Source organism: Ambystoma mexicanum, chromosome 6p, assembly GCF_040938575.1.
Source record: "Ambystoma mexicanum isolate Mex_15411 chromosome 6p, UKY_AmexF1_1, whole genome shotgun sequence".
In the NCBI taxonomy this organism is placed as follows: Eukaryota; Metazoa; Chordata; class Amphibia; order Caudata; family Ambystomatidae; genus Ambystoma; species Ambystoma mexicanum.
In genome coordinates, this window is record NC_090935.1 from 35,970,265 (window position 1) to 36,512,854 (window position 542,590).

The 542,590-nt window shown below is 46.7% G+C and overlaps 1 protein-coding gene across 2 annotated transcripts; it reads left to right on the top strand.

Moving 5' to 3' along the window:
• The first annotated feature begins 219,395 nt into the window (after positions 1-219,395).
• LOC138511174 (CMRF35-like molecule 5) lies at positions 219,396-481,499 on the top strand. 2 transcript variants are annotated; one of them, XM_069626681.1, is made up of 7 exons: positions 219,396-219,752; positions 308,678-309,007; positions 387,905-388,073; positions 407,083-407,189; positions 426,200-426,258; positions 459,810-459,926; positions 470,856-481,499. In XM_069626681.1, exons 1-7 carry the CDS (start codon positions 219,713-219,715, stop codon positions 471,015-471,017), a joined length of 984 nt encoding a protein of 327 aa, XP_069482782.1. In that variant the 5' UTR covers positions 219,396-219,712; the 3' UTR covers positions 471,018-481,499. The 2 variants fall into 2 exon arrangements, with proteins under 2 accessions (XP_069482782.1, XP_069482783.1); XM_069626682.1 differs by having other exon boundaries at positions 387,974-388,073.
• Positions 481,500-542,590: the final 61,091 nt, after the last annotated feature.

Genomic DNA, 542,590 nt, shown 5'->3' on the forward strand with positions numbered 1-542,590 from the left:
GCTCTGGTTCTCTCTAGGTTGGACTAATGCAACAGCCTCTTGCTTAATCTACCTGCCGCTACTCTCCGACCTCTGCAACTTATCCAGAACAGGACTGCAACACTTATCCTTGGCCTCAAGCCCTGGGATCGTATCTCTCCAGCTCTGAAATCTCTCCATTGGCACCCAGTGGATGCAAGGATTAAGTTCAAGACGCTCTGCATTGTCCACAAGGCTTTCTGGGGCATCTGTCCCTTCATCTATCCCTCTGCAAATACCTCCCCTCTCAAGCTCTTTGCTCCTCTACTTCCAACTCCCTCAGGGTCTGTCGTTTCTCGAAGAAACGAGCTGGGGGTAGATCTCTGTCTTTGGCTGGGGCCTCTCTCTGGAACAACCTCCGTGCCAATCTAAAACTTGAGGAGAACCATCTCTGGTTCCGGAAGTACCTGAAGAGCTTCCTCTTTGCTTTCACCTTCGCCCCCCTTCTCCCCTGCTGACCTGTTCTCTCTCTGCACCATGCACCTGGCCACCCTCTGTTCTCTGGTTCCAGGTACCTGCTCACCCTGCCACCCTCATGCACTGCCTCTGGGCCACCCCTGGCACTGCAGTCTGTATCTGTTCCCATATATCCTCCCCACCCCTTTTTCTTCCTGCACTTATCAGACCTAACCAGCCTGCTGCCTTAAACCCAGCACTTGCCAGTTGCTGGTTGCACTAACATTGTTTGTTGCCTTTTTATTTATTAATTTATTATTTATTTAGTTTTTTTCTCCTCACGCCTATCTCTCCTTTTCTCCCCCCTTCCATGCACTTCTCCCCCTCCCCCTCTCCCATGCACTTGCACGTTCTGAAAGTCACTGGGCCTAGTAAGATTGTTGTTTTGTTCTCCCCTGTTCCCCTCCCTTGCCTTGGAGCGCTCTGAAACACTCGTGTACGAGCGCAATAGAAATACAATGTCAATATCAATTAATGTGCCAATCTGCCACCAGGTGCCCCTCAGCCCCCCTAAAATGATTCCTACTATTTTTTTTGTTTTGGTTTGCCAACTTCCCTTGGGGCAGATGGGCACATTAGTGTGCCAATCTGCCCCCAGGGCGCCCTAAACCTACTGCCCCATCCAATGGGGGGGCCTGTCCCTAGTTTTATGGTGGCCCAATCCCCCCACCCCAAATGGATAGGGGTGGCTCACCCCTTTCCATTACAAAATTCACTGGTAGGTTAGGGTGCACCTCAGCCCCCCTTAAAATGAATCCTATTTTTTTTGTTTTGTTTTGCCAACTTCCCTTGGCGCAGATGGGCACATTAGTGTCTCAATCTGTCCCCTGGGGGCCCTAAACCTACTGCCCCATCCAGTGGGGGGGGGGTCCCTAGTTTTCTGGTGGCCCTCTCCCCCCCACCCCAAATAGATGGGGGACATCTCATGTAGCCCTCCCTGGGGGCAGATATTGCTTCCTAGGAGCAGAAAGCTTCCCCCAGGGTGGGCTGCATGTGATGTCCCCCTCCATTTTTGGTGGGGGGGAGAGGGCCACCCCCCTATCCATTAAAACATTCACTGCTGGTTTAGGGTGCCCCTCAGCACCCCTACAATGAATCCTACTTTTGTTTTGTGCTTTGCCAACATCCCTTGGGGCAGATGGGCACATTAGTGTGCCCATCTGCCCCCAGGATGCCCTAAACCTACTGCACCATCCATTGGGGGGCCTGCCCCACGTTTTCTGGTGGCCGTCTCCCCCGACCCCAAATGTATGGGGGGCAACTCATGTAGCCCTCCCTTGGGGCAGATGCCCCTTCCTCAGAGCAGAAATCTGCCCCCAGGGAGGGCTACATGAGATGCCCCCCACCATTTTGGGTGGGGTGGAGGGCCACCCCCCTTTCCATTACAAAATTCACTGGTGGTTTAGGTTGCCACTCAGGCCCCGCTCCCCTAAAATTATTCCTACTTTTATTTTCTTTGTTTTGTTTTGCCAACTTCCCTTGGGGCAGATGGGCACATTAGTGTGCCAATCTGCACCCAGGGTGCCCTAAACCTACTGCCCCATCCATTGGGGGACCTGTCCCATGTTTTATGGTGGTCCTCTCCCTCCACCCCGAAAGGATGGGGGGCATCTCAGGTAGCCCCCCCTGGGGACAGATGCCCCTTCCAAGGAGCAGCAATCTGCCCCCAGGGAGGGCTACATGAGGTGCGCCCCACCCTGGTGGTATAGTGAGCCCCCCACCGCCCCAAAACTACCCATGTTTTTTTCTTAGAACCTTCCCTAGGGGCAGATGGGCACCCATCTACCCCAGGGGGCCCCAAACCTGCAGCCCCATCCTTTGGGGGGCCTGTCCACACTTTTCTAGTGGCCCTATCTCTTCCACCCCAAATGGATGGGGGGAATCCCATGTAATTCTTCCTGGAGGCAGATGCCCCTTCCTAGGAGCACAAATCTGCCCCCAGGGACGGCTGCATGAGGTGCCCCCTATCTACTTGGGGTGGGTGGGAGAGGGCCACCCCCCTTTTATTCAAAATTCTCCTGGTGGTCTAGTGGGTCCCCTACCCCCAAAACCACCTATGTGTTCTTTGTATTTTATTTTGGGACTTTCCCTAGGGGCAGTTGGGCACCTATCTGCCCTGAGGGCCCAAACCTTCAGTCTCATCCTTTGAGGGTCCTGTGCACACTTTATTAGTGGCCCTCGCCCCCCCAACCCCAAATGGATGGGGGAATTTCATGTAATCTTCCTTGTGGGCAGGAATCTGCCTCCAGGGAGGGCTACATGAGGTGTCCCACATCTACTTAGGGTGGGGGGAAGAGTCTCCCCTTTCCAACGACACCTCCCTCGATCTCAAAGGCTCCATAAAGCCGGAGATCAAGGGAGAGGGATAAGGGCGCTCACCTTCTCTGTTCACCTCGGCAGCCGAAAATGGCTGCCACAGTGAAATTGCTTTCAGTTTCATGTTGGTGTGCATTATGCACGCCGACGTGAAACTGAAAGAAATCCAAACCCTGGGCCTTGAGGAGGGACCTCCCCCTCACACAGCCCAGGGGTTTGGTTTAAGGTTTGTGCGATCCCTGCGTTACAGGGATCGCACAAAACGGAATCTCAAACAGAACGAGCTATCTCGTCCTTGGCACTACAAACGTAATGTCAAGGACGAGATACCTCGTCCTTGGAATTTAAGAGGTTAAGGATGTTATTCCTCACTTCATCCACTTACTGATGGAAGTGATGCACACCTCCCTTTCTACTGGAGTGTTTCCTGCCTCTCTAAAATCGGCCACTGTGATTCTGCTTCTAAAGAAACCTCTGCTTGACCCACTGGTTCCCTCCAATTTACGTACTATTTCTCTCCTCCCCTTTCCTAGGAAACTCCTTGAATCTTAGGTCTGTCCTCTACTCACTTTCCTTGAGGAATCGTCCCTTTTCCACTCTTCTCAGTCTGCTTTCTATCCAGGGCCGCGGGACCCAGAGTGTTTTGTTCTCGGTAATGGATGACCTGGCACGGACCCATGATGGGGGCGGAGCCAGTGCACTGATTTTGTTGAACCTTTCCGCCGCCTTTGGCACCATTGATCATGGAGTCCTGCTATGCTGTCTGGCCGGGGCCGGCCTCTTAGGTACCGTCCTGGCCTTGTTCTCCTCGTTTCTCTCTGACCATAGCCAAATTCTCTCTCTGCTCCCTTTTTTTCTCTACCGCTACGACTCTCACATGTGGTGTTCCTCAGGGGTCCGCCATCTCTTGGGTCTTTTTTAACACCTACGTTCAATGACCAAATTGATATTCTCCCACACGTTCCTTCGCTATTATTATGCTGAAGACGTGCAAATCTTGGTAAGCTTGGACCTTTCCTAACCTGAGTCAGTGGTCAGATTCCGTGCCTGTCTGGAGGCCGTGTGGGAATGTATGCAGAACAACTGGCTGAAGTTGAACATGATAAGTATGAGGTGTTGGCGGTGGATCCCCCCTCAGCTTCTTCCCTTTGGACGACTGATTTTTGTCCGACCTCTTTGGGCTCTTTTCCCCTGCCGGTTTCCACAGAGAAGGACTTAGGGGTAACACTCACTTCATCCTTGTCCATGGGGCCACTGGTGAGTACAGTCTGCCACTGGGGCTACTTTCAGCTTAAACTCCTAAAATGAGTGATTCCACCTATCCCTGAGCATCTCCGTGCCCAGTTATCTGTGCTCTGGTCACATTATCGCTGGACTACTCTAATTCTCTTTACTTAGGTCAGCACACTTATGTTCTCCATCATCTACAAGTCCTTCTAAACTCTGCTGACCTCCACCCCTCGCTGCTGTCACATTTCCCCTGTGCTTTGTATACTCATTCATTTGAAGGCACTCTGTTCATTTCATATGGCTTTTCACAGCCAGGGAGCACAATGCCTTGTGTGAAAATTTCAATCGTATACACGAGTCGGGCCTTGCGGTCTGCTTATACTTGTTTCCTGACCGTCCCGTCTGCTAGGTACAGTCGCATTGGCGGCCGCTCTTTCTAAGTGACAGCAGCAGTTCTTTGGAACTCCCTTTTACTGTCCCTCAGGGCTACGTCAGCTCCGCTGGGTTTTCGCAAAGCCCTGAAAATGTTTCTCGCTTACATCATTTTCTTTCTCTGCCCTGCAAGGAGCGCCAAGATACCTGCGGGGGAAGGTTGTGCTTAATCAGTTCCATACCATACACCTGCCAGACAACAAGTACTCCTGCGTACTCATGAAGCTCAACTTCTCTGAATGACGCTCTATGCCTGCCAGACAAAGGGGAACTCTCCATACTCATGAGGCTCAACTTCTCTGTATTATGCTCTACAGCTGTAGGACAAAGAGGACGCCTGTGTGCTCATGATGCTCAAGTTCTCTGTATGATGCGCCACACCTGCTGTGGACCTTAGAGAAGGTCTGCAGAGTGGGAAACGTTGTCCCAGACTGAAGGTTTCTCTGCAGCAACGTGCCACGGGTTGGGAATCCTACCAGCCACCGGTGAGTCTGCCCAGAGATGCCGGGGACCCTGGGGAGTACCGACAGGCAGGTGAGCCATTAAGAACCTATTTTGAATACCGGCCAAGTAGAATACAACGACATAATTTTCGCAAATCCTCATGCATGAGATGTCAATATTGGGAAGGTTGGACAAGTATAGCCGCAGGCAACTAGTAAAGGAGTTAAAAGACAGAACGTGAACAAGTATCCATATATGAGATATCAAGGTGTGTATGTTTGGAACAAGTAGTACCTCAAGCCAAAAAAGTATAGACGGTGAAGGAATACAACTGTGCTATACTGAGAGACAGTGAAAACCTTAAAGGAAGCCCTGGTAAAAGAAACACATCAGACAGTGGCCCTCATTACGACCCTGGCGGAATAAGAAAAACGATGGCGGAAATGTAATACCGCCATCGAATATCGCCCGTTGCGATCATGACCCGTCACTGTAAAGTACGATGCCATTAGCGACACCGTAGTGAACGCCAACGCTAACTGCACCAAGTACGCGCACGCGCGCCGTGCAAAACCGCAATATCCGCCATGGCGCAACGGTACGCGAATGCTGACCCCAGCGGACATTCACCTAACGCCATCAAGCATGGCGGAAAGTACCATTCCGCCATGGCGAGAACTACGGCATCGCGAACCAACCGTAATGGCCCTACTGAGTGCCTGTACTCCACTCCCTGGCCACATTGCACAACTCCTCGTAGGCGCAATGCAGTCACACCATGCAACCAGTGAAATGTACAAGTCACCCATGCATGCCAATGAACAAATGCATGCAGGGGCCCCAAGTGCCCTGTGAGTGGCCATCCACAATTGGCAACACACCATTGCCGTACTGATGCAGCACAGGCATCTGAAGGTGCAAGTACACCAAAATGAACTGAAAATTCCATGACACAAAACAACAACAGTCCCCCATCGCTTGCCACCAGTGTAAACCAACAGTCAAAGCAGTAACCTGAGGGAGACTGCACCAGCCCTGTACACATGCCAGTAGTCAAACCAACCATCAGCATAAGCACGTACCACACAACTGTACCCAGAAGCCGGAACCCAATGCAGAACACCTCACAATACATCGCGCCACAAATCGGAATAAGCCACATTACTAGCAAAGAATAACGCTACACGGTTAATATCTGAATATAAATTTAATGCACATCAAAATCACCAAGTCCATACAGCCATTTGAGCATGAACTCACAAATGATCAGCATTACTGTGGGCTGCATTCGCAATAAATGACCAGCTTCCCCATGTGTGACGCCCTGTACCTCCATGGCACACAGGGGCTACATCCACGTCCAAAAAGGCAACATGGAAGCGCCTAGGACCGCAGGCCCGTCCCATGAAGTAGGCACTAGTCCAGCTGGAAGCTAGGTATGCTGCACCTAGCCACTAGTACTGCGTAAGGGCATGTGGGCCATTGCCGATCGTCCCATAAGATCGTAATGGTGCTCCACTGATTAACTCGAAGCTGCAGGTGTCGACTGTAGAAGCCATCTGCAGGAGTGGCGTACAGATGGCAGCGGCAGAAGGGGAGGAGATACCTGTCACCCAAATGAAAAAAAAGATAGTATGGGCATCCGAACTTCATATGTATTACTCACTTCATTCAACACACCAAACCTACAACCATATGCATGCTAGCCCACTCATAAGGATCAATTGCACCCAAAAATCACTTGCGAATCATTACGACACAAATCGAGGTGAATACACTATTTCAAACGAGTGTCTGTGTGCATGCGCCTGTCAGAACAGGATCCATCAGATGGGATCATCAACGTGCATAGACACAAGTGATTGAAGGCGCGTCGAGACAGGGAGGGTTCAACAAGGGCAGACAGACGATGGTCCCACTATGGCAGCCTTGCATCACATAGCGCAGGGAAGGGGATAGATTCCAAATAGCCATGTACATGGCAGACTCCCAATTAAATCATCTTTCCATGCATCCATTCATCATTCCCTCATCCCGTAATGAAAACGCCTGAATATTCACTCACATAACATTCGAAATTTCCATTGAGTCTGTGCGTAATGCAGCCTTCAAAATCCACTGTGCTCCTGCCCGGATTCCTTGTGTAGTGAAGTCACATGTATTTGGGAACGTCCTGCCTTATCGTCCACTACGCTATAGCGCATCCCATTCAAATCATATCAATCATTGCATTCCCGTCATGGGCCCTGTCCCAAGGACATTCAACAATAGAACGTTACATTTCCAGTCAGACCTGTGGGCGTCTCCACGCCGCTAGTTGAAAACCGAAAGCGCTGTCCTTCGAATTCCTAATTTGCAACATCACGTTGAAAAGGCATCTGTGAACGCTTGTATTCACAAATACATCTATGCAGTGCGGCTGTGTGTGAAAATGGTAACTGGCCTCAATCACTGATGGGACTCCCCGCCGTCGGTGAACGTCGGTACAGTGCTGCATGAGGGTCCACCGTTGATCGAGCACTACATTCCACTGACCCTTCACAAGTCTGCTCGCGAATGCAAATATCGTATGTGCAACAATGGGACCATAGCAGAATTAACATATAAACCAATATTCCACAGCCTTCGGGATTAAGAACATGAATGCAAATGCAAGATGCCATGCGTCGAATTGCAGCGTCGTGTGCGGGACGTGCTCGCACGAAAGGCATTGCAGCTGACACAGGTGGAATGAATCACCACAGGTGAAGGCTATACAGCCTGAAAACACATAAATTGCATACCCAAACCGCTCCCACAACCACACCCACTCCAGAATGCTACCGGCAAGACTAGCGATGTTGGGCCTGGGGGACCTGATTGCACTGCAAGTACTCCAACTTCAAGAAGAAGACGAACGCCAACTACTACAACAACCGGCCGCACAGAGGAGACGCAGGAGGAGGAGGAGGAGGGCAAGGCATGGCCAGCAAGCCCCACCAGCACAGCCACTACCACCACGCAGGCAGCCCACAATCCCACGCCTCCGAGCTAATCCGTTCAACCTCACAGCTGAGCAGATCCACACCCTCTACCGTTTGGACCGGGACACCATAACCGCCATTGTCGACATGACACACGCTGACCTTGTCAGCATGATAGATAGCCCAACCGCCATCCCACCCCTACTGAAGGTGGTGTCTGTACTCCACTTCCTGGCCACAGGCACCTACCAGCACACAGTCGGACAGTTGCATGGCATTTCACAGCCACTATTCTCACGGACACTATTCCAAGTGCTTGATGCCCTCCTGAAGCACTCAGACGACTACATCACTTTACCACGCTCGGAGCAGGAGCTTACAAACACAAAAGTGGGATTCCATGCACTTGGCGGCATACCGGGGTGCATTGGTGCCATCGACTGCACCCATGTGGAATTGGTTGTCCCACATGCCATGGAGGCCCAGTACCGCAACCGGAAACAATATAATTCTATCAATGTACAAATGGTGTGTGACTCCAACAGGATCTTTACACATTGTTCTGCCCGATTTCCAGGATCAACACATGATTCTATGGTTTTGCAGGACTCTAGAATACCACGCTACATGGAGCGACACGCAGGGCGCCCATCCTGGCTACTCGGTGAGTCTCATTTAATGCATGAGTATGTGGGGTAGGTGATGCGTGAATGACCTGGCAGGAAGGGGGGGGGGTGCGTACGTAGCAATGACATTCCACAAACATCCTTTCTTGTCCACATACAGGTGATTGCGGGTATCCACTGAAGAGATGGCTCCTTACACCAATCCGGAACCCACTGGACCAGCATGAGGAGGACTACAACCATGCCCACTCACGTACCCGTGTGGTCATAGAACAGGCATTCGGCCTACTGAAGGCTCGTTTCCGCTGCCTCAGCAGGTCTGGCGGGGCACTCCTGTACCGCCATGAGAAGGTGGCAAAGATGGTCATGGCATGTGTCATGCTACACAACATGTGCGTACGTAGGAATGTGGCCATGCCCCCCGACGCAGAACTGCTAGCACCTGAAGATGGTCATGATGAGGGTGGGGATGTGGCAGCACCTCAAGGGGTCCGCGAGGCACAGGAGGCCCGTGAATTACGGCAGAATCTCATAGATGCATGCTTCTAGCACTCACGCCTGGTGGCTGTTACATGGACACGGGACTTGTGGCACTGTGTGTGTCTGGGACATGCACAATGTGGACTGTACGCCAAGATAGGCCTCGTACACAAAGATCAATGTCCACACATCTCATTGGATGAATATGAAGAAATGTATTGCAGATGTGAAATGACATTACACACCCAATCGAACCGCCACCCAAAGAAGCACAACACACCCCCTCCACCCTCCTACCCCCCCCCGAACACCAGTGTCCAATGACGCTCATTGTCAGTGGGCAGACGCTATTGCAAGCCCCCTCTCCGGGTATCAGGGGCACCCCTGCCTGTGGAGCGCCGGTTCCTCCCAGATCTACGTTGGGAGCTGCCCTGGACGGAACTTGCAACGGATGATGTCTCTGCCTGCTCACGTCCATGCATGTCCCTAAGGGTTTGTGAGAGCTCAGTGAGCACACGGCGCACAGCGGCAAGTTCACCACATACGTCTTTGGACGTCGCATGCAGTTCCCCCCTCAGGCTCTCGGTGCTTCTCTCCATTTGTCCCCTCAGGCTCTCGGTACTTCTCTCCATTTGTCCCCTCAGGCTCTCGGTACTTCTCTCCATTTGTGCCCTTAGTGTCTCTGTACTACGCTCCATTTCTGCCCTAAGTGTCTCAGTAGATGTTTCAATGGCTGCCTTAGAACCCCCACATTCATCAGCATGCTCCTTGAGGAGCGTGGCCATTTGCTGCTGTTGCACTATCATCTGCTCGAGGGACTGTTGCCTCTGCTGGGCCATGCCCATTTGCGGTGGTGTCACAGAGGGGCTGGACGCCTCATGTTGCCTTGCAACAGGCCTTGTGGGGGTTGGCCAGTCGTCGTCTTGTGGGTGCCCCTGCGTGGTTTCCTCATGGTGTACGGGATGATACAAACAGGGGGATTAAGACAGGTCATGGATGTGTCCTACTTCGGCAGCACCGTTTTCTGTGTCGGAGCATGCTGGCATGTATGCAGTGTCACCTGTGGTGCTGCTGCCACCAGAAGCAGTGCCTTCTGTGGCATCCATTGGGGGGACCTGTGGTGCTGCTGTTGTGGACATGCTGGCTGCTGGGGTGCCTGTTGATGTCCCCTCCAGTGTGCTGCCACTCGATTTGTGCTGCTGCCGTGTCTTGATCCGTGCAGCTGAGGTGGAGGGTCTTTGGCCGTTGGTCTTGGCCCTCTTTGCAGGTGTGCTGGTAGGGGTGTCCTGAAGCTCGTCGTTGGAATCGGACCCTGTGGTGGAGTAAAGGAGGGCGAGCGTTATTCATGGGTCTGTGGTAATTGTAATGGCAATTGTATCACATGCATTGGGGTGGTACCTGGGGGTGATTTGGGTCAGGGCCTTGGAGGTGGTCTCATTTTTGTGTGCATTGGGGATGCAGTTATTTTGCAGTCTGCAGTTAGGGTGTGCATGCTGCACATGTAGAGTGTGTTTTTGGGATTTTTAAATATTTATTTATTTAATCTGACTTTTAAGGGGCGCTGTCATGGCAATGTATGTGGTCGTTCTCCTGGACATGTGTTTCTAGTGCACTATGGGGACACATGGTACTTCACATGGTTGGTAATTGTGGATTTGGCATAGTTTCATTTGGGCCACCTACCTGATTCTTCTGATGTCTGCACTCCTTTCTCCATCCCTCCGACTCCCTCTATGCTCTCCATTCCAATGGTGGAGGCACAGATTTCTTCCCAGGGGGTCAACTTGATGGGTGATTCCGATCCTCCCCCGGTAGCTGTGGCAATGTTCCGGTTGGCAGAGAGTATGCTCCGGACGCGTATCCGTAGGTCGTCCCATCGCTTTCTGCATTGCTGTGGGTTGCGGGGTGCGGTCCCCACCGCACTTACCCGCTGTGCCACCAGCGCCCATATGGCCTTCTTGTTCGCAAGTGCCGTCCTGGTCATTTGCGTCGAGAAGACGACGGCAGCGTTCTCCTGGAGGGTCTCTGTGAGCACGGTGAGTTCCTCGTGGGAGAAGTGGACCTGCCGCTTGCGGTCGCACGCTTTTTTAGCAACTTTTCCCATATTTATTTTTTTAACTGGGGTGGCTAACGGGTTGGGATGTGTCTCAGGGTCGGATTTTTAATGGTTGTGTTGGGATTCTGATTTTATAGGTGTACGGCGTGCTGTTTCCCGTTCCGGCCCCATGTTTTTACTTCCGTTTCCGTATATTTACGGTGACCGTATTTTGCGCTGACCGCTCATTAGGGTGACCGCTAAGATGGGTGGCGGAATTGCACCTAGGGCGACGTACGACGGCGGTAAGGGGCTTTTTCGGGTCATTTCCGCCATCGCGGACTTTGCACTTCCGCCATGGCGTTATGCTCGTGCCCGATGGGTCAGAATTAGCCGCACTTTCCTCCATCGTGCAGTGGCGGAAACGCTATTTACGCTATGGCGGTCATGTCAGTTGATTTCCGCCAGGGTCGTAATGAGGGCCAGTGTGTACTTGGGGAAATGATTCCTGGCAGAGAAGCATACCAGGGGATCTGAAAGCCCCAGTAAGAGATTTCTGGCAGGGCAGTACACCAGGTGGTCCATTTTGAAGTATACAGAGAAAGAAGACATTGTGGGCAGATACCAGTATGAGAGTAAACAAGGAGAACTGATGAACTACTAAAGTCTTCCCGGCAGTGGAGTATACCAGAAGCCTCTCCATAAGAAGGTATTGTTTGGAAAAGAACACTTTTGCCATCGTACCTGCGACTTCCAGAGGAAGGGAACCACCCTGTGGATCTAAGGATTGTTTTTGTTGGATATATCTGCTTGTTTTGGAACACCTTTTACCAGAGTACTTCCCTTGCACCTTTGCTTGTTCATTTTGAGGGTGAGGGTCAGATTGGTATGTTTGGACACATGAACAGTGTATATAATTTTGATGACGAGACACAGGCTGATCCTTAGTTTTAGTTTCCTAGGTAGGGAAACTCTCCTTAGGCTAGGGGCAGGGAGGCCTTTATTCAACCCTTTTATTTTAATAAATAAAGATGTCTGATTATGAAAACACTACCGTGTTGTAACTGCCTCTCATTTCTGAACCCTCACAATACTCACTGTTAGGGAGAATTCTCCAGAACGGCTAATTTCTCTTACCTACTGAGTCCCTCAGCAGCTTTTCTGGATTTATAGGATTAATTCTTTTCACCTGATAAGAGGGTGAGCTTTTTTTCCCACTCTTACATGTGTTTTGCTGTGTGTGTTTAACATTTTCTTGTGTTTGTAGATTGTGGAGCCTCACCTACTCCATAGGTATCATCTTTTTACTGTGTGTTACACAGCACCATCAGTGCAGTGACACAGGGTTGTCTTTTTCCCTTCCCAACTCCGACTCCATTTTCTGGGACTGACTACTGTCTCTCAGAACATGTAGAGTTGTCATTGACTTTATTTGTCTCTTTTAAAACTCACAGACCCAGTACAAACTATCTTACATCGAGTGCTGGAAAGGGGTAATACTTACCCCTTTTTGTCTGTTTCTCTTGAAGCATTGTTTTACTACCTTTTCATTAAGACTTGGCTGGTGGCAGTGGTAACTACCTTATTTTTACTACCGCGGTTATTTTAAATAGCTCTGGTATTGTTTTAGGCTAACTTGGTAGCCTCAAACTTAAACTCGCTAGACCATATACGTTTTTATACAGTTCTGACTGTGTTTATTCGCCATTTCTTTTTATAAAAGTCTTTCTCGTGTTTTTCTCTGCGCGCCAAACCAGGCTTGGTTCCTTTGTTCACCGTCCTTTTGCGGGCTTCTGTGCAGAAGCACTCCTTAGGCGCCTGTATGTCTCAGGGGGACAGAATGTGAGGGAGGGGTTTAGGACTCCTTGGAGACCCATGTCACACTCTAATCTGATTGGCTGTGTTGACTGTCCCGGCGGGACAGTCACCCTGCTGTGTGATTGACAGCCAAGCTGTATGAATGGGGGAAGACTGCATAAATAACAGGTCTCTGGGACTGGAAAGGCAGAGTCGCCACTGGAATGAAAGAACTGAAGAGGAGCTGAAAAAAGAGGACCCCTACAATGACTGAACTGCCGGTGAAGCCCTGCTGCAGGTCCGAATCTTCATACTCCATCGACAAGGAAGACCTTCAAGGAATCTTCTCCCCTTAAGCTGGTGGGAACAACCAGTTTGCCAAACTGCTTGTCAGGTCTCCCTTCTCTGGTCGAATTTGATGTACAGAGCTACAGTGAACCGGATAGCCAGGAGGAACGGACCCTGCTTGCGTTTGAAGGAGCGCTCCTTTTATTCGTTGATTTGCTCTGCTGCTCGTTTCTTCCCTGGGCAGTGCAGGACCCTCCAGTCTTCCTACTTCGTGTCAGTCCGACAGTCTCTTCAGGAACCATGAGCATGCAGGACCTTCCAGGAACATCCGCCTCAGATGCAGCCTTCTTCTTCATTTAAGGTACTGTTCAAATCCGGTTGTTCGTTTCGTCCAGCTGTGGAAAAGTGTGTGAAACCTTTTGCCAATCCAAGGACTTGTCCTTCTCTGCTCTTTAAAGAAACTTTTCATCTGACCAACTTCGTTCTGAACTCTTGGCAAAGACTTAACCGCAAACTACCCTGAACTGTGTGATCTTGAGCAAAGACTCTGTTCAATTGACTTTGGGCCAGGTCCCTTGAATCTGATTTTCTCACTGTAGTTCCTATTTCTACATGTTGTTGTTGTTCAATTCTTGCCTAACTTTGTCTTTTCCTCCCTTTCAAATTGCTGGATTGCCATTTTGCTCACACTTCATTTTGAGCCTAACTTGTCCAAAATCTATTGGGTACGGTGTAGTGTATTAGTAATGTGATTTTTTAACTGCTTTACTTTAGTGAAATGTTTTATAACTGATGTGTAAATAAATGTATATTCTTTTACTCAGAAACCTTGAGTCAGTGTTTGTTTGAATCATAGTAATTGCTGTCCTGTGTAAACATTTGATACTGCTCACTTACTCTTGAGATAAGTCTGGCTGCTCAGCCATCGCTACCACTTTACTGTGTAGTACAGGCTTGTACCAAAGGTGAATTTGTACTGTCACTTGTAGTCTTAATTGTGTGTGGTGTTCCCAAAGGGTACTGCATATAAACCTGCCAAACACTCACAAGGGTCAACTTCTCTGTATGAAGCTCTACACCTGCCAGACAAAGAGGACACCTGTATACTCATGCGGCGCAACCTCTCTGTATGACACTCTTCACCTACTGAACAAAGGGGACCCCTGTATACTCATGAGGCGCAACATCTCTGTATTACACTCTTCACCTACTGAACAAAGGGGACCCCTGTATACTCATGAGGCGCAACATCTCTGTATGATGTTCTACACCAACCAGACAAAGAGGACCCCTGTATACTCATGAGGTGCAACTTCTCTGTGTGACGCTCTTCACCTGCCAGACAGAGGAAACCCTGAAAACTCATGAGGCACAACATCTCTGTATGATGCTCTTCACCTGCTGAACGAAGAGGACACCTGTATACTCATGATGGACAACTTCTCTGTATGATGCTCTTCACCTGCTGAACAAAGAGGGCCCCTGTATACTCATAAGGCGCAAATTCTCTGTATGATGCTCTTCACCTGCTGAACAAAGAGGACCCTGTATACTCATGAGGGGCAACTTCTATGTATGACCAATATGGGTGACCAATAGGGTAATGAACTATAGGGGATAGTAAGAATTGTATATAGATGTTAGCCAATGGGTAGTGCGGAACCATGTTGTAATCTTTTTTCTTCTGTTCATTTGTGGTTTTTCTCTATAAAAGATTTAACTTCTCTGAGTGGGGCCAGCTAAATGCTAGTTCGGTTCTACAGGACCGTCTGATACTTTTGCATGTAATAAAACTTTGTTTTCCTTGCAAACAGTGCATCAATTATTTGCCCTATTTGGGTAAATTCACCCCAAAGGAACCCTAAGAGAGATATGCCTTGTGGGAACTCTAAGGGAGCTGTACCTACTGGAAACCCTAGAGGAGATGTGTTTACTGGTGACCCTATGGGAGCCATGCCTACTGGGGACCCCAGGGGAGCCGTGCCTACTGGGAACCCTGGGGGAGCCTTTCCTACTGGGAACTCAAGAAGACTTCTACCTACTGGGAAACTAGGGGAGCTGTGCCTCATGGGAATGCTGGGAAAGCTGTGCCTCATGGAAACGCTAGGGGAGCTGTGCCTACTGGGAACCATAGGGATCTGTGCCTACTGGTAACCCTAGGGGAGCTGGGCATCGTGGGAACCCTAGGGGAGCCATGCCAACTGGGGACCTTAGGGGATCCATGCCTTCTGAGATCCCTAGGGGAGCTGTGCCTCATCGGAACCATAGGGGAGCTGTGCCTACTGGGAACCCTAGGAGAGCTGTGCCTACTGGGAACCTTAGGGGAGCTGTGCATCATGGAAATCCTAGGGTAGCTGTGCCTATAGGGGAGCCTATGGGATCCATGCCTACTGGGAACCCTAGGGGAACCATGTCTACCAGGAACGCTAGGGGAGCTGTGCCTGCAGGGAACCCTAGGGTGGTCGTGCCTTCTGGGATCCCTAGGGGAGCCTTGCCTGATGGTAACCCTAGTGGAGTTGAGCCTTCTGGGAACCCTAGGGAAGCCATTCTACTGTGAACCCTAGGGGAGCATTTCCTACTAGCAACCCTAATGGGGCCGTGCCTACTGGGAACCCTAGAGGAGCTGTGCCTCATGGGAACTCTAGGGGATCTGTGCCTACAGGGAACCCTAGGGGAGCCGTGGCTACTGGGGACCCATTGGGAGCCATGCCTACTGGAGACTCTAGGGAAGCCATGCCTACTGAGAACCCTATGGGGGACGTGCCTACTGGGAACCCTAGGGGAGCTGTGCCTACTGGGAACCTTAGGGGAGCTGTGTCTACTGGGATCTCTAGGGGAGCATTGCCTACTAAGAACCCTAGGGAGGCATGCCTACTGGGAACCCTAGAGGAGCTGTCCTACTGGGGACCCTGGAGGAGTGGTGCCTCATGGGAACCCTACTAGAGATATGCCTACTGGCAATGCTAGGGTAGCTGTGCCTACTCGGAACCTTAGGGGAGATGTGTCTCCTGGGAACTCTAGGGGAGCCGGGCCTACTGGGAACCCTAGGGGAGCTGTGCCATGTGGCAACACAAGGCTAGCAGTGCCTACTGGGAACCCTACGGGAGCTGTGCCTTCTGGGAACCCTAGGGGAGCCATGCCTCCTTGAACCCTAGGGGAGATGTGCCTACTAGGAACCCTAGGGGAGCTGTGCCTTGTGGGAACTCTAGAGGAGCTGTGCCTACTGGGAACCCTAGAGGAGCTGTGTCTACTGGGGACCCTATGGGAGCCATCCCTACTGGGGTCCCAAGGGGAGCTGCGCATACCAGCAACCCTAGGGGAGCCGTTCCTACTGGGAACCCTAGGAGAGTTGTACATACTGGGAACCCTAGGGGAGCTATGCCTTATGTGAATTCTGGGGAAGCTGTGCCTCATGGAAACGCAAGGGGAGCTGTGCCTACTGGGAACCCTTGTGGAGTCGAACCTTCTGGGAACCCTAGGGGAGCTATGCCATATGGGAATGCTGGGGAAGCTGTGCCTCATGGAAACGCAAGGAGAGCTGTGCCTACTGGCAACCCTAGTGCAATCGAACCTTCTGGGAACCCTAGGGGAGCCATGTCTACTGGGAACCCTAGGGGAGCCTTTCCTGCTAGCAGCCCTAATGGGGCCGTGCCTACTGAGAACCCTAGGGGTGATGTGCCTCATGGGAACTCTAGGGGATCTGTGCCTACTGGGAACCCTAGCGGAGCCGTGGCTATTGGGGACCCAATAGGATCCATGACTACTGGAGACTCTAGGGAAGCCATGCCTACTGAGCACCCTAGGGAAGCTGTGCCTACTGGGAACCTTGGGGGTGCCGTGTCTACTGGAATCTCTAGGGGAGCATTGCCTACTGCGAACCCTAGGGTGGCATGCCTACTGGGAACCCTAGAGGAGCTGTCCCTACTGGGGACCCTAGTGGTGCTGTGCCTACTGGCAATGCTAGGGGAGCTCTGCCTACTGGGAACACTAGGCGAGTGGTGCCTACTGGGAACCCTAGGGGAACTGAGCCTACTGGGGAACCAATGGGAGCTGTGCCTACTGAGATACATAGGGGAGCCATGCCTACTGGGGACCCTAGGGGGGCCATGCCTCCTTGATCCCTAGGGGAGCTGTGCCTACTGGGAACCTTAGGGGAGCTGTACCTCATTGGAACCCTAGGGGAGCTGTACCTCATGGGAACCCTAGGGGAGCCATGACTACTGGGAACCCTCAGAGACTCATGCCTACTGTGAAACCTATAGGAGTTGTGCCTTCTGGGAACCTTAGGGAACCGTGCCTAGTGGGACCCCTAGCGGACAATAGGAAAGGGAATCCTTTGCCAAAATGAGGAGTGTCTGTTGAGAATGATGAGCTGACTGAAAAGAGGACAGCTGTCTGAAATGATCTGATCTGTCTAAGCTGACTGGAGCTCTATACAATTATTGGAAGGGAGACCGAAGGAGGTGGATGAGATCAGGAAAAATACTAAGAGCCAGAGGGAACTAGGACAGAGGGATTGATGCTGGAGGCCATCCATAACTGAGCCTAAGCAGCAGTCTTACCAGATCCCTATGCTTCCCATGAGATGACCCTGGAGCTTGATGACTTTCCTGACGTACATCCAGAGAGATATTCAATGTAAGTACCTAAACTCAACAGGACACACCATTGGTGGAGGTCTTGTTAAATTGCCATGTTTTCCCATATAGACATTTGTGGGAGGGATTCCAGGAGTAGATCCCTAGCCATCGTGATGTATCAATAAATTAATTTATTCTCACATCGCCACATGATACAGGGTGATCTTGGAGAAGTTGTAAATGTGCAACCTCGCTCTGAGCGTGAATAACAGTACAGTCCTATAAAGTAACTTATTACCACCTGAATCCATGTGCAACCCTCAGGTGGATGGAGAACGAAATGTCGAGCGGTGGAACACTCCCTGTGCCTTGCATTATAACAGACAGGGGGCCAGACACCAATTGAATATCCACGTCTGTGCTATTCAGAAAAATGTTTGCTCGGTTAAACAAAGTGAAACAATTGATTTAAAAGCACATCCTCTAATGAGAGTGAGAGACTACAAATTGAATGAGAGACTGTTCAATGCCTCGGGGTAAAGGAAAAGGGTCCATTATATCTTGAGAAAAGAGGTTGTTGATTACCGTTGTTGTTCCAGAATCTTGCTAGAAACGATAAGTGCGCAGAGCGGTCCAAAATAAAGAGCGCTGCCCATGTCTATTCTGTTGCCCAACAGATAAGCAATACATTTTATTTAAAGTCAGACCATTTACACTCCCTATGGAAAATCAATACTGTCATGTTCTCGGGCGCTGCCCACATTAACCTGATACTAAGAGTAGTTTGTGAGAGACCCGAGTTATGACGTATTCTATAGACCTGTGTTTGTATTTAACAAGGGTGAATAGAAAGTAAAGATGAAAAATGCACATGTTGTTGTATTGTAAATGTTATGAAAATGTTACTCCCAAAAGTAAATTGTGTCCAGCTTGTTTGAAGTTGTTGGAAGGCAAGGCTGTGAGCCATAGAGGTGGCGTGCATTTGGATACTGTTTGTGTGATAAGATTTTGGTCTACTAAATAATAAATATATATTCTCCTGCACACCAGCCTGATTCTTGGTTTGCCTATAGGGAAAGGGGTGAGAGTTAATAGTGGTGTAAAATGATTAAAGACAGTGTTAGTGAATAACTCAAATATATTCAGCTATTGGTGTGGCGCTTTTGATTGGGAGAGTGGATGAACTCCCTGCATTAATTGTTGCCCCATAAATGTCTCCGATATAGTGCCATGTGAGGGACAGGAGTTGATGGTATCGATCCAGTGTGGTGCTGCAATTGGATGCAGCTTGAGGTGGGCATGCATCATCGAGGAAGTGTATAGTATTGGTCTGGTTGGGAGGCTGATGAGGCCGTCTGTCGATGGAGTGTAAATTGTCCCATATGTTGGAATTTCTGGGAGATGGTGGTGCGAGTGGCAGAGCAGAGGGGAGAGCTTGTCTGATGTTGTGTTTTTTATAGTTGAAGTAGTCCATGAAAGAAATGCATACTGAAGTGAATGGGTATTTGGAAGGTGTGGGCGGTAGTTTGCAGAGGGGCGTGATTGTGTTGAAATGTTTCTGTGTATGGCTGGTGCCAGATTGGAGTTCTTTTAACTAGTGGGTAACTCTGGAATGGCAAAGTGGTTTGACCACGACACCCAGTTTTGATTTTCCATCGAGACATCATTTTAGCTTGAAATCAAAAGTTCCAGAGTGTTGCCAGCTGTGTGTGTGGGGTAGGTGATGAGTTGTGTGATGTCCTAGGGATAAGTGGAGTGAGAATACTATTTAGTATGTGGTTGCTCTTTGTTTGGGAACCAACAGGGTTGAAGTCGCCAAGATGGACATTGATGCAGCCGGAGATATGGTTAGTTGTGCAGTGAGTCCAGTCGGTGTGGAAGTTGGGATTGTGTTTTGGGAGGCAGTAAATGATGGAGGTTAAGGTGGGGATTGGAAGGGATGGATGGGAGCAAGTGAGTGAGAGCGCGTCAAAGGATTTGTGTGAGTGAATCTTTATATATGATGGTGATGCCGCCACCTTGTTTCTGTGATGGAGGCATGTCAGGGAGTATAGGTGAGCCATGTTTCTGTTAGAATGTTAATTAGCTCAATTATTGTGTGTGTGCTTGTGTGTTTAAGTACAGAGTGGCGATTCAGCAGAATTCAGGTGTATGTGATTGGTTTCAGTAGAGTCCTGTGCTGGAATTTAATTTGAATGTGTTTGCCGCTTTGTTTGAGGCATGAATGTGTAACCCAGGGACAACAAGGGACAAACAGGGGACGAAGAATGGAATGGAGAAAGAAATGAGTTCACATGCCAAGCTCTGGACGCCGGGCCAATGGCCGCCCTGAAAATAGGTGCTTGCATTCCCAAAGTAACCCAGAAGTACTTAAACAGGAAACAAATATAAACAGGGAAAAAGAAGGCCGTCCTCTTTTCAGTCTCTCTGAAGTAGCAGCGGGATCACAGCATGCAGGTATGGAGCTTCAGGGAGGGAGTGAAAGGAGCTTGTGAGCTGCAAAATGGTGGCTTGCAAGGAGGGGGGCGTAACATCTAGCACTACCTGCCAATGAGACAAAGAGAAAAGCAAGTCAGTCACAGTCCAGGCACAGGCATAAAAGGGGGTGATTGCGCAGGATTTTTGGAGGGCTTCGGAGCTGCAAAATGGTGGCCTCTTACGAACTGTGGTTTACAATCTAATCCCCCCTGCAAAGGAGGGAAAGATAAATGAATTGACTAGAAGGAGACCATTTGGCAAAACGTCCCTCATCATTAAATTCATTTGACCCATTCATGAAAGTTGAAGTAAAGACTAACTATCAAATGAATGATGAGTTTCCTGATATCAATGTCACGCGGCCCGCTGGGGCCCGGATCATGAGGTAATTGAGTTCACTGTTTGCTACAGGCCAGTATAGTTTTGAATATTATAAACCATACCTTGGGTTTATTCGGATTGACGTCCAAAAGAGGATCCCATGGTGTCCCCTTCCTGTAAGGCCACCCCGGGATCTCGGGGAACAACCATAGAGTCCTGGCTCTCAAGCAGAGCGCTTATATTGAACGTGGACATTGGTCTAAGATGGTGAATGTCGACCAATAGGCCAAAACGCCCTGAACTGGAAGCCCTCCTGAACATGTCTTTCCCCATTTCAGCCTTGCACTATGGGGGCAGTAGATGCTTGATCCACAGCAAGAAGCCCGAGGATATAATGATATCAGGCACACCCTGCCAGAGGCATTCTCAACTGACCTGATCACAGGCTCTCTGCATCAAGAAAGAGCAGGGCATGCTGGGATTCCGAGCACGCCGCATACTCAATGATAACGGAAGTTAGATTGGTGTGTTCCACAGCGGCGCGCGGCGCGGCCCAGGAGGATTTGCCAATTGCGCAGCTTAGTAGGGATTTTACAGCCCAAACAACCTCACAAGGCAATGTTCACCTTTGTTAAGAAATGAACCAAAACAATGACGTCACAGACAGCTCTGGCAAAATGTACCAACTCTAGAAAGAGCTCCTCGCGACTCTCACAGTTCCAGACGGGCTGTGGCCCAGTGACTGATATCCGCACATTATACCACTTGAGAGATTAGGAGATATGGCGGGTAGCGGCCATGACAGATTCACCTCCCACCCATATCTACTGACCAGTGACCTCTAATCACACAACATGCACACATGCACCCTATAACCTTCACCACTCGTAACCTCAGGTGTTCCTTTCTCCAGTCGTTCCTGATGCAACAGGTCACGTCTTGGGAATGCCCTGCCTCCGATGAACGTCGATTTAGCTGTAACAGGAAACCACTGGCACGCTGCTGTCTCTCTCGGTGTAGTCGCTTTCTCAGCCTTCTGGAACATTCTCAGGAAGCCTGCTTCCTGATGCTAATGGCAGAAGGCCGCCAGAGGGCACAACATGGCCTTACCAGTGAAGAGGCCCTTGATGTGCCCATGCTCCTTGGTGGGTCATTTGCTAGCCTGCCTAATTGGCCATGCCAGGCCTCAGCTGCTGCCCGGCTGCTGCAGACTCTGGCTTGGCTCCGTAGCCATTGCAATGCACACTACCATATAAGGCAATGCTTGGTTCCACTTCCTGCCTTTACTCTTGCTGTCCCAATGCCTACCCGCTACCCCTCTGGCTATTGCATAGGCCTCTCATCTCCAAAGTAAGCCCCACATCCATGGGATTGCCCAACCAGCCACACTCTAGCGTGTAAAGAACTTAAGTGGGCGCTTCCGTCCCCACTCAAATGCTTGTGCACGACATGCAGACCACGGGGCTTTACAAGAGTGATGATTGGCAGCTTTCACCCTACTTCCGGTTTCCCATGAATCACTGCGGTCTGAGGCTTCAGTCAACAGAAACTAGCTGCTAAAGAAAGAGAGAGATAGTGACCACTTGAGAGATAGAAAGCCACATCTACCCTGCAAGTTCCTCTTTACATCTGGAAGTCTGCACTATATACAGGAAGTGTGGCGTTGCCCCTTTAAGGGTACGCACGCGACGGAGTGACGTCTACTCCGTCGCGTGCACTGTTAAATAAACGGGGCGGTTCCTGGTGACGACAGATCACCGGGGAGCCCACACCGACAACATCTCTGTCTCCGTGTATCACTACCACGGGGGTGGGGGGCTCACGGAGGCGGATCACGGGAGACCGCCAACAGTGGCGACGAGGCCCGGATCGCTTCCTGGGACAAGCGGGGAGTTTCGTCGGGAGCGCAGATGATCGCGTGTGAACGCTCCGACGAACTCCGACCGCAGAGAAGGAAGCGACACACGCGGCCGGCGGCCATTTTGATCATTAGGCCTCGGAGACTCACGGCTTCATAACGAAGCGCCGGTGAGCCATCCGGACACAATTTTTGGGAATTTCAGCGGCGGATGGTCGCTGAACACAGCACATGTCAGTTCCAAAAGGAAATTTTGACATTTTCACTACTATTACCGAGCAGAGGCACGGAGACTCCATGGAAAGCCTGCTGTTACACTAGGGGTCTCTTCCTCTACTCAATTTTTGGACACCTCATTGTCTGCATGCCGGCTGGTGTGACACCTCCACGAAGATCACGGCTGGTGGTGAGTTGCGGCCCCTTTTTTCTCAATCCTTTGGGGTGCCTGTGCGCTTTCCACCATGGATCAGGATGCTGCTGCTGCTGCTGTCGCTCCTGTACCTCCGCCTGCTCCTCCGCCGAAACCACCGGGGTCCCTACAGCCAATGCCTGAGTTTGATATCTCGGGTGCTCCATCTGGCCTGGGACAGAGGTGGAAGATGTGGATGGATAGGCTGGAGATGTATTTCAGGGCCACAATGGAGACAACGGACGACGGCAAGCTGGCCACTCTCCTATACTCTGCTGATCCTGCGGTGCATGAGATATTTATGTCCCTGCAGCCGGTGGACGGATCGTTTGCGGCGGCGAAGGAGGCACTCCACAATCATTTTCTGCCGATGGCCAATGCGGACTATGAACGTTTTCTTATGGGAACGGCTCGACAAAAAGATGATGAGACTCTGGATGTGTTCTTTGGGCGGCTGCGGCGATTGGCAGCACCTTGTGCCTGGAACGACCCTGAGGTTATGATTCGGAACCAACTCATTCAGGGGTGCAGCTCTGGGAAACTGAGACGCCAGATACTGCGAGAGCCGGGCATCACCCTCCCTCGCATCCTAGAACTGGGTAGGTGCCACGAGGTCTCGGAACTGCGGGCAACCAGGATGGAAGCGGGTGCTCGCCCAGCCAAGGTGGAAGAGGTCTGCGCGGTCAGAAGAGGCCGCGGGTTAAGGCGCCCCATGAACACTCAGAGCCAGCGCGCGCAGGGGTCGAATGCCTCGTGCCCGAAGTGTGGGTACGATCTCCCGCACCCCGCGGAACGCCCTGCAACGGGAGTCAAGTGTGGCAGATGCGGAGGCCCTGACCATTTCGCCAGAATGTGTAGGTCTGCCACCCCCAAGATTGTGCCGCGGGGACCAGTTGGAGTCGGCTTCTTCCGGCCCCAGAGGACCTCCAACGTTGCCCAGGTGGACCAAGGTGATGAAGGGGCCCCTCAGGTGGAGGAGGAGGAGGAAGAGGACGAGGAGAACGTGTTTTTCGTGTCCAGTGTGAGCGTGCTCAAGTCCCGCTCCAAAAGACAGCCCAGGTGCAACGTGCTGGTTAATGGAGCCTCTGTGCCGATGCTAGTGGACACTGGCGCATCCGTAAATGTAATGGCCCGCCAGCATTACAAGACCATGCAGGCCCCGCCAGCGCTGGCTGCGCCGAAAGCACGCATATTCGCCTTCGGCGGGGACCGGCCTTTGCCTCTGGACGGTGTGTTCGTGGCTGATGTGCAGTATGGTGACTCACACATACGGGCTAGGTTCTATGTCACACCGGTGAGCGACAACACCCTGCTCTGCTGTGCCGCGGCGGAGGCACTGGGTATCATCACGTTTGCCTACTCAGTGTACCTAGATGACATCCAGGTCCTCCTGGCCAAACATGGATCCCTGTTTGAGGGCATTGGACAGCTGGTGGGTGAGCCGGTCCGGCTCCATATTGACGAATCTATACAACCAGTGGCACTGAAGCACCGACGGGTTCCCTTCCATCTCAGGGATCTGGTAGATCGCGAACTTGATAACCTCGTGGGGCTGGACATAATTGAAAAGGTTGAAGGCCCTACCCCCTGGGTGTCACCCATCGTCATCGCTCGCAAACCCAAGCAGCCAGATGCCGTGAGAATCTGTGTGGACATGCGACTCCCCAATAAGGCAATAAAGAGGGAGCGACACCTCACCCCCACCATCGATGACATTATTGCGGAACTGCAGGGTGCGAGATTCTTATCCAAGCTCGACTTGAGATCGGGTTATCATCAGGTGGTTTTGCACCCTGAGTCCCGCTACATTACTACCTTTACCACACATCGGGGTCTCTATCGATACAAGAGACTGAGCTTTGGGGTGTCCTCCGCAGCGGAGGTTTTTCAAAACATAATAAGGGGTGCACTGGCGGATCTTGATGGCGTCCTTAATATTAGCGATGATATCTTGGTGTACGCCAAATCGGAGACGGAGCATCTGTCACGCCTCTCCAAGACCTTTGAACGGCTACGCTTGCTGGGTCTCACCCTGCACAAGGACAAGTGCGAATTCCTGAAGACGACGATCGAATTCTTTGGGTTCGTATTTAAGGCGGATGGGGTGTCCCCAGATCCCCGCAAAGTGAGGGACATCAAGGAGGCGCGCCCGCCTGAGAATGTTGCGGAGGTGAGGAGCTTTTTGGGGATGGTCACGTACTGTGGCCGTTTCATCAGGAATCTCGCATCCCGCTCTGAGCCACTGAGGTCGCTCACCAAGAAGGATACCACCTGGCAGTGGGGCCCTCTGGAACAGGCGGCATTTGACGATATCAGAGGGGCTTTAGCGGCGCATGACACCATGGCGTTTTTCGACCCGAGCCTACAGACGGAAATCGTGGTGGACGCCAGCCCATATGGGCTTGGGGCGGTGCTTACGCAAGTAGGGAAAGACCAGGAGGTCAGACCAATAGCCTACGCCAGTAAGGCCCTTTCTGACACTGAGCAACGATACTCCCAAATCGAGAGGGAAGCCCTGGCGGTGCTGTGGGGCTGTCGGCACTTCCGCCTCTATATTCTGGGGCGGCCCGTGACCGTGGTCACGGACCACAAGCCCTGGTGCCGATCATGGCGGGCTCATCATCTCGCCCGCCGGTGAGGATTGAGCGCTGGATGCTCGCCCTGCTGGAGTATGGAGTGTCGTTGATCTATCGTCCTGGTGCCAACAATGCGGCGGACTACCTATCTCGACACCCCAGAAACGACTCGCAGGAGTCGGCATCGGCGGAGGAAGCCGACGAGCACGTCTGCCTGGTCGTGGAGACTGCGACACCCAACTCCATGCAGGTGGAGGAACTCGAGGCTGCGTCGAGAGGCGACGAATGCTTCGCCATCCTGAAGGAGGCCATGCAGAAAGGAGCCTGGAAGACAGTGCTGGAGGCTGTGGAACGAAGGACATGTGAGGTCCTGATAGCCCTCGAGCAATTGTGGAGAGTGAGAGAGGAACTAACATTCTCGGAGTCGGGGCTACTGCTGAGAGGGGAACGAATCGTGGTGCCCCAGACCAAAGTGGCACAGGTCATCGCACTGGCGCACCAGGGTCATCAAGGGGCCCCCAAGACCAAAGCTCGCCTCCGTCAAAAGGTGTGGTTCCCTGAGCTGGAGCGGAAGGTGGAGGCGTTTGTGGCCTCTTGCGTGTGGTGCCAGGCGGCGGCCCCGGCCCAGAAGGAACCATCCATTGAAGCAATGCCCCGAGGGACTCGACCATGGGAAGTGGTGCACGCTGACTCGGGATCTACGTCTAGAGGTACGCATTTTCTTGTGGTGGTCGACGAGTGGTCAAGATACCCGGAAGTTGAGTTCATAGACTCAGTGGCGTTTGAGAACGTGGTGGTGGCGCTGGAGAAGATCTTTGCCACTCATGGCCTCCCCTCTGTGCTGTGCTCTGACAACGGAGCCCCATTCCAGGGTGAGAGCTTTGCCGAGCTCATGAAGGATTATGGCATTCAACACCGGCGGGTCACCCCACTGTGGCCCCGCGCCAACGGGGAGGCCGAGCGCATGATGCGCACTCTCAACAAGGTGTTCAGAATTGCCCATGGAAAAGGGGAGTGTTTACAGAGGGCTTTGTACGTCTTCCTACGAGGTTACCGAACCACCCCTCACTCGTCAACGGGGGTGGCTCCGGCAGAAGCACTCTTCCAGCGGTGCCCGAGAGATGTCATACCGGAGGTGGGGGACAGAGACCCTGCCGTCATCGACAATGAGCAGGTGGAAGAGGACAGACAGGTCAGGACACAGATGGAAAACATCAGGAGGGGCCTCAGACCCCCACACATCGCGCTGGGAGATGAGGTGCTGGTGAGAAATCGTCACCCCCATGGAAAACTGTCTCTCACGTATGAACCCGCTCCCTTAGATGTGGTGGCCGTCAAGGGGTCGATGGTGATAGCCTCGGATGGAACTTCATCGGTAACTAGGAATGCGTCATTCTTCAGGAAGATAGGCGACCCCAGAGTGGACAGCCCGGACAGCCGAGAAGGTGAAGGCGCTCTGGACGAAGGTGGGGGAGAAAATTCCGCAGTGGAGTCTCCGGCTCGAGGCGGGCCCGGTCCAGGGACACCAGCCAGGGACGGTGGCAGGAGGTACCCCCTGAGATCAGGGCGTGGGAAGCCTGCCCGTCTCAGTGACTATGTTACGGACTGAGCTGGGGAGGCTGACCGGGATTAATGGTCAGGCCAGGACAGGTACCCACGGGGGATCCGGGGTGGCTGTCAATAAATGGGGGTTTTGTTGAAATTTACAGAGTTAGATGTGTTATGGATGTGTGCTAGTTAGGTACTCCTGTTTCCAATTTGTTGTTATGGAAAAGGAGGAGTGTGGCGTTGCCCCTTTAAGGGTACGCACGCGACGGAGTGACGTCTACTCCGTCGCGTGCGCTGTTAAATAAACGGGGCGGTTCCTGGTGACGACAGATCACCGGGGAGCCCACACCGACAACATCTCTGTCTCCGTGTATCACTACCACGGGGGTGGGGGGCTCACGGAGGCGGATCACGGGAGACTGCCAACAGGAAGCATCTCTCTGCAGCCCAAAGGCGTGTGTTCCTTATTGGACAGCAGAAGGTCTAACAGCAGCGCAAGCAAATGTGTCATCACAGAATAGGTGGGAGGGGATGTTCAGTGCCTTGAAACTGGTCCTGTGTGTAGATGGTGTCGATGATTGGCTGAGAGCGGCCTATTTCTACATCTATCAGAGCATTCCTGCAGCTGCCTCTACCAGTGCTGCTCTTGAAATCACTGCGGGCCTGCCTGTGCCCAAGCCATTCTCTACAGATCACGGCAAGCGATGGAACACGACCTTTCACCACTTGACAAAACAGGAAGTGGAATCACATAGCATTGTTCCTCAGTACACTACGAAAACATATGGTCAAGATATCACTGCAATGTGACATATAGAAGAATGGGTCACCATATGCATCATTAATATCAGTGTTTATAGGCCCATATTACAAAATTACTGTGATTGCAAGCAGGCGTCAAAGGCCAAATAATAATGCTGTGTTATTATATAGCACTTACGCTTAAGCGCTTTATACAGAGCAAATATACATACACTATCAGCCAACCTGTGTTGGTACTCATTTATTGACCTCAGAAGGATGAAAGGCTGAGTTGAGGTGTTTCAGAACAGACTAAATCAGTGACTCAACCCCTGAAGTGTGCCTGAAAAATAACTTTAATGAGTCTAGCAATTATTGTACAGTATTCTAGAAAAACACATTATTTGTCAGTCCTATTCTTTCTTATTTAGGGTCACTGCTGAAAGTGTTAGACTTGTGGAACCCCTCTTCTTTATTTACTTTTTTTAAACACATGTTTTAAGAGGCCTGAACAAGAAAGCCATCAACTCCAGAAGGAAAGAGCCAGAGGCGGAAGAGTAGCAAGAGACACCCCAGGGGTCGCAGTTGCGACCCGTGGCAACCCCTAAATGACGTCCCTGATAAATATATTTCACAATCTGCATGGGCTCTGAGGGTAATAAAAGAGGCGCAATTTCACAATCCACATGGGCTCTGATGGTAATAGAAGAGGCGCTATTTCACAATCCACATGGGCTCTGATGGCAATAGAAGAGGCGCTATTTCACAATCCACATGGGCTCTGATGGCAATAGAAGAGGCGCTATTTCACAATCCACATGGGCTCTGAGGGCAATAGAAGAGGCGCTATTTCACAATCCGCATGGGCTCTGATGGCAATAGAAGAGGCGCTATTTCACAATCCACATGGGCTCTGAGGGCAATAGAAGAGGCGCTATTTCACAATCCGCATGGGCTCTGAGGGCAATAGAAGAGGCGCTATTTCACAATCCGCATGGGCTCTGATGGTAATAGAAGAGGCGCTATTTCACAATCCGCATGGGCTCTGATGGCAATAGAAGAAGCGCTATTCCACAATCCACATGGGCTCTGAGGGCAATAGAAGAGGCGCTATTTCACAATCTGCATGGGCTCTGATGGTAATAGAAGAGGCGCTATTTCACAATTCACACGGGCTCTGAGGGCAATAGAAGAGGCGCTATTTCACAATCCGCATGGGCTCTGATGGTAATAGAAGAGGCGCTATTTCACAATCCGCATGGGCTCTGATGGCAATAGAAGAAGCGCTATTTCACAATCCACATGGGCTCTGAGGGCAATCGAAGAGGCGCTATTTCACAATCCTCTTGGCCTTTGATGGTAATAGAAGAGGCGCTATTTCACAATCCGCATGGGCTCTGATGGTAATAGAAGAGGCGCTATTTCACAATCCACATGGGCTCTGAGGGCAATAGAAGAGGCGCTATTTCACAATCCGCATGGGCTCTGATGGTAATAGAAGAGGCGCTATTTCACAATCCGCATGGGCTCTGATGGCAATAGAAGAAGCGCTATTTCACAATCCACATGGGCTCTGAGGGCAATAGAAGAGGTGCTATTTCACAATCCGCATGGGCTCTGATGGTAATAGAAGAGGCGCTATTCCACAATCCACATGGGCTCTGAGGGCAATAGAAGAGGCGCTATTTCACAATCTGCATGGGCTCTGATGGTAATAGAAGAGGCGCTATTTCACAATCCGCATGGGCTCTGATGGCAATAGAAGAAGCGCTATTTCACAATCCACATGGGCTCTGAGGGCAATCGAAGAGGCGCTATTTCACAATCCTCTTGGCCTTTGATGGTAATAGAAGAGGCGCTATTTCACAATCCGCATGGGCTCTGAGGGCAATAGAAGAGGTGCTATTTCACAATCCGCATGGGCTCTGAGGGCAATAGAAGAGGTGCTATTTCACAATCCTCTTGGCCTTTGATGGTAATAGAAGAGGCGCTATTTCACAATCCACATGGGCTCTGATGGCAATAGAAGAGGCGCTATTTCACAATCCGCATGGGCTCTGAGGGCAATAGAAGAGGTGCTATTTCACAATCCGCATGGGCTCTGAGGGCAATAGAAGAGGCGCTATTTCACAATCCGCATGGGCTCTGATGGTAATAGAAGAGGCGCTATTTCACAATCCACATGGGCTCTGAGGGCAATAGAAGAGGTGCTATTTCACAATCCTCTTGGCCTTTGATGGTAATAGAAGAGGCGCTATTTCACAATCCACATGGGCTCTGATGGCAATAGAAGAGGCGCTATTTCACAATCCGCATGGGCTCTGAGGGCAATAGAAGAGGTGCTATTTCACAATCCGCATGGGCTCTGAGGGCAATAGAAGAGGCGCTATTTCACAATCCGCATGGGCTCTGATGGTAATAGAAGAGGCGCTATTTCACAATCCACATGGGCTCTGAGGGCAATAGAAGAGGCGCTATTTCACAATCCGCATGGGCTCTGATGGTAATAGAAGAGGCGCTATTTCACAATCCGCATGGGCTCTGATGGCAATAGAAGAAGCGCTATTTCACAATCCACATGGGCTCTGATGGAAATAGAAGAGGCGCTATTTCACAATCCGCATGGGCTCTGAGGGCAATAGAAGAGGTGCTATTTCACAATCCGCATGGGCTCTGAGAGCAATAGAAGAGGCGCTATTTCACAATCCGCATGGGCTCTGATGGTAATAGAAGAGGCGCTATTTCACAATCCGCATGGGCTCTGATGGCAATAGAAGAAGCGCTATTTCACAATCCACATGGGCTGTGAGGGCAATCGAAGAGGCGCTATTTCACAATCCGCATGGGCTCTGATGGCAATAGAAGAGGCGCTATGTCACAATCGGCATGGGCTCTGATAGCAGTAGAAGAGGTGCTATTTCACAATCCACATGGGCTCTGAGGGTAATAGAAGAGGCGCTATTTCACAATCTGCATGGGCTCTGATGGCAATAGAAGAGGCGCTATTTCACAATCCGCATGGGCTCTGATGGCAATAGAAGAGGCGCTATGTCACAATCAGCATGGGCTCTGATAGCAGTAGAAGAGGTGCTGTTTCACAATCCACATGGGTTCTGATGGCAATAGAAGAGATGCTATTTCACAATCCGCATGGGCTCTGATGGCAATAGAAGAGGCGCTATTTCACAAACCGCATGGGCTCTGAGGGCAATAGAAGAGGCGCTATTTCACAATCCGCATGGGCTCTGATGGCAATAGAAGAGGCATTAGTTCACAATCAGCATGGGCTCTGATGGCAATAGAAGAGGCGCTATTTCACAATCCTCATGGCCTTTGATGGTAATAGAAGAGGCGCTAGTTCACAACCCGCATGGGCTCTGATGGCAATAGAAGAGGTGCTATTTCACAATCCACATGAGCTCTGATGGCAATAGAAGAGGCGCTAGTTCACAATCCTCATGGGCTCTGAAGGCAATAGAAGAGGTGCTATTTCACAATCCTCTTGGCCTTTGATGGTAATAGAAGAGGCGCTAGTTCACAACCCGCATGGGCTCTGATGGCAATAGAAGAGGTGCTATTTCACAATCCACATGAGCTCTCATGGCAATAGAAGAGGCGCTAGTTCACAATCTGCATGGGCTCTGATGGCAATAGAATAGGCGCTATTTCACAATCATCATGGGCTCTGATGGAAATAGAAGAGGCGCTATTTCACAATCCGCATGGGCTCTGAGGGCAATAGAAGAGGTGCTATTTCACAATCCGCATGGGCTCTGAGAGCAATAGAAGAGGCGCTATTTCACAATCCGCATGGGCTCTGATGGTAATAGAAGAGGCGCTATTTCACAATCCGCATGGGCTCTGATGGCAATAGAAAAAGCGCTATTTCACAATCCACATGGGCTCTGAGGGCAATCGAAGAGGCGCTATTTCACAATCCACATGGGCTCTGATGGCAATAGAAGAGGCGCTATGTCACAATCAGCATGGGCTCTGATAGCAGTAGAAGAGGTGCTATTTCACAATCCACATGGGCTCTGAGGGTAATAGAAGAGGCGCTATTTCACAATCAGCATGGGCTCTGATAGCAGTAGAAGAGGTGCTATTTCACAATCCACATGGGTTCTGATGGCAATAGAAGAGATGCTATTTCACAATCCGCATGGGCTCTGATGGCAATAGAAGAGGCGCTATTTCACAAACCGCATGGGCTCTGAGGGCAATAGAAGAGGCGCTATTTCACAATCCGCATGGGCTCTGATGGCAATAGAAGAGGCATTAGTTCACAATCAGCATGGGCTCTGATGGCAATAGAAGAGGCGCTATTTCACAATCCTCATAGCCTTTGATGGTAATAGAAGAGGCGCTAGTTCACAATCCTCATGGGCTCTGAAGGCAATAGAAGAGGTGCTATTTCACAATCCTCTTGGCCTTTGATGGTAATAGAAGAGGCGCTAGTTCACAACCCGCATGGGCTCTGATGGCAATAGAAGAGGTGCTATTTCACAATCCACATGAGCTCTCATGGCAATAAAAGAGGCGCTAGTTAACAATCCGCATGGGCTCCAATGGCAATAGAAGAGGCGCTACTCAGTATTACTTGTCATCAGTTCAAGCTGGTCCTTACATATAAATATAAACACAATATTGTATGGTCTTCCCTGGCACAAAACATGCACCTATATATCTTAAACGTTTTAATAAACATGTTTAAAGAACCCTCCTGGATCTTCAAAGAAACAGAACACATTATATTTCTAAAGGGCTTTGGGGGGTCTGTACAAAGGAAAATATGCCCACCCAGGATTTTACATTCCATCTGAAAAATTGACATCATTTTAAAGGACCCCTAGTCTGAAAACATCAATAGAAAACATATTGTTACTATGGATATCTAAATAAATAAGTATGAGTCGTACAGGTGAGGGCTGGGGCATGATTTCTTCCCTTTAAGGAACCCTCTGACCCCCGTTAGAAACAGTATTTTGTTCACATTCTTACAGGTCTGTGCAGAATCTTTACTAAAGGAAGTGCCTCCAGGCTTCCGGGTCTCTACAAATTGAACGATACACAACAATTGAATACTTTCACTACGTTTTTTGAGAACAAGCCTGGACCCACCTAGAAAAAGAAAAATACAGATTAAAAGATCCAAGCAGCTCAAGCAGAAACCATAAGACTTGCGAAATATCATTGTGTGCGATGCAGGGAGGGGAAACGCGCTGTCATGTGGAGGGTGTTAGGGAGAATTCTCATAAATGTGCTAATTCCCTTCACCTTAGAGACACCCAGCAACGTTGCTGGATTTTCAGGACTTGATTTTTGTTACCTGGAAAGAGTGTGAGCCTTTTTTCTCACTCTTTCATGTATTTTGATGGGTGTTTTACATTTGTGTTCTTTGACTTTGGAGTTTTAAGATAACTCCATGGGCATCTTTTCATGTGTTTACCCAGCACCCTCAGTGCAGTAACACAGGGATGTTTTTTTAGACTTCCCAAAGGTTTAAATACCTTCTCTTGGATAAACTACTGTTTCCCAGAGAATGTCAAGTGAAATTGAGTTTACTGGTCTTTCCAAATTCCTAGAACCAGCACACACCATCTTACAATGGAGTGCTGGAGGGGTTACATAGTATCCCCTGTGTCTAAATACTCATGTAGCAGTCAAATGCTACCCTTTCCTATCAAAAAGGCTGGTGGCAGTGGTTTTCCAACGAACTACCATGATTTTTCCCGAACAGGTCCCAGTCTTCTTTTTTTGCCGTTTCTTTATGGAAAGGTTCTCTGTGCGCCAAACCAGGTCTAGTCCCTTTGTTTCTATGCTTTTGGCAGGCTTCAGGACTGAAGACCGCCTCTGGTGCCCAAGTGTCTGGGGTGGGCAGGAAGTGAGGGAGGTTCCCGAAACTCCCTGTGCTTAGTCTCCTAGGAGACCCAAATGCACTCTGGCGTGACTGACTGGCTGACTGTCTGTCAAGCACAGCCTCCCTGCTGGGTGAGTGACAGCTAGGCTGGAATGAAAGGGAGAAAACTGTTTAAAAGGCAAGTCTCCAGGACTGGAAGGCAGAGTCGACCACTGTAATGAAAGAACCGAAGTCGAGCTGGAAGAGGACGGCTGCTGCAACTCCTGGACCGTTGGGTTGCCTGGTGAAGCCCTGCTGAAGGTCCGAATTGCCAAACTCCATTTGACAGAGTAGTTCTTTCACAGACGGCTTCTTCCTTTGAGTTGGTGGGACCAATCAACTCATAAGACACCTGGATACCATCCTCAAGGCTGGTTAGGTTTAACCAGGGAGAGGGACACCAGTTTGTGTTCTTGAATCTACAGCTACTGGAACTGAAGTGACTCCATTTTGTTTGCTTTCTTCAACGATCCCGTGTAGTGCAGGAGTACCCCGATGTCCTCCCTCTTGTCCCCATGACCGAGGCAAGAGCTGCAGGAACTGACAGGAACCAACGACTTCAGCTGCATTTGTTTCTACATACTAAGGTACTGTGCCAACTCGATCGAGAGAAAGCCACTCTCGCCGTAAAGGTTTGTGTAACTTTCCCAACTTGCAGGCCTAATCAGCTAGTGACCCGGCATATGATTATTTTTTGCCTAAACTACTTCTAAGAACTTTTTCAAAGACTTTACCGTTTGATACCAGAACTGCTCTTTCCTATCCAGAACACTAGCCCATTGACTGACTTTGGCCTGGTCTATTGACTTGAATTGAACTCCTCTGGTGAACTGAAACTATTTGCACTGTCTAAAAAGTATATATGATCTATTTTACTTAACTTGTGCCTTTTGCTCCATTCTAAGTACTGAACTGCTATTTGGCTCCTATTTTAGGGGAGCTCAAATTGTCTCAAAACCTTAGAATTTTGCATTGAAGTGTATTGGTTTATAATATTAAGTAGCCTTCTCCTAGTGAAATGTTTTCTAAATGATTGTGTAATAAATCAATAAGTGTCTTTACCAAGAAACCTTGAGTATAAGTTTTTACTTGAACCATTGCAATTGAAAGTCCTTTGTGTAACTACTTGTACTGCTCACATTCACTCTTGAGATAAGCTTGGCTACTCAGCTCACTACCAAAAACTGTGTGGTACAGACTTATACCAAAGGTTGGTGTTTGGCTACCACCTGTAGTCCTAATTGTGTGTAGTAGTCCCAGAGGGTACTGCCTGCAGTTTTGCCTAACAGAGGGGAAGGGGGGGGGGCAAGTGCCCAGTGTCTCGTGCTCTCAGGCGCCTCAACTGCCCCCCGTCCGCTCCCCAGATGTCATTGGTTAACACTTACCCCTGAGTGCACCCGTGCTTGAGTGTGCATTTTACCCAGGGTCTTGCTGGCACCCACAGGCTGGTGTACACTCTCTCGGGCATAAAGCCCCCCCCGTAGCGGAATGGCAGGGTACAGGCTGGCTGGCTGCAAGGTGAGCGGGGCTGCCACTTCTATTGGTGCCCCTTTCTGGGCTCAACTCGCTGCCACCTGGACTCTCGGAGGTTGCTTGAAAGACCTGGATGAACTCTGTCCTTATTCCTCTCTGCGACCCCACCGCAAACTGCCTTATCCACTTTCCACCAGGAAGAGTGCCGGGGGAGTCATTTTCTAGCTATTCCTCCTGTGGTCTGTGGCCCCCAGATGGGTTGGGGTGCAGAGCAGGGAGCAGGATAGTGGTGTGCCCAAGAGGGATAGTTTTGGAGTGGGGTACAATAAATATAAATACCTGTAGAGTTGGTTTACGGCCTGTATTTTGCTCCCAGAAGCCGCATGAAGGCGCTATCGTCTCACTGCCAGTTCACTCATGGCCCAGCCTCCCCTTAGCCTCACACACGCCACCATAAGACAAGCTTCACACATATCTCAAGGGAGCAAAGAAGCATGTGCATATGCTTTCTATATCTCAAGGCAGTACAGAAGCACGTGCATATGCTTTCTATATCGCAAGGAAGCACAGAAGCACGTGCATATGCTTTCTATATCTCAAGGCAGCACAGAAGCACGTGCATATGCTTTCTATATCCCAAGGAAGCACAGAAGCACGTGCATATGCTTTCTATATCTCAAGGAAGCACAGAAGCACGTGCACAAGGCAGACAGAAGCACGTGCATATGCTTTCTATATCGCAAGGAAGCACAGAAGCACGTGCATATGCTTTCTATATCTCAAGGAAGCACAGAAGCACGTGCACAAGGCAGACAGAAGCACGTGCATATGCTTTCTATATCTCAAGGTAGCACAGAAGCATGTGCATATGCTTTCTATATCTCAAGGAAGCACAGAAGCACATGCACAAGGCAGACAGAAGCACGTGCATATGCTTTCTATATCTCAAGGAATCACAGAAGCACGTGCATATGCTTTCCATATCTCATGGAAGCGCAGAAGCACGTACACAAGGCAGACAGAAGCACGTGCATATGCTTTCTATATCTCAAGGCAGCACAGAAGCACGTGCACAAGGCAGACAGGAGAACGTGCATATGCTTTCTATATCTCAAGGAAGCACAGAAGCACATGCATATGCTTTCTATATCTCAAGGCAGCACAGAAGCACGTGCATATGCTTTCTATATCTCAAGGAAGCACAGAAGAACGTGCACAAGGCAGACAGAAGCACATGCATATGCTTTATATATCTCAAGGCAGCACAGAAGCACGTGAATATGCTTTCTATATCTCAAGGCAGCACAGAAGCACGTGCATATGCTTTCTATATCTCAAGGCAGCACAGAAGCACGTGCACAAGGCAGCACAGAAGCATGTGCATATGCTTTCTATATCTCAAGGCAGCACAGAAGCACGTGCACAAGGCAGCACAGAAGCACGTGCATATGCTTTCTATATCTCAAGGCAGTACAGAAGCACGTGCACAAGGCAGACAGAAGCACGTGCATATGCTTTCTATATCTCAAGGAAGCACAGAAGCACGTGCATATGCTTTCTATATCTCAAGGCAGCACAGAAGCATGTGCTTATGCTTTCTATATCTCAAGGCAGCACAGAAGCACGTGCATATGCTTTCTATATCTCAAGGAAGCACAGAAGCACGTGCACAAGGCATACAGAAGCACGTGCATATGCTTTCTATATCTCAAGGCAGACAGAAGCACGTGCATATGCTTTCTTTATCTCAAGGCAGCACAGAAGCACGTGCATATGCTTTCTATATCGCAAGGAAGCACAGAAGCACATGCATATGCTTTCTATATCTCAAGGAAGCACAGAAGCACATGCACAAGGCAGACAGAAGCACGTGCATATGCTTTCTATATCTCAAGGAATCAGAAACACGTGCATATGCTTTCTATATCTCAAGGAAGCACAGAAGCACGTACACAAGGCAGACAGAAGCACGTGCATATGCCTTCTATATCGCAAGGAAGCACAGAAGCATGTGCATACGCTTTCTATATCTCAAGGAAGCACAGAAGCACGTGCACAAGGCAGACAGAAGCACGTGCATATGCTTTCTATATCTCAAGGAATCACAGAAGCACGTGCATATGCTTTCTATATCTCAAGGAAGCACAGAAGCACGTACACAAGGCAGACAGAAGCACGTGCATATGCTTTCTATATCTGAAGGCAGCACAGAAGCACGTGCATATGCTTTCTATATCTCAAGGAAGCACAGAAGCACGTGCACAAGGCAGACAGAAGCACGTGCACATGCTTTCTATATCCCAAGGAATCACAGAAGCACGTGCATATGCTTTCTATATCTCAAGGAAGCACAGAAGCACGTGCACAAGGCAGCACAGAAGCACGTGCATATGCTTTCTATATCTCAAGGAAGCACAGAAGCACGTGCACAAGGCAGACAGAAGCACGTGCATATGCTTTCTATATCGCAAGGAAGCACAGAAGCACGTGCATATGCCTTCTATATCTCAAGGAAGCACAGAAGCACGTGCACAAGGCAGACAGAAGCACGTGCATATGCTTTCTATATCTCAAGGAATCACAGAAGCACGTGCCTATGCTTTCTATATCTCAAGGAAGTACAGAAGCACGTACACAAGGCAGACAGAAGCACGTGCATATGCTTTCTATATCTCAAGGCAGCACAGAAGCACGTGCATATGCTTTCTATATCTCAAGGAAGCACAGAAGCATGTGCACAAGGCAGACAGACGCACGTGCACATGCTTCTATATCTCAAGGAATCACAGAAGCATGTGCATATGCTTTCTATATCTCAAGGCAGCACAGAAGCACGTGCATATGCTTTCTATATCTCAAGGAAGCACAGAAGCACATACACAAGGCAGACAGAAGCACATGCATATGCTTTCTATATCGCAAGGAAGCACAGAAGCACGTGCATATGCTTTCTATATCTCAAGGAAGCACAGAAGCACGTGCACAAGGCAGACAGAAGCACGTGCATATGCTTTCTATATCTCAAGGATTCACAGAAGCACGTGCCTATGCTTTCTATATCTCAAGGAAGTACAGAAGCACGTACACAAGGCAGACAGAAGCACGTGCATATGCTTTCTATATCTCAAGGCAGCACAGAAGCACGTGCATATGCTTTCTATATCTCAAGGAAGCACAGAAGCATGTGCACAAGGCAGACAGAAGCACGTGCACATGCTTCTATATCTCAAGGAATCACAGAAGCACGTGCATATGCTTTCTATATCTCAAGGAAGCATAGAAGCACATGCACAAGGCAGACAGAAGCACGAGCATATGCTTTCTATATCTCAAGGAATCAGAAACACGTGCATATGCTTTCTATATCTCAAGGAAGCACAGAAGCACGTACACAAGGCAGACAGAAGCACGTGCATATGCTTTCTATATCTGAAGGCAGCACAGAAGCACGTGCATATGCTTTCTATATCTCAAGGAAGCACAGAAGCACGTGCACAAGGCAGACAGAAGCACGTGCACATGCTTTCTATATCCCAAGGAATCACAGAAGCACGTGCATATGCTTTCTATATCTCAAGGAAGCACAGAAGCACGTGCACAAGGCAGACAGAAGCACGTTCATATGCTTTCTATATCTCAAGGAAGCACAGAAGCACATACACAAGGCAGACAGAAGCACGTGCATATGCTTTCTATATCGCAAGGAAGCACAGAAGCACGTGCATATGCCTTCTATATCTCAAGGAAGCACAGAAGCACGTGCACAAGGCAGACAGAAGCACGTGCATATGCTTTCTATATCTCAAGGAATCACAGAAGCACGTGCCTATGCTTTCTATATCTCAAGGAAGTACAGAAGCACGTACACAAGGCAGACAGAAGCACGTGCATATGCTTTCTATATCTCAAGGCAGCACAGAAGCACGTGCATATGCTTTCTATATCTCAAGGAAGCACAGAAGCATGTGCACAAGGCAGACAGACGCACGTGCAAATGCTTCTATATCTCAAGGAATCACAGAAGCACGTGCATATGCTTTCTATATCTCAAGGCAGCACAGAAGCACGTGCATATGCTTTCTATATCTCAAGGAAGCACAGAAGCACATACACAAGGCAGACAGAGCACATGCATATGCTTTCTATATCGCAAGGAAGCACAGAAGCACGTGCATATGCTTTCTATATCTCAAGGAAGCACAGAAGCACGTGCACAAGGCAGACAGAAGCACGTGCATATGCTTTCTATATCTCAAGGATTCACAGAAGCACGTGCCTATGCTTTCTATATCTCAAGGAAGTACAGAAGCACGTACACAAGGCAGACAGAAGCACGTGCATATGCTTTCTATATCTCAAGGCAGCACAGAAGCACGTGCATATGCTTTCTATATCTCAAGGAAGAACAGAAGCATGTGCACAAGGCAGACAGAAGCACGTGCACATGCTTCTATATCTCAAGGAATCACAGAAGCACGTGCATATGCTTTCTATATCTCAAGGAAGCATAGAAGCACGTGCACAAGGCAGCACAGAAGCACGTGCATATGCTTTCTATATCTCAAGGCAGCACAGAAGCACGTGCACAAGGCAGCACAGAAGCACGTGCATATGCTTTCTATATCTCAAGGCAGCACAGAAGCACGTGCATATGCTTTCTATATCTCAAGGCAGCACAGAAGCATGTGCATATGCTTTCTATATCTCAAGGAAGCACAGAAGCACGTGCACAAGGCAGACAGAAGCACGTGCACATGCTTTCTATATCCCGAGGAATCACAGAAGCACGTGCATATGCTTTCTATATCTCAAGGAAGCACAGAAGCACGTGCACAAGGCAGACAGAAGCACGTGCATATGCTTTCTATATCTGAAGGCAGCACAGAAGCACGTGCATATGCTGTCTATATCTCAAGGAAGCACAGAAGCACGTGCACAAGGCAGACAGAAGCACGTGCACATGCTTTCTATATCCCAAGGAATCACAGAAGCACGTGCATATGCTTTCTATATCTCAAGGAAGCACAGAAGCACGTGCACAAGGCAGACAGAAGCATGTGCATATGCTTTCTATATCTCAAGGAAGCACAGAAGCACATACACAAGGCAGACAGAAGCACATGCATATGCTTTCTATATCGCAAGGAAGCACAGAAGCACATGCATATGCTTTCTATATCTCAAGGAAGCACAGAAGCACGTGCACAAGGCAGACAGAAGCACGTGCATATGCTTTCTATATCTCAAGGAATCACAGAAGCACGTGCCTATGCTTTCTATATCTCAAGGAAGTACAGAAGCACGTACACAAGGCAGACAGAAGCACGTGCATATGCTTTCTATATCTCAAGGCAGCACAGAAGCACGTGCATATGCTTTCTATATCTCAAGGAAGCACAGAAGCATGTGCACAAGGCAGACAGAAGCACGTGCACATGCTTCTATATCTCAAGGAATCACAGAAGCACGTGCATATGATTTCTATATCTCAAGGAAGCACAGAAGCACGTGCACAAGGCAGCACAGAAGCACGTGCATATGCTTTCTATATCTCAAGGCAGCACAGAAGCACGTGCACAAGGCAGCACAGAAGCACGTGCATATGCTTTCTATATCTCAAGGCAGCACAGAAGCACATCCATATGCTTTCTATATCTCAAGGAAGCACAGAAGCACATACACAAGGCAGACAGAAGCACATGCATATGCTTTCTATATCGCAAGGAAGCACAGAAGCATGTGAATATGCTTTCTATATCTCAAGGAAGCACAGAAGCACGTGCACAAGGCAGACAGAAGCACGTGCATATGCTTTCTATATCTCAAGGAATCACAGAAGCACGTGCCTATGCTTTCTATATCTCAAGGAATTACAGAAGCACGTACACAAGGCAGACAGAAGCACGTGCATATGCTTTCTATATCTCAAGGCAGCACAGAAGCACGTGCATATGCTTTCTATATCTCAAGGAAGCACAGAAGCATGTGCACAAGGCAGACAGAAGCACGTGCACATGCTTCTATATCTCAAGGAATCACAGAAGCACGTGCATATGCTTTCTATATCTCAAGGCAGCACAGAAGCACGTGCACAAGGCAGCACAGAAGCACGTGCATATGCTTTCTATATCTCAAGGCAGCACAGAAGCACGTGCATATGCTTTCTATATCTCAAGGCAGCACAGAAGCATGTGCATATGCTTTCTATATCTCAAGGTAGCACAGAAGCACGTGCTTATGCTTTCTATATCTCAAGGCAGCACAGAAGCACGTGCATATGCTTTCTATATCTCAAGGCAGCACAGAAGCACGTGCACAAGGCAGCACAGAAGCACGTGCATATGCTTTCTATATCTCAAGGCAGTACAGAAACACGTGCAAAAGGCAAACAGAAGCACTTGCATATGCTTTCTATATCTCAAGGAAGCACAGAAGCACGTGTATATGCTTTCTATATCTCAAGGTAGCACATAAGCACGTGCATATGCTTTCTATATCTCAAGGCAGCACAGAAGCATGTGCATATGCTTTCTATATCTCAAGGCAGCACAGAAGCACGTGCACAAGGCAGCACAGAAGCACGTGCATATGCTTTCTATATCTCAAGGCAGTACAGAAACACGTGCAAAAGGCAAACAGAAGCACTTGCATATGCTTTCTATATCTCAAGGAAGCACAGAAGCACGTGTATATGCTTTCTATATCTCAAGGTAGCACAGAAGCACGTGCTTATGCTTTCTATATCTCAAGGCAGCACAGAAGCACGTGCATATGCTTTCTATATCTCAAGGAAGCACAGAAGCACATGCACAAGGCAGACAGAAGCATGTGCATATGCTTTCTATATCTCAAGGCAGCACAGAAGCACGTGCACAAGGCAGCACAGAAGCACGTGCATATGCTTCCTATATCTCAAGGCAGCACAGAAGCATGTGCATATGCTTTCTATATCTCAAGGAAGCACAGAAGCACGTGCATATGCTTTCTATATCTCAAGGAAGCACAGAAGCACGTGCACATGCTTTCTATATCTCAAGGCAGCACAGAAGCACGTGCATATGCTTTCTATATCTCAAGGCAGCACAGAAGCACCTGCATATGCTTTATATATCTCAAGGCAGCACAGAAGCACGTGCACAAGGCAGCACAGAAGCACATGCATATGCTTTCTGTATCTCAAGGCAGCACAGAAGCACGTGCATATGCTTTCTATATCTCAAGGCAGCACAGAAGCACGTGCACAAGGCAGACAGAAGCACATGCATATGCTTTCTATGTCTCAAGGAAGCACAGAAGCAAGTGCATATGCTTTCTATATCTCAAGGCAGCACAGAAGCACGTGCACAAGGCAGCACAGAAGCACGTGTATATGCTTTCTATATCTCAAGGAAGCACAGAAGCACGTGCATATGCTTTCTGTATCTCAAGGAAGCACAGAAACACGTGCATATGCTTTCTGTACCTCAAGGCAGCACAGAAGCACGTGCATATGTGTTCTATATCTCAAGGAAGCACAGAAGCACGTGCATATGCTTTCTGTATCTCAAGGAAGCACAGAAACACGTGCATATGCTTTCTATATCTCAAGGAAGCACAGAAGCACGTGCATATGTTTTCTATATCTCAAGGAAGCACAGAAGCACGTGCATATGTTTTCTATATCTCAAGGAAGCACAGAAGCACGTGCATATGCTTTCTATATCTCAAGGAAGCACAGAAGCACGTGCATTTGTTTTCTATATCTCAAGGAAGCAGAGAAGCATGTGCATATGCTTTCTATATCTCAAGGCAGCAAAGAAGCACATGCATATGTTTTCTATATCTCAAGGAAGCACAGAAGCACGTGCATATGTTTCTATATCTCAAGGAAGCACAGAAGCACGTGCATATGCTTTCTATATCTCAAGGAAGCACAGGAGCACGTGCACAAGGCAGACAGAAGCACGTGCATATGCTTTCTATATCTCAAGGCAGCACAGACGCACGTGCACAAGGCAGCACAGAAGCATGTGCATATGCTTCCTATATCTCAAGGCAGCACAGAAGCATGTGCATATGCTTTCTATATCTCAAGGAAGCACAGAAGCACGTGCATATGCTTTCTATATCTCAGGGAAGCACCGAAGCACGTGCATATGCTTTCTATATCTCAAGGCAGCACAGAAGCATGTGCATATGCTTTCTATATCTCAAGGCAGCACAGAAGCACCTGCATATGCTTTATATATCTCAAGGCAGCACAGAAGCACATGCACAAGGCAGCACAGAAGCACATGCATATGCTTTCTATATCTCAAGGCAGCACAGAAGCACGTGCATATGCTTTCTATATCTCAAGGCAGCACAGAAGCACGTGCATAAGGCAGACAAAAGCACGTGCATATGCTTTCTATATCTCAAGGAATCAAAGAAGCACGTGCATATGCTTTCTATATCTCAAGGCAGCACAGAAGCACGTGCACAAGGCAGCACAGAAGCACGTGTATATGCTTTCTATATCTCAAGGAAGCACAGAAGCACATGCATATGCTTTCTGTATCTAAAGGAAGCACGTGCATATGTTTTATATATATTTCGCGCCTTGAAACACCTGTGTATAGGCGCGTTACAAATGCCATATCATATCATATCATATCTCAAGGAAGCAGAGAAGCACGTGCATATGCTTTCTATATCTCAAGGCAGCAAAGAAGCACGTGCATATGTTTTCTATATCTCAAGGAAGCACAGAAGCACGTGCATATGCTTACTATATCTCAAGGCAGCACAGAAGCACGTGCATATGTTTTCTATATCTCAAGGCAGCACAGAAGCACGTGCATATGCTTTCTATATCTCAAGGCAGCAAAGAAGCACGTGCATATGTTTTCTATATCTCAAGGAAGCACAGAAGCACGTGCATATGTTTTCTATATCTCAAGGAAGCACAGAAGCACGTGCATATGTTTTCAATATCTCAAGGAAGCACCGAAGCACGTGCATATGCTTTCTATATCTCAAGGCAGCAGAGAAGCACGTGCATATGCTTTCTATATCTCAAGGCAGCAAAGAAGCACGTGCATATGCTTTCTATATCTCAAGGAAGCACAGAAGCACGTGCATATGCTTTCTATATCTCAAGGAAGCACAGAAGCACGTGCATATGTTTTCTATATCTCAAGGAAGCAGAGAAGCACGTGCATATGCTTTCTATATCTCAAGGCAGCAGCGAAGCACGTTCATATGCTTTCTATATCTCAAGGAAGCAGAGAAGCACGTGCATATGCTTTCTATATCTCAAGGCAGCAAAGAAGCACGTGCATATGTTTTCTATATCTCAGGGAAGCACAGAAGCACGTGCATATGCTTTCTATATCTCAAGGAAGCACAGAAGCACGTGCATATGCTTTCTATATCTCAAGGAAGCACAGAAGAACGTGCATATGCTTTCTATATCTCAAGGAAGCACAGAAGCACGTGCATATGTTTTCTATATCTCAAGGAAGCAGAGAAGCACGTGCATATGCTTTCTATATCTCAAAGCACGTGCACAAGGCAGACAGAAGCATGTGCATATGCTTTCTATATCTCAAGGAAGCACAGAAGTACGTGCATATGCTTTTTATATCTCAAGGCAGCACAGAAGCACGTGCATATGCTTTCTATATCTCAAGGCAGCACAGAAGCACGTGCACAAGGCAGCACAGAAGCACGTGCATATGCTTTATATATCTCAAGGCAGCACAGAAGCATGTGCACAAGGCAGCACAGAAGCACATGCATATGCTTTCTATATCTCAAGGCAGCACAGAAGCATGTGCATTTGCTTTCTATATCTCAAGGCAGCACAAAAGCACGTGCATATGCTTTCTATATCTCAAGGCAGCACAGAAGCATCTGCACAAGGCAGCACAGAAGCACGTGCATATGCTTTCTATATCTCAAGGAAGCACAGAAGCACGTGCATATGCTTTCTATATCTCAAGTAAGCACAGAAACATATGCTTTCTATATCCCAAGGCAGCACAGAAGCACGTGCATATGCTTTCTATATCTCAAGGAAGCACAGAAGCATGTGCATATGTTTTCTATATCTCAAGGAAGCAGAGAAGCACGTGCATATGCTTTCTATATCTCAAGGAAGCACAGAAGCACGTGCATATGCATTCTATATCTCAAGGCAGCACAGAAGCACGTGCATATGTTTTCTATATCTCAAGGAAGCACAGAAGCACGTGCATATGCTTTCTATATCTCAAGGAAGCACAGAAGCACGTGCATATGCTTTCTATATCACAAGGCAGCAAAGAAGCACGTGCACATGCTTTCTATATCTCAAGGAAGCACAGAAGCACGAGCATATGCTTTCTATATCTCAAGGCAGCAAAGAAGCATGTGCATATGCTTTCTATATTCCAAGGCAGCACAGAAGCACGTGCATATGCTTTCTATATCTCAAGGCAGCAAAGAAGTACGTGCACATGCTTTCTATATCTCAAGGAAGCACAGAAGCACGTGCATATGTTGTCTATATCTCAAGGAAGCACAGAAGCACATGCATATGCTTTCTATATCTCAAGGCAGTACAGAAGCACGTGCATATGCTTTCTATATCTCAAGGCAGCAAAGAAGCACGTGCACATGCTTTCTATATCTCAAGGCAGCACAGAAGCACGTGCATATGTTTTCTATATCTCAAGGAAGCACAGAAGCACGTGCATATGCTTTCTATATCTCAAGGAAGCACAGAAGCAAGTGCATATGCTTTCTATATCACAAGGCAGCAAAGAAGCACATGCACATGCTTTCTATATCTCAAGGAAGCACAGAAGCACGAGCATATGCTTTCTATATCTCAAAGCAGCAAAGAAGCATGTGCATATGCTTTCTATCTTCCAAGGCAGCACAGAAGCACGTGCATATGCTTTCTATATCTCAAGGCAGCAAAGAAGTATGTGCACATGCTTTCTATATCTCAAGGAAGCACAGAAGCACGTGCATATGTTTTCTATTTCTCAAGGAAGCACAGAAGCACGTGCATATGCTTTCTATATCTCAAGGCAGTACAGAAGCACGTGCATATGCTTTCTATATCTCAAAGCAGCACAGAAGCACGTGCACATGCTTTCTATATCTCAAGGAAGCACAGAAGCACGTGCATATGCTTTCTATATCTCAAGGCAGCACAGAAGCACGTGCATATGCTTTCTATATTCCAAGGCAGCACAGAAGCACATGCATATGCTTTCTATATCTCAAGGCAGCCAAGAAGCACGTGCACAAGGCAGCACAGAAGCACATGCATATGCTTTCTATATCTCACGCCAGCACAGAATCACCTGCATATGCTTTCTATATCTCAAGGAAGCACAGAAGCACGTGAATATGCTTTCTATATCTCAAGGCAGCACAGAAGCATGTGCACAAGGCAGACAGAAGCACATGCATATGCTTTCTATATCTCAAGGAAGCACAAAAGCATGTGCATATGCTTTCTATATCTCAAGGCAGCACAGAAGGACGTGCATATGCTTTCTATATCTCAAGGCAGCACAGAAGCACGTGCATATGCTTTCTATATCTAAAGGAAGCACAGAAGCACGTGCACAAGGCAGACAGAAGAACGTGCATATGCTTTCTATATCTCAAGGCAGCAAAGAAGCACGTGCAGATGCTTTCTATATCTCAAGGAAGCACAGAAGCACTTGCATATGCTTTCTATATCTCAAGGAAGCACAGAAGCACGTGCATATGCTTTCTATATCTCAAGGCAGCACAGAAGCACCTGCACAAGGCAGACAGAAGCACGTGCATATGCTTTCTATATCTCAAGGAAGCACAGAAGCATGTGCATATGCTTTCTATATCTCAAGGCAGACAGAAGCACGTGCATATGCTTTCTATATCTCAAGGCAGCACAGAAGCACGTGCATATGCTTTCTATATCTCAAGGAAGCACAGAAGCATGTGCACAAGGCAGACAGAAGCACATGCATGTGCTTTCTATATCTCAAGGAAGCACAGAAGCACGTGCATATGCTTTCTATATCTCAAGGCAGCACAGAAGCACATGCACAAGGCAGCACAGAAGCACGTGCATATGCTTTCTATATCTGAAGGCAGCACAGAAGCACGTGCACAAGGCAGACAGAAGCACATGCATATGCTTTCTATATCTCAAGGCAGCACAGAAGCACGTGCACATGCTTTCTATATCTCAAGGAAGCACAGAAGCACGTGCACAAGGCAGACAGAAGCACATTCATATGCTTTCTATATCTCAAGGAATCACAGATGCACGTGCATATGCTTTCTATATCTCAAGGAAGCACAGAAGCACGTGCACAAGGCAGATAGAAGCACGTGCATATGCTTTCTATATCTCAAGGCAGCACAGAAGCACGTGAATATGCTTTCTATATCTCAAGGCAGCACAGAAGCACGTGCATATGCTTTCTATATCTCAAGGCAGCACAGTAGCACGTGCACAAGGCAGCACAGAAGCACGTGCATATGCTTTCTATATCTCAAGGCAGCACAGAAGCATGTGCACAAGGCAGCACAGAAGCACATACATATGCTTTCTATATCTCAAGGCAGCACAGAAGCACATGCATATGCTTTCTATATCTCAAGGAAGCACAGAAGCACGTGCATATGCTTTCTATATCTCAAGGCAGTACAGAAGCACGTGCACAAGGCAGACAGAAGCACGTGCATATGCTTTCTATATCTCAAGGAAGCACAGAAGAATGTGCATATGCTTTCTATATCTAAAGGCAGCACAGAAGCACATGCTTGTGCTTTCTATATCGCAAGGCAGCACAGAAGCACGTGCATATGCTTTCTATATCTCAAGGCAGCACAGAAACACGTGCACAAGGCAGCACAGAAGCACGTGCATATGCTTTCTATATCTCAAGGAAGCACAGAAGCACGTGCATATGCTTTCTATATCTCAAGGCAGCACAGAAGCACGTGTATATGCTTTCTATATCTCAAGGAATCACAGATGCACGTGCATATGCTTTCTATATCTCAAGGAAGCACAGAAGCACGTGCACAAGGCAGATAGAAGCACGTGCATATGCTTTCTATATCTCAAGGCAGCACAGAAGCACGTGAATATGCTTTCTATATCTCAAGGCAGCACAGAAGCACGTGCATATGCTTTCTATATCTCAAGGCAGCACAGAAGCACGTGCAAAAGGCAGCACAGAAGCACGTGCATATGCTTTCTATATCTCAAGGCAGCACGGAAGCATGTCCACAAGGCAGCACAGAAGCACGTACATATACTTTCTATATCTCAAGGCAGCACAGAAGTACGTGCATATGCTTTCTATATCTCAAGAAAGCACAGAAGCACGTGCATATGCTTTCTATATCTCAAGGCAGTACAGAAGCACGTGCACAAGGCAGACAGAAGCACGTGCATATGCTTTCTATATCTCAAGGAAGCACAGAAGAATGTGCATATGCTTTCTATATCTAAAGGCAGCACAGAAGCACATGCTTATGCTTTCTATATCTCAAGGCAGCACAGAAGCACGTGCATATGCTTTCTATATCTCAAGGCAGCACAGAAACACGTGGACAAGGCAGCACAGAAGCACGTGCATATGCTTTCTATATCTCAAGGAAGCACAGAAGCACGTGCACAAGGCAGCACAGAAGCAGGTGCATATGCTTTCTATATCTCAAGGCAGCACAGAAGCACGTGCATATGCTTTCTATATCTCAAGGCAGCACAGAAGGACGTGAATATGCTTTCTATATCTCAAGGCAGCACAGAAGCACGTGCATATGCTTTCTATATCTAAAGGAAGCACAGAAGCACGTGCACAAGGCAGACAGAAGAACGTGCATATGCTTTCTATATCTCAAGGCAGCAAAGAAGCACGTGCAGATGCTTTCTATATCTCAAGGAAGCACAGAAGCACTTGCATATGCTTTCTATATCTCAAGGAAGCACAGAAGCACATGCATATGCTTTCTATATCTCAAGGCAGCACAGAAGCACGTGCACAAGGCAGACAGAAGCATGTGCATATGCTTTCTATATCTCAAGGAAGCACAGAAGCATGTGCATATGCTTTCTATATCTCAAGGCAGACAGAAGCACGTGCATATGCTTTCTATATCTCAAGGCAGCACAGAAGCACGTGCATATGCTTTCTATATCTCAAGGAAGCACAGAAGCATGTGCACAAGGCAGACAGAAGCACATGCATGTGCTTTCTATATCTCAAGGAAGCACAGAAGCACGTGCATATGCTTTCTATATCTCAAGGTAGCACAGAAGCACATGCACAGGGCAGCACAGAAGCACGTGCATATGCTTTCTATATCTGAAGGCAGCACAGAAGCACGTGCACAAGGCAGACAGAAGCACATGCATATGCTTTCTATATCTCAAGGCAGCACAGAAGCACGTGCACATGCTTTCTATATCTCAAGGAAGCACAGAAGCACGTGCACAAGGCAGACAGAAGCACATTCATATGCTTTCTATATCTCAAGGAATCACAGATGCACGTGCATATGCTTTCTATATCTCAAGGAAGCACAGAAGCATGTGCATATGCTTTCTATATCTCAAGGCAGCACAGAAGCACGTGCATATGCTTTCTATATCTCAAGGCAGCACAGAAGCACATGCACAAGGCAGCACAGAAGCACGTGCATATGCTTTCTATATCTGAAGGCAGCACAGAAGCACGTGCACAAGGCAGACAGAAGCACATGCATATGCTTTCTATATCTCAAGGCAGCACAGAAGCCCGTGCACATGCTTTCTATATCTCAAGGAAGCACAGAAACACGTGCACAAGGCAGACAGAAGCACATTCATATGCTTTCTATATCTCAAGGAATCACAGATGCACGTGCATATGCTTTCTATATCTCAAGGAAGCACAGAAGCATGTGCACAAGGCAGCACAGAAGCACGTACATATGCTTTCTATATCTCAAGGCAGCACAGAAGCACGTGCATATGCTTTCTATATCTCAAGGCAGCACAGAAGCACGTGCACAAGGCAGCACAGAAGCACGTGCATATGCTTTCTATATCTCAAGGCAGCACAGAAGCATGTGCACAAGGCAGCACAGAAGCACGTACATATGCTTTCTATATCTCAAGGCAGCACAGAAGCACGTGCATATGCTTTCTATATCTCAAGGAAGCACAGAAGCACGTGCACAAGGCAGATAGAAGCACGTGCATATGCTTTCTATATCTCAAGGCAGCACAGAAGCACGTGAATATGCTTTCTATATCTCAAGGCAGCACAGAAGCACGTGCATATGCTTTCTATATCTCAAGGCAGCACAGAAGCACGTGCACAAGGCAGCACAGAAGCACGTGCATATGCTTTCTATATCTCAAGGCAGCACAGAAGCATGTGCACAAGGCAGCACAGAAGCACGTACATATGCTTTCTATATCTCAAGGCAGCACAGAAGCACATGCACATGCTTTCTATATCTCAAGGAAGCACAGAAGCACGTGCATATGCTTTCTATATCTCAAGGCAGTACAGAAGCATGTGCACAAGGCAGACAGAAGCACGTGCATATGCTTTCTATATCTCAAGGAAGCACAGAAGAATGTGCATATGCTTTCTATATCTAAAGGCAGCACAGAAGCACGTGCTTATGCTTTCTATATCTCAAGGCAGCACAGAAGCACGTGCATATGCTTTCTATATCTCAAGGCAGCACAGAAACACGTGCACAAGGCAGCACAGAAGCACGTGCATATGCTTTCTATATCTCAAGGAAGCACAGAAGCACGTGCACAAGGCAGCACAGAAGCAGGTGCATATGCTTTCTATATCTCAAGGCAGCAGAGAAGCACATGTATATGCTTTCTATATCTCAAGGAAGCACAGAAGCACGTGCACAATGCAGACAGAAGCACGTGCATATGCTTTCTATATCTCAAGGCAGCACAGAAGCACATGCATATGCTTTCTATATCTCAAGGCAGCACAGAAGCACGTGCATATGCTTTATATATCTGAAGGCAGCACAGAAGCACATGCATATGCTTTCTATATCTCAAGGCAGCACAGAAGCACGTGCATATGTGTTCTATATCTCAAGGCAGCACAGAAGCACGTGCACAAGGCAGACAGAAGCACGTGCATATGCTTTCTATATCTCAAGGAAGCACAGAAGCACGTGCATATGCTTTCAATATCTCAAGGCAGCACAGAAGCACGTGCATATGCTTTCTATATCTCAAGGAAGCACAGAAGCACGTGCCTATGCTTTCTATATCTCAAGGCAGCAGAGAAGCACGTGCACAAGGCAGCACAGAAGCACGTGCATATGCTTTCTATATCTGAAGGAAGCACAGAAGCACGTGCATATGCTTTCTATATCTGAAGGAAGCACAGAAACATGTGCATATGCTTTCTATATCTCAAGGCAGCACAGAAGCACGTGCATATGCTTTCTATATCTCAAGGCAGCACAGAAGCACGTGCATATGCTTTCTATATCTAAAGGAAGCACAGAAGCACGTGCACAAGGCAGACAGAAGAACGTGCATATGCTTTCTATATCTCAAGGCAGCAAAGAAGCACGTGCAGATGCTTTCTATATCTCAAGGAAGCACAGAAGCACTTGCATATGCTTTCTATATCTCAAGGAAGCACAGAAGCACGTGCATATGCTTTCTATATCTCAAGGCAGCACAGAAGCACCTGCACAAGGCAGACAGAAGCACGTGCATATGCTTTCTATATCTCAAGGAAGCACAGAAGCATGTGCATATGCTTTCTATATCTCAAGGCAGACAGAAGCACGTGCATATGCTTTCTATATCTCAAGGCAGCACAGAAGCACGTGCATATGCTTTCTATATCTCAAGGAAGCACAGAAGCATGTGCACAAGGCAGACAGAAGCACATGCATGTGCTTTCTATATCTCAAGGAAGCACAGAAGCACGTGCATATGCTTTCTATATCTCAAGGCAGCACAGAAGCACATGCACAAGGCAGCACAGAAGCACGTGCATATGCTTTCTATATCTGAAGGCAGCACAGAAGCACGTGCACAAGGCAGACAGAAGCACATGAATATGCTTTCTATATCTCAAGGCAGCACAGAAGCACGTGCACATGCTTTCTATATCTCAAGGAAGCACAGAAGCACGTGCACAAGGCAGACAGAAGCACATTCATATGCTTTCTATATCTCAAGGAATCACAGATGCACGTGCATATGCTTTCTATATCTCAAGGAAGCACAGAAGCACGTGCACAAGGCAGATAGAAGCACGTGCATATGCTTTCTATATCTCAAGGCAGCACAGAAGCACGTGAATATGCTTTCTATATCTCAAGGCAGCACAGAAGCACGTGCATATGCTTTCTATATCTCAAGGCAGCACAGTAGCACGTGCACAAGGCAGCACAGAAGCACGTGCATATGCTTTCTATATCTCAAGGCAGCACAGAAGCATGTGCACAAGGCAGCACAGAAGCACATACATATGCTTTCTATATCTCAAGGCAGCACAGAAGCACGTGCATATGCTTTCTATATCTCAAGGAAGCACAGAAGCACGTGCATATGCTTTCTATATCTCAAGGCAGTACAGAAGCACGTGCACAAGGCAGACAGAAGCACGTGCATATGCTTTCTATATCTCAAGGAAGCACAGAAGAATGTGCATATGCTTTCTATATCTAAAGGCAGCACAGAAGCACATGCTTGTGCTTTCTATATCGCAAGGCAGCACAGAAGCACGTGCATATGCTTTCTATATCTCAAGGCAGCACAGAAACACGTGCACAAGGCAGCACAGAAGCACGTGCATATGCTTTCTATATCTCAAGGAAGCACAGAAGCACGTGCATATGCTTTCTATATCTCAAGGCAGCACAGAAGCACGTGTATATGCTTTCTATATCTCAAGGAATCACAGATGCACGTGCATATGCTTTCTATATCTCAAGGAAGCACAGAAGCATGTGCACAAGGCAGATAGAAGCACGTGCATATGCTTTCTATATCTCAAGGCAGCACAGAAGCACGTGAATATGCTTTCTATATCTCAAGGCAGCACAGAAGCACGTGCATATGCTTTCTATATCTCAAGGCAGCACAGAAGCACGTGCAAAAGGCAGCACAGAAGCACGTGCATATGCTTTCTATATCTCAAGGCAGCACGGAAGCATGTCCACAAGGCAGCACAGAAGCACGTACATATACTTTCTATATCTCAAGGCAGCACAGAAGTACGTGCATATGCTTTCTATATCTCAAGGAAGCAAAGAAGCACGTGCATATGCTTTCTATATCTCAAGGCAGTACAGAAGCACGTGCACAAGGCAGACAGAAGCACGTGCATATGCTTTCTATATCTCAAGGAAGCACAGAAGAATGTGCATATGCTTTCTATATCTAAAGGCAGCACAGAAGCACGTGCTTATGCTTTCTATATCTCAAGGCAGCACAGAAGCACGTGCATATGCTTTCTATATCTCAAGGCAGCACAGAAACACGTGGACAAGGCAGCACAGAAGCACGTGCATATGCTTTCTATATCTCAAGGAAGCACAGAAGCACGTGCACAAGGCAGCACAGAAGCAGGTGCATATGCTTTCTATATCTCAAGGCAGCACAGAAGCATGTGCATATGCTTTCTATATCTCAAGGCAGCACAGAAGGACGTGCATATGCTTTCTATATCTCAAGGCAGCACAGAAGCACGTGCATATGCTTTCTATATCTAAAGGAAGCACAGAAGCACGTGCACAAGGCAGACAGAAGAACGTGCATATGCTTTCTATATCACAAGGCAGCAAAGAAGCACGTGCAGATGCTTTCTATATCTCAAGGAAGCACAGAAGCACTTGCATATGCTTTCTATATCTCAAGGAAGCACAGAAGCACGTGCATATGCTTTCTATATCTCAAGGCAGCACAGAAGCACGTGCACAAGGCAGACAGAAGCACGTGCATATGCTTTCTATATCTCAAGGAAGCACAGAAGCATGTGCATATGCTTTCTATATCTCAAGGCAGACAGAAGCACGTGCATATGCTTTCTATATCTCAAGGCAGCACAGAAGCACGTGCATATGCTTTCTATATCTCAAGGAAGCACAGAAGCATGTGCACAAGGCAGACAGAAGCACATGCATGTGCTTTCTATATCTCAAGGAAGCACAGAAGCACGTGCATATGCTTTCTATATCTCAAGGTAGCACAGAAGCATATGCACAGGGCAGCACAGAAGCACGTGCATATGCTTTCTATATCTGAAGGCAGCACAGAAGCACGTGCACAAGGCAGACAGAAGCACATGCATATGCTTTCTATATCTCAAGGCAGCACAGAAGCACGTGCACATGCTTTCTATATCTCAAGGAAGCACAGAAGCACGTGCACAAGGCAGACAGAAGCACATTCATATGCTTTCTATATCTCAAGGAATCACAGATGCACGTGCATATGCTTTCTATATCTCAAGGAAGCACAGAAGCATGTGCACAAGGCAGCACAGAAGCACGTGCATATGCTTTCTATATCTCAAGGCAGCACAGAAGCATGTGCACAAGGCAGCACAGAAGCACGTACATATGCTTTCTATATCTCAAGGCAGCACAGAAGCACGTGCATATGCTTTCTATATCTCAAGGAAGCACAGAAGCACGTGCACAAGGCAGATAGAAGCACGTGCATATGCTTTCTATATCTCAAGGCAGCACAGAAGCACTTGAATATGCTTTCTATATCTCAAGGCAGCACAGAAGCACGTGCATATGCTTTCTATATCTCAAGGCAGCACAGAAGCACGTGCACAAGGCAGCACAGAAGCACGTGCATATGCTTTCTATATCTCAAGGCAGCACAGAAGCATGTGCACAAGGCAGCACAGAAGCACGTACATATGCTTTCTATATCTCAAGGCAGCACAGAAGCACATGCATATGCTTTCTATATCTCAAGGAAGCACAGAAGCACGTGCATATGCTTTCTATATCTCAAGGCAGTACAGAAGCATGTGCACAAGGCAGACAGAAGCACGTGCATATGCTTTCTATATCTCAAGGAAGCACAGAAGAATGTGCATATGCTTTCTATATCTAAAGGCAGCACAGAAGCACGTGCTTATGCTTTCTATATCTCAAGGCAGCACAGAAGCACGTGCATATGCTTTCTATATCTCAAGGCAGCACAGAAACACGTGCACAAGGCAGCACAGAAGCACGTGCATATGCTTTCTATATCTCAAGGAAGCACAGAAGCACGTGCACAAGGCAGCACATAAGCAGGTGCATATGCTTTCTATATCTCAAGGCAGCAGAGAAGCACGTGTATATGCTTTCTATATCTCAAGGAAGCACAGAAGCATGTGCACAAGGCAGCACAGAAGCACGTACATATGCTTTCTATATCTCAAGGCAGCACAGAAGCACGTGCATATGCTTTCTATATCTCAAGGCAGCACAGAAGCACATGCATATGCTTTCTATATCTCAAGGCAGCACAGAAGCACGTGCATATGCTTTATATATCTGAAGGCAGCACAGAAGCACATGCATATGCTTTCTATATCTCAAGGCAGCACAGAAGCACGTTCATATGTGTTCTATATCTCAAGGCAGCACAGAAGCACGTGCACAAGGCAGACAGAAGCACGTGCATATGCTTTCTATATCTCAAGGAAGCACAGAAGCACGTGCATATGCTTTCAATATCTCAAGGCAGCACAGAAGCACGTGCATATGCTTTCTATATCTCAAGGAAGCACAGAAGCACGTGCCTATGCTTTCTATATCTCAAGGCAGCAGAGAAGCACGTGCACAAGGCAGCACAGAAGCACGTGCATATGCTTTCTATATCTGAAGGAAGCACAGAAGCACGTGCATATGCTTTCTATATCTGAAGGAAGCACAGAAACATGTGCATATGCTTTCTATATCTCAAGGCAGCACAGAAGCACGTGCATATGCTTTCTATATCTCAAGGAAGCACAGAAACACGTGCATATGCTTTCTATATCTCAAGGAAACACAGAAGCATGTGCATATGCTTTCTATATCTCAAGGAAGCAGAGAAGCACGTGCATATGCTTTCTATATCTCAAGACAGCAAAGAAGCACATGCACAGAAGCACATGCATATGCTTTCTATATCTCAAGGAAGCACAGAAGCACGTGCATATGTTTTCTATATCTCAAGGAAGCACAGAAGCACGTGCATATGCTTTCTATATCTCAAGGCAGTACAGAAGCACATGCACAAGGCAGACAGAAGCACATGCATATGCTTTCTATATCTCAAGGAAGCACAGAAGCATGTGAATATGCTTTCTATATCTCAAGGCAGCACAGAAGCATGTGCATATGCTTTCTATATATCAAGGCAGCACAGAAGCACGTGCATATGCTTTCTATATCTCAAGGAAGCGCAGAACCACGTGCACAAGGCAGACAGAAACACATGCATATGCTTTCTATATCGCACGCCAGCACAGAATCACCTGCATATGCTTTCTATATCTCAAGGAAGCACAGAAGCACGTGCATATGCTTTCTATATCTCAAGGCAGCACAGAAGCATGTGCACAAGGCAGACAGAAGCACATGCATATGCTTTCTATATCTCAAGGAAGCACAGGAGCATGTGAATATGCTTTCTATATCTCAAGGAAGCACAGAAGCACGTGCATATGCTTTCTATATCTCAAGGCAGCACAGAAGCACGTGCATATGCTTTCTATATTCCAAGGCAGCACAGAAGCACATGCATATGCTTTCTATATCTCAAGGCAGCCAAGAAGCACGTGCACAAGGCAGCACAGAAGCACATGCAAATGCTTTCTATATCTCACGCCAGCACAGAATCACCTGCATATGCTTTCTATATCTCAAGGAAGCACAGAAGCACGTGCATATGCTTTCTATATCTCAAGGCAGACAGAAGCACATGCATATGCTTTCTATATCTCAAGGAAGCACAAAAGCATGTGCATATGCTTTCTATATCTCAAGGCAGCCAAGAAGCACGTGCACAAGGCAGCACAGAAGCACATGCATATGCTTTCTATATCTCACGCCAGCACAGAATCACGTGCATATGCTTTCTATATCTCAAGGAAGCACAGAAGCACGTGCATATGCTTTCTATATCTCAAGGCAGACAGAAGCACATGCATATGCTTTCTATATCTCAAGGAAGCACAAAAGCATGTGCATATGCTTTCTATATCTCAAGGCAGCACAGAAGCATGTGCACAAGGCAGACAGAAGCACGTGCATATGCTTTCTATATCTCAAGGAAGCACAGAAGCATGTGCATATGCTTTCTATATCTCAAGGCAGACAGAAGCACGTGCATATGCTTTCTATATCTCAAGGCAGCACAGAAGCACGTGCATATGCTTTCTATATCTCAAGGAAGCACAGAAGCACGTGCATATACTTTCTATATCTCAAGGCAGCACAGAAGCACGTGCACAAGGCAGACAGAAGCACGTGCATATGCTTTCTATATCTCAAGGAAGCACAGAAGCACGTGCATATGTTTTCAATATCTCAAGGAAGCACCGAAGCACGTGCATATGCTTTCTATATCTCAAGGCAGCAGAGAAGCACGTGCATATGCTTTCTATATCTCAAGGCAGCAAAGAAGCACGTGCATATGCTTTCTATATCTCAAGGAAGCACAGAAGCACGTGCATATGCTTTCTATATCTCAAGGAAGCACAGAAGCACGTGCATATGTTTTCTATATCTCAAGGAAGCAGAGAAGCACGTGCATATGCTTTCTATATCTCAAGGCAGCAGCGAAGCACGTTCATATGCTTTCTATATCTCAAGGAAGCAGAGAAGCACGTGCATATGCTTTCTATATCTCAAGGCAGCAAAGAAGCACGTGCATATGTTTTCTATATCTCAGGGAAGCACAGAAGCACGTGCATATGCTTTCTATATCTCAAGGAAGCACAGAAGCACGTGCATATGCTTTCTATATCTCAAGGAAGCACAGAAGAACGTGCATATGCTTTCTATATCTCAAGGAAGCACAGAAGCACGTGCATATGTTTTCTATATCTCAAGGAAGCAGAGAAGCACGTGCATATGCTTTCTATATCTCAAAGCACGTGCACAAGGCAGACAGAAGCATGTGCATATGCTTTCTATATCTCAAGGAAGCACAGAAGTACGTGCATATGCTTTTTATATCTCAAGGCAGCACAGAAGCACGTGCATATGCTTTCTATATCTCAAGGCAGCACAGAAGCACGTGCACAAGGCAGCACAGAAGCACGTGCATATGCTTTATATATCTCAAGGCAGCACAGAAGCATGTGCACAAGGCAGCACAGAAGCACATGCATATGCTTTCTATATCTCAAGGCAGCACAGAAGCATGTGCATTTGCTTTCTATATCTCAAGGCAGCACAAAAGCACGTGCATATGCTTTCTATATCTCAAGGCAGCACAGAAGCATCTGCACAAGGCAGCACAGAAGCACGTGCATATGCTTTCTATATCTCAAGGAAGCACAGAAGCACGTGCATATGCTTTCTATATCTCAAGTAAGCACAGAAACATATGCTTTCTATATCCCAAGGCAGCACAGAAGCACGTGCATATGCTTTCTATATCTCAAGGAAGCACAGAAGCATGTGCATATGTTTTCTATATCTCAAGGAAGCAGAGAAGCACGTGCATATGCTTTCTATATCTCAAGGAAGCACAGAAGCACGTGCATATGCATTCTATATCTCAAGGCAGCACAGAAGCACGTGCATATGTTTTCTATATCTCAAGGAAGCACAGAAGCACGTGCATATGCTTTCTATATCTCAAGGAAGCACAGAAGCACGTGCATATGCTTTCTATATCACAAGGCAGCAAAGAAGCACGTGCACATGCTTTCTATATCTCAAGGAAGCACAGAAGCACGAGCATATGCTTTCTATATCTCAAGGCAGCAAAGAAGCATGTGCATATGCTTTCTATATTCCAAGGCAGCACAGAAGAACGTGCATATGCTTTCTATATCTCAAGGAAGCACAGAAGCACGTGCATATGCTTTCTATATCTCAAGGAAGCACAGAAGCACGTGCACAAGGCAGCACATAAGCAGGTGCATATGCTTTCTATATCTCAAGGCAGCAGAGAAGCACGTGTATATGCTTTCTATATCTCAAGGAAGCACAGAAGCATGTGCACAAGGCAGCACAGAAGCACGTACATATGCTTTCTATATCTCAAGGCAGCACAGAAGCACGTGCATATGCTTTCTATATCTCAAGGCAGCACAGAAGCACATGCATATGCTTTCTATATCTCAAGGCAGCACAGAAGCACGTGCATATGCTTTATATATCTGAAGGCAGCACAGAAGCACATGCATATGCTTTCTATATCTCAAGGCAGCACAGAAGCACGTTCATATGTGTTCTATATCTCAAGGCAGCACAGAAGCACGTGCACAAGGCAGACAGAAGCACGTGCATATGCTTTCTATATCTCAAGGAAGCACAGAAGCACGTGCATATGCTTTCAATATCTCAAGGCAGCACAGAAGCACGTGCATATGCTTTCTATATCTCAAGGAAGCACAGAAGCACGTGCCTATGCTTTCTATATCTCAAGGCAGCAGAGAAGCACGTGCACAAGGCAGCACAGAAGCACGTGCATATGCTTTCTATATCTGAAGGAAGCACAGAAGCACGTGCATATGCTTTCTATATCTGAAGGAAGCACAGAAACATGTGCATATGCTTTCTATATCTCAAGGCAGCACAGAAGCACGTGCATATGCTTTCTATATCTCAAGGAAGCACAGAAACACGTGCATATGCTTTCTATATCTCAAGGAAACACAGAAGCATGTGCATATGCTTTCTATATCTCAAGGAAGCAGAGAAGCACGTGCATATGCTTTCTATATCTCAAGACAGCAAAGAAGCACATGCACAGAAGCACATGCATATGCTTTCTATATCTCAAGGAAGCACAGAAGCACGTGCATATGTTTTCTATATCTCAAGGAAGCACAGAAGCACGTGCATATGCTTTCTATATCTCAAGGCAGTACAGAAGCACATGCACAAGGCAGACAGAAGCACATGCATATGCTTTCTATATCTCAAGGAAGCACAGAAGCATGTGAATATGCTTTCTATATCTCAAGGCAGCACAGAAGCATGTGCATATGCTTTCTATATATCAAGGCAGCACAGAAGCACGTGCATATGCTTTCTATATCTCAAGGAAGCGCAGAACCACGTGCACAAGGCAGACAGAAACACATGCATATGCTTTCTATATCGCACGCCAGCACAGAATCACCTGCATATGCTTTCTATATCTCAAGGAAGCACAGAAGCACGTGCATATGCTTTCTATATCTCAAGGCAGCACAGAAGCATGTGCACAAGGCAGACAGAAGCACATGCATATGCTTTCTATATCTCAAGGAAGCACAGGAGCATGTGAATATGCTTTCTATATCTCAAGGAAGCACAGAAGCACGTGCATATGCTTTCTATATCTCAAGGCAGCACAGAAGCACGTGCATATGCTTTCTATATTCCAAGGCAGCACAGAAGCACATGCATATGCTTTCTATATCTCAAGGCAGCCAAGAAGCACGTGCACAAGGCAGCACAGAAGCACATGCAAATGCTTTCTATATCTCACGCCAGCACAGAATCACCTGCATATGCTTTCTATATCTCAAGGAAGCACAGAAGCACGTGCATATGCTTTCTATATCTCAAGGCAGACAGAAGCACATGCATATGCTTTCTATATCTCAAGGAAGCACAAAAGCATGTGCATATGCTTTCTATATCTCAAGGCAGCCAAGAAGCACGTGCACAAGGCAGCACAGAAGCACATGCATATGCTTTCTATATCTCACGCCAGCACAGAATCACGTGCATATGCTTTCTATATCTCAAGGAAGCACAGAAGCACGTGCATATGCTTTCTATATCTCAAGGCAGACAGAAGCACATGCATATGCTTTCTATATCTCAAGGAAGCACAAAAGCATGTGCATATGCTTTCTATATCTCAAGGCAGCACAGAAGCATGTTCACAAGGCAGACAGAAGCAGGTGCATATGCTTTCTATATCTCAAGGAAGCACAGAAGCATGTGCATATGCTTTCTATATCTCAAGGCAGACAGAAGCACGTGCATATGCTTTCTATATCTCAAGGCAGCACAGAAGCACGTGCATATGCTTTCTATATCTCAAGGAAGCACAGAAGCACGTGCATATACTTTCTATATCTCAAGGCAGCACAGAAGCACGTGCACAAGGCAGACAGAAGCACGTGCATATGCTTTCTATATCTCAAGGAAGCACAGAAGCACGTGCATATGTTTTCAATATCTCAAGGAAGCACCGAAGCACGTGCATATGCTTTCTATATCTCAAGGCAGCAGAGAAGCACGTGCATATGCTTTCTATATCTCAAGGCAGCAAAGAAGCACGTGCATATGCTTTCTATATCTCAAGGAAGCACAGAAGCACGTGCATATGCTTTCTATATCTCAAGGAAGCACAGAAGCACGTGCATATGTTTTCTATATCTCAAGGAAGCAGAGAAGCACGTGCATATGCTTTCTATATCTCAAGGCAGCAGCGAAGCACGTTCATATGCTTTCTATATCTCAAGGAAGCAGAGAAGCACGTGCATATGCTTTCTATATCTCAAGGCAGCAAAGAAGCACGTGCATATGTTTTCTATATCTCAGGGAAGCACAGAAGCACGTGCATATGCTTTCTATATCTCAAGGAAGCACAGAAGCACGTGCATATGCTTTCTATATCTCAAGGAAGCACAGAAGAACGTGCATATGCTTTCTATATCTCAAGGAAGCACAGAAGCACGTGCATATGTTTTCTATATCTCAAGGAAGCAGAGAAGCACGTGCATATGCTTTCTATATCTCAAAGCACGTGCACAAGGCAGACAGAAGCATGTGCATATGCTTTCTATATCTCAAGGAAGCACAGAAGTACGTGCATATGCTTTTTATATCTCAAGGCAGCACAGAAGCACGTGCATATGCTTTCTATATCTCAAGGCAGCACAGAAGCACGTGCACAAGGCAGCACAGAAGCACGTGCATATGCTTTATATATCTCAAGGCAGCACAGAAGCATGTGCACAAGGCAGCACAGAAGCACATGCATATGCTTTCTATATCTCAAGGCAGCACAGAAGCATGTGCATTTGCTTTCTATATCTCAAGGCAGCACAAAAGCACGTGCATATGCTTTCTATATCTCAAGGCAGCACAGAAGCATCTGCACAAGGCAGCACAGAAGCACGTGCATATGCTTTCTATATCTCAAGGAAGCACAGAAGCACGTGCATATGCTTTCTATATCTCAAGTAAGCACAGAAACATATGCTTTCTATATCCCAAGGCAGCACAGAAGCCCGTGCATATGCTTTCTATATCTCAAGGAAGCACAGAAGCATGTGCATATGTTTTCTATATCTCAAGGAAGCAGAGAAGCACGTGCATATGCTTTCTATATCTCAAGGAAGCACAGAAGCACGTGCATATGCATTCTATATCTCAAGGCAGCACAGAAGCACGTGCATATGTTTTCTATATCTCAAGGAAGCACAGAAGCACGTGCATATGCTTTCTATATCTCAAGGAAGCACAGAAGCACGTGCATATGCTTTCTATATCACAAGGCAGCAAAGAAGCACGTGCACATGCTTTCTATATCTCAAGGAAGCACAGAAGCACGAGCATATGCTTTCTATATCTCAAGGCAGCAAAGAAGCATGTGCATATGCTTTCTATATTCCAAGGCAGCACAGAAGCACGTGCATATGCTTTCTATATCTCAAGGCAGCAAAGAAGTACGTGCACATGCTTTCTATATCTCAAGGAAGCACAGAAGCACGTGCATATGTTGTCTATATCTCAAGGAAGCACAGAAGCACATGCATATGCTTTCTATATCTCAAGGCAGTACAGAAGCACGTGCATATGCTTTCTATATCTCAAGGCAGCAAAGAAGCACGTGCACATGCTTTCTATATCTCAAGGCAGCACAGAAGCACGTGCATATGTTTTCTATATCTCAAGGAAGCACAGAAGCACGTGCATATGCTTTCTATATCTCAAGGAAGCACAGAAGCAAGTGCATATGCTTTCTATATCACAAGGCAGCAAAGAAGCACATGCACATGCTTTCTATATCTCAAGGAAGCACAGAAGCACGAGCATATGCTTTCTATATCTCAAAGCAGCAAAGAAGCATGTGCATATGCTTTCTATCTTCCAAGGCAGCACAGAAGCACGTGCATATGCTTTCTATATCTCAAGGCAGCAAAGAAGTATGTGCACATGCTTTCTATATCTCAAGGAAGCACAGAAGCACGTGCATATGTTTTCTATATCTCAAGGAAGCACAGAAGCACGTGCATATGCTTTCTATATCTCAAGGCAGTACAGAAGCACGTGCATATGCTTTCTATATCTCAAAGCAGCACAGAAGCACGTGCACATGCTTTCTATATCTCAAGGAAGCACAGAAGCACGTGCATATGCTTTCTATATCTCAAGGCAGCACAGAAGCACGTGCATATGCTTTCTATATTCCAAGGCAGCACAGAAGCACATGCATATGCTTTCTATATCTCAAGGCAGCCAAGAAGCACGTGCACAAGGCAGCACAGAAGCACATGCATATGCTTTCTATATCTCACGCCAGCACAGAATCACCTGCATATGCTTTCTATATCTCAAGGAAGCACAGAAGCACGTGCATATGCTTTCTATATCTCAAGGCAGCACAGAAGCATGTGCACAAGGCAGGCAGAAGCACATGCATATGCTTTCTATATCTCAAGGAAGCACAAAAGCATGTGCATATGCTTTCTATATCTCAAGGCAGCACAGAAGGACGTGCATATGCTTTCTATATCTCAAGGCAGCACAGAAGCACGTGCATATGCTTTCTATATCTAAAGGAAGCACAGAAGCACGTGCACAAGGCAGACAGAAGAACGTGCATATGCTTTCTATATCTCAAGGCAGCAAAGAAGCACGTGCAGATGCTTTCTATATCTCAAGGAAGCACAGAAGCACTTGCATATGCTTTCTATATCTCAAGGAAGCACAGAAGCACGTGCATATGCTTTCTATATCTCAAGGCAGCACAGAAGCACCTGCACAAGGCAGACAGAAGCACGTGCATATGCTTTCTATATCTCAAGGAAGCACAGAAGCATGTGCATATGCTTTCTATATCTCAAGGCAGACAGAAGCACGTGCATATGCTTTCTATATCTCAAGGCAGCACAGAAGCACGTGCATATGCTTTCTATATCTCAAGGAAGCACAGAAGCATGTGCACAAGGCAGACAGAAGCACATGCATGTGCTTTCTATATCTCAAGGAAGCACAGAAGCACGTGCATATGCTTTCTATATCTCAAGGCAGCACAGAAGCACATGCACAAGGCAGCACAGAAGCACGTGCATATGCTTTCTATATCTGAAGGCAGCACAGAAGCACGTGCACAAGGCAGACAGAAGCACATGCATATGCTTTCTATATCTCAAGGCAGCACAGAAGCACGTGCACATGCTTTCTATATCTCAAGGAAGCACAGAAGCACGTGCACAAGGCAGACAGAAGCACATTCATATGCTTTCTATATCTCAAGGAATCACAGATGCACGTGCATATGCTTTCTATATCTCAAGGAAGCACAGAAGCACGTGCACAAGGCAGATAGAAGCACGTGCATATGCTTTCTATATCTCAAGGCAGCACAGAAGCACGTGAATATGCTTTCTATATCTCAAGGCAGCACAGAAGCACGTGCATATGCTTTCTATATCTCAAGGCAGCACAGTAGCACGTGCACAAGGCAGCACAGAAGCACGTGCATATGCTTTCTATATCTCAAGGCAGCACAGAAGCATGTGCACAAGGCAGCACAGAAGCACATACATATGCTTTCTATATCTCAAGGCAGCACAGAAGCACATGCATATGCTTTCTATATCTCAAGGAAGCACAGAAGCACGTGCATATGCTTTCTATATCTCAAGGCAGTACAGAAGCACGTGCACAAGGCAGACAGAAGCACGTGCATATGCTTTCTATATCTCAAGGAAGCACAGAAGAATGTGCATATGCTTTCTATATCTAAAGGCAGCACAGAAGCACATGCTTGTGCTTTCTATATCGCAAGGCAGCACAGAAGCACGTGCATATGCTTTCTATATCTCAAGGCAGCACAGAAACACGTGCACAAGGCAGCACAGAAGCACGTGCATATGCTTTCTATATCTCAAGGAAGCACAGAAGCACGTGCATATGCTTTCTATATCTCAAGGCAGCACAGAAGCACGTGTATATGCTTTCTATATCTCAAGGAATCACAGATGCACGTGCATATGCTTTCTATATCTCAAGGAAGCACAGAAGCACGTGCACAAGGCAGATAGAAGCACGTGCATATGCTTTCTATATCTCAAGGCAGCACAGAAGCACGTGAATATGCTTTCTATATCTCAAGGCAGCACAGAAGCACGTGCATATGCTTTCTATATCTCAAGGCAGCACAGAAGCACGTGCAAAAGGCAGCACAGAAGCACGTGCATATGCTTTCTATATCTCAAGGCAGCACGGAAGCATGTCCACAAGGCAGCACAGAAGCACGTACATATACTTTCTATATCTCAAGGCAGCACAGAAGTACGTGCATATGCTTTCTATATCTCAAGAAAGCACAGAAGCACGTGCATATGCTTTCTATATCTCAAGGCAGTACAGAAGCACGTGCACAAGGCAGACAGAAGCACGTGCATATGCTTTCTATATCTCAAGGAAGCACAGAAGAATGTGCATATGCTTTCTATATCTAAAGGCAGCACAGAAGCACATGCTTATGCTTTCTATATCTCAAGGCAGCACAGAAGCACGTGCATATGCTTTCTATATCTCAAGGCAGCACAGAAACACGTGGACAAGGCAGCACAGAAGCACGTGCATATGCTTTCTATATCTCAAGGAAGCACAGAAGCACGTGCACAAGGCAGCACAGAAGCAGGTGCATATGCTTTCTATATCTCAAGGCAGCACAGAAGCACGTGCATATGCTTTCTATATCTCAAGGCAGCACAGAAGGACGTGAATATGCTTTCTATATCTCAAGGCAGCACAGAAGCACGTGCATATGCTTTCTATATCTAAAGGAAGCACAGAAGCACGTGCACAAGGCAGACAGAAGAACGTGCATATGCTTTCTATATCTCAAGGCAGCAAAGAAGCACGTGCAGATGCTTTCTATATCTCAAGGAAGCACAGAAGCACTTGCATATGCTTTCTATATCTCAAGGAAGCACAGAAGCACATGCATATGCTTTCTATATCTCAAGGCAGCACAGAAGCACGTGCACAAGGCAGACAGAAGCATGTGCATATGCTTTCTATATCTCAAGGAAGCACAGAAGCATGTGCATATGCTTTCTATATCTCAAGGCAGACAGAAGCACGTGCATATGCTTTCTATATCTCAAGGCAGCACAGAAGCACGTGCATATGCTTTCTATATCTCAAGGAAGCACAGAAGCATGTGCACAAGGCAGACAGAAGCACATGCATGTGCTTTCTATATCTCAAGGAAGCACAGAAGCACGTGCATATGCTTTCTATATCTCAAGGTAGCACAGAAGCACATGCACAGGGCAGCACAGAAGCACGTGCATATGCTTTCTATATCTGAAGGCAGCACAGAAGCACGTGCACAAGGCAGACAGAAGCACATGCATATGCTTTCTATATCTCAAGGCAGCACAGAAGCACGTGCACATGCTTTCTATATCTCAAGGAAGCACAGAAGCACGAGCACAAGGCAGACAGAAGCACATTCATATGCTTTCTATATCTCAAGGAATCACAGATGCACGTGCATATGCTTTCTATATCTCAAGGAAGCACAGAAGCATGTGCATATGCTTTCTATATCTCAAGGCAGCACAGAAGCACGTGCATATGCTTTCTATATCTCAAGGCAGCACAGAAGCACATGCACAAGGCAGCACAGAAGCACGTGCATATGCTTTCTATATCTGAAGGCAGCACAGAAGCACGTGCACAAGGCAGACAGAAGCACATGCTTATGCTTTCTATATCTCAAGGCAGCACAGAAGCCCGTGCACATGCTTTCTATATCTCAAGGAAGCACAGAAACACGTGCACAAGGCAGACAGAAGCACATTCATATGCTTTCTATATCTCAAGGAATCACAGATGCACGTGCATATGCTTTCTATATCTCAAGGAAGCACAGAAGCATGTGCACAAGGCAGCACAGAAGCACGTACATATGCTTTCTATATCTCAAGGCAGCACAGAAGCACGTGCATATGCTTTCTATATCTCAAGGCAGCACAGAAGCACGTGCACAAGGCAGCACAGAAGCACGTGCATATGCTTTCTATATCTCAAGGCAGCACAGAAGCATGTGCACAAGGCAGCACAGAAGCACGTACATATGCTTTCTATATCTCAAGGCAGCACAGAAGCACGTGCATATGCTTTCTATATCTCAAGGTAGCACAGAAGCACGTGCACAAGGCAGATAGAAGCACGTGCATATGCTTTCTATATCTCAAGGCAGCACAGAAGCACGTGAATATGCTTTCTATATCTCAAGGCAGCACAGAAGCACGTGCATATGCTTTCTATATCTCAAGGCAGCACAGAAGCACGTGCACAAGGCAGCACAGAAGCACGTGCATATGCTTTCTATATCTCAAGGCAGCACAGAAGCATGTGCACAAGGCAGCACAGAAGCACGTACATATGCTTTCTATATCTCAAGGCAGCACAGAAGCACATGCATATGCTTTCTATATCTCAAGGAAGCACAGAAGCACGTGCATATGCTTTCTATATCTCAAGGCAGTACAGAAGCATGTGCACAAGGCAGACAGAAGCACGTGCATATGCTTTCTATATCTCAAGGAAGCACAGAAGAATGTGCATATGCTTTCTATATCTAAAGGCAGCACAGAAGCACGTGCTTATGCTTTCTATATCTCAAGGCAGCACAGAAGCACGTGCATATGCTTTCTATATCTCAAGGCAGCACAGAAACACGTGCACAAGGCAGCACAGAAGCACGTGCATATGCTTTCTATATCTCAAGGAAGCACAGAAGCACGTGCACAAGGCAGCACAGAAGCAGGTGCATATGCTTTCTATATCTCAAGGCAGCAGAGAAGCACATGTATATGCTTTCTATATCTCAAGGAAGCACAGAAGCACGTGCACAATGCAGACAGAAGCACGTGCATATGCTTTCTATATCTCAAGGCAGCACAGAAGCACATGCATATGCTTTCTATATCTCAAGGCAGCACAGAAGCACGTGCATATGCTTTATATATCTGAAGGCAGCACAGAAGCACATGCATATGCTTTCTATATCTCAAGGCAGCACAGAAGCACGTGCATATGTGTTCTATATCTCAAGGCAGCACAGAAGCACGTGCACAAGGCAGACAGAAGCACGTGCATATGCTTTCTATATCTCAAGGAAGCACAGAAGCACGTGCATATGCTTTCAATATCTCAAGGCAGCACAGAAGCACGTGCATATGCTTTCTATATCTCAAGGAAGCACAGAAGCACGTGCCTATGCTTTCTATATCTCAAGGCAGCAGAGAAGCACGTGCACAAGGCAGCACAGAAGCACGTGCATATGCTTTCTATATCTGAAGGAAGCACAGAAGCACGTGCATATGCTTTCTATATCTGAAGGAAGCACAGAAACATGTGCATATGCTTTCTATATCTCAAGGCAGCACAGAAGCACGTGCATATGCTTTCTATATCTCAAGGCAGCACAGAAGCACGTGCATATGCTTTCTATATCTAAAGGAAGCACAGAAGCACGTGCACAAGGCAGACAGAAGAACGTGCATATGCTTTCTATATCTCAAGGCAGCAAAGAAGCACGTGCAGATGCTTTCTATATCTCAAGGAAGCACAGAAGCACTTGCATATGCTTTCTATATCTCAAGGAAGCACAGAAGCACGTGCATATGCTTTCTATATCTCAAGGCAGCACAGAAGCACCTGCACAAGGCAGACAGAAGCACGTGCATATGCTTTCTATATCTCAAGGAAGCACAGAAGCATGTGCATATGCTTTCTATATCTCAAGGCAGACAGAAGCACGTGCATATGCTTTCTATATCTCAAGGCAGCACAGAAGCACGTGCATATGCTTTCTATATCTCAAGGAAGCACAGAAGCATGTGCACAAGGCAGACAGAAGCACATGCATGTGCTTTCTATATCTCAAGGAAGCACAGAAGCACGTGCATATGCTTTCTATATCTCAAGGCAGCACAGAAGCACATGCACAAGGCAGCACAGAAGCACGTGCATATGCTTTCTATATCTGAAGGCAGCACAGAAGCACGTGCACAAGGCAGACAGAAGCACATGCATATGCTTTCTATATCTCAAGGCAGCACAGAAGCACGTGCACATGCTTTCTATATCTCAAGGAAGCACAGAAGCACGTGCACAAGGCAGACAGAAGCACATTCATATGCTTTCTATATCTCAAGGAATCACAGATGCACGTGCATATGCTTTCTATATCTCAAGGAAGCACAGAAGCACGTGCACAAGGCAGATAGAAGCACGTGCATATGCTTTCTATATCTCAAGGCAGCACAGAAGCACGTGAATATGCTTTCTATATCTCAAGGCAGCACAGAAGCACGTGCATATGCTTTCTATATCTCAAGGCAGCACAGTAGCACGTGCACAAGGCAGCACAGAAGCACGTGCTTATGCTTTCTATATCTCAAGGCAGCACAGAAGCATGTGCACAAGGCAGCACAGAAGCACATACATATGCTTTCTATATCTCAAGGCAGCACAGAAGCACGTGCATATGCTTTCTATATCTCAAGGAAGCACAGAAGCACGTGCATATGCTTTCTATATCTCAAGGCAGTACAGAAGCACGTGCACAAGGCAGACAGAAGCACGTGCATATGCTTTCTATATCTCAAGGAAGCACAGAAGAATGTGCATATGCTTTCTATATCTAAAGGCAGCACAGAAGCACATGCTTGTGCTTTCTATATCGCAAGGCAGCACAGAAGCACGTGCATATGCTTTCTATATCTCAAGGCAGCACAGAAACACGTGCACAAGGCAGCACAGAAGCACGTGCATATGCTTTCTATATCTCAAGGAAGCACAGAAGCACGTGCATATGCTTTCTATATCTCAAGGCAGCACAGAAGCACGTGTATATGCTTTCTATATCTCAAGGAATCACAGATGCACGTGCATATGCTTTCTATATCTCAAGGAAGCACAGAAGCATGTGCACAAGGCAGATAGAAGCACGTGCATATGCTTTCTATATCTCAAGGCAGCACAGTAGCACGTGCACAAGGCAGCACAGAAGCACGTGCTTATGCTTTCTATATCTCAAGGCAGCACAGAAGCATGTGCACAAGGCAGCACAGAAGCACATACATATGCTTTCTATATCTCAAGGCAGCACAGAAGCACGTGCATATGCTTTCTATATCTCAAGGAAGCACAGAAGCACGTGCATATGCTTTCTATATCTCAAGGCAGTACAGAAGCACGTGCACAAGGCAGACAGAAGCACGTGCATATGCTTTCTATATCTCAAGGAAGCACAGAAGAATGTGCATATGCTTTCTATATCTAAAGGCAGCACAGAAGCACATGCTTGTGCTTTCTATATCGCAAGGCAGCACAGAAGCACGTGCATATGCTTTCTATATCTCAAGGCAGCACAGAAACACGTGCACAAGGCAGCACAGAAGCACGTGCATATGCTTTCTATATCTCAAGGAAGCACAGAAGCACGTGCATATGCTTTCTATATCTCAAGGCAGCACAGAAGCACGTGTATATGCTTTCTATATCTCAAGGAATCACAGATGCACGTGCATATGCTTTCTATATCTCAAGGAAGCACAGAAGCATGTGCACAAGGCAGATAGAAGCACGTGCATATGCTTTCTATATCTCAAGGCAGCACAGAAGCACGTGAATATGCTTTCTATATCTCAAGGCAGCACAGAAGCACGTGCATATGCTTTCTATATCTCAAGGCAGCACAGAAGCACGTGCAAAAGGCAGCACAGAAGCACGTGCATATGCTTTCTATATCTCAAGGCAGCACGGAAGCATGTCCACAAGGCAGCACAGAAGCACGTACATATACTTTCTATATCTCAAGGCAGCACAGAAGTACGTGCATATGCTTTCTATATCTCAAGGAAGCAAAGAAGCACGTGCATATGCTTTCTATATCTCAAGGCAGTACAGAAGCACGTGCACAAGGCAGACAGAAGCACGTGCATATGCTTTCTATATCTCAAGGAAGCACAGAAGAATGTGCATATGCTTTCTATATCTAAAGGCAGCACAGAAGCACGTGCTTATGCTTTCTATATCTCAAGGCAGCACAGAAGCACGTGCATATGCTTTCTATATCTCAAGGCAGCACAGAAACACGTGGACAAGGCAGCACAGAAGCACGTGCATATGCTTTCTATATCTCAAGGAAGCACAGAAGCACGTGCACAAGGCAGCACAGAAGCAGGTGCATATGCTTTCTATATCTCAAGGCAGCACAGAAGCATGTGCATATGCTTTCTATATCTCAAGGCAGCACAGAAGGACGTGCATATGCTTTCTATATCTCAAGGCAGCACAGAAGCACGTGCATATGCTTTCTATATCTAAAGGAAGCACAGAAGCACGTGCACAAGGCAGACAGAAGAACGTGCATATGCTTTCTATATCACAAGGCAGCAAAGAAGCACGTGCAGATGCTTTCTATATCTCAAGGAAGCACAGAAGCACTTGCATATGCTTTCTATATCTCAAGGAAGCACAGAAGCACGTGCATATGCTTTCTATATCTCAAGGCAGCACAGAAGCACGTGCACAAGGCAGACAGAAGCACGTGCATATGCTTTCTATATCTCAAGGAAGCACAGAAGCATGTGCATATGCTTTCTATATCTCAAGGCAGACAGAAGCACGTGCATATGCTTTCTATATCTCAAGGCAGCACAGAAGCACGTGCATATGCTTTCTATATCTCAAGGAAGCACAGAAGCATGTGCACAAGGCAGACAGAAGCACATGCATGTGCTTTCTATATCTCAAGGAAGCACAGAAGCACGTGCATATGCTTTCTATATCTCAAGGTAGCACAGAAGCATATGCACAGGGCAGCACAGAAGCACGTGCATATGCTTTCTATATCTGAAGGCAGCACAGAAGCACGTGCACAAGGCAGACAGAAGCACATGCATATGCTTTCTATATCTCAAGGCAGCACAGAAGCACGTGCACATGCTTTCTATATCTCAAGGAAGCACAGAAGCACGTGCACAAGGCAGACAGAAGCACATTCATATGCTTTCTATATCTCAAGGAATCACAGATGCACGTGCATATGCTTTCTATATCTCAAGGAAGCACAGAAGCATGTGCACAAGGCAGCACAGAAGCACGTGCATATGCTTTCTATATCTCAAGGCAGCACAGAAGCATGTGCACAAGGCAGCACAGAAGCACGTACATATGCTTTCTATATCTCAAGGCAGCACAGAAGCACGTGCATATGCTTTCTATATCTCAAGGAAGCACAGAAGCACGTGCACAAGGCAGATAGAAGCACGTGCATATGCTTTCTATATCTCAAGGCAGCACAGAAGCACTTGAATATGCTTTCTATATCTCAAGGCAGCACAGAAGCACGTGCATATGCTTTCTATATCTCAAGGCAGCACAGAAGCACGTGCACAAGGCAGCACAGAAGCACGTGCATATGCTTTCTATATCTCAAGGCAGCACAGAAGCATGTGCACAAGGCAGCACAGAAGCACGTACATATGCTTTCTATATCTCAAGGCAGCACAGAAGCACATGCATATGCTTTCTATATCTCAAGGAAGCACAGAAGCACGTGCATATGCTTTCTATATCTCAAGGCAGTACAGAAGCATGTGCACAAGGCAGACAGAAGCACGTGCATATGCTTTCTATATCTCAAGGAAGCACAGAAGAATGTGCATATGCTTTCTATATCTAAAGGCAGCACAGAAGCACGTGCTTATGCTTTCTATATCTCAAGGCAGCACAGAAGCACGTGCATATGCTTTCTATATCTCAAGGCAGCACAGAAACACGTGCACAAGGCAGCACAGAAGCACGTGCATATGCTTTCTATATCTCAAGGAAGCACAGAAGCACGTGCACAAGGCAGCACATAAGCAGGTGCATATGCTTTCTATATCTCAAGGCAGCAGAGAAGCACGTGTATATGCTTTCTATATCTCAAGGAAGCACAGAAGCATGTGCACAAGGCAGCACAGAAGCACGTACATATGCTTTCTATATCTCAAGGCAGCACAGAAGCACGTGCATATGCTTTCTATATCTCAAGGCAGCACAGAAGCACATGCATATGCTTTCTATATCTCAAGGCAGCACAGAAGCACGTGCATATGCTTTATATATCTGAAGGCAGCACAGAAGCACATGCATATGCTTTCTATATCTCAAGGCAGCACAGAAGCACGTTCATATGTGTTCTATATCTCAAGGCAGCACAGAAGCACGTGCACAAGGCAGACAGAAGCACGTGCATATGCTTTCTATATCTCAAGGAAGCACAGAAGCACGTGCATATGCTTTCAATATCTCAAGGCAGCACAGAAGCACGTGCATATGCTTTCTATATCTCAAGGAAGCACAGAAGCACGTGCCTATGCTTTCTATATCTCAAGGCAGCAGAGAAGCACGTGCACAAGGCAGCACAGAAGCACGTGCATATGCTTTCTATATCTGAAGGAAGCACAGAAGCACGTGCATATGCTTTCTATATCTGAAGGAAGCACAGAAACATGTGCATATGCTTTCTATATCTCAAGGCAGCACAGAAGCACGTGCATATGCTTTCTATATCTCAAGGAAGCACAGAAACACGTGCATATGCTTTCTATATCTCAAGGAAACACAGAAGCATGTGCATATGCTTTCTATATCTCAAGGAAGCAGAGAAGCACGTGCATATGCTTTCTATATCTCAAGACAGCAAAGAAGCACATGCACAGAAGCACATGCATATGCTTTCTATATCTCAAGGAAGCACAGAAGCACGTGCATATGTTTTCTATATCTCAAGGAAGCACAGAAGCACGTGCATATGCTTTCTATATCTCAAGGCAGTACAGAAGCACATGCACAAGGCAGACAGAAGCACATGCATATGCTTTCTATATCTCAAGGAAGCACAGAAGCATGTGAATATGCTTTCTATATCTCAAGGCAGCACAGAAGCATGTGCATATGCTTTCTATATATCAAGGCAGCACAGAAGCACGTGCATATGCTTTCTATATCTCAAGGAAGCGCAGAACCACGTGCACAAGGCAGACAGAAACACATGCATATGCTTTCTATATCGCACGCCAGCACAGAATCACCTGCATATGCTTTCTATATCTCAAGGAAGCACAGAAGCACGTGCATATGCTTTCTATATCTCAAGGCAGCACAGAAGCATGTGCACAAGGCAGACAGAAGCACATGCATATGCTTTCTATATCTCAAGGAAGCACAGGAGCATGTGAATATGCTTTCTATATCTCAAGGAAGCACAGAAGCACGTGCATATGCTTTCTATATCTCAAGGCAGCACAGAAGCACGTGCATATGCTTTCTATATTCCAAGGCAGCACAGAAGCACATGCATATGCTTTCTATATCTCAAGGCAGCCAAGAAGCACGTGCACAAGGCAGCACAGAAGCACATGCAAATGCTTTCTATATCTCACGCCAGCACAGAATCACCTGCATATGCTTTCTATATCTCAAGGAAGCACAGAAGCACGTGCATATGCTTTCTATATCTCAAGGCAGACAGAAGCACATGCATATGCTTTCTATATCTCAAGGAAGCACAAAAGCATGTGCATATGCTTTCTATATCTCAAGGCAGCCAAGAAGCACGTGCACAAGGCAGCACAGAAGCACATGCATATGCTTTCTATATCTCACGCCAGCACAGAATCACGTGCATATGCTTTCTATATCTCAAGGAAGCACAGAAGCACGTGCATATGCTTTCTATATCTCAAGGCAGACAGAAGCACATGCATATGCTTTCTATATCTCAAGGAAGCACAAAAGCATGTGCATATGCTTTCTATATCTCAAGGCAGCACAGAAGCATGTGCACAAGGCAGACAGAAGCACGTGCATATGCTTTCTATATCTCAAGGAAGCACAGAAGCATGTGCATATGCTTTCTATATCTCAAGGCAGACAGAAGCACGTGCATATGCTTTCTATATCTCAAGGCAGCACAGAAGCACGTGCATATGCTTTCTATATCTCAAGGAAGCACAGAAGCACGTGCATATACTTTCTATATCTCAAGGCAGCACAGAAGCACGTGCACAAGGCAGACAGAAGCACGTGCATATGCTTTCTATATCTCAAGGAAGCACAGAAGCATGTGCATATGCTTTCTATATCTCAAGGCAGACAGAAGCACGTGCATATGCTTTCTATATCTCAAGGCAGCACAGAAGCACGTGCATATGCTTTCTATATCTCAAGGAAGCACAGAAGCATGTGCAGAAGGCAGACAGAAGCACATGCATGTGCTTTCTATATCTCACGCCAGCACAGAATCACCTGCATATGCTTTCTATATCTCAAGGAAGCACAGAAGCACGTGCATATGCTTTCTATATCTCAAGGCAGACAGAAGCACATGCATATGCTTTCTATATCTCAAGGAAGCACAAAAGCATGTGCATATGCTTTCTATATCTCAAGGCAGCCAAGAAGCACGTGCACAAGGTAGCACAGAAGCACATGCATATGCTTTCTATATCTCACGCCAGCACAGAATCACGTGCATATGCTTTCTATATCTCAAGGAAGCACAGAAGCACGTGCATATGCTTTCTATATCTCAAGGCAGACAGAAGCACATGCATATGCTTTCTATATCTCAAGGAAGCACAAAAGCATGTGCATATGTTTTCTATATCTCAAGGAAGCACAGAAGCACGTGCATATGCTTTCTATATCTCAAGGCAGTACAGAAGCACATGCACAAGGCAGACAGAAGCACATGCATATGCTTTCTATATCTCAAGGAAGCACAGAAGCATGTGAATATGCTTTCTATATCTCAAGGCAGCACAGAAGCATGTGCATATGCTTTCTATATATCAAGGCAGCACAGAAGCACGTGCATATGCTTTCTATATCTCAAGGAAGCGCAGAACCACGTGCACAAGGCAGACAGAAACACATGCATATGCTTTCTATATCGCACGCCAGCACAGAATCACCTGCATATGCTTTCTATATCTCAAGGAAGCACAGAAGCACGTGCATATGCTTTCTATATCTCAAGGCAGCACAGAAGCATGTGCACAAGGCAGACAGAAGCACATGCATATGCTTTCTATATCTCAAGGAAGCACAGGAGCATGTGAATATGCTTTCTATATCTCAAGGAAGCACAGAAGCACGTGCATATGCTTTCTATATCTCAAGGCAGCACAGAAGCACGTGCATATGCTTTCTATATTCCAAGGCAGCACAGAAGCACATGCATATGCTTTCTATATCTCAAGGCAGCCAAGAAGCACGTGCACAAGGCAGCACAGAAGCACATGCAAATGCTTTCTATATCTCACGCCAGCACAGAATCACCTGCATATGCTTTCTATATCTCAAGGAAGCACAGAAGCACGTGCATATGCTTTCTATATCTCAAGGCAGACAGAAGCACATGCATATGCTTTCTATATCTCAAGGAAGCACAAAAGCATGTGCATATGCTTTCTATATCTCAAGGCAGCCAAGAAGCACGTGCACAAGGCAGCACAGAAGCACATGCATATGCTTTCTATATCTCACGCCAGCACAGAATCACGTGCATATGCTTTCTATATCTCAAGGAAGCACAGAAGCACGTGCATATGCTTTCTATATCTCAAGGCAGACAGAAGCACATGCATATGCTTTCTATATCTCAAGGAAGCACAAAAGCATGTGCATATGCTTTCTATATCTCAAGGCAGCACAGAAGGACGTGCATATGCTTTCTATATCTCAAGGCAGCACAGAAGCATGTGCACAAGGCAGACAGAAGCACGTGCATATGCTTTCTATATCTCAAGGAAGCACAGAAGCATGTGCATATGCTTTCTATATCTCAAGGCAGACAGAAGCACGTGCATATGCTTTCTATATCTCAAGGCAGCACAGAAGCACGTGCATATGCTTTCTATATCTCAAGGAAGCACAGAAGCACGTGCATATACTTTCTATATCTCAAGGCAGCACAGAAGCACGTGCACAAGGCAGACAGAAGCACGTGCATATGCTTTCTATATCTCAAGGAAGCACAGAAGCATGTGCATATGCTTTCTATATCTCAAGGCAGACAGAAGCACGTGCATATGCTTTCTATATCTCAAGGCAGCACAGAAGCACGTGCATATGCTTTCTATATCTCAAGGAAGCACAGAAGCATGTGCAGAAGGCAGACAGAAGCACATGCATGTGCTTTCTATATCTCAAGGAAGCACAGAAGCACGTGCATATGCTTTCTATATCTCAAGGCAGCACAGAAGCACATGCACAAGGCAGCACAGAAGCACGTGCATATGCTTTCTATATCTGAAGGCAGCACAGAAGCACGTGCACAAGGCAGACAGAAGCACATGCATATGCTTTCTATATCTCAAGGCAGCACAGAAGCACGTGCACATGCTTTCTATATCTCAAGGAAGCACAGAAGCACGTGCACAAGGCAGATAGAAGCACGTGCATATGCTTTCTATATCTCAAGGCAGCACAGAAGCACGTGAATATGCTTTCTATATCTCAAAGCAGCACAGAAGCACGTGCATATGCTTTCTATATCTCAAGGCAGCACAGAAGCACGTGCATATGCTTTCTATATCTCAAGGCAGCACAGAAGCACGTGCATATGCTTTCTATATCTCAAGGAAGCGCAGAACCACGTGCACAAGGCAGACAGAAGCACATGCATATGCTTTCTATATCTCACGCCAGCACAGAATCACCTGCATATGCTTTCTATATCTCAAGGAAGCACAGAAGCACGTGCATATGCTTTCTATATCTCAAGGCAGCACAGACGCACGTGCATATGCTTTCTATATTCCAAGGCAGCACAGAAGCACATGCATATGCTTTCTATATCTCAAGGCAGCCAAGAAGCACGTGCACAAGGCAGCACAGAAGCACACGCAAATGCTTTCTATATCTCACGCCAGCACAGAATCACCTGCATATGCTTTCTATATCTCAAGGAAGCACAGAAGCACGTGCATATGCTTTCTATATCTCAAGGCAGACAGAAGCACATGCATATGCTTTCTATATCTCAAGGAAGCACAAAAGCATGTGCATATGCTTTCTATATCTCAAGGCAGCCAAGAAGCACGTGCACAAGGCAGCACAGAAGCACATGCATATGCTTTCTATATCTCACGCCAGCACAGAATCACGTGCATATGCTTTCTATATCTCAAGGAAGCACAGAAGCACGTGCATATGCTTTCTATATCTCAAGGCAGACAGAAGCACATGCATATGCTTTCTATATCTCAAGGAAGCACAAAAGCATGTGCATATGCTTTCTATATCTCAAGGCAGAGCAGAAGGACGTGCATATGCTTTCTATATCTCAAGGCAGGACAGAAGCACGTGCATATGCTTTCTATATCTAAAGGTAGCACAGAAGAACGTGCACAAGGCAGACAGAAGAACGTGCATATGCTTTCTATATCTCAAGGCAGCAAAGAAGCACGTGCAGATGCTTTCTATATCTCAAGGAAGCACAGAAGCACTTGGATATGCTTTCTATATCTCAAGGAAGCACAGAAGCACGTGCATATGCTTTCTAAATCTCAAGGCAGCACAGAAGCACGTGCACAAGGCAGACAGAAGCACGTGCATATGCTTTTTATATCTCAAGGAAGCACAGAAGCATGTGCATATGCTTTCTATATCTCAAGGCAGACAGAAGCACGTGCATATGCTTTCTATATCTCAAGGCAGCACAGAAGCACGTGCATATGCTTTCTATATCTCAAGGAAGCACAGAAGCATGTGCACAAGGCAGACAGAAGCACATGCATGTGCTTTCTATATCTCAAGGAAGCACAGAAGCACGTGCATATGCTTTCTATATCTCAAGGCAGCACAGAAGCACATGCACAAGGCAGCACAGAAGCACGTGCATATGCTTTCTATATCTGAAGGCAGCACAGAAGCACGTGCACAAGGCAGACAGAAGCACATGCATATGCTTTCTATATCTCAAGGCAGCACAGAAGCACGTGCACATGCTTTCTATATCTCAAGGAAGCACAGAAGCACGTGCACAAGGCAGACAGAAGCACATGCATATGCCTTCTATATCTCAAGGAATCACAGAAGCACGTGCATATGCTTTCTATATCTCAAGGAAGCACAGAAGCACGTGCACAAGGCAGCATAGAAGCAGGTGCATATGCTTTCTATATCTCAAGGCAGCACAGAAGCACGTGTATATGCTTTCTATATCTCAAGGAATCACAGATGCACATGCATATGCTTTCTATATCTCAAGGAAGCACAGAAGCACGTGCACAAGGCAGATAGAAGCACGTGCATATGCTTTCTATATCTCAAGGCAGCACAGAAGCACGTGAATATGCTTTCTATATCTCAAGGCAGCACAGAAGCACGTGCATATGCTTTCTATATCTCAAGGCAGCACAGAATCACGTGCACAAGGCAGCACAGAAGCACGTGCATATGCTTTCTATATCTCAAGGCAGCACGGAAGCATGTGCACAAGGCAGCACAGAAGCACGTACATATGCTTTCTATATCTCAAGGCAGCACAGAAGCACGTGCATATGCTTTCTATATCTCAAGGCAGTACAGAAGCACGTGCACAAGGCAGTCAGAAGCACGTGCATATGCTTTCTATATCTCAAGGAAGCACAGAAGAATGTGCATATGCTTTCTATATCTAAAGGCAGCACAGAAGCACGTGCTTATGCTTTCTATATCTCAAGGCAGCACAGAAGCACGTGCATATGCTTTCTATATCTCAAGGCAGCACAGAAACACGTGGACAAGGCAGCACAGAAGCACGTGCATATGCTTTCTATATCTCAAGGAAGCACAGAAGCACGTGCACAAGGCAGCACAGAAGCAGGTGCATATGCTTTCTATATCTCAAGGCAGCACAGAAGCATGTGCATATGCTTTCTATATCTCAAGGCAGCACAGAAGGACGTGCATATGCTTTCTATATCTCAAGGCAGCACAGAAGCACGTGCATATGCTTTCTATATCTAAAGGAAGCACAGAAGCACGTGCACAAGGCAGACAGAAGAACGTGCATATGCTTTCTATATCTCAAGGCAGCAAAGAAGCACGTGCAGATGCTTTCTATATCTCAAGGAAGCACAGAAGCACTTGCATATGCTTTCTATATCTCAAGGAAGCACAGAAGCATGTGCATATGCTTTCTATATCTCAAGGCAGCACAGAAACATGTGCACAAGGCAGACAGAAGCACGTGCATATGCTTTCTATATCTCAAGGAAGCACAGAAGCATGTGCATATGCTTTCTATATCTCAAGGCGGACAGAAGCACGTGCATATGCTTTCTATATCTCAAGGCAGCACAGAAGCACGTGCATATGCTTTCTATATCTCAAGGAAGCACAGAAGCATGTGCACAAGGCAGACAGAAGCACATGCATGTGTTTTCTATATCTCAAGGAAGCACAGAAGCACGTGCATATGCTTTCTATATCTCAAGGTAGCACAGAAGCACATGCACAAGGCAGCACAGAAGCACGTGCATATGCTTTCTATATCTGAAGGCAGCACAGAAGCACGTGCACAAGGCAGACAGAAGCACATGCATATGCTTTCTATATCTCAAGGCAGCACAGAAGCACGTGCACATGCTTTCTATATCTCAAGGAAGCACAGAAGCACGTGCACAAGGCAGACAGAAGCACATTCATATGCTTTCTATATCTCAAGGAATCACAGATGCACGTGCATATGCTTTCTATATCTCAAGGAAGCACAGAAGCATGTGCATATGCTTTCTATATCTCAAGGCAGCACAGAAGCACGTGCATATGCTTTCTATATCTCAAGGCAGCACAGAAGCACATGCACAAGGCAGCACAGAAGCACGTGCATATGCTTTCTATATCTGAAGGCAGCACAGAAGCACGTGCACAAGGCAGACAGAAGCACATGCATATGCTTTCTATATCTCAAGGCAGCACAGAAGCACGTGCACATGCTTTCTATATCTCAAGGAAGCACAGAAGCACGTGCACAAGGCAGACAGAAGCACATTAATATGCTTTCTATATCTCAAGGAATCACAGATGCACGTGCATATGCTTTCTATATCTCAAGGAAGCACAGAAGCATGTGCACAAGGCAGCACAGAAGCACGTGCATATGCTTTCTATATCTCAAGGCAGCACAGAAGCATGTGCACAAGGCAGCACAGAAGCACGTACATATGCTTTCTATATCTCAAGGCAGCACAGAAGCACGTGCATATGCTTTCTATATCTCAAGGAAGCACAGAAGCACGTGCATATGCTTTCTATATCTCAAGGCAGTACAGAAGCACGTGCACAAGGCAGACAGAAGCACGTGCATATGCTTTCTATATCGCAAGGAAGCACAAAAGAATGTGCATATGCTTTCTATATCTAAAGGCAGCACAGAAGCATGTGCTTATGCTTTCTATATCTCAAGGCAGCACAGAAGCACGTGCATATGCTTTCTATATCTCAAGGCAGCACAGAAACACGTGCACAAGGCAGCACAGAAGCACGTGCATATGCTTTCTATACCTCAAGGAAGCACAGAAGCACGTGCACAAGGCAGCACAGAAGCAGGTGCATATGCTTTCTATATCTCAAGGCAGCAGAGAAGCACGTGTATATGCTTTCTATATCTCAAGGAAGCACAGAAGCACGTGTATATGCTTTCTATATCTCAAGGAAGCACAGAAGCACGTGCACAATGCAGACAGAAGCACGTGCATATGCTTTCTATATCTCAAGGCAGCACAGAAGCACGTGCATATGCTTTCTATATCTCAAGGCAGCACAGAAGCACGTGCATATGCTTTATATATCTGAAGGCAGCACAGAAGCACATGCATATGCTTTCTATAGCTCAAGGCAGCACAGAAGCACGTGCATATGCGTTCTATATCTCAAGGCAGCACAGAAGCACATGCACAAGGCAGACAGAAGCACGTGCATATGCTTGCTATATCTCAAGGAAGCACAGAAGCACGTGCATATGCTTTCAATATCTCAAGGCAGCACAGAAGCACGTGCATATGCTTTCTATATCTCAAGGAAGCACAGAAGCACGTGCCTATGCTTTCTATATCTCAAGGCAGCAGAGAAGCACGTGCACAAGGCAGCACAGAAGCACGTGCATATGCTTTCTATATCTGAAGGAAGCACAGAAGCACGTGCATATGCTTTCTATATCTGAAGGAAGCACAGAAACATGTGCATATGCTTTCTATATCTCAAGGCAGCACAGAAGCACGTGCATATGCTTTCTATATCTCAAGGAAGCACAGAAACACGTGCATATGCTTTCTATATCTCAAGGAAGCACAGAAGCACGTGCATATGCTTTCTATATCTCAAGGAAGCAGAGAAGCATGTGCATATGCTTTCTATATCTCAAGGCAGCAAAGAAGCACGTGTACAGAAGCACATGCATATGCTTTCTATATCTCAAGGAAGCACAGAAGCACGTGCATATGTTTTCTATATCTCAAGAAAGCACAGAAGCACGTGCATATGCTTTCTATATCTCAAGGAAGCACAGAAGCACGTGCATATGCTTTCTATATCTCAAGGCAGTACAGAAGCACATGCACAAGGCAGACAGAAGCACGTGCATATGCTTTCTATATCTCAAGGAAGCACAGAAGCATGTGAATATGCTTTCTATATCTCAAGGCAGCACAGAAGCATGTGCATATGCTTTCTATATCTCAAGGCAGCACAGAAGCACGTGCATATGCTTTCTATATCTCAAGGAAGCGCAGAACCATGTGCACAAGGCAGACAGAAGCACATGCATATGCTTTCTATATCTCACGCCAGCACAGAATCACCTGCATATGCTTTCTATATCTCAAGGAAGCACAGAAGCACGTGCATATGCTTTCTATATCTCAAGGCAGCACAGAAGCATGTGCACAAGGCAAACAGAAGCACATGCATATGCTTTCTATATCTCAAGGAAGCACAGAAGCATGTGAATATGCTTTCTATATCTCAAGGAAGCACAGAAGCACGTGCATATGCTTTCTATATCTCAAGGCAGCACAGAAGCATGTGCATATGCTTTCTATATTCCAAGGCAGCACAGAAGCACATGCATATGCTTTCTATATCTCAAGGCAGCCAAGAAGCACGTGCACAAGGCAGCACAGAAGCACATGCAAATGCTTTCTATATCTCACGCCAGCACAGAATCACCTGCATATGCTTTCTATATCTCAAGGAAGCACAGAAGCACGTGCATATGCTTTCTATATCTCAAGGCAGACAGAAGCACATGCATATGCTTTCTATATCTCAAGGAAGCACAAAAGCATGTGCATATGCTTTCTATATCTCGAGGCAGCCAAGAAGCACGTGCACAAGGCAGCACAGAAGCACATGCATATGCTTTCTATATCTCACGCCAGCACAGAATCACGTGCATATGCTTTCTATATCTCAAGGAAGCACAGAAGCACGTGCATATGCTTTCTATATCTCAAGGCAGACAGAAGCACATGCATATGCTTTCTATATCTCAAGGAAGCACAAAAGCATGTGCATATGCTTTCTATATCTCAAGGCAGCACAGAAGGACGTGCATATGCTTTCTATATCTCAAGGCAGCACAGAAGCACGTGCATATGCTTTCTATATCTAAAGGAAGCACAGAAGCACGTGCACAAGGCAGACAGAAGAACGTGCATATGCTTTCTATATCTCAAGGCAGCAAAGAAGCACGTGCAGATGCTTTCTATATCTCAAGGAAGCACAGAAGCACTTGGATATGCTTTCTATATCTCAAGGAAGCACAGAAGCACGTGCATATGCTTTCTATATCTCAAGGCAGCACAGAAGCACGTGCACAAGGCAGACAGAAGCACGTGCATATGCTTTCTATATCTCAAGGAAGCACAGAAGCATGTGCATATGCTTTCTATATCTCAAGGCAGACGGAAGCACGTGCATATGCTTTCTATATCTCAAGGCAGCACAGAAGCACGTGCATATGCTTTCTATATCTCAAGGAAGCACAGAAGCATGTGCACAAGGCAGACAGAAGCACATGCATGTGCTTTCTATATCTCAAGGAAGCACAGAAGCACGTGCATATGCTTTCTATATCTCAAGGCAGCACAGAAGCACATGCACAAGGCAGCACAGAAGCACGTGCATATGCTTTCTATATCTGAAGGCAGCACAGAAGCACGTGCACAAGGCAGACAGAAGCACATGCATATGCTTTCTATATCTCAAGGCAGCACAGAAGCACGTGCACATGCTTTCTATATCTCAAGGAAGCACAGAAGCACGTGCACAAGGCAGACAGAAGCACATTCATATGCTTTCTATATCTCAAGGAATCACAGATGCACGTGCATATGCTTTCTATATCTCAAGGAAGCACAGAAGCACGTGCACAAGCCAGATAGAAGCACGTGCATATGCTTTCTATATCTCAAGGCAGCACAGAAGCATGTGAATATGCTTTCTATATCTCAAGGCAGCACAGAAGCACGTGCATATGCTTTCTATATCTCAAGACAGCACAGAAGCACGTGCATATGCTTTCTATATCTCAAGGAAGCGCAGAACCACGTGCACAAGGCAGACAGAAGCACATGCATATGCTTTCTATATCTCACGCCAGCACCGAATCACCTGCATATGCTTTCTATATCTCAAGGAAGCACAGAAGCACGTGCATATGCTTTCTATATCTCAAGGCAGCACAGAAGCATGTGCACAAGGCAGACAGAAGCACATGCATATGCTTTCTATATCTCAAGGAAGCACAGAAGCACGTGCCTATGCTTTCTATATCTCAAGGCAGCAGAGAAGCACGTGCACAAGGCAGCACAGAAGCACGTGCATATGCTTTCTATATCTGAAGGAAGCACAGAAGCACGTGCATATGCTTTCTATATCTGAAGGAAGCACAGAAACATGTGCATATGCTTTCTATATCTCAAGGCAGCACAGAAGCACGTGCATATGCTTTCTATATCTCAACGAAGCACAGAAACACGTGCATATGCTTTCTATATCTCAAGGAAACACAGAAGCATGTGCATATGCTTTCTATATCTCAAGGAAGCAGAGAAGCACGTGCATATGCTTTCTATATCTCAAGACAGCAAAGAAGCACATGCACAGAAGCACATGCATATGCTTTCTATATCTCAAGGAAGCACAGAAGCACGTGCATATGTTTTCTATATCTCAAGGAAGCACAGAAGCACGTGCATATGCTTTCTATATCTCAAGGCAGTACAGAAGCACATGCACAAGGCAGACAGAAGCACATGCATATGCTTTCTATATCTCAAGGAAGCACAGAAGCATGTGAATATGCTTTCTATATCTCAAGGCAGCACAGAAGCATGTGCATATGCTTTCTATATATCAAGGCAGCACAGAAGCACGTGCATATGCTTTCTATATCTCAAGGAAGCGCAGAACCACGTGCACAAGGCAGACAGAAACACATGCATATGCTTTCTATATCGCACGCCAGCACAGAATCACCTGCATATGCTTTCTATATCTCAAGGAAGCACAGAAGCACGTGCATATGCTTTCTATATCTCAAGGCAGCACAGAAGCATGTGCACAAGGCAGACAGAAGCACATGCATATGCTTTCTATATCTCAAGGAAGCACAGGAGCATGTGAATATGCTTTCTATATCTCAAGGAAGCACAGAAGCACGTGCATATGCTTTCTATATCTCAAGGCAGCACAGAAGCACGTGCATATGCTTTCTATATTCCAAGGCAGCACAGAAGCACATGCATATGCTTTCTATATCTCAAGGCAGCCAAGAAGCACGTGCACAAGGCAGCACAGAAGCACATGCAAATGCTTTCTATATCTCACGCCAGCACAGAATCACCTGCATATGCTTTCTATATCTCAAGGAAGCACAGAAGCACGTGCATATGCTTTCTATATCTCAAGGCAGACAGAAGCACATGCATATGCTTTCTATATCTCAAGGAAGCACAAAAGCATGTGCATATGCTTTCTATATCTCAAGGCAGCCAAGAAGCACGTGCACAAGGCAGCACAGAAGCACATGCATATGCTTTCTATATCTCACGCCAGCACAGAATCACGTGCATATGCTTTCTATATCTCAAGGAAGCACAGAAGCACGTGCATATGCTTTCTATATCTCAAGGCAGACAGAAGCACATGCATATGCTTTCTATATCTCAAGGAAGCACAAAAGCATGTGCATATGCTTTCTATATCTCAAGGCAGCACAGAAGGACGTGCATATGCTTTCTATATCCCAAGGCAGCACAGAAGCATGTGCACAAGGCAGACAGAAGCACGTGCATATGCTTTCTATATCTCAAGGAAGCACAGAAGCATGTGCATATGCTTTCTATATCTCAAGGCAGACAGAAGCACGTGCATATGCTTTCTATATCTCAAGGCAGCACAGAAGCACGTGCATATGCTTTCTATATCTCAAGGAAGCACAGAAGCACGTGCATATACTTTCTATATCTCAAGGCAGCACAGAAGCACGTGCACAAGGCAGACAGAAGCACGTGCATATGCTTTCTATATCTCAAGGAAGCACAGAAGCATGTGCATATGCTTTCTATATCTCAAGGCAGACAGAAGCACGTGCATATGCTTTCTATATCTCAAGGCAGCACAGAAGCACGTGCATATGCTTTCTATATCTCAAGGAAGCACAGAAGCATGTGCAGAAGGCAGACAGAAGCACATGCATGTGCTTTCTATATCTCACGCCAGCACAGAATCACCTGCATATGCTTTCTATATCTCAAGGAAGCACAGAAGCACGTGCATATGCTTTCTATATCTCAAGGCAGACAGAAGCACATGCATATGCTTTCTATAGCTCAAGGAAGCACAAAAGCATGTGCATATGCTTTCTATATCTCAAGGCAGCCAAGAAGCACGTGCACAAGGCAGCACAGAAGCACATGCATATGCTTTCTATATCTCACGCCAGCACAGAATCACGTGCATATGCTTTCTATATCTCAAGGAAGCACAGAAGCACGTGCATATGCTTTCTATATCTCAAGGCAGACAGAAGCACATGCATATGCTTTCTATATCTCAAGGAAGCACAAAAGCATGTGCATATGCTTTCTATATCTCAAGGCAGCACAGAAGGACGTGCATATGCTTTCTATATCTCAAGGCAGCACAGAAGCATGTGCACAAGGCAGACAGAAGCACGTGCATATGCTTTCTATATCTCAAGGAAGCACAGAAGCATGTGCATATGCTTTCTATATCTCAAGGCAGACAGAAGCACGTGCATATGCTTTCTATATCTCAAGGCAGCACAGAAGCACGTGCATATGCTTTCTATATCTCAAGGAAGCACAGAAGCACGTGCATATACTTTCTATATCTCAAGGCAGCACAGAAGCACGTGCACAAGGCAGACAGAAGCACGTGCATATGCTTTCTATATCTCAAGGAAGCACAGAAGCATGTGCATATGCTTTCTATATCTCAAGGCAGACAGAAGCACGTGCATATGCTTTCTATATCTCAAGGCAGCACAGAAGCACGTGCATATGCTTTCTATATCTCAAGGAAGCACAGAAGCATGTGCAGAAGGCAGACAGAAGCACATGCATGTGCTTTCTATATCTCAAGGAAGCACAGAAGCACGTGCATATGCTTTCTATATCTCAAGGCAGCACAGAAGCACATGCACAAGGCAGCACAGAAGCACGTGCATATGCTTTCTATATCTGAAGGCAGCACAGAAGCACGTGCACAAGGCAGACAGAAGCACATGCATATGCTTTCTATATCTCAAGGCAGCACAGAAGCACGTGCACATGCTTTCTATATCTCAAGGAAGCACAGAAGCACGTGCACAAGGCAGATAGAAGCACGTGCATATGCTTTCTATATCTCAAGGCAGCACAGAAGCACGTGAATATGCTTTCTATATCTCAAAGCAGCACAGAAGCACGTGCATATGCTTTCTATATCTCAAGGCAGCACAGAAGCACGTGCATATGCTTTCTATATCTCAAGGCAGCACAGAAGCACGTGCATATGCTTTCTATATCTCAAGGAAGCGCAGAACCACGTGCACAAGGCAGACAGAAGCACATGCATATGCTTTCTATATCTCACGCCAGCACAGAATCACCTGCATATGCTTTCTATATCTCAAGGCAGCACAGAAGCACATGCACAAGGCAGCACAGAAGCACGTGCATATGCTTTCTATATCTGAAGGCAGCACAGAAGCACGTGCACAAGGCAGACAGAAGCACATGCATATGCTTTCTATATCTCAAGGCAGCACAGAAGCACGTGCACATGCTTTCTATATCTCAAGGAAGCACAGAAGCACGTGCACAAGGCAGATAGAAGCACGTGCATATGCTTTCTATATCTCAAGGCAGCACAGAAGCACGTGAATATGCTTTCTATATCTCAAAGCAGCACAGAAGCACGTGCATATGCTTTCTATATCTCAAGGCAGCACAGAAGCACGTGCATATGCTTTCTATATCTCAAGGCAGCACAGAAGCACGTGCATATGCTTTCTATATCTCAAGGAAGCGCAGAACCACGTGCACAAGGCAGACAGAAGCACATGCATATGCTTTCTATATCTCACGCCAGCACAGAATCACCTGCATATGCTTTCTATATCTCAAGGAAGCACAGAAGCACGTGCATATGCTTTCTATATCTCAAGGCAGCACAGAAGCACGTGCACAAGGCAGACAGAAGCACATGCATATGCTTTCTATATTCCAAGGCAGCACAGAAGCACATGCATATGCTTTCTATATCTCAAGGCAGCCAAGAAGCACGTGCACAAGGCAGCACAGAAGCACACGCAAATGCTTTCTATATCTCACGCCAGCACAGAATCACCTGCATATGCTTTCTATATCTCAAGGAAGCACAGAAGCACGTGCATATGCTTTCTATATCTCAAGGCAGACAGAAGCACATGCATATGCTTTCTATATCTCAAGGAAGCACAAAAGCATGTGCATATGCTTTCTATATCTCAAGGCAGCCAAGAAGCACGTGCACAAGGCAGCACAGAAGCACATGCATATGCTTTCTATATCTCACGCCAGCACAGAATCACGTGCATATGCTTTCTATATCTCAAGGAAGCACAGAAGCACGTGCATATGCTTTCTATATCTCAAGGCAGACAGAAGCACATGCATATGCTTTCTATATCTCAAGGAAGCACAAAAGCATGTGCATATGCTTTCTATATCTCAAGGCAGAGCAGAAGGACGTGCATATGCTTTCTATATCTCAAGGCAGGACAGAAGCACGTGCATATGCTTTCTATATCTAAAGGTAGCACAGAAGAACGTGCACAAGGCAGACAGAAGAACGTGCATATGCTTTCTATATCTCAAGGCAGCAAAGAAGCACGTGCAGATGCTTTCTATATCTCAAGGAAGCACAGAAGCACTTGGATATGCTTTCTATATCTCAAGGAAGCACAGAAGCACGTGCATATGCTTTCTAAATCTCAAGGCAGCACAGAAGCACGTGCACAAGGCAGACAGAAGCACGTGCATATGCTTTCTATATCTCAAGGAAGCACAGAAGCATGTGCATATGCTTTCTATATCTCAAGGCAGACAGAAGCACGTGCATATGCTTTCTATATCTCAAGGCAGCACAGAAGCACGTGCATATGCTTTCTATATCTCAAGGAAGCACAGAAGCATGTGCACAAGGCAGACAGAAGCACATGCATGTGCTTTCTATATCTCAAGGAAGCACAGAAGCACGTGCATATGCTTTCTATATCTCAAGGCAGCACAGAAGCACATGCACAAGGCAGCACAGAAGCACGTGCATATGCTTTCTATATCTGAAGGCAGCACAGAAGCACGTGCACAAGGCAGACAGAAGCACATGCATATGCTTTCTATATCTCAAGGCAGCACAGAAGCACGTGCACATGCTTTCTATATCTCAAGGAAGCACAGAAGCACGTGCACAAGGCAGACAGAAGCACATGCATATGCCTTCTATATCTCAAGGAATCACAGAAGCACGTGCATATGCTTTCTATATCTCAAGGAAGCACAGAAGCACGTGCACAAGGCAGCATAGAAGCAGGTGCATATGCTTTCTATATCTCAAGGCAGCACAGAAGCACGTGTATATGCTTTCTATATCTCAAGGAATCACAGATGCACATGCATATGCTTTCTATATCTCAAGGAAGCACAGAAGCACGTGCACAAGGCAGATAGAAGCACGTGCATATGCTTTCTATATCTCAAGGCAGCACAGAAGCACGTGAATATGCTTTCTATATCTCAAGGCAGCACAGAAGCACGTGCATATGCTTTCTATATCTCAAGGCAGCACAGAATCACGTGCACAAGGCAGCACAGAAGCACGTGCATATGCTTTCTATATCTCAAGGCAGCACGGAAGCATGTGCACAAGGCAGCACAGAAGCACGTACATATGCTTTCTATATCTCAAGGCAGCACAGAAGCACGTGCATATGCTTTCTATATCTCAAGGCAGTACAGAAGCACGTGCACAAGGCAGACAGAGGCACGTGCATATGCTTTCTATATCTCAAGGAAGCACAGAAGAATGTGCATATGCTTTCTATATCTAAAGGCAGCACAGAAGCACGTGCTTATGCTTTCTATATCTCAAGGCAGCACAGAAGCACGTGCATATGCTTTCTATATCTCAAGGCAGCACAGAAACACGTGGACAAGGCAGCACAGAAGCACGTGCATATGCTTTCTATATCTCAAGGAAGCACAGAAGCACGTGCACAAGGCAGCACAGAAGCAGGTGCATATGCTTTCTATATCTCAAGGCAGCACAGAAGCATGTGCATATGCTTTCTATATCTCAAGGCAGCACAGAAGGACGTGCATATGCTTTCTATATCTCAAGGCAGCACAGAAGCACGTGCATATGCTTTCTATATCTAAAGGAAGCACAGAAGCACGTGCACAAGGCAGACAGAAGAACGTGCATATGCTTTCTATATCTCAAGGCAGCAAAGAAGCACGTGCAGATGCTTTCTATATCTCAAGGAAGCACAGAAGCACTTGCATATGCTTTCTATATCTCAAGGAAGCACAGAAGCATGTGCATATGCTTTCTATATCTCAAGGCAGCACAGAAACACGTGCACAAGGCAGACAGAAGCACGTGCATATGCTTTCTATATCTCAAGGAAGCACAGAAGCATGTGCATATGCTTTCTATATCTCAAGGCGGACAGAAGCACGTGCATATGCTTTCTATATCTCAAGGCAGCACAGAAGCACGTGCATATGCTTTCTATATCTCAAGGAAGCACAGAAGCATGTGCACAAGGCAGACAGAAGCACATGCATGTGTTTTCTATATCTCAAGGAAGCACAGAAGCACATGCATATGCTTTCTATATCTCAAGGTAGCACAGAAGCACATGCACAAGGCAGCACAGAAGCACGTGCATATGCTTTCTATATCTGAAGGCAGCACAGAAGCACGTGCACAAGGCAGACAGAAGCACATGCATATGCTTTCTATATCTCAAGGCAGCACAGAAGCACGTGCACATGCTTTCTATATCTCAAGGAAGCACAGAAGCACGTGCACAAGGCAGACAGAAGCACATTCATATGCTTTCTATATCTCAAGGAATCACAGATGCACGTGCATATGCTTTCTATATCTCAAGGAAGCACAGAAGCATGTGCATATGCTTTCTATATCTCAAGGCAGAACAGAAGCACGTGCATATGCTTTCTATATCTCAAGGCAGCACAGAAGCACATGCACAAGGCAGCACAGAAGCACGTGCATATGCTTTCTATATCTGAAGGCAGCACAGAAGCACGTGCACAAGGCAGACAGAAGCACATGCATATGCTTTCTATATCTCAAGGCAGCACAGAAGCACGTGCACATGCTTTCTATATCTCAAGGAAGCACAGAAGCACGTGCACAAGGCAGACAGAAGCACATTAATATGCTTTCTATATCTCAAGGAATCACAGATGCACGTGCATATGCTTTCTATATCTCAAGGAAGCACAGAAGCATGTGCACAAGGCAGCACAGAAGCACGTGCATATGCTTTCTATATCTCAAGGCAGCACAGAAGCATGTGCACAAGGCAGCACAGAAGCACGTACATATGCTTTCTATATCTCAAGGCAGCACAGAAGCACGTGCATATGCTTTCTATATCTCAAGGAAGCACAGAAGCACGTGCACAAGGCAGATAGAAGCACGTGCATATGCTTTCTATATCTCAAGGCAGCACAGAAGCACGTGAATATGCTTTCTATATCTCAAGGCAGCACAGAAGCACGTGTATATGCTTTCTATATCTCAAGGCAGCACAGAAGCACGTGTACAAGGCAGCACAGAAGCACGTGCATATGCTTTCTATATCTCAAGGCAGCACAGAAGCATGTGCACAAGGCAGCACAGAAGCACGTACATATGCTTTCTATATCTCAAGGCAGCACAGAAGCACGTGCATATGCTTTCTATATCTCAAGGAAGCACAGAAGCACGTGCATATGCTTTCTATATCTCAAGGCAGTACAGAAGCACGTGCACAAGGCAGACAGAAGCACGTGCATATGCTTTCTATATCGCAAGGAAGCACAAAAGAATGTGCATATGCTTTCTATATCTAAAGGCAGCACAGAAGCACGTGCTTATGCTTTCTATATCTCAAGGCAGCACAGAAGCACGTGCATATGCTTTCTATATCTCAAGGCAGCACAGAAACACGTGCACAAGGCAGCACAGAAGCACGTGCATATGCTTTCTATACCTCAAGGAAGCACAGAAGCACGTGCACAAGGCAGCACAGAAGCAGGTGCATATGCTTTCTATATCTCAAGGCAGCAGAGAAGCACGTGTATATGCTTTCTATATCTCAAGGAAGCACAGAAGCACGTGTATATGCTTTCTATATCTCAAGGAAGCACAGAAGCACGTGCACAATGCAGACAGAAGCACGTGCATATGCTTTCTATATCTCAAGGCAGCACAGAAGCACGTGCATATGCTTTCTATATCTCAAGGCAGCACAGAAGCACGTGCATATGCTTTATATATCTGAAGGCAGCACAGAAGCACATGCATATGCTTTCTATAGCTCAAGGCAGCACAGAAGCACGTGCATATGCGTTCTATATCTCAAGGCAGCACAGAAGCACATGCACAAGGCAGACAGAAGCACGTGCATATGCTTGCTATATCTCAAGGAAGCACAGAAGCACGTGCATATGCTTTCAATATCTCAAGGCAGCACAGAAGCACGTGCATATGCTTTCTATATCTCAAGGAAGCACAGAAGCACGTGCCTATGCTTTCTATATCTCAAGGCAGCAGAGAAGCACGTGCACAAGGCAGCACAGAAGCACGTGCATATGCTTTCTATATCTGAAGGAAGCACAGAAGCACGTGCATATGCTTTCTATATTTGAAGGAAGCACAGAAACATGTGCATATGCTTTCTATATCTCAAGGCAGCACAGAAGCACGTGCATATGCTTTCTATATCTCAAGGAAGCACAGAAACACGTGCATATGCTTTCTATATCTCAAGGAAGCACAGAAGCACGTGCATATGCTTTCTATATCTCAAGGAAGCAGAGAAGCATGTGCATATGCTTTCTATATCTCAAGGAAGCACAGAAGCACGTGCATATGCTTTCTATATCTCAAGGCAGTACAGAAGCACATGCACAAGGCAGACAGAAGCACGTGCATATGCTTTCTATATCTCAAGGAAGCACAGAAGCACGTGCATATGCTTTCTATATCTCAAGGAAGCACAGAAGCACGTGCATATGCTTTCTATATCTCAAGGCAGTACAGAAGCACATGCACAAGGCAGACAGAAGCACGTGCATATGCTTTCTATATCTCAAGGAAGCACAGAAGCATGTGAATATGCTTTCTATATCTCAAGGCAGCACAGAAGCATGTGCATATGCTTTCTATATCTCAAGGCAGCACAGAAGCACGTGCATATGCTTTCTATATCTCAAGGAAGCGCAGAACCATGTGCACAAGGCAGACAGAAGCACATGCATATGCTTTCTATATCTCACGCCAGCACAGAATCACCTGCATATGCTTTCTATATCTCAAGGAAGCACAGAAGCACGTGCATATGCTTTCTATATCTCAAGGCAGCACAGAAGCATGTGCACAAGGCAGACAGAAGCACATGCATATGCTTTCTATATCTCAAGGAAGCACAGAAGCATGTGAATATGCTTTCTATATCTCAAGGAAGCACAGAAGCACGTGCATATGCTTTCTATATCTCAAGGCAGCACAGAAGCATGTGCATATGCTTTCTATATTCCAAGGCAGCACAGAAGCACATGCATATGCTTTCTATATCTCAAGGCAGCCAAGAAGCACGTGCACAAGGCAGCACAGAAGCACATGCAAATGCTTTCTATATCTCACGCCAGCACAGAATCACCTGCATATGCTTTCTATATCTCAAGGAAGCACAGAAGCACGTGCATATGCTTTCTATATCTCAAGGCAGACAGAAGCACATGCATATGCTTTCTATATCTCAAGGAAGCACAAAAGCATGTGCATATGCTTTCTATATCTCAAGGAAGCACAGAAACACGTGCATATGCTTTCTATATCTCAAGGAAGCACAGAAGCACGTGCATATGCTTTCTATATCTCAAGGAAGCAGAGAAGCATGTGCATATGCTTTCTATATCTCAAGGCAGCAAAGAAGCACGTGTACAGAAGCACATGCATATGCTTTCTATATCTCAAGGAAGCACAGAAGCACGTGCATATGTTTTCTATATCTCAAGAAAGCACAGAAGCACGTGCATATGCTTTCTATATCTCAAGGAAGCACAGAAGCACGTGCATATGCTTTCTATATCTCAAGGCAGTACAGAAGCACATGCACAAGGCAGACAGAAGCACGTGCATATGCTTTCTATATCTCAAGGAAGCACAGAAGCATGTGAATATGCTTTCTATATCTCAAGGCAGCACAGAAGCATGTGCATATGCTTTCTATATCTCAAGGCAGCACAGAAGCACGTGCATATGCTTTCTATATCTCAAGGAAGCGCAGAACCATGTGCACAAGGCAGACAGAAGCACATGCATATGCTTTCTATATCTCACGCCAGCACAGAATCACCTGCATATGCTTTCTATATCTCAAGGAAGCACAGAAGCACGTGCATATGCTTTCTATATCTCAAGGCAGCACAGAAGCATGTGCACAAGGCAGACAGAAGCACATGCATATGCTTTCTATATCTCAAGGAAGCACAGAAGCATGTGAATATGCTTTCTATATCTCAAGGAAGCACAGAAGCACGTGCATATGCTTTCTATATCTCAAGGCAGACAGAAGCACATGCATATGCTTTCTATATCTCAAGGAAGCACAAAAGCATGTGCATATGCTTTCTATATCTCGAGGCAGCCAAGAAGCACGTGCACAAGGCAGCACAGAAGCACATGCATATGCTTTCTATACCTCACGCCAGCACAGAATCACGTGCATATGCTTTCTATATCTCAAGGAAGCACAGAAGCACGTGCATATGCTTTCTATATCTCAAGGCAGACAGAAGCACATGCATATGCTTTCTATATCTCAAGGAAGCACAAAAGCATGTGCATATGCTTTCTATATCTCAAGGCAGCACAGAAGGACGTGCATATGCTTTCTATATCTCAAGGCAGCACAGAAGCACGTGCATATGCTTTCTATATCTAAAGGAAGCACAGAAGCACGTGCACAAGGCAGACAGAAGAACGTGCATATGCTTTCTATATCTCAAGGCAGCAAAGAAGCACGTGCAGATGCTTTCTATATCTCAAGGAAGCACAGAAGCACTTGGATATGCTTTCTATATCTCAAGGAAGCACAGAAGCACGTGCATATGCTTTCTATATCTCAAGGCAGCACAGAAGCACGTGCACAAGGCAGACAGAAGCACGTGCATATGCTTTCTATATCTCAAGGAAGCACAGAAGCATGTGCATATGCTTTCTATATCTCAAGGCAGACGGAAGCACGTGCATATGCTTTCTATATCTCAAGGCAGCACAGAAGCACGTGCATATGCTTTCTATATCTCAAGGAAGCACAGAAGCATGTGCACAAGGCAGACAGAAGCACATGCATGTGCTTTCTATATCTCAAGGAAGCACAGAAGCACGTGCATATGCTTTCTATATCTCAAGGCAGCACAGAAGCACATGCACAAGGCAGCACAGAAGCACGTGCATATGCTTTCTATATCTGAAGGCAGCACAGAAGCACGTGCACAAGGCAGACAGAAGCACATGCATATGCTTTCTATATCTCAAGGCAGCACAGAAGCACGTGCACATGCTTTCTATATCTCAAGGAAGCACAGAAGCACGTGCACAAGGCAGACAGAAGCACATTCATATGCTTTCTATATCTCAAGGAATCACAGATGCACGTGCATATGCTTTCTATATCTCAAGGAAGCACAGAAGCACGTGCACAAGCCAGATAGAAGCACGTGCATATGCTTTCTATATCTCAAGGCAGCACAGAAGCATGTGAATATGCTTTCTATATCTCAAGGCAGCACAGAAGCACGTGCATATGCTTTCTATATCTCAAGACAGCACAGAAGCACGTGCATATGCTTTCTATATCTCAAGGAAGCGCAGAACCACGTGCACAAGGCAGACAGAAGCACATGCATATGCTTTCTATATCTCACGCCAGCACCGAATCACCTGCATATGCTTTCTATATCTCAAGGAAGCACAGAAGCACGTGCATATGCTTTCTATATCTCAAGGCAGCACAGAAGCATGTGCACAAGGCAGACAGAAGCACATGCATATGCTTTCTATATCTCAAGGAAGCACAGAAGCATGTGAATATGCTTTCTATATCTCAAGGAAGCACAGAAGCACGTGCATATGCTTTCTATATCTCAAGGCAGCACAGAAGCACGTGCATATGCTTTCTATATTCCAAGGCAGCACAGAAGCACATGCATATGCTTTCTATATCTCAAGGCAGCCAAGAAGCACGTGCACAAGGCAGCACAGAAGCACATGCAAATGCTTTCTATATCTCACGCCAGCACAGAATAACCTGCATATGCTTTCTATATCTCAAGGAAGCACAGAAGCACGTGCATATGCTTTCTATATCTCAAGGCAGACAGAGGCACATGCATATGCTTTCTATATCTCAAGGAAGCACAAAAGCATGTGCATATGCTTTCTATATCTCAAGGCAGCCAAGAAGCACGTGCACAAGGCAGCACAGAAGCACATGCATATGCTTTCTATATCTCACGCCAGCACAGAATCACGTGCATATGCTTTCTATATCTCAAGGAAGCTCAGAAGCACGTGCATATGCTTTCTATATCTCAAGGCAGACAGAAGCACATGCATATGCTTTCTATATCTCAAGGAAGCACAAAAGCATGTGCATATGCTTTCTATATCACAAGGCAGAGCAGAAGGACGTGCATATGCTTTCTATATCTCAAGGCAGCACAGAAGCACGTGCATATGCTTTCTATATCTCAAGGAAGCACAGAAGCATGTGCACAAGGCAGACAGAAGCACATGCATGTGTTTTCTATATCTCAAGGAAGCACAGAAGCACGTGCATATGCTTTCTATATCTCAAGGTAGCAAAGAAGCACATGCACAAGGCAGCACAGAAGCACGTGCATATGCTTTCTATATCTGAAGGCAGCACAGAAGCACGTGCACAAGGCAGACAGAAGCACATGCATATGCTTTCTATATCTCAAGGCAGCACAGAAGCACGTGCACATGCTTTCTATATCTCAAGGAAGCACAGAAGCACGTGCACAAGGCAGACAGAAGCACATTCATATGCTTTCTATATCTCAAGGAATCACAGATGCACGTGCATATGCTTTCTATATCTCAAGGAAGCACAGAAGCATGTGCATATGCTTTCTATATCTCAAGGCAGCACAGAAGCACGTGCATATGCTTTCTATATCTCAAGGCAGCACAGAAGCACATGCACAAGGCAGCACAGAAGCACGTGCATATGCTTTCTATATCTGAAGGCAGCACAGAAGCACGTGCACAAGGCAGACAGAAGCACATGCATATGCTTTCTATATCTCAAGGCAGCACAGAAGCACGTGCACATGCTTTCTATATCTCAAGGAAGCACAGAAGCACGTGCACAAGGCAGACAGAAGCACATTCATATGCTTTCTATATCTCAAGGAATCACAGATGCACGTGCATATGCTTTCTATATCTCAAGGAAGCACAGAAGCATGTGCATATGCTTTCTATATCTCAAGGCAGCACAGAAGCACGTGCATATGCTTTCTATATCTGAAGGCAGCACAGAAGCACGTGCACAAGGCAGACAGAAGCACATGCATATGCTTTCTATATCTCAAGGCAGCACAGAAGCACGTGCACATGCTTTCTATATCTCAAGGAAGCACAGAAGCACGTGCACAAGGCAGACAGAAGCACATTCATATGCTTTCTATATCTCAAGGAATCACAGATGCACGTGCATATGCTTTCTATATCTCAAGGAAGCACAGAAGCATGTGCACAAGGCAGCACAGAAGCACGTGCATATGCTTTCTATATCTCAAGGCAGCACAGAAGCATGTGCACAAGGCAGCACAGAAGCACGTACATATACTTTCTATATCTCAAGGCAGCACAGAAGCACATGCATATGCTTTCTATATCTCAAGGAAGCACAGAAGCACGTGCACAAGGCAGATAGAAGCACGTGCATATGCTTTCTATATCTCAAGGCAGCACAGAAGCACGTGAATATGCTTTCTATATCTCAAGGCAGCACAGAAGCACGTGTATATGCTTTCTATATCTCAAGGCAGCACAGAAGCACGTGCACAAGGCAGCACAGAAGCACGTGCATATGCTTTCTATATCTCAAGGCAGCACAGAAGCATGTGCACAAGGCAGCAGAGAAGCACGTACATATGCTTTCTATATCTCAAGGCAGCACAGAAGCACGTGCATATGCTTTCTATATCTCAAGGAAGCACAGAAGCACGTGCATATGCTTTCTATATCTCAAGGCAGTACAGAAGCACGTGCACAAGGCAGACAGAAGCACGTGCATATGCTTTCTATATCTCAAGGAAGCACAGAAGCACGTGCCTATGCTTTCTATATCTCAAGGCAGCAGAGAAGCACGTGCACAAGGCAGCACAGAAGCACGTGCATATGCTTTCTATATCTGAAGGAAGCACAGAAGCACGTGCATATGCTTTCTATATCTGAAGGAAGCACAGAAGAATGTGCATATGCTTTCTATATCTAAAGGCAGCACAGAAGCACGTGCTTATGCTTTCTATATCTCAAGGCAGCACAGAAGCACGTGCATATGCTTTCTATATCTCAAGGCAGCACAGAAACACGTGCACAAGGCAGCACAGAAGCACGTGCATATGCTTTCTATACCTCAAGGAAGCACAGAAGCACGTGCACAAGGCAGCACAGAAGCAGGTGCATATACTTTCTATATCTCAAGGCAGCAGAGAAGCACGTGTATATGCTTTCTATATCTCAAGGAAGCACAGAAGCACGTGTATATGCTTTCTATATCTCAAGGAAGCACAGAAGCACGTGCACAATGCAGACAGAAGCACGTGCATATGCTTTCTATATCTCAAGGCAGCACAGAAGCACGTGCATATGCTTTCTATATCTCAAGGCAGCACAGAAGCACGTGCATATGCTTTATATATCTGAAGGCAGCACAGAAGCACATGCATATGCTTTCTATAGCTCAAGGCAGCACAGAAGCACGTGCATATGCGTTCTATATCTCAAGGCAGCACAGAAGCACGTGCACAAGGCAGACAGAAGCACGTGCATATGCTTTCTATATCTCAAGGAAGCACAGAAGCACGTGCATATGCTTTCAATATCTCAAGGCAGCACAGAAGCACGTGCATATGCTTTCTATATCTCAAGGAAGCACAGAAGCACGTGCCTATGCTTTCTATATCTCAAGGCAGCAGAGAAGCACGTGCACAAGGCAGCACAGAAGCACGTGCATATGCTTTCTATATCTGAAGGAAGCACAGAAGCACGTGCATATGCTTTCTATATCTGAAGGAAGCACAGAAACATGTGCATATGCTTTCTATATCTCAAGGCAGCACAGAAGCACGTGCATATGCTTTCTATATCTCAAGGAAGCACAGAAACACGTGCATATGCTTTCTATATCTCAAGGAAGCACAGAAGCACGTGCATATGCTTTCTATATCTCAAGGAAGCAGAGAAGCACGTGCATATGCTTTCTATATCTCAAGGCAGCAAAGAAGCACGTGTACAGAAGCACATGCATATGCTTTCTATATCTCAAGGAAGCACAGAAGCACGTGCATATGTTTTCTATATCTCAAGAAAGCACAGAAGCACGTGCATATGCTTTCTATATCTCAAGGAAGCACAGAAGCACGTGCATATGCTTTCTATATCTCAAGGCAGTACAGAAGCACATGCACAAGGCAGACAGAAGCACGTGCATATGCTTTCTATATCTCAAGGAAGCACAGAAGCATGTGAATATGCTTTCTATATCTCAAGGCAGCACAGAAGCATGTGCATATGCTTTCTATATCTCAAGGCAGCACAGAAGCACGTGCATATGCTTTCTATATCTCAAGGAAGCGCAGAACCATGTGCACAAGGCAGACAGAAGCACATGCATATGCTTTCTATATCTCACGCCAGCACAGAATCACCTGCATATGCTTTCTATATCTCAAGGAAGCACAGAAGCACGTGCATATGCTTTCTATATCTCAAGGCAGCACAGAAGCATGTGCACAAGGCAGACAGAAGCACATGCATATGCTTTCTATATCTCAAGGAAGCACAGAAGCATGTGAATATGCTTTCTATATCTCAAGGAAGCACAGAAGCACGTGCATATGCTTTCTATATCTCAAGGCAGCACAGAAGCATGTGCATATGCTTTCTATATTCCAAGGCAGCACAGAAGCACATGCATATGCTTAATATATCTCAAGGCAGCCAAGAAGCACGTGCACAAGGCAGCACAGAAGCACATGCAAATGCTTTCTATATCTCACGCCAGCACAGAATCACCTGCATATGCTTTCTATATCTCAAGGAAGCACAGAAGCACGTGCATATGCTTTCTATATCTCAAGGCAGACAGAAGCACATGCATATGCTTTCTATATCTCAAGGAAGCACAAAAGCATGTGCATATGCTTTCTATATCTCGAGGCAGCCAAGAAGCACGTGCACAAGGCAGCACAGAAGCACATGCATATGCTTTCTATATCTCACGCCAGCACAGAATCACGTGCATATGCTTTCTATATCTCAAGGAAGCACAGAAGCACGTACATATGCTTTCTATATCTCAAGGCAGACAGAAGCACATGCATATGCTTTCTATATCTCAAGGAAGCACAAAAGCATGTGCATATGCTTTCTATATCTCAAGGCAGCACAGAAGGACGTGCATATGCTTTCTATATCTCAAGGCAGCACAGAAGCACGTGCATATGCTTTCTATATCTAAAGGAAGCACAGAAGCACGTGCACAAGGCAGACAGAAGAACATGCATATGCTTTCTATATCTCAAGGCAGCAAAGAAGCACGTGCAGATGCTTTCTATATCTCAAGGAAGCACAGAAGCACTTGGATATGCTTTCTATATCTCAAGGAAGCACAGAAGCACGTGCATATGCTTTCTATATCTCAAGGCAGCACAGAAGCACGTGCACAAGGCAGACAGAAGCACGTGCATATGCTTTCTATATCTCAAGGAAGCACAGAAGCATGTGCATATGCTTTCTATATCTCAAGGCAGACAGAAGCACGTGCATATGCTTTCTATATCTCAAGGCAGCACAGAAGCACGTGCATATGCTTTCTATATCTCAAGGAAGCACAGAAGCATGTGCACAAGGCAGACAGAAGCACATGCATGTGCTTTCTATATCTCAAGGAAGCACAGAAGCACGTGCATATGCTTTCTATATCTCAAGGCAGCACAGAAGCACATGCACAAGGCAGCACAGAAGCACGTGCATATGCTTTCTATATCTGAAGGCAGCACAGAAGCACGTGCACAAGGCAGACAGAAGCACATGCATATGCTTTCTATATCTCAAGGCAGCACAGAAGCACGTGCACATGCTTTCTATATCTCAAGGAAGCACAGAAGCACGTGCACAAGGCAGACAGAAGCACATTCATATGCTTTCTATATCTCAAGGAATCACAGATGCACGTGCATATGCTTTCTATATCTCAAGGAATCACAGAAGCACGTGCACAAGCCAGATAGAAGCACGTGCATATGCTTTCTATATCTCAAGGCAGCACAGAAGCACGTGAATATGCTTTCTATATCTCAAGGCAGCACAGAAGCACGTGCATATGCTTTCTATATCTCAAGGCAGCACAGAAGCACGTGCATATGCTTTCTATATCTCAAGGAAGCGCAGAACCACGTGCACAAGGCAGACAGAAGCGCATGCATATGCTTTCTATATCTCACGCCAGCACCGAATCACCTGCATATGCTTTCTATATCTCAAGGAAGCACAGAAGCACGTGCATATGCTTTCTATATCTCAAGGCAGCACAGAAGCATGTGCACAAGGCAGACAGAAGCACATGCATATGCTTTCTATATCTCAAGGAAGCACAGAAGCATGTGAATATGCTTTCTATATCTCAAGGAAGCACAGAAGCACGTGCATATGCTTTCTATATCTCAAGGCAGCACAGAAGCACGTGCATATGCTTTCTATATTCCAAGGCAGCACAGAAGCACATGCATATGCTTTCTATATCTCAAGGCAGCCAAGAAGCACGTGCACAAGGCAGCACAGAAGCACATGCAAATGCTTTCTATATCTCACGCCAGCACAGAATCACCTGCATATGCTTTCTATATCTCAAGGAAGCACAGAAGCACGTGCATATGCTTTCTATATCTCAAGGCAGACAGAGGCACATGCATATGCTTTCTATATCTCAAGGAAGCACAAAAGCATGTGCATATGCTTTCTATATCTCAAGGCAGCCAAGAAGCACGTGCACAAGGCAGCACAGAAGCACATGCATATGCTTTCTATATCTCACGCCAGCACAGAATCACGTGCATATGCTTTCTATATCTCAAGGAAGCACAGAAGCACGTGCATATGCTTTCTATATCTCAAGGCAGACAGAAGCACATGCATATGCTTTCTATATCTCAAGGAAGCACAAAAGCATGTGCATATGCTTTCTATATCACAAGGCAGAGCAGAAGGACGTGCATATGCTTTCTATATCTCAAGGCAGCACAGAAGCACGTGCATATGCTTTCTATATCTCAAGGAAGCACAGAAGCATGTGCACAAGGCAGACAGAAGCACATGCATGTGTTTTCTATATCTCAAGGAAGCACAGAAGCACGTGCATATGCTTTCTATATCTCAAGGTAGCACAGAAGCACATGCACAAGGCAGCACAGAAGCACGTGCATATGCTTTCTATATCTGAAGGCAGCACAGAAGCACGTGCACAAGGCAGACAGAAGCACATGCATATGCTTTCTATATCTCAAGGCAGCACAGAAGCACGTGCACATGCTTTCTATATCTCAAGGAAGCACAGAAGCACGTGCACAAGGCAGACAGAAGCACATTCATATGCTTTCTATATCTCAAGGAATCACAGATGCACGTGCATATGCTTTCTATATCTCAAGGAAGCACAGAAGCATGTGCATATGCTTTCTATATCTCAAGGCAGCACAGAAGCACGTGCATATGCTTTCTATATCTCAAGGCAGCACAGAAGCACATGCACAAGGCAGCACAGAAGCACGTGCATATGCTTTCTATATCTGAAGGCAGCACAGAAGCACGTGCACAAGGCAGACAGAAGCACATGCATATGCTTTCTATATCTCAAGGCAGCACAGAAGCACGTGCACATGCTTTCTATATCTCAAGGAAGCACAGAAGCACGTGCACAAGGCAGACAGAAGCACATTCATATGCTTTCTATATCTCAAGGAATCACAGATGCACGTGCATATGCTTTCTATATCTCAAGGAAGCACAGAAGCATGTGCACAAGGCAGCACAGAAGCACGTACATATGCTTTCTATATCTCAAGGCAGCACAGAAGCACGTGCATATGCTTTCTATATCTCAAGACAGGACAGAAGCACGTGCACAAGGCAGCACAGAAGCACGTGCATATGCTTTCTATATCTCAAGGCAGCACAGAAGCATGTGCACAAGGCAGCACAGAAGCACGTACATATGCTTTCTATATCTCAAGGCAGCACAGAAGCACGTGCATATGCTTTCTATATCTCAAGGAAGCACAGAAGCACGTGCACAAGGCAGATAGAAGCACGTGCATATGCTTTCTATATCTCAAGGCAGCACAGAAGCACGTGAATATGCTTTCTATATCTCAAGGCAGCACAGAAGCACGTGTATATGCTTTCTATATCTCAAGGCAGCACATAAGCACGTGCACAAGGCAGCACAGAAGCACGTGCATATGCTTTCTATATCTCAAGGCAGCACAGAAGCATGTGCACAAGGCAGCACAGAAGCACGTACATATGCTTTCTATATCTCAAGGCAGCACAGAAGCACGTGCATATGCTTTCTATATCTCAAGGAAGCACAGAAGCATGTGCATATGCTTTCTATATCTCAAGGCAGTACAGAAGCACGTGCACAAGGCAGACAGAAGCACGTGCATATGCTTTCTATATCTCAAGGAAGCACAGAAGAATGTGCATATGCTTTCTATATCTAAAGGCAGCACAGAAGCACGTGCTTATGCTTTCTATATCTCAAGGCAGCACAGAAGCACGTGCATATGCTTTCTATATCTCAAGGCAGCACAGAAACACGTGCACAAGGCAGCACAGAAGCACGTGCATATGCTTTCTATACCTCAAGGAAGCACAGAAGCACGTGCACAAGGCAGCACAGAAGCAGGTGCATATGCTTTCTATATCTCAAGGCAGCAGAGAAGCACGTGTATATGCTTTCTATATCTCAAGGAAGCACAGAAGCACGTGTATATGCTTTCTATATCTCAAGGAAGCACAGAAGCACGTGCACAATGCAGACAGAACCACATGCATATGCTTTCTATATCTCAAGGCAGCACAGAAGCACGTGCATATGCTTTCTATATCTCAAGGCAGCACAGAAGCACGTGCATATGCTTTATATATCTGAAGGCAGCACAGAAGCACATGCATATGCTTTCTATAGCTCAAGGCAGCACAGAAGCACGTGCATATGCGTTCTATATCTCAAGGCAGCACAGAAGCACATGCACAAGGCAGACAGAAGCACGTGCATATGCTTGCTATATCTCAAGGAAGCACAGAAGCACGTGCATATGCTTTCAATATCTCAAGGCAGCACAGAAGCACGTGCATATGCTTTCTATATCTCAAGGAAGCACAGAAGCACGTGCCTATGCTTTCTATATCTCAAGGCAGCAGAGAAGCACGTGCACAAGGCAGCACAGAAGCACGTGCATATGCTTTCTATATCTGAAGGAAGCACAGAAGCACGTGCATATGCTTTCGATATCTGAAGGAAGCACAGAAACATGTGCATATGCTTTCTATATCTCAAGGCAGCACAGAAGCACGTGCATATGCTTTCTATATCTCAAGGAAGCACAGAAACACGTGCATATGCTTTCTATATCTCAAGGAAGCACAGAAGCACGTGCATATGCTTTCTATATCTCAAGGAAGCAGAGAAGCACGTGCATATGCTTTCTATATCTCAAGGCAGCAAAGAAGCACGTGTACAGAAGCACATGCATATGCTTTCTATATCTCAAGGAAGCACAGAAGCACGTGCATATGTTTTCTATATCTCAAGAAAGCACAGAAGCACGTGCATATGCTTTCTATATCTCAAGGAAGCACAGAAGCACGTGCATATGCTTTCTATATCTCAAGGCAGTACAGAAGCACATGCACAAGGCAGACAGAAGCACGTGCATATGCTTTCTATATCTCAAGGAAGCACAGAAGCATGTGAATATGCTTTCTATATCTCAAGGCAGCACAGAAGCATGTGCATATGCTTTCTATATCTCAAGGCAGCACAGAAGCACGTGCATATGCTTTCTATATCTCAAGGAAGCGCAGAACCATGTGCACAAGGCAGACAGAAGCACATGCATATGCTTTCTATATCTCACGCCAGCACAGAATCACCTGCATATGCTTTCTATATCTCAAGGAAGCACAGAAGCACGTGCATATGCTTTCTATATCTCAAGGCAGCACAGAAGCATGTGCACAAGGCAGACAGAAGCACATGCATATGCTTTCTATATCTCAAGGAAGCACAGAAGCATGTGAATATGCTTTCTATATCTCAAGGAAGCACAGAAGCACGTGCATATGCTTTCTATATCTCAAGGCAGCACAGAAGCATGTGCATATGCTTTCTATATTCCAAGGCAGCACAGAAGCACATGCATATGCTTTCTATATCTCAAGGCAGCCAAGAAGCACGTGCACAAGGCAGCACAGAAGCACATGCAAATGCTTTCTATATCTCACGCCAGCACAGAATCACCTGCATATGCTTTCTATATCTCAAGGAAGCACAGAAGCACGTGCATATGCTTTCTATATCTCAAGGAAGCACAAAAGCATGTGCATATGCTTTCTACATCTCGAGGCAGCCAAGAAGCACGTGCACAAGGCAGCACAGAAGCACATGCATATGCTTTCTATATCTCACGCCAGCACAGAATCACGTGCATATGCTTTCTATATCTCAAGGAAGCACAGAAGCACGTGCATATGCTTTCTATATCTCAAGGCAGACAGAAGCACATGCATATGTTTTCTATATCTCAAGGAAGCACAAAAGCATGTGCATATGCTTTCTATATCTCAAGGCAGCACAGAAGGACGTGCATATGCTTTCTATATCTCAAGGCAGCACAGAAGCACGTGCATATGCTTTCTATATCTAAAGGAAGCACAGACGCACGTGCACAAGGCATACAGAAGAACGTGCATATGCTTTCTATATCTCAAGGCAGCAAAGAAGCACGTGCAGATGCTTTCTATATCTCAAGGAAGCACAGAAGCACTTGGATATGCTTTCTATATCTCAAGGAAGCACAGAAGCACGTGCATATGCTTTCTATATCTCAAGGCAGCACAGAAGCACGTGCACAAGGCAGACAGAAGCACGTGCATATGCTTTCTATATCTCAAGGAAGCACAGAAGCATGTGCATATGCTTTCTATATCTCAAGGCAGACAGAAGCACGTGCATATGCTTTCTATATCTCAAGGCAGCACAGAAGCACGTGCATATGCTTTCTATATCTCAAGGAAGCACAGAAGCATGTGCACAAGGCAGACAGAAGCACATGCATGTGCTTTCTATATCTCAAGGAAGCACAGAAGCACGTGCATATGCTTTCTATATCTCAAGGCAGCACAGAAGCACATGCACAAGGCAGCACAGAAGCACGTGCATATGCTTTCTATATCTGAAGGCAGCACAGAAGCACGTGCACAAGGCAGACAGAAGCACATGCATATGCTTTCTATATCTCAAGGCAGCACAGAAGCACGTGCACATGCTTTCTATATCTCAAGGAAGCACATAAGCACGTGCACAAGGCAGACAGAAGCACATTCATATGCTTTCTATATCTCAAGGAATCACAGATGCACGTGCATATGCTTTCTATATCTCAAGGAAGCACAGAAGCACGTGCACAAGCCAGATAGAAGCACGTGCATATGCTTTCTATATCTCAAGGCAGCACAGAAGCACGTGAATATGCTTTCTATATCTCAAGGCAGCACAGAAGCACGTGCATATGCTTTCTATATCTCAAGGAAGCGCAGAACCACGTGCACAAGGCAGACAGAAGCACATGCATATGCTTTCTATATCTCACGCCAGCACCGAATCACCTGCATATGCTTTCTATATCTCAAGGAAGCACAGAAGCACGTGCATATGCTTTCTATATCTCAAGGCAGCACAGAAGCATGTGCACAAGGCAGACAGAAGCACATGCATATGCTTTCTATATCTCAAGGAAGCACAGAAGCATGTGAATATGCTTTCTATATCTCAAGGAAGCACAGAAGCACGTGCATATGCTTTCTATATCTCAAGGCAGCACAGAAGCACATGCATATGCTTTCTATATTCCAAGGCAGCACAGAAGCACATGCATATGCTTTCTATATCTCAAGGCAGCCAAGAAGCACGTGCACAAGGCAGCACAGAAGCACATGCAAATGCTTTCTATATCTCACGCCAGCACAGAATCACCTGCACATGCTTTCTATATCTCAAGGAAGCACAGAAGCACGTGCATATGCTTTCTATATCTCAAGGCAGACAGAGGCACATGCATATGCTTTCTGTATCTCAAGGAAGCACAAAAGCATGTGCATATGCTTTCTATATCTCAAGGCAGCCAAGAAGCACGTGCACAAGGCAGCACAGAAGCACATGCATATGCTTTCTATATCTCACGCCAGCACAGAATCACGTGCATATGCTTTCTATATCTCAAGGAAGCACAGAAGCACGTGCATATGCTTTCTATATCTCAAGGCAGACAGAAGCACATGCATATGCTTTCTATATCTCAAGGAAGCACAAAAGCATTTGCATATGCTTTCTATATCTCAAGGCAGAGCAGAAGGACGTGCATATGCTTTCTATATCTCAAGGCAGCACAGAAGCACGTGCATATGCTTTCTATATCTAAAGGTAACACAGAAGAACGTGCACAAGGCAGACAGAAGAACGTGCATATGCTTTCTATATCTCAAGGCAGCAAAGAAGCACGTGCAGATGCTTTCTATATCTCAAGGAAGCACAGAAGCACTTGGATATGCTTTCTATATCTCAAGGAAGCACAGAAGCACGTGCATATGCTTTCTATATCTCAAGGCAGCACAGAAGCACGTGCACAAGGCAGACAGAAGCACGTGCATATGCTTTCTATATCTCAAGGAAGCACAGAAGCATGTGCATATGCTTTCTATATCTCAAGGCAGACAGAAGCACGTGCATATGCTTTCTATATCTCAAGGCAGCACAGAAGCACGTGCATATGCTTTCTATATCTCAAGGAAGCACAGAAGCATGTGCACAAGGCAGACAGAAGCACATGCATGTGCTTTCTATATCTCAAGGAAGCACAGAAGCACGTGCATATGCTTTCTATATCTCAAGGCAGCACAGAAGCACATGCACAAGGCAGCACAGAAGCACGTGCATATGCTTTCTATATCTGAAGGCAGCACAGAAGCACGTGCACAAGGCAGACAGAAGCACATGCATATGCTTTCTATATCTCAAGGCAGCACAGAAGCACGTGCACATGCTTTCTATATCTCAAGGAAGCACAGAAGCACGTGCACAAGGCAGACAGAAGCACATTCATATGCTTTCTATATCTCAAGGAATCACAGATGCACGTGCATATGCTTTCTATATCTCAAGGAAGCACAGAAGCACGTGCACAAGGCAGATAGAAGCACCTGCATATGCTTTCTATATCTCAAGGCAGCACAGAAGCACGTGAATATGCTTTCTATATCTCAAGGCAGCACAGAAACACGTGCATATGCTTTCTATATCTCAAGGCAGCACAGAAGCACGTGCACAAGGCAGCACAGAAGCACGTGCACAAGGCAGACAGAAGCACATTCATATGCTTTCTATATCTCAAGGAATCACAGATGCACGTGCATATGCTTTCTATATCTCAAGGAAGCACAGAAGCACGTGCACAAGGCAGATAGAAGCACGTGCATATGCTTTCTATATCTCAAGGCAGCACAGAAGCACGTGAATATGCTTTCTATATCTCAAGGCAGCACAGAGGCACGTGCATATGCTTTCTATATCTCAAGGCAGTAAAGAAGCACATGCACAAGGCAGACAGAAGCACGTGCATATGCTTTCTATATCTCAAGGAAGCACAGAAGCATGTGAATATGCTTTCTATATCTCAAGGCAGCACAGAAGCATGTGCATATGCTTTCTATATCTCAAGGCAGCACAGAAGCACGTGCATATGCTTTCTATATCTCAAGGAAGCACAGAAGCATGTGCACAAGGCAGACAGAAGCACATGCATGTGCTTTCTATATCTCAAGGAAGCACAGAAGCACGTGCATATGCTTTCTATATCTCAAGGCAGCACAGAAGCACATGCACAAGGCAGCACAGAAGCACGTGCATATGCTTTTATATATCTGAAGGCAGCACAGAAGCACGTGCACAAGGCAGACAGAAGCACATGCATATGCTTTCTATATCTCAAGGCAGCACAGAAGCACGTGCACATGCTTTCTATATCTCAAGGAAGCACAGAAGCACGTGCACAAGGCAGACAGAAGCACATTCATATGCTTTCTATATCTCAAGGAATCACAGATGCACGTGCATATGCTTTCTATATCTCAAGGAATCACAGAAGCACGTGCACAAGCCAGATAGAAGCACGTGCATATGCTTTCTATATCTCAAGGCAGCACAGAAGCACGTGAATATGCTTTCTATATCTCAAGGCAGCACAGAAGCACGTGCATATGCTTTCTATATCTCAAGGCAGCACAGAAGCACGTGCATATGCTTTCTATATCTCAGGGAAGCGCAGAACCACGTGCACAAGGCAGACAGAAGCACATGCATATGTTTTCTATATCTCACGCCAGCACCGAATCACCTGCATATGCTTTCTATATCTCAAGGAAGCACAGAAGCACGTGCATATGCTTTCTATATCTCAAGGCAGCACAGAAGCATGTGCACAAGGCAGACAGAAGCACATGCATATGCTTTCTATATCTCAAGGAAGCACAGAAGCATGTGAATATGCTTTCTATATCTCAAGGAAGCACAGAAGCACGTGCATATGCTTTCTATATCTCAAGGCAGCACAGAAGCACGTGCATATGCTTTCTATATTCCAAGGCAGCACAGAAGCACATGCATATGCTTTCTATATCTCAAGGCAGCCAAGAAGCACGTGCACAAGGCAGCACAGAAGCACATGCAAATGCTTTCTATATCTCACGCCAGCACAGAATCACCTGCATATGCTTTCTATATCTCAAGGAAGCACAGAAGCACGTGCATATGCTTTCTATATCTCAAGGCAGACAGAGGCACATGCATATGCTTTCTATATCTCAAGGAAGCACAAAAGCATGTGCATATGCTTTCTATATCTCAAGGCAGCCAAGAAGCACGTGCACAAGGCAGCACAGAAGCACATGCATATGCTTTCTATATCTCACGCCAGCACAGAATCACGTGCATATGCTTTCTATATCTCAAGGAAGCACAGAAGCACGTGCATATGCTTTCTATATCTCAAGGCAGACAGAAGCACATGCATATGCTTTCTATATCTCAAGGAAGCACAAAAGCATGTGCATATGCTTTCTATATCACAAGGCAGAGCAGAAGGACGTGCATATGCTTTCTATATCTCAAGGCAGCACAGAAGCACGTGCATATGCTTTCTATATCTCAAGGAAGCACAGAAGCATGTGCACAAGGCAGACAGAAGCACATGCATGTGTTTTCTATATCTCAAGGAAGCACAGAAGCACGTGCATATGCTTTCTATATCTCAAGGTAGCACAGAAGCACATGCACAAGGCAGCACAGAAGCACGTGCATATGCTTTCTATATCTGAAGGCAGCACAGAAGCACGTGCACAAGGCAGACAGAAGCACGTGCATATGCTTTCTATATCTCAAGGCAGCACAGAAGCACGTGCACATGCTTTCTATATCTCAAGGAAGCACAGAAGCACGTGCACAAGGCAGACAGAAGCACATTCATATGCTTTCTATATCTCAAGGAATCACAGATGCACGTGCATATGCTTTCTATATCTCAAGGAAGCACAGAAGCATGTGCATATGCTTTCTATATCTCAAGGCAGCACAGAAGCACGTGCATATGCTTTCTATATCTCAAGGCAGCACAGAAGCACATGCACAAGGCAGCACAGAAGCACGTGCATATGCTTTCTATATCTGAAGGCAGCACAGAAGCACGTGCACAAGGCAGACAGAAGCACATGCATATGCTTTCTATATCTCAAGGCAGCACAGAAGCACGTGCACATGCTTTCTATATCTCAAGGAAGCACAGAAGCACGTGCACAAGGCAGACAGAAGCACATTCATATGCTTTCTATATCTCAAGGAATCACAGATGCACGTGCATATGCTTTCTATATCTCAAGGAAGCACAGAAGCATGTGCACAAGGCAGCACAGAAGCACGTACATATGCTTTCTATATCTCAAGGCAGCACAGAAGCACGTGCATATGCTTTCTATATCTCAAGGCAGGACAGAAGCACGTGCACAAGGCAGCACAGAAGCACGTGCATATGCTTTCTATATCTCAAGGCAGCACAGAAGCATGTGCACAAGGCAGCACAGAAGCACGTACATATGCTTTCTATATCTCAAGGCAGCACAGAAGCACGTGCATATGCTTTCTATATCTCAAGGAAGCACAGAAGCACGTGCACAAGGCAGATAGAAGCACGTGCATATGCTTTCTATATCTCAAGGCAGCACAGAAGCATGTGAATATGCTTTCTATATCTCAAGGAAGCACAGAAGCACGTGCATATGCTTTCTATATCTCAAGGCAGTACAGAAGCACATGCACAAGGCAGACAGAAGCACGTGCATATGCTTTCTATATCTCAAGGAAGCACAGAAGCATGTGAATATGCTTTCTATATCTCAAGGCAGCACAGAAGCATGTGCATATGCTTTCTATATCTCAAGGCAGCACAGAAGCACGTGCATATGCTTTCTATATCTCAAGGAAGCGCAGAACCATGTGCACAAGGCAGACAGAAGCACATGCATATGCTTTCTATATCTCACGCCAGCACAGAATCACCTGCATATGCTTTCTATATCTCAAGGAAGCACAGAAGCACGTGCATATGCTTTCTATATCTCAAGGCAGCACAGAAGCATGTGCACAAGGCAGACAGAAGCACATGCATATGCTTTCTATATCTCAAGGAAGCACAGAAGCATGTGAATATGCTTTCTATATCTCAAGGAAGCACAGAAGCACGTGCATATGCTTTCTGTATCTCAAGGCAGCACAGAAGCATGTGCATATGCTTTCTATATTCCAAGGCAGCACAGAAGCACATGCATATGCTTTCTATATCTCAAGGCAGCCAAGAAGCACATGCACAAGGCAGCACAGAAGCACATGCAAATGCTTTCTATATCTCACGCCAGCACAGAATCACCTGCATATGCTTTCTATATCTCAAGGAAGCACAGAAGCACGTGCATATGCTTTCTATATCTCAAGGAAGCACAAAAGCATGTGCATATGCTTTCTATATCTCGAGGCAGCCAAGAAGCACGTGCACAAGGCAGCACAGAAGCACATGCATATGCTTTCTATATCTCACGCCAGCACAGAATCACGTGCATATGCTTTCTATATCTCAAGGAAGCACAAAAGCACGTGCATATGCTTTCTATATCTCAAGGCAGACAGAAGCACATGCATATGCTTTCTATATCTCAAGGAAGCACAAAAGCATGTGCATATGCTTTCTATATCTCAAGGCAGCACAGAAGGACGTGCATATGCTTTCTATATCTCAAGGCAGCACAGAAGAACGTGCATATGCTTTCTATATCTAAAGGAAGCACAGACGCACGTGCACAAGGCAGACAGAAGAACGTGCATATGCTTTCTATATCTCAAGGCAGCAAAGAAGCACGTGCAGATGCTTTCTATATCTCAAGGAAGCACAGAAGCACTTGGATATGCTTTCTATATCTCAAGGCAGCACAGAAGCACGTGCACAAGGCAGACAGAAGAACGTGCATATGCTTTCTATATCTCAAGGCAGCAAAGAAGCACGTGCAGATGCTTTCTATATCTCAAGGAAGCACAGAAGCACGTGCATATGCTTTCTATATCTCAAGGCAGCACAGAAGCACGTGCACAAGGCAGACAGAAGCACGTGCATATGCTTTCTATATCTCAAGGAAGCACAGAAGCATGTGCATATGCTTTCTATATCTCAAGGCAGACAGAAGCACGTGCATATGCTTTCTATATCTCAAGGCAGCACAGAAGCACGTGCATATGCTTTCTATATCTCAAGGAAGCACAGAAGCATGTGCACAAGGCAGACAGAAGCACATGCATGTGCTTTCTATATCTCAAGGAAGCACAGAAGCACGTGCATATGCTTTCTATATCTCAAGGCAGCACAGAAGCACATGCACAAGGCAGCACAGAAGCACGTGCATATGCTTTCTATATCTGAAGGCAGCACAGAAGCACGTGCACAAGGCAGACAGAAGCACATGCATATGCTTTCTATATCTCAAGGCAGCACAGAAGCACGTGCACATGCTTTCTATATCTCAAGGAAGCACATAAGCACATGCACAAGGCAGACAGAAGCACATTCATATGCTTTCTATATCTCAAGGAATCACAGATGCACGTGCATATGCTTTCTATATCTCAAGGAAGCACAGAAGCACGTGCACAAGCCAGATAGAAGCACGTGCATATGCTTTCTATATCTCAAGGCAGCACAGAAGCACGTGAATATGCTTTCTATATCTCAAGGCAGCACAGAAGCACGTGCATATGCTTTCTATATCTCAAGGCAGCACAGAAGCACGTGCATATGCTTTCTATATCTCAAGGAAGCGCAGAACCACGTGCACAAGGCAGACAGAAGCACATGCATATGCTTTCTATATCTCACGCCAGCACCGAATCACCTGCATATGCTTTCTATATCTCAAGGAAGCACAGAAGCACGTGCATATGCTTTCTATATCTCAAGGCAGCACAGAAGCATGTGCACAAGGCAGACAGAAGCACATGCATATGCTTTCTATATCTCAAGGAAGCACAGAAGCATGTGAATATGCTTTCTATATCTCAAGGAAGCACAGAAGCACGTGCATATGCTTTCTATATCTCAAGGCAGCACAGAAGCACATGCATATGCTTTCTATATTCCAAGGCAGCACAGAAGCACATGCATATGCTTTCTATATCTCAAGGCAGCCAAGAAGCACGTGCACAAGGCAGCACAGAAGCACATGCAAATGCTTTCTATATCTCACGCCAGCACAGAATCACCTGCATATGCTTTCTATATCTCAAGGAAGCACAGAAGCACGTGCATATGCTTTCTATATCTCAAGGCAGACAGAGGCACATGCATATGCTTTCTATATCTCAAGGAAGCACAAAAGCATGTGCATATGCTTTCTATATCTCAAGGCAGCCAAGAAGCACGTGCACAAGGCAGCACAGAAGCACATGCATATGCTTTCTATATCTCACGCCAGCACAGAATCACGTGCATATGCTTTCTATATCTCAAGGAAGCACAGAAGCACGTGCATATGCTTTCTATATCTCAAGGCAGACAGAAGCACATGCATATGCTTTCTATATCTCAAGGAAGCACAAAAGCATGTGCATATGCTTTCTATATCTCAAGGCAGAGCAGAAGGACGTGCATATGCTTTCTATATCTCAAGGCAGCACAGAAGCACGTGCATATGCTTTCTATATCTAAAGGTAACACAGAAGAACGTGCACAAGGCAGACAGAAGAACGTGCATATGCTTTCTATATCTCAAGGCAGCAAAGAAGCACGTGCAGATGCTTTCTATATCTCAAGGAAGCACAGAAGCACTTGGATATGCTTTCTATATCTCAAGGAAGCACAGAAGCACGTGCATATGCTTTCTATATCTCAAGGCAGCACAGAAGCACGTGCACAAGGCAGACAGAAGCACGTGCATATGCTTTCTATATCTCAAGGAAGCACAGAAGCATGTGCATATGCTTTCTATATCTCAAGGCAGACAGAAGCACGTGCATATGCTTTCTATATCTCAAGGCAGCACAGAAGCACGTGCATATGCTTTCTATATCTCAAGGAAGCACAGAAGCATGTGCACAAGGCAGACAGAAGCACATGCATGTGCTTTCTATATCTCAAGGAAGCACAGAAGCACGTGCATATGCTTTCTATATCTCAAGGCAGCACAGAAGCACATGCACAAGGCAGCACAGAAGCACGTACATATGCTTTCTATATCTCAAGGCAGCACAGAAGCACATGCATATGCTTTCTATATCTCAAGGAAGCACAGAAGCACGTGCATATGCTTTCTATATCTCAAGGCAGACAGAGGCACATGCATATGCTTTCTATATCTCAAGGAAGCACAAAAGCATGTGCATATGCGTTCTATATCTCAAGGCAGCCAAGAAGCACGTGCACAAGGCAGCACAGAAGCACATGCATATGCTTTCTATATCTCACGCCAGCACAGAATCACGTGCATATGCTTTCTATATCTCAAGGAAGCACAGAAGCATGTGCATATGCTTTCTATATCTCAAGGCAGACAGAAGCACATGCATATGCTTTCTATGTCTCAAGGAAGCACAAAAGCATGTGCATATGCTTTCTATATCTCAAGGCAGAGCAGAAGGACGTGCATATGCTTTCTATATCTCAAGGCAGCACAGAAGCACGTGCATATGCTTTCTATATCTAAAGGTAACACAGAAGAACGTGCACAAGGCAGACAGAAGAACGTGCATATGCTTTCTATATCTCAAGGCAGCAAAGAAGCACGTGCAGATGCTTTCTATATCTCAAGGAAGCACAGAAGCACTTGGATATGCTTTCTATATCTCAAGGAAGCACAGAAGCACGTGCATATGCTTTCTATATCTCAAGGCAGCACAGAAGCACGTGCACAAGGCAGACAGAAGCACGTGCATATGCTTTCTATATCTCAAGGAAGCACAGAAGCATGTGCATATGCTTTCTATATCTCAAGGCAGACAGAAGCACGTGCATATGCTTTCTATATCTCAAGGCAGCACAGAAGCACGTGCATATGCTTTCTATATCTCAAGGAAGCACAGAAGCATGTGCACAAGGCAGACAGAAGCACATGCATGTGCTTTCTATATCTCAAGGAAGCACAGAAGCACGTGCATATGCTTTCTATATCTCAAGGCAGCACAGAAGCACATGCACAAGGCAGCACAGAAGCACGTGCATATGCTTTCTATATCTGAAGGCAGCACAGAAGCACGTGCACAAGGCAGACAGAAGCACATGCATATGCTTTCTATATCTCAAGGCAGCACAGAAGCACGTGCACATGCTTTCTATATCTCAAGGAAGCACAGAAGCACGTGCACAAGGCAGACAGAAGCACATTCATATGCTTTCTATATCTCAAGGCAGCACAGAAGCACGTGCACAAGGCAGATAGAAGCAGATGCATATGCTTTCTATATCTCAAGGCAGCACAGAAGCACGTGAATATGCTTTCTATATCTCAAGGCAGCACAGAAGCACGTGCATATGCTTTCTATATCTCAAGGCAGCACAGAAGCACGTGCTCAAGGCAGCACAGAAGCACGTGCACAAGGCAGACAGAAGCACATTCATATGCTTTCTATATCTCAAGGAATCACAGATGCACGTGCATATGCTTTCTATATCTCAAGGAAGCACAGAAGCACGTGCACAAGGCAGATAGAAGCACGTGCATATGCTTTCTATATCTCAAGGCAGCACAGAAGCACGTGAATATGCTTTCTATATCTCAAGGCAGCACAGAGGCACGTGCATATGCTTTCTATATCTCAAGGCAGTACAGAAGCACATGCACAAGGCAGACAGAAGCACGTGCATATGCTTTCTATATCTCAAGGAAGCACAGAAGCATGTGAATATGCTTTCTATATCTCAAGGCAGCACAGAAGCATGTGCATATGCTTTCTATATCTCAAGGCAGCACAGAAGCACGTGCATATGCTTTCTATATCTCAAGGAAGCACAGAAGCATGTGCACAAGGCAGACAGAAGCACATGCATGTGCTTTCTATATCTCAAGGAAGCACAGAAGCACGTGCATATGCTTTCTATATCTCAAGGCAGCACAGAAGCACATGCACAAGGCAGCACAGAAGCACGTGCATATGCTTTCTATATCTGAAGGCAGCACAGAAGCACGTGCACAAGGCAGACAGAAGCACATGCATATGCTTTCTATATCTCAAGGCAGCACAGAAGCACGTGCACATGCTTTCTATATCTCAAGGAAGCACATAAGCACATGCACAAGGCAGACAGAAGCACATTCATATGCTTTCTATATCTCAAGGAATCACAGATGCACGTGCATATGCTTTCTATATCTCAAGGAAGCACAGAAGCACGTGCACAAGCCAGATAGAAGCACGTGCATATGCTTTCTATATCTCAAGGCAGCACAGAAGCACGTGAATATGCTTTCTATATCTCAAGGCAGCACAGAAGCACGTGCATATGCTTTCTATATCTCAAGGCAGCACAGAAGCACGTGCATATGCTTTCTATATCTCAAGGAAGCGCAGAACCACGTGCACAAGGCAGACAGAAGCACATGCATATGCTTTCTATATCTCAAGGAAGCACAGAAGCATGTGAATATGCTTTCTATATCTCAAGGAAGCACAGAAGCACGTGCATATGCTTTCTATATCTCAAGGCAGCACAGAAGCACATGCATATGCTTTCTATATTCCAAGGCAGCACAGAAGCACATGCATATGCTTTCTATATCTCAAGGCAGCCAAGAAGCACGTGCACAAGGCAGCACAGAAGCACATGCAAATGCTTTCTATATCTCACGCCAGCACAGAATCACCTGCATATGCTTTCTATATCTCAAGGAAGCACAGAAGCACGTGCATATGCTTTCTATATCTCAAGGCAGACAGAGGCACATGCATATGCTTTCTATATCTCAAGGAAGCACAAAAGCATGTGCATATGCTTTCTATATCTCAAGGCAGCCAAGAAGCACGTGCACAAGGCAGCACAGAAGCACATGCATATGCTTTCTATATCTCACGCCAGCACAGAATCACGTGCATATGCTTTCTATATCTCAAGGAAGCACAGAAGCACGTGCATATGCTTTCTATATCTCAAGGCAGACAGAAGCACATGCATATGCTTTCTATATCTCAAGGAAGCACAAAAGCATGTGCATATGCTTTCTATATCTCAAGGCAGAGCAGAAGGACGTGCATATGCTTTCTATATCTCAAGGCAGCACAGAAGCACGTGCATATGCTTTCTATATCTAAAGGTAACACAGAAGAACGTGCACAAGGCAGACAGAAGAACGTGCATATGCTTTCTATATCTCAAGGCAGCAAAGAAGCACGTGCAGATGCTTTCTATATCTCAAGGAAGCACAGAAGCACTTGGATATGCTTTCTATATCTCAAGGAAGCACAGAAGCACGTGCATATGCTTTCTATATCTCAAGGCAGCACAGAAGCACGTGCACAAGGCAGACAGAAGCACGTGCATATGCTTTCTATATCTCAAGGAAGCACAGAAGCATGTGCATATGCTTTCTATATCTCAAGGCAGACAGAAGCACGTGCATATGCTTTCTATATCTCAAGGCAGCACAGAAGCACGTGCATATGCTTTCTATATCTCAAGGAAGCACAGAAGCATGTGCACAAGGCAGACAGAAGCACATGCATGTGCTTTCTATATCTCAAGGAAGCACAGAAGCACGTGCATATGCTTTCTATATCTCAAGGCAGCACAGAAGCACATGCACAAGGCAGCACAGAAGCACGTACATATGCTTTCTATATCTCAAGGCAGCACAGAAGCACATGCATATGCTTTCTATATCTCAAGGAAGCACAGAAGCACGTGCATATGCTTTCTATATCTCAAGGCAGACAGAGGCACATGCATATGCTTTCTATATCTCAAGGAAGCACAAAAGCATGTGCATATGCGTTCTATATCTCAAGGCAGCCAAGAAGCACGTGCACAAGGCAGCACAGAAGCACATGCATATGCTTTCTATATCTCACGCCAGCACAGAATCACGTGCATATGCTTTCTATATCTCAAGGAAGCACAGAAGCATGTGCATATGCTTTCTATATCTCAAGGCAGACAGAAGCACATGCATATGCTTTCTATATCTCAAGGAAGCACAAAAGCATGTGCATATGCTTTCTATATCTCAAGGCAGAGCAGAAAGACGTGCATATGCTTTCTATATCTCAAGGCAGCACAGAAGCACGTGCATATGCTTTCTATATCTAAAGGTAACACAGAAGAACGTGCACAAGGCAGACAGAAGAACGTGCATATGCTTTCTATATCTCAAGGCAGCAAAGAAGCACGTGCAGATGCTTTCTATATCTCAAGGAAGCACAGAAGCACTTGGATATGCTTTCTATATCTCAAGGAAGCACAGAAGCACGTGCATATGCTTTCTATATCTCAAGGCAGCACAGAAGCACGTGCACAAGGCAGACAGAAGCACGTGCATATGCTTTCTATATCTCAAGGAAGCACAGAAGCATGTGCATATGCTTTCTATATCTCAAGGCAGACAGAAGCACGTGCATATGCTTTCTATATCTCAAGGCAGCACAGAAGCACGTGCATATGCTTTCTATATCTCAAGGAAGCACAGAAGCATGTGCACAAGGCAGACAGAAGCACATGCATGTGCTTTCTATATCTCAAGGAAGCACAGAAGCACGTGCATATGCTTTCTATATCTCAAGGCAGCACAGAAGCACATGCACAAGGCAGCACAGAAGCACGTGCATATGCTTTCTATATCTGAAGGCAGCACAGAAGCACGTGCACAAGGCAGACAGAAGCACATGCATATGCTTTCTATATCTCAAGGCAGCACAGAAGCACGTGCACATGCTTTCTATATCTCAAGGAAGCACAGAAGCACGTGCACAAGGCAGACAGAAGCACATTCATATGCTTTCTATATCTCAAGGAATCACAGATGCACGTGCATATGCTTTCTATATCTCAAGGAAGCACAGAAGCACGTGCACAAGGCAGATAGAAGCACATGCATATGCTTTCTATATCTCAAGGCAGCACAGAAGCACGTGAATATGCTTTCTATATCTCAAGGCAGCACAGAAGCACGTGCATATGCTTTCTATATCTCAAGGCAGCACAGAAGCACGTGCTCAAGGCAGCACAGAAGCACGTGCACAAGGCAGACAGAAGCACATTCATATGCTTTCTATATCTCAAGGAATCACAGATGCACGTGCATATGCTTTCTATATCTCAAGGAAGCACAGAAGCACGTGCACAAGGCAGATAGAAGCACGTGCATATGCTTTCTATATCTCAAGGCAGCACAGAAGCACGTGAATATGCTTTCTATATCTCAAGGCAGCACAGAGGCACGTGCATATGCTTTCTATATCTCAAGGCAGTACAGAAGCACATGCACAAGGCAGACAGAAGCACGTGCATATGCTTTCTATATCTCAAGGAAGCACAGAAGCATGTGAATATGCTTTCTATATCTCAAGGCAGCACAGAAGCATGTGCATATGCTTTCTATATCTCAAGGCAGCACAGAAGCACGTGCATATGCTTTCTATATCTCAAGGAAGCACAGAAGCATGTGCACAAGGCAGACAGAAGCACATGCATGTGCTTTCTATATCTCAAGGAAGCACAGAAGCACGTGCATATGCTTTCTATATCTCAAGGCAGCACAGAAGCACATGCACAAGGCAGCACAGAAGCACGTGCATATGCTTTCTATATCTGAAGGCAGCACAGAAGCACGTGCACAAGGCAGACAGAAGCACATGCATATGCTTTCTATATCTCAAGGCAGCACAGAAGCACGTGCACATGCTTTCTATATCTCAAGGAAGCACAGAAGCACGTGCACAAGGCAGACAGAAGCACATTCATATGCTTTCTATATCTCAAGGAATCACAGATGCACGTGCATATGCTTTCTATATCTCAAGGAATCACAGAAGCACGTGCACAAGCCAGATAGAAGCACGTGCATATGCTTTCTATATCTCAAGGCAGCACAGAAGCACGTGAATATGCTTTCTATATCTCAAGGAAGCACAGAAGCACGTGCATATGCTTTCTATATCTCAAGGCAGCACAGAAGCACGTGCATATGCTTTCTATATCTCAAGGAAGCGCAGAACCACGTGCACAAGGCAGACAGAAGCACATGCATATGCTTTCTATATCTCACGCCAGCACCGAATCACCTGCATATGCTTTCTATATCTCAAGGAAGCACAGAAGCACGTGCATATGCTTTCTATATCTCAAGGCAGCACAGAAGCATGTGCACAAGGCAGACAGAAGCACATGCATATGCTTTCTATATCTCAAGGAAGCACAGAAGCATGTGAATATGCTTTCTATATCTCAAGGAAGCACAGAAGCACGTGCATATGCTTTCTATATCTCAAGGCAGCACAGAAGCACGTGCATATGCTTTCTATATTCCAAGGCAGCACAGAAGCACATGCATATGCTTTCTATATCTCAAGGCAGCCAAGAAGCACGTGCACAAGGCAGCACAGAAGCACATGCAAATGCTTTCTATATCTCACGCCAGCACAGAATCACCTGCATATGCTTTCTATATCTCAAGGAAGCACAGAAGCACGTGCATATGCTTTCTATATCTCAAGGCAGACAGAGGCACATGCATATGCTTTCTATATCTCAAGGAAGCACAAAAGCATGTGCATATGCTTTCTATATCTCAAGGCAGCCAAGAAGCACGTGCACAAGGCAGCACAGAAGCACATGCATATGCTTTCTATATCTCATGCCAGCACAGAATCACGTGCATATGCTTTCTATATCTCAAGGAAGCACAGAAGCACGTGCATATGCTTTCTATATCTCAAGGCAGACAGAAGCACATGCATATGCTTTCTATATCTCAAGGAAGCACAAAAGCATGTGCATATGCTTTCTATATCACAAGGCAGAGCAGAAGGACGTGCATATGCTTTCTATATCTCAAGGCAGCACAGAAGCACGTGCATATGCTTTCTATATCTCAAGGAAGCACAGAAGCATGTGCACAAGGCAGACAGAAGCACATGCATGTGTTTTCTATATCTCAAGGAAGCACAGAAGCACGTGCATATGCTTTCTATATCTCAAGGTAGCACAGAAGCACATGCACAAGGCAGCACAGAAGCACGTGCATATGCTTTCTATATCTGAAGGCAGCACAGAAGCACGTGCACAAGGCAGACAGAAGCACATGCATATGCTTTCTATATCTCAAGGCAGCACAGAAGCACGTGCACATGCTTTCTATATCTCAAGGAAGCACAGAAGCACGTGCACAAGGCAGACAGAAGCACATTCATATGCTTTCTATATCTCAAGGAATCACAGATGCACGTGCATATGCTTTCTATATCTCAAGGTAGCACAGAAGCATGTGCATATGCTTTCTATATCTCAAGGCAGCACAGAAGCACGTGCATATGCTTTCTATATCTCAAGGCAGCACAGAAGCACATGCACAAGGCAGCACAGAAGCACGTGCATATGCTTTCTATATCTGAAGGCAGCACAGAAGCACGTGCACAAGGCAGACAGAAGCACATGCATATGCTTTCTATATCTCAAGGCAGCACAGAAGCACGTGCACATGCTTTCTATATCTCAAGGAAGCACAGAAGCACGTGCACAAGGCAGACAGAAGCACATTCATATGCTTTCTATATCTCAAGGAATCACAGATGCACGTGCATATGCTTTCTATATCTCAAGGAAGCACAGAAGCATGTGCACAAGGCAGCACAGAAGCACGTACATATGCTTTCTATATCTCAAGGCAGCACAGAAGCACGTGCATATGCTTTCTATATCTCAAGGAAGCACAGAAGCATGTGCACAAGGCAGCACAGAAGCACGTACATATGCTTTCTATATCTCAAGGCAGCACAGAAGCACGTGCATATGCTTTCTATATCTCAAGGCAGCACAGAAGCACGTGCACAAGGCAGCACAGAAGCACGTGCATATGCTTTCTATATCTCAAGGCAGCACAGAAGCATGTGCACAAGGCAGCACAGAAGCACGTACATATGCTTTCTATATCTCAAGGCAGCACAGAAGCACGTGCATATGCTTTCTATATCTCAAGGAAGCACAGAAGCACGTGCACAAGGCAGATAGAAGCACGTGCATATGCTTTCTATATCTCAAGGCAGCACAGAAGCACGTGAATATGCTTTCTATATCTCAAGGCAGCACAGAAGCACGTGCACAAGGCAGCACAGAAGCACGTGCATATGCTTTCTATATCTCAAGGCAGCACAGAAGCATGTGCACAAGGCAGCACAGAAGCACGTACATATGCTTTCTATATCTCAAGGCAGCACAGAAGCACGTGCATATGCTTTCTATATCTCAAGGAAGCACAGAAGCACGTGCATATGCTTTCTATATCTCAAGGCAGTACAGAAGCACGTGCACAAGGCAGACAGAAGCACGTGCATATGCTTTCTATATCTCAAGGAAGCACAGAAGAATGTGCATATGCTTTCTATATCTCAAGGAATCACAGATGCACGTGCATATGCTTTCTATATCTCAAGGAAGCACAGAAGCATGTGCACAAGGCAGCACAGAAGCACGTACATATGCTTTCTATATCTCAAGGCAGCACAGAAGCACGTGCATATGCTTTCTATATCTCAAGGAAGCACAGAAGCATGTGCACAAGGCAGCACAGAAGCACGTACATATGCTTTCTATATCTCAAGGCAGCACAGAAGCACGTGCATATGCTTTCTATATCTCAAGGCAGCACAGAAGCACGTGCACAAGGCAGCACAGAAGCACGTGCATATGCTTTCTATATCTCAAGGCAGCACAGAAGCATGTGCACAAGGCAGCACAGAAGCACGTACATATGCTTTCTATATCTCAAGGCAGCACAGAAGCACGTGCATATGCTTTCTTTATCTCAAGGAAGCACAGAAGCACGTGCACAAGGCAGATAGAAGCACGTGCATATGCTTTCTATATCTCAAGGCAGCACAGAAGCACGTGAATATGCTTTCTATATCTCAAGGCAGCACAGAAGCACGTGCACAAGGCAGCACAGAAGCACGTGCATATGCTTTCTATATCTCAAGGCAGCACAGAAGCATGTGCACAAGGCAGCACAGAAGCACGTACATATGCTTTCTATATCTCAAGGCAGCACAGAAGCACGTGCATATGCTTTCTATATCTCAAGGAAGCACAGAAGCACGTGCATATGCTTTCTATATCTCAAGGCAGTACAGAAGCACGTGCACAAGGCAGACAGAAGCACGTGCATATGCTTTCTATATCTCAAGGAAGCACAGAAGAATGTGCATATGCTTTCTATATCTAAAGGCAGCACAGAAGCACGTGCTTATGCTATTTCTCAAGGCAGCACAGAAGCACGTGCATATGCTTTCTATATCTCAGGCAGCACAGAAACACGTGCACAAGGCAGCACAGAAGCACGTGCATATGCTTTCTATATCTCAAGGAAGCACAGAAGCACGTGCACAAGGCAGCACAGAAGCAGGTGCATATGCTTTCTATATCTCAAGGCAGCAGAGAAGCACGTGTATATGCTTTCTATATCTCAAGGAAGCACAGAAGCACGTGTATATGCTTTCTATATCTCAAGGAAGCACAGAAGCACGTGCACAATGCAGACAGAAGCACGTGCATATGCTTTCTATATCTCAAGGCAGCACAGAAGCACGTGCATATGCTTTCTATATCTCAAGGCAGCACAGAAGCACGTGCATATGCTTTATATATCTGAAGGCAGCACAGAAGCACATGCATATGCTTTCTATAGCTCAAGGCAGCACAGAAGCACGTGCATATGCGTTCTATATCTCAAGGCAGCACAGAAGCACGTGCACAAGGCAGACAGAAGCACGTGCATATGCTTTCTATATCTCAAGGAAGCACAGAAGCACGTGCATATGCTTTCAATATCTCAAGGCAGCACAGAAGCACGTGCATATGCTTTCTATATCTCAAGGAAGCACAGAAGCACGTGCCTATGCTTTCTATATCTCAAGGCAGCAGAGAAGCACGTGCACAAGGCAGCACAGAAGCACGTGCATATGCTTTCTATATCTGAAGGAAGCACAGAAGCACGTGCATATGCTTTCTATATCTGAAGGAAGCACAGAAACATGTGCATATGCTTTCTATATCTCAAGGCAGCACAGAAGCATGTGCATATGCTTTCTATATCTCAAGGAAGCACAGAAACACGTGCATATGCTTTCTATATCTCAAGGAAGCACAGAAGCACGTGCATATGCTTTCTATATCTCAAGTAAGCATAGAAGCACGTGCATATGCTTTCTATATCTCAAGGCAGCAAAGAAGCACGTGTACAGAAGCACATGCATATGCTTTCTATATCTCAAGGCAGTACAGAAGCACATGCACAAGGCAGACAGAAGCACGTGCATATGCTTTCTATATCTCAAGGAAGCACAGAAGCATGTGAATATGCTTTCTATATCTCAAGGCAGCACAGAAGCATGTGCATATGCTTTCTATATCTCAAGGCAGCACAGAAGCACGTGCATATGCTTTCTATATCTCAAGGAAGCGCAGAACCATGTGCACAAGGCAGACAGAAGCACATGCATATGCTTTCTATATCTCAAGGAAGCACAGAAGCATGTGAATATGCTTTCTATATCTCAAGGAAGCACAGAAGCACGTACATATGCTTTCTATATCTCAAGGCAGCACAGAAGCATGTGCATATGCTTTCTATATTCTAAGGCAGCACAGAAGCACATGCATATGCTTTCTATATCTCAAGGCAGCCAAGAAGCACGTGCACATGGCAGCACAGAAGCACATGCAAATGCTTTCTATATCTCACGCCAGCACAGAATCACCTGCAAATGCTTTCTATATCTCAAGGAAGCACAGAAGCACGTGCATATGCTTTCTATATCTCAAGGCAGACAGAAGCACATGCATATGCTTTCTATATCTCAAGGAAGCACAAAAGCATGTGCATATGCTTTCTATATCTCGAGGCAGCCAAGAAGCACATGCACAAGGCAGCACAGAAGCACATGCATATGCTTTCTATATCTCACGCCAGCACAGAATCACGTGCATATGCTTTCTATATCTCAAGGAAGCACAGAAGCACGTGCATATGCTTTCTATATCTCAAGGCAGACAGAAGCACATGCATATGCTTTCTATATCTCAAGGAAGCACAAAAGCATGTGCATATGCTTTCTATATCTCAAGGCAGCACAGAAGGACGTGCATATGCTTTCTATATCTCAAGGCAGCACAGAAGCACGTGCATATGCTTTCTATATCTAAAGGCAGCACAGAAGCACGTGCATATGCTTTCTATATCTAAAGGAAGCACAGAAGCACGTGCACAAGGCAGACAGAAGAACGTGCATATGCTTTCTATATCTCAAGGCAGCAAAGAAGCACGTGCAGATGCTTTCTATATCTCAAGGAAGCACAGAAGCACGTGCATATGCTTTCTATATCTCAAGGAAGCACAGAAGCACGTGCACAAGGCAGATAGAAGCACGTGCATATGCTTTCTATATCTCAAGGCAGCACAGAAGCACGTGAATATGCTTTCTATATCTCAAGGCAGCACAGAAGCACGTGCATATGCTTTCTATATCTCAAGGCAGCACAGAAGCACGTGCACAAGGCAGCACAGAAGCACGTGCATATGCTTTCTATATCTCAAGGCAGCACAGAAGCATGTGCACAAGGCAGCACAGAAGCACGTACATATGCTTTCTATATCTCAAGGCAGTACAGAAGCACGTGCCCAAGGCAGACAGAAGCACGTGCATATGCTTTCTATATCTCAAGGAAGCACAGAAGAATGTGCATATGCTTTCTATATCTAAAGGCAGCACAGAAGCACGTGCTTATGCTTTCTATATCTCAAGGCAGCACAGAAGCACGTGCATATGCTTTCTATATCTCAAGGCAGCACAGAAGCATGTGCACAAAGCAGCACAGAAGCACGTACATATGCTTTCTATATCTCAAGGCAGCACAGAAGCACGTGCATATGCTTTCTATATCTCAAGGAAGCACAGAAGCACGTGCACAAGGCAGATAGAAGCACGTGCATATGCTTTCTATATCTCAAGGCAGCACAGAAGCACGTGAATATGCTTTCTATATCTCAAGGCAGCACAGAAGCACGTGCATATGCTTTCTATATCTCAAGGCAGCACAGAAGCACGTGCACAAGGCAGCACAGAAGCACGTGCATATGCTTTCTATATCTCAAGGCAGCACAGAAGCATGTGCACAAGGCAGCACAGAAGCACGTACATATGCTTTCTATATCTCAAGGCAGCACAGAAGCACGTGCATATGCTTTCTATATCTCAAGGAAGCACAGAAGCACGTGCATATGCTTTCTATATCTCAAGGCAGTACAGAAGCACGTGCACAAGGCAGACAGAAGCACGTGCATATGCTTTCTATATCTCAAGGAAGCACAGAAGAATGTGCATATGCTTTCTATATCTAAAGGCAGCACAGAAGCACGTGCTTATGCTTTCTATATCTCAAGGCAGCACAGAAGCACGTGCATATGCTTTTTATATCTCAAGGCAGCACAGAAACACGTGCACAAGGCAGCACACAAGCACGTGCATATGCTTTCTATATCTCAAGGAAGCACAGAAGCACGTGCACAAGGCAGCACAGAAGCAGGTGCATATGCTTTCTATATCTCAAGGCAGCAGAGAAGCACGTGTATATGCTTTCTATATCTCAAGGAAGCACAGAAGCACGTGTATATGCTTTCTATATCTCAAGGAAGCACAGAAGCACGTGCACAATGCAGACAGAAGCACGTGCATATGCTTTCTATATCTCAAGGCAGCACAGAAGCACGTGCATATGCTTTCTATATCTCAAGGCAGCACAGAAGCACGTGCATATGCTTTATATATCTGAAGGCAGCACAGAAGCACATGCATATGCTTTCTATAGCTCAAGGCAGCACAGAAGCACGTGCATATGCGTTCTATATCTCAAGGCAGCACAGAAGCACGTGCACAAGGCAGACAGAAGCACGTGCATATGCTTTCTATATCTCAAGGAAGCACAGAAGCACGTGCATATATTTTCAATATCTCAAGGCAGCACAGAAGCACGTGCATATGCTTTCTATATCTCAAGGAAGCACAGAAGCACGTGCCTATGCTTTCTATATCTCAAGGCAGCAGAGAAGCACGTGCACAAGGCAGCACAGAAGCACGTGCATATGCTTTCTATATCTGAAGGAAGCACAGAAGCACGTGCATATGCTTTCTATATCTGAAGGAAGCACAGAAACATGTGCATATGCTTTCTATATCTCAAGGCAGCACAGAAGCACGTGCATATGCTTTCTATATCTCAAGGAAGCACAGAAACACGTGCATATGCTTTCTATATCTCAAGGAAGCACAGAAGCACGTGCATATGCTTTCTATATCTCAAGGAAGCAGAGAAGCACGTGCATATGCTTTCTATATCTCAAGGCAGCAAAGAAGCACGTGTACAGAAGCACATGCATATGCTTTCTATATCTCAAGGAAGCACAGAAGCACGTGCATATGTTTTCTATATCTCAAGGAAGCACAGAAGCATGTGCATATGCTTTCTATATCTCAAGGAAGCACAGAAGCACGTGCATATGCTTTCTATATCTCAAGGCAGTACAGAAGCACATGCACAAGGCAGACAGAAGCACGTGCATATGCTTTCTATATCTCAAGGAAGCACAGAAGCATGTGAATATGCTTTCTATATCTCAAGGCAGCACAGAAGCATGTGCATATGCTTTCTATATCTCAAGGCAGCACAGAAGCACGTGCATATGCTTTCTATATCTCAAGGAAGCGCAGAACCATGTGCACAAGGCAGACAGAAGCACATGCATATGCTTTCTATATCTCACGCCAGCACAGAATCACCTGCATATGCTTTCTATATCTCAAGGAAGCACAGAAGCACGTGCATATGCTTTCTATATCTCAAGGCAGCACAGAAGCATGTGCACAAGGCAGACAGAAGCACATGCATATGCTTTCTATATCTCAAGGAAGCACAGAAGCATGTGAATATGCTTTCTATATCTCAAGGAAGCACAGAAGCACGTGCATATGCTTTCTATATCTCAAGGCAGCACAGAAGCATGTGCATATGCTTTCTATATTCCAAGGCAGCACAGAAGCACATGCATATGCTTTCTATATCTCAAGGCAGCCAAGAAGCACGTGCACAAGGCAGCACAGAAGCACATGCAAATGCTTTCTACATCTCACGCCAGCACAGAATCACCTGCAAATGCTTTCTATATCTCAAGGAAGCACAGAAGCACGTGCATATGCTTTCTATATCTAAAGGAAGCACAGAAGCACGTGCACAAGGCAGACAGAAGAACGTGCATATGCTTTCTATATCTCAAGGCAGCAAAGAAGCACGTGCAGATGCTTTCTATATCTCAAGGAAGCACAGAAGCACTTGGATATGCTTTCTATATCTCAAGGAAGCACAGAAGCACGTGCATATGCTTTCTATATCTCAAGGCAGCACAGAAGCACGTGCACAAGGCAGACAGAAGCACGTGCATATGCTTTCTATATCTCAAGGAAGCACAGAAGCATGTGCATATGCTTTCTATATCTCAAGGCAGACAGAAGCACGTGCATATGCTTTCTATATCTCAAGGCAGCACAGAAGCACGTGCATATGCTTTCTATATCTCAAGGAAGCACAGAAGCATGTGCACAAGGCAGACAGAAGCACATGCATGTGCTTTCTATATCTCAAGGAAGCACAGAAGCACGTGCATATGCTTTCTATATCTCAAGGCAGCACAGAAGCACATGCACAAGGCAGCACAGAAGCACGTGCATATGCTTTCTATATCTGAAGGCAGCACAGAAGCACGTGCTCAAGGCAGCACAGAAGCACGTGCACATGCTTTCTATATCTCAAGGAAGCACAGAGGCACGTGCACAAGGCAGACAGAAGCACATTCATATGCTTTCTATATCTCAAGGAATCACAGATGCACGTGCATATGCTTTCTATATCTCAAGGAAGCACAGAAGCACGTGCAAAAGGCAGATAGAAGCAAGTGCATATGCTTTCTATATCTCAAGGCAGCACAGAAGCACGTGAATATGCTTTCTATATCTCAAGGCAGCACAGAAGCACGTGCATATGCTTTCTATATCTCAAGGCAGCACAGAAGCACGTGCACAAGGCAGCACAGAAGCACGTGCACAAGGCAGACAGAAGCACATTCATATGCTTTCTATATCTCAAGGAATCACAGATGCACGTGCATATGCTTTCTATATCTCAAGGAAGCACAGAAGCACGTGCACAAGGCAGATAGAAGCACGTGCATATGCTTTCTATATCTCAAGGCAGCACAGAAGCACGTGAATATGCTTTCTATATCTCAAGGCAGCACAGAGGCACGTGCATATGCTTTCTATATCTCAAGGCAGTACAGAAGCACATGCACAAGGCAGACAGAAGCACGTGCATATGCTTTCTATATCTCAAGGAAGCACAGAAGCATGTGAATATGCTTTCTATATCTCAAGGCAGCACAGAAGCATGTGCATATGCTTTCTATATCTCAAGGCAGCACAGAAGCACGTGCATATGCTTTCTATATCTCAAGGAAGCGCATAACCACGTGCACAAGGCAGACAGAAGCACATGCATATGCTTTCTATATCTCACGCCAGCACAGAATCACCTGCATATGCTTTCTATATCTCAAGGAAGCACAGAAGCACGTGCATATGCTTTCTATATCTCAAGGCAGCACAGAAGCATGTGCACAAGGCAGACAGAAGCACATGCATATGCTTTCTATATCTCAAGGAAGCACAGAAGCATGTGAATATGCTTTCTATATCTCAAGGAAGCACAGAAGCACGTGCATATGCTTTCTATATCTCAAGGCAGCACAGAAGCACGTGCATATGCTTTCTATATTCCAAGGCAGCACAGAAGCACATGCATATGCTTTCTATATCTCAAGGCAGCCAAGAAGCACGTGCACAAGGCAGCACAGAAGCACATGCAAATGCTTTCTATATCTCACGCCAGCACAGAAGCACGTGCACAAGGCAGCACAGAAGCACGTGCATATGCTTTCTATATCTCAAGGAAGCACAGAAGCACGTGCACAAGGCAGCACAGAAGCAGGTGCATATGCTTTCTACATCTCAAGGCAGCAGAGAAGCACGTGTATATGCTTTCTATATCTCAAGGAAGCACAGAAGCACGTGTATATGCTTTCTATATCTCAAGGAAGCACAGAAGCAAGTGCACAATGCAGACAGAAGCACGTGCATATGCTTTCTATATCTCAAGGCAGCACAGAAGCACGTGCATATGCTTTCTATATCTCAAGGCAGCACAGAAGCACGTGCATATGCTTTATATATCTGAAGGCAGCACAGAAGCACATGCATATGCTTTCTATATCTCAAGGCAGCACAGAAGCACGTGCATATGCGTTCTATATCTCAAGGCAGCACAGAAGCATGTGCACAAGGCAGACAGAAGCACGTGCATATGTTTTCTATATCTCAAGGAAGCACAGAAGCACGTGCATATGCTTTCAATATCTCAAGGCAGCACAGAAGCACGTGCATATGCTTTCTATATCTCAAGGAAGCACAGAAGCACGTGCCTATGCTTTCTATATCTCAAGGCAGCAGAGAAGCATGTGCACAAGGCAGCACAGAAGCACGTGCATATGCTTTCTATATCTGAAGGAAGCACAGAAGCACGTGCATATGCTTTCTATATCTGAAGGAAGCACAGAAACATGTGCATATGCTTTCTATATCTCAAGGCAGCACAGAAGCACGTGCATATGCTTTCTATATCTCAAGGAAGCACAGAAACACGTGCATATGCTTTCTATATCTCAAGGCAGACAGAAGCACATGCATATGCTTTCTATATCTCAAGGAAGCAGAGAAGCACGTGCATATGCTTTCTATATCTCAAGGCAGCAAAGAAGCACGTGCACAGAAGCACATGCATATGCTTTCTATATCTCAAGGAAGCACAGAAGCACGTGCATATGTTTTCTATATCTCAAGGAAGCACAGAAGCACGTGCATATGCTTTCTATATCTCAAGGCAGACAGAAGCACATGCATATGCTTTCTATATCTCAAGGCAGCACAGAAGCATGTGCACAAGGCAGACAGAAGCACATGCATATGCTTTCTATATCTCAAGGAAGCACAGAAGCATGTGAATATGCTTTCTATATCTCAAGGAAGCACAGAAGCGTGTGCATATGCTTTCTATATCTCAAGGCAGCACAGAAGCACGTGCATATGCTTTCTATATTCCAAGGCAGCACAGAAGCACATGCATATGCTTTCTATATCTCAAGGCAGCCAAGAAGCACGTGCACAAGGCAGCACAGAAGCACATGCAAATGCTTTCTATTTCTCACGCCAGCACAGAAGCACGTGCACAAGGCAGCACAGAAGCACGTGCATATGCTTTCTATATCTCAAGGAAGCACAGAAGCACGTGCACAAGGCAGCACAGAAGCAGGTGCATATGCTTTCTACATCTCAAGGCAGCAGAGAAGCACGTGTATATGCTTTCTATATCTCAAGGAAGCACAGAAGCACGTGTATATGCTTTCTATATCTCAAGGAAGCACAGAAGCACGTGCACAATGCAGACAGAAGCACGTGCATATGCTTTCTATATCTCAAGGCAGCACAGAAGCACGTGCATATGCTTTCTATATCTCAAGGCAGCACAGAAGCACGTGCATATGCTTTATATATCTGAAGGCAGCACAGAAGCACATGCATATGCTTTCTATATCTCAAGGCAGCACAGAAGCACGTGCATATGCGTTCTATATCTCAAGGCAGCACAGAAGCACGTGCACAAGGCAGACAGAAGCACGTGCATATGCTTTCTATATCTCAAGGAAGCACAGAAGCACGTGCATATGCTTTCAATATCTCAAGGCAGCACAGAAGCACGTGCATATGCTTTCTATATCTCAAGGAAGCACAGAAGCACGTGCCTATGCTTTCTATATCTCAAGGCAGCAGAGAAGCACGTGCACAAGGCAGCAGAGAAGCACGTGCATATGCTTCCTATATCTGAAGGAAGCACAGAAGCACGAGCATATGCTTTCTATATCTGAAGGAAGCACAGAAACATGTGCATATGCTTTCTATATCTCAAGGCAGCACAGAAGCACGTGCATATGCTTTCTATATCTCAAGGAAGCACAGAAACACGTGCATATGCTTTCTATATCTCAAGGCAGACAGAAGCACATGCATATGCTTTCTATATCTCAAGGAAGCAGAGAAGCACGTGCATATGCTTTCTATATCTCAAGGCAGCAAAGAAGCATGTGCACAGAAGCACATGCATATGCTTTCTATATCTCAAGGCAGACAGAAGCACATGCATATGCTTTCTATATCTCAAGGAAGCACAAAAGCATGTGCATATGCTTTCTATATCTCAAGGCAGCACAGAAGGACGTGCATATGCTTTCTATATCTCAAGGCAGACAGAAGCACATGCATATGCTTTCTATATCTCAAGGAAGCACAAAAGCATGTGCATATGCTTTCTATATCTCAAGGCAGCACAGAAGGACGTGCATATGCTTTCTATATCTCAAGGCAGCACAGAAGCACGTGCATATGCTTTCTATATCTAAAGGAAGCACAGAAGCATGTGCACAAGGCAGACAGAAGAACGTGCATATGCTTTCTTTATCTCAAGGCAGCAAAGAAGCATGTGCAGATGCTTTCTATATCTCAAGGAAGCACAGAAGCACTTGGATATGCTTTCTATATCTCAAGGAAGCACAGAAGCACGTGCATATGCTTTCTATATCTCAAGGCAGCACAGAAGCACGTGCACAAGGCCGACAGAAGCACATGCATGTGCTTTCTATATCTCAAGGAAGCACAGAAGCATGTGCATATGCTTTCTATATCTCAAGGCAGACAGAAGCACGTGCATATGCTTTCTATATCTCAAGGCAGCACAGAAGCACGTGCATATGCTATCTATATCTCAAGGAAGCACAGAAGCATGTGCACAAGGCAGACAGAAGCACATGCATGTGCTTTCTATATCTCAAGGAAGCACAGAAGCACGTGCATATGCTTTCTATATCTCAAGGCAGCACAGAAGCACATGCACAAGGCAGCACAGAAGCACGTGCATATGCTTTCTATATCTGAAGGCAGCACAGAAGCACGTGCACAAGGCAGACAGAAGCACATGCATATGCTTTCTATATCTCAAGGCAGCACAGAAGCACGTGGACATGCTTTCTATATCTCAAGGAAGCACAGAAGCACGTGCACAAGGCAGACAGAAGCACATTCATATGCTTTCTATATCTCAAGGAATCACAGATGCACGTGCATATGCTTTCTATATCTCAAGGAAGCACAGAAGCACGTGCACAAGGCAGATAGAAGCACATGCATATGCTTTCTATATCTCAAGGCAGCACAGAAGCACGTGAATATGCTTTCTATATCTCAAGGCAGCACAGAAGCACGTGCATATGCTTTCTATATCTCAAGGCAGCACAGAAGCACGTGCATATGCTTTCTATATCTCAAGGAAGCGCAGAACCACGTGCACAAGGCAGACAGAAGCATATGCATATGCTTTCTATATCTCACGCCAGCACAGAATCACCTGCATATGCTTTCTATATCTCAAGGAAGCACAGAAGCACGTGCATATGCTTTCTATATCTCAAGGCAGCACAGAAGCATGTGCACAAGGCAGACAAGAGCACATGCATATGCTTTCTATATCTCAAGGAAGCACAGAAGCATGTGAATATGCTTTCTATATCTCAAGGAAGCACAGAAGCATGTGTATATGCTTTCTATATCTCAAGGCAGCACAGAAGCACGTGCATATGCTTTCTATATTCCAAGGCAGCACAGAAGCACATGCATATGCTTTCTATATCTCAAGGCAGCCAAGAAGCATGTGCACAAGGCAGCACAGAAGCACATGCAAATGCTTTCTATATCTCACGCCAGCACAAAATCACCTGCATATGCTTTCTATATCTCAAGGAAGCACAGAAGCACGTGCATATGCTTTCTATATCTCATGGCAGACAGAAGCACATGCATATGCTTTCTATATCTCAAGGAAGCACAAAGGCATGTGCATATGCTTTCTATATCTCAAGGCAGCCAAGAAGCATGTGCACAAGGCAGCACAGAAGCACATGCATATGCTTTCTATATCTCACGCCAGCACAGAATCACATGCATATGCTTTCTATATCTCAAGGAAGCACAGAAGCACATGCATATGCTTTCTATATCTCAAGGCAGACAGAAGCACATGCATATGCTTTCTATATCTCAAGGAAGCACAAAAGCATGTGCATATGCTTTCTATATCTCAAGGCAGAGCAGAAGGACGTGCATATGCTTTCTATATCTCAAGGCAGCACAGAAGCACGTGCATATGCTTTCTATATCTAAAGGTAGCACAGAAGCACGTGCACAAGGCAGACAGAAGAACGTGCATATGCTTTCTATATCTCAAGGCAGCAAAGAAGCACGTGCAGATGCTTTCTATATCTCAAGGAAGCACAGAAGCACTTGGATATGCTTTCTATATCTCAAGGAAGCACAGAAGCACGTGCATATGCTTTCTATATCTCAAGGCAGCACAGAAGCACGTGCACAAGGCAGACAGAAGCACGTGCATATGCTTTCTATATCTCAAGGAAGCACAGAAGCATGTGCATATGCTTTCTATATCTCAAGGCAGACAGAAGCACGTGCATATGCTTTCTATATCTCAAGGCAACACAGAAGCACGTGCATATGCTTTCTATATCTCAAGGAAGCACAGAAGCATGTGCACAAGGCAGACAGAAGCACATGCATGTGCTTTCTATATCTCAAGGAAGCACAGAAGCATGTGCATATGCTTTCTATATCTCAAGGCAGCACAGAAGCACATGCACAAGGCAGCACAGAAGCACGTGCATATGCTTTCTATATCTGAAGGCAGCACAGAAGCACGTGCACAAGGCAGACAGAAGCACATGCATATGCTTTCTATATCTCAAGGCAGCACAGAAGCACGTGCACATGCTTTCTATATCTCAAGGAAGCACAGAAGCACGTGCACAAGGCAGACAGAAGCACATTCATATGCTTTCTATATCTCAAGGAATCACAGATGCACGTGCATATGCTGTCTATATCTCAAGGAAGCACAGAAGCACGTGCACAAGGCAGATAGAAGCACGTGCATATGCTTTCTATATCTCAAGGCAGCACAGAAGCACGTGAATATGCTTTCTATATCTCAAGGCAGCACAGAAGCACGTGCATATGCTTTCTATATCTCAAGGCAGCACAGAACCACGTGCACAAGGCAGCACAGAAGCACGTGCATATGCTTTCTATATCTCAAGGCAGCACAGAAGCACGTACATATGCTTTCTATATCTCAAGGCAGCACAGAAGCACGTGCATATGCTTTCTATATCTCAAGGCAGTACAGAAGCACGTGCACAAGGCAGACAGAAGCACGTGCATATGCTTTCTATATCTCAAGGAAGCACAGAAGAATGTGCATATGCTTTCTATATCTAAAGGCAGCACAGAAGCACGTGCTTATGCTTTCTATATCTCAAGGCAGCACAGAAGCACGTGCATATGCTTTCTATATCTCAAGGAAGCACAGAAGCACGTGCACAATGCAGACAGAAGCACGTGCATATGATTTCTATATCTCAAGGCAGCACAGAAGCACGTGCATATGCTTTCTATATTTCAAGGCAGCACAGAAGCACGTGCATATGCTTTATATATCTGAAGGCAGCACAGAAGCAAATGCATATGCTTTCTATATCTCAAGGCAGCACAGAAGCACGTGCACAAGGCAGACAGAAGCACGTGCATATGCTTTCTATATCTCAAGGAAGCACAGAAGCACGTGCATATGCTTTCTATATCTCAAGGCAGCACAGAAGCACGTGCATATGCTTTCTATATCTCAAGGAAGCACAGAAGCATGTGCCTATGCTTTCTATATCTCAAGGCAGCAGAGAAGCACATGCACAAGGCAGCACAGAAGCACGTGCATATGCTTTCTATATCTGAAGGAAGCACAGAAGCACGTGCATATGCTTTCTATATCTCAAGGAAGCACAGAAACATGTGCATATGCTTTCTATATCTCAAGGCAGCACAGAAGCACGTGCATATGCTTTCTATATCTCAAGGCAGCACAGAAGCATGTGCATATGCTTTCTATATCTCAAGGAAGCAAAGAAGCACGTGCATATGTTTTCTATATCTCAAGGAAGCACAGAAGCACGTGCATATGCTTTCTATATCTCAAGGAAGCACAGAAGCACATGCATATGCTTTCTATATCTCAAGGAAGCACAGAAGCACATGCATATGTTTTCTATATCTCAAGGATACACAGAAGCACGTGAATATGCTTTCTATATCTCAAGGCAGCACAGAAGCACGTGCATATGCTTTCTATATCTCAAGGCAGCACAGAAGCACGTGCATATGCTTTCTATATCTCAAGGAAGCGCAGAACCACGTGCACAAGGCAGACAGAAGCATATGCATATGCTTTCTATATCTCACGCCAGCACAGAATCACCTGCATATGCTTTCTATATCTCAAGGAAGCACAGAAGCACGTGCATATGCTTTCTATATCTCAAGGCAGCACAGAAGCATGTGCACAAGGCAGACAAGAGCACATGCATATGCTTTCTATATCTCAAGGAAGCACAGAAGCATGTGAATATGCTTTCTATATCTCAAGGAAGCACAGAAGCATGTGTATATGCTTTCTATATCTCAAGGCAGCACAGAAGCACGTGCATATGCTTTCTATATTCCAAGGCAGCACAGAAGCACATGCATATGCTTTCTATATCTCAAGGCAGCCAAGAAGCATGTGCACAAGGCAGCACAGAAGCACATGCAAATGCTTTCTATATCTCACGCCAGCACAAAATCACCTGCATATGCTTTCTATATCTCAAGGAAGCACAGAAGCACGTGCATATGCTTTCTATATCTCATGGCAGACAGAAGCACATGCATATGCTTTCTATATCTCAAGGAAGCACAAAGGCATGTGCATATGCTTTCTATATCTCAAGGCAGCCAAGAAGCATGTGCACAAGGCAGCACAGAAGCACATGCATATGCTTTCTATATCTCACGCCAGCACAGAATCACATGCATATGCTTTCTATATCTCAAGGAAGCACAGAAGCACGTGCATATGCTTTCTATATCTCAAGGCAGACAGAAGCACATGCATATGCTTTCTATATCTCAAGGAAGCACAAAAGCATGTGCATATGCTTTCTATATCTCAAGGCAGAGCAGAAGGACGTGCATATGCTTTCTATATCTCAAGGCAGCACAGAAGCACGTGCATATGCTTTCTATATCTAAAGGTAGCACAGAAGCACGTGCACAAGGCAGACAGAAGAACGTGCATATGCTTTCTATATCTCAAGGCAGCAAAGAAGCACGTGCAGATGCTTTCTATATCTCAAGGAAGCACAGAAGCACTTGGATATGCTTTCTATATCTCAAGGAAGCACAGAAGCACGTGCATATGCTTTCTATATCTCAAGGCAGCACAGAAGCACGTGCACAAGGCAGACAGAAGCACGTGCATATGCTTTCTATATCTCAAGGAAGCACAGAAGCATGTGCATATGCTTTCTATATCTCAAGGCAGACAGAAGCACGTGCATATGCTTTCTATATCTCAAGGCAACACAGAAGCACGTGCATATGCTTTCTATATCTCAAGGAAGCACAGAAGCATGTGCACAAGGCAGACAGAAGCACATGCATGTGCTTTCTATATCTCAAGGAAGCACAGAAGCATGTGCATATGCTTTCTATATCTCAAGGCAGCACAGAAGCACATGCACAAGGCAGCACAGAAGCACGTGCATATGCTTTCTATATCTGAAGGCAGCACAGAAGCACGTGCACAAGGCAGACAGAAGCACATGCATATGCTTTCTATATCTCAAGGCAGCACAGAAGCACGTGCACATGCTTTCTATATCTCAAGGAAGCACAGAAGCACGTGCACAAGGCAGACAGAAGCACATTCATATGCTTTCTATATCTCAAGGAATCACAGATGCACGTGCATATGCTGTCTATATCTCAAGGAAGCACAGAAGCACGTGCACAAGGCAGATAGAAGCACGTGCATATGCTTTCTATATCTCAAGGCAGCACAGAAGCACGTGAATATGCTTTCTATATCTCAAGGCAGCACAGAAGCACGTGCATATGCTTTCTATATCTCAAGGCAGCACAGAACCACGTGCACAAGGCAGCACAGAAGCACGTGCATATGCTTTCTATATCTCAAGGCAGCACAGAAGCACGTACATATGCTTTCTATATCTCAAGGCAGCACAGAAGCACGTGCATATGCTTTCTATATCTCAAGGCAGTACAGAAGCACGTGCACAAGGCAGACAGAAGCACGTGCATATGCTTTCTATATCTCAAGGAAGCACAGAAGAATGTGCATATGCTTTCTATATCTAAAGGCAGCACAGAAGCACGTGCTTATGCTTTCTATATCTCAAGGCAGCACAGAAGCACGTGCATATGCTTTCTATATCTCAAGGAAGCACAGAAGCACGTGCACAATGCAGACAGAAGCACGTGCATATGATTTCTATATCTCAAGGCAGCACAGAAGCACGTGCATATGCTTTCTATATTTCAAGGCAGCACAGAAGCACGTGCATATGCTTTATATATCTGAAGGCAGCACAGAAGCAAATGCATATGCTTTCTATATCTCAAGGCAGCACAGAAGCACGTGCACAAGGCAGACAGAAGCACGTGCATATGCTTTCTATATCTCAAGGAAGCACAGAAGCACGTGCATATGCTTTCTATATCTCAAGGCAGCACAGAAGCACGTGCATATGCTTTCTATATCTCAAGGAAGCACAGAAGCATGTGCCTATGCTTTCTATATCTCAAGGCAGCAGAGAAGCACATGCACAAGGCAGCACAGAAGCACGTGCATATGCTTTCTATATCTGAAGGAAGCACAGAAGCACGTGCATATGCTTTCTATATCTCAAGGAAGCACAGAAACATGTGCATATGCTTTCTATATCTCAAGGCAGCACAGAAGCACGTGCATATGCTTTCTATATCTCAAGGCAGCACAGAAGCATGTGCATATGCTTTCTATATCTCAAGGAAGCAAAGAAGCACGTGCATATGTTTTCTATATCTCAAGGAAGCACAGAAGCACGTGCATATGCTTTCTATATCTCAAGGAAGCACAGAAGCACATGCATATGCTTTCTATATCTCAAGGAAGCACAGAAGCACATGCATATGTTTTCTATATCTCAAGGATACACAGAAGCACGTGCATATGCTTCCTATATCTCAAGGAAGCACAGAGGCACGTGCATATGCTTTCTATATCTCAAGGCAGTACAGAAGCACATGCACAAGGCAGACAGAAGCACGTGCATATGCTTTCTATATCTCAAGGAAGCACAGAAGCATGTGAATATGCTTTCTATATCTCAAGGCAGCACAGAAGCACGTGCATATGCTTTCTATATCTCAAGGCAGCACAGAAGCACGTGCATATGCTTTCTATATCTCAAGGAAGCGCAGAACCACGTGCACAAGGCAGACAGAAGCACATGCATATGCTTTCTATATCTCAAGGAAGCACAGAAGCACGTGCATATGCTTTCTATATCTCAAGGAAGCACAGAAGCACGTGCATATGCTTTCTATATCTCAAGGAAGCACAGAAGCACGTGCACAAGGCAGACAGAAGCACGTGCATATGTTTTCTATATCTCAAGGAAGCACAGAAGCACGTGCATATGCTTTATATATCTCAAGGAAGCACAGAAGCACGTGCATATGCTTTCTATATCTCAAGGAAGCACAGAAGCACGTGCATATGCTTTCTATATCTCAAGGAAGCACAGAAGCACGTGCATATGCTTTCTATATATCAAGGCAGCACAGAAGCATGTGCATATGCTTTCTATATGTCAAGGCAGCACAGAAGCACATGCATATGCTTTGTATATCTCAAGGCAGCACAGAAGCACATGCATATGCTTTGTATATCTCAAGGCAGCACAGAAGCACGTGCATATGCTTTCTATATCTCAAGGAAGCACAGAAGCACGTGCACAAGGCAGACAGAAGCACGTGCATATGTGTTCTATATCTCAAGGAAGCACAGAAGCACGTGCATATGCTTTATATATCTCAAGGAAGCACAGAAGCACGTGCATATGCTTTCTATATCTCAAGGAAGCACAGAAGCACGTGCATATGCTTTCTATATCTCAAGGAAGCAAAGAAGCACGTGCATATGCTTTCTATATATCAAGGCAGCACAGAAGCATGTGCACAAGGCAGACAGAAGCACGTGCATATGCTTTCTATATCTCAAGGAAGCACAGAAGCACGTGTATATGTTTTCTAAATCTCAAGGAAGCACAGAAGCACGTGCATATGCTTTCTATATCTCAAGGAAGCACAGAAGCACGTGCATATGTTTTCTATATCTCAAGGCAGTACAGAAGTACGTGCACAAGGCAGACAGAAGCACGTGCATATGCTTTCTATATCTCAAGGCAGCAAAGGAGCATGTGCATATGTTTTCTATATCTCAAGGAAGCACAGAAGCATGTGCATATGCTTTCTATATCTCAAGGAGGCACAGAAGCACGTGCATATGCTTTCTATATCTCAAGGAAGCACAGAAGCACGTGCATATGCTTTCTATATGTCAAGGCAGCACAGAAGCACATGCATATGCTTTGTATATCTCAAGGCAGCACAGAAGCACATGCATATGCTTTGTATATCTCAAGGCAGCACAGAAGCACGTGCATATGCTTTCTATATCTCAAGGAAGCACAGAAGCACGTGCACAAGGCAGACAGAAGCACGTGCATATGCTTTCTATATCTCAAGGAAGCACAGAAGCACGTGCATATGCTTTCTATATGTCAAGGCAGCACAGAAGCACATGCATATGCTTTGTATATCTCAAGGCAGCACAGAAGCACGTGCATATGCTTTCTATATCTCAAGGAAGCACAGAAGCACGTGCACAAGGCAGACAGAAGCACGTGCATATGCTTTCTATATCTCAAGGCAGCAAAGGAGCATGTGCATATGTTTTCTATATCTCAAGGAAGCACAGAAGCATGTGCATATGCTTTCTATATCTCAAGGAGGCACAGAAGCACGTGCATATGCTTTCTATATCTCAAGGAAGCACAGAAGCACGTGCATATGCTTTCTATATGTCAAGGCAGCACAGAAGCACATGCATATGTTTTCTATATCTCAAGGAAGCACAGAAGCACGTGCGTATGCTTTCTATATCTCAAGGCAGTACAGAAGCATGTGCACAAGGCAGACAGAAGCACGTGCATATGCTTTCTATATCTCAATGAAGCACAGAAGCACGTGCATATGCTTTCTATATCTCAAGGCAGTACAGAAGCACGTGCACAATGCAGACAGAAGCATGTGCATATGCTTTCTATATCTCAAGGCAGCACAGAAGCACGTGCATACGCTTTCTATATCTCAAGGCAGCACAGAAGCACGTGCATATGCTTTCTATATCTCAAGGAAGCACAGAAGCACATGCACAAGGCAGACAGAAGCACATGCATATGCTTTCTATATTTCAAGGCAGCACCACAGAAGCATGTGCATATGTTTTCTATATCTCAAGGAAGCACAGAAGCACGTGCATATGCTTTCTATATCTCAAGGCAGCACAGAAGCACGTGCATATGCTTTCTATATCTCAAGGCAGCACCACAGAAGCATGTGCATATGCTTTCTATATCTCAAGGCAGCACAGAAGCACGTGCATATGCTTTCTATATCTCAAGGCAGACAGAAGCACGTGCATATGCTTTCTATATCTCAAGGCAGCACCACAGAAGCATGTGCATATACTTTCTATATCTCAGGGAAGCACAGAAGCACGTGCATATGCTTTCTATATCTCAAGGCAGCACAAAAGCACATGCATATGCTTTCTATATCTCAAGGAAGCACAGAAGCACGTGCACAAGGCAGACAGAAGTACGTGCATATGCTTTCTATATCTCAAGGCAGCACAGAAGCACGTGTATATGCTTTCTATATCTCAAGGAAGCACAGAAGCACGTGCACAAGGCAGACAGAAGCACGCGCATATGCTTTATATATCTCAAGGCAGCACAAAAGCATGTGCATATGCTTTCTATATCTCAAGGAAGCACAGAAGCACGTGCACAAGGCAGACAGAAGCACGTGCATATGCTTTCTATATCTCAAGGCAGCAAAGAAGCACGTGCAGATGCTTTCTATATCTCAAGGCAGACAGAAGCACGTGCATATGCTTTCTATATCTCAAGGCAGCACCACAGAAGCATGTGCATATACTTTCTATATCTCAGGGAAGCACAGAAGCACGTGCATATGCTTTCTATATCTCAAGGCAGCACAGAAGCACATGCATATGCTTTCTATATCTCAAGGAAGCACAGAAGCACGTGCACAAGGCAGACAGAAGCACGTGCATATGCTTTCTATATCTCAAGGCAGCACAGAGGCACGTGTATATGCTTTCTATATCTCAAGGAAGCACAGAAGCACGTGCACAAGGCAGACAGAAGCACGCGCATATGCTTTATATATCTCAAGGCAGCACAAAAGCATGTGCATATGCTTTCTATATCTCAAGGAAGCACAGAAGCATGTGCACAAGGCAGACAGAAGCACGTGCATATGCTTTCTATATCTCAAGGCAGCAAAGAAGCACGTGCAGATGCTTTCTATATCTCAAGGAAGCACAGAAGCACTTGGATATGCTTTCTATATCTCAAGGAAGCACAGAAGCACGTGCATATGCTTTCTATATCTCAAGGCAGCACAGAAGCACGTGCACAAGGCAGACAGAAGCACATGCATGTGCTTTCTATATCTCAAGGAAGCACAGAAGCATGTGCATATGCTTTCTATATCTCAAGGCAGACAGAAGCACGTGCATATGCTTTCTATATCTCAAGGCAGCACAGAAGCACGTGCATATGCTATCTATATCTTAAGGAAGCACAGAAGCATGTGCACAAGGCAGACAGAAGCACATGCATGTGCTTTCTATATCTCAAGGAAGCACAGAAGCACGTGCATATGCTTTCTATATCTCAAGGCAGCACATAAGCACATGCACAAGGCAGCACAGAAGCACGTGCATATGCTTTCTATATCTGAAGGCAGCACAGAAGCACGTGCACAAGGCAGACAGAAGCACATGCATATGCTTTCTATATCTCAAGGCAGCACAGAAGCACGTGCACATGCTTTCTATATCTCAAGGAAGCACAGAAGCACGTGCACAAGGCAGACAGAAGCACATTCATATGCTTTCTATATCTCAAGGAATCACAGATGCACGTGCATATGCTTTCTATATCTCAAGGAAGCACAGAAGCACGTGCACAAGGCAGATAGAAGCACGTGCATATGCTTTCTATATCTCAAGGCAGCACAGAAGCACGTGAATATGCTTTCTATATCTCAAGGCAGCACAGAAGCACGTGCATATGCTTTCTATATCTCAAGGCAGCACAGAAGCACGTGCATATGCTTTCTATATCTCAAGGCAGCACAGAAGCACGTGCATATGCTTTCTATATCTCAAGGAAGCGCAGAACCACGTGCACAAGGCAGACAGAAGCACATGCATATGCTTTCTATATCTCACGCCAGCACAGAATCACCTGCATATGCTTTCTATATCTCAAGGAAGCACAGAAGCACGTGCATATGCTTTCTATATCTCAAGGCAGCACAGAAGCATGTGCACAAGGCAGACAGAAGCACATGCATATGCTTTCTATATCTCAAGGAAGCACAGAAGCATGTGAATATGCTTTCTATATCTCAAGGAAGCACAGAAGCACGTGCATATGCTTTCTATATCTCAAGGCAGCACAGAAGCACGTGCATATGCTTTCTATATTCCAAGGCAGCACAGAAGCACATGCATATGCTTTCTATATCTCAAGGCAGCCAAGAAGCACGTGCACAAGGCAGCACAGAAGCACATGCAAATGCTTTCTATATCTCACGCCAGCACAGAATCACCTGCATATGCTTTCTATATCTCAAGGAAGCACAGAAGCACGTGCATATGCTTTCTATATCTTAAGGCAGACAGAAGCACATGCATATGCTTTCTATATCTCAAGGAAGAACAAAAGCATGTGCATATGCTTTCTATATCTCAAGGCAGCCAAGAAGCACGTGCACAAGGCAGCACAGAAGCACATGCATATGCTTTCTATATCTCACGCCAGCACAGAATCACGTGCATATGCTTTCTATATCTCAAGGAAGCACAGAAGCACGTGCATATGCTTTCTATATCTCAAGGCAGACAGAAGCACATGCATATGCTTTCTATATCTCAAGGAAGCACAAAAGCATGTGCATATGCTTTCTATATCTCAAGGCAGAGCAGAAGGACGTGCATATGCTTTCTATATCTCAAGGCAGCACAGAAGCACGTGCATATGCTTTCTATATCTAAAGGTAGCACAGAAGCACGTGCACAAGGCAGACAGAAGAACATGCATATGCTTTCTATATCTCAAGGCAGCAAAGAAGCACGTGCAGATGCTTTCTATATCTCAAGGAAGCACAGAAGCACTTGGATATGCTTTCTATATCTCAAGGAAGCACAGAAGCACGTGCATATGCTTTCTATATCTCAAGGCAGCACAGAAGCACGTGCACAAGGCAGACAGAAGCACGTGCATATGCTTTCTATATCTCAAGGAAGCACAGAAGCATGTGCATATGCTTTCTATATCTCAAGGCAGACAGAAGCACGTGCATATGCTTTCTATATCTCAAGGCAACACAGAAGCACGTGCATATGCTTTCTATATCTCAAGGAAGCACAGAAGCATGTGCACAAGGCAGACAGAAGCACATGCATGTGCTTTCTATATCTCAAGGAAGCACAGAAGCACGTGCATATGCTTTCTATATCTCAAGGCAGCACAGAAGCACATGCACAAGGCAGCACAGAAGCACGTGCATATGCTTTCTATATCTGAAGGCAGCACAGAAGCACGTGCACAAGGCAGACAGAAGCACATGCATATGCTTTCTATATCTCAAGGCAGCACAGAAGCACGTGCACATGCTTTCTATATCTCAAGGAAGCACAGAAGCACGTGCACAAGGCAGACAGAAGCACATTCATATGCTTTCTATATCTCAAGGAATCACAGATGCACGTGCATATGCTTTCTATATCTCAAGGAAGCACAGAAGCACGTGCACAAGGCAGATAGAAGCACGTGCATATGCTTTCTATATCTCAAGGCAGCACAGAAGCACGTGAATATGCTTTCTATATCTCAAGGCAGCACAGAAGCACGTGCATATGCTTTCTATATCTCAAGGCAGCACAGAAGCACGTGCACAAGGCAGCACAGAAGCACGTGCATATGCTTTCTATATCTCAAGGCAGCACAGAAGCACGTACATATGCTTTCTATATCTCAAGGCAGCACAGAAGCACGTGCATATGCTTTCTATATCTCAAGGAAGCACAGAAGCACGTGCATATGCTTTCTATATCTCAAGGCAGTACAGAAGCATGTGCACAAGGCAGACAGAAGCACGTGCATATGCTTTCTATATCTCAAGGAAGCACAGAAGAATGTGCATATGCTTTCTATATCTAAAGGCAGCACAGAAGCACGTGCTTATGCTTTCTATATCTCAAGGCAGCACAGAAGCACGTGCATATGCTTTCTATATCTCAAGGAAGCACAGAAGCACGTGCACAATGCAGACAGAAGCACGTGCATATGCTTTCTATATCTCAAGGCAGCACAGAAGCACGTGCATATGCTTTCTATATCTCAAGGCAGCACAGAAGCACGTGCATATGCTTTCTATATCTCAAGGAAGCACAGAAGCACGTGCCTATGCTTTCTATATCTCAAGGCAGCAGAGAAGCACGTGCACAAGGCAGCACAGAAGCACGTGCATATGCTTTCTATATCTGAAGGAAGCACAGAAGCACGTGCATATGCTTTCTATATCTGAAGGAAGCACAGAAACATGTGCATATGCTTTCTATATCTCAAGGCAGCACAGAAGCATGTGCATATGCTTTCTATATCTCAAGGCAGCACAGAAGCACGTGCATATGCTTTCTATATCTCAAGGAAGCACAGAAACACGTGCATATGCTTTCTATATCTCAAGGAAACACAGAAGCACGTGCATATGCTTTCTATATCTCAAGGAAGCAAAGAAGCACGTGCATATGTTTTCTATATCTCAAGGAAGCACAGAAGCACGTGCATATGCTTTCTATATCTCAAGGAAGCACAGAAGCACGTGCATATGCTTTCTATATCTCAAGGAAGCACAGAAGCACGTGCATATGTTTTCTATATCTCAAGGAAGCACAGACGCACGTGCATATGCTTCCTATATCTCAAGGAAGCACAGAGGCACGTGCATATGCTTTCTATATCTCAAGGCAGTACAGAAGCACATGCACAAGGCAGACAGAAGCACGTGCATATGCTTTCTATATCTCAAGGAAGCACAGAAGCATGTGAATATGCTTTCTATATCTCAAGACAGCACAGAAGCACGTGCCTATGCTTTCTATATCTCAAGGCAGCACAGAAGCACGTGCATATGCTTTCTATATCTCAAGGAAGCGCAGAAACACGTGCACAAGGCAGACAGAAGCACATGCATATGCTTTCTATATCTCAAGGAAGCACAGAAGCACGTGCATATGCTTTCTATATCTCAAGGAAGCACAGAAGCACGTGCATATGCTTTCTATATCTCAAGGAAGCACAGAAGCACGTGCACAAGGCAGACAGAAGCACGTGCATATGTTTTCTATATCTCAAGGAAGCACAGAAGCACGTGCATATGCTTTATATATCTCAAGGAAGCACAGAAGCACGTGCATATGCTTTCTATATCTCAAGGAAGCACAGAAGCACGTGCATATGCTTTCTATATCTCAAGGAAGCACAGAAGCACGTGCATATGCTTTCTATATATCAAGGCAGCACAGAAGCATGTGCACAAGGCAGACAGAAGCACGTGCATATGCTTTCTATATCTCAAGGAAGCACAGAAGCATGTGTATATGTTTTCTAAATCTCAAGGAAGCACAGAAGCACGTGCATATGCTTTCTATATCTCAAGGAAGCACAGAAGCACGTGCATATGTTTTCTATATCTCAAGGCAGTACAGAAGCACATGCACAAGGCAGACAGAAGCACGTGCATATGCTTTCTATATCTCAAGGAAGCAAAGAAGCATGTGCATATGCTTTCTATATCTCAAGGCAGCACAGAAGCACATGCATATGCTTTGTATATCTCAAGGCAGCACAGAAGCACGTGCATATGCTTTCTATATCTCAAGGAAGCACAGAAGCACATGCACAAGGCAGACAGAAGCACGTGCATATGCTTTCTATATCTCAAGGCAGCAAAGGAGCATGTGCATATGTTTTCTATATCTCAAGGAAGCACAGAAGCATGTGCATATGCTTTCTATATCTCAAGGAGGCACAGAAGCACGTGCATATGCTTTCTATATCTCAAGGAAGCACAGAAGCACGTGCATATGCTTTCTATATGTCAAGGCAGCACAGAAGCACATGCATATGTTTTCTATATCTCAAGGAAGCACAGAAGCACGTGCGTATGCTTTCTATATCTCAAGGCAGTACAGAAGCATGTGCACAAGGCAGACAGAAGCATGTGCATATGCTTTCTATATCTCAAGGAAGCACAGAAGCACGTGCATATGCTTTCTATATCTCAAGGCAGTACAGAAGCACGTGCACAATGCAGACAGAAGCATGTGCATATGCTTTCTATATCTCAAGGCAGCACAGAATCACGTGCATACGCTTTCTATATCTCAAGGCAGCACAGAAGCACGTGCATATGCTTTCTATATCTCAAGGAAGCACAGAAGCACGTGCACAAGGCAGACTGAAGCACATGCATATGCTTTCTATATTTGAAGGCAGCACCACAGAAGCATGTGCATATGTTTTCTATATCTCAAGGAAGCACAGAAGCACGTGCATATGCTTTCTATATCTCAAGGCAGCACAGAAGCACGTGCATATGCTTTCTATATCTCAAGGCAGCACCACAGAAGCATGTGCATATGCTTTCTATATCTCAAGGAAGCACAGAAGCACGTGCATATGCTTTCTATATCTCAAGACAGCACAGAAGCACGTGCATATGCTTTCTATATCTCAAGGCAGACAGAAGCACGTGCATATGCTTTCTATATCTCAAGGCAGCACCACAGAAGCATGTGCATATACTTTCTATATCTCAGGGAAGCACAGAAGCACGTGCATATGCTTTCTATATCTCAAGGCAGCACAGAAGCACGTGCATATGCTTTCTATATCTCAAGGAAGCACAGAAGCACGTGCACAAGGCAGACAGAAGCACGTGCATATGCTTTCTATATCTCAAGGCAGCACAGAAGCACGTGTATATGCTTTCTATATCTCAAGGAAGCACAGAAGCACGTGCACAAGGCAGACAGAAGCACGCGCATATGCTTTATATATCTCAAGGCAGCACAAAAGCACGTGCATATGCTTTCTATATCTCAAGGAAGCACAGAAGCACGTGCACAAGGCAGACAGAAGCACGTGCATATGCTTTCTATATCTCAAGGCAGCACAGAAGCATGTGCATATGCTCTCTATATCTCAAGGCAGCACAGAAGCACATGCACAAGGCAGCACAGAAGCACGTGCATATGCTTTCTATATCTCAAGGCAGCACTGAAGCACGTGCACAAGGCAGCACAGAGGCACGTGCATATGCTTTCTATATCTCAAGGCAGCACAGAAGCATGTGCATATGCTTTCTATATCTCAAGGCAGCACAGAAGCAAGTGCTCAAGGCAGCACAGAAGCACGTGCATATGCTTTCTATATCTCAAGGCAGCACAGAAGCACGTGCACAAGGCAGACAGAAGCACGTGCATATGTTTTCTATATCTCAAGGAAGCACAGAAGCACGTGCATATGCTTTCTATATCTCAAGGCAGCACAGAAGCATGTGCGCAAGGCAGACAGAAGCACATGCATATGCTTTCTATATCTCAAGGAAGCACAGAAGCACATGCATATGTTTTCTATATCTCAAGGAAGCACAGACGCACGTGCATATGCTTTCTATATCTCAAGGAAGCACAGAATCACCTGCATATGCTTTCTATATCTCAAGGCAGCACAGAAGCATGTGCACAAGGCAGACAGAAGCACATGCATATGCTTTCTATATCTCAAGGAAGCATAGAAGCACCTGCATATACTTTCTATATCTCAAGGCAGCAAAGAAGCACGTGCACATGCTTTCTATATCTCAAGGAAGCACAGAAGCACGTGCACAAGGCAGACAGAAGCACATTCATATGCTTTCTATATCTCAAGGAATCACAGATGCACGTGCATATGCTTTCTATATCTCAAGGAAGCACAGAAGCACGTGCACAAGGCAGATAGAAGCACGTGCATATGCTTTCTATATCTCAAGGCAGCACAGAAGCACGTGAATATGCTTTCTATATCTCAAGGCAGCACAGAAGCACGTGCACAAGGCAGCACAGAAGCACGTGCATATGCTTTCTATATCTCAAGGCAGCACAGAAGCACGTACATATGCTTTCTATATCTCAAGGCAGCACAGAAGCACGTGCATATGCTTTCTATATCTCAAGGAAGCACAGAAGCACGTGCATATGCTTTCTATATCTCAAGGCAGTACAGAAGCACGTGCACAAGGCAGACAGAAGCACGTGCATATGCTTTCTATATCTCAAGGAAGCACAGAAGAATGTGCATATGCTTTCTATATCTAAAGGCAGCACAGAAGCACGTGCTTATGCTTTCTATATCTCAAGGCAGCACAGAAGCACGTGCATATGCTTTCTATATCTCAAGGAAGCACAGAAGCAAATGCACAATGCAGACAGAAGCACGTGCATATGCTTTCTATATCTCAAGGCAGCACAGAAGCACGTGATATGCTTTCTATATCTCAAGGCAGCACAGAAGCACGTGCATATGCTTTATATATCTGAAGGCAGCACAGAAGCACATGCATATGCTTTCTATATCTCAAGGCAGCACAGAAGCACATGCATATGCGTTCTATATCTCAAGGCAGCACAGAAGCACGTGCACAAGGCAGACAGAAGCACGTGCATATGCTTTCTATATCTCAAGGAAGCACAGAAGCACGTGCATATGCTTTCTATATCTCAAGGCAGCACAGAAGCACGTGCATATGCTTTCTATATCTCAAGGAAGCACAGAAGCACGTGCCTATGCTTTCTATATCTCAAGGCAGCAGAGAAGCACGTGCACAAGGCAGCACAGAAGCACGTGCATATGCTTTCTATATCTGAAGGAAGCACAGAAGCACGTGCATATGCTTTCTATATCTCAAGGAAGCACAGAAACATATGCATATGCTTTCTATATCTCAAGGCAGCACAGAAGCACGTGCATATGCTTTCTATATCTCAAGGCAGCACAGAAGCATGTGCATATGCTTTCTATATCTCAAGGAAGCACAGAAACACGTGCATATGCTTTCTATATCTCAAGGAAGCACAGAAGCACGTGCATATGCTTTCTATATCTCAAGGAAGCAGAGAAGCACGTGCATATGCTTTCTATATCTCAAGGCAGCAAAGAAGCACGTGCATATGTTTTCTATATCTCAAGGAAGCAAAGAAGCACGTGCATATGCTTTCTATATCTCAAGGAAGCACAGAAGCACATGCATATGCTTTCTATATCTCAAGGAAGCACAGAAGCACGTGCATATGTTTGCTATATCTCAAGGAAGCACAGAGGCACGTGCATATGCTTTCTATATCTCAAGGCAGTACAGAAGCACATGCACAAGGCAGACAGAAGCACGTGCATATGCTTTCTATATCTCAAGGAAGCACAGAAGCATGTTAATATGCTTTCTATATCTCAAGGCAGCACAGAAGCACGTGCATATGCTTTCTATATCTCAAGGAAGCGCAGAACCACGTGCACAAGGCAGACAGAAGCACATGCATATGCTTTCTATATCTCAAGGAAGCACAGAAGCACGTGCATATGCTTTCTATATCTCAAGGAAGCACAGAAGCACATGCACAAGGCAGACAGAAGCACATGCATATGTTTTCTATATCTCAAGGAAGCACAGAAGCACTTGCATATGCTTTATATATCTCAAGGAAGCACAGAAGCACGTGCATATGCTTTCTATATCTCAAGGAAGCACAGAAGCACGTGCATATGCTTTCTATATCTCAAGGAAGCACAGAAGCACGTGCATATGCTTTCTATATCTCAAGGCAGCACAGAAGCATGTGCACAAGGCAGACAGAAGCACGTGCATATGCTTTCTATATCTCAAGGAAGCACAGAAGCACGTGTATATGTTTTCTAAATCTCAAGGAAGCACAGAAGCACGTGCATATGTTTTCTATATCTCAAGGCAGTACAGAAGCACGTGCACAAGGCAGACAGAAGCACGTGCATATGCTTTCTATATCTCAAGGAAGCAAAGAAGCATGTGCATATGCTTTCTATATCTCAAGGCAGCACAGAAGCACATGCATATGCTTTGTATATCTCAAGGCAGCAGAGAAGCACGTGCATATGCTTTCTATATCTCAAGGAAGCACAGAAGCACGTGCACAAGGCAGACAGAAGCACGTGCATATGCTTTCTATATCTCAAGGCAGCAAAGGAGCATGTGTATATGTTTTCTATATCTCAAGGAAGCACAGAAGCATGTGCATATGCTTTCTATATCTCAAGGAGGCACAGAAGCACGTGCATATGCTTTCTATATCTCAAGGAAGCACAGAAGCACGTGCATATGCTTTCTATATGTCAAGGCAGCACAGAAGCACATGCATATGTTTTCTATATCTCAAGGATGCACAGAAGCACGTGCGTATGCTTTCTATATCTCAAGGCAGTACAGAAGCATGTGCACAAGGCAGACAGAAGCACGTGCATATGCTTTCTATATCTCAAGGAAGCACAGAAGCACGTGCATATGCTTTCTATATCTCAAGGCAGTACAGAAGCACGTGCACAATGCAGACAGAAGCATGTGCATATGCTTTCTATATCTCAAGGCAGCACAGAAGCACGTGCATACGCTTTCTATATCTCAAGGCAGCACAGAAGCACATGCATATGCTTTCTATATCTCAAGGAAGCACAGAAGCACGTGCACAAGCCAGACAGAAGCACATGCATATGATTTCTATATTTCAAGGCAGCACCACAGAAGCATGTGCATATGTTTTCTATATCTCAAGGAAGCACAGAAGCACGTGCATATGCTTTCTATATCTCAAGGCAGCACAGAAGCACGTGCATATGCTTTCTATATCTCAAGGCAGCACCACAGAAGCATGTGCATATGCTTTCTATATCTCAAGGAAGCACAGAAGCACGTGCATATGCTTTCTATATCTCAAGGCAGCACAGAAGCACGTGCATATGCTTTCTATAACTCAAGGCAGCACAGAAGCACGTGCATATGCTTTCTATATCTCAAGGCAGACAGAAGCACGTGCATATGCTTTCTATATCTCAAGGCAGCACCACAGAAGCATGTGCATATACTTTCTATATCTCAGGGAAGCACAGAAGCACGTGCATATGCTTTCTATATCTCAAGGCAGCACAGAAGCACGTGCATATGCTTTCTATATCTCAAGGAAGCACAGAAGCACGTGCACAAGGCAGACAGAAGCACGTGCATATGCTTTCTATATCTCAAGGCAGCACAGAAGCACGTGTATATGCTTTCTATATCTCAAGGAAGCACAGAAGCACGTGCACAAGGCAGACAGAAGCACGCGCATATGCTTTATATATCTCAAGGCAGCACAAAAGCACGTGCATATGCTTTCTATATCTCAAGGAAGCACAGAAGCATGTGCACAAGGCAGACAGAAGCACGTGCATATGCTTTCTATCTCAAGGCAGCACAGAAGCATGTGCATATGCTTTCTATATCTCAAGGCAGCACAGAAGCATGTGCTCAAGGCAGCACAGAAGCACGTGCATATGCTTTCTATATCTCAAGGCAGCACAGAAGCACGTGCACAAGGCAGACAGAAGCACGTGCATATGTTTTCTATATCTCAAGGAAGCACAGAAGCACGTGCATATGCTTTCTATATCTCAAGGAAGCACAGAAGCACGTGCATATGCTTTCTATATCTCAAGGCAGCACAGAAGCATGTGCACAAGGCAGACAGAAGCACATGCATATGCTTTCTATATCTCAAGAAAGCACAGAAGCACATGCACATGTTTTCTATATCTCAAGGAAGCACAGAAGCACGTGCATATGCTTTCTATATCTCAAGGAAGCACAGAAGCACCTGCATATGCTTTCTATATCTCAAGGCAGCACAGAAGCATGTGCAGAAGGCAGACAGAAGCACGTGCATATGCTTTCTATATCTCAAGGCAGCACAGAAGCACGTGCATATGCTTTCTATATCTCAAGGAAGCACAGAAGCACGTGCACAAGGCAGACAGAAGCACATGCATATGCTTTCTATATTTCAAGGCAGCACCACAGAAGCATGTGCATATGTTTTCTATATCTCAAGGAAGCACAGAAGCACGTGCATATGCTTTCTATATCTCAAGGCAGCACAGAAGCACGTGCATATGCTTTCTATATCTCAAGGCAGCACCACAGAAGCATGTGCATATGCTTTCTATATCTCAAGGAAGCACAGAAGCACGTGCATATGCTTTCTATATCTCAAGGCAGCACAGAAGCACGTGCATATGCTTTCTATATCTCAAGGCAGACAGAAGCACGTGCATATGCTTTCTATATCTCAAGGCAGCACCACAGAAGCATGTGCATATACTTTCTATATCTCAAGGAAGCACAGAAGCACGTGCATATGCTTTCTATATCTCAAGGCAGCACAGAAGCACGTGCATATGCTTTCTATATCTCAAGGAAGCACAGAAGCACGTGCACAAGGCAAACAGAAGCACGTGCATATGCTTTCTATATCTCAAGGCAGCACAGAAGCACGTGTATATGCTTTCTATATCTCAAGGAAGCACAGAAGCACGTGCACAAGGCAGACAGAAGCACGCGCATATGCTTTATATATCTCAAGGCAGCACAAAAGCACGTGCATATGCTTTCTATATCTCAAGGAAGCACAGAAGCACGTGCACAAGGCAGACAGAAGCACGTGCATATGCTTTCTATATCTCAAGGCAGCACAGAAGCATGTGCATATGCTCTCTATATCTCAAGGCAGCACAGAAGCACATGCACAAGGCAGCACAGAAGCACGTGCATATGCTTTCTATATCTCAAGGCAGCACCGAAGCACGTGCACAAGGCAGCACAGAGGCACGTGCATATGCTTTCTATATCTCAAGGCAGCACAGAAGCATGTGCATATGCTTTCTATATCTCAAGGCAGCACAGAAGCATGTGCTCAAGGCAGCACAGAAGCACGTGCATATGCTTTCTATATCTCAAGGCAGCACAGAAGCACGTGCACAAGGCAGACAGAAGCACGTGCATATGTTTTCTATATCTCAAGGAAGCACAGAAGCACGTGCATATGTTTTCTATATCTCAAGGAAGCACAGAAGCACGTGCATATGCTTTCTATATCTCAAGGAAGCACAGAAGCACGTGCATATGCTTTCTATATCTCAAGGCAGCACAGAAGCATGTGCACAAGGCAGACAGAAGCACGTGCATATGCTTTCTATATCTCAAGGAAGCACAGAAGCACATGCATATGTTTTCTATATCTCAAGGAAGCACAGAAGCACGTGCATATGCTTTCTATATCTCAAGGAAGCACAGAAGCACGTGCATATGCTTTCTATATCTCAAGGCAGCACGGAAGCATGTGCAGAAGGCAGACAGAAGCACGTGCATATGCTTTCTATATTTCAAGGAAGCACAGAAGCACGTGCATATGCTTTCTATATCTCAAGGCAGCACAGAAGCACGTGCATATGCTTTCTATATCTCAAGGCAGTACAGAAGCATGTGCACAAGGCAGACAGAAGCATGTGCATATGCTTTCTATATGTCAAGGCAGCACAGAAGCACGTGCATATGCTTTCTATATCACAAGGAAGCACAGAAGCATGTGAATATGCTTTCTATATCTCAAGGCAGCACAGAAGCACGTGCATATGCTTTCTATATCTCAAGGCAGCACAGAAGCACGTGCATATGCTTTCTATATCTCAAGGAAGCGCAGAACCACGTGCACAAGGCAGACAGAAGCACATGCATATGCTTTCTATATCTCAAGGAAGCACAGAAGCACGTGCATATGCTTTCTATATCTCAAGGAAGCACAGACGCACGTGCACAAGGCAGACAGAAGCACGTGCATATGTTTTCTATATCTCAAGGAAGCACAGAAGCACGTGCATATGCTTTCTATATCTCAAGGAAGCACAGACGCACGTGCACAAGGCAGACAGAAGCACGTGCATATGTTTTCTATATCTCAAGGCAGACAGAAGCACGTGCATATGCTTTCTATATCTCAAGGCAGCACCACAGAAGCATGTGCATATACTTTCTATATCTCAAGGAAGCACAGAAGCACGTGCATATGCTTTCTATATCTCAAGGCAGCACAGAAGCACGTGCATATGCTTTCTATATCTCAAGGAAGCACAGAAGCACGTGCACAAGGCAAACAGAAGCACGTGCATATGCTTTCTATATCTCAAGGCAGCACAGAAGCACGTGTATATGCTTTCTATATCTCAAGGAAGCACAGAAGCACGTGCACAAGGCAGACAGAAGCACGCGCATATGCTTTATATATCTCAAGGCAGCACAAAAGCACGTGCATATGCTTTCTATATCTCAAGGAAGCACAGAAGCACGTGCACAAGGCAGACAGAAGCACGTGCATATGCTTTCTATATCTCAAGGCAGCACAGAAGCATGTGCATATGCTCTCTATATCTCAAGGCAGCACAGAAGCACATGCACAAGGCAGCACAGAAGCACGTGCATATGCTTTCTATATCTCAAGGCAGCACCGAAGCACGTGCACAAGGCAGCACAGAGGCACGTGCATATGCTTTCTATATCTCAAGGCAGCACAGAAGCATGTGCATATGCTTTCTATATCTCAAGGCAGCACAGAAGCATGTGCTCAAGGCAGCACAGAAGCACGTGCATATGCTTTCTATATCTCAAGGCAGCACAGAAGCACGTGCACAAGGCAGACAGAAGCACGTGCATATGTTTTCTATATCTCAAGGAAGCACAGAAGCACGTGCATATGTTTTCTATATCTCAAGGAAGCACAGAAGCACGTGCATATGCTTTCTATATCTCAAGGAAGCACAGAAGCACGTGCATATGCTTTCTATATCTCAAGGCAGCACAGAAGCATGTGCACAAGGCAGACAGAAGCACGTGCATATGCTTTCTATATCTCAAGGAAGCACAGAAGCACATGCATATGTTTTCTATATCTCAAGGAAGCACAGAAGCACGTGCATATGCTTTCTATATCTCAAGGAAGCACAGAAGCACGTGCATATGCTTTCTATATCTCAAGGCAGCACGGAAGCATGTGCAGAAGGCAGACAGAAGCACGTGCATATGCTTTCTATATCTCAAGGAAGCACAGAAGCACGTGCACAAGGCAGACAGAAGCACATGCATATGCTTTCTATATCTCAAGGAAGCACAGAAGCACGTGCATATGCTTTCTATATCTCAAGGAAGCACAGACGCACGTGCACAAGGCAGACAGAAGCACGTGCATATGTTTTCTATATCTCAAGGAAGCACAGAAGCACGTGCATATGATTTATATATCTCAAGGAAGCACAGAAGTACGTGCATATGCTTTCTATATCTCAAGGAAGCACAGAAGCACGTGCATATGCTTTCTATATCTCAAAGCAGTACAGAAGCATGTGCACAAGGCAGACAGAAGCATGTTCATATGCTTTCTATATGTCAAGGCAGCACAGAAGCACATGCATATGCTTTCTATATCTCAAGGAAGCACAGAAGCATGTGAATATGCTTTCTATATCTCAAGGCAGCACAGAAGCACGTGCATATGCTTTCTATATCTCAAGGCAGCACAGAAGCACGTGCATATGCTTTCTATATCTCAAGGAAGCGCAGAACCACGTGCACAAGGCAGACAGAAGCACATGCATATGCTTTCTATATCTCAAGGAAGCACAGAAGCACGTGCATATGCTTTCTATATCTCAAGGAAGCACAGAAGCACGTGCACAAGGCAGACAGAAGCACGTGCATATGTTTTCTATATCTCAAGGAAGCACAGAAGCACGTGCATATGCTTTATATATCTGAAGGAAGCACAGAAGCACGTGCATATGCTTTCTATATCTCAAGGAAGCACAGAAGCACGTGCATATGCTTTCTATATCTCAAGGAAGCACAGAAGCACGTGCATATGCTTTCTATATCTCAAGGCAGCACAGAAGCATGTGCACAAGGCAGACAGAAGCACGTCCATATGCTTTCTATATCTCAAGGAAGCACAGAAGCACGTGTATATGTTTTCTAAATCTCAAGGAAGCACAGAAGCACGTGCATATGCTTTGTATATCACAAGGAAGCACAGAAGCACGTGCATATGTTTTCTATATCTCAAGGCAGTACAGAAGCACGTGCACAAGGCAGACAGAAGCATGTGCATATGCTTTCTATATCTCAAGGAAGCACAGAAGCAGGTGCATATGCTTTCTATATCTCAAGGCAGCACAGAAGCACGTGCATATGCTTTCTATATCTCAAGGAAGCACAGAAGCACGTGCACAAGGCAGACAGAAGCACGTGCATATGCTTTCTATTTCTCAAGGCAGCAAAGGAGCATGTGCATATGTTTTCTATATCTCAAGGAAGCACAGAAGCACGTGCATATGTTTTCTATATCTCAAGGAAGCACAGAAGCACGTGCATATGCTTTCTATATCTCAAGGCAGTACAGAAGCATGTGCACAAGGCAGACAGAAGCACGTGCATATGCTTTCTATATCTCAAGGAAGCACAGAAGCACGTGCATATGCTTTCTATATCTCAAGGCAGTACAGAAGCACGTGCACAATGCAGACAGAAGCATGTGCATATGCTTTCTATATCTCAAGGCAGCACAGAAGCACGTGCATACGCTTTCTATATCTCAAGGCAGCACAGAAGCACGTGCATATGCTTTCTATATCTCAAGGAAGCACAGAAGCACGTGCACAAGGCAGACAGAAGCACATGCATATGCTTTCTATATTTCAAGGCAGCACCACAGAAGCATGTGCATATGTTTTCTATATCTCAAGGAAGCACAGAAGCACGTGCATATGCTTTCTATATCTCAAGGCAGCACAGAAGCACGTGCATATGCTTTCTATATCTCAAGGCAGCACCACAGAAGCATGTGCATATGCTTTCTATATCTCAAGGAAGCACAGAAGCACGTGCATATGCTTTCTATATCTCAAGGCAGCACAGAAGCACGTGCGTATGCTTTCTATATCTCAAGGGAGACAGAAGCACGTGCATATGCTTTCTATATCTCAAGGCAGCACCACAGAAGCATGTGCATATACTTTCTATATCTCAAGGAAGCACAGAAGCACGTGCATATGCTTTCTATATCTCAAGGCAGCACAGAAGCACGTGCATATGCTTTCTATATCTCAAGGAAGCACAGAAGCATGTGCACAAGGCAGACAGAAGCACGTGCATATGCTTTCTATATCTCAAGGCAGCACAGAAGCACGTGTATATGCTTTCTATATCTCAAGGAAGCACAGAAGCACGTGCACAAGGCAGACAGAAGCACGCGCATATGCTTTATATATCTCAAGGCAGCACAGAAGCACGTGCATATGCTTTCTATATCTCAAGGCAGCACCGAAGCACGTGCACAAGGCAGCACAGAGGCACGTGCATATGCTTTCTATATCTCAAGGCAGCACAGAAGCATGTGCATATGCTTTCTATATCTCAAGGCAGCACAGAAGCATGTGCTCAAGGCAGCACAGAAGCACGTGCATATGCTTTCTATATCTCAAGGCAGCACAGAAGCACGTGCACAAGGCAGACAGAAGCATGTGCATATGTTTTCTATATCTCAAGGAAGCACAGAAGCACGTGCATATGTTTTCTATATCTCAAGGAAGCACAGAAGCACGTACATATGCTTTCTATATCTCAAGGAAGCACAGAAGCACGTGCATATGCTTTCTATATCTCATGGCAGCACAGAAGCATGTGCACAAGGCAGATAGAAGCACGTGCATATGCTTTCTATATCTCAAGGAAGCACAGAAGCACATGCATATGTTTTCTATATCTCAAGGAAGCACAGAAGCACGTGCATATGCTTTCTATATCTCAAGGCAGCACAGAAGCATGTGCAGAAAGCAGACAGAAGCACGTGCATATGCTTTCTATATCTCAAGGAAGCACAGAAGCACGTGCATATGCTTTCTATATCTCAAGGCAGCACAGAAGCACGTGCATATGCTTTCTATATCTCAAGGCAGTACAGAAGCATGTGCACAAGGCAGACAGAAGCATGTGCATATGCTTTCTATATGTCAAGGCAGCACAGAAGCACGTGCATATGCTTTCTATATCTCAAGGCAGTACAGAAGCACGTGCACAAGGCAGACAGAGCACGTGCATATGCTTTCTATATCTCAAGGCAGCACAGAAGCACGTGCATATGCTTTCTATATCTCAAGGAAGCACAGAAGCACGTGCACAAGGCAGACAGAAGCACGTGCATATGCTTTCTATATCTCAAGGTGGCACGGAAGCACGTGCACAAGGCAGCACAGAAGCACGTGCATATGCTTTCTATATCTCAAGGAAGCACAGAAGCACGTGCACAAGGCAGACAGAAGCACATGCATATGCTTTCTATATTTCAAGGCAGCACCACAGAAGCATGTGCATATGTTTTCTATATCTCAAGGAAGCACAGAAGCACGTGCATATGCTTTCTATATCTCAAGGCAGCACAGAAGCACGTGCATATGCTTTCTATATCTCAAGGCAGCACCACAGAAGCATGTGCATATGCTTTCTATATCTCAAGGAAGCACAGAAGCACGTGCATATGCTTTCTATATCTCAAGGCAGCACAGAAGCACGTGCGTATGCTTTCTATATCTCAAGGCAGACAGAAGCACGTGCATATGCTTTCTATATCTCAAGGCAGCACCACAGAAGCATGTGCATATACTTTCTATATCTCAAGGAAGCACAGAAGCACGTGCATATGCTTTCTATATCTCAAGGCAGCACAGAAGCACGTGCATATGCTTTCTATATCTCAAGGAAGCACAGAAGCATGTGCACAAGGCAGACAGAAGCACGTGCATATGCTTTCTATATCTCAAGGCAGCACAGAAGCACGTGTATATGCTTTCTATATCTCAAGGAAGCACAGAAGCACGTGCACAAGGCAGACAGAAGCACGCGCATATGCTTTATATATCTCAAGGCAGCACAAAAGCACATGCATATGCTTTCTATATCTCAAGGAAGCACAGAAGCACGTGCACAGGCAGACAGAAGCACGTGCATATGCTTTCTATATCTCAAGGCAGCACAGAAGCATGTGCATATGCTCTCTATATCTCAAGGCAGCACAGAAGCACATGCACAAGGCAGCACAGAAGCACGTGCATATGCTTTCTATATCTCAAGGCAGCACCGAAGCACGTGCACAAGGCAGCACAGAGGCACGTGCATATGCTTTCTATATCTCAAGGCAGCACAGAAGCATGTGCATATGCTTTCTATATCTCAAGGCAGCACAGAAGCATGTGCTCAAGGCAGCACAGAAGCACGTGCATATGCTTTCTATATCTCAAGGCAGCACAGAAGCACGTGCACAAGGCAGACAGAAGCATGTGCATATGTTTTCTATATCTCAAGGAAGCACAGAAGCACGTGCATATGTTTTCTATATCTCAAGGAAGCACAGAAGCACGTACATATGCTTTCTATATCTCAAGGAAGCACAGAAGCACGTGCATATGCTTTCTATATCTCATGGCAGCACAGAAGCATGTGCACAAGGCAGATAGAAGCACGTGCATATGCTTTCTATATCTCAAGGAAGCACAGAAGCACATGCATATGTTTTCTATATCTCAAGGAAGCACAGAAGCACGTGCATATGCTTTCTATATCTCAAGGCAGCACAGAAGCATGTGCAGAAGGCAGACAGAAGCACGTGCATATGCTTTCTATATCTCAAGGAAGCACAGAAGCACGTGCATATGCTTTCTATATCTCAAGGCAGCACAGAAGCACGTGCATATGCTTTCTATATCTCAAGGCAGTACAGAAGCATGTGCACAAGGCAGACAGAAGCATGTGCATATGCTTTCTATATGTCAAGGCAGCACAGAAGCACGTGCATATGCTTTCTATATCTCAAGGCAGTACAGAAGCACGTGCACAAGGCAGACAGAGCACGTGCATATGCTTTCTATATCTCAAGGCAGCACAGAAGCACGTGCATATGCTTTCTATATCTCAAGGAAGCACAGAAGCACGTGCACAAGGCAGACAGAAGCACGTGCATATGCTTTCTATATCTCAAGGTGGCACGGAAGCACGTGCACAAGGCAGCACAGAGGCACGTGCATATGCTTTCTATATCTCAAGGCAGCACAGAAGCACGTGCATATGCTTTCTATAGCTCAAGGCAGCACAGAAGCATGTGCTCAAGGCAGCACAGAAGCACGTGCATATGCTTTCTATATCTCAAGGCAGCACCACAGAAGCATGTGCATATGCTTTCTATATCTCAAGGAAGCACAGAAGCACGTGCATATGCTTTCTATATCTCAAGGCAGCACAGAAGCACGTGCGTATGCTTTCTATATCTCAAGGCAGACAGAAGCACGTGCATATGCTTTCTATATCTCAAGGCAGCACCACAGAAGCATGTGCATATACTTTCTATATCTCAAGGAAGCACAGAAGCACGTGCATATGCTTTCTATATCTCAAGGCAGCACAGAAGCACGTGCATATGCTTTCTATATCTCAAGGAAGCACAGAAGCATGTGCACAAGGCAGACAGAAGCACGTGCATATGCTTTCTATATCTCAAGGCAGCACAGAAGCACGTGTATATGCTTTCTATATCTCAAGGAAGCACAGAAGCACGTGCACAAGGCAGACAGAAGCACGCGCATATGCTTTATATATCTCAAGGCAGCACAGAAGCACGTGCATATGCTTTCTATATCTCAAGGCAGCACCGAAGCACGTGCACAAGGCAGCACAGAGGCACGTGCATATGCTTTCTATATCTCAAGGCAGCACAGAAGCATGTGCATATGCTTTCTATATCTCAAGGCAGCACAGAAGCATGTGCTCAAGGCAGCACAGAAGCACGTGCATATGCTTTCTATATCTCAAGGCAGCACAGAAGCACGTGCACAAGGCAGACAGAAGCATGTGCATATGTTTTCTATATCTCAAGGAAGCACAGAAGCACGTGCATATGTTTTCTATATCTCAAGGAAGCACAGAAGCACGTACATATGCTTTCTATATCTCAAGGAAGCACAGAAGCACGTGCATATGCTTTCTATATCTCATGGCAGCACAGAAGCATGTGCACAAGGCAGATAGAAGCACGTGCATATGCTTTCTATATCTCAAGGAAGCACAGAAGCACATGCATATGTTTTCTATATCTCAAGGAAGCACAGAAGCACGTGCATATGCTTTCTATATCTCAAGGCAGCACAGAAGCATGTGCAGAAAGCAGACAGAAGCACGTGCATATGCTTTCTATATCTCAAGGAAGCACAGAAGCACGTGCATATGCTTTCTATATCTCAAGGCAGCACAGAAGCACGTGCATATGCTTTCTATATCTCAAGGCAGTACAGAAGCATGTGCACAAGGCAGACAGAAGCATGTGCATATGCTTTCTATATGTCAAGGCAGCACAGAAGCACGTGCATATGCTTTCTATATCTCAAGGCAGTACAGAAGCACGTGCACAAGGCAGACAGAGCACGTGCATATGCTTTCTATATCTCAAGGCAGCACAGAAGCACGTGCATATGCTTTCTATATCTCAAGGAAGCACAGAAGCACGTGCACAAGGCAGACAGAAGCACGTGCATATGCTTTCTATATCTCAAGGTGGCACGGAAGCACGTGCACAAGGCAGCACAGAAGCACGTGCATATGCTTTCTATATCTCAAGGAAGCACAGAAGCACGTGCACAAGGCAGACAGAAGCACATGCATATGCTTTCTATATTTCAAGGCAGCACCACAGAAGCATGTGCATATGTTTTCTATATCTCAAGGAAGCACAGAAGCACGTGCATATGCTTTCTATATCTCAAGGCAGCACAGAAGCACGTGCATATGCTTTCTATATCTCAAGGCAGCACCACAGAAGCATGTGCATATGCTTTCTATATCTCAAGGAAGCACAGAAGCACGTGCATATGCTTTCTATATCTCAAGGCAGCACAGAAGCACGTGCGTATGCTTTCTATATCTCAAGGCAGACAGAAGCACGTGCATATGCTTTCTATATCTCAAGGCAGCACCACAGAAGCATGTGCATATACTTTCTATATCTCAAGGAAGCACAGAAGCACGTGCATATGCTTTCTATATCTCAAGGCAGCACAGAAGCACGTGCATATGCTTTCTATATCTCAAGGAAGCACAGAAGCATGTGCACAAGGCAGACAGAAGCACGTGCATATGCTTTCTATATCTCAAGGCAGCACAGAAGCACGTGTATATGCTTTCTATATCTCAAGGAAGCACAGAAGCACGTGCACAAGGCAGACAGAAGCACGCGCATATGCTTTATATATCTCAAGGCAGCACAAAAGCACATGCATATGCTTTCTATATCTCAAGGAAGCACAGAAGCACGTGCACAGGCAGACAGAAGCACGTGCATATGCTTTCTATATCTCAAGGCAGCACAGAAGCATGTGCATATGCTCTCTATATCTCAAGGCAGCACAGAAGCACATGCACAAGGCAGCACAGAAGCACGTGCATATGCTTTCTATATCTCAAGGCAGCACCGAAGCACGTGCACAAGGCAGCACAGAGGCACGTGCATATGCTTTCTATATCTCAAGGCAGCACAGAAGCATGTGCATATGCTTTCTATATCTCAAGGCAGCACAGAAGCATGTGCTCAAGGCAGCACAGAAGCACGTGCATATGCTTTCTATATCTCAAGGCAGCACAGAAGCACGTGCACAAGGCAGACAGAAGCATGTGCATATGTTTTCTATATCTCAAGGAAGCACAGAAGCACGTGCATATGTTTTCTATATCTCAAGGAAGCACAGAAGCACGTACATATGCTTTCTATATCTCAAGGAAGCACAGAAGCACGTGCATATGCTTTCTATATCTCATGGCAGCACAGAAGCATGTGCACAAGGCAGATAGAAGCACGTGCATATGCTTTCTATATCTCAAGGAAGCACAGAAGCACATGCATATGTTTTCTATATCTCAAGGAAGCACAGAAGCACGTGCATATGCTTTCTATATCTCAAGGCAGCACAGAAGCATGTGCAGAAGGCAGACAGAAGCACGTGCATATGCTTTCTATATCTCAAGGAAGCACAGAAGCACGTGCATATGCTTTCTATATCTCAAGGCAGCACAGAAGCACGTGCATATGCTTTCTATATCTCAAGGCAGTACAGAAGCATGTGCACAAGGCAGACAGAAGCATGTGCATATGCTTTCTATATGTCAAGGCAGCACAGAAGCACGTGCATATGCTTTCTATATCTCAAGGCAGTACAGAAGCACGTGCACAAGGCAGACAGAGCACGTGCATATGCTTTCTATATCTCAAGGCAGCACAGAAGCACGTGCATATGCTTTCTATATCTCAAGGAAGCACAGAAGCACGTGCACAAGGCAGACAGAAGCACGTGCATATGCTTTCTATATCTCAAGGTGGCACGGAAGCACGTGCACAAGGCAGCACAGAGGCACGTGCATATGCTTTCTATATCTCAAGGCAGCACAGAAGCACGTGCATATGCTTTCTATAGCTCAAGGCAGCACAGAAGCATGTGCTCAAGGCAGCACAGAAGCACGTGCATATGCTTTCTATATCTCAAGGCAGCACAGAAGCATGTGCACAAGGCAGACAGAAGCACGTGCATATGCTTTCTATATCTCAAGGAAGCACAGAAGCACGTGCATATGCTTTCTATATCTCAAGGAAGCACAGAAGCACGTGCATATGTTTTCTATATCTCAAGGAAGCACAGAAACACGTGCATATGCTTTCTATATCTCAAGGAAGCACAGAAGCACGTGCATATGCTTTCTATATCTCAAGGCAGCACAGAAGCATGTGCACAAGGCAGACAGAAGCACGTGCATATGCTTTCTATATCTCAAGGAAGCACAGAAGCACGTGCACAAGGCAGACAGAAGCACATGCATATGCTTTCTATATCTCAAGGCAGCACCACAGAAGCACGTGCATATGCTTTCTATATCTCAAGGCAGCACAGAAGCACGTGCATATGCTTTCTATATCTCAAGGCAGCACAGAAGCACGTGCATATGCTTTCTATATCTCAAGGAATCACAGAAGCACGTGCACAAGGCAGTCAGAAGCACATGCATATGCTTTCTATATCTCAAGGCAGCACCACAGAAGCACGTGCATATGCTTTCTATATCTCAAGGCAGCACAGAGGCACGTGCACAAGGCAGCACAGAAGCACGTGCATATGCTTTCTATATCTCAAGGCAGCACAGAAGCACATGCACAAGGCAGCACAGAAGCACGTGCATATGCTTTCTATATCTCAAGGCAGCACAGAAGCATGTGCATATGCTTTCTATATCTCAAGGCAGCACAGAAGCATGTGCACAAGGCAGACAGAAGCACGTGCATATGCTTTCTATATCTCAAGGAAGCACAGCAGCACGTGCATATGCTTTCTATATCTCAAGGAAGCATAGAAGCACGTGCATATGCTTTCTATATCTCAAGGCAGTGCAGAAGCATGTGCATATGCTTTCTATATCTCAAGGAAGCACAGAAGCACGTGCACAAGGCAGACAGAAGCACATGCATATGCTTTCTATATCTCAAGGCAGCACAGAAGCATGTGCATATGCTTTCTATATCTCAAGGCAGCACAGAAGCACGTGCACAAGTCAGCACAGAAGCACATGCATAGGCTTTGTATATCTCAAGGTAGCAGAGAAGCATGTGCACAAGGCAGCACAGAGGCACGTGCATATGCTTTCTATATCTCAAGGCAGCACAGAAGCACGTGCATATGCTTTCTATATCTCAAGGAAGCACAGAAGCACATGCACAAGGCAGCACAGAAGCATGTGCATATGCTTTCTATATCTCAAAGCAGCACAGAAGCACGTGCATATGCTTTCTATATCTCAAGTCAGCACAGAAGCACGTGCACAAGGCAGACAGAAGCACGTGCATATGTTTTCTATATCTGAAGGAAGCACAGAAGCACGTGCATATGCTTTCTATATCTCAAGGCAGCACAGAAGCACGTGCATATGCTTTCTATATCTCAAGGATGCACAGAAGCACGTGCATATGCTTTCTATATCTCAAGGCAGCACAAAAGCAGGTGCACAAGGCAGCACAGAAGCACGTGCATATGCTTTCTATATCTCAAGGAAGCACAGAAGCACGTGCATATGCTTTCTATATCTCAAGGAAGCACATAAACATGTGCATATGCTTTCTATATCTCAAGGCAGCACAGAAGCACGTGCATATGTTTTCTATATCTCAAGGAAGCAGAGAAGCACGTGCATATGCTTTCTATATCTCACGGAAGCAGAGAAGCACGTGCATATGCTTTCTATATCTCAAGGCAGCAAAGAAGCACGTGCATATGTTTTCTATATCTCAAGGAAGCACAGAAGCACGTGCATATGCTTTCTATATCTTAAGGCAGCACAGAAGCACGTGCACAAGGCAGCACAGAAGCACATGCATATGCTTTCTATATCTCAAGGCAGCACAGAAGCACGTGCACAAGGCAGCACAGAAGCACGTGCATATGCTTTCTATATCTCAAGGCAGCACAGAAGCACGTGCACAAAGCAGACAGATGCATGTGCATATGCTTTCTATATCTCAAGGAAGCACAGAAGCACGTGCATATGCTTTCTATATCTCAAGGCAGCACAGAAGCACGTGCATATGCTTTCTATATCTCAAGGCAGCACAGAAGCACATGCATATGCTTTCTATATCTCAAGGAAACACAGAAGCACGTGCATATGCTTTCTATATCTCAAGGCAGCACAGAAGCAGGTGCACAAGGCAGCACAGAAGCACATGCATATGCTTTCTATATCGCAAGGAAGCACAGAAGCACGTGCATATGCTTTCTATATCTCAAGGCAGCACAGAAGCACGTGCACAAGGCATACAGAAGCACATGCATATGCTTTCTATATCTCAAGGAAGCACAGAAGCACGGGCATATGCTTTCTATATCTCAAGGCAGCACAGAAGCACGTGCATATGCTTTCTATATCTCAAGGCAGCACAGCAGCACGTGCATATGCTTTCTATACCTCAAGGAAGCACAGAAGCACGGGTATATGCTTTCTATATCTCCAGGCAGCACAGAAGCAGGTACACAAGGCAGCACAGAAGCACGTGCATATGCTTTCTATATCTCAAGGAAGCACAGAAGCACGTGCATATGCTTTCTACATCTCAAGGAAGCACAGAAGCACGTGCATATGTTTTCTATATCTCAGGGAAGCACAGAAGCACGTGCATATGTTTTCTATATCCTAAGGAAGCAAAGAAGTACGTGCACATGCTTTCTATATCTCAAGGAAGCACAGAAGCACGTGCATATGCTTTCTATATCTCAAGGCAGCAAAGAAGCATGTGCACAAGGCAGACAGAAGCACGTGCATATGCTTTCTATATCTCAAGGAAGCACAGAAGCACGTGCATATGCTTTCTATATCTCAAGGAAGCACAGAAGCACGTGCATATGTTTTCTATATCTCAGGGAAGCACAGAAGCACGTGCATATGTTTTCTATATCCTAAGGAAGCAAAGAAGTACGTGCACATGCTTTCTATATTCCAAGGGAGCACAGAAGCACGTGCATATGCTTGCTATATCTCAAGGCAGCACAGAAGTACGTGCACATGCTTTCTATATCTCAAGGAAGCACAGAAGCACGCGCATATGTTTTCTATATCTCAGGGAAGCACAGAAGCACGTGCATATGTTTTCTATATCCTAAGGAAGCAAAGAAGTACGTGCACATGCTTTCTATATTCCAAGGGAGCACAGAAGCACGTGCATATGCTTGCTATATCTCAAGGCAGCACAGAAGCACGTGCACATGCTTTCTATACAGGCATGTTGGCGCTGACTAAGAGTCACAGAAGTCACACTTACAGCAGCACTAATGTGAGACCATGACGTCATTCTGAGCCTCTTCTTGGATTTACTGACGCCAACAGTTAGGCAATTATAATAATCCATGTCGCCAAAACAGTTTACATTAAACACTCCTACGTAAAATATTATTACCCACAACTAAAGTGAATACATAGTAGTCGACCTCAGAAGGATGAAAGGTTTTACTAGACTCTGTCAGGATTCAAAACTGTCACCTTCAGTCCACACATAGATCCCAGCAGTGAGTGGTTTGCCCATTGAGCTATTTTGCCAGCTATTTCTCCTAGAATGTGCATACCAACGCATTTAAAAATGCATTGGCTCTGGCGGTTACAATTATCATTAACATAACGTTTATTATTACAGTGCTTAGAAGCAGGAGGAGTATATCAAGGCCCACTAGGAAATGTGATCAAAGCAGTGCTTTATTTTGGTTTAGGGACCCCTGCAGGGAACAGGAGACAGTGGTGATTAGATATCCTTATAAATGGTGTTTTAACTGCACAGTTGGTTAAGCAGGAGAGTGTGCCTCGCTCGGGCAGCCCAGCAGGGTAAAAGCTCAGCTCTGACATGTTTCAGCCTGCACTTCCCAAGTTCATATTTCAGCTGGGCTGAATCAGCCCGTCATACCTTTTTGATGGTGAGTGCAATGGACTAACTGCACCATTTCAGCTCAGTTGGGCTGCATCCAGAGGGTCTCCTCAACATATCTATGCCCTCCCCACAAGCTCAATGGAGAGATTTGGGGTCTCCTATTTGCTGTGCCAATGGTGCAGTGCAAGTAACAGCAGGGGGCCCTCACCAAATGTGTTTCTCCAAGCCTGTGACAGCTCTGGGGCAAAGGGGGCATGCTCAACGTGCACACAGTGGTAAACACAGTGGTCAGGTAGGAAGTAACGCCCCCCTGCAGGAAGGCCACTCCACATTGGTGATTGACAGGTGATTGACAGGTGCAGAGTGGAAGATCAGTTTCTTTTGGCAACGTCATTGCACTGAAGGATTAGGTCAGTTTGCACTTCCGTGGAAATGCCCCCTCTGCAATGTTCACCTTTTCTAACACTTAGTGATAAAGTAAAGTGTAAAGCACAGGTACAATGACTTACACACCTGAATCTCCCACTCTGGGTTATGGAAAGTGTAAACTCCTCCCACTAATACCGGCTGTGGGCGCCATTTACACTGGATGCCTGGAATCCGCCTGCATTTACCAGGAGCAAGAGGTGGGAGGATTGCACAGGAAACCACTGCATTACTGCCGGGCTGGTGGTAGTGCAGGCAGGTTAGATGATCTGGATCAGTTCAGCTCCCAAAATCTGCCTGCCAAATCCTGCAGATCAGAAGAAAGGCTGGTAAAGGCATGCCATCCCTCTTACTGCCCCTTTCCAAAATCCCCGGGACTTGCAGAATGGCCCCTATGTTTATACATCTCATAAGCTGGGCTAGTGTTACCGCAGTACATGTCCCTGAATAAAAGGTTGCCATCTTTAAAATCTTAGAAAATCAAGTGATGTAAAGACGAAACCATGTGTGCATTATGTTCCCATAATGCCCTCTCAGAGATCGGGTGACATATACACACCCATCATCCCGCCCCAAACCCATCAAAAGTATGAAAGGACCATAACACAGTTGTCTCCATGTGATTTCTGCTGCAGACCTAGAGGTCATATAATATGGTAAGCTAGCTCAGGAGGTCGGTGTGCAACTGGCAGTCACAGGTTGCCTTCATCTTTCTAATATCAATAAATCATGAAGCCTGTAGTATAGTGCTTACAAAGGAGAAGCACTACATCACCGTCTTATATGTGTATCTCCCTGAAGGCCAGCTTGCTGCTGGAGGTCAGGGGACCTGGGTTCTGAGCAGCTGACTTGAATGTGTGCACCTGGCACCTTAGAAGGGCCTTGTTTAGGTCTCAGAGGCACTTGTGGGACCTCTGCACAGATTCTTCCCAGAGGCACTTGTGGGACCTCTGCACAGATTCTTCCCAGCGGTACTTGTGGGGAGGCACTTGTGGGACCTCTGCACAGATTCGACCTCTGCACAGATTCTTTCCAGAGGCACTTGTGGGGCCTCTGCACAGATTCTTCCCAGAAGCACTTGTGGGACCTCTGCACAGATTCTTCCCAGAGGCACTTGTGGGACCTCTGCACAGATTCTTCCCAGAGGCACTCGTGGGACCTCTGCACAGATTCTTCCCAGAGGCATTTGTGGGACCTTTGCACAGAATCTTCCCAGAGGCACTTGTGGGGCCTCTGCACAGATTCTTCCCACAGGCACTTGTGGGACCTCTGCACAGATTCTTCCCAGAAGCACGTGTGCAACCTCTGCACAGATTCTTCCCAGAAACACTTGTGCGACCTCTGCACAGATTCTTCCCAGAGGCACTTGTGGGACCTCTGCACAGATTCTTCCCAGAGGCTCTCGTGGGACCTCTGCACAGATTCTTCCCAGAGGCACTCGTGGGACCTCTGTACAGAATCTTCCCAGAGGCACTTGTGGGACCTCTGCACAGAATCTTCCCAGAGGTACTTGTGGGACCTCTGCACAGATTCTTCCCAGAGGCACTTGTGGGACCTCTGCACAGATTCTTCCCAGAAGCACTCGTGGGACCTCTGCACAGATTCTTCCCAGAGGCACCTGTGCGACCTTTGCACAGATTCTTCCGAGAGGCACCTGTGTGACCTTTGCACAGATTCTTCCCAGAGGCACCTGTGTGACCTTTGCACAGATTCTTCCCAGAGGCCCTTGTGGGACCTCTGCACAGATTCTTCCCAGAGGCATTTGTGGGACCTCTGCACAGATTCTTCCCAGAGGCACTTGTGCGACCTTTGCACAGATTCTTCCCAGAGGCACCTATGGGACCTCTGCACAGATTCTTCCCAGAGGCACTCGTGGCACCTCTGCAAAGATTCTTCCCAGAGGCACTTTTTTGGACCTCGGCACAGATTCTTCCCAGAGGCACTTGTGGGACCACTGCACAGATTCTTCCCAAGGGCTCTTGTGGAACCTCTGCACAGATTCTTCCCAGAGGCACTTTTTTGGACCTCTGCACAGATTCTTCCCAGAGGCACTTTTGAGACCTCTCCACAGATCCATGCCTGAAACGCAGGACCTTTTGGAGATCAAGATGGCCTCTGTCAGGGCCCTTATACCAATAACAAGACGGCATTCTCTGCCCCACCCTCCCCCCCCCACTACCATGTGATAACCAGTCATGTGGGGCTTATACAGAACATTTAGCAGGGAATTCATTGCTTCCTTTGAGAAGGTTTGGTTGAAGTGGTGTTTTCTCTTAGCTTGTCAGAGCTAACGGTTCCTTGTTGGTATTGGTGCATGTTGGTGGGTGTTGCAGCCGCCACAATATTGCAAACGCCATTGCTACAGAATAGAGAGAGAGAGAGAGAGAGAGAGAGAGAGAGAGAGAGAGAGAGAGAGAGAGAGAGAGAGAGAGAGAGAGAAGGGGTTTCCAGGAAGATGACCTTGTGGTTGCCATGACAACTGGAGATGCTGTGGAATGATCAGCCAACACACAACATTGTATTTCTTGTTCCATTACGCCAATGTAGTCCATTAGTGACTGGCTTAACTCATTTTCTCCTAAACAGGAGTTCTGTGCCAAGTCACGTGACTGTGCTATCCCGGAGAGGCGATGGGCCGTCTCCTTGGGTGGGGCGCAGCGAGGGGGAGCGAGCGAGAGAGAGGGGGCTCAGCTGGAATAATGTCAGCTCAGGCCTCGTATCAAGGCTGTGGTAACTGCAGTAAACTCTCACCTGGAGACAAGACTAGAGCTACCTTACATGCATGACTTGGAGTAATAGGGAGACCCAAAGGGTGGGGGCTGGGGTGGGGGGGAGTGCCTGAGAAAATAACCGTAGAGCTGTTGGCTCTTTCTAGCCTCAAGAAAATGTATGCACATTGATTCGAGAACAGCCAGCATGAAAGTAAAAGGCCCAAATTCGCATTGGGGGCGGTGTAGGTCAGTGAGGGAAGAGGGATAGGATAGCGGTTGTACTCTTCTGTTGGTGCTTGCAGAACCAGGAGTAACTGGCGTCTGTGCGTGTCTGCTTCCTGAGTGTGCTTTGATTGTGTGCACTGCCTTGTTGTGTCCGGAGTGGTACGGCCCAGTGTCTGGGTTGTTTGTTGATTGCAGATGTTTGTTGTGGGGTATGTGTGGTGTGTGTGTTTGGTGTGTACTGTGGATGTCCCTTTAGGGCATGTGTGGTACTTGGGATGTATGCAGGGGAGGAGCTTTGCGCAGGGTGGTGAGTACAGTGGCAAACTTCAGAGTGTGGTTCGCTTTCAACACAGATTTGCAATAAAGTGGCCACTCCAAAAATTCACGAGTATGAGCGTTCCAGTTATGGTTCTCACTCTTCTTATGCACTTCCAAGACTTGATGTCTACTGGAACGAGTACGAGCGTTCCAATAATGATTTTCTTTCTTCTTATGCAATGACTACCCTTGTTCTCTACTGGGACGAGTATGAACGTCCCAGTCGTTCTCTTTGGTGCCCGACCCGGGTCTCCCGCTCTCCCTGTTACCTATGTATCTCGGGGATAAGGTCACCGGGACTTCGGTCAGGACTGGAGCCTCTTCGGAGAATGTCAGGTTGGCTTCTCGGCTCTTTGCGTCACTTTTGCCCTGCATGCTCCGCGGTGCCTTCAGGTAAGTGGTGTCAGTGTCGTTTATGCGCTCCCAAGTGCACCAGGGTTCGGTCACGCCACCACTTCTTATTCGGTCACTCTTTGTATACTGTGCCAGTATTTTGGCTTCTCTCGCTTTAAGGTTTTTTGAGTGCCACCCACTAGGATTCTCACTCCAGCTTCCTCCCAGCATCGGACACCATGTGTTCCCGTTTCCTTCAGCTTCTCTCCCACAGCAGATTTGAAACTCCCGGGCTTCTCTCTCTTTAAGATTTCTCACTGCTTCCTTTTTTCTGGGCCGAGTATGAGTGTCCCAATAATGAGTATTGGTCCCCTCCTGGGTCTCCCCTTCTCCCCTTTACCTTGATTATACAGGGGCAATGTCACCGGGATTCGCACTGGATGGAGGTTTCCTCTTGTTAGGTTGGCTTTTGTCTTCTTAAGCGTTGTTGAGAATGACACTTCTGTTCCTTCTTCCGTTATCTCTTTCTGCTTTTCACCATAGTAGATGTCAGTGTTGTCCTCGGACCTCCTGGTCCACTGCTTCTTAGTTGCAGTCACACCGCCACCTTCCTTGGTCTCAGGACGCTCTGGGTTCTCTTCAGTTTCACGCGTCTTCTTCTCTCGTCACGGTAGGTTTATGACGCCCTGGCTCCACGTCTCTCCCGCTTAGGACGTCACGTGTCCAGTCTCTCATCCACGGAGGTTGAACAGCTCTTTCGAACTTTGGGGATTCTCCCCTCGGAGTGTCTTCCTCTTAGTTTTTTATTTTTTTATTTTCTTTATTGTCATTTAAAAAGAACATAGCGACGCATATGTGTCAACATTCCGCTTATCCCATCCCCTCCCCTCGGTACAGTTCAACATTTTACATGATACATTTTGTTTATTGTCTATTGCATTGTTCAAGCTTCAATGTATACCACTTTCAGTAGAGAAGTAGGGTGCATGGAGTCCACACAAACAATGCAGCAAGGTCTCTCCCCAGTTAACTGATGGGTCGGTCTAGAGCGGTGTAGGTTCCACCATTCTATCTTCCGATTGCCTGATCACAAATTGAACATAGGGGTCCCATGTGCGTCTATCTCCCTGCTGGCTACGGGACAGGGCACCCCATCCGCTTTCCACATCATTACAATAAATAATGTCCTTTCTCCACTGGGCTATTCTCGGGCTCTGCTTTCCTCCCACAGCATTGCTACCCTCCTCTTGGCCAGAATCAAGGGCAAACCAACAAGTCTACGTGCATGCTTGGCGATCTGTTTGGTGTAGCCCAGCAGAGCCATCAGAGGGTCCGGTTCTACATTCTGCCCTGTGACACCCCGAATTGTTTCAAACACCTGTTGTCCCAAAAACCTTGCAAATTCGGGCATCCCCAGGTCACATGAAGGAAGTCAGCCGAGGCACAAGCGCATCTGGCACACCGGCCCGAAAATACCCTTTCAGTTGCATTGGCGTGTAATAGAATTGGTGCAGATACTTGAAATGGATCAACTTAAACCTTGTGTTAATTGCCCCTTACCTTGTCATCTCACAACAGTACCGCCAAACCCCATCTGAAATCTCCCAGCCTAGGGCCTGTTCCCCTCTCCTCCGGGGAAAGGCTTTTGCTGCCTCCCCAGCGCTAACACACAAAGCGTACAGACCAGACGTCACTCTATGGCCAAGGCATCCCTGTAACAGTTTGTCTAGTATGCAAGGGGTAGGAGGCTGCTCGGGAAACTCTGGGAGCAACTGATGCAGGGCCCCCTTAATCTCTAGTACAGAAATATATCCAACGCAGACACCTCCCCTTTCTCCTTCAATGCCTCCAACGTTATGAACCTCCCATTGGGGAAGAGTTCTCCAAAATGCGTCCACCCCAATTTCTTCACCATGTTCACAAAACTAACATCCCCATGGATAGGAATTCTGGGGAGTAAAGTACCTCCCCTCTGTTCTTGTGATCTATGTGGGTCCAGGCCCTGCAGGTTACATCCACCATGTTGCGTGTTCGGTGTATTCACCCTGGTGCTGTAAGGATTACAGACGAAAGAAGAGCGGGTGCCGCTAGTTCCCTCTCCACCTCCACATGCCTCCTTTCTACCCTCTGCCTGAACAGTAGGTGAGAAATCCGGCCTGTGCCACATTATAATATGTTTCAAAATCTGGCATCGCGAGCCCCCCTTCATGTATGGGAGCTACTAACTTGTCCCTAGAGACCCTGGCTTGTTCACCTGCCCATATGAACTGTGAGATCACAGACTTCACCTCCCGAAGGCAATCCCCGCGTACGGCTATTGGGGCATTTAGGAATACATACAGGAACCTGGGGAGTAGTGTCACCTTAATCACGGAAATCCTACCATACAGATCGAGGGGTAGATTCTTCCATCTGGATATGGCTGCCCTAGCCTGCCACAGGACCCTCAGATAGTTGCTACTGTGTACCACCTAAGTGTGCCTTGCTATGTTGATCCCCAGATACCGAGTCTGGGCCATGTGCCACTGAAACGCCCAACCATCCTGGTATTGTTACACTCTTTCCGTCAATAAGAAGAGAACTGAATTGGTGGCATTCACTCTCCGACCCGACAGATCCCGATATTGCTGAACATCGTGCATAATTGGGTACAGGTTCGTTTCGGGGATCCCTGATGACCAGGACCATATAATCTGCATACAACGATATCACAACTTTGTGAGTGAACAGTTGGACTCCCCGATCAAGATGCACCGTTCTTATCCATTCCGCCAATGGCTCTATCGCCAGGGTGAATAGTAGGGGGGAGAGGGGACACCCCTGCCATGTTCCCCAACCCATCTCTATTGTTGGGGTTAATTGCCCATTCACTCTTGTCTTATTGACCGGGTTTATGTACAATAAGGACACAAAATCTATGAATTGCTTCCCCTGCCCCATACAGTGCAACAAAGAAAATAGGAATGGCTACTCGACTGAGTCGAACGCCTTAGTGGCGTCTAAGAGGTCTGCCTTCATCCACGGCGGCTACCAGCCCAAACATCCTCCACAATCCATACAAGTTGGAGCGCCCAGGTATAAAACTTGCCTGGTCTGCCCTTACCATTGTTGGCATTAGGAGAGTTGGGTTGGCAGAATCTTCGCAAACATTTTATTATCATTATTAATAAGTGATATTGGGTGGTAGGAAGAGCAATCATTGACCGGCTTGTCCGGCTTAAGTAATATTACCACCATGGCCTCCCTCAGGGATTCGGGCAGTTGCCCATCCTCCAGGCTTTGCTAATACAAGTGTAACAGGTGAGGGGCAATTTTGTCAGCATAGTGCTTATAGAATTCTGATGTAAATCCTTTGGACCTTGGAGATTTCCCAGATGGTAAAGATTTGATAGCACACACCACCTCTTCTAAAGTCAGGGGCCATCCCAGCCATTCCCTCTGCTCCTCTGAACACCAATGTGCTGCCACCTGATTAGCAAGACCTTTCTGCACTTTGATGGCCAATTTAAACCCCTAACATTCCAGGTGATTAAGTTAAGCGGTACCATTGATTTGCATTAGAGCATAAATTTCTTTGGAGGAAGACCCTCGGGTTGTCCGTCACCTTTGTCCCCCTGAATAGGCCGCATGGGCAGCCTGCATGTCATGTGTGGTATGATGATCGTACCAGACCCCCCACAACCCGCACCCGCCGACAGCCCCAATCTGTCAGACTTTCACCCCCTCCCGTTCCCCCTCAACACATCTAACATCTTGGTTTCTTGAGTCCCCTACCCGCTGATCACCCCAACACATCAGCTGTCTCCCTTCCCCTACCAACATAAACAACTCAAGCTTCCACACGGGGGGATAGCTTGGCGCCCAGCTATCCTCCACACCTCAAAGATCATGCGGTTCCAACCTGACAAATTCTGATCAATTATCGACTATTCACAAGGGTTGCGCCTCGTTAAAAGATATATGTCATCATGCATGCTATCACCCATTGTTCCCTCTTTGCCGTGGTTGTCTTGGTTGCAGTTCCAAAAAGGCGCTGGCTTCCTTCAGGATTTGAAAGAACATGGCACGCCCTTCGTGCTCTTTCCGAGGTTTGGCTGGGAACAGCATGGCACAACGAATCCCTCTGTTCCTCACCTGCTTCTTGACTTCCGTGAATATTCTCCTAGAGGCTTGAACTTTATCCAAGAAGTCCAGAAAAATTCTTATTGTATCTCCTTTATAGGTCACCCTTCCCTTCTCTCGGGCTTTGTTTATTATTTCTTCCACAAGGGGTTCCATATTCCTTCTTTCCACCGACTCTGGAACCCCAATTATCCCCAGGCTATTGCTTCTGGACCGCGACTCCAGATCATCTTGCTTATCAGCAGGTTCTTGCAGCGCCCACTGCACAAGTGTCAGATCCCTGGACACCGAAGCAGATGCATCTTCCATCGTAGACACCCGACCTTCCACCTCATCCAGCCTCTCCCCATGTTTATCCAGTCGGACCTGCATGTGGTTGGCCTTGCAGGTAAGTGTGTCCATTTTCCCATCTAGGGACTGTATGCCTGATTGCATTTGATTAAACATCATTTTGATGTCCTGGAAAGTTTCAGGTGTGTCTTTCGGCACTGTTGGGATCTTGTATCTGTTGAATCCTCCATAGGTTTATTATTTTTGGTCTGAGATGGGGTGTCAAAATGCAGCTTGGATTGTTGCTTACCCCCTTTGCCGGACTTGGACATCTCCTTCGCACTTGGCGTTTGCGTGGGTAGTAGCACTAAGTCGTACTGAGCTCTATATTCCAAGGGGACACTTGGCAGTGCCTTGTGGTCTTGTTGAGCCCCCTTATGTCCCCTCATGGGCGGAGCCCAGAGTCTGTTGTGTGATTAGTCGTAGCTGCTGTTGGGGCTATTCGTAAGTAGTAAGGTCCCACTCTGCAGGGCACTGCTTCCTCACCAGTGTCATCCCTCTGAGGATCCGCTGCCTTCCAGTGGCCAATGGGTGGGTTACGCCTTAGAGCGGGCTGGGCCTGGCACTGCTTTTTTGTTTCTCAAGTGTTCAATGACCTTCGGCGTCCCCAACCTCAGTCGCCGTGACCAGCTAGTCCACCGCAAGCACTCAGTCAGTTGTCTCCTTTCACCACCTTCCAATAGCTGTGCACTCACGCATATGATGATGGCAGGGGCCACCCACGGGCAACACGAATCCGCCTCGTTCAGCTGATGTTGCACCACTTGTCCCTTTTGTATTTGGCAGTTTGTTCCACACCAACGTTCTCCACTTGGCCCTCGCCTAGGGGCTGATCAGGGGTTGTGGTCACCCTGTTTGCTTTCAAGTAGCCAGAGATATTTGGAGGCGGTTGATGCAACCGCTGGGCTCAGTAACCACCGGACGGCATAACTGTGTCGAGTGCCATCTCCCCTCTTAACTGTGGCTGTGCCTCAGCCGCGTCTGACACTTTACGCTTCAAGGGTCCCCGCCTAGATGTTTTACATAACGCGCCTTTGCTTACAGTAGTCCACAATCGCGTCTCAGTCAGCAAAGCGAGGGGTCGTGCACCCCAGATGCACCCACGTTGCACACACCACCAGACTCCAGACCGCATTATTTTTATTGTTGAGCCTCCGGATGGGTCTGTCCTTCAAGTAGAGACGAGGAATATAGGCTCCTGCTCCTCACTTACAGTGGACCTTTGCCCATGCTTTTAGCTGCTTGTATGGGGTGTTGTATCAGTGCTATTGGCCTCCAGCAGTCAGTATGCACAGCATTCCTCACTCACCGTGTGCTGCAGCCGTTTGTCCTTCAGTGATTCTTTCCCTCCTGGGTGTGCCTCTGTCGCTGATTCAGGTCGTAGCTCTGTGAGTAGTGGAGTATATGCCTCATCCGATGGCTGATTCCTCCGATATCCATGTGCAGCAATGCTGCAGTCCCGCCGTGTAAGCCTGGAAGTGTTTTTGTGCTGGGGAGTGGCATGCGGGTGACACGGATGGATGACAAGTGTGACAAGACAGGCAATACAGTAATGACAGTTGCAGGAATGAGGAGACTGACGACCAGGATGTGAGGTGGAAAAAACTTTGGCCACAAGCTTTATTTTAGTACCAGCCATGGTGCAAAAGAAAAACCAGCCATAACATCACATAAGGATAACAATACTATATTTTGGGGACAGAGGGAACAGGTGAGCGGGGGGCCCTAATCCCAATTAGGGGCCCGCTCGAGGCTGATCCCCGCCACCATTCATATGAAAGCTTGTGAATATTGTTTGGCCCCAGCGTGTGAGCTGTGACATGTTCATAATTGCTTGTCTTTGGAGCAGGTTCATCCTGCTTTCTCTTGTCCTTTCCAGGTGAGGTGGGGAGGTGTGCGCTTGTGTGCCTTTTATTGCTGTCCAACCTGACCAGGTTTAGCACTTGCGCCCTCTCTTGCTCACAGGGTGATTTTCGCTGAAGTTATGGCTCTTGATCCGTATTTCTTGATAAAACAAAACCCCCGCGTTGTGAAGCCTTTCACTTGACCCTCCGTAGGAAGTGTTCTTAGAGCCATTTTGATTTTTTGGTCATGTGTTTTGTACTTTTCCATGGATGGAGGCGTTTTAGCCTCTTGGTCCACTCTTTGGAGATGAATTTGGCACTTTCTACACACATGATCCACTTGAGTTTTTGAAGCCCCCACGCTCCGTTTGCGGGCTAGTTGTTTCCTCGGGGGTGGTTTCTATGAGCCTTACTAGGGACTTCCCTGCTCCTGATCCACTTGTGCTACTAGACCCCTTCCGCGCATTAGGCTGCTTGTTTTTCCAGCCGGGGTGGGTTCAAAGAGCCTTACTGGGTTTTTACCCTGCTCCCGATCCACTTGCCTTGTGAGACCCCCTCAGCGCTTAGAGCTGCTTGTTTTTACAGCCGGGGTGGGTTCAAAGAGCCTTACTGGGTTTTTACCCTGCTCCCGATCCACTTGCCTTGTGAGACCCCCTCAGCGCTTAGAGCTGCATGTTTTTACAGCTGGGGTGGGTCCAACGAGCCTTACTGGGTTTTACCCAGCTCCCGATCCACTTGCATTGTGAGACCCCCTTAGCGCTTAAAGCTGCTTGTTTTTACAGCCGGGGTGGGATCAAAGAGCCTTACTGGGTTTTTACCCAGCTCCCGATCCACTTGCATTATGAAACCCCCTCAGCGCTTGAAGCTGCTTGTTTTTACAGCCGGGGTGGGTTCAAAGAGCCTTATTAGGTTTTTACCCTGCTCCCGATCCACTTGCGCTGTGAGACCCCCTCAGCGCTTAAGGCTGCCTGTTTTTACAGCTGGAATGGGTTCAAAAAGAGAGCCTTACTAGAATTTTCCCTGCTCCCGATCCACTTGTGTTGTGAAACCCCTTCAGTGCTTGTGTTGGGTGGGTTCTAAGGGCTTAGCTGGGAACTTCCCCTGCCCACGATCCACTTCCGTACCCCAGTGCGCTTATCTTGCATAAAAAATGCGAGGGGGTGGGTTCCGGAGCCTTACTAGGAACTTACCCTGCTCCTGATCCACTTGTGGTGAGACCCCCCCTTCTGCATGCATGGAGGTGGATACTTGAGGCTTACTAGTACATGTTTCTGCTCAAGTTCCTCTCTCCTTTTCAGTTTTGTAATACCCCTAGAGCTCCCACCTGTATTGATGTTCTCTGGTGGATTCTGAGCGCCTGGGTCTTCTATAACTGTATTCTCCTAGAAGATTAACTAATAGACAAAAAGACCCCCGGTATTTTAAAAAGGCCCTTCTTGGAGTTGAATTTTTATGTTTATTTTTTGAAGTGAGGCGTTTTAGCCTCCCCTAATGATATGCTTGTGTTCCATCTTCTACTTGGCCCTCGCTATAGCTTTTCCTTACAGTTATTTGCAGGGTGGGAGGGATGGTTTTTTAGACCTGCAGCCGTCCTGCTGCTGTTCGTGGCTGACCGGGAGGAAGCATGAGAAGGGCCACCTTGCCCCCGCCAGATAAAGGCAAAATTCGGCCTGGGGGCAAGGCGGCCCTTTCTTTGAACTTCAAAAGGCCCCGCTCAGCATCCGCAGGATGGGAAGGGGGGCCTTTGAAGTATGGAGGGCAAGGTGACAGGGGGCAGCGACTACCGGTTGTCACCTGCCCCTCTCACCTCACCCTCCTGTCTTGGAGACACGCTGTCTGGGTTCCCATTGTTAAGGGACCCAGCAGCCCGACCCCACCATGTGCATGCTAAGTGGGGCAGCGCCAAACAGGCGCTGCCCCACCGGACTTCGCACAAATCCCCCACCTCCCAGCTTACGGCCCCGGGTCTCCCATCCGGGTGGGCCCGGGTGTAGAAGGGGGTGTACCTCTTCTGGAGCTGCTTGGATGGTGCACTGGTTATTTCCCCTCCGTGACTCCAGTGTCATGCTGGGCATCTTCCTCCTGCCCTTACACCGCCAAGCGGGCGCTCTCTACCGCATGCACAGGGGGGCAGGGACCGGCGACTCTGCACTTTCCAAGCAGCCACAGTGCTCCTCGGCAGCTACGAGGTACACAGCAAGCCACCGGTCTCATTCTTCCACTTGTCGGCCCGCAGGCGGCAGTCAGCACGGCAGCACTGCCTCTCGCCCTCCTGCGGCGGCGCTCAGTTGTGTCTCCGATACGCCCCGCAGTATCATTCTGGGGTCAACAGCCGGCCTCCGTACGTTAATCGGGCGGGCACAAGCTGGAATTGCGCTCCGTTGTGAAGTCCCAACGAGCCTGCGGTTTCCCCGGTGTGCACCTCCAAAACACACAGCTGGCCTCACCAGTTCACTGCTCGCCTAGACGTCTCCTCCTCTCCTGCTTTCAGGGTCACTGCCTCCTGGGACTCATCCGCCTCATCCGAAACAGGGTTATCCTTGTACGGGGTTCTTTGAGACTTTGCTGCAGTGGTGCCCCAAGTTTCCCACAGCGCAACACTTCTCAGGGAGTTATAAATCAGCTGGTAAACCTCCGGATAGTCGCTGGATCTTTGGAGGTGTGTTGGAGCTCATGGGCTTGGGGACATCTTGGCTGGACTCTCTTGCACCCTCTCCCTCCTCTTAGTTTTATGACGTAGTTAGAGGGCTTCTCCAGTGGCAGGTAATGTCTGTTTTCTCTATCAGATTCATGCTCTGTATGATTCCATTGTGCTTCTTCATCCCAGTACTATATGGGTTTCTATTGTAGATGCCAGTACTGTGTTTAACTGACAATAGCAAACTTTGATTGACTCTTCATCTTTTTCTTCAAAATATGGCATTGAATGAGCTTTCATAAGATGTGTGGTAGGGAGGTTCTTCACAGGACGGAAGTCCTTGTCGCCAGAGGGGGAGTCTCTCCAGGTGAGGTCCTGCTTGCCTCTACGTGTAGTGGGGGAGGCAGGGATATTGTGTAGCAGGCTCACCTCCATAGCCTCACAGGGAAAGGCTCCCCTGTGGGGAGAAGTGACAGAATCTCGCAATTTGTCACAATACATAAAGAATAAAACTATCGATGTTGCCTTTATTGACCTCGGATCAGCCTTCAAGAAGGTAGATCTAAATTATTTTATTTATTTCTGTAATTTAATCTTTATATTCAAGCTCGTTTTTTCACAGTCCGATAATAGAGTTTTGTTAATGTGAAATTAAGTAGATGATGGATGTAGTAAGTCTGTGGATTGTTCTAGCCCAAATGGGGGTATCGTTAGCCTGTTAAGTGCTATAAGAAGCTATACACAAACAACACTGCCGTTGTACGATAGGAAACTGCAGGGAAGACAAGGTCATTTGAGATTATAAATGGGGTTTGCCAGGGTTGTGCGCTGGTGCCTCTTCTGTTCCTTTTATATATGAACTAATTGGCAACTAAGACTTTAACCTTGTATGCCGATGCACCAATGGGCATAATTATAGGGGGGACAAGTCCCCACCCAACTATTGTGGCATGCCTTTTTGTCACATCTTTTGGTGGGAGGGCCGTGGGGGCAGCATTGTGGCCGCTGCATTCTTTGATCATGTAATAGGACAACTCAAGCCTGCCTGAGGTGCCCAGCCAGGCTTGCGCTGTCTCATTACATAATGCTGAGCTGAGCCCAGCTGTGTGTATGTTTGCTGGAGGGCTGGGCTGCAGGCTGACCCTAGTGAGGGGGCACATTTGGAAGAGTGAGGGGTGAGGTGAGCCACGAAATGCAGTGCGTGTAAACATTTTAATTTACACCCCCAAACCGCCCACCCCTGCCCCGATCTACTTTTTTGGTAACATTAGTGGCAGATGGCATTTTTACAGATAAAAAAATAAAACTGCAGGATCATTGCAGATGCAGGAAAGTCATATATTGGAGCTCTGTCCAGGCTCTGTGTGGCAAAATACATTGAAACCTCTTAATTTGCATATGGATTGCACCAACAGAAGTGACTTCTCAGAAAAGGACATTGCAAGGCGCATCATCAGTCTTGATACTTGGAGGCACCAGGGAAGTGACATTAGAATAAGGTGCCATAAGTAAGCCAAGTGGCAAATAACTTTGTGGTGCACAATACCTACATTGTACTATTGTTATATATGGAGCAACTCTATAGTCATTAGGCTTTTTTATTATAATACCATGATATATTAACATAAGCTTTGAAGTGAATCAGAATCACGTACAGAGCTTCAGATAATACAGAATGTGATTTAATGAATTGCCCAGGATCACACACTTTGGTTAAATGGTGAAACTGGGATGTGAACCATTTAAGCAATGTAGGAGTAAAAATGTTATTTATGCTATTCGCTGTCCCTGTCAACTGTTGTATATTGGAAAAACTACTCGTGAGGTGAGCACCCGTATCAATGAACATCACTCAAATATTAAAATGCAAAACTAAAATGCGCCTAGGGTAATCCACTTTGCAGAGATGGGACATAATGCAGAACAAATACAATGGTTCTGCATAGAAAAAGTGTCTGCCCAAAACCAGACTCAAATGATAAAAAATGTGGATTATAAAGAAAACCTTTGGATCTTTAATTTAAAAACATTAACACACGGTCTAAATACTGTAGAGCCATTGCACCACAACAATTCACATCAGCACATTGAGTGCTTTAATTTTTAGCATATCTGTCTCCTTTATAGGGGATTTTCTCCATCTGCACAGCCATGCAATAGTATGCCCTTTTGAATCAGAGTGAATGTGGGTCTTTATCTAATGCATTCCCTCATGTATGGCAGGGGTCTACGGAAGGCAACTATTTGAGTGGCTGTTCACTTTGTTAACCTTCGCGCCAGAATTTATGGCACCATGCTGATGAAACAATGCTGCCATGTCTCAGCGGTAATCGACGTATATAACAAGTCTTTGCCGGCCAAAATTCAGATAATTGGCGGCTTGAGTTTAATTTAGAATTTAAAATTCATAAATTACCATGATGTAATCCATATCGAGAGACATGATTCTTTCTTCATTTCGTAGTGTTTACTTATTTGTGCACAAGAATGACACTGGGTCTTTTCGACATCATGACCTAGTATAAGATCATGTGACACAAACTGTGATCACATGATCCAGGAGACGCTATATCAACCGAAAGCGAAAGCAATGCAGTGCTGCTCTCGCGTCCGCTCGATTTCACTTGTCCTGAGATAGCCAGTTGGCAGTGGCTATCTGAGCTCCCCTCTGCTGTTGATGAAAGGTATGCGCTTAAAGAAACTTGTGTACGCTATTATTTGTACTGATTCGTCCTGCTGGGGCATTTAGTCTACAGCCGTGGTAAAAATCAGATAATTACAGATGATGTGTGGGGTGTAATATTATACTGCTATGGGTTTTGGAGTCTTGTCTCAACCCGTGGTGATACAAAATATGTAGGAATCCACTCACCCCTTTTATTTTGTAATTATGTCACAGAAAGACTGATGCTTGTCTGACTTTTCAGCATAAGTGATGTGGCCCTTTGTTGTTGTTTTAGGGAAGTAAGACTCCTGTGAGGCCTAGTGCAAGGCGCTCGTACTTAGAGCATCATTACCAACTTGATAATTTGGGTAAGCCTGCGTGTCGGGATCTTTCATATTGGAGATGGGCTTGAAATGCAATTGTACTAAATTATGTCAACACTCCAAAAAGGTACTACCTTACTATGAACCCAGCACACTGTCTGTGCAGTAACCAGTCTTTGGACACTGCTAATTAAAACCAACAGTCGTTCAAGTTATGATAAAAGGAGTGTTGGATTGTGCTGACTCCTTATTTACCATGCCAAGGTTAGTGCTCATTAATAATATTATTATTACTATTATCTGTCAACCCTGAGCCGGTATAGCTAACCCGAACACACAGGAAGGTCTATGTGTAGATTGCGGCCCTTGGATATTCTATAACTATGTGGCATCCGGATCTTGAGCATGTTCGTGCAGTCCACAAAAGCAATTTGTGTCTCTTTACTTATTAAATTGCTAACTTGAGAGAGTTATGCCTGGTTCATTCAAAATTGAACATACTTCGTTTTTGGTGCTGTTTCTGTCCATGACCTGAGTCCACTGTAGTTTAGGACATTCATTTATAGGAGTAGCACTTTGTCTGTTAGACGCCCAGGGTTTTGCTTTAGAGGTCTGTACTCTGGGTGACAGCAGGTTATTGTTTTTCATGTATTGTTTTAATATACTGATTTATAATGTTGTTAGTCTTGTGCATGTGGTTTTAATTACACTATGTTTCTATTTAAAGATAAGGGATTCATAAATTCATGTTTCCTCCTTTTAGAATGTAAATTTTATCTCCTGAAGAAGACGTCACTATAATAAAGTACAAACGTCGAAACTGGTAGAGAGAAACTTGGAATGAGGTCGAGGTTGAAGATTCTTTGGACCCATCTCAACTTGTTGGCCACTGTTATTATCCATTGTGGCTATATTGATTTCACATTCTTTCTATAAAACTATTTGATGAATTATATGTCATGATTTTTATAGATTTTATATATTTTTTTATATTCATTGTTGTTTAGGATGAATGAATTGATGATTAATGGATGTTTGTGGACGAATGGGTGCACGTTTGAATAGTATGAACTGTCCTTTATATGTGTTCTTAAGAAGTTATTTCCTGCTATGTAATTTTTCGCAGTAAGTGCAGATTAAATCATGATTTAAGTCATATTAAAGATGTATCAGGTTTAATAAATTCCTTTGATACCCACTTTCAAATTGTATCCTTTGGATCTTCCTGTGTATATGCTGACATGGACATTGAATGAGTACATGTGTTGCTGTTTCCGGTTCTAGTTGGTCAGAAGTTCGCAGCCTTTGTGGTAACTCTCAGTTTTGCCAGAATGTCTCTTGTTAACGAGAAGTCGAGTCGAAATCGAAGGACTAAGTTCCTGTATAATGGACTTGGAAACTTAGCGAGGTACGGCTCTGGAGTGTGGAGGCTTTTGATTTGGAAACTTCCATTTATGAACTGTTGGCATGTCAAGATCCAATCGTGGAGCCATCATTTCAGTTCTGCAGGTAGTTTTTAGCAGGAGCATCGAAATATCTGCAGCCTCCATTATAGTCAATACTTGCTGTTTCCACATCGATATAGAAAGGTCTTTAGTTATGTTACTATAAGAAACTAGTATATAGAGGTTTGAATTGGGTTCTGTCACTAGGAGGCGCTTACTATATATATTACACATTTTCCACAAATATTGAGCTCCAAGCGAGAGAATTCCCACTTCATTTCTCACAATACACATCGTTTGGCGGTTGGTTTACTGGCAGAGACGGCCCTCCAGTCTCAGCCAGAAGGACTAATTCTTCCAAGCCTTGGTTTGTGACCCGTAGGTGACTATTGGGACTGTTAGGCAGAATTATATATGCTCTTTGGGAACACCAACACAATTAGGACTACAAGTGACAGTACAAATTCACCTTTGGTACAAGCCTGTACTACACAGTAAAGTGGTAGCGATGGCTGAGCAACCAGACTTATCTCAAGAGTAAGTGAGCAGTATCAGAAGTTATACAAAGGACAGCAATTACTATGATTCAAACAAACACTGACTCAAGGTTTCTGAGTAAAAGAATATATATTAATTACTGTCAGGAGTGGCACTCTATTAAGAGTGGCACAGGACACCCAGAAAGGGTTTGGGTGGTTGTGCCAAATAAAGTGGACAGATAAGAACACACACAGCGGAAAGGAAAGAGAACGAAGAGTAAGCAAGAGTAGCAATGAATACCCTCTTGGGGTGTATGCAGATCTAGGAAAAGAGTATTCCACGAACCTTGGAAATACTCTATCCTTCTGCACAGTTTGCTATAACAGAGGCCCACGCTGTTTGCTCATGACTTGGAACAGCAGCTCTGGGTGTCTGTAATGTAGAAACAGGACAAGGGAAGGGGCAGAGGTTGACTGATGGGAACCAACAGACAAGCTCTGTACAAAAGGGTCTACAAACAGTACAAGAGAAGATACTACAGACAAATCCAGTAAAGGAGGTGATAGCAAACTAGCAGAAGGAAATGAAAGGAAAGTCGTGTAACAGGATAGGATAGCAGAGGACAGTAAGGAACAAGGTTGAGAGCTCAGAGGAGCAGGAAAGCAATGAGTAAGCCCACAGGAGTAGGACTGTAAGGTAGAACGCCCAGAGGAAAAAGGTCTTAGGGCAGCAGAGTAAGCAGACTGCACGGCAAGGATCCCGTAAGGGCCGGGCAGTAAGGAGTGATCCCTGAGGGACAGGGCCGCTGAACGTAGAAGGTAGCAGAGGACTGTAGAGAGCTGCTAGGCCGAGAACCCAGTGGAAAAGGTAGGTAGAGCATGATCAGCTGCAATGTAGAGGGTCCGCAGGGCAAGGGCGGAGGCTGGAAGGCAGCAGAGTGTGATCGGCTGCAATGTGGAGAGCCCGGCAGGGCAAGGGCGGAGGCTGGAAGGCAGCAGAGCGTGATCGGCTGCAATGTGGAGAGCCCGGCAGGGCAAGGGCGGAGGCTGGAAGGCAGCAGAGCGTGATCGGCTGCAATGTGGAGAGCCCGGCAGGGCAAGGGCGGAGGCTGGAGGGCAGCAGAGCGTGATCGGCTGCAATGTGGAGAGCACGGCAGGGCAAGGGCGGGGACTGGAAGGCAGCAGAGCGTGATCGGCTGCAATGTGGAGAGCCCGGCAGGGCAAGGGCGAAGGCTTGAAGGCAGCAGAGCGTGATCAGCTGCAGTGTGGAGAACCCAGAGGAGCACGGCTGTGAGGCAGGGAGCCTGGCAGGCTATGGCTGGAGGCAGCAGGGTGGAGCAAGCAACAAGGCAGGGTCCAAGCAGGAGTGAAGGTAAGCAGCATACAAGATCCATAGGAAGATGCAAAAGGTGGAGGAAGGACTCTCAGATGCAAGAGGCTGAGCCACTGCAGGCAGCAGCCTTTATACTGCCTAGCCCAGCACAGGGGCAGGCTAATTGGTTGCACCTGGCGAAGCACACCTGCAGGCAATCGGCCACCTCCCTTTCTGTTCCTGGGCTGGTGGAAGCAGGGCAAGTCCCTAGGGCTTCTGGGGGGTGTAGTTCCTTTGATAATCAATAGGAACAGCCAGGAATCGATGCTTGTAGCCAGGTGCATTATGGTATGTGTAGTTTGTTGGAAATAATAATAAAGCACCAAAGTCTCGCAAATGGGAAATAAAGTTCCCAAAGTAAATATAGATGGATCCAAGAGTCTGTTGTAACTAAATGATAAGCATATAGTCCAAATTGAGCGTGAATGGATGCGCCCATGGCGCAGGCATGACAATTACACATCAGTTGTAAAAAATGTCACTAAAGTAAAGCAGTTGAAAAATCACACTCTTAATACACTGCACCACCCCCAATAGTTTCTGGACAAGTTAGGCTCAAAATGAAGTGTGAGAAAAATGGCACTCCAGCAATTTTAAAGGGAGGGAAGGACAAAGTTAGACAAGAATTGAGCGGCACCAACAAGTAAGTAAGCCGGGCAATCTAGAAAAATGAACTACAGTGAGGAAATCAAATCAAAGGGGCCTGGCCCAAAGTCAATGGACCAAAGTCTTTGCTCAAGATAACACAGTTCAGAGTAGTTTGCGGTTAAGTCTTTGCCAAGAGTTCAGGACGAAGTTGGTCAGCAGAAATGTTAGCTTAAAGAATATAGAAGGACAAGCCCTCGGATTGGTTGAAGCTTTCACACACCTTCACTGCGGCTGGACGAAACGAACAACCAGATTTGAACAGTACCTTAAATGGAGAAGAAGGCTGTACCTAAGGTGGGCGTTTCAAGCATGTCCTGCAGGGTCACGGTTCTTGAAGAGACTGTCGGACTGACATGAAGTCGGAAGACTGGAGGGTCCTACACTGCCCAGGGAAGAAACCAGTAGCAGAGCAAAGCAACAAATAAAAGGTGCGCTCCTTTAAACCCAAGGAGGGTCTGTCCTTGCTGGCTATCCAGCCCACTGTAGCTCTGTACAGTGAATTCGACTAGAGGAGGGAGTCCTGGCCTGTAGTTTGGGCAAACTGGTTGGTCCCACTAGCTCAGGGGAAGAAGATTCCTGGAGGATCTTCTCTTGTCATTGGAGTCTGAAGATTCGGACCTGCAGAAGGGCTTCACCGGGCGGTTCAGTCGTTATAGGGGTCCTCTTCTGTCAGCTCCTCATCGGTTCTTTCGTTCCAGTGGCGACTCTACCTTTCCAGTCCCAGAGATCTGCTTTTTATGCAGTTTACCCCCATTCAAACAGCCTGGCTGTCAATCACACAGCAGGCTGACTGTCCTAGCGGGACAGTCACCTGGCCAATCAACCAGGAGTGCAACTTGGGTTACCAAGGGAACCCATGGCAGGGGTCCTAAAACCCCTCCCTCACATCCTGCCTACCCAGACGTTCAGGCACCTTAAGGAGGGCTTCTGTGTAGAAGCCTGCGAAAGAACGGTGAACAAAGGAACCAAACCTGGCTTGGCGCACAGAGTAAAACACGAGAAAGACATTTTCAAAAAGAAATGGTGAATAAACCCAGCCAGGACTGTATAAAAATCTATATGGGCCAGCGGGTTTAAGTTCTAGGCTACCAAGATAGCCTAAAACACTACTATGGTTATTTACGATAATCGCGGTAGGAAATATAGGGTAGTTACCACTGCCACCAGCCAAATCTTGATGTAAAGGGAGCGAAACAGTGCTCCAAGAGAAACAGAAAAAAGGGATAAGTATTAACCCTTTCCAATACTCCATGTAAGATGGGGTGTACTGGGTCTGTGGATTAAAGAGACTAATAAAGTCAATGGCAACTTTACATGTCCTGGGAGACAGTAGTCAGTCCCTGAAAATGGAGTCTGAGTTGGGAAGTCTAAAAGAAAACCCTGTGTCATTGCACTGAAGGTGCTGTGTAACACACAGTAAAATGATGATGCCTGTGGAGTAGGTGAGGCTCCACAGTCCAAGAACACACAAAAATGTAAAACACGCACAGCAAAACACATGTAAGAGTGGGAAAAAAGGCTCACACTCTTACCAGGTGAAAAAAATAAAACCTAGAAATCCAGCAAAGCTGCTGAGGGACTAAGTAGGTAAGGGAAATTAGACATTCTGGAGAATTCTCCCTAACACTAGGACTGGGTCTAAAATACATATTTTAGGTACAGGTAATAATTATTTAAGTCTGGTTGTTGAAATGGTCTTCATTTGTGCCCTGAGACCGACACCCCTTGCGCTTGAGATGATCTGAAATGACAGAGATACTAGCGGTTTTACATGTCAAATACGTGCGTAACTCATTTCCTAACAATTCTGCAGTCATCTGAGCATCACTTCTGCTCCTCAATGGAGGAGACAAGGACATTCTCATTTGCCTCCCTGTCACTAGCTCGTGGGGTGTGAGGTGGTGGTTCACCCCAGGCTGATTTCTTAATGCAAATGATGCAAGGGGCAGGCAATATAGACATCCCTTCTTCAATGTTAATTCCAATTTAGCAATTCTCTCTTTGAGAAGACCGTTGAGTCTCTCACATATTCCATTCACTTGCAGGTGATAAGCAGAAGAAAACTTGTGTTTTATGCTAAGCAGTCGGCTTATCTGTTTGAATACAAATTGGGTCCGATTGTCGGATCTCAGCATCTCACATACTCACCATCTAGGAAAGACTTATCGGACTAAAAAATTTGCAGCACAAGTGGCATCAGGGTGTGTACATGGACCTGTTTCTATCCATCTCGAAAAGGGGCACACCACTACTATCATATACCTGTATCCACTACAAACATGCAGCATATTAACATAGTCATTATGAAAATGCTGAAAAGGAACATTTGGTCGAGGAATCACTCCTCTGATTGTTCTTAGTGTGTGCCCAGCTGTAAACTTTTGACATACGATGCAATTTACTACATAAAATGCAACTTGTTCTAACAGGTTCGGTTTGAACCAGTCCTCTGCAATAGCTGCTGCAAGGCTTTCCCTAGTTACATGCGCAGGGTAGTGCATCTGTTCAAGCGCTACCCTTAAGAATGCTACTGGTATCACAGACTTTCCAGTGCTGTCCTGTCACCACAATGCTTCATAGGGGGATAAAGAACACCCCCTCCGTTTCCACACTTCTTGCTCTTCCTGTGGAGCATTGCCTTGAACCTCCATCAACTTTTTTTGGACAAATGATTAAACCCTATATTTACAATCATAAATGTGACTACTTTGTCTTTTACATTTGGAGTATCAAAACTTGAAATATCTGGTGAATATGCAACCCTTTTGGCCTCTTAGTCTTCAGCTTTGTTCCCGCGAGAGATTGGGTGAGTTTGCTTAGTATGTGCTGCACACTTAACTATTCTGATGGCTACTAGGAGTGTAGTGCCTTGATAGGCCTGTCCAATAATGCTGCGTGTTGCACTGGAGTGCCGTCCGCTAGGAGTAATCCCCTCCTTTTCCAAAATGCTAGCTCTACGTGCACGGTTGACGTCACATAGGTGGAGTCACTGTACACCATCACATCCTGCCCTTCATGTTTCTCGAGCGCAACAATAAACACCACTAATTCTGCTGCTTTTGTACAAAAGTGAGACAGTAGTCTTGCACTGGCTACCACTTCAAATTCCCCATTAGCTCTGTGCCTTATCCCAACTGAACCTGAATGACTTTCCCCATCAGTTTGATCAATTTTTGAAGACCCGTCAATAAAGAGAACCTCCCCTCCTGCTAGCTCGTTCTCCTTTACCCTTGGGATATCATCATAGAACTCCTCTTAGTTAGAGGTATCAGGCACCTGCTCACCCTCTGCCACAGACTCAGCTACAAACATGGCAGGGTTCACTATTTCACACCTGACTATTTTGATTGCTGGCTTCGGTATAACTACCTCATATGCAGAAGCCCTCTGAGATGTCAATGTACCAAAACGGCAAACAATGCTTGCTCAACAAACAATGTCATAGAACACCCCATCATAATGCTGGTAGACTCATCAATGGCGAATGCGGCTGCTGCCAGCAATTGTTTGCAAGGAAAGTTTCCTCTCATAACTTGATCTAAAATCCCACTATAATATGCCAGAGGTTTGTACCCTAGTGTAGTGCTCTGTGTAAGCACCACTGTCATAACTGTTCCATTTGTGTGCGAAAATAAAAAGAACGCATCAGAATAGTTGGGAATTCGTAAAACTGGAGCTGTACAAATTGCTTTCTTTAATTCTTCAAAGCCTCCCTCCATTTCCTCAGTCCATTCTATTTTTGGCTTCTTCACTTGTGCTTTCTTCAGAGCCTGCAAAAGGGGTCTTGTGTATGAACTATAATCAAATACCCATGCTCTAACATAGTTGGACAATCCCACAAACTTCTGCATTTGTTTTATCGTGTGCAGTCTTGCTGTTTTCATAATCGCCTCAGCCCTTTCTAGTGTAATTTTCTTTCCCTCATTTGAGATTAACTGACCAATATACAACACTTCTTCTTGACAATATTGTAACTTCTCCTTGCCCACTTTATATCCCTTGTCTGCTAGAAGAAACATTAACTGAATCGAATATTGCCCGCACTCATCTCCTGTTGTGCTACAAACCAAAATGTCATCTACATACTTCAGCACAACACTTTTCATATCAATATTGCTTAGGTCTATCTGCAGGACCCTATTAAAGATCGATGGAGACTCACAGTACCCTTGGGGCAAATGAGTGCTCTTCAGCTTAGTCTGAATGACGTAAGGTCTTGAGAATCCTTATGCAACAGGACTGAGAAAAAAGCACTTTTCAAGTCTATTACAGTGAAATATTGTGCCTCTGTGGGGATACTACATAGTATCATCGCCGGATTCAGAACTAAAGGAAACTGCCTCTACAATCTGGTTAATTGGTCTCATGTCCTGAATTAGTCTCCACGACCCCCCTTTCGATTTCTTCACAGGGTACACTGTGGTATTGCACAGTGACACTGACGTCACCAAGATACCATGTTCCATCAGGGCTGATATAGTCTTAAAAATACCCTCATGCGCCTCTCGAGACATTTGATACTGTCTTGCTTGAGTTAAAATTGCTCCTGACTTCAACTTAATCTTAACCTCCCCTAACCCCTTCAATAGGCCTACGTCAGAGGGGCCTATAATCCATACAGAGGTTGGCACTTTTTCCAAAACTTAAAAAAAAAATGCTGGGCGCTGATGCACTTTATTTACTGTGGGATTTCCCTTTTCTCTATTCTGATCCAATATGTAATACTCATCTTGAATATTACTTCATCATCTGATGGGTCATCTCTAAACATATCCTTGTCAGTGACATCAATTAGTCTATACCCTTTCCCAATGGCAATCACTGTTCTCCATGGCCTGCACTCGTCATTGGTTCCTTCGAGCATGGCCAATTCCCCTCGCACTATGGCTGCAGTTAACCCTAGGGAAATAGTCTGTCCCCCCTCTTCGTCCATAGGTATCTGTGGCCTGAACAAAAAACTCATCAGGTATTCTCATAATCCTTCCCATTAGGCCGGGTAGCCATGTCAGCAAAATGTGCACCCCATAATGAAAGACATCTGGCTCTAATGGCATTCCTCTCAGAGCCATTTGCCCTGTAAACACCAATATAAATTCGCCCACGTTCAGATAATGTATCCCTCGAGTGCAACACACTATGCCTTCACCAGTGAAAGAAATGGTCATATTTAGCTTTGTCATAAAATCTCGGCCCAGAATATTAACCAGTGTCTGCCTTGAATACAATAATGGAAAAGACATGCCACACTCTCCTATGGAGACTGGTGATTCATCAGTAATTGGAACTCTACTTGTAGCTCCAGAGAAACCTTGCGCATTCATGGCATTTCCCGATAATGGATATTTTCCCTCTCGTGTACATGAGCGAGTTGCACCTGTGTCTACTAAAATAGAAAAGGATTTGCCTCTTATAGTAACATCAACCCTTGGTTCCTCTTGGGGGTCTGGTGTCACTGATAGTACTGAACACATCACCTGTGTGCTGTCCTATTGTGGGTACATGCTTATCCCTGTACCTATAAAAGGACGCCCTCCCACCCTAGTGACACCTCCTACAATAGGGATCAATAACTGTCCTATGTTTGCAGTCTGCTGTATCTGCATGGGTGCGTGCTGTAACTTCCCTTGCGGTGGATTCAATGGTGCTTGCTGTGGTTACAATGCCAGTTGCATTTGCAGTGCTTGTGCTTGATACACTGTCTGATCTTGGGCAAACTCATCCCTAGTTTTTGAGCTATATTCTGGAGGATAAGCTGTCCTACCTCTTGAGAATTGCCCATTCTGTACATACCCTTGGCTTCCACATGTTCGAGCGATGTGCCCTTTCATTCCGCACGTCCAACATATAGGAGGAGCTCGTCTTACTAGCCACCCTTGATTAAATCCTCCTTGCACATTTTGATTATCATTCTGCATATTCTGAAACCCGCATTGGTTATTTTGAAAACCACCCCTTCTTCTGTAGCCCATTCCTCTGCCTCTCGGCATAAACCCATTCCCTCCTTGGTCCATCTGGCGTTGATTATTCGCCTGCAATGTACCTACTGATTGTTGCATTCCCACTCCTTCTCCGCTTGTCAATACCGCCCCTTTTATGGCATATTTTGACAATTTCTTCTGAACTAACTTGGATTCCTCAAGTTTTCTAGCATCTTCCTTCTTCTTATTTTTCTCTTGTAACAGCCTGCAGCGATGTGCTATAGTCAACTGTATCTCTGCCTATGGCTTCGCTTCCATTCCCATTAGTGCCTTCAGCTGTCTCTGTACCTGCTCCGGTAATCCCTGATACAAAATGTGGTAAAATACTGCCACTGATTTTCCCCATGGCTCCCTCGTTTCCAAAGTCCAGCATTCCTGAATACTTTGAATGTAAGCAAGCGGATCTTCATCAACTTTCATTTTACATGCCATAATTGCACCCATATCTGACGTATCAGGATACTGTAACCTGAGCGCGCTACAGACATCTGCTCTACAATTATTAAATGGCGCTCCGTCATGAGGTGTGTTCTGTGCCGTGACACTAGAGTAGTCTACTCTCGTCCAAATATCATCAACCCTCAAGACTGGCTGCTAGGAGACCCTTAGGGCCCCTATTGCCAGAGTATTTCCTCCTTTCATCTTTTCTAGCTCATAAATCCATTTCCCCAACACAGCCGTTAAACTAGGAAGTTTGCACCTTAAATGATCCTTATTCATCTGTGGCCAGGGAATATACTGAGGTCTGGCCCCTCCTTTCCCTGTCTGCCTATCCATAGTAGGGACAATGGTTCCTGATCGCCTCCTTCCTGGCAATGACCTCAGCCTGCACACATATGGTGGCGACTCTCCCTTCTCAGTATGCGATCACCCTTTAGGGTGCTCTGGATATGCTATAGGATCTGGTGTCCTATACTTAGGCTGCTCTATATCAGACCATCTTACTTCCTTGTCTGTCTGCAGACATCCCTCGGGACCGCATGCACTTTCTCCCTCCTCGCCACAGAAGTTTTCTCTCTCTTCGGCTGACATATCTAGTCCCCAACTAGTATGGCTTTCATCCCCATCACCCTTATTTAAAGTAAGCCTGTCCAAAGACAAGGCTCTATGCTCGAGACTAAACAGGTCTCTTTCCTCGCTTCGTGATTGGAGGACCAGGGACTGTTCTCCCTTCCATCGGCTTCCCAATTTGCTGCTTTCCCTTGACTCTTCAAAGGCTCTATCGATCCTCTCCCCGATACTTCCTATGTCAAAATTCTCCTCTAAGGTTATCCAAGATGGTCCTGCCACTGCTCCCTGCGATGGGAGGAACTCCTCTATATAGCCCCATGGTATAACTGGGCTCGGTTCCATTAACTCTTTCTGAATGCGATCAATGTTGCATTCCCTTTGTCTCCTTTTTTGCTCCATTTCTACATCTAATTCTCTTTGCTTTCTCGCTTCTTGTCTGACCCTTTGCTCTTCCTGTCTTTTCTCTTCCCTTCTTTCATTCTCTCTAGGGTCTTCTTCCCTTCATCTTTGCATTCTTTTATCCCTTCATTTCTGTGCTTCCTCCTCTTCTCTCTTCTTTTCTTTCCTGTTTCATTCTTGGATTGCTCTCTGCCTGTTGTCATACTTCCTTTGCTCCTATGCCCTTTCTTTCTTCTTTTGCTGCTCCTCTTGATACATCTGTTATCGCCTCTGTCTATTCTTTCTCTTCTGTTCGTCCTCTTTCAATCTTTTCTCTCATTCCCTGTCTTTTCTATCCTTTTTGTCTTGATCTTCCTTTTGCCTAACCTCCTCTATACTTTTCCCATCGAGCTGGAGCAATATCTGTTCACCCATCCATTTGTTCTGCATGAGCGTTACCTCGTCAGCTTTATCCTTCTCTCCTTTCCATATCTTACTCTCTCGTTCTATATCTGTGTATATATTCGGATGTTCACTTTTTTCCCCCTTGCCTTGTGAGACCTTAAAGATCTCCTCATTTCTTTTAGTCCCTTCTTGACTATCCTTACTGCTATAGGCAGGTGGTTCGTATATTGGATTACTATATCCTGTCGCCACCTTCAATTCTCTTAACAGATATAATTCTACATCTCCTGTACTAGCGCCATTTACTTCCGGGGAGGTAAGGGGAGCAGAAGGCTCAGCACCTTCCTCCTTACACTGATTAAGTATCCAATCCTCAGGAGGCGGGTCTGCCCGTTCCTCCTGGTACATCTTCCAGAGTTCTAAAATAGCTAACCTCTTTTCCAATTTCTTCCCTGTGTACGCACCATGCAAGTAAGTGGTCATATGTTGCAAAGCCACCTTTGACAGTGATCCCCCTATTGGCCATGGCATGAACATCTTGTCTGCTGTGCCCTTTACTCACTTCACACTATACTGTTTAAGTTTAGGCACATGCTTTGGCAGCGTCTTGCATAGGTGTATCAGTGGAGCAACATCCCCCAAAGAGACAAGTCTCAATTGACTGTCAATACTTTCCGTTAAGTTACACAGATACGTTTTAGAAAACCAACAAATATGAGCGCGCTCCAACCACGCCGATCGAAGCCTCTACTTCTCAAATATCTCAACCTATCTTGTTCATTCGGCGCCGACAATGGCTAAAAAATAGGTAACAACTTTTTATCTCTTCTTTAACATTCACAGCTTCCAGGGCACTTCGGCCAAGTTTAACAGTGCACGATGGTCCCTCGTAGCTTGGGGAGAGGGTGCCTGAACAGGTCCTCTCTCGGATCAGTCACGACGGCTCAGCAGCTTTCAGATTTGTCAAAGGGAGACAGCGCTCAATCTTCTTCTTTGGGCTCGGTGTTCGAGATCAAGCATCAAATTTCGACTTCAGCTTCTGAACGAATTCTAGCAGTGAGAGGCCCCCAGTTATACTATTTGGACTCTCATTCATTCTGCTTGGTCACACTCGGGCAACCATTCACTCAGAAGGGCATTCAGGCAGGCAGGCAGGCAGCCAATCAGGCTCACAGTGCATTCAGGCCATTCTTCTCCTTCCAGACACTCACAGCAAGGAATGTGGATTGGGACAAGCACCCGTACATTCAGCACTACACACTGCATTCAGGCCAGTTTCGGGCAGGGCTGTCTCAGTCATTGTGTTGTACACCAGAAACTAGACACCCACTACATGTAGTGCATATTGGTCACACACTCCATTCACCTAGGTCCCACCTCAAGGGTGTACCCACAACATACAGTCACTGGGAAGGCTCTAGCCAGTCTGGTCTGGACTTCCCCACAATACCATATATGGAACTTCTACCCAACAGCCAGTCAGGGGGAAGCGACAGAGTCAGGGCTACCCGGGACTTTGGGAAAACAAGGTAACAGGCAATAGAAAGCCAGAGGCCACAGGGGCCATCTTGTTTCATATCAGGAATCAAATCCTTCCAATGGCAGGGCCGGGGTATCCCAAAATGGAGGATACTCAGGGCACCTGTCAAATTCAGCATGGAGCTGCCACCAGCCCATACCCTGCTCTGTGGGCAACACACCTGTGCCCAAACACATACACTAGGGGCACAGGGTTGTACCCCCACCCAAGGGTGCCATAAGGGTATCCCAAGGGTCTGTACACCAAACCAAAAAGAAGAATAGATGCACTGCCAGTAGTCCCACATGGAATCCTGTGCAGAAAATAACACAGAACACACACGGAAATGGATTACAGAACAAGGACAGGGATTGCAATGCATTTCCAGCATCACAGTTGACTTTACACATTTTCATCATGGTACTCCTTTTCTCTTAGCCCCTACAATACCATGATTGGAGTTTGAGTCTTTCCCTATCATAAACCTGTTTATGCGCCGCCTGGGTAACCACTTGGGTTTTGAAATGACTCCTTCGAAAAGCTCCTTGAAAGCCGCCTAGGTAACCACTTGGGTTTTGAAATGACTCCTTCGAAAGCTCCTTGAGCTATGAAACGGGCTCTATGGAACGCTCCTCATTCAAACACTTCTCGTTTACACCAAACAACGCCCTGTTACTTTACTTTATCACCACAACCCATTCCCTTACTTTGCCAGTCCCCTCAATCTACTCACCATTCACCATTCAGCTCAAGACCTTCGGGTTGGTCCCCTCCTCCAACCGACCACTGTCACCTTCAGTCCAATCAGCGCCTGTGGCAACCAGGAGGGATTTCGTAAAAGAGCAATGCTTTTCTTGCAAGAGATCTATATCGGCCGCTCTCCACAGGAAACCTTGCAATCCTCTGGCTAGATGGCGGAGGGTGTCTGATTTTCCAAAAATTCTAAAGACCTACTAATCAATGCGTCTTATCTAACCATCCTCCTTCTGCTACCAAGTGAACCTGTGGGTCCTTTTAAACGAGGTAGCACTGTATGGATGGATGGGGATGCGGATCTTACTCTCGCACCAATAATCAGACCGGCTCAGGAAGTTGGCAAAACACAACAGTTTTTAATTGCAATTCTCTAAAACAGGGAGTACAGCAGGCATCAACGGACAACCCACAGCATAAGTCTCAATGATTCACATGAAAAAACACAGTTTTCTATCAAAACGTTGTCATCATTGATTATTGGTGCATCCCCATCCATCCATACAGTGCTACTTATAGATTTAACAATATGATAAACCTTAATGTTGGAATGTCCAGTGTTTGTAGACTTTAATGTTTAGTTAGATAATAGCCTTAACGTTATTATACTTAACTTTTTATAAATATAGAAGATGTGTTAAAAACCTAAATGAATTAAAATATGCGAAACGAATGCTATCCCATTACATAACAGTCATCTTATAATGATTGCTTCATATGTGTATGCAAAGCGGATACTAATAGACGTCAAGTCATTCAAAATGGCGTGGTTAGAGTTGTCGTAGGAGAATCTCACCGTGACCACGTTTCGGCAGCCAGACGTTCTCTGCATTGGCTCCCTGTGGAGGCGCGGGCCCGGTTTCCACTTTTGGTTATTACTTCTAAATACAGAGTTGGCCTTATGCCGTTGGATCTGCAAGACCTCATTTCTAATAAGGTCAACAGCAGGACCCTCAGGTCTAGCAACCAGAACTAAGAAGGTAGAAAATGGAGCCTTCTTTACTGCAGCCCTTAAAGCCTGGAACCTGCTTCCCCCTGATCTTCGAGGTCAGGTGTCCTTAGATCTTTTTAAGAGAAAACTGAAAACCTAGTTTTTTTCTTAATCACTGATGCAACTTTTATTGATTATCTTAGACTCTTCTGCTCTTCAGTTCTTGTTGTTACTGTGTCTATGTTTTGTCCGCGCCCTAACGCCTAAAGGTCCATGGTTGCACTATATAAATAGCTTAAAGTAAAGTAAAAGTAAAGCATAATATACCTAAGGCCAGTATCAAGGGTTTGGGAATGGCAGAAAGCTCCTACAGTAAATCCACTCTGCACCTGACAATCCCACACCGCATAGAAGACACAAAAGGTAGCCCCTAAGCGCTCTGGTTTTCTATTGGTAATGCTTTCATAACTTGGTGTCAACCATCCTATAGACTTGGGATAAAAGCTAATTCCTTCAGGATAAGGCCTACATTTTTTATTTGTTTAAGTCACGACCAGAGGGAGGGTATCGCAGGGCAGAACAAAGCCTCAGTAATCCCCCTCCCCTGATGGTAGCACCCTCCCCCCTGGCTCTCTGCTTCCTTCACCGTCTTAGTTCCCCTCTGATGGTAAAGCACCCCGTTTCATCCCAGAGCTAGGTTCCCACTATAAATAGCCTAATAATAATTAAAGGCACATTTAAAAGAAAAGGCCACTTTGACCAGGAACGTGACCTGTGCAGATCGGGAGGGAGTGATTTCCAGCTGGCTTGGATGTTCTGGCTTTTTGAGCTCTAGAATATTCTGCCGTAGGATGTCCTTCCTGCTTTGTAGAGCTTCTACTTCCGGCTTTCGCACATGTCTTGGCCTAGGAAGGCGACTGATGCAGTACAGTGGCCTGAAAGGTTCAGGCAGCCAATGATGAAATGGATTCCAGCTCCCAAAGGGAGCCAGTGCAGCACAGATAAAAGCGGTGGAATAGGGTCTACTCTCTTCTCAACCGTAAGTCGGGCAGAGGCAATAGGGGAAGATTTAAAAGGAAAAGGGGCAGATTGAGAGGCCTCAAAAGTGCAGTGTTTCCACCACCCGTACGCAACAGCCAAAGTCTGCACTACACTATGAACAGCTTGGAGGGAAGGGAATAAAGGGTTAAAACGCCTTTAGTAGGGATCGCTGCACATCTGCTGTTTGGTATGACTACATAATTTAGCCAAGCAATCTTAAAATCAGTCTCAAATAATATTGTCAAGTATAGATTCAGCCCAAATACGAGATGAGTTTAAGAAAACTGACACCCAAAAGGTTGCCAAGGCCGGCCTCAATCCTAGCTCAATATATTTCAATTTGTTAGTTGTTGAGGGCGGGACCGTTAAAAATCTTTTTTCCCTGCTTCACATTGTGGGCAGGGTACTGTGGTAGATCAGAAACAGGACTACTCCCTTTCAAAGTCAAAGCCTACTCTTTCCCTATTCTACAAGACCAAGCCCTACTCTATAACAACGGAGAGTCAAAAAGGGTGCTTGGCAGGATGTCTACATAAATAAGCCCTCAGTATAGAACCCTAATCTACCGGATCACTCTCCCTGTCCTACAAAAGAACATAGTAAACACCAAAACCAACAGAGGTAGCTTAGGGAAATACCCTGTATAAGGGATGGCTGCTGGCTTCCGACTCTAACCCTTTCCCCTCTTTACCATAGATCCCTTGCCTGTATTTACAGTCCAGGTTTATACAGTTCTTGGCGACTTAAATGTTGTGCAGGTTCTCCAGCACATGCCGGTCTGGTTCCCATCTGGGTTTTTTCAGTCTCTCTCTCCCCACTCTCGGGTCTTCCTCCTTCTTATTCCCCACACAGGAGTTATTTTAGTCTCTCCCAGCCTGGGGTCTTCCCCTTTATCACTCTGCAGTCTGAAGTTCTTTCTTCTTTCTCGCTCCACTCAAGGGTTTTACTGGTCCTCACAACCTCCCCTCCCCCCACACCCTAGGGTTTTTTCTGGCTCTCCCCACTCACTACCCAGTCCGAGGCTTTACTCATTCTCACTCCCCACTCCGGGGCGTCTCCATCTCTTCCTCTCTCGCCTGTCCCCCTGCCCCTCCACGGATGCAACTGTTCCTGGGTGCTGAGAGTGCAGTTCCTCGGGTGTGCTGTCGGGTTGGTTTTCCTGGCACCACTGAGCAAATTACGCGATTCTTCAACTGGCATCCACGGTGGCTTCTGGCGAGTACTTCATCTCCGTCGCTCTTCTCGGCTGCCTTGCTGTTCCGCCCACCAAGATGCTTGGTCGTTTTTCTCACCGCTTCTCTGGCCTTTGCCGGTATCTTGTGCGCCTTGCCTTGCCACACTCTTACAGTGCTCTTTTCGGCACAGCACGCTGAGACTGGCGCTCTCGCTCTCTTGCTTGTCACCCTTCCTGATCTCCTTGATGACCTGAGGAGACTGTCTCCTATTGGTTCTTCTCTGACAGCTCCTCAAGGGGGCTGGTCCATTTGTCCTTCGCCGTCTTTCGTGGAGATTGGGCATAGTTAGGGTCAGAAGAAGAGTCATCCATGATAAAAGGGTGTATCGGTTTTTCATACCACCTAGCCCCTATATATCCCATAAATCAGTTAACATCTGAGGTGTTGGGATGGTGACTTGTACTCCTTTCTGGGGTGTTCCTGTTCCATAAGAGGGAGTCACCTCCAGAGGGATCCTGCTTACCCTGTCCCCTAGGGGGTGCTAAGTGTAGTAGGTTCACCTCCCTAGTCCCAAAGGGGGTTTGGGGAGAGGTGACGATCTCCCTGCATTAATCACAGTACCCAGCCTGAAATGCCACTCACATATTTGAGCCTCTTTGCTTCATAAACGCTGAGCGCCAACTTGTAGCTCGCCACCCCCCTCAGTTTCTGAAGCAGTTCGAAGTGGCCACATTCAGTTCATTGGCTTCAGTGGATAACTTTCCCAGTGTAATTTGGTCAATTTCAGCTATTTTTCTATTCCCCATCCTCTATATTAGACTTAAGACTGACATTCATCGAGAAATAATCGGTAACTCTAGGGCTTCCTGTAGGGATAAATGTAGGATTAGCCGGCATGTCAGTCGACGTACTACTATTAAGAGTTCTTCATGCGATTCCTAAGTGACGTTGCCACTCTGTGTTTTGTTTGGGAAGGACTGAAAACATGGGTGGAACCCCTCTAGTTTCACCCCCATTGTCCAGAAAGCCATGATCCATCTTGGCAATAACATATCTTCCTCTTGTCAACATGGGATATGTATGTAGGTTCTCTCTGTCAGTGTCACGGACCGTTGATGGGAGCCTACAAAGAAGCTTGCGGCATCCTTTCTCTTATACCTTGTGGTTGCTGTATATGTTAACCAGATGCAGCACTGGTTTTAGTTTGAGCAGACATTGTAAAAGAATCAGCGATAGCCGTGGAGAGAGGGCAACCTCAATCCATAACCCATCCAAATTCCTGAAGCGGTGGAAGATGGATAGCGTGAAAATCACCAAGAAGCAATCCGCCCTTCTCCAATGCTGCCTGAAGAAGGCTCATCTCAAAGGAGCGTAAGTAGCACACCCCTTCAACATTCCCTGTTTCATCCCTCAGGCCTGCAACATACTACGACACCCACCATAGAAACAGATATTTCCAAAGCACTTTGGCACATTAGTAAGTCAGAGACAGAGTGAATGGCAGGGTTTCATGTGACAGTAACAGAAGATTTATCCAACAGGATATCAGGCCAGTGTCAGTCTACGTGATCACTACCTGGAACATACAAGGGGGCCAAACCTGTTCTGCAGGGGCAAAGAAGTGATCAGACGACCATGAGCAAAGTGGGCAAGGAAACCCATCTTCCTGCTATCATCCGGGTGGTGGTCTGCTAGAACCCGCTGCTGAATTTTGCCGCTACTCTATAATGGGAGGAAGAAATACCCCCAAGGGTAAAGGAGCAGTTCTGCCATTTTGCGCCATCCAATCCTCTACTTAAGGACACTAGGCCATCTCAAGACAGACAGCAGTGAGCAGGCTGCTGGTCACGTGACAAGGCCCTGCCACTCAGTTGATCCACCCACCACCTATTTAATCAGTCCTCCTTAGATGTCCTCATCGCTGGCGCCCTCAGCAAAGGATGGGCGAAGGCAAGGACCAAACCTGTTTGTGCTTGTTCTGGCCAGATAGGGCCACAGGTCTTACCTGCTATCCTGCTTTACACCTACAACCTAATCGCTACTATTGCTATTCTCCAAAAGACATCACCGTGTGTCTCCTCCCTCCACAGCCCATCCCCACTCTCACTATGGTTTGAATGGCCAAGTGCCCTGAGCAGCCCCGACAAGCAAATCCTAGCAAACTTCATCAATATTTCCCTTGCCCTATCCCACACCCATGGACCACATGCACACACCCTCTCATGTTGATCAATGCTCGCTCAGCTGTCGCTCATGCTGCAGAAATGGCTGAACTTATCTCATACAACAACCTTGATGCCCTGTTCATCACTGAAACATGGATTACCCCATCATCCCAACATGTTTTGAGCAATCTCCAACCCCAAGGCTACTACATCCAATATGCTTACCGGCCAGTAAGGGCAGGAGGTGGAGTGGAAATCATCCAGAGGAGCGATTGTCCATGCTCCATCATACCCTCTCCCAAATCAGCACATTCTAATGGCTTTCTCAGTGATTTTAACATCCCCGTGTCCCAGGCTGACAACCACACCCCAAGCATGCTTTTCATCCGCTTCCATGAACCTTAAGCAAATTGTGCTCTCCCGCATGCCCAACAAAGGCAAGACCATAGACTGAGTCTTCACATCACTCCCCTGCATCACCTGTGCAGACCCTGTCCCACTTGAGTGGTGTGACCACGCTGCCACCCCATTATCAGTCCCCCACTCAACTATGGCTCACAAAGATCAGGCTAAACGCCCCCGCACTCAATGCCGCTCATTCAAAACCTTCCCGGTCAATGAGCTGGAAGCACACTCTACAGACTTCCCCACCACAGGGAATACCTCGGACCTCCCGGAATCATTCAGCCAATCTGCTATGAAACTGGTGGAGACTCATGCCCCCCTAAAATCCAGCTGGGCTAAGACCAAACCATCCACCCCATGGTTCACTCCCGTGATAGCCTCCAACAAATGCTCAATCAGAGCTCTAGAAAAACGGTGGTGTGAAAACCGTAACTCGGGAGACTTCGCCGACCTCAAATCTCTCTGCGCCAACTGAAGGCTTCTTATTACCGAGCGCAAAGCTGCTTACTACTCCACCACCATTGTGGCAGCCTCTAACAGCAGCCAAGCCCTCTATGACGTAGTAAAGCATCACCGACAAGAGGTACCAGCAACTCAGGAAAAATGTGAGAGAATCAACACATTTATTTATTGTACAAATAGACCAAATCCGAGAGACCATCAAATCAAACTCCCACAGCATTTAGCTCATCTGTATTAGTGAGCCATATCTTGCGTTTAGCCCATCTGTGTTATTGAGCCATGTCTTGCATTTAGCCCATCTGTGTCAGTGAGACATATCTTGCATTTAGCCCTTCTGTGTTAGTAAGCCATGTCTTGCGTCTAGCCCATCTGTGTTAGTGAGCCATGTCTTGCGTTTAGCCCATCTGTGTTAGTGAGCCATGTCTTGCGTCTAGCCCATCTGTGTTAGTGAGCCGTAGCTTGCATTTAGCCCATCTGTGTTAGTGAGCCGTAGCTTGCATTTAGCCCATCTGTGTTAGTGAGCCATGACTCACATTTAGCCCATCTGAGTTAGTGAGCCATATCTTGCATTTTGCCCATCTGTGTTAGTGAGCCATGTCTTGCATTTAGCCCATCTGTGTAAGTGAGCCATGTCTTGCATTTAGCCCATCTGTGTTAGTGAGCCATGTATTGCGTTTAGCCTATCTGCATTGGTGAGCCATGCCTTGTGTTTAGCCCATCTGTGTTAGTGAGCCATGTCTCGCATTTAGCCCATCTGTGTTAGTGAGCCATGTCTTGCATTTAGCACATCTGTGTTAGTGAGCCATGTCTCGCATTTATCCCATCTCTGTTAGTGAGCCATTTCTCGCATTTAGCCCATCTGTGTTAGTAAGCCATGTCTTGCATTTAGCCCATCTGTGTTAGTGAGCCATGTATTGCATTTAGCCCACTGTGTTAGTGAGCCATTTCTCACATTTAGCCCATCTGTGTTAGTGAGCCATTTCTCGCATTTAGCCCATCTGTGTTAGTGAGCCGTAGCTTGCATTTAGCCCATCTGTGTTAGTGAGCCAAGTCTTGCGTTTAGCCCATCTGTGTTAGTGAGCCATGTCTTGCATTTAGCCCATCTGTGTTAGCGAGCCATATCTTGCATTTAGCCCATCTGTGTTTGTGAGCCATGTCTTGCATTTAGCCTATCTGTGTTAGTGAGCCATAACTTACATTTAGCCCATCTGTGTTAGTGAGCCATATCTCCATTTAGCCCATCTCTGTTAGTGAGCCATTTCTCGCATTTAGCCTATCTGTGTTAGTGAGCCATGTCTTGCATTTCACCCATCTGTGTTAGTGAGCCATATCTCCATTTAGCCCATCTCTGTTAGTGAGCCATTTCTCGCATTTAGCCTATCTGTGTTAGTGAGCCGTAGCTTAAATTTAGCCCATCTGTGTTAGTGAGCAATATCTCTTATTTAGCGCATCTGTGTTAGTGAGCCATGCCTTGCGTTTGGCCCATCTGTGTTAGTGAGACATATCTTGCATTTAGCCCATCTGTGTTAGTGAGCCATGTCTTGGGTTTAGACCATCTGTGTTAGTGAGCCATGTCTCACATTTACACATCAGTGTTAGTGAGCCATTTCTCGCATTTAGCCCATCTGTGTAAGTGAGCCATGTCTTGCGTTTAGCCAATCTGTGTTAGTGAGCCATATCTTGCATTTTGCCCATCTGTGTTAATGAGCCATGTCTTGCGTTTAGCCAATCTGTGTTAGTGAGCCATATCTTGCATTTTGCCCATCTGTGTTAATGAGCCATGTCTTGCATTTAGCCCATTTGTGTAAGTGAGCCATATCTTGCATTTAGCCCATCTGTGTTAGTGAGCCATATCTTGCATTTAGCCCATCTGTATTAGTAAGATATAGCTTGCATTTAGCTCATCTGTGTTAGTGAGCCATATCTCTCATTTAGCCCATCTGTGTTAGTGAGTCATATCTCGCATTTAGCCCATCTGTATTAGTGAGCCATGCCTTGCGTTTAGCCTATTTGTGTTAGTGAGCCAGGTCTTGCGTTTAGACCATCTCTGTTAGTCTGCCATGTCTCGCATTTAGCCCCTCTGTGTTAGTGAGCCATGTATTGCGTTTAGCCTATCTGTGTTAGTGAGCCATGCCTTGTGTTTAGCCCATCTGTTTTAGTGAGCCATATCTCGCATTTTGCCCATCTGTGTTAGTGAGCCATGTCTTGCGTTTAGCCCATCTGTGTTAGTGAGCCATGTATTGCTTTTAGCCCATCTGTGTTAGTGAGCCATTTCTCGCATTTAGCCCATCTGTGTTAGTGAGCCATTTCTCGCATTTAGCCCATCTGTGTTAGTGAGCCGTAGCTTGCATTTAGCCCATCTGTGTTAGTGAGCCATATCTTGCATTTAGCCCATCTGTGTTAGTGAGCCATGTCTTGCATTTAGCCCATCTGTGTCAGTGAGACATATCTTGCATTTAGCCCATCTGTGTTAGTGAGCCATTTCTCACATTTAGCCCATCTGTGTTAGTGAGCCATTTTTCGCATTTAGCCCATCTGTGTTAGTGAGCCATGTCTTGCATTTAGCCCATCTGTGTCAGTGAGACATATCTTGCATTTAGCCCATCTGTGTTAGTGAGCCATTTCTCACATTTAGCCCATCTGTGTTAGTGAGCCATTTTTCGCATTTAGCCCATCTGTGTTAGTGAGCCATGTCTCACTTTTATCCCATCTTTGTTCGGGAGCAGTTTCTCACATTTAGCCCATTTGTGCTAGTGGGTCACTGGGCACAGGGAACACATCACCACTGGAGGAACTTGTGGGGGTGGTAATTGCTGAACAACAGAATGTACGACTGGGCAATGGATATGGGCCGGAATTGGTCAGAACAGCCGGGGGTAGGAAAGGAACTGCAACTAACTAACCTTACTAAAAACTCACTTTTCTGCGTACACCTCTCAAAGTCTGAACTAAACACAACCGTACCGCTACAGCACAACAAACCGCACGCACTTGACAACACCACAATGAAACAAACCATTCATAGTCTCGCCCAACACCACATGGGGGCTACTAACTGAAAAACACACCTCCAGCTCAGAGAACAGTGTCACCGAACTGAAGCTGCCAACAGCACAACACAGCTCTCTTGCTCTTTTTCCCACTCAGTCCTACCAACGTACCTGCCCCCCTCCTTGCTTTACAGATATGCCAGTGCCGAAGTACCGCTTAGCCCGCTGGGTCCCGCTGGAAAACGAGTGAACATTGAACGTCAGAACCTTTCTCTTTTGCCGCATTTTGGACTCTGATTCCTAAAAAGCCCTTGGTGCAAAATCTGCTCACCACGCCCTTGGAGGGGCTGTACTTCCGTCGCAATTATATCTTGGGCTTGCTCGCGCACCTGCACGAGCACACCCTGCAAGGAAATACCTTGCTGAAGTACCGCTTAGCCCGCAGGGTCCCGCTGGAAAACGACTGAACATTGAACGTGGGAACGTTTCTCTTTTGCTGCATTTTGGACTCTGATTCCCAGGTTAGAAACTTACTCAAGCAAAGACATTCAACTAGCCTGGATAAGAGACTCGGTTACTTGGGTACATATCTAGCAATGCAGTAAGCAATGCAATTCACATAGTGTTTGTTTGTTTTTGTTTGTAGAAACCACTTGGTGCAAAATCTGCTCACCACGCCCCTGGAGGGGCTGTACTTACATCCCAATTATATCTTGGGCTTGCTTGCGCAACTGCGCGTGCGCTCCCTGCAAGGAAGTACCTTGCTGAAGTACCGCTTAGCCCGCTTTCCCCGGCGTGTCCGGGTGTCTGGTGTTACAGGAGGTTTTGTTTCGTTTCTAGGTTTGGTCAAATTTACATGTGGAATTAGTCCTCTAGTACTCTAGTTTGTCAGTTAACAGTTGCGTGGTTCGCTTTTTCTGTTTGTTTTCTTCTCAACGCAGCGGGACTGACCTATCGTTATTTATTTGCTGCTGTCCTGTTTTTTTACTAACCTTTGTGTTCCTCCTTTTGGGGGGGAGACGGCCACTTTTTGGTGAGCCACAACGGTCCGGTGGGGGCTTATGCATTATAAGCTTTACACTCTGACAACTTGCATGCCCACAAATACGGCATACACCAGCAAACTCAGTAAGTCAACAATGGTGTCAGAGTCAGCGAAGATGTGTGTATCACGCATTGCAATCACTTTAACCCCTGCTGCCCCTCCCAAAATAACAATGCCAGCTGCTCTTAACAAAATCCAAAAACCATTCCAATGGAGGGGTGCTCCATAAATGATGCGGTAAATACAGCATATTTTTTTACACCACGGGGTGTGGGCAGAGGAACGAATAACACTACAGCATCAGCAGCTGTGTCACCAATGCCGCAATCAGTGTCTGATGCTACTATATTACATCCCAATGTGAATACGTTGGGAGCCCTTGGTTGCAAGGGTCCGTCAGATTCTAATGCAAGCGCCCCACAACAAAATCTGAATAGCACAGTGATTGATAGCCTGGAAGCTGGAAAATATCACTGTATGCCGGCCAATGTGAGTCACCCATCACGATTTGTAGTAACCAATCATTTGAGGGAGAGGCACATGCGGGAGAAAAATCGAAACTAGGGGAATCTTCCGTATACATTCATCCTACCCCAAGGCAACGCCCTTTAAATCAAGCGTTTAATGATGTCTCTCTGCATACAACGAAAATGTACCTCAATCAAATATGTTAGAAGTAACTCTTTCAGCAATAAACACCACATTAATAACATTATTCAAATTAATGGAGGAATTAGGCCAGAAACTCACAACCCAAGCTGAACAAATCAATGCCATCCATTTGTGGATGCAACACACGCAACAACAGGCACAGACTATGTCGACAATTGCATCCAAAGGGGGTTGTTTACCTTTGATCCCTGAGATCCTTCGTCCTATTGAGATCTCGACTGAAGAGCCAGTAGTGGCACTAGCGGAAGCATCCTGGATAAGTATTGATCAGAATGATAGATATACCCTACAGGGATGTGATCTTTTGCACTTTTCCTTCTGATCCACCCTGACAATAGATAATTTATTAATTAATTCTATTGATTATGAATATAAAAATTATGTCTGTTTGATGGGGACCAGTTATGAATTCCTTCTCCCCACAGGTTTTTTAGCATGATTCTTTTGTCTTTTAAGCTTTTGGATGTATGTCACGGTATGTTGAGTTGGGTTTGAATGAGTGCACTATGAATGGCAAGTATGTGTGACAATGTTTTAGCTGACTTTAGGCATACAGTTGCTGCTGTTTTGCTGTATTAAAGTGATCAGTGTTTATTTGTGATTGACTAACCATTGTTTAAATTGTTGGTATCACTTTCAATAAATTTTGATACACATTTTTTCAAATTGATTTGTTTCTCTGGACAATCTTTTTCTGTTGTTCTATGCAATTGTAATACTCTGGTCCAGAGGCGAGAGTGTCCCTGCCCTTTTCAGATTTGTCGGTTATTGATCAGAATGATAACCAGGAAAGTGGAAGAGACAACTTAGAATGTGCTGCAGGGAAGGATGAAAAGAAAACAAAAATTCTACATCGCAGCAAATGACAAAAAAGGCTCCCCACAGTCCTTCATAAGGAAATCAAAGAATATACCAGCAATAAAAATGCCTAAAAACAAAATGACATCCTTCTTTAACACACTTGCAGCAGTCAGTAAACAAAGTAAGAAACAAGTGTGCGTTGATCCGCCTGTGGCAGGGAGGCCAGACATAGAATTGATCCAGGCTAAAACAAGGGTGAGGAATCAGCAGGAGACCATGAGTGACATTCCAAGCGAGACCACTCCAAAAGTAACCAGTGCCCCAACACAACACTCGCCATTAAACGAGCTAGTTCAAGCACTTGAAAATAACAAGAGGAGTGCTTTAGAAAGTAAGGAATCAAAAAGGGCTTCTGAGGCTAGACCGACCAACGTGGAAATGTTACCACCTGCTAAGGCTATAGAAATGATGAAAAAAATGATTGATTCTTACTTGGCTGACAGAGAGAGAGCTTCGGAATTATCTAAGATAGATGATGGAATAACATCAGGGGTTGAAACCCACCCACCTATACTAGAGAAGGTGAGACAGGGCTCTCAAGGCATATATGGGGCACCAAGTAGAATTAGGTGGCAGACCCAAGATGCAGAGAGAGCCCGGATAAAACAGCCAGGAAAAGAGATGGCTTCGAGTAATATTTCTCACCAAGAGTACGACTACCAAACACAAAATCCACCCGAAGCCATGATGGAGCAAGGCCAACCCCAACAACAAGGTAGGGATCATGCCTATGCGTATGCTAGACCCTCACCGTATCCTTACAAGCAAGCCTTGCTAACAGCCTCTGATCCTTTAAGACCCATGAATAATCGGATGCAGGTACATAACTATCAGGCAAAACAGACACAGCCTAAGATTAGCCCTAACTGCCACTCCCTAATAATGAAATGCCGGGGAGGGCAAGTCAATATGTTTGATTTAAATCGAGAAAGTGTGTTAAACATTTTTGCAGATATACCTGAGCTGGAGTCGATTACATCCAGAGATATTGAACTGATACAATTTATTGCAGGAAAGAATCTCACAGTAGTAAGATTATGGATACCATCAGGACTAGTTTGTAATGTGTAATGGAAAGCAAAAATGCAGCTCTTTGAGATGGGTTTTCTGTTAGCACAAGATCCAGAAAGAACGCATAGTAAAAATACACATGCTATATACCCATCTACTAGACCACTTGAGAAACCGGATCACAGAGCAAGATTACAATCCAACTCCTCTGCATTCTCTAGAACATAACTAAGTGATGGTCAGGAGGTACCACAAATTACGGTGGGATGTTGGAACACACAAGGCCATACTCACCTCGAAGTATCAATAAAAAAGTTCACTATCAACTTTGATGCATTAGCATTTCAGGAAACCTAGTTGCTTGTGGCACCAGTGTGGGATAATTATGCTGTTTCGCTGGTACCAGCAATTAGAGGACTCAAAGGCAGACCCGCTTCTGGTCTACTGGTTGCGACTCGCTTGACATCGGGCTTTAATTTAGAACCCTGGCTACACTACGGTAGTTTTTTTCAACTAGTAAAATTGATCAGCCCAGCTGGAACAATTCGATTTATAAATATATACCGGAATCCGTATGGAATATCGGATGATATATTTTATTTAAAATTATCGAGTATGCTAGAGACGATTGCTCTGGCTACCGATGTAACTTCCACTTTTGTAGCAGGTGATTCCAACATAGACTATAACAACAACAAAAAAAACAGGTCTGCAATCTAAGGAGGCTCGAAGGTGGTTTGCCTTTATGTCAGAAAGATTGTTTTTCCTTGTGAATGGGGCGCTCACAGGTGATGTACCTGCCCAAGCAACATGGCATAGAAATAACTGCTCCAGCATAATTGATCATATCTTTGTTGATAGCAGGCACTTTGCAAGCATCATTTCTTTGAACATAATCACATTACATGCAAGTGATCATAGCTTACTAGCACTTCAATCCAAGTGGCATCAAACCAAAGAGCAAGAGCAACTGATATATTTACAACAATCTCTGGCAATTAACAATGCCAGAACCAGATTCATTTTGTCGACACCAAAGTTGCAGGCACTTAACGACCATATACAGGCACACGCAAATGATAACAGCTTGCATCCTTATACCCGAATCTTAGATTGATTCAAAGATACTATTCTTATAAGAAATAACCAACCAGTCAACATACGCATAAATATGATCATGTAGTGCAAGAAAGGAAAGCTGCATATCGAAGATAACGCATGTATATTCTGAAAGCGGGCTCACCATTGATGCTAGGAAGGCTGAAGATCAGCAAAATGTATTTACACCAATTGGACTCGAGCATACAAAGCTAAATTATTCAATCATGATAGTGAAGCTTTTTTCAAAACTATAGTAACAAAAAAGCCTGCTGCTATGTGGTTCTTATTGAATGAATGTAAGTGATCTCATCAAATAGAAGCACAGGCCAATGGTGTATCGGAAAAACAATAGTCTATTTATTTCAGCGATCTATATGCAGATCCTATATTCGACGAATTCAGTTACAAGATGCAAACGAGTAAACAGTGGAAACTAGAGTGTTCCGCAAATACGATTGTGACTACATTAAGCAAGCAAGTAATTCGAGAGCAGCAGGCCCCTATGAGCTCCACAACAGAATGCTTAAAGAAAATGTACATTTGTGGGCCGAAATCTTGCACTCTATGTTCCAACAAATTCTTGTGTATAAATCTTAACCAAGCATGTGGAAATCCTCGATTCTTGTCCCGATATTCAAGAAGGGTGACTATTCCAAACCATCGAACTATAGGCCCATAGCCCTTCTTGATATACCAGGATTTTGTTTTGCAAAGTGTGTATTGAGGGACTTCAATGCTTGGACATCAGCATGTCAACTACGCGATCCACAACAAACAGGATTTGTTAAGGGCCTAGGAACGGGTATTAACCTATTATGTATCAATGCCTTAAAATACCAATGTCATCAAACAAAACAGCCAGTATTTTTCGCATTTGTGTATCTGCGATTTGACTCGGTGCCGCAAGCTCTCCTAATGTCGAAATTAATACGTGACCAATGCCCATCTTCCTTATGCAACATGATGTATGAATTTCACCACAATACAGTAATTCGTATTAGGTTGAATCTACAATGTTTGTTGTCAGCGGAAATACCGACATCGCAAGGCCTTAAGCAGGGGTGTCTCTTAGCCTCTGCAATCTTCAACTATTTCATTGAAGATGTGAAACATGTGTTCGAGGCAATAAATACTGATTCGCCAAAAATGAACGGACTCTCGATTAAAGCACTCATATATGCGGACGACTTGGTCCTCATAGCCAAGACTCCAGTGGGCTTACAAAAGCTATTGACAGCATTTGAAAAATATATTAGTTATAACGAATTGAGCATTAACACATCCACAACTCAAATAGTTGTATAGAAGCCGACTAAATATGGAGCCAGATTGAACAAATGGTCCATTAATAATATACCATTGGACATTGTATCTGATTACCGGTACCTTGGGATGTGTTTTGAGGGTTTGATAAAGGTGAAAGCACAGCATATAGCAATCGAACACAAAATTCAAACTGCTGTGTCTCAGACAAAAATCATGTTACACCGATATGGCAAATTCACAGTGCGTCCAGCTTTAACCTATTGGAAAGCAAAAGTAGTTCCAACCATCCTATATGGTCTTGAGACAGATATCCCGATATCACCTATTACCTGTGAGAAATACGAAAAGCTTTTTTGGTTACAAATATTGCAATCACCACACTGCATTCCCATGTCATGGATTCGATATGACCTGGGACTTAGCTCGTTATATGCTACCTATTGTTGGAAAATCTGTGCACTATTCCGAAAATGCATAATATCAACATCTAGCCCAAGTATATTCAAAATAATGGCAGAGTATATTGTCTCAAGTTCCCATCGCTTTGTACAAAAGTGGTTAGTGGTAATCTATCAGATCTTGATGCACGTGGATGTATCAATCGATTTGTTAATAACCAACCCAGATAAAGCTAAAAGATCGATCTATGAAATGGATTGGTTTGATAACCATTAGAGATGTTTATGTTATCACGCTATATCCCCAGAGGTATTTTCACCGAAACAGATGGGAATACCTGAAAAATACCAACTGTGTGTTCTACAGACATGTAATCCTTGCGGTTCCGTTTTTAATTTATGGCCCACAAGGGCCCTAGCTTGTAAATGAAAACTCATCTCAAAAGTAGAAAATATCTGCAGATTTTGTCAGAGTGAGGGGATAAAAGAAACTGTTGAACACTTAATTGCGAAATGTCCGGAATTGATGTTCCTGAGAGTAATGCAGGCTCTTCTCATAAGATGTTGCAAATAGCAACAATTCATTTTCTACTATCTTTAAAGCTTGAGCAAAAGTGAATGTGTTGTTGTACATGCAAAGAAGCAACAAAAACGATTATACTAGATCTTGGACCTCATTACACGGTAGGCGGTAACCATGGCACTATTAGCGCCATGGTTGCCGCAGGTATTTTACTGTGTCTGCCTTGGTGGATGGCGGAATTACCGCCCTAGTCCAAGGTGAACGGGGGCAGTAAATCCCCATTCACCAAGGCCTTCCCCATTCCCATTTTTGCCCCCATAGGGCATAATGGGAATGGGGAAGGCGCTAATTACGGTACCGCAAATTGCGGTACCGTAATTAGCACCAAGGTCCCTTTGCAGCACCCTACTTTAACGGCTGTAAAAACCAGCCGTTAAGGTCGGGTCCCGCAAAGGGATCCCGTAGTAAGGCGGTAAGGGTTTACCGGTACCGGTAGCGGTAAACCCTTACTGCCTACCGTGTAATGAGGCCCCTGTCTCTTCCTGGTCTTCTTCCTTTTCAGAGTTGATGTTTTTATCTCATTTGTTTGTGTGTTGGTTTTCACAATGTTCCACAAGTGCTAGATGCTAATTGTGCACACAGATGAAAGACGTTTATTGTAAATAGGTTTTTTAGTAATGAAACAAAAATGTAAAATTGAATGAATTTTAACATTTATTTTAATTATGTAATGAAAAAGTGAATTGAAAAGTTGATTAATTTCAGCTATATCAATTTTAAAAAAAAGATATGCCAGAGCGACAAGAAACCATGCAGGTAACAACAGTGTTTTAACATAACATAACAAGTCGTGTGCTTTACAAACACACAGGACACTGAGCTCTATGATACACCATAAGCTCCTGGAGCAAATGTTTGTGTCCCGCGTGCTTACACGGAGGGCACATGCTTTGTTGGCATGCAGAGGTCCCCTCCACATAACTTTCAACATTTACATATCAAAGTTCAAAAGGGGGAGGTAATGTGGCACAGTACTCGCCTGTACGCCCCTCTTTGGCATTCCACCGTGTAAATGGAGTAAAGGCTGCCTGCAAGTACCTATGACAGGCAGCGTTTACAATGGCTTCTTACAGAATCCGTCTGCTTTTTGCTGATGTAAAGTGTGGCTGGATTCCATAGGAGTCCATTGCATTTACGCCAGCTTGACATTGTCATGCTGGCATAAATGCTGGAGGATTTGTATGGTAAAGAGGAAGGGGCTTGGGGTACGAATAGGAATTTACAATCTGCCCTCCTCTCTGCCATTCAGATGGACGAAAATTAGGACTAACAGTCGCAGGTGCAGGAACAGCAGCCCCTGTGGTTGTGCTGAGTGTACCCCACTGGCTAGCGCCTGGAAATTGCACCAGAGCACTCTGTGCTAGATGAGGAAGGAGCTGAGCCTGTCCCAGACACTTCCCCTTTCTCTCTGATGCAAGAGGAACCGTCTCACTGCAGAACTGGGAGAGAGAGGACTGAAGCTGTGGGGTGCCAGCTGCCAGGCAATATACACGGTTGGCACAGCACTGCATCTATTGCGACTCTGGGCATTTACACACAAGGAGGCAGCAGCAACGCTGGGCCAGTCTGGCCGGACTCTGTCCATCCACTCACAGCGTGATTGCTGCCAGAGTTGGTCCTTGATATAACTGAGCCGGGACTGGACCCCCACCAGCAGCTGGCATCCAGTGAGGGCCGGCTCGCAGGGCAGACACCGCTCCTGTCCTTGGTTTCAGGGGGACCCTGGATGCACCAGTCGCGGCCAGCCGTCTCCTCCTTTCTGGCAGTGCCCCCCCCCCCCTCTCCCCCTGAAGAGGAAGCAGGAGAGGGGCAGAATGAGAGCATTTATTCTCTGGGTGTTTCTCTTGTACCCAGGTAAGAATGCACCTTTCTGTGCATTACACTTTTCAGGTATTCATTACAAGTGGAAGTGGCTGAGAAACGCGCGCCTTCTTTCAAGATCATGAATTTGTTTGTGCAATAATCGATTATCGACATCTTGCTGGTGAAGGCAATTCCTAATTCTTTAGTAACTCGACCTTGGAATATGACGCCAGCACGTGTTTCGCTGTGCACGGAGCAGTTATTGCATGTGTATTCGCCTTATGGTAATGCACCGTGCAGTCCCAGCTGCTTTCACCTGGCAGAGATTTGACGAATGTGCATTACACGGAGGGACGTCACGTGACTTCCAGAAGTACAGGTCTCAACTTGCACGCTGCACAGATGGAGACCCTGCTGAGAGTGAGTGGGCGATGCAGGGTTCCCTGAGTGTCCTGTAACCCCCTCCCGGCCCCCAGTCTTTCTCGGCCCCCATGCACCCTACTGTCTGACTAGGCCAGCAGAGCCCCCCAGCCAGTCACCCCATCACCCTGACTTCTAGGGTAGAGTATATGATATGATAAGTTATTTATAAGGCGCCTGCACAAAAGTGTTTCTTTCTTTAATTTATTTAACAAGTGTCTTCAATGTGCAAGAGGTACACACAGACATATATTTCACGTTTGCTATGTTTCAAGAGCATGTACATTGTTACGGCCATCGCACAATCATAAGAGGTTCGCTTTTGTTTGTGTTATACAGTTCATGAGTTTGGGTCAGTATTCCACACTCAACATTCGTTCTGCAGGGGGGCACGGGGCCAGCCCCCCCCCCAAGGTCATCCCCTGGCCCCTCCTAGGAAGGAGGCATTGCAAGTGGGACCTGAGGGAGTGGAGGCATTGGGAGTCTGCGGGTGGTGGGGGGCTTTCACCCTAATCATGCAGAGAGATGAGCATTCTAATGGGCGGCACTGAAGGGGGCCTGGCCAGGATTTGTTAGCTTGTCCTAGGCAAGGATCTATGCCCCCTACCCATGAAAGCACAAAGGGCCACAAAGGGCCATTCACGCCTCTAAGTGAGGCAGCACTTACTCGAGAAGGCTGCATACAACTATTTCCCCAAGCTTAAAGTCGCAACATTGTTTTCTGTAATATAAAGTATGTTTATTTGTTGTGCGAATATAACATTTTTCCACATCATGCTTAATTAATAACATGGTTAACTATCAACTCATATATTCTGCTACATTAACTACTTGAATATAAGCGAAAAAATAAGGTTGGTAGTAACAGCAATGTAATTCTGGAGCAGTATAGTGAAAGAGTGATGGCTACAAGGCTTTGAATTAAACATTGCCACTATCGGGGGGGGGGGTGCTGTTGCGCGCGAGAGAAAATGGTCGCTCTCGTGTGAGCTCCGGCATGGACCAAGGCCGTAATGCCGACATAAGCATTTGCGTTGACCGGTTCCTGACAGAAACTGTATAGAATGTGCGGCAACATCAGCGGAACATACAGGGAAAGTTTGGTGTCTGGCAATTGCAAAATCCCAGAGGAAAACCAGTATCCGTATCCCACATGCAGAGGGAAGCGGCGCCTGAAGACAACCGATGAACGAGAGGAGGAGCCTGGCGAGTGGCAACGCGGACACTCGCTGGCAACAGACAGCGCAACAATCAGCTTGGAAAGGCCGTGGGCACTCCGCTCCTCATTGAGCGCCCACGAGTGCCCCCCCCCCTCAGCCCCCCTCCGCCCCGGACACTCAGCGATCATCGGGCTCAGGAGGGTATCGTACACGGAGCACACATGGGGGCTGTGGTGTGCGGCCCGTGCAAACTGCGGAGCCCCCGGGGAGTGGACTGCTGAAGCCCAGTCAGACTCGATCAGATAAGTGGGGCGGCCACAACGGGGGGGAGGCACAGTGAGCAGTATAATCCCCAGTGTGGGACAAGTTTTATGCGTACCCGCAGAATGCCGGTGATCCTCCTCTCCTCCCCCCCCCGGGGAACGGACACTTTCTGCCAGTTGCCCTTGCCCCTGGGGTAGACTATGCGCCGCAGCTGGGACACTAGCGAATTGCAAGAGACGCCCGCACGGAGTTTCGACTTAAGCTGAGGGTCATGGACGGCTTCGTGGCAGCGTGTTGAGCAACTCTCGCGTCTGGTGTTGTGGTGTGCATTCAATCCACTGCAGACCTGCCCCAACATCTGTTAAGGCAAGGCTATCACGCATGGCCTTCTCGTCGAGGCGGAGGGTGGCGAGGACGCTACGCAGCGACAGAGATAAGACACGAACATTGAAGCCCGGTCACCTTAAAGAGATTGATGGCTATGGAATACCTGGTTGAGAACGTGGACTGGCGCTAAGATCCAACAATACCTCCGTGATACGCACGGATCAGATCCAGGCCAGCACGGGCTTCCACGTGGACAACTTTAAATAACAGCTACAACTCCCTATAAGCACGTAACTCTACGGCCGGGCGTAAGCTGGCCTTGTTGGTGCATGGCCATGGGATCCTGACTCCTTCACATTTATAGGAGGGCAGGTGGTATCCCTCCACTCGGCGCGCTCCACCAGAAGTAAATCAGTGTATCACGCCACAGAAGCAAAGCATAGAAAGGGGCGCATTGCAGTTCATATCACAGAATAATTGGCCCAGAGGAAACAATGCCAAAGGGCTTCTGCCCCAAGAGGAGTAAAGGTTCCATTGATAAGTTCACGACACCACTGCAGAAAGAACCTGATGTAATGATGGCGGAGAGCACGCTCCCACGCGAACAACAGACCCCCCCGGCAATGATGATGGAACCCCAGGCAGTCTTCCTCGCCATGCAACAGGGCTTTTCGGCCCTCAATGACAAACTAGATGGGATAACGGCGAACGTGGCGGCCATCAAAATGCAACTGGACAAAACTACTTCGCGCATGACCGAGGCTGAAACAAGAATCTCGGCCACGGAAGACACACTCGAAACCCTGAAGACCACGGTCTCGAAGATGGCAATCGACCTGGGGACTGTGAAGTCCAAATGCGAGGATTTAGAAGCGAGATCAAGACGCAATAATATTCGAATAATTGGTGTTCCAGAGGAAGCGATAAAAGGACCCATGGAAAAGACAGTGGAGGAACTCTTGCGTACCCTCCTGGGTGACCCTGGATGGTCACCGATGTTCATTATTGAGCGGGCTCACAGATCCCTTGCCCCGAAGCCGAGGCCAGGAGCCTACCCTATGCATATAATTGCCCGAGTGATGAACTACAGGGATAGAGATTTAATTCTGAGGGCTGCAAGAGAAAAGAAAGAATTACGTTGGGAAAGCTAATATTATATGCATTTTTCCAGACTTTACCCTTGCGGTACAACAGGAGAGGATGCTCTTTACAGGGGTCAAAAAACTGCTACGGGAAAGACAGATTCAGTATGCTATGTTGTATCCGGCGAGACTCAAAATCCATTTCCAGAACAAGATTCATTTCTTTACGTTCCCAGAGGAAGCTGAAAACTTTGTGGAAACACATATTCCTGCTTTAGCTGGTCATCCCAGGATACAGGAAACTTAATGATATTTGTGATTATGTGAAAATGGGCATGTTTCTGCTATGTAATGTACAATTCCCGAAGCAATAGCCACCTCCCCCAGGGGCGGCCCTTATAGGGGGTATATACGACTGAATTCACAGGATTTGTTAAATGGTGATGCCCCCACAGGTTTCGATATATGTGAGAGCAACCAAGTTGAACCGGTCTATCTTTTACCAGCCTCAATATGTCATGGGCACTGGAACACGCCGCAGGTCCCCCCCCTGCAGCAGGTGCACAACCAGTGATGGGAAGGGAGGGTTGGGATCCTATGAGCACAGTTAAAGTTGGGGGAGCTGTGAGGGCGGGGGGAGGGGACAGGTTGGGAATGTTGGGTTATGGTTATGTTAAGGATGGTAGTAAAATAAAACGCACACAGGCTCCTAATAGAGACATGCTTTTTTGTACATATTGATAACTGCTTCATAGGTTATGGCTGGAAACAACGATGAAAGTATCAAAGTATTAAGTTGGAATGTCCGAGGCCTAGGGTCCAGAGTCAAGAAGAGGAAAATCCTGGCATATATCAATAGACTGGGCACCAAAATTAATTTTTCTACAGGAAACTCATGTGGGACCTCAACAGGGGGGACAACTAATTCCGAATTGGGGAACGCACCAGTACTTCACAACATCCTCTAAACGGGCAAGGGGGACCGCGATTCTAGTACATAAAAACCTCCAGTTTAAATGTATAGAAGTGAAATGTGATCCTGAAGGGAGGCTTGTCCTACTGCATGGCACACTCTGCAATAAGGAGATAGTTCTCCTAAACATATATGGACCAAATGTGGATGATCCAGAATTTTTCTCCCAAATATTCGAGAGGTTGGCCGCCTACCCCACGGCGCACTTGATATGCGGTGGGGACTTTAACACTATTGTAGATGTCCATACAGACCGCACATCGACACAGACTAGGGCACTGACCAAAGCAGCGCAGACTATAACTACACATATGGTAGACTTAGGTCTGAAAGACGCCTGGAAAACACTAAATCCTACTAAGAGGGAATATACATATTACTCGAAGGTGCATGATATGCACTCCAGAATAGGTTTGTTGCTGGTAGATAATGTAGTCCTTTCCTGGGTCCTAGCAGCACAGCATTATCCCAGAACATATTCAGATCCCTCCCAAATCCAGTTAACATTACGAATTCCAGGCACTGTAGTAACGCGACCAATGTGGAGATTTAAACCTGCAGCATTGCGTGACTTGGTCTACAGGAACGCTATGGAACAACAAATACAGGAATATTTCGAAATCAATGAAAACTCGGTGCCCAGTCAAGCAATAGTATGGCAAGCATTTAAGGCCTATATAAGGGGAAGCTCTATATCGACAGAAAATGGAATTCTTAAAGACATCAGGGGTAGACTGAACAGATTGGAATCGCAAATAGCATCACTTCAATCTCATTATGCACAAACCCCATCAGCTCACCTCAGTTCCGAAATGAAAGCAAAACTAGATGAATACAATGAGGCAGCAGATCAAGAAATCCGATTTTTTGATAAACCAGTTGCAGCACGCCGATATGGGGAGGGTGAGCGCCCCGGGAGGTTGCTGGCCAGGACAGTGAAGGGAAAGAGGGGACCAACGATCATACCGTGCGTGCACAGACCAGATGGTTCGGTCACCACTGACCGAGACAAGATTGAAGAAACGTTCCATACATTCTATAAAAATCTTTATTCCCCGCAATCTGATTCCACAGACGAGGAAATTGATCAATACCTGTCACAAATACTGACAACATTGCTGGCCGACGACACTAGGGAATTGTTAGAGATGGCAATTACCGAGGTGGAAATGTTAGAGGCGATAAAGGCATTACTCAACGGGAAAGCACCAGGCACTGACGGTCTAGGGGCTGAGTTTTATAAGGAGTTTGGTCCCCTACTGGTCCCCAGATTAATGGCAGTATGGAGTGAGGCCCTAAATAAAGGAGAACTCCCTGAAACCACTAGGGAAGCAGTGATTACGCTGTCACTCAAGCCGGGAAAACCCCCTGAGGAGTGTGGGTCATATAGACCATTATCACTAATAAATACTGATGCAAAGATCCTAGCAAAAATACTGGCAACTAGACTAACACCTTTGATGCCGTACATGGTCCATGAAGATCAGGCATGGTTTATTAAGGGAAGGTCCCCTGCAACCAATGTTAGAAGGTGCCATAAAATTGTAGCCACAACATCCCCGAGGTCCAAGCCGTGGCTGTTTCCTTAGATATGCATAAGGCTTTCGACACAGTTTCGTGGCCCTTTCTCTTCGGGGTTCTGCGCAAATATGGGTTCGGCCCCAATTTTCTGAAGTGGATAAAAATACTGTACACATGTCCACATGCAAAAATAAGAATCAATGGGGTTTTAACAGATAAACTGGAACTGAAGGGGCGAACGCGACAAGGATGCCCATTGTCGCCATTATTATTTGCATTAATAATTGAACCTTTAGCAGATATCCTTAGGGCACGGTACAGCTCAGCAGGACTCAGTCTAGATGGTGAATTACACATTATAACGTTATATGCAGACGATATTCTGTTATATCTAAAAAATCCAGATCGAACCTTGGGTAAGGTACTGGCGGAGGTTAAACGATTTGGGGAACACTCTGGTCTACGTCTTAATTCTAGCAAATCAGAGATATTCCCAATCACAGAAAATACACCGCAACCACACGACCTATATGGTCTCGTCTGGAGCCCGACTCATATACTTTATTTGGGTGCGCAAATTGCCAGAACAGCACAGCTCGCCCGCGCCTTGAACTATAGTGTACTCACTGACGCCCTGTGCGTGAAAATAAAACGTTGGAGCGACCTCCCCATATCATTGATGGGCAGGATAGCACTAATTAAAATGATTATATTACCAAAGCTTTTTTATCTATTCAGCACAATACCTGTCTGGCCGGGCCGCTCTTTATTTACCACACTGACTGGCGCGTGCACCTCGTTTGTATGGGGAGGACATCCCAGAGTGAGCTGGAAAAAGATGACTGATACATACTCTAGAGGAGGGATGATGGCACCTGATCTGGAGTTGTATTATCTGGCTGCAGAGGCACACCACGCCTCCCAATGGGCTACACAATTCCTCAACCATGAGACCCCGATGCCCAGTCATAAAGAGCGCAAAGCGATAATGGCACTCCACAAAATGAGCAGATCAACCCTCAAGCACTATAACGCTATAGAACCAGCGAAGGTGACAACCACTGCATGGGCCAAAATAGCCGATATGTTTGAAACCAACAGGCTATACCATCCGAGTATGCCACTCTGGGGAGACCCACAAACACCCTTCAGTGCAGATAGTCAAATCGCGATGCATTGGACATCCAGAGGGATCACCCAGTGGGGACAACTCTTCCCAGACCAGAGCTTTATCCAGTGGATAGACATCAGAGAGGCTGTGGGAAACATGAATAGACATAAACAGCAGTATACCCAAGTGCGAATGGCTATACAAGAAGCATGCCCCACTTTCCCCAGCGAACCAGCGATAAATATAGGTTTGGGCTACATATTCACAGGGGGGACACAAAAAGTCTCGGCGGCGGCACTGTATAAGCTGCTACTTCAAACGCGCCCTGTAGAGAACACCGCAGCTAAGAGTCAATGGGAACAAGACCTGGGACAGCAGTTTGATGACCAGGAATGGGCACAGATTTGCTCGCTCACCAAGCAAATATCGTGTAATTCCAGATACAAGGTAATTCACTACAAAATAGTGCAGAGAACACATTATACCCCAGCAAAACTTAAACGACTATATCCCAACATGTCGGGGACCTGCCCTAGATGTCAGACAGAGGATGCAAATATTTATCATATGTTATGGACATGTATAAAGCTAAGGGGCTACTGGGAAGAAATCTGCGCTGCCCTAGATGAGATGGCTGACCAACCACTGGAATGGTCACCCAGGATATGTTTGCTGGGAGCAGTGGGGAAAATGAATCTGACTTGGCATAGACTGTTGAATTTGAGCCTAGTAATAGCCAAAAGGGCAATTTTGATGAAATGGAAGAGCGCATATCCCCCAACTAAGGCTGATTGGGATAAGGACATTGTGTGGACTAATGATACAGAAGAACTCTACATAGACTCGGTGCTACCCCAATCCAGACCAAGGAACATATGGGACAGATATAAACAATACCTGTTTGATAAGGCAGAGCGAGATGACTCAGGATCGGAAGCTAATGGAATTTGTAAAATGTAATGAAGCAATGTGCAATATATGTAAACATTTATGTTACCTGTGTGCAAGAAAAATAAAGTTTTTTTTAAAAAAAACATTGCCACTATCATTTCTTTGCACAACATTTCATGCTATAATTCTTTAGTATATCCGTGCCATTACAGAAGGGGACAACCCATTAGCAAATGGCTCTTGGTCCTATCACCAAAAGGTGTAGATTAGTCTCAGTTGTTAGGCCATGTACCCTCTGCACTGGAACACAAGCAACCACAGGTAATTTTCAGCCTTGTGGTCTAGCAGTCTAGCAGTTTAAGCAGGGCTGCTCACATTAATGGCAGGGCCAAGGCAGATTCGCAGACAATGTTATGGAAGGCTGACCAGAGCAATGCTGGTGCTCATGATTGATTCAGAGACAAACATATATCCTTTTTTAGTTTTGCCTACTAGGTGTAAGTCAGAACTCTTGCGGTGGGACACAGATAGGATGTGAAGAGAAGCACACATCCTATGGGCATGTTTGGTAATTTACCCACCCAATGACTAGCAATGGCTATGTGAATTCCTATGGCATTACTACCAACTACCTGCCCCTCACTGCCAAACCTACCCTTTGGGAACTCTCTGTGCAAGTTCTAACACAAAGTAACACCAATCTTTGTGCTGTACAGGACCTGCCTGTGTTGCATCTAAGCTTTCTTTTGTATTTGTATTTGTATTTACTAAGTTTATATAGCGCTTTACTCAAAAGTGCTGTTTAATACTTAATAGCCTCTGTAAATGAGCTCCTGGTGTGATAAAAATCTCTTAATGTGTGTCTTCAGCCAGTTGATCTGATAAGTAACTAGCAAATGGTGCGCATACTTCACACGGGTTCTGTAGACAGATATGCACTTGCGCGAGCTGAATGACACTTGGCCTAGTAAGATCGTTGTCTGTCTTCCCTCTGTTCCCCCTCCCTTGCCTCCTCGCGCTTTGAAACACTTCTGTATAGGTGCGTTATAAATGCCACATCATATCATAAGATATCATATCATATAACACTGTCATCAATTGTTGACAATCGCGGAGCAGACGTGGAGGGGAGCAGCATAATGGGACCTTCTGTGTGCTCTCCCCACCTGTCGCCTCACCCTGGCGCGGTGCAGTATGTTGCAGTGCATTATGGTGCAGATATTTCGGAAACTGAGCGTCCTAGGGCCTTGAAGCGTGGGGTTTGAGCCTTCAGGTTTTGTTCCTGGCATCCAGGCAGTCAAAATGAGCTTTGTGTGGTCTTTCTATGACCACATTGACGTTTTGCACGTTGCGGTGCATAAACCTCGGAAACCGTGCATCCTAGGGCCTGGAAATGTGGCTTATCTTGAACTTCTGTTCCTCACATCCAGGATGCGAAATTAGCTCCGCCTGGTCCTTCTACAACCACCTTGATGTTTTGCTGCTTCCAGTCAACCGCCTCATGAGGCAGAGGCTTAAATCCAGTGAATGGAGTGAGGCGTCCACATATAACGTAGCCAGTGACATCCGGAGAGTCCTAACAGGTAACTGCACAATATGGTGCAGATTGGCTGAACAGTGTGGAATTGTATGAGGAACAAACAAACAAACAAACATATTTTCCATTTTATATATACATAGATATCTGTGTCAATGCCTCTGTTCCTTGCACTGGAGTCCTCTCCAAAACAAGCATTTGCAAGCTAACGGTTTTGGCTTGCGCATAGGCCTTAGACAGATATTTCCCAGGCAACATCATCATATGCCCAGGAACTCGCAAAGTTTCCCAGCTGTTCCCATATTATGGCCAAGTGTTACCCTTATGGCAGTGACTGGCAACTGCCTCTCCATGCCTAATCAAAACCCCAAGCTGTTGGCTTTGTCAATGCGTTTTGGTTTCAGTTTGTCTCCCTAAGTAAAAGTGTGTATGCCCGGCTGTGGGTGTCTTGTTTGCTACTCCTAGAGAATCAACCTGCACCTCACTGAGTTGATCCAACAAGGCCCTACCTAGAAATGACAAGGCTAGGGTGGCAAGTATGCACCACTTTCAGATCTTCTTCTCAAGCGATGCTTACCAGTGGGGTTCCGACCTATGTAGAATGCATCTTTTTCTGGCTGGAAGAGTTGCCTGAGCTGCCAGGACCTTTCTTGATTCAAACTGATAAGTACTGAATTGATAACCTCATACTATTTGAGTAACTTAACAGTGCATGCAAGCAGAATACATCATGTGTATTGTGGGTCTTGCTTGGAAAGTATGATGAAAATCCTGCGTGCTGGGTGTTTAGGCAGTGCCTGAAATAGAAATGATTTGCTGTGGGACTCCATCAGTGATTGTGGGAGGGGGGTGGGAGGATTGCTCCCACCCCCCACTAAACCTTTGCCTCTCAGAAAATTAATCATGGACACTTGGAAAATAACACAAGAGTGTTTGCTATAATGCTGCTGGCAAAATATAAAATATGGCCATCTTTTAAAAACAAAAAATAGTATTTAAGTATTTCCTAGAAAGTGCAATCGGAGGCGGATTTCACATTTGGACAAGGGACAACTGGCCAAGCTCTTCCTCTCTCCCCTCAAACACAGTCAGTGCTGCAAAGGTCCTCCCAGTAATGTGTCTCAGAGGCAGATTATTTACAATAGGAAGTGATTAGAGATGGAAAAAGGTAACTGGCAGTGACCATTTCTGTGGCATCCTTTTCTTTAAATTATATAAGGTGTGATTGTTGGGTGATTAGAAATGAAGGTGATACAGAATAAGCTGTGTGAAACAATTACCTTGCATGAGATTTTTTGTACATTCTCATTAATTTCATGCTGGAGCGTGTAGGCTTCCATCAGGATGAAGAAAATAAAGCTACAATCATAGGGTGTCATTCTCCAAGTCAAGCGGAGTGGAAAAGTGGTGCTAAAAGCATTTATAGACCCTTTTTATGTGCTGAAGGATTTTGTATGATTTGGCAGTCAAAGTTGGGAAACAGATCGCACTTAACAAGTTTGCCTGCTGTTACATATCCCCCTGCCCAATCCGATTGGATTTTCACCAGCATATATTTTTATGTTGGCAGAAAACCAATTGATTCCTATGGAATCAGACTGAATTTTACACCTGGAAAAAGCAGGCAGATTCCAAAAGAAACCATTGTGAAGGGCTGCCACAATCATTAATTGTGGGAGGGATTTGCACTTTTCCAGACACGTAGTAGAAAAGTGAAGCTCAAAGGTGATATTTGCCATTGTTTTATTCTTTACTTTTCCAGTAATTAGTGGCAACATTTAAAATTGCATGGAGGGGCCCTTTTGCAAAAAACTGCAAACACGATTTGTCCCCTCTGTGCAATTTAGCATTCAAAACAAAACGACTCTCTTATTGTTTTTCTTTAACACATTTCCAAAATGATGCATACATTGTGAGGTTGGTTTATCATGTGACATTTTAAAGTAATCTGTATAAAATAAAGTATTATGTTAGGTATTGAAAACCAAATTTCAACACATATTTGTACCAACTTGAGCTTAGAAGATGCATGGTCAAGTTTCAGAATTTCAGGATAGGCTCAAATTCTGGCTTTACCACTTAACCAAAGTGTGTGATCCTGGGCAAATCATTTAATCACACTGTGCCTTACATGCCAACAATTGGTGCCCCTAGAAGTGGCTGAGTTCACAGTATAAGCTATTTAAAAAAGTCTCACTCATGGTTGAGATGGGCAGCGCATGTGTCAGGACCTGCCAAGAACACACACACACACACATCTTTCTTTGAAAATATCAGGCCACATTTATTGAACAAAATTGTTACATTCAATAGCAAATCAAAGTTAACACATCAAACAAAAAACCGAAATGGACAATTGCATATAATAACCAGTAAGTAAACAGTTTATAGCAGACAATGATGTATAGGGAAGTGGCAGGGTAACAAGGGCCCCTACTCCCTGCCAAGCCCCACTGGGAGTTATACCAGAAAGACAGAAAACCCTCCACCTGCACCATCAGCCTCTTGACCCCATGCCTCCCACCCTGGCTCTCTTTCCTGCATGCTAGCACTCTCTTGTGCACTAAACTGAATAAAAATGCTGTACAAAAATATTTTATTTTTTAAGAAACAAAATGTTCGATTTCTTGCTTCAGTCTACTGGAGGGGTGGGAGATTGTCTTTCCCAACAAGGTGGTGGAACCACAAGCACATGCTCCAAGGCCTACTGGGAGTAGCAACAGTGTTCAGGAAGGCATTGTTGAGAGCACACCATCTGAGATGGAACACACACTGGTGTCTTGCGCCTCAGCCCTCGCAGAGGAGGAAGCATCACCCTTGATTCACCCCAACCAGGCCAAGAAAGACATGGTGAGGGTTTTTGGGGGTAGTTGGCAGTGGAGATAAATGGAAATGGTGGTCAGGGGGGTGATGCAAGGTGACTGGGGGTGAAAGGTGAAGGAGAAGTGGATATAATAGAAAGGGGAGAACAGATGGAAAGGGAATATTGGTAGATTGATGATGCAACACTATTTTCCTTGATTCTCTTTTGCTTTGTACTGTATTTTATAGAGCTGTGCAAATGCATTTTTCTGAATCTGGGAATATTTTATTTTACTGAATCAAGGATCTGGGAGATCTGGATTAATGTCAGCACTTTGTTTAGGGTACGCTACACCTACACCCAATGGAAATTGGGCCCCCATGATCACAAACCTGGCCCGCCCAGATACAAATTCCTGGAACTGGGCTTGGTTTCAGGCCAAATGTTCCATAAACGTACGGTACAGGGCCCACAAGTCTTTTGGACGAGACCTTGTTATTTCAGTTTGCACGTATACCTCCTCATTTTTATTTACATGTGCCATTTCGATAAACCATTGTTTCCGTGTTGGTGCCTCTTTTGCCTTCCATTTAAGTAATATACAATCTTTGGCGTTTATGCAACCTATATTGGATATAATCTACGGGTCTTGATATCACTCTTGCCAATATTACCCAGTAGGTACTTCAATGGAAGAGGCGCCGGGGGTATGTCCACAAGTTCATATAGTGTTTGTGCTATTTGTTGCCAAAAGTCGCTGGGCAATTCCAGAACACGTGTATCATATCAGCATCAGCGGCAGTGCATTTTGGACAGAGCTGTATATTTTGTGGGTTGAATCTAGTGATGTGTTTTGGGGTGTAGTGGAGTCTGTTCAGGACCTTATACTGAATCAACCATAGGCGTGCATTGAGCTACACTTCTCTGGTCAAGGTGCACATGTTCCGCCATCTATGTTCATCATCTATCCCGGAACCTGTGTCTCCCTCCCATTGTTCCCTAGGTGTGGTTGTAGGGGGAGCACCGTCTTGTATCTTAGAGTACAGTCTAGCCAATAGGTTTTCTTATTGTCATTTTGTATAACCATTTTCATGTATTATTTTGTTTCGGGTTCTGCTGGATAAAATGGCCATTTTTGTCGTACAGCAGCTCTCATACGATAATATTGCCGTATTTTCACTGGGATGTCACCTAGTTCATCTTTAAACTCGTCCATCGTGACAAATCTGCCTTATGGAAAGAGGTCTCCCAATATCATTGTCTTGTCAGGGTCCCATGCGATCTGGACAGCGGTGTCCATAGTGGGGGGAAGATCTGGGGTGTACCATAATGGAATATTCCTACTGTATGAGTTTGTGATTTTGAGTCTCGCCATTATGCGCCTCCAAGCGTCCAGTGTGGTGCGCAATGGATCGAACGGGCAGGGGTCTACTTTATGTGTGCATATTAGTGTGGATTTTATATCGTTTGGTGCTGAAGATCGTTTTTATAGGTCGACATGCAAGTATTTTTTGTCAGAGCTATACCACAGGTCCACATAGTGGGCTTGAGCAGCCAGATAATATAGCTCAAAGTTAGGGGCTGCCAGTGCCGCTCTGTGATATGGCTCAGTGAGGGATTCCCATTTTACCCGGGCAGTGCTACCACCCTATACAAATCCCACCGATAACCTGCGGAGCGAGTTAAAGTATTGTCAACCAGGCCAGAACGAATGGTATTAAAGAAATATAATAGTTTTGGGCCAACTATCCTGTTTAGGACCGCAATACGGCCTATTAGTGATAGTGGAAGCTTACCCCATAGAGTACGTTTATTTTGTGTTGAGGTAGCTCGCGTGATTATGTTCAAATAGAAGTTTGTGTGACCGTGAGACTCTGACCCCAATGTATTTTACAGAGTCTCCCGTCCATTTAATCCCATGTAACTGAGTTGGGTTAGTAGTTTTATCGTTAAGGGGGAACAGTTCTGACTTCGTAGTGTTAATTCTATATCCAGAGTGTAGGGTAAATTTGTCGATCACGCAAAAGATTGCCATTATGTTTTCCTCAGGGTTTTTCAGATATATTAGGGTATCGTCAGCGTATAGTGATATAATCTGTGGGGGTCCCTGTATGTGTGGTACGACGTCCTTTCATCGCGGGGTGTTTTTTGCGCTGCTTTTTTTACCGCTCATTTTTATTTTTTAAAACCCTTTGAATTTTTTAGAAAATGGGGGGGGGCTGAGGAGCCCACCAAAAATTCTTGTAAAACAATTCGATGTTTTTTTTGTAAAATAATTGCGGTAAAAAACCCCGCGAAAAAACATCCCGCGATGAAATGACATGGAACCGTAAGTGTATTACCCTGTGACTGTGGAATTCACGTATTCTACTTGCGAAGGTTTCTATTGTTAATACAAACAGCATTGGGGCTAATGGGCAACCCTTGTCGGGTCCCTCTGGCAAGTTTAATGATGTTAGAGTAGTTCCTACTAGTACGTATTTTAGCGTTAGGGTCAGTATACAGTAGTTTTACAAATTTACTTAATCCCTCCCCCAGTCCCATGCGCCTCAGGACCCCAAAAGTGAAAGATCCATGACACTGAGTCGAATATCATTGCGGCTGCGGGAATCTCAGGGTTAACTGTGCCATGGTCCCAATTGATCTCCTCAGATTTAGGGCCGTTGATCTGCCAGGTATAAATCCTTCCTGGTCTGGATGAACTAATTCGGACATGTAAGGTAGTAGTCTATTGGCTATTGGCTAGTGTTTTCACAAATATTTTTGCATCCGAGTTTATCAGAGAGAGTGGGCGGTATGAGGACATTCGTTAGGGGGTTTTCCTGGTTTTGCGAGGACAGTTATTACCGCTCCAGTGAAGGAGGGTGGCAATGTTCCCGTGTTGCACGGCTCCTCCCACACTTTTAGCAGTTTAGGGGCAAGGATGTATTTGTAAACTTTATACAGCTCAAAGCCGATGCCGTCGGGGCCCAGAGCTTTACTTGATGCTAAGGAAGTTATGGCTTTGGCAATGTCTTCCATTGTTATTGGTGTATTTAGTTTAGTTAAGTTTGGCGGGTGGAGCTTAGCGGAACTCTGGATCTCTGCGCTATCAAATGCACTTCAATTTATCCATAAATAATAGAGATTGTTCTGCTTGTTGTTATCTTTCCTGCTGCCTGTGTATGGGGTTCCAAGGGATAGAGCTCCTGCAGTCCCAGTTTTGCAAAAGTAAGCTTTGTACAGTGGCGTTGGATACAGTGTTCACCTATTTCTATTTCGAGTGCTCAAGGTTCATTCATCAATGATAGTTGACACCATTGTTGGGTTTTGTGAACACAATGGGCCTCATTACAACCCAGGCGTTAAGGGTTTAACGGCGCCGTCGGCGCCGTTAACCCTTAATGCCTGATTACCATTTTAACGCCTGCTTTTAGCAGGCGTTAAAATGCAAGGCGCTAACCCGCCTTGGTGCTAATTACGGCACTGTCATTTACGGTGCCGTAATTAGCGCCTTCCCCACTCCCATCATGCCCTATGGGGCAAAAATGGGAATGGGGAAGGGTAAATGGGGAATGGGGATTTACCGCCCCACTCACCTTGGAATGGGGAGGTAAATCCGCCATCCACCATGGTGTAAACAGAGTTTACACCATGGTGGTAAAGTAGGGAACTTACCGCTTGGGTTGTAATGAGGCCCAATGTGTTTATTGTGCCAGAAGGTCAATTGCACGTTTTGTCGGATAATATTTGGCACTTGTGTGACATGCATCTGAATGTACAATTCAACAGGCTGAGTTGTTAAGCTGCTTGCTTGTACTTTCAGTGTATTTAGTTTAGTGCTGGAGATATTATCGAGTGCGGGTAGGTTGGTCTGTGCCAGGTATCGTTCCACCTCTTAAATTGTAACATTGTCATTATTTGAGTAGAATTTTTGATAATAATCCTTAAACATGTCGTTTAATGGTTGTTAGCCCATTGGGTTTCGTAATCCTGCTTATCTGTTGTGCCTCCCGGTCACCTTTGACAATCCCAGATAACAGTCGGCCGCGGCAATCCACCTCACCATATCGTCTAGCCTGCACTTTCTTGGTCATAAATCATGTTTACCGATCAGCTAAATTGCAGAACTGTCTGTTACCTGTCGTGTGTTTTACTATATTCATTTTCTAGTTTTCTTAGGTCGACTTCAGTTTCCCTTCTAGTGGTTTTTAAAATACCCGATGTCGCGGCTATCATCGACCCGCAAAGCCAAACTTTAAATGTCTCCCACACTGTGGAAAGTCTGGACACAGAGTTTTCATTTTCTTTGAACAATGTTTCAATGTCGATCCTGACTGTCTCCACTAAGGAATCGTTGAGCAGTGCTGTCAGGGGCCTTCTCCGTGTACATTTTGGTATAGTTGTACAGTCCTGTCGTGTTTCAAGCACTGTGGGTGAATGATCAGACCATGTGCGTGGTACGATTGTGGTTCTGCACACTTCGTCTGCCCGAGATTCAGACATAAGCCAGAGGTCTATTCGAGAGTGGGCATCAAGTACTGTAGAATAGTCTGTGTATTCCCTGGAAGTAGGATGCTCTCCAAATGTCTTCTAATCAGAATTGGGACATAATCTGTTTTATAGTTAGGGAGGCTTTGGTCATGTATCTATGTTTAATGCTTGATCTGTCCATGGAGAGGTCCAATATTGTATTGATGTCCCCCCCACAGTATGAGGATGTCAGGGGTCTGACCTATCAGTGTCGATACCTTGATGTAGAATGCGGGGTCATCGGAATTGGGACCATATGTATTAACTAGAATCCACACCCTATTATTGATGGTGTCCGAAGCCACAACATACCTGCCTTCTGCCTCTATGTGTTGTTCCAACGCTAAAGTCAATGTTCTTATGTATTAACATTATCACTCCTCTCGCCTGTGATGAGTAGTTCATGTAGTATCTGTTCTTACCCCACTTATGCATCATATGTTTGTGGGTTGCCTCTAGAGCGTGGGTTTCTTGGAGCATTACTACATTAGGTGTATGGCGGTCTAGGTATGCCCAGATCCTCCTTGCTTTTATTGGATTGTTTAGACCTCTCACATTCCATGAGATCAACTTTAGTCATTGTTTTCATTATCCATTTCCAACCCATTGTTTCACAATCAGATTGTCAGTGAATGTAACCAAACTTGCATAACATCTGCCACTGCGTTTCTCAACCTTTCTGCCCATAACTCCCGGGGTGTTGTCAGCCCGGTTTGTTTGAACATTGAACAGATGTGATCGTCACGCATCCCACCCCTTACCACCCTCGCCATCAACCCCAACTCAATGATGTGACAATTCTAATCTTTTGGATAAACCCGGGGGGGCTGTGTCGGTTGCCTTCACCGTCTGTTTAGCTCAACGCTACCTCAGTCTTTTTTAATTTTCCTCCGTTGCCGTTGGTGCAGGGTGCTGAAGTGTTAGGACAAGTTGTGTTAGCTTCCACCATTTTCAGTCATTGTCATCCTGATATTCTTCCCCATTTTTGTGCGGTGCATTAGCCTCTGGATGCGGTTGCCATGGGGGTATAGGTATAGATGCCTCAACATAAGACATTGCTTGTACAGGATCCACAAAGAAATAGGCCTTGCCCCCATCTTGAATCCTCAGTTTGGCTGGGAACATTAAAGAGTATGGGACTTGCGGGCACAAAGGAGGCGTTTTGCTGCATCATAGGATCTTCTCTGTGTTTGTACGCCAAGTGCGAAGTCTGGATATATGTATACTCTACTGGATTCGAACTGTAGTGAGCCCTTTTCCCTTGCAAGTCAGAGTATTGTGTCTCTGTCTCGATTTAACAATCTGGCAATTATTGTCCTCAGAAGGGCTCCTGGATGTGGGGGGGGTCAAGGGGAGTGATCAGTGCGCTCTTTCCACAAGGAATTGCAGTAAGAAATTGGCAGGGTCAAAAAGTGTTTTTAAGAGGTTCTCCATGAGCAGTTCCATAGGACCTCTGGTTGCTGTTTCGGGAATCTCAACCACACGGATATTACTGTGCCGAGATCTTGACTCTAAATCGTTGCATTTATTCGCCACTCTCTTTAATTCTGTTTGGATAGTATTCAGTGTGCGTTTGTGGCACGATATAGTGTCTTCGTTTGTGCTGATTCGCACTCACACAAGTGTTTATAGGCACGACAAGCGAAGGAGGACAGAAGCAGGACAAAACAACAATCTTACTAGGGCATGTGTGTTTCAGATCGCGCAAGTGGGAGAGGGCAGGGGGGAAATGGGGGACAGGGAAGGGAGGCGGGGAGAGTGCAAAGTAACTCATAAGTGCTGCCGGGAGGTGGCTCATAAGTGCGGAGAGTCTGGGGACTGTAGGGTTGGAGATACAGTTATTTAAGTGGTTGGGAGGCCCGGAGGCAGTGCAAGAGCAACTGGTCTTGCAACTGGAGTGACACTGAGATTAACAGATGTCTGGCTCCATGAGGCTTTCCTAACTTGGTGCATTCTCTCTCACCCGTTAGCTGTCCCCACTCCCTCACCCCGATCCCCTGCCACTGTGAAGATTTTGCCAACAGCTCCGCTTTATATGGCACTCTTCAATGTGGGTGGGGGGAGGGGCGCTTCCGGGTTTTCCTTATATCAGAATTCTCTCCCAAGGCCTTGATGGTGTCTGGGTCTCTGGGAGCAGGGCAGTTTCTAGCCAACTATTGCGCAGGGCAAAACACCAAAATGCACTTCCCCTCCCCCCGACTGGCACACGTCACTCCCAAACTATACTTATGTGTCGTGCGACCAAAACCCCTCCTCAATATGAATAAATAATTGCTATATAAGGAAGCTGGTTTTATTACATTGTAATGCAAGTACTTTACAGACAAATTCTAATGTGAAAAAACAGCTGTTGCTAAGTAACGGGTTATTCTGTCACCTGCTCTTAGAGAAGGCCTTGCTTGAATGCAGTTTCAAAGAGTTTCAAACTGTTTGTACTGGCACTCTATGGTGTGATTGTTAGGGAGAATTTTCAATTCTGTGCTAATTGCCTTTAACCCGCAGCTCAGCAGTGGAACAACCTTGCATTGACAAAGCGAGTAGAACCGAACTACAAAAATCTTAACACCCACCTTTTTAAGTAAACTACTGACTTTATAGTCTCCTACCAGTAACCCGTTCGCCCATCTGAATCTGTCTCTCTGAGCCCTGATGCCTGCGGGCTATCAGCGCATTACAAACACAAATACAAATACAACCTTAGTGACCCACAGCTCTTTTGCTGGACTTTGGGAGTTCTCATTTTTATCCTGGAGTGAGTAAGACTTTTTTCTCACTCTCTCATGTATTTTGATCTGATTTGAACTCTCTGTTCCTTTGTTTTTGGAGTCTGACAAACTCCATAGGCATCTACCCTTTGTATGGTAACATACAGCACCTTCAGTGCAGTGTCACAGAGAAGTCCTTTTGATTTCTCATAAGGTTTAAATACCTTCTCTCGGGTGAACTACTGTTCCCAACAGTAGTAAAGTGAAATTGACTTTACCTGTTTTTCCTATGTAGGTCTAGTACACCCCATCTTAGTAGGCCTTTTTCATACTTACTCATGTAAAACTTTTATGTTAGCCTCACTACTTTAAATGGCTGGTGGCAGAGGTTTAATTTTCCTACCATTGTGCACCAATGTCAAAATGGCCCTGGTTTTCTTTTTTCACCATTTCTTGCTTGTGAGGTCTTTCTTGAGTTTTACTCTGCGCGACAAACCAGGTTTAACCCTTTTGTTCATTATGCCTTTGGCAGGCTTCAATACTGAAACCCGCCTCAGGCTCCAGTGTGTCTGGCAGGAAGCAAGGGAGGTGCCCGAAACTCCCTGTCCTTAGTCTCCAGGGAAACCTGAATGCACCCACTCCTGATTGGCTGGCTGGCCTTGCAGGAATGGGAGAAACCTGCATAAAAGGCAAGGATTCTTGGACTGAAGGCAGAGTTGACATCTGGGCGAAACATCTGACGAAGGAAACTGGAAGAGAAGCTTGCTGCATCCTCCTGGACCGTTGAACTGCCTGGTGAAGCCCTGCTGCAGGTTTGAAACTCCAATTCCAAATCGACTAGAGAAGCTCCGGAAAGGAAGGCGTCTTTCCTTGGGTTGGTGGGACCAACTAACCCCAAGATGAACTTTGCTGGAGGACCTTCCCCAACTGGCTGTACTTCTTTGCTGCTGCTGGAACCAAGGTCCAGGGGTCCAGAAATCCATAGTCAAGTGCATCATCTTTAAGCCGGACCTGAGTTCCAGAAAGATCCTGAGGACCATCCCAAAGCAGGACGATCCAAGCCCGAGTCAACTCACCAGAGTGCTGGACTCCAGAAGCATGGAAAGCCCATCAAGTGTCCAAGATCCACGGTGGTGCTATTTGCCAGTAGCTGAAACCATGAAGAGCCGCTGAACTTAAAAAAGCCCTTTACTGCCGCCGACCTTCGAACTGCAGTGCAGGAGTCCTCCAGACATCCTTCTTCTTGTCCAAACGATTGAGGGCCAAGAACCCAGGATATGCAAGACTGCAACCAGAACAGAAGCCAGCTGGATCCTCTTCTTCAAACCCAAGGTACTGGCTGACTAAGGGTTACTTACCTCTTTGGTCAATAGCTTGTATTACCTCACTTGAGACTTGCAGTAGCTGCTTTTTGCAGAGTTGATCTCAGCTCTGATCCTCGCAAGCCTAACACCTTGTGGCCCAACAGTGATTTCTTACAAACTCTCTAACATTGGGGAGACTTTTGTGCTATCTGAAGAAGTGCCTCCGCTCCATAGACCTTGTTCAAGGTGACATTGGCTGTCCTGGCTCCCTGCAGACTCTTCTGACCCATTGACTTTGGTTCTAACTGTCCCTCATAGGTGTTGCATAAATGTAACTCGTATTGCTGGGAAAGGCCTAACCTAGACTTCATTGGGGGATTAAAAAGTGCTCACCTGCCCTGAGAACCTGTTAACCTTTTTCCTTCCCTAAACCTTTCCTTTTCCAAAACCTCAAAAATGTATCCAGCATAAAAAGTGATATATCAATGCCAATACTGTCCTAGTAACGGAAGTCACCCCAGGGTGTAGGAAGTGTATTGCTAGCTTCTCTAAGGAGTATCTACTTGCTTATTCTAAATCTGAGGAAGTGTTGTGAAGTGTATTTTGATTGTTGCATATTGTCCTTTTTAAAGAATGCTTATTTAAAACTGACTGTTAAATAAATAAATAAATTAATTAATATTTTACTAGAACACCTTGAGTGTAAGTGTTATTTGCATACTTGTATGTGTGGATTTCGATGCTACAGCTCTACAGCTCACATTTACCCCTCTTGAGATAGGTCTGGCTGCTCAGTCACTCCACCAACTTTTGTAGAATAGACCTATACCAATAGGTGGGTTACCTAATACCAAGAGTACAAGACTGGTTTTGTCTCCCACAGGGTTACTGCATACAATCTTACCTTACAGTGACCAGCATACCTGGGTCTGAGGGCCCACTGGCCCTGTGTTGCAGGGGTTTTGTTTGTAGCACCTCACTTGTATTTCACCCCTAACCATATGAATTATTTCCTGATGGAAGGTTATCATTCCAAGATGGACAGTCTGGTGCACTCTTATTATACTCAGAGATCTCTATATTGGATAAACAAGTCTGTGATAAAAGGATTATATGTGTGAATCTCTAAATTCATAACAGATGCATGGCTTGGTGCTCGCATCACTGTTCACAACACTCCCCCTGACATTAAAATGTTTGTAACCATAAACCACCTCGATGTTGCTAGTTTAGGACCACAAAGAGTTTGTGAACACCTGTGGCCCGGCAAGGGCATTGAGTCATCTGGCGTCTCTACGGTCTTTGGGTGGCGGGAAACCCACTGACGGATGCTCCTCGGTGCATCGACGGCCTGGCCTTCTCTGGCGGGATAAGGCGGTCGGCTGTGCGGATGAACACCTCCGGAAATTGAAAATGTCTTAATCAATGAAGTGTTGTGGCTCCGGTCGTCGATGGCAAGACGCCAAGCGGTCCCCGCTTCTGGGCAATTATAGCAAACCTCTGAACCTGGGTCGACGACGGTGGGCGGAATGTCCGGTGCTTCTCTTCGTTCTCCTCGGCGGTCCTTGTCTCCGGTCAGCAGCCTGTCGAGGGTCTGACTTCTAGGGAGCTTCGGCGAAAGTTAGCAGTGCTCTATGGTCCCTCAGAGCCCAGGAAGAGAGCGCCTAACCAGGTCCCCTCTTGGATCAGTCTCGACATGACAGTGGCTTTCAGATTGCAGTGAAAGTAACAGCAGTTAACCTTCTTCGGGCTTGGGTTTGAGAACAAGCATCAGTTTCGACTTCAGCTTCTGAAATATTTATAGCAGTGAGAGGCCCCCAGATATACTGTTGATCTCCCATTCATTCTGCTGGGTCACACTCAGGCAACCTATCACTCAGAAGGGCATTCAGGCAGTCAGGCAGCCAATCAGGCATAGAGTGCATTCAGGTCATTCTCCTCCCTCTCAGACACTCACAACAAGGAATGTGGATTGGGACAAGTACCCAGCCATTCAACACTACACACTGCATTCATACCAGTTTCGGGCCCGGCTGTCTCAGTCAGTGTGTCAAACACCAGAATCCAGACATCCACAACAAGAAGTGCATACTGGTCACACACTCCATTCACCCAGGTCCCACCCACAGGGTGTACCCACAACATACAGTCACTGGGAAGGCTCCAGCCAGTCTGGCCTGGAATTCACAACAACACCATATATGGAACTTCCACCCAACAGCCAGTCAGAAGGAAGGGACAGAGTCAGGGCTTCCCAGGTCTTTGGGAAAAACAAGGTAAATGATTCCAATGGCAGGACCTAGGTATCCAAAAATGGAGGATACTCAGAGCACCTGTCAACTTCAGCATGGAGCTGAGCTGCCACCAGCCCATACCCTGCTATGTGGGCCAACCACAGGTGCCCAAAAACATACACTAGGGGCACAGGGTTGTACCCCCACCCATGGGTGCCATAAGGGTATCCCATGGGTCTGTAAACCAAACCAAAAACATGAAGTGCTGCACTGCCAGGAATCCCTCATGGACTCCGGGGCAGAAAACAATACAGAGCACAAATGAACAAGGACTACAGGACAAGGACAGGGAGGCCCTGTCCCTTCAATGCATTTCCAGCATCACAGTCGCCCCCCCCAGACTGAGGTTAGGGTGCCTAATCTCCCACGAGATAGACACCCTCATCCAGACGGTCAACATACTTTCTGGAAAAGCCATCTGCATTATCGTGACTCTTCCCTGGTCTATGCTCTATGGTGAAGTCTAGCCCTTGCAGGCTAATGGACCACCTGAGCAGTTTCGGGTTCTCACCCTTCATCTGCATAAGCCACTTCAGGGGCTTATGATCTGTTTGGACCTTGAAGGTAGACCCCGTAAAATAGGGCCTAAAATGCCTAAGGTTCCAAACTATGCTAAAACATTCCTTTTCAACAGTAGCCCACCTACATTCTCTACCCTTCAGTTGTCTACTGATGAATATGATCGGATGTTCCCTTCCTTTGTCATCTAACTGGGACAAGACAGCTCCATATCCGGTGTCACAGGCATCCGTCTGGACGATAACGGGTTTGCTGTAGTCAGGCACACACAACACAGGTGCCCTACACAGGCTTTCTTTCAAGCCATCAAAGGCCCTCTGAGAGTCTTCCATCCAATTAACCTTCCTAGGCTGTTTGGGTGAAGTCAGAGCTGTCAGGGGTGCAGCTATGATTCCATAGTCCACCATGAAATTGTGATAATACCCAGTGAGGCCCAAAAAGGCTCTCACCTGGGTTTGAGTAGTGGGAGTCTCCCAGTCATGAACATCCTGACCTTTACTGGGGAGAGGTTGGATTTGACCCCCTCCTACCTCATGACCAAGATATGTGACTTGCCCCTGAGCTATCTGGCACTTGGTGACCTGATAGTGAGGTTAGCCCTTTTCAAGGCCTGCAACACCTTATCCAGATGCATCAAATGCTCTTCCCAGGTGGAACTGTAGTTGGTAATGCCCTCTAAGTAGGCCACACAAAAGGCCTCCAGCCCACTGAGCGCATGATTGACCAATCTCTGGAAGGTGGCTGGGGCATTCTTCAACCCAAAATGCCTGACCCTAAACTGGTAGAGTCCGTCAGGTGTGGAGAATGCCGTCTTTTTCTTGGCATGGTCCGTCAGAGCTATTTGCCAATAGCCTGAGGTAAGGTCAGAGGTGCACACAAATTTGGCAGCACCTATGGTGTCCACGAGCTCATTCCCTTACTGTGGCTACTATCTATCGGCCACCTGGTCAGGTTTCTTCCTTCTTCTCTGAGTGGACAGACCTCTCCTCCTCACTCCGGGCCTCAACCACTCAACTCCTCCTCCTCAGAGACTTCAACATCCACCTGGATGCCTCCTGTCCTCCCTCTGAACTCTTTCGCGACCTCTGCGACTCACTCTCCCTCACTATTCTCCCCTCTGGCCCGACTCACTCTGCAGGGCACACTCTCGATGTTCTGATCTCTTCAGACCTTCCCCTCTCTATCCATCTCTCCACTCCTGTGTCCTGGAGTGACCACTTTCTCCTTTCCTCCCACCTTACCCTCCCTATCCCGCATGCCAAGCCACCTCCATCACTGCCACCCACCTTCTTGGTCACCCGACCCATGAAGTGCGTCTCAGTTGTGGCTTTCACTGCCACCTTCTCACCACCTCCTCCCCCCCTGACTGACTCTCGCCCTGACACAGCCCTCTCCACTCTGCTATATCAGATACTCTTGACATCATTGCCCCTGTCATGAGAATCCGCCTGAAGCCCATAGCCAAGTGCAACTCCTGGTACGACTCAGACCTCGTCAGCCTAAAACGTAAGTGCAGGGTTGCCGAGAGGAAATGGCATGCTTCAAGTTCATCCTCTGACAAACTGGCCTGCCGTCTGCTGCAAAGACAATATCGGCTCTCCGTCCTCACCAATACGAGAGCTCATATCCATCTCTGCGGCCTCTAACAACTCGGCTGAACCATTTAAAATCTGCAAGGAACTGGCCAATCCTACCGCAGTCTCTACCACTCCTGTCCCTTCCCAGGCCCTCTGCACGGCACTGGCCTCTCATTTCATTTCTAAAACTCAGGACATGCTGTCCTCACTCTCCTCCTCTCACCCCCCTCCCACTATTCCCTGCTCTTCTTCAGGCCCTTCTGCTGCCACCCCTCCTCCCTCCTTCTCTTCCTTTCCCCTTTTCTCTCCAGATGAGGTTTCTAGACAAGTCTGATCTATGAAAGTCTCATCGAAACAGGTTCACCCATGCTCCTCCAAAACTATCAAGGATCACATCGACTCCCTGGCTCCTGCCCTGGTGGATATCTGCAATCACTCCTTCGCCACTGGTGTCTTCCCTTCCCCCCTGAAGCACTCCCTTGTGCACCCTCTTCTTAAGAAACCCTCTGCCGACCCCTCCTACCCAACTAACTATTGCCCAATCTCCATCACCCCCTTCCTGGGCAAGCTCCTGGAGAAACTGGCCATCTCCCAGCTTAATCTCTACACTGAATCTGTTGGCTGTCTTCATGACCATCAGTCTGGCTTCAGATCTGTCAGAAGCACGGAAACTGCTCTCCTGAACATCTGTAAAGACCTGCTCTCCAACCTTGACTCTAACACCCCTTGCGTTCTTATCCTGCTTGATCTCTCTTCTGCCTTTGACACTGTCAACCATGCCATCCTGCTCAACCGTCTCCATGACAACCTGGGTATCAGTGGTCTACTCTGGCGTGGCTCACTTCTTTCCTCTCTGACCGACCCTCCCAGGTCCAACTTGGTTCCTTCCTCTCCGACATCTTTTTCTCTACCTGTGGTGTCCCCCAGGGATCTAACATCTCCCCCTGGCTGTTCAACCAATACCTGGCACTCCTTGCCCACCGCATCGCCACTCTCTGTCCCAACTTTCAGTGCTATGCGGATGATACCCAGCTCATTTTCAGGCTACCCTCGGCCTCCTCTTCTCCTTCCCTCATCTCTGACTGTCTTTCTGCTATCCAGGACTGGTGTGCCGCCAACGACCGCTGCCTTAATGCCAGTAAAACTGAGATCCTACTCATCGGCACTCCCTCCTTCCCTGCAGCTCTCTGGCCGGCCTGTCTTGGCCCTCCTCCCACTCCCACCTGCAAGGCAAAAAACCTTGGTGTCATCTTCGACTCTGGACTCTCCTTCTCCCCTCACATCTCTGACGTCTCTAAGATGTCACACTACCAGCTGCACCTCCTTAGAGGTATTCTTCCTTTCCTATCCTTCCCCCAGAAGCTCACTGCCTGCAGAGCCCTGGTCCTCTCCAAAGTTGGACTACTGTAACAGCCTCTATCTAAATCTTCCTGCCTCCACTCTCTGCCCTCTGCAACTTATCCAGAACAGGACTGTAGGACTTGTCCTTGGCCTCATGCCCAGGGATTGTATCTCTCCAGGACTGAAATCTCTGCACTGGCTTCCAGTGGCTGCAAGGATTAAATTCAAAACCCTCTGCATTGTACACAAGGCCTTCTGGGGCCAAATTACCTTCAACTCTCTCTTCCTAAATACCTTCCTTCTCAAGCTCTTCGCTCATCTGCCTCCAACTCCCTCAGGGTCAGTCGCTTCTCCAAGCAATGAGTTGGTGGCAGATCACTCTCTTCGGCTGGGGCCTCTCTCTGGAACAGCCTTCCTGCCTCCCTGAAACTCTAGGAGAACCACCTCCGGTTCCGTAAATACCTCAAAACCTTCCTCTTTGCTTCTGCTTTCGCTCATCCACTCCCTTGCTGAACTCCTGACTGAAACTGGACTGGTTATCTGGCCACCCTTCTGATCTCTGGCCCAGGCCCTGTCAACTGCCCACCTGCACTGCCTCCCTGGCAACCTCTGCACTTGGAGACTGTTTTCTGTATCCCTTCAGTCCCCCTTCCAGCATTTTGTCCGCACTTCCTTGAACTTGCCTGTTTCTATGTGTTTTATTTATCTTATTTATTCCGCTTCCCATGTACTGCACTTCTCCCTCTCCCTTTCCCCCCTTCCACTCTTCCTTTCCCCCCTTCCCATGCACTTGCGCGATCTGAATGACACCTGGCCTAGTAAGATCGGTGTAAGTCCTCCCTTTATTCCCCCCCTTGCCTCGTCGCGCCTTGAAACACTTGTGTATAGGCGCATTATAAATGCCATATAATAATATATATCATATCCTATCATATCATTAGCCCTGGGCAATGGGTGCGCGTCGGTTTTGGTGACAGCATTGACTCCTTGGTATTCCACACAGAACCTCCAATCCTTGGTACCTGCCTGGGAACTTGCCTTGGGGACAAGGACCAGTGGACTGGACCAGGGACTGGTTGAGGGTTCAATAACACCCAGATCCAACATCTTGGCGATCTCAGCCTGGATGTGTTTCTTAACAGTATGTGACATATGGTAGAACCTGCTTTTGACAGGCACTCTGTCACCAGCGTCAATTTCATGCCTACACCACGGTGTAAGGCCTGGTGTCAGTGAGAACAGAGAGGCATACTGCCGGAGCAAAGCCCTGCAGGCCCTCTGCTGCTCTGTCGTCAGATCTGGAGAGAGATGGACTCCCTTCCCCGAACCATCCTGAGGGTTGTTATCGATCAAATCAGGAAGGGGCTCGCTCTCATCCTCTTCTTGCTCTGAAGCTCCGCTCGCCTATGGAAAGACTTGAGCCTGTTGACATGGAATACCTGAGGGGCTACCCCAGAGACTCCCATGTCAACCAGATAATTGACTTCGCCAATCTTGGAGATTATCCTGAAGTGTCCAGTCCATTTATCTCCCAAAGCTCGAGATTTGGTAGGCTCCATCACAAGGATCTCCTGGCCTGGAGTCCAATCCACTTGCGAGGCTTTAAGGTCATGCCTTTGCTTATTCAATTCCTGGCTGGCCTTGAGATTTGTTGTCCCCTGACCCATCATTTGTTTTATCCTCTGTCTGAGGCCTAACACATAGTCCCCCACTTGCTTGGCAGGACCTGGAGGGGTGGCTTCCAAACCTTCTTTGATCAAGGAAAGGGGCCCCCTCACGGAATGTGCAAAGAGTAACTCAAAGGGGCTGAAACCAACACCCTCTTTAAGTACCTCTCTATGTAAGCAAACAGCAGGCATAGCAGGAGGAGATCCCATTTCCTCTTTAGGGTCTCTTCCAAAGTGCCTAGCATGCCCTTGAGAGTTTTATTAAATCTCTCAACCAGACCATCGGTCTGGGGATGGTAAAAGGTGGAGTCACCCTGAACTCTTTCCACATGGTTTTCATGTAGCTAGACATGAAGGTAGATCCTCTGTCAGAGACAACCTCCTTAGGGAATCCAGCACAGGTGAAAATGCCCAGTAGAGCCCTGGCAACCACCTTGGCAGTAACAGTCCAAAGGGGTATAGCTCAGGGTACCTGGTGGCATGATCAACCAAAACCAGGATCAACCGATGTCCACCTGAGGTTGGAGGGTCAAGGGGACTGAAAATGTCGATGCCCAGCCTCTCAAATGGTGTACCAACCACTGGCAATAGTTGCAGTGGGGCAATGACACTGCCGCCAGTCTTGCCAAACAACTGACAAGTTGGGGAGGTCCTGCAGTTTGACTCCACTTCCAATCCCATCCATAGCCAGTAGAAATGAGCAGAGAGCCTCTGCTTAGTCTTCTTGGTACCAAGATGACCAGCTAAGGGCACCTCATGCGCCAACTGCAGCAGGAAGAGACTGTAAACCTGGGGCACCCCAACCTCTTGAGGGCACCAGGTTCAGGCTTACTGAGCTCACTAACAAGGAGCTCACCCTCCCAATAGATCCGGAATGTCCTAGTTACTTCTCCTTGTGCCTGGGACAGGGCCTGTTTCCTCAGGTCCTTGAGAGAGTGGCACTCTCCCTGTCCCTTACAGAAATCCTCCCGGGTGGGTCCCCCTTCAGCCAACAGTGATTGAAGGTTGGAGTGGTCCTCCTGATTGAGCACCTCTCCCGCAGGAGGGCCTTCTGCCTCTTCTCCCTCAAGAATTGAGTTTGAGTTTTCCACTGAACCCAGCCCATCCGCAGCATGGATCCAAACGGGTGCTGTAGGAACAGCAGGAAGAGAAGGAGCCCCCTTCCCAGAGGTGGCCTTCTTGTTCTTCCGTCTTCTTGCCTTAGGCCTCGCCTCTGGCTTGGTACCTGACTCACAGCCAGACCCTGTGTCACTTTTGACCTAGTGCCTGCAGCAGCAGTCATGGGTAGACCATCTGAGATCAACCCCAGCTCTACTACAACATTTCCTAACAGAATGTAAGCAGGGACAGGGAGCTTTGCTGTCTTGTCTCCAATCATGAGTGTGACTAAGGCTACAGGCGATACTTTGGGAGGCCCACTAGCTAACCTGGTAGTTCTCAGAGGAGCACCTACATAGTCCTCTGGCTTCAGCAGGGTCCTGTCCACCACTGTCATTCTTGCCCCAGTGTCTCTTAAACCAGTAGAAGGCTGGCCATTCAAGAGGACACTTCTCAAAAACCTACGGGTGATCTGTGGGATGGCCGCCAGTACTTCTGCGTACTAGTCCCAGGCCCCAAGGGACACTGGGAAATCTCTACAGGAGCACCGAATGTGATCCCTGTAGAGGAGGGGAGGACAGTGGCCTCCACCTCAGACATGTTGTAAGGGTAGCTCAGTCTGACAGCCTGGACTTCAAGTGCCTTACTTTTACACTTGGGGGTCCCCCTTCTTGTGATCCAGAGCCCCATAGTCCCAACAATTGCCAGGAATGCAGGGTGCAGTACTGGAACCACTGGGAGCCTGCTTTGCAGCAGGTGGACCACTACTCTTATTCCCACCCACAGAAGACTTATCCCCACTAGATTTTTGGGTCTTAGGAGAGGAAGGTTCTGGTCAACAACATAATGACGCAGCTCTGGTGAACAGGCTTCAGAAAAATGCTCAAAAACAAAAGGTGGGACAATTCTACTAAAGTTTTCACCTTGTATCCATCAATCCACCCCATCATGTTCATAGGTGCAGCTTTCATCCAGTCAACCCAAGACATATTCTCTCTTTTCTTAAATTCCCTAAACCTTTTAAGGTATTGGGTAGGTGTCTTGCCAAACTTGGCAATTAAAGCAGACTTCATGCTCTCATACTCACGTCTTTCTTCCACACTCAGTTTCAGAATACTGTCATATCCAGTTTGAGGCACTCTGCTTAACAAACACTTAGCCCATTCTCGCTTATCAACATCATGAATTGCACAAGCCATTTCAAACGCTTCAATCCACTGGAGGATATCAGAACCCTCCCCATACACACCCACCAAATCTTTCATAAACTTGGTTGCTGGGGACCTGACACTCTCAACTGGTTTAACTAAAGTCTCCACTCTGGCTTTCTCTAGCTGGATTCTCTGACATTCAGTGTCCTTGTCTTTGGGCCTCATTACGACCCAGGCGGTAAGTTACCGCCTGGGTCGTACCTTTACCACCATGGCGTAACCTACGTTTACACCATGGTGGTTGGCGGACTTACCGCCCCATTCCGAGTTTGGCGGGCGGTAAGTCCCCAATCCCCATTTACCCTACCCCATTCCCATTTTTGCCCCATAGGGCATAATGGGAGTGGGAAGGCGTTAATTACGCCACCGTAAATTACGGTGGCGTAATTAACTCCATGGTCCCTTAGCGCCATGGATTTTAACACCTGCTAAAAGCAGGTGTTAAAACTTCCATGGCGCTAAGGGACCTCGTACTCAGGCGGTAAGGGTCGGCGCTGTTTACGCCGCCGTAAACCCCTTACCGCCTGAGTCGTAATGAGGCCCTTTGAGTTCAAGATCCCTATTCTTGCGTTCCACTTGCTGTGCCAGCTCCTCTTTCTTAAGCTCAGCTTCTATTTCCAACTTGCGATAACCAAAGGCCAATTTCATCCTTAATAGCTCAAGTTCCACAGTATTGCTGGGGGTCGAAACAGAGGCAGCAGGAATGGTGGTATTCCCAGAAACAGATTCAGCAAAAGCCCCAGGGGCAGAGTCCTCATTGGTTGCATCCCCCCCTTCAAGAGCTTCACAATCAATACGGTAGCCCACCAAGGCAGCTATCAGCTCAGCCCTAGACTTATCCACAAAGTCTAACTCCCTGGTTCGCAAGCACTCTGGAGAGTCTCTGAGCTCATCCTAGTCAATTTACCATTTACATGTGATTCCATTGCTTGTAATGCAGTTATCTAGCACACAACTAAACCTCAATTTAACAAAAGTGCAGATATTTTGTAAGTGGCACAGTAATACACTGATTCTTAATACCATAAGCATCCCACAATTGCCACCAGTGTAAAGACTGGCAGGGATGTCTGCACTACTGCTCTCTATATGGTAGAGGAGAGGCACAGAGGACCCCAGCCAAGGTTCTTTATTACGGTGGAAATGGACGAGCAATCAAGGCCTAGCTTCTCAGAAGGTGATGTGGGCTGGTTCTTAAGTACAGTGTAGTCCCTAAGCACCCACAAAGGAATATCTGCACAGTGTATTAGTTAAAACACAGTCTTTATATAATTAAGGTTCAAGGTTATATACAATGTCACAATAACTCACTTTGTGCTCAGTTAATCTACAATTACAAATATATACAGTTCTAAGTGGTACCACAATTATCAGATTTCATTAAAGTGCATCAACTGTACTCTGGTTAAATGTCACACAAATCAATTAATAAAGATAACCAACAACAAATATAGTAGGAAAGCAGTTGGTCAGAACAACTGGCAGAATACTGGCCCCTACCACTAGACACAGTTCTGTGTGGAGATCCCCCTAAATGGGCAACCTGTAAAATAAAGATACACTACAAGCCCAGTCCATATATTGCTCAATTAGTCTTAATTCCTTCTACAATGCTTCTACCACCCCAATGTACCTGGAATAGCAGAGTTTGACAAAGGGTCATCGATGGATCCTTCTTGAGTAGCTCCCTTTAAAGCAGGAGCCACGGATCGTCGAGATCCCTCAAAGAAAGTGAACTCAGCGTTGAGGTGGCAGCTTCGGTCCCGGCGATGCTCGTCAACAACTGATCGAAGACGTCCTGCAAGGAAGAGGCATGCACGGCACGTCGATGTCGATAGTTCCGGACCACAAAGAGTACTGAGAAGAACTGTGGCCCAGCAAGGGTGTCGAGTCGTCCGGCGTCTCTACGGTCTTTGGGTGGCGGGAATCCCACCGGTGGATGCTCCTCGTCGCGTTGACGGCCTGGCCTTCTCCGGCGGGAAAAGGCGGTCAGCGGTGCGGACGAGCGCGCTTGGGAATCAAAAATGTCTTAATCAATGGAGCGTTGCGGCTCCATTCGTTGATGGCACGGCGTCAAGCGGTCCCCGCTTCTGGGCAACACGGCTTTGATGGGCCACCAGCGGTTATAGCAAACCTGCGAACCCTGGTCGACAATGGTGGACGGAATGTCCGATGCTTCTCTTAGTTCTCCTCGGCTGTCCCCATCTCCGGTCGGAAGCCAGTCGAGGGTCTGACTTCCAGGGAGCTTCGACAAAGGTTAGCAGTGCACAATGGTCCCTCCGAGCTCAGGAAGAGGGCGCCTAACCAGGTCCTCTCTTGGATCAGTCTCAACATCACAGCGGCTTTCAGATTGCAGTGAAGGTAACAGCAATCAACCTTCTTCTTCGAGCTCAGCTTCGAGATCAAGCATCAGTTTCGACTTCAGCATCTGAGCGATTTATAGCATTGAGAGGCACCCAGATATACTGTTGATCTCCAATTCATTCTGCTGGGTCATGCTCAGGCAACCAATCACTCAGAAGGGCATTCAGCAGTCAGGCAGCCAATCAGGCATACAGTGCATTCAGGCCATTCTCCTCCCTCTCAGACACTCACAACAAGGAATGGGTATTGGGACGAGTACCCAGCCATTCAACACCACACACTGCATTCATACCAGTTTCAGGCAGGGCTGTCTCAGTCATTGTGTTTCATACCAGAAACCAGACATCCACAACAAGAAGTGCATATTGGTCACACACTCCATTCACCCAGGTCCCACCCACAGGGTGTACCCACAACATACAGTCACTGGGAAGGCTCCAGCAAGTCTGGCCTGGACTTCTCTACAATACCATATATAGAACTTCCACCCAACAGCCAGTCAAGAGGAAGGGACAGAGTCAGGGTTTCCCAGGACTTTGGGAAAACAAGGTAACAGGCAATAGAAAGCAAGAGGCCACCGGGGCCCGCTTGTTTCCTATCAGGAATCAAATAATTCCAATGGCAGGGCCGGGGTATCCCAAAATTGAGGATACTCAGAGCACCTGTCAACTTCAGCATGGAGCTGCCAACAGCCCACACCCTGCTCTGTGGGCCACCCACAGATGCCCAAAAACATACTCTAGGGGTACAGGGTTATACCCCCACCCATGGGTGCCTTAAGGGTATCCCATGGGTCTGCACATCAAACCAAAAACAGGAAGAGCTGCACTGCCAGGAGTCCCACATGGACTCCTGTGCAGAAAACAATACAGAACACAAAAGAACAAGGACAACAGGACAAGGACGGGGAGGCCCTGTCCCTCCAATGCATTTCCAGCATCACAGTAGTGATTACCCAAATTGGTCGTTTCTAAACGGCCAGATGGTACTGGACGAATTTGGGTAATTGTACCATACGGTCAATTAGAAACAACCAATTTGGGTAATACCGTTGTGAGTGGGTCTGTGATGCAGTTTGCCCATAGTGACGTATAGCTGGAGTATAGCTGGAGACCCTGTTGTGAGTGGGTCTGTGATGCAGTTTGACCATAGTGACGTATAGCTGGAGACCCTGTTGTGAGTGGGTCTGTGATGCAGTTTGACCATAGTGAGGTATAGCTGGAGACCCTGTTGTGAGTGGGTCTGTGATGCAGTTTGCCCATAGTGACGCATAGTTGGAGACCCTGTTGTGAGTGGGTATGTGATGCAGTTTGCCCATAGTGACGTATAGCTGGAGACCCTGTTCTGAGTGGGTCTGTGATGCAGTTTGCCCATAGTGACGTATAGCTGGAGACCCTGTTGTGAGTGGGTCTGTGATGCAGTTTGCCCATAGTGACGTATAGCTGGAGACCCTGTTGTGAGTGGGTCTGTGATGCAGTTTGCCCATAGTGACATATAGCTGGAGACCCTGTTGTGAGTGGGCCTGTGATGCAGTTTGCCCATAGTGATGTATAGCTGGAGACCCTGTTGTGAGTGGGTCTGTGATGCAGTTGCCGCCCAATGATGTGTAGCTGGAGACCCTGTTGTGAGTGGGTCTGTGATGCAGTTTGCCCATAGTGACGTATAGCTGGAGACCCTGTTGTGAGTGGGTCTGTGATGCAGTTGCCGCCCAATGATGTGTAGCGGGAGTGGTTCTGTTTGTTTGTTTGTTTATTTATTTATATGGTGTGCCAAACCCAGAGGTATCAGGGCGCAAGTATACGTGTTACATACACACGTTACATTAGGGCAAGACGGGCTGATGGTACACATTACAGTTAACAAGGATTACAGATAGTAAGTGTTAAGTAGTTTCACACCTTAGTATTGTAGTTAATGCAAATTGTAGTGCGGTTGGCATGTTCTGGAGGTACATATAGTTGATAATGCAAATGCTGTGATGGCCGGAAGCTTAGGCAAGGAGATAGCAAGTTGTGGAAAGCTAAGCTCGGGGTTACAGAATTGAGCAAGTCATAGTATCAGAAAGACTTACTTCTGGGACGCGGCTAGTTCCTGTCCAGTTAGCCAGGATCTTAGTTTCTTACGAAAGGGAAGGTAGGCTTATTCAGCTCCGATCTCGGAGGGCAATGTGAGGCTGGAGACCCTGTTGTGAGTGAGTCTGTGATGCAGTTTTCCCCTAGTGATGTGTGGCTGGAGACCCTGTTGTGAGTGAGTCTGTGATGCAGTTTTCCCCTAGTGATGTGTAACTGGAGACCCTGTTGTGAGTGAGTCTGTGATGCAGTTTCCCCTAGTGATGTGTAACTGGAGACCCTGTTGTGAGTGAGTCTGTGATGCAGTTTCCCCTAGTGATGTGTAACTGGAGACCCTGTTGTGAGTGAGTCTGTGATGCAGTTTTCCCCTAGTGATGTGTGGCTGGAGACCCTGTTGTGAGTGAGTCTGTGATGCAGTTTTCCCCTAGTGATGTGTAACTGGAGACCCTGTTGTGAGTGAGTCTGTGATACAGTTTTCCCCTAGTGATGTGTGGCTGGAAACCCTGTTGTGAGCGAGTCTGTGATGCAGTTTTCCCTAGTGATGTGTAACTGGAGACCCTGTTGTGAGTGAGTCTGTGATACAGTTTTCCCCTAGTGATGTGTGGCTGGAGGCCCTGCTGTGAGTGAGTCTGTGATGCAGTTTTCCCCTAGTGATGTGTGGCTGGAGACACTGTTGTGAGCGAGTCTGTGATGCAGTTTCCCCTAGTGATGTGTGACTGGAGACCCTGTTGTGAGTGAGTCTGTGATACAGTTTTCCCCTAGTGATGTGTGACTGGAGACCCTGTTGTGAGTGAGTCTGTGATACAGTTTACCCCTAGTGATGTGTAACTAGAGACCCTGTTGTGAGTGAGTCTGTGATGCAGTTTTCCCCTAGTGATGTGTAACTGGCTGGAAACCCTGTTGTGAGTGAGTCTGTGATGCAGTTTCCCCTAGTGATGTGTAACTGGAGACCCTGTTGTGAGTGAGTCTGTGATACAGTTTTCCCCTAGTGATGTGTGGCTGGAGACCCTGTTGTGAGTGAGTCTGTGATGCAGTTTCCCCTAGTGATGTGTAACTGGAGACCCTGTTGTGAGTGAGTCTGTGATGCAGTTTTCCTCTAGTGATGTGTGGCTGGAGACCCTGTTGTGAGTGAGTCTGTGATGCAGTTTTCCCCTAGTGATGTGTGGCTGGAGACCCTGTTGTGAGTGAGTCTGTGATGCAGTTTTCCCCTAGTGATGTGTAACTGGAGACCCTGTTGTGAGTGAGTCTGTGATGCAGTTTTCCCCTAGTGATGTGTGGCTGGAGGCCCTGTTGTGAGTGAGTCTGTGATGCAGTTTTCCCCTAGTGATGTGTGGCTGGAGACCCTGTTGTGAGCGAGTCTGTGATGCAGTTTCCCCTAGTGATGTGTGACTGGAGACCCTGTTGTGAGTGAGTCTGTGATACAGTTTTCCCCTAGTGATGTGTGACTGGAGACCCTGTTGTGAGTGAGTCTGTGATACAGTTTACCCCTAGTGATGTGTAACTAGAGACCCTGTTGTGAGTGAGTCTGTGATGCAGTTTTCCCCTAGTGATGTGTAACTGGCTGGACACCCTGTTGTGAGTGAGTCTGTGATGCAGTTTCCCCTAGTGATGTGTAACTGGAGACCCTGTTGTGAGTGAGTCTGTGATACAGTTTTCCCCTAGTGATGTGTGGCTGGAGACCCTGTTGTGAGTGAGTCTGTGATGCAGTTTTCCCCTAGTGATGTGTTGCTGGAGACCCTGTTGTGAGTGAGTCTGTGATGCAGTTTCCCCTAGTGATGTGTAACTGGAGACCCTGTTGTGAGTGAGTCTGTGATGCAGTTTTCCTCTAGTGATGTGTGGCTGGAGACCCTGTTGTGAGTGAGTCTGTGATGCAGTTTTCCCCTAGTGATGTGTGGCTGGAGACCCTGTTGTGAGTGAGTCTGTGGTGCAGTTTTCCCCTAGTGATGTGTAACTGGAGACCCTGTTGTGAGTGAGTCTGTGATGCAGTTTTCCCCTAGTGATGTGTAACTGGAGACACTGTTGTGAGTGAGTCTGTGATACAGTTTTCCCCTAGTGATGTGTGGCTGGAAACCCTGTTGTGAGTGAGTCTGTGATGCAGTTTCCCCTAGTGATGTGTAACTGGAGACCCTGTTGTGAGTGAGTCTGTGATGCAGTTTTCCCCTAGTGATGTGTGGCTGGAGACCCTGTTGTGAGTGAGTCTGTGATGCAGTTTTCCCCTAGTGATGTGTAACTGGAGACCCTGTTGTGAGTGAGTCTGTGATACAGTTTTCCCCTAGTGATGTGTGGCTGGAAACCCTGTTGTGAGTGAGTCTGTGATGCAGTTTCCCCTAGTGATGTGTAACTGGAGACCCTGTTGTGAGTGAGTCTGTGATACAGTGTTCCCCTAGTGATGTGTGGCTGGAGACCCTGTTGTGAGTGAGTCTGTGATGCAGTTTTCCCCTAGTGATGTGTGGCTGGAGACCCTGTTGTGAGTGAGTCTGTGATGCAGTTTCCCCTAGTGATGTGTGACTGGAGACCCTGTTGTGAGTGAGTCTGTGATACAGTTTTCCCCTAGTGATGTGTGACTGGAGACCCTGTTGTGAGTGAGTCTGTGATACAGTTTACCCCTAGTGATGTGTAACTAGAGACCCTGTTGTGAGTGAGTCTGTGATGCAGTTTTCCCCTAGTGATGTGTAACTGGCTGGAAACCCTGTTGTGAGTGAGTCTGTGATGCAGTTTCCCCTAGTGATGTGTAACTGGAGACCCTGTTGTGAGTGAGTCTGTGATACAGTTTTCCCCTAGTGATGTGTGGCTGGAGACCCTGTTGTGAGTGAGTCTGTGATGCAGTTTTCCCCTAGTGATGTGTTGCTGGAGACCCTGTTGTGAGTGAGTCTGTGATGCAGTTTCCCCTAGTGATGTGTAACTGGAGACCCTGTTGTGAGTGAGTCTGTGATGCAGTTTTCCTCTAGTGATGTGTGGCTGGAGACCCTGTTGTGAGTGAGTCTGTGATGCAGTTTTCCCCTAGTGATGTGTGGCTGGAGACCCTGTTGTGAGTGAGTCTGTGATGCAGTTTTCCCCTAGTGATGTGTAACTGGAGACCCTGTTGTGAGTGAGTCTGTGATGCAGTTTTCCCCTAGTGATGTGTGGCTGGAGGCCCTGTTGTGAGTGAGTCTGTGATGCAGTTTTCCCCTAGTGATGTGTGGCTGGAGACCCTGTTGTGAGCGAGTCTGTGATGCAGTTTCGCCTAGTGATGTGTGACTGGAGACCCTGTTGTGAGCGAGTCTGTGATGCAGTTTTCCCCTAGTGATGTGTTGCTGGAGACCCTGTTGTGAGTGAGTCTGTGATGCAGTTTCCCCTAGTGATGTGTAACTGGAGACCCTGTTGTGCGTGAGTCTGTGATGCAGTTTTCCTCTAGTGATGTGTGGCTGGAGACCCTGTTGTGAGTGAGTCTGTGATGCAGTTTTCCCCTATTGATGTGTGGCTGGAGACCCTGTTGTGAGTGAGTCTGTGATGCAGTTTTCCCCTAGTGATGTGTAACTGGAGACCCTGTTGTGAGTGAGTCTGTGATGCAGTTTTCCCCTAGTGATGTGTAACTGGAGACCCTGTTGTGAGTGAGTCTGTGATACAGTTTTCCCCTAGTGATGTGTGGCTGGAAACCCTGTTGTGAGTGAGTCTGTGATGCAGTTTCCCCTAGTGATGTGTAACTGGAGACCCTGTTGTGAGTGAGTCTGTGATGCAGTTTTCCCCTAGTGATGTGTGGCTGGAGACCCTGTTGTGAGTGAGTCTGTGGTGCAGTTTTCCCCTAGTGATGTGTAACTGGAGACCCTGTTGTGAGTGAGTCTGTGATACAGTTTTCCCCTAGTGATGTGTGGCTGGAGACCCTGTTGTGAGTGAGTCTGTGATGCAGTTTCCCCTAGTGATGTGTAACTGGAGACCCTGTTGTGAGTGAGTCTGTGATACAGTTTTCCCCTAGTGATGTGTGGCTGGAGACCCTGTTGTGAGTGAGTCTGTGATGCAGTTTTCCCCTAGTGATGTGTGGCTGGAGACCCTGTTGTGAGTGAGTCTGTGATGCAGTTTCCCCTAGTGATGTGTGACTGGAGACCCTGTTGTGAGTGAGTCTGTGATACAGTTTTCCCCTAGTGATGTGTGACTGGAGACCCTGTTGTGAGTGAGTCTGTGATGCAGTTTACCCCTAGTGATGTGTAACTGGAGACCCTGTTGTGAGTGAGTCTGTGATGCAGTTTTCCCCTAGTGATGTGTGGCTGGAGACCCTGTTGTGAGTGAGTCTGTGATGCAGTTTTCCCCTAGTGATGTGTGGCTGGAGACCCTGTTGTGGGTGAGTCTGTGATGCAGTTTTCCCCTAGTGATGTGTAACTGGAAACCCTGTTGTGAGCGAGTCTGTGATGCAGTTTCCCCTAGTGATGTGTGGCTGGAAACCCTGTTGTGAGCGAGTCTGTGATGCAGTTTCCCCTAGTGATGTGTAACTGGAGACCCTGTTGTGAGCGAGTCTGTGATACAGTTTTCCCCTAGTGATGTGTGGCTGGAGGCCCTGTTGTGAGCGAGTCTGTGATGCAGTTTTCCCATAGTGATGTGTGGCTGGAGACCCTGTTGTGAGCGAGTCTGTGATGCAGTTTTCCCCTAGTGATGTGTGGCTGGAGACCCTGTTGTGAGTGAGTCTGTGATGCAGTTTTCCCCTAGTGATGTGTGGCTGGAGACCCTGTTGTGAGTGAGTCTGTGATGCAGTTTTCCTCTAGTGATGTGTGGCTGGAGACCCTGTTGTGAGTGAGTCTGTGATGCAGTTTTCCCCTAGTGATGTGTGGCTGGAGACCCTGTTGTGAGTGAGTCTGTGATGCAGTTTTCCCCTAGTGATGTGTAACTGGAGACCCTGTTGTGAGTGAGTCTGTGATGCAGTTTTCCCCTAGTGATGTGTGGCTGGAGGCCCTGTTGTGAGTGAGTCTGTGATGCAGTTTTCCCCTAGTGATGTGTGGCTGGAGACCCTGTTGTGAGCGAGTCTGTGATGCAGTTTCCCCTAGTGATGTGTGACTGGAGACCCTGTTGTGAGCGAGTCTGTGATGCAGTTTTCCCCTAGTGATGTGTTGCTGGAGACCCTGTTGTGAGCGAGTCTGTGATGCAGTTTCCCCTAGTGATGTGTAACTGGAGACCCTGTTGTGAGCGAGTCTGTGATGCAGTTTTCCTCTAGTGATGTGTGGCTGGAGACCCTGTTGTGAGTGAGTCTGTGATGCAGTTTTCCCCTAGTGATGTGTGGCTGGAGACCCTGTTGTGAGTGAGTCTGTGATGCAGTTTTCCCCTAGTGATGTGTAACTGGAGACCCTGTTGTGAGTGAGTCTGTGATGCAGTTTTCCCCTAGTGATGTGTAACTGGAGACCCTGTTGTGAGTGAGTCTGTGATACAGTTTTCCCCTAGTGATGTGTGGCTGGAAACCCTGTTGTGAGTGAGTCTGTGATGCAGTTTCCCCTAGTGATGTGTAACTGGAGACCCTGTTATGAGTAAGTCTGTGATGCAGTTTTCCCCTAGTGATGTGTGGCTGGAGACCCTGTTGTGAGTGAGTCTGTGGTGCAGTTTTCCCCTAGTGATGTGTAACTGGAGACCCTGTTGTGAGTGAGTCTGTGATACAGTTTTCCCCTAGTGATGTGTGGCTGGAAACCCTGTTGTGAGTGAGTCTGTGATGCAGTTTCCCCTAGTGATGTGTAACTGGAGACCCTATTGTGAGTGAGTCTGTGATACAGTTTTCCCCTAGTGATGTGTGGCTGGAGACCCTGTTGTGAGTGAGTCTGTGATGCAGTTTTCCCCTAGTGATGTGTGGCTGGAGACCCTGTTGTGAGTGAGTCTGTGATGCAGTTTCCCCTAGTGATGTGTGACTGGAGACCCTGTTGTGAGTGAGTCTGTGATACAGTTTTCCCCTAGTGATGTGTGACTGGAGACCCTGTTGTGAGTGAGTCTGTGATGCAGTTTACCCCTAGTGATGTGTAACTGGAGACCCATTTCTGAGTGAGTCTGTGATGCAGTTTTCCCCTAGTGATGTGTAACTGGAGACCCTGTTGTGAGTGAGTCTGTGATGCAGTTTTCCCCTAGTGATGTGTGGCTGGAGACCCTGTTGTGAGTGAGTCTGTGATGCAGTTTTCCCCTAGTGATGTGTGGCTGGAGACCCTGTTGTGGGTGAGTCTGTGATGCAGTTTTCCCCTAGTGATGTGTAACTGGAGACCCTGTTGTGAGTGAGTCTGTGATACAGTTTTCCCCTAGTGATGTGTGGCTGGAAACCCTGTTGTGAGCGAGTCTGTGATGCAGTTTCCCCTAGTGATGTGTAACTGGAGACCCTGTTGTGAGCGAGTCTGTGATACAGTTTTCCCCTAGTGATGTGTGGCTGGAGGCCCTGTTGTGAGTGAGTCTGTGATGCAGTTTTCCCCTAGTGATGTGTGGCTGGAGACCCTGTTGTGAGCGAGTCTGTGATGCAGTTTCCCCTAGTGATGTGTGACTGGAGACCCTGTTGTGAGTGAGTCTGTGATACAGTTTTCCCCTAGTGATGTGTGACTGGAGACCCTGTTGTGAGTGAGTCTGTGATACAGTTTACCCCTAGTGATGTGTAACTAGGGACCCTGTTGTGAGTGAGTCTGTGATGCAGTTTTCCCCTAGTGATGTGTAACTGGCTGGAAACCCTGTTGTGAGTGAGTCTGTGATGCAGTTTCCCCTAGTGATGTGTAACTGGAGACCCTGTTGTGAGTGAGTCTGTGATACAGTTTTCCCCTAGTGATGTGTGGCTGGAGACCCTGTTGTGAGTGAGTCTGTGATGCAGTTTTCCCCTAGTGATGTGTTGCTGGAGACCCTGTTGTGAGTGAGTCTATGATGCAGTTTCCCCTAGTGATGTGTAACTGGAGACCCTGTTGTGAGTGAGTCTGTGATGCAGTTTTCCCCTAGTGATGTGTAACTGGAGACCCTGTTGTGAGTGAGTCTGTGATACAGTTTTCCCCTAGTGATGTGTGGCTGGAAACCCCGTTGTGAGTGAGTCTGTGAGCAGTTTCCCCTAGTGATGTGTAACTGGAGACCCTGTTGTGAGTGAGTCTGTGATACAGTTTTCCCCTGGTGATGTGTGGCTGGAGACCCCGTTGTGAGTGAGTCTGTGATGCAGTTTTCCCCTAGTGATGTGTGGCTGGAGACCCTGTTGTGAGTGAGTCTGTGATGCAGTTTTCCCCTAGTGATGTGTGGCTGGAGACCCTGTTGTGAGTGAGTCTGTGATGCAGTTTCCCCTAGTGATGTGTGACTGGAGACCCTGTTGTGAGTGAGTCTGTGATACAGTTTTCCCCTAGTGATGTGTGACTGGAGACCCTGTTGTGAGTGAGTCTGTGATGCAGTTTTCCCCTAGTGATGTGTAACTGGAGACCCTGTTGTGAGTGAGTCTGTGATGCAGTTTTCCCCTAGTGATGTGTAACTGGAGACCCTGTTGTGAGTGAGTCTGTGATACAGTTTTCCCCTAGTGATGTGTGGCTGGAAACCCTGTTGTGAGTGAGTCTGTGATGCAGTTTCCCCTAGTGATGTGTAACTGGAGACCCTGTTGTGAGTGAGTCTGTGATACAGTTTTCCCCTAGTGATGTGTGGCTGGAGACCCTGTTGTGAGTGAGTCTGTGATGCAGTTTTCCCCTAGTGATGTGTGGCTGGAGACCCTGTTGTGAGTGAGTCTGTGATGCAGTTTCCCCTAGTGATGTGTGACTGGAGACCCTGTTGTGAGTGAGTCTGTGATACAGTTTTCCCCTAGTGATGTGTGACTGGAGACCCTGTTTTGAGTGAGTCTGTGATACAGTTTTCCCCTAGTGATGTGTGACTGGAGACCCTGTTGTGAGTGAGTCTGTGATACAGTTTACCCCTAGTGATGTGTGACTAGAGACCCTGTTGTGAGTGAGTCTGTGATACAGTTTTCCCCTAGTGATGTGTGACTGGAGACCCTGTTGTGAGTGAGTCTGTGATACAGTTTTCCTCTAGTGATGTGTAACTGGTGACCCTGTTGTGAGTGAGTCTGTGATACAGTTTTCCCCTAGTGATGTGTAACTGGAGACCCTGTTGTGAGTGAGTCTGTGATACAGTTTTCCCCTAGTGATGTTGAACTGGGGACCCTGTTGTGAGTGAGTCTGTGATGCAGTTTCCCCTAGTGATGTGTAACTGGAGACCCTGTTGTGAGTGAGTCTGTGATACAGTTTTCCCCTAGTGATGTGTAACTGGAGACCCTGTTGTGAGTGAGTCTGTGATGCAGTTTTCCTCTAGTGATGTGTGGCTGGAGACCCTGTTGTGAGTGAGTCTGTGATGCAGTTTTCCCCTAGTGATGTGTGGCTGGAGACCCTGTTGTGAGTGAGTCTGTGATGCAGTTTTCCCCTAGTGATGTGTAACTGGAGACCCTGTTGTGAGTGAGTCTGTGATACAGTTTTCCCCTAGTGATGTGTGGCTGGAGACCCTGTTGTGAGTGAGTCTGTGATGCAGTTTCCCCTAGTGATGTGTAACTGGAGACCCTGTTGTGAGTGAGTCTGTGATGCAGTTTTCCCCTAGTGATGTGTGGCTGGAGACCCTGTTGTGAGTGAGTCTGTGATGCAGTTTTCCCCTAGTGATGTGTGGCTGGAGACCCTGTTGTGAGTGAGTCTGTGATGCAGTTTTCCCCTAGTGATGTGTAACTGGAGACCCTGTTGTGAGTGAGTCTGTGATACAGTTTTCCCCTAGTGATGTATGGCTGGAAACCCTGTTGTGAGTGAGTCTGTGATGCAGTTTCCCCTAGTGATGTGTAACTGGAGACCCTGTTGTGAGTGAGTCTGTGATACAGTTTTCCCATAGTGATGTGTGGCTGGAGACCCTGTTGTGAGTGAGTCTGTGATGCAGTTTCCCCTAGTGATGTGTGACTGGAGACCCTGTTGTGAGTGAGTCTGTGATACAGTTTTCCCCTAGTGATGTGTGACTCGAGACCCTGTTGTGAGTGAGTCTGTGATGCAGTTTACCCCTAGTGATGTGTAACTGGAGACCCTGTTGTGAGTGAGTCTGTGATGCAGTTTTCCCCTAGTTATGTGTAACCTGAGACCCTGTTGTGAGTGAGTCTGTGATACAGTTTTCCCCTAGTGATGTGTGGCTGGAAACCCTGTTGTGAGTGAGTCTGTGATGCAGTTTCCCCTAGTGATGTGTAACTGGAGACCCTGTTGTGAGTGAGTCTGTGATGCAGTTTTCCCCTAGTGATGTGTGGCTGGAGACCCTGTTGTGAGTGAGTCTGTGATGCAGTTTTCCCCTAGTGATCTGTGGCTGGAGACCCTGTTGTGAGTGAGTCTGTGATGCAGTTTCCCCTAGTGATGTGTGACTGGAGACCCTGTTGTGAGTGAGTCTGTGATACATTTTTCCCCTAGTGATGTGTGACTGGAGACCCTGTTGTGAGTGAGTCTGTGATACAGTTTACCCCTAGTGATGTGTAACTAGAGACCCTGTTGTGAGTGAGTCTGTGATACAGTTTTCCCCTAGTGATGTGTGACTGGAGACCCTGTTGTGAGTGAGTCTGTGATACAGTTTTCCCCTAGTGATGTGTGACTGGAGACCCTGTTGTGAGTGAGTCTGTGATACAGTTTTCCTCTAGTGATGTGTAACTGGTGACCCTGTTGTGAGTGAGTCTGTGATACAGTTTCCCCCTAGTGATGTGTATCTGGAGACCCTGTTGTGAGTGAGTCTGTGACACAGTTTTCCCCTAGTGATGTTGAACTGGAGACCCTGTTGTGAGTGAGTCTGTGATGCAGTTTCCCCTAGTGATGTGTGGCTGGAGACCCTGTTGTGAGTGAGTCTGTGACGCAGTTTTCCCCTAGTGATGTGTGGCTGGAGACCCTGTTGTGAGTGAGTCTGTGATACAGTTTACCCCTAGTGATGTGTAACTAGAGACCCTGTTGTGAGTGAGTCTGTGATACAGTTTTCCCCTAGTGATGTGTGACTGGAGACCCTGTTGTGAGTGAGTCTGTGATACAGTTTTCCCCTAGTGATGTGTGACTGGAGACCCTGTTGTGAGTGAGTCTGTGATACAGTTTTCCTCTAGTGATGTGTAACTGGTGACCCTGTTGTGAGTGAGTCTGTGATACAGTTTTCCCCTAGTGATGTGTAACTGGAGACCCTGTTGTGAGTGAGTCTGTGACACAATTCTCCCTTAGTGATGTTGAACTGGAGACCCTGTTGTGAGTGAGTCTGTGACGCAGTTTCCCCTAGTGATGTGTGGCTGGAGACCCTGTTGTGAGTGAGTCTGTGATGCAGTTTCCCCCTAGTGATGTGTGACTGGAGACCCTGTTGTGAGTGAGCCTGTGTGGCTGGAGACCCTGTTGTGAGTGAGTCTGTGATGCAGTTTCCCCCTAGTGATGTGTGGCTGGAGACCCTGTTGTGAGTGAGTCTGTGATGCAGTTTTCCCCTAGTGATGTGTGGCTGGAGACCCTGTTGTGAGTGAGTCTGTGATGCAGTTTCCCCTAGTGATGTGTGACTGGAGACCCTGTTGTGAGTGAGTCTGTGATACAGTTTTCCCCTAGTGATGTGTGACTGGAGACCCTGTTGTGAGTGAGTCTGTGATACAGTTTTCCTCTAGTGATGTGTAACTGGTGACCCTGTTGTGAGTGAGTCTGTGATACAGTTTTCCCCTAGTGATGTGTAACTGGAGACCCTGTTATGAGTGAGTCTGTGACACAGTTTTCCCCTAGTGATGTTGAACTGGAGACCCTGTTGTGAGTGAGTCTGTGACGCAGTTTCCCCTAGTGATGTGTGGCTGGAGACCCTGTTGTGAGTGAGTCTGTGATGCAGTTTCCCCCTAGTGATGTGTGACTGGAGACCCTGTTGTGAGTGAGCCTGTGTGGCTGGAGACCCTGTTGTGAGTGAGTCTGTGATGCAGTTTCCTCCTAGTGATGTGTGACTGGAGACCCTGTTGTGAGTGAGCCTGTGATGAGGTTCCCACTATTCTGGGCATTTCCCTGAGCAGGGTGGGGCGGCTGCTCTTGCACAGGAAGGAGGGAAGCCTGGGCCAAACACTTCCCCTTTCTCTCTGATGCAAGAGGAAGCACCTCACTGCAGAGCTTGGGCGAGCCCTGAAGCAGCGGGAGTACAGCTTCCAGTACTGGCCAGTCTACCAAGCAGAGAAAGTGTCAGACAATGCACCCTTCTAGCAATGCACCAATAAGAGAGAGGGAGGAAACAGCAGCACTCGCACAGCTTAGGAAAGTATTACGGTTCCCAGGGCTTTCCGCACAGTCCTCTACAGACTCCAACGCGGATGTTACGCTGGAACTGCGGATAACCTGGTGCCATCTGACCGGACCCCAGCTGCTTTCAGCCAGGAACTGGCCCTGCCTTCTCTATGGGGTTTTATAGAGTGCACCCTCCTTAGAACAAACTGAGCGCTGTGTATAGGTATTAGCGATGTATATATGGGGCTCCAGCCAAAATGCTGACCAGAGAGAACCTGCTTATATGAAATTACTATTTATTTATTTGTTTATTTATTTGGACATTTGTGTAGCGCGCCGAACCCCAGGGCATCTGGGCGCTGGGTGCATACAGGCATAACGCATAAGGACGGGCATAGCTGTGATGACGCACGGGGCGTTGTTTCGGCCTAAGTGTGCTATTGCCCAACAGAAGCTGGTATTTTTTTCTGGATGCTTCGTTGGGGAAAGAGTTGTTCCTGCGGTGGGTTGAGTCCTGAGCGAAGGCCCAGGCGTGGCAACCACTGCTGGTCACACCACACAAGTACTACAGCAGACTGGGCTTTCCTTTCTATCTCAAAGGCATTGTGGCACTTGCAGTCCTGGACCCCATCAAATGAACACAGCAACAACCCAGCAAGCTTTAATACATATTATTATTAAACCCAAAGCAAAAGTCCTATGGCATTCTGTCACAGCTAAGAACTAGAAAACCATCACAATAAATTGCCGCATAAAAATGTCCACATGTAGCTTGCAATAAAGTTTCCAACAGTCAGAGTTTGGTCCTCCACCCCCAGATTTCCTGATCAAACAGTGGTGTGTCCAGAGGGGGGCACTGACTTATGCAGGGGTGGCACGAGCGCACACACACAGAATGATCATAGTTTAGGGTAATGGGGTGGCCAATCAGATTCCAGGGGTAACAACCCCATGCCACTACCTGGACACGCCACTGCACAGTAATCACAACATGCATTCTTCGTACACATTATCAGGCTATTATTGTTTTCTTTTAAGTGTAGGCCATGCGTTGCCATTTTAAAGATTAATTGACATTTACATAACGCCTTAAAGGAAGTGCAGAAACTCACCCGTTTCTGGCAGAGTTTTCAAACCTCTGCACTATTGATTCAGTGCTCGTGACGCAGGCCCTGGGGAGCATGTGCGGGGGCCCTCCCGGATGCATCACTCGCCACACAGCACTCTTTTGGAGAAGGCATCGGGTGCCTTCTCCGCAGAACATTAGGCAATGTAGCCTGTTCGCTAGGGGTAAGACCTAGTGCCTAGGCCGTGAGGCTTGTATGTACTGCCATACACCATGCAGAGACTGGAGAGGTGCAGTTACTTTATCTTAGCCTATCAGGGATAGGCCTGTTCCTGTTCAGCACCTCAAAGCCTACGGGTTGTATGTGGGCTCTACACATGAAATACATACATACATGCATACATACATAAATAAATAAATAAATAAATACATACATGCATACATACATAAATAAATAAGTAAGTAAGTAAGTAGGTAGGAAGGAGATGACGGGGTTAGAGGACTCTTGCCGCGACACAGTGTGCCGTATCCAGCCAAAGTGTGCATCTTGTACTGCTGATGCCAAATACTGTAGATGTGTGAAATGCACATTCTAATTGTGTAGTTCCCCTGGTTGTGACACCATACATTAGTAACACTGGATAGCTCTGCACATTTGTGATGTCTTTTGGTTCACATGTATTCTGGAAGTCACACACAACACATGACAAAACTTGCAGTATATCCAGGATACCACCTCCCTCACAAACCACTTCCAGGAAGACTAACCTTGCCGTCTATCCAGGACACCGCCTCCCTCACAAACCACTTCCAGGAAGACTAACCTTGCAGTCTACCACTTCCAGGAAGACTAACCTTGCAGTCTATCCAGGATACCAACTCCGTCACAAACCACTTCCAGGAAGACTAACCTTTCAGTTTATCCAGGACACCGCCTCCCTCACAAACCACTTCCTGGAAGACTAACCTAGCAGTCTATCCAGGACACCGCCTCCCTCCCAAACCACTTCCAGGAAGACTAACCTTGCAGTCTATCCAGGACACTTCCAGGAAGACTAAACTTGCAATCTATCCAGGACACAGCCTCCCTCACAAACCACTTCCAGGAAGACTAACCTTGCAGTCTGTCCAGGACACCGCCTCCCTCAAAAACCACTTCCAGGAACAATAGCCTTGCAGTCAATCCAGAACACTGCCTCCATCACAAACTACTTCCAGGAAGACTAACCTTGCAATCTATCCAGGACACGGCCTCCCTCACAAACCACTTCCAGGAAGACTAACCTTGCAATCTATCCAGGACACGGACTCCCTCACAAACCACTTCCTGGAAGACTAAACTTGCAGTCTGTCCAGGGCACCGCCTCCGTCACAAACCACTTCCAGGAACACTAGCCTTGCAGTCAATCCAGGACACCGCCTCCATCACAAACCACTTCCAGGAAGACTAGCCTTGCAGTTTATCCAGGACACCGCCTCACTCACAAACCACTTCCAGGAAGACTAACCTTGAAATCTATCCAAATCCGGCCTCCCTCACAATCCACTTCCAGGAAGACTAACCTTGCAATTTATCCAGGACACGGCCTCCCTCACAAACCACTTCCTGGAAGACTAACCTTGGAGTCTGTCCAGGAAACTGCCTCCCTCACAAACCACTTCTAGGAAGACTAACCTTGCAGTCTATCCAGGACACCGCCTCCCTCACAAACCACTTCCAGGAAGACTAACTTTGCAGTCTATCCAGGACACCGCCTCCCTCACAAACCACTTCCAGGAAGACTAACCTTGCAGTCTATCCAGGACACCGCCTCCCTCACAAACCACTTCCAGGAAGACTAACCTTGCAATCTATCCAGGACACGGCATTCCTCACAAACCACTTCCAGGAAGACTAATCATGCAGTCTATCCAGGACACTTCCAGGAAGACTAAACTTGCAGTCTATCCAGGACACGGCCTCCCTCTCAAACCACTTCCAGGAAGACTAATCATGCAGTCTATCCAGAACACTTCCAGGAAGACTAATCTTGCAGTCTATCCAGGGCACCGCCTCCCTCACAAACCACTTCCTGGAAGACTCACCTAGCAGTCTATCCAGGACACCGCCTCCCTCACAAACCACTTCCAGGAAGACTAGTCTTGCAGTCTATCCAGGACACCGCCTTCCTCACAAACCACTTCCAGGAAGACTAACCTTGCAATCTATCCAGGACACGGCCTCCCTCACAATCCACTTCCAGGAAGACTAACCTTTCAATCTATCCAAGACACCACCTCCCTCACAAACCACTTCCAGGAAGACTAACCTTGCAGTCTGTCCAGGACACCGCCTCCCTCGCAAACCACTTCCTGGAAGACTAACCTTGGAGTCTGTCCAGGACACCACCTCCCTCACAAACCAATTCCAGGAAGACTAACCTTGCAGTCTGTCCAAGACACCGCCACCCTCACAAACCACTTCCAGGAATACTAACCTTGCGGTCTGTCCAAGACACTGCCTCTCTCACAAACCACTTCCAGGATGACTAACCTTGCAGTCTGTCCAAGACACCGCCTCCCTCACAAACCACTTCCAGGAAGACTTACCTTGCAGTCTGTCCAGGACACCGCCTTCCTCACAAACCACTTCTAGGAAGACTAACCTAGCAGTCTGTCCAGGACACCGCCTCCTTCAAAAACCACTTACAGGAAGACTAACCTTGCAGTCTATCCAGGACACCGCCTCCCTCACAAACCACTTCCAGGAAGACTAACCTTGCAGTCTGTCCAAGACACCGCCTCCCTCACAAACCACTTCCAGGAAAACTAACCTTGCAATATATCCAGACACAGCCTCCCTCACAAACCACTTCCAGGAAGACTAACCTTGCAATTTATCCTGGACACAGCCTCCCTCACAAACCACTTCCTGGAAGACTAACCTAGCAGTCTATCCAAGACACCGCCTCCCTCACAAACCACTTCCAGGAAGACTAACCTTGGAGTCTGTCCAGGAAACCTCCTCCCTCACAAACCACTTCCAGGAAGATTAACCTTGCAGTATGTCCAGGACACCGCCTCCCTCACAAACCACTTCCAGGAAGACTAGCCTTGCAGTCCATCCAGAACACTGCTTCCATCACAAACCACTTTCAGGAAGACAAACCTTGCAATCTATCCAGGACACGGCCTCCCTCACAAACCACTTCCAGGAAGACTAACCTTGCAATCTATCCAGGACACAGACTCCCTCACAAACCACTTCCTGGAAGATTAACCTTGCAGTCTGTCCAGGACACCGCCTCCCCCACAAACCACTTCCAGGAACACTAGCCTTGCAGTCAATCCAGGACACCGCCTCCATCACAAACCACTTCCAGGAAGACTAGCCTTGCAGTTTATCCAGGACACTGCCTCCCTCACAAACCACTTCCAGGAAGACGAACCTTGCAATCTATCCAGATACGGCCTCCCTCACAAACTACTTCCGGAAGACTAACCTTGCAATTTATCCAGGACACGGCCTCCCTCACAAACCACTTCCTGGAAGACTAACCGAGCAGTCTATCAAAGACAACGCCTCCCTCACAAACCACTTCCAGGAAGACTAACCTTGGAGTCTGTCCAGGAAACGCCTCCCTCACAAACCACTTCCAGGAAGACTAACCTTGCAGTCTATCCAGGACACCGCCTCCCTCACAAACGACTTCCAGGAAGACTAACTTTGCAGTCTTTCCAGGACACCGCCTCCCTCACAAACCACTTCCAGGAAGACTAACCTTGCAGTCTATCCAGGACACGGCCTCCCTCACAAACCACTTCCAGGAAGACTAACCTTGCAATCTATCCAGGACACGGACTCCCTCACAAACCACTTCTAGGAAGACTAATCATGCAGTCTATCCAGGACACTTCCAGGAAGACTAACCTTGCAGTCTATTCAGGACATGGCCTCCCTCACAAACCACTTCCAGGAAGACTAATCATGCAGTCTATCCAGGACACTTCCAGGAAGACTAACCTTGCAGTCTATCCAGGACACCGCCTCCCTCACAAACCACTTCCTGGAAGACTAACCTAGCAGTCTATCCAGGACACCGCCTCCCTCACAAACCACTTCCAGGAAGACTAGTCTTGCAGTCTATCCAGGACACCGCCTCCCTCACAAACCACTTCCAGGAAGACTAACCTTACAATCTATCCAGGACACGGCCTCCCTCACAATCCACTTCCAGGAAGACTAACCTTGCAATCTATCCAAGACACCGCCTCCCTCACAAACCACTTCCAGGAAGACTAACCTTGCAGTCTGTCCAGGACACTGCCTCCCTCAAAAACCACTTCCTGGAAGACTAACCTTGCAGTCTGTCCAAGACACTGCCACCCTCCCAAACCACTTCCAGTAATACTAATCTTGCGGTCTGTCCAAGACACTGCCTCCCTCATAAACCACTTCCAGGAGGACTAACCTTGCAGTCTGTCCAAGACACCGCCTCCCTCACAAACCACTTCCAGGAAGACTTACCTTGCAGTCTGTCCAGGACACCGCCTCCCTCACAAACCACTTCTAGGAAGACTAACCTAGCAGTCTGTCCAGGACACCGCCTCCTTCACAAACCACTTACAGGAAGACTAACCTTGCAGTCTATCCAGGGCAACGCCTCCCTCACAAACCACTTCCAGGAAGACTAACCTTGCACTCTGTCCAAGACACCGCATCCCTCACAAACCACTTCCAGGAAGACTAACCTTGCAATCTATCCAGGACACGGCCTCCATCACAAACCACTTCCAGGAAGACTAACCTTGCAATCTATCCAGGACACGGCCTCCCTCAAACACCACTTCCTGGAAGACTAACCTTGCAGTCTGTCCAGGACACCGCCTCCCTCACAAACCACTTCCAGGTAGACTAGCCTTGCAGTCAATCCAGGACACCGCCTCCATCACAAACCACTTTTAGGAAGACTAGCCTTCAAGTTTATCCTGGACACCGCCTCCCTCACAAACCACTTCCAGGAAGACTAACCTTGCAATCTATCCAGACACGGCCTCCCTCACAAACCACTTCCAGGAAGACTAACCTTGCAATTTATCCAGGACACAGCCTCCCTCACAAACCACTTCCTGGAAGACTAACCTAGCAGTCTATCCAAGACACCGCCTCCCTCACAAACCACTTCCAGGAAGACTAACCTTGGAGTCTGTCCAGGAAACCGCCTCCCTCACAAACCACTTCCAGGAAGACTAACCTTGCAATCTATCCAGGACACCGCCTCCCTCACAAACCACTAACAGGAAGACTAACTTTGCAGTCTGTCCAGGACACCGCCTCCCTCACAAACCACTTCCAGGAAGACTAACCTTGCAGTCTATCCAGGTCACCGCCTCCCTCACAAACCACTTCCAGGAAGACTAACCTTGCAATCTATCCAGGACACGGCCTTGCTCACAAACCACTTCCAGGAAGACTAATCATGCAGTCTATCCAGGACACTTCCAGGAAGACTAACCTTGCAGTCTATCCAGGACACGGCCTCCCTCACAAACCACTTCCAGGAAGACTAATCATGCAGTCTATCCAGGACACTTCCAGGAAGACTAACCTTGCAGTCTATCCAGGACACGGCCTCCCTCACAAACCACTTCCTGGAAGACTAACCTAGCAGTCTATCCAGGAAACCGCCTCCTTCACAAACCACTTCCAGGAAGACTTACCTAGCAGTCAGTCCAGGACACCGCTGTTAGGCAGAAACCTGTGCAGTTCCCTCTGGGACCACTGCAAAAGATTTAAGACTACAGGTGTTTGGCAATAAACCCACTTGGTTGCAGTCTGTACCACACAGATTCACTTGGTAGCTGTGGCTGAGCAGTCAGACTTCCCTCAAGTAGAGTTAGGCAGTATACAGAGTATTCAAAATAGGTCAAGAGAACACAGTAGAACAAGTAAACACTGACCAGGGCCTGGTGTAAAAGGGATATAATTATTTATTTAAAACCACATCTAGAAAAACACACAGGCACTAATAGTAAGCAATTCAAAAACACGGTCACTAAAAGATATACACTCCCTTAAAAGAATATTAGACAAGTCTTAAGTAAAGCCCCACTTATTTTCAGACAGCGGTGAGCGCTTAACGTAGATGGCACTCTAATGGTTCGTTTTTTAAAAGGGTGTGAAAAGCAGAGAATAAGTTGAAACAGATCCCAAAACTTTTACAAGAACATAACAAGAGAGGAAGGCAAAGTAAAACCGTGAAGTTAGAGTTCAATAGGCCGGATCCACTTTAAGAGGATCAAACGAAATGTGTCTAAGGTCACACGGTTGCAGTGCACAAAAGTCTTGTAACGGTTCAAAAAGGAGTTGGACCAAAGAAAGGGACTAGTCAGAGGGTCAAGGTGGCCAGCCCAGTCCAGAAGATTAAAGGGTTATTATTACCTTGTAGCAATCTTTAGAAAGGGAGACCTGGCGGACACGGTACCTTAAAGTGGTGAGAACGCTCCAGCGGGGGCAGTTGTTCCTGGCAGCGGATGCAAGTCAGTGCTTCGTCCGGGGGAAGAGGGGATCTCGTCGTGGAGGAAGACAGGAGTCCGTTGCACTGCCAGGTTAGAAACCAGCCGCGGAATTTCTCAGGTACAAGGGGCGGTCTGTTGATTTGCGGTTCAGTGGTGAGTGGCTATCCGGCCGCCGGGGTGCTTGACACGAGCAGTTGGACCACAAACGGGTCTGGGGTGCGAAGAAAGAAGGTAAAACTGGTTGTGCCCACCAGTCAGGGGAAGAAGCCTCTCCAGCCGGGAGATCTTCTCTGTCGTCGGGAAGTGGTGAGTCGGTTCCGCAGGGCTCCACCGGTGGTGTGGTCGTGGTAGGTCGGCTCAGCTTCTCCCTTGTCCGATTCTCAGGTCCTGTGGCGACTTCTGAAGGTCCAGTCCCAAAAGCCCTGCTTTTATGCAAGAAACCCCCATTCATTCAGCCTAGCTGTCAATAAAACATGCTAAGTGGTGAGCCGGCCGGCTCACCACTTGGGCCAATCACACAAGAGTGCGACTTGAGTTGCCAATGTAACTCAGTCCAGGGTGCCTAAACCCCCTCCCACACCACCTGTGGTACCCAGACAGAGTGGCACCACTTTTGGAGGCTTCTGTGGAGAAGCCCGCCAAAAAGTGGAACAAAGGGCTCAACTTGGGTTGGAGTCACAGAAGAGAACACAAACGCCATTTTAGAATCGAGTCTGGCAAAAAATACCAACCGGCGAATTAATATTAATTAAATAAACCGGCGGTATGTTCGAGGCTATGAGAATTAAATAATTAAAGTTGGTAGCCTCGAACAATGGGAAAATCCCATAGGAAAATATTCGCGGTCGAATATAAAAAGTAGTTTCCACTACCACCTGCCAAAACTCGATCAGGGGGGACAGAGACGTGCCACCTCGACTAACAGACCCCGGGGCAATCAAATTGCCCCGACCAGTACGTCCACAATATGATGGTTTGTACTGGTTTCTGTTACTAATTGGGGACTAGTAAAGCCAATGGTGACTTTACATGCCCTGGGAGACAGTAGTCAGTCCCAGGGTATGGAGTCTATGGTGGGGTGTCACTATGACACCCCTGTGTTACTGCACAGAGGTTGCTGTGTAACACACATAGTAAAAACACATGAGACCCTATGGAGTACGGGACCCCATAGCCCATAAAACACATTAACAGTCAAAGGAACACCATAAATCATGTCCAAGAGTGGGAGAAAAAAGAGTCTCACTCTTGGCAGGAGAATAAAACAATCTCCAGGAATCCAGCAAAGCTGCTGGGGGACTCACTAGGCTAGGAAATTCAGCCTAAAGAGAGAATTCTCCCTAACAACCGCCTCCCTAACAAACCACTTACAGGAAGATTAACCTTGCAGTCTATCCAGTACACGGCCACCTTCACAAACCACTTCCAGGAAGACTAACCTAGCAGTCTATCCAGGACACAGCCTCCCTCACAAACCACTTCCAGGAAGACTAACCTTGCAGTCTATCCAAGACACCGCCTCCCTCACAAACCACTTCCAGGAATACTAACCTTGCGGTCTGTCCAAGACACTGCCTCTCTCACAAACCACTTCCAGGATGACTAACCTTGCAGTCTGTCCAAGACACCGCCTCCCTCACAAACCACTTCCAGGAATACTAACCTCGCAATCTATCCAGTACACGGCCACTTTCATACACCACTTCTAGGAAGACTAACCTAGCAGTCTGTTGGGGTGGAAATGAGTCGGTCACACCCTCCTAGTCACTCTAGAGTAAGGTGAATTCCACAGGTAGCCGTGCAAGGTGCTAGGAGGGAAAGGACCCTGTTAAGAAACCCAACACAGATACAATATTGCGGGAATTATAGATGCATAGATTAAGTACGCGCACATAAAGAGGTGCCATTTTGTAGTTATGGCAGTAACCGTGCAAACATAAGCTTGATGGAGAAGCCTGAATATGCCCAAAACACTGAGGAAAGATAAGTCTGTGCGACTAGTTCTCACAGAAACTTCCCCTTGTCCCTGAACCGTTGCAATTACTAAGAATCAAAGAAAGGAATGCACCCTGCAAGGCCATGAGACAGCACCAGGCTCCTCGCGGTGCCCATTAATCACAGCTGCGCCATCAGCAGAACTGTAACCCACACCCAGACCACCGGGAGTAATGTCCCAGTGATAAAACCAACAGTCATAAAAGATCTTAGCATGCATGACCATGTCCCCTCTTCCCATAAATATACCCCTTTGTAGTATGAAGTACAGGGAGGGATACATTATATATCAAAACGAGGGTGAAAGCCTTGAGTGCGACCAGGTGCATGCCATAATGATGTAGTAGCAGCACAGAATGTGTGGGTTAGCATGATTGTGTTACTTCCCCCCCCCCCTGGTGTCAGTTCCTGAGCCTCTCAGGTGCATTCCATAATGATGTAGTAGCAGCATTAGCTCACAATCGTAGCCTTGAGACAGCAACATGTGAAGATCCTGACCTTCAGTTCCTGGAGAGTTGAGCCCAGCTGATCTACGTGGGGAAAGACAGATGGCAAAGATGAGAACCAATCATAGCCTAACACCCCCTATGATATGATATGATATGATAATGATATTATATGATATGATATGATATGATATGATATGATATGATAAGGTATTTATATAATGTGCCTATACACAAGCGTTTCAAGGCGCGACGAGGCAAGGGAGGGGGAACAGAGGGAAGGACAGACAACGATCCTCCTAGGCCAGATGTCATTCTGATTGCGCAAGTGCATGGGAAGGGGGGAAAGGACAGTGCAGTACATGAGAATAGATAAATAAAACTAGGTAAAAGTTACGGCCAGCAAGTGGCAAGTGCGAGGAAGTGCAGATAGCAGATGTCAAGTGCTCGAAGGGATACAGAAACAGTCCCCAAGTGCGGGGGTTGCCTGCAGGCAGTGCAGGTGTGAGAGACTTGCAGGGGAGGGACCAGGTCCCGAGATTAGAGGGTGTCAGAGTAATCCAGTGCAGATCCGGTTTCAGCCAGGAGGTCAGCAGGAGAGAGGAGGAGAGAAGGCAGAAGCAAAGAGAAAGGTTTTGAGGTGTTTCCAGAACCAGAGATGCTTCACCTCAAGTTTAAGGGAGGCAAGAAGGCTGTTCCAGAGGGAGAACCCTAGAGAAGAAATCGATCTACCACCAACACTTTGCTTGGAGAAGCGACTGACCCTGAGGGACTAGTAGGCAGATGAGTGAAGGGCTTGTGAAGGAAGATATTTGGGAAGGTAGAGTTGAAGGTATTGAGGCCCAGTGCCCCAAAAGGCCCTGTGGACAATGCATAGGGTTTTGAACTTAATCCTCGCAGCCACTGGGAACCAGTGCAGAGATTTCAGACCTGGAGAGATACGATCCCTGGGCTTGAGGCCAAGGACAAGTGTCGCAGGACCTATGGAGCAGGACCATGTATACTGTGTCCCAGCAATCATCTGTGGGGTTTAGACCCTATTGATGACGTCCTTAGTGACGCTGTAGACTCTTATAATTTACCAATAATGATAATTCAGGCAGAACGTTCTTGAGCAGTCCTCTGCTGATCCCTTCACTTGTTGTACAATTAAACATTGTTATCCTTGCAAGAAATCTCTTGGCCTTTTTCCATAGAGGGATGTATTCTTTCTGACGTGAGCGTGACAGGAACATGACTTCATTTGGTGGCCCTGTCGACGTGATCCCAGCGCCCCCGTACCTGCAGAGGTAACCAGGCGACCTCTCCGGAAGGGCCGCGCCCACCTACAGCGACCAGCTCCAAAACGTGTACTCGCCAGTGGCCCTGAAGGAGCTGTCGTTGCAGAATACTGCCTGCTCTTTAGAGCGGAGTGAAGTAGGGTTGGATGTATGGAGCAGTGTGAACAGTGTGGACATGCAGCGATTGAAATTGGGAGTGTGGCATGCCTATGGGGTGTGTTCATTTTTGGTTTTTTATACATTTTTTTAAGGATATTAAGGAAAAGGAAAACAGAAGAGAGGGAACCTCTCCAAGTGAGGGGAGAAGCTGGCGCCACAATTATTGTTTAACCACATTAAGTGCCATGGGTATTTCTCCCCAGTGCCAGGGCCTTGTTTGGTGATTTCTGTAATGCTCACTTGGCTCCCACGGAGGCGCTGACCTGGTCTGGATTGCTGTGACCTCTTCAAGCGTGATGCGCAGGATTCGAAACACCGACTGAACTGGACCCCCAAATCTGGCTTGTCTGGCCCGTAGAAAAATCTTTCTGTAGGTGGAGAAAGGGGATAACTGTCTGCAGAGTATTGTGATTGCTTCCCACCTCCCCTTTGCTCTTCTCTGACCACCTCCGAAATCCCCAATCCAGGCTCACCTTAATGTTTGAATGGAAGAGCTCTCCATCCTGCTTCTGGTGCAGGGGCGCGTATTTGAACAGTTACTTCACTGGTTTCGGAAGGCGAAATGCTGTAAGTATGCAGTTTAAAAAGTTCCAGAGTAGAGTCTTCTCTTTGTTTGCTTTTCTTAACCTGCAATCTGTCCTTATTTTCAGGTGCAGAGTGCAAGTGATGCTTCGAGGGATATTGCCGGAGATAAACTCAGATGAGTTTGTGATAAAATGATCCCTTTAAATGTCTTTGAATCCCTCTAGTAATGTCTTTCTTTTTTCCCTTTAGGGGCCGGGGTGCGGTACAGGCCAAGAAGTGGCGCCGACCCGAAATGAGGAGTGGTTCTGTCAAATATGGCCAGGTAAGTCTTGTGACGGAAAATCAGGCTTTCCTCATTTGTTCCTCCTGCTCACCTTTTGTCTCTTCTTCTCCCCTGCAGGTGCAGAGATGTGGCGGAATGCCCAGAGGGTCGCGGTGGATAGTGAAGAGCCCACGAGGCAGGTGAGTGATGCGCGGCGCTGCAACAAGTAGCGCAATGCTTTTAAAGAATATCTATCTTCAGGATCGCTGGCGTGATGGTTCCGGACACAGGTAGGAAGTTAGATTAAGTTCTTGGTTTTCACCTTTTCTCTTCCCTTCCTTCCCTTCAGGTATCCCAAGATCGAGGCGGGCGTGGCTGGAGGCAAGATGCAGGAGCAGGCACGGTGAGCGTTCAGCTGCTAGATGCAGAGCAACGCGAAGCACGTGTGGCAGTCTGGGCGTGGTTTAAATAGCCTTGGAAGAAGTTCCAGGTAAGTATTCTTACACGGTCCCCACCCAAGTAAAATAGTTCCTTTGATAAAATAGTCCCTCCTAAGCCTCATTTGGCTTGAGGCTTCATGCAGCATGGTCTGCGTCAGGTAAGTGCACCAAACACCCTCTTTTATGAGCCTGGCGCCTATGGCGCCAGGACTGATGTCTAACATGAGCCTGGCGCCAAAGGCGCCAGGACAAAGTCCAAAGAGCCCCTATTAGGGGCCGCTGGGCTTTTACCCGAGGGCATGATGCCTGCTCCCGGGTTTGCTGGGCCTGTCCTGGTGCTCCGGGGGTAGGCATCATGACAATTTCAGTATGTGGCCATTCAATGGCTTGTTACTTTTTTTTTACATGAGGTATCTTGGCCAAATTTGTCTCCTTTTTTTCCCACATGTAGGCGGTCGTAACGCCACCCAGGAATCCTAGGTTGCTGTAGGGGGGTGAGAGGAAATAAGCAAAAAGGGTGAACATTTTGGGTTTTTTCAAAAAATGCCAATAAAATGATGTACAAAGAAGCCTGTGGTTTTTTCCTTGTAAGAGCTAGGAACGAATGGTTTGCTGTGCTGAATTCCACAATTTCCTGGCTTTCAATAACAGGTTGAGTGGAAACTAAAAAAAATTATTTTGATGTGGTTATCAACCGTTTTGTGAGAGGCAGGCGATTTCGGCCATTTTTGCCAATTGGACATGCATCGACGGAATGAAAGAAAAGGGCAGGAAAGCTGAATTGGAGGACAGAAAGGCAAGTATTTCTGAAAAGTAGACAAAATTCCAAGTTTAGGAAGGGGTGATTTGCGTAGGTCAGGCAACAACTAGGTAGGGGAAACTGCCATAGATTGGGGGAAAAGCGGGAAAATGACCAAAAAAAAGGTATTTGTTGGACATGGTTGGCTTGGTACGGCAATGGCGTCTATGAATTTTGAGAAAAGCAATGCTCCGCTACATTCCCCCGACGCTTGCAGTTAGGAGAGCACACATTTTTTGTAGTGTTTTACAAAACAAGCAATACCACAAGCCAAACACTGAGCCATGGTACACAGGAGTTTTATGCTCACGGCCTGAACAGACACACTTAGCATGTGTAAATCGGGAAAATCAACGTGGTGAGGCATGGCAAGCATACATTTTGTGAAAGAGCACAGGCAGACCTTTTCAAGGGTAGGTGACTTGTGCAGGTTACAAAACTGTATGGTTCCTAAAGCAGCGACTAAATGTAGGTCACATTTGGGAAATGAAAGGGTTGTGTGACAAAGGCCACCAGCAAATGGGTCAAAACGTTATGAAAACCACACAAACACAACACATGGCCTACCGTCCCGCATTCCCAAAGGTGTCCCGATGAAAACGGTACCTCACATGTGTGGGTGAAGCTACCTGGGCGCCAAGGGGAAAGCCTAAATCACAAGTAACCCCAAGTCTGTTTTCAGAGCGGAATTTCAGACTCTCTGCCGACCGGCACAACGTACAGATATGGGCCTCGGGTGTCCAAGCCACCAAGGAAAACAGGGAACCCCATGCATTTCCAAAAAGAGGACACCCGTGGGAATCTGCACAGGTATGATATGCCCAAATCCCCCCAGAACGTATTACCCAGAAACCCCTGCAAAGTCCGAAATGTGGGGGAAAAAATGCATTTTCTGCACATTTCGCTCGGCTCACCCATCGAAACACGCCCCCAAAAACACATGGCCTACTGTCCCGCGTTCCCACAGGTGTCCCGATGAAAACGGTACCTCACATGTGTGGGTGCACCTACCTGGCCGCCAAGGGGAAAGCCTAAAACACATGTAACCCCAAGTCTGTTTTCAGACCATAAATTGAGACGCTCTACCGACCGGCACAACATACAAATATGAGCCTCGGGTGTCCAAGCCACCAAGGAAAACAGGGAACCCCATGCATTTCCAAAAAGAGGACACCCGTAGGAATCCACAGAGGTATGATTTGTGCACATCGCCCTAGAATTTATTCCCCAGACACCCCCGCAAAGTCCGAAATATGGGGAAAAAAACGCATTTTCTGCACATTTCGCTCGGCTCACCCATCGAAACACGCCCCCAACAACACATGGCCTACCGTCCCGCGTTCCCACAGGTGTCCCAATGAAAATGGTACCTCACATGTGTGGGTGCACCTACCTGGTCGCCAAGGGGAAAGCCTAAAACACAAGTAACCCCAAGTCTGTTTTCAGACCGGATTTTGAGACGCTCTGCCACACGGCACAACATAAAGATATGGGCCTCGGGTGTCCAAGCCACCGGAGAAAACAGGGAACCCCATACATTTCCAAAAAGAAAACACCCGTGGGGATCCGCACAGGTATGATATGCCCAAATCGCCTCAGAATTTATTACCCAGACAGCCCCGCAAAGTCCGAAAAGTGGGAAAGAAAATGCATTTTCCGCACATTTCGCTCGGCTCACCCATCGAAACACGCCCCCAACTACACATGGTCTACCGTCCCGCGTTCCCACAGGTGTCCCGATGAAAACGGTACCTCACATGTGTGGGTGCACCTACCGGGGGCGCAAAAGGAAAAGGGTAACCCACTGGGAACCCCAAGCCTTTCGCCACTGCCCATTTTGTTCATGTGGGCAACCTACAGATTTGGGCCTAGGGTGTCGAAGCCAGCAAGGGAAACAGGGAACCCCATGCATTTCCCAAAAGAGGACACCCGTGGGAATCCACAGAGGTCTGCCTTGCGCAAATTGCCCCAGTTTTTATTAGCCACAATCCCTGACAAAATGTGATATTTGGTGGTGAAAAAACACAATGTTCACTTTGGGGTTCTGGGTAATAAATTCTGGGCCGCTTTGCACAAGTCAGACCTCGGTGCATTCCCACGGGTGTCCTCTTTTGGGAAATGCATGGGGTTCCCTGTTTTCCCTGCTGGCTTCGACGCCCTAGGCCCAAATCTGTAGGTTGCCCACATGAACAAATTGTGCTGTGGCGAAAGGCTTGAGGTTACCAGCGGGTTACCCTTTTCCTTTTGCGCCCCCAGTAGGTGCACCCACACATGTGAGGTACTGTTTTCCTCGGGACACCTGTGGGAACATTAGAAGGTATGACATCTGCTGTTGGCGACGTGTTTCGGTGAGTGGACACAGGGAAATGTCTCTGAAACTGGCTGGAAATGAAGACAATTCTCAGACATTTCGCTCTGGCCACTCACCGAAACACACCGCCAACAACACATGGCCTACCTTCCCGCATTCCCACAGGTGTCCCGATGAAAACGGTACCTCACATGTGTGGGTGCACCTACCGGGGGCCCAAAATGAAAAGGGTAACCCACTGGTAAGCCCAAGCCTTTCGCCACTGCCCATTTTGTTCATGTGGGCAAGCTACAGATTTGGGCCTAGGGTGTCTAAGCCAGCAAGGAAAACAGGGAACCCCATGCATTTTCCCAAACAGGACACCGTTGGGAATCCACAGAGGTCTTCCTTGCGCAAATTTCCCCAGTTTTTATTAGCCACAATCCCCGACAAAGTGTGATATTTGGTGGGGAAAAAACACAATGTTCACTTTGTCTGGGGTTCTGGGTAATAAATTCTGGCCCGCTTCGCGCAAGTCAGACCTCGGTGCATTCGCACGGGTTCACCGAATCCACAGAGCATCCGTGGGCAGCAATGTCACACAATGGGTATCGTTGGAAAGGGGAGTATCTCCCCTTTCCAACGATACCCGCCTCGATCTCCGGCTTGAAATACAGCCGGAGATCAAGGCAGAACAAGAAGGTCTCTTACCTTCTCTCTTCCCCGTATCAGCCGAAAATGTCTGCTGCGGGGAATTTACTTTCAGTTTCACGCTGACGTTCTTTACGCACGCCGACGTGAAACTGAAGGTAATCCAGCTCCCTGGCAGTGAGGGGGGACCACCCCCTCACATAGCCCGGGGGTTGGATTACAGTTTTGCTCGATCCCTGCATTGCAGGATTCGAGCAAAACAGAGTGCCTAAACCGACGAGCTGGCTCTTCGGTGGCAACCTGGAGCGCTTGCCATCGACGAGCTGGCTCGTCGGTGGCACTTAAGGGGTTAAACAATAAGGGAAAAGAGGACAATACATAGGAGCTCCGTATAAGTAGAGAGCTCGGGAATAGTAGTGGTTGTTCTTTTAGTTTGTTATTTTAGCTTGTTTTGTTAGTGTATTTTATGGTGTAAGGAGGAGGTCCAGGAGGGGCGTGGATGAGTTGTGTGTGGAAGTGTGTGGAGAGCATGAGGTGTGTATGTGTGTATACAAGAAGCTCTAACTGGGAATAGTGGGATGGGAGATTGAACTGATGATTTTTCTAATGACATTAAGTTGCATTGTTGATGAAATTGAACTGCATAATTTTGAACAGACTACTGTATAACTGTGATGCAGCAGAAATAGGCCTAGCCCCACTACCAGACACACGGGAGACGTGACTATGGGGAGAGAGATGTCTATAGAGCACATGTGCAAGACCCTCCCATTGTACTAGGAGTAAGTCAAGAAGTATCACAACCAGTGGGTGACAGAGACTAAGGGAGGGAGGATGCCCCGCTCATGGCCAGATAAGGGCTCTTTTGACAGAAACGTGTTGGAATACATGTCTACCTTTCTGACAGAGAAGTATAAGGGGAATACACTGCAGAATAGAAGAGAATTATTGAACTGAACCTCTGAAAAATGTTTGAGGATACAGAGGATCACAATGGGGAGGGAGTGACACACAACGGTAGTGAGGGTACAGACCCGGGAGGATATGGGAATAACTTGGCTGGGAGAAAGAGAATATACCCACTAGCCACCTGCCCTGCGGAGGGGTTCACAAACTGGACATATGTATCGGCAAGCACGTCTGAAGCAACACCACCCATGGACTCACCTCCACCTTATGTTTCCCCTCCGGAAGTGACCAAACACACACTGAGGTGAGCGCAAGAGACCTAGAAGTAGCACAAACAGAGTTAGCCAGACTAAGGGCGACATGTGATGTAACAAAGACAGACACACTAGTGCAGCCAGTAGGGGATGAGTGGAAGTCAGGAGACTTCTTATTTAGAATAGACAAAGCGCCCATAAGCACCGTCCACATAGAGCGTGAAAGAGAGACAGACAGCCTGGGTTACGAAAATGTAGGGTCACGGAGAGGAGATGATGAAGAGTGGAGCGAATTTGTTGAGGGTAAAGACGATGAGGAAGGAGATGCAGAGCAAACGCCTCAACGCACCCCGAAGATGGAACGTTTTGGGACGGAAGATTGAGGGAGAGGTTCAGCAGGATAGCATTAGCAAGGAAAAAGGGAAGTGTAACTAGGGGCACAAAAAGCAAGATGAGAATGCAAATGCCACTGATACACAAGAGAGCAGGGAGAACACAATATGTGCCCTGGGCACAGATGGACAGGAATAACCTCCTTAAGGCACTCCCACCTCTTACCGCGGGTGCAGGCATGTGGATATATGAAGGCGGTTTACCCAGGAGTAACACTGAGTACCAAACCTTTGATTGAGCCTCGTTCAACAAGATCAGAGCCGTGAACAAAGCTTGCTGCATCCTCCTGGACCTTTGAATTGCCCAGTGAATCACTGCTGCTGTGCTGAATATCCTTTTTCAAATCGACAAGAGAAGCTCCGGAAGGGACGACTTCTCCCCTTGGGTTAGTGGAATCAACTAACCCCGAGACAAACTCCACGACCATCTTTCCTGATTGACTGTACTACTTCGCTGCAGCAAGAACCGAGTGCCACGGGTTGAGAAATCCATAGTTGAGTGCAACGTCTGAAATCTGGCCAGAAGCTCCAGGAGTCTCCTAAGGGCCCTCCAGAAGTAGGACAACCAGAGCTCAAGTCCCCTCACCAGAGTACAGGACCCAAAGAGTGAAGGAAGCCAAACCCCAAACCAGTATCCGAGATCTGCAATGGTGCTGTTTACTGAGTACTGAAACCGCGAAGTGTTGCAGATCCGAAAAGAGCTCATAGCTGCCGACGACCTCCAATTTGCTGCTGCAGGAGCCATCTAGACGTCCTCCCTCTTGTCCCCACGACTGAGGCTCAGGAACCCACTGTCTGCACCGCTGTAACAGGACGGAATCCAGCAGGACCACTCTTCGTCAAACCAGAGGTACTGTTTAGACTTGGGGTACTTACCTCAGTGTCTGAATTTGGCTGTTCTCATCTCAGTTGAGATTTGCATTTGCTGCTTTTGAGAGTTGATTCCAACTCTCATTTCACAGGCTTTACAGCTTGTGACCTTACAAGTGATTTTCTACAAGCTCTCTAACTTTGTGCAATACTTTTTGTCTAAGAAGTGCCTCAGCTCCATAGAGTGTGCTCCGATTGACTTTGGCTGCCCTGGCTCCCTGCAGACTCTTCTACCCCATTGACTTTGATATTGTTTGTCCCTGATAGGTGGTAACTTGTTTTAGACTGTTACTGCTGGGAAAGGCTTGTCTAGACTTCACTGGAAGATTTAGTTGTCCTCACATGTACTGAGAACCTGTTTTAACCTTTTCCTTCCTTAAACCTTTTTTTCTGCAACCTTAAAATCTGTAAAGTAGAACTAGTGATATATCAATGCCATTACTGTCCTTGTGAATGAAGTCACCTCAGGGTGTAGGAAGTGTGTAAGAAGCATATTCAAAGAGTATCCACAAACGTGTTTGATTCTGAAAAGTATTTTAAAGTATATTTACAGTGTTACATATCTTGCCCTTTTTAAAGCACGCTTATTTAAAAACTGATGTTAAATAAATAAATAACTATTTATAACCGAAACCTTGAGTGTCAATGTTACTTGGTTACTTGTATTTGCGAATTTCATTGCTACAGCTCTACAGCTCACAGTTACCCCTCTTGAGATAGGCCTGGCTGCTCAGTCACACTAACAACTTGTGTAGTACATACCTATATCAAAAGATGGGTTACCTAACAGCAAGCAGATAAGTGTTGTGTAGTCTCACACAGTGTTACTACACCAATTCTTAACTAACAGTTCTCGAGCAGCAGAGTCCTCTGCTGATCCCTTTACTTGTTGTACAATTAAACCTTGTTATCCTTGCAAGCAATCTCTTGGCCTTTTTCCCTAGAGGGTTGTATTCTTTCTGGTGTGAGCGTAACAGGGACATGCCTTCAAGTCCACCAAGGACACAGTCTCAATCACAAACCGCATGTAGCGAGACCCCTCACGCTCACACATGAAAGAATACAATCCACTAGGGAAAATGGCCCAGCACACCTCTTACAAGGAGAACAAAGTTTTATTCCACAAAAATAAGGACGCGCCAGCAAAGAACTCTGCTGCCAGGGAACGTTCTGGTAAAATCAGCATGAGCAACACTTTAAAAGGACACACAGCATCATCAATTACATAAGTTACATAGGTTACAAATACGAATGCCTGGTTGGTGCGACCCGATACATAGGGTACATGCTCTACAACGGATGCCAGGCCATTGGTCCCAGCCCCTTCTGTTCATCTTCTTCCATGTGGGCTCCTCCTTGTATGTCACTGGGCACGGAGCGGCATTCAATTGGCAATTAGGAATAAAAACAATATATTCTCTATCTCTAATCTAGTGTGCACCTGGTACTGCAGGCATGGGCTAAGAGGACACTTTCAAGGTCACTATAACATATAAACCCCAGCTTGATTCAAGACGCGCCAGCGCCTTTCCAAATTTCTCCACCAGCATTTTAGATCTGTTGTTTTGGCCATCCCGGCACCTCACAGCACAAATCACATGACCTAATAGTGAGAGCAGCCTGTCTCTGCTTTTCTGATCTTTTCTAATTGATTGGGGGGGTCTAACAGTTTTATGATCGGTGGTCTGGGGCTGGCTGGTACGTCGGAATGTTGGGGTTTTGGGACGGGACATTCAGGCACTATAACTTAAAGCTGGGACTGGGGAAGGTTGGAGGCCCGTGCCCTCCTTCTCATGGGATAACTCTCCACGAGGAGCTCTCAGCCCCCTCATGGCCTTGCAGGGCGAATTCCTTCTGGGGCACGAGTGCTGGCAGTCTGAGACAATGAAAAATGTATGAATATCTGTGGCTCTGAACTTTCTCACTGCTGCCCATGTTGCAAACTATTTCTGCATGCACAAGCGTATTTCTACATTCGCCGCCTAGGCCTACTGTCCTGGCTGCAGCACAGCGCAAGGCCTCAATTTCAATATGGCTGCTTATTTCTAAGTTGTGTTTCCATCCTCATGCAATGTGTATTTGCGCAAATGCTAATTAACCCATATTGCAGGTTCTATTGACACCCCACTACCCCCTGTTGTCTCTCTAAGCATTTACAACACACTTTGAGGCATCTTTCACACCCTGTACATCTTGGGAGTCTGGGACGATCGCCCCTGCTTCCTTACATTCCCCCCCCTTTTGTTAATCCTACATGAACAGACTGCCAGCTGAGCCTTTCCCTGTCCTACTTCTCTATCTTCTCCCTTTCAAACCTCTCAGCATGAAGATATGGCAGTGTTCCCTCCTTGGTACCCATGCTTTGCACACGGAATGCAAGCTCTCCCCTGCCTGTGCGTATTGTTCGGAAGTACATGTCATGTATATACATCCCTCCTCTCCTGCTAACTCGACCCAGTGTGCCACATAATTCTCGGGGTCTGTTTGGGGAGTGATAATCGTGCCTGGGGGTTGAAGGCATTGCTCTATTGCAACCATGCAGGGTATACCTGTGTCATTAGTTTGGACCTGGCTGTTTTTTGTACCACGACGTGCACCCTGCACCCCAATTAAAACCATCATCAGTGAGCTGCTAGACAGGGCTTTCGCACAGCATCGAGGTCCCAACTGGCAGGTGCAGAAGATCACCAAAATTAACACTGTCACTGGAACTAGGATCTTCACTATTGCCCCATCCATGATAGTGCCCAGGAAAAGAGATTGTCGACCAATCACTCTCCTGTGCCAGCTTCTGTTTCCATGTGGGTGGCAAGGGTGTGCAAGACCGCTATTGTTTGCCTAATGTAGCCATTCTGAGCATCATTTGGGGGTGTAAAGGTGCAGCAGGAATCGCCAATTTTGCGGCACAAGCCCCACTCCATCGCAGTTAGAAAAGTCCAGCACATATCGGTTCTGGCGGGTCATTAACCTGATAGCTCACATTTCAGCCTTGGTAGCGTCCAAGCCCTACTCAGTGTCATTTGCCAACTAGATCACTTCCCAGCGAAAAATCTGGAGCCATTTGGCATTGGCAGCTGCTTGTATTCCTGGCCATAAGAATGATGCAATAAAGGTCTCTTCCTTACTATACAGTCTGTATTAGTCTGGTATTTCTTTCAGCAGCTGTGATGAGTCTTGAGACAGGTCGTTCGATCTTCGCCTTCTGCGTAACATTTCTCCTTTTTTCTTCTCTGGAAGGATACAGAAGAGGGGTCATGGTGGCGTATTTATTGCGGGGGGAGTCTGTCACTGTTCTGGAGGCAGGGGTGAACAAGCCTTTGGATCCCACTATTAAATGCTCTTCAGCGATCACGAGGAGAGCTGAGTGCAGCGTGGTCAGCAAGCCGGTGCCCCTCCATGATTGTGGAAGGTGCAGAAATGCCTGCTGACCACAAACCCAGTAGTTGTCCAACACTGTTGCTGTGCCTTTCTTGAGATCTGGGATGTATAATGTTTTGTTGCAGTTGTTGTTGGCCACCACAAAGACACTTCCTTTGTTATAATAGCATGTTCTTCCTGTCTTTGCACTTTCACTGGTTTTTCCATTGCCTCAATCCATGTGAATGTTGCCACATGCTCATCCCAGTATTGGTTGCACACATCCTTCACCCATGAGATAACTTCTTCGCCAAACCCCACTAGGCCTCCTGCCATGCAACTCATTGTAGTCGCCTGCCACCTGCTTGCCACGGACTTCACACCTTCTGAATTAAAGTCGGACCTTTGCAAACACTGCACACTATTAGGATTCTGGGCACATTGCAGTTCATCACGGTCCAGTATCTCCAGTGTGACGCTTCATGCCTGGAAAGTGCTTCACAGCCTACACAACATCAGATGGACCAAACATTGAGCCTCCAAAATCTGAGTTTCTTGCGGCATTAATACTTTAGGGCCCCCCGACACATGTGCTATCAAGGAACAAAAGTAACAACTCCCATTAACCCTCTTTTTCCCCACTGACCTCATGTCTGCGTACCAGCTATTGCTTAATTCGGGGTGGTGCACATCTTCTATTATGTCTAACTCAAGCCCTCTGTACTCGTCGTACGTGGCTCTTTTCAATTGTCTTCTAGCATGTTTCGATACATTAACATGTGAATCACTAGAGAACGAACTAGAATTTGCCAACACATTAGGAACAATGATATCATAAGTAAAGTAGTGGTCGTGCCCATATGTTAGAAGTTGCATTAGCTGTTGTGTTAAGGGCCGCAGCCACGGTTGTATTAATTTCAGTTATCTTGTTTGATAAAAAGACATTTGTAATGTTTGCATGTGTTAAAGGAACTATTAGTAATGTTTGTGTTTCTATATTCCTCCCCTTTTATATGCCCACCCCATATAAAACTACAGCCTAAATACACCTATGGTCCCCCATGATGTTCCCTTGTGCCACCCCTTTCTCGCACACAGGTGTTGCCTCTTTTGCTTGATTCTTCTACCCCGCTCCCCTCACCCCCTCCAGCCTACTTCTGCAGGAGTCTGTCCTGATACATTCTGGTTTCACCATCACCGTCTTGTGGCCAATGCTGGATTTGACTTTTATGGACTTCATTTATTCAAGGTGCGTCACCCTTTCTCATGGTGGCGCTGAATCATGCTGTTCCCATCTTCATCTTTTATCCAGGCTTGCAGCATAATGTGTTACTACTGACTTCTGCAATTTTATTCGCTCTCCCCTCTTGCTTCTCCACTCTTTTTCACTGCTTTCTTTCCTCGTCTCCCTTTCTCCATTTTCCTATCTCCTCCCCTCCTCTCCTTACTTTCTTCTATGCACTTACTCTATCAGAATTGTCCCTGGAGCTAGTATGATAGCAACCTCATCTGTCTCCTCCCCACTCCCCTTACATGTTTCCCTCCCCCCTCCAGCAATTTCTTGAAATGTTGTCAGATCTAGTACGATAGTTGCTTGTTTTGTTCCTCCCCTCCCTTTCGGCACCCCTCTCCCTCACCTTTTGGTTTCTCTGGCTCTACCAGAAATGTTATCAGGCCTAGTATGGTAGTCACCTGTCTGATCCATTTCCTTCCCACTCTCCCCCTCCCTTCCTTATCTATGTCTTAGCTCTTGCACTATCTGAAATGTCGTCAGGCCGAGTACGATAGTTAATTTAAAATGTTTACTGTTCATGGCCTGTAAGAATGTCATTGTATTTTCTCTTGTTCCCTCCCTTGCCTTGAAGCTCTTTGAAACACATTGTGTATAGGCGCTATATAAATAAACAATCATATCACATCATATCCAATACCGCAGCTCCCCACCTTTTACGGCAGGGGAGTGGCATACACAACCTCAAAGGGGCCGTTATATCGTGGCTCACTCCACCCGCGGACAAAGTTCTTCACATAAATCCAATCACCAGGAAAAAGCTGGAGGGGAGGTGATGTTGGTGGTGTTTTAACACAAAAATTGGGCAACCACCAGCTGTCACATATTTATGTTATAGCCCATTGGAATCCAGATACTAAAACCTATGTGGTCAAGGACCAGTATTCGGTCAACCCAAGGAGGGTTTGTTACAAGGCTGTGGCAGAAGACAGAGAGGATAGAGTGTGTTTCTAACTAGCCCTGCCGAAATCTACTGTCTCCGCTATATTGCGATGGTGTGTCGCTTATCTAATAGGGACAGGATAAGAGGTAAACCAGCCACTTCTAGATAGGTAATACGTTCAGCCTTGTTGGTCCTTTAACACTCTCTTCCACTATGTGTGAGTGTGTGTTGGAAGAGAAACCTCAGTTTATTGTTTAAAATGGTACACCAGTGGTCAAGACATTAGACATCTAGTAGGGTATTGCATATTTTATTAGCATATAGATTGTCTATTTGACGCTGGGGAACTCAGGACTAAAAACGACACAATAACACAAAGACAAACAATGTTAGACAATAACATTCGACAAGAAGACACTAAAATCCCACACTCCGTCTTGAAGTAATGTTAGTTGGCGGGATGTAGGAATTAGATAAAAAGGTATGCTCAGACTGCAAGGTAGGCCCAACGTATGCCTCTTGTGTGTAGCAACCACCATCGACCGGTTTCAGTGGCAAACATATAAGTGAGGCCACTTTCATCAGGACAGGTATGAGAAGGAAGAGGTAGGAGAGGGCAGCTGGAAAGAGAGCTGTGTGTTGTCTGTGTAACACTAGAAATGAGGGGAGAAAGTGAAGATCAGGTGGGCCAGAGGGACCAGGTAGATGTTGAAGAACCAGGGCGATAGGATAGAGCCCTGAGGGACACCATAGGTAGAGAGTGAGGTGTAGGAGAGAAAAGGACGCATTTGCACTTAGGAAGGTCTGTTTGAAGGAAGGAAATCAGCCACGCCAATGCCCAGTCCATAATGCCTAGGGTATCATGGAGGCGGTTTATGAGGATGGAGTGGTTGACGGTGTCAAAAGCAGAAGAGAGATCGAGGAGTATCAGAAAAGAGGGTGTGTTAGTAGGTCTTCAAGGGTGATCAGGAGAGCAGTTTCCATGCCTCTGGAAGCCCTAAAACTAGACTGGTGGTCGTGGAGGCAGCTGCCCTTTTCAGTGTGGAGGGTCAGTTGGGGATGACAAGCTTCTCCATGAGTTTGCCCAAAAAAAGGTTGATAGAGATAGGTGAATAGTTAGCCCGGCAAGAAGGGTCAGCACACAGCTTTTTAAGAGAGGGTGCACAAGAGAGTGCGTGAAGGGTTGATGGAAGGAGCAAGTGACAAATGAGTAGTTACAGAGGGCAGCCAAGGCTGGGGCGAGAGAGGTGATATTGTGCTTCATTGTTTTGGAGGAGCAGGGTAGCACTTGCTTAGAGGAGACTTTCAAAGAGCGAACATCTCTAGATATCTCAGGTATAATGGGAGGAAAAGAAGAGAGTATGGGGTTGTGGGGGGCCAAGGGTAGCAGGAGAGGTGAGTATGGGGGGCACAGAACACAGAGAGTACAGAATGTCCAGAATTTTGGAGGAAAAGTGGCTGGCAAGTAAGGAGCAGCGTGCCTGGGAGGGAGGAGGATAGGACGAGACTGTGGTAGGATTGGCAAGTTCCTTGCAGATTTTAAAGCATCCAGCTGTGTTATTGGTGGCTCCTGAGATCCAGGCTTGGTCATGAGTCCTCTTCTTGGAGCAGATGGAGAGACGGTATTGCCTTTGGAGTAGGCGGCAGACCAGTTTGTGCTAGATGCCTGCCACTTCTGCTCTGCAGCTTTACACTTGCGTTTCAAAGTGGCCAAGTCAGAGTCATACCAAGAGTTGCATTTGGAGGCAGGCTTCATGCAGATCCTCGTGACAGGGGCAAGGATGTCCAGGGTGTTTGCGATAGAGAGATGGAGGTTAGTTAGAACAGAGTCAGAAGGAGAGTCTTATGAAGGGGACAGAGGAGGGATGAAGGAAGAGGCAAATGCAGCGACTGACACACGCTTCATCAGTCAAATGACGCAGAAGGAGACTGGCGGTGCAGGTGGAGGCATCAGTGGACAGGGGAGGTGAAGGTGAGAAGAGAGGAGAGAGTGGTCAGACCAGAAGAGAGCGGTAGTGAGAGGGTTAGAGAGAGGAATGTCTGTTGAGATGAGAGCATCCAAGGTGTGTCTGACAGAGTGGATTGTGCCAGAGGGAAGGATAGTGATGGAAAGAGTGTTGCAGAGGTCGCGGAAGAGAGCAGTGCTCACATCAAGAGAGTAAAGATGGATGTTGAAATGCCCTAGGAAGATACGTTTGGGGGAAGAGAAAAGAAGAGAGGTGGACAGGTCGGCCCATTCTGAGAAGAAGAGCGAAGACGGTGCGGTGGGCTTTAAACAGTAGCGAGAGTAAGAGATAAAGAGTAATGACTATAAAGCACGAGATCTCTATCTCCGATTGGAATTAGACTAGTTCTACACAGATGCTCGTACTAAATGCTGGAAATCTAAACAAGCTATATTTCCTGACGGTGTCTGTCGATTTTGTTCCTTGGAAGGAGAATTGGAAACATGAAAACATTTGGTAATGTTTTGCAAACATTGGGAACATAGAAGAAGGTTGGCTTTTGGTAGACATTGCTCTAGTGACTCTGCATACTCCCGTAATCTGTTATGGATACGCTGTATGTGGGGCAATTCCAACCCTTTGATTTTGTGACTCACCCGCCTATTGTCTAGTATTCAAGAACAACTTGTCTAGTACTTAGCAATAATTTACTAGCGGTGTGTAATTGTATACGCTGCCTAATGTCTATGTTAATGGAATTTGGCATCTGTATATTGTTAGCATATAGGCAATGGATATGTAGATGAATAGCCTGACTAGACTGTTCTCCTTGACCGTAAAACATATGAAAGATATTGTGCACTAGGCTTTGTGTTGTGTCTTGGTTGTGATTATTCTCTACTTGTTCTTATAGCCATACTCGGTTTTAAGGATGATCTGTTGTATGATATTGTACTTGCACTTTGAAACAGTATTGGTATTTGACCTCTTAGAATGCTCGGATAACCATTTAAATAACAGTGATTTTTTCTGAAATCTAGTTGATGAACTATATATATTCTTTATATGTTTTATGTGTTTTTAAGGTGTGTTTTGTTCTATGAGATTTTATCTGGTTTTATCTGTTTTTAAGTCTTTTTGTAGGAACTGATTTGTATCTGTATTTTGTGATATGTTTTGTGGTTTAAAGGTTGTTCACTTATGTTTTTATATTGTAAAGGTCGGTGTGAATCAAAAACAATAAAAACATTTTTTTAAGTAGCTGAGAAAGACAGCATGCAGATGCGACTTTCAAAGGATGTGTAACTTTGAGTGAGGATGATGGAGGCAGGAACCCATTCAGGGAAGGTCAGAGCCACTCCATCACCAAGCCGGGAGGTCCTGGAATTTGACAGGATTTTGTCGCCCTCAGGGAAAAGAGTGTCAAAAGCAGTGACGGAGCTGGCCTTAAACCATGTCTCAGTGAGAGCGAGGACGTCAAGGTCAAGGTCTTCAAGGAGGTGACAGAGGAGTGTTTGATAGCAGAGCAAGAATTGAGTGAAGCTAAGTGAAGCTGGTTGCCCCCTTTAAAAGATTTGTGAGGGAGCAAAGGGGTGTGGTGCCACCACTCGGGGGAGACGGGGGAGGGATGAGGGAAGGCGGGGTGGAAGGCGAGGGGGGAGTTGAAGAGAGAAGGAAGACGCCTGTCAAGAAGGCAGAGGTCAGGCTGAGAGCCCTGGGCCATGACAGTGCCATTATGATAGACCTTAATGGGGCATTTGGAAGATGTGACGTGAGCCAAGAGCACTTCCCACCTGGTGCCACCAGTAATGGGTGAGGAGGAGAAAAAGGGGAGAGGACAGAGACCATATGGGGGTCCATAGGTTAGAAGAAGGAACAGCAAAGAGAATGTCAGTGAAAGTCTGTCTGAAGAAGATATTGATGTATGTGTATGCGATGGGCAGACCAGCGTTGGTACTCAGGGGTGACTTTTTTAGTTTATTCCTTCCAGACTTTGTGTGCGAGGAAGGATAGGAGTTGGCGAAGCAGTTAGAAAAGAAGCAGACACTACAACTTAAATCTGGGTCTGGGGAAGGTCAGAGGCCTGTGCCCTGCTTCTCGTGGGATAACTCTTTGCAATGTGCTCTCAGCCCCTCATGGCCTTACATGGCACATTCCTTCTGGGGTACGAGTGCTGGCAATCTGAGACAATGAAAGGTTTAAGAATCTCTGTGGCTCTCGAGTTTCATACCGCTGCTCATGTTGCAACTTATTTCTGCATGCACAAGCGTATTTCTACTTTCACCCCCTAGGCCTACTGTCCTGGCTGCAGTGCAGTGGTAGGCCTCAATTTCAACATGGCTGCTTATTTCTAAGATGGTGCCTCCCTCCTCATGCAGTCTATATTTGTGCAAACACTAATTTACCAATAATGCAGCTTCTATCGACACCCCCTCCCCCTGTAGCCTCTCTACACCTTTAAAACACACTTTGAGGCCTCTGTCGCACTCTGAACATCTTGGGAGCTTGGGACAATCAGCTCTGCTTCCTTACACACATCTAGGAAGACTAGCTTAGCATCCTATCCAGAACACAGCCTCCCTCACAAACCGCTACTAGGAAGATTAACCTAGCAATATATCCTGGACATGGTCTCTTTCACACACCACTTCTAGGAAGACTAAGCATGTAGTCCACACAGGACATGCCACCTTCAGATACCACTTCTATGAAGATTAACCTAGCAGTCTATTCAGGACACACATTCTTTACATATCTCTTATAAGAAGACTAACCTAGCAGTCTATCCAGGGTGCAGCCTCCTTCATATACCTCTTATAAGAAGACTAACCTAGCAGTCTATCCAGAGTGCAGCCTCCTTCATATACCACTTCTAAGAAGACTTAACAAGCAATCTATCCAGGATACGGCCTTCTTCACATACCAGTTCTAGGAAAACTAACTTTCTGTCTATCCTGGACACAGCCTCCATCTCAAACCACTTATAGGAAGACTAACCTAGAAGTCTATCCAGGACACAGCCTCCTTCACAACCCACACCTAGGAAAACGATCTGAGCAGTCTAACCAGGATACAGCCACCTTCACAAAATACTTCTGGGAAGACAGACCTAGTAGTCTGTCCAGGACACAGCTTCCTTCACCTACCACCTCTAGGAAGACTAACCTCACAGTCTATCCAGGACACCCTCTCCTTCACAAACCACCTTTATGAAGACTAACCTAGCAGTCTATCCAGGACACAGTCTCCTTTACGAACCACTTCTAGAAAGACTAACCAAGCAGATCTAGGACAAGGCCTCTTTCACAAAACACACTTCTGGGATTACTAATCTAGCAGTCTATCCAGGACAGCGCCTCCTTCATATACCACTTCAAGGAAGACTAACCTAGCAGTCTATCCAGGACACCGCCTCGTTCGTATACCACTTCTAGGAAGACTAACGCTTCAATCTAACCACTATGCAGCACACTAGACGTGATGCCCCCATATGGCAATCATTGTTTTCCTATCCCTCTGCCTTAGTTTTACTGTGTGCACCTTGTTCTTAAAAATGCTTAGCCTTCTCCTCCTCACCTGTTATGCTGTTAATGCTACTGCTTAAGGCACTTAGCCTTCTCCTCCCCCCACTATTCTATAACCCTCCTGTTTTGCTATTGATTCTACTGTATAAGGTTCCTGTATGGTGAACATAGCCTTCTCCTCCTCCCCAGCCTAGTAACCATCCTGTTCTGCCGTTGTTGCTAATATATAAACTTACTCTAAATAGTAGTTAACCTTCTCCCTCTCCCCCAGCTTTATAATCCCCCATTTCCACTTTTGATGCTGCTGTATGAACGTACTCCATAAAGCACTTAGCCTTCCCCTCCTCCCCAGCTTTGTAACCATCCTGTTCTTCTATTGAGACTATGCTGCTGTCTCACTTGCATTTCTATCCCTGAGCAAGGATAGAAATGTTGTTTTCGGACCACCTTTAAGTGACCGTCACTGTGAAATGCGCTCACAGCATCCAGGTAGGTGCTCGGTTCCTGCAGTACCTTAGTGTCGGGAAAGCGATCCCTACACTAATGTATTCCAGGTGGCCGGCCAGTGCAACATTTGCGCTACATCTTCAGGTCCCAGGATGCATAGGCACCTCTTAAAATAAGACGACCTGTTCATATCCAAAAATGGGGCATTACCGGAACTGTAAGAATGTGGAATTCCATCTTTTGTAAAAATCCATTTTTGATTAAACAAATAAAATTAAATTAAATTAAAAAAGAATAATGGAGCATCTAAAAACAGCGCAACCACTCCTCTATTTTTAGATGCCTCATTTTGTGGGAATATGGCCCAAAATATGCATGTTTATAAAAATGACAAAAATAGTCACAACATGAGGGGAGAAAAGGAGAGATGGGAGGAGCTGTGGTACAGAGGAGAGTGGTAGGCCAAAGGGAGGAGTGGTGAACAAGAAAACAGAGAGAGAGTGATGGGCCAGAGGGATGGCAGTGAGCCAGAAATCAGACAGTGAGGGAGTGAGGGGTCAGAGAGAGGGTGGTGAGCCAGAAATCAGAGTGGGAGTGATGGGCCAGAGGGAGGGCCGTGAGTCAGAAATCAGACAGTGAGGGAGTGAGGGGTCAGAGAGAGGGCGGTGAGCCATAAATCAGAGAGGGAGTGATTGGTCAGAGGGAGGGCTGTGAGTCAGAAATAAGAGAGGGAGTGATGGGCCAGAGGGAGGGCTGTGAGTCAGAAATCAGACAGTGAGGGAGTGAGGGGTCAGAGAGAGGGTGGTGAGCCATAAATCAGAGTGGGAGTGATGGGCCAGAGGGAGGGCGGTGAGCCAGAAATAAGAGAGGGAGTGATGGGCCAGAGGGAGGGCCGTGAGTCAGAAATCAGACAGTGAGGGAGTGAGGGGTCAGAGAGAGGGCGGTGAGCCAGAAATAAGAGAGGGAGTGATGGGCCAGAGGGAGGGCCGTGAGTCAGAAATCAGACAGTGAGGGAGTGAGGGGTCAGAGAGAGGGTGGTGAGCCAGAAATCAGAGTGGGAGTGATGGGCCAGAGGGAGGGCGGTGAGCCAGAAATAAGAGAGGGAGTGATGGGCCAGAGGGAGGGCGGTGAGCCAGAAATAAGAGAGGGAGTGATGGGCCAGAGGGAGGGCCGTGAGTCAGAAATCAGACAGTGATCGAGTGATGGGTCAGAGGGAGGGCGGTGAGCCATAAATCAGAGAGGGAGTGATTGGTCAGAGGGAGGGCGGTGAGCCAGAAATAAGAGAGGGAGTGATAGGTCAGAGAGAGGGTTGTGAGCCAGAAATCAGAGTGGGAGTGATGGGCCAGAGGGAGGGCCGTGAGCCAGAAATCAGACAGAGAGGGAAACTGGAGAGCGTAAGGTGTGAGCTGGGAATGTCACAGGGATTAGGGAGCGCGAGCTGTGACTTGGCAGTGTGACAGCAAGTGTGTATGCACATGACTGCCAGAGTAAGAGGTTTGGGAGAGTTTGTTGTGATGAAGAAATGGTGAGGGATTGTGTGGGTGCTTGGGGATAGGAGAACATAAAAGGGGAATATTTGCACCATTGAATTGAAATGAATTGAATTGATAGTTTATTTGTAAAGCGCCTATAAACACATGTGTTTCAAAGCGCTTCAAGGCAAGGGAGGGAGCAAGGGAAAATACAATGACATTCTTACAAGGCCTTGAGACATTAAGAATGTGAAATTAACTATCGTACTAGGCCTGATAATATTTCAGATAGTGCAAGAGCTTTTGACAATGATATGATATGATAGGTTATTTATAACGCGTTAATACCCAGGGGTTACTAAGCACGGACCGAGGGATCGAACCAGTGGTACTCTGCGTCGTCTTGCTTCCAAGGCGAGTACATTGCCACTGAGTTATCCTCCCGAAACCAATGATAAGGAGAAAAGGGAGGGAGGGGGAGGTAGGAGATGAGACAGACAAGCGACTATCATACCAGGCCTGACGACATTTCTGGTAGTGCAGGGGAATGACAAAAGGTGGGGGAAGGGGGAGGGGAGAAGAGCAACAAAACAAGCAACTATCGCACTAGGCCTTAAGACATTTCTGGTAGTGCTGGAGATTGACAAAAGGTGTGGGAGAGGAGGGGGGCGGGGGGAATAACAACTGACTATCATACTAGGCCTGACGACATTTCTGAAAGTGCAAGGGGGGGTTGAGGGGGACATAACAAGCGCTCATCATACTAGGCCTGACGACAATACTGAAAGTGCAGGGAGGGAGGAGTGAGAGGAGCATATCAAGCGACTATTGTACTAGGCCTGACAACATTTCTAGTAGTGCTGGAGATTGACAAAAAGTGAGGGGAGGGAGATGAACAAACAAGCGGCTATCGTACTAGGTCTGAAGACATTTCTGATAGGGTAAGTGCATAGAGTATGGTGAGGTGAGGGGGGGAGCAGAGAGAGAAAAGACAGGGAGAGGAAGAGAAGACTGAGAAGCACTGAGTGTGATGAAAGAGAGGAAGAAGCAAATCCGGCGAGACACAGTGTTATAGAGCACACACGCAAGTGGGGAGAGCACGTCAAGTTGCAGAGGTGCAAGCCAGGATTCAAGTTGTAGATGTGCACAACATGACTCATGGTGACCATGATTACGTGATGCTTAAGGAAGTCCAGCATGAGAACGACGAGATTCGAGATGGGTGAACCAACATGAGTCACATAAGTCAAATCAAAGCATCAGCAACAAGGCAGTGATGCGTCACCATAATGTGTCAATACAGACTCCCACAATGGGCAGGGAGGGATTGATGATGCGGGGGGGGGGGGATAGCAGGAGAGGGCTGCCTTGGGGGTCGGGGGGACAGCAAGATGGATTCAAGCATACAGGCATCACATGCATACAACAGGGGGGGCAGTGAAATACAAGGGCAGGCATACAGGCATCTCATGCATACAACAGGGGGGCAGTGAAATACAGAGGCAGGCATACAGGCATCTCATGCATACAGCAGGGGGGGAGACAGCGAAATACAGAGGCAGGCATACAGGCATCACATGCATACAATAGGAGGAGACAGCGAAATACAGAGGCAGGCATACAGGCATCACATGCATACAACAGGGGGGGCAGCGAAATACAGAGGCAGGCATACAGGCATCTCATGCATACAACAGGGGGGCAGCGAAATACAGAGGCAGGCATACAGGCATCACATGCATACAACAGGGGGGCAGCGAAATACAGAGGCAGGCATACAGGCATCTCATGCATACAACAGGGGGGCAGCGAAATACAGAGGCAGGCATACAGGCATCACATGCATACAACAGGGGGGCAGCGAAATACAGAGGCAGGCATACAGGCATCACATGCATACAACAGGGGGGGCAGCGAAATACAGAGGCAGGCATACAGGCATCACATGCATACAACAGGGGGGGCAGTGAAATACAAGGGCAGGCATACAGGCATCTCATGCATACAACAGGGGGGCAGCGAAATACAGAGGCAGGCATACAGGCATCACATGCATACAACAGGGGGGGCAGCGAAATACAGAGGCAGGCATACAGGCATCACATGCATACAACAGGGGGGGCAGTGAAATACAAGGGCAGGCATACAGGCATCTCATGCATACAACAGGGGGGGCAGCAAAATACAAGGGCAGGCATACAGGCATCTCATGCATACAGCAGGGGGAGACAGCGAAATACAGAGGCAGGCATACAGGCATCACATGCATACAGCAGGGGGGGAGACAGCGAAATACAGAGGCAGGCATACAGGCATCACATGCATACAATAGGAGGAGACAGCGAAATACAGAGGCAGGCATACAGGCATCTCATGTATACAGCAGGGGGGGAGACAACGAAATACAGAGGCAGACATACAGGCATCTCATGCATACAACAGGGGGAGACAGCGAAATACAGAGGCAGGCATACAGGCATCACATGCATACAACAGGGGGAGACAGCGAAATACAGAGGCAGGCATACAGGCATCACATGCATACAGCAGGGGGGGAGACAGCGAAATACAGAGGCAGGCATACAGGCATCACATGCATACAGCAGGGGGGGAGACAGCGAATACAGAGGCAGGCATACAGGCATCTCATGCATACAACAGGGGGGCAGCGAAATACAGAGGCAGGCATACAGGCATCACATGCATACAGCAGGGGGGGAGACAGCGAAATACAGAGGCAGGCATACAGGCATCACATGCATACAGCAGGGGGGGAGACAGCGAAATACAGAGGCAGGCATACAGGCATCACATGCATACAGCAGGGGGGAGACAGCGAAATACAGAGGCAGGCATACAGGCATCACATGCATACAATAGGAGGAGACAGCGAAATACAGAGGCAGGCATACAGGCATCACATGCATACAATAGGAGGAGACAGCGAAATACAGAGGCAGGCATACAGGCATCTCATGCATACAGCAGGGGGGGAGACAACGAAATACAGAGGCAGACATACAGGCATCTCATGCATACAACAGGGGGAGACAGCGAAATACAGAGGCAGGCATACAGGCATCACATGCATACAGCAGGGGGGGAGACAGCGAAATACAGAGGCAGGCATACAGGCATCACATGCATACAGCAGGGGGGGAGACAGCGAAATACAGAGGCAGGCATACAGGCATCTCATGCATACAGCAGGGGGGAGACAGCGAAATACAGAGGCAGGCATACAGGCATCACATGCATACAGCAGGGGGGGAGACAGCGAAATACAGAGGCAGGCATACAGGCATCTCATGCATACAACAGGGGGAGACAGCGAAATACAGAGGCAGGCATACAGGCATCAGATGCATACAGCAGGGGGGGGAGACAGCGAAATACAGAGGCAGGCATACAGGCATCACATGCATACAGCAGGGGGGAGACAGCAAAATACAGAGGCAGGCATACAGGCATCACATGCATACAGCAGGGGGGGAGACAGCGAAATACAGAGGCAGGCATACAGGCATCTCATGCATACAGCAGGGGGGGAGACAGCGAAATACAGAGGCAGGCATACAGGCACCACATGCATACAACAGGGGGAGACAGCGAAATACAGAGGCAGGCATACAGGCATCACATGCATACAACAGGGGGGGAGACAGCGAAATACAGAGGCAGGCATAAAGGCATCTCATGCATACAGTAGGGGGGGAGACAGCGAAATACAGAGGCAGGCAGCGTTACGGTAGCAGACAAGGAGCAGACCGGATCCTTCGTTGTGGGCTTTCGGTGAGGGGGCCGGCTAAAGCCTGCCTGTCCCTGCTAAGCCAGTTAGAACATTAGGCTCCCAACCAGAAAGGAGACTGTAAAGATGACATCAGAGGGAAGCAGACTCCGGGCCTCCTAGCAGAAGGCACTGTATGTGACGGCCATCTTGGATGTCCCACGAGGGCCAGGCAAAATGGGGTAAAAGTGAATCAAAATCACCCCTCTGGCCCGTGGACACCACCCTTGATCAGACATGGGCAGGTGAACAGGAAGAAAGATTTTACAATTCGTTTAGTTTTTGTAGATCAGCTTCCCAAAGAAACGAAATTGCACTCCCCCGCAATAGTAAACAGCAGTACCTCGACTGAAGAGGGATAGCTGTGTGATCAGCACGGGAGGCGGGCACCATCAGAAGGAACTAGCTGGGCAGGGGCTCGGCCAAGAGGAAATGAAGAAAAATCATGTAATCATTGCATCTGATAATGATCAATAAAGTTAATAATATAAAGTAGGCAAGCACACACACACACACACACACACACACACACACACACACACACACACACACACACACAGACAGACACACACACACACAGACAGACACACACACACACACACACACACACACACACACACAGACACACACACACACACACACACACACACACACACACACACACACACACACACACACACACACACACACACACACACACACACACACACACACACACACACACACACACACACACACACACACACACACACACACACACACACACACACACACACACACACACACACACACACACACACACACACACACACACCCCCCCCCTCCCTGTTTGTATCAACGTGGCTCTTTCACACCCTCTCTAGCACTCTCCTAGTCAATGTTGTATTTATTTTGTGTTTTAGCCTAAAAGAATAATCTTTTCACTAAACGAATACATTTAATCATAAACTAAAAAGAGATTTCCGATTAAGAATATTACATTTCTTTTTTCTTTTTTTGCTTCGTATAAAACATCATCATTTCAACATGTACCTACAATTCTTCTAGTTTACTGAGAAATACATGTAAAAAAGCATACAAAGCCAAAATCGATTTCACCACGTTTCCCCACATCAGCCTAACCCAGAACATCTCAGACGGAATCACTGAGCCCAAGGAAGCAGCCTCACCGCCCCAAAGGCTGCACAACACAGAACAAAGTGCTTCAATGTTTCCTCCGATTTATCCATGCAAAACCTACGTTCCGTATTAGTTACTAACTTGTCTCACTTGCTCCTCCATTCAAGAGTAGGACATCGATTCAAATGGAATCGCAAGTAGACACTACGGATTTTCACACAAGGAAACCAGGAGACATACATCAAAGGATCAGTTCTCGTTCTTCTGAAACTTGCATATTCCCTGTAAAGAGAAAGACTTCCCATCAAGTACACCAACTCTGGAGTAACCATCAGCTCCTCTTCTGACGGCCCTATCAGGAACAAAATCTCGCACATGGTGGCCTTGAAGGGGTTCAGCATAGATGCTGATTGAAGAGTTGACACATTGACTAGACATTGGTAAATGGAATTGTTAGATGGATTTAAAAATGTGGCGTATTCCTGCCAACTTCTTCCACAAGGCTCTTGCTGCCAAAGAGGTAAGTCCCAACTCATGCCTCACTACTGAGTTGGGCAGGTGCAAGGTTCTTTTCCAGGGCTGATCCTGCAGTATGTTAATAGGAGCCCCCATCTCAAAGGGGACAATGCCCAGCCCGTAAAGGATTGTCGGTCCAATGAAGACAGAACCTGATCAAAGACACCACAAAGTAACGACATAGCAGTGGATAAACTCTCTTCATTTCATCCAAGAGAGGTGTAAATCCCTGGGATTGTTTGTTTAAGAGGATATATCATAAATGTATCATAGATGGAACGCTTTGCGAACATATGCCATCCATAATTACCTACACTCAATGTATCTAAAATTGCAACCTCCCACCCAATTTGCCGCCGCCCCAATCATCAGTATGGTTTTGCGCGACATAAACCCTTTATAATCATGGGGACCCTTCCTGGTCACCCCAACAGAGAGCACTCATTTCACGCCTTTGCTTTTTCCAGGGATTTCTCGTCTTGATTGCCAGCTGGATGGCGTTGCCCTGTGGGAAGTGAAATACATGGCTATTCTTGAAGTGGAGATTGTGTTCCTCTGTTCACTTTTGCATCTACCCCCTACAGTGCAGTCCAAGATATGAATTCATGTCCATTAACATGACTGTTCCTGAGCACAGCATCTGTGTGAGCCGGGCCAGTGCCTTATTCCTCAGGGCTTCATGAGGCTCGGCCGAACATTGACTAGGACTGTGTTTCTCCCATCAGTTATCTGGTCCTGTGACCTTGTGTGTGACACCTTTGACACATTACTATTAAGCATCTCACAATGTGTTTGTTTTTGGTCAGGTCCCGCTGGGTTTATTGTCAAACCTTCCTCGCCCCTGCTCTTGATTGCTTCACTTTCATATTGTTGTGGGATTAGTTGCTTCTGGGTATTGATAGTCACCAACCTTCAGGTAGTAGCTAGGTTGCACCAGTCATCTGCGTCTGCATAGTAGTGAGATTGCAGGCATTATGTTAGATTAAGTAGGTGGGTCCTCTCTGGGGTATGTGACTTGTTAGCTCACTCTAGTTGCCTGAATGACATGCTGCCAACGCTTACGTCCTGGGGGTCTTTGATTCTACATTGTCTCTCGTCTCTGGAGACCAGTTAGCTTGCTTGTGTTGCCCGAATGATACACTGTCAATGCTTGAGTCCTGTGGGCTTTTGAGTGTATATCCTCACTTGTCTCCTTAGACTGCTTGAGATACCTGACTGATATGTTGTTGGTGATTGACTGCTGGCGGGTTTCCAGCCAATGTCCTCTCTAACCTCCCGAGGCAGGCCACATTGCTTGAGTTGCCTGGATGATATACTGTCTACGCTTGAGTCCTGGCAGCCTTTCGTGATACGTTAGGTTGCTTGAGTTGCCTGGATGATATACTCTCTACGCTTGAGTCCTGGCAGCCTTTCGTGATACGTTAGGTTGCTTGAGTTGCCTGGATGATATACTCTCTACGCTTGAGTCCTGGCAGCCTTTCGTGATACGTTAGGTTGCTTGAGTTGCCTGGATGATATACTCTCTACGCTTGAGTCCTGGCAGCCTTTCGTGATACGTTAGGTTGCTTGAGTTGCCTGGATGATATACTGTCTACGCTTGAGTCCTGGCAGCCTTTCGTGATACGTTAGGTTGCTTGAGTTGCCTGGATGATATACTCTCTACGCTTGAGTCCTGGCAGCCTTTCGTGATACGTTAGGTTGCTTGAGTTGCCTGAATGATTTGCTGGTGACACTTGAGCACAAGTGCTCTGTGTTAGGAAGAATTCTCATTTATGGCTAATTTCCCTCACCTAGTGAGTCCATCAGCAGCTTTGCTGGATTTCTGGGGTTTATTTTTTCCATCATGCCAAGAGTGTAAGCCTTTTTCCCACTCTTACATTTGTTTTGCCATCTGTATTTCTACTGTCTGTGTGATCTTGGGCTCTGGAGCTACACCACTCCACGAGACCCACTTTTTGTGTGTGTTACACAGCACCTTCAGTGCAGTGACACAGGGTTGTCTTTGAGACTTCCCACTGAACCCATTTTCCTGGGGCTGACTACTGTCCCCCAGAAACATGTAAAGTTGCCACTAATTTGATGTAGTCATTTAAACTACAAACCCAGTATACCCCATCTTACATGGAGTATTGGAAAGGGTTAATTCTTGTCCCTTTTTGTCTGTTTCTCCTGGAGCACTGTTTTGCTCCCTTTTCATCAAGACTTGGCTGGTGGCAGTGGTGACTACCCTATTTGTCATACTGCGGTTATCTTATATAACCATGGTATTGTTTTAGGCTATTATATTAGCCTCGAAATTAAACCCGCTTGACCAAATATATATTATTTGGGCTCCGGCTGGGTTTATTCGCCATTTCTTTTTGTTAAAGTCTTTCTCGTGTTTTACTCTGCTCGCCAAACCAGGTTTGGTCCCTTTGTTCGCCTTCTTTTCACGGGCTTCTACACAGAAGCCCTCCTTAAGGCGCCTGAAAGTCTGGGTAGGCAGGATGTGAGGGAGGGGTCTTAGGACCCCTTCCATGGGTTCCCTTGGTAACCCAAGTAGAACTCCTGTTTGATTGGCTGGGTGATTGTCCTTGCCCGGATAGCCACCCTGCTGTGTGATTGACAGCCGGGCTGTGTGAATGGGGGAAAACTGCATAAAAAGCAGGTCTCTGGGACTGGAAAGGCAGAGTCGCCACTGGAACAAAAGAACCAATGAGGAGCTGATGGAAGAGGACCCCTACAACGACTGAACCGCCCGGTAAAGTCCTGCTGCAGGTCCGAATCTTCAGAATCCGACGACAGAGAAGATCCTCCAGGAAACTTCTTCCCCTGAGCTGGTGGGACCAACCAGTTTGTCCAAACTGCAAGCTAGGACCCCTCTTCTGGTCGAATTCACTGGACAGAGCTACAGTGGGCCAGATAGCCAGGAAGGTCGGACCCTGCTTGGTTTCGAAGGAGCGCACCTTTTATTCGTTGCTTTGCTCTGCTGCTGGTTTCTTCCCTGGGTAGTGCAGGACCCTCCAGTCTTCCTATTTCTGATCAGTCCGACAGTCGCTTCAGGAACTGTGACCCTGCAGGAACTACTAGGAACGTCTGCCTCAGCTACAGCTTCTTCTCCGTTTTAAGGTACTGTGCAAATCCGGTTGCTCGTTTCGTTCAACCGCGGGGAAAGTGTTTGAAATCTTTCTCCAATCCGAGGGCTTGTCCTTCTCTTCTCTTTGAACTAACTTTTCTACCAACCAACCTCGTCCGGAATCCGTGGCATGAACTTTACCGCGAACTACCCTGAACCGTGTGATCTTGAGCAAAAGACTTTCGACCCATTGACTTTGGCCCTAAGCCTTTTTTACCTGATTCTATCACTGTAGTTCCTCCTGCCCTGAGTACTTACCTGTTGGTGTGGTTCAATTTTTATTAACTTTGTCTTTCCCTCTCTTTTAAATTGCTAGAGTGCCATTTTGCTCCCACTTCATTTTGTGAGCTTAACTTGTCTGGAATTTATTGGGAGTGGTGAGGTGTATTAAGAGTGTGATTTTCAAACTGCTTTATGATAGTGAAATGTTATCCAACTGAAGAGTAAAATAAATGTATATTCTTTTACTTGGAAATCTTGAGTAAGTGTTTGTTTGAATCATAGTAATTGCTGTCCTTTGTGTAACTATTTGTACTGCTCACTTGCTCTTGAGATAAGTCTGGCTGCTCAGCCACTGCTACCACTTTACTGTGTAGTACAGGCTTGCACCAAAGGTGAATTTGTACTGTCACTTGTAGTCTTAAGTGTGTGTGGTGTTTCCAAAGAGTACTGCAAATAATTCTGCTTAACAAGGGCCAGGCTGGCAAACGCAGTACTTAAGAATAATCACAAGGGCTGGACTGGCAAACGTAGGTTTTAGGAATAATCACAAGGGCTGGACTGGCAAACGCAGTACTTAAGATTAATCACAAGGGCTGGGCTGGGAAACGCAGTACTTAGTTATAATCACAAGGGCTGGACTGGCAAACGCAGTATTTAAGATTAATCACAAGGGCTATACTGGTAAACACAGTACTTAAGAATAATCACAAGGGCTGGGCTGGCAAACGCAGTACTTAAGAGTAATCACAAGGGCCGGACTGGCAAACGTAGGTCTTAGGAATAATCACAAGGGCTGGACTGGCAAATGTAGTACTTAAGAATAATCACAAGGTCTGAGCTGGCAAATGTAGTACTTAAGAATCACAAGGGCCGGGCTGGCAAACGTAGTACTTACGATAAATCACAAGGGCTGGACTGGCAAACACAGTAGTTAAGATTAATCACAAGGGCCGGACTAGCAAACGTAGGTTTTAGGAATAATCACAAGGGCTGGACTGGCAAACGCAGTACTTAAGAATAATCACAAGGCCCGGGCTGGCAAACGTAGGTTTTAGGAATAATCACACGGGCTGGGCTGGCAAACGTAGTACTTAAGATAAATCACAAGGGCTGGACTGGCAAACGTAGGTCTTAGGAATAATCACAAGGGCTGGACTGGCAAACGCAATACTTAAGATTAATCACAAGGGCTGGACTGGCAAACGCAGTACTTAAGGTTAATCACAAGGGCTGGGCTGGGAAACGCAGTACTTAAGATTAATCACAAGGGCTGGACTGGCAAACGCAGTACTTAAGAATAAGCACAAGGGCTGGGCTGGCAAACGCAGTACTTAAGATTAATCACAAGGGCTGGACTGGCAAACGCAGTACTTAAGAATAAGCACAAGGGCTGGGCTGGCAAACGCAGTACTTAAGATTAATCACAAGGGCTGGACTGGCAAACTCAGTACTTAAGAATAAGCACAAGGGCCGGACTGGCAAACGTAGGTTTTAGGAATAATCACAAGGGCTGGACTGGCAAACACAGTACTTAAGAATAATCACAAGGGCTGGACTGGCAAACGCAGTACTTAAGAATAATCACAAGAGCCGGGCTGGCAAACGCAGTACTTAGGAATAATCACAAGGGCTGGACTGGCAAACGTAGGTCTTAGGAATAATCACAAGGGCTGGACTGGCAAACGCAGTACTTAAGAATAATCACAAGGGCCGGGCTGGCAAACGTAGGTCTTAGGAATAATCACAAGGGCTGGACTGGCAAACGCAGTACTTAAGATTAATCACAAGGGCTGGACTGGCAAACGCAGTACTTAAGAATAAGTACAAGGGCCGGACTGGCAAACGCAGTACTTAAGAATAATCACAAGGGCTGGACTGGCAAACGCAGTACTTAAGAATAATCACAAGGGCCGGTCTGGCAAACGCAGTACTTAGGAATAATCACAAGGGCTGGACTGGCAAACGCAGTACTTAAGATTAATCACAAGGGCCGGACTGGCAAACGCAGTACTTAAGATAAATCACAAGGGCCGGGCTGGCAAACGCAGTACTTAGGAATAATCACAACTTGCCTCCTCTTGCCCCCCGGAGAGAAAGGCGAGGCTGCCTGCAGCAAGCAGGCATTGCACATGCTAGATTCCTCCTGGCTGGAACCCTGAAAAGGAGCCTGTCCAGAGCCCTGGCTGGGGACGTTCCCACCCTGCCCTAATGTAGCGCCACCATAGCTGCTTAACACTATTCCTGAGTGGAGCACGGTAGTGTGTACTCACAGGGTTATTCTATGGTATGGTATGTGTTGATATTTGATCAAAGTTTATGATTTGACTTGAGCTGAGAAAATAAAGTAAATTCATCCAGATTTACTTTCGTCAAATTCGGAGGCTCTGTTAACCGAAACCACCCTATTATCCGCAGGTTTACTCTTTACTTATGTTTTGGTTCTTTTTAGAAGATGAACTTGATCAGAAGATGTTTTTCTCTGAATGCATTATTGTTTATTTGGAGGGAAGCTTGCCTGAGCTAATGCCCCCTTGTTCTTCTCTTCACAGCCAGCGGCCAGGATGTGAGCGGCCCAGCTGAGGTCGCCGGCGAGGTTGGGGGGTCCCTGACTGTTGTATGCAGCTATGACAACAGGTATGAGACCGATAGCAAATACTGGTGCCGTGGATCTGGTCGATCCTGCGACGTTATTATCAGAACATCAGGCTCTGAGGTGGTGGTGAGCAAGGACAGAGTCTCTATCCTGGATGATCGCCGCGCCCAGACCTTCAGGGTGACCATGAAGGCGCTGACACTGGGAGATGCTGGGCCCTACGAGTGTGGGATAGACACATTCGGGTACGATCCGTTGTCCCCAGTCACGGTGACTGTTCTCTCAGGTGAGCTCCTATCCTGAAGCTATTGCTACTGCAGGTGGTGGCAGTGTGGGGGCGCAGTATTCAAGTGAGATCATCTGTAGGAAGATACCCTTTTCTGGACAGTATCTATGCCCAGTAGTGATGGGAACGTCATATCATGGAGGCTTCAGTGCCCGCTATGTGCCCGCGGCTGCCCAAGGTGGCACAGGACAGATGAAAGGGGTCAAGTGAACTGCACCCTATGTACGACTTAGTGGGTATCAGCTACTGATGTTAGAGTGGGTAGCAAGACAGGTGAATGGGTCAAGTGAACTGCACGCTGTATGACACTTAGTGGGCAAGTGAACTGCACGCTGTATGACACTTAGTGGGCCTCAGCTGCTGATGTTAGAGTGGGCAGCAAGACAGGTGAATGGGTCAAGTGAACTGCACGCTGTATGAGACTTAGTGGGCAGCAACTGCTGATGTTAGAGTGGGTATCAAGGCAGAGGCATGGGGTCAAGTGACCTGCACGCTATACGACACTTGGTGGGCATCAGCTGCCGATGTTAGAGTGGGCAGCAAGATAGAGGAATGGGGTCAAGTGAACTGTACACTATACAGTAGCGCCTCTGCTTTCCTCATTATGATAGCCGTATTGGTAGAACACCTGCCTATAAGAACAAATACTTTGAGAACGACGGAGGAACGGCTGCTTGCTTCAGAACCGAAGTTCTGTTCTTTTCAGTGCAAACTCATCCTGCATTCCCACTGAGTGTAGCGCAGAGAAGCTTGAATCCCTCTGAACTGTGTGCGGGAAAGGGCAAGGAGCTGGGACTGCCTGACCGGAGGGCGTTATACCTACATGTGTACTATGCACTCCTCCTCGGTGTAGCGCAGAGAAGCCTGAACCACTGGTACTTACCTTTGTGAGGACATGGCATGACAGAGGACTGCCCTATTCAGAAAGTCATATTCCCAGACTCGCTGTACGTTACTGTAAACATGTGTGCGATGACCACCTTTAAATCAGTGGGAATTTGTCGGCTAGCGTTCCATTCCATCATGTTTTTATCTTGTCTCTGTAATAAGAGAATGGGGGAAAGCGTCATATCCAGGCAAGTAGCGCCCTCCAGAGTCCAGCAGTTATGCCTGCACAGCACCCTTTGCATATGACATGACGCCGCACCCTGTCACATCAGAGCTGGTCCATGAGCCATGCCATGGAAGGCTGCTGCATGGAGTTCCCAGCCCATAAATCATGTAACCCCCCATCACGTGCAGCCTCCTGTGTGCCTCCACGGAGGACTGAATCTTCCTGTCTCTTCCTCTTCCTGGAAGGCGGTGCTTTTCTCTTTGCTGGAATTATCAGCGCGTGGTTTTTTTGATTGATTGATATTTTATTTCTATCGCACTCGTACACAAGTGTTTCAGAGCGTGACAAGGCCAGGGAAGGAGAACAGGGGAGAACAAAACAGCGACCTTACTAGGCCCAGAGACATTGAGAACGTGCAAGTGCATGGGAGGGGGGTGGGAGTGCATGGAAGGGGGGAGAAGTGGAAGGCAAGGGAGGGGAACAGGTAGCAGTCAATGTCTGGGATGCTCTATGGACCAGAATCCTGGCAGGGAATCCTGCTGACCTCTGGAGCGGGTCACAGGCAAGGCTAGGCCATTCACTCCAGCAACTTCCCCTGGAATGGCCAGATGCAGTGAGGTGTGGGTCTATGGTCAACTAATGGCCCACCTGCTCCATCACTTGAGCAGATGCAGTTCTGCATTTCTTTTCCCTTCTCCTTTTTAGTTTTGGCTCTTGGGTGGCACCTATAAGCCTAAACTGTTGCACTCCTTCCAGCTAGGAGGGATATGGCATGTGAGGAGGGACACACAACTTGTGGGTGGTGTATGGAAATTTACCCAGCCATTCATTCATTCATTGCCCGCGGCCATGGTAATTCCTGTGGCCATTTGCGGCCAGTGCCTCGTCCCCCACGTTCTCGTTAGCTTTATCAAGCAATAACATCAAACTATGCCATGAGAGTATTCTTTGTAAACAGTGTTCGTGAGTTAATGGCTTAATTACAGCTGTAAAATATGCTACTGGTGTAATCAAAAATGTCTTCACTAAGTGCACCTTTAGCCACTTGATATATATGTGTTCCTGGCACTGAAGTCCTGTTACAAACAAGCATTGATAAAGCCAACCGTGTCATCTGTTACACCATCAAGACTTTGATCAACTTCCTCACAAATTCCACACCCATGCGGATAGATTTCAGAACAAATTATTAAAGTAAAATCTACAATATTTGGAAGAAAGTCTAAACTGAACTGAAATGGTTTAAATTCTCTGATACATACAATCACTCATGACGTTTTATTCATTGCCATTTGCTCCGCAGAGGCTTTTAAAATGACCACTTGTAATACTTGGATCTAAAATACTGGATGGTGGTCTGTCCATGATTTGAATGAATAAAAATGTTTATGTTCAGCATATTGACAAAGTAAATGATCTGTACAGTTGAGCAGGGTGAGATGAACGCACAAGAGACACAAAGGAAAGCACAGATCCCGCCACTCCCTCCATTCGGGGTTCCTCTGATTCCAGGCATCAGCTACTTCACTTCACAGATTGTAAACACAAACATGCCCCGCCCACCTCTCTCCAGTTATCCCACCACTCCCTCCATTCAGGTTTCTCTGATTCCAGGCATCAGTTACTTCACTTCACAGATTGTAAACACAAACATGCCCTGCCCACTTCTCTCCAGTGATCCCGCCACTCCCTCCATTCAGGTTTCCTCTGATTGCAGGCATGAGCTGCTTCACTTCACAGATTGTAAACACAAAAATGCCCTGCCCACTTCTCTCCAGTTAACCCGCCCACTTCTCTCCAGTGATCCCACCACTCCCTCCATTCAGGGTTCCTCTGATTCCAGGTAGCAGCTACTTCACTTCACAGATTGTAAACACAAAAATGCCATGCCCACTTCTCTCCAGTGATCCTACCACTCCCTCCATTCAGGGTTCCTCTGATACCAAACATCAGCTACTTCACAGATTGTAAACACAAACATTCCTCGCCCACTTCTCTCCAGTGATCCCACCACTCCCTCCATTCAGGGTTCCTCTGATTCCAGGCAGCAGCTACTTCACTTCACAGATTGTAAACACAAACATGCCCAGCCCACTTCTCTCCAGTTAACCCACACTTCCTCCATTCAGATTTCCTCTGATTCCAGGCATCAGCTACTTCACTTCGCAGCTTGTAAACACAAACATGCCCTGCCCACTTCTCTCCAGTTAACCCGCCCCCTTCTCTCCAGTGATCCCACCACTCCCTCCATTCAGGGTTCCTCTGATTCCAGGCAGCAGCTACTTCACTTCACAGATTGTAAACACAAACATGCCCCACTCACTTCTCTCCAGTTATCCCACCACTGCCTCCATTCAGTTTTCCTCTGATTCCAGACAGCAGCTACTTCACTTCACAGATTGTAAACACAAACATACCCTGCCCACTTCTCTCCAGTTAACCCGCCCACTTCTCTCCAGTGATACCACCACTCCACCCATTCAGGGTTTCTCTGATTCCAGGCATCAGTTACTTCACTTCACAGATTGTAAAGACAAACATGCCCGCCCAGTTATTTCCAGTGATCCCACCACTCGCTCCATTCAGGGTTTCTCTGATTCCAGGCATCAGTTACTTTACTTCACAGATTGTAAACACAAACATGCCCCGCCCACTTCTCTACAGTTATCCCACCCCTCCCTCCATTCAGGTTTCTCTGATTCCAGGCATCAGTTACTTCACTTCACAGATTGTAAACACAAACATGCCCTGCCCACTTCTCTCCAGTGATACCACCACTCCACCCATTCAGGGTTTCCCTGATTCCAGGCATCAGTTACTTCACTTCACAAATTGTAAAGACAAACATGCACCGCCCAGTTCTTTCCAGTGATCCCACCACTCCCTCCATTTAGGGTTCCTCTGATACCAAACATCAGCTACTTCACTTCACAGATTGTAAACACAAACATGCCCCGCCCACTTCTCTCCCGTTAACCCACCACTTCCTCCATTCAGGTTTCCTCTGATTCCAGGCATCAGCTACTTCACTTCACAGATTGTAAACACAAACATGCCCCGCCCACTTCTCTCCAGTGATCCCACCACTCCCTCCATTCAGGTTTCCTCTGATTACAGGCAACAGCTACTTCACTTCACAGATTGTAAACACAAACATGCCCGGCCCCCTTCTCTCCAGTGATCCCACCACTCCCTCCATTCAGAGTTCCTCTGATTCCAGGCAGCAGCTATTTCACTTCACAGATTGTAAACACAAACATACCCTGCCCACTTCTCTCCAGTTAACCCGCCCACTTCTCTCCAGTGAGCCCACCACTCCACCCATTCAGGGTTTCTCTGATTCCAGGCATCAGTTACTTCCCTTCACAGATTATAAACACAAACATGCCCCGCCCACTTCTCTCCTGTGATCCCGCCACTCCCTCCATTCAGGGTTTCTCTGATTCCATGCATGGGCTACTTCACTTCACAGATTGTAAACACAAACATGCCCGCCCACTTCTCTCCCGTTAACCCACCACTTCCTCCATTCAGGTTTCCTCTGATTCCAGGCAGCAGCTATTTCACTTCACAGATTGTAACCACAAACATGCCCCCCTCCCACTTCTTTCCAGTGATCCCACCACTCCCTCCATTCAGGGTTTCTCTGATTCCAGGCATCAGATACTTCACTTTACAGATTGTAAACACAACATGCCCCGCCCACTTCTTTCCAGTGATCCCAACACTCCCTCCATTCAGGGTTCCTCTGATACCAAACATCAGCTACTTCACTTCACAGATTGTAAACACAAACATGCCTCACCCACTTCTCTCCAGTGATCCCACCACTCCCTCCATTCAGGGTTCCTCTGATTCCAGGCAGCAGCTACTTCACTTCACAGATTTTAAACACAAACTTTCCCCCTCCCCACTTCTTTCCAGTGATCCCACCACTCCCTCCATTCAGGGTTTCTCTGATTCCAGGCATCAGTTACTTCATTTCACAGATTGTAAACACAAACATGCTCCGCCCACTCCTCTCCTGTGATCCCGCCATTCCCTCCATTCAGGTTTCCTCTGATTCCAGGCATGAACTACTTCACTTCACATATTGCAAACACAAACATGCCCCGCCCACTTCTCTCCAGTGATCCCACCACTCCCTCCATTCAGAGTTCCTCTGATTCCAGGCAGCAGCTATTTCACTTCACAGATTGTAAACACAAACATGCCCCGCCCACTTCTTTCCAGTGATCCCACCACTCCCTCCATTCAGGGTTCCTCTGATACCAAACATCAGCTACTTCACTTCACATATTGTAAACACAAACATGCCTCGCCCACTTCTCTCCAGTGATCACACCACTCCCTCCATTCAGGGTTCCTCTGATTCCAGGCAGCAGTTACTTCACTTCACAGATTTTAAACACAAACGTACCCCCTCCCCACTTCTTTCCAGTGATCCCACCACTCCCTCCATTCTGGGTTTCTCTGATTACAGGCATCAGTTACTTCACTTCACAGATTGTAAACACAAACATGCCCCGTCCACTCCTCTCCTGTGATCCCGCCACTCCCTCCATTCAGGTTTCCTCTGATTCCAGGCATGAGCTACTTCACTTCACAGATTGTAAACACAAACATGCCCCACCCACTTCTCTCCAGTGATCCCACCACTCCCCCCATTCAGGGTTCCTCTGATTCCAGGCAGCAGCTACTTCACTTCACAGATTGTAAACACAAACATGCCCCGTCCACTTCTCTCCAGTGATCCCACCACTTCCCCCATTCAGGGTTCCTCTGATTTTGGATGGAATGTTGGATGTGATTGCGTTTTCCATTCCGGTGAGGTCCTTAAAGGAGCATTTGTAATGAGAAAAGCTCAGCACACTTTCTCAGACTCATCACTCCTGGGGCAGTTTGGGGTCTTTAAGAAATGTGATTTTATTTCACTGTTATGTAAGACCACACCTTAAAATATGTTCTTCCAGACATGCATGTTTTCTGGGTACATCCCTTTGGTCTCCATGATTACATTTGATTGAGTGAATATATTCTTTACATCTAAGCCTTTTGAACGTCGCTTTATTATTGCTCAGTAAATAAGCTACATCAAAATGAATTATTCACACATGACCTTCATTTTGTACATTTCTTTGGTAATGATTGGTCTGAACGTTGGGTGGACATTTGAGTAATTAAAGCCAGGATATTGATTTCCCGAAAGAGAATTATTCACTTATGACCAGAGTTTGTTCACATTGGCACAATAGGTAAATACTGGGAATACTGGGTTTCATACAAAGGTGTCTTCTGTGTTTGTGCACTGCCTTGCTGGATTGTCTAAACCTACACACACCTTAGGCCCTTTAAGCGAGGTAGCGCTATATGGAATGGATGGGGATGCACACTTTACTCTCACACCAATAATAAGACCGACTCAGGAAGTTGGCAAAACATAACTTTTTAAATATAAATTGTCTAAAACAGGGAGTTCAACAGACTTCAACAGACGTTTGCTCAAGTCTCTCAACGTTTTACATGAAAAAATACATTTAACAAAAACTTGTCATCATTGACGTCATACTACTTGGCAAAATACGAAAAACCTAACTGGGATTGTGGTTGTTCTACGGGGAACATCTAGATACACTTTCTATGTGGATAAGATTATGATTGGATCTCTATAGTCAGGTGGACAACTCATGCCCACCCCTAGTGCAAGTCATCTTCATTGTCATCAAATACAAGTTTCATTGGCTCTCAAACTATAGGGCTCTTTGCTATGTGGCCCTCTATGATTGGTTGGCACGCTTGTGCTCTTCTGGAATATTCCACCCGCTAGCAGCACGCAATCTGGCATCTCAAGTGCTTGTGGGTGGACTTGACAATGCCTTCCCACCCAATTAGCCCATCATCCATCATCACTCTTGCTGCCTGCTATTCGAATTGTCTTTGAACTCGGCCTTGCAAAGTAACACTGCGCCTGAGAATAGATGGGGAGTGCAAGCACGGTCTTATCTTCGGTCTCGATGTAGCTTGCCAAAAGTCTATTTCCATCTACCCCATGTTACAGGAGACTGTGTTTTAGCTCCTTTTTCGTATTTAATATTATTAAATTAATACAACTTGGCACTCATAGTCTTTTTCCATTGCACCTCACCAGAAGCTCCCTCGCTTCTCACGTTTATTGAATCTTCTCAAATAGATAACCAGTTTCTTGGCTGCCTCAACCCTCCACACTGGGCCAGACAAGCCCTCTCGATTCTTCCTCCAACCTCAGCTCTCTTTCTCTGCTGCGCCACACTTTCAGCCCCTTTTTCTCATAAAATATGACGTGAAACATCCAGATTCTATGCACATATATGCATATTGGCGGCACCGCCTGCAGTCTATTCAGTAAGTATAACCAGCTTTCATGATTACTTAGTCTACTTGCATTATAGCATCTGTACAGTTATAAAGCGAGTGCATTTTCTTCAGTGCTCTTCACACGTGCATTCTTCATTCCACACATGAAATGTTCCTCGACTCTTCACTTCATCATCAGATTATATAAGGTCCATCCGCCTTCTTTCTTGGCACCTCTTCTTCGTGCGTTATCTCTGCTTCATGTGGCATCACCATGCTCTTGCCTCATCGCTTCACACTTTTTCAAGAACCTCCTTTAAGAGACTGTCATCTCTCTGCGGGTACGTCATGTAGGGCTTTCTCAATGGATACCTGGTTTCGAGGATTCTTTGTGGGATAAGTACCGATACTGGAGTTGTGCATGTCGCAATTTCCAGCTTCTAACATATAGGCAAAATAGGGGCAGGATTTCCGATAGAGGCATTTAGCTCCTCCTCTGCACCTTTATCTGCAACGGCTTTTATTTTCAGTTTGTCCTGTTTTAGAAACTGGGGTGGGGTTCTGGAGGGGTAGCGTGGCTGGAGACTAATCACAATGTAGCTGTGTTTCTACCACCCTCGCCATTGGTTTGCAGATAGTCAAATCAAAATGCTTTTTAGAAGTACCTTTGAGCTCACAGATAACATTACAGTCCAAGCTCAAACTCTCCTGACATGGAAAGGGAGGCAGGAATAAAAAACAAACAAAATGGGGAGAGGCCAAGATAGCGGCAGGGCGAAAGCATCCCACATGAGCTCCAACATCCCACCCCTGGAAAAAGCACAATCTGTTGGTGACTGGGCACAGAAATGTTGTGGAGAGTGGTGGATGTCCTCAGGAGGTGTTTCACTGCGATGCCGGGACGATTGCAGTCTCTGCGCCAGCATTGCAGAGCATACCAGGCTTGGGAGGAACAGTGCTCCACTGTGACTTTGCAGCACTGTAGAGGCAAGCGGTATGAGGGGACTGAGACAAGGGAGTAACCTGGAGGCTCTTGACTGATTGTGACTCCCCCGCTGGCGTGTCTGCGGGAGACATGGGCCTCAGGAGACTACACGGAGTGCAGGGTAATTGGTCGCAAAGGTGTGGAAAAGGCGGCAGCCATCTTAATTGTGGGCCATTTTCTTCCTCCTGCTACGGGGGCTGAAGTCACTGTAGAAGCAGCCATTTTTGAGTGGGGCGAGTGATATTTTATTTAAGAACTATGCAAGAATGCATACCACCAGAGCAGCTCTTAATCTCTAGACGCAGGAGCAAAATCAGGGTTCTGCGGGTCTTCGCCTCCAGTCACATAGTTTCAGTGCCCTAGGGGAGGGTACAGGAAAGTGGCATCAGGCAAAACTAAGAAAAAGACCAAAGGGACAGAGCTGGATTTCTTCGCACCCCGATGAGTCTCAACCCGCGTCACCATCTGGAGATCTCGTATTGGCGGCCCTGGGCTGCATTGAAATGTCAATGGCTCGGCTGGATAACAAATTTGAGAAACTAAACAAAAAAGTGTTACAGTTGGACACAGGAGCCTCCGTGCTCGAACAGAGGGCCACTGAATTAGAACAACAGAGGATGCAAGTGCTCCTGATGGTGCAACATGTGACTAAAAAAGTGGAGGCGGTCATCAAGGCTAACAGGATGCTGGAATCCCGACTTTCATATCTGGAGAATGTGGTGAGGGCTAAACAGATCAGGGTGGTGGGCCTCTGCCTGGGGGTGGAGGGAGATGGCAGAATCACATTCATGTCCAGCTTGCTCTCAGATTTTCTCACTCTAGATGGAGAAGGTGACCCCATTTATGTGGATAAATGTTTTAGAATGCGGATGAACCATTCCGAACCAGACCTCGGAATGGCTGGGAGCCCTACGTTTGTTGCCAACGTCAAGAGTTGCACTTGGCTTTGGGATCAAGCGGATCCTCATGACAGGGGCAAGTATATCAAGAGTGTCAGAGATAGAAGAATGGAGGTTGGGAAGGGCTGTGGCAGGATGTGAGTCGGGGGGGAGAAAGTGGCAGCGAAAGCAGACACACGATTCATGGGTCGAATGAGCGAAGAGGTAGGTGGCTGTGCAGGGATTGGGTCGGCCTGAGGGGTAAAAAGAGAGAGATGAGAGGAGAATGTGGTCACTCCAGGAGAGAGGAGTGGTCAGAGGGATAGAGACTGGGAGGTCTGAGGTGATCAGAAAATCCAGGGTGTGCCCTGCCGAATGAGTCGGGCCAGAGAGAAGAATAGAGAGAGAAAGAGAATCGCAGATGTTGCAAAAGAGTACAGAGGAGGAGGCGTTAAGTGGTCGAGGCCAGGAAGGAGGAGGAGAGGTCCGCCCACTCAGAGATGAAGGAGGCAACCTGACCAGGTGGCATATAGATAGTAGCCACAGTGAGAGAGCGGCCAGGAGAGAGAGAGAGCCTGCAGACCAGACATTCAAAGCAGGAGTAGACCTGCATAGGAATGATAGAGGCAGGTATCCACTCCGGGAAGATCAAAGCTACACGCCCACAGTTGGATCTAGGCACAGAGAGGATCTTGTAGCCATCAGGGAGGAGAGTATCAAAACTTGTGACAGATCTGCCCGTGAACCATGTCTCAGTAAGACCGAGAACATCAAGGTTGAGTACTTCCAGGAGACGGCAGATGTCAGAGGAGTGTTTGACAGCTGAGCGAGAGTTGAAAGTGGCAATGTGGAGAAGGTTGCCACCCTTGAAAGCCTTCCGTGGAGGGGTACAGGTCAGAGGTACACCCTGTGGATTTGTAGCGGAAGCCCGAGGGTTGGCAGTGGAGGAAGGAAGAGAGGGCAATATACTCAAGGAGGAGGATGAAGGCACCAGAGAGGTGGCAGAGGAGGGAGACAAAGGAGCCGGAGAGGGGAAAGAAGGGACAGCAGGAGAAGAAAGGAAGTTGATGAGGCATAGGAAGCGTCTATCAAAGAGGAGAAGGTTGGCCTGAGGGCCTTTGGCCCAAGACAGTGCCATTTAGGTAAACATTAATGAGGAGTGGAAGGGGAGCAAGAACGGACTCCCACCAGGTGCCACCATTAATGGGAGAGGAGGAGAAAGGAGAGAGCACAGAGACCATATGTGGAGTCCATAGGTCTGGCGAAGGAACGACAAAGAGGATGTCGGTGAGGATCTGTCGGGAGGAAGCGCTGGTGTAGGTGTCAGCGATGGGGAGGCCTGTGTTGGAGATCAGGATATCCTTTTTGAACCTCTTCCTACCATACTTAGTAAGGATAGGATAGTCAATAGAGTCGCAGTTAGAGAAGATAGGAGAGACAGAGAGAACCATAGAGGATGCAGATGGAAGGGAGTGGGGGGGAAGGAGAAGGTGAGGGGGAACAAAGGTAAGGGGAGGAGACACTAGGGTGGCACAAGAGGAGGGGTGCAAGCAGACGAAACAAGAACGAGACAAGAACAACTTAGTAACAAGCAGTCAAGTAGAATGAAGCAGTCAAGTAAATGTGAAAACAAAACCAGTTAACAGAGTGAGAACGAGGGAACCTGAAAGAGAAAGGAACACAACAGAAAACAACAGGCAGAGCGAGGGCTAGGTAACAAAACAATGATCAAGGGAACCTAAGGAGAACAGTGAGAGACATACAGAAGTAGGTAGAGCAAGTATACAGCAGTCAAAGATAGGGGACACAAGAACAGTGCAGTCAAAAAGGGGCCTAGAAGAAGCCAAGGTTGGTAGGGGCGTGGAGCACACACGATCAAGGATTGCGGGTGACACACATCCTATGGACCCATGGACCACACAAGGCCATGGAAGTCTCAATGGCCATTCTCACCCACCAACTGCCCTCTGCCATTCAAAACACCCTTCTCTCAGGATCCCTTTATGTCATGGCCACAGGCCCCATAACACAAAACCACACCATCTAGTGATGGGGGCAATGGGTCACTTGACTCACTTATGTCCTTTTAGGACCTATAAACACAGGGGCCCTAGCTGGACTCCTGGTGCTTTCGGTGCCAGGCTCATATAGAGATGTGTGCAGGAACACTTTATTTCAGTGCAGGAGTGCTTTTATTTTACAAGAACTTTCCAGAAGCTGAAAGCCTTTATTCCAGAGAACATCCTCATGTGCTGACTCATCGGGTGTGGCTCCCTAGGCCTGGTCTTCATGTGCTGACTCATCGGGTGTGGCTCCCTAGGCCTGGTCTTCATGTGCTGACTCATCGGGTGTGGCTCCCTAGGCCTGGTCTTCATGTGCTGACTCATCGGGTGTGGCTCCCTAGGCCTGGTCTTCATGTGCTGACTCATCGGGTGTGGCAGGGTGGGGCAGGCAGGCTGAACCTGGTGGGCGTGGCTTCAGAAGCTCAGCTATATAAGCTGCTCCATCCTTAAGGCCGGTGCTTTGCGTTACTGTGCACTCACGTGCAAGGTGACGCTCACCGCTGCTTGGACCAGTTTATTTACTTACCTTTGGAAACCAGGCGTTCTCCTGCATACTCACCTCCAGGAAACCGGAGCTTCATCGCTTCATCTGCAGACTCATCTCCTGACATCCAGTGATCTTGATCCAGACGCCGCAGCACCGCACTCCGCATCCATGAACTCAGACCCTGAGAAGAAGAAGAAAGACAAGGTTAGAACATCCATCCTAGGGCCGCGCCGCATTTGAACCCAGCGCGCCCCCTAGATAACAAATTACCAGCTACTGTACCACTGCAGCTTCGTTCCTCATTCCCTCCAGATGTCGCCTCGAGCTCCGCAGCTTCTGCCGGGCCGGCAACATCACCTGCAAGGGAAGAAAGCAAAAGAGCAAACATCAAAAGTGGAATGGACAGCAATACAAGATAATAAACTTTACAATACAACAAAAACAGACGAGGAAAGACAAAGGCAAACAGGAACACTTACCTGAAGTATAGTGGCTTAGTCGTAGCAGGACTGGACTACCACGTGCAAGGGACCAGTGAAGGAACTCGGTCCAGATCATACAAGCGCCCCTGCCAGAAGCAGCAGGACAGAGTGATTGCCAAAACTAATCAACAGGTGAGCTTTCCAGGGACAGCGCATCCCAAGGGTACCACGGTTTGGGAGAAGGGGTCTGGAAGGGGATCAGGCTTACAAGCTGGCATACGTACGCCCCCCTATTCTCCACGCAGGAGCAGTCCCGAGCAGCATCACCTATTACCACCAGTCACCACATAAGTGCAGAGGGTGAAGTCGGACCCGAGCAACCTCACCCCCGAGATGGCTGCAACCGTGCCCCAATGCCTCCGCAGAGACCAGGTGAGCGTAACAGAACGCGAAGCCTCTTCGAATCTTTGCCTGGGCATTATGGAAACTTCTAAAACGTACAAGTTGGCCCGATTACTGGGAGAGTTACGGGCTGAAGTTCATGCCTCAAGACAGGAAACCAATGCCGGATCTAATTGTGAACCAGGAGCGGACAGATGAACTAGCAAGGCAAATTCTCCAGGCACAGGCAGGCCAGGTCCCACTGCCAGGTTATGCCCCTCCTGCCGCGCCTCCACAGCCCACACCAGTACAGGTGGTTCTTCCAGGGGGTTTCCCCTGTACCCACCAGAACGCTTCACAGGCGATCTGAATAAGTACCCCATCTTTATGAATCAATGTCGCCTACATTTCTTGTGCAGACCTGGGTCATTCCCCAACGATCAAGCAAGAGTGCCATTTGTACTCTCATATTTGGGAGGTAGTGCAGCAGACTGGTCAATACCCTTGGTAAACCAGGATGATCCTTTGCTTATAGACTTCAGAGGTTTCCAGCGTAAACTGGGGAAACTATTTGCATGACATACTCAAGGGTGGGCTCTGGACAATTAACTATTATCACTACATCATGGTAATCAAGACCTACTAACATATATTGCTTCCTTCAATCGTCTGATAGCACAAACTAACTGGCCAGAGGAGAAAAGAACTACACTCTTTTACCGAGGCTTGCAAGGGGAACTTAAGGACGTATTAGCCCATGTAGTAAATCCCCCGGAAAGATGTGCTGAATACATCGACCTGACAGTGCAGCAAGATCACAGATTGCAGGATCGGAAGATGGATCAGGCCAAGGCCGAGGGGCGGTCGGTCTACGTGCGGCCCCATGAGAATCAAACCAAATCACACGATCAGTCGGAGCCAATCCAAATCGGAGGCTTGCAGAGCCCACTCACCAAGGCAGAAAGGGAGAAAAGGAGACAGCAGCAGCTTTGTTTGTACTGTGGTAAAGCAGGTCACTATCTCCGAGAATGCCAGATGAAACCACCCAGGAAAGCAGTTGGAGCAACTGACAAGGGTGAAGAAAGAAGTGGACTCGGGAAACTCCAACGCCTGGCAAGCGTAGGGGTCCACTTGTCGAGCGGTGAAAAGCAACATATACAGACCTCACATCTAGTCATCCCTGTGCTCCTGGTAAACCACTAGCAACCATTGAAAATACATGCCTTGGAGGCATACATTGACAGTGGAGCTGTGGGAAATTACATGGACCAAGATCTGGCTACCCGGATAGGCCTTCCTCTCCGACAGAAGCAGGTTTCGGAAAACGTCACAGCAGTTGATGGATCTCAGCTATCATCCGGCCCAGTGACGCATTACACCGAGAGGTCACGCTTCTGTGTTAAGACGGTCACCAAGAGGACATCACCTTCGATCTCATCAGCGATTCTCAGTTCCAGATGATATTGGGAATGCCCTGGCTGGAGACCCACAATCCCAGGATTGACTGGCGTAAACGAGTTCTGACCTTTCCCCAAGACTGCGCCGACACCTGTAACAGCAAGGGATTCTCATTAAAAGGTCTTACCAACCCAGGTACGTCGAAGAAAGAAACCATACTGGGTCTCACCAGTTCACTACCACCTGAATACCTGGATTACTAAGATGTCTTTCAAAAAGAGCAAGCGAACACCCTACCTCCGCACAGACCGTATGACTGCCAAATTGATCTGGTACCTGGAGCTCAAGTTCCCTGCAGCAGGATTTACACCCTAACAGAACAGGAAAACTAGCATCGAAAAACCTACCTTGATCAGTATCTGGCAAATGGCTTCATTCGTCCATCCAAGTCCCCTGCATCCTCGCCCCTCTTTTTTGTGCCTAAAAAGGAGGGAGACCTGAGAACTCGCATTGACTACAGAGCACTTAACCAGATCACAGTAAAAAACTGGTACCCATTACCGCTTATCCCCAAGCTCTTTGGTCAAGTCAAAAACGCTCAGATATATACAAAACTAGACTTACGAGGGGCCTACCATCTAGTAAGAGTCAAAAAAGGAGACGAGTGGAAGACGGCCTTTCGCACGGAATATGGCCTTTATGAATATCAGGTTATGCTCTTTGGACTATGTAATGCCCCGGCAGCGTTCCAATTTTTCATGAATGACGTGCTCTGTGAACTGTTGGACGTCTGCGCTCTTGTCTATATTGATGACATTCTTATCTTTTCGACCACTAAGGAGGACCACGTCAACCATGTCCGGGCAGTTTTGGAGAAACTGTGGCAACACCGGCTATATGCCAAACTGGAGAAATGTTTCTTTCAAGTGACAGAGGTAGAATTCCTCGGCTTTATTCTCACACCACGGGGCATACGCATGGACACACGATAGGTAGACACTATCCTTAACTGGCCCTCACCGACATCCATAAAGGGACTAGAGAGTGCACTCGGGTTCGCCAACTTTCACCACCGGTTCTTTCCCGGGTTCTCCTAGATCGCCCACCCAATAACCTCTTTAATATGGAAAAATAAACAATTTAATTGGTCCGCAGAGGCAAAGAAATCCTTCCAGGAGCTAAAACAAGCATTTAACACAGCACCAATTCTACGGCATCCTCGACCAGAACTACCATATGTGGTCGAAACAGATGCTTCCAACATAGCAATGGGAGCAGTCCTGTCACAACGAGACCCCGAAACAGGTCAGTCGCATCCACATGGCATTCTGGTCTCGCAAGTTTTCAGCCCCTGAATTGAATTATGCAATCACTGATAAAGAACTGCTAGCAATTAAGGCAGCATTCAAAGCCTGGAGACATTATCTTCTTGGAGCTAGACCTACAGTCACCGTCGTCACGGATCATCACAATCTACAATATCTGAAGACCGCTAAAGCGCATTCATCACGCCAACTCCGCTGGCTCTCTTCTTTGCGAAATACGACTTTGTCATCACCTATAGACCCGGAGTACGCAATGGAAAAGTGGACGCCCTGTCTCGCATGAGTGAGGGAGAAGAGGCATTCACTACACCAGACCCCGTGGCCATCATCCCTGAAGGACGAATCCAAGGCATGATTGCCGCAACCACCACTCTAGACAACTTAAAATCTGACCTGCAACACTTGATGAGTCCACCAGCGCAACAGGAATGGCTAGGGAAGGGAGACCGGTATATGATCATGGACAACCTACCATACTACCAAGAACGATTGTACATCCCGGTATATGATCGTGGACAACCTACCATACTACCAAGAACGATTGTACATCCCGGATAAGAAATTACAGAATCAAATCATTGCAAACTATCACGATTCATTAGTAGAAGGGCATCTGGGAATAGCCAAAACCCAAGCTAAAATAAAGAAAAATTACTGGTGGCCAACCTGGCGAAAGAACATTGTCCAGTTCATCGCAACCTGTGGCACCTGTGCACAACACAAGTCCCAAATACAAAGTCCCACAGGTCTGCTACGTCCATTAGAAGTACCCCCAGCACCTTGGCATACACTATCAATGGATTTTTATTACAGACCTTCCCTCCTGTAACGGATACAATACTATCTTAGTCATCATAGATCTGTTTTCCAAAATGGCTCACTTTATTTTCCTGAAAGATCTCCCCACTGATTGTACTCTGGCTACCGTGTTTTTGGAACAGATTGTCCGGCTACACGGGTTCCCATCAATATTGATATCAGACCGAGGAACTCAGTTTGTCTCTGCATTCTGGAAAAGGTGTTGTAAAATTTCAAAAATCGACCTCCGGTTGTCTACAAGCCATCACCCCCAAATCGACGGCCAGACCGAACAGACTAACCAGACGCTCGAGCAATACATCAGGTGTATGCTGCAACAAACCGAGGATACCTGGATGGACATACTTTGGTTAGAGAATACGCATATAACAACTCCATTCACACCAGTATGGGACAAAGCCCATTCTACATAGTGTACAGTCGACATCCACGGACATCCGTTTTCGACCCACTAGAATCATTAGAAATGCCCGCTGTAATGACCTTACACAAAACCATCAGCCAGGTTTTTAAGGAAGCAGCAGAGCATCTTGCCAGAGCCAAAGAAAAACAGAAGCAGTTTGCGGATCGACACCAAAGGGAAGCTCCCAACTACCAAGTCGGAGAGAAGGTTTGGTTAGCATCCAAAAACATCACCCTGAAAGGACCACAGACGTTCCGTCCCAGATATCTGGGACCCTACAATATCAAGGCTGTGATCAACCCTGCGGCCATGAAATTAGAATTACCGGCCCACATGCAGATCCACCCGGTGTTTCATGTCTCCCTCCTAAAACCATTGAGACCAGGTACGCGGATCGATATTCCACCGGATTCTGAAATAGTTGAAGGAGAACCAGAATACAAAGTTAAAAGGATCCAAGACTCTAAGATGGTCCGGTCCAAGTTATGCTACCTTATAGACTGGAAAGGTTATGGACTCCAAGATCGGACCTGGGAACCCAGTGAGCATGTCCACGCTCCACGATTAATCAGGCAGTTCCACCGCAATAACCCCACTAAACCAGGGCCAGGGGGGAAACCACCCATGAGAGGGGCCTTGAGGGGGAGTGCTGTCATGGCCACAGGCCCCAGAACACAAGAACCACACCGTCCAGTGATGGGGGAAATGGGTCACTTGACTCACTTATGTCCGTTTTGGACTTATAATCACAGGGGCCTTGGCTGGACTCAGTTCTGGCGCCTTTGGCACCAGGCTCATATAGAGATGTGAGCAGGAACACTTTATTTCAGTGCAGGAGTGCTTTTACTCTATTTCAGTGCAGGGGTGATATTATTTTACATGAACTTTCCAGGAGCTGAAAGCCTTTATTCCAGAGAACATCCTCATGTGCTGACTCATCGGGTGTAGCTCCCTAGGCCTGGTCTTCATGTGCTGACTCATCGGGTGTGGCAGGGTGGGGCAGGCAGGCTGAACCTGGTGGCATGGCATCAGAAGCTCAGCTATATAAGCTGCTCCATCCTTAAGGCCTGTGATTCACGTTACTGTGCACTCGTGTGCAACGTGATGCTCACCGCCGCTTGGACCAGCTTACTTACCTTTGGAAACCAGGCGTTCTCCTGCATACTCACCTCCAGGAAACCGGTGCTTCATCGCTTCATCTGCAGACTCATCTCCTGACATCCAGTGATCTTGATCCTGACACCGCAGCACTGCACTCCGCATTCACGAACTCGGACCCTGTGAAGAAGAAGAAAGACAAGGTTAGAACATCCGTTCTAGGGCCGCACTGCATTTGAACCCTGGATGCCCCCCTAGTTAACAACTTACCAGCTACTGTACCACTGCAGCTTCGTTTCTCATTCCCTCCGGTTGTCGCCTTCGAGCTCTGCAGCTTCTGCCGGGCTGGCAACATCACCTGCAAGGGAAGAAAGCAAAAGAGCAAACATCAAAAGTGGAACGGACAGCAATACAAGACAATTAACTTTACAATACAACAAAAACAGACGAGGAAAGACAAAGGCAAACAGGAACACTTCCCTGAAGTATAGTGGCTTAGTCACAGCAGGACTGGACTACCACGTGTAAGGGACCAGTGAAGGAACTCGGTCCAGATCATACAAGCGCCCCTGCCAGAAGCAGCAGGACGGAGTGCTCGCCAAAACTAATCAACAGGTGAGCTTTCCATGGACAGCGCATCCCACAGGTACCACGGTTTGGGAGAAGGGGTCTGGAAGAGGATCAGGCTTACAAGCTGGCATACTCACGCCCCTTATTCTCCACGCAGGAGCAGTCCCGAGCAGCATTACCTATTACCACCAGTCACCACATAAGCTCAGAGGGTGAAGTCGGACCCGAGCGACCTCACCACCGGTTGGGCGGCAACAGTGCCCCAACACCTCCGCAGAGACCAGGTGAGTGTAACACTTTAAGCCATATTTGTGTTCTTAAGGGTATGCCTAATGTATTTCTAAGCTGTTTTTGGAAAGGTAATAACTTATTAGCAGCTAGACACCAGCTCCTGGTGTAATACAAATATCTCAACCAAGTGTGCCTCCAGCCACTTTATTTATAAGCAATATGTGTCCTTGCATCTGTTCCTTGCAATGAATTTCTGTTAAAAACAAACATTGGCAAAGACAATAGTTTTTGACTCATCATTAAAAAGGCATTTTGTGACAAATCAACTTACGGGGCACCAGTGATCTATGGGTGGATATCGGTTTCTAAACCATCAATCAGCCCCACACCTCTAACACACCAGAAGAGATTAAAACCGAATGGAATAACAAGCACATTATAAAAATCCTTGTCCAATTTTGGTAACATAGACGGAATGACAGGCTTATCTCCGAAAGGCTGTGGATCGTTGGTTAGTTGCAACACAGCAGAAATACAATTAGCCAATAATAAAAGGAGTGTCCAGCCAAGGTTTTATTAAAAATATCTACATTAATAATCACAACAGGTAGTCTAGCAACACTACAAAGTACAACCCAGCATGTAAAGGAATGCAGAGGACAGACAGTTTCAAAGAAGGAAAAGGGATGCACTCTGGATACTGACAGGAGGGGAGTCGGTATGATTAATAACCACAACAGTGTTAGGTTCTTGGCTTCAGCACAGAGGGAGTGATGGGTCTTAATATGTCTCTAGGTGCCTTCTCTGAAGAACCAGGGGGACAGTACCATGATGTACCTTGTTCTTTAGGTGTTCTTGGTGCTCGACAGGGTCGAGTCATCTTCAGGGCGCTTTGCAGGTTTCTGTCACAGAGTTCGAGATGGGTGTCAGCTGCGGGTATGAGTCGGCAAGACGGTTTCCGTGAGCAAAGCTGGACAAACGGCTGCAGGCTGGCCTACATGGCGGCTTGGGGGCAGTAATCATTGTCTCAGTGCTGATTGGCGGCTCTGAAGCACTTGTCAAGATGTCTCGAATGTCCTTAAGCGACGGTGGCTTGACAACGGTCAGCATTGCTGTTGGTTGTGGATCGAGGAACTTGACTGGCTCAAACAATATCCTTTAAGGCAGACGTCGATAGATGCTTGTTGATGCAATCCTCCTAGCTTCTTCACTGGGCTTGTGTCGTCCTTTAAAGTATAACACAAGTCAGATGGCCGACAGCTGTGGAGTCTGTTGCAGGCAGCAGCCTTGTCCTTGGTTGTAGGTTCAGAGACCTTCTGGCACTTCCTATCCAGGAAGTTTGCTGGAGAGCCTAGCAGGGCACGCTTTGTCCTGGCTGGGTACTCGTTCTGGAGCTGCTGGGGGGTTCTCTGGATTCAGTATCTCCTTCTGTTCCTTGGGAGATGTTTAGGAGAGGGATCTTGATGATATGATATGATATGGCATTTATAACGCGGCTATACACAAGTGTTTCAAGGCGCGACGAAGCAAGGGAGGGGAAAACAGTGGGAGACAGACAATGATCCTACTAGGCCAGGTGTCATTCAGATCGCGCAAGTGCGAGGGTAGGGAGAAAGGGAAGAGTGCAAGGGGAAGGGAAAGGGGAAAGTGCAGTGCAGTACATGGGAAAGAAGAATAAATACGATAAATAAAACAGCCTGATGGTGGCAAGTGCAAGGTAAGAGCAGACATAAGTGCTAGTAGGGGGACTGAAGGGATTTCAGAACCAGTCCCCAAGTGCAGGGGGTTTTCAGGGAGGCAGGGCAGGTGAGTAAAAGGCGGGACCTGGCCCCAAGATCAGAAAGGGTGGCCAGGTAACCGGTGCAGAATCGGCAGGGAATTTCAGCAGGGGAGAGAGGCAGAGAAAGCAGAAGCAAAGAGGATGGTTTTGAGGTGTTTCTGGAACCGGAGATGGTTCTCCTCGAGTTTCAGGGAGGCAGGAAGGCTGTTCCAGAGGGAGGCTCCAGCTGAGGAGAGAGATCGACCACCAACTCGTTGCTTGGAGAAGCGGCTGATCCTGAGGGGGTTGGAGGCAGATGAGCGAAGAGCCCAAGAAGGAAGATATTTAGGAAGAGAGAGTTGAAGGTATTGAGGTCCCATGCCCCAGAAGGCCTTGTGGATAATGCAGAGGGTTTTGAACTTAATCCTTGCTGCCACTGGGCGCCAGTGGAGAGATTGCAGTCCTGGAGAGATACGATCCCTGGGCTTGAGGCCAAGGACAAGTCTTGCAGTCCTGTTTTGGATAAGTTGCAGAGGGCGGAGAGTAGAGGTAGGCAGATTTATAGAGAGGCTGTTGCAATAGTCCAGCTTAGAGAGAACCAGGGCTCTGGAGACGGTGAGCTTCTGGGGGAAGGAGAGGAGAGGAAGAATACCTCTGAGGAGGTGCAGCTGGTAGTGTGACTTCTTAGAGACGTCGGAGATGTGATGAGAGAAGGAGAGTGTGGAGTTGAAGATGACCCTGAGGTTTTTAGCCTTGCAGGTGGGAGCAGGAAGAGAGCCAAGAGAGGCCAGACAGAGAGCTGAAGGGAAGGAGGGAGAGGGTATGCCAATGAGTAGAATATTGGTCTTACTGGCATTAAGGCAGAGGTCGTTGGCGCCACACCACTCCTGGATGGCAGACAGTCAGAGATGAGGGAAGGAGAAGAGGAGGCCGAGGGAAGCCTGAAAATGAGCTAGGTATCATCCGCATAGTACTGAAAATTGGGGCAGAGGGCGGCGATGCGGTGGGCAAGGAGTTCCAGGTATTGGTTGAACAGCCAAGGAGAGAGGTTAGAGCGCTGGGGGACGCCACAGGTAGAGAAAAAGATATCGGAGAGGAAGGACCTAAGTTGGACCTGGGAGGGTCGGTCGGAGAGGAAAGAAGTCAGCCACGCCAGAGCCTGTCCAGTGATACCCAGGTTATCACAGAGACGGTTGAGCAGGATGGCGTGGTTGACAGTGTCAAAACAGAAGAGAGATCAAGCAAGATAAGGACACACGGGGTGTTGGAGTCAAGGTTGGAGACAAGGTCTTCACGGATGTTCAGGAGAGCAGTTTCCGTGCTTCTGGCAGCCCTGAAGCCAGACCGATGGTCATGGAGACAACCAACAGATTCGGTGTCGAGTTTAAGATGGGAGAGGGCCAGTTTCTCCAGGTGCTTGGCCAGGAAGGGAGTGATGGAGATTGGGCGATAGTTAGCCGGACAGGAGGGTTCAGCAGAGGGTTTCTTAAGAAGAGGGTCCAAGGTTGAGTTCTTCTATGTTACTTCTGGTGAAGTCATCAGGTGGTGTGCTTAAAGAGGGGCCCCAGCCCTCTTTTAAAGCCAAGTGGGGCACATTGATTGCCGTAGTCTAAGCCTACCTTAGTGAACCAATCCTGGGATCCCTACCAACAATTTTCTATGTGAGTGAGGTCATAACCAGAGTGCTTTGCAAGAGGAAAAGGTTTAGGGTGGAACAGGAACCAAGATGGTGGAAACCTCTTCTCAACAGAAAGCGCTCTGCACTCACTCCCTTGTGCTATTACGTACCACCCATCTGCCTGTCTTCTGTGATCAAAGAGTCTCTCTGGTTAATGGATCTCCCTGTGGTTCCTGATTAAAGAGGCAGGTCCCCCTAAATGATGCTCAGAGACCAGACTCTCTGGCTTCCGCAAACCACATTCTGGTATCTTATGAATGGGGTCCCCCTAGTGAGGGTGGCCTACTGCAACAAAAGACCCAGACATGTCAGTTCACTTGTCAATGATACTGAGGGCTGGAGATGGCTTCAGGTTGACACAGTTACATATGAAAGGTTGTTGGGCATCCTGCCTCCTTTGTTGTCCTCTGCAGCCAGGCCCCATGGGGGCCTGTTTGAAGTACTGCCTATTGGTATGTAAATCACTGCCACCAGATGCAGCGGATAACAAGAGAGCAGGGAAATTCCATGGAGCCTTTGTCAGTTAATCACGCCGAGGTGCAGAGGGAAGTTTTGTCCTCCCCCTGGTTAAAATCCTGAGGGTTTGTCCCTTCCCACTCCCGGGGGACCTTCCAAACAGGTGGCCAAGGGAGGGCTATCGCTTTTGGATCCCAACACTGTGGGCGGACTAGCGATGGAGGATCACCTGGGTGGAGGGTCCTTTGGGATTAGGGAGGGATTACCTGAGGGTGAGACGTGGTATCACCCTTTTCAAATAACCCCCTTCCCGATATGCCCTCAGCCTAGTGTCAGCCAGACCCTTGGTTTCCCCAGAGCACTGAAGGCTTCTTCCATCTTAATAACATCAAGACGAAACACCTACACTCAAAATAACTTTACTCTTTCTGTGAATGTGCATCTAATGAGGCCCAGCGATGTCAGGCACTTAGTTATGATCACAAACACCTGAATCCCTGAATTGAGAACCGAACTAAGTATAAAAAGTGGAATCCAGAATCACAAAGAGAGCATGGAAAGCCAGGATGGTAAGGGCAAGTTCGATAAGGAGAGCAGGCGAGATGGCGAGCAGCTGAGCAGAGGCTATTGAGATCCAGGCTTGAGAGAACGAGATGCCGAGGCGCTACAAGGCTGCAGGCTGACGCAGGAGAAAGTGCAGCGAGGGAGCTGTGTCTCTAAGAAGACGAAAGGATTTGTCAAGGGTAGCCAAGAAGCTGGTTAATCGCTCGGTACTGTGTACCAAATGATTGCTCATTTCCCTGGGACAGGGCCCGTAAGTCCCAGGGTCACTTGGTGGACTTACTTTTTATATATTAAAGTAAAGTAAAATAAAGACATTGAGGCCGAGCAGAAAGGTCTGAGGGGCAGGAGGAGAGAGACCCTGACTTCAGATAATTGAAGTGAAGTAAAGGATGCGTTATTAAAGTACAACCAGTGAGTTCAAAGTGATGAGAGAACCCGATCTGTAAAGATGTGAATGATAAACAAGACACAAGCAAGGTTACGCGTAAGAAGTAAGACGCATTGAAAGAAAACTTTGATTGTTCTGAACTGTGATGAAACAAAGTAACAGAGTGTTCCTGTGGTATACCACATTGCTAAAAGTCTCTGTGAAATGCGAGAGTTAAACAAAGCATCTCTGAGGTGAAAAGCGAATTGCCTAAAGTTAGAGGAAGTGAAAGCCAACGGGAAAGGCTACGGAATAGAATATTGAGTGAAACCAGATTCCGAGGGGGATCGGATGAAACAGAACGGAGTGATTAAATGAATGGACAAGAAGTGGAACCTGTCGGAGTGCTAAGGAGCATGTTTGAGACAGAGTACCTCATCACGAGTCTGGCGGTAACCCTTAAATGCGGTGGTAGCGCTATTACCGCCGCATTTAAGGGTCTGCCAGATCATGGCTTCCGCGGCAAAATTGCCGATTTTCAGCGGGAAATCCGCCGGAGGTAATAGCGAGAATTTTCCCCATTGGGCACAATGGGGAATGAGGAATTCCCGAATGGGCCCAATGGGGAATGGGCAATAACCCTTCCGCCAAACCCGTGATCCGGCGCTAATAGCGCCAGGGGGTTTGGCGGTAGGGCTATTAGCGCTAATAGCGCCGGCGTTACCACCCAGCTCGTGATGAGGCCCAGAGACAAGAAAGTGGAACTTATCGTAGTGCTAGAAGGCAAACTTGAGGAAAGACTACCAGAATATAGGGAACACGATAACCAGAATGCAACAGTGTCAGAGTGGGCAGGCATGTGGATGAGAAAAGCTGTGCCGTTTCAAAAGCAGGAAGATTGGGGAAGCGAAACCCGTGTGTCAAGACGATGAAACGTTGCGATGTAAAATATTAGAGAGTCAAAAGTAACAAGTCATTGAATCAGTCGAGGGAAGCCAGAGAAAGAGAATATTGTTACAGAAGAATTGCGTTATACTAGAGAGCACTGATTCAGGTGAGGGATGCATGAGATAAGTACATGAAGTGTGCCGGATAAGAAAACTATTGTACTGCCTTTTTGTGAACTGTTTGGAACATTTTGGAGATCCCGAGTGACTTAAGCTTGGGGAAGAGAGTTGAGAAGAAGCGCCATGGTTATCCTGGTATTCTTTTGAGACACTAATATACTTTATCCAATACCCTTCACATTGTTATATCAGAGTGTTATATCAGAGAGCGAGGGCAAGCAAAGGTTTGATACAGATAGATTCATTCATTTTGACAGACAGACATTTGGACTATTCTTTCTTCTTTATTTTATTGGCCGAGACTCCTCCCAGTTGGAAATAGGGCATTCTTCAAACCCCATTTCTATAAATAAAGGGTTTTAAAACGTATATCCTTGTGTCTGTGCCTGCCTTTCTCACAGTGTGGACTGTGACATGCTTGTTCACTAAGTGGGTAGAGTGTCTTCCAGGTCCGCACGGTAAGGTGGAGATGGCTGCTGCATTAATGACCCACCGAATACGACAGGGCAGACTGTGCCTGTAAACTGTGTCCATGCCAGTATACATGGCTCTGAGCCTTTGTTGTGGTGTGAGCATAGGAAAATGTGTGTGGATTAGACCACACATTTTCCAGAGGTGGGTCTACCATCATTTTATTCAATTAAAAATGTAAAAAAGCCCAGCCGTGAGCACGCCCACCATACGGATAGTTGAATTTCTCACACATAGGCAAAACAGTTGGTTTGGCCAATACGTATTTCATGTTTATACTATAGAGGGCCTTCACATTCTGTGCCAAGTTGGTACAACATCAGGATATGGCAGCAGACCATCTGGCAACGGTGTAGAAGCCCTAGCTTGTTTTATTCTTATTAATTAACAAAATGATGTGGGTAATTCCATCTCTGAAAGGGTATTCTGCCACTCAGATTTCCCTTCCATAAGCTCTCTAGAGCTTATGGAAGGGAAGTGTAGACCTGTGCCCTGCTGGATCACTAACTTGATCTGCAGCACCTGCTCTCCAGTGGCACAGAGCAGGTTCAGAGGACACAGGTGACCACGTGACAGCTGCAGTGACAGCCAAGTACCTGAGGTGCATGCAGCGGGGCATCTAAGACATGCACCCGTGGAACAAAACCCTATCATTAGGAACTACTGCCATATTCACAGAGAAATCTTTAACTGTAAGCCATGGTATGGTGGGTGGTGAATTATTACAGCCATAGTTATTTTATATCACACGTGTGTCCTCCCTGTGAGCTCAGCACATGTGTGAAAGAAATATGTGTATTCTCCCCAGAGAAGGCAGTCTGTAGCCTGCAGGATTGCCTCCCTTTGTTCCTTGTGAGGGTGGGTGTTACGCTGCATCCCCTCTATGGGTGAGAGCCCCAGCACCTTTTTTGCTGGACTTCTGGACTTCTTTTTTTCAATCCTGAATGAGTGGAGCCTTTTTCCTCTCATCATTCTTGTGTGCTCTGTCTTTTGGAACTCACTTCTTTGCATTCTACCTGTACTCTGGAGTCTGTCTGATCCATAGCTCTTAAAGGTATCTGTATTTTTACTACTGCAGCACAGAGCTCCTTATGGGCAGTCTTGCAGGGGACCCTTAGGGTCCTCCTTTGAGATTATTTTCCTATATCCTCAAGTAACTACTGTTCTTAGAGAGATACTTGATATATCTCCCAAAACTCTATAGTCTGAGAGATTGGCGCACACACCACCCTCGGTGGAGGGCCCCCTTCTCTCTGCTCCTGCGTCTTTTTAGTCACAGAAAATCTCCTAATTATGGCTGGTGGCAGTGGATGTGTCCTACCAACTATTGTGTGATTTTCCTACCGCAGGCTATGTCCATAGCCTGGGTCGTGCACAATAGGACCACCCATGTATCAACTTGAGGCCTCCCTTGTTTTTTCACCATTACTAGCGTGAGTGTTTTTTTCAACCCCTCTTCTACCATTCTGTGAGGGGGAGGCCTGTGTGTGTGTTTTGCCTTTGGCGGGTACCCTTGGGTGTCCCCGCCTAGGGAGTGTCTGGGTAGGCAGGAAGTGGGGGAGGAGTCTTGCAGCCCCCTGTCCTTTTTCTGCCAGAGTGCCTGAATAGAACCAGCTCCCGCTGGGGGTCTGGCTGTCCTGACTGGACAGCCAAGTGTCCCTTTCTATAGAATGCTGAGAGAGATTGCAGAGGAATGTGTGCTGGAACTGTATATAAGGTGAGGCTCCTGGAGTGGAAACCACTGAAAGCTATAGTAATCGAAGAAGACAACCAGAGATGCCTGCAGACCCTTTGCAACGCTGTAAAGTGACCACTGCTGTCCTGACCCCATATTCTGTGTCACCAAAGAACTCCGAAGAGGACGACTCCTTCCATTTGAGTAGGGGGAACAATCAGTCCCAAGACAAACTTTGATTTCAGCCATCTCCCGAGGCCCTGTGAGTTTCCAGAGCTGAGAAACTCTAATACCAGGAGACCTGCGGCCCATTTCGAGTGCATCGTTGTGGAAAGGCTGAATCCATCCAAATATTTGCTGAGCCCTCAAGGGCACTCCAGAGATCCAATCTAACTCCCCAGACCCCCTCATCAGAGTGCTGGACTGCAGGAAGCAAAGAAGATTAACTGGGCGAATCGCGTCCTTTGTTGGTGCTACAGAAAAGGCGCCAAAACTGCAGAGTGACCAAAGAAGTTGCTGAAAGTCGTGCTACAGGTCATCCCTCTAGACTGCTGCTGAGAGATCCCGTCCATTGTCCTGCCTTTCATCATCTGACCAAGGAATCCAGAGTTTGGGTCCAGAGCTGCAACATCGCGGAGCATCCAGCACAAACGTTTCCTTCAAACTTAAGGTACTGTGGGGAAAAAGGTATTGCTTACCTCATTCCATAAAGTCGTTCCGGAGCGTTGGAGTGCACGTAAAGGTGCCCAGGGCAACCCCCTCTTACCTTTGACTCACGCCGCTGCTTGTGTTCCTTTAGCGGGTTTTTTCACAAGGTCGCCAACCTTGGTTAAGTCTTCTTGCATCTTCTTTCCTAGAGACTTGAGAATATCCACAGGAACTTTTGAATTCTGCTGCATTTCAAGATTTTAAGCCGCTCCGAACTGCCTTTTAGCTAGGGTTGCATTTTCAACTTTAAAAGACTTGCAGTGCCACGAAACCGGCTCTAGAACCTGAAGCTCTGCTAGTATAACACTAACCAACTGTTTTCCTTCCCAAAAATCACTATCTTATATGTGTCTGCTGACGAAATGCAATTATCGTATTACTTTGGGGGTTAGCGTTTTTACCGATAGTACTGTCAAACTCCTGTAACAACTGTGCGCGTTCAGCAACTACCAACTAAGAAGAGGCTGTTTCAAAGTATTGTAAAGTATAACTATGAATGCTTATTGTGCCAAGTATTTAACAGTGACCCTTGTGTAAATATAATAAATCTATATTTGTTTTAATATATATGTATGTGGAAGTGTTTCTTTGATGTGCATTACTAACTAGGTTCAGTGTACTTACCTACAGCTCACATATTCCTCTTAAGATAAGCCAAATTGCTCTGCTTCCAAGGCCTGGGATAGCTTACTAAAGTCTTACCTCCAAGCGGGACTTTAGGAAAACTCCCCTAATACTAAGTAACACCCTCCCCAGATCTAGGAAGGTTGCCCCTACGCAGGAAGCTGTCCTGGGAACAGGAATCAAAGAAACACACCCATTCACAGCAGGAGTAGCCTCACACCGGATCGCTGCATATTTAAAGGCCTTTGATTCTATTGAGAAGGGAAGGGGTGGGGTTACTGTATTTATTTATTTATTTATTTTATTTGTATAGCGCGCAGTCAGAGCCTGTAGGCATAATAGCGCTTGGACAAGACTTGCACAAAAAAGAAATCATATAAATAAGGCTACAAGCTCGAAGGCGGAGAATCCAGTCAAAGAAGACCCGGGTCAGTGAAAGGGAAACGTTTTGAGGTCATGTTTGAATTTTAGGAAGCTGGAACAGTCTTTTAAATCAGGGCACCGGGCATTCCAACATCTGGATGCAGAGTGAGAACAATTGGAGCGGGGCACTCTCCGGAAAGGAAGCCAACTCAGTCTCTTGAATAAGAAGCTAGGACTCTTACCGTACAGGCACTTGTGGGTGATGCACAGGGTTTGGTAAGTGACTCTGCAATCCATGGGAAGCCAGTGCAAGGACCTCCTTGCAGTGGAGACGTGATCAGATCTGTTTAGGCCTTCCGCACTGCCTTATTTTGGACGACCTGTAGACTGGCCATTTCGCCCTTGCCGGTACCACGTAGTAGGCTGATGCAGTAGTCCAAGCGAGCCCAAATAATTGCCCTGGCAATAGAGGCACAATTAGATTGATTCAGGAACGGCCTAATTTGGGCCCATGACCTCAATGATAGTTCCTGGTCCAGGACAGCACACACAGTTTTGACTTTGGGGAGCGTGGCTATGGTGCACCCTGGGATTGTGAATCTCTGATATTCACTGCCAAGCTTCCTTAGCTGCCGTGCTGTACCTGCAATCATGAGCTGTGTTTGTTTTGACTTTGGGGAGCGTGGCTATGATGCACCCTGGGATAGGGAATCTCTGATATTCACTGGCAAGCTTCCTTGGCTGCCGTGCTGTACCTGCAATCATGAGCTGTGTTTGTTTTGACTTTGGGGAGCGTGGCTATGATGCACCCTGGGATAGGGAATCTCTGACATTCACTGGCAAGCTTTCTTAGCTGCCGTGCTGTACCTGCAATCATGAGCTCTGTTTGTTTTGACTTTGGGGAGCGTGGCTATGATGCACCCTGGGATAGGGAATCTCTGATATTCACTACCAAGCTTCCTTAGCTGCCGTGCTGTACCTGCAATCATGAGCTCTGCTTTTTTTGTGTTGAGGGCCAGATGGCTGTCTGCCATCCATGATTCAAATAGTTTGTAGATAAAATTAACTTTTCTAGTGTCTTTAGCAGGATCCCCTGAAAGGGGGATCAAGCACTGCGTCTCATCTGCATAGTTTGCATATAGGGCCCATTTTTACTCTGGCGTCTCAAAGAGTGGAATCGTGTATATGTTCAAACATGTAGGTGAAAAACACAATTCCTAAGGCACTAAACGCAAGTCCTCGCTCATTGAGTCATTGTGGAAGACTTTAGCATTATGTCCTGAGAGGAAAGAGCTAATCCACTCTGCTGCCTCTGCGGAGAGATGGGCTGTGCTCCCCAGTCTTTATGTCCAGAGAGGAAGGAGCTAATCCACTCTGTTGCCCCTTGGGAGAAATGAGCTGTGCTCTCCAGTCTTTATGTCCAGAGAGGAAGGAGCTAATCCACTCTGTTGCCCCTTGGGAGAAATGAGCTGTGCTCTTCAGTCTTTATGTCCAGAGAGGAAGGAGTTAATCCACTCTGCTGCCTCTGTGGAGAAATGAGCTGTGCTCTTCAGTCTTTATGTCCAGAGAGGAAGGAGTTAATCCACTCTGCTCCCTCTGGGTAGAAATGAGCTGTGTTCCCCAGTCTTTATGTCCAGAGAGGAAGGAGCTAATCCACTCTGCTGCCTCTGCGGAGAAATGAGCTGTGTTCCAAAGTCTTTATGTCCAGAGAGGAAGGAGCTAATCCAATCTGCAGCCTCTGGGGAGAGGTGAGCTGTGTTCCCCAGTCTTTATGTCCAGCGAGGAAGGAGGTAATCCGCTCTGCTGCTTCTGGGGAGAGATGAGCTCTGTTCCCCAGTCTTTATGGCCAGAGAGGAAGGAGCTAATCCTCTCTGCTGCCTCTGAGGAGAAATGTGCTGTGTTCCCCAGTCTTTATGTACAGAGAGGAAGGAGCTAATCCACTCTGCTGCCTCTGGGGAGAGATGAGCAGTGTTCCAAAGTCATTATGTCCAGCGAGGAAGCAGGTAATCCGCTCTGCTGCATCTGGGGAGAGATGAGCTGTGTTCCCCAGTCTTTATGTCCAGAGGGGAAGGAGCTAATCCAATCCGCTGCCTCTGGGGAGAAATGAGCTGTATTCACAAGTCTTTATGTCCAGAGAGGAAAGAGCTAATACACTCTGCTGCCTCTGGGGAGAGATGAGCTGTGTTCCCCAATCTTTATGTCCAGAGAGAAAGGAGCTAATCCACTCTGCTGCCTCTGGGGAGAGATGAGCTGTGTTCCCCAGTTTTTATGTCCAGAGAGGAAGGAGCTAATCCACTCTGTTGCCTCTGGGGAGGGATGAGCTGTGTTCCCCAGTCTTTATGTCCAGAGAGGTAGGAGCTAATCTACTATGCTGCCTCTGGGGAGAGATGAGCTGTGCTCCCCAGTCTTTATGTCCAGAGAGGAAGGAGCTAATCCACTCTGTTGCCCCTTGGGAGAAATGAGCTGTGCTCTCCAGTCTTTATGTCCAGAGAGGAAGGAGCTAATCCACTCTGTTGCCCCTTGGGAGAAATGAGCTGTGCTCTTCAGTCTTTATGTCCAGAGAGGAAGGAGTTAATTCGCTCTGCTGCCTCTGGGGAGAGATGAGCTGTGTTCCCCATTCTTTATGTTCAGAGAGGTAGGAGCTAATCCACTCTGCTGCCTCTGCGGAGAAATGAGCTGTGTTCCCCAGTATTTGCAGCACTATGGTGTGATCTACCAGATCAAAGGCAGAGGATGAGTCGAGCAGCGTCAGTAACGCGGTGTTGCCCTTATCGAAATGGTGTAACACAATCACCTTCAGATCTAACAAAGTAGATTCAGTGCTGTGGGTACTTCTGAAGCCAGATTGCTTATGACCCAATATATTGTGCAGCTCCAGAAATGCCTGGATCTGTGTATATGCAACCTTATCTAAGATATTCAGCAGCAAAGGGATGTTTATGATGGGGCGATAGTTTTATGGTTGGGTTGGGTCCATGGATGTTTTTTTTCAGAAGAGGAGAGATCCATGCTTGTTTAATCAGGGTTGGGACATTGTTTTCCTGAAAGGAGCAATTGATACATTTGGTAATTAGTGTGGTGAGTTGAACTGCACATGTATTAACAACTGAGGCCGAACAGGCGTTTCCTCTACAGGAGGTAGGTTTAATACTAGAAAGCACCTTGAAAATGTCCTCTTCCGTCAATGTCTTAAAGGTGAAAGGTGGGAGGAGAGGGGTTGCAGAGATTTTTTCGCACCCATCCTCTTGGTGTCCAGGATGGTACGATTAGTAGCCACGTTTTCTCTAATATTAGCCACTTTTTTAATCATGGTTTCCTTTATGGTGTTACACCATTTGGAGTCCTTGATCATCTCAATTGGGTTAGGGCATGGATTCTTGAGCTCTTTTAATATTTTAAACAATTCCCTGGTGTCGGAGGCAGCACCCTCGATTCTATGATCAGCGTGGAGTTTCTTTGCCTCACAAATGTTAATCTTGTATGTTTTAGCTGCATTGGCATAATGCGTTATATTGTCAGTTGATTGGTCATTTTTCCATGACTGAAAAGCCCTCTTTTTGTCTGCCCTAACTAAGTGCTTGGATCTCAGCCAAGAACCAAGTTTTCGATGGAGCCTCCCTGGTAAGACGTGTTTTCTCTGGAGCTAAATGATTGACTGCTTTGGACGGCATAGATTGATATGCTTCGGGTAGATCGTTAGCCATGTTGAGATTGAGCAAGTTATTACAAGTGGGAGCCAGATATGGCTCCAGAGCCATGGGAGACAACTTGTGTAGGCTACTAAATTTTGTCCAGCTCCTTAACCCCGTGCTTTTCATAGGTTTAAAGGCACTGGGCACAGAGAAATGCACAGAGAAATGGTCCGACAATGGGCAGGGGGACAACTCAGTTTCTGTAAGCTTAACATTGTGTGTCATCACTCAATCAGGTGTTCTGCCATTGATATGAGTGGCTACTGTCACATACTAATGGAGGTCACATTCTGGCGGAGTTGAGATAACCAGATTGGCCATACTATTCGTAGTGTCTAATCCCCCTAAATTCATATCCCCCAGAACCATCACCTTGTACCACTGTAGACAGAGGGAGCTCTTTGCAGCTGGAGGAAGGTTGTACCATCTTGTTTCCCTTTGTGTCTTTCTTTCCTGTCCCCTTCGCATTCTGTAGCACAAAGCACTTCAGGTGCTATGACAGAAGGCATAATCCACTGGTTCAAAGAACAGGGATTGGACCCCTAAAGCAGGCAAGCTGTAGTCCAAACTCCAGGCGGGGGGGGGGGGGGCTTTTGTTGTCTAAAGAAGGGGTCTCCCACCACTTGTCAGCAGATTCACAAACAACTAAAATGCAATTCCTTGGACCTCTGTTGGGAGAGTTGTCTTTCCAGAGCCCTTTATCAGTGAGGTGAAGACTGAGTGTTAAGACAGTGGGGGGCCCTGTTCCCCACCAATCCCCAGGACTCTTTGGGGGTGAACCTGCTGCTGGAGTAAGATCGGTATCTCTGCCAGTCACGCTGCTGCCACGGCCTCAGCTTGGTGAAGGACCCCTGAGAGTGTGCCGATGACTTCCTTGCTGGGAGCCAGATAACAAGAGCAGAACACGTCCCTGAGACCTGAGAGTGGGATTCACAGCATCTTGAGAGCCACGCCAGCCAAGAGCACTGCACTTCCACTAATCAAACCGACTGAATGGAAATCGAACCAGGTTCACAGCATCTCCAATCAGCAAGGACCTCTGAAATTGCCTTTTTCCACTAACCAAGTTCTTCCAACTCGAACTCTGCGTTTGAAACTGGTCGCCACGCCACGCTGCAATGAAGCACTCAAACAATCCTGTGCATCGAGTCATCAGTGTCTTCGCCGTCTACTTGACTGTCGAACCAACCCGGGTAGCCCTCACAACCTTTTTCCTCAAGAACATTGTGCTTGTTGAAATTGCTTCGCACCCCTGTATTCTCACCCACAGTGTTGCATTCTCTCTATGCTTGCATATCATCTGTCCTTTCCACAAGGGTGGGCTTTGTACAGTTTTTATATTTAGTTATTATTGTATATGGTGTGTTTCTTTAAAGTTTATATATTTCAATAGAACCTTGATGGGGCATTCCTTTATTTTGGGCTGTTATACTTCTCTGTTTGGGTCGCAACTAAACCACATTCACACCCCTCTTGAGAGTATAGCCTTCCCTCGGCCCACGTGACCAGGTAGATCTCTTGCCCGTGCCTGTTTCACCCTTATAATCAGGATCACTGCTGGTTGTAGAAGTGTGACGGCTGAGTAGGTGGTTTACTCACTTCTCGCGCTTATATTCCTGCGGTGCAGGAGTCATTTCGTCACATGCTTCATCGTGTGCAGGGTAGCCTTCTGGCCACTGGTATCATCTATCTGCTGGCAATGGGGCAGTTCCTAATTTCACCTTCTTTTGGGATTTGTATCAGTCATATTTTATGTGCTGTTATTCGAGGTTGCCCGGTTCCTGCCATCTGTTTGTCATTGCCTGCACTGTGGCGCGGTCTCTGTCTCCGCTGTCTTCCCCTTAATTGGCTAATGCTGAGTAGAGCTATGAGAGGCCTGTATAGGGGGTGTCATGTCTATAGCAAGCAGTGCAAGCATTTATCAAGCACAGACCTCCCCAGGAAGGAATGGAGTGTTACACGTTGGGGATGCATCCAGAGTGGCAGCCGGGAGGGTGGCAGCTGGAGAGGGTGTGGAGCAACCAGAGATTATGAAATGTGTCTGCCATCTGTAGCTGCGGCTGTGAATTACAGCAGCTGCCTCCAGCCTTCAATCTTCTTCCTATGCACTGAAAGTGTATAGTGCACAGCTCGTGTGCCGTTAGTGCCGCACGACTCTGCTTGTATAGAATGTATAGTGGATATGGGTGGTTTGACCTAAAAAACTTGACCTACTGCCCATTTTACCTAATTTGTTTGAACTCGTTTTTTTACCTACTGCAGAGGGAGCCCCCTTCACAATCCCTCTATTGTAGGGGGAGACCCCCACACCTCCCCGACTCCCCCCCCACCTCAACCAGGTCCCTTACCACACCACACAACTATTTTTCCATTCAATTGTACCATTTGACCTACCAAATTAGGTCAAAAAGATGCAGTCAAATGGGAGTAGGTCAAATTGGACAATATCATGTAATAATAGCACCAGTTTTGGTCTTGGGGGGATAGCTCAGGGGCATCGTGCTCGCCATGGAAGCAAGACGACACATAGCAACACAGGTTCGATCCCCGGGTCCGCGCTTAGAAACCTCTGGGTATCAAGCACGTTATAAATAACCTATCCTATCATATCATATCATTTCTATAATTCATTAGTATAGTTAGTTGGTCTTCATTTCAGTACCAGTTAGAAAGCAGCATTGGTTAGTGGCTGTGGTTGTGCTTGCAGTATTGATCTAAGTATCACGTTTCCCAATGAAGTGAGGTTTCTAGGGCACCAGCAGGTCACCTCTCTGTCAGAGCATCAGTAACCCATACACTCTAGGCACTAGATGCAATAATAGGTGTTCAGAAGGATGAAGGGAGGAGTCCACCCTGTCACAGGATTTGAAATTTCCAAGTGAAGGTTGGACCTGTTTATGTTTATGAGGCCCTTAACTACTTGTGACCGATCCACTCAGACCACAGCAGTTCTCATGCTAATGGGTGGGCCTTCATTGGAGTTTATGGTGAGAAGGGTCTCGAGGACTGTGCCCACACCCCGTGCTAGCGCAGGGAATAGTCCTGTGGTTGGGATGAAATCACAAGTCGAGGCAATTGACCCTGGATGGCCGGGCCTCTCCTGTGCCTGCAGAGGACCTGCACTTAGCTTGGGGGTCCATGCTGGTGTGGCGGGTGTCCCTACACACCTTGCTGCTGGATGCAAGGCATGGGTGTTTGCTAACACTGGGACCCGCAGGGGCAAAGCACCAGAGGTGGGGGGCCCAGCCACAGAAGCCGGGCAGTGAAAATGAAGGGAGGAAGTGCCTCCTCCAAAGGGAAAGGGGCCACCAAATGGCATATTTCCTTGGCACCAATATGTGCAGGGAGGTGATCCGGGCTAGGACAATGGGGGACACCAGACTGCCGGGCGGCCGGACCCGGAGGAAGAGACCAAAAGACAGCCACCAAATGGACTAGTTGGAGCCACGGGTCTCTCAATTAGCACATGAGGTGTCTCTCTGCCCTCAGGCTACTTGGTGCCCATAAGAAGCGAAGGCAAAGGTACCCTCTGCATACATCTCTCCCAGCACGGCGAAGCAGCAGAAGGCAGAACAAACGAATTGCAGAAAAAAACAGCGGCTTGGTGAAGCGTTTCCCTCGGCAAAGCAGTGGGGTTTCTTCCACCAGTTTCAAGTCCGAGCATCGTGGGGCAACAGAAGATCCGAACCCTGGTACCCATGTCTGGGTATCGAGCACGAGTTGTCTTTCGTCGCATCAAACGAATTGTCAGGCCGCAGGAGCATCTGGGGCCCTCGGTGTTGGACGATCGGAGACCCGCTTTCCAGCTGCGCAGACCCGCAGCATTGTGCGAGCATCAGGCGATACTGCTGAACTCGGTTATTGCCGGAAGAGAAGGAAAGCACACCAGAGTGTTAGCTCTGACAAGACTGCACCCGGCTGTTGCAAACCAAACAGCTGTTTGCAGTCTGCGTCCCCAGGCAGCAGAGTAAACAGCTGATTGCAGGAGCAGCAATGTAAACCGCTGATTGCAGTCTGCCTCCCCAGGCAGCAGAGTAAACAGCTGATTGCAGTCTGCCTCCCCAGGCAGCAGAGTAAACAGTTGATTGCAGTCTGCATCCCCAGGCAGCAGAGTAAATAGCTGATTGCAGGAGCAGCAGTGTAAACAGTTGATTGCAGACTGCCTCCCCAGGCAGCAGAGTAAACAACTGATTGCAGTCTGCCTCCCCAGGCAGCAGAGTAAACAGCTGATTGCAGTCTGCGTCCCCAGGCAGCAGAGTAAACAGTTGATTGCAGTCTGCATCCCCAGGCAGCAGTGTAAATAGCTGATTGCAGGAGCAGCAGTGTAAACAGTTGATTGCAGACTGCCTCCCCAGGCAGCAGAGTAAACAGCTGATTGCAGTCTGCGTCCCCAGGCAGCAGAGTAAACAGTTGATTGCAGTCTGCATCCACAGGCAGCAGTGTAAATAGCTGATTGCAGGAGCAGCAGTGTAAACAGTTGATTGCAGACTGCCTCCCCAGGCAGCAGAGTAAACAGCTGATTGCAGTCTGCCTCCCCAGGCAGCAGAGTAAACAGCTGATTGCAGTCTGCATCCCCAGGCAGCAGTGTAAATAGCTGATTGCAGGAGCAGCAGTGTAAACAGTTGATTGCAGGCTGCCTCCCCAGGCAGCAGAGTAAACAGCTGATTGCAGTCTGCCTCCCCAGGCAGCAGAGTAAACAGCTGATTGCAGTCTGCGTCCCCAGGCAGCAGAGTAAACAGTTGATTGCAGTCTGCATCCCCAGGCAGCAGTGTAAATAGCTGATTGCAGGAGCAGCAGTGTAAACAGTTGATTGCAGACTGCCTCCCCAGGCAGCAGAGTAAACAGCTGATTGCAGTCTGCGTCCCCAGGCAGCAGAGTAAACAGCTGATTGCAGGAGCAGTAGTGTAAACCGCTGATTGCAGACTGCCTCCGCAGGCAGCAGAGTAAACGGCTGATTGCAGTCTGCCTCCCCAGGCAGCAGAGTAAACAGCTGATTGCAGTCTGCGTCCCCAGGCAGCAGAGTAAACAGTTGATTGCAGTCTGCATCCCCAGGCAGCAGTGTAAATAGCTGATTGCAGGAGCAGCAGTGTAAACAGTTGATTGCAGACTGCCTCCCCAGGCAGCAGAGTAAACAGCTGATTGCAGTCTGCTTCCCCAGGCAGCAGAGTAAACAGCTGATTGCAGTCTGCGTCCCCAGGCAGCAGAGTAAACAGTTGATTGCAGTCTGCATCCCCAGGCAGCAGTGTAAATAGCTGATTGCAGGAGCAGCAGTGTAAACAGTTGATTGCAGACTGCCTCCCCGGGCAGCAGAGTAAACAGCTGATTGCAGTCTGCGTCCCCAGGCAGCAGAGTAAACAGTTGATTGCAGTCTGCATCCCCAGGCAGCAGTGTTCATAGCTGATTGCAGGAGCATCAGTGTAAACAGTTGATTGCAGACTGCCTCCCCAGGCAGCAGAGTAAACAGCTGATTGCAGTCTGCCTCCCCAGGCAGCAGAGTAAACAGCTGATTGCAGTCTGCATCCCCAGGCAGCAGTGTAAATAGCTGATTGCAGGAGCAGCAGTGTAAACAGTTGATTGCAGACTGCCTCCCCAGGCAGCAGAGTAAACAGCTGATTGCAGTCTGCCTCCCCAGGCAGCAGAGTAAACAGCTGATTGCAGTCTGCGTCCCCAGGCAGCAGAGTAAACAGTTGATTGCAGTCTGCATCCCTAGGCAGCAGTGTAAATAGCTGATTGCAGGAGCAGCAGTGTAAACAGTTGATTGCAGACTGCCTCCCCAGGCAGCAGAGTAAACAGCTGATTGCAGTCTGCGTCCCCAGGCAGCAGAGTAAACAGCTGATTGCAGGAGCAGCAGTGTAAACCGCTGATTGCAGACTGCCTCCCCAGGCAGCAGAGTAAACAGCTGATTGCAGTCTGCCTCCCCAGGCAGCAGAGTAAACAGCTGATTGCAGTCTGCGTCCCCAGGCAGCAGTGTAAACAGTTGATTGCAGTCTGCATCCCCAGGCAGCAGTGTAAATAGCTGATTGCAGGAGCAGCAGTGTAAACAGTTGATTGCAGACTGCCTCCCCAGGCAGCAGAGTAAACAGCTGATTGCAGTCTGTGTCCCCAGGCAGCAGTGTAAACAGTCGATTGCAGTCTGCATCCCCAGGCAGCAGTGTAAATAGCTGATTGCAGGAGCAGCAGTGTAAACAGTTGATTGCAGACTGCCTCCCCGGGCAGCAGAGTAAACAGCTGATTGCAGTCTGTGTCCTCAGGCAGCAGTGTAAACAGTTGATTGCAGTCTGCATCCCCAGACAGCAGTGTAAATAGCTGATTGCAGGAGCAGCAGTGTAAACAGTTGATTGCAGTCTGCGTCCCCAGGCAGCAGCGTAAATAGCTGATTGCAGCCTGCCTCCCCAGGCAGCAGCGTAAATAGCTGATTGCAGTCTGCCTCCCTAGGCAGCAGAGTAAACACATGATTGCAGTCTGTGTCCCTCGGCAGCAGAATAAACAGCTGATTGCAGTCTGCGTCCCCAGGCAGCAGTGTAAACGTCCCCAGGCAGCAGAGTAAACAGCTGATTGCAGTCTGTGTCCCCAGGCAGCAGTGTAAACAGTTGATTGCAGTCTGCATCCCTAGGCAACAGAGTAAACAGCTGATTGCAGGAGCAGCAGTGTAAACAGTTGATTGCAGTCTGCCTCCCCAGGCAGCAGAGTAAACAGCTGATTGCAGTCTGCGTCCCCAGGCAGCAGTGTAAACAGTTGATTGCAGTCTGCGTCCCCAGCCAGCAGTGTAAATAGCTGATTGCAGGAGCAGCAGTGTAAACAGTTGATTGCAGTCTGCGTCCCCAGGCAGCAGTGTAAATAGTTGATTGCAGTCTGCCTCCCCAGGCAGCAGAGTAAACAGATGATTGCAGCCTGCGTCCCTGGGCAGCAGAATAAACAGCTGATTGCAGTCTGCGTCCCCAGGCAGCAGTGTAAACGTCCCCAGGCAGCAGAGTAAACAGCTGATTGCAGTCTGTGTCCCCAGGCAGCAGTGTAAATAGCTGATTGCAGTATGCCTCCCCAGGCAGCAGAGTAAACAGCTGATTGCAGTCTGCGTCCCTGGGCAGTAGAATAAACAGCTGATTGCAGTCTGCGTCCCCAGGCAGCAGAGTAAACAACTGTTTGCAGTCTCTGTAAACAGCTGTGTGCACTCTGCGTCCCCAAGCAGCAGAAGAAACAGCTGATTGCAGTCTCTGTCCCCAGGCAGCAGAGTAAACGCTGTTTGCAGTCTGTGTAAACAGCTGTTGCAGTCTGCGTCACCAGGCTGCAGAGTAAACAGCTGTTTGCAGTCTGTGTAAACAGCTGATTGCAGTCTATGTCCCCATGCAGCAGAAGAAACAGCTGATTGCAGTCTCTGTCCCCAGGCAGCAGAGTTAACTGTGGTTTGCAGTCTGTGTAAACAGCTGATTGCAGTCTGTGTCCCCAGGCAGCAGGGTAAACGGCGGTTTGCAGTCTGTGTAAACAGCTGTTTGCAGTCTCTGTAAACAGCTGTTTGCAGTCTGTGTCCCCAGGCAGCAGAACAAACAGCTGATTTCTGTCGGTGTCCTCAGGCAGCAGAGTAAACAGTGGTTTGCAGTCTGTGTAAACAGCTGATTGCAGTCTGTGTCCCCCGGAAGCAGAGAAAACGCTGTTTGTAGTCTGTGTAAACAGCTGTTGCAGTCTGTGTCCCCAGGCAGCAGAGTAAACAGCTGTTTGCAGTCTGTGTAAACAGCTGATTGCAGTCTGTGTCCCCAGGCAGCAGAAGTAACAGCTGATTGAAGTCTGTGTCCCTAGGCATCAGAGTAAACAGCTGATTGCAGTCTGCCTCCCCAGGCAGCAGAGTAAACAGCTTTTTGCAGTCTGCGTCCCAAGGCAGCAGTGTAAATAGCTGATTGCAGGAGCAGCAGTGTAAACAGTTGATTGCAGACTGCCTCCCCAGGAAGCAGAGTAAACAGCTGATTGCAGTCTGTGTCCCCAGGCAGCAGTGTAAACAGTTGATTGCAGTCTGCATCCCCAGGCAGCAGTGTAAATAGCTGATTGCAGGAGCAGCAGTGTAAACAGTTGATTGCAGTCTGCGTCCCCAGGCAGCAGCGTAAATAGCTGATTGCAGTCTGCCTCCCCAGGCAGCAGCGTAAATAGCTGATTGCAGTCTGCCTCCCCAGGCAGCAGAGTAAACAGATGATTGCAGTCTGTGTCCCTCGGCAGCAGAATAAACAGCTGATTGCAGCCTGCGTCCCCAGGCAGCAGTGTAAACGTCCCCAGGCAGCAGAGTAAACAGCTGATTGCAGTCTGCGTCCCCAGGCAGCAGTGTAAACAGTTGATTGCAGTCTGCATCGCCAGGCAGCAGAGTAAACAGCTGATTGCAGTCTGTGTCCCCAGGCAGCAGTGTAAATAGCTGATTGCAGTCTGCCTCCCCAGGCAGCAGAGTAAACAGCTGATTGCCGTCTGCGTCCCTGGGCAGCAGAATAAACAGCTGATTGCAGTCTGTGTCCCCAGGCAGCAGTGTAAACAGTTGATTGCAGTCTGCGTCCCCAGGCAGCAGTGTAAATAGCTGATTGCAGGAGCAGCAGTGTAAACAGTTGATTGCAGTCTGCCTCCCCAGGCAGCAGAGTAAACAGCTGATTGCAGTCTGCATCCCCAGGCAGCAGTGTAAACAGTTGATTGCAGTCTGCATCCCCAGGCAGCAGTGTAAATAGCTGATTGCAGGAGCAGCAGTGTAAACAGTTGATTGCAGTCTGCGTCCCCAGGCAGCAGTGTAAATAGCTGGTTGCAGTCTGCCTCCCCAGGCAGCAGAGTAAACAGATGATTGCAGCCTGCGTCCCTGGGCAGCAGAATAAACAGCTGGTTGCAGTCTGCCTCCCCAGGCAGCAGAGTAAACAGATGATTGCAGCCTGCGTCCCCAAGCAGCAGAAGAAACAGCTGATTGCAGTCTCTGTCCCCAGGCAGCAGAGTAAACGCTGTTTGCAGTCTGTGTAAACAGCTGTTGCAGTCTGCGTCCCCAGGCTGCAGGGTAAACAGCTGTTTGCAGTCTGTGTAAACAGCTGATTGCAGTCTGTGTCCCCATGCAGCAGAAGAAACAGCTGATTGCAGTCTGTGTCCCCAGGCAGCAGAGTTAACTGCGGTTTGCAGTCTGTGTAAACAGCTGATTGCAGTCTGTGTCCCCAGGCAGCAGGGTAAACGGCGGTTTGCAGTCTGTGTAAACAGCTGTTTGCAGTCTGTGTAAACAGCTGTTTGCAGGTTTTGTAAACATCTGTTTGCAGTCTGCGTCCCCAGGCATCAGAACAAACAGCTGATTTCAGTCGGTGTCCCCAGGCAGCAGGGTAAACCGTGGTTTGCAGTCTGTGTAAACAGCTGATTGCAGTCTGTGTCCCCCGGAAGCAGAGAAAACGCTGTTTGCAGTCTGTGTAAACAGCTGTTGCTGTCTGTGTCCCCAGGCAGCAGAGTAAACAGCTGTTTGCAGTCTGTGTAAACAGCTGATTGCAGTCTGCGTCCCCAGGCTGCAGGGTAAACAGCTGTTTGCAGTCTGTGTAAACAGCTGATTGCAGTCTGTGTCCCCATGCAGCAGAAGAAACAGCTGATTGCAGTCTGTGTCCCCAGGCAGCAGAGTTAACTGCGGTTTGCAGTCTGTGTAAACAGCTGTTGCAGTCTGCGTCCCCAGGCTGCAGGGTAAACAGCTGTTTGCAGTCTGTGTAAACAGCTGATTGCAGTCTGTGTCCCCATGCAGCAGAAGAAACAGCTGATTGCAGTCTGTGTCCCCAGGCAGCAGAGTTAACTGCGGTTTGCAGTCTGTGTAAACAGCTGATTGCAGTCTGTGTCCCCAGGCAGCAGGGTAAACGGCGGTTTGCAGTCTGTGTAAACAGCTGTTTGCAGTCTGTGTAAACAGCTGTTTGCAGGTTTTGTAAACATCTGTTTGCAGTCTGCGTCCCCAGGCATCAGAACAAACAGCTGATTTCAGTCGGTGTCCCCAGGCAGCAGGGTAAACCGTGGTTTGCAGTCTGTGTAAACAGCTGATTGCAGTCTGTGTCCCCCGGAAGCAGAGAAAACGCTGTTTGCAGTCTGTGTAAACAGCTGTTGCTGTCTGTGTCCCCAGGCAGCAGAGTAAACAGCTGTTTGCAGTCTGTGTAAACAGCTGATTGCAGTCTGCATCCACAGGCAGCAGAGTAAACAGCGGTGGGGAGCGGTAAAAGTGAAGGAGGAGCCGGGCACAAGCAGACGGCTCTGGCGAGAAGCAGATGCGAAGGAAATTGCAGGCAGGACCTGAACTGCCACGCAAAATCAGTCACTCTGGCTGCGACATGCAGGTGCAGCAGCAGGGGAAGCACTCGCTAAGCCACTGCTAGAGATACGCGGTGCACGGAAGTGAAATCTGCGGCCAAGCGCTTTTAAGCTCATTACAAAAGAACAATTATAGGAAACATTTGGAGGCTGTTCAAAGTTACTGGGAAGCAGCCAAGAGCAACCAGGATCACAAGGCGGGCGACAGGCATACTGCAGGACAGGAACAACCAACAGGAAGGTTTACGAATCCTGCAGCACGCGCTGAAGAAGCCCCAAGCGGATTAGTTTAAATACTTTATCAAAGAACAATTATAATAATATTTTTGTGGGGCTAAGGCAAATGATTACAACCCAATAGCATATACAGACGCACGTGCAGTGCAACAAGCGAGTAAGAAACGACTTATACGCCGCAAGATGGAGGAGACCCTCAGCCTAAAGGAGAGGCTACTCCTGGAGTGGGCAAAGGGGGCAGAATTGGGGCACAGCATGGATGCAGAGAGGAAGAAGGTCGCAGAAATCACCCCTGGGGGAGGAATCGGTGAAACAACTATCAGGACAGAAGACGACAGAGAGGAAGAAGGGGACCAGGGTGAGATAAGCAAAAGGAGGCGCTAGGACGCGATCAGCAGGCCAGTAAGAACGGAAAGCCAGGCAGGAAGGAAAGAAAAGAGACAGCGGGTACTGTGCAGAAGGATTTGGGGGTGATATTCGAGCGATTGTCACAGTGGCATAATTGCACAATAGGAGCAATCATCCCAGTAACCTTAGAAACAATCTACCATTTGGCCAATTCGTACGGCTCAGACGCAATTACATTGAACTTGAACAATACAAAGAACATGCCAGCATCTTGAAAAACAAACTTCTCAGTAGAGGCTACTCAAAAAAATTAGTCCGCAATACTACCAAGCGAGCACAATATACTCCACGTGAAACTTTACTCACCCCCAAAACATGAAATATGGATAACCAACAACTGATGACATGCGTGACCACTTTTGGCCCCATTACAACTAAACTCAAGGCCATCATCAAGAAATCTTGGCCCCTTGGTACAACTGAGCCCCCTGAATGAACCAATCCCGAGAATGGCCCTCAAGTGGGGGAAGAATCTTAAAGAGATGCTGACCCATGCCAGGCTTAATAAAAAGTCCCAAAGGACCAGACTTTAGAATATGCGGGAACTAGTGGGTCATTACCCATGTGGCACATGTAATGTGTGCAGGTTCACCAGGAAAACAACATCATTCCAAATTGAAGGAAAGGAATGGAAGAGCAAACATTTCTGAAATTGTAAAACTACAAATGTAATCTACATCATCGAATGTCCTTGCGGACTCAGATATGTTGGCCAGACTCAGAGGCAAGTCAACAAAAGGATTGGTGAACATCGCTCTAGGATTCGATGTCGAGTCCACACAGCACCATTAGTCTCGCACTATATGGAGTATCAACAGAGATACAGTACTCAACACCACCAACGCATCCAACGCATCCAACGCATCCAATGCATTAAACCATAAGGAATCATGGTGGATCTTTAAACTTAAAGCCACCACTAAGGGTCTCAACGAGGCCATACCAACCACCTTCAGATGACCGGGTAGTCCCTAACCTTACAACCAATAACTTGGGGGACCCACCTCATCTCTGCCCCCACACGAATAGGGCAGCCTACTTCATTTTTGTGCAACATGCCAAGTGTGCCAACAACACCCATCAGTAACTAAGACTGCAATACTGCAAAATATACAGCATGCCCTCCTTGTGTCAGTTGCTTCGCATCTTTTACATAGTGGAGCACCACCTGAGCAATGTGCTCTCCTCCGTATCACTCGTCAAAAAGTACACGCAATCATTTTATGTAAACCAATTAATGCTGTGCACAAGAATTGTGAGTTTGCAATGTATCACATCCTGTGCCAACTCTGTCTTTTTTGCATGTGCTACTGTTCACTCTCCCTGGTATCACTCGTGAATATGCATATATACCTAATTATCATATGCAAACTAATTAGTTGTGTGTACAAGAATTCTGAGTCTTGCAATGCATGTGGTACTGTTTATTTTTTGTACAACACGAGGCACACAGCCATCATGGAAACACACTGCTTTATCATTTATGTCACACGAATCCACTAGCAGTGGGGGGCCCTTACACCTATGTTCCACCGCAGTTCCTACTTACACGCTCCTCTTGTCCGACAGCCCCAATCGTAGCCCACACAACAGAGGCTCTGTATCCCTCCTTTTCCTTAAACGCAAGACCGAGCCCCGAACAAACCGAACGGTTGCCATGTCAACCCCCATGCCTGCAATGAGCGCGCATGCGCAGGGGCCCAGCCACTTCATACCTGTGCGTGCACCGCGCGCACTTTAGATACAGCTTTGCTCTTCACTGTACCTATGCCGGCCCTCGCAGTCAGCTTTCACAGCACATGAAAGTGATCAACTCGTTTCTGGACACGCAGGTACGAACACCCTACGGGGCTATTTACGTGGTAGCCGGGGGTTGATCGCCCCCGCCACGGAAGTTATCCGTGTTTTTAGCTCCCCCCTACCACTACGGAACGGACTATCCCAGGACGGTCTTATGCCCCCCCCCCCGTTTTCAGATTATTTAGCGCCATTTTTATGCTTTGCCCTGGTTTTTCGCTTTAGGGTCCCGCAGCCACACCAAGGCACTGCTAATTCAGACCCCACAAACCTGGGAGCCACCACAAACATGTGGGCCATTGCCTGATCACCATCCGCAAGCATCCTTCAAAGGGACTTTCCTAATCGTGCACAGCTAAGAATCTACAAACGGCTGCAAGACTGCATCTACAGGTATTTTGATGCCATCTTTTCTAGTCAGGCTCACCACTACACATTAGTGATTATTACCAATACTGGCGATACTCATCTGCCTGTATATATATGTTTTTTATAATTCCCCCCATACCTTAGTGCATCCAGCACACCAGCTACCTATCTGAAGGAACCTCCTCCAACAGTTTGAAGTGATCTGCTACACACTACTCCCAGCTCCTTGTTAACATCGACTGGAAGAAAGCACTACTCTCTGACTTCCGTCCAGGTCAGTAACCAAGTGCCAGCAAGCTAGTGGACAATGACACCATTGTTCACCCACATGGTCCCAATTAGAGTTTGTTGCATGCCAGTATCACTAGCATCAGATTTAATCTTTTTAGACGAACTCCACAACAACCTGAGCCCCGCTTTTCTTTCTTTTGCTTTGTTTCTCACATAGGGGAGACCAAGTCGAGGCCCATGAAGAAGGCTTCCTGCCAAAACGTCACGGGACTACATCATTTTGAGGGCTTTATTCCCCCAATCCCGCTTCATAGCTCAGTCTGTTTCTAGACGTTGACCAACGACTAGGTCCCTTTTTTCTAGGAGCCAACAACAACATACTCAGTTCTAGAAAGGAATAATGCCCTTTCTCTGACACATGGTTTTGACTCCAAGCACTTCATATAATTGTTTGCCTTGTGTTTAAACACTATACCATGTTTCTTTGCATTCATTGCACATCTAGGCACACCATCAATGATTGTGCATTTGTATGTTTTGTTTGTTAATCTCTCTCAAGCATTTACTATTCTTTCTTTGATGCATTTGTTAAATAATATGAATGTGCTTTGATTTATATGTACACTATAAAACTAAAAAGTTTAATGTTAAACTGAATGCAGAAAATTCTCTCTGCACTCACTGACACTGGCTAAATAAAAAGCTGCAGTGCACCCCTGCAGGGCTTAATTGCTCGTCTTTTTGAACATGTATGACAGTTAGCTTAATGAAATGGATTTTGTCATATCAAGCCTGCTGAATAACCGAGCCTTTACTAAAATGTATATGTAAAGAGACTTAAAAGTAAGTGGCAGGACGCCATCCCTTTTGTCTCAAGAATCGTCCCCTCTGGCGGCAGTCTCCTATTATAGTAAATTAGCGGGGGTTGGACCCTACCCACAGCTCGCTTACATGGTATGCCCTAAAAGCCAGGGCCAAATTGGAGGGAGTCAAGAAAGACAAGACACCCCTTCAAATTTGCAAAGTCAAATAATTGAATAGAAATCTTCCATAAAGTATGCAATGAGACATATAAGACAGCATTATTGAGGCCTTCACGCTAAATGATTTCGGGGCATTGCAGGAGCAGCAAAATAGTGGCAAAAACACTCCATAGGAGGAAGGTTTAGCATTAGGCGACATTAACTTGGGCAAAGAATGAACGGCCATTAGACTAAGTAGATCCAAAACAGAGCAGAAAGGAAAGGGGAGAATCATTCATTTGTACTGCATAGATGCTAAGAGATACTGTCACATTCCTGCACATCTGCCCACAACCAGGTGGGCAACTATCTAGGTATAAAAATGGCAAGGCCCTCAACAGCTTCCAGTGGCAACCTGTCCTTAAAAAAGGAATCAGAGCGCTAGGCTGGGATCCCGCCAAGTTTGGGTTTCATTCTTTTCGAGTTGGGGCAGCAACCTCAGCCTGGATGGGAGGGATGGAGGAGAAATCAATCAAAGGAATTGGGAGCTGGAAATCTGGTGTTCATAAGAAATACATCAGGAAATAATTAATTTCACACTGGGCTTTCTCCCCACAGACCACCCACACTTCAAGTCAGCTTGGATTGTCTGCCTCTCTTTTGTGGCAAGAGCAAGCAGATGGTTGGAAAACACTACATTTTCAGAGAACAATTACATCCTGGTGGGGCACGCCAGGCATGAAGCGGGGGGACCTACACGACAGGTTAGCAGATTTGTTAGGGGTCAAGCACCCTAATCCTGATTTTCTGATAATACATTTAGGAGGCAATGATTTCACACAATTGGGGTGGAGGGAATTCTTGGCCGAAATGTGCACTACAATCAGGCGGACTGCAGGGTTTTGGAGGTAGACAGAGGTCATGATATCTGAAATGCTACCTAGGCATCACTGTCAGGAAGCCAACTCAAATGAAGGTGGAAATATCCAAAAGGAAATTGAACAAAGCATTAAATAATTTTCGCAAGTACACCGGCCTCAAGTTTATCAAACACAGGGCCATTTCTTTAAATAACAACGATTTGTTCCATAAAGACAGGGATCAACTTTCAATAGTGGACATGGACATTTTCACGAGAAACATTTTTTTGACATTAGGAGAAAGAGGATATTAGATCCCCTTCCTGCTTCCCTCCTCTATCCGCATCCCGGCCCACCCACCGTCCCTGATTGGCTACTCCACAGAGGCCATAACTGACACTCCCTGGGCAGCCCTCTGCCCGGCAGCCCCAGTGGCTAAGGGCCCCGAGGCAAAGGGCAGCTACAACAGAGGCGCCTCCAGATAGTGTCTGCAGGTGTCAGCAGGGGAAGCCAGTGGCTGCCGTCAACTAGCAACGACAAACAAGGCAAGTGTAGCCAAGGTGGCTCTCACTTTACAAAATATCCAATCTCATGAAATGTTAGTCTACGTCAAACCTTAATGAGCATTTCAGACCGACCTTTGTTAAAATAGTATATGTCATAGACTCCTAGGACTTACACTCTTACCTGCTCCACACCTGGATAGTGCGCCCAAACGATTACTGTGCTGCTCTCTACCTGTCTCACACACTTAAGACTGTTGCGCCTTAGTTACTACTGTGTTACTACCTGCCAGTCTAAAACTCTTAGTTGTTCCTGTTAGCATCTCTCGCATTTAAATAGTGTGCCCAAGTGATTACAGTGTTATAGTCTCCCAGCCTAAAACACTTAAGAAATTGTTCCTATTAGCTTATCCCACATCTTGATAGTGCTCCCAAGTGATAACTTTCTCACACACTTAAGACTGTTACGCATTAGTTACTACTGTGTTGTATTCTGCCTGTCTAAAATGCTTAGAAACTGTTCCTGTAAGCATCTCTCGCATCTAGTTAGTGTCCCCAAGAGATTACTGTGCTGTATTCCACCAGTCTAAAACGCTTAAAAATTGTTCCAATTAGCCTATCCCACTTCTTGACTAGTAGATCCAGGGCCCATCTACCACCACTAGCTCATCAATCTCAGCTTCCCATCACCAGATGGAGACATCAGCTCGCAAGAATCCTCCTCTCACACCCGTCCCGATTCCTAGAATCCCCTGCTCCCTCCCTCCCCTCCTCACTCATCCCCCACTGCACCTGGCTCGCGCTCTAGCACCCACCTTCTCAAACCCCCCCACTATTCCCCCCTGAACACAACCATTGAAAGCCACCCACGCACTTCACTGCAGCCTAACGCCACTCACCGACTATCCTACCACCACCCCACTTCCAACTCTAAAATCAGAGGTGCACTCTGGCGCGTCAACCTCCTCCCTCCACAGAAGCCTATTTCCGTCCACCCTTCCCACCCAAACTCTTCCCCCCATCCTCCCTCTGACTGCTATTGAGAACTCCCTAATACCCCATGCCAAGACACCTCGCCCCCTATCAAACTCCCAAGCCAGACGTGCCCTCTGGCGCTCCAAACAGCTCAAACCTGCATCTTCTTCCACTCCTTCCTTGCACCCTCCATCGAACATCCCTCCCTTTCACCTCCCCATACCTCGAAGTCCCTCTCCTAACCCACTTCTGAACTGCCCACCCTCTCACCACCCCCTACATCCCCCTAACCCCATCTTAACCCCCCCTCTGCCCCACCAACAAACCCCCCTTCATATCTCTTCCCCTCTCTAAAAGCAGCATGCCTCGCCCTCACAAGAACGGTAGCTTCATCTCCATCACCCTCCGACCCCCCTTTACCCTCTCTCACACCCCCATTGCACCAAAACCCCAAAAAAGTACAAAACAAGTCTGGCCCCCCTCCGTGACTGCCTATTCCTCACCACTTCTACCCCAACCCTACCTCCCAATCTCTCCCTCCCCTACCCCATCACAATCTCCCCTGCCCTCGCCCTGCCTCCACCCCTACTCTCTCAACTTCTCAGCCTGCACACCGGACCCCTCCGATCCCTCAAGACTCACTCCAATTTCTAACCCCCTCACACCCACTGACCATGTGTCCACTCGCCTGCCCCTTCACAACCCTACCCACACCCTTCACATATCCTCCTCCGCCAGCCTATTCTTCCCATCCTCCACCAACGTAACCCAATGGCCCATCACTCAGAATCCGCTGGCACCCTACCCCATCACTACCCCCCTCCTCTCCCAGTCTCAATGACCCGGAATGTCAAACCCCTTTTCCCCCCTTCAACCCCCCAAGCTCCTCCTGCCCACTTCCCAATGACCTCCTCCATGACCACACCCCACTCCTGCCCACTTCCCAATGACCTCCTCCATGACCACACCCCACTCCGAAGTCAACTGCATCCTTTTTAATGCCCGCTCTGTAGCGAAAAACAGACACAGCATCTTCGACCCCCTCTCCTGTGACAAACCTGACCTAGGGCCTCATTACGACCCTGGCGCTAAGGGGTCTGCGCCAGCGTTAGCTGCGCGGACCCCTTACCGCCAACTACGAGTTCCTGGAGCGCCATGGTCATTTTTCCGCCCGCTTTTTGCGGGCGGAAAAATCCATGGCGCTCTGGGACCTTGGTGTTAATTACGCCACCGTATTTTACGGTGGCGTAATTAACTCCTTCCCCACTCCCATTGAGCCCTATGGGGCCGAAATGGGAATGGGGAAGGGTAAATGGGTCAATGGGGACTTACCGCCCCGCCGACCTCGGAATGGGGCGGTAAGTCCGCCATCCGCCATGGCGTAAAGGGACTTTGCGCCATGGCCGGAAAGTCCGTCGCTGGCGGAAAAAATCCGCCAGGGTCGTAATGAGGGCCCTAGTCTTTATCACTGAAACCTGGTTCTCTGACGACTTCGCCACTGTTGCACATGAGGCACCCCCCCCCGCCAGCTACTTGCTCATCCCGCTCAACAGACCTTCCAGAGGCAGCGAGGCAGTCCTCTTCAAATCTCATTTCTCTGTCTCACTCGTTGAATCTCAGACATGCATTCCATCATGCGAATCCCTTCGAGTTAAACTCTCACTACCCCTGGCTTTCTCCCACAGCGTCCTACTCATCTACATACCTCCTGGTTACGACAGACATTTCTCAAACAACGTCTGTGACTCTGTAGCCACCATTCAAGTAAATCACCCCTCTCTGATTCTCTTAGGAAACTTCAATATCTGGTTGGACTTTCCCACCGACCCCATGACCCATCCATTCTTTGACAGTCTTGAAGTGCTCAACCTCTCCCTTCATATGAACGGTCCAACCCACTCTAGGGGGCACACCCTAGATGCAATCTACAGCTCCCATGACCTGATCCATCTATCCCCCCTACCCCTCACCTGGTCCGACCACTTTGTCATCCCTTTCTCCATCCTCACCCCTGCCCCCCCCCCCGACACCTCCTGACCTCCCCCCATGACCTGAAATGCTGGAACAAAATAAAGATCCTTCCTGACCTTACCGAAGCCCTACTTCTTAGATCCTCTACAACGCCCCCCAGTCAGATCCTTAACCATCGACTCCTTTGACTCTTGGCTCATTGAATCTCTAATCCCTCTGACCCCCTCTCGCCCCGCTTCCTCACGCAATGGACCATTTCCCAAATGGTTCACGCCCGAACAGAGGAACACCAAAAAACAAAATAAATCTTTAGAACGCAAATGGGGAGCATCAAAAACTGATCTCAGCAGATCCGCTTTAGCCTTGCAGCATCGTAACTACAAAGCTGAAATCCGGAAGGCCAAAAGAGCCTATTACAACAAACTAATTATCAACTGTGGAAACCACAGCAAAGAACTCCACAGAATCATTTCTGAATTTGTCAAACCCACTTGCACCTCTGCCCAACCCACCCCATCTCAATCAATCTGCGACTCCCTCTGTCTACACTTCTACACCACTGCTCTTGACAGGACGACCTCCCTTAACAACAAACTGTCCCTCCACCCCTAACGACCAAGCAACCCAACAACCCCCCTAACCCTGCTACCCCATCCCCCGATTTACCCACCTTTGATTCCTTTAGACACATCTCCAGTGACAAGTTTCTTGACTTACTATCTGCTAGCAAACCGTCTGGCTCCCCCATTGACTCCTGCCCCGCCTCTGTTCTAAAAGAAATATTCTCGTCCACCTGTGCAGAAGAACATGCAAGAACCATACTAAATGACTCCCTCAGCTCTGGCACCTTCCCGATGCCTTCAAAATTGTGCATGTCAAGCCTCTTCTTAAAAAGCCATCTCTCGACCCCCTCTACCCCAAAAACTACAGACCCATCTCTAACACCAGTTCCTTGCAAAACTAGTTGACCAAACAGCATACTCCCAGCTAAATGCCTTTGTTGAATCTAACAACCTCCTCGACTCCTCACAATCAGGCTTCAGACCTCGACATGGAACTAAATCCACTCTGACCTCGATCTGGGATGATTTTAAGGTCACTGCAGACACTGAAGGATGCACTGCACTAATTCTCCTCGATCTCTCTGCAGCCTTAGACACAATTAACCATTCAATCCTCATTGACCGTATCTACTCCCTTGGAATCCATGGCACTGCTCTCAAGTGTATCGCCTCCTTCCTCAGCAACAGGAAACAAATACCCCTTCTCACCCCATTTGTCTCAGCCGCTCGCTCGGTGAACACTGGAGTACCTCAAGGTGCATGTTATCTGCCTTCCTATTCAACCTCTATATGTCCATCCTCCCTGGAATCATCCGCATGCATAACATCTCGTGCTACAACTATGCTGACGATACCCAAATCAGCCTTAAATTCCACAATTCAGACACCAACCCCCAGCCCAACCTCGAAGCCTGTCTCCTAGATATTAACCGATGGATGACAATAAACCACCTCCTCTTAAACCCCTCTAAAACCAAAATCATGGTGTGCAGCAACACTGCGCTTCTACCTCATCCATTCTCTTGGCCCCCGTCCCTGGGCCAGCCCCACAATCCCTCCTACACAGTAAACAACCTAGGCTGCACTATGGACTCTGGCCTAACCCTCTCCCGGCAGATCAACAATATGTCTAAATGCTGTGACTACCATCTCAAACCTCTCAGACACATCTTCCCCTACCTCTCCTTCCAGAGGAGACTTGCTGCTGTTATGTCTATTCTAATGTCGAGACTAGACTATGTCAACTCCCCATACCACCTTAATAAACTCCAAAGGGCACAAAATGCTGCTGCTAAACTGCTCCTCGTCCTGGGTCCAAGAGACCACATCTCTCCAGCTCTCAGAACCCTCCACTGGCTCCCAGTCAGACAAAGGGCCACTTTCAAGACCCTCTGCATCACTCACCGTGCAGTGCACAAGACCGGCCCATTATACCTGCAAGAAAAGTTAAAACCTTGCCTCCTTCCCTGCACCCTAAAATCAAGCTCTGCCCTCCTTTTAGTGATCCCAACCACCAACTTTGTCAGGATCGGAGGATCTGCTTTCTCAACCTTGGCCCCAACTCTGTGGAACTCGTTTCCCCTACATATTCGACACACCCAAGACTATATAACATTCCGCAAAGTACTAAAAACGTGCCTCTTTCCATAACACCAACCTTAAGAAGCGACTGAATTTCCAACAAGACAACCATATCCCTGAATACACAATAATGATCTCCTTGGATAAAAACTCCTCCCAATTCCCTATTCGATAACACGTCTAGTCCCGTGATGTCACTGTGTGCCCCATTGTGCTATGTGTGTCGCTGTGTACCCCTGTCCCCTGCTCCCTTTAAGCGGATTCAATTCAACACTACAGCTAAGTCAATGCCTAGTCTGGGATGCTGAGGGAAACCCTTATTGATATATTTTTATGTCCAGTTCGTTTACTCTGGATGACAACCCTTATATAACACCCCTCTCTTAGAATCCCCCTGACCCCACTGAGCCAAGAAGGAGGTTTGTTTTGCAAATTAAAAGGTTTATTTGAAAATTAAACAATATATATCTATCACACTTTTATAGTAAATTAATATTTGATAGCACACTTGTGAGGATGATAGTGATCAACAATGGATAATGTTACAGTGGTACACTCTTTTTGATGGCTTAGAAGTGATATAGAGAGGATAAAGTAGCTGAGAATGCTTTTATGGCTTCAAGAACAATGCAATGATGAATGAAAATGCAGTCCAGAAAAGAAACTTGATATGACTTCGACAAAAGACAATGTAATCACTTTTCTTTGACAATTCACCCCCCCCCCCCTTTATGCAAGGTAAAGAGATGGAAGAAAAGCACACAGTTCTCAGGAATGCAATCAAATATAATTCAGTTCCCCCCTAGCAAGCTTAGAGCAACAGGGATAATTTTAAACACAGGCAAAGTACTTTAAAGGTGGTATGCAAAGAAGTGAAAAATATGCTAAAATGATTTTTATTCCCTCTAGAGGTTCAAGGTGGGTGACAACTACTTTGTATTAGTTCAGTATCACCTTAGCAATGCTCTATGAATGATTGTCAGGTTGCAAACGAATTTCAGCAAAGGAAAGCAAGGACAAATCTTTTTACACGTGGCTGAAATTAAGCAAAATGTCAAATTGCGGCAAATTTAGTCGCGTGCGTCAAGCGCAATTACAGAGGGAGTATGAGGAGTCGGTTTAGAGCTAATTGGAAAGCTTAGAATATCAGCTTCAAACTAAAAGTTAAATCTCGCTTCTATCACAAACGGTTCCGGAGATACGGCCGATTTAGTAAAGATAGTTTTTCGGATTGGAAATTTGAAAGCTCAGAATGACAGATGACAGTTTTCAAGTTTAAAGATGACAGAATGACACGATTCTAGGAGGCCGTTCTAAATAGGTTAAAATAGTTTGGATTAGATTATTTTAAACTAAGAGATTGGTTTTGGCACAGTGAGTACTCACACTATATTTTTGAAATAAGCCGTCAAGGTCTGGTCAGGTTGGACGGGACTTCCGGCGGGTGGTTCTGAAGTCCCGGCTATCTGGGTCAGCTCTGCTCTCTGGGTCTGTCAGGCACCGGTTCTGCTCACAACGGTCTGGTCTGTGGTTCTCTCTGGTTCCGGATACAGCACTGCTTTCTGGATACTGCTACAGGTTCTTGCAAAAGTTCTTGGCAAAGAATTCAAACAGCTCACCCGGCTGTTGAATAGTTTGGTTGGTTTTGAGGCCTGCTGAAGAGAACTCAGCTTGTGGTTTAGGCCTTTGCTTTAAATTGTGGAGTCAGAGTTCTAAGTTCTGGTCTCTGTCTAGCTGGAGTCAGTCTAGGTCTCTGGAGTTCTGGATGTGAATTCGTCCGTCAGCGTGCTCCGCAGAAAATGGGAATTGAGTGTCTCTACCTGTCCCAGCAGTCTCTTTTTATGTGTTCTACAAGTGGGTGTGTGCATGGACATAACTGAGCCGGCCCCTCAAAATCTATCATTGGCCACGTCCTCCTCTCTCCCTTGATTGGGGGAACTGGGTTGTGAGTCAGAGTGATGAGGTAGGTTTATGGTCAGAGGATCCTCCCCTTGTCAAATTGCACACAAATCTATTTCTGATCCAAATACATATTTATCTATGTACCATTTTTCTAATATTATACGTCCAGTTAACATATTTTCTGTAGCACCTAACCATCTGATCCCTGTCTTTGTAAGATGTCGTGTCCACTTCTGACAGAATTCTGCCCTTTTCATGCAGATCACGACCTCTAAACCTTTCCAGATTTTACACAAATGTGCACCAGGGATATGGGTTTCAGATGATAAAGTGTCAGATTTTTAACATGCATACATTTGGAGTAACAACCTTTTTTTCCGCTACTATCCCCAAGAACATACCACAGGGTCCTAACACCTCTTAAAATGTGCACAGAAAAATCACAAGAATGATGATGTTATTTATATAATTTTTACAAGTCTGCACTATGAATTATCCATCTTTTTAAAATTATGCTCTGGCTCCAAAGGGGTGTGGTTTTCCAAAGCACATGGTGGAATTTCTGGTTTATCCACTTCCCCCAATCTCAGCTTGCTCACAGATGCAGTGCCCCTCCCACTTCTCCTTCCAAGAGGAAGCCATTTTACGACCCCCCCAATATAACATTTGCCTGAGTCCAGGACAGGGCTTTGTTCAATTTCCTGCAGTCTGCAGGTACCACTCCCCTAATTCAATCAGAGAGGTGTCATCTCTTTGTGGCAGGGGCAGCAGGATGCAGCCAGGCCTGGGAACACAGCTGCTGAATTCCCTCTCCTGTCGGGGGTAGTTGTCAGGCGGAATCCCAGTTTCATTAAACCAGGCTTCAGCTAAATGTCACTTTTGTTCCCAGTTTTTCTTTATTCAAATCAATTTTTACACATGCAGCTAGAATGCTGATTCTAAGTTCAAAACTATGACATTTAACAGTTGCAAACTATGTGACACTCAAAAGTAGGTCACTCATTTCATTTAAACATTTCTATTTTAGTGGTTTTAAATCCAATTTCAGTTAAGCTGCTGACATCCACAGCTCAGCCAGTTTTGTGATAAACATTGTTTTGGGCTCTTCATCTTTCCAGATTTTGTATGCACACAAAACTTCATTCTGCCAGATGTCTGCTGGTGTTCAGTAAGATTTTTGAATATCCTGCAATGTTTGAAATAGGCATTTTGAGCTTGCATTCAGGGAATCAAAGGTGATTTTAAAGCGCTTTTTTAGCCAACCAGCACTGCTGTTTTTCCTTTGGCACACATTTCACTCATGGCACTCCTGGCCCATCATGCTTGCACTGGTGGGTGGCAGGTTAGGCAACCATTTTGGTGTGCGCACAAACTGCGCGGTTTTCCCGGATTCTGGCGCAACTGTGGGCTTTTCGCCATCTTGGATTTTCTAAGCCCACAGCACCAAATGTTGCAGCTTAATAGTCCAAACGTGGGTCAGGACACCCAACATCCTGTGATGTCGCTATATATCCCTCTATATTGCCCTCCCCTCTAGTCCCAGTGATGTCGCTGTATGCCCCACTGTGCCTGTGTATCGCTGTGTACCCTCCCTCTCTGTTCCTCATGATGTTGCTATGTATCCCTCTACCTTCCCGTCCTGTCACTGTAAGCCCAGCCCTCTGTCTCTCTATGCCCCTTGGCGCCCGTGTGTCTCTGTGTACCCCTGCCTTCCTGTTCCCATGATGCAGCTATATATCCCTCTGTATTGCCCACCCCTCTACTAGACCCCGTGATATCGCTGTGTACCCCAATGTGCCTGTGTGTCGCTGTGTACCCCGCCTTTCTGTTCCCCTTAATGTCGCTATGTATCCCTCTGACCACCGTCCTGTCACTGTAAGCCCAGTCCTCTGTCGATTTGCACCCCGTGTGTCGCTGTGTACCCCTGCCCTCCTGTTCCTGTGATGCGGCTATATCTCCCTCTGTATTGCCCGCCCATCTGGTCCCCGTGATCTGGCTGTGTACCAAACTGTGCCTGTGTGTCGCTGTTTACCATGCCTTCCTGTTCCCCTTGATGTTGCTATGTATCCCTCTAGCCCCCCATCCTGTCGCTGTAAACCCAGCCCTCTGTCACTGAGTGCCCCGTGTGTCGCGGTGTACCCCTGCCCTCCTGTCCCTGTGGTCACATTATATATCCCTGTATTGCCTAGCTGCTCACATACAAACATTACCCATGAACACCTCATCACGCTAATAAAACTAAGCTATATCCCATGACAAACCGGCCCAGCTGCACACATAAGCGTCCTACAAGCCTTAAGCAGTGAAGAACTCAGTCTGAATGTCCACCCACCAGACTGCACACATTCAACTGATATCTCCACCACCTGGACCCCTAAGATCACGCAGTGTACCCCATGATCCTGTAGTCTCCCATCTAGTCGCTATGTGCCCGGCGCCTCTGGTCCCCCGATGTCGCTGTATACCTGCAACCCCTCTGGTCTCATGATGTCTTTCTATACTTCTTGCCCTTCATGCCTGCCGTCATCCCACCACGGCCCCCGTAATGTCGTTATGTACCAGCCCTCCGGTCCCCCGTACCATTCCCAGGCATGCACTCCTAGCCTAGCACATGCACGGGTTGGGTTCTCCAGACCAAGTACTGGAGCTAGTCTTCACATTCGTGCTGCGCTTGGCCTGCAAGAGTGTCTCTGCGTTCTCGTTCCCCCCTTGTCACCTAGCGCTCTCAAAGTGCACTGCACATATTCGCTTTGTGGATGAACTATCATATCACACCATATCTTATCACTACGCTTACTCTCTACTCTACACCATCACACAATTAGAGTACAGCTATACCCCACGATAAATTTGGCCTAGCTGCTTACATATGAACACTACCCCATGAACACCTCATCACTCTATATCCCATGACAAACCGGCCTAGCTGCTCACTTAAGCGTCCTACAGGCCTAACACAGCCAGAAACCAGTCTGGGTGTCCACCCACCAGACTGCACACATTCAACTGATATCTCCACTCCCACACCTAATGCTAGGATGTGTTAAGACTGATTTCCTATACTCTGGCCTGGTGGACAGATGTATAGAAGGACAACCTATATTGTGACAGGGACAACTCTGGGAAGCTGTAGCCAAACCAGTTTAAGGTAACAGTGACAGGCGGTCTAGGCTAAGATCTTCAGAGGGGTGAGAGTGTAAAGGGTCCACAATGAGGTCACACAATGGGAGTCACAAATTACCCTTAGACAGGATGTATAAAAATACAGTTATTTAATTATGGCCAAATACACTATTAGAAAAATGAACACAAGCAAGTAGACTGATCAACCAATAACATCAAACTAAAATACATATTAACAATCACAGGTTCAAGTGCATAATGCAACTCAAGATACTCCTGCAAGGGAATGAACAGGTGAGTATTACACACAAAAAGGTCCACAGAGAGTTTACCCCTAATTAATATTGTCCAACCCTAAGTTGCCTGGGGCCTTGTGTCCTATTGTTCAGGATACAAAGATACAGCACTCAGGAGGCAGGAGAAAATGTAGGTAGGGTCTCTGGGGTCCAGTGATGGATTCTTAGAGCCAGGGTTCAAGATAGACAGTGTCCAAAATTCCCCCCAACAGTTAGAAGTCTTGCCAAGGCAAGTATTGGCAAAGCCAATAGGTTTAAGATAAAGAATAGTATGAGTCCATTGACTTACAATGGGAGTGTAGGGGTATGTTAAAAGCTCAGTAACTTACCCCCCTCACTCCGAATCTTCCCAAGACTTTCCAGAACAAAGGAAGGGTGTCCTGGCTTGCTTTTCCCGCTGAATTCCGCGGTCCTCGATTTTCACGGGTTGCAGGTTCGAGTGATTCTCCGGTTAGGATCTTTTGCTGGTGCAAGGACTCTTGATGAAGAAATGCAGAAACAAAAAATGCAGCACCCTTCTCAGGACTGGAGGCAGGTCAGAAAAGCAGGTTTCGGTCTGTGCACGCCGCGCACAGCGATGCAGCAGGACTCAGTAGCCGCGGTCAGACTTTCCAGTCTTTCTCGGGTCCCCTTGGTGCTAGGACGCCGGAATTTCACGGAGAGTGTCGTTGTAGTGGCAGCTGAGGGTGTGCTAAGTTTCAAGCGGACCGGCAACGAAGATAACCGGGTAGCCCAAAAACGAAGCTGGTCAGCCACAGGACGATTCCCAGGCACTTCTGAAGGTGGTTTTCTGTGATGGGCACCGAGATAGAGAGGGCTCCACCAGGACTGCAGCAGAAGTTGGTTGCCAGGCCTCCTTCAGACAGGTTACAGGTTTCTTTGCAGGTCTTCTCAGCTGGACGGATTCTTGGCTCCTTCAGGCTATTCCAGGATCTCTGAGAATTGCATGCAGGGGCCCTCTTCTTATCCTAAAAGCCAGGTAGGAGTTGAAACTCCCACTAGCCAATGGCAGGACTAGCCCACACACACACCCCCCACAGTGGTCCAATCAGGACCACTGGCGGGAACACTCATGCATACCAGTCAGACACACAGAAACCAGGATGTGTATTGGGGTTAGACTGACCCAGCCCACATCCTGCCTGCAAACACACAAAGCCCTCCAGTAGCCCGCCAAAAGCTCCTGCTTTCCCGGGCACTGAAAGTCCTTATAAGGATCTTTCTGACCTCTGAGGCCAGGAAGAAGGCTAAACAACAAGATGCAAAAAGAATGGGCAAAAAATCTCGTGGCACAGCCATGTTTGACTAGTAGCCACAGTAAGTAGCCAAACGTGGTAAACGTGGTTAAGCTAAAACGAAATTCCCCAAAAAGTGGGGAAAAGTCACTGCTGCCACGATCCCATGTTTTAAGCACCTCAGAATAACCAAAAAGTTCTTTGAGTGTTAGTCTAGGGCAAAACAAAAATGAACCCCATTGCACTGCAGTGTAAGCTGCTGTGTGCAATGATAAAAAGTTACCACATGTGATACAAAAGTAACCACAAGTAGCAACATAGTCACAAGACTAAGGGAAACATTGGTTCCCAGTACTGACAGCCTTAAGGACATATCAGTTTCCCCATAACATGTGAGCAAAGGCCGGTACAGTGAAGCTTAAGGCTTCAAACATAAAAGCAAAAAGTTTGGGGGTTCCATAAAGATGGAAGGAAAGGTGCAGGAAAGAGAATCTTTCCTAACCGGATGCAGCTCACATCAGGCCATTACATCAGCTTCACACATAACTGGTGCACCCACGCACCCTACAACACGAACCCTCTCTACTCTCGCTACTGACCTTGACTGCGGTCCCCGAGGGCGTTCAACCTACCAGCGCTTTGAGGTCACACCAATGATATATAGAGCGCTGTATAAATGCCAAACCACATAACATAACATGAAGGACTTTTGGGGGACCTGAGTGGCCGTATACCCTCTCAGGAGTGGAGGCATGGGTCAGCCTCGAGTACCATGTTTCCCAAAAGCTTATGTGACATTTATATTGTTATTTGATTTATTGTTATGAGTATTCTGTCTGGCCTAATAAAGACTAGGGCCTATGTTTGCCCACCTTATCTTGTCTCGGGGGTGCTCATTATATGTGCATGCTATGGATGTTTTAAGGGTGCTTGTTTACTAGACACACCTACCTGCTTTCTAACAGATCCCCACACTATGCCACTTCCAGGCCTATGTTCTTAGGAAGTGATGCCCAGTAGATTTTCACACCACTGTTGGCATTTGTGAAGTACCTTTAGAAGACCCAACGTGGCTGCCATGAGCCCTGGCGACGCAGGTCTGACAGAAGTCACAAGGAAGTAACACCCCCCCCTCAACACCCTCCCTGTCCTCTATAGAAGGTCTGCTGGAGGCAGGGACTGGAAATGAGGAGGTAGAGACAGGTGCAAATATGAATAACTAATCGGAAAATGGAAAGCATGACAGCACCTGCGTGCACAGGTGAAAAATGACCATCATTTACGCAAACACGTCACCAAGTCTCTGGGAAATAGATAAGAAGCACATGCAGGAATGCGTCACGCTTTGGTGCAATGTGCTGTGCTATCTGGTGGCAGTTTCTGCGCTCGCCTGCAGGGGGCAGCAGCCAGGTCACAGCAAAGCCAGAGGGCGGCGCCATGGTGACTCAGGGTAATACCGTGAGGAGCATGAGAGTGCACACACACAGAAGGACCTCAAGACCCTCCTCTTCAAATAAGGGCTCCTCCCTAACAACTTGGCTCAAGCCTCCTCCACTGCCTTCCTAATCTGAGATTGGGGGACCGGCTCCCCCTTTCCTACCTGGTTTCTTGCTCCTCCTCCTCAGCTCTTAGCCCCCACTCCCTGGTATCTAATCTATGCTTTCCTCACCGTGTCCTTCCCCCTATGACGTACTTCCTGAAGCTGGGTCCACACTCCAGAAATACCCTAATACGAGTCATTTGCATAAATACATCACCATAACAACTTGAATTCAATCAAAAAGGGCACTTTTTCTTTGGGATGTACTGAGTGATAACATAAGAATTACACTTGAATGTGCACTTATGAGTCTAGAAAAAACATGTATTGCTCATGAAAGAGGATATGTTTAGCTTCACAGTCCTATGCGTAGATACAGTCTACAGAAGCAATCACATGTATGTGTTTGTTGCATCCAGTGAACCCGAGGTTGCAGCCTGCTGGGTACAGAATAGCTTTTTACTGCATGCACATACATGACACCAAAATCTGCATTGCTTGGGTCCCTAGGCCAACACGTGTAGGACCTCAAGAGTGGACCCCAGCACGGGGGAAGTAGGTATGGTCCCTGAAAACCACAGATCACCGTTTTGCATTTACCTCAACAGAGTCTAAAGATGTGTTTGCATCTGTGAAACCTGAAAAATAAATCCAATACATTTACCATGGCAACAGCAAGCGCGTCACGTGTATTTCCACCAGCACAACACAGCATCCTGCGGCGGCCTAGAGCAGCGTGGCCGCACAGCGCCATGCTAGGCCTGGACTGTTCTGCCTGGGCTACGCACTTGCGGCAGATCCTTGCAACCTATGCCGCGGTCTCCAGACCAGCAGCTATCTGACCCTATTCTGGTTCTCAGGCTACCCGCTCCTGTATAGGCTTCTAGGCACCCGAGATTTCTGCTCAGCGTCTCACTAATCATGGCTGTGGTGCTGCTCTCTCCGTTAGGTCTACATGGTCAGTGCTCATGAGAGAACATAAAATACTGTCGGTTTCCACGCAGCATCGCTGCATTGTCCGGACTGTGTAGTCACTTTAGCCCGGATTCTTAGGTTTACTTGCTTGTATAAAATACAACCACTACAAAATATGCTCATATGGTTTAAATATAATGTCCAGTGTTATAGTGGCAGCAGGGATGTCATTTAGGGGTCGCCAGCGGTCGCACTTGCGGCCCCTGAGGTCTCCCTTGCTACCCCTGTGGTCTCCCTCGGAAGCTCCTGGGCTGTGGCCAATGTCATGTGGCTCTTTGTTTCTGGAGTTGTTGGCTTTCTTGTTCAGCCTTCTTAAAAATAACAGGGGGTTCCACAAGTGTAACACTTTGAGTAGTGACCCTAAATATGAAAGAATAGGAATAACAAATAATTTGTCTTTCTGGAATTCTATACAATAATTGCTAGACTCATTAAGGTTTTATTTCAGACACATTTCAGGGGGAGAGTCACTGATTTAGTCTGTTCTTAAACACATCAAATTCACAATGCAGACAAAATCCTACAAAAAGCATTTAGAGTAGAATAAGCATCCATTTCGGACTATGGGGGTCATTCTGAGTGTGGTGGTAAGGGGTTAACGGCACCGGTAAAGGTGCCGGAGCCGTCAACCCCTTACCACCACATAGAGTTCTGCTCGCGGGACCCGCTAAGGCCACCTGGTAAACCCAGGCGTCCTTAGCGGGCCCTGCGAGCAGACCAGGGTGCTAACAACAGGCCCGTTATTAACGGCCCGCTGTTAGCACCCTCCCCATTCCCATTGAGCCCTATGGGGGCTCGAATGGGGATGGGTTCCTTGGATGAGGAATTACCGAGCCCTCTAAGGTCGGAATGGCCCGGTAATTCCTCATTCAAGGAACCCGGACCCAGTACACGGTATGGGGCTAGCCATGCTGCTAATGGAGGCATGGTTACCTCCATACTCGGAATGACCCCCTATGTATTTTGCTTTTCGCAAGTTACAGTTATAGCATGTTTTTTTCTGCCGATACATATGGTGATCCATTCTTGCATGAAATGTATATCACGTTACATTGATATTGTAACCATATTTTTCATAGTGTACTTAGAAACAATGCTATGTGCGACCACTTCCTGTTTTGTCAAAGGGTAAACGGTTGTATTCCATCGCTACCTGTGATGTCACTGCAGGGTGGGGTCAAATTACATCACTTCCTGTGATGTCATCAGCGGTCAAGGGTCATGTGATGTCACTTCCGCTACCCCTGGTATTTTGGTGAAATGACAACCCTGAGAATCAGTTGAGTTAGGTACCTTAGTTCTGGCGTTGGTCGGTTCTAGAAAAAATATTGCGGTAGCTAATTATTTAAACAAGAAAAACAATGAAATAGAATGGTGCATGCAGTGCCTTTAATAACACGTGTGCCCAATAGTTAACACGTGGTTCGACTAATTTTTGGGGATAAGTACGTACCCCATATATGTATAGACATACTCAACACAAACTCATTTTGAGTGAATGATACACACGAGTGCCCAACGCTGGGAATTACACAGATCATCAACAACCTCTAAACGTAAAGCTCCAGCACAACATAAGCACAGAAAGAGACAGTAAGGACAAACGTCAGCTCTAACATAGTGCCTGGACTGTTAAGATGTCAAACAATTGAGTGAAATAAAAGTTTTGTACAAACGTTCATTTGTAAGCGTTCATGGTCCTATCATGGACTCTGGCACTAGAAGTCGACAATATGAAATCCTCCAAAAGTGATGGACACTCCCGTCCCCTGCACACCCCATACACTGACTTCAAGGGCAGTCAACAATTGGTATAATTGATAAGTCTTAGACAGTGTTTCTAATAAACAATATCTCTCATGTAACAACTCTTTGATATGATATGATATGATATGGCATTTGTAACGCACATATACACAAGTGTTTAAAGGCGCAACGAGGCAAGGGTGGGAACAGAGGGAGGACAGAGACAACGATCTTACTAGGCCATGTGACAGTAAAATCACGCAAGTGCACGGGAGAGTGGAGGAAAGAAGTGCCAGGGGAAAGGGGAGGGGGGCAGTACTGTACATTGGATCAAGACAATAACAGGAAGTGCAGCCAGCAGGTGGCAGGTGCAAGGGAAAGTGCAGATAACAGGTGTCCAAAAGTGCAGGTAGACCCCAGTGAAAGGTTTCCTGGGAGGCACAGCGGGTGTGCAACTGACGGGCAAGGACCTGGGCAGAAATCGGAGGGAACCCAGGTGACCAGTGCAGTATCAGACAGGAAATCAACAGGGGAGAGGAAGAGAAAAGGCAGAAGCAAAGCGGAAGGTATCGCGGTACATCCGGAACCGGAGATGGTTCTCCTCAAGTTTCAGAGAGGCAAGGAGGCTGTTCCAGAGGGAGGCCCCAGCCAAAGCAAGAGATCTACGATCAAATCGTTGCTTGGAAAAGTGACTGACCCTGAGGGAGCTGGAGGTGGAGGAGTGAAGAGCTCGAGTAGGAAGGTATTTGTGGTCAATGCAGAGGGTCTTGAACTTAATCCTTGCAGCCACTGGGAGCCAATGCAGAGATTTCAGTGCTGGAGAGATACAATCCCTGGGCTGGCGCCAGGGACTAGTCTCGCAGTCCTGTTCTGGATGCGTTGCAGAGGGCAGAGAGTAGAAGCAGGCAGATTTAGAAAGAGGTCATTGCAGTAGTCAAGTCTTGAGAGAACCAGTGCTCTAGAGACAGTAAGCTTCTGGGGGAAGAAGAGGAAAGGAGAAATACCTCCGAGGTGCAGTTGGTAATTTGAGTTCTTAGAGACGTCAGAGATGTGAGGATAAAAGGAGAGTGTGGAGTCAAAAATGACCCTTAGGTTCTTAGCCCCACAGGTGGGAGCAGGAAGAGGGCCATGGTAGGCCGGCCAGAGAGTGACAGGAAAGGATTGTGCAGGTGTGCTGATGAGGAAAATTTCTGTTTTACCGTCATTAAGGCAGAGATTGTTGGCAGCACACCACTCCTGGATAGCAGAGAGACACTCAGAGATGACAGAAGGAGAAGAGGTGGCAGAGGAGAGACTGAAAACGAGCTGAGTGTCATCCGCATAGCACTAAAAGTTGGAGCAGAGAGCGGCAATGTGGTGGGCGAGAGGTGCCAGGTATTGATTGAACAGCCAGGGAGAGAGGTTAGACCCCTGGGGAACAACACAGGTAGAGAGTGAGATAGAGGAACGGAAGGACCCAAGTTGAACATGGGAGGGTCGATCAGAGAGAAACGAGGTCAGCCAAGCCAGGGCCTGATCGGTGATACCCAGTTTATTACAGAGTTGATTGAGCAGGATGGCATGGTTCATTGTGTTAAAGGCAGAGGAGAGATCAAGTTAGACGAAGACAGAGAGGAGATTATTATCAAGGTTAAAGAGCAGGTCTTCACGGATGATAGAGAGAGCAGTTTCCCTGATTCTGGCTGCTCTGAAGCCAGACTGATGTTCATGGAGACAACCAACAGATTCAGTGTGAAGAGTAAGCTGGGAGATGGCCAGCTTTTCCAGGGGTTTGCTCAGGAAAGGAGTGATGGAGATCGGCGGAAATTAGCAGGGCAGGAGGGGTCAGCTGAGGGTTTCTTGAGAAGAGGGTGCACATGAGTGTTTCAGGGGGGGAACGGAAGGCTCCACTGATAAAGGATTGGTTGCAGAAGTCTGCCATGGCAGGAGCAAGGGTGTTAATGTGGTCCTCGATGGATTTGGAAGAACAGGGAAGAACCTGTTTTGATGAGATAGATCGGACTTGTCTAGAAAACTTGTTGGGGGAGAACAGAGGTAAAGAAGAGAAAGAGGGAGGAGAGGTGGTCACAGGGGGACGGGGGTAGAGGATAGAGTAGAGGGAGGAGGAGGAGAGGACAAGAGGGTGGACAGGATGTCCTGGGTTTTAGAGATGAAATGAGAAGCCAGAGCCATGCAGCGGGCCTAGGATGGGACTGGAGAGGATAGAGACTGCTGCAGGATTGGCCAGCTCCTTGCAGATTGTAAAGAGTTCAGCCAAGTTGTTATTTGCCGCAGAGACGCAGGCTTGTATGGGAGCTCTATTCTTAGTGCGGATAGTTAGCCGGTATTGCTTTTGCCGCAGGAGGCAGGTCAGTTTGTCAGAGGATCAACAAGAAGCTAACTATTTCCTCTCAGCCACCCTGCACTTGCTTTTAAGAGTGACGCAGTCAGAGTCATACCAGGAGTTGCACTTGGCTTTGGTCTTCAAGCGGATCCTCATGACAGGGGCAAGAACATCCAGAGTATCAGAGATAGAATAGTGGAGCAATGAAAGGGCTGTGTCAGGATGTGCAATAGCCAGAGGATGAGGAGGGGGAGAGAAATTGGCGGTGAAAGCCTCAACTGACACACGCTTCAAGGGTCTGATGACCGAGAGGGTAGGGGGCAGTGCTGGAGTTGGCTTGGCCTGAGGGGTAGAGAGGGAGAGATGGGAGGAAAGGAGAAATTGATCGCTCCATGAGAGAAGAGTGGTGAGGGGGATAGAGAGGGGGAGGTCTGAGGAGATCAGAACATCCAGAGTGTGCCCTGCAGAGTGAGACAGGCCAGAGGGGAGAATAGAAAGAGAGAGAGAGTCGCAGAGGTCGCAAAACAGTCCAGAGGAGGGACAGGAAGCATCCACGTGGATGTTAAAGTCTCCAAGAAGGAGGAGTTGAGTCGTCGAGGCCAGGAGGGAGGAGAAGTCCGCCCACTCAGAGAGGAAGGAGTCTGATAATTTCACAAGTGAGTACGTTTATTATCAACATACATTACATTTCAGAAAACAGATTATACACATAATAAAACTGAGCTCGACATGTTTCGAGAGGTACCCTTCCTTCATCAGGAGCAGGAAACTCATAAAGATCCACTTTTTTAGATTTGATCTTCTAGCTTCAACCTTTCTAATAAATCTACAAAGTAAATAAAAAGACTTGGGTCAGTATATTTTGTACTCATGCATTATTGTTGTATAAGTTATTGATCTAATATCTAAAGAGAAATCACCTTCAAGATTGTCTATAGATAGTGTGCTGTAATAAAAGTCATCTTTTTCATTAGTTGTTCTCTTTAATAGTGGTTCCAAAAGAGCAGGTGAAACATGCCAGATAAAGGATTTAATGACTCTCCTAGATATCATGGTTTTATGATTAGAATATTCTTATAATAGCCTCCCCTACCTGATACCCTCTGTATTATGGGAGTGCTGCTGTGTACAATTTGTGCAAAAGTGCTAGTGTCTTTCCAAATAGCGCAAATATGAAAAGGAACAGAAGTGTCCAAATCAGACAGGTAATGCAATGTTTAGATCATGATCTAGTTTTACTTTATAATCCTAAAGTAGTTGCTTAGTCTCTAAAGGAAGTGTGGTATTGCAGTTTATAATCCAGTGTCACAGGAACTATAAGGATAAATATATAAAGACAGAAAGAAAGAGGTTTGAGTTATAAGATTACTCGTTCTGCTGAGTTAGTGTATATTAGAGTTTTCTTCTACCATGTAAAATACCAACCGCAAAGATGTCTGTCACTTGAATGCTCAGAGCGATTTTCTAAGAAGTGGCTGAATTGCCGATGTCGGAAAATCTAAATGCAAGTTCAAGTCATTATTATTTATTTAGTTTGCTACAGTTTATTACAAACGTTTCACAAATCCAATCCCAATACAATCTAAAACACAGCAGAGAAAAAATGCATACTCTTAGGAAAGATTTCATAACTGTATGTAATGTTCCCTCCATGTGGCAACCCCCAAACCTTTTTCTGTTTTTTTACACCCGGATCTAGACTTTGCCAGAGAAGCGTAGCCTTCCGCTGCACTCCTCTGGGCTTTCGCTCAATTCTTATGGGGAAACTGACATGCCCTTAAGACAGTCAGTACTGGGAGACTTCGTTTCCCTTAGTCCTTTTCTCATGTTGCAGCTTTTGTGCAACGTAACACAAGAGGGCACTGTAACCTAAGTTAACGCACTCTTGGGTCTCTAGTCATTCCAAAGGCCCTAGAAACCTCTCACTGGACTTATTAGGAACTGTGCAAGTGTGTCCCGGACAGAACTGGTGGCAGCTATCGTTTCTTTTTTTTTGTTTGGAACCCTTTTTTTGCCATGTTATCTGCGCTTACCGCGTTTGGCACGAGTAAGTGGCCTGGCTCCAAAATGGACATGCCACGAGGTTCTTTGTCCTGTTCGCTAACCTTCTTGCCCCTTCCCCCAGGTTGCGCTGACCTGGGGCCGTCCTTATTTGGTCATGCACTTTCCCGCGAAACACAACATTTTTCGCGGGATTCTGCATGCCTTGTGTGTGCCTCCAGGATGTGGGCTGGGATGTCTGGTCCCAATACACATCCTGGGTGCCAGTCTGGAGTGTCCTGAATGCCTGGGACCACCGTGGTCCGTGATAGGTCCACGTATGGTGTGAGTGTTTGTGAGCAGATCTCCCATTGGGTCCTCTCCGTTTCGGCGTGAAGGGAACTTTGGATAAGAGGAGGCTGAAAACACCACTACCATGTCGATCTCCTGAGTTCACAATGAACAAGGGATAAAGAGCCAAGTATCCTGCAACAAGAAGCTGGGTCGAGGAACCACTGGTGACCCGCTGAAGGTTTGGCACCCTGAACTGCTGTTGTCCTGTGAGACCCCTCTGCCTCTGATCGTCCTAGAAGGTCTGCGAAGGCGCTTCAACCCATTGGAATAGTGGGATCAACTATTCCCGGCACCGTCATCAAACCCTGCAAGTAAGCCTCTTCGGAAATGTCCCTGGGCCAACCAGTTGGCTGACCAGCTTACACAGGATGCTTTGCTCTGTCACCGATGCCGTTTCGGGGAAGCCCTCGAAACTTGGTCTACTGCTGGCTCTGCCTCCACGGCACCCTCACACTGAATTTCGTACACTTGGCATTCCCAGGTCTGAAGTGAGACGAGTGCGCCCGTACCAGAGTAAACGCGGTTACCGTGTTGCCCTTCTGTGGTAACAACCTGTGCACATCCGCTGCATTTGGGACACCCTCTACCCTGCATCCTGCTACACAGAATCTACACAGTGTCGAGACGTCCTGATCATCGCAGCTGAACCTGCCAGCAACGTGAACTGAACTGGAGAAGTCTGGGTCTGCCTGCGTCGGGGACCAGTGAGTAGTCCATACCCCAACCAGTGGCCCCTCGCGCAGGAGCCCGTTTCTTTTCTACCGCTGTTCCGAAATAGCGACTCTATCCCGCACTCTCACCCTGCCTCTGCCCACCAGTGGAGGCATCGCTTGAGTAGTGGGGACTTGTTCTTCATCGCTTCATTCACCTGCCTGAACTGCCTGATATCCTTGAAGAGGCCCTCTTTTGTCCATTGGCACCAGCGCGTGCATGTACTTTTGGGCATAAGGCTCCTCTCTTCATAGGACTCGGACTTCCTCATAGTTAGGTGTATTTCAGATGTCGAACTGGGTCTAATGATTACTTGCCCTGCCTGTTTTCCTACCCATCTAGGTGGTCTACATATTACGTGCTCCTACTCCTTAGACCCCTCGGTCTTGTATATATATTGTATTGATGGTGATGTGTTGGTTTACTTTTGTATTATTGTGATTCTTTGTGTTGGTCGATGTTACAAAGGCCTTGTAATAAATGTGTCCTTAATTTTAAATATAACACCTGTCTGGAGCTTTTTGTAAGTGTCCTTGCTTTTTGTGCTCATTGAGGTCTTTCCGTCACCCTCACCCCTCTTGAGACTTAGTCTTGACCGCCGCGATCGCTACCTTGATTGGTCTGGCTTGTCCAGAGGTTACCCTGTTCCAAGAAACTAGGCTGGCCTTCTGAACCTCTGCCCCTCCAGGACACAGTTCAGAAATCCATCTTAGCACGTACATAATAAAATGCTCATCAGAATATCATAACATTAAATCAAGACCCTAAGATAAAAGCCTAAAATTTTAGACTGAGGTGCCCGTCCCAGATCAGCCAGTCCAGACCCTGATCAAGTTAAAATATTAAAAATGGTGTAGGTATTTCTCCAAAGTAGTGTAAAATATATAATGGATGCTTTGAGTTCTCCACTCATGAACAGATCCCAAAGACCTTACATTAAAATATTCCTATATAAACCCGCAGCTTGAAGCGCCTGTCGCCTTAAGGTCTGTAATGAATCGCATTGCACCTGCTGATGTTTCACTGTCTCCAGCTTGCCCGCGCCACACAATCGTCACTGCCTATGTTCTCTTAGTGTCTGAGCCCTAGCCCTCACAATTTCCTTGGTGCTGACCAAATTACATTTTAATTTCAGATAGTCCAGATCAACGAATTCCCAATGAAACACTTAGTGTCTCTTGCCACTTTCTCTCTTTCCTGAATAGAGTGTACATATTCCAGAGCATGAGTGTGAGTGGCCAGGTTAACAATTGCTTGTTCCGGGCTAACATTAGCTAGAATGTGTTTCATATGGGATTTATAGGAACTAAATGTGCCACCCAGAGTGCCTCCTGGGCCTTTAATGCCCATTTGTTTGCAATGGCCGCTATCTTGACAATGTGGCACCTGGCACCACAGAGATCTAGATTGCAGCACATTGCATATCAGTCCCTGTAGGGTAGTGATAGGAGCGTTAGCCAATTTCCATTATGTTGTAATGCAGCTCAATTGGATCTTTTGAATGGTGGGCATGATGTTAAATTCCAGGTATTCCATTTCAATTGAGGAGCACGGTGAGAGTCTCAATCGTCTTTTTAAGATGGAACGCTCTAGTTTGCACACCTCCTCCAAGTTGGCCAGTAACCAAAGGAGCAGCCCCATACATGATGATTGAGTTAATCTTGGTCTGGTACAGTTGTTAGCAAATGCGCCAATGTAACATAGTGTTCGAGATGTAATTGCTTTCACATCTAAATGTGCGTTCCCTCTGGGCCTACAACCTAGATGTATCCCCAGATATTTGTAGACAAAGACCTCTTCAATGCGCACCCCCTCTAAGCTCCCTCTAAGCTCTCCTAGTAGGATTGAAGACCAGGATCTTTGTTTTGTTGGTGTCAATTACCAAAGAATTGAATCAGCATACCTCTTCAAGTTGTTAAGAGAGGATTGAAGACCACAAGGTCGTCCACGTAGACTAGCCACTGTAAAACAGGGGAGCCAAGTTTTGGCGCAATCATCGATGCATCGTTAAGAGCACATCCCAAATCAGAAAAGGTTAAAAAGCATTGGGGATAAAATGCACCCTTGTTTCAACCCTCTATATATAAGAATCAGGTGGATGCATGGCCGTGCTGGTCCAGCCTAATCCTAGCCCACGTTTGGTCGTGAAGGAGAATGATCATCGTCAGGAGAGCCGGTGGGATGGCCCAAGTTTACAACTTATTCCATAGACGGTCTACGGTGTCAAATGCGGTACTCGAATCCACATAGGCCACATATACCGGGATCTTTCAAATCTCCCATGCATGTTGGATTGTTGTAATGAGGGCCAAAAAATGAGTGGTCGTGCTGTAGCCCTTCCCAAATCCTGTTTGGTTGAAGGAGTAAGACGTTCATCTATCGCTCGTTTTTTTTTTCCGCTGCTCTTTTTGACGTACATTTTGTTGCTGGAAAAATCAGCCAATAATATGGAGGGGGTTAAGGCCATATAAGGGGTAAGGTGGGGGTATATGGTATAAATAATAGGGGTGGGGGATTTGAGGGTGTGACCCCCCCCAAATAATACAAATTAAATTAGATTCATTTATTCGGCAAAACATTTTCATCAAAAAAGCAGGGGATGAGTGAACATAGAACCGGTTGAAGGGTATGATGTTGCACGAGTCAACCCAAGTTTGTAGCTCCATCAATAGCACTCAAGAAAATATGTTCGCTGGAGCATCCAGCCTAGCAAGGAGCCGGCAATTACAGTGGCCTTCATAGCTCCCCTTCTTCCAGACCGGCACCAAAATGCTATCCCGCCGTGAGGAGGGAATGTCTTGAGTTACCTCAATACAATAGAAAAGTTTAGAAGGGCCTGTGACCATGTGGCAGGATCGAGCCTGATAAGCGCACTACAGATCCCGTCCGGGCCCGGGGTCCTAGAGGATTTACCAGCACTAATCAGCTGGAAGATGTCGTTGGCACCAAGCCTCCAGACTAATGGCATCTGTCCCATTGTCGGAGCCTCTGTCACATTGCCTCCAAAGACCTATGTATGTGATGGACCCAAGCAGTTTCAGAGACTGCATTAATATCTCTAATTTTGGCCTTTGACCCATTATTTATTCACCTGAATTCAACAGTGTTTCTGCTGGTGGAGGCCTGCACAAGTGCCTTCCAGCGAGAGCACTCTTTCAGGCACGTGTGCCTTTCCAGCCAATTGGAATATTTGTTTTTGGCAGCCTTTACTTTAGCACCATGTGGCAGTTTGTCCAGCTCTCGTAAGGCCCTTTTCCTATCTCTGATTTCTTTGTCATATCCTTGGGAAGGATTCTTATATAGAGCAATAGCAACCCTATGTGTTGGAGGAGGTTTGGCAGTGGAGCATTTCTGATTGCTTCCTATGGCAGATTCAAATTGTGTGATAGATGAGTACCCTGTCTCAGCACTGAGGGTGCACAGCTCAGAGTCATGCATATCGGAGTACCTGGTGAGGACGTCTTGAGACATAAGAATAGCTTTGTTCAGAGATTGATCAGTCCCAGGAATGCAATTAAGCGATGGATTAATATGTCTGTTGCCCAGATGCGAAACAGGCGGAAGGTTCAAGTTGTACCGTATCTGAAGTCGGGCAATAAGGGGATAGTGGTCACTCTCATGTTGTTCAGTTATACACGTGTCATCAATGTGTCTGAATTGGCCACAAATAAGTAGTCCAACATGCTACTTTCACCATTTCCAATCCGCATGTGGTGTGGCAGTTTATCAGAGGGTACAGCGCCATTTACCGTATCAAAACCTGCTGAGAATAGTAAGGACGGCCATTTTTCCCCACAACGTTGGGCTTTCAAGATGTGTCTATAGTGGGCAGTACAATCCACACATCTCCATACCCGTCCCTCACAGGATGAGAAGTCAGGGATCTTAGCATTGAAATCCACACCAAGATACCAAGACTTTGTCCGTTGCACTAAGTATGACCGCCGTTTCCTTGGCCACGGTCAAGTGAGACTTCTCATAGGGGCGGGGGTACACAGATATTCAGAATGTATAGCTCGCATTGTGGATTTGGCCTGGATACGGAAGGAATACCTATCTTGCCGATAAGGATGTTTTCAGGGTTACACAAGATTTCCACCAGGGAAAAGCTCTTCTTAACGCCCAACACAAGGCCTCCCTTAGGGCGACCTTTGGGTCACTGCACCGCAGGGCGGGTAAGAATATTCCAACCATCGATGATAAGTGAGTTCACCAGCCAAGTCTCCTGTAGAGCAATCACCCAGAGTTCATCAATGTGTTCTAGCAAGCCATCGCCTTCACTCAAGTGGGAATTCCCACGAGTATTCCAACTCAATAATAGGAATGGCGTGGAAAGCCCATGGTTGGGGCGAGAAATAGCATGGCTCTCCCAGTGGGATTCCTCTTCCTGCTTGACCCCAGCCATTGCATGGACCAGACTGCCAGAACGCTGGATAGCAGTAGCGGGGTCTTGAGTGCAAGAAGGACCTAAGCGTATAGGCTGATCTAATGACTCAACAGTGTGGGGACCAAGTCTGCCAACCCTTGGTGTGCTGCCCCTATGTCCCCTCTTACCGTCGTCATTCAGCTCAACAGAGATACATTCACAATCCAGCTTGAGCATCGAAGCAGTATGCGCCAAGATATCGGAAGGGTACTTTCAGCAAAGAAGAGCACAACAGAAGGGGCTTGGTTCACATTTTCAAGCATGTCCACTAGGCGTATGTCACAGCTTCTAATGAATCTCTGCTTCTAATGAATCTCTGCTTCTAATGAATCTCTGCTTCTAATGAATCTCAGCTTCTAATGAATCTCTGCTTCTAATGAATCTCTGCTTCTAATGAATCTCTGCTTCTAATGAATCTCAGCTTCTAATGAATCTCTGCTTCTAATGAATCTCTGCTTCTAATGAATCTCAGCTTCTAATGAATCTCTGCTTCTAATGAATCTCAGCTTCTAATGAATCTCAGCTTCTAATGAATCTCTGCTTCTAATGAATCTCTGCTTCTAATGAATCTCTGCTTCTAATGAATCTCAGCTTCTAATGAATCTCTGCTTCTAATGAATCTCTGCTTCTAATGAATCTCTGCTTCTAATGAATCTCAGCTTCTAATGAATCTCAGCTTCTAATGAATCACTGCTTCTAATGAATCTCAGCTTCTACTGAATCTCAGCTTCTAATGAATCTCTGCTTCTAATGAATCTCAGCTTCTAATGAATCTCTGCTTCTAATGAATCTCAGCTTCTAATGAATCTCAGCTTCTAATGAATCTCTGCTTCTAATGAATCTCAGCTTCTAATGAATCTCAGCTTCTAATGAATCTCTGCTTCTAATGAATCTCTGCTTCTACTGAATCTCTGCTTCTACTGAATCTCAGCTTCTAATGAATCTCAGCTTCTAATGAATCTCTGCTTCTAATGAATCTCTGCTTCTAATGAATCTCAGCTTCTACTGAATCTCTGCTTCTAATGAATCTTAGCGATAGAATAGTGAGTATTAGGTCCAAGGACCCTGATCGATTGATGTGAAATCTGCTACCATCACAAAAGATGCTTCGTGTTTGAAGTGCCTTGACAGTCACAGGCGAGGGTAGACACCTGAGCTTGGTGGGGAAGTCTCCAAGTGGCTCACCCAAAGATGCCTGGGTCTTGGCATTCATCATGCCAGGTCCTGTGCCAGTTGCTTGAATTTTTTTCATTGCTACGATGGCTGCTGGGTTAGAGAACAGCTCTTCTGAATAGTCGGAAAGTTCCTCAGGGTGCTCCATATTCGCAAGGTTATTGGTAGCGCAATCCTTCACCCCTTCCATAGATTTCAATTGGCATTCAGGACAGTGATTTTCTGCTCTTTGTGGCGCTTCAGTAGGCAGCTTTACTGGGTATTTTCACCCGGCATATACGCTGTTTTAGTTTTTTGCGCGGATACAATGGCTCCGCAGCTTGACAAACACGAGCCGTTCTCTTTCCCCCGGATTTTAGTGGGTCTGGTTTTGCCAGAGCTAGGGCGGGGCAGGGCCTTGATGGTTGGTTCTTCCTTTTCTTCTTCCCAGTTAAGTCTTCATACATGACTGCCTGCTTTACAGGTAGTTTTTGGGTCGCAAGAACCAGGCATACGAATTGGGGTCAGTGGCTCTTGGCACTAGGGTTGATTGCGTATTATTCCTTTGTACATATCCTCCAAAGGAATTAGACACAACGTTCACCCTTTCATTCATAGACTCGACATAGCAGGAAACGGTGCTCAATGTCTCAGTGTCTTTGGCTTTCAGCCCACGTGACGCTTGTCAATATTCACAGATAAATTGCGCAGATTTCCTACCATCTCCTCGCATTTATAGGTTATTTGGGAGATAAGGGTTTCGAGTATATTAAGCATGACCGCTGAAGGAGTACTGTCGTCCATTTCACGTAGATCCGTGCTCTGATCCACCATGGGATTGCCAGCCTGATAGGAGGGCTCATTCCTAAAGCGAGCTGGGATTGATTGTCTAGTGGGTGAATGCGTCACGCTAGTATCAGCAACGCCCGCATGGGGATCCGAGGCAGCGTGGATTGGGCTCCAGGCATGTGATGTTCTCTAGAGTGCCAGACCCCACCATGGCCCATTTGTTCGGCACATCAGTGTGCATGGTTGGTGAGTCACTGGAGATGTTCTGGTTACCCGACGAGGGGAGATCTTGCTCGCACTCAATAAAGTCAGGTAAGTTGCCCGCGTTGGGCGTAATCAGCGGCCTTAGCACGGATTCTATGGGCTTTGAGCCAATGCAAGGGTTCGTTGAGGTGAGATCATGGGCCAGTTTATGTGCAAAGATCATTTGCAGCTTCTTTCAGAGCATCTCCAGACACCAGATAGAAGTCAGGGATCATTGTTGCGGGCTTTGGTGTGGCTCCTGGAGCAGGTAGAGCTACTGTACGCTGCGGGCCGGCTCGTGAAGAACATCCAGCGCTTACATTATGTCCTTTGTGTCTGCTTGTGGCATTATTTGCAGACTCAGAGGAGGGGCAAATCATCTCTCTTCTTGAGGGACTCACTGTGTCGACTGGGGCTCATCGTTCTTCCTCACCTTCTACTTCACCATCTCGGAGAGCGACCCCAATGGCCGGGATATATTGGCCATCTTGTCTTTTCTGGAGACCGCAGCACGTTTCACTGCTCGTGCCATGGCGGCTGTGGTGGTTCGCTGCCTTGTCGTGGCTCCAGGCAATTAAGTGCTAGATATAAAGTAATTATGGTAACTGGGTCTGAATAACTTATGTTAAAGTTTCTAAACTTGTGCATGCAGTTACATTTAGACGGGCGCCACTTACCGGCGGTTGATCGCGTTCGTTCAACTCCATGTGGCAGAAACGCTATGTACGACAAAATGGCCGAACATAAATGACGTGCAGGACGTCGGCGAGGAGCACAGCCCTCATTTCTATGAATCATTGTTTACTTACAGTGCAGTGCCTGTATGTGTTGCCACATCTGACCTTGTGTGAATGTACATAAATGGACAATCACACATTACCTACTTTGAGTCATATAAACAGTAGTCTTTTACAGACTGCATTTGTTGTATGAATACAGATGTTTTCTGTCTAAACCTATTCTGTGTCCTTGGATAGCCAATTGTGCATAGACTACTATGTGTTTGTTTACAGGGATCTACTCTTGATTACTCTTCTATTCAGCGGCCAGTACAGGTTTATATTTCAAAACCTATCCTGTACCGTGTATGATGCTATGGGTTTCAGGTCATCAGTGCAATAGAATCACACTGGCAACAGAATCTGCTAGGGCATAGGTTATACAAGGTTATACAAGTCTTTCAATATACACATATGACATGATGCCCTTTGCTCAATCTTTAGAGGCATAGTGCTTTGGAACATATGACATGATGCCCTTTGCTCAATCTTTAGATGCATAGTGCTTTGGAACATATGACATGATGCCCTTTGCTCAATCTTTAGATGCATAGTGCTTTGGAACATATGACATGATGCCCTTTGCTCAATCTTTAGATGCATAGTGCTTTGGAACATATGCTTTCAGTACTTACATATTCGCATCATGTTATTTCACAAGCTGACTTTACAATATGGTCATGCATAGATAATACATATTTTTCAACAGGTAGGTGTTGTATAATGACATGCAGTCGATAAAGAAATTGGCGAGTACAATCTCTTTGTCGTGTTGTTTCGAAACCTAACTTTATAGATGACAATAGTAAGAGACCAAAGTTGACTCCATCAAATTACAAAAAGAACTGGGTATTCTAGTGACTTATTGTAGCAGTGTGCAGATGGTATTAGTGCAGTGACTTTGCTGCCTGACCATCTCTCTTATTCTTTGTTGTTTATGCAATGAGAAATGTTTTCCATTTGGGATATAGAAGCAGTGGAGAATGTTATATCCAGTAAAAGAAATGGTCTAAGGGAGAACCCCTTCATTCATTCCAATGGGGGCCATTGAGTCCAACTTGTGGATCCAAAACATTTCTCTCTTGGCTAGGAGCATGTTGGAATTCCCTCCTCTCGGTGGGGACTTGACATTCTCTAGAATCACACATTTTAGTTGTGCTACACAGTGTTTGCTTTCAACTAAATGTCTTGCCACTGGTGATTTCTGGTTATTGGTTTCTGATGTTTATTAATGTTCTTTGATTCTCTCCTTGATTTTCCTCGTTGAACAAACATCAGCTTTAAAATAGTGCCCGGACTATTAAGATTTCAAACAAATTGAGTCAAATAAAAGTGTTGTACAAACGTTCATTTGTAAGTGTGCGTGGTCATAATCTCCCAAGAGGAATGCCAAGGGGAAGCAAGTTAATGCTCAGCAAGCGATGCACACTATGATGGTTACATATAAAAGTGGACATCTACACAGCCTGATGGCAAGTCTGACAGTCCAAGACATGGCCATAGCTGCAGTTTAGTGGGGGCTTTATGAGTGGCTCTTCTTGTGGAGGTATTTTCATGTTCTAGTGCTGCTTTGAGGGCGTTAGGAGGCAGTAACTTCCAGAACATGAAGGCCTTCCGCTGAATGGGGTAGAGTATCAAATGAGCTGGATCTGGTTATGGAGATTTTGAAGCGGGAGCTGGTTCTAGGACCTGGATCACAGGGAGTTGAGAACAGGGAAAGATGACAGAGGATGCGGGGATGCCATATTGAGCAGTTTGTAGCAGCACAGGTTTCGGTGAGGAAAAGATGGCGACCGTAGGAAGAACAGCGAGCGGGAGGAGAGAGGGAACACATCAGTAGGATGTTCTGCAGTACAAACAGATTTTAGGGAAGGGGTCAACAGGGCAAAGAGTATTTTCAAGATGGGAGAAAGAAATAAGAAGTGCAGAAGAGTCAATACTCAAAGAAATAGTGAAGCCGTAGACATCAAATCAGTCAAGTGTTGATGAGAGCAGAAAGAGTGAATAGAAGGAAATGTTGGGAGAAGAGAAGAAGAAAAGAAAGAGAGAGATGGGTGAGGATCAGAAGTAACAGTGAAGAAGGAGTGGAGAAGAAGGGAGAGGGGAGCAGAGAGAGGGAAAGTACTTGCCAGCCTTAGGAAGGGGAAGGAAAGAAACTGTAGAGCTCCCCAGGGTGGATGAAAAATTAAGTCTTAGTGGGTGCAAGGATTAATCAGAGCGTGAGGGAGGCTGAAAGAATCAGGAATGGAGAGGAAGGAGGAGAGGGCATGGCGGGAACACAAATCTAAGTAATGAGCCCAACAAGCGCAGAAGGAAGCATGTGGACCTGGAGGGCAACAGATAAAAGGAGTCAGTAGCGGAAAGTCAGGAGTGGATCTGAGGGTAGAGACCAGGGTGAGAGGTTTGGGGGTCAGGAGCATGATGACAAGTGATGCAGGTGGGTAAGTGTTCCATCATGGGGGGCAGCATGCAAGAAGCAGTGGGAGGGGTGGGGGACAATGCATGAGGACAGCACAATAAGCAAGGAGGACACAAAGTGGTTGTAGTAGTGCATGCAAACGGTAGCAGCTGAGATGAAAATGTGGTTGGGCCTGTGATGCTGCCAGGGAATTGTGAACATGTGAGATGATGTCTATCATGTAAAGATCACCAAAACAGACTACTGTTCTAAGTGAGAGATTTTAGGATGGGACTAAAATAACCTGTTTTGTATCGATCCTCAGCTTCTAGTACATTCTGGCCATCTACTGTAACTTCTACCGTAACAATGAAGACTACCTTGTCTATTCCAGCCGACACGCCTGCCAGGTTGCCACCTACCTCACCGTCTGCTTCGCCGCCTACATCGCAGTTTACTTCCACTTCCACGATCGCAAGGCATGGGAACACAGAGTAAGTATGTGGGGTCTTCCCTCCCTTTCTCACTTGTATTCACCAATGTAAGAGGTGAGACTCGTCTGTGAGACTCATCCCACATTATTACTTTCCCATTTTACCAATGTCTTTTCTCGAGTATTCAGGCACACTGTGGAGCTTAGCCCCATGGTGCTAAAAACAATAATATCCACAGTGGCTGGCTGCTTTGGCCTAAGAGTACTCCCCAAGCTGTGTCCTCTTTTCATCTTTATAACATTCTTCCAATCTCTCCAGTATCCCAGAGAAGCACTGCATGGGGGCCTTACCACACATTAACACATATTAAAAGAGTAGCAGCAGGAAACAAAGAGGATAGTTGCCTGTAGTTACCAGTAATGAAGGTTAGTGTTGAGTGTGTCTACTCACTTTAGACACCGAAGCATTGTACGGCAGGAATAAGTAGCACAGTAATATCCTATTAGATTCCTACTTAGTTGGGTAAGATGAGGCTAGTAACCTGCAGTTATGAGTAATGAGGGTTCTTGTTGAGTGCGTCCAATCAGTTCAAAAACTGAAGCGCTGTATGGCAGGAATAAGTAGCACAGTAATATCCTTTTACATTCTTACTTACTTGGGTTAGTTGAGGCTAGTAACCTGTAGTTACAAGTATTGAAGGTTCTTGCTGAGTACATCACATCAGTTCTGACACTGATGCGCTACAGCAGGAATAAGTAGCACAGTAATATCCTATTAGATTCTTACTTAGTTGGGTTAGTTGAGGCTAGTAACCTGCAGTTGTGAGTACTGAAGTTTCTTGTTCAGTGTGTCCACTCAGTTCAGACACTGAAGCGCCTTACGGCAGGAATAAGTAGCACAGTAATATCCGATTAGATTCTTACTTACTTGGGTTTTTGCATGAAATATATACAGCATGGGGTACATGGAAAATACTGCCCGAAGGGGTAGAGATTAGTTATTTACCCCACAAGGCACTTTCAATGTAGCATCCAGAAAATATTGCATGGGAGACTGTTAAGAAGGATTGGTGGACTGTTGCTATGAAGCCACCTTTGTTAGATAGTTTATTTATTTATTCAGTGTATATTTGAAAGGTGCCTTTACAGCAAATGGTGTTTCCAGGTGCCGGAGGAACAGGGTAACGCCGAGAGGTTAGCCAAAGTCCAATCAAGGTAGCAATGGAGAGCAGTGAAGGCTAATCTCAGGAAAGTGTCAGTGTGGTCAGGGGTCCACAATGAGTCCACAGAGTGAAGCACACAATAATTCACTTTAGACAGCTAAGTACACAAATACTATATGTATTCAGGCCCATAAACACACACCAGGAAATACAAAAAACAATATCCTGCAACACTCATTTAAAAGCATATAAACAGTCACCTTCAGGTTCTTATAAAAGCATAAAATAACTGAGAAGGCAAAATGAAAGTAAGCAGTGATGCAGTAGAATGAAACCCTCCATTTTTAAATAAATTCCCTATAATGTATGGGATCTTGTGCCCAAAAGTCCCAAAGCTTCTTAGGCGAAAGGGCTGGTGTACAAAGAGTTCTTGTGGTGGTGAAATGTTCCAGAAGATAGTCAACAATATTACAGGTAGGTAAAATGATGTTCCTATCTTTCAGTTGCCAGCTTTTAAATCTGACGATCTGAAAGTGATGGAATGGAATAAACAAAGTGTATTCTAATGTTTATTGTAGGGAAGACACGAGAGACTGAATGCTTTGTGAGTGTTCACCCCCTGAATCCGATGTTACAAGGAAATTTGGTGGGTCGACTGGGAGTCGTTTGTTCCGGTGCAGGGTGTCTACGGGTTGCGGATCCAAGGATTTCTCTGGTTAGTGGATGCAGCTCCTGGCCAAGAAAGCGAGCAGGATTCACCACTGCAGTACTCTTCTGGACACCTCACAGCACACAGGGAAGTGACTTCCACCAGCGGTTATCACACAGCAGTGATGGCAGGCATCTCTCCAGTCGCGGTTGAAGAAGACCTTCCAGAGCAGGCTCCCTTTAAACTGGGGAGTTGAAACTCGACGGGAAGGCGACTTGTGGAACGGGATGTCAACTACCAAAGATCCAGATGGAATTGCACAATGGCAACAATTCTGGTGAGGTAGCCCACGGTAAAACTGGTCAGGCCACTGGGTGTTGCAGGGACACTTCTGAAGGCTCAAGGTGGCTGGATCCTGGGTCCCAGCAGTCCAAGGGTTGAAGCACCGTAGAGAGCCTTAGCAGACCAGGTCATCCAGCAGGGCTTCATCAGGCCAAACGTAGGAAGGGATGCCAGGCCTCTTCGGGAGTCGTTCACGGATCTTCAATTGGCAGCTCGTCTACACGGGATACTTGACTACAATCCAAGGGGTGAAGCACCATAGGGGGCCTTAGCAGATCAGGTAGTCCAGCTGAGCTTTATGAAGCCGGGCCTCTTCGGGAATCGTCCATGGATATTCAGTTGGCTGCTCGTCTACACAGGGTATTTGGGTACAATGCTTATCTGATGAGATGGCAGCAGGAGTCATCTTCTTATCCAAAATCCAGGTAGGAGGTAAGCCCCAGCCGACCAATGGAAAGGATCTGCACCATTCACACAGCCAGAAGTGGTCCAATCAGGGAGCACTGTGGGTTTCACTCGTGCCCCACACCCAGACTCTCTGGTGCCGCCCGCAGATGTGCAATGGGACCAGACAGTCCCACCCACATCACAGGCTAACACACAAAAGGCATGCAGTAGTCCGCGAAAGCAGCAGCTTTGCCGTGCAAATGCATAACCATATAAGGAATTCTCAGACTTGGCAAGGCAGGAAGAAGGCCAAACCACAATATGGCCAAAGAAGCACGTGAACATCTCATGGCACGGGCATTGCAGGGCACTAGACACGTCCAGTAGCCATATGCGGTAAACGTGAACGTGCACGGTAAAAAGGTTGCAAAAATAGTGAAAATGCAACTGCTGCCACAGATTGTCTTTAGACACATATAAAAGTAACCCAGACTTCCATTTGTACAAAGCGCAGGGGATGCAAGAATATCCTCCTTGAACTGCATGGTAAGATGCTGTGTGCAATGTTAAAAAGTTGCCCAAACAGCTAAAAAGTAAAAAGACGAAAGGGAAACCTAGTTCCCAGAACTGATAGGCTGAAGGACTGATCAGTTCCCCAGTACTGATAGACTGAAGGACTGATCAATTCCCCAGTACTGATAGACTGAAGGACTGATCAGTTTCTCAGTACTGATAGACTGAAGGACTGTTCAGTTCCCCAGTACTGATAGACTGAAGGACTGATCAGTTTCTCAGTACTGATAGACTGAAGGACTGATCAGTTCCCCAGTACTGATAGACTGAAGAACTGATCAGTTCCCCCATGACAAAATGAGCAAAAGGCCAGGGGAGTGGAGCTGAAGGCTTCACTTTCCTGCAAAAATCAGGATAGGTTCAAAAACAAAAGCAAAATGTTTGGGGGAACAAAGAACTATAGAGGGAACGGTCCCAAAACAGAAATCTTTCAGAGAACAACTCATAGTTAGGGCATATTTTATAAATAGGAGGTATTTAAAATACCACCCGTTTTTAGTGTTACCCCCACACTCAAAATGATTGTTGGACATGTCGGCCGTGCGGGTAGTGCCTGGGTATTCATAATAGATGCATGTGTTTAATTTATTGGTGGGAATTGTGGTCAGTCTTTTGCCTCCTCCTCTAGACCCTTACTATTGTGAAGAGCATATGCAGGACGATACTTAGAATAACGAAAATTATGTGCAAATTCCATAAATATGATGTAGCGTCACCTAAACATTGTAAATTACCACATCTGGCCCAATCTAGCTTCATTTGCATCAAGATGGTTTGGCATCATTATTATGATAATCCCTACATTCAGGGGTTTACAGAGCCGGTAGGTAGGCCTGAGAAGCAGGTGCCTGCTCCAGCACTCAGGGCGGTTACCGGTCTTGGAGGATACCAGAGGCTGAGAGTTTTGCAATTTGCAAACTGGTGCTCCCTGGGTAGTGTGAATAATGTAAACGTACTTTATTTTAAGGAGAGGGCTCTGTGCATAGTGTGTGTGCCCAACCTCCTGCCAAAAGCTCACACAAAGGTGGATGTGGTCAGTGTACAGAGGACAGCACAGGGGCAACGTGCTGGTCTTGAAAGCAAGACCACGCAGAGCAACAGAGGTTTGAATCCCCGATCCACGATTAGAAACCAAAACCACTTAAATAAATATTTTAAAAAACGTCATTTCAACAAAAAGTCAGGGGTAGCAGAAGTGACATATCATGACCCTTGACCTCTGGTGACATCTCATTTGACCCTGCCCCCCAAATGATATCCCAGAGGCAATGGCACATGACCTCAAAACAGGAAGTGGTATCTCATAGCATTGTTTCTCAGTACAGTAAGAAAACTATGGTTACGTATCATATGAATTTGTATCGTGCTCCAGTGACGCGAGGGCTTACGGGCACCGATATACATTTCATATAAGTGTAGCTCACCTTATATAGCATTAATATCAGTGTGTATAGGCCCATATTACCAAATTACTATGAATGCAAGCATTTACACTTACCTTGGCTTGTCTGCAGTTACGGTCATCTCGAGGTTCCAGAGTTTTTGGACATGGCAATACAAGCTGCTCGTGCTTGGTGTTGGTGTGCTCCGGCCGTCCTGCTACCGCCCTGCTCCTAGTCCTGTGCCACAGGATGCAGAAACCTGGCATAGAAAAAGATGCCAACGCATGCGCAATATGCACAGTTACGCTTAAATTAATGCAACGTGCACCTACCAACAAAAAGAGACAAAGCAGCCTGCAGCAAAAGCCACAGCAAATCTTGACTTTCTGTAATTCCCATGGATTGGGTAGAGAATTTTGAAAAGTTTCAGGTTTGCTGTCACTATTTGGAATAATATTTGGTCGAAAGTCATAATGTCGAAAAAAAAAAATGTGAATGTCTTTTTTTTGTTTGTTTTTTGTTCTAAATGGGGGGGGTTCCCAACCCACCTTTTTACATTTTTTTTCTGTTTTAACCATTGTTTTTTACTTGCGGAACCAAAAATAAAAACATGTAAATAAAAAAAGAAAGCATTGGAAAAAAAAATTTCAGACATCATTTTTTTGACATTTTTGTCATTCGATCAAATGTTTTCGACATTTTGACTGGATACCAAAGTTTCAAGCATCAAGGAATTCACATCTTTAAAAAAGTAAAATCAAAACAGGCTTCTTACATACACATGTCCCCCCATCCAAACTTCATTAATGTAACCTAACTTTTCTTACAGAAGTAATTGCAGCAATTTCTGTGTGGCACTTCCTTTAGTGACCACCTGGTCGCTCATTCGTCTTCCCTGTTGTGGGTGCCCGGTTTCCCCCGTGACCCCATGAGCCCACACTTCACAGAGCACACAAGATATGGGTGTTTTTGGTCCGTACTCCGCGATCGCTCTCCCGCAGCCGTGAAACTCCCCGTTTATTTAAACCACACACGGCGAAGTTGCGTCACTCCTCCGCCTGCGTATGCCATTAAAGGGGCAGCCACTGCACGCCTCCTTTTTCATGTCAAACAACAAAGGAGGTAGACGACACACACACTACAAAACAGTACACTGCACCCAAAAATGAACAACCTTTAATCACATTCCCTCCCAGCCCCACCAGGCACTTTTCAGTCCATGCGCTGGGCCCATCAGTTCAGGGGTCCAGAACATAGTCAGTGAGATGGATAGGGTTCCCCCTCCCAACCCTCTGGGGATACCTCCTGCCTGCCTCCCGGATCGGACCTGGGGAACTTGGCGGATGAGCCAGGCCACCACCCCTGTCTGGCACATCACTACAGTCCCTTCTGAGAATCGGCTCTGGCCTGGTCTCTCCAATTTCTCTGAAGAAGCTAGCATTGCGGGTGACGGTGGCAGTTCCGTACGAAGTAGTCACCATCGAGCTGCGTACCGCCACCACATCCATTGGACCAGGCTTGTATGTTAGTAACAGTTTTCCTTCAGGGTGCCGGTTCTTAACAAGCACTTCATATCCCAGAACTAGCAGCTGGGGCCGGAGTCCTCTTCTCATGTTCTCTCCCTCTGTCCTGAGACTACTCTCCCGTTCCACCTGAGCGTTGTTAATGACGGCTGGCTCCCGCTCCCTCACTTCCGGGAGCAGACTCCTCGGACATCGCTGAAACATGGCTTCTGCTGGTGCCACCCCCGTGGAGGCATGCCGGGTGTCCCTGTACTCCATTAGGAATTGATACAAAGCCCTCTGCAGGCTGTGACCTTGGCAGTGGGCAATGCAACCACCTTATTTAACATTCTCATGAATCTTTACACTTTGCCATTCGCCCTGGGCCAAATAGGCGTGATCTTGCGATGATGTATCCCGTACTCCTCCATCAGCTGGGCGAAACCTTCCCCCTGGAACGGGGGTCCGGTATCGGAATACAGGGTCTGAGGCAGTACATGTATGGCAAAGACTTTCTGTAGGGCCCCAGCCAACTTGTCAGAAGAGACAGTGTCAATGAACTCTACTTCAGGGTACCGGAACCATTTATCAACAACTACCAGGAAATGAGTGTCACGGCCTGTGGTGCCGAAGTCAGCATGGACATTCTCCCAAAACTTCGTCCCTCGGGGCATGGTCTCAATCAGGTGCTCCTTCTGTTCTTGGGACGCCGCCTGGCACCACACACAGGCAGAGACAAACTCCTCCACCGGTCTCTCAAGGTCTGGAAACCATACCTTATGTCTCAGACAGGCCTTGGTTTTGGCAATGCCCTGATGGCCCTGGTGCACCTCGATGACTTGGGGGAACTTGCACTTTGGTATTACAATGCGGTTTCCCCAGAGAAATAGTCCTGACTCCACAAAAGCCAGTTCATCCTTGACCCTCCACAGTTGTTACTACGTTGCTTTTGCTTCCTGGGTTCTCAGAGCCAGCGTGTCTACCCTATTGGAGGGCCACCTTTAAGATGTTGAAGCACTCATTCTCTGTCGCCGCCTGTTCTAGCTTGTGTATGGGCACTGAATTTTGGGTGGCCACCTCTACCACCAGCCTCACATGTTCATCTGCGTCATCTGCACTGATGTTTCCATGTCCTTCTGGCTCGCATGTGGGGGGCCTGGACAGGTAGTCTGCAGCATTACGGCTGCCAGGCCCATACACCAATGAGACTCCATATTCCATTAGCGCCAGCATCCACCTTTTGATGCGGGCTGGAGGTTTGGAAGATGAGTCTGCCATGATTGGTAGCAGGGGTTTATGGTCAGCAACCACCGTCACCAGCCGTCCCAGCACATACAAACGAAAATGTTGACATCCCCACAGGACCGCCAGGGCCTCTCTCTCAATTTGGGAGTATCGCTGTTCTGTTTCCAGGAGTGCCTTGCTCGTGTTTGCAATCGGCCAGACCTCCACATTCGTGTCTGTGTGGTTAAGGACTGCACCAAGACCAAATGGGCTGGCATCCACAACAATTTCTGAGGATAAGGATGTGTCAAGGAACACCATGGTATCCTTCGCGGTCAGCGCCCCTTCACTTCCTCGAACGCGGCCTGCTCAAGAGGTCTCCACTGCCACTTAGCGTCTTCCTTGGTTAATGTTTGCAGGGGCTCCGACCTGGATGCAAGGTTTCCAAATTACGTGACCATCCCCAAGAAACTCTGTACCTCGGACACATTCTCTGGGTGGTTTACCTCCACGATATCTTTGACCTTACAAGGGTCTGGTGATACACCCCCTGTTAGGGAGAATTCTCATAAATGGCTTATTTCCCTTACCTAATGTGTATTTGTATTTGTATTTATTTTATTTTATTTGTATAGCGCAGACCAGGCCCGGTTGCTACCGGGCGCATATCTTGGAAGCAATGGTTACAGTAGTTACATACAGTGGTTACACATTGGTAAGTAGTAGAACTATATATGGGTAGTCAAATAATACAGTAATACATTGGTTATCAAATTTTCAGAGTGCAGCTTGGGCATTGGATGTGACTAGCCAACATTTGGCTCTGTGTTTGAATAGATTGAGGGAAGGGAGGTTTCTGATAGTCAGGGTGAGAGAGTTCCACAATTTGGCTGCCAGGACTGGGAAGCTGGATCCACCGGCTGGTTGGAGCTTGTATCTCGGGATCAGTAAGCTCTGGTTCAGAGTAGATCTAAGTGAGCGAGCTGGGGCGTACAGCGAGAATCGAGAGGAGAGATAAGTGGGGGCCAGGTTATTCATACATTTGTATGTCAGGGCGAGGGATTTTAGTGAGATTCTTTGGGTGACTGACAGCCAATGAAGGTTCTTCCTGGTATCCGCAATGTTTGCAGATCTAGGGATGTTGAGGGCTGCTCTGATGGCATTGTTTTGTATGATCTGGAGCTTGTTTAGGTTACCCTGATTAGTGCCTAGGTACAGTGCATTGCAGTAGTCCAGTTTGGACATGACCAAGGTCCTAGCGAGGGTAGTACAGTTGTGAGTGGAAAGAAAAGGGCGACATGCTGTGATCAGCTTGCAGGTGTAGGCAGCGGCGGCTGCAACTGCATTTGTTTGTCTGTGAGGTGAGAGAGTGGAATCGAGGTAGATTCCAAGCGTTTTGGTATCTTTGGAGACTTTTATTGAATTTCCATCGATGTTAAAGGAGCTAAACATGGGGTTCAGCTTGTTTAGTCTTTGCTGTGTACCTAGGATGAGGAGCTCTGTCTTGACATCATTGAGACAGAGCTCATATTGGGCCATCCAGGTTTGGATGACATGGTAAACGTCATTTAAGGCTTTCGAATCTACCATGTAATCACCCGTGATAGGGATGAGTATCTGGGTGTCATCCGCATAATTAGTGTAGGTGACGCCCAGATAGTCAAGCACATCAAACAAGGGTTTAGTAAATACATTCTAGAGGGTAGGGGATACACACGAACCTTGGCGTTCGTCCCTGAGTCCCTCAGCAGCTTTGCTGGATTTCTAGGGTTTATTTCTTTCACATTGTAAGAGTGTGAGCCTTTTTCCCACTCTTACATGTGTTCTGCTGTGTGTATTTCTACTTTTTGTGTGATCTTGGGCAATGGAGCCTCACCTACTCCATAGCATAATTTTTTCATGTGTGTTACACAGCACCTTCAGTGCAGTGACACAGGGTTGTCTTTGAGACTTTCCACCGACTCCATGTTCTGGGGCTGACTACTGTCCCCCAGAAAAGATAAAGTTGCCATTAACTTTAAACCATAGACCCAGTACACCCCATCTTACATGGAGTATTGAAAAGGGTTAATTCTTATCCCTTTTTGTCTGTTTCTCCTGGAGCATTGTTTTGCTCCCTTTACATCAAGACTTGGCTGTGGCAGTGGTATCTACCCTATTTTTTATACTGCGGTTATCTTAAATGACCATGGTATTGTTTAGGCTATTATATTAGCCTCAAACATAAACCCGCTTGATCATATATATTTTATTACGTTCCGGCAGGGTTTATTCTCCATTTCTTTTTGTAAATGTCTTTCTCGTGTTTTACTCTGCGCGCCAAACCAGGTTTGGTCCCTTTGTTTGTCGTCTTTTCACAGGGTTCTGCACAGAAGCCCTCCTTAAGGCACCTGAAAGTCTGGGTAGGCAGGATGTGAGGGAGGGGTTTTAGGACCCCTGCCATGGGTTCCCTTGGTAACCCAAGACGCACTCCTGTTTGATTGGCTGGGTGACTGTCCTTGCCAGGACAGCCACCCTGCTGTGTGATTGACAGCTAGGCTGTGTGAATGGGGGAAAACTGCATAAAAAGCAGGTCTCTGGGACTTGGAAGGCAGAGTCGCCACTGGAACGAAAGAACCAACGAGGAGCTGATGTAAGAGGACCCCTACCACGACTGAACCGCCCGGTGAAGCCGGTGCTGCAGGCCCGAATCCCCAGAATCCGACAACAGAGAAGATCCTACAGGAAACTTCTTCCAATGAGCTGGTGGGACCAACCAGTTTGCCCAAACTGCAAGCCAGGACCCCTCCTCTGGTCGAATTCGCTGTACAGAGCTACAGTGGGCCGGATAGCCAGGAAGGTCGGACCCTGCTTGTGTTTTAAGGAGCACACCTTTTATTCGTTGTTTGGCGCTGCTGTTGGTTTCTTCCCTGGGTAGAGCAGGACCTCCAGTCTTCCTACTTCTGATCAGTCTGACAGTTGCTTCAGGATCCGTGAGCTTGCAGGAACTACCTGGAACGTCTGCCTCAGCTACAGCCCCCTCTCCGTTTTAAGGTACTGTGCAAATCCGGTTGTGCGTTTCATTCAACCGCGGTGGAAGTGTTTGAAATCTTTCTCCAATCCGAGGACTTGTCCTTCTCTTCTCTTTGAACTAACTTTTCTACCAACCAAACTCGTCTGGAAACCGTGCCACGAATTTTACCGCAAACTACCCTGAACTTTTGAACCATTGACTTTGGCCCTAAGCCTTTTCTATCTGATTTCATCATTGTAGTCTCTCTTGTTCGCTTGTCCTGAGTACTTACCTGTTGGTGTGGATCCATTTCTGTAAGCTTTTGTCTTTGCCTCCCTTTTAAATTGCTGGAGTGCCATTTTGCTCCCACTTCATTTGGTGAGCTTAAGTTGTCTGTAATTTAAGGGAAGTGGTGTGATGTATTAAGAAAGTGATTTTTTTAGACTGCTTATAATAGTGTAATGTTATATAACTGAAGAGTGAAATAAATGTATATTCTTTTACTTGAAAACCTTGACTCAGTGTTTGCCTGAATCATAGTAAATTGCTGTGCTTTGTGTAACTATTTGATACTGCTCACTTACTCTTGAGATAATCTGGCTGCTCAGCCATCGCTACCACTTTGCAGTGTAGTACAGGCTTGTACCAAAGGTGAATTTGTACTGTCACTTGTAGTCTTAATTGTGTGTGCTGTTCCCAAAGGGTATTGCATATAATTCTGCCTAACACCCTACAACTCAGACCTGAGCCAAATTATGTAACCTTCAGAAAAATCCTGAAAATGTTCCTCTTTAAGTGAGGTGAGGAATTTTAGTCAAACTGCATGCTCCTAAGTAGGGCCCTTTGTACCATCATATACATGTTGTATTGATTGTGCATATGTTTGCCAGCAGGCTTTTGGCAAAATATTAATCTATAAATAAATAAATAAAATATGCATGTTCCTAAAGGGCCTTAATCTCATCCTCAGTGGCAAGATCACGCTTCCTCCAGAATCTATTAAATGCTGTGGAAAACTTTATTATTATTAACATCTATGATCCCCCATAAAAGATTGACCCTCATTTTGGTCTGTGGAGATTTTAGTTTGAGGTTCCTGAATGATGTCCACCTTAGGGAGTGAGAATCAGTACTTCTTTCCTCTCCCATCGAGGGTGGTCTCCTTGCCCAGGCTGTAAGGTTTTACCAGGCGCCCTTTGCGGGTAAGCGTGGGCTTAATTGCGCCTTTTTATTTTACTTAACAGGAATTACCATGGCCAATGGTGGCTATCCTTCTGACACTCCACCAAAATTCACTAGAATTCACTAGAATTGGGAGCAACTCTTGCAGTATATTGGATTATCTCTTCTTTGCCAATTTCCCTACATTAATTTCTGATATGTGTTTCGTCCATCGCCAGGAAAGTGATCACTATCCTCGTATTGCTTGTCTTAACTTGCATAGTTACCCTATCTGTCTTGTTGAATCTGGGGATTTGATTGTTAATTCTTCACTCAATCGAATGCCTTGGATTGACAGCAAGCTGGGGCAAGTGTCACTAATGGCTGAGGTATCTTTTGGCGAGTATATTAGAGCAAGTATGGCCGTGGACGTCAATCTTACTTTGGCATCAGCCAAGTAAGCTATTATTGATTATGAAGCATGCATGGAGAATATTATATCTAAATCCTTTGCTAACAGAGGAACACAATCCCGCCTTGGTATAGGCCATAAAACATTGCATCGGCAGATCTTCAATAAACAAATTAAAATCAAGAAAAGGGACGTGCCAACTGAGCTGCTCGATATAACCAATTCAATTGAATACGCATTTCGAGCGAAAAACATAAAAAGCGAATACTGTAAATGGTTAAGAGGGCGCAAGTATCAACTTGAATGTGCTTGCTGGAGGGCCTTAGAGCACTCGTCCCTTACTAATGACCCTACTATGTTCTGGAGGATTATAAAGAGCAATAAACCCCTTAATAGAGATATCAATGGCGTACCGGAACAGGTTTAGGTCACTCATGTACAACAGTCTCTGGGGCCGAGGCGACGCCATTCACGGCAGCCATGATAACTGCTGTTTTTTTTAAATAAAAGTCCTAATGACATCTGAAGCAAGTCCTCAGGGACTCCTGGCCAGATGGGATCTGCAGCTTGCTTATTAAGACAGACCCAGAACATTGCGCGACTGCGCTATGTTGGTAATTCCATTGAAACAGTGCGATGCAATCCATCTGCTCCTCATGGTGGGACAGTATAATTGTCCCTGTACTTAACAAAGGAATTCACTCGGACCCCGGTCATTACCAATTATTGGTGATGTTAGACACCCCAGCCAAAATCTTCGCCCGAGTATTACTGAATGAGTTTGGGGAAGGGGCAGAAATACATAATCTCATCCCATTTAACCAAAGAGGATTCCGGAAACGCCTTAGTACTATGGTTAATGCTTTAGGCTGGGTCACTGTTATTCAGAAGGCCTGGATAGTACGTAGGAGGCTGGTATATGCAACATTTATGGATTTTAGTGCCGCGTTTGACTCCGTAGATAGAGGTAGACTTTGGTGAAAGCTCCTTAGATGGAACATTCCACCAGGTTTACTAAAAATCATCTCCCTACATGAGAAAACCAGGGTGAAGATTCGGCTAGACCAACATGGTAGGATGGCTAGTTGGATACGACTCAGCAAGGACTAAATCAAGGTTGCATTCCAGTACCAATGTTGTTTAATCTGGTGAGGGTATTGTTAGTCCATCGTTGAGAGCCCTGGAATTAGGTGATATCCCTCTACAATGGATGGGATATGCCGATGATATAGTCCTGTTGGATTTAAGCCCTGTCGGCCTGCAATCATCCTTGAGTTGTCTGAAAGTGTTTTCTGACTTACACTCATTGGCAGGGAACATCACTATGGTCTTTATATATCCTTACAAAAGGCGAAAAGGGTGTGTTGGCATTTGGATGGAAAATCAATTGAAGCGGTCTCTAAATATAAATATTTAGGACTTAATTTGGACACCAAACTATGGGGTATGGGCTTCTGGACCAAGTCAACTAAAAACTTCTCAGATTGCTGGTAGTATTGGCTCTTATGAGTGCAAGGGTAAGGGTTAGTCATTGGGAAGTTTGACTCAGTTAGACCAAGTCAAAATTCTACCTATTGTTATGTACAGGGCTGTAATTTGGGCAATTTACCTCTTATCGGCAGTGGTCGAAATGGGCGGGAGCGGTCGGGAGCGGTGCTCCTCTACTTTTTTAAATTACCTTTTACAGCACCTATACTTTTATTTCAAAAAGAAACCGTTCCGAAATAGTTTCGTTTTAAAATAAAAGTCTAGGAAGAAGTTGAAACTTGCACTTTCTGTGCACCACACTGAACATTCCCTTAAACAACAGGTGCAAGTGTTTGGGGGGGTGTATTGTGTGTCTGAGGGGGCACAGTGATGGGGTTTGTGAGGGGTGGGTGCAGGCCAGCAAGGAACATAGCTCCACTACACTTAGACCACTGCTTATCGGAAGTCACTGAATTAGAACCTATTCTTTTAAAGAGACTCATGAGACTGCCATCACGAACATCTATTGAAATGTTATATCAGGATTTTGATATTGTGCCATGTTATGTCACGCTCCAGCTATCCTGTCTAAACATGTACAGGAAATTGGTAAACCCCCAACAAATACTCTGAGCAAGTCAATGTATGAAGCATTACTGTCTAAAGCTAGTTATATGCCTAATAGTGGAAGTGTTAATCTGAAGCTTATTGCTGACAAGTAGCTTGCCCTAGGTCCAGGGAACCCTTTGGGACTAGAATTCAATAACTACAAGAAAATAATGAAGACGGTTTTACTTGGGTATAGTCGGGAACTATTTGTTGTTGATTTACCGGGTGGAAACCCCAAGCTATATACAACAACTGTGGGTAACTCCCTGGTCTGGAATTATTTAAAACTGAAAATGAACATCATTAAGACCTTTGAGATAGTTGGAGCCTGGCTGAATATACAGAAGATCAGAGGCAATGTCGCTTGTGTGGTGAGTTACAACTAGAAACTGTTAAACATCTTCTGTCGGCATGCCCCTCTCTTTTGGAGCCACGGTTGACTGCCCGCAAAGCAGCGGGCCTTGGGAGCGCACTTCCGGGGGACGCTCTCTGGTCCATGTTTATGAGTGGAAATCGTGCATTATTTTTTTAATCACCTTTTGGAGGGCAATTGTAATTATCCTGGACATTTTGGCTTCATTCACAGGAGATTGTCCTAATGGTTAATGAATATTGCTCTTTGGAGCAAAATGTGGAAGCTTCTTACTTCTGATTTTTCTTTCTGATTTTAGATGCAATTTTATTTTTGGATTTAACATTTTTGACTCTTTTATGGATTGTATGTATGAATGTCGTACTAAAAGTTAACTTCTGTTTAACTGTCTAAGGCAGTAAATAAATAAATACAAATATATTTGTGCTCTTATTTGGTAAACTTCACTAGCGCACAAAGTAAATGTAGCCCCTGTTTCCTGGCCCTGGTCTGCTCAAGGGTGTACACTCCCCTTCGCCAGAGCAAGGGCAGTTCCCATTGATACCATGACCCCCACACCACATGCTGTTGGGTATAGAGGGGCGCTGCACCTGCTAAAATAAAATCACTGTTAACAGGAGATGGGTTATACCCTGAGTTCTTTGGGGACACATAAACCAGAGGACACAGACACCAGAGCGAATTTTATAGCGATCCCAACAGGACCCGTCTTTATTTGATAAAAACCCGAATACCTTTTCCCTACGAGTCCCCTGGCGAGAGCTCCAACTGACTGGAGACTTCATATGTCAGCTCACCCTTTCATGGAGGGGTCTCCAGACAGAAAAACTGGAATTGGAGGGGGAATGGCACTTATTGCTAAATCCAACCTTAACATCAGAGAAGCAACTAATACTACCTTCCCCTCAGCCGAACTCCTCTCCATCAAAGTTCCTCTATCTAACACCCAAACCATTCTCCTACACATTATATATAGACCTCCAGGTGCCCTGTCCACCTTCGAAGAGGATATCTCTCTTCTGCTCACCACCAATACCAAACCTAAATTGCAAATTATCATCATGGGTGATTTCAATCTAGGACTCAATGACCCAAATGACAGTCATGCTACCTCTCTCAACGACACCATTACTCATTTAGGCCTAACTCAACACATCAACAAACCCACACATACTAAAGGAAGATCTTTAGATTGGCTAGCAGACGCTAAATGCAACCTCTCATTGACAGACATCACCCCCTGCGCATGGACAGACCATCATCTCATCACCTTCTCGATACTTAAAACCTGACCTAGAACAGCACTGTCTACCAGGACACCTCAAATAATTTCCAGAAAGAATCGTAACATCACCATAGAAAACCTCAGACCGCTCCTCATGCCCATCACGAAGGTTGGCCTCCCTACACGGAATGACAACACATCTGCCTTGGTAGATCTTTACAACAATACTCTGGATCAAGCCCTCAACCAGATAGCTCCTCTGAAACAACGAAGGGCCAAACCTATCGCCCACACCAGCAAATGGTTCTCAGCAGAACTAAAGGATCTCCGCAACATTAAAAGAGCGGCAGAAACTAACTGGAGAAAAGCTCCCTCTCCTACTACTAAAGATAAATTCTCGTCGGCAGCCTCCACCTACAAATCCGCTATCTTAAATGCCAAAAAAGGGATTATTAACCTAAGAATACACAATGCCAAATCTGGCACGAAAGAACTATTCTCTATACTAAGAGAGCTCGAATCACCATGGCCACTCACTGAGGACTGCATCAAGGACAAAGCCTGGTGCAATAATATCCAACTAGCCCTATCTAATAAAATTGCCCTTCTACAAGCCAAAACAGAGTCTAAAAAAGCCAACATCGCTGCCAAAGACCACCTCAGAAGCAATAAGAGACGCACCACTCCCGACTGCCCTCTTTTCCACTTTTCCCCAGTCACAGGGGATGAAGTTGTAAAGATAATTGCCAGCCTCAAACTCTCTAACTGCAAAGGTGACCAGTGCCCGGCCTCAGTCATCAAGGATGGAGCCAAAGACCTAGCCCCATTCATCACTTCATTGATTAATTTGTCTTTTAAGAACTCAGTTGTTCCCAACAACCTGAAAGAAGCCTGGGTCCTCCCCCTTCTTAAAAAACCTAATCTAGACCCAACATTCCCACGAATTATAGACCCATCACAACGGTCCCTTTTCTCCTCAAAATACTAGATAGAGTGGCTTACCTCCAAATACAACAACATTTGGAAGACAGTAACCTTCTAGGCTTGCGACAATCCAGCTTTAGACCCAGACACGGGACCGAAACGGCCCTCTTGGATCTAAAAATCCAAATGGACGAAGCCAAAGACAAGGGAAATCTGGCCATTTTGCTTCTTTTGGTCATCTCCGCTGCCTTTGATCTGGTTGACCACCAGATCATCACACAACACCTCTCTCCGGCTGCCACATTCTCCCAGAATACCACCAAATGGATTCAGTCATTCTTGTCTGATAGGTCGACTAGGGTCTTCACCCCTTCAGCTGCTGCTGTCCCTGTCCCAATCCATTGTGGAGTTCCCCAAGGCTCCTGCATTTCTCCTACACTTTACAACATCTTCACCAAGCTTCTCTTTGACCGTCTTGATGATCTGGGTGTTAGCTACACGAATTACGCAGATGACACCCAGGTCCTCATCACACTCACTGGGCACTATGAGGAAGATGTTGCAAAACTCAACGAAATGTACCTAGAAATTCCAGCCTGTATGGCCACACACAGCCTCTGTCTTAATGATGACAAGACGGAACTCCTCATTGTAGGCTCCCAGGCTCTCCTTAATAAATTGGACACCAGGTACCAATCTTTCACCATTGGTGGCAACATTATAAAAGGGTCCAAAGAGGTCAAAACACTAGGTATGTACCTCGACTCCACCCTATCGCTAAAAAAACAAATAAATGCCACAATCTCATCTACCACCTATACCAACAAATGTATTAATGCCTGCAGGTCATTTTTATCTACTACGAGCTGCCTCACCTTATCCAGAGCGTTGATATTATCCAAACTAGACTATTGTAATACACTCTTCCTTGGCACCACTACAATAAATCTGAACAGACTCCAGATTTTGCAAAACAACGCCCCTAGATGCGCTCTCAACCTCCCACGTAAGGCCCATATCTCCACGGCCAGTAAGGAAATCCACTGGCTCCCCATCCGAGACAGAATCAAACTAAGATCCCTTGTAATTACACACAAATGCCTGTCGCTGACTGCCCCACGCTACCAGTCTGACAAATTCTATAGACATGCCTCGTCCAGACCCACCAGAACACCATGCCTGCACCAACTGCAGATTCCCAAATTCAACCTAAAAACTGCAGGAGGTTCTAGCTTCCCAGTCCTGGCCGCACAATGCTGGAACACACTCCCTCTATCTATCAGAGCGGAAGCCTCCTTCTGGCCCTTTAGAGCCATGGTGAAATCATGGCTCTCTGCCTAACAAAATGTTACCTGCCCACACACAGACTAGACTCCTTTACACCTCCACTCATTACCGTACAATTGAGCCTATAATTGAACTGGACCACTCTGTAACCCGGTCCTATACTTTCAATTGTACCTGCATCTACTGTATTCTTCTATGTACCATTGAATGTATGTACTTTTGTCGCGCAACGTTATGTAACTATGTTTTCCACAAGTTTAATGCACCCAGCTACCTGAAGGTTTGGCCGCGCTTTACAAATAAACAAACTAAACTAAACAAAACTCAGGGTCCCTTATGCTGAGCCTGATGCAACAGACCCCTTACCTAACCCAGGTACTAGCCTCATGGGGTGTAGGCCAGAGGATGGCCTTTGTGTGGGATCCCATCTTGCTAGGCTGTCTCAGACAGGCCTCCACACATTATCCCACTACCTCATGCGAAGTACCTCCCCTCTACCCATTCTATAAATAATGACCATATCTATACAATGTCCTACTTAGCTATTAACCGTATTTGGCTTCGCACAGAGAGCCACCCTGTGCACGGGCGATAGGTGAACATTGGGGAGGAGTGAGAGAGAGCAACAAGGGTGCGGCCTGCACATTTCAGTACTTTGTTTAGAGGGCCAAAGATATTGAGAAGTCCTATGAGGAGGCTAGACCACTTACCCAGCCACTTGAGGACAAGTGTGAAGAGCAGAGCTTCAGGGAGTGGCTGTGTGCTAGTGATGGACTCTTTTGATGTTCAGAGGTTTCATCCTGGGAGATGTGTAAGTTGAGGTAAAGAACAGTTAGTTAGTTTGCGACACTGGGAGAGAAGATGGCGATTTGAAAAGCAATTTAGGACTAGGTTTGCCAGGAGAGATGGAGGAGTAGAGTGTGAAGAGGAGAGGAACCAGGAAATGTCTTCAAGGAATAGGGTGCCTAATGAGAGGTGGAGTGTGAAGAGGAGTGGGCCCAGGAAGTGTCTCTGAAAAAGGAGGGTGGGCTTGGAGATGGGCAAAAGCATGGTTGTGTCCCCTAGTAAGCTCCACAACTACTCTGCACCCACACTCCATTGCGTCCCAGGTTTTCATGCAGATAATCTGAAGATATTATCAATGCCATTTATCGCATGACTAAATCCTCATTCACAAGGGCGCACGTGCGCAAGACGTGGAATGTGTGCATTTTGTTATATGAGATTGTGCTCCCCTAAATCCTATGCACCCTTTGTAAAATATTGTCTTTGTTTATTACATGTACAGTGCCTGTGTCCCTTAGCCCGCCCTAGATCCATTTTATATTGTGAGCATGAGCACATATCGGAAATGCAGACTTGGGTTAATGATATCCTGAAATCCTTTGCTTTGCACAGGCCTTCCGGGTGGATTCTGCAGTACCTGCTCCCAGCTGTGGGGGCGCTGCTCCTGCTGCTCCTGCTGGCAGCCGTACTTCTCATCAGGGCCCAGAGGAGGAAGAAAGGTAATCTCCTACTTCTACTGTCTTCTCCCAACTAGAGTGACCCATTCAGTTCAGACGCTGAAATGACATCTGTGGGTACTGGTAAGACCCCTAACACACTGGGGGCAGGATTCTAGAAATGTGTCACCCATGCAGAGAAATGTTCTACAATATATTTGCACAAGAACAATAATTGCTCATGTCCAAAAATGCATTAAAGGGTAAGTTCTCTCAGGAATTGTATTGACCAAATGGATAGGCCATGTATTTTTGAGCATATATCAATCAGTCAGACATTATTTTCCAGTGCACCTTACCTCCAATTTTCGGACAATAACACGTGTGAAACTCACGGGTCAAAAACCGCCATCTTGTGATAATTTTATCCGTTGATCCATCACTCTAAGTTCAAGTGCCCTTGCAGCAGTAAATCAGATCACACGCCACCCAAGCTGATTCATTACACGCTTGCACCCCTTGTTACAATGCCAATGCATGTCTCATTTGTACGTCATGTGAGCGCAATCTATTGACTTGTCTTTATATAAATTTCAAGACGCCTCTTGCCTCGATACGCATCAACCAAACCTTTCTGATCAGACAACAGTGGAGTTTCTGCTGCCTTAGTGTCCATCTATTTCACTACAAGCCTCCACGACTTCTTTTTGCTCTGTCCAGCTACCTAATAACTACAACAATTAAACTGAAAAAGGTACTTACACTAGCTCAAATGAATATACTCTTTAAGCGCTTTCTATTTCAGTAATTATTACATATTTGACAAATGTCTTTACTGAACCATATCTAAATTGTATATTTACATTAGTTATTTTTTCCATATGCCAATTACAACTTTCCAACTTTGGGCCTATTCCTGTTGTCCTTGCACTGTGGGCTTTTATAAACATGTCTGTTTCTTCTACTTATGTGTTGCCAAGCTACATGCCTTCAGGGCAGTCTGCCTTACAAGATCCGTGTTGCAAATGCTGTTGGTGCAGACGCACAAACCTATAGCAACTGTTCGCCCTCGTGTTCCTATTAATGAGTAAGTATTGTGTCTGCACGTTTTATTTGTGATGACCTTGCACTATAGCCTTATATGGTGTTTTCTAGTACATTGTGATATCATGGGTTCACTCACGATATATATTTTTATATATTGGAAAAGCATTGTTCTTTGTTCATGCAAAACTATTCCATCTTCTATTTTGCGAGTTAACTATAACATTTTAGTTACTTTCAAGCTATGAAAAAAATCATGTTCCTATCTTTCATTTTTCTAAAGGGCGTATACATTATTATATTACCCTTACTTCAAAAGTATTGGACTGCGACTACTTTACTCACAAAGTATGTTTGTGTATTCATACCGATCCCTTACCTTGTATTTACAAAATAGGCCAAACAAGATAAATGCAATTATTGGATTCATTCAACAAAACCCTTTCTCTATCTTTTACACAACTGGTACAGGCTTGCGGCCTACCCGGCATTTACATGGTGGATGTATGGAAGACTGGAATGTCGCGTTCGATGTGTCATAGCTGTCTGTGTGGTTCGAGCCGCTCATGAACAATTTCCTAGTTCCTCCGCTCCATACGAGGGATTTGTACAGACAGTACCACTACCAGAACATAATTTATAGTTGGGACATACCATCAACTTTTTTTTTTAAAGTACATTTTGTTAAAATATTTTACTTTCAATAAAAAAACGATGTATCTAATAATTTTGCATTGTTTATTTATGAAGTATTTCAATTGAGTGTGTTTCACTGCAAGTTTTTGTTTTCCCTTGCGGAGTGCACGTTTTCTCATATTTTCAACCACATAAAACACGGCACAAACCCTAATGTCCCAATGCTCAGTAATTGCATTGTAAGGGCGATTGCATTTCTTATTCTTATTATTTCTTGACTTGTTACTGCTTGGCATCAGGTGCTCTAGAGTCCATTCGATTCGGACTGTTTAGGAATACACAGCTCTTCATCACCCTTTGACAGTCATAGGAAATAAAAGCAATGACGTAATACGATATAAAGTGAATGAAAGTGATTGCCCAAGTCACCAACACCACCAAGAATACTAATACAAATATTATGTTATATCTAAAGACTGGTGGGAGGTATCTGTAGTTTCAGGGCCTTGGCAGCCCAAGTTGTGCAGTTTCTCGGTTTCACTTGATGGCACCCCTGAAGGGTGGACCTCCCTTGGAAAAAGGAGTCGATGGGATGTCGATGTTCAGAAGGAGAGGGCATCCAAACAGTGTCAGAAAGGCAGCAAATTGGAGAATCGTTGTGGTCTCCGTTGGCAGGTCGCTACTCCGGCTCTGGATGTCCTACAAAGATGAAATTCGATGTGGACCTCAAAGCTTTGACAAAGAAGATAAGACACTTGGTCGCCCTCATTGACTTTTGGCGACGACGGGTGAAGTGGCAGAAGTAGGTGTCAGTTTTGAATGTACGCAGTTAACAGCCGTTTCTGTCTTCGGTTCTGTCGCCACAGCACGGACCTCAGTATGGCTTCTGGTGACCTGGACATGGCCACTGGACTGCGCTGTGGTCCTTCACTAAGTCTGTAACCTCGTGAGGTCTTCTTCAGATTTTGGTGGCGGGAAACCCACCGGCAGACACTACACTACAGGCAGCGACTTTGGATCTTCTCAGGCATGGAAAGGTGGTCAGATGTCATTACAGTAATGCCCTTTGAAGGATTCTTCAATTAAGTGGAACTTTGGCAGCACACTGCCAGGGTATCCCCTCTTTTGGGGGATACCCAGCAGCTTGTCTTCCAGCGGTCACAGACACTGCTCTGAACCCTGAGTGACACAGTTGGACCTCTTCAGATCAAGATGTACAGACACTCCTCTTATGGACTCATGACAACCCCTTTCCTGGACGACAGGCACAAAGAACTGGCTCCAAGGGTAGTTTGGATGAACAGCAGCAGTTGCATGATGGTCCCTCATAGCTGGAGAAGAGGTCACCTATCCAGGTCCTCTCTTGAATCATTCCTTGGAGCAGCTGAGCAGCCTTTAGATTTCGATGAAGAGTAGCAGCAGCAGACTTCTTCCTCCAGCTGGACCATAGGGATCAGCTTCTTCTTACTTCAGCTTCTGAACAAGGAGATGAGTGTGGGAGCCATTGATATACAAAGCACTCCCCATTCACTCAGGCTGAGCTAGGCTCAGTCAGCCAATCACACACAAGTGCATCCATGCAGGCACCACCCTATTAGGCTCACAGGCATTCAGGCCATTCATAGAAAAACAGACACCCAAAACACAGGATGTGGATTGGGGGCTACTCCCCAGCCTTTCAGTGCACCACACTGCATACATTCCAGGTTCAGTCAGGGCTAGCTTAGGCATTGTACCGCACAAACAAAATCAGACACCCACAACACAGAATGCAAATTGTCTCCTCACTCCATTCATAAAGTCTCCATCCAAAGGTGGGCCTTCAGCACACAGTCCCTGGGAAGGCTCCAGCCAGTCTGGAATGGGCATCCCCTCAGAACCATATATGGTTTGTCCATCCAACAACCACTCAGGGGAAGGGCACAGAGCCAGGGCTTCTCAGGACTTTGAGAAAACGAGGTGTATAGGTGAAGGAAATCAGAGAAAACTATGAGGGGAAAACCAATCAAAACTAGCACGAGTGGGATTGGCTACCTGAATTTCTACCTACCAGGCCAAATAGACCAAGAAGGTTTAATATCAGTATGTAAAACACACGTGGTCATAATCAGTTTTGTAGCATGAATGGATCCCTCACCAGCCTGCTAGAAGCAGATATGTTTATGATGCAAGAAATCTGGTTATTAAAGGAACACTATCTGGATGGTTATACAATATTTCATGATCCAGCCTCTAAAGGTTCAAAAGGACGGCCCGTAGGAGGACTAATGGTGGGGGTGCATGACGCATTTCAAGTTACACAAATTAATATCCCTAATGGGAGAAAAATGCATTGGTGGTTGAAATCAGATTAAACACAATTAACTCTTTAGAAACCTATGATTACTGAATGTATCTGACGTGCCGGGTGGTACACATATAAACGGGATTCATGAAACTTTACTTGAGGTCTTGATAGATTAGTAGCGTAAACATAGTGATGGATCAATAGTGCTGGGTGGTGATTTAAACTCTCGCTGTGTAGACCATTGGGTAGTAGATGCAATGAATCAAGTGAACGCCCAGAGAGTAATGGAGCAGGAAAAAGACATATTCAAGGAACGAAATGGGCGCTTTTTGCGAAAAACGTTGAACTTGCCATGTTGAATGGGAGAGTATGTGGTGATATACCAGGTGATTATGCATGGCGGTGCGGGAAACAGAAATTCACTCCTGATTATTTTTTTTGTAATATGGAAATGGTTTTGAGGGTCAAAGAAATTAAAGTGTGTCCAACTAAGTATAGTGATCACTCCATATTAAGATGAAGAATACACAATGGTTGGATATGTAGATATTACTAACAAAGGGACCGCACAAGCTGGACAACTGGCAACCTTAATAAAGTAAGTGAATGGTTGGGCTGCTTGGTGGAAGTTACTTGAAAGAATTCAATGGTATGGTGGCCAATGACATTGTTAACTGGATTTAGCAACTAATTCTGGTATTGCCGATCACGGGGGAATCCATTTTGTAAAACATGCTAGTGTAAAGACTAAAAGATATGACATAATAATACACAATGAAAAACATGAAATGAGGAGAGATCTATGGACAATTCGAAATAGTAGCATGAATTTGGCTGAGATGGCTATTGTCGTAAGGAGTGTAAAAGAAATGGGTATGCAAATTGGATAACAAGATGGAGATACTCCACTAAGAATGCGCAGTGGTAATATATGATGGAGTCCCTAAGTAGCGGCAAAACACACATTTTGTGCCAGATGTTTCGAACAGTTGTTAAATCTAAGACTGAAATTATAACTAACCCGATCGGTGAGTGCGAATGGTACAAGTGCATCAAAAACCAATATGGTCACAAAACATTTACCACTGGAGATCAGTCATATGTACACCCTGGTAGCTTTAGTTTGCAAATTGATTATGAACGAGAGATAACAGATATCAGGTGGCTGAAAGAGCTCCAGGACGAGATGGTTTGGCCAATGTGGTATTAAAATGGGATGCTGAGAGGCAGGTTACCATCATGACAGCACTCTTCAATAAGGTATGCAGTGAAGCTTAAAGTCCGGAGGCCTGGAATAAGGATGTTCTTACTCCTATCTTTACAAAGAGCACAAGAGGTGACCCAGGCAATTATAGGTCACCGTGAATGATGGACGTACCAAGAAAACTGTTTGCTAATATTATACTGAGTCATTTGAAAGATTGGCTAGATGAAGCAAACCTCTTCAGTACTTTCCAGACGGGTTTCCGTGCCTGTTCAGGAACAGTCCATAACATATTCATGCTAATCATGTTGCTCGAGGCGGCACTTAAGAAAATCAATTCTCCTCTATGCATGATGCATATTGATATTAAGGCTGCATTTGATTCAGTAAATCTGCATCTTTTGTGGACTAAGCTGGCAAAATGTGGGGTGTCGAAGGATTTACTTGGTCCTGTGGTTCAATTGTATAAGGGCACTAGTGTAAAGGTAAGAGTGAGCAGCAAATATACTTAGAAATAAAGGTCTAAGAAGGGTTGTGTGTTGGCACCCAAGCTGTTCAATCTATACCTAGCAGACTTGCCACGTAGATGAAAAGAAGTTAGAAACTGTCTGCCAAAAATTGGAGCTACGCATATCATTTTGCTGCCATATGCCGATGATGTTGTACTAGTGGACCATACTTACATTGGATCACAAACAACAATGTGGGAACCTGATAGGAATGCCCTGTCCATGAATACAGACACACCGAAGTACATGTGTAAAGGAACGATAAGGTGCACGCGTTGCCTGCTCGTGATCAATGAAGGCGCTACTAAGTAGCGTGCTATAACTATCTTGGCTTAACAATTGATGACTCTAGTCGGGATGAGGATCTGAAGTCTGAGAAAAAGAGGATGGTATTGATGTTAACTATGGTAGTAAGGAACACATCTAAACAAACAACAGGCCATATACAATGATGCTCTACGGGCAGTGCTTTCGTCCTGCAATTCTGTATGGTCCGGGGACCATTGAAATGGAAACCTATAGTTGGTTAAATGTGCTGTAGGGAATGTTTTGGTGAGGCGCTCTGGGATTATACCAGAATATACCAATGGCGGTGATTAGGCTGAAAATGGGATTGATCTCACGGGTAGGGCGGGCGATGTGCAATCAACGACTTCTGTATCTGAAAATGCTAGCACATCTGGTCTGTCCTTTACTCAGTTTATTGGGCAAAGAAATGAATACTGATATTGAACCTAAACTAAGAGAATATAAATGTACAAATGAAAAAGATTGGCTGGTATTCTGATTGGACTGATGAGTTACATCAATTACACTCCTCATTTATAAAAAATAAAAAATACGAGCATGGGACTGGCACATGAATTTTGAGCTCCTGGCCAAGAATGTGTAAACTTGACCCACACGTTCCTTAAAAATGCAAAGAAATGTGTTGTTATTTCCATCACCTGTAGTGAGGAGATTGGTATTACTGCTAAGGCTAAATCATTTAGCAACTTTATCACTAAGTGGTCCCCAGTTGAGCATCCCTGAAAAAAAGTGATGGTGCAGGATTTGTAAATATAGCCACATGAAAGAGACAAATAGACAACATGTCATGACTGCGTGCAATGAGCGGGTAATGTGTATATGAGTAATTTAGGTAAATATGTGCATGACAATAAAAACAATAAGACGCAAGCTGCTTAAATTCGAACACTGTAATTAAAAATGCACTTTACATAGTCTGGAAACATGTACAAATAAAATAAACATTTAGTAGGTTTTTAAGTAAAATTTGTGTTGATGTTTGAAATGTTCTCAATGGATTTTTGGATTGAAATTTATAGTACGAAATGACATTTTAGACATAATTGTACGTCAAAGTATTTATTGTAGTTTTATTCATTTCGATTGTAAACATGTAAATGAACACGTGTAAAGTTTGTATGAACTTGAACACATTATCAATATTAAAAAGTTATAATTTTTTCAATGCCTTTTCCTTTTTGGTTTTGGGCGGCATGTTCAACCGAGTGCAAGTGAATGTACGACCGTTCTTGCGTCTATCGACAATTGTGCACTGTGACGATTCATGGGCTCTCAGCACTTACCCCCAGAGGGGAGCACTTCCCTGTGAGGCTATGGAGGTTAGCCTACTAGGCAACATTCCCCTTAGGGGTGGCAGAAAGGGGGACCACAGGGAGAGAATCCCCCCATGTGCACAAGCACTCCCGTTGCATGATGGAACTCCCTAACCTGCTGAACCCAGTAAGATCTATAAAGAATCATGCTGATAGCATCACTGCGTGTCATAGTAATACTCGCATCCTTCCTGTAAGATCTGATACCACCAAGACAAGAAAGAACAAAATGAACATCCTGTCTGATTATCAAACATTTTATCAAAGTACTGAAAAGAAGGAGAGTAACTGAGTTATACAAACTGCTCCATTACCAAGACCAGCAGATGGACCTGAGGAGGATGCATGAATGAAGAGTACACAGTTAAACCTAACAAAGGACTTAGGCAGTGCACTGGGGGGACTGGAAACGCCTTGACCCAAGGCCCTAGGAAGGACTGGTGACGTGCTCTGACCAGGGGCTACGGGAGGCCCGGTAGGCGATTTGAGGGAAGGTGAAGAATATGTCAGGAATAATCTCCCTCATTTCAGTAATTGTATCGAAAGTGACAGATGGGAACAAGGCCTCGGAAGCAATCTCCCTCGTCTCAGTAATTGTATCCAGAGTCTCTCCCTCGTGTTAAGCACTGCATCTTGCTGGCACTGCATACCTGATTTTCTTGATGATTGCGCTGTTGATTCCAGACTGTCTTGAGTTGAGAAGTTAGTGCAAGGCAAGAAACCAACCCAGGAGCCACCAGGGTGCAACTGGGGAGTCCTGAACCAGCTCCCCTCGCCACAGGACAGCTCTTCCCAGATGTTCATGACGCAGGAACAGCGCAAGCACTGACTGGGAAGGCCAGGCTGTGTTCCTATGTCCAAGGTCTATGTCTCTGAGAGGAATCTTGATTGACAACAGGGACATCCGGAGGATGCTGAGGTCCCAATGGAGGTCTTTGAAGTTAACAAGAGGAAACCAGCCAGGTCTTTCAGAGACAAGCAGTGGTCGTAGTGAGCGGGAGCTGTCAGGAGCAGTGCTCCTCTACTTTTTTAAATTACGTTTTACAGCACCTATACTTTTCTTTAAAAAAGAAACCGTTCCGAAATAGTTTAGTTTTAAAATAAAAGTGTAGGAAGACTTTGCAGCTTGCACTTTCAGTGCACTGCACTGGATGTTCCCTTAAACGATAGGTGCAAGTGTTTGGGGGTTTGTATTGTGTGTGGGAGGGGGCGTGGTGATGGGGTTTGTGGGGAGTGGGTGCAGGCCAGCAGGGAACATAGTTCCACTACTTCTTTTTGTACACTTCGACCACTGGAGTCAAGTAATGTAACGCAAGCAGAGAACAAACCAGAGATGAAAAGGCTGAAGGCGGCAGGTGGTGCAGAAAGGAACCAAAGACACTGAACAGAAGGACAGAAGGAGGCAGGAGGAAGCAGGGCAGAACCACAGGGCAAGAAGCCCACAGCAAGAACTGGGGGCAAATAACGCAAGATTCCTAGAGCGCAACACAGGGTCAAGAAGCAAAATTGCTAAGACGTGAGGAACCGAGGATTGCAGGAAGTTCTTAGAGTGCCGGCACCACAACGAGGCAGGAGCAAAGCTGTTGGGAATGCGGTCATGTCAAACAGCAGCAAATGAACGCGGAGCCAGCAGGAGAGCTGAATGAGGGACTGCAAAGTGGGAGAGGTCTTTCCAGAGTTTTCCAAGTCAGAAACGCCATCTGTGAACAACTTATTTTGAATAACGCCCAAGTAAAATAGCAAGATAGAATTTTCTAAAAATTCTCATGCAGAGAAGGCAATAAGTTGGAGTAAATGTTATCAAAATCAGATGAACAATAATGCAGAAGTTGAAAGTCAACATTTGTACAAGTCTCCATATCTGAGATGTGAATTTGGGGAAAGTTGGAACAAGTATTGCCACAAGCAAATGCATACTAAGGAAGAAGTTGACAGACAGAACATTAACATGTCTAAGATGTCAATGTGGGGAAAGTTAGAACAAGTAGTACCTAAAGCCAATGAGGTATAAACAGTGAAGGAGTACAACTGTGTTATACTTAAGCAATGAGCCCTGAGCTGCGGGGCCATTACCCAGTCAGGGCTCTTAGTTACAGGTCCAAGTGAAGACTGGGGTACTAATAGCATGCTGCGTTTCGGAACAGAAAAAAAAAAGTTTAAAAAAAATGGCTGCCGGGGTAGGGAAAACAGAGTAAATTTTCCCTTTTCATGGCGGCCATCAGGAGCAGACGCGCTGGGGACAGAAGTGTTCCCAGCGCGTTCACTTCCAAAAAATTGAAAAAAGAAGGTAAGTGGGGTTGGGAGGGCAGGGAAGGGATTGTTTTCAGGGGAGGGGGAAGGCGGAAAGAAAAGACTTACCTGAATGTGGGAGGATGGCAGCCTCCAGCCGTGTGAAGGGTCAGAGCGGGGATTGCCCTTTTTCATGCCTCCTCATTGGCTGAGGGGCTGCCACACCCCCCTACGGGGATGAACCTTCCAGGGATTCTGCGTGGGGTATGGACCGGGCGAGAGCCAATCAGATTGCGTATAACAATCTGATTGTCTCTCGCCGGTAACTAATGATAGAGAAAGAGATCATTGTAAGACTTCCTGGTGAAAGAAGCACATCAGACAATGGGCCTTTGGGACCCAGCAGGCCCCTCTCAGGAGAGTACACCAGGGGAACTGCAAACCCCAGAAAGCAATTCCTAGGAAGAGAGTACACCAGGTAATCCATATAAAATATATGAAAGGAAAAGACATTGGGCCTGACCACAGGTAGGGTGCTAGCCCTTAAATGCAATGGTAACGCTATTACCGCAGTATTTAAGGGTCCGCCCAATCCAGAGTATAGCCACATTTACCTCCAGCTCAGATTTGGAGGTAAATGCGCCGGTGGAATGGGCATTTTCAGCGCTATGAGCGCCGGAGAAATTTGCATCAATGCTAATAGCACCCGCAGCCCCATTGGGTCCAGTGGACCTAGTGGGGAATGGGCAATAACCGTTCCCCCACTACTTGTGATCTGGTGCAAACAGCACTGGACCTGTAGTGGTAACGCTATTTGCCCAGGCGGTATCCTGGCGGTATTACCTCTGGGATACCACCAGACCTGTGATCAGGGCAATTGTGAAAATATACCTGTCAGGAGAGGACACCCGGGGATCTAAAGAAACTAGTGAAGGATTCCTGGTAGGGGAGTATGCCAGGAAATCATTTTAAGAAGTTTTGTGGTAGAGACACTTTTGCCATCCTTAAGAAGATGTTGTGTGAAAGAGACATTTATACTACACTTAAGGAAGCATTGTTTGAAAAAGACATGTTTGCTATCCTACCTGAAGAAGTCCAGGGGGAGGAGCCCGCCCTTTGATTCCAGGATTGTTTTGTTGGATTTATATACTTGGTTTTGTACACATTAATTCTAAAATAGAGACACTTACCTTACACCTTTGGTTGTGAATTCTGGTGTGGGGGTCAGATACGTTTTGGACACAAGCAGTTTCAATATTTTTGATGACAAGACAGAACGATCTTTAGTTTTAGTTTCCTTAGTAAGGAAAATCTCTTTAGGATAAGGTCAGAGAGGCCTTTATCCAACCTTGTTATTAAAATAAAGATGTCTGATGTTGAAGACATTACACACAGTGCCATGATGCCTTTGGGTGACCGTGCGCTTTACAAGTTTTATTAACATGACATAAGAACGTTGTCTCTGCCTCTCATTTCTGACCCCTCACAACATCTTTCAAATTATTTTATTAAATTATATCTTGAAAACCGGACTACTCCTATAGCTGTGGGGTATTCCCTACCTATTTTACTAACTAAGGTGCTCGTCAGTCGTCTTGTGATGTCCATATCATTGTAATGAGGCACCTCAGTCGTGAATGTTTGGATCAATCCTTCTACATCAAGCACCCATGGCCTATTTCTCTTCAGCCGGCCTTAGGGCCTGGAGGGAGCATTTGTCGAGTCATGGAATTGTGGGATTTGATCCTAGTGAGTGGCCCGGGTTTGGGTGATTGTTCACCATGTAATACCTGCCATCATTTCTGATCATACTCAAATCTGGAGTACATATCTGTTTCAAGTTCACTGTTTAATAATTGCTCCAGACTAGCAATGAGTGAGTGAGCTGAAGGAAAGTGATAATTGCCTGTTAGCAAAATAGACAACATTCTCCAGCATTGGATCCTTCATAGATTCACATGCTGTGAATATTCCCCATCGATAGGCTGGGAATCCTCGGTAACATGGAGTCAGTTTAAACTTAAACTGAATTTCAGTCACAGCCCACAGCCGATTGGTTAGGCTCCCTTAGCTCCACCCCTGGCGGCCATCTTCAGATTATTTACTGCATGTTCATGTTGGGAGTCCTCTAAAATCTCTCTCACTCTATATGTAATAATTCCTTATAATAATATCTACTTTTGACGACAAACAAACTCTACTTCGAAGATGGATCGAGATCCTAATTTTTCTGGGAATGGCTTCCTCGTCTTTCAACGGTGCCTCTGTCTACGGACCCCATTGTCCCTCGTGACTCTACATCTTGGGCCGACTCAAATTGGCTGAATTCAAGAGGAAAAGTCTGTTCAGGGCCTGTGCTCGCTTCGTGGAAGAGCTCTATGATAATTGCCTCTTCTGCCTCCACTGGCACCATGTGATCAAGAATTGTGACATTTATCAATTCTTCTCCAACAAGACCCTGAGAGATCATCACCGCAGGTTGGGTGCATGGTTCAACGACGCCGGGGGTGCCTCTGACTGTACCTAGCGGACCACCTCTAGAGGTCTAGATCGCATGATGAGTTGGCCAGGAGCAGAAAAATAGACATAAAGAGTGAGTATTTTATCATTTGACTCTACGTTTTGTGCCTTGTTTTATGGTGTTGTTGAAAATATGAGAGAACTTGAAATTAACAGGGAAACTAAAAACCTGACATGAAACACAACACATTGAAATAATTTGAAAATAGCGCATGCAACTTAATTAGATACATATATTTTTATTAAAAGTAAAATATTTTAATAAAATGCTATTTAAAAACAAAAGTTGATGGTATGTACAAATTTGTCTGTAAAAATCCCACGTATTGTCCAGAGGAACTAGGAAATTGTTCATGAGTGAGTCGGACCACTCAGACAGGCATTACACATTGAACGCAAAATGCAAGTCTTCTATAAATCCAACATTTAAATGCTTGATTGGCCAAACGTGTGTACCAGCTGTGTAAAAGATCGAGAATTCGTTTTATTGAATGAATCCAACCATTGCATTTATCTCGTTTGGCCTATTTTGTAAAATACAAGCAGTTGGTATAAATCAAACACATACTTAGTGAATGAAGTAGTCACAGTCGAATACTTTTGAAGTAATGGTAATAAAATAAGGTATACGCCCTTTTGAATAAAAAGATAGGGAAATGATTGTTCAATAGCTTAAAAGTAACTGCACTTTTATTGTTAATTCACAAAATAGAAGATGGAATAGTTTGGCATGAACAAAGAGCAATACATTTTCCCATATTTAGAAATATATATTGTGAATGACCCCGTGACATCGCAATGTACTTGGAGAATAACATAAAAGGCTACAGTGCAAGGTCGTCGCAATAAAGAATATGGACACGGGGCCCGATTCATAGAAATGTGCACAGAAATCCTGCAAGGGCACACGCCGAGAAGGACACTGCGCGAACCTGTGTGCCGGATAAAAAATGTGCGCCCCGTGTATTCATGGAATTGTTCGAGCAAAGTAGCCGTATTCGCAAGTCGCGACCGTAACTCCCCTGACACGCCCACACGTAAAGCATAAACAGCCAGATCAGCTACCTTTGTGCACTCCCCGGGTGCAAACACACACACCCTTCAAACAGTATGTGGTGTCCCCCTCAAGCAGACCTGCATCTCGTGGACCTTGCGCAGGGTTCCCCGTAACTGTTCCCGGCACCCCGACAACCTGCACATGAAAAATCGTAGCACGGACTAAACTCAGAAAATCTGCGTGCATATCTCCGTAAACTGTTCCTGCACCATGCTACACTGATTACGCTCACCCCTAAATTACATTGGAACCCCAATTGAGTACACGTACCCCGAAATCCAACATGCAACCCCACCTCCGTGCTACAAATCCTATGCGCACGTGTACTTACGCCTGCCTTGGGGTGGCGGATCGAATCAAGGACTTGCGTAGCCATTTTACGGCCGAAAAGATGCACGATCGAATGCTTGAATATGTCTTGTGCCATGCAATTGTGGGCATGCAAGGCACTGCCTGCAGGCCGTCCCTCAGAACGCCCACTTTTTCGCAAGTACTTCCCCATTTTTGGTGTTCCGTCTCTTCCCAGCCCTCTGGGCAAGCCATACCCATGCTCTGCCGGGAGTATCACACAAGGCCCTCGACGGTTCGCACAGACATGCCGAGCCAGCGTAAACTCCACGCAGGTCCAGGAAAAGTACTGCCCATTCGATTCCATGAATCGCTGAATGCGCCTTTGCGCGCAGTTGTGCACGCAAGTACCCAATTTTCTGCTCAAATAATTGCATGAATTAGGCCCACAGTAGTTACTCATTACTAGGAGCACAAGGGCACACAGTGGCTATACGTTTGTGCATCTGCACCATCAGCATTCTCAACACAGATCTTGTAAGGCTGGCTGCCCTGAAGTGATGCAGCTGGGTAACGCATAGTGATGGAGGCTTTTCTTCGGCTATGTAGGCTAAGCAGCTGGAGTTTTCTCTGCCACAACTGTTCTCCACCAAAGTTGCCATTACCTCACATCAATGGCAGGTACACTAAGTGGAAACATATTCCTTGCGATGAATATCAGGATTCTGGGAGGGATTGTCATGACTTTCCTCAATTCACCATCTTTTCGGCTACTTTCTCTCAACCATTTCCTCTTTGGTATACTCCGGCTCGTACAAATATGGGTGAATGGAGGCCATAATTATTGAGGAAGTAGAAAATCAACTGTGGGAGAAAAATATATATTTTTTAATTAGGATAAAGTAATGAATTGAGGTTTTATTTTAAAATGCTATGTCAAAGAAAATGAGGAGAAGAAACAGATATGCTATAAAACCCATAGTGCAAAGACTACTGGTAATAGGCTCTTGAGTTGGAAAGTTCTCATTGGCACATGGAAAAAAGAACTGATGTAAATATACAATTTAAATATGGTTCAGTAATGACATTTGTCAATTGTGTAACAATTCATGCAATTTAAAGCGCTTACAGAGTAACTTTATTTGAGCTATTATAGGTACCTTTTTCAGTTTAGTTTGTCGTAGTTATTAGGTAGCTGAACAGAGCAAAAAGAAGTTGTGGAGGCTCGTAATGAAATAGACAGACAATAACACAGCAGAAACTCCATTGTTGTCTGATCATAAAGGGTTTGTTGATACTTATCGAGGAAAGAGGCATCTTGAAATGTCCATGGAGACACATCAAATCAGATGTGCCCTAGTGTTGTCACAAGAGATGTCAATGTCTAATGATGTCCGCCTGGGGGACGGGTGAACTGATTTAGTACCGCAAGGGCACTTGAATTTAGGGCGATGGACCAACAGAAAAGATTATCACAAGATGGCGGTTTCTGACCTGTGAGTTTCACATGTATAAATGTCAGAAAATCAAAGATAAGATGCATTGCAAAAAAGGTTGTTCTGCTCAATCGATATATGCTCAAAAATACATGCCTTAGTCATTGTGTCAGTGCAATTTCTGAGAGAACTTCCCCTATAAATATGGATTGTTGGACCACACAAAAAATATATTTACAAAGGCACAACAAAACTACTGAATAAATAAGACCGGACAAGCTCCAAGCATTCCCTGAATCCCATGATCTAGAAGCTATGGACTTCTCCTATTGCTAACGATGACAGACTACCAAGAAATAAAACCAATGCAAGATACATTGCAGTGGTTCCAATTTAAGCAAAGCTTCAAGAATAAATAATCCCCAGTGTTGCTTATAGCCGCATCATCACTCTCCACAAGAGTAAAACACCCATGAGATAAAGTCAGGCAGGACCATGAAGAGGAGATGGAATAGCCGAGCCTCGTATTTCATTGCCACCCCAATCCTAGAGACTCACTTCCATGTCAGCTCAATGAAAGGCACCTGTTAGGGAGAATTCTCTGTTAAGGCTAATTTCCCAAACCTAGTGAGTCCCCCAGCAGCTTTGCTGGATTTTTTGGGGTTTATTTTTTTTTCTCCTGCTAAGAGTGAGACTCTTTTTCTCCCACTCTTAGACATGATTTGAGTATGTCCTTTGACTGTGAATGTGTTTTATGGGCTATGGGGTCTTTTACTCCATAGGGTTTCATGTGTTTTTGGGATGTGTGTTACACAGCACCCTCAGTGCAGTAACACAGGGGTGTCATAGTGACCCCCAAACATAGACTCCATACCCTGGGACTGACTACTGTCTCCCAGGGCATGTAAAGTCACCATTGGATTTATTAGTCCAAATTTGTGAACAGAACCAGTACAAACCATCATATTGTGGAAGTACTGGAAGGGGTTAATTAGATTACCCCTGGGTCTGTTTTCAAGGGGGCACTGTGCAGTCCCCCCTTGTCGAGTTTCTGGCTGGTGGCAGTCAGTAGTTACCACGCAAAATATTCCTTAGGAATATTTCCTATGAGATTTTCCCATTCATTTTAAACGCACCACTTTTTGGTTCAATGTTAAAGATACCGCATTAAATATTATTTAATATTTATTCCCCGGTAGGGTCTTTTTGCCAGGACTCGGTTTTAAAATGGCGTTTGTGTTCGCCTCTGTAACTCCAACCCCAAGTCGAGCCCTTTGTTCCACTTTTGGCGGGCTTCTGCACAGAAGCCTCCAAAAGTGGTGCCACTCTATCTGGGTCGACAGGATGTGTGGGAGGGCGGTTTAGGCACCCTGGACTGAGTTGCCTTGGCAACTCAAGTAGCACTTTTGTATGATTTGCCCAGTGGTGAGCCGCCCGGCTCACCACTTAGCATGTTTGATTGACAGCTAGGACTGGTGAATGGGGGTTTTCTGCATAAAAGCAGGGCTTTGGGGACTGGGACTTGAGACGTCGCCACAGGACCAAAGAATCCCAAGAGGGAGAAGCTGAGCCGACCTGCAATGATGACACCACCGGTGGAGCCCTGCTGAACCGACTCACCACTTCTTCCAACGACAGAGGAGATCTTCATCCCGAAGAGTCTTCTTCCTTTGACTGGTGGGGATAACCAGTTTGCACGCCTTTTCGTCTTCCTGGACCATCTCGTGGCCGCCTTGCCTGTGCCAAGCAACCGGGATACCACGTTTTACCACGACTGCGAATAAAAGGGTAGTACCTTTTAACCGGAGAACTCCGCGGCTGGTATTTCCCTGGTAGTGCGACGACCTTCAGCTTTCCTCCACGTCGAGATCTTCTCTTCCTCTGGACGACGCCGTAACTCGCAATCACTACCAGGAACAACTGCCCCCGCTGGAGGATTCTCCCCACTTTTAAGGTACTGTGTCCGCCTGGCCTCCCTCGCAACGGTCTGTGTGGGGTGTCTCGTAAATCCTCCACTTACCACTTGGGTTGGCCCTAGGCTGGCTAACTGAACTTTTCTGAGCTGAACCCCTGCCTTTTTAAACTCTCTGCAAGACTTTTCAAGCCTTTTAAACTGTGTGATCTTGGGCACATTTGTGTTCTACTCTCTCTAAGAGGGAGCCGGGCCTCTGAACTTTTGGCTCACCAGTAGACTTTGACTTTCCTGCCTTGCTGAGTATTTCTAAAGTATAGTCTGGTGTGCTTTCTCAATTTCTGCCTTTTCCCTCCCTTTTTTGATAACTTATTGGAGTGCCATCTTTAGTTAAGCGCTCACCTCTGTCTGGAAATAAGTGGTGTTAACTAAGACTTGTTTAATAAGGAATAAGGGAGGTGTATATATTTCTAAGTGACTGTGTTTGGAACTTGCTTGCCATATTAGTGTTAGTGTATTTTACAAGTGTATTTTTAAATAAATAATTATATACTTTTATACCCAAGCTCTGGTCAGTGTTTGCTTGTGCTACTGTATTTCTGTACCTAATGTGTATACTCTACATACTGTCTAACTCTTCTTGAGAGAAGTCTGGCTGCTCAGCCACAGCTACCAGGTAAATCTGGGTGGTACAGACTGCTACCAATTGGGTTTACTGCCAACACCTGTAGTCCTAAGCCTTTTGCAGTGGTCCCTAAGGGAACTGCACAGGTTTCTGCCTAACAGCGCCACTCCTTCCAGAAACAGGCACATTGCACCCACAGGGACACCCGTTCAGAATCTTCAAGAGATGCTAACAATGCTCCCGGTAAAGGTATGGTGCGAAAGTACTCTGCCTATCAAAACTATCCATTCTTTAGACACAGGTGGCAAACACATTGTTGAGTTAATTCTATCTGCACAGTTGTTACGGTTTCATCCCATTTGTTGGTTACAGCAGAACCTTGCTTCCCCCAATAGAGATACTTGTCAAACCATTTGCCGTGTATTTGGGAAAGGTTGGGGATACAGTCCAAAAGAAGCCTCCTCCAGCCGTGACACAGGTATACCAAGCAGCCTGTTTCACTGGTTATCAGCTTGAATGCGCGCCCCATAACATTCTCTCCATGAACATCAACCGCCTAAACATCATGCTTAAAAGAAAGAGGCTACCTTAAAACTAGGAGGCCGAATGTGGCATTGGTTCCATAGACACCTCTGACTCAGGAAGAGGTGTCGAAACTCCAGAGAGATTGGGAAATAGGAGTGTTTTACACCCATACAGAAGAGAGAATTGAACAAAACACAGCACAGCCGTTCTTGCAAAGCTCTAAGATACAAACTGTTGAAAGTATGGCAAGAGAGGGTCATCTTGTTTAAACCTGATCTGGGGGAACGCAAAGTGATTATGGGATCTGTATATGGCCGATAAGGCCCAAGGCAGGTCTTCTTTCTCACTTTCTTATTCATCACGAGGAGCTGGCGAGCACCCAGTCATTGGAGTTGCCAGCTTCTTCCCGTCCACATTCTCGGATGTTGATCAAGCAGGCGCCACAGGTACCCTGGCTTTACTTGCTCATGGCCTGTGCTGCCTCTGGACATCCCAGCAAGCATTGCATGGCCACGTGTCACACACACCACTGTGCACAGGAAGAGCTCCAGCTGCAGGGCTTCACAACTGGGTTGCAATGGGGTTAGTCCCGCAGTGCCGCCCTAGTGGATCCAGGGTGGCACGCTTGCAGCCAGCCTGACAGACAGCACCATGTACATGTGGGAAACCCTTGGGGTCGCCCCCGCCCTTGCACACTTGTGGTGCCATTGGTGCACACGGGGAATTCGCCCTTCATAAACTCTGGCGCTACAGCTCGTCAGGGGAAAGTTGGTGAACAATCGTGATACAAAATAAATAATTGCACGAGAGGCAGGTCTGAGCCGAAACGTGGGGCGTTCACCCTACAGCAATGGCCTCCAAGATGTACAGGTCTGCTGCAAAAGATGAGCAGTGCTTACAGGAATAGGATAAGTACACCCACAGTGGTTTTCCTTTCTGGGAATGCATGCTGTTTGGTGGGGCGGGGGGTGGGGTGGCAGCAAGTATTGCGCGTCGCTGCTTGCAGTGTCCCCCCAGGCCCCCGGCACCTTTTAAGCAGGGAGCAGGTAAGTGCAGTGCAAACAATGTCCCATAGGCAGTAACATGTGTTGACTCCCCTGTGCTGCTGCTGTTGGTTGCTGTGTGTCACAAGCATTGTGTCTTAGGGTTTTACCTGAATTTCTGTCCTATGTTTTTCAGCCCCTGGGAAGACCTCAGCGCAGAACGGTGACAGTCAGAACCTCGTGGCACTTCGGATGGTAAGGAACCCCCCAGGTCACAGAGTGGCCCTCATGCTAGAGTGTGGCAGCCGGGAGGCTCCTGGTTTCACTTCCTGGCTTCCAGGCTAATGAAAGCAACTGCTGCCGCCACGGGCATGTTGTAGGGCATTCTGCACGAACTAAAGGCTTCGTGTACAGGTTTCGTGGTTCCATGTAACAGGTTTCGTGTGAGGGATTCATGTACAGGTTATATGTGAGGGTTTGGCATCCATGTTTTGTGTAACAGGTTTCATGTGAGGGTTTCATGTGAGGTTTTCATGTACAGGTTTCGTGTAACAGTGTGTTCATCCTGTCCTCAGTCTAAGCCACGCCATTCATTCTCTCGCCAGCACTGGTTAAAGACCGAGGCAGCACGTATAGAGGGGCGTACCCATGGCTCAATATTAGCCCCTCCTAATTTGTTGTCACCCTTATCATTGGCTAACCGACCCTGGACTCCTCATCTTGCCCCTGCCTTCACAGGCAGCTCCAGGAAGCAGAGGCTGGAAAACAGAAACAGAACAGAAAACCCAGAAAACCTAGGACTAGACCAGATAAACCTGCCCTTAAGAGCCCTGAAAAAGGTGTGGGGGGCTTTGGTACTTGGAGAACAGAAACACTTGACATTACTGTCCCAAAAAGACGTCTGAACCTAAGAGGAAACTCACAGAGCATGTATGGTCCAATATGGAACTAGCAAAAATAAAAGCAGCCAGTGAAAGAAAAGGCAAGTACTTGCAACACAAAGGAGGGGTTCTATGTGTTAAATTTGCGGGGAAAATGTCAGTTTACACAAAACTTTGCAACAAAAATGCTGTGGTTTTGCCGCCACAATCATGTAAAGGATGCAGGGGACACCCCCGCAACCCCTGGACCCATTATACCATTGAGGGGGAGCGGGGGACACCCCTGCAACCCCTGGACCCATTATACCATTGAGGGGATGCGGGGGACACCCCTGCAATCCCTGGACCCATTATACCATTAAAGGGGAGTGGGTGACACCCCCGCAACCCCTGGACCAATTATACCATTTAAGGGAAGCGGGGGACACCCCTGTAACCTCCGCTCCAGCTAAATGGTATAATGGGGTACACCTTCAGCGGGTCAAACCACAGCACTTTTACTGCGATATTTTGTAATGGCGACATTTTTGCCGTGATTTTATTACTGCATACCAAAGGAGGCCATCATGTCTCCATCAAAAAGCCAAATTCCAATACTTAAGAAGTGCTGTAACTGCAGGCGCACGGCTGTGTGTGTTGAGGGCTCGCTGCTGGGGTTGCTGGGACTTTTTGTGCACACAGCCCCTTTATCTTCAGTTGGACCCACCCGGACCTGGGCCTGGATATACTGCACATAAATACCTCTGCAGCGTGTAGCGCCCACAAAGTGCCCATGAAGAGTAGTTTTAAAAAGATGTTTTATTGTGTATATAGTTATAAAACGTTTACACAGATCCACAGATATACATATAAAGACATACTGTACAACTAACTATTTATAAACAAAAATAAAATGCACATTCATTGTAAAACACACTAAATCACAGACAAAAAGATATACAGTATAAGAAACGAAAAAAGAAGTAACATTCATCAACATACATAGAATGTCACATAGAATTTCCATTAATAGGACCGGCGATTCATGATGACAAAACAGAACTCATCATACTGGGGTCTACACACAACATCAAGAAACTCAGTCAAGACTACACAACCTTCGTCATAGACGGCCACATAATCAAAGTCGCCAAGGAGGTAAAAACACTAGGTTTTTACCTTGACTCCAGTTTAACTTTAGCAAAACAAGTGAACGCTACGGCCTCATCCTCAGCCTACACTTGTAATTTAATCCGGTCAGCTAAACCCTACTTCTCTACAACTAGTTGCACCACACTGGCACGAGCACTTGTGCTGTCCAAATTGGATTACTGCAACACTCTCTATCTAGGTGCGAATAAATACATCACGCAGAAAATCCAAATACTGCAAAACAACTCCCTTAGAGCGGCACTAGGAATCTCCAAAAGAGATCATATCTCAATAATCAGCAGAGAATCTAATTGGCTAGCCACGTCAAACAAAATTAAACTTAAATCGGCATCCCTAACATTCAAATGTCTCAATAATTTAGCACCCAGCTACCTCTCAGAGAGGTTCAAAAGAAGAATCACGTCTAGACGCATGGGAACTGCCTATACGAACTGCCTCGCAGTTACCCCTTTCAAAATGACTACAATTGGAGGGAACAGCTTGCCGGTCAAAACTGTTCAATTGTGGAACTCCCTCCCGCCGACCTTGAGATTTGACCAAACATCCCCACACTTCAGATCAAACTGCATCAAGTGGCTCAAAGAAAACGAGCCATAGGTGAGCCTACCAACCAACTGACCAATAGCCAAACTGACCTTTCCACGACCTTTCCATTGTATCTACCAGCTATGTAAATGTATTACCTGCTATATTGTCATTGATCTGCACATTTTTGTCATTGATCTGTAGGTTTTTGTGATTTTGTAACTTGTAAGCCTAAAGTATGCTTATCTTCGCGCCCTGATAACTTCGGGTCCGGCGCAAGTTACAAATAAAGAAACAAACAAACAAATAAACATTATATATACAGACAGACCACTAATTAATAATAATAGTCCATAATAAGGAGAATCAGGGAGACTGTTAGGGAGAATTCTCATGAATGTGCTAATTTCCCTTACCTTTTGAGACCCCCAGCAACTTTGCTGGATTTCTAGGATTTTAATTTTTACCTGGAAAGAGTGTGAGCCTTTTTTCCCACTATTTCATGTATTTTGATGTGTGTTTTATTTTTGTGTTCTTTGGATATGGAGTTTTAAAACAACTCCATAGGCATCATCTTTTTCTTGTGTGTCACACTGCAACATCAGTGCAGTGGCACAGGGGTGTCTTTCAGACTCCCCAACGTTTAAATACCTTCTCTGGGACTGACTACTGTCTCCCAGAGCAAGTAAAATTAAATTGACTTTAAATTTACATACCCAACACACCCAATCATCCTATAGAGTGCTGGAGGGGTTGCCTAGCATCCCCTGAGTCTAAACACTCATGTAACTGTCAAATGTTACCCTTTCCCTCTTGAAATGGCAGAGTCGACCACTGGAACAAGAGAACCGAAGACGAGCTGAAGGAAGACGACTGCTGCAACTCCTGGTCCACCGGTGAAGCCCTGCTGCAGGTCCCAATTGCCTGAAACTCCATCGACAGAGAAGCCCTTCAAGGTTCACTTCTTCCTTTGAGTTTGGTGGGAACAACCAACTTGCAAGACGCCTGGACCCGGTCCCTATACTGGTCGAATTTTCTTCAGAGTCCTGTTGAAAACCGGATAGCCAGTGGGAAGGATACCATTTTGTGTTCTTTAAGGCACTCACACCTTAAACGATGTTTTGCCAAGCTTGTGGCTTCTTCCCTGGGCAGTGCAGGAACCTCCCACCGTCTTTCTTCTTGTCCCCATGACTGAAGCTCAGGAACAGAGAGATCTGCAGGAACTTCCAGGAACAACTGCCTAAGCTACAGCTTTTCTTCATTTAAAAGGTACTGTGCAAATGCGGTCAGGAAATCTTTTCGCCCGTCGTGAAAGTTTGTGAAACTTTCCCAACTTCGAAGGCTTGTCCTTCCCTAACCCAACATATACCTTTTCGTCTGACCAACTACTTCTAAAAACCGTGGCAAAGACTTAACCGTTTACTACTACCCAGTGGACATGTGATTACAGATTTTTTACAACATTTATGGCCAAACGGCATAAATTGGGTTTTTGCCAGATTTATTTTCAAGTCATTGGTGTCAGCAAACTCACAGGCAGCCTTGGTGCTATGGCAAATGCCAATGTAGGTGTTATGAAAAATAACAAGATCCTCTGCATAGCGGCATCAGCTTCATGGTGCCGATTCTTGGGAAAGCTTTGAGTTTTTCCATGAATGAATATGCCTCCAAAGTCAGCCATAAACAAATTGAACAATATAGGGGCCAGAGCACAGCCCTTCTTAACACCCTTTCTGACCGGTATGGAAGCAGACATTAGTCCTTGATTATTTAATCTGACCCTCGCCGTGTTATCCTCATACATTGTCATACAAACGCATAAAAGATGTTTAGGCACGTCCAGTAGTTCAAGTTTGGGCCATAACTTAGCGCGATCCACCATGTCAAACGCGGAAGACCATTCCACGAATAACATGTACAAGGGGCCTCATCACCACCACTGGCTCGCTCTATCAGAGCGTTAACAATAAAGATGTTGTCATTGGTGGAGCAGCCTTCACGACACCCAGTTTGGGCCCCATCCAGGATATTCTCACTATTAATCCAGGCATTTATCTCTTTAAGTATTAGTGTGCAGAATATTTTGCTTGGGCCATCCGTTAAGGCCAAAAGGCGATAGTTCTCGGGAAGGTTGCGTGGACCACTTTTAAATACCGGAATGATGCTAGATAGCCTCCAGGAATTAGGAATAATGCCGGTATCAATTATCTTGCCCAATACTACTATGAGGATATCTGCCCAAACGTCTGCATTATCCTTAATAACGACATTATACAGCCCATCCGGGCCTGGGGCTCGGGAAGATTTCAATTTTTTAATGCTAGCAATTATATCATCCCCACTGATGGTCAGATTAGGAATAGGTTTTTTTTTCAGATAATTCAGCTCACCTTTAAACTTATTCGATAGAAAGTTTACCCAAGATGAGCTGTCAATAGAGCCTATTATAAGTTCATGTTGACTGTAGCGGGTGACTGATTTAAAGGTTGCCCAGAATGTTTTTATGTCGCCATCAAATAGTATCTGCACCATGTGTTGCCAATTAGTGTTATTATGCGAGGCCCTATAAGGTCTGACCCAATTTCTATAGTTGTTCTTAATCCGGCGTTGCGCTGTAAAGAAGAAAGCATCGGGGCAGTGATCGCTACGTTCACATATTCTATGTTCTCTACGCATCTTAATATTCATACTGAGTATCACCTTATCGTAGGGCCTCTGTTTATCCTGACCGTGCTGGTGAGGCAATCATTTGCCTCCAATAGGCATCATTTCATGCATGCAGGACAATATCCAGCGTATTATATCTTCAGCAGTCAAAGTGACCAAATGATCGATATACAATCGTTGGCTCCATGCTCGAGCTTTAACACGATTGCTATCGGACCAGCCTAGTGTATTACCCTTACCATTAATATTTACCTCACCAGTCCTATCATATGGCTGCACTTTCTCTTTATGCCATGTAATAGTACAAACCATCATGGAATGATCGCTAAAAGAATTCACAAGAATTTGGAAATTAGTCAGTTTTGCAAACATTTTATCACTCAAACACATGCAATCCAATGTAGAGGAATACCGGCCATTGGTCCATCTGCACTTCCATATCACAGAAAATGGTTTTCCATCTATCAGATCTCACAAGGCCACCCCCATACAGGGGGATACCCTGATTGTGCTGGACGACATTGGCATTAAGGTCACTCCCCATGATAACATTAACTTCCCCATTCACTACATATTTGTCAGCCAGACTTTCAAAGATGTCCATTTGGATAGCCATGGTACTGTCATATCCCGGGGGTCATAAACATTAATCAGTAAGATTTTGCAATTTCCCTCCATCCATACTTCCACTGTAAGGACATTTGGATTTCTCGTATCCAGAGGGCATTCAGTAGACTGGATGTAATTAGATACCAATGTTACTAGCCCACCATACCGTCTGCCCTTTTCTCCATTTTTGGCAGGATAATAATAAGCAGTATAGCCATCAAGATCGACGGTATGGAGAAGCCAACTGTCCTGTAGAAATATAATGTCCGCCTTATTGAGGGGAGAAAAAGAACCTGAAGATCCCAAAAGATGGCAATGCCCACAAGTCAGAAAAGAGCAGAGCCATTCCCAGTGGGATTTCACTAAGGCCTCGTTAGTCGAGGGGGTCTTTGATGCACCAGGCTGCCCAGCCTTATCGTAGTTTTTCTTTCCACCCAATTTCATATCCTCATTTTCAAATCCCCCATCCACCACATACCCAGTCTTCAGTACTTTCACGGATAAGGGGCACTACAGCTTCAGAGAAGAAGGGTACTCTAGTAAAACCAGGGCACTGTTCCACCAACTTGAAGTCACTCCTCCTGATAATTCTGAAGGCCAGTTGTGAATTTAGGATCTCCAACAGCCTACTTCTATTGATGGGTGTCTTGACTTTATTTCCCTTTTTATTACCACCATAATTACTCATCTCAGCAATCACCTTTTGCTTATTGATAAGAACCTTCTGCAAACCGCTAGCACCATCTCTGACCTTACCTTTGGGTGCAGGAGTTTAACAGTCACACAACTCCTATCAGGAACTAAGACTGGAATCCTCCTCAGTACCTTCCATAGCAGGCACAGCAGGATTGGTTTTAATCTTTTGTTTTTTCATTGTCGCCCCATCAGCCATGTAGTAAGGTTGCTCGTTTTAAGTGCCAACCTTTTGATTTTCTAGCAGCCCTCTTTTTTGCAGTGAAAATTCAATTTTGCAGTACAAAACGAACTTTGCACTGACGTTTCACTGCAAAATTACACTTTTCGGCAGTGCAAAGTGACTCTGAACCGTGCAAAAATTCCATGAATCGGGCCCAAAGGGTAACCTTTTTAAAAATCGGAAAATAAATGGTAGAATGGGGCAATCTTCCTAAATGTATGGGCGATGGCTTTGAAAATTAGCAAGGGGGTGTAAATATTAAAAGAGGCATCTATCACGTCCTATACACACATGCCGAGGGGAGGGTGTAATATAACCCCCGCAGATGGAAAGCTCACAGCCTTTATGTTTGGTAGCTAGGCGGGAAATGGCTGGCAGTGATACACAGAAGAATGGCCACGCGCTTTAAGGGGAGCCTTTCCCCTGCACCTGCTAACCAGTCTGCTCCACTTTCGCAAGCACCTTTTTCAATTCTCCCTTATCGCTTAAGCCTCTGGAGGGTAGTTGAAACACCCCCGTTTCGTATAGAGTCTAACTTTTGATGGACTTCTGGAGGAAGCAGCTGGCTCTTGGAATAACCCTCCCTAGAGTGTCACACCTGCTCTTGAGGTTGCCCCCATTATAGAAGCGATGTGATGCCCCCAGCCTGGTGCTCGACTGGACTCGTAGATGCACCTGTCACGCCTTGCTGGCTTCCAGGACTCCAGGAGAGGAGATCCTCTCCAGGAACGCCCTCCAGTTCCCCTTCCGGGACTTTGAGGAAAGAGGGGTTCTGGCTGCGCCCCCAGGGGAGATCATAGAAGAGATGTTGCTCCCTTTGGAGTTTTTGGAGGAGAGAAGTTTAAGGGTGTATTGGGTCAATTTACACTAAACCTAAACACAGTAAAAAAAAAAGAAACAAAGTGAGGGAAATGTAGATAAAGGCACAACGCGTACAAAGAAAAGCATCAACAAACGCAGTGAAATGTTAAGCACAAGACGCAAAGGACATCCCCTCACAGGAAGAGAAAGCCATCCCCTCACAGGAATAGAAGGACATCCCCTCACAGGAAGAGAAAGCCATCCGATCACAGGAAGAGAAGGACATCCTCTTACAGGAAGAGAAGGCCATCCCCTCACAGGAAGAGAAGGCCATCCCCTCACATGAAGAGAAGGACATCCTCTCACAGGAAGAGAAGTCCATCCCCTCACAGGAAGAGAAGGACACCCCCCACAGGAAGAGAAGGACATACAGGAAGAGAAGGCCATCTCCTCACAGGAAGAGAAGGACATCCCCTCACAGGAAGAGAAAGCCATCCCCTCACAGGAAGAGAAGGCCATCACCTCACATGAAGAGAAGGACATCCTCTCACAGGAAGAGAAGGCCATCCCCTCAGAGGAAGAGAAGGACATCCTCTCACAAGAAGAGAAGGCCATCCCCTCACAGGAAGAGAAGGACATCCCCTCACAGGAAGAGAAAGCCATCCGATCACAGGAAGAGAAGGACATCCTCTTAGAGGAAGAGAAGGCCATCCTCTCACAGGAAGAGAAGTCCATCCCCTCACAGGAAGAGAAGGCCATCCCCTCACAGGAAGAGAAGGACATCCCCTCACAGGAAGAGAAGGACATCCTCTCACAGGAAGAGAAGGACATCCTCTCACAGGAAGAGAAGGCCATCCCCTCACAGGAAGAGAAGTACATCCCCTCACAGGAAGAGAAAGCCATCCCCTCACAGGAATAGAAGGACATCCCCTCACAGGAAGAGAAAGCCATCCGATCACAGGAAGAGAAGGACATCCTCTTACAGGAAGAGAAGGCCATCCCCTCACAGGAAGAGAAGGCCATCCCCTCACATGAAGAGAAGGACATCCTCTCACAGGAAGAGAAGTCCATCCCCTCACAGGAAGAGAAGGGCACCCCCCACAGGAAGAGAAGGACATACAGGAAGAGAAGGCCATCTCCTCACAGGAAGAGAAGGACATCCCCTCACAGGAAGAGAAAGCCATCCCCTCACAGGAAGAGAAGGCCATCACCTCACATGAAGAGAAGGACATCCTCTCACAGGAAGAGAAGGCCATCCCCTCACAGGAAGAGAAGGACATCCTCTCACAAGAAGAGAAGGCCATCCCCTCACAGGAAGAGAAGGACATCCCCTCACAGGAAGAGAAAGCCATCCGATCACAGGAAGAGAAGGACATCCTCTTAGAGGAAGAGAAGGCCATCCTCTCACAGGAAGAGAAGGCCATCCCCTCACATGAAGAGAAGGACATCCTCTCACAGGAAGAGAAGGCCATCCCCTCACAGGAAGAGAAGGACACCCCCCACAGGAAGAGAAGGACATACAGGAAGAGAATGCCATCCCCTCACAGGAAGAGAATGCCATCCCCTCACATGAAGAGAAGGACATCCTCTCACAGGAAGAGAAGGATATCCTCTCACAGGAAGAGAAGGCCATCCCCTCACAGGAAGAGAAGGACATCCCCTCACAGGAAGAGAAGGACATCCTCTCACAGGAAGAGAAGACCATCCCCTCACAGGAAGAGAAGGACATCCCCTCACAGGAAGAGAAAGCCATCCCCTCACAGGAAGAGAATGACATCCTCTCACAGGAAGAGAAGGCCATCCCCTCACAGGCAGAGAAGGATATCCCCTCACAGAAAGAGAAGGCCATCCTCTCACATGAAGAGAAGGCCATCCCCTCACAGGAAGAAAAGGACATCCCCTCACAGGAAGAGAAGGACATACCCTTACAGGAAGAGAAAGCCATCCCCTCACAGGAAGAGAAGGACATACCCTTGCAGGAAGAGAAAGCCATCCCCTCACAGGAAGAGAAGGACATACCCTTGCAGGAAGAGAAGGACATCCCCTCACAGGAAGAGAAGGCCATCCCCTCACAGGAAGAGAAAGCCATCCCCTCACAGGAAGAGAAGGCCATCCCCTCACGGGCATAGAAGGACATCCTCGCACAGGAAGAGAAGGCCATCCCCTCACAGGAAGAGAAGGACATCCCCTCACAGGAAGAGAAAGCCATCCCCTCAAAGGAAGAGAAGGACATCCTCTCACAGGAAGAGAAGGCCATCCCCTCACAGGCAGAGAAGGACATCCCCTCACAGGAAGAGAAAGCCATCCCCTCACATGAAGAGAAGGACATCCCCTCACAGGAAGAGAAGGACATCCCCTCACAGGCAGAGAAGGATATCCCCTCACAGAAAGAGAAGGCCATCCCCTCACATGAAGAGAAGGCCATCCCCTCACAGGAAGAGAAGAACATCCCCTCACAGGAAGAGAAGGCCATCCCCTCACAGGAAGAGAAGGCCATCCCCTCACAGGAAGAGAAGGATATCCTCTCACAGGAAGAGAAGGCCATCCCCTCACAGGAAGAGAAGGCCATCCCCTCACAGGAAGAAAAGGACATCCCCTCACAGGAAGTGAAGGCCATCCCCTCACATGAAGAGAAGGACATCACAGGAAGAAAAGGTCATCCCCTCACAGGAAGAGAAGGCCATCCCCTCACAGGAAGAGAAGGACATCCCCTCACAGGAAGAGAAGGACATCCCCTCACAGGAAGAGAAGGACATCCTCTCACAGGAAGAGAAGGCCATCCCCTCACAGGAAGAGAAGGACATCCTCTCACAGGAAGAGAAGGCCATCCCCTCACAAGAAGAGAAGGACATCCCCTCACAGGAAGAGAAAGCCATCCCCTCAAAGGAAAAGAAGGACATCCTCTCACAGAAAGAGAAGGCCATCCACTCACAGGCAGAGAAGGATATCCCCTCACAGAAAGAGAAGGCCATCCCCTCACATGAAGAGAATGCCATCCCCTCACAGGAAGAAAAGGACATCCCCTCACAGGAAGAGAAGGCCATCCCCTCACAGGAAGAGACGGACACCCCCTCACAGGAAGAGAAGGCCATCCCCTCACAGGAAGAGAAGGACATACCCTCGCAGGAAGAGAAGGACATCCTCTCACAGGAAGAGAAGGACATCCTCTCACAGGAAGAGAAGGACATGCCCTCACAGGAAGAGAAGGACATACCCTTGCAGGAAGAGAAAGCCATCCCCTCACAGGAAGAGAAGGACATACCCTTGCAGGAAGAGAAATCCATCCCCTCAGAGGAAGAGAAGGACATACCCTTGCAGGAAGAGAAGGACATCCCCTCACAGGAAGAGAAGGCCATCCCCTCACAGGAAGAGAAGGCCATCCCCTCACAGGAAGAGAAGGCCATCCCCTCACGGGCATAGAAGGACATCCTCTCACAGGAAGAGAAGGCCATCCCCTCATAGGAAGAGAAGGACATCCCCTCACAGGAAGAGAAAGCCATCCCCTCACAGGAAGAGAAGGACATCCTCTCACAGGAAGAGAAGGCCATCCCCTCACAGGCAGAGAAGGACATCCACTCACAGGAAGAGAAAGCCATCCCCTCACATGAAGAGAAGGGCATCCCCTCACAGGAAGAGAAGGACATCCCCTCACAGGCAGAGAAGGATATCCCCTCACAGAAAGAGAAGGCCATCCCCTCACATGAAGAGAAGGCCATCCCCTCACAGGAAGAGAAGAACATTCCCTCACAGGAAGAGAAGGACATACCCTTGCAGGAAGAGAAAGCCATCCCCTCACAGGAAGAGAAGGCCATCCCCTCACAGGAAGAGAAGGCCATCCCCTCACAGGAAGAAACGGACATCCCCTCACAGGAAGTGAAGGCCATCCCCTCACATGAAGAGAAGGACATCACAGGAAGAAAAGGTCATCCCCTCACAGGAAGAGAAGGACATCCCCTCACAGGAAGAGAAGGACATCCCCTCACAGGAAGAGAATGCCATCCCCTCACAGGAAGAGAAGGACATCCCCTCACAGGAAGAGAAGGACATCCTCTCACAGGAAGAGAAGGCCATCCCCTCACAGGAAGAGAAGGACATCCTCTCACAGGAAGAGAAGGCCATCCCCTCACAAGAAGAGAAGGACATCCCCTCACAGGAAGAGAAAGCCATCCCCTCAAGGGAAAAGAAGGACATCCTCTCACAGAAAGAGAAGGCCATCCACTCACAGGCAGAGAAGGATATCCCCTCACAGAAAGAGAAGGCCATCCCCTCACATGACGAGAATGCCATCCCCTCACAGGAAGAAAAGGACATCCCCTCACAGGAAGAGAAGGCCATCCCCTCACAGGAAGAGACGGACACCCCCTCACAGGAAGAGAAGGCCATCCCCTCACAGGAAGAGAAGGACATACCCTCGCAGGAAGAGAAGGACATCCTCTCACAGGAAGAGAAGGACATCCTCTCACAGGAAGAGAAGGACATGCCCTCACAGGAAGAGAAGGACATACCCTTGCAGGAAGAGAAAGCCATCCCCTCACAGGAAGAGAAGGACATACCCTTGCAGGAAGAGAAAGCCATCCCCTCAGAGGAAGAGAAGGACATACCCTTGCAGGAAGAGAAGGACATCCCCTCACAGGAAGAGAAGGCCATCCCCTCACAGGAAGAGAAGGCCATCCCCTCACAGGAAGAGAAAGCCATCCCCTCACAGGAAGAGAAGGCCATCCCCTCACGGGCATAGAAGGACATCCTCTCACAGGAAGAGAAGGCCATCCCCTCATAGGAAGAGAAGGACATCCCCTCACAGGAAGAGAAAGCCATCCCCTCACAGGAAGAGAAGGACATCCTCTCACAGGAAGAGAAGGCCATCCCCTCACAGGCAGAGAAGGACATCCACTCACAGGAAGAGAAAGCCATCCCCTCACATGAAGAGAAGGGCATCCCCTCACAGGAAGAGAAGGACATCCCCTCACAGGCAGAGAAGGATATCCCCTCACAGAAAGAGAAGGCCATCCCCTCACATGAAGAGAAGGCCATCCCCTCACAGGAAGAGAAGAACATTCCCTCACAGGAAGAGAAGGCCATCCCCTCACAGGAAGAGAAGGCCATTCCCTCACAGGAAGAGAAGGATATCCTCTCACAGGAAGAGAAGGCCATCCCCTCACAGGAAGAGAAGGACACTCCCCACAGAAAGAGAAGGACATCCCCTCACAGGAAGAGAAGGCCATCCCCTCACAGGAAGAAAAGGACATCCCCTCACAGGAAGAGAAAGCCATCCCCACACATGAAGAGAAGGACATCCCCTCACAGGAAGAGAAGGATATCCCCTCACAGGAAGAGAAGGCCATCCCCTCACAGGAAGAGAAAGCCATCCCCTCACAGGAAGAGAGGGCCATCCCCTCGCGGGCATAGAAGGACATCCTCTCACAGGAAGAGAAGGCCATCCCCTCATAGGAAGAGAAGGACATCCCCTCACAGGAAGAGAAAGACATCCCCTCACAGGAAGAGAAGGACATCCCCTCACAGGAAGAGAAAGCCATTCCCTCACAGGAAGAGAAGGACATCCTCTCACAGGAAGAGAAGGCCATCGCCTCACAGGCAGAGAAGGACATCCTCTCACAGGAAGAGAAAGCCATCCCCTCACATGAAGAGAAGGACATCCCCTCACAGGAAGAGAAGGACATCCCCTCACAGGCAGAGAAGGATATCCCCTCACATGAAGAGAAGGCCATCCCCTCACAGGAAGAGAAGGCCATCCCCTCACAGGAAGAGAAGGATATCCTCTCACAGGAAGAGAAGGCCATCCCCTCACAGGAAGAGAAGGACACCCCCCACAGAAAGAGAAGGACATCCCCTCACAGGAAGAGAAGGCCATCCCCTCACAGGAAGAGAAGGCCATCCCCTCACAGGACGAGAAGGATATCCTCTCACAGGAAGAGAAGGCCATCCCCTCACAGGAAGAGAAGGACACCCCCCACAGATAGAGAAGGACATCCCCTCACAGGAAGAGAAGGCCATCCCCTCACAGGAAGAAAAGGACATCCCCTCACAGGAAGAGAAGGCCATCCCGTCACATGAAGAGAAGGACATCACAAGAAGAAAAGGTCATCCCCTCACAGGAAGAGAAGGACATCCCCTCACAGGAAGAGAAGGACATCCCCTCACAGGAAGAGAAGGACATCCTCTCACAGGAAGAGAAGGCCACCCCCTCACAGGAAGAGAAGGACATCGCCTCACAGGAAGAGAAGGACATACTCTCACAGGAAGAGAAGGACATCCCCTCACAGGAAGAGAAGGACATCCCCTCACAGGAAGAGAAAGCCATCCCCTCACAGGAAGAGAAGGACATCCTCTCACAGGAAGAGAAGGCCATCCCCTCACAGGCAGAGAAGGATATCCCCTCACAGGAAGAGAAAGCCATCCCCTCACATGAAGAGAAGGACATCCCCTCACAGGAAGAGAAGGCCATCCCCTCGCAGGAACAGAAGGTATCTCCTCACAGGAACAGAAGGCCATCCCCTCACAGGAAGAGAAGGACATCGCCTCACAGGAAGAGAAGGACATCCTCTCACAGGAAGAGAAGGCCATCCCCTCACAGGAAGAGAAGGACATCCCCTCACAGGAAGAGAAAACCATCCCCTCACAGGAAGAGAACGAAATCCTCTCCCTGGAAGAGAAGGCCATCCCCTCACAGGCAGAGAAGGATATCCTCTCACAGAAAGAGAAGGCCACCCCCTCACAGGAAGAGAAGGACATCCCCTCACAGGAAGAGAAGGCCATCCCCTCACAGGAAGAGAAGGCCATCCCCTCACAGGAACAGAAGGACATCCCCTCACAGGAAGAGAAGGACATCCCCTCACAGGAAGAGAAGGACATCCTCTCACAGGAAGAGAAGGCCATCCCCTTACAGGCAGAGAAAGATATCCCCTGACAGAAAGAGAAGGCCATCCCCTCACATGAAGAGAATGCCATCCCCTCACAGGAAGAAAAGGACATCCCCTCACAGGAAGAGAAGGACATCCTCTCACTGGAAGAGAAGGACATCCTTTTACAGGAAGAGAAAGCCATCCCCTCAAGGGAAAAGAAGGACATCCTCTCACAGAAAGAGAAGGCCATCCACTCACAGGCAGAGAAGGATATCCCCTCACAGAAAGAGAAGGCCATCCCCTCACATGACGAGAATGCCATCCCCTCACAGGAAGAAAAGGACATCCCCTCACAGGAAGAGAAGGCCATCCCCTCACAGGAAGAGACGGACACCCCCTCACAGGAAGAGAAGGCCATCCCCTCACAGGAAGAGAAGGACATACCCTCGCAGGAAGAGAAGGACATCCTCTCACAGGAAGAGAAGGACATCCTCTCACAGGAAGAGAAGGACATGCCCTCACAGGAAGAGAAGGACATACCCTTGCAGGAAGAGAAAGCCATCCCCTCACAGGAAGAGAAGGACATACCCTTGCAGGAAGAGAAAGCCATCCCCTCAGAGGAAGAGAAGGACATACCCTTGCAGGAAGAGAAGGACATCCCCTCACAGGAAGAGAAGGCCATCCCCTCACAGGAAGAGAAGGCCATCCCCTCACAGGAAGAGAAAGCCATCCCCTCACAGGAAGAGAAGGCCATCCCCTCACGGGCATAGAAGGACATCCTCTCACAGGAAGAGAAGGCCATCCCCTCATAGGAAGAGAAGGACATCCCCTCACAGGAAGAGAAAGCCATCCCCTCACAGGAAGAGAAGGACATCCTCTCACAGGAAGAGAAGGCCATCCCCTCACAGGCAGAGAAGGACATCCACTCACAGGAAGAGAAAGCCATCCCCTCACATGAAGAGAAGGGCATCCCCTCACAGGAAGAGAAGGACATCCCATCACAGGCAGAGAAGGATATCCCCTCACAGAAAGAGAAGGCCATCCCCTCACATGAAGAGAAGGCCATCCCCTCACAGGAAGAGAAGAACATTCCCTCACAGGAAGAGAAGGCCATCCCCTCACAGGAAGAGAAGGCCATTCCCTCACAGGAAGAGAAGGATATCCTCTCACAGGAAGAGAAGGCCATCCCCTCACAGGAAGAGAAGGACACTCCCCACAGAAAGAGAAGGACATCCCCTCACAGGAAGAGAAGGCCATCCCCTCACAGGAAGAAAAGGACATCCCCTCACAGGAAGAGAAAGCCATCCCCACACATGAAGAGAAGGACATCCCCTCACAGGAAGAGAAGGACATCCCCTCACAGGAAGAGAAGGCCATCCCCTCACAGGAAGAGAAAGCCATCCCCTCACTGGAAGAGAGGGCCATCCCCTCGCGGGCATAGAAGGACATCCTCTCACAGGAAGAGAAGGCCATCCCCTCATAGGAAGAGAAGGACATCCCCTCACAGGAAGAGAAAGACATCCCCTCACAGGAAGAGAAGGACATCCCCTCACAGGAAGAGAAAGCCATTCCCTCACAGGAAGAGAAGGACATCCTCTCACAGGAAGAGAAGGCCATTGCCTCACAGGCAGAGAAGGACATCCTCTCACAGGAAGAGAAAGCCATCCCCTCACATGAAGAGAAGGACATCCCCTCACAGGAAGAGAAGGACATCCCCTCACAGGCAGAGAAGGATATCCCCTCACATGAAGAGAAGGCCATCCCCTCACAGGAAGAGAAGGCCATCCCCTCACAGGAAGAGAAGGATATCCTCTCACAGGAAGAGAAGGCCATCCCCTCACAGGAAGAGAAGGACACCCCCACAGAAAGAGAAGGACATCCCCTCACAGGAAGAGAAGGCCATCCCCTCACAGGAAGAGAAGGCCATCCCCTCACAGGACGAGAAGGATATCCTCTCACAGGAAGAGAAGGCCATCCCCTCACAGGAAGAGAAGGACACCCCCCACAGATAGAGAAGGACATCCCCTCACAGGAAGAGAAGGCCATCCCCTCACAGGAAGAAAAGGACATCCCCTCACAGGAAGAGAAGGCCATCCCGTCACATGAAGAGAAGGACATCACAGGAAGAAAAGGTCATCCCCTCACAGGAAGAGAAGGACATCCCCTCACAGGAAGAGAAGGCCATCCCCTCACAGGAAGAGAAGGACATCCCCTCACAGGAAGAGAAGGACATCCTCTCACAGGAAGAGAAGGCCACCCCCTCACAGGAAGAGAAGGACATCGCCTCACAGGAAGAGAAGGACATACTCTCACAGGAAGAGAAGGACATCCCCTCACAGGAAGAGAAGGACATCCCCTCACAGGAAGAGAAAGCCATCCCCTCACAGGAAGAGAAGGACATCCTCTCACAGGAAGAGAAGGCCATCCCCTCACAGGCAGAGAAGGATATCCCCTCACAGGAAGAGAAAGCCATCCCCTCACATGAAGAGAAGGACATCCCCTCACAGGAAGAGAAGGCCATCCCCTCGCAGGAACAGAAGGTATCTCCTCACAGGAACAGAAGGCCATCCCCTCACAGGAAGAGAAGGACATCGCCTCACAGGAAGAGAAGGACATCCTCTCACAGGAAGAGAAGGCCATCCCCTCACAGGAAGAGAAGGACATCCCCTCACAGGAAGAGAAAACCATCCCCTCACAGGAAGAGAACGAAATCCTCTCCCTGGAAGAGAAGGCCATCCCCTCACAGGCAGAGAAGGATATCCTCTCACAGAAAGAGAAGGCCACCCCCTCACAGGAAGAGAAGGACATCCCCTCACAGGAAGAGAAGGCCATCCCCTCACAGGAAGAGAAGGCCATCCCCTCACAGGAACAGAAGGACATCCCCTCACAGGAAGAGAAGGACATCCCCTCACAGGAAGAGAAGGACATCCTCTCACAGGAAGAGAAGGCCATCCCCTTACAGGCAGAGAAAGATATCCCCTGACAGAAAGAGAAGGCCATCCCCTCACATGAAGAGAATGCCATCCCCTCACAGGAAGAAAAGGACATCCCCTCACAGGAAGAGAAGGACATCCTCTCACAGGAAGAGAAGGACATCCTTTTACAGGAAGAGAAGGACATCCCCTCACAGGAAGAGAAGGACATACCCTTGCAGGAAGAGAAAGCCATCCCCTCACAGGAAGAGAAGGACATACCCTTGCAGGAAGAGAAAGCCATCCCCTCACTGGAAGAGAAGGACATACCCTTGCAGGAAGAGAAGGACATCCCGTCACATGAAGAGAAGGACATCACAGGAAGAAAAGGTCATCCCCTCACAGGAAGAGAAGGACATCCCCTCACAGGAAGAGAAGGACATCCCCTCACAGGAAGAGAAGGCCATCCCCTCACAGGAAGAGAAGGACATCCCCTCACAGGAAGAGAAGGACATCCTCTCACAGGAAGAGAAGGCCATCCCCTCACAGGAAGAGAAGGACATCCTCTCACAGGAAGAGAAGGCCATCCCCTCACAGGAAGAGAAGGACATTCCCTCACAGGAAGAGAAGGACATACTCTCACAGGAAGAGAAGGACATCCCCTCACAGGAAGAGAAGGACATCCGCTAACAGGAAGAGAAAGCCATCCCCTCACAGGAAGAGAAGGACATCCTCTCACAGGAAGAGAAGGCCATCCCCTCCCAGGCAGAGAAGGATATCCCCTCACAGGAAGAGAAAGCCATCCCCTCACATGAAGAGAAGGCCATCCCCTCACAGGAAGAGAAGGACATCCTCTCACAGGAAGAGAAGGCCATCCCCTCACAGGCAGAGAAGGATATCTCCTCACAGGAAGAGAAAGCCATCCCCTCACATGAAGAGAAGGCCATCCTCTCACAGGAAGAGAAGGCCATCCCCTCGCAGGAACAGAAGGTATCTCCTCACAGGAACAGAAGGCCATCCCCTCACAGGAAGAGAAGGACATCCCCTCACAGGAAGAGAAGGACATCCTCTCACAGGAAGAGAAGGCCATCCCCTCACAGGAAGAGAAGGACATCCCCTCACAGGAAGAGAAAGCCATCCCCTCACAGGAAGAGAACGAAATCCTCTCACTGGAAGAGAAGGCCATCCCCTCACAGGCAGAGAAGGATATCCTCTCACAGAAAGAGAAGGCCACCCCCTCACAGGAAGAGAAGGACATCCCCTCACAGGCAGAGAAAGATATCCCCTGACAGAAAGAGAAGGCCATCTCCTCACATGAAGAGAATGCCATCCCCTCACAGGAAGAAAAGGACATCCCCTCACAGGAAGGGAAGGTCCTCCTCTCACAGGAAGAGAAGGACATCCTTTTACAGGAAGAGAAGGACATCCCCTCACAGGAAGAGAAGGACATACCCTTGCAGGAAGAGAAAGCCATCCCCTCACAGGAAGAGAAGGACATACCCTTGCAGGAAGAGAAAGCCATCCCCTCACTGGAAGAGAAGGACATACCCTTGCAGGAAGAGAAGGACATCCCGTCACATGAAGAGAAGGACATCACAGGAAGAAAAGGTCATCCCCTCACAGGAAGAGAAGGACATCCCCTCACAGGAAGAGAAGGACATCCCCTCACAGGAAGAGAAGGCCATCCCCTCACAGGAAGAGAAGGGCATCCCCTCACAGGAAGAGAAAGACATCCTCTCACAGGAAGAGAAGGCCATCCCCTCACAGGAAGAGAAGGACATCCTCTCACAGGAAGAGAAGGCCATCCCCTCACAGGAAGAGAAGGACATCCCCTCACAGGAAGAGAAGGACATACTCTCACAGGAAGAGAAGGACATCCCCTCACAGGAAGAGAAGGGCATCCCCTCACAGGAAGAGAAAGCCATCCCCTCACAGGAAGAGAAGGACATCCTCTCACAGGAAGAGAAGGCCATCCCCTCACAGGCAGAGAAGGATATCCCCTCACAGGAAGAGAAAGCCATCCCCTCACATGAAGAGAAGGACATCCCCTCACAGGAAGAGAAGGCCATCCCCTCGCAGGAACAGAAGGTATCCCCTCACAGGAAGAGAAGGACATCCCCTCACCGGAAGAGAAAGCCATCCCCTCACAGGAAGAGAACGAAATCCTCTCACTGGAAGAGAAGGCCATCCCCTCACAGGCAGAGAAGGATATCCTCTCACAGAAAGAGAAGGCCACCCCCTCACAGGAAGAGAAGGACATCCCCTCACAGGAAGAGAAGGCCATCCCCTCACAGGAAGAGAAGGCCATCCCCTCACAGGAAGAGAAGGACATCCCCTCACAGGAAGAGAAGGACATCCTCTCGCAGGAAGAGAAGGCCATCCCCTCACAGGCAGAGAAAGATATCCCCTGACAGAAAGAGAAGGCCATCCCCTCACATGAAGAGAATGCCATCCCCTCACAGGAAGAAAAGGACATCCCCTCACAGGAAGAGAAGGACATCCTCTCACAGGAAGAGAAGGACATCCTCTTACAGGAAGAGAAGGACATCCCCTCACAGGAAGAGAAGGACATACCCTTGCAGGAAGAGAAAGCCATCCCCTCACAGGAAGAGAAGGACATACCCTTGCAGGAAGAGAAAGCCATCCCCTCACTGGAAGAGAAGGACATACCCTTGCAGGAAGAGAAGGACATCCCCTCACAGGAAGAGAAGGCCATCCCCTCACAGGAAGAGAAAGCCATCCCCTCACAGGAAGAGAAGGCCATCCCCTCACGGGCATAGAAGGACATCCTCTCACAGGAAGAGAAGGCCATCCCCTCACAGGAAGAGAAGGACATCCCCTCACAGGAAGAGAAAGCCATCCCCTCACAGGAAGAGAAGGACATCCTCTCACAGGAAGAGAAGGCCATCCCCTCACAGGCAGAGAAGGACATCCCCTCACAGGAAGAGAAAGCCATCCCCTCACATGAAGAGAAGGACATCCCCTCACAGGAAGAGAAGGACATCCCATCACAGGCAGAGAAGGATATCCCCTCACAGAAAGAGAAGGCCATCCCCTCACATGAAGAGAAAGCCATCCCCCCACAGGAAGAGAAGAACATCCCCTCACAGAAAGAGAAGGCCATCCCCTCACAGGAAGAGAAGGCCATCCCCTCACAGGAAGAGAAGGATATCCTCTCACAGGAAGAGAAGGCCATCCCCTCACAGGAAGAGAAGGACACCCCCCACAGGAAGAGAAGGACATCCCCTCACAGGAAGAGAAGGACATCCCCTCACAGGAAGAAAAGGACATCCCCTCACAGGAAGAGAAGGCCATCCCCTCACATGAAGAGAAGGACATCACAGGAAGAAAAGGTCATCCCCTCACAGGAAGAGAAGGACATCCCCTCACAGGAAGAGAAGGACATCCCCTCACAGGAAGAGAAGGACATCCTCTCACAGGAAGAGAAGGCCATCCCCTCACAGGAAGAGAAGGACATTCCCTCACAGGAAGAGAAGGACATCCTCTCACAGGAAGAGAAGGACATCCCCTCACAGGAAGAGAAAGCCATCCCCTCACAGGAAGAGAAGGACATCCTCTCACAGGAAGAGAAGGCCATCCCCTCACAGGCAGAGAAGGATATCCCCTCACAGAAAGAGAAGGCCATCCCCTCACATGAAGAGAAGGCCATCCCCTCACAGGAACAGAAGTACATCCCCTCACAGGAAGAGAAGGCCATCCTCTCACAGGAAGAGAAGGCCATCCCCTCACAGGAACAGAAGGACAACCCCTCACAGGAAGAGAAGGACACCCCTCACAGGAAGAGAAGGACATCCCCTCACAGGAAGAGAAGGACATCCCCTCACAGGAAGAAAAGGCCATCCCCTCACAGGAAGAGAAGGACATCCCCTCACAGGAAGAGAAAGCCATCCCCTCACAGGAAGAGAAGGCCATCCCCTCACAGGAAGAAAAGGACATCCCCTCACAGGAAGAGAAGGACATCCCCTCACAGGAAGAGAAGGCCATCCCCTCACAGGAAGAAAAGGACATCCCCTCACAGGAAGAGAAGGACATCCCCTCACAGGAAGAGAAGGCCATCCCCTCACAGGAAGAGAAGGACATCCCCTCACAGGAAGAGAAGGACATCCCCTCACAGGCAGAGAAGGATACCTCCTCACAGGAAGAGAAGGACATCCCCTCACCGTAAGAGAAGGCCATCCACTCACAGGAAGAGAAGGACATCCCCTCACAGGAAGAGAAGGACATCCCCTCACAGGTAGAGAAGGCCATGCCCTCACAGGAAGAGACGGCCCTCCCCTCACAGGAAGAGAAGGACATCCCCTCACAGGAAGAGAAGGCCATCCCCTCGCAGGAACAGAAGGTATCTCCTCACAGGAACAGAAGGCCATCCCCTCACAGGAAGAGAAGGACATCCCCTCACAGGAAGAGAAGTACATCCCCTCACAGGAAGAGAAGGATACCCCCTCACAGGAAGAGAAGGCCATCCCCTCACAGGAAGAGAAGGACATCCCATCACAGGAAGAGAAGGCCATCCCCTCACAGGAAGAGAAGGACATCATCTCACAGAAATAGAAGGACACCCCCTCACAGGAATAGAAGGACACCCCCTCACAGGAAGAGAAGGAAATCAGATCACAGGAAGAGAAGGACATTCCCTCACAGGAAGAGACAGACATCCCCTCACAGGAAGAGAAGGACACCCCTCACAGGAAGTGAAGGACATTCCCTCACAGGAAGTGAAGGACATTCCCTCACAGGAAGAGAAGGCGGTACTTGCAATATCAGAAAAATCAGAGTAAAGGGGGTCGACGACTGTGAAAAAACGTAAATGGGCCTTCCTCGCGGGGGGAGGGGTGTAGAGTCTGAAGGGAAACATCGGCAACAGAAGTTAAATCCAAGAAAGTGGGCAAAGGCAAGAAAGTAACATTTAAATGTTACGCACAGACCGATGACACCATTGGAAAATATTCAAGGAAAGGTGGCAAGGACAACCCAATCCCAGAGAACACACCAATGGGCCTCATTAGAAGTTTGGTGGTGCCAGAAAAAAGTGGAGGTCATTTTTCTGCACTGCCAAATTACACGTTTTGGCAGAATTATCACTGGTGGAATTACTGAGTTGGAGAGAAAAAGTGGAGGGTGCTACCTCCAGCATGATGCTGCAGGTGAATCCTCCACTTATCCTCCAATAATTGGCGGAATTACCACTAGGTAATCCCACCAGTGCTAATTCTGCTGAAAACCTTCAATGGAGACCTATGGACTCCTGAAAATGGGGATTTACAACACCTACCACCACTTGTAATCAGGTGGTAAATCCGTGGGACCAAGTGGTGGTAACTGTAATTCCGTTTGGTGGTATCTCTGAAATACCACACAACTCGTAATGAGGCCCACTGTTCCGGTCAAGGAGACAGGCTTAGCAGAACTCAGTATAGCAAGTGCCATCGTCAGGGAGCTGCACGGAATTCCTCAAGTGTCCTTGCTTTCCACACTCCCGTACAATCCCTAGGTTTCCTCCTCACCCTTTTCTACGCTCTCGCAACCTATCCTGCGATAACTACGCTGACGACACATAATTGATCCCAAGACTTCTTAACGCAAAAAAGCACTTAAATCATACTTCTATAGATCAGTGGGCCTGCTTGGGAGCACCGCAACCACTTATTACTTAATCCAGAAAATGTCCCTCTCACAGGCATCCTAGGGCCTTGCCAGTGCCTTTCACCAATGCATGCAGTGGTACCAGGCACAGGAACCTGGACGGTGCCATTCACTGATGCATTCAGTAGTAACAGGCACAGGAACCTGGGCCGTGACTTTCACTGATGCATGCACTGGTAACAGAGACAGGAACCTAGGCAGTGCCTTTCACTGATGCACAAAGTAGTAACAGACACAGGGACCTGGGCAGTGCCTTTCACTGATGCACACAGTAGTAACAGACACAGGGACCTGGGCAGTGCCTTTCACTGATGCATACAGTAGTAACAGACACATGGACCTGGGCTGTGCCTTTCACCGATGCATGCAGAGTTAACAGTCACAGGGACCTGGGCAGTGCCTTGCACCAATGCATGCAGTGGTAACAGGCACGGGGACCTGGGCAGTGCCGTTCCTGGATACATACAGTGTTAACAGGCACCTGGGCAGTGCCTTTCACTAATGCATGCAATGGTAACAGACATGGGAAACTTGGCAGTGACTTTCACCACTGCATGTTGTGTTGACAGGCACAGGGACCTGAGCATTGCCTTTCACTGATGCATGCAATGATAACAGACACAGAGATGTGGGCAGTGCCTTTCACCAGTGCATGCAGTGGTAACAGGCACAGTTTCCTGGGTGGTGCCTTTAACGATGCATACAGTGGTAGCAGGCACGGGGCCTGGGGCGGTGCCTTTCACAGATGAATGCAGTGGTAACAGGCAAGTGGACCTGGGTGGTGCCTTTCACTGATACATGCAGTGGTAACAGTCATGGGGACTTGGGCAGTGCCTTTCACCGCTGCATGCAATGGTAACAGACACAGGGACCTGGGCAGTGCCTTTCACTGATGTGTGCAGTGGTAACAGACACAGGGACCTGGGCAGTGCCTTTCACTGATGTGTGCAGTTGTAACAGACACGGGGACCTGGGCAGTGCCTTTCACCAATGCGTGCAGTGTTAACAGCTAGGGGACCTGGGTGGTACCTTTCACTGATATATGCAGTGGTAACAGACACAGGGACTTGTGCAGTGCCTTTCACCGATGCATGCAGTGGTAACAGGCACAGGAACCTGGGCAGTGCCTTTCACCGATGCATGCAGTGGTAACCGACACAGGGACCTGGGGGTGCCTTTCACTGATGCATGCAGTGGTAACAGACACTGGGACCGGGGCAGTGTCTTTTACAGATGCATGCAGTGGTAACAGACATGGGGACCTGGGCAGTGCCTTTCACCGATGCATGCAGTGGTAACAGACACAGGGACCTGGCCGGTGCTTTTCACTGATGCATGCAGTGGTAACAGACACAGGGACCTGGACGGTGCCTTTCACTGATGCATGCAGTGGTAACAGACACTGGGACCGGGGAGGTGTCTTTTACCGATGCATGCAGGGCTAACAGACACAGGGACCTGGGCAGTGCCTTTCACCAAAGCATGCAGTGGTAACAGACACGGGGACCTTGGCAGTGACTTTCACCGCTGCATGCAGTGGTAACAGACACAGGGACCTGGGCGGTACCTTTCACTGATATATGCAGTGGTAACAGACACGGGGACCTGGGCAGTGCCTTTTACCGATGCATGCAGTGGTAACAAGCACAGGAACCTGGGCAGTGCCTTTCACCGATGCATGCAGTGGTAACAGACACAGGGAGCTGGGTGGTGCCTTTCACTGATGCATGCAGTGGTAACAGACACAGGGACCTGGGCAGTGCCTTTCATCGATGCATGCAGTGGTAATAGAGGCAGGGACCTGGATGGTGCCTTTCACTGAAGCATGCAGTGGTAACAGATACAGGGACCTGGGTGGTGCCTTTCACTGATGCATGCAGTGATAACAGACACTGGGACCAGGGTGGTGTCTTTTACCGATGCATGCAGTGGTAACAGACACGAAGACCTGGGCAGTGCCTTTCACCAATGCATGCCGTGGTAATGGAGACAGGGACCTGGACGGTGCCTTTCACTGATGCATGCAGTGGTAACAGACACAGGGACCTGGGCAGTGCCTTTCACCGATGCATGCAGTGGTAATGGAGACAGGGACTGGGCGTTGTCTTTTACCGATGCATACAGTGGTAACAGACACGGGGACCTGGGCAGTGCCTTTCAACAATGCATGCAATGGTAACAGACATGGGAAACTTGGCAGTGACTTTCACCACTGCATGTTGTGTTGACAGGCACAGGGACCTGAGCATTGCCTTTCACTGATGCATGCAATGATAACAGACACAGAGATGTGGGCAGTGCCTTTCACCAGTGCATGCAGTGGTAACAGGCACAGTTTCCTGGGTGGTGCCTTTAACGATTCATACAGTGGTAGCAGGCACGGGGACTTGGGCGGTGCCTTTCACAGATGAATGCAGTGGTAACAGGCACGTGGACCTGGGTGGTGCCTTTCACTGATACATGCAGTGGTAACAGTCATGGGGACTTGGGCAGTGCCTTTCACCGCTGCATGCAATGGTAACAGACACAGGGACCTGGGCAGTGCCTTTCACTGATGTGTGCAGTGGTAACAGACACAGGGACCTGGGCAGTGCCGTTCACTGATGTGTGCAGTTGTAACAGACACGGGGACCTGGGCAGTGCCTTTCACCAATGCATGCAGTGTTAACAGCTAGGGGACCTGGGTGGTACCTTTCACTGATATATGCAGTGGTAACAGACACAGGGACCTGGGCAGTGCCTTTCACCGATGCATGCAGTGGTAACAGGCACAGGAACCTGGGCAGTGCCTTTCACCGATGCATGCAGTGGTAACCGACACAGGGACCTGGGGGTGCCTTTCACTGATGCATGCAGTGGTAACAGACACTGGGACCGGGGCAGTGTCTTTTACAGATGCATGCAGTGGTAACAGACATGGGGACCTGAGCAGTGCCTTTCACCGATGCATGCAGTGGTAACAGACACAGGGACCTGGCCGGTGCTTTTCACTGATGCATGCAGTGGTAACAGACACAGGGACCTGGACGGTGCCTTTCACTGATGCATGCAGTGGTAACAGACACTGGGACCGGGGAGGTGTCTTTTACCGATGCATGCAGGGCTAACAGACACAGGGACCTGGGCAGAGCCTTTCACCAAAGCATGCAGTGGTAACAGACACGGGGACCTTGGCAGTGACTTTCACTGCTGCATGCAGTGGTAACAGACACAGGGACCTGGGCGGTACCTTTCACTGATATATGCAGTGGTAACAGACACGGGGACCTGGGCAGTGCCTTTCACCGATGCATGCAGTGGTAACAAGCACAGGAACCTGGGCAGTGCCTTTCACCGATGCATGCAGTGGTAACAGACACAGGGAGCTGGGCGGTGCCTTTCACTGATGCATGCAGTGGTAACAGACACTGGGACCGGGGTGGTGTCTTTTACCGATGCATGCAGTGGTAACAGACACAGGGACCTGGGCAGTGCCTTTCATCAATGCATGCAGTGGTAATAGAGGCAGGGACCTGGATGGTGCCTTTCACTGAAGCATGCAGTGGTAACAGATACAGGGACCTGGGTGGTGCCTTTCACTGATGCATGCAGTGGTAACAGACACTGGGACCAGGGTGGTGTCTTTTACCGATGCATGCAGTGGTAACAGACACGGGGACCTGGGCAGTGCCTTTCACCAATGCATGCAGTGGTAATGGAGACAGGGACCTGGACGGTGCCTTTCACTGATGCATGCAGTGGTAACAGACACGGGGACCTGGGCAGTGCCTTTCACCGATGCATGCAGTGGTAATGGAGACAGGGACTGGGCGTTGTCTTTTACCGATGCATACAGTGGTAACAGACACGGGGACCTGGGCAGTGCCTTTCACCAATGCATGCAGTGGTAATGAAGACATGGACCTGGATGGTGCCTTTCACCAATGCATGCAGTGGTAACAGACATGGGGACCTGGGCAGTGACTTTCACTGATATATGCAGTGGTGACAGACACAGAAACCTAGGCAGTGCCTTTCACCAATGCATGCAGTGGTAACAGACACGGGGACCTGGGCAGTGACCTTCACTGATATATGCAGTGGTAACAGACACAGGGACCTGGGTGGTGCCTTTCAGCGATGCATGCAGTGTTAACAGACACAGGGACCTGAGCGGTGCCTTTCACTGATGCATGCAGTGGTAACAGACACAGGGAGCGGGCCGGTGCCTTTCACTGATGCATGCAGTGTTAACAGACACAGGGACCTGGGCAGTGCCTCTCACCGATGCATTCAGTGGTAATGGAGACAGGGACCTGGATGGTGCCCTTCACTGATGCATGCAGTGGTAACAGACACAGGGACCTGGGCGGTGCCTTTCACTGATATATGCAGTGGTAACAGACACAGGGAGCGGGCCGGTGCCTTTCACTGATACATGCAGTGTTAACAGACACAGGGACCTGGGCAGTGCCTCTCACCGATGCATTCAGTGGTAACAGACACAGGGACCTGGGTGGTACCTTTCACCGATGCATGCCATGGTAACAGACACAGGGACCTGGGCGGTGCCTTTCAGCGATGCATGCAGTGATAACAGACACAGGGACCTGGGCGGTGCCTTTCAGCGATGCATGCAGTGTTAACAGACACAGGGACCTGAGCGGTGCCTTTCACTGATGCATGCAGTGGTAACAGACACAGGGAGTGGGCCGGTGCCTTTCAGCGATGCATGCAGTGTTAAAAGACACAGGGACCTGAGCGGTGCCTTTCACTGATGCATGCAGTGGTAACAGACACAGGGACCTGGGCAGTGCCTCTCACCGATGCATTCAGTGGTAATGGAGACAGGGACCTGGATGGTGCCTTTCACTGATGCATGCAGTGGTAACAGACACAGGGAGCGGGCCGGTACCTTTCACCGATGCATGCAGTGGTAACAGACACGGGGACCTGGGCAGTGCCTTTCACCGATGCATGCAGTGGATGTGTTGTGATCTCTGCCGTGCATAGAAATTAATCTGATCCACAGGGATAAAAGTACAGATCCCCAAAGACGGGCTTTATCATGCCTAGCACGTGTCAGGACCCCCATGCGGAAACAGGGCTACAGAGCGACCATGTGGGGTGTGCACGCGGTCTAAAGTATCAGTCAGAAAAAGACAGACCCACCGAAGATCGCAGGGACCCTTTCTTCTCCACGGCGACCACAATTTAAGAAGACGTTATTTGTAGGGTACACGTGTATCCTATGTGTTGCAATCGTGATGGTTTCCGATAAGGTCGCTAAATATTGGAATATGTGCACCTTCATCCAATTTCTAGGAAGACCCACACATTTCATGGTAATATTTACCCCCAACATAATGTGTCATAGCAGGAGGCAAGGGAGGCAATGGCTGAGGCAGACGCAGGTGCAAGCAGGAGGAGGTAAGGGAGGCAATGGCTGAGGCAGACGCGGGTGCAAGCAGGAGGAGGTAAGGGAGGCAATGGCTGAGGCAGACGCGGGTGCAAGCAGGAGGAGGTAAGGAAGGAAATCGCTGAGTGCAGATAGGAAGGTCAGATCATTGGAAACTCACAGAAATACAGATTCATTGGGAAAACATTGGAGGATCCTCCCCGACTGGGCCCATGTTTCCCTCTCTAGCCTGTGACCCTCGTGCGTGCCCCCTCTCTCCACATCCTTTCAAGTGTAGCCTCAATAGGCTCTCCTTCCAAAGGTGTCCATATTATTGTCCTATTTCTGAATCTAATTGCCTGACAGCTACGTTGGCACCCATTGCATACATCCATTCAATTGCGAACAAACTAGATATGTTACAAAGTCCAACATCTTCTTCTCTAAATATTCAGATAGCAACATAGGTGGTAGTTCCTACAGCCAGCCCTATACACAGTGCTGAGCCTATGTATCCCTATACATAGTGCTGATCCTATGTATCCCAATACATAGTGCTGATCCTAGGTATCCCTATACACAGTGCTGATCCAATACATAGTGTTGATCCTATGTATCCCAATACATAGTGCTGATCCTAGGTATCCCTATACACAGTGCTGATCCTAGGTATCCCTATACACAGTGCTGATCCTAGGTATCCCTATACACCGTGCTGATCCTATGTATCCCTATACATAGTGCTGATCCTATGTATCCCAATACATAGTGCTGATCCTAGGTATCCCTATACACAGTGCTGATCCTATGTATCCCAATACATAGTGCTGATCCTAGGTATCCCTATACACAGTGCTGATCCTATGTATCCCTATACACAGTGTTGATCCTATGTATCCCAATACATAGTGCTGATCCTAGGTATCCCTATACACAGTACTGATCCTAGGTATCCCTATACACAGTGCTGATCCTAGGTATCCCTATACACAGTGCTGATCCTATGTATCCCAATACATAGTGCTGATCCTAGGTATCCCTATACACAGTGCTGATCCTATGTATCCCTATACACAGTTTTGATCCTATGTATCCCTATAAATAGTGCTGATCCTAGATATCTCTATACACAGTGCTGATGCTATGTATCCCAATACATAGTGCTGATCCTAGGTATCCCTATACACAGTGCTGATCCTATGTATCCCAATACACAGTGCTGATCCTAGGTATCCCTATACACAGTGCTGATCCTATGTATCCCTATACACAGTGTTGATCCTATGTATCCCTATAAATAGTGCTGATCCTAGATATCTCTATACACAGTGCTGATGCTATGTATCCCAATACATAGTGCTGATCCTATGTATCCCTATACATAGTGCTGATCCTATGTATCCCTATACACAGTGCTGATCCTATGTATCCCTATAAATAGTGCTGATCCTATGTATCCCAATACATAGTGCTGATCCTATGTATCCCAATACATAGTGCTGATCCTAGGTATCCCTATACACAGTGCTGATCCTAGGTATCCCTATACACAGTGCTGATCCTAGGTATCCCAATACATAGTGCTGATCCTAGGTATCCCTATACACAGTGCTGATCCTAGGTATCCCTATACACAGTGCTGATCCTAGGTATCCCTATACACAGTGCTGATCCTATGTATCCCAATACACAGTGCTGATCCTAGGTATCCCTATACACAGTGCTGATCCTATGTATCCCTATACACAGTGTTGATCCTATGTATCCCTATAAATAGTGCTGATCCTAGATATCTCTATACACAGTGCTGATGCTATGTATCCCAATACATAGTGCTGATCCTATGTATCCCTATACACAGTGCTGATCCTATGTATCCCTATAAATAGTGCTGATCCTATGTATCCCAATACATAGTGCTGATCCTAGGTATCCCTATACACAGTGCTGATCATATGTATCCATATACACAGTCCTGATCCTATGTATCCCTATAAATAGTGCTGATCCTAGATATCTCTATACACAGTGCTGATGCTATGTATCCCAATACATAGTGCTGATCCTATGTATCCCAATACATAGTGCTGATCCTATGTATCCCTATACACAGTGATGATCCTATGTATCCCTATAAATAGTGCTGATCCTATGTATCCCAATACATAGTGCTGATCCTATGTATCCCTATACACAGTGCTGATCCTATGTATCCCTATACATAGTGCTGATCCTAGGTATCCCTATACACAGTGCTGATCCTAGGTATCCCTATACACAGTGCTGATCCTAGGTATCCCTATACACAGTGCTGATCCTATGTATCCCAATACACAGTGCTGATCCTAGGTATCCCTATACACAGTGCTTATCCTATGTATCCCTATACACAGTGTTGATCCTATGTATCCCTATAAATAGTGCTGATCCTAGATATCTCTATACACAGTGCTGATCCTATGTATCCCAATACATAGTGCTGATCCTATGTATCCCTATACACAGTGCTGATCCTATGTATCCCTATAAATAGTGCTGATCCTATGTATCCCAATACATAGTGCTGATCCTATGTATCCCAATACATAGTGCTGATCCTAGGTATCCCTATACACAGTGCTGATCATATGTATCCATATACACAGTCCTGATCCTATGTATCCCTATAAATAGTGCTGATCCTAGATATCTCTATACACAGTGCTGATGCTATGTATCCCAATACATAGTGCTGATCCTATGTATCCCAATACATAGTGCTGATCCTATGTATCCCTATACACAGTGCTGATCCTATGTATCCCTATAAATAGTGCTGATCCTATGTATCCCAATACATAGTGCTGATCCTATGTATCCCTATACACAGTGCTGATCCTATGTATCCCTATAAATAGTGCTGATCCTATGTATCCCTATACACAGTGCTGATCCTAGCTATCCTTATACACAGTGCTGATCCTAGGTATCCCTATACACAGTGCTGATCCTAGGTATCCCTATACACAGTGCTGATGCTATGTATCCCTATGCACAGTGCTGATCCTATGTATCCCTATAAATAGTGCTGATCCTAGATATCCCTATACACAGTGCTGATGCTATGTATCCCTATACACAGTGCCGATACTATGTATCCCTATACACAGTGCTGCACCTAGATATCCCTTTACACAGTGCTGATCCTAGACACCCCTATACACAGTGCTGATCCTATGTATCCCTATACACACTGCCAATCCTATGTATCCCTATACACAGTGCTGATCCTATATATCCCTATACACAGTGCTGATCCTATGTATACCTATACACAGTGCTGATCCTATGTATCCCTATACACAGTGCTGATCCTAGATATCCCTATAAAAAGTGCTGATCCTAGGTATTCCTATGCATAGTGCTGATCCTGTGCATTCCTATACATAGTGCTGATCCTATGTATCCCTATGCATAGTGCTGATCCTATGTATCCCTATACACAGTGCTGATGCTATGTATCCCTATACACAGTGCCGATACTATGTATCCCTATACACAGTGCTGCACCTAGATATCCCTTTACACAGTGCTGATCCTAGACACCCCTATACACAGTGCTGATCCTATGTATCCCTATACACACTGCCAATCCTATGTATCCCTATACACACTGCCAATCCTATGTATCCCTATACACAGTGCTGATCCTATATATCCCTATACACAGTGCTGATCCTATGTATACCTATACACAGTGCTGATCCTATGTATCCCTATACACAGTGCTGATCCTAGATATCCCTATAAAAAGTGCTGATCCTAGGTATTCCTATGCATAGTGCTGATCCTGTGCATTCCTATACATAGTGCTGATCCTATGTATCCCTATGCATAGTGCTGATCCTATGTATCCCTATACACAGTGCTGATGCTATGTATCCCTATACACAGTGCCGATACTATGTATCCCTATACACAGTGCTGATGCTATGTATCCCTATACACAGTGCTGATCCTAGACACCCCTATACACAGTGCTGATCCTATGTATCCCTATACACACTGCCAATCCTATGTATCCCTATACACACTGCCAATCCTATGTATCCCTATACACAGTGCTGATCCTATATATCCCTATACACAGTGCTGATCCTATGTATACCTATACACAGTGCTGATCCTATGTATCCCTATACACAGTGCTGATCCTAGATATCCCTATAAAAAGTGCTGATCCTAGGTATTCCTATGCATAGTGCTGATCCTGTGCATTCCTATACATAGTGCTGATCCTATGTATCCCTATGCACCGTGCTGATCCTATGTATACCTATGCATAGTGCTCATCCTATGTATCCCTATACATAGTGCTGATCCTATGTATCCCTATACATAGTGCTGATCCTATGTATCCCAATACATAGTGCTGATCCTAGGTATCCCTATACACAGTGCCGATCCTATGTATCCCTATACACAGTGCTGATCCTAGTATCCCTATGCATACTGCTGATCCTGTGTATCCCTATGCACAGTGCTGATCCTAGATATCCCTATACAAAGTGCTGATCCTAGGTATTCCTATGCATAGTGCTGATCCTGTGCATTCCTATACATAGTGCTGATCCTATGTATCCCTATGCACCGTGCTGATCCTATGTATACCTATGCATAGTGCTCATCCTATGTATCCCTATACATAGTGCTGATCCTATGTATCCCTATACATAGTGCTGATCCTATGTATCCCAATACATAGTGCTGATCCTAGGTATCCCTATACACAGTGCCGATCCTATGTATCCCTATACACAGTGCTGATCCTAGTATCCCTATGCATACTGCTGATCCTGTGTATCCCTATGCACAGTGCTGATCCTAGATATCCCTATACAAAGTGCTGATCCTATGTATCCCTATGCATAGTGCTGATCCTAGATATCCCTATACACAGTGCTGATCCTATGTATCCCTATGCACAGTGCTGATCCTAGATATCCCTATACACAGTGCTGATCCTATGTATCCCTATGCACAGTGCTGATCCTAGATATCCCTATACACAGTGCTGATCCTATGTATCCCTATGCACAGTGCTGATCCTAGGTATCCCTATACACAGTGCTGATCCTATGTATCCCTATGCACAGTGCTGATTCTAGGGATCCCTATACACTGAGCTGGGCCTATGTGTCCCTATGCACAGTGCTGATCCTATGTATCCCTATACACAGTGCTGAACCTATGTATAAGGCAGGTATGGGCACACTCAAGTCTTCGTCTGAGACCTGCAAGTGCTCGGACCCTTATGGGAACTAAACAGGGGTCAGAGTTCACAGGAATGACACAGAGAACGAGAAGCATGTGTGCAACGGCATGCCAGCTGGGGGCTCTGTCCAAGGTTCTTATTCACACATGCCTCTAATCTGACCAGCCACTGCTCTTTTTGTTTTTCAGCCGCTGCACATTGTAGAAAATACAATGTATGCTGAGGTGATCTGCTCTGCTTCCCAAAGTGCTGGAAGTTCATCCATTCCAGAAGTTTGCTACGCTGACCTAAAAGATTCAATGCAAGTAAGACGCGCCAGCGCTTATTCCCATCACCGGCGTAGCGGGCTCTCCATTCTATATGAAGGGTTTGCCGGTGCTGTGTGGATTGTGGAGCGTAGCTCCTTATGTTACGCTTTGCCTGTGAGTCCTAAATGGTGGTGAGAATCCCCTTCTCAATCACCCACACCCACAGAGACCTGAATACTGTAGAGGGCTTTGTTCCAGATGCAGTCATTGTGATCAGTGCCCTCAGTCGCTCTTCTCATTTGACCATTGAGAGTGAACGTCTCATATTGCAAGATCCACTAGACTGCCCAACCAATGTTCTGAAGCCATGCCGTGTGTGCATCAGTGTAGTTGGTAAACCGTGCTAACTGTACATAAGGTATGAGTAATCACACACAATGCTTTATGTGTATACTTTCACACAGCCTTCAATGGTCATGGAGACATGCCTATCTGGTTTGTGTTGGTGCCGAGGTACACATGTCACAAATGATGGCTGCATGACGTTGCAGATTATGCATGGATTGTATTTACCAATGATAGCACCTGTGGCAAAATTAGTATAGCCCCGCCTAATCAAGGTGTCTCATTTGAATTGTGGTCAATTGTGTATATGCGTCGCAATCCTTGAGCCAGCGGGTCCTGTCCTCAGCCGTGCCTGGCAGGCAGCACCCTAGTCATGTTTAGCCTTTGCCCCAGATGGGTCCCCTACTTTACCTTGAAGTCCAGGAACGGGAGAATGCATCAGGGATACACACACTGCTGTGATCTCCGAGGGTCACTTTGCTTCTCCAGGTCAGGGTTACACCATGTGCTCTGAGTCAGTATGCAGATAAACTCACATGATGCCATGTGAGGGCTCCACGCCTGATATCAGCCTATGATCATTTTCAGGGAGTGTAGGGTTCAGCATATCCCCCATCCCTGATTGAGATCCAGCGTGAGTTCCTGCAGCCAGGCCTAATCCATATGGAAACATGTCTGTGACATGAATGTTTAAACAACGGGCGCCTGGTTGATGCCTTGCTCTACCCAGGAAGGAACACTTATATCAAACACAATTGAGCAAGGACATGTAAACCCCAGAACCACGCAACACTACTTCCTGACAGTCAGTGTACACAACAAAATGCAAAAATCTGACAGCTACTTTAATTCAGATTCAACATATATAAGTAGACAGTAAGACATACAACTAATAGAGGTCATCATGGAATACTCAAAAATACAAGGACATGTAGACGTTGTATACAAATAGAGGAAACCAAACATAAATCATTCAGTTGGCAGTTTAACAATTACATTTCATGTTTATCAATACAGAGAATAACACAGCAGAATGATAAGGTAATTGCAATATGTAATGCACAAACAAGTAACAAGATGGATATATGAAGTATTGGGTCAACACAACTGTGTTTCGGCCTCGGGGCTATCTTGAGTAGCTGTAATTGGGTCGGCCTTCTTCAGGTCAGGGACAACAGGTATACATGGGAGATCCTATGCTTTCTGTCAAAGGAAATGGTACTCGGAGGCTCTGTCTAGAGAGCACGAATAATAACCGCTCACCTCCCCCACCACTCCCCCCCCCCCCTCCCTTGTGAAAGTCGCTGCCTGACTCCATCCTTCTCCGGCTGTAACAATGGAGTAAACACACAAACGGCCTTGTGATGCTTCTTCGCATGTTTGTTTTGGCACCGTTTTCCCTGACAGCTCGTAAGCTCTCGGGCTCCCCTTGGCGACACTGGCACGGTTACAGCTGCCAAGTGCCCGCTTGATACGTATGCCACATTCAGGAGGCATAGAAGGCCATACTGTTGGGTGCCTGTTTGGAGCCATAGGAGCCAGGGGCCAGGAACTCTGCCCTTACCGCTCCAGGCCCATATAACATCAGGTGCAGCCAACCCTGGATTCGGGGAGTCACCTCCAAATTTATGACCGCTGGTTGAACGAGCGTTTGGACATTCTCGAGAAGAACGTTGGCGTCCACACACTTCGCTATCTGCAGGAACCTCTACGGAGAAGCTATTGTTTAATATAAGTGAACACAGCGTACAATTTAAGGAAGAGACGCACAGCCTTCCATTGCATGAATGAAGAATATATTTTTGTTACTCCTGATGAAGACGTCACTACACTAAAGTATATACGTCGAAACCGGTCGAGTTTGGACTAAGATGAGGTCGTGGTCAGAAAACTCTGGGACCCATCTTAATTGCCTAGGCCACTGATGTCATCTGCTGTGGCCCGTCAAATTGATTTCATGTTCTTTCTATAAATCTTTCAGATAAATTAATTATGATGAATTTTCTTATAGATTTTATGTCGTATATTGATTGGTGTTTAGTATGAATGGTTTGTCTAAATGGATGGATGAGGTTGTATGCTTGGATGATTGAATAAGATGATTTTTATTATATAGATGTGTCTTTTTTAATAAAAGTTGTTTCCTGCTATGTAAATTGTTATTACAAGTGCAGATTTAATCATGATTTGTTTGATATATTAAATTAGTATCAGGTTTAATAAAATCCTTGATACCTTTATTTTTGAATTGTTTCCTTTGGATGTCTTTCCGCTATCTAAAAAAAGGAAATGGACAGAACATAGTGTCAGGAGTTTGAGGGGTTGGACCTATAGTTGCATAAGTACTAATGGCTATTTTTGAATTATTTATTAAGGATGTCTGTCGCAAGAGACTATTTTCTAATGTTCACGGTGCTTACCGTAGTCAAAGTGCACAAGGGCCCCTTATTCTTAATGCAAGGTCGATGCTCAGAAATTCTGGTCTTTATTGCCCTCATTGTCTTGCCCACGTATAGCAGGCCACACGGACATTCGATGGCGTAGATGACCTGCTTTGTGTTGCAGTTTGTGTGATCCTTGATGATCCACGTAATTTTCTGATGGTGGAACACTTTCTTCATCTCGGTAAATTGCCATACTACACATTTTCCACAGCGGTCATGACCTTGTACCGGTGGAAGATTCCAAAGTGTTGTTGGTGGGTGCGTAGGTTCTACATAGGTATGCACTAGGGCAGATTTGAAATTCTGGTATCTCTTAAATGCAAACAGTGGTGTTTTGTTCAATGTACCAGTGTTCTTGATGAAATGCCAATGCTTTTTAATGGTGTTCCTCGTCAGGTTTCTTAATGGACTGTATATAGTTACCATACAAGTCTGCCTTGTTCATTCTTAGTTTTCTTGGTAAGGCAAATCTCTCGTGAATCATTGTTTTTTTCAATCCACGTACTACAACATGGTAAGAACCATTTCTCGTGCTACCATTAAGTAGCCATCTTTGAATTAGATAACCTCACATGTGGTCTTACGTTAGTGCATGGCCATTTTGTCTCCATAGACTTAACACATGTTTGAACATGTCGGAATCACCACTGCACATGTAGTGAGGATCCCTGAGCTCAGATTGTAAGCCTTTTGGCTAAGATACGCGTGATGACTGAATCAATCATACATCACTCTGGCATAGGTTTGGTAAGATTTTTCGTCCTTCCTTTACCCTTATCATTGGTAAGCCATAACCTATAGTGAGCCACACTTTCTCTGATGTCCATGTTTGGTCATCTTTCGCAGACTGAATTTTCCCCAGAGTATTTCCTCCCCAGTGTCATCTAAAGACGAGGACTCTCACATCCAGTGCACTTGTGCTCTTTGACTACAGTAAGCACTGTGAACATTAGAAAATAGTCTCGCGCGACAGACCTCTTTAATAAATAATTCATTAATTGCCATTAGTACTTATGCAACTATAGTTTCAACCCCTCAAACTCCTGACACTATGTTCTGTCCATTTCCTTTGACGGAAAGCATAGGATCTCCCACGTATACCTGTTGTCCATGTCCTGATGAAGGCCGACCCAATTACAGCTACTCAAGATAGCCCCGAGGCCGAAACACAGTTGTGTTGACCCAATACTTCATATATCCATCTTGTTACATGTTTGTACATTAAGTATAGCAATTACCTTATCATTCTGCTGTGTCACTCTCTGTAATGACAAACCTGAAATGTAATTGTTAACTGTTAACTGAACGATTCATGTTTGGTTTCCTCTAATTGTATACAACGTCTACATGTCCTTGTATTTTTGAGTATTCCATGCTGACCTCTATTAGTTGTATGTCTTACTGGCTACTTATATATGTTGAATCTGAATTAAAGTAGCTGTCAGATTTCTGCATTTTGTTGTGTACACTGACTGTCAGGAAGTAGGGTTGCGTGGTTCTGGGCTTTACATGTCCTTCAATTGTGTTTGATATATGTGAAATTAATGTGCCCGTACATGGTCATGGCTTTGGCAGCTCAGGATTACCAGGGACTGCTCAATGCAAGACCAGATAAGAACAGTAAGGAAGGATGTCAGACATCGAGGCCTTAGCTCAGGACTGAGGTCATGGCCTCTGAGGCAGAGCAAGAAAGGATTACCAGAAATTATCCAGGGTGCAGCTCGTCACTGCTCCGCTCAGCGCACTGTGTCAAGGAAGCTTGCGTCAGCCCTGCTATAGTATCCAAGTGTTGAACGCCAGATGCCTTGACACCTCTGCCGAGGTCAGGGCTGCTGAGGTGGATTAGGAAGATCCTAAGGGAGGATTCCTAGGGTATGTCCAGTGCCGCTCCGCTCAGTCTACACTCAGGAGGAAGCTTGTATCAAACCTGCTGAACTTCAGATGTCTTGATGCCTGTGCCGAGTTCAGGGCTGCTGAGGTGGATTAGGAAGATCCTAAGGGAGGATTCCTGGGGGATGCCCAGGGCTCGACGCAGCGCTGCTCCGATCAGCGCACTGTGTCAAGGAAGCTTGCGTCAGCCCTGCTATAGTATCCAAGTGTTGAACGCCAGATGCCTTGACGCCTGTGCCGAGGTCAGGGCTGCTGAGGTGGATTAGGGAGATCCTAAGGGAAGATTCCTGGGGGATGCCCAGGGCTCGACGCAGCGCTGCTCCGATCAGTGCACTGTATGGAGGAAGCTTGTATCAGAACACCTGCAGAATCCAGATGCTGAACGCCAGACGCCTTGACGCCTGTGCCGAGGTCAGGGCTGCTGAGGTGGATTAGGGAGATCCTAAGGGAAGATTCCTGGGGGATGCCCAGGGCTCGACGCAGCGCTGCTCCGATCAGTGCACTGTATGGAGGAAGCTTGTATCAGAACACCTGCAGAATCCAGATGCTGAACGCCAGACGCCTTGACGCCTGTGCCGAGGTCAGGGCTGCTGAGGTGGATTAGGAAGATCCTAATGGAGGATTCCTGGGGGATGCCCAGGGCTCGACGCAGCGCTGCTCCGATCAGTGCACTGTATGGAGGAAGCTTGTATCAGAACACCTGCAGAATCCAGATGCTGAACGCCAGACGCCTTGACGCCTGTGCCGAGGTCAGGGCTGCTGAGGTGGATTAGGGAGATCCTAAGGGAAGATTCCTGGGGGATGCCCAGGGCTCGACGCAGCGCTGCTCCGATCAGTGCACTGTATGGAGGAAGCTTGTATCAGAACACCTGCAGAATCCAGATGCTGAACGCCAGATGCCTTGACGCCTGTGCCGAGGTCAGGGCTGCTGAGGTGGATTAGGAAGATCCTAAGGGAGGATTCCTGGGGGATGCCCAGGGCTCGACGCAGCGCTGCTCCGATCAGTGCACTGTATGGAGGAAGCTTGTATCAGAACACCTGCAGAATCCAGATGCTGAACGCCAGACGCCTTGACGCCTGTGCCGAGGTCAGGGCTGCTGAGGTGGATTAGGGAGATCTTAAGGGAAGATTCTCTGTGGTTGTCCAGGGGAATCTGACAAAGCAATAGACTGAGCCGTGCACTGACGGGGGCTACAATTCAGCCCATAGGCAGGTCAATGACTTTGGTTGTGTCGGTGCTGCAGAGTGAAGCCTGTGGGAATTTACAGCAGTCAGGGTTAGCCCTTTACCCCGTCACATTTTCCGGTGGCCTCAGGATAGTCTTACCGCGACTCCAGGGAGGTTGGGTGAGGCCTTTTGCACGGTGAGCCTCCCTGGGCTGTCTTTCAGCCACCAGGCCTTAATGCTGTGTCTCTGGAGACCTGCTTGGAAGCAGAACACAGGGCCTTTCTTGGGCCCCCTCTATTTTATATGGCTTTCAGTGTTTACCCCACCAGGGGCGTTTCTTCTGAAGGGGCATCATATCCCTTGAGGGATTGTAACATTAGCCCCAAGGACAACTGGTGGCCATCCCCTCTTTTCTCCTCGACTTTAACTATTGATTTTTATTTTCGTCTTTGTTAATATTTTATTTTGTTTTCTATGACACATCGCTGTACAGCTCCCTTCCAGCGCCAAGAAGCCACCTCAAAGGCAAAGGAGTGCTCTATCACATATACAGTCCAATGTAATATATTGCTCACAGAAGAAACCGGGTGATATTAATAATGATTTACTGGAATACACTGTGTTTGCCTCAGAAAGATAAAAGACTGAGAGTGCCCTGCTAGGCTTCTAACCTGTGGACTGCACGTTGCACTCAGGCAAAGCCACATAATGTAAATCATTACAGTACGATTTGCATTGCACATGAAGTGCAGGTTCTTGTCAAATAACTTACATTTAGATGCACACATGGGTGCATGTATAAATGGTGGAATACATGGGTACCTATAGTTTATATATTTATTAACTATTAGGAAAATTACAGTGTGGGTGGAAGTAGGTAAACTACTCATAAATAAAACATGTATTTCAATTGCAGATACTGCATGGAATAGCATAATGCACACTGAATACGGTGACACGATGAAACATCCAACAGGCACATATAGATCTGATTACAGACTATCTCTCAACCTGAAGAAGGCAGAGAAATTGTGGCTTCCGCCGAAACAGTTTTTGACAGCTGTCCGATTTTTAGGGCGTAGGAGTTAAAATAGTGCTGTAACTCAGCCTGTGTGGGGAAAGTGCACATCCACCCCCTATTGTCGTCACAACCTCAGAGGAACTTTTCCAACTGTAGGGAACTTTGGGTTTACAGAACGGGCCCGGGGTGGCGGTTATTTACATGAGTAACACTGAGGACAAACTAATGCAGAGATATTTTATGCACAGGTAATTTGATATTAATGTATGAAGTGTGGTACTGATGTGGAGATGTATGTTTCCATGAGTTATGTTATGTTATATGGCTTTTGTATGGTGCTTGCTGCCATTAGTATAGCCTTGAAGCACTGTGGGGACAAACGCTGTTTGAGGACCGTGATCCGGGATGCGAGATGTGAAGGATGGATTCCAAAATGCATGTGTGCATTTTAGCCAGCACAAAGTTAGGTGGGGAGCGGCTACGTTACCTGATATTATGAAGAGCACGTGTGCATTTTAGCCAGCACAAAGTCAGGTGAGGAGCGGCTACGTTACCTGATATTATGAAGTGCATGTGTGTATTTTTAGCCAGCACAAAGTTAGGTAGGGAGCAGCTGCGTTACCTAATATTATGAAGTGCATGTGTGCATTTTAGCCAGCACAAAGTCAGGTGGGGAGCGGCTACGTTACCTGATATTATGAAGTGCATGTGTGTATTTTTAGCCAGCACAAAGTTAGGTAGGGAGCGGCTACGTTACCTGATATTATGAAGTGCATGTGTGCATTCTAGCCAGCACAAAGTTAGGTAGGGAGCGGCTACGTTACCTGATATTATGAAGAGCACGTGTGCATTTTAGCTAGCACAAAGTTAGGTAGGGAGCGGCTACGTTACCTGATATTATGAAGAGCACGTGTGCATTTTAGCCAGCACAAAGTCAGATGGGGAGCGGCTACGTTACCTGATATTATGAAGTGCATGTGTGCATTTTAGCCTGCACAAAGTTAGGTAGGGAGCGGCTACGTTACCTGATATTATGAAGAGCACGTGTGCATTTTAGCTAGCACAAAGTTAGGTAGGGAGCGGCTACGTTACCTGATATTATGAAGAGCACGTGTGCATTTTAGCCAGCACAAAGTCAGATGGGGAGCGGCTACGTTACCTGATATTATGAAGTGCACGTGTGCATTTTAGCCAGCACAAAGTTAGGTAGGGAGGGGCTATGTTACCTGATATTATGAAGTGCACGTGTGCATTTTAGCCAGCACAAAGTTAGGTAGGGAGCAGCTACGTCCCTAATATTATAAAATGCATGTGTGCATTTTTTTAGCCAACCCGAGTGGGGAGTGACTAGATCCATAGTGGGAGCCCATAGAAAGCAGAAGAGACTGTCAAGGTGGAGGAAGAGTCAGTGAGACTGATTATGCGCACAGCTGGACTAATTGTTGTTTGTCGGCTGCATTCTATTGGAAGCAGTGATGTGTGTTGGGTGGGTGAAGTTGAGCAGTGTTTATTGCAGATGTATGGGGTGAGTGGCCATGCTCCAGGAGAGGTACAGCTAGCTTCCGTTGTGATGGACTGCCAGACGTTACAGAGAAGCAAGGTTGACATCCAGCTGGAGCGATGCTTTGCAGCGTTTCTCATAAGACCTGACTGACAATGTTTTCTGTGGGGGACTAGGCTCCACCTAGCAAACGCCTGCTTTCCTGTCAGGGGTGTAATAGTTCAGCCAGGAGATGGACTAGGTCTGTCAGAATGCTGGAGGGAAACACCATGTTTTTAGGTCCTTTCTGTAGGTGAGGTGAATCTCTAGACTGCGGATGGTAAATGGAATGGAGTTCCAGATGGAGGGTGCGAGGACTGAGAAACACAAGACCCCTATTCTGGATGATTTTGCCACAGGGATGAGAGGAGTGGTGCTGGTGGGCATGTAGAGTGTACGTTTATGTTGCAGATATTCTGATTCTGTGCTGTCGAGAGCTTGTGGGGATGTACATTGCCTTGAAGATGGATCAATGTCCGATCGGCAACAAATGAAGGACACAGAAGTTTTATTAGTTGTTATGCAGAGACCCCAGGTGTAGGACATTAGCATAGTCTATGCATGAGGCGCAATAGCAGCAACTGCAGAGACTCTGTGCGGGAAGTGCAGGTAAGGAAAGATACGGCATAGAATGCGCATGTGTAGGTAGCAGCTTTTTGCCACAGAATTGATGTGGTGTGATAGGGTTAGGTCCTTGTCCATGATGCATCCACAGTTTTTTTACTGTGTTGGGGATTGTGGAGGGTGGGCCTAGAGTGAGTGGCCACGGGGCCACGTCAGAGGGTGTTCTTCCCACAGAGCAAGACCTCTGTTTTTCTGTGGTTCAGAAGGAGGTGGTTAGCAGTCATCCAGTGTTTGATTTCTGAGAGACATGATGCGAGATCGGAGGAGGTGAAGGCGATGTTGTTTGCCATTTTTTAGCCGATTTGGGGGTCGTCTGCGTAGTTATAGCAGAATAGGCCGTAGGATCGAATGAGTGCTGGGAGCGGGCTCAGGTAGAGGTTAAAGGGTTAAAGAGAAGAGCAGAGAGGGAGGCACCCTGTGACACCCCGTGGGCAACAGGGCGGGCAGTGTGATGAGAAAGGAGGCATTTGTATTATTTGTGATATGTTTGAGAGGAAGAAGGTGATCCACTTCAGAGCTGCATCCCTAGACCAAGAGGGAGGAGTCTGTCCTTGAGGGCGGGGTGGTCTATGGCGTTGAAGGATGCAGAGAAGTCGAGTAGAATTAGTGCAGTGCAACCTTCTGAGTCTGACTGCTTTTTCCAGATGGAGACTAGGCAAAATTCAATTCCTCGTAGGGGTCTGAAGCTGGTTTGGGTGGGGTGTGGAGTTGGTTGGATTCTGTGAATTGACTTAGTTGGGAGTAGGCTGTACAATCGATTAGTCTAGCTATGAACCAGTTCTAAGTGATGGGTCTGTAGTTGTTCGGGACAAGAGTGTAAAGTGAGGGCTTTTTGAATGGGGGCTTCATGTAGGAGTTCTTGAATTCTGTTAGGAAGGAGCCGAAGTGAAAGATGTGTTAACAACATGTCTTGCAATGCTACTGGCACATGTTGAAGATAGGGTTTCTTTTATTGGAGTAGGGGGGCAGGGGTCTCCTGGTGATCCTGAGTGGTGGCTGTGAGATAGTAGCTTTAGAAATGGCGGGTGCGAAGGAGGAAGGGAAGAGTCAGAGGGTTGAAGGTGGTTCTGATGTTCAGGTCAAGAACGCCGGGGAAGGGGTGATGGGCGATTCTGTTTTGGTGACTAAGGAGATGCTTCTTTCTAGGGCTATGCTGTGGAAGTGGTCTGAGAGGGAGTCACAGAGAGTATGGCTGTGGGTGGGGAGGAGGAAGAGAAGAGTCGGAGGGTTGAAGGTGGTTCTGATTTCCAGGTCAAGAACGCCGGGGAAGGGGTGATGGGCGATTCTGTTTTGGTGACTAAGGAGATGCTTCTTTCTAGGGCTATGCTGTGGAAGTGGTCTGAGAGGGAGTCACAGAGAGTATGGCTGTGGGTGGGGAGGAGGAAGAGAAGAGTCGGAGGGTTGAAGGTGGTTCTGATTTCCAGGTCAAGAACGCCGGGGAAGGGGTGATGGGCGATTCTGTTTTGGTGACTAAGGAGATGCTTCTTTCTAGGGCTATGCTGTGGAAGTGGTCTGAGAGGGAGTCACAGAGAGTATGCGTGTGGGTGGGGAAGGAGGTGCTGCATGCAGGGTCATTGAATTCTGAGCTGACCTTGTGGAGTTCCCTATATGTGTGTGTGATGCAGTAAATTTGTTAAATGACAACGCATTTGGTGATGATCTCCTTCAAACGACTCTCGTGGGGAGTCGAATCCAGCACGATGAGTATAACAACCCATCACTCTCATTAGTGGAGAGCCCCAGGTATGGGGAGTAACCACAATGTGAATAATTGAATGACTGATAAGAGATGATTGCGCCATCATGCATAAATCATTCTTTGCATTTAATATGCCCTTTTGCATATGACACACAGCATCTTCATCTGTCCCGCCAACCACCGGTGTCAGCGATGCATGCCATGATCCGCTGGCGCATGCTCCTTACTTTCCTGACCTTTGCCCTTTCTGTTTCAGGATGCAGGGCAGGTCGATATCACATACTCCACCATTCAGTTCGGAACTTCAGCGCAGCAGCAGGAGGAGGTCTACGCCAACATGGGGCGCATCCACATGGACCCATCGCTGGAGTGCTCATACAGCAGTGTCCGTGTGGAGAAGAGGGCCCCAGTGCCATGAGGCACCTCCTCGGGAGCCAGTGGGAGCCTGCGGCTGTAGAACCAGAATGTATTGTGGGACATACCAATCGGAACACCAACCTCTTCTGTGGGGCTTCCGGGCATCGCTTGGAGCAATGGCCATCTTTAAAGGGCACCCCTTAATAAGCAAAGAAAATGCCCTCAGTATCATAAATGCCTAAAGAGTCAGGCCGGTAAAGTGCAAACCTTAATAGGAAAAGAAAAATACCCCCAGGACCTATTATACAGTGTACAGTCAATAATATGCTTCCCGTCATAGGCAAAGAAAAATACTCCCAGGGTCTGTTATAAAGTGTAAAGCCAGTAATATGTTTCCCTTCATAGGCAAAGAAAAATACTCCAAGGTACTGTCATAAAGTGAGAGGCCAGGTAAGGGGACCCCTTCATAGGCAAAGAGAAATACCCTCATGACCTATTATAAAGTGTAAAGCCAGGAAAGTGCACCCCTTCATAGGGAAAGAAAAATACTCCCAGGTAATGACATAAAGTGTGAGGCCAGGAACGTGTACGACTTTATAGGCAAAGCAAATACTCCCAGGTACTTTGAATTTAGCTGTACCCAGTGGCTGCATTTTGTTTTCATCTGTCCTGCTGTTCCTATATTGTTTAGTCTCCTTTGCTTGCACCCCCCCTGTTTTCTCCCCTATTGCCCCACCCCCCTTCCGTTCTTCCTTCATTCCCCAACCACCCTCTCTCCTCTTTGCCCTTTTCCACATTTCCTATGGTGCTCTCAGTTTCTCCTATCTTCTCCAAATGTTTCTCTATTGACTATCCTGTCCTTCTCACTAAGGCTGGTAGGAAGAAGTTCAAAAAGGGTATCCAGGTCTCCAACCCAGGCCTCCCTATCGCTGACACCTATACTACTGATTCCTCCAGAGAGACCCTCACCGACATCCTCTTTGTCGTTCCTTCCCCAGACCTATGGACTCTTCATATGGTCTCTGTGCTCTCTCCTTACTCCTCCTCTCCAATTTATGGTGGCACGCAGTGGGAGGCCCTCCTGGCTTCTTTCCTCTCCTCTAAGGTCGTCATCAATGTTTACCTCAATGGCACTGTCTTTGTCCAAGGCCCTCAGGCCAACCTCCTCTTTGAGTGACACTTCCTGGAAAAACTCGACCTTGATGTCCTTGGTGTTAGCGAGACATGGTTCATGACCAGCTCTGTCACAAGCTTTGACACTCTTCTTCCTGATGGCTACAAGATCCTCTCCGTCCCCAGATCCAACTGTTCTGGTGGCGGTGTAGCCTTGATCTTCTCTGAGTGGATTCCTGCCTCTATCATTCCTATGCAGGCCTACACCTCCTTTGAATGCCTGGTCTGTAGGTGTTTTCTCTCTCTTGGCCACTCTCTCACAGTGGTTACTATCTATTGGCCACCTGGTCAGATCTCCCCCTTCCTCTCCGAGTGGTAGGACCTCTCTTCCTGCCTCTTGGCCTCAACCACTCAACTCCTCCTCCTTTGAGACTTCAACATGTACCTGGATTCCTCCTCTCCTGCCACGGGACTCTTTGGTGACCTTTGTGATTCTCTCTCTCTCTATTCTTCCATCTGGCCCGTCTCACTCAGCAGGGCACACTCTTGATGTTCTGATCTCCTCAGACATCCACCTTTTACCACTCCTCCCTCCTGGAGTGATCACTTTCTCATCAGGCCAAGCCTATCCCCACACTGCCACCCACCTTCTCAGTCATTCGACTCATGAAGCATGTGTCAGTTGAGGCTTTCGCCGCCTCTTTCTCTCCCACTCCTGCACCTATGGCTGACTCACACCTGGAAACAGCCCTTTCCATGCTCCACTCTGCTATCTCCAATACTCTTGATGCACTTGTCCCTGTTATGAAGATCCGCATGAAGCCTAAAACCAAGTGCAACACCTGTTATGACTCCGATCTCGTAACCCTTAAACGCAAGAGTAGAGTGGCTGAGAGGAAATGGTTGGCTTCTTGTACATCCTCTGACAAACTGGCCTGCCGCCTGCTCCAGAGGAACTACTGACTCTCTGTCCACACTAAGAAGAGAGCTCACATACACGCATTTCTTCTGCATCTCATAACTCAGCCGAACTCTTCAAAATCTCAAGGAGCTGACCAATCCTGCCTCAGTCGCTACCTCTCCTGTTCCTTCACAGGCCCTCTGCATGGCCCTGGCTTCTCACTTCATCTCTAAAACACAGGACATCCTGTCCACTCTCTCGGCTTCTCCTGCTTCTCCCTAAAGTCTCTCCTCTTCCTCCACCCCCCTGCATCCACCCCTCCCTCCCTTCTCTTCCTTTCCTCTCTTCTCCCCTAGACAAGTCTGATCTATGAAACCTCATCAAAACAGGGTCTTCCCTGTTCTTCCCAAACCATCAAGGACCACATTGACACCCTTTCTCCAGTCTTGGCTGACTTCTGCAACCACTTGCTCACCTCTAGAACCTTACCCTACCCCCCGATGCACTCTCTTGTGCACCCTCTTCTCAAGAAACCCTCAGCCGATCCCTCCCTTATGCCTAATTATCGTCCAATCACTATCTCTCCTTTACTGGGCAAACTCCTGGAAAAGCTGGCCACCTCCCAGCTAACCCACCACACTGAATCTGTTGGTTATCTCCATTACCATCAGTCTGGCTTCAGAGCAGCCAGAAGCATGGAAACTGCTCTCCTGAATATCCGTGAAGACCTGCTCTCTAACCTTGATTCTAATCTCCCCTATGTCCTTATCCTACTAGATCTCTTCTCTGTCTTCGACACGGTCAACCATGCCATCCTGCTCAACCAACTCTGTGATAACCTGGGTATCACTGATCAGGATCTGGCCTGGCTGACTTCCTTCCTCTCTGATTGACCCTCCCAGGTCCAACTTGGGTTGTTCCTCTCCTCTATCTATCTCTCTACCTGTGGTGTTCACCAGGTGTTTAAACGTTCTCCCTGGTTGTTTAACCAATACCTGGCACCTCTCACCCACTGCATTGCTTCTCTCTGCTCCAACATCCAGTGCTATGCGGATGACACCCAGCTCACTTTCAGGCTCCCCACTGCCGCCTCTTCCCCTTCTCTCATCCTGGATTGTCTGCAATCCAAGAGTGGTGAACCGCCAATGATCTGTGCCTGAATGCCAGCAAGACGGAGATCGGCACACCTGCACCGCTTTTTCCCTTCACTCTCTGACCGTCCTCCCTTGGCCCTTCTCCTGCTCCAACCTGTGAGGCTAAGAACCTCAGAGTTATCTTCGACTCCACACCCTCCTTCTCTCCTCACATCTCCGACGTCGCTAAGAAGTCAAACTAACAATCGCACCTCCTCAGAGGTATGCTTCATTTCCTCTCATTCTCTCAGAAGCTCACTGTTTCTAGAGCTCTGATTCTCTCTAGGCTTGACTACTGTAACAATCTCTTTTTTAAATCTGCCCTCCTTTACTCTCCGTTCTCTGCAGCTCATCCAGAACAGGACTGCGAGACTTGTCCTTGGTCTCAAGCCCAGGGATCGTATCTCTCCAGCACTCAAATCTATCCATTGGCTCCCAGTGGCTGAAAGGATCCAGTTCAAGACCCTTTGCATTGACCACAAGCCCTTGTGGGGCTTGGGACCAAAATATCTCCAGCTTTCTCTTCTGAAGTTTCTTCCTACTCGAGCACATTCGCTGCTCCACCTACAACTTTTTGAGGGTCAATCGCTTTTCAAAGCAACGAGGTGGGGGCAGATCTCTCTCTTCGGCTGTCGCCCCCCTCTGAAACTTGAGCAGGACCATCTCCGGTTCCGGAAGCAGCTCAACACTCTCCTCTTTTCTTCTGCCGTCTCTCTTCCTCTACCTTGCTGACCCCCTGTCTGATATAGCACTGGTTACCTGGTTACCCTCTGAACTACGGACCCAGGTCCCCTTCCCCACCGCTGCACACCTGCACTGCCTCCTGGCAAACCTGGGGGCTGTATCTGTAACCCTACAGTCCCCCTACCTGCACTATCCAACACTTGCTGATCTGCACTTAACCTTGCACTACCTCTTGCTGGCCGCACTTCTTGTTTTTTGATGTTTAGATCCTATGTCCTGCACTTGCTCCTCCTTCCCTTCCCCCAGCACTTTTCCCCTTTCCTCTTCATTGCACTTGCGCGATCTCTTCGTCACTTGGCCTTGTGAGATTGTTGTCTCTGTCCTCCCTCTGTTCCCCCTCCCCTGCCTCGTCGCACCTTGAAACACTTGCATATAGGCGTGCTATAAATAACATATCATATCATATCATACTGTTACAAAGTGTGAGGCCAGGAAAGTGCACACCTTCATAGACAATGAAAAAGACCCAGGATCTGTTATAAAGTGGAATGATGGTAAATAGCACCTCCTTATAAGTCAGGAAAAGTAACCCCAGCATTGGTAATGACACCTAGCCTGTCCATCCATCCACATTTGAGTAGTGTTTGGTTTTTCAGGTGATGTATTTCTTGGAAGTGTTTTTATAACGTTCCAGGGAGACCCTTTACTGCTCTCTCGTACCTTTCAGGGAAGGACTAGTGGTTCACATTGCCTCAAAAATAGCTCTGCCTTCTTCTAGAACTATCTTTAACATGCTGTGCTGGCCCAGCCCTCAGTGTGCTTGGAGAGCAGAATGGGGGCTGAAGCCGAAGTAGCCACAATATGTGTGTTATTGTTGTGAGTGCTGGGAGTGACCCATGTTGAATGTCAGAGACCTTTTCCTTCACAATGGAATACAAGACTTCTAAACATTGGCCCAACTTTTGTAAAGATTTAGTTTTCTGCTTTGTCCACTCCCCTTCGAGACCAGCCAGTGGGATACAAAGTCATGAATGTATAGACCTGTGATCATGGACCATCTGGGCCCAGAGGTAGACCTCCCATGCCACTGTTTATAGCGGCTTGCCAGTGGGGCGCAAAGTCATGAAGATATAGACGTGTGATCATGTGGCGCCTGGGCCCAGAGGTAGACCTCCAATGCCACTATTTATAGCGGCTTGCCATGGGGCCCAAAGTCATGAAGATATAGACGTGTGATCATGGGGCGTCTAGGCCCAGAGGTAGACCTCCCATGGCACTGTTTATAGTGACATGCAGTGGGGCGCAAAGTAATGACTATATAGACCTGTGATCATGGGGCATTGATCATGGACCATCTGGGCCCAGAGGTAGACCTCCCATGCCACTATTTATAGCGGCTTGCCAGTGGGGCGCAAAGTCATGAAGATATAGACGTGTGATCATGGGGCGTCTAGGCCCAGAGGTAGACCTCCCATGGCACTGTTTATAGCGACATGCAGTGGGGCGCAAAGTAATGACTATATAGACCTGTGATCATGGGGCATTGATCATGGACCATCTGGGCCCAGAGGTAGACCTCCCATGCCACTATTTATAGCGGCTTGCCAGTGGGGCGCAAAGTCATGAAGATATAGACGTGTGATCATGGGGCGTCTGGGCCCAGAGGTAGACCTCCCATGGCGCTGTTTATAGCGACATGCCAGTGGGGCGCAAAGTCATGAAGATATTGACTGTTTTTAGAGGGGAGAGGGGTTGTGGGAGCTGATGGCTAGCACAGTCGAGGTGCCTGATCAGGCCAGCACCAATACCCAGAATAACGAAACTGGGGTTGCTGTCCCCAAGCAGTGCAGGCATGTGCTACCTGATTCCCCAAGCAGTGCAGGCATGTGCTACCTGATTCCCCAAGCAGTGCAGGCATGTGCTACCTGATTCTCCACACTGTGTATCAGGCCAGGCGCTATAAGAACGATAACACTCATTTTGTCTTAGTGATAAGTCAGGATGCATTGTACATGTGTGTCAGTGTGAGGCCTACATGTAAATGTTCCTGAGATTAACACATATCCACACACACACACACACACACACACACACACACACATCACTCTATATACAGAAAGAGGCACAAATATACACACTGTGGGCCTGATTCTTGGAATGTTTTTGCACTGTTCAAAGTGACTTTGCACTGCCGACACAAAACCTAATTCACTAAACTGTGCAAAATATATGTTTGCAGTGCAAAATCATTTTGTGCTGCAAAACTAACTATGCACTGACTTTGTGCGGACCTTGCACTGCAAACATACACTTTGCACAGTTTCATGAATCAGAGTTTGGGTGGGCAGTGCAAAATCTCTTTTCAGCAATGCAAAGTCACTTTCAACCGTGCAACAAATTCTATGAATCAGGCCCTGTGTGTATATGTGGCTTGTACCTCTGGACTTTTGCAGCCAGTTTGTGAACACACAACCACACACAGATATGACATGTATCACTCTTCGGAGTGCCCTAAATGAATGAATGCATGACTGTGGTGCAGTAGGAATTAAGTATCTTTATTTTCTGTATTTATTTATTTGTTTGTTTGTTTGTTTGTTTGTTTGTTTATTTATTTATAGCGCGCACCAGACCCAGAGGTATCAGGGCGTGGGGTCATGGATATTCTAAGCTTACAAGTTACAGAATAGGTCACAAGAATTTACAGCATTTACAAAATTACATAGTTAATACATACATAATATACCTAGTCATGAAAAATAAAAAATAAGAAATAGAGGGTGTTTTGCAGAAGATTATGAGCTTGTTTTCTGTATGTAAGTATATATGTATATACATGTAGTGAGCTCAGTTTGGCTGTACCGGGTTAGCCAGGGGTAATATAAAAACAGTTGCCCCCAAAAAAGGCAACACGATGATCCCTTAGTTAGGCTACAGGAGATATGTATTTGAAAGTTTTGGCAATCTTCAGATTACGTCATCAGGCGTAGGAAGAATAAGGCTCTTGAATTCTGCCAAATGTGCTGACGTCAGAAATCTGTCTCTCTACAAAAGACGGTCGTTGGGCAAAAGTCATGTACCAAGTACCAACAATGATAACATCTCAAGTGTTTCCTGCATGTAGCTTCTAGGAGCTATCTCACACAGCCACCAATAGAGCTTGGCCTTCACTCATGCCCCAAACTGGCCCAGGATTGTACACACGGGCACCATCTGAGCTCGGCCTTCTCAGACAGCCACCAACTGATCTAGGACTTCTAACAAGGCCACCAACAGGGCTAGGCTTTCCCACATGGCCACCAACATAGCTGTGCATTCCTACATGACCATCAAGTGAGTGAGATCTTCCAACAGGGTCACCAATGTAGCTGGGCCTTTACACAAGGCCACCGGCGGAACTGGCCATTCACAAGGGGCCACCAAATGAGCTGGGCTTCAACACACAGCCACCAACTCAACTGCGCCGTCACACACAGCCACCAACAGGGCTGGGCATTCCCACGTGGTCACCAATAGAGCTTGGCCTTCACCCAGTCCACTAACTGAGCTACACTTGGACACACGGACAGCATCTGAGCCAGGCCTTCCCATACAGCCACCAACAGAGCTGGGAATTGACACATGGCCACCAACAGAGCTGGGCAATCTCATACAGCCACCAACTGATTTGAAACTTCACAAATGGCTACCAAAAGTGTAAGGCCTTCCTAGCAGGGCAACCAACTGAGCTGCAACTTCCCACACATGAACCAACTGATGTAGGACTTCTAACAAGGCCAGCCACCAACAGGGCCAGGCCTTACCACACGGCCACCTATATCTGGGCTTTCATACATGGCCACGAACGGAGCAAGATCTTCCAACAGGGCCACCAACATTGCTGGACCTTTACATGTGGCCACCAACAGAGCTGTACCCTTCACATGCCGCTACCAACTGATCTGCACCTTCACACACAGCCAGCAACAGAACGTGGACTTCATACATGGCCACCAACTCAGCCAGGCCTTCTAAACGGGCCACACATTGAGCTGGGCCTTCACACATGGCCTGTGCATTCACACACAGCCACCAACTCAGCAGCGACTTTACACATTTTATTTTATTTATTTCATTTTTTCATTTCTATAGCGCACATACAGCCCAAGGGCATTGCGGCGGTGTTACTCGTGGCAATCTTAGTGGGCATGTTTCCTGACTGCTGTGGTGTGCTCTTTTTTAGGGATTCCAGTGGTTGCTCTCAGGGCATTGTTTTGAATAGTTTGCAGTTTGCCCATGTTTTTAGTGGAGGTGCCCAAAAGCAGTGCATTGCAGTGATCTAGTCTTGATCCTGTGATGGCTCTGGCAATGGGGATGCAGTTGTCCTTCGAGAGGAAGGGTCTGGCTGCTGTCACGAGTTTGGCATGGTAGGCCGCTGATGAGGCGATGGCGTTGACTTGCCTTGTCATCGTTACGTTTGGCTCAAGATAGACACACCACCATCAACAGAGCTGTACCTTCACACATAGCCACCAGCTGACCCGGGCCTTCACCCACAGCGACCAACTGAGCTTGGACTTCACAAACGGCCACCAACTCTGACCTAGAGGGTGGGCTTTATTGCGGTTGATTACTGCGTCATCCTGACCAAACTAATCCCGAAATATATTATGATAAGAGGTGGTCACCTCACCAGGTTTTAGGACATGGCCAAGGATTTCGATTGGAAATATAGTAATATCTTATGGTTGAGATCTGCCACCAAAGGACCTAACAGGGGCTTTCAGTTGAATAAGGCCAGGGTGCACCGCTGTCTGCGAGCACCACTGTTCTGCACCCTCTCTCCTGATCCCTTTCATGATGTGATCCGTGCACCTAACTTGTATCCACCCAGACTGATCAGGCGAGACCATATGTCACTATTATAGACTGATGATGCTGGCCATTTACATTGGATCACAGTCGTCGCAGGGCAATAGGGCCTACCTTGCCTTGAAAGAAAACTCCTCACCCCTTCCAGGATTACGCCATCGGGATGCTACTGGACATACAACCACATTCCTTTCTAGAAATCCAGTCTCTACATTGCTTAGAAATATCAAACATAACAAACGTCTACCTTCCCTGAATAGATACCCCCAATGCATGGAGAACGTCTGCATCCTGCACTTACCAAAACACGAGTGGCGAGTGGCCGGGCAAGCAGTTCGTTCTCACACCATGAGATTCTGGGCTTGCGCCCCACTTAAGTCAGGGCTAAACCTTTTCCAATTTGGCACAGCTGATGGAATTGGAACTTGCCTCTCGAAGCTTCATCTACACTTGGCATTGCAAGCTGCCCGTCTACTGCACAGAGACAAAGTGACTATTTTGGTAAAGAGGTGCACTGCAGAAAAATAGAGAAGCTTTTCTCCTGGAAGAAAAGGTGTGAGGTCTCCTCCCAGCACGGTGTGCAGTTAAAATCTGAAGATGGCCTCTAGGGGTGGGGCTTGGTACTCAACCTCCCTTTGAATGGGATTTAAAGCACCCATAAAGACCCACATAAACGTGGATAGACTACAAAACACTTCCGTTTTTACTTTGTATTATTAATATTATTAAAAGTAGGAAATGTGTACCCAAGGAATATTCAAAGCATGTGAATATATGAAAGATCCAATGCTGGAGAAATATATAGACTATGAATGGTCTTCTAATGGTAAGACTTAATGATCATCTTCTCAGCCTCGACAGGGAAGGACTGGATTTAAACATTTTTTTTTAAAGGGTCATGGCCTATTTAAAAAATATGGCATGGTTTGTTCGGAAATAGCACCAGTTTTCCATGATGCTAATGTCCTACTTGCAGACTGCACAGCATGCCGCATTTGGTAATAGGATGTTCTGAGTGCCATATTTTGATCATAATCTCCATTATCTCTCATTTCCAAGAATAGATGCAGTTTCTTTAAGGAAGCTGTCTTCTTTAAAAGTCTAGCACCCCGAGTGGGACGGGTATGCCCAGACGTGGGTCCCGTGCCTGCTGGGCCTAGAGACCCAAGCTACTCCTCACTGATGAGCCCCAGCAAGGGCGAAACATGTTTGGGGATGCTTGTGGTCTCGTGCAGAAGGGATGTGGCCTAGCAGTTCGGGCTGGACTGCCCCTTTTGGGGTGGGGCGAAGCCTGATTTGCATATGGTCTTCCCCCTTCTGTAATGGCTTGGCAGGCAAAGAATGGTGGTCTGGAGGGTTGCCCAGAGCATTGCCAGTGGTTAAGATTCATTCTAAACCTTCCAGCCATCACCTCTTTGTTTTTGTTTTTTCTTTAAAAGTCTGCCAGTACTTTAACTGAATTCTTAGTGCTTACTTTGCTTAACATGGACACGCCCACCTTTAGCGAGACGAAGAATAACTTGTAACTCTCGAAATGTCAAACTCCTGTAAAACTGAGCCTGGAATTGGAATAGACCAGGTAACTCTGAACAGTGGGGGTCAGGAGGGTGGGGGGGGAGCATGACTGGGAACAGGAGGCACTTCCACCTGGTATCCTATAAATACACAGTTCGGAATATGAGCATGGATGCTCTCAAGAATGCTCCATGGAACAGAGTCACGTGGGCTGCCTCCATTTACTGATTGGGAAAGTGTCCTTCCCCTTTTCACTGATGACGATTTGTGTTTGGTATGTGTTATAATAAATAATTATTTTATTTTTAAATGTATTGTGATGGATGAATAAACATAATGTATCTTTTGATAGTCGCAACCTTTAACGTTTTTACTAAGCATCTTCTTTTATTAAAAATATATTTTTGTGTGTTGGTAAACATTAAACAGATTATTCAGACAGATTCCTTTTTAAATAAATTCCAATGAAATCCAGCGTTCGAAATATTTTCTTACCTCTTAATCATGGTTGTTGACTGTCGGTTTAAAATCATCCCAATATATGTGTGAGCCAATTATTATTTTTATTCACAATTAAATCCAACATTTTTGAAGCAAGGTTTGCCTTCCACAAAGTTTCTGTCAAATAGTACATCAACATTTTTAATTTGAGTTTTCGACTATAAATGGTTGGTCTTAGTAATCGAAGAAACTGACCAAAAATCCCAGATTCGTTGTGCATTATCTGCCTATAGGATCTCATTTCTGGTGCCCGGGAGACCTAAGCATGGACTTCAAAAGAAATATTGCAATCTTTCCCAATCCTTGGATCTGGGGGACATCATATTGGGGAAGAAGAAGCAGGTGACATTTGTCATTACTAATTTAGATGATAACGATCAGGAAGAGAGTGTTAAAGTAAGGAGGTGTAAGGAAATAAGCATAAGGGGAGCACAAGATCAGAGAAGGGTATCCCAGATAGAGACCACAGAGGATTCAGTTGAACTGCGGGGTCTGAAGCCATACTGGGCAGGGTCAAGAAGGCTGTGGGCCTCAGTGAAGAGGCTGAGCTGGGAGTAGTGCCGTCTAGTAATTTGGCTATGCAGCGGTTATTGGGTATGGGGTGTTAGTTGGAGGGGAGGAGGGGGTCAAGACAGGGCTTTTTTAGGAGTGGTTTGACATGAGAGGTTTTATATTCAAGTGGGAAGATCCCAGCTGTTAGAGAGTGGTTGATTATGGATCTGGCGAGTGTGCCTGCACAGGTGGAGGAGAGGATATTTTTCAGGAGTGCCGGTGGGCATGGGTCTCCCAGGATACCTGAGAGGCGGCTATTGGGAACTCAGGAAGGAATGTTGCAGAGAAGGAGCAGGAAAGGGTCTGAGTTAGGGGTGGGGGATGGGGGCCTGTCAGTGTAGGGGGGACAGGGTTGCTAGTTTAGCATGGATGGTGAGGTTCCTATCAATGGCTGTGTTGAAGTAATGGTCAGGAGGGTGTCACACAGTGCCTATGAGACGATGGACAGAGAGGAAGAGCAGAGGGGGTTCTTGAACTCAGAGATGATCTTGTGGAGTTCTTTGCATGGGTTGTTTGCATTTGTGATGCAAGAGGTGTAGAGGGTATGTTTGGCTTTCCCTATTTCAAGACTGTAGGCTTTTGTCTGCCTAGCCAAAGTGGCTTTGTTTTGGGCAGAAGAGTTGATTCACCAGTGCTGTTGCAGGCGATGGTTGAGGGTTTTGAGTAATTTGAGGCAAAGGTTGAACCACCTGGGAAAAGGCCCTGTCCGGTTGGACGGCGGTTTTTGTTGGAGTTATGGAGGGATAATGTGTCTAATATCCATTGATTGAAAAGGTCTGGAGAGGGGCTACCTACCTGGAGGGGAAGATTGGGCAGGGAGGATAATAGGATGGAGGAAAGATCAGGGCAGATGATTACCTTATTCCAGAGCGGGATCCTGGGACCAGCGAAAGGAGGCAGGAGGCGGGGAGGGCGATGGGTCGTGAGAATCATGGCTGAGAAGAAGATAGCCGAGTGATCTGTTCAGGTGAGGGGGCGGGTGAGGGAGGAGGAGATCAGGTTGGACGAGCTGAACACTGCACCTAAGGTGTAATTTGCATCGTGGGTGGGGCCTGACATGATATGGATCAGGTTAAGGGCTTCCATGTATCCGTTGAGATGGTGGGTCATGAGGCTGGAGGGGGGTGTCAAACCAGATGTTTAGATCCCCAAGAACAGTGAGTTGGGTGGAAAACGAAGTAACGCTGATACAGAGTCACTCAGGGAGCCTGCAAAGGTTCTGCCATAGCCCGGTGGTCTGTGTAGGAAGAGGAAGCTTAAGGAGAAAGCAGAAAAGGATTGGAATTTTACTAACAGGGATTCGGTTTCTCAAACTGTAAGGGTTTGATGTCGGGTTTGTGGCTGGTGGCTATGCCCCCTGCTCTGCTGGCTCTGTTGTGGGTGATCAGGGAGTAGCCTGGGGGAAGGTCTCAAGTGCAGAGGGGAAGAAGCTGTCAGAAAAACAGGTTTCAGTGATGAAAAGGATGTCAGGGTTTTCATCAGAGATAAGGTCAGAAATCATGTGTTTGTTTCTGGTGACTGATCTGGCGTTGATGAGGATGCAAGAGATGGGGAGGGGGGTCAATGTCCTGAGCTGGGGTGGGGATAAGACAGGAAATGCTGTAGGTGGGTGTGGGGGCACATGTGAAAATCAAACATACAAAACAGTACAGCCCTCTACCTGGTATTTGCCAATAATGAGACAACACAGAGTGGATGGTGGTATACCAAATAAAAGGTAACAAAGGTTTATAGGAAGTATGCCAAGCTGGATAGAAAACAAGATCAACAGCCAAGCTCTCTCTCTCTCTCTCTCTCTCTCTAATTCCTCTCCACGTTTGAACAGAGAACACAGTTTATATAATGCAAATGAGTCATCCTGATGTCATCAAAATCACTGAGCTATGAAAACCTATCTCTACTGCTCATTGGTCCTAATTGCTAAACTACATATAGTATCTATATGTCCCACCAGACTGATTGGGTATGTCTCTATCTAAGGTACCACCCATAAAACATCCCATAAAAATGTACGACCTCATCATGCCTGAATATTATTGGTAAACTCTAAATTACGTCGGCGGTGAAAAGAACATATGCTTAACGGCTAACATGCGATCACGCTCTCTGTTAACTGGCGGCATGATGAGGTGTATGTAGATGGGAGGAGAGGACAAGCGTATCGCCTTTGTTCTTAATGAAATAAAACAGTCATGTTATCTCCGCCATGATGTCTCTGAGTTTCAAAGAAGTTGTCCTTGCACAAATTCCAGCTGTCCAGCTCTCCCTGTCATGCAACAGTAAATGTGCCATTCTGTTCTTGACACATTATGAATACCTATTGGTGTGAGTCATGCTATTTCCATCATTTGAATATTTTGTTGCAGCAATGATTTTGTCTTTTTAGCTGGACTTGCTTCTCTGGCACGCCTAGCCGATCGCTGAGAGATTAATCTGTCAACTATTTATGAAAATGTCCTAGTCTGCTGTGTTGTCCTAACTGATTTATCTTAATGGTTGAACGCTCACAATGGTATTGTGTTCCTTTATGTAAACCTCCTCTCTGGTGTCCTTGGCTTTGACATTCCTTTATGGCAGCTATGCCCAGCCACTGAATAATTTTTCCTGAATTAAATGTATTTGTTTCAAATAGTGTGCATTGCTGGTGGCCCTCTCTTAAGGCTACAGAGCTTAATTCTCTGCTGTGCTTGTGCAGTTTGAAATGGCAACTGCTTGTCACGTTTTTGTCCTCTGCAGGACACATTTGCTTGGCTATCTACCGATTACCTGGTGCATCCCTGTCACATCATTTCCCTTCATATGGGTAGCAGCCAGCTTATCTACCTACAATGTTCTGCCCTAATTGTGTAGTGAGTCCCTATCTTGTGTACACACCTTCCTGTCACCTAGTCTAGTATATTTTAAAACACACTAATTGTGCAAGCTAATGCCTTATCTGTTCCCTACTTGTGTAGCACTAAATAACAATTTTTTTTTTGTGCCAGCTGCATTTGCAGGAGAATGTAAAGTGCAGTTTCAAATGGTTCCTTACTTATCTTATAATTTCGTTTCTTCTGAGGAAGGCAGGGGGCAGAGGTTGAACATGCTCTCTAGTCAATAACTGGGTGAGGTAAGAAGGGGGGATGGAGAAGGAGGGGAGAGGGCCAGAGGATGGACAGGGTTTGGCAAGGAGGTGACAGGATAGGTGTGTAACAGAGAGGGGAGGAAAAGGGTCGCAGGGACAGAGAAGGGGAGGAGTGCGATTGGTGGCGGATGTGGGTGGAAAGTGTTCTACACCTGGGCCAATGGGAGACTGCCAAATGTGTGTGGGTGAGGGTGGGAGGGTCTACAGAGTCTGGAGTTTTGGCCAAGGATGAGTGGGCTTCACTTAATGATGCAAAGGTTGAGTGCCTAGGTGGGGGGAAATTGGGCCGGGAGGGAGTGAGGTGATGGTGGTGGGGGCATGGGTGGAGAGTAGTGATTGAGATTGGGGGGTATTATCAGGGGAGAGCGAGAGATGATGGCCAGGGTTGGGTAGCGGAGTGATAGTGTAGAGGTGTAGGAGGGGGTGAGCTGGAGTTGAAGTGGTGCAGATAGCAGAGGGGGATGGAGCGGCTGTAGGAGACAGGTCTTGTGGTGCTGGGCCGGCATGCAGGTGTCAGCGGTGTGTGGGTGAGGGTTGGTGGGTCAGCTGAAGGGTAAGCTTTGGACAAGGCTGAGTGAGCTGCACTGAGGGAAGGGAAGGTTGATTGTAGGGGGGGGGCGGTTTGGGCAGGGCGAGAAAAAAGGGAAGTGGGAGGGGGAGAGTGTAGGTAGTCCTGCAGAGAGGGGAGAGGACAGCGTTCTCCTAGGTGTTAAGGTGTGAGTTGGAAGTGGAGGGAGAATAGTAGAAAGGTGTGGAGGGGTGAGCTTCTGGTCCCTGAGGTGCCAGAGGGCTCCTCTGGCGTTGGAATTGTTTGCCATGATTGAAGACTAGGTAAGGTGCGGGAGTGGAGCCTATATTCAGTGTCGAATGAGCTGCATGCAGAAAATACAGCTACCTTGCACAATTAGGCTAAGTGTAAGATATGGCTGGCTGATAAAGAGGGCTAAAGGCGAGATAGGCTGCCTTACGCAAATAGGCTCAGTGCAAAACATGGCTACTTTACACAGAGGGCATGGGTGTTGTGGATTGAAGGAGGTGGGAGGGCATGGGTTTTGGGGATTGAGGCAGGTGGGAGGGCATGGGTGTTTTGCACTGTACAAATAATCATTCAAATGTTAACTTGAACACATCCAAGGATACAGCAATGTGAGTGATAGTGAACTATTTAATATGTGGCTATGTACAAACGAGTGACGTTGGTGCAAAGAAATGTGTTGAAAAAGAATTGTCTATGAGTTCCTGCTGCACAAGATGGCCATCCCTGCCTTCATCATGCTCACTGTGTGGCAGCACCTCATCAGCAGCAAGTGTGTCGTTATCCTCTGCGGGAGACATGTCGACCACTGGGGGCAGGTGGACATGTCGCCTGATCCAGATGTTGTGCAGCATGGCACAGACTACAAAGATGTTCACAGCCTGCTGTAGCCTATACATCAGAGCCCCTCCCGGCAGATGGAAACCATGTAAACGTCCCTTCCATTGGCCGAAGGTCCTCTCGATGCAGAGTCTTGTCCTGATGTGTGCATCATTGTAGGCCACTTCCTGCGGTGTACAAGGATTGCGCACAGGTGCCATCCGCCACGGAAGCTGTGGGTATCCAGAGTCACCTGCAAGCTCACCGGTGTCAGTACCATGAAGCATGATGATGTGTGACATTTATGAATGGCAGGTGGATGACCACTCTCTTGATGAAGTTAGGGCATGGCTGTTCATCCCTGCATTACATGATTTGTCATGTACTATGGGTGTACACAGGCAATGTCACTTTGGGGTTCTTCGCTCACACATCTCTCAATCAACAGTTGCAACATTGATGCCCTGTAACAGGATTAGCACAGTGGCCCCGTGCTGTGCTGTTCTTTTATACATGTGCCCTGACGGGCTACGGTTGTCATTGTCGATTTTTATGGTTTTACCATTCCTGCTCTTATTGAATCGCATTCAGTGTTTGCAGTGTACATGCCATTACTGCCTGAGAGTGTTACCTTCTCATTGTGCCGTGGTAAACTGTGCTATTGCCTGTGTAGCTATGAGTTTTCTATGCACTGTGATCTGTAATCCTCTCTTAGTGGATTACTTGCTAGAGCCATATGCTTTTTTTCATACTGCTGCATTTTGCTGCAGGGCCTATGCGTGACGGTTGGTGGCTGTAATGAGTGGGGTGAGTAGTCATGCCGACAGTGTGCTGGTAGGGGAATGTGGCTAGGAAATGAATCACTGACACGAGCTTCAACAGCGGTGATGAGGCCGTCCAGATGTGGATCCTTCTCTGGTTGTCATCCTGGATCAGGGAGAGTAGCTCAGCAATGGTCTCCCTGTTGAGCCGGTGAAGAGTTATGAGCTGGCCATCATTAGTGCGCAGGTTGATGGCCTGACATGGGGAATGGGCGCGTCCCTTGCCAGCATCTTCTCCACCAATCAGTGCCATGTGGTCTGTGGTACTGTTTCTGCATGTGCACCTCAATGTACAGTAGGAGGTGCTGGATTTCCAGGTTAGCAACTGTTTGTGGCAGTATGGTGTTGGAATGTGTTTTTGCTTAAGCGGTGGGCCTTATGTACCCTTTCATAGTCCATTGGGAGCACCTGTGGCATCATTTCTATCATCTGCATGCATTTATCTCCACCTTTGAGGTGGGGGTAACAGCACTGTGTTTTTGGCAGAATGACCACTCATTTTCTGCTGTATTTTCACTTGCAATACGGGAGAATTATCTTAATTTTTTTCTGGCGGTAAGGGCAAATTCCATCAGATTTTGGCAGTAATTCCGCCAGTGCTAATTCCGTCGGCGGGATTAGCACCCATTTTCTGGGAAGCTTAATTCAGTGGAGTGGTAGAAGTGGCGGTAATTCTGTTACTGCCACGTTTTCTACATACTGCTGTACTCTTAATGAGGTCCTGTAGTCATGACATTCTTTTTAATATTGAAGAAAAATGTATTGATTTTCATTAAGTATGTTAAATAAAATGTAGGATTGTAACTGGATTGTAACTACTACCTTTATTTATTTACTAAACCAATTCACTAATAAAATAAAAGCAGTAGTAATAGCAGCAGGCAGTAGTAGCCATGATAGTAGCAGTACTAGTAGTAGCAGCAGTATTGGCAGTAGTACTGGAAGTAACGGTAGCAGTATTAGTTGTAGTGGAAATAGTAGCAGTAGTTGTAGCAGTATTTGCAGCAGCATTCGTAACACTAAATGTTAAATGTTAAAGGTATTTGTACCGCGCACCGTCACCAACGGAATTGGTCCCCAAGCGCTCTGGCGGATCTGTAAATGATAAGGTGGGGTGGGTTAGTAAGGTGAAGAGGGAGTAGGATAGTGAGAGGAGTGGTGTTCTGTTGGCAGCTTCAACTCGGTATACACCAGATGCTGAGCTTTGATGCGGGTATCGGGTCTGTGATAGGCCACGTGTGCTGTTGGTCCGGCTTATGTGTTGTTGCAGTGTTGTGAAGTGCGTGCGGCTTGTTGTGCGAGAGATGGTTGTGTGAGTTTGAGTGAGATAAGTATGCAGAGTTTGAGCTTATATTGGGTAGTTGGTTAACTGACCTTTGGCATGCTAGCCTTTGCAGTTCTGTCCCAGTGTGGCACCAGTTGACCCCCACAACTCTATCTGGATGCGGCGCGGGTCAATGTCCAGAGTTCTATCTGGGTGTGGGCAAGCCAACATTCAAAGTCTCGTCCAGATGCGGCACAAGCTAGCGTCCAGAAATCTGTCCAGGTGTGGGCATGCTATCATTTGCAACCCCAACTGGATGCTGCGCCAGCTGGTGTTCACAATTGAAGTGTGACACACGCCCACATTCAAGTTTCATCTAGGCGCAGGCTTGCTATCGTTCAATCAATCCCATCTAAATGCGATGCAGGCCAGTGTCCACAATTCTAGGTGTGGCCTGTGCTAGTCTTCAGGTTTCGCATAGGTGCGGCCAAGCTAACGCTCGAAGTCCTATGTAGATGCGACGCATGCTTATATTTCACAAATCTATCTAGGTGTGGGTATGTTGGCATTCAGCTTTCACCTAGGTGCGGGCATGCCAACACTCATGGTCCTACCTAGATCGATGCAGGCTGACATTCTCAATTCTGTCCAAATGTAGAGATGTTAACATTCACAACTCATCTAAGGTCGGGCATGCTAGCATTCAAAGTCCCCTCTAGATGCGACGCAGGCCAATATCCACAACTCTATCCAAGTGTGGCCATGCTAATATTCTCAATTCTATCTAAATGCGTCTGCCGGTCTGGATATGGTGCGTCCGGTATGTGCGAGTGGGCGAGTCACTTGAGGGCTTTTGTCTGTGTCTAAGTATGTGTTCAGTCTCTGGAGCCTTCCTTTGTGGCTATTTTCCATGATATCTTATGCTCCGTCGGGTGGTTACTTCTTTGGTTTGATTGTTTGTCCAGATTGAGAGTGGCCAGGATTGGAGTTATTTTCTTCATTGTTTTAATGTCTGCGCATTCTGGTGCGTCTCGGTTGTGGTTACCCTGTGAAGAGCCATGATTTGAGGAGTTTCCTGAATGCTAGGTGGTTTGTTGTGTTCCGTATATTCTTAGGTAGGTAATTCAAGGTTTTGGGTGCCTGGTGAGAGAAAGAGGATCCTCCGAGTTTTTTTCTGTTGTAGGATTTTGGTTCCAGGCGTATGTCGGTGCTTGATCATAGTGTTGTTGTCGGTTGATGTAGGCGTAGTTTGTTGCTTAGGAATTATGCGTCTTGTTTGTGTATTGCTCTGTGCGTGATGTACATGGACTTGAACTTTATCCGTTGTTTTAGTGGTAGCCAGTGTAGTATTTTTAGCACGGGTTTGATGTGTTCTCTTCGGGGTAGCTTAAGGAGGAGTCTGGCTGCTGCATTTTGTATGCGTTGCAGTTTTTTAGAAGTCGTTAGGGCATGCCCAGGTATAGGCTGTTGGCATAGTCTACTCAGGACATGATCAGAGCGATGATGGTAAGTGATTTGTTGGTGAACGACAGGAACGGTAGGATCCTTTTTGCTGCTCGCAGGAGGAAGAAACATTTCTTGATTACTGAGTTTACTTGTGGCTCTAGAGTGAGATTGTTATCCATCAGGACAACTAGGTTATTTACAGTTGATGATGGTTCTGGTGTGGTGCGGAGCTCTCTTGGCCAGGGGATGTAGTTTATGTCTCCTCCCTTTTTTGAAACAATCATTATCTCTGTTTTGTATGGGTTGATTTTGAGATGGTTGAGGTTCAGCCAGTTCAATATGTCACGAAGGCAATTCTCTAGTGTGGTGTTTTCTTCTCTGGTATCTTGTATGTTGAAGATTATTTGATTATTGTCAGCGTAGTTGTAGCATGTGAGGCCGTGTTTTTTGATGAGTTTGATTAGTAGGTACGTGTAGATGTTGAATAGCAGCGGGGAGAAGGATGAGCCTTGTGGTACTCCGCATGTGGATTCTCTGGGTTTGGATTTAAAAGGTTTCATCCATACTGTTTCTGTTCTGTTTGTTAGGAAGGATTTGATCCATAGTAGGGCAGTGTCTGTTATCCCTAGTCCTTCTAATCTCTTTATGAGGATGGTGTGGTTGACAGTGCCGAAAGCTGCAAACAGATCAAGGAGAATCAGGGTGGTACTGTTGTCCGAGTCTGCATTTGTTTTTAGGTCATCCCATATTGAGAGGAGAACTGATTCTGTTCGGTATGTTGGAGATGGGTCTATAGTTAGATAAATCCTCTACGTTTCCTGTTGTGTCTTTGAGTAGCGGCTTGATGTAGGCTGATTTGAAGGCCTGTGGTACTTTACCTTTTGAGATTGAGAGGTTGAGGAGGTTCCTGTGGTATTCCATGGGGGTTCCTTGTTTGAGAATTGTTTTGTACATGTCCGGGGGCAGGGGTCTTCAGGAGAGCCTGATTTGTTGCTTTGGTTTACCAGTTTGACGAAAGTCTCAACTGATATTTCTGGGAAGTTTTGTAGCTTGTTTGCGTATTCCTCGTCGGTGTCGGTGGGGTTTGCGTTGTGATCGCTTGGTCTGTTTTGAATGGTGTGTTGGATGGAGGTTATTTTGTTTTTGAAGTAGTCTCCGAGGTCCTCGCAGAGTTTCATCGATGGAATTGGCATGTTGTTGCAGCTCGGTGGGTTTTTTATTTTGTTTATGATTTTGAATAGTTCTTTCTGGGCGTTTGGTGCTCTAAAGATTCGGTTGTCGTAATGTTTCCTCTTTGCTTTTTGTATTTCCTTTTTATATGAGCGGATCTGTTGTAGGAATTTCAATTTGTTTGCGGAGGTGTTGTTGGTCCTCCATTCAGATTCTAGTTTTCGTTTTTTCTTTTCATGGCGTTGAGTAGTGGGGTGAACCACTTTGCTGTGGTTTTCTTACGTGATGGAGTGAAGGGCTTTTCTTTGGCGATGTCGTCTAGGGTTGTTGTGATCCAGGTATGAAGTAGGACAACTTTTTTGTCTAGATCTGCTTCTTCCATGGTTGATGCTTGTGGTTTGCTGAGTTCTAGGAGTTCGAGGTTGGTGTTTTTTATGATGATGAGGTGGTCGCTCTAAAGTATTTGAATTGGGGGTGCCGTGATGATGAGATCCTTGTTGGCAAAGATTGCGTCAAGTGTGGGCCCTGTTGAGTGGGTTGCTCCTTTGACTAGTTGTTGTAGGTTCATAGCTGCTAGTTGGGCGGTTAGGGATTTTTGTGTGGTTGTGGTTTCTTCATCGACCCAGATGTTGAAATCTCCGAGGATGATCAGACGATTGTACTTGATGGCTAGGGTGGTGATTGCTTCTGTGAAAGCGTCTATGAAGGTTGCGTCATGGGTTGGTGGTCTGTATATCAGTATGAATTTCAGGTTAGTTTTGGGGTTTACTGAAAGTAGTAGTCTTAAGGAATCACATTTCTCTATGCTTAGAGGATCTTCCATTTTGATGGCCAGTTGTTCCTTGTGGATGATCGCTAGTCCCCCCCCTTTTTTGGATTTTCTGTTTGTTTGGATGCATTTGAAGTCTTCAGGCAGGCAGTTGTTGAGGGTGATCTTGTAGTTGTCGTCTAGCCATATTTTGGTTATAAATAGGATGTCTATGCCTCCTTCTGAAAGGAGGTCATATATTTCAGTTGAGTGTTTGGACATTGACCTTGCGTTTATTAGGTTGAAGTGGATTCTCTGGGTGAGATTTTTGTTTGAGGTTATTTGTTGTTCAAGTTTGTAGTTGTCTGTTCGTGGTGTTTCCGTGTTGATGTAGGTAGGATGAAGAACGGCGACAGCTGCTTCTTCATTGAAGCGGTCCAGTAGGTTGATAACAGGGCTGATTATTCTTGGTGTTTCTGCTGTGCTGTTGTTCGGGTGAAGATCTGCAGTGGTTTCTTCATTGAGTCCGATTCTTGGGTGGGAGGTAGCATTGGTGGTTGTCAGTGTTTCACCGTATTGTGCGGGATGTAGTGGAAAACGACGTTGTCCCTCTGTTCTTGTGATGTAAGGTGTGATGGGGTCGGAGCCCTCCCACTCTCTTGTTGAGTGCTCCCATCGTTTTTCCATGTGTTTCAGGAAATTCTTTGCATGTTTCGGGTTTTCGGTGTTGGGGTGTTGGTGTACCGTGGTTGTTGCGAGGTAAGGTGTGAGGTATAAGGATTTTTCTCTTGTAGATTTTGTTCCGGTTACGACTGTGTTGGGCGTGTTTCCTTCCAGTTGGGCTGCTTCTTGTGGGTTCTGTCGGTGTTGTGTGCTCGCGTCTCTTGTTGCACGGTCTTGTTCTCTTTCTCTGCGTCCTTTTCTGGATCGGGCCATTTTCCAGTTTAAATGCAGGCGTAGTAAGGTAGTTGGTCCTCTATGCTATGTTGTGCTGTCGTAGTGCCCGCGGTTTGTCCTTCTCTGGATACACTGGGGTGTTCTCTGGCTCAGTGTTGCTTTCCTGTCGGTGGGTAGGGTGTGTTTCCTAAGGGTGCGATGTCGTGGGGGTTAGGGTGTTAACGGTCTGTTGGAATGGGACTTGACTGAGTTAGGTTGTGGTGGGTTTCCGGGATTGATAGAGTACTAGGCTAAGCGCAGTTAGTAGTAATAGTTGAAGTAGTTGGAAGTGGTAGTAGTAATAGCAGCAGTAGTCACTGTAGCATGGTAGAAGCAGTAGTCGTACTAGCAGTAGAAATAGCAATAGTAGTAGTCATTGTTGTAGTAGTAGCAGCAGTAGAAGTAGCAGTATTCGTAGTGGTAGCTGTAGTATCAGTGGTAGTGACAGTGATTATAGTAGCAGTTGTACTAGTAGTGGAAGCATTAGCAGCAGTAGTGGAAGTAGTAGCAATAGCAATTGTATTAGTAATAGTAGTAGTAGCATTGGTAGCTGTAGTATTAGTGGTAGTAACAGTGGTAATAGTAGCAGTGGTACTAGTAGTGGAAGTATTAGCAGTAGTAGAAATGTAAGTAGTAGCAATAGCAGTAGCATTAGTAATAGTAGTAGTAGCAGTGGTAGCTGTAGTATTAGTGATAGTAACAGTGGTAATAGTAGCAGTGGTACTAGCAGTGGAAGTATTAGCAGTAGTAGAAGTAGTAGTGGAAGTAGTAACAATAGCAGTAGCATTGGTAATAGCAGTAGTACAGTGGAAGCTGTAATATCAGTGGTAGTAACAGTGGTAATAGTAGCAATGGTACTAGTAGTGGATGTATTAGCATTAGTAAAAGTGTAAGTAGTAGCAATAGCAGTAGCATTAGTAATAGTAGTAGTAGCAGTGGTAGCTGTAGTATCAGTGATAGTAACAGTGGTAATAGTAGCAGTGGTAGCAGTAGCATTAGTAATAATAGTAGTAGCAGTGGTAGCTGTAGTATTAGTGGTAGTAAAAGTGGTAATAGTATCAGTGGTACTAGTAGTGGAGGTATTCGCAGTAGTAGAAGTGTAAATAGTAACAAAAGCAGTAGCATTAGTAATAGTAATAGTAGCAGTAGTGGCAGTAGCATTAGTAATAGCAGTAGTACAGTGAAAGCTGTAGTATCAGTGGTAGTAACAGTGGTAATAGTAGCAGTGGTACTAGTAGTGAACGTATTAGCAGCAGTAGTAGTGGAGGTAGTAGCAATAGCAGTAGCATTAGTAATAATAGCAGTAGCAGTGGTAGCTGTAGTATCAGTGGTAGTAACAGTGATAATAGTAGCAATGGTACTAGTAGTGGAAGCATTAGCAGCAGTAGTGGAAGTAGTAGCAATAGCAATTGCATTAGTAATAGTAGTAGTAGCAGTGGTAGCTGTAGTATTAGTGGTAGTAACAGTGGCAATAGTAGCAGTGGTACTAGTAGTGGAAGTATTAGCAGTAGTAGAAGTGTAAGTAGTAACAATAGCAGTAGCATTAGTAGTAGTAGCAGTAGTAGCTGTAGTATTAGTGGTGGTAACTTTGGTAATGGCAGCAGTGGTACTATCAGTGGAAGTATTAGCAGTAGTAGTAGTAGTGGAAGTAGTAACAATAGCAGTATCATTACTAATAGCAGTAGTACAGTGGAAGCTGTAGTATCAGTGGTAGTAACAGTGGTAATAGTAGCCGTGGTACTAGTAGTGGAAGTATTAGCAGTAGTAGTAGGGGAAGTAGTAGCAATAGCAGTAGCATTAGTAATAGTAGTAGTAGCCGTGGTAGCTGTAGTATCAGTGGTAGTAACAGTGGTAAGAGTAGCAGTGGTACTAGCAGTGGCTGTATTAGCAGTAGTAGTAGTGGAAGCGGTGGCAATAGCAGTGGCATTAGTAATAGTAAGAGGTCCAAATCAGTGCTCTCACTGCAGAATATTACTGAACTTCCCTGTATAACACACACAGCTGCAAACGTCTTCAATCTTTCTCTGAGGCCGTTAAATTGTGTACAGTTTTAGGTACATTGTTAAATTTTTTAATTGATGTGTCAAGGAAAGGGGCAGCATCGGCACCTTTCAACCTTTCAGTTGAACGGGGCCACGTGCCTTAGAAGGGCCCCCCAACAACTACCCCATGTTGTCAGTCAGCAATCTTATAAAATGGCAGTATATTTTTCTCTACATCACTTTTGTTCTGTAGCTTTAAATGTGCGCCTTGCATTGCTCACCTTACAAGCTGCATTTGCAGGAGGACTTGCGGCAGTCACTTCCCTCGGGGGATACAGAAGTGTTATTACCTTGTTGCCTTTTACCAGTAGTCCCTCCCAAGCAGGCTCTTGCCACCAAAGCAGGATTTACAGCTTTTTAGTGGTCATTTGGTTTCTCAGCTCTCGGCTGGCCGGCTGTCTGGTGACAATCTGTGGAAACTAAGCCCCATCTGTATTTCTGTATTTCTTTGTCTCCCCTATAATGTATGCACCCCACAGGTGTTACCTTCTGTTTTAATGCCCTAAGCAAGGGGCGGCCAACCCTGGTCAAGGGCAGTGAGTCTCTGTGGCAAACTGAAAGTTGCCTGCGTGTGTTTGGTTTCTGTGAGAAATTGAAATTCCGCCTTGTGTAGCCTGATGTGCACTTTTTACAAGAGTAAATCCCTTTCATATTTGAATAGTTAATATCTTGAGATTTAGTGCACCATTGGTTGTATTGGAAAGCTTCTGTGCCACTGGAGCAGAGGAGTGAAAAGTGATTCAGTGTTTGTCGGATATGGAGATTTCAGTGAAGAGATCGCCCCACAGTCATTCTGGGAACACTTGGCTTGTACATGAGCTTGTCAAAATCTAAGAATATGTTGGGGATTAGGCTATCTTGGATGTGTGAGGTATCTCTGGTACCAATGTTTGTTTGTTTACTTTTGTCTTGCCTGTTTTGAGGTAATTGGCTGTAGTTCAAAAACTTGTTTATTTATGAAGTGAAATTGAGCAGTCCTGTGTAGAGGCTCATTTGATGGAGTGAGTCAGGGCCATGTTGAGATTGCAAAGTCCTTCCGATCTCCAAATGTGTCTCATGTACGCTCGATGATTTTGATCTGTGGTTCTAACGCACTAATAAGAGCCATTTCTTCTTTATGTCAGAAAAAGTAATGTTATGACTTCTGAGGCATGCCTTATATTCGTCCTATTTGAAATTGGCCACAACGTACAATTCAAAGTAATGTTTAAGTGGTGTTTGGTTGTTGCGCTGTGCCAGCACCCAGAAGTCTTTCCTTGCTGGTCTTTTTTTCGCTAGACATTGCCAGGAGGCGGACCCAAACTCGCCAAAACACTCGCCTCAAGCGGAGCGTGCCGGAGTGTTTGGCCGAGTGTTCGGCCGGGGTGTGAGCTCCTGTGAGCTCTCCTTACACCTTTGCACACTTTATGGCTTCACCCCGCCTGAGTGAGAAAACACTGACGTATACTATGGAACCCGTAAGCATTCTGCCAGTGGGTGCAAGCAGCCCCCCAGATGCAACAACAAACATAAAGGTGAGTGATGTGCTAAAGAAAATTGCCCAGCCACTTTGTCCTTCTTAAGGTTGAAGCAATAGTTATTACCACCACAATATCACCAGACATGATGCCATATATTCTGCCCCACCAGCTGTGCAAATTGTTACAACTAGAATCAGGAAATTGCACAACTCCAACATCCGCTGATGTAACGACTTTGGAATTATTTGCCCCCCACAAAGTACTGCCCGTTATAAATCATGCCGTACAGGAAGAAGTGCAGGGGGTAACAATCGCACCAGAGCCAGGATGTGGAATGCAAACATGTGATAATAATGAACAGCTTAAACCTGCGACTTTACTGAGAGAGAGTGGCCTGCTAGACATGAAGCAAAATGCGTAAAGAAGACAAAGCATGGAAACTCAAACTCCACAACCACTTAAGGGATTGACTCATGAAAATCCATGAAATAATGAACTTGTGACAGCAAGCGAACAGAATTTTAACACAACATCTGTTACAACACCTAAGGCGGCAAACATCAAATCTGCAGATGCGGCAGCTCACACTGCGAATTATGGCTCAACATCAACACTATCTTTACCATTACATACACACACTTCTCTAAGTGTGCCCAACTCGTATCCTAAAGCCATCGCCAACTTATCCAATACCTTGAATGGTGATCTTAACATCACAGACAAAGATGAAGTAATAGCAGGAGGCAAAATAAAACTGGGACATAATATACCATGGAAACAACTTTCCATGCCATATTACTTACCTGAAAGCCTGTGGGAGCAGAAGCCGAAAAGGTTTACTCCCATGAACGCCAACAATTTAACAGAAGTAGTTCTAATAGAATCGTAGCAAACAGGACAATGAGATTCCTGATAAACTGCTGCTTGAATCCACTACTAGTTTGGAATTACAAGGAGCTAACATCTTGAAACCGTCAAGACAGTACAATCAAGAAACGGAACAAAATGCTAATGCATAAGCCGCATGTCTGAAGCAGCGGCAAATAATGTCAACCAAGTCCGAAGATGTAGCAAGTCAAACCGCAATCCATAAACAGCCAAATGACATTCCAACTCAACTTGTCAGCGACCAAAATGTTCAAGTTGTATCTACACTGACTAATATCATGGCTCCGTTCATGAAACTTCATGAGCAAATGGCCGAACAAATGAAAGATCAGACAACAGTCCTTGCAATGTTGACTTCCAAGATGATCTTTGTAGAAGGATTTATTACCTCAATACAAAAAGAGATGGATTTGAGATAAGCAAAAATAACTACTCTGATTCACTCAATATTGGACCCAGTGATTAAAGACAGAGAGAACCGACGTGTGTCACGACGATTAGGCTCAGTTGATTTAGAATCCTTAACTGAAAAACATTCAACATCAATGAAGAATTCATTTGATTTAGAGGTACCAAAGACACAACGGCTTGAGTTGACTCTGAACTGAACTAGCAACCATGTGAACAATACTGGACCTCTAAAGACACCTACCGACTCTTCATCTAAATTGAATGTTGACCCCGAGATTGCTATTGCACCAGTGTCGGGCCCGAATAATAGTACTTCAGTCAAAAATTCAAACAAAAACTTTGTTTTAGCAGATGATATTACATCAGTCACAAATTCAAATGATGACATTTTTAGCAGAACCCAAAACGCACATCTCAACGCCACAGATATGTTCGATTTTCGTAAAGGGTACAGCATCCGCAAAATCGAATCAACCAAAAATGTTGCCAAAATTCAACAAAAGTTACAAAGACTAAAAAAGAGTCAGCTCCTCAAAGATCAATCGTCTAAAGCTTCACAAGAGTGCGACAAAACATAGAATCATCAAGTATGACAAGACCAAGATCACCAATACAGATTCTAAAAAGCCAGGAAAAGACTTGCAACAAATTGAAACAGAGGCGAATTCGGTCGTCTTCAACGCAACAAAGTTACTTCCAAAAAGTCAACAAATCAAACTTGCAAACTTGAGGTCACGCTCTAAAACTTGCCAAAGCTTAACTGCAAGAAAACAAACAAGACAAAATGAAACATCGGAAGTAATGGAGCTATCTACATACTCCGTTATGGAAGATAGCGAAAGTGACAACGATGAAGCAGAATCTGAAAGCACACTCATAGCATCCTCTGAATCTGACAGTGAGATGGATAGCCCTATGATTCAAGGAAAGGTGCAAAGAAGGCAATTGCCAAAGAGGTTGTCCAAAGCTCATGCTGAGGGGCCCTGTATGTGCAAAGATTGCCTGAATACCAATGAAGCGAAATCAACAACTGCTGCGACATCACTTCAAACATCGCAGTCAATCACTTCTGACATGACAGAAGATATCAAGAATGCGAAACGAGCCGACCAAGGCAAAACCGGAAAAAATACAGGCACCCAAACTCGATTCTGCGGCATTAGTGAGTGAAGAAAACTTGACACCCGTTCTGTTCACTGGAGCAGCTAATGATAAAACTTCAAACATAGCTCCTACGGAGCATTATCACATATCACCATTGAAATGATCTAAACATACACAAGTTAAGCGACAAGACCCGACAACGAAACATCAATCTTGTCCAGTTCAGTATGCAGATGGACTATTAATTGAAAGACTCTGCCCTGAAGAGGATGGTCTCACCCTGAATCGTGCAAACATCATTAGACTTCTACATCGTGTTCCCTCGCTTAGGTCATTGACATCTAATGATATAGCAAGAGTAGGATTCATGGATGAAAAAAGATTGGACAGAGCACTTATCCATCCCACAACTCCTTTAATAGCCCAATTATTCAAACAAGAAATGTCACAATTAAGAACATTGGGCTTTGACGTCATTGATCAGCCAATTATATCCAAGCCAACAAACTTATCGAGTAAGTTTGCATTGAAGACAGGAATTCAATCTCCAAGAAGAAATGTGTTGAAAGAAACAAAAATACATAACAACAATGAGGGCACTCACATGTACTCCCGAGAAAGACGTGACCAGTATCGTCGCTCCTCAAGGCATAGAACACCAGAGCAAAGATCGGCCAATCATTATAGACGGTCCAGCTACAGAGAGAAAACAAAATCTCCCTTAGATCGACATACAGAACGTTGAGGAAGATCACCAGGAAAAAAGAGCCAAAGAGATTGATTTAGCCATAGATAGAGATCAAAATCTCCTTTAGATCGAGACTCAAATCGTCGAGGAAGATCTTCAGGAAGAAAAGGCAGTAGAAGTTGATCTAGATCATATGTACACAGGGTAAAGGATCATCAGGAAAAACCCCTCAGAAAGCCGGACCAAAGATTACCTGCTAAAGGCACCGAGGATAACTGGAAATGGCTAATGAATCTAGTTGCGGACAAAATTCAAATGCCATAAACCAGGTCGACAATCGTTAATAAACCCCTAACGATTGCATCATGGAACACTAGGGTTTTTTTTACATCTTTTTACTCAGCAGAATGACAACATTAAAGAACATGATATATGTTGTCTACAAGAAACCTGGCTTTGTGAATTACCAATTGTGGAAGGATATCCAACTTACCTAAATCCTGCACCCAAAGGCGTCAAAGGTCGCACTATGCCAGGTCTCCTGATCCTAGTCAAGAACAATGTACAATTCAAAATTATGGCAGAATTGAACCCAACCAGTCTAATCTAGATACTTATTGGTACATTAACAAATAACAACAACAAGGGAGAGCAAACACTGGCCATATGTAACCTATATTGGAACCCGAATACATTAATTAGCATGGATTTTCCTGGCCAAGTAGAAAGATGGATCGATCACTGCAAATTAAATTGGTCGAACACAATGTTCATTTTGTGTGGGGACTTAAATTGCAAATGTTTAAACATCAATGATGAACCTGTTAAGGCTAATAATATACTGGCCACAGCGGCTGAACAAAGAGGTATCCAGTGGAACATGGCTATCGAAGAAGAAAATATGTCAATTCTCAATGGTTGAACTATGGATGATTCCCCAGCACAAATAACAAGGGAAAGCTCCACAAACGGGCAGATCCTAGAATATATATTTATCTCAGACCCATTGATCTCTTCAAACAACAACATGAGAGTAATCCAAATGCGAGATAGAGATCACAACTTGTTATCTGCGACATTGTTCCCAATCTCTCGCAGAGATGATCATATGGATCCATTATGTCTTGAAGTAACCATGGGTAAAAGTTGGCTGAGAATACCATCGTCAAAACTACCGAAGCTTACCGATGCTCTGATAACCTCAATTAATTCACCACAAGTGAAAGGGTCAGTTGACACACCTGAGTACATATACCTATTCAAAAACTTTGAAATTAACAAAAAAGGAACAAGAATTATGTATCGACATTGGACCCACAATTTTGATGCTCAAATTGCAACAAAAAAAAACGATGAGGCAGCAATTGAATGCATTAAAACATGACAGAACCTCGACAGCTTCGATTCAGAAACATAGAATTCGCCAACACTATCGAAACTGGACACAGCGATACAAAAAGGTCCTAATCCAAAAAGATGCAGAAACCATGCAGTCCACATTGAAAAATAAGAACACAGCTGAGATTTGGAAAATGATTAACAACTCAGAAATAGAACAAGATTCAATGCTTATGACACCTATATTTCCGGAGAAATGGATTGCTCACTTCAATTCCTTCTTGGATAAAACTGAACATCCATGCCTCTTGGATAAAACTGAACATCCATGCCTCGTTAACAAAAATTAATATCCATTCTCAGCACCAAAATCAGTAGAAAAATGGAATCTAATAGACACATCTAGTCAAACGATCATGGAAGTCATCAACAAGCGATCGACCTCGCGAGCCTGTCGTCCAGACGGCCACAGCAATGTAATACTGAAAACAGATGCTGCCGAATGGGCGAATTTTCTCTCGATCTTGTTCACTCACATTGTCAATGTCAACCAAATTCCATCATCTTGGAAGAAATCCATTATAGTCCCTGTTCACAAAAAGGGGGATCGAGCTGAACCATCAAATTATCATCCTATAGCATTACTTGATGCCCCTGGTAAGATCTTTGGCACTTTGATTCTTCAAGCACTACGCAATTGGGCAAATAAATCCAATCATCTAGACATATGGCAAGCAGGATTTGTTCGCTGGATCGGAACGGCCCTCAACATTTTCATTCTAAATCTACTGAAGACCAGAACTGAGCGAAATGCGAACTATAAAATGTACGTTGTGTTCATTGATTTAACGTAAGCATTCGACAGTATATCACGACCACGACTTTGGGCAAAATTACAACAATGGAGTTGTCCCCAATCCATACTAGCCCCAATTCAGGCATTTCATCAAAATACCACTATACAAGTTAGACTCAACAAGACAGGATTGCTTACTAAATCTATACCAACTAACAAAGGACTGAAGCAGGGATGCCCTATGGCATCCGAACTATTCAATCTCTTTACTTCAGGTACCGTGATAGCTTTCAAGACGTTAGGCACTTTCCACCATCAATAGCCACTACGAAAGTGAACAGGCTTATGTATGCTGACGATGTGGTCCTCATAGACCAGACCCCAGTAGGCCTCCAACGAAAACTGAATACTCTTATTAACTACCTACAAACTAATGGCCTCACGATTAACCAAAATAAATAAGCCATCTTACCCATGGGATTGCGACATCATCAGACAAAGTCTAAAAATCTAACCTGGTCGTAAAAGTTGGCTGAGAATACCATCGTCAAAACTACCGAAGCTAACCGATGCTCTGATAACCTCAATTAATTCACCACAAGTGAAAGGGTCAGTTGACACACCTGAGTACATATACCTATTCAAAAACTTTGAAATTAACAAAAAAGGAACAAGAATTATGTATCGACATTGGACCCACAATTTTGATGCTCAAATTGCAACAAAAAAAAAACAATGAGGCAGCAATTGAATGCATTAAAACATGACAGAACCTCGACAGCTTCGATTCAGAAACATAGAATTCGCCAACACTATCGAAACTGGACACAGCGATACAAAAAGGTCCTAATCCAAAAAGATGCAGAAACCATGCAGTCCACATTGAAAAATAAGAACACAGCTGAGATTTGGAAAATTTTAAACAACTCAGAAATAGAACAAGATTCAATGCTTATGACACCTATATTTCCGGAGAAATGGATTGCTCACTTCAATTCCTTCTTGGATAAAACTGAACATCCATGCCTCTTGGATAAAACTGAACATCCATGCCTCGTGAACAAAAATTAATATCCATTCTCAGCACCAAAATCAGTGGAAAAATGGAATCTAATAGACACATCTAGTCAAACGATCATGGAAGTCATCAACAAGCGATCGACCTCGCGAGCCTGTCGTCCAGACGGCCTCAGCAATGTAATACTGAAAATAGATGCTGCCGAATGGGCGAATTTTCTCTCGATCTTGTTCACTCACATTGTCAATGTCAACCAAATTCCATCATCTTGGAAGAAATCCATTATAGTCCCTGTTCACAAAAAGGGGGATCGAGCTGAACCATCAAATTATCATCCTATAGCATTACTTGATGCCCCTGGTAAGATCTTTGGCACTTTGATTCTTCAAGCACTACGCAATTGGGCAAAAAAATCCAATCATCTAGACATATGGCAAGCAGGATTTGTTCGCTGGATCGGAACGGCCCTCAACATTTTCATTCTAAATCTACTGAAGACCAGAACTGAGCGAAATGCGAACTATAAAATGTACGTTGTGTTCATTGATTTAACGTAAGCATTCGACAGTATATCACGACCACGACTTTGGGCAAAATTACAACAATGGAGTTGTCCCCAATCCATACTAGCCCCAATTCAGGCATTTCATCAAAATACCACTATACAAGTTAGACTCAACAAGACAGGATTGCTTACTAAATCTATACCAACTAACAAAGGACTGAAGCAGGGATGCCCTATGGCATCCGAACTATTCAATCTCTTTACTTCAGGTACCGTGATAGCTTTCAAGACGTTAGGCACTTTCCACCATCAATAGCCACTACGAAAGTGAACAGGCTTATGTATGCTGACGATGTGGTCCTCATAGACCAGACCCCAGTAGGCCTCCAACGAAAACTGAATATTCTTATTAACTACCTACAAACTAATGGCCTCACGATTAACCGAAATAAATAAGCCATCTTACCCATGGGATTGCGACATCATCAGACAAAGTCTAAAAATCTAACCTGGTAGTAAAAGTTGGCTGAGAATACCATCGTCAAAACTACCGAAGCTAACCGATGCTCTGATAACCTCAATTAATTCACCACAAGTGAAAGGGTCAGTTGACACACCTGAGTACATATACCTATTCAAAAAGTTTGAAATTAACAAAAAAGGAATAAGAATTATGTATCGACATTGGACCCACAATTTTGATGCTCAAATTGCAACAAAAAAAAAACAATGAGGCAGCAATTGAATGCATTAAAACATGACAGAACCTCGACAGCTTCGATTCAGAAACATAGAATTCGCCAACACTATCGAAACTGGACACAGCGATACAAAAAGGTCCTAATCTAAAAAGATGCAGAAACCATGCAGTCCACATTGAAAAATAAGAACACAGCTGAGATGTGGAAAATGATAAACAACTCAGAAATAGAACAAGATTCAATGCTTATGACACCTATATTTCCGGAGAAATGGATTGCTCACTTCAATTCCTTCTTGGATAAAACTGAACATCCATGCCTCTTGGATAAAACTGAACATCCATGCCTCGTGAACAAAAATTAATATCCATTCTCAGCACCAAAATCAGTGGAAAAATGGACTCTAATAGACACATCTTGTCAAACGATCATGGAAGTCATCAACAAGCGATCGACCTCGTGAGCCTGTCGTCCAGACGGCCTCAGCAATGTAGTACTGAAAACAGATGCTGCCGAATGGACAAATTTTCTCTCGATCTTGTTCACTCACATTGTCAATGTCAACCAAATTCCATCATCTTGGAAGAAATCCATTATAGTCCCTGTTCACAAAAAGGGGGATCGAGCTGAACCATCAAATTATCATCCTATAGCATTACTTGATGCCCCTGGTAAGATCTTTGGCACTTTGATTCTTCAAGCACTACGCAATTGGGCAAAAAAATCCAATCATCTAGACATATGGCAAGCAGGATTTGTTCGCGGGATCGGAACGGCCCTCAACATTTTCATTCTAAATCTACTGAAGACCAGAACTGAGCGAAATGCGAACTATAAAATGTACGTTGTGTTCATTGATTTAACGCAAGCATTCGACAGTATATCACGACCACGACTTTGGGCAAAATTACAACAATGGAGTTGTCCCCAATCCATACTAGCCCCAATTCAGGCATTTCATCAAAATACCACTATACAAGTTAGACTCAACAAGACAGGATTGTTTACTAAATCTATATCAACTAACAAAGGACTGAAGCAGGGATGCCCTATGGCATCCGAACTATTCAATCTCTTTACTTCAGGTGCCGTGATAGCTTTCAAGACGTTAGGCACTTTCCACCATCAATAGCCACTACGAAAGTGAACAGGCTTATGTATGCTGACGATGTGGTCCTCATAGACCAGACCCCAGTAGGCCTCCAACGAAAACTGAATGCTCTTATTAACTACCTACAAACTAATGGCCTCACGATTAACCCAAATAAATCAGCCATCTTACCCATGGGATTGCGACATCATCAGACAAAGTCTAAAAATCTAACCTGGTCGTTACTGGGAACTACTATTCCAGTAGTAAATTTGTTTGTTTATCTGTGAGTCTGCTTGAATACTAGCAAAATAGATGCACCGAGACACAAGCTTTGACCAGGAAAACAGCAAATTTGGCAAATTGGCTAAATTTTTGCTAAAAAGGTACTGCAACTACAGTCTCATACCACTGATTCAATTCTATAAAGCCAAATTCATTCCCATTCTGACATATGGCGCTGAGACAACATTCAATTTCGAAATGAAAAACTGGGCCCTACTGGAAGGACGTTTTTGGAAAACAGTGTTGAGACTTCCAAAAGGAACCCCAATACAATCAATAAGAATGGAATTGGGTCTGAGTTCCTTAGCGGTAATTGTGGAATGGAAGATGCTTGCATTTTACTGGAAATGCAAAGATGATCAACCAAAAGGTGGGTTCCTACATTTACACAAAGCTCTGGCAACTGGATCTGAACCAATATTGAATGAATGGGAAGAAAAGTGTCTAACCATTATACATTCCTTACAAGAAACCAATGAAACCTTAATGAACAATCCAGATAAAATCAAAAAGAAACTTTATTCATTGGATTGGTTCAATACTGAAGAGCAAAGACGCAGGTACAAAGGATATGGCAAACTATGGGAAAGCAGTCAGAAACCATATTCAATTGCAAACTATTTGAAAATATTCCCTCATTGCTTCTTTCGGGATCAGTTCCTACGATTCAAGTTAAATTTGATTCAAACTAAAGAAACTACGTGGTCCAAAACCATACAAGCAGGGCCTCAAACTTGCCGTCTATGTAATGAGGGAAAATCAGTTGAAAATCTACAACATTGGACTGTTCAACTTTTGAGAATCAAAGAACATTGATAATGTCTGATGTCATCAAAAAATATGGATACAGACCAAAGGACATGTGGCGGAAAATGCTACTAACCAATGAAAAAACATCAGTAACCTTAGCATTGATCAAACTGTTAAACATCATAAAGAGTCACCTAGCTAAATTGAACTAGAGAAAACTGTTATAGCCTATATGACATATATACAATGATGAGGTCTCTGTATCCATCTTACCTTTTTTCGTTCGTTCTTTCTTTCTTTTATTCTCTAAATATGAAGTCAAAGCATGTGATCAAAGGTTGTCTAATGTATAACCGTAAAATCATGTTAAATAAATAAAATAAAAAAATAAAATTAAAATGTTTAAGTGGTGTTCAGTGGCGTATTTAGGTGTTCTGCTGCCCTAGCATCAACTAAGTGCATGTGCCTCTCCTCAACTTTACTCCACCTCTGCCAGTCTCTGCACCTTAACCAGATTCCGCTCCTTCAACAGACACTGTCCACCTTGGCCAAACTATGCCCATTCCCCCTCTTTATGTCCCCCTTTTTGGCTCCAAGCCTCATAAGGACATTTTTAAGCCCGCAAGATTAGAACCTTATTGCTTCCATTCTAATAATTTGAGACCGTTATCTTCTATGTTATGTTAGCCAAAAGATTGTATTCAGATTTCTGCTGCCCAAGATTTGGAGCTGGAAGTTTGTTCTGCAGTTGAGTGCACTGGGGGTACTTGTTGAAGCCAAATGTCTATTTTCGGCTTTATTAGAAAGCAATCTTTTAGAGGAGGCGATCAGAACAAAAGTTGTCTGCCAACTGGTCACAAGTGAGGGAGGGTTGGAACAAGAAATATTGCTTTCAATGCGAATATCTAGTTGCTCGCAAGTTGCCTGCTGTCACCACCTAAGAAGCACTAGACTGGTCTGTAAAATGGATGTTTCAGGCAACATGGAAGCTTTGTAAGCTTTTATTAAGCTTAAATATAACATTAAGACCCCCAGCAGTGCCAGCACAACATCACCAAGGCAAGATCTAAAGCAACTGACATTAATAGAACATCAGCAAAAGTAAACACAAGCATCATAAAAATATTTAGAACTGAATGATGAGCTGATGACATAATAAGATTCCAGCCATCAGAAATAGTATACACCAGATTGCATAAGGCTCATAAACAGTGGCTTGCTAATAACATTGGTCAACAAGCCACATTATAACACATACTGCTTACATATTGTTGTCTTTGCCGGTGCCCAAAATACCCAACACCCAAAGAGTGAAACTGAGTTAAGGGGCTGGCGTTCCAGCGCAACATTACCTTTGTGAGTGTGGTTTAGGCTGTAGGTCTTGCCAGTTTGCATTTATGGTAATTTAAAATGTTTGCTAACGCCTTAGATTTGGTTGGACTGTACAATACATAGGAACATTTTGAGATTTGTGGGTGATAGATATAGATTTCCTGCTGTCCTTTGAGCTACTGTTTCACTGTTAAAGTCCTATCCTGTATTTAAAATCTAATTCATATAAAACTTACTTAGAAACCTAACTGTTATGCATTGTGTGACATACTTTGAAGTTGGTTCTCCTGGTAGTGCTGAGCGTGCAGCTGAACGTTATCAAAGACACCTGATAAACCCAGCAAGGTTGACATTTTCCCTCACACTTTCCTCAGTGCCTTGTCACCACCCTTACGCAGTTCCATTCCCATAGGCTCCTCCGGGGCCGCAGGTCGCTGCACCTCCGAACTCACAATAGCATACAACACGTGTCCGGTGTAGTAAATGCTCCTATCAGTCCATCACATATTCTCCCTTCTGTTAGATTGGCCTCACAACATTCTTTTTGGTCCTTCAAGAACTAAACCGACGGACGAGCCTCCGCTTGTCTTGATATCAAAATGGGCGTCACATTCGCCCCATTGTCTCCAATGTACTCTGAGCTGGGGAGTCGACGTCTCCTCCCCCTGGGCTGGGAATCGCCACCATCCACACCAGACTTCCCCCGACTCTGAAGTGCCTCATCTCTCTGCCAGTGCAGCTCTAATCCGGCCGCGACCCAAAGGGCTTTGCGTTGCCACTTTCCTATGTTAGTGGGAGCTCGACCTGCACACACCTGGCCCACAGCTGTGTCTCGCTTATCAGGTATTTTCTCACTCTGACCCATTTTACACAGCCCTCCTGCCTTCCATATACTCCTCCGATGGGCTCAGAGGGGTGCCTACTGGTCTCCGTCCCCAATGTCAGAAAATCTTTCTATTCGCAGTGCTTTTCCCCACAACTCTCAGTCCCTGGTATCTACTGTGGGTAGGTGGTCAGATCACCTGCATAGTGTCGTTTCTTTCTGCTTCATGTCAGGATTTAAACAGGATATCCAACGGTTAGTCAATAGATCTCCTTTTACATCTGCATATCTCAGTTCCTGGCTACGCCCTCTACAGCACTTTCATTAAAGTGATTTCAGGCTTTCCCTTCTTGATAAAACACATACCCAAATATCACAACTACAGACTATGTAGGTTGCTACTGGCATTCAGGACTCGGGTACTTACGGCCGACACTCAACAAGCCCTCAGCACTGTCAAACTTCCTAACCCACTAACACTCAACACCATCCTCTTCTTATGCAGAGACACAGGCAATGAAGCCACCAAAATGGCAGACCACTTCCCAACATTGTGATGGTGAATGCTATACAACTATTGTATTGCAGCACATGATCAGGTGTTTCCATTTAATGTCTGTTCAGTGGTTTATTTTTCAGAACTTCGCAATGATGTCCTCATCCTTGTGAATTATGGCGTCCAAACTTCACAGCAGTGATGTCATTCCCGGGAGGTATGTGTTGTTTGTGCCTCTTGTTGGGAAGGGGGCGACCCCGTCCCAACCCCTAAGCGCTTTAGAGTAAGGTGAGCTGCATTTGAAGCACTATGATGGGCCAGGGAAGAGGGGGACGGTGGTAGGACCCCACCCCAATATAATCAGCCCACAAAGTGTAGCGCAGGGTACCAGCAACTCTGCCATTTGTGTAGATGTTAGTAACCATAGTTAGGAAACAAGGCATGTGCGACGAATGCAGCATTTCATGCACTAGGCCCTTATTGCGAGACAAGGGAAACCTCCAGTCATCCCAGAGCTCCCGTGAGGACAACCCACACCCCCAACTGCCGCAAAGCTCATTCATTGTTCTAACAGTGTTGCAAATTGTTTTTTTTTACTCAAAAGGAATGTGCCCTGCAAGGCTGCGATCATAGACCGGCACCTGGTGTTCATGTTGTTGCACACTGGCCAAAGCATGACCAGGCCCACCCCCGTGCGACCACAAGTTATAGCCCATCTAACTGACTAAGATCCCAGAATTCCATGGCACCAGGTGACCTTCGACCACCAACCCTAAAAGAAACATGTCCTGAATATTCAAAGAGAACAGACATTGCACATCTTGCAGGTGCAGTCACATGATTTGTATTGCGGGGTGCTTGGAGGGATACATTATAGTTCAAAACGAGGGTGGGGGCCTGGGAGCCAGATGACACGAGATGGAGTGAGTGAAATGTGTGTGTGAGGTCAGAGTGCCCCAGAACCTCCTTTGTGCCAGTCCTAAAGCCAGCCAGGTGTACAGTATCGCAATGCAGTAGCCTTGTGTTAGGTGTGTAGTTAATTTGTTCTTTGACCTTCGTCGGTGAGAAGAAGATGATCTCTGCAGCATCCACGTGATGGAAGACGGACGGACCGGGCTGGAACCAATGACCTGGCATCCCTTATGGGGCAGGCGGATCCTTTATAGGCGCACACCAACCAGCCGCACGGGTGTTTACTGTATGGTGTTACGTCACAATGAGATGTGTCCCCTATTAAGCTTTAGCTTGTACCCTTTTTCAGCAGAAAGTTCTTGGCAGCAGAGTTCTTGCTGTTTCTCTCATTTCTGTGTGCGATTAAAGTCTTTATCCGTACAAGATCAACTTAGGCCTTGTTTCCCCAGCGTATTTTTTCTGGTGTGAGCTTTTAGGGGCGTGCCTTCACTCCTTTGCATAACTGATACCAGAACCCCCTTGATCTCACAAACAGCAGCCAAAAGGATCCTGGCAGTTTGCATCTTACCTCTTGGACATGCTCCAAGTCCTACAGATGGACAACATCAGGTCAGATCAGACCTCCTCCTGGTCCCCTGCAGAGTCCTAAAGAGCTCAATATTCTCCCTGGTGATCTTTAATCTGTAGATGTAGTCATTGGTGTCACTTCTCACTCCACCAATAGACATGAATAAATAATGATACTTAAGGTCAGTGCTTCCCAGGAGATCTCATGCCTCAGGAATTGCCTTGCTTCCAGCAAGCCTGGATTGCAAGAACATGTAAGGAGTTCAAACCCACAAAGATGAAATTGCACCTACCTCGCCACCCATCTAAGCAGGTTACCATGGAAGGGCAGTTAAACATCAAGCACCTTGATGGTGCCCGACTGCCAAATCCCTCATGTTCACTATATACAGCACCGTCTATTTACGACATCATATCAACAAAAGTCTGGTACCAGTGAACCCTCCACTGGCACTCAGGACATCAGTACCAGAGTCCAGCCTCAGCTGTCACCCACAAAGAAGGGGTGCGGGGGAACACGCCGGCACTGGCATTCTGGTGATTCACCCGGCACAACTTAGGGCACCCCAACACACCACATCATGACTCAAAAAAGGAAACAGGAAATGCATCCACATTTTTCCCATCCTAAGGGAGCAGTGCTGGCTCTCCTCACTGCCAGGATGCACTCTAAGACTGCTCCCATACCTACCTACCTAACTGAAGAACTATGCAGCTCTTCCAAGAGCCAGGCCACCACTAGACCCAACATGAATCTGTCCCACATGGAGACAAGCAGGAAACAGGGCTATGGCCTTACCTACGGGAACATCTCCCCTGTAGCAGTCCCGACTTTGCCAATTCTCCAGCCGCAGAGGGAATTCAAGACCCTCTTCGGTCATCACCTAGGCGCCACCTAGATTCCTTGCGTTCTTGCATTAATCCCGCCCTCATGGGGGCAACATCTCATGGTGCTCCACTGCTTCGTAGCTAGGGTTGGGAGAATAGCTCAGGGGCAACAGGTTTGTCTTGGAAGCTAGAGAGCGCAGAGCAACACAGGTTCAAATCCCAGACCTGTGCTTAGAGACTGGTCTCTGGTATTAAGCGTGTTATAAAAGATTAATTAATTAATTAATTTAGGCTCGCTCCATATAAAACCCTAAGCACAATACATGTATTCAATGCCCAGAACCATTCTAACTACTTAGGTGCAGTGGTGGGTACACCATATTTAAGGATAATATGTCTAGCAACCAAGCAAGATATATTGAAAACCTGAAACCTTGCCAATATCAACGAGGAAGTATTTCGCCGACACCCCGTCAGTATTTTTAGAAATGGTTTAAGCCATCTCTGCACAAACAACTGCCGAGTATGGGCTGCCATCAGAGAGAAACATCTGGGGGCTTATTCCAACAGGCACCCTTAAACTTAGTCATCTATTTGTGCTATAGGTCACACTGTTTAGATGTAACCAATGAGCAGTGGCCGACTAATCATCAGACAGCTTCCAGCCCAGGTCTACCTCCCACCGCGGCTGGCTTTCAGGGGATAAAACCCCTCATTACACTGCATGCAACAGTACATGGACATCACCAGCCTTCGCTGACCTCAAGCGTGATCAGTGGCGCGACTTAAGTTCAAAGAGGCTGGTCAATAGGGTGGAAACGCGTCATGCACTTGATAGTATTGAATAATAATAATAATAATAATTTAGCTTTTGTACAGCTCTACGAAACCTGCTTATTATTATCCACGGTGTGTGGTGATCATTTATTGACCCCAGAAGGATGAAAGGCTGAGTTTGGCCCTGCGCTGTACTCGTTGTGCTATCGGACCGGACCAATTGAAGGGATAAGGTTGGCTCAAGACACAACTTACTTTCCACTTCTTCATGCAAGAGTAACCTACCACTTGGAAATGTGTCTCCCGGGGTAAGAAACCCATCGCGGTCTCATCTAGAGTGTACATGCGTATTTAACGTCGAAAAATGTTATGGAAAATCACAGAGTATTAATGCCCCTGGAAGGAATACAGTGTTACCCTACCAGCCCGCATTGGCATCCAACATAACCAGTTACTGCGCTTTGTAGAGTGTCAAAGAATGGCTTGCCTGGCCAGACTGGAATATTTTGAATATTATATGATTTTGGAAGCATAGTTTTTGTCAACACAGAATTTTGCAGCCAAAAAGCACTGTGGGAGACGTGGATCATAAACTCAATTGAGTCACCACAGGGGGCAGATGAACCTCGGTTGGATCCCACACAATCCTTTCTGTGTCGCAGCCTCCTTGATTCCCAAAGCAGTCCAATGGAAGCTTCTATGGTCCGTTGGGGATTGGTAGGGGTCGTGAGAGGAAATAATGTAGGCGTAGTCCAATTAGTAGACCGACGTTTACAGCAACAGTTTAGAGATCCACCATAACAGGTGGCTTACTCATGCTGGTGTCATGAACTTTGGCCGCATTCAATGCGATTACATCAGGGGCACCGGCTAACACACCCCTCTTGCAATGCTGCTTCGCAAATGATTCCTGCAAGTAGTTCAACATTCAGGCCAAACAGGGGAGTAAAGTGGGCACCACGTGATATGAGGGAGGAGAGCTATGATTGGTGAAAATCCTGGGTGAAGGTGAAGTGTACAGTAAGTTAACACAATTAGTGAAATAGAGCCATACATTAAAACCTACAAGAAGAACGAACAGGAGGAGCATTTGAATGTCTTTCTAGTGTCTAAAGCAGCTTGAATCTGTGTTTGTATATATTTACGGTAAACACTATAAAGAGCCAGCAGTAGATGGGACATTCCTGTAAGGTTGCCTTACAAACAGGACATCCTACTGACAGATTGGTCACATTCTGTCACTGACTAATGGGCTCCATAAACTAAGGACAAGACAGAAATAAAGAGAACTACCCTGGAGGGGGGGTAAGGGAGAAAGTCCTTTGGGGGGAGTGATTGGGCATGGGAGTTTATAGTGCTCATTCCAGGTTGAGGTTGAGTCACCGTGCAGATATAAAGCAGTGGATGGTGGTAGTGTTTCAATGAGGATAAGCAATGATGGACACAGTGGGTCAGGGACAGAGACTTTTTGGTGGAGGTTATGCATGGGGGGAGCCAGGAACAATGAGTACCTGCTTATTCTCTGAATGCAATGATCTAGTAGGGAGATAAGGTGGAGCAAACGGATTGACATAAATTCTTAAAAACAACACCTCCCAGAACAGGGAGCCAATGAAGGCCTGTCCGATAATCTCATACAGGGGATCATTTAGGAAGTCTAAAAATGAGGAGGACCACTGCATTTCTAGCAATCTGGAGCTTATGCCGGAGGCGGTGAAATGCCTGAACGTCGGGCATTGGCGTTATCTAGGTGAGAATTGATGGGATCACCAACCACTGAAGGTCTCGATGAATAAACAAAGGGTCCAGCTGTGGGGAAAATGACTAAGTCCCAGATGAACCCCAGGTTCCTCACTTTGCTGGAGCAGGATGCAGCTTATCCAAGCAGGGTAGGAAGCAGTGGAGAACTTGACAGATCTTTTAGAAGATGACCTGACCCTAATAACATGACTTCTGCTTTGGATGGATTCAGCTCGTGACCATTGAGAATCATCCAGGTGGCTTGACTGTCAATGGGAACCAAGACCTAGTATGATCATTTTCACCATTTGGACAGTCATGTATAGGATTCTGTAGGAGCATTATAGCAGAGGCTGGTTTAGAACACCGCGATACAAAGCCTTAATAGAAAGAAGTTTTATTTATTATAAGAGTGGCATGAACACTGTTGCAGGTCCAGAGGGGAACCCAATCTTTCTGCAAGAGTCACAATTGGATGCATCTGACCCATGGTCTGGGGTTAAAAACTCATTAACCAAACTAGTGACTGTTCTGAATAGAGGTGATAACCCCTACCGGGGCCTAGGAATTTCCGTCTAAATCAGGGCCACCGCATACTCAAATTTCGTACACATGCTGAGCTATCATTACAGTGCTTATGAAGGCACAATTGTAGGTTTGGTAGATTTAAATACTTTAAGCTAGTCCTATGCCTTAGAAATTATTTGGAGAAGAGAATACACAACTATTGTGTTACTTTTTCTAAGCTTTCAAAATGACATCATTCTAATGTTTTATTTGCACTTGATTGCACTTGATTTGTTGTATTATAGTTGTGTGGTTTTTCAGTGCATTGCATTGTTATTGTGGCATTATGTATTGTAACATAGTGCCGTGTGTGGTGTTGTGCTCCATTGTATTCTGTTGTACTCTGCTGCACCATCATGTATAGTATTGCTGATAGCAGACCCCTTTGACCGCGCGCACATCCATTCTCGTCCCTGGTCTCCAGAGAGGTACCAGCTGCCTTCATCCTTCTGCAATCACAATTCTGTCCTTTGAGAGGATGACCCAGGTGCCTTGTGAAATAGTGTTATTTTCAACATTAAGAAAATTGCAATGTTATCGCTTGAAGTTTGGTCTTGACAGGTTTCGCTGTGGGACCGCTGATGGCATCTGGCAACGCGTGAGATCATCCTCATCATGGGAATGAAGGCTGCACCGCGCCGTCGGTCACTTAGAATAGTTACACGCCAAAAGTCACCAAGGGGCAGGTAACGAATGACAGCTGCGAGGTGATAAGTGATAGATTTACAATAATATACAAGTTAGAATAGAAAGCAAGAAATTCATACCTTTTTCATATAGGTCTGCTATTAGAAGAGTGACTACAAAGAAACATAGATCCTCACAATCACACTCTTTTCTAGCACAGGCATAGTGGTAAATATTACAACTCTGCTCAGAAGCACATATCATGGATATTTTATAAATAATAATAAAAAATAATATTGAGGAAAAATTGGAACAAGGAAATCCTTATTTGCCCAAATGTGCGAGAATTAAAGATCAGGAATATTTACCATCCCAAGTGATTACTGATTGGACAGTGTCTGCAAAACTCCACTAGGTGCGCAGTCCAGTGATGACCACCTCCGCAACATAACTATGCACGCAGCCCAAAGCCACCACGTCAATCAAGCAAATGCAACTGACCAACCAACAGCACCAAGAGAGATCTACAAGATGACTGTACCAGCCATGACGCTAGCATGACACCTCTACAAACACTCAGGGGGCATCACAAGCACTCACTGGGAGACCAAATGCTGCAGCTTGCACAGTGAAAATATTCACCAGAGCCAGGCACATTGATCAAGTTTAAGCAAGGTTTGTTTGGGATATATACAAAAGTGGGACCTTGATGGGTTCACATAAAGCAGACAGACTACAAGGTGCCTTATGTATTCTCCTTGTAACAAGTTGAGCAAGTTCTCCCTGGTCCATTTGACCTTCCGTCAAAGCCACTCACAGTTTGGGGGTATTAAGTTGTACAATTCCTCCCTGGCAGCTGGATTCCAGGGCTATGTCCTCTGTTTCCTGTCCAGGTATTCTTGGACCCTTACACTTTGTGTCAGATAAGCTGAGACATACACTGGTATGCCAAGTCATGTAGCTTGTGCCACAAGGCTGGGGACCTCTGTCACAGGCCTAATACAGTAAGGCTATGGCTGGCCTCAAGCTTATAACAGAAGCATAGACCTTGCCATAAATTAGGCCTTTCTTCCTGAACTGTCTTCCCAACTGCCTCTCTAAGGATCCTGGCACTGCTTCTCACCTACCCCTCTATGTCTAACAACTCAATGACTTGCAACGTGATCATTTCTTCAGTGGACTAATCACACCTGCACCTTCGTCTCACATCTCCTTTCTGTCCTCAACTCCTTCTAGCACTCACTATTTGTTCCACCAGAATCTCATAACTCCAAATGCCTCATCTTTTCCCCTCTCTTCTCCGATGGTTGGTTGTCTATTTCTCCAAATCTCCTGATCTCATCTCCACTTCTTCAATCTATCTCCTCTCAATGCCTTTCAAATGTGCTCCTGGTCTTTCACCAAATTCCACCACCAAAATATTTCCAATCTTTCCCCCTGATCTCTCGCCAATCACCTACTTTTGCTCCTATACAACATTATCTTTTAATTTCACGTCCACCTCCTTCCTCAATCTCCCTTCTACCTCCTCCTTTCATCTCGCTCCAAACTCCTCATTCAAACCTCATCCTTCAATCTCCCTCACGCCTCTTCCTTCAATCCCCCTCCAATCTCATCCTTCATTCTTACTACCACTTCCTACTTCAATCTCCCTCCAATCTCCTCCATCATTCTTACTCCAACCTCTTTCTTCCATCACCCTCCTGCCTTCTCCTTCAATCTCTGTCCAACCTTTTAATTCAAACCTCCTCCTTCAATCTCTCTCCCATCTCCTCCTTCAATCTCTGTCCAACCTCCTTATTCAAACCTCCTCCATCAATCTTCCTTCAGTCTCCTCCTTCATGTTCACTCCTACTTCCTTCCTCAATCTCCCTCTGACCTTCTCCTTTTTTATCTGCCTCCAACCGCCTTATTCAAACCTCCTCCTTTAATCTCCCTCCCGCCTCCTCCTTCAATCTCCCTCCAATCTCCTTCTTCATTCTTGTTCTCACCTCCTTCTTTAATCTCCCTCTCACCCCCTCCTTCAATCTCTTTCCAACCTCCTTATTCAAACATCCTCCTTCAATCTCCCTTGCGCCTCTTCCTCCAATCCACCTCTATTCTCCTCCTTCATTCTTACTCCCACTACCTTCCTCAATCTCCCTCCCGCCTCCTCCTTCAATCTCCCTCTCACCCCCTCCTTCAATCTCTGCCCAACCTCCTCATTCAAACCTCCTTCTTCAATCTCCCTCCCATCTCCTCCTTCAATCTCTTCCCAACCTCCTTATTCAAACCTCCTCCTTCAATCTCCCTCCCATCTCCTCCTTCAATCTCTTTCCAACCTCCTTATTCAAACCTCCTCCTTCAATCTCCCTTCAGTTTCCTCCTTCATGTTCACTCCCACTTCCTTCCTCAATCTTACTATGACCTCCTCCTTCAAAACCCCTCCTGCCTCCTTCTTCAATCTCTGTCCAACCTCCTCATTCAAACCTCTTCCTTCAAACTTCCTCCAACATCCTCCTTTCAGCTTGCTACAAACTTCTTTGTCTGCTCCTTGTCTCTGTGCCTTACTCACCACTATCTATCACCCGCCATGCTTCCACGCAATGGTGATTTTTAGAGGCGCTTCCCCCTTCACCCATGGGCTGTGACAGGTGCACGCGATTGCACCTGTGAAAAGATGGGGGGCACACTGGTTTAGGTAAGCTCAAGTCGCTTTTATTGAAGAGCCCCCACAGAGACCAACCTGCCTCCGCTCTCCTTCCACTGCCTCGCTGCGGTCCCGCGACAGCCACCGTCTTGAACATCAACAACCTCACGTGACCGCAGCGAAGCACAGAGCGTGACAAGCATGTAATTCCCTACACATCTTCCCCTTCACAAAAACGAAGTAACAAAGTAACCAGATAATTACTAACTAATGTAAAGCACTCTTAACACACAAGAATTTTTCTGTAAAACATAAAACATGAGAATAACAAACCATAGACATGTGTCCTAAATTTGAAATTCCAAAATTACAAAGTGATAAAGGAAGAAGAAGCTAGTGAAATAACATTTAGCAGAAAAATAAATCTAGTACAGGTTCTGACAGTGCCTTAACAGTCTCTAATCCATGCCGGCTTTGTTCTTTTCCTGTGGGAACCTTCCCCATTCAAGTCTTCCCTCACCCCCTGGCCGGCATTTTTATTATCAACCCGCAATGCTGCTTTACCACACGCTGCTCCATTACTCTCCTCTTTCGAATCCACAGCTCTTGCTAATCTACCTTTTGACCACACTTCTCCCCCTTCTAGGATGACTATACTCTCTCTTACTGCACATATCTTTCTCGGACCCAGGTATCTACTTTCCACACATCTGTTCACCATCCTGGGATTTTTAACATAAACCCAATCCCCCACCTTCCATTCATGATCTTTCACCCTCATCTTATCATCAAACAATTCCTTGTTTCTTTCCTGACTCAAACTTATAAATTTCATAATACGGTCTCTATCAACTTGAACAACTTTGGCCATTCCTAGCCATCCAGGACAGAGCTTTGCCCAGGCTCTCTTCCTTTAATGGACACAAACGGAGAAACTCCCGTCACTGAATGAGGAGTAGTCACATAATTCCAAGTTAACATACTCAAGACTTCCCTCCAGGGTTGTCTCAACCTCATGGCCATCTGTAAACCCCCCTTCAAATATCTGTTGACTCTTTCCATGAGTCCATTGGCCTTGGGATTATACAGCGCTGTCCTAGTGTGTTTTATTCCATAACTATTCAAAAACTTCCTCATGGCCTCAGACACAAATTGTACTCCATTGTCTGACACAATTTCAGCGGGAACCCCTTCTTTTCAATCAGTTCCTTAGCCGTGACCTCCTTGACCGCTTCCCACTCAACCCATTTTGAGTGAAAGTCCACCACAACAAACAAAAATCTCAGGCCTTCACCTAATCCCGCTACCGGACCCATAATGTCTACTGCCAACTTGGTCCAAGGCTGGTCAGGTATGACGTTGGGGACTAATGGAGTTCCCCTAACAACTCTGCACTTGTCACTAGTCTGGCAAGCCATACAATCCTTGACATACCTCTCCGCCCTCCTGTCAATCCCTGGCCACCAATACCTCTGTCTTAATTTCCTCTTCATGGCTCCTTCCCCTGGGTGTCCCTGATGCGCAAGTTCTACCAACACAGATCTAAGAGATTCTGGGGGAACTATATAACGTCCCCTCCTTAATCTGTCTTCATACAAATTCAACTCTTCCTTAATCTCCCACCACACATTGAATCTACTATTTAGTTCTTTCTTGTCACCCCATCACCCTCCACCTTTTGATCAATTTGAGGTCCTCATCTAGATCTTCTTCCTGTGCCCACTTTTCCTGACTAACAGCACTTTGTACCTTGGCTACTACCAACTCTTCCTCAACTTCCTTCTCCATCTTGTCTATTAGTACATTTCCAACTGGCAGCCTGGAGAGGCAATCTGCCACAACATTCTTCTTCCCAGTCAGATAACTTACATCAAAGTTATAATTTTGAAGTCCTAATCCCCATCTACTTATCCTGGGGTAACCCATAGCCCACCTACCGCTCTCAAAAAGCTGCACCATGGGTTTGTGGTCCGCCCTGACGATGAATCTTCTCCCCCACAAAAAATATTTAAAGTGACTCACAGCCCAGAACATTGCTAACGTTTCTCTTTCAATAACAGAGTACTTACATTCTGTACCCCTTAGCGCCCTAGAGGCAAATGCAATGACTCTTTCTGTGTTGTCCCTGTCATATTGTACCAAAGTCGCACCTAACCCTACCATGCTTGCATCAAGTACTAAGACAATCCTATCTTTGGAATCAAACATTCCAATGGATGGTGCTTCTCTCACCGCCTGCTTAATACATTCAAAAGCTGCATCACACTCTGGAGTCCATTCAAACTTTGCACCCTTCTTGAGCATCATTCTGAGAGGTGTGGGGACCTTGGCAAAGTCCTTTACAAATCTATGATAATATTCGGCTAAACCCAAAAAAGATCTCACTTGGTCTTTATCTACTGGCACCGGAGCACATCTCACAGCCTCCACAAAGTTCCTCATAGGTTTCAATCCTTGTTGATCGATCTCATCCCCCAGATACTCCACCCTGTCAATGGCAATCTTACATTTGCTTCTCTTCACAGTCAACCCAGCCTCACTCAATTTACTTAACACTTGTTTCAAAACCTCATCATGTTCTCTGATGGAGTTTGCATATATTAACATATCATCTTGAAACACGATAATGTTATTTACTCCATCCATCACAGTCTCAATGGCCCTTTGGAACATGGCCCCTGCTGAGGCAAGACCGAATGGTATTCTGCAATATCTAAATGTTCCAAAGACTGTTATGAATGCTCTTAAGTGTTGACAATCTTCCTTCAAAGGAATCTGATGATATGCCTGAGAAAGATCGATCACAGAGAATACTTTGGCATCCTTCAGCAGCAACAATTTGTCCCCAATAATCGGCAAATGGTGTCTATCTATTAAAATGTTCCTATTGAGGTCTCGTAGATCTACACAGAGTCTAATGTCTCCATTTGACTTAGCAGTGACTACCACCGGTGACAACCACTCTGAGCTTTCACTTTTCTCTATGATTCCTTTCTGCAATAATGACTCAACTTCTACTTTAAGTCTCTCACTCAGATCGTGAGGCACTGGCCTCAGCTTGTGTACTTTATGACTGGCACCAGCTTTTAGCCGTATCTCATGTTCAAACCCTTTCAGCATTCCTAACTCCTCTCGAAATACCGTTGGATATTCTTTCTACCATTTCTCTCAGCTCAGCCACAGCAACAGGTTCCTCAGCAGTCGCTTGTATTCTAGTTCCCAATTTGCGCTGTTCACCCCACCCCAGGAGAGATGAACCTTCTTGAGTGACATATACCTCAGAATCACAGCTTCTCCCTTTGTACTCGATGGAAGCATGGAACTTTCCTAAAACTCCAATTCTCACTTTACCATACGCATATGGTTCTATTCCGTGCTCCTTCAATAGTTTCACATCACCCTGCATGCAACCTTCAAAAGTTGCCTTCGACATCAGAGTCCAAGGTGAACAACTGTCCACCTTCATTGTCACCACTCTACCGTTGACCATAAACACATCCGTTGGTGCACCTCCCCTGTGAGAAACCTCCGATAGCTTTGCCTGGCTGCTTTGTGCCATTGCCAAGTTCTCCTCCTGTTCAGGCACTCTTCCACCAGACTCAATGTTCTGCACCAGTCCAGAGTCCCGACAAACTCTTGCGAAGTGTCCCTTCTTTTTGCACTTCAAGCATGAAATGTTCCTCGCAGGACAGAATAGACTTGTATATATATGGTGATTGCGCCCACATTTGTAGCATTTAACTTCCCTGTTCGGGACTCCTCTGCGAAATCGTCTCACAGCCGCCACTTCACCATCCTGTTTGTCGCTTTTCATGGATGACATGTACTTGTGGGTCTGTTCCATACCTCTTGCCGTTTCTACAGCTGACTCCAGTGACACATCTTTTGACAACAGTCACTCCTGTATTTTCACGTTATTGGTGCATCGGACCAATTGATCTCTTATAAGTGAGTCTGTTAACGGCCCAAACTCACATGTGTGGCTAAGAGACCTCAATGCTGCAATAACATTTTCCACTGGTTCTTGTGGATCTTGTACCCTTTGGAAAAACATGTGTCTCTCAAACATAATGTTCTTTCTAGCCTTAAAATGAATTTCCAACTTCTTCTCCGCCACAGAATACTGATCTAAATCCCCCTGGCCTTCTTGTGGAGGTTCATGTAGTACATCATAAACGCTTCGACCTTCAGTACCCAGATTGTGGAGCAAAATGGCCTTCTTTCTTGCTGGGCAAACTTTTCCCCCCCTATGGCAACCAGGTAAGTGTCAAATAGCCTTTTCCATCTATCCCATCTTATTGCTGGAGTGCCCGGTTCAGGTAGAAAAGGTGGTGGTGGGGCCATGCTTGCTACTGCCATGTTGCTGGGGGACTAGTCTGTTATTTACTGTGGTAATTAACACTTTCTTCAGCCCACTTCTTAGTGTACCTGCTGTAACAAATTGCCTGTTTTGAATAACTAGTGCCAATAATTAGTGCCAATTTTTTTTTTTCAAACAGGCTAGAATTGTCTTTTGAGTCCTTTTCTTTATCTTAACAGTCAAATTTGTAGGCAATCCCTTGCCTGACTTGTTACTGTTGAGGCCTTTTTTCCTGGCAGTTGGGCTTATTCTAACAAAGCTTGGACCACTCCTTTTATTATTTTTTTGGGGGGGGGGTAAAAAATTAAATATATGGTTGTGGGTGTAAGGGAATAAAAAAAAAGGGGGGGCTTGGGGCGGTTACCCCCCGAAAAAAAAAAACAAAAAAAAAACAAGTTTTTCGAAAAAAAAAGGCAATGAAAAAACCTGCAATGAAAAATACTGTGGCGAAATAACGTAGAACTGCCCCCTGTCGTCTGCTCCTCACCTTATCTCCAATGGGAGCTGAAGGACGGGGTCCTAAACAGGATCACTTCCATCTTGCTTACTCGTCTTCGGGGCCCGGAGCTGCGCTAAGGAGGGTGTCTCCTTGCAGCGCTGCTATGCTACCCTGCACACCGGTAGCGCGGCCCCAATGCGCCGCAGCCCGATCATGTTGAGCCTCAGGGGCAGCCTTCAGTATCTTCGCCCTGCGCCTCCGCTCCGCTACTTGGAAGCAGCGATCCTTGCTGCCCGTGCTCCACGGGGGCTCTCCTCCAACCTCGTCGCCAGTGAAAAGATGGGGGGCACACTGGTTCAGGTGAGCTCAAGTCGCTTTTATTGAAGAGTCCCCACAGAGACCAACCTGCCTCCGCTCTGCTTCAACTGCCTTGCTGCGGTCCCGTGACAGCCACCGTCTTGAACATCAACAACCTTGCGTGACCGCAGCAAAGCACAGAGCGTGACAAGCACGTAATTCCCTACAACCTGCTACCATCATGGCAAATGTTAGGGGATTGATTGGAGCCTACATTTTTCAAACCCTCAGTTGTTATGCATGACAACCTGCCATGGGATGCAGCAAGAGAAATCGGCCCTTTGAGGCTGATCGACCATATGGGATTGATTGTGGCTTCCTAGCAGGCAGCAGAGCAGTTTCACATCAGATAGGGATTGCGTTTGGTGAGAGAAGTATATGCCTCATCGAACGACAGTAATGATCTGTAGGTCTATCTCCAAGCGCTTCTCTACAGTGTTAGCCGCTCTGAAGTTTGCTACATATCGTATGTTATAGAACATGCATGAGGTGAAGGGAAAACCTCTAACGTATTGTCTGTATAAAATCTGTGATGATCCCCCAGCTCACAATTCCTGGGAGAGGTCAGGAAACCCATATTTACCTACACCGCAGGTGTTGGGCCCTTCTAGTTTAGTTTAGTTTAGTTTATTTGCTTATATAGCGCACCAAACCCAAGGGTATCAAAAATACAATTGCTACATAACGGTACTAGTGTTACAGGAACACGCAGTGTTCTCATACATGGACAACAAGATACAAAAATATACAAGGTACGTCAGAGTCACATGACTTGGAAAATAATACACAGTTATTTACAGAGTTCTATACAAATATGGCTATAGTTCTAGGATGAGTACTGCGAAAGTTGAAGGCCTGGAGTTACATATCCAGACGTAGTTTCTTTGAAGGTATGTAATATAAACATAAGTATGGAATCAGTAGTGGAGAAGAATCCTTAATTAAGCAAGGAGAAGAGCCAGGATTTTATCTTATTTCTGAAGGCCGGAAAGGATGGTTTGACTCTTAGAGCAGGAGGCAGAGAGTTCCAGGTCTTGGCTGCCAACACTGGGAAGCAGACCCACCTGCTGTAAGCAACTTGAATTTGGGAATGTTAAGGCAGTGTAGTTAGTTGGCTCTGGTAGGTCTGGAAGATATCTTTCTAGAGATTTTATCGGCCAAGTATTTAGGGTCTGAATTTGACAGATGTTGGGAAAGATTTCACAATTGTATGTAATTTTCCCTCCATGTGTCAACCCCCAAACTCTTTGCTGCTGTTTTACACCCTGAACTAAACATTGCCAGAGAAGCACAGCCCTCAGATGCACTCCTCTGGGCTTTCGCTCACTTGTTATGGGGAAACTGACATGCCCTTAACACGGTCAGTACTGAGAGACTTTGTTTCCCTTAGTCCTTTCCGCATGTTGCAGCTTTTGTGCAACATGTAACAAGTGTGCACTGTAACTTACTTTACAGCACCCTTGGGTCTCTAGTCATTCCAAAGGCCCAAGAAACTCTCGCTGGACTTTTTATGAACTGTGCAGATGTGTCAGGGACAGGACTGATGGCAGCTATTGTTTTCTTATATTGTTAACCCTTTCTTGCCATGTTAACTGTGCTTCCCGCTTTTGGCACGAATAGGTGGCCTGGCTCCAAAATGGCCATGCCACGAAGTTCTTTGTCCTGTCCTTTGGCCATCTTGCGCCTTTGCCTTCCCCAGTCGAGTCGACCCGGGTCAGTCCTTATTTGGTCATGCACTTTCCCACAAAACCCAAAGCTTTTGCAGGCTTCTGCATGCCTTGTGTGTGTGACTCGAGGATGTGGGCTGGGATGTCTGTTCCCAATACACATCCTGGGTTCCAGAGAGTCTGGAGTGTCCTGAATGCCTGGGACCACTGTGGTCCGTGATTGGTCCACGTATGGAGTGAGTGTTTGTGAGCAGATCTCCCATTGGGTCTTCTCCGTTTTGGCGCGAAGGGAAATTTGGATGAGGAGGCTCTGTCGATCTCCTGAGTTCACATTAACAAAGCATAAGGAGCCAAGTATCCTGAAACAAGAAGCTGAGTCAAGGAACCACTGGTAACCCGCTGGCTTGGCACCCTGAGCCTGCGGTCGTCCTGTGGGACCCCTTTGCATCTGAGCATCCTAGAAGGTCTGCAAAGATGCTTCAACCCAATGGAATAGTGGGATCAACTATTCCCGGCACCTTCACCAAACCCTGCAAGTAAGCCTCTTCGGAAGTGTCCCTGGGCCAACCAGTGGGCTGACCAGCTTACACGGGAAGTTTGCTCTGTTACCGCCGTGGTTTGAAGGAAGCCCTCGAAACTTGGCATACTGCTTGCTCTGTGTCCACGGTACCCTCACACCGAATTTCGTGCACTTGGCATTCCCAGGTCTGAAGTGAGACAAGTGCGCCCGGACCGGAGTAACCGTGGTTACTGTGTTGCCCTGCTACGGCAACGACCTGTGCAAGTTCACTGCACTCATGACCCCCTAGACCCTGAAGCCTGATGCAGTGGAATTTGGCTGATTAGTCCTTACCCCAACCAGTGGCCCCTAGCGCAGGAGTCCATTTTTAAACACAAAGTGGCCCCTGAGGGCCCCTTTCCTTTCCACAGCTATTGCAAAAAAGCGACTCCATCCCACACTCTCAAACTGCCTCTGCCCTCAAGTGGAGGTACTGCTTGAATAGTGGGAACTTGTTCTTCATGGCCTTATCCACCTTCCTGAGCTGCTAGAGACCCTTGGAACAGATCCTATTTTGTCCATTGGCACCAGTGTGTGCAGGTACTATTGAGCATAAGGCTCCTCTTTTCGTAGGGCTTGGAGTGCCTCTTCGTTAGGTGCATTCTTGATGTTGAACTGGGTCTAAAGATTACTTGCACTGCCTGTTTTCCTCCCCATCTAGGTGGTCTACATATTTCGTGTTTCTAACCCCTTATACTCTCTTGGTCTTGTATATATTTAGTATTGATTGTGATGTATTGGTTTACTTTAGTGTTACTGTGATTTGTTGCTATGGTCTATGTTACAAAGGCCTTGTAATAAATGTGTCTATATTTTTAATACAACACCTGTCTGGAGTAATTTGTACGTGTCCTGCTTTGTGTGCTCATTGAGGTCTTTCAGTCACCCTCACCCCTCCTGAGACTTAGTCTTCACTGCCTGCCATAGCTACCCTGATTGGTCTGGCTTGTCCAGAGGTTACCCTGTTGCAAGAAACTAGGTTGGCCTTCTGAACCTCTGCCCCTCCAGGTCAGAGTTCAGAAATCCATCTTAACAAATTGGTGTACAGCAGTGGGATAGGACTGAAGGTATCCAGTGTTGCACACTAGTGAAGACATTTCAAGTTATTTCTACCAGGACACATAGTGAATTGTTGTAGTATAACTTTTAAAAAGGCCATAGTCCTATCTAACAGTATGGAAACAAGTACCTTGTTAACTTTAAATGCTTCTAGTTCCGACACATTAAGAAAGATGTGTGCTGAGAGAGGTGTCTCCTCTCAAGGCACAAAAGTAGAAATGATCCAGAGAATCATGGACTGGCAAGAAGCTCAGTTTAGAGCTAAAGCTTCTGAGGACAGTGCAGAAGGAGGTGGGGCTGCTCTCACTGGTAGAACTGATGGTTCTGCCGCTGCACTGATCCACAGCAACCATGAGGACATGGAGGATGTAATGTTTCCTCTGCCAGTGCTGATGGGGAGGCCATACTTGAATTCAAGAAGCAAGAGTTGCTGTTTAGGCCGAAGGAGCTTGAGTTCAATATGGCAAAACTAAAGATAGAGCAGGCAGAAAAACAAAAAGACAGGGATCACCAGTTGGAACTGGACAAGCTTCAAGTTGCCAATGGATCCAAGGGTCCTGGACATGGGTCTGGGGCCTCCTCTCATCCAAGGTTTCCAAAAGATCTGCTCAATGGGTATGAGGAAAATAATGACATTATGGACTGGCTGAATACATTTGAGTATGCATGTGAAGTTCAACAAGTTGGCAATGCTGATAAAATTGCCTGGTTACTTAGCAGACTGCCCCATTCTGGCTGCAGTGCCATTACGGAAATGTCAAAAGCTGAGAGAGCAGATTTTGCAATGTTGAAGCAGACTCTCATTTTAAAGTTTGTAAAGACTCCTGCCCAATACTTAAAAAGATTCAGAGAGTACAGGAAGAAAGAAGGTGGTACTTGGGTATCTTATGTAACCGAATCCTTAAAAAACTTTACTGGCTGGTTGAAGGTTATAAGGTTTCTACCTTTGAAGGTATGATATGTCTTGTCACGCTTAAACACATTTTTGCATCTTCTTCCCCTGAGCTTAATCAGCATTTGTCAGATTCAAAGGAGATAGATCCAAAGATGCTTGCCATTGCAGCAGATGTATGGGTGTCACATCGAGTGTCCCATAAGGACAAGACTCATTGTGGGAAGCAGGAGGAAGAGAAATTGTCCAAAGATAAGGAGGGTGGGTAAACTGATAAATCTTCCTCCCAAAAGGGCCACAAAAAGAAACATAAGGGTAAGACACAAGAGAACTCACAGGGTAGTGGAGGTCAGCCTCCAAAACAGAACTCTGGTTATAGTAAGCCTCCCTATGTAAACAGACCAAATGGATCTTGTTTTGCTTGTGGAGCAACTGACCACGTGAAGGGGGATCCCAGATGTAAGGTCAAAACCTTGGGGGTCCACTCTGCTAATCTGGCCTTCTCCTCCAATGAGGAAGAAGAGATTATAGGAGCATCCTTCTCCTCCGACTCCTTCCCCAGTGGGATAGAAGCTAAGGTAGTTTTAGTTTCCCTGGGTTCCTGGGAGCCTAAAGTCTCAGGGGCTTATGCTAGGATTCCAGATAACACCAAGCACTACTTTAAAGACAGTGTGCTGATCAATGGAGTAGATACTCCAGCTCTTAGGGATAGTGGGTGCAGTCGGGCTGTGGTGGATTCTACCTTGGTAGACCCAGAGGAAGTTGCTAGAGCTACTCTGATGCCCACTAAATTGGCTGATGGCCCACCTCTCATGTTCCCAGTAATACCTGTAAATCTTACTATCAATGGTACAGCAGCCAGGATTCCAGTGAGCATTCAGAGGAGTGTCCCAGGAAAGGTCTTGTTGGGCAATGATCTCCGAGCTTTAGGGCTTGTGGCAGACACGGCTGACAGACCCTGCACAAGGTCTCAAACGAGGGCAGCATTGGCCAAGACCAATGCCCTGCCCCAGCCAAAGGGGAAACCCAAGGCTAAAGGAGTCAGGAAATCAAAAAGAGGGAAAGAAAATATCCCCCCTAACTCACCTACCACTGCGGTGGAGGTAGTTGGTCAATCACCTGGACCTGACAAGGAGGTGGTGATGCCTGAAGTATTTGACCCCAATGACCATCCTGAACTAAAAGAGTTGTTAGTAGAAGGTGGTCCTGACAGGGAAGAATTCAGTAAAGGCTAATGTGAGTGCCCATCTCTGGAAGGCCTAAGGAGACAGACCTGCTCCCAGCTTGAGGGTGAACCACCTGGGAAGCATCAGATTTATTGGGAAGGTGGGCTCCTGTATAGTGAGTCTACAGAGTCTACAGAAGGAGACCATAGGAGATTGGTGGTTCCCCTTGCTGTAAGACCCTTACTCCTGCAGCCGGCGCATGAAGTGCCCCTTGCTGGTCACCTTGGTATTAAGAGGACCAAGCAAAGGTTATCCATGCACTTCTACTGGCCCAAGATGGGGGTGCAAGTAGAATGTCACTGCAGGAGTTGTGGCTCCTGCCAGTTATCTGGCAAGAGTGGCTCAACAATCCAAGCTCCATTGGTACCAATCCCAGTTGTGGGAATACCATTTGAGAGTTTAGGAATTGACATTGTTGGTCCCCTTGACCCCCAAACATCCTCAGGCAATAGGTTTATCTTGGTGCAGGTCGACCATGCCACCAGGTATCCCGAGGCCATCCCATTGAAAACTGTGACTGTCAAGTCAGTTGCAAAAGCTTTACTTAGCATCTTTACTAGGGTTGGCTTCCCTAAAGAAGTTGTGTCTGACCGAGGCAGCAACTTTATTTCAAAGTATTTGCAGGCTATGTGGAAGGAATGTAGGGTTACCTATATGTTTTCTTCCGCCTACCACCCCAGACCAATGGTCTGGTGGAAGGGTTTAACAGGACCTTGAAAAGTATGATTGGGGCTCTGGAAGAACCTCAAAGAAGAGAATGGGATCTTCTATTACCATGCTTACTGTTTGCCTACAGATAGGTACCACAAGAGGTTGTTGGCTTCAGCCCCTTTGAACTTCTGTTTGGTCACCCTGTAAGGGGAAACTTAGCCATAGTCAAGGAGGAATAGGAGATGCCCACTCCCCCCATTACTACCAACGTAGTAGACTATGTGCTAGGGCTCAGAAAAAGGATGGTACTCCTGATGGGCCTGGCTAGTAACAAGTTTAAGGCAGGACAAGCTCTGGTGAAACATTGGTATGACCAGAAAGCTTCCCACATCAACTTCACACCTAGTCAGAAAGTCCTGATCATGAATCCCATAAGGCCTAGAGCTTTACAGGATAAATGGTCAGGCCCTTACACTGTGGTGGAGTCACTGGGTGAGGTCAACTATTTAGTGGACCTTGGAATGCCTGGACAGGCTCCAAATGTGTTCCATGTAAATTGGCTGAAGGCTTTCATCCCAAGAGTTGAAATCGCAGCACTGCTATTGGCTTCAGATGTTGAGGAAGAGGAGTCTGAACCTCTTCCTGACCTATTCCAAAGCAGTCCTTCAGATAGCTCCATTGAGGGTGTCCGAGTGGCCCCTCACCTGACTTCTGATCAGCAGGCTGAGGTGAAAGGTTTGCTTAGGCAATTTTACCCCTGGTTTTCACAGTCCCCTGGTTTGCCACCTTGGTGCAAACATAACATAGACACAGGAGACAGTGTGCCTACCAAAAGTAGGGGATACAGAATGTCAGACAAAGTAAGGTCTTACATTAAGACAGAGGTCAACAAAATGTTGGATCTTGGGGTGATTGAACGCTCTAGTAGTCCTTGGTCCAGCCCTGTGGTTTTGGTTCCAAAGGTAGGTACTTCTGAACTGAGGTTCTGTGTGGATTACAGGGCTCTGAATGCTGTCAAAAAGACAGATGCACACCCCTTGCCTAGAACAGATGAGCTGGTGGATACCTTGGGCGCCTCCAACTACCTCAGCACGTTTGACCTCACTGCAGGCTATTGCCAAATAGCCCTTGCAGAACATGCCAAGGAGAAGACAGCTTTCTCAACTCCCGAGGGCCTTTATCAGTTCAGGGTAATTCCTTTTGGTTTGAAGAATGCGCCTGCCACTTTCCAGAGGCTTGTGAATCATGTGTTGAATGGATTGGAAGAATTCTGTCTTGCATATCTGGATGATATAGCCGTTTTCAGTGCCACCTGGGGAGACCATGTGAACGACCTTGGGATAGTGTTACAGGCTCTTCAGAAGGCCCGCTTGACCATCAAGGAGAGTAAGTGGCAGACTGGACAAGGGTCAGTGTTCTACCTTGGACATGAAGTAGGTGGAGTGAGGATACAGCCTTTACCCAGTAAAGTACAAGCAGTACAAGACTGGCCTACCCCCACTACACAGACCCTAGTGAGAGCCTTTTTAGGACTCACTGGGTACTACAGAAATGTCATGGCAGACTATGGTACCATAGCTGCCCCTCTGACCTCTCGCTTAAGTCCAAAGAAACCCAAGAAGGTAACTTGGACTGAAGAGTGTGAGAAGGTCTTCAATGGCTTAAAAGACTCCTTGTGCCAGGCCCCTGTTCTCAGGGCCCCTGATTACCAAAGACCTTTTATTATGCAGACCGATGCCTCTGACACTGGGATAAGAGCTGTACTATCACAAGTAGATGAGAAGGGTAAGGAACACCCTATTGGCTTCATTAGTCGCCAGTTTAAGGACAGAGAACTCAGATCTGGTCCACAGTAGAGAAAATGTGGTTCTCTGTTGTGTGGGCCCTTAGGAAGCTGAGGCTCTACCTCTATGGGACCCACTTCACTGTGCAAACTGACCATAAGCCCTTAAAGTGGCTAATGAATATGAAGGTAGAGAATGCAAAGTTGCTTAGGTGGTCCATAAGTCTGCAAGGCTTTGAATTCACTATTGAGCATAGGCCAGGTGTCCAACATAGCAATGCTGATGGGTTGTCCAGAATGTTTAACCAACCTGAACAAGAAACTCATCCAGGGGTGGATTAGTTCCCCCTGTCCTTAGTCTGGGGAGGGTGAGTGTTAGGAAAGATTTCATAATTGTATGTCATTTTCCCTCCATGTGTCAACCCCCAAACTTTTTGCTGCTGTTTTGCACCCTGATCTAGACTTTGCCAGAGAAGCGCAGCCTTCCGCCGCACTCCTCTGGGCTTTCACTCAATTCTTATGGGGAAATTGACATGCCCTTAAGACAGTCAGTACTGGGAGACGCTGTTTCCCTTAGTCCTTTCCTCATGTTGCAGCTTTTATGCAACATGTAACAAGTGTGCACTGTAACTTACTTTACAGCACCCTTGGGTCTCTAGTCATTCCAAAAGCCGTAGAAACTCTCGCTGGACTTTTTATGAACTGTGCAGATGTGTCACGGACAGGACTGGTGGCAGCTATTGTTTTCTTATATTTTTAACCCTTTCTTGCCATGTTAACTGCGCTTCCCGCGTTTGGCACGAATAGGTGGCCTGGCTCCAAAATGGCCATGCCACAAGGTTCTTTGTCCTGTCCTTTGGCCATCTTGCCCCTTCGCCTTCCCCAGGTCGAGCGACCCAGGTCAGTCCTTATTTGGTCATGCACTTTCCCGTAAAAAACAAAGCTTTTGTGGGCTTCTGCATGCCTTGTGTGTGTGTGCCTCCAGGATGTGGGCTGGAATGTCTGTTCCCAATACACATCCTGGGTGCCAGAGAGTCTGGAGTGTCCTGAATGCCTGGGACCACTGTGGTCCGTGATTGGTCCACGTATGGAGTGAGTGTTTGTGAGCAGATCTCCCATTGGGTAGTCTCCATTTTGGCGTGAAGGGAACTTTGGATAAGAGGAGGCTGAAAACACCACTACCACGTCGATCTCCTGAGTTCACACGAACAAAGGATAAGGAGCCAAGTATCCTGCAACAAGAAGCTGAGTCAAGGAACCGCTGGTGACCCGCTGGAAGATTTGGCACCCTGAGCCCGCTGTCATCCTGTGGGACCCATCTGCATCTCATCGTCCTAGAAGGTCTGGGAAGACGCTTCGACCCATTGGAATAGTGGGATCAACTATTCTCGGCACCTTCACCAAACCCTGCAACTAAGCCTCTTCTGAAGTGTCCCTGGGCCAACCAGTGGGCTGACCAGCTTACATAGGATGTTTGCTCTGTTACCACCGCGGTTTTGAGGAAGCCATCGAAATTTTGGTATACTGCTTACTCTGTGTCCACGGAACCCTCACACCGAATTTCGTACACTTGGCATTCCCAGGTCTGAAGTGAGACGAGTGCACCCGGACCGGAGTAACCGCGGTTACTGTGTTGCCCTGCTATGGCAACGACCTGTGCAAGTTCACTGCATTCGTAACCCCCTTGACCCTGAAGCCTGCTGCAGTGGAATTGGGCTGATTCCTCCACCCAGAGCGGAGAAATCACCACTGTCCCGTTTGGGAATCCTCGCTGTATCTCGGAAACTACACAGTGTCAAGACGTCCTGATTGTCGCATTCAAACCTGCCAGTGAAGTGGACTGTACTGGCGAAGTGTGGGTCTGCCTGCGTCGGGGACCCCTGAGTAGTCCTTACCACAACCGGTGGCCCCTAGCACAGGAGCCCATTTTTACGCATAAAATGGCCATTGAGGGCACTTTTCCTTTCCACAGCTATTGCGAAATAGCAACTCCATCCCGCACTCTCAAACTGCCTCTGCCCTCAAGTGGGGGTACTGCTTGAATAGTAGGAACTTGTTCTTCATCGCCTTATCCACCTTCCTGAGCTGCTAGAGACCTTTGAAGAGACCCTATTTTGTCCATTGGCACCAGTGCTTGCAGGTACTATTGAGCATAAGGCTTCTCTCTTCATAGGGCTTGGACTGCCTCTTAGTTAGGTGCATTCTTGATGTTGAACTGGGTCTAAAGATTATTTGCACTGCCTGTGTTCCTCCCCATCTAGGTGGTCTACATATTTCGTGCTTCTAACCCCTTAGACCTCCTTGGTCTTGTATATATATTGTATTGATTTTGATGTATTGGTTTACTTTAGTGCTACTGTGATTCTTTGCTATTGCCTATGTTACAAAGGCCTTGTAATAAATGTGTCTATATTTTTGATATAACACCTGTCTGGAGTAATTTGTACGTGTCCTTGCTTTGTGTGCTCATTGAGGTCTTTCAGTCACCCTCACACCTCTTGAGACTCAGTCTGGACCGCCTTCCATAGCTACGCTGATTGGTCTGGCTTGTCCAGAGGTTACCCTGTTCCAAGAAACTAGGTTGGCCTTCTGAACCTCTGCCCCTCCAGGTCAGAGTTCAGAAATCCTTCTTAACAACAGACATTTATGGGTGATAATTAGGGTTCTGAATGTAATCCTGTCTTGTATTGGAAGCCAGTTAGTGTTGCGTCTAGCTTGTGAGATGTGGTTGTGTGAGGAATGTTTAGCGCCAATCTGAGGGCATTGTTTTGCAGCACTTGTTACTTATGTAAGTTTTGCTTACTGGTGCATAAGTATAAAGTGTTACAATAGTCCAATTTAGAGAGTATGAGTTCTCTTGCAAGAGTGATACAACTGATAGTGGACAGGAAGGGTCTGCATGCGTTTATTAATTTGGAAATGTAGGCAGTTGCTGAAGGTGTTGCCTTTACTTGTCTGGAGAGGGAGAGAGTGGAATCCAGATAGACTCCTAGAGTTTGCCATCCTTGGGCACTTTGATATTATTCTCATCATTGTTGAATGAGGTGTATTGGGGATCCAGCTTGTTGAGGCGTTGCCTTGAACTGATAAGCAGTAGCTCGGTCTTGTCATCATTGAGACAAAGACCATGCTCCGCCATCCAGGCTTGAATTCGGAGGTATATTTCGTTTAGGAATGTGGAGTCTTTGTCATATGAACCTGAGAGTGATGAGAATTTGCGTATCGTCCGTGTAATTTGTATAGGAGAGGCCCAGGTCATCTAAATGGTCGAAGAGCACCTTCACAAAGATGTTTTATAGGGTTGGGGAGACGCAAGCGCCTTGCAGGATACCACATGCGATTGGAGAGGGTTCTGCTGACGGAGAAAAGACCCTCATAGTTCTGTCTGAAGGATTGGACCCAAGCAGCGGCTTTAGATGAAAAAGAAGCTGCTGTAGTCAAGTGAGTAATTAGGATGTTATGATCAACTAAATCGAAAGCTGCCGGTAGGTCGAGTAAGAGCATTAGGGCAGGATTTCCATTATCTTTAGCTTATTCCATCTGGATTTTTAAATCCAAAAGGGCTGCCTCTGTGCCATGTCTAGGTCTGAATCCGGATTGCCAGAGGGCCAGAAGATGATTGGCTTGAAGATGGTTCTGTATTTGGATATAATCTGCTTTATCAAGTATTTTCAAAAGAAAAGGAACAGTTGTTATTGGTCTGTAGTTGGGTGGAATGCTCGGGCCGGGGTTATGTTTTTAGATCAGAGGCTTGACCCAGGCATCTTTAAGATTTTTTGAGATAGAACACGAGGCGAAAGAGGTATTGATGAAGGATGTGATAAAGGGAGCAAATTCCTTAGCACCCTCTTTTATGATTGTGGCTGGGCAGATGTCTCCATGGCATCTAGAAGGTTTAAGGCTAGCAATTATGTCTTCAACCTCTTTGGTAGTGACTGGGGACAATTCAAATAGGCTACAGGATTTAGAGAGAGAAGAGTGGAGTTCGCTTTATTTGGCACTAGATTCGAGGCTGACTTTTTTAGCTTCAATTTTTGCTTGTAATAGTGCGATCTTTGTCTAGAAGGGCCTTTTGGATATTGGCACACCAAAGGGCATCTTTATTGCACAAGTCTGGAGGGGAGATAGGTGATTCCAACTCTTTGAGGATAGTGAAGAGCTGCTTGGAGCTGGACTTGGCATTTCAAATTCTATTATTGAAGGTGTCGCTTTTGGTTTTCAAGATAGAAGCTCTATCGGTGTTTGAGGCAGTTTTGAAGTTTTCCTTGTTCTGAACCAAAGGTTTATTTTTCCAGTTAGCGTCAGAACATCTTTTGGACTTAAGTAGGGCTTTCAAGTCTAGTGAGAACCATTTGTTTAGGTTTGCTGGAGGCTTGGCTTTTCCCAATTTGAGCAAAGCTATTTGGTCTTAAGCTTGGAGTAGGTTTTGGTTGTATAGGTCCACTAGGTTGGCTGGATCCTTGCCTAAGTATTTGTAGGAGTTGATAATAGGTTGGAGTAGTGGGAGCACGTTCTCCAAGGTGACCAGGCAGTTGTTTCTGTTTAAGGCAGGGGGAGCTTGTTGACCGCTAAGTGGTAGGCGACAGATGCCAAGGATCTCAAAGGATATGATGTGGTGGTCAGACCATGCGCACAGGGAAATTGAAATAATTTTAATGTTACAGTTTAGATCAGCTGCCCAGTCCAGGGTTCTGCTGCTGGTATTCTGCGGGTGTCCTGCTGCCGTTATACTGCATCTGTCCTGCTGCTGGTATACTGCAGGTGTCCTGCTGCCGGTATACTGCATGTGTCCTGCTGCCAGTATACTGCGGGGTTCCTGCTGCTGGAATATCGCAGGTGTCATGCTGTCCGTATACTGCAGGTGCCCTGCTGCTGGTATACTGCATCTATTCTGCTGTTGGTATACTGCTGGTGTCCTGCTGCTGGTATACAGCGGGTGTCCTGCTGCTGGTATACTATGGGTGTCCAAATGGTGGTTTACTGTGGTTGTCCTGCTGCCGGTGTACTGTAGGTGTGCTGCTGCTGGTATACTGCAAGTGCCCTACTGTTGGTATACTGGAGGTGTCCTCCCGTCCATATACTGCAGGTTTCCTTCTGGTGGTATACTTCAGTTGTCCTTCTGCCAGTATACTGCAGGTGTCCTACTGCCAGCATACTGCATCTATTATGCTGGCAGTATTCTGTGCATGTCCTGCTGCTGCTATACTGCGGGTGTCCTGCTGTCAGTTTACTGCAGGTGTCCTTTTGTGGGTATACTGCTTCTTTTCTGCTGCTGGTATACAGCAAGTGTCCTGCTGCCGGTATACTGCAGGTGTCCTGCTGCCAGTGTACTGTGGGTGTTCTACTGTCCGTATAATGCAGGTGTCCTGCTGTGTTTGTATATTGCAAGTGTCCTGCTGCGAGTATACTGTGGGTGTCCTGCTGCCGGTACACAGTGAGTGTCCTGCTGGTGGTGTACTGCGGGTGTCCTGCTGCCGGTACACTGCATGTGTCCTGGTGTGGGTATACTGCAGGTATCCTGCTGCCGGTATACTGTTGGTGTCCTCCTTTCCGTATACTGTAGGTGTCCTGCTTCTGGCATACTGCAGGTGTTCTGCTGCTGGTATATTGCAAGTGTCCCGCTGCTGGTATAGTGCTGATGTCCTGTTGCTGGTATACTGCGGGTGACCTTCTGCCGGTATACTGCGGGTGTTCTGCTGTTGGTATACTGCTGGTGTCCGGCTACTGATTTACTATGGGTGTCCTGCTGGCAGTTTACTGTGAGTGTCCTGCTGCTGGTGTACTGCGGGTGTCCTGCTGCTAGTATACTGTGGTTGTCCTGCTGCTGGTATACTGCAGGTGTCCTGCTGCCTGTGTACTGCGTGTGTCCTGCTGCTGGTATATTGTGGGTGTCCTGCTGATGGTATACTGCTGGTGTCCTGCTGCCGGTATACTGTGGGTGATCTGCTGCCAGTATACTCTGGGTGTCCTGCTGCCGTATACTGCAGGTATCCTGCTGCTGCTCTGCATGGGTGTCCTGCTGCGTTATACTACAGGTGCCCTGCTGCCGGTATACGGCAAGTGTCCTGCTGCCGGTATACTTTGGATGTCCTGCTGCCAGTGTATTGCAGGGGTCCTCCTGTCAGTAAACTACAGGTGTCCTAATGTCGGTATACTGAAAGTGCCCTGCTACTGGTATACTGCAAGCATCCTGCTGACAGTATAATGCAAGTGTCCTGCTGACAGTATACTGTGGGTATCCGGCTGCCGGTATAATGCAGGTGTTCTACTGCCGGTGTACTGTGGGGTACTGCTGTGGGTGTCCTGCTTGTGGTGTACTGCAGGTATCTTGCTGCTGGTATACTGCAGGTGTCCTGCTGTCCATATACTGCAGTTGTCCTGCTGTCCGTATACTGAAAGTGTCCTGCTGACGGTATACTTCTGGTGTCCTGCTGCTGGTGTACTGTGGGTGTCCTGCTGCCAGTATGCTGCAGGCATACTGCTGCCCGTATACTGCTGGTGTTCGTCTACCAGTATACTGCTGGTGTCCAGCTACCAGTATACTGGGGTTGCCCTGCTGCCGGTATACTGCATCTGTCCTGCTGTTGATATACTGTGGGTGTCCCGCTGCCAGTATACTGCAAGTGTCCTGGTGCTGGTATGCTGCAGGTGTCCTGGTGTCCGTATACTGCAGGTGTCCTGCTGCTGGTACTGCAGGTGTCCTGCTGCTGGTAAATTGCAGGTGTTCTGCTGCCGGTATACTGTGCGTGTCCTACTGCTGGTGTACTACAAGTGTCCTGTTGGTGGTGTACTGCAGGTGTCCTGCTGCCATTATACTGCGGGTGTCCTGCTGTCCATATACTGCAGGTATCCTGTTGTCCGTATACTGAAAGTGTCCTGCTGCTGGTATATTTCTGATGTCCTGCTACTGGTGTACTGTGGGTGTTCTGCTGCCAGTGCACTGTGGGAATCCTTCTGCCGGTATACTACTGGTGTTCCGCTACCAGTATACTGCGGTTGTCCTGCTGCTGGTATACTTCATCTGTCCTGCTGCTGGTAAACAGCAGGTGTCCTGCTGTCCATATACTGCAGGTGTCCTGCTGCCGGTATACTGCAGGTGTCCTGCTGCAGCATTAATGCATCTATTCTGCTGCAAGTATACTGCAGGTTCCCTGCTGCCGGTATACTATGTGTGTCCTGCTGCTGGTATACTGCAGGTATCCTGCTGCTGCTATGCTATGGGCGTCATGCCTGTGCTGGTGTAATGCTGCCAGCATACTGCTGGTGTGCAGCTACTGGTATACTGTGAGTGTGCTCCTGCCAGTATACTGCAAGTGATCTGCTGCCACTATACTGCAGGTGTCCTGCTGCCGGTATACTGTGGGTGTCCTGCTGCCAGTATACTGTGGGTTACTGCTACTGGTGAACTGCGAGTGTCCTCATGCCGGTATACTGGAGGTGTCCTGCTGCCAGTATACTGCAGACGTACTGCTGGCAGTATACTGCAAGTGTCCTGTTGCCAGTATACTGTGGGTTTACTGCTTCTGGTATACTACGGGTGTCCTGCTGCTGGTATACTGCAGGTGTCCTGCTGTCAATATACTGCAGTTGTCCTGCTGTCCGTATACTGAAAGTGTCCTTCTGATGCTATACTTCTGGTGTCCTGCTGCCAGTGTACTGTGGGTGTCCTGCTGCCAGTGCACTGCAGGCATAATGCTGCAGATATACTGCTGGTTTTCAGCTGCCAGTATACTGTGTTTGTCCTGCTGCCGGTATACTGCATCTGTCCTGCTGCTGGTATACTGCGGGGGTCCTGCTGCCAGTATACTGTAAGTGTCCTGCTGCTGGTATACTGCCGGTGTCCTGCTGTCAGTATACTGCAGGTGTCCTGCTGCTGGTATAGTGCAGGTGTTCGGCTGCCGTTATACTGTGGGTGTCCTGCTGCCGGTGTACTGTGGGTGTCCTGCTGGTGGTGTACTGCAAGTGTCCTGCTGCCGGTATACTGCAGGTGTCCTACTGTCCGTATACTGAAAGTTTCCTGCTGCCTGTATACTTCTGGTGTCCTGCTGCCGGTGTACTGTGGGTGTTCTGCTACCAGAGCACTGTGGGCATCCTGCTGCCGGTATACTGCTGGTGTTCGGCTACCAGTATGCTGCTGGTGTCCGGCTACCAGTATACTGCATCTGTCCTGCTGCTGATATACTGCAGGTGTCCTGCTGCGGTATACTGCAGGTGTCCTGCTGCCGGATTAATGCGTCTATTCTGCTGCAGGTATACTGCAGGTTTTCTGCTGTCCGTATACTGCAGGTGTCCTGCTGCCGGTATAATGTGTGTGTCCTGATTCTGGTATACTGCTGGTGTGCAGCTACCGGTATACTGTGGGTTTCCTGCTGCCGGTGTACTGTGGGTGTGCTCCTACCAGTATACTGCAGGTGTCCTGCTGCCAGTATACTCTAAGTGATCTGCTGCCACTATACTGCAAATGTCCTGCTGTCAGTATACTGCAAGTGTCCTGCTGCCGGTATACTGTGGGTATCCTGCTGCTGGTGAACTGTGAGTTGTCCTCCTGCCGGTATACTGCAGGTGTCCTGCTGCCAGTATACTGCAGGTGTCCTGCTGCCAGTATATTGCAAGTGTCCTGTTGGCAGTGTATTGCAAGTGTCCTGTTGCCAGTATACTGCGGGTGTCCGGCTGCTGGTATATTGCTTGTGTCCTGCTGTCCGTATACTGCAGGTGTCCAGCTGCTGGTATATGGCAGGTGTCCGGCTGCCAGTATACTGCGTCTATTCTGCTGCAGGTATACTGCAGGTGTCCTGCTGCCTGTATACTGCAGGTGATTGGCTGCTGCCATACTGTGTGTGTCCTGCTACTGCTATACTGCAGGTATCCTGGTGCCGGTATACTGCTGGTGCCATGTGTGTCCTGCTGCTTGTGTACTGCAGGTATCCTGCTGCCGGTATACTGCTGGTGAACAGCTACCGACATACTGCAGGTGATCTGCTGCTGCTATACTGCGGCTGTCCTCCTGCCAGTATACTGCCAGTGTCCTGCAGCCAGAATGCTATGGGTGTCCTGCTGCTGGTGTACTATGGGTGTCCTCCTGCCGGTATACTGCAGGAGTCCTGCTGCCAGTATACTGCAAGTGACCTGCTGCCTGTATACTACAGCTGTTCTGCTGGCAGTATACTGTGGGTTTCCTGCTTCCGGTTTCTGATGGTGTCCTGATACAGGTATACTGCTTGTGTCCTGCTGCCAGTATATTGCAGGTGTCCTGCTGCTGGTATACTGTGGGTGTCCTGCTGCCAGGGTACTGCGGGTGCCCCTCTGCCAGTGTACTGTGGGTGCCCTGCTGCTGGTGTACTGCAGGTGTCCTACTGCTGATATACTGTGGGTGTTCTGCTGTCTGTATACTGCAGGTGTCCTGCTGTCAGTATAGTGAAAGTGTCCTACTGCTGGTATACTGCTGGTGTCCTGATGCTGGTAAACTGTGGCTATTCTGCTGCCAGTGCACTGCTGGTGTCCTGCTGCCAGTATACTGCTGGTATCCGGCTACCAGTATACTGTGGTTGCCCTGTTGCCAGTATACTGTAGGTGTCATGATGCCGGTATACTGCAGGTGTCCAACTGCTGGTATACGGTAGGTGTCCTGCTTCTGGTATACTGTGGGTGTCCTGCTGCTGGTATACTGCGGGTGTCCTCCTGCCGGTATACTGCCAGTGTCCTGCTGCTGGTATATGGCAGGTGTCCGGCTGCCAGTATACTGCGTCTATTCTGCTGCAGGTATACTGCAGGTGTCCTGCTGCCTGTATACTGCAGGTGATTGGCTGCTGCTATACTGTGTGTGTCCTGCTACTGCTATACTGCAGGTATCCTGGTGCCGGTATACTGCTGGTGCCATGTGTGTCCTGCTGCTTGTGTACTGCAGGTATCCTGCTGCCGGTATACTGCTGGTGAACAGCTACCGACATACTGCAGGTGATCTGCTGCTGCTATACTGCGGCTGTCCTCCTGCCAGTATACTGCCAGTGTCCTGCAGCCAGAATGCTATGGGTGTCCTGCTGCTGGTGTACTATGGGTGTCCTCCTGCCGGTATACTGCAGGAGTCCTGCTGCCAGTATACTGCAAGTAACCTGCTGCCGGTATACTACAGGTGTTCTGCTGGCAGTATACTGTGGGTTTCCTGCTTTTGGTTTCTGATGGTATCCTGATGCTGGTATACTGCTTGTGTCCTGCTGCCAGTATATTGCAGGTGTCCTGCTGCTGGCATACTGGGGGTGTCCTACTGACAGGGTATTGCGGGTGCCCCTCTGCCAGTGTACTGTGGGTGCCCTGCTGCTGGTGTACTGCAGGTGTCCTACTGCTGATATACTGCGGGTGTCCTGCTGTCTGTATACTGCAGGTGTCCAACTGTCCATATACTGAAAGTGTCCTGCTGCCTGTATACTTCTGGTGTCCTGCTGCCGGTGTACTGTGGGTGTTCTGCTGCCAGAGCACTGTGGGCATCCTGCTGCCGGTATACTGCTGGTGTTCGGCTACCAGTACACTGCTGGTGTCCGGCTACCAGTATACTACATCTGTCCTGCTGCTGGTATACTGCAGGTGTCCTGCTGCGGTATACAGCAGGTGTTCTGCTGCCGGATTAATGCGTCTATTCTGCTGCAGGTATACTGCAGGTTTTCTGATGTCCGTATACTGCAGGTGTCCTGCTGCAGGTATACTGTGTGTGTCCTGCTGCTGGTATACTGCTGGTGTGCAGCTACCGGTATACTGTGGGTTTCCTGCTGCCGGTGTACTGTGGGTGTGCTCCTACCAGTATACTGCAGGTGTCCTGCTGCCAGTATATTCCAAGTGATCTGCTGCCACTATACTGCAGATGTCCTGCTGTCAGTATACTGCAGGTGTCCTGCTGCCAGTATATTGCAAGTGTCCTGTTGGCAGTATATTGCAAGTGTCCTGTTGCCAGTATACTGCGGGTGTGCAGCTGCTGGTATATTGCTTGTGTCCTGTTGTCCGTATACTGCAGGTGTCCAGCAGCTGGTATACAGCAGGTGTCCGGCTGCCAGTATACTACATCTATTCTGCTGCAGGTATACTGCAGGCGTCCTGCTGACTGTATACTGCGGGTGATCGGCTGCCGGTATACTGTGTGTGTCCTGCTACTGGTATACTGCAGGTATCCTGGTGCGGGTATACTGCTGGTGCCATGTGTGTCCTGCTGCTGGTGTACTGCAGGTATCCTGCTGCCGGTATACTGCTGGTGTGCAGCTACTTACATACGGCAGGTGATCTGCTGCTGCTATACTGCGGGTGTCCTGCTGCCGGTATACTGCCAGTGTCCTGCTGCCGGTATGCTATGGGTGTCCTGCTGCTGGTGTACTGCGGGTGTCCTCCTGCCGGTATACTGCAGGAGTCCTGCTGCCAGTATACAGCAAGTAACCTGCTGCCGGTATACTACAGGTGTTCTGCTGGCAGTATACTGTGGGTTTCCTGCTTTTGGTTTCTGATGGTATCCTGATGCTGGTATACTGCTTGTGTCCTGCTGCCAGTATATTGCAGGTGTCCTGCTGCTGGCATACTGGGGGTGTCCTACTGACAGGGTATTGCGGGTGCCCCTCTGCCAGTGTACTGTGGGTGCCCTGCTGCTGGTGTACTGCAGGTGTCCTACTGCTGATATACTGCGGGTGTCCTGCTGTCTGTATACTGCAGGTGTCCAACTGTCCATATACTGAAAGTGTCCTGCTGCCTGTATACTTCTGGTGTCCTGCTGCCGGTGTACTGTGGGTGTTCTGTTGCCAGAGCACTGTGGGCATCCTCCTGCCGGTATACTGCTGGTGTTCGGCTACCAGTACACTGCTGGTGTCCGGCTACCAGTATACTGCATCTGTCCTGCTGCTGGTATACTGCAGGTGTCCTGCTGCGGTATACAGCAGGTGTTCTGCTGCCGGATTAATGCGTCTATTCTGCTGCAGGTATACTGCAGGTTTTCTGATGTCCGTATACTGCAGGTGTCCTGCTGCAGGTATACTGTGTGTGTCCTGCTGCTGGTATACTGCTGGTGTGCAGCTACCGGTATACTGTGGGTTTCCTGCTGCCGGTGTACTGTGGGTGTGCTCCTACCAGTATACTGCAGGTGTCCTGCTGCCAGTATATTCCAAGTGATCTGCTGCCACTATAC

Coding starts and splice junctions, on each gene's coding strand:
- LOC138511174 (XM_069626681.1), top strand. CDS start 219,713: ATGAGAGCATTTATTCTCTGGGTGTTTCTCTTGTACCCAG. Junction 219,753..308,677: donor GGTGTTTCTCTTGTACCCAG/GTAAGAATGCAC, acceptor TTCTCTTCACAG/CCAGCGGCCAGGATGTGAGC. Junction 407,190..426,199: donor GGCCCAGAGGAGGAAGAAAG/GTAATCTCCTAC, acceptor TATGTTTTTCAG/CCCCTGGGAAGACCTCAGCG.